At 46.5% G+C, this 485,463-nt stretch overlaps 14 protein-coding genes and 8 long non-coding RNA genes across 40 annotated transcripts; 13 read left to right on the top strand and 9 right to left on the bottom strand.

Moving 5' to 3' along the window:
• Positions 1-257: 257 nt before the first annotated feature.
• Positions 258-38,773, bottom strand: DUSP8 (dual specificity phosphatase 8). 3 transcript variants are annotated; one of them, XM_090140592.1, is made up of 7 exons: positions 38,647-38,773; positions 26,943-27,337; positions 22,381-22,519; positions 8,984-9,150; positions 7,032-7,191; positions 6,705-6,828; positions 258-6,336 (listed from the first exon to the last, which is right to left on the bottom strand). In XM_090140592.1, the coding sequence occupies exons 2-7, from the start codon at positions 27,171-27,173 to the stop codon at positions 5,259-5,261; spliced, it is 1,899 nt and encodes a 632-aa protein (XP_089996718.1). In that variant the 5' UTR covers positions 27,174-27,337; positions 38,647-38,773; the 3' UTR covers positions 258-5,258. The 3 variants fall into 3 exon arrangements, with proteins under 3 accessions (XP_089996718.1, XP_089996719.1, XP_031469811.2); XM_090140593.1 differs by lacking the exon at positions 38,647-38,773 and adding an exon at positions 37,912-37,971; XM_031613951.2 differs by lacking the exons at positions 22,381-22,519; positions 26,943-27,337; positions 38,647-38,773 and adding an exon at positions 14,888-15,428.
• LOC149917764 (uncharacterized) lies at positions 38,055-43,597 on the top strand. Its single transcript, XR_016466754.1, has 3 exons — positions 38,055-38,363; positions 39,760-42,098; positions 43,492-43,597. It is a non-coding gene; the product is annotated as an uncharacterized LOC149917764 (long non-coding RNA).
• IFITM10 (interferon induced transmembrane protein 10) lies at positions 42,814-50,096 on the bottom strand. 3 transcript variants are annotated; one of them, XM_090140596.1, is made up of 4 exons: positions 49,968-50,052; positions 49,429-49,611; positions 48,718-49,138; positions 42,814-43,705 (listed from the first exon to the last, which is right to left on the bottom strand). In XM_090140596.1, exons 1-4 carry the CDS (start codon positions 49,991-49,993, stop codon positions 43,556-43,558), a joined length of 780 nt encoding a protein of 259 aa, XP_089996722.1. In that variant the 5' UTR covers positions 49,994-50,052; the 3' UTR covers positions 42,814-43,555. The 3 variants fall into 3 exon arrangements, with proteins under 3 accessions (XP_089996722.1, XP_089996723.1, XP_031469778.2); XM_090140597.1 differs by having other exon boundaries at positions 49,483-49,611; XM_031613918.2 differs by lacking the exon at positions 49,429-49,611 and having other exon boundaries at positions 49,968-50,096.
• A 3,632-nt stretch (positions 50,097-53,728) lies between these two features.
• On the bottom strand, positions 53,729-67,111 carry CTSD (cathepsin D). Its single transcript, XM_031614163.2, has 9 exons — positions 66,934-67,111; positions 66,465-66,621; positions 64,452-64,575; positions 63,029-63,147; positions 59,630-59,829; positions 58,635-58,757; positions 57,646-57,790; positions 56,919-57,017; positions 53,729-56,349 (listed from the first exon to the last, which is right to left on the bottom strand). The coding sequence occupies exons 1-9, from the start codon at positions 66,999-67,001 to the stop codon at positions 56,188-56,190; spliced, it is 1,197 nt and encodes a 398-aa protein (XP_031470023.2). The 5' UTR covers positions 67,002-67,111; the 3' UTR covers positions 53,729-56,187.
• A 3,906-nt stretch (positions 67,112-71,017) lies between these two features.
• On the bottom strand, positions 71,018-77,814 carry LOC116243050 (cytosolic 5'-nucleotidase 1A-like). The gene is made up of 7 exons (XM_031614164.2): positions 77,699-77,814; positions 76,093-76,151; positions 75,332-75,499; positions 75,025-75,154; positions 74,731-74,853; positions 73,524-73,702; positions 71,018-73,319 (listed from the first exon to the last, which is right to left on the bottom strand). Exons 2-7 carry the CDS (start codon positions 76,135-76,137, stop codon positions 73,017-73,019), a joined length of 948 nt encoding a protein of 315 aa, XP_031470024.2. The 5' UTR covers positions 76,138-76,151; positions 77,699-77,814; the 3' UTR covers positions 71,018-73,016.
• On the top strand, positions 73,152-74,718 carry LOC149917763 (uncharacterized). Its single transcript, XR_016466753.1, has 3 exons — positions 73,152-73,238; positions 73,535-73,709; positions 74,644-74,718. It is a non-coding gene; the product is annotated as an uncharacterized LOC149917763 (long non-coding RNA).
• A 152-nt stretch (positions 77,815-77,966) lies between the features above and the next one.
• Positions 77,967-82,840, top strand: SYT8 (synaptotagmin 8). Of its 3 annotated transcripts, none has more exons than XM_090140594.1 (9): positions 77,967-79,066; positions 80,233-80,364; positions 80,623-80,780; positions 81,104-81,199; positions 81,390-81,557; positions 81,702-81,869; positions 82,007-82,124; positions 82,230-82,363; positions 82,449-82,840. In XM_090140594.1, the coding sequence occupies exons 2-9, from the start codon at positions 80,250-80,252 to the stop codon at positions 82,680-82,682; spliced, it is 1,191 nt and encodes a 396-aa protein (XP_089996720.1). In that variant the 5' UTR covers positions 77,967-79,066; positions 80,233-80,249; the 3' UTR covers positions 82,683-82,840. The 3 variants fall into 3 exon arrangements, with proteins under 3 accessions (XP_089996720.1, XP_089996721.1, XP_031469830.2); XM_090140595.1 differs by having other exon boundaries at positions 80,623-80,826; XM_031613970.2 differs by having other exon boundaries at positions 77,967-80,364.
• Positions 82,841-85,624: 2,784 nt separating this feature from the next.
• LOC116242982 (uncharacterized) lies at positions 85,625-91,872 on the top strand. Its single transcript, XM_031614049.2, has 5 exons — positions 85,625-85,840; positions 87,110-87,208; positions 88,011-88,100; positions 88,755-88,933; positions 89,127-91,872. The coding sequence occupies exons 1-5, from the start codon at positions 85,795-85,797 to the stop codon at positions 89,925-89,927; spliced, it is 1,215 nt and encodes a 404-aa protein (XP_031469909.2). The 5' UTR covers positions 85,625-85,794; the 3' UTR covers positions 89,928-91,872.
• A 138-nt stretch (positions 91,873-92,010) lies between these two features.
• On the top strand, positions 92,011-94,317 carry LOC149917762 (uncharacterized). The gene is made up of 2 exons (XR_016466750.1): positions 92,011-92,677; positions 94,288-94,317. It is a non-coding gene; the product is annotated as an uncharacterized LOC149917762 (long non-coding RNA).
• Positions 94,318-95,126: 809 nt separating this feature from the next.
• On the top strand, positions 95,127-96,744 carry TNNI2 (troponin I2, fast skeletal type). Its single transcript, XM_031614051.2, has 5 exons — positions 95,127-95,148; positions 95,464-95,592; positions 95,720-95,809; positions 95,931-96,107; positions 96,444-96,744. The coding sequence occupies exons 2-5, from the start codon at positions 95,470-95,472 to the stop codon at positions 96,540-96,542; spliced, it is 489 nt and encodes a 162-aa protein (XP_031469911.1). The 5' UTR covers positions 95,127-95,148; positions 95,464-95,469; the 3' UTR covers positions 96,543-96,744.
• Positions 96,745-98,286: 1,542 nt separating this feature from the next.
• On the top strand, positions 98,287-137,621 carry LSP1 (lymphocyte specific protein 1). 3 transcript variants are annotated; one of them, XM_031614139.2, is made up of 11 exons: positions 98,287-98,456; positions 118,261-118,413; positions 120,315-120,404; positions 122,853-123,054; positions 123,634-123,756; positions 125,934-125,977; positions 126,094-126,175; positions 126,538-126,678; positions 127,326-127,406; positions 128,097-128,211; positions 136,699-137,621. In XM_031614139.2, exons 1-10 carry the CDS (start codon positions 98,377-98,379, stop codon positions 128,184-128,186), a joined length of 1,086 nt encoding a protein of 361 aa, XP_031469999.2. In that variant the 5' UTR covers positions 98,287-98,376; the 3' UTR covers positions 128,187-128,211; positions 136,699-137,621. The 3 variants fall into 3 exon arrangements, with proteins under 3 accessions (XP_031469999.2, XP_089996713.1, XP_089996714.1); XM_090140587.1 differs by having other exon boundaries at positions 128,097-128,215; XM_090140588.1 differs by lacking the exon at positions 98,287-98,456 and adding an exon at positions 108,060-108,217.
• Positions 120,559-121,337, bottom strand: LOC149917761 (uncharacterized). Of its 2 annotated transcripts, none has more exons than XR_016466751.1 (3): positions 121,066-121,337; positions 120,795-120,929; positions 120,559-120,706 (listed from the first exon to the last, which is right to left on the bottom strand). It is a non-coding gene; the product is annotated as an uncharacterized LOC149917761 (long non-coding RNA). The 2 variants fall into 2 exon arrangements; XR_016466752.1 differs by having other exon boundaries at positions 120,795-120,926.
• On the bottom strand, positions 131,419-145,893 carry PRR33 (proline rich 33). The gene is made up of 3 exons (XM_090140585.1): positions 145,671-145,893; positions 140,463-140,589; positions 131,419-133,183 (listed from the first exon to the last, which is right to left on the bottom strand). Exons 2-3 carry the CDS (start codon positions 140,481-140,483, stop codon positions 131,555-131,557), a joined length of 1,650 nt encoding a protein of 549 aa, XP_089996711.1. The 5' UTR covers positions 140,484-140,589; positions 145,671-145,893; the 3' UTR covers positions 131,419-131,554.
• An 835-nt stretch (positions 145,894-146,728) lies between these two features.
• On the top strand, positions 146,729-155,712 carry LOC149917759 (uncharacterized). Its single transcript, XR_016466749.1, has 4 exons — positions 146,729-146,919; positions 151,131-151,165; positions 152,296-154,487; positions 155,271-155,712. It is a non-coding gene; the product is annotated as an uncharacterized LOC149917759 (long non-coding RNA).
• A 16,682-nt stretch (positions 155,713-172,394) lies between these two features.
• Positions 172,395-181,983, top strand: TNNT3 (troponin T3, fast skeletal type). 2 transcript variants are annotated; one of them, XM_090140590.1, is made up of 9 exons: positions 172,395-172,477; positions 173,332-173,377; positions 174,136-174,252; positions 174,552-174,629; positions 174,914-175,027; positions 175,215-175,324; positions 176,084-176,174; positions 179,164-179,204; positions 181,588-181,983. In XM_090140590.1, exons 1-9 carry the CDS (start codon positions 172,443-172,445, stop codon positions 181,634-181,636), a joined length of 681 nt encoding a protein of 226 aa, XP_089996716.1. In that variant the 5' UTR covers positions 172,395-172,442; the 3' UTR covers positions 181,637-181,983. The 2 variants fall into 2 exon arrangements, with proteins under 2 accessions (XP_089996716.1, XP_089996715.1); XM_090140589.1 differs by lacking the exon at positions 179,164-179,204 and adding an exon at positions 176,841-176,881.
• A 1,040-nt stretch (positions 181,984-183,023) lies between these two features.
• Positions 183,024-194,570, top strand: MRPL23 (mitochondrial ribosomal protein L23). Of its 2 annotated transcripts, none has more exons than XM_090140583.1 (5): positions 183,024-183,123; positions 183,279-183,401; positions 184,573-184,655; positions 186,373-186,446; positions 194,228-194,570. In XM_090140583.1, the coding sequence occupies exons 2-5, from the start codon at positions 183,337-183,339 to the stop codon at positions 194,387-194,389; spliced, it is 384 nt and encodes a 127-aa protein (XP_089996709.1). In that variant the 5' UTR covers positions 183,024-183,123; positions 183,279-183,336; the 3' UTR covers positions 194,390-194,570. The 2 variants fall into 2 exon arrangements, with proteins under 2 accessions (XP_089996709.1, XP_089996710.1); XM_090140584.1 differs by having other exon boundaries at positions 183,093-183,194.
• A 22,087-nt stretch (positions 194,571-216,657) lies between these two features.
• Positions 216,658-406,694, top strand: LOC116242936 (uncharacterized). 5 transcript variants are annotated; one of them, XR_016466742.1, is made up of 10 exons: positions 216,658-221,420; positions 247,089-247,236; positions 250,312-250,448; positions 251,598-251,717; positions 252,167-258,667; positions 283,397-283,639; positions 311,893-311,974; positions 393,891-393,966; positions 398,777-399,013; positions 400,381-406,694. It is a non-coding gene; the product is annotated as an uncharacterized LOC116242936 (long non-coding RNA). The 5 variants fall into 5 exon arrangements; XR_016466743.1 differs by lacking the exon at positions 216,658-221,420 and adding an exon at positions 230,033-237,370; XR_016466745.1 differs by lacking the exons at positions 216,658-221,420; positions 247,089-247,236 and adding exons at positions 247,251-248,118; positions 248,214-248,458.
• Positions 406,695-406,705: 11 nt separating this feature from the next.
• On the bottom strand, positions 406,706-422,642 carry IGF2 (insulin like growth factor 2). The gene is made up of 4 exons (XM_031613948.2): positions 422,259-422,642; positions 416,663-416,825; positions 410,200-410,366; positions 406,706-409,474 (listed from the first exon to the last, which is right to left on the bottom strand). Exons 1-4 carry the CDS (start codon positions 422,358-422,360, stop codon positions 409,232-409,234), a joined length of 675 nt encoding a protein of 224 aa, XP_031469808.1. The 5' UTR covers positions 422,361-422,642; the 3' UTR covers positions 406,706-409,231.
• A 290-nt stretch (positions 422,643-422,932) lies between these two features.
• LOC149917758 (uncharacterized) lies at positions 422,933-431,208 on the top strand. Of its 3 annotated transcripts, none has more exons than XR_016466746.1 (3): positions 422,933-423,127; positions 424,042-428,217; positions 429,140-431,208. It is a non-coding gene; the product is annotated as an uncharacterized LOC149917758 (long non-coding RNA). The 3 variants fall into 3 exon arrangements; XR_016466748.1 differs by having other exon boundaries at positions 422,933-427,185; positions 427,868-428,217; XR_016466747.1 differs by having other exon boundaries at positions 422,933-427,268; positions 427,868-428,217.
• A 9,944-nt stretch (positions 431,209-441,152) lies between these two features.
• INS (insulin) lies at positions 441,153-450,565 on the bottom strand. The gene is made up of 3 exons (XM_031613877.2): positions 450,480-450,565; positions 444,736-444,939; positions 441,153-441,360 (listed from the first exon to the last, which is right to left on the bottom strand). The coding sequence occupies exons 2-3, from the start codon at positions 444,920-444,922 to the stop codon at positions 441,224-441,226; spliced, it is 324 nt and encodes a 107-aa protein (XP_031469737.1). The 5' UTR covers positions 444,923-444,939; positions 450,480-450,565; the 3' UTR covers positions 441,153-441,223.
• Positions 450,566-459,108: 8,543 nt separating this feature from the next.
• Positions 459,109-473,383, top strand: LOC116242980 (uncharacterized). The gene is made up of 3 exons (XR_004169855.2): positions 459,109-459,184; positions 460,605-460,778; positions 473,229-473,383. It is a non-coding gene; the product is annotated as an uncharacterized LOC116242980 (long non-coding RNA).
• Positions 459,566-476,144, bottom strand: TH (tyrosine hydroxylase). Of its 2 annotated transcripts, none has more exons than XM_031614047.2 (13): positions 476,044-476,144; positions 471,826-472,029; positions 468,131-468,305; positions 467,827-467,915; positions 467,559-467,626; positions 465,814-465,864; positions 465,191-465,336; positions 464,708-464,843; positions 464,530-464,599; positions 463,429-463,485; positions 462,779-462,874; positions 462,482-462,615; positions 459,566-460,036 (listed from the first exon to the last, which is right to left on the bottom strand). In XM_031614047.2, the coding sequence occupies exons 1-13, from the start codon at positions 476,131-476,133 to the stop codon at positions 459,877-459,879; spliced, it is 1,476 nt and encodes a 491-aa protein (XP_031469907.1). In that variant the 5' UTR covers positions 476,134-476,144; the 3' UTR covers positions 459,566-459,876. The 2 variants fall into 2 exon arrangements, with proteins under 2 accessions (XP_031469907.1, XP_089996708.1); XM_090140582.1 differs by having other exon boundaries at positions 471,826-472,035; positions 476,038-476,133.
• Positions 476,145-485,463: the final 9,319 nt, after the last annotated feature.

Here is a 485,463-nt window from a genome sequence, read left to right as displayed (position 1 = left end):
AAAACACAGCGGGATGCAGTGTGGCAGCCCTGGTACCTGCTGAGGGTGGATGTCTCCTCTTCGCTGAGGGGAAGCTGGTGCTTTGAATTAATTGTGCTCCAGCCGCAGGGCCCTATAAATACATGTAGGTCTGGCTGCGTGTCCAGCTCTCCATCAGATCTGCTGGATGCAGCCAAAAACCCGTTGCCTTCTCCAAACCAGGACCCTCCAGCCCCACCCAGAGCAGCTCCCCCACAAACCAAGGCCAACAACAGCTGTTAAAACACCTATTTGGGTATTTATTACAACACATCGTTCCAAAATACAAAAGAAAGGAAAAGAAAGAGGGGATAGAGAAGCACTGCTGCTTACAGCCTCTGGTAATAAATAAAATAAAGACGGGGCAGAGGCAGGATGTCTCTCTGAGTCCGAGCGGGCGAAACGAGCCGTGTTCAGTCCCACCCGCAGCAACAGGGGGAATGTGGTGGGATCGGCAGCCGGAGCATCTTCCCTGCTCAGGACCTGCACAGTGTCTGCAGTGGATGCAGACCCCATCCATGTGTTGTGCTCTCAGAGGAGGGGCTGGATCCTGTGGGGATGCTGGTGGGAGCTGAGCTGCAGTGCGAGGGGCCCTGCCCGCACCCACCCCATCCAAGCACAGGTGAGGTAGGAAGGGTGATGCCGGAGTGGGACCCCGGGCTCTGCAGGGGCTCTCTGCAGCTGAGACCTGAGCTCTGGTCCTGGAGCAGCCTCGGGAATGAGTTCAGCACAGGGTGATGGGAACGAGCCCAACCCATGAGGAGGCAAAGTAGTGACGGAACAGATTGTGTCAGGACTGCGTGGGGAAGGGCATTGTTAAAATCCCCAGATCAAGATTTCATGGGGCTCACAGTACAGAGAGTATTTCAAACCATGGTGCAGATGGGGCTCCTCTTCCCTTTCCCTAATGTCTCCTCCTAGAAAAATATTCCCCTTACAGCCACCTGAAAACCTCCGGGCTGCATAAACAGCCTAGGTGATGGGTACATAAAACAAGGTCAGAGCTCTGTCTGCTTAATGGCATCCTGCTTTATTAGCCTCAAACAGACAGAGGCACTGGCACCATGAGGACACTCACACCAGGAGAAGCCATGACACCTTTCTGGGATGGAACACCAGTGGGTGGGCTTGGCTGAGTGGGGTGAGAAGGGGATTTGTGAACGAGAAGCAGCAGTAGAACTCAAGCCCATCTGGGTGGAGCTGCAGCCTCAAGGAGCAGCCAGCAGAAAGTGAGAGGGTCATGATCTGGAGGGAGCTGCCTCCATGAGCAGGGTGCCTGGCCAACGCTTGTTGTGGCTAACACTTTAGGCTTTGTGCTTTGCCATTTAATTCTCCATTCCTGGTGCTGGTGGGTTCCTGCCTCTTGCAAACAGATGGCAGTATGGGGGAGAGGAGCTGCTGGAAGAAAGGGAAGAGTTAAGAGAACGGATCTGCCCCAGGTTTGGTTTCTTTATGTCCTTGGAAAGCACCACCCTCCAAACCCTCAGACAAGGGTCTGTTAGGGCTGTTTGCCTCCTCTGGCTTGGGAGCAGAGAGAAGGTGTGATGGGGCCTTGTGTTTATTCACAACAGAGAAACAAGGAGCAACATACAAAGAGTAAGAAGCAAAAAAGTACATAATCATAACCATAATAATCATAATAATAATCATAAATACTTAAATCTATCATTCATAGATTGCAATGACAACACTGATAGCTTATTATCATTAGTATTAAGAATGGTAGGGGGAACAGGACAGTGGGAGGGGGTTCTGTGGGGCACAGTCTCCTAAGGGGCAGACGAAACAGGGACAAATGTCCAAAGAAACAAACAAAGACAAGGGCTGGGAAGGCAGCAGGGCTGGGGGTGCTGCCACAGAGGCTGGGGACGAGCCTGCTCCGACCCAAGCCTCCGGCTTGGTGTTGCCAACCTGATCACTGCCCTCCCTCCAGGTTTGCTCAGCCCCAAAATGTGGATGGGAAGGATCCAACTGAGGGGCTCATGCCTGGAGACAGTCAGGGGGCTGGAGTGATGTTCCTTCTAGCCAGAAGGAAAGCTGTGGTTTGGTCCATCCTTCATATGGTCAAAAGCCCCAACACCACCAGCACTGCATCAGGGATGACACAGGTGTGGATGCAGTGGGGTGTCATGGACCACAGGGCATGTGGCAGCTGCAGTGCCTAACCAGCTTTGATGGTTCCTCCCTTAGAAGGAGAGACCTTTTCTCTCCACTGCTCTCACTTCTGCCACTACAAGGAAACCCACCCTCATCAGATGAGGGTGGACACCATTTGGGTCCCAGTGAAACTTGGATTGAGTAGTCTGGTTGCAAGAGCCCATAAAACATCTTGGTCAGAAGATGATGGGGAGGACTACAAGCCAACACATCCACCCTCATGAGAACTCTTTGATTCGTGGACAAAGTTGTCCATCAGGCAGATTGGAAAAATCACTGACATTAATTGCAAGCCTCTTGGTGACCCTCATGGCTCAGGTTTAGCACTGACAGCCCCAGCTCAGGCAGGGCTGCTGCAATACAAGGTATTTTCTGGATGTCGCCTTGAAACATTGCACAAGAGGGCTTCTAATACACACACCCAACATAAAGGGGAAGGATGAACATGAAGGACGTCAGAAGAAGACTGCAGATGCAGAGGTGGGTGATGAATGTCTCTTGGCAGCCATGATCTATCTACGAATCCTAAAAGGTTTCTTTTTGCTCTGATTTCAGAGAAGAGAGGAGCCCATAGTGCCTAAAGCCTTGAGCACGGCTGAGGAGCATTCCAGGGCATGGTAGAGAGATGACAAAATGCAAACCACGCATCCGCCTCTGCAGACATTCAGAGTCTTGTCTACAACACTCACCCTTTCCTTCCTGACATACTCCAGCTCCTTTTATTGTGTGTGTGTAACACACCATGCCAGCTAATGGAATGAGTTATGTGAGTGCTTGCTACTGCCTCACCATGCCAACCTGTCACCCTCTTTCTGTAAACTAATGCCCAGCAGGGAGGCCCTACAGCGAGTGCAACCCTTGAAGAGCTGCCTAGCTTTTGAGATGGAGGTGATGGGTAGAGAATGATTTCATCTTCCTTTTGTGGCCAGGCAGGGAAAATTTCTCAAATTTCAATGAAAGCACAGTAAAAATCACAGGCAGAAAGAGTAGGTTGTAAATGAGGTTGTCATTAAATGAGGTTGGTGGAGCAGGCAATAACTAATGGGGTGTAAGTGGCTGAAAGCTGAGGAAGCAAAGCCTAGCATCACCACCCTCTCAAACCATAGAGTTAGCTTACAGCTGCAAGGCCAGGAGAAGGAATGCTTTTTCTACCTTCTCCAAGGTTCAGCATGACTGAGCTGGCTTGAGGAGTCTGCTGAAGGCGATGATGAATGGTGGTGTGCTCTCAAGGGACCTTGGGGAACCAAGTGAGGGCACGTGGGATCTCCCCAGCATGGCCTCATTGTAAAGCAGCAAGAATAAAGCCATGTTGAAGACAGCAATGAACCTCTAGACAGACTTGTCTCAGCTCCAGGCACCCAGATGGAGGCAGAGGAAATCCTTACTCTATCACAGCTCCTTATGCCTCTGGGCTGTATTCACTGTTTAACCTGAGATCGTTTATTTTTGTCATGTGTAAGTTGATTTAGTGATAGAAATGAACAACAAAAAGAGATACAAAGCTAAGGGAGAAAAAAAAAAGGAGTGGATACAGAAATGGAGAACGCTCAAAGGATGACACAGGACATAGACACGCACGAACGGAGACCCCTGAGGTATTAGCTTTGCAAGCTAGCGCAAGATGAGGGGGAAAGTAAAGACAGCCACAGGGAGAGATGTGCTTTGCAGCAGAGGCAGCTCAGTGCCTACAGTTCCAGAAAGCAGCTTCTCAGTAAGCCTTAAGTTGGGCATTGGGTTGCAAGGTCTTGGTTCCCCACTGGTGAGGGCAGCCAGGAGGCAAGGAGGATCTGCAAACATGTTTCCCTAGAAGAACTCAGCCCAAGAGTTTTGGAACTGGGGGGGACAGGCAAGACACCCCTTAGATGAAATCCCAGCCACCACCAATCTTCCCTCCCAATGCTGCTGTGGCATTGTATGCCTTCTCCTTCCATGCGTATCCCTGGGGATGCCCAGTGTCCTTCCCTCCATCTCAGTGACTTACTCCTCTCTGTCTCCAGCCAGAAAGAGCAGCACGAGGGAGGGAAGGGGATGATGATGGCCAGGATGGGAATGATGGCTGTGATGGGGTAGGGGAAGAAAACAGGGACCAAGGGAGCGAAGAAGCGGCAGCAGCTTCCAGAAAGGGAGTTTTCTGGCTCAGTTTGTGTTTTAAGATTTTATGACTTCCTTGTTCACTTGTTTGTTTCTAGAAAAGGTGCTCCAAAGAGTTTTCTGTCCCCTTTTTGTTGCACTCAGAGGGAATGGGGGAAAATCTTTGTCGTCGACATGATCTATAGAAGGAGCCACAGGCCTCAGATATTGCTTAGAAACTCGTATTTCAGATTTAAATACCATACACAGTAAAAATAGAGCTGAAAGTACCGCCCCACATTGTCTGCAAATCATTGCCAGAATGAAACAGCTTCAATAAATTAAAAACAAAACAAAAAAAATTGAAATATTATTTACGTCTCAATAAAAATCGCAGTAAAACCATTTACCTTTTTTCCTTTGTGTGTGTGTGTTTTCTTTATATTATATATAATATATATTTATATATGTATAGGGCTGCTCTAGTGCAGCATCTTTAGGATACTCAGCCAGAGAAACACGGGGGCACATGCTTAGTGCACTGGGGTCTGGGGAGGGATAGCTGGGTTGCCTCTTCCCCACCTTGACAGAGTGATGCTGTGCTCTGTCCTCATGGGACCACGTCCTGCCCCAGCCAGGAATAGGCTTTGCTCACCCTCCCAACCCCAAATGGTAATTCCTGCCCCTTCCCTTTCAAATTTTACACCCCAGATTCAAGTACGGGGCTCTGAGGGCTGCTCTCCCATCACTGCTCCATGTGCAAAAGCCCAGGGTGATGTCACCGCGAGCTGGAGTCTGCTAGGGTGGGAGAACCAGGGTGGGCATAGGGGGGGACACTAAGCATTCACCGTGATGTTTCCTGACTCTGGATTCATTCCTCTTTGCTTTCATTTCGATGTGCGTGCTTCCGAAAATGTGCACGCGGGTATAAATACTCCCACCCGCCCTCCCTGCATCTCTCCCCATCTTAAATATCCCCCCACCCCTTTCTCTCTAACCACCCACGATGGGTGTCAGGACACCTCGATGATCTCCATGCTGCCCGAAAAGCTCGACTGTTTGCCTATTTTGCCCAGCTCCTCCCGGGACCTGCCCTCAGACATGGTCTCCTCGAACTCCATCTGGCAACTCCTCCTCTTGAACTGCTTCTCCGCGCCGGCTTCCTCATGCCAGCTGTGCCTCCCATCCCGCGCCTCGGCCCGCTGCTTGTCCCTCAGTCTGATCTCGCAGCCCCCCGTCATCCCATTGCAACCAAACGGGGGGTACGGGCTGGTGCCGCTGAACAGCGTCCCACCGCCGGTGCCACCGCCACCGCTACTGGCTGAGTCCGTGCCGAAGTACCATCCTCCCTCAGAGGAGGGGGTGCTGGGGGAATCGAGGTGGACGCTCCCCCAGGAGCCATTGGAGGCCTGTGGTGGGCCAGGCAGGCTGAGCCTTGGCTGGAGGCTGTCGTCCGCCCCGGGGCTTTTGCGGGCAGAGCCGATGTTGAGGCTGAGGCCGTGGGCTGGTGAGCCGGCTTGGTGCCGGTGCTTGCGTCGCTGCCTCACCTTGGCTTCCAGCAGGAGGTCTGGCCCACTGGGCCAGTCGGGGCTGTCGGGCACTGGGGAGAACTGGCCGCTGGGTGCCGAGGGGCTGTCCAACTTGCAGAGCTTGGGGGCCTCCCCAGTGCTGGGAAGGCCTGGGGGGTCCTGCCGCAGGCCGGGGGAGTAGGCGGATTTGATGTCCAGGGAGAAGGAGCGTTTCAAGCGGTTGGTGTCCTGGATGCGCTCCGAGGAAAGGTGCAAGCCATTGAGTCCCTGCTGCAGTGCTGTGGGTGACAAGACCTTGGGCGGCCCACCTTGCCTTTCAGGGTCACTGGGTGGGGGTGCAGAGGTTGTGCTTCTCGGTACGTCCTCAACCTTCTCTGAGGTAGACGGTGTGGGGTGCCTGCCAGCCTCGGGTGTCTCGGTTGGGTCCTGAGGAGCTTCTCCCTCACCCCGGTCGCCCTGGGCCTTCAGGGCCTTAAGGAGCTTTAGGCTCCTCTCGTACTCCAGGAGCTGGCCCAGGAAGTTGAAGTTGGGTGAGATCGATGGGCGGCGGTCCTTAACAAACCTGCCAAGAGGCACAGACAGCCCTGGTTGGTGCTTAGTCCTTCAGTAAGTCACCCTCTAATCTCTTGGCCTCTTTGGGAGAAGAGGCATTATCCAGAACCCTCTGAACAAAGAGGTCTGGGACCTCCCTGACTAAAGTTAGGGTTGCTCAGATTCTGGGGGTTTTGCCTGCCCACACACCATTTTACTGCTCCCATCATTGCATGCACTATGTGAAGGAATGTTTTGGTTTGGTTTCACCAGCACTTAGCCAAGGCAAGACAGAACTTCAAGAAGCAACCACTCTCCCCTTCTGGGTTCAGGCTGCTTTCCTTCCCTGGACTGAGGCACACCAGCACAACCCCTCCCTGTCCTCTGGGGAATGCTCACCTGTAAGCATCGTCGGATGACATACCCATGGTCTTCATGATGTAGGCGATAGCGATGGTGGCTGACCGGGATATCCCTGCCAAGCAGTGCACGATCACTTGGCAACTGGACACCTTGGCCTTGTCTGGAGCACAGTAGAGAAAACAGAGAGAAAACATTGATATGATCAGAAATATTGTGCAAAACAACTCTGGCCTCTATCCCCAACCCTCAGCTCCTGTGTGTGAAAGGAGAAGAGCTGCTGGGAATAGGCTGTGGAAAACAGGAAAAGAGACCAGATTTCGAGGGCTACCCGATGGGTCTGTAATTATTATAATGAAAGCTCACCAATAAATTCAATGGATTTATCCAACCAGGGAAGCAGCTTCTCACAGTAGTTGTCATTGACAGGAATGCGCATGAAGTGACTATCACAGATGAAGTCTGGCTTGGGACAGGAGTTGCTGGCGTTGAGGACATAGCTTATCCCATTCTGTGTCATCAAGTCCTGGTGGGAGAGAAGGAATTGAAGGATCGGCTGAGTTCTGTGCTTCTCCACGCACTCCTGGCTGTTAGCCATCCCAATATTTGCTCCTATGGGTCTTCTGCTGGCTCCTTGACCCAACTGATCAATCAGCTGATGCTACCTAACTGATGATCAGCACAGACTGGCTGAGAGAGATGTGCCCATTTAGATGGTGCAGGTTTGTAACTCAGCAGATCTTTACTTTGGTACCTCAGCCTGATCAAAGAATTCTGGAAAGGTGTTCCATATGAGAAAGCAAGAAAGGAAACCAATGAAAAGTCTTATTGAAAGTTTAGAAAGTATCCACTGAGAGAGGAGTGGTACCTCACCAATCAAGTTGGTTATCAGTAGCGCTCCATGCTAACCAATGTCAACTCTTTTTTTTACTTTCAACCCACACTGAAAAGCACTGGGAGTTCTTACAGTCTTATTAGTTGTTCACAGTTCTTTACTAAACTGTGCTGCATTTCAGCCTACAAGAGGCTCATTTCAGGCTTTAGTGACTTATAACTCAGAACATCCACTTGAGAGGAACCATCTTTTTCCTCTTTTTGACTCTGGAGTGAACCTGGGCCCCTTTTTTTGTGACTTTTTGCTTCAGTCACTCAGTGACCACCATCACTGCCTGTATTTGAGTCAATAAAATGACAAGATAACAAGGGTCAGAAGAAATATTGCAATAAAGGGGTGACCCATGGACTATCTCCTACAGAACTGGTTTGCTGGGTGCATACTGCTTTAAATGCACCAAGCTCCATTCTCTCCCTCCCAGGACAAAGACAGCTTCATCTACATGTGTTGCTGACACAGAATTCCTGGCTGTCCTTTCCCCTTCCCACCTGATTACGTATTGCCTGTACAACCAAGGGCATGTTGCATATAAGAATGGAGAATGCCTGTGTCAGCTGCCTGACCTCAACTATTTCAGAGAAGATGCAGAATTAAACAGGAGGAGAAAATAAATCTGTGAGTAGAGGAATCCTTCCATATGTGCAGTGTGCCTTTCAACGTTTTGGAAAGGAGAAGCATTGCCTTTATGTGACCTCTGCACTTGACCCCACTCTGCTGCCTACGAATGGAGCATCTTCTGGCCACCACACTGCAGTGCTGGCAGAAAACACAGCTCCAAAAGATAAACAAAACCCTCTGAGGAGGTGGGGAGGAAAGGAAACCATAAATTTTCTTGGCTGACATTGGCCCTCAGGAGATTTTGTCTGTGGCTGTCTGGTGGCCAGTCCCTCCCCACCCCAGCTCACAGAGGGGCTTGTCCCCAGCAGGCTCCACAGAACCCAGCCTTGGCTCCACAGAGCCAGCCAGCTTCTAAGCTCACATTCTTGGCATTTTTCTCCTTCATTTCATTCTACTCCCTATATGTTTTTTTTTCTCCCTCCTTTCTGTCTCTATCCTGCTCTGCTCTCCTGGTCCCTCTATGCACTCCTGCCCTGAGCAAGAATGTTTGTCTGGCTCCCTCCTGCCAGTGGCATTTTAGCTGCAATTCCTCTTTTTTTCTTCTTGCTGTTATTTTCCCTTTAAACAAAATTCTTTGCCTGCCATGACATCATGATGCTGTCCTTCCAGCACTTCAAAAGTGCAGTATCCCTCCTTTCTCCTCCCTCCCCCTAGCCAAATTTTGCCCACTTCTGAGTCTCCTGAACAAGCCCCTGGCCAAAGCTGCCCATCCCCATACTTCTACTCTCTTCATAGCTGGAGGAGTTACCACCCAGCCCTCTCCTAGACAGGACAGGGCAGACACACCTCTGCAATGGGGCTGTACCTTGTTCAGGACATCCTTCTGGGAGCCCAGGTAGAGATGCGGCAGGATGCGTGTGGGGCCGACATTGGCCACAGGCAAGCAGGGCTGGGAGATGCTCATCGGCAGGATGGCAGCTGGCTTCCCCTCACAGAGCCCCGGGAAACAGGATGAGAAGGTGGCAAAGCCTCCTGCAGAGAAAACAGGGGCATTGAGCTCACAGCAGCAAGTCCGGGACCAGCAGTACTTGTCACCTGGAGGGCTGGGGATGAAATGGTGATAATTGCCCATGATGAGTGCAGAGCTTTGCAGAACAAAAATCCAACAACCATTGTTAACCAGTGCAGACACATTGCGATGACTGTGCCACACACACACAGAAGAGCCAGCTCTTTTTTTTTTCCTGCTGCAGCTGGATATTAATGCACATGTGAGGTAACTTAGAATCATACAATCATGTAGGTTTGGAAAAGACCTTCAAGACCATTAAGCCCAGCCATTAATCTGAGTTACCAAGTTCCATCACTAAACTTAACACCACATCCACGCACATTTTCAGTACCTCTCAGGGATGAGAACTGCACCACTTCCCTGGGCAGCCCACCCCAATGCTGGATCACCTTCTCCATAAAGAAATTTCTCCAAAGGTTCAATCTAAACCTCCTCTGGTGCAACTTGAAACGACCTTGCATTGCCTCCTGCCTTTCACAGCTTCATCCAGACAAATGACAGGAACCTGCTTACCCTCTGGGGATAACTAGGGTCACTTTTTGCTAGTAAAAAACACTAGGGCAGGAAGACTTGATGGGCTATTGCTGAACAAGCCCAAGCCTGGGATTTCTGACCAGAGTACCACATGGCTACCTGTAGGCCATTGCACTCGAGCTGGCTCACAGTCTGGCAGCGATATCATGCACAGATTTCCTGCCTTTCTAATAGCCAAAGGCTGGCCCGGTTTGCACGGTGGCACTAATTAGAAAAGGGAGCCTGCAAAATTGTAGAGGGGTCTGCAATGTACATTTTGCCAGAAGGGGAGAAATCTAATTTATCTTGAACAGATTTCCTCACCATTTTTCACAGTCTGACCTGGGTGAACATGACAGCAAGCTGTGCCCAGTGTTCTGCAACAACCTACTCATACCATCTCAGCATATCAAAGCCCACTATCGAGAAAATGCCCAGCCAGGGCTGCAATAGGTGGCATCTGACAATGGTATGGTGTCTGGCACCATCAAATGCATGGTCTAAATGGGAACAAACCTGCCCCAAAGACAATTTCCTGCTCATGAGGCAGGAATAGAGGCTTTGGCAGCGAGCATTGCTGTAGCAACACAAAGCACTGCTGCACATCATGCATGGTCACATAAGGGCACTGGTTATCTCGATTTGTGGAGTCGTGCTCTGTAGTGTGAAAGACTCAGCTACAGTTAATGGTGTGGCTTGAAAAGGGATCTGAGCTTGCAGCCTCTACCGTTGTGTGCAGTCACAACGCAACCAAATACAGAATGTGGAAAGGGAAAAATGGAACATTATTTGCCAGCACTGGAAGACTACGATGACTTCTCTTGCACAGTGATCCTATTCCCTGGGGTACAGTAAGATGGTGGCCCAACCTCATTCCCTCCCAGAAGACGACAGCTGAGCAGTACATCTTTGTAATAGGGGGCACCTTGGGTTATATCAGCCCAACCAACATTCCCAGAGGTCTTCCCAATCATAAAAAATGAGTACATCACCCAAAGGGCAGTGAAGACTCCGGGGTTTGACTGGGACCCTCCTTTTGAAAGTTCCTATCTTGGATCTAGCACCACAGGATTCAACACTACTGCCTATCTCTGCAATGGAATGAGTCCTTTTAATGAGCCCTTACTAATGACTGCTCCACTCAGCCTCTCCTCTTGGAAGCAGGGCAGGCTTGGCATGCTCAGTATACCTTCTCCAGGATTTTGTAGTAGTTCTGCTGATTCTTCTGCAGGAAACTTCTGGAAATCAGAGCAGGGCATGAAATCACACTCACTCCATCCTCCATCACCATCTCCTTGCATCTTATAAGTTACAGCCTCCTCCAGGGGAGCAGCTCCTGCATCAACCCCAGAAGACGTCCTCCAGCCAATCTTCCTCCTCTCTCTTACATTTCCCTGGCTGGTGGCTAACACAAGGCTCAGCTTTAAAACTTGGCTGAGTCGGGAGGCAAAGAGTTAAAGCACCTTATCATCTTCTCTAGCACTTCCTCTTCTCTGGCTCCCTCTGAAATGACATCACCTCTCAACTGGGACATTAAATCACAGCAAAAGAAGGAGGCCCAGCACAGGTGCAGTGCAGCTCTGGTTACCACTCACCCTGGTGCCGCGTCCCCATTGCCAAGGAGTGTAAATCAGCACCCTGCACACGTGTCGCTGCCCCACTCGAGCTGCAGGCACACGTGGGGAGAAGCTGGGGGATAAAGGTTTGCATGGTGAAGAAAGCGTGCCTTCTGCAAGCGTGCAGGGTGTAATAGGACACGGATTTGACTTGTGCACAATGATGTGGGGGGTTTCCAGAGAAACTCAGTGTGTTTATGGGGAGCGGGGCACACGTACAGCATGAGAGAGCAGTGCTCTGTTCCCCAGCCTCTCACTTTTGCTCCTACCCATCAACAGTCGCCTGAGGCTGCCTCCAGCTTCAGATCCCTCTTCAAAAGCCATGAGCGTGTGGTGACCTCATCGCTACAGCAGGCTGGGACACGCAGGCATTGCCTTCTCCCCCTTGGCCTCCCCTGCATGGGAAGCAGCAGTGGGGGCATAGGCCACTCGTTGGCCCCAAGCAAATCTCCTTCAGCTGCGCTTCCATCCCTCCTGTCCTCATTTCCCCCACGCTCTCCACCCCTCTCACAGCTGCTCAGGGGAAACCCTAGAGATGGGTACCCACTGCTGGTCCAACCCCGCAGCAGTACTCACCCCGCCTGTGCCAGCTGCTCCAGCATGCCTTGCATTTTTAGAAAGCAAAGCAGCTCTTCCAAACAATCCCAAAGGCGGTGAGTGTCCTTGGCAGTGCTCCCACCAATACCTGGGCTTTCCCCTTTGCATCCCAGGCTGCACACCCCAGCCTTTGTTCAGAGAGAGCAGTGGAGCCCAGTGGTCTTCCTTCCTCTGGGTACATGGAGAATTAGGGTCAGGAAGGAGTTCTATCTGATATATGTTGGTGCTTATGGGTCTTCTTGATGTTTTTCCATGGCCTTGCTTGCTGGTGAGGGGCTTCTGGCAAAGCAGGAAGCCATGAAGCAGCACCAGGGGAGAGATGGGGGTGAAAACAACCCCTAAATGTTGGGGGATTTCAGTAATATCCCCAGAGAAATAATCCTGGGCATTATCACTTGCAGCCCTGCTGCATGGCCCTGGAGATGGGGTAGTATCTGGTGTCCAGCAGGGGAGGGGAGAAGTCCCACACTGCTATCCCACGTCCACCTTCATCTTCACTAGGCTCTCCCTGCTGTGCATCAAACAGCTTTCAAGTGAAGGTGGATTTGTCGGGAACAAAGAGCTCCTGTATTGGTGCCAGGAATATGGATAACACCAGAGGGTGAGAGAGACACCAGGGACCTCTCCATTGTCACTTTATCATAGAATCAACAAGGTTGGAAAAGACCTCTAAGATTATCCAGTCCAACCATTCTCCTATCACCAGCATTTGGAAATGGAGCTTATGGTGTGGACAGCAGCGACACCTCATCTGTTTTCCAGCCTCAGATGTTGTCCCCAACTCTGGGAAAAACACATCAGCCTGCCCAAAAGGAGACAGGGAAGAAGCGATATGTTCCTGCACCGTGTCACCATTCTGCAGCAGCCAGCCAGAGCTGCAAGCCCCAAGACCAGGAGCAAGCAGGAGAGCCACAGCAGGTGTTAAAGAGGTGCTTTACAGCCCTCTTTACCCTCACCGTACCTATAGCAAACATTAAGAAGCTGCTGGGGGTTTCTGAGCAGGTGCCAGAGCCTTTGCAGCAGTCTGGCACAGCCCCAGTGCCTATCAGCTAACAGACCAGTAAGCGTAGAGATGCTGCCATGCTGTGCTGAAGACCCCTAACCCCTCCCAAACCTCCCAAGAGGAGGCTGAGAGAGGCTCTGCCCAGCTCTCATTAAGATGCCTGCGGTGCTGGCAGCCGCTGCCAGGGTGGCACGTGGCAAGGGGCAGCAGGCACACGCGCCAGCACACATCTCAACAGTGCTGGGCTGGGGTGCAGCCGAGCAGCCTCCAAAATGGGATTCTGGGAGATTTTGACAAGAGCTGGGAACGTTACAAGAACCTTGCCTCAATGGCAGGTTGAATGGAAAGAAGGGTGGCAGGGGGGCCAGGCACAGTACATGTCATCCTCCAAGCCGCTGGGAAAATCCCTCCTTGTGAAGCGTCGGCTCCCTGCTGCTTGTGCTGGGTGGGAGCTGAGCCGGGTGCTGTGATGCAATGCTGCTTACTGTCACCATTACTCACTGCACGCTGGGAAGCTCCCGGTTTCCTCAGAGCTTCCTGGTGCCAGTGGTTGAGTTTTCCCCCTGCTATCCCCTTGCTGTTTCTTACAGCAGTGATGCCCGGTGCTGTCTCACTGGGTGAATTCCCACTGCTCTGCATCCTGGCCAGCTGCCATCGCCTGGCTGCAGCAATGGACGAGCTGCTTCCCTGCTGTACTGCCTGTCACTGCAAAGCACGCTTTCTGCACTCATCATTGCTAAGCCCAATCCTGCACAGCCCTCCTAGATATACCACAGCCAGCCACGCATATGGGCCCTCTCCAGCTCCTGCTTTCACCCATCTCAGTGCAATGGAGGAGCTATCTGCTTTCTCCCATCACACACTGCACTGCCACCCTCCCTTCATCCTGCCCAGCCCTTGTGCTTTCCCCAGCTCAGGCTCTGCTTTCATCCTCCCTTCATTCAGCTCTACATTTCATCACCTGTATTGCTGGCTCCTTTTTAATTTTCCAAGCGGGTGCGATGAGAAAGCCGATGAATCAGCCCTGTTCCTGATTCACATGAATTCCCCATTTCCCCGAGCATCACCCCCAGCAGACCTTGGGGATCAGTCCCCCAGGTCAGGACCCCCACCTCATTGCTCATACAGCACAAGCAGAGAACTTCCTTAAAAAAAAAAAAAAAAAAAAAAAGGAAAAGCAGCAGAAAGGAAGCCCTCCACCCACACAAACACGGACACGCTCCCAGAGCTGCTGGGCTTCATTTCCCTCCAGTGACTGTGCTGCTTTGGACCGACCTTACTCGTTCTATGTAAAGGAAAATGTGTCATTTCCAGGACTGACTTATTACTAATGACACCATCGCTGGGTTATGCGGTTCGTGCCACAAAAACCTGTCAAGCACTTTTAGCAGGCTCCCATTTTAAGTGGTGATGGAGGGGAAGTTTCTTGATTCAACCGTTCGGCAATCTAGGTCATCCCAGGCTCGGCAGATTTTTAAGCTGCTCCAGTTAATATCTCCCTACTCTGCCCGTCCTTCACCCGGCACAGCAATAAGCTGCCAAACCCTTCGCTGAAAGCAACCAACCCACAGCTGGGCATGCAGCAGCACCACGAGTGAAGCGAAATGGCTCCGCCGGCAGCCGCAGTGCCGCTCCATCCATCGCTCCCCGCACACCTCTCTGCCCCCACCCACCCTCAGCCCCGCACCGCTCCCCCTCACCGGGGATGCGGCATCCTCAGGGACCGCAGGGGAAACCCGAGGGACGGACCCCTCATCCGCGCATCGCCCGCTCGCATCCCGCCGCCTCCCAAATGGCTTCTGCCCATTGCGTGCTCTCGCTCCTCGTCGCCTCAGTCTCACCGCTGCCCGCTCTCTTTGTATCGCGCTGCGCTCCCCATCTCCATCCCCGCGTAGAGCCGGGGCCAGGCTGCCCCCCGCCGCCCCCTCCGTCCGCATCGCGAGGCAAGGAGCCGGCCGCCTGACAAACCTCGCATGTCCCTGCTCTCCTTCATCCTCCGCACCCTTATTTTCAGCTTCATCTGCCCCTCATGCACGTCTGTCCAGAACTGGTCCTCGGAGGGAGCGAGCATCACGTCCACAGGCATCCAGGCAGCCGAGCTGCTGCTCGCGGGGGCACCTCTCTCCCTAACAAAACAACAGCTGGCGGGCCGAAAAAACCCTACGCCACCTCGCCGAATCAGCAGCCCTCAGAGCCTCCCCCTGCGCCAGCTTTCAGAAGAAGCTAAAAAGAGAAAAGATGGGCTGGGGGTGGTGGTGGGGGGGGGGCAGCTTTGCCCCTTCCCCTGCCTGCGCTGCGCTGGCTGCCTGCGCGTGCAGCTCCCGCTCCAGCCTGAATGAGCTCAGCACATGAGCAGCAGCCCCGCTGATCCATCCACCACGGCGGCTCATAGCTAACGGGTCAGGCATGCAACCGCATTCCTTACTCAGCACACAGACACGCAGGACAACTCAGGGGCTGCGCGCCTGACATATGCTTTGCTCGCTGCTTAAAGGCGCAACAGCTCTTTTTCCTCCCGCCCTCCTCGCAGGATGCGGCCACGCTCCCCCCCTGCAGCTGCTGCGGGAGGACACGAGCAGCCCGCTGGTTTTAGTACTGTTGGGTTAATTTGGGGACAGGGGGTTGGAGGGAGGAAGGCGCCGGGAAGGAAACAGGTTTGTGACTACGGCTGTGCCCCGGCTCTCATCCCTGCACCCTGTCGGTGGGTACCCCATGGCTGTGCCCCTTCCACATGCCCCAGGAACAATGTACATCCACAGGATGGGTAGCTCGGAACCCAAACATGGGGAAGGGAAATACCACCACCTCCATTCCAAGGGGAAACTGAGGCAGAAAGATACAATTATCTTCTGGTGTATAACAGGCAACTGCTGCATGGCAGAGTCTGGGCCCCCGCTGCCAGCTCTTCTTCCTCCCTCATCCTCAGCTCCTGCCCCTAAGTCCCTTGGCCACGAGGAATGCCCTTCCCAGAGTGGTCTCAAACAACAGGAGGAGAAAGGCATCTGTGATGGACTGCTCATGGCTCACTCCAGAACTATCTGCACCAGTCTGGAGAAGCAAAACCATGAGTTGCAGGAGATGCTTCCAAAAGCACAGCAAGAGGTGGCATTAATGAATAGTCCTCCCCAATCCCGATGGGCTCTTTCTCTGCATGAGGACTTCTGAGGCAGGTTGGGACTGGTGCATATTCTGCTTTCCATTTGTCCTGGGGGAGAGAATTACTTACATCCCCCGTTTCCCACCTGTGAGACTCCTTAATATGTCTCCACGCTGCTTGTTGCGAGTTTATTGGTCTGAGCCCAGGCCTCCAGAAAATCATTCAGGATTATAGTAAGCGGAGGAGGCGAGGGGGGGGGAAGGGGGGAGGGGGCATGCATTGTGCCTTTGAAAATCTGGAGCTTTATAGGCTGAAAAACCCCAGGCTGAGCCATATGCGAGTGACTTCAGTGTTTTTCCTTTGAATGACATCACATGAGATGAGGTCATCGGCATTAACTAAGTGCTTTCCCCTCCCCCCTTCCCACCCCAGCGGAGCCTGCCTCCTAATGAGCCTTGTTGTTGTAACAAATATGGCTTGATGATTATCAGATGTGGGGCAGAGGTTGGAGAAAATTCAAAGCATGCTTCCAGCGAGCCTGGAAGAGAGAGAAGCCACATTCTCCCAAAACCAATGGTCAGTGAGCAGCTCCTGCAGCAGCTCCCTGTGATGCCCAAGGTGCCAATGCTCACGGAAGTGGCCCTGCATTTGGCATCCCCACCTTTGCAGTGGAGGGTGCAGATTAGAATAGAATAGAATCATTAAGGTTGGAAAAGACCACTAAGACCATCTAGTCCAACCATCAACCCATCCCCATTGTGCCCATGGACCATGTGGCACTGACACACATCTCCACGTTTCTTGAACACCTCCAGGAATGTTGACTCCACCAATTCCCAGGGAAAAGGGACACATGAGATGCTGGCAGGCAGCATGAACAACTGCTGGCGATGGAGCTGCCTCCACCAATGCTGTAGCATTGCCAGCTCCACCACCAATTCCGTTGGCATCTCCCTGCTGGTGGGCAGTTCTGTTCACCTGACACCCAGCGCATTTCATAGAACCATGGAATCATTAAGGCTGGAAAAGACCACTATGATCACCTAGTCCAACCATCACCTGTCACCACCGTGCCCACTGAACCACATCCCTCAGTGCCACGTCTGTACATTTCTTGAACTCTTCCAGGGACATTTAGAACTCCTCTGGGGTGAAAGTCATCACCAGACCATGCAGAGGGGCAATAGTAGGCAGGTGGTGAAGCTGGGAGTGCCATCATCAACCTGCCCCCCAAGCAGAACACAAGCATGCACTCGCCCTCCCTTGCTCTCTTGTGGTTGCCAGTTGGTTTGGACTCACTCAGGCTTGCAAGGGCCCTAGGCACAAGTTATTTCAAGATGCATTTAGATCCAGTTTTCTACTCAGGGATGTTGACCCACGTACCTCCTACTCTCATATGAATGCAGCCTTCTTTCTCCACCAGGTCCAGGCAGCAGACCTGCGGGCACCTTTCCCCAGGCACAGCCCTACTCTCTGCTCCCTCCTGCCTGTGCTCCTCTGGGCTACAGCCAGCATTTCCTCTCCCCACCCAGCACCAGGACCTGGTAAGAACCGCAATCGCCGACCTTTGCATGTGGGAGGCCAAGGCCTCAGGAAAAGGGGAGGCAGGTTTCTCAGAAGGAAGGAAATCATAACCGGGCATGGGTTCCTGCCCATTGCAATCTCCTCCTGGGGAAGTTTCTTTCCTCCCTGCAGCTTTCCAGCAATGAGAAATGAAATTACACGATGATTTCTGAAGTCTCAGCAACCGGTGGGCTGCTCCTCTGTAGCCCCATCTCCTCCCCCTGCCCCGTTTTACTCGCCTTTTCTGGGTCCAAATGTTGAAAACGCAGCCTGGAGGGGGAAGGGAAGCTCCATGGGGTAATTATAGAATCGGAAAAACAAGTTGTCTGACGACAGCGCTGCTAAACGGGGAGGTTTAGAGCATAGGTCTGGAATACAATCAGCTCACACATACATGACCTGGCTTAACCCCTCCCAGGGATGTGGTCGATGGTCCCAAGGGAGCCCAAACCCTTACAGGCATCTCCTGGCCCTGGTGGTGGCGTGAGAAGGGGCCACCTCAACCCTCTGGATTGGGTGACTGGGCCTGAAGACGATCCCAAATGCAGCCAGCACTGCAGCATCCTGCCCTGTGGTCCCACATAGTCAGTGCTCTGCATCCAGCTCTCTGAACATCTGGCATTTAAAGGCAGGCAAAAGAAGAGAGTCACTGCAGGTAACCCCCTGTGCACCACCACTGAGCTCCTGAGGAAAGCAGGGTGTGATTACCTCTGGGACACTTGGTGCGCTTGTCCATGTGTCCTCTTTTGTTTCTTCACGGGAGTGAAGACAAGCTTTGGAGGAAAACACGTGTGGATCTATCTGCTGGATTCACTCTGTAGGCTCACAGATGCTCTCAGACCTCGCAATCAAAGGGTTCCTGAGCCAGCCCTCACACTTGGCCTCCACGAGCATCCTCAGACCCACATGCCTGGCAGAGGTTCTGTGGGAACCAAACCCACCCGCAAGCACGGAATAAAGAGAGCTGCCTTTGCCACCTTCCATCTTCTGAGCTAAACCCAAAAATATGTGTGCTTGGGGTATTTTCTCCTTCTGGTTTCAGATGATATTTTTCAAGCTCATTTTAGGACTGTCCCAATGCAGCAATAACAAAAAGCAAAACAAAACAAAAACCCCTAACACCACACCTCTGAAAAAGTGCTTTTTTTTTTTTTTTTTTTAATCACCTTCCCCCAGGCCCTTGTTTCAGCCAATGCTGAGCACAGCTGGTACTCGGTAGCTTTTGCAATGTAAATTCCCTTTTTTTTCCTTTTTTTCACTGTATGTTTTGTCTGCTCTTAAGTCACCTGGCTTTAGTAGATTTATATGAAATTCCCTCATTCTCAAACCTCCTCAATAGTTGCTGTGGGCTTGTGAATGAGATCAGCCCCCTCCAGGTCAAGATCACCATACGGTTACAACTCTGCAGCCATCATTACACTTTAGTGATGATGATGAGAGAGAGCCTTTCCTCCTCTCTGCTTCTCAGCTCCTTGGGGAGGGCAACAGTCACCCCTTAGGAAGGGGAATGACCTCACCAAGAAGATGAAGCTTCCAATACAAATCTCATCTCATAGAATCAGAATGAATCATAGAATGGCCTGGTTTGAAAAGGACCTCAATGATCATCTAGTTTCAACCCCCCTGCTATGTGCAGGGTTGCCAACCACCAGACCAGGCTGCCCAGAGCTACATCCAGCCTGGCCTTGAATGCCTCCAGGGATGGAGCATCCACAGCCTCCTTGGGCAACCTGTTCCAGTGCATCACCACCCTCTATGTGAAGAACTTCCTCCTAATACCTAAGCTAAACCTCCCCTGTCTCAGTTTAAAACCATTCCCCCTGCTCACCATACAGCAAAAATAGGACACACCCAAGCTTTGTACTCCACTGGAGAGGTTGCCCAAGAAAACCCAACACCTTCAATGGGGAAGACCAAGAGCTGAAACCAAATGCCATCGCTGTCCCTGGCCACAGCACTGCCAGGCTGGAGAAGACCTGGGCCAGAACCAGTAGTGCCGAGAAGGCTGGTTGGTGGAGGATGGAGAGTCCTGGGAGGGATTTCTCACTGATGATACTGTTACATTCTTTCCAAATCCTGGGAGTAAACAGACGCTCCAAATTTAGAAAGAACAGGACTGGAAAATTTAAACATTCCTTGAAGAATTGGTACAAACGGAGAGGGGGCAGGGGGGCGAAGATGATCTCACATGTGCTCTCGAGCCAGATGAAAAGCTCATGACCAGAGCTCAGCAAGCGAGGGGCCAGTTTCAGGTCGGTGCGATACTGCAAAGATAAAGCTGAAGGCTCTCCACCAGCATCCTACTCGCTCCATACTGGCACCAGTGAGAAACTGGAACATCCCTAAGGAAGTCAAATGCCATCTCCTTTGAGGAACCGGAGCCCTGCTTTGTGCAGTCATCATCTGGAGGAGCATCCCAAGCCCTCACCCACTGCTTTGCTGAGCTGTGGAGGAGGCTGGGGAGATTGGGCTTTGTTTGCTTTCATTCGGAGGAGCATTGACACTCAGCACCCAGAGATGCTCAGCACCACAGCACTGGCTGGGCTCCAGCATGAGGGCTGCCATTGCCGGAGCCATCAGCAACCGATGGAGCCAGACTGCTGCCGCTTCATAAACAGATAATGGCTGCTAATAAAAACAAAGCAGGGGTTTGCAAAGGGAAAAAAAAAAAAAAAAAAAAAAAAGCAAAGAAAAAAAGCAAGGGTTTGTGCTGAAATAAACAAAGGTTAAAGAACAGTCAGGCTCCTGCAGGAATAGCAAAGCTGGGCTTGAAGGGAGGGAGGGGGCATTACGTAATGCAGGAAAAATGTTGGCTCCATTCAGTTTTCCACCACTTCATGTGATGTCAGGAAAACCATATAAATCAACAGGCTTTCTGCTCCCACGGATGGAGGGCAGCAAGCAGCACTATTTATACTTACACAATTAAAAAAAAAAGGGGGGGGGGGAGGTGGAGAAAGAAGAGATGATGATGATTTCCAAGACTGGGAATAATTGACTCAGATTCCTCCTTCCGAGCCCTGCTGGAATTGCTGCTCTGGGGCTGTTAACCCTTGAGGAGCCCCTGCCCTCACTCCTGCCACCTCAGTTCCTGGAGCTTTACCCCAGCCCCACCAGCTGCTCTGAGGTAGATTGATTTAAACAGGATCAATGAACAACAAGGACCAAGTGTGATGTTTTGGGACATTGAAACAAATGAAAACCAATGAGCCTGAAGCCACCCAACTTGGGACTCCTGGGTCCTGTCCCTGCTTTGGACAATGCAAGTTGGGGATCCCAAATGGCTTTGGGGCTGCTTAGGGTGGGCACACTGGTTTGGGGATGCCTAGGATCCAGTTGCCTGCATCTTTTAGCAAGTCTCTGGGTTTTTCCAAATTTCAGTGCATGCCCACTGCCACAGATGGGATGGGGAGAAAGGGTAGCAGCAGGATGGCTTTGAGCAGGATGAGGTGCCTGGGCTGAAGGCTCTTCGTGCTCCCCCATCTTCTCAGACCAAGGAGTAGAGATGCCACATGGATGAGGGCAAGATCAGGATGGAACCCGATGCCTTAGTAGGATGCATACCTGATTGTAAGGCAGGGAGGGCCCTAGCTTGAGCCTGGCAAGGGGTCAGGCTCTGGCCTCACATACATCCCCTTCAGACCTCCCAGGCACTGCAGACCTGGGTCAAAAATATCCCGGCTGCTGCCCACATTACAGCAAGGAGGAAACTGCGTGTGTCAGAAAGCGTGCCCAGCCTCCCTCTGGATGCTTTCAGCAGTGTTTTTGAGTCATGATTTCCATATAAAACTCAGCAGCCATGACCCAGTGTGCTACATTTCAGTTCCTTTTTTTTTTTCTTTTTTTTTTTTCCATGCATTAGCAGCCTGCATTCCCCATTAGCAGGCTCCAGGCCGTGCTGCTTGCCATCCTGAGGCACAGGGAGCAGCAGAGGCTTTGCCAAAACCTCAGCAATTACCAGTCGGGAATGCAGTTCTTTGAGGACTTCAGCAGGGGGAAAGCAGGGAGGAAGGGAAGGTCTGAGAAGCCTGTAAACGGGTTTTAATTGGGGTCTTAAACTTCATCTCACACCTGGTGCAGGCAGACACAAACCTGCATGGGGGTCTTTGGTGCCACATCCAGGGAGAACAGAGATGGCTGTCAAAACCAGGGATGCTCATTTGCTTGCATGGGCTGGGTGTCAGTGAGTGACATCATCCTTACAAGGGACCAGAGCACGGCATTTTCTTAGGTCTACAACAAAGGCTCTTCCTGACTCATCCCAGCGACAAGGCAGACTCCCTCCAGGACATGACCAAATCTGCATTCTCCATTTTGGCATCATGCACCAAGCTGTGCCCTGGGTACACCATGAAAACCTTGGACGGTGGTCTCAATATAGCTCCGTGCTAATCATCTTTAGCATGATTCCATAGTCCTTGCTTGCCTTTAAAATCCTCAGACTGTCAGACCTGGGTGCTTTATTCCCATCATTCCTCTGCTCCCCCCACCACAACTCTGGTTTAACGGCATTTACCCCAAGTATACAATCACAGAATGGTTTGGGTTGGAAGTAGCCAGCCAGGCAGTGCCCCAGCCACCAGAATTAGAGGCAGCTTCAACTTTCCCTTCAGTGTAACACTCTCATCATAGAGCATATGGTCACAACACCATAAATCCACAATAACTGCATAAGCACCAAATGAAATGGTAACACAGAGCCACACCAAGGGGACCATCATCCTACAGTGCAACAGCACCACCATCACCCATCACCACCAGCATCATCACTGCTGCTGCCCTTGAGAGGTTCTGATCCTACCTGTGAGGATGGAGACACTGTGGAAACAGCTGTCCAGCTTGCCCAGGAGAATGGAGAGGAAGCTGTCAGCAGCCAAGCCGGTCACGTCCCGTGTGCTCTGGTCATAGACCACCACGTCCTGGTGCTCCTCTGCCTCCACCTGTGAGGAATAGCAAAAAACTGGCATTAGAGAAACTCCAGACTCACTTCTGCACATGGTGTTCTGCGGGGGGACACAACCACTGTGGTTTGGGTACTGCACATCTGTGTCTGCCCCACAGATGTAAACGAGTACTCCAACATCAACACCAGCCATAACACCCAGTCATTCTCCCCCCATGCACAGGAAGCCTTTCTGGTGTGATGCCCCACTGCACTCCCGGTGAAATGAGAGAATTGGAGCTGCTGCATCCCATTCAGGTGATCAGCACAACCCTCCCCATGCATATCTCTTCAGTAAGGATCAGAACCTCATTATGAGACTCCTTGAACTGGGCTGCACTCATAAACATTCCCTTTCTTTTACTCTATCATTTGCTTGCCCTATCTCATCACCGTTGACTTGCTATAGATAGTAACACAACCACAAACATGATGCTCAAAATATATGCCCCCAGTCCCTAGGGCAAGTTTCCTGCAGCACCCTGAGGTGTGCAGACATCTTCCCAAAGCAGATCCAGCCCTCAAGCTGTAACAAAGCAGCAGCTGGGCCACTTTGACATCCCATGCAGTTTCTCCTCTGCCCTGAAATGGGAGTTGCATCCCAATAAAACTGCAGTGCACACGGAGTTTACAGAGTGCACCACTCATTGCAGGGCTGAGAACAGCCATTGGAAATCAGTGGGGCACTGGGAAGCAAATTTGGCCACATGGGTCAGCAGGATGAAGGGAGGAAAGAAAAGGAAGTGACAGAGGGAGAGAGAAGAGGAAAGGATGGAAAATTTAAAATAAGACATTGAAAATTGCGTAAGGTGAGCAAAATCAGTGGCCACTTCTGGATGTGCCATTGACATTCTTCATGGCTTTCTTTGCTCTCCACCACAGTATGCTGTCCTGAAAACCCAACCTGAAGCACCACAAATGCATCTCCCCAAAAGTGAGGTAAGGAGGGGATTGGGCAGGGTCTCTCACCCCGTCCAGGATGGCCACGGGGGGCATCACGGGAGATAACAGCTCTGGCCGAGCAGAATTATCCCACAATAGGATTTAGTGTTCCCTCTGCATGGGGAGGCTTTGTTTTGGCCATTACTGCAGGGTTGCTGAGCAACGGCAGATATGTGTGACACGGTTTACATCTTATTAAAGTTATAAGGTTTCACTCAATGTAAATGCCAAACAAGCACTGGCCTTGCATGGCCCAGCGTCAGAAACAAATACCCAGCGTGGTGGGGCAAGGGCTGTGGAAATGGGAAGGGGGGAAAGCCTGACTTGAAGAAAAACATGCATTATGAAAGGAAGGATTCATGACACATCACACATGAAAGTGCTGGCATTTCCAGTCCCGTGGCTCAGATAGAACAGGTATTTCACACAACCCTAGAATCATCTAGGTTGGGAAAGGCTTTCTAGATTATCAGGTCCAACCCTCACCAAGTCCAGCTATCATTCAGTCAAACCATCATTGAGTTCATCACCATCATTGAGTCCAACCACCAACCATTTCCTACCACAGGTGCTATGGTCCCACCAAGTCACTCAGCTCTGTCCCCACGCCTTGAAGGAGCATCACCTTTGGAGAACCCACTGGGCATTCCTGGGGAGCCCATCCCTCCCCCAGTGGTATCTCTCACGTGCATCTCCTCATTTTGTTCTGGGCACTGAGTGGGTTCATGTCTCCAAATGGCACTTATCTGTCACGCAGGACAGTCCGAGCCCTCCAGGTGATCTGGGCTAAGATAAGAGCAAGGTATTCCTATTATCCCAATTACTCCAAACATCTCAGTCACATATTGTTTCAAAACACAGTGAATCACTCCACTGAAATAACACCACTTCCATAAACATAAAAAGCAGCCGGGCACGGGGCTCAGAAATAAGCCCTGGCTTTCCCTAGAGCAAAGCAGCTGCTTCCAGGGCTGGGCTCCTCCGGTAAATAAATACACATCCCCACAGCCCTGGTAGACTGCTGTCATGTCTTGAACCACTGCTACAGCCATTCCCAGACACAGCTGCGTTTTGGGAAGAGGGAACAGGTCAAGATGTGGGAAGACTTTCTGAGAAGATCTTAAAGGAGTGAACTTTTCAGCATTTCCCTCCAGAACTCAAAATGAACCCCCAAGCAAGAATTTCCCACAGCCTCTTCCCCTGTAATGGCTCTGAGGAGCTGAATGGTTCCAGTTGGCATTGGATTTGAAAACAAAACTAGTACAGGTAGAGCATTTTTGTGCCAAGGAAGACTATTGCTGTAATAATTGGAATTCCTTGGAATAAAATAAAAACATAAAAGTAATTCGCTGGGAAATGGATAAGTGCTGCAGTTCCTTAGCCCAGACTGCGGGCCACAGCTCTGTTCCAGTCATGCAGCTCCTGGGGAAAACGTGTGTGTATAATGGGAATACAGCACACGTCAGGGCTCAGGGAGGGTTGGCTCAGATACATCCCCGCTTCCAGGGCAGGTGATAGGCATACTGCAATGAAAGGACAAAGAGATATTGATTTTCCCCTTTTCTTCTTTCCCAGCAAGCAGAGCTTTCCCAAGATTTGCGCTTGCTGTTACCCCCCAGACCACAGCATCCCAAAGAGCTGTGAGCAGCACCCTCTGTCACATCGGATGGAAAACAGTGCTGCTCAATTGAGAGATGGGCAAAAGGTGACTGATGCCCATCGGGGCTGAGATTTTTGGGGTTGCACAAGCAGAGAAGGAGCGTGTTGAGCTGGGCTTTCGGCAGCACCCCATCCTTTTGGGTACACGGCAGTGCTCCCAGCTGCCTTTGTCTTGGCAGCCCTGGCCGAGAACAGGAAACAGGAGGAGGGCGGGAGGCCCGTCAGGAGGAATAATGGGGCCGGACAATCGCACCACTGATGTCACCCTTCCTGCCATCTGCTCCCAGCGCCAGCCATGCCCCTATCCCTCCCTGTCCCCACCCGGATAGGGTTAGGCACCACATCCCCATGTAAGGATGGACAGCTGCGTAAAGATGCAGGAGTGGGGAGGAGGTAGTTGCTCCTTCCATAGAGACACTGGCAGTCCCAGGATGGCTGTGAAGGTTGGGGACAGTCCTCAGCAGGACAGAACCAGGACAAGAGCCATCCGTATTGGTGCAGGAGCATCCTTTGGGAGCCACTGCCGCCTGCTGCGGCATCTCTGCAGCTGCTTAGCTGCAGCCTTGCAGGCAGAATGGCATCAGCTGATGTTAACTCTTCGTGCACCCCCTCCCCATCCTCCTCCTGCTCCCCCCCTACAAAGTCGCAGTGCTTTTGCTGCTGCCTCTCCACGTGACAGCGGCCACTGCAGAGGTGACCCTCGCCGGGAGGAGGGCAGCCGCACCGCGCTAGCTCCCAGCTCGTGAAAACTGATTATTCCTGCTTTATTCCCCTGGGGATTTGCAAACGGCTCAAGCCGTTCAGGAATCATTCTCTGCAATCCCCTCCAAAGCACCCAGCCCACAGCATCACAGAAGCAGCTTGGAGCAAGGCTGCCCGCCCCCCCCCAAAACCCCCCTTCCGACTCCTTGATCCTGGCAGGGTGATGTCACCAGCAGCCAATACGGACGGCGGTGGCTTTGCGGGGTGGTGAGGAGGGGGGGGACACGCCGCAGATGGCTCCAGCTGGGCCCAGCATTTGATTAATCGCCTGAATTACCCTCGCTTTGCCATAAAATTACAAGCAGGGAGGAGCTGGGGAATGTGAAAAGCAGGAGCGCAGTGGTGGGGGAGTGGGCTGGCATGGGGCAGCATCACTCCAAAATGAGGGGTGAGGGTCCCCATGCCAAAGCTGTGCTGCAGTGGGGATGTGCCACTTCAGGGATGCTGGGTGGATGAGGTGATGGGACCCTGAGGCGCTGGGTTGTAAAGGGGACAAGGCGCCCTCCACTGCCTCACTGATTGCAGCATCTCATGGTGGGCAGGACCCTGCCTGGGCCACCACGGGGTCACCCAGTGCTATTTCGGCTGGCAGCCATGGCTCAGAGCCACCTCTATTATTTAACGGGGAGAGATAGAGAGAGGAGCCTGGGAGAGATAATATGCCATGACACCGGATAAGAGCTCCTGGCGTCACAAGGGAGGAGGATTACATGTCCCTGAATGGAGTTAGAGATGACAGAGGGGAGGGGAAGAGTTTTTAGCAAGGGATTAAGCTTACAGCTCCAGGAAGGATTTGGGGCTTGTTTGCCAGCACAGGGCAATTCCTGAGGCTGATGTACCTGTTAGACTGGCCTGGGGAGGGCATGTCACTGGAGTGGGGGCTGTAAACAAGTCCTCCAGTAGAGCCCCGTGGCCATAGTGTCAAAGAAGAGAGGGCAGGCAACAGGCTACAGGATAGGGTGCAGGTTGCACAACATTGCCCTTGCAGGAAATGGCTTTGCAAGCATACATATCCCTGGCGGGGCAAAGAGGCATTCCCTATTCCCATATCTCCATACCTTCATCTTGGAGGTGGGCTGGATGAGCTCTGTGATAGAGACCTTGTCCTGCTGGAGCCTCCTCTTGACCAGTTTAGAGCAGCAGATGTTGACAGAGCTGAGGACGTGCCAGGAGTTGTACTCCACAAAGGAGCGGCTATCGATGACCAAGGTTCCCTCCGCTCCGTTCCGCAGGAGGCTGGCCAGCTTCTTTGGATCCATCACTTTGCGTGGGAGTCTGTCTCCAGCCATAACGGGCCCGTCCGCTCTAGGGTGAGCGGGGCAGAAGGGCAGGATGGGCTGCCAGCACCCTTCTCCCCACGGGGACGAGCAGCGAGGCAAGGTGTGAGCGGAGCAGCACCGTGCTGGGCTCCTCACACTGCTAACGCCCAGGCTGCCTACTCATGGTGCTGAACCTGGGGAGAGAGGAGAGTAGATACACACCGGTCAGGCGACAGGACAACATAGATGAGAATGACAGAATCATAGAATCATTAAGATTGGAAGAGACCTCTATGGTCACCAACTCCAACCACTGACCCATCCCCACCGTGCTCACTGAATCACACCCCTCAGTGCCACATCCCCATAGCTCTGGAACACCTCCAGGGATGGTGACCCCACCATCTCCATTGGCAGCCTGGTTCAGTGCCTCAACACTCTGAGAATTTTTTCCTAATATCCAACCTGAACTTTCCCAGGCTTAACTTAAGGTCCATTCCCTATCATCTTAACTTGGTGCTTAATCCGGGCCTAGAGTTTGGCCTTCGGAAGAGTGGGACAAGGAGATAGCCACAAAAAAAAGCTTTCTTAGAAAGTGTGGCTTTTTGATACCTGACTTGTGCAGGCTTTAAAAGTGGCTTCATGCACAGTGGGAGATACAAGGCTCCATCTTAGCAGCCGAGGACAGCTGAACTTGCTCCAAGAGCAGCTCATGGGGTCAACAAGTATGATCCGTTCAGGGAGTCTTCTTAGGTTTTAATGGCACACGTCATTGCAGGCCTCTTTTTAATGGCATTAAGTTTTAATGCTGCCACAGCCATTCAGAAAATAAGCAGGGCTATTACCAGGCTCTTCTTGTTTCTTCCAGAAAGCGTTTTAGAGAGAACCCACAAGCTGTTGCATGGAGGCTTTAATGCATCTGAATTAAGAAGACTATGACTACTGTGCCTGAAAAGGCCAGCGTAAAGATTTTCATTGACTTCTGCAGGGCCAGGATTTAGTCTATGGACTACAGGAGGTTTATGAGTCACCCTACTCAGAGCAAGCAGCGGTTCTTGGGAGCTCCCACATCACAAGCCCCTGTGGTGCAAGGGCAGCCAGGAAAAGTTGCTCAGGTAGGACACAAACAGATTGTCCAGAGAGGTGGTGGATGCCTCAGCTGATGACCCATTCAAGGTCAGGCAGGACAAGGCTCTGAGCACTTGATCTAGTGTAGGTGTCTCTGTTCATTGCAGGGGAAATGGACCAGATGGTCTTTAGTGATTCCAACTCTGAACTAGGAACCTCTGCTTCCTATCACCAAACCTTGAAGATGCAACCAGCATCCAGGAAAAGGATGTACAGAATATGAGGATATTTCAGCATCTATAGCTCTCCAGCCTCAGTATTAGCAGCCCTCGTATTTCCCCGTGCTGTCAGACCTGCTCTTCAAAGCAGGGGGTAGATGTCCCTGCACACATACATGCTGCTAACACATTTGTTCAACTTAGAGAGAAAAAAGAAAAATCCCCTAAAAGCTGCAATATTGGTGGCCCCTTCTGGCACAAAGCATTTTGCAGCCCCGTGGCATTATGGTATCGCTGTCCCTGGCCCCACAGCAGGCGGCTCACAGTTCCCCCTCCCCACAGCACTCCTCCAGGGGGGCTTAAAAATTGAAACAGTTCTAATTAGGGGGTGTGAGAGGGAGCGAGGCCGGCCCCTGCTGGGATATGACACACCTCATTACGTTGCTGCCGCCTTGCCAGAAGACCCCCTGCTGTACCTTGGCTACAGAGCCGGGGCACTCAGAAAGGATGCAAATTAGCCAGCTTCTCCCCCCCCCCCTTCATCTTTCTTTCACACCCCACTCCCCAAATCACTTTCTGCTTCCCTTCCCCATCAGGACAGCAGGCTGCAAATTCTTGGCTCCTCCAATTACATCCAAGAAATAAAAGGGAGCAGAGGAAGGTGATAGACAAAAAGGATGGGGATAATGCTGAGGCAGAGGGATAAGAAAGAAAGGTTGAAGTAAGAGGAAGGAGTGATCCAATGGACTGGACATGCTGTACTGTATCTCCAGGGATAACAGGGTATCTGCTCCTCAGATAACGAACAAGGGTGAACTATGGGGGGTGTGGGAAGAACAGAAGATTCCTGATCCCCTTTGCTCAGAGAGAGGCTTTTCACGTATGAAGTGTCGACAGATGACCAAGAGCTTGGGTGGATGAAGTCAGTAGAAGGAGGCAGTGCAAGGTAGTCCCGTTCCGTTCTTCTCTCCTGAAGCCTTGCCCAAGGAGGGAAATACAAACTGAGCACGGTCTTAAGCAGCCATAACCTCACTGGTAGACTCAAGGCCCAGGAGGAGCTGAGTCTTTCTGAACTTGCATAGTGCCTTTCTCTTGGACAACTGAAGTGCAAATGCCAAGGAAAAGCAAAGGAACGTGGCCATGGAGGAGCACTGCTGAAGTAAGAGACCTGCTCCTTCACCACACTGACCAGAGACCAGCCTCCAGCACAAGAGGTAAAGGTTAACCTGAGGCCTAAGTTAGGGTTTCAGAAACATAGCTGCGTCCCTCTCTTATCAGTTTATTAAAGCCATCTTAATCTTCTCGAGTGTTCCTGAAGAACATTACCATAATCCTTTAATCCCACCTCTCCCTGGAGTGCCCGTAATGAGGAGATGGACACATGGCTTAGCTGAATGGGGACAGCAAAGCAGGAGAGGCCATGCTGCAGCTGAGGGACGGAAAGCTGGGCAGAGGACTTAATGCATAGGCATTAAGACACCTGCTTGCCAGGAGTCTCCCTGGCTGTGACCTTCTTCTGGTCAGCCAGAAGAAAACCCCAAACACACCCTGACCCAAGTCCGCCCCTGTGGCAGGAAGGACCATGGGAATGCACCCCTGTCCTGGCTCAACAGTCACCCAGGTGGAGGCCACTTCCTCAATTTCTCATCTTGCACAAGGCCCCAGCAGAAATATGTGGCTACAGGAAGGGCACAGCTCTAGTTTCTCTTGGAGATGTTAACAGGAAGGCCAGCACGTCCTTGCAGTAATCACAAACCTCACTAACTGGCATATCCACCTGTGGTTGTGTTCTGGAGATCCCTACCTTCCCTCCACCCATGACCCAGATCAGCAGCTGCTCCCCTTGCTGCCTTGGGCAGGCCAGCTTACTATTCCTCCGAGCTTTCTTTTTCTCCTACTCCTGTTCCAATTTCTACCATTGTTTCACATTTCCATTCAAAATAAATGCAAACAGAAGAGATTAAGATGCAGAGGAAAAGGAGGAATACTTCCAGTAAAAAAAGCCTCCCAGTCTGCAAAGAGCAAAGAACAAAGGACCTCAGGTGCACTGCTACTCATCAGCTGCAAAATATTTCTGGAGATCTGTGCTGAACCTCCAAAATCTGCTTCTAGCAAAGGAATTGAACTCACAAAATGAAGCTGAAGACCAGAAATAGGGTATGATTGGCTGCTGGCAGAGAACATGGAGGTGCCATGAACTGCCTCATGAGGTAGGCTGCACACAGATGATGCTGAAAGAAGGGTCAAACCTGGCTACAGAGGTGCTGGAAGAAGCACCCACATGTGCCTGTGCACAGAGCTAAGGAAACAAATATATCCCAAGGACTGGCAGCTCTGATCCCATTGGAGAAGCTGTAGGTTTAAGGTTGGATGGGACTTTGGGCAACCTGGTTTAGCAGGAGATGTCCCAGCCCACAGCAAGGGGTTGGAACTAAATGATCTTCAAGGTTCCTTCCAACCCAAACCATTCCCAAAAGCATTTCCATCACATAAACAAGCCTGGGGATTTATGAGCATGCCCACAGGTTGCCACCACGGAGAAATGCCTGCTTGCCATCCCAGAGTAACCCCTGAGAGCAGGCGTTCCTGAAGAACTTCCACCAGCCCCAGGCTTACCACCCAGGACACTGGCAGAACCCTGCTGATTCCCAGCTCTCCAGACACAGATCAAGATGTAAAAGGTGGCAGTTTCACTAAGCTCTCTGCCCTTCCTCCTTCCACATCCCTTCTTTTCTTTCAAGTGCTTCGGCACTTAGCAAACTCCCCTCGGCAGGCTCCTGCTGTTTGAGGGATTCCTAAAACATGGCCCTATTACTAATTATTATTATTTTGCGGCAGCAATCAGGGACGTGTGGCTCATTAACAAGTTAGCACCTCTGGTTTCCCTGGAAACTCTCAGCTGCCAGGCAACGGCTGCGTCTCTGGCCCGAGGCGATGCTACCGCAGTGCCTTCAGCTCACATCCTGCAGGATGCTCGAGTCACTGCCTCCAGCCCAGCCAACGGCACAGGGCAAGATGGGCCATTATGAAGCTCCAGGATGCCTCTCCTTGCTCCATCCCATCTGCTTTGCAGCTCAGCCCATCTACTGATCCCCCTCTGCTTCTCCCAGCATTGTGAACTGCATTGCATCTCTTGGTGAGAGATGCAAGCTTTCGTCTGGGGAGGGGAATTTGGAGCATGAATAATCCCCCATGGTGGCTCTAGGACAAAGCCATAGGTGCCTACAGTAGCCATACTGGAAGTGCTGCCAATCACTTAGCAGTTGCTCGATATCCCTTTAAAATAGAGCACAAAGGATTTCTCTGCTTAGGTGCAAAGAAAAATACACGTTTCTGTCCACTCCTCCTTAAAATGAGGTTAAAAACCATCACTCAACATATTCACTACTAAGATATAAAGGCTACTCATCTGCCTTTCCCTGATGAAGCTGAAGGATGAGAAGAGACATTTTGTGATTCCCAAGATGAGACAGCATCACTGTACTGTCCCTCTGCAACCACCGCTCTGTTCTCACCCTCTGGGACTCACAGAGGCTTTCCCAAGACAGAGAAGCCTCACACAGCCTCACTGATGCTCACCTCACTTCCCCATTCACTGCTTCCCGCAAGTGGTAAGTGCCTTCTTTCCAAGAAAAGAGCCCCTTCCCAACTCTCCATGCAGACAGGGCTTTGGGAAGAGGCAGCCTCCATCACCAGAGGATGGCGGAGGAAGGCATCGTCACTGGAAGATGATGCTGAGAAGTAGGAGCTTGCATTCCAGCTGTGCCCACCATGAGTGGTCCAGAACACGGATTGTGCCAGCAATGCTTGGTGGGTTGTAGCTGCAAATGCAATCACCTCCCAGCCTGCCTACATCATGTGTAATGGTCATGACCTGGCTCCTTCCAGAATTATTTCTGGAGTGATGCTAGGCAGGAAAAGTCAACAGGGAAGAGCAGCAGGCTATACTGCTGGAATCTAGATGACTCCTCTTCTTAGACTTGTACTTTTAAGATCATTTAAATGGTTTTCCCCTGTAGTAGAAACACAAGCTTTCCTTTAAACCCTTCAAAAGACAAGACCAAAGGTTATCCATGACCAGACAGTCATTTAATCTTTGCCTTCACCCATGCTGCAGATGGAGCTCCCATGCATGCTGCTTTCTAATACCAAAGCTGTTTCATTTCCATCCTCCTCCTGTCAAGCTGAGAGACAGCCAGGCTCATGCCTTAGAGCTGAAAGCATCTTCTTTGAGCAGCTTGGCACACATCACAACAAGGTGTAGAGGACATAGAATCACTGAAGTTGGAAAGAGTGCTAAGATCATCCAGTCCAACCATCAGCCCATGCCTGTGACCACTCTAGACCATTTTCCTCAGTGTCACATCTACCTTACTTGAACACCACCTCACTGAAAAGCCTAATCAATGCCTCACTGCTCTTTCTGGGAAGAAATTTTTGCAAGTATCCAACCTGAATGTTCTCTGGAGCAACTTGAAGCTATTAGCTCTTATCCTACATGAAGCATAGGAGAAGCAGAACCCAGTCTCAAGGATGCTTCCCTGCTTCCCACTGCCTGATGTCCTCACCTTTGCTGCATTTCCACTAGACAAGCCCAAAGACCATCCCACGGGCTTATCTTGGGATCTTCAGCATCTCATCTGCCTTTTTGCTGTAAGCTCAGACAGAGGGATCAGAAAGATATGCAGCTAGATACTTCAGCAGGGCTGGTCCTGATCTCTTGTCCTAAGACATCAAACACCATAAATACCTGCTGGGTGCAGTTTTTGTCTCCTGAAGAAAGGGTTTCCAGGACCTGCAGATTATTTTCCCCATGATACCTACATGCTAAGGAAAAGAAAGCACTGGGCTGAGCTGTGGTTCTTTGAGGTAGATAAAAACATCCCCATTTCACTTCATAAGGACAGTGACAAATGAAATAAATCTGAGACAGCCATGGGTGAGGTAAAGGGTGGAAGCATAGAAGGTGAAGCAAGCACCTGGCAAACCTGCTGGCATCTGCCCTGTGCCACATGTCCCTGTATGAAAACAGCCACCAGGTCTTCCAGATTCACTGAAGAATAATAACAGGATTTTCTTTCTTCGGGCATCTTTTACACAGCTTCTGATCTCAACCAGTGTAAGCTGGAGTACAGATTCTAACACAGTTTTCCAGCCAGTATAGGCTAATGCCCAGTGATGCCATCCTAAGCCCATTGAAAATCTGGCTCTTAGGAGACCCAAAATTCAACTCAAATGAAAGGGAGCTGATTTTCCATGGAATGACATATCCATCAAGGTGATTTCCTACACTTTTCAAGGCTTTTTGAACCTGGTTCAAGGCTTGTTAACCTTCCTTCATGCACACAATAGCTAGATTGCACACAGACTTGGGATGAATTAGCACATGTCAGCCAGGGCTCTACCTCTTTTCTCAGCCACTACAAGAAAGAACCGACAATGAGTTTCAAAGGATTTCCTTTATCTAGGAAAAGCACATAAGACAGGCAAAGCCCACAACAGCATCTCTACCCTACTCTCTCCTTCTCCCCTGTCTAAAATGATTCATTGCCAGGTGGTTTCATCAGGTCAGTCTGAAGTGACTTGAGGGGGGAGGATCAAAGCTTTAGGCAGCTCTTCCTCTATCCACACACTGAATCATAGAATCACTCAGCCTGGAAAAGACAACTGAGATCATCTAGTCCAACCACCAGCCCATCCCCACCATGCCCATTGATCTGTCCCTCAGTGCCACATCTACCCTTTTCTTGAACACTTCCAGCTATGGTGACTCCACCGCCTCCCTGGGCAGCCTGTTCCAAATGTGAGCGATATACCATGACATACACAGAGCTTCCACATCCTCTAGCCAGTTTCGATATCAAAGGGTCTAACTCATCACTGGTGTTGATCATTAAGCATCCACAAACACACCAAGCCGTGCTCCTTTAGGGTTTCAGGCCGAGCAGCTAAGTGGCATCAGATCAGGTCTCCTCACCTTTCCTCCAGCCCTGCGAGACTACACGAGAGCTCACACTTATCTCTGGATCAGTTACTGCTGAATGAACCCTGCTCAGGTGCCAGACAAAGAGGCAGCCAAGCTCAAAGCAGAAGAGATTGCGAGGATGACAAAGAATTACAGGCATCAGCATTCAGCAAGCAAGCGGAGAATGCACCGATCTATTTTTAATGGTAAAAAGCAATTGCTTTACATGAGGATATGTCCAGGGAGATTTTGCCCAGTCAGAGATTTGCATTCTTCCCCCCCCACCCCCCTGCAGTCAGCTCATCCAGTGTGCAGAGGCAGTTTGTCCCTCTGCCACCCCACAGAACAATTCCAAGCATCACATCTCAGTCCCACAGGATCACTTTCCCAGCTTTCCTCCAGGGACAGCAGCAGGAGCTGTCAGCACCAAAACCCACTCCAATTTTACAAAAGTCTGGGAAAAATCAGGATGGCAGGCAGGTATGGAAGAGTAATAGTATAATTTAGGTTGGAAGGGACCTCAGCAGCTCACCTGGCCAACCACTCTCCCAACACAGGGCCAACTCCAACAACAGATCAGGTTGCCTTGTTCCGGTCACCAAAAGACTCATTCCCAGTTGTAAGCAGGCTCAGAAATGGGGCTCCCCAGAACTCACCCCTCTGCCAACTGCAAGAGTGTATGCCAAGACCCTCCAGAGAAAAGCATGAACACAACATCTCTGCCCCCAAGAAACCTGAAGGTTTGATTTAAAAAAATAAATAAATAAGGTACAACAAAGGCAGACAAGTCACGCACAGATGTTGAGTTGGACTTTCCATGCACAACAAACAGGGAAATAGGCATAAGAAGAATGGGAAGAAAAGATGGAATCAAGGAAAGGTTTCTAACCCTAGAGCAAAGGGCATTGCTTATTTCACCCTTGTATAGTGCAGACTGGCACCTCCTCCAATCCCAATTGCACCTATCTTCAGGAGCATCAGATGCCTCTCCAGGCACCACACTTGACTTCTGAAAACTGGAGGTCCTGAGCAGCACTATAACACACAGAATCTGTATGCAAAACAAAGGACCACCCGCTGCACACCCGCCCAGGTTCCCTGGTCTAGTAAGGTCTCTCAAAGGATGAATCAAATAGCACAGCTATGGGGCAGGGACCCAGTACAGCTCTGCTCTGCTTTACCCTACAGTAGGGGCTTCTCCTCTTCCTGCTCAAAGCAGAGAGGTTTGAGAACAAAAGGAGCCTTACGGATGGCACCGACCCAAGGGTTGGGGTAGGAAGCCTACGATCAGTTCTTGGAAGAGATAAGAGCTTGTTTGCTTTTCCATGACTTCATTGATAAAGAGGAGATGGAGTCACCGAGGTGCTCACGTGTGACCAGAGCTCAATTCATAGAACCATAAAACCATTAAGGTTATAAAAAACAATCTGAGATCATCAAATCCAGCCACTGAGCCATCACCACCGTGCCCACTGAGCCACATCCCTAAGTGCCACATCTCCCTCAGCAGGGCACTGAGCATCATTCCCAAGGGACGTGACACAGCCACATGCTACATTCCATCCCACCTCCATCAGAAGAGCAGGCAAAGCCAGCAGCTCACAGCCAGACACAGCACACATCCTACCATCACACCGTGAGCTCTGCCTGACTTTAAGAACAGCCTCCGACACCATTTTTGCAGCCATTGTGCTCCCTCGCTGTGCTCTAACCTTGCTTGCAACGCATGCGCAGGTTTCTGCAAGCAAGCTTGAGAAAATTGCAAGCACTCATTTAGCCCCTTATCTCATGAGTGATCCCAGGCCACTCGCCTCCCTTCCCCACGCCTGCATGTAATCGTATCAGGTGCCTCCTTTCCCACCCCGCACCAGGCAGGACAGGTGTACCTGCAGAGGAGAAACTGAAAGCTTGAAAAACAGGTTTTAAAACCCAGAGGGCATCGAGATGCAGAGGAGCACTCGCAAGTGTTCCCCCGTGGGATGACGGCATCGCAGGGCTGTGGAGCACCTCTGCAGGGCAGCGTGGAGAAGAGTGGGGTGAGAGCAGGAACCCCTCAACCCTGGGGGTTCTGCAGACAGTTCTCCTAAACTCTGCCACTGAACCCATAGCAGAGGGCAGAACCACCTACATGTCCCAGCTCAGCTTTCCTGCTGTCCTCCCAGGAGCCAGCACCTGCACGCTGCTTTCTTTATCACCACGCTCCCCAGCAGATTTGCTTTGCTGTGTTGTTTCAGGATGACGACAGTGTCCTACAAACTCAGACCATAAATCAAGGCTGCCAAACATGGAACACCTCCTTTTCCTGCTCCCATCCCAGATACCGTGAATGCGCTCTGCACCTGAATGCAGCCAAGGCTGCAGATCGCAGCTCCAATCACACCGCATAGCAAGGACCAACCTCTGATCCTGTAAGCAGGCGCACCTAAGGGCAGCAGAGCCACACAGAAGGGGAAGGCACCTTTAACATATCTCATCTTGATTATGTAGATTAATGCAGACAGAGCAGGGGAAGGGATAAAGTAGGTGCTGCAAGAAGCCATTTTCAGAACCCCACCGAGCCGCAGCCTCCTCCAGGATGGTTCTTTGGGAGGTGTATGCAGGGCCAAACCCCTGCAGGATGCATGCTCTGAGGAGCTGTACCCAGTGTTCTGTGGGGTTCTGACAGTAATAATTGTACTGTCTTGGATTTTAGGCAGCGACCTCTCCAAACACAGCACCTCGGTGGCTTCCTTGGCAAGGTGCCCGGTCCCAGAAAAACCACCCAGCACACAAACATGGTGTCTGCCATATCTCCATGCAGTGAGCGCTCCTACAGGGCTCGGCCACCTTGCAACGCTAGCTCCAGGTCCCCCCCCAGCCCCTTACCTGCATCAAGGAAAGGACAACAACCCACGGGGAGTTCAAAGCCTGTTGGGGTGAAGCACTGCTGCGTGCATCAGAACTGGCGAGAATACATCTGCAGAGCCCTTGGAGGTATCTTAGCAAGAAGCCCTAAATGCAGCCAGCTATAGGTATGAGAGTTTTCTTGGCGCAGAGCTCATTTTGCTTTGGGAATCACCACAAGCAAACACAAAGGCAATCCGGGAACCGGCCCCGAACCCAACCAACCTCTCCTGCAGAGCCCTGCGCAGCGCCGCCGAGCCCAAACCCACGAGCACCGCACACCCGGCCCTTCCAACACAAAGCTGCAGCCGTGCCCGAGTCCTGCGCAGCACAGCGCGGGTGCAGACAATGCGGTGAGCATCGCGCAGGACTCCTGGAGCTGCCCGCAAGGTTACCACGGCACCGGGCTGCGGGCATAGCGCTCAGCATCTCCCTGAGGTTGCCAATCGCTGCTACAAGGAGTTCGTGCCTTTATGCCCCAAATCACGGCGGGTCACTCGTGCCAGGGGCAGTGCTGGGCTCCCCACCTGGAAACCACGGGTGACACCGCAATACGGTGCCTAGAAAACGCAAACGTCCGCAAGCAACCCGCACCGCGGCGCGTCCTCCCCGTATCAACCCGCACCTCACCGACCTGCGCGGAGCTTCCCGATGTGAGCCGAGGCACTGACATCAGCTTTTGCTGTTGCTCAGGAATTTAATTTTGGGGGAGGAGAAAGGGGTGTGCGTGTGCGGGGTGGGGGGGCAGAGCAGGAAGGAGAAGGAACTTATTTATCAATAAGGGAAATCATCGCCGAGCTCGGGAAACCGACCGGCGCTCCGCACGCAGGGAATCGTCCGAGAACAGGGGAGATGACGGCCGGTCGGCGCGTACAGGGAAGGACGGAGGGGACGAATTGAGCGGGGCGCACAACGCGCTCACCGCCCGCAGCGCCTCCGGAGCCCGCAGCAGCTCAGCGCCGTACGGACCGCGCAGCTCAACGCGGCTCCGCTCGCAGCCGGGTGCGCAACGACGGCATCGAAAAACCACAGCGCTGTCACCGCGGCTCCCGTACCCCCCTCAGCCCCGCACCGCACAACCCCGAGGTACCGCTCCGCCCCGCACCGCGGCCGGGGATGCTCCGCTCCCACCTGCGCCCACCCACCCCCCGCAAGTGTTTTTTTATTAACGCTTGCTCCGAAACGATCCCACCCGCACTTTAAACCCCAAAGCCCTACGGATAATAAAGCAAGGTGCGGGTATTTCCAACGGGGCAGAGCAGCACCTCCCCCAGCCCTTCCGCGGCTCCATTCCGCACGCACGGCCGCACCGCGCCCCTCTCCCATTGCCCTGCAGGACAGTCCCCTCCCGGCCCGGCCCGGCACTGACCCGGTGCGGCGGGCGCGGACGGCCGCGCCTCTCCGCAGGGCCCGCATGCCGCGCAGCGGCCGAGCTCCGCGCTGCTCCGCGCCGCTCCGCGAGCCGGGAATGCGCCGGCGATGAGGTCATACCTCGGGGAGGGGGGGGGAGGTAAGGAGGAGAGAAGGGAGGGGGGGGGGGGAAGAGGGATTAAAAAAAAAAAAAAAAAAAAAAAAAAAGACAGCGTTGACGTCACCCGCAGCCAATCAGCGCGGGAGGCGCAGAGCAGGGTGACGTCACCCCGCGGGCGCGGAGCGGCGCGGAGCCGCGGCTCGGGCAGAGGGCGCTGCTGCCCGCGGGGCTGAGTGAGTCACGTGACCCACCTGGCCCACCTGGCGCGCCCCGCTGCGCCGTTCTGTCCTTGCCGCGGCTCCGGCTTTAGCGGCGGATTAGCGTTTAGGAGCTTTAGGCTTTTGTTGGCGCTTGTCAACTCGAGGGAGCCGTCCTCCCCGCCACCCGTGCGGATGCCGGGTGTTCGGAATTAGCTCTCTTCTCTCCAGGTGCGCGGGGTCTCGGAGAGCACCGAGGCTGGTTTGTTGGCCCCGAGCCTCGGTTCTCCTGCTGCAAGAATCAGTGCGAAGCGGATCGGTGCAGGAAACCCCTGCACATCGGGGTCGATCCGCCGTGCTAGAAGGGAAGGCGTTTCGGCAGCTTCTCTCCAAACCCGGCTCTGGCACACCGCTGTCTCGGCCCGGGGTCAGATCCGACCCACGGAGCATCTCCCACGGTGGCAAACGGGAGGGGGGGGGAGGTGGACAGAAGGGCTCGGTGTCCCGTACGCCCCCAGGGGCCCGGCAGCACCCGGTGTTAGCGGGGGAGGTGATGGGGGAAGGCCGGGATGATGCCGCGGTGGCAGAACAAAGCAGCGCCGCGCTGCCGGGCACCAGATGTGCGGTCGTTGTCATTGACGGAGCCGGGTCCCCCCCACTGTGTGCCGAGCAGCGATGCTGTGGCCGCTCGCTCCTTGCTGGAGGGAGGTGCTCTGCTTCGGATTAAAAGCGCTTGAAGGACAATTTGCCCCATTTGCCTCATTCTGGTTTTGTTTTGTTTTGTTTTTTTTTTTCTCTTTTTCTCATATTCCAGGCACACCCGAAGATTGGTTGCATCTCAGCAATGTGTTTTGAATGCAAAGTATGCTTGCACACATCGTAATTTTTACTCAAATGTATTCCAAGACCTGTAATTGCCATCTCAGGCCAAGCGCAAAACTCAAACTAAGCAGATTTCTGCCAAAGCAATGAGTCCACCAAGAAGGAGAGGCTTTTCCTCAGCCCCACTGTTGTTTCAAACACCCAAAGAACTGCTTTCAGTATCAACCTGTGCTCGGCTGCTGGAGGCAGACAGCGCCGTGGGGCAGTGTGAAGCTGGAGATGTGCACAGTGCCATTTATCGGCTGTGTGCTGCAGCCATAGCTCTGCAGCTCTGCCTGAGGAATAAAGGGGAAACAACAGCAAAACATACTGAATAAAATCCCTCTGCATGGAGCATGAGTCAAAGTCAGGGGATGGGAGGAGCAGGACCTTTGTACTGGGCACGGAGCGATCATACTGCAGGATGCTGGAGGCTCTGTGAGGACAGCTCTGCACGGGGCTGAGGGCTCTCAGCACGGGACTCTTTCTCCCTACCCCTGTGCAGAGTTTTGTTCAGCTGTTCATCAGTTGCTAGGGTTTTTTGTTTTGTTTTCTATGCTGCTGAAATCGGTTTCAGTGATGAGAGCATCTGCTGCCATCTGTGCCTCCTACCCTTCCCCTCATGGCGAGCTGGGCACTGTGGGGCCCACTGTGCAGCATCCATCCTGCCTGGAGCAGCAGGCAGCCCCACCAGCACCCCACTGCTCCCCTGCATCTGCAGAGCTGCACCCTAACCCTGAACCGGGACCTGGTGGCACTGAGCAAAGGGGCAGCTCCAGCTCACAAAGCCCAGTGGAGCAGCACTGGAGGGAACACACGAGGACTTTGGGTGTCGGGGCTCCAGCACTGCCTCGTGCGAAATAGGGGCTGCTCGCTCACCCCTGTGGGAAGCTGAGAATGCTGAACGTCATTACCCAAACTGGGTGCCAGCACTGCTCTCCCTTCTGCCCTATTTCTTGCAGTCAACTCATTGACGTAGAAGAGCCACGGGGTCACGGTTGCCGCTGGGAGGAAATCCAAACCAGTTCAACCCAGCTGGGATTTGCCTGCAAACTGGCTCGGCAGCCTTTATGCGGAGGTGGCAGCGCTGAGCCCCGGGCTTGCGTAAGTGTGTGGCATTTGCTCACACACGAGGGCACCATTCTCCCTGTGAGGTCCCATAGAGAGACTTCAGGACAGTGCCCAGAGCCACCTCTTGGTCTCCTGATGTGCTGCTGGGGGGTGCAGTGAAATCATCACATGGCAATGTAACCGTCCTTCCTTCCTGAATTTGAAAGGCTTTTCAGGCATCTGATGGTTCCTCTCTCCCACCCCTCTGTTCAGTTGTTTCTCCCGCTGCTGAATGCAACAGAGGCTGCATCTTCACAGCCAAGAAAAGGTGTGAGCTGGAGTGAGCCCAGCAGAGCTGCGAGCGGCAGAAGTGAAAAGGCAGAGCAGCAGCCCCAGATCCTTCCTTCTGCCGTGCTGGTGGCAGCCTTGGCAAGCTCTCCCTCTCCAGAATGTTCCTGCACCACTGAAAAAACTGCTTTTCATTCCCGTGTTCCCTCTGAGCTGAAACAAAGGAGGAGTGCTCGATCCGTCTGCAGGTTTTGGTGCACCTCGGCCCTGCTGCGGCGTTCACACGGAGATGCCTCACCCAACGTGGGTGTTCCTGGCAGCAAATAACAAGCATGGTGGTGCTAATAATAGCCCAGCCTGTCCATCCCTGGCAGGTGATGCATGAAAAATGCTGCAGCGTCAGTGCAATATTCCCCTGGTTCATTACAGCAGCAACCGCCCTCCCTTGACTGGGGCGGCCCGTGGGGGAAGAGATGATGGCACTCATTTGTCACACTCGTTAGAGGCAGGGGGGATGGCTCTGGGTTGCATCCAGCTTTGTTTCAGCTCTGGCTTTATCTCAGCAACCCTGCTCCTGCATGCCAAACCAGGGCTCTCCACATACAAAACCACCTGTGAGACAATCACCAGGTTAAAGCTCAAGGACTCTGCCCTTCACCTTGTTGGACTTTAAGAGGTCAAGGCAAAAGCCCATCTCTTTGCCCACAGGTGAAGCCCAGAGGAGCTCTGGGCAGCGCTGGTGTCCCTGAGGGCACTGTCCTGCTGCTGACATGCTGCATCACCTCGTCCCACACTTCTCCTCTGGAATGTATGCTGTTGCCTCCTCCCGGTGTACGAGGCTGAAAAAGTCTCAGTGAAGAGAAGAGAAACAGAGCAGGCATTGCTGTGTGCTGAGGAGCTCGTTTTACACCTGAAAAGGATGGGACAGCTGCAGAATATGCACTTAGATAAGAGGTGAGGGAGCTGTATTTTATCCCAGGCCTGACCATTTGTTCACGCTATGACCTGGGGCTGATGGCACAGAGCTGACGTTTCACGCAGCCTGGGGGACCAAAGGTTCAGACTACAGCTCTTCATTCTTGTACCACCGGCGGGGGGAGCCTGCCTCCTGGCCGTCTTGGCTCTGCCTGACGGTGATTGAGCATTGCAGGGGTCAGCGCAGTCCTGGCTCTCCAACCTGGCACACGTCCTCCTGCATCCCTCATCCCTGCCTGACACTCCCTTAAGCAGCCGCCGGGGACACAGGCATTGCCTCCTGCCCGTGAGCTGCGACTCTCTGCTTCTTTGCCCTGTCTCTTCAGCCATCCCTGAAGACTGGCATATCTCAAGGGCTCAGGGATATGTAGCTTCCCCTCAGCTCTCTCATCCTAAAAACTCAAGAGATACAAGGTGTTTTTTTAAGCAGCACATTGAATGTGGGTGATTCATCCTGTCCCTTCCCTAGCATGCAGCGTTGTCCATCCTTTCAGTCTTTGTGCAAAAAGAGGGGAGACCAACCTGAGGAACAGGGGTCACCATCCCTAGGGGTGTTCAAGAACAGTGGCACTGAGGGACGTGGCCAGTGGGCATGGTGGGGATGGGTTGTGGGTGGACTTGGTAATCTTAGAGGTCTTTTCCAGCCTTTAATGATTCGATGATGCTACGATAATTGACCCAGCAGCAGCAGATATCAGAGGTATCTTTATTGACCGTGTTACAGAAACACAGTAGCACTTGGTTCACAGAGCACATGGAGTTCTCCAGGAGATGCCTTTGTCCTCAACACTGCTGGGTGATCCCAAGGAGAAATTTGCCCTTTAATGCACTGGGGTTGATCTGGAGGCATTGGGGCTCTCTAACACCAACAGCCTAACACTCAGCCCTCCGGGATGGTTATCTCAACCCATGAATTAAATTCAGTAGAACTGCATCACAGAAGGAAAACAACAGAACGTTGTGGGGCAGTGGGCGGTTTGAAAGCATCTGATATGCTCTGAGCCTTGGCCATCCCATTGACCTTGGGCATGCCGCCTTCCTCCCAGCCCTGTCTTGTAGCCCAAAGGCCTCTATGGCCATGCATCTGGCCACACATTTAGCTCTCAGCTTTGCACACTCACATTACGCAGCTCCATTTGCCATGAAGTAAGATCTTCCTGGTCTCTTTTCCTTCCTGTATAATTGCAAAAGTGAAAACCTTTCCTACAGCAGCCCACATACTGTTTAGGAGCAGGAAGAGTACGCTTGTCTGGGCTGATAAACTCATTTATTTTTTATTTCTGTATTTACTTTTTTTTTTAATTATTATTATTATATATATTTTTTTTTGCCATCACGGTGGAGTTGTTTTACTCTTGTGTCCTTGCTACAGGAAACAACTGCAGACACTTCTGGCATAGAGGCATCTTGGCGGCGGCGCTGCTGTTGGCCTCCTGCTAGTAATCAGTGAGGGGGTACCGCAGGAAGATGAAGATGAGGATGATGCAGAAGGTGGCAAGGGCTGAGCTGGTGATGTTAAAAAGCCGGGCTGTCTTGGCATCTTCCACTGCGCCATTTAAGTCATTGAGGAGTTTCTTATCCCGGACCTGAGGCAGAAAAACAAAATTAATTGGGAGATGTACTGTGATACTGTGTAATAAAATGATGTAATAAAAATAATAATGAGAGAGATCTGGGTGCTGATGGACCCTCCCATCAGGCCATGACATCCTGGCAGCTCTGGGGTTTGCACCAGCTGGAGCAAGGCACCATAGGGCACTTCCCAGCTTGGAACAGGTTGCCCAAGAGGTGCAATGCCTCATCCTTAGAATCATTCAAGGTCAGGCTGGACAGGGCTCTGAGCGCCTGATGGAGCTGTAGGTTTCCCCGTTCACTGCAGGGGAGTTAGACCAGATGACTTTTAAGGGTCCCTTTCAACCGTAACCATACTCTGAACCTTACAGCACGGGTGCTGTGCTTGTTATCCTACAGCCTAGGACAACCATGGGCTTCCCGCGTCCGTGTCACCTGCTCGTCCCCACCTCCTCCAGGCTGCCAGGAGTAGCGATGACATGAGCAGGCAGCAGGTGGCACTGCCGGGCAGCGGAAGGCATCGCTGGATGATAGATGGCCTCACCAAGCCCTGGATGGCATCGCCAGGCAACAGGTGGCATCACCAGGCAGGGATGGCGATGCTCACCCCTGGAATGCGCTCCATTCCTTTCCAGCACGGCCACATCCCCGCCGCCAGACCTCTCGCAGATGGCACTCAGCTCCCGGAGCACAGAAGACGTGGCACCAAAGAATTCTGCCCGGTTTCCCACATCGTGTTGGCAGCACCCTTGGGATGGCGCAGCGTGTGCGGTGCTGCTCGCTCAGTGCCACAGGGCTCTGGGGCTGCGCTCCCGCTCCCCCTCTCTTTCCCCCTCCCACCCCCCCGTGCTTGCTATCACGAGCAAGGTGCTGCTGGCTGAACGCTAGGTGTCGGTGGCAGGCTGTGAAATCCTGCAGCAGCCTCAGAGTCCTCCTAGAAACATAAAAAGCTTCTTATCGACCAGGAGCTTTCTGCAAACATCCTGTGCCGCATTCAGCCCACGTCTCAGCCACTTTTTTTTTTCTCTCTTCCTCCTGCAGTGCTCTCCTGGAAGCTTGATGCCACTTGCCCGGTACAGGGACAGGCTGCTGGACCCCTCTGTCCTTCTGGGCCGTGCAGCTCCACACCAATGTGCTGCCCTTCCTGCAAGGCTCTGAGCACAGCCAGCGGCAGTGGGGCCAGCCGAATGCACAAGGACCTGCACAGCAGGCAGGCAGTGGCAGAAGACTTTTCTCTATGTCTTGGCACTGAGTGGATGCCAGGGGAGTCCCAGCTCAATATCATGTTGTTGGCCATCACATACTGTGCTTGGCTTGGTGGCCTGCCTGGATGGGAGATGACCTTAGCGAAGGTGGCAATCCTGCTGCCCTTTGTGGTAGCTCTCTGCCCAGGATGGCTCACCTCAGGAATGGTTCTGTGGGTTTTGCATCCTCCCAAAAGCCTGGAGAGATGCGAAGCTCCAGTTTGCTGGAGTGGGCACCTTGAGGTGAAGGGCAGCCCCAGGGCATCCTCCTCTTCATAGAATCACAGAATGATTAAGGTTGGAAAAGACCATTGAGATCACCAAGTCCAACCCTCAACCTATCCCCACCATGCCCACTGAGCCACATCCCTCAGTGCTACATCCACACAGCTCTTGAACACCTCCAGGAATGATGACTTCATCATGATGAGGATCCCGACCCCTGCAGACCAGTGAGGCTGGTGCTCTGGGCTCTGCACCCTTCTGCTTGCTGTGCCCTAGTGGGACCAGGTCCTCCTGCCCTGAGATCTCCCTGCCATCTCACCGTCTGCTCCTCCCTTCCCTGGGACTCTCTCCCATCTCGCTCCTCGTGCTCCCACCTTTCATTCTTTCCCATGCCACACACCATCTCTCAACGTCTTACCTTCTCCCTGGCCCCTCCATTTCCCTTTCCCTTCCCTTCCTGGCAATGCCCCCAGTTTAACCTTGCTTTGGGCTCCTTCCCCCTCCTGATGGGCCCCTGGTGTCTCCTTTTCCCATCCACCAGCTCCTGCAGACCCCACAGGAAGTGGTGCTCTCCCCATGTTCTCCATCACCTGCAGCCCATGTCTTTTCTCTTGCCCTTAGCTTTGCCCCCAGCCTCCTTGGTTGTGTGCATCTCTCATTCTCACCAAGCCCTTTGGTGTGGTCCTTTCCTCTCCTCCCTTATTATTTTCCCACACACCTTATGACTTCAGCTGTCATCCTTATGCAAATATCCCATATTGGCCACTATCATTTACATTGTCTGTGAGTTCCAGGTGAGTGATGGAGTCCCTGCGGCACACAAGCATAATGAAAAGGTGTTTCCTGCTCCAGACTGCTTGTGGTCTGGGCCTGGAAGCTGTCTCCTTCCTTCCCAAAGTGAGGACAGGTCCCCAGGGCCATGTGAACACCCTGACCCCAGATCAGGTGCTGTCTCAGTCCCACACAATTTTCTTATCATCTTCACTTTGATCCTCCCCACCTTGCCTGAAGTTATCCTGGGATCCTGGCTCTCCTTCCCATGGAGATAGCTCATAGGTGAGGGTGGTTATCCCACATCTGCTGAGTGAGGAGTTTCCCCAAAGCACTGCACGAGGGCTGTGCTGAAGATCCACCCCATTCAAATAAACTCCCTTCCCCTCCTTCAGCCCCATCACTCATTCACCTTCCTCCATTCCTCTTCCACCAATTCTACGTGCCATCTCCTCGTTCCATCCCCACACTTCCCATTCCTTTCCCACCTCCCATCTCAGCTTTCAGGCTCAGCTCTCACTCAGGAGCAGGCGTTTGCGGGTGGGTACCAGTGCTGTGTCAGCTTTCCCAAGGAGACAAATGGTTTGTTGATAACGACTCTAATGAGGCCATGCTGAAGGCAGCCTGCGCTCAGTATTCAGCCTGCAGCTGGTGGAGGCACGCTTTGGGAAGAGGCTGGTTTGGCTGTAAACCCATTTCCCACACAGCGCTCTGCTTCCCTGCACGTAAGGAGCTTTTTGCTCTGGAGCGAATCCTGGGGTTTATTTGCTCCACAGATCAGCCGGGAGCAAATCCAGCCATCGTATCACCCATGTGTCTCATGCCTTGCTGGCTGCAAAGCTCTGAGAGCAGCCACACGGGCTGCCGGATGGGCTCCAAATGCCACTGGAGAGCCTTGCTGCCTTGAAGTCTATGCAGTCCAAGCACAGCTCCAGCAGTGAAGCTTATCCCAGCTCCTGCCTCGTTGCCTAATTGGTGCCCAGAGAGCTGTTGGCTTCCCTCGGTGCTCTCTAGAGATAGAACTCCAGAGCAGGAGCTCCTGACACTGTGCTCTAATGCACCATTCATTACTGCTGGGAGCTGGGAAGGGGGGCAGCCCACAGAGCCACGACACAGGAGAGCTGCAGCAGTGCCTTCTGATCAAAGGGAAGGAACCCAGAGTGCTGGTGTGGCCCTGGGCCTGCAGGGAGGTGATCCAAGAGCTCCATCTCCCTCGGTGCTGCCGCTCATCTCTGCCCCAGCCCAGTGCACACAGCTCTGAGTTGGCACAACACTCCTGCTCCACTGCACTGACCTTGAGGTGCAGAAACAGCCCCAAGGGATATAATCTGAGAACCACGGCTGCCAAGCACCTGTCCCACTATAGGAGAAACAGAGAGGTGTGCAGCATGGTATCACCCAGAGCTCCTGATGGGTCATGTGGAGCACCTGGCTGGGATAGCATTGCTTTCGCTCCACCTGACTTCATATATCTCTTTGTGTAAGAGCTTAAATACCTTGGTGAGCTTCTTTGGCATCTTTTTGAAGGACCCCAGGCAGGTCCCAGGCAGCAGCACAGGCACCCTGAGGCCCCACACCAGCTCAGTACTGAGATGTGCACCTGCTATCAGAGCATGCTGAAGCTGCTGAAAGTGCTACCACATGCTGGGGTGCCTGCAGAGACACCTGTGGGCTCAGGGCACAAAGCATCCCAATGCTCCTCTCAGCCCAGACCTACTGCCACTACTGCCGCAGTGACCCCGTTCTGTCCCTCTCCTGTCCCAGCACCCAGCCCAGCCTTGGGCAGCATCCACCACACTCTAATTTGTTTCTGAGGGCTGTGTGTTCCCCTCAGGCAAGGAGCCACGGCTATCACAGACCTCCAGGGGATCTCTCCTACCTCCTGGTTCACAGGATGGCTCAGGCAGGTCTCGACCCCACTGCTGCTTGCAGCACAGGGACCGCAGGGAGACCTGGTGTAGCTACGTGGTGCCCTGAAGATGCGAAACCTTAACTCTGTCTTTCCTGAACAGGAACAACCCCAACCTCAGAGAAGGGAAACTGAGGGAGGGGGTTAGTGCAAGCTGAGCTCAGGGCTGCCCAGTACTCCCTGTCTGGTGCTGCCTGGGGTTCATTGATCTGCTTCTATGACGAAGCTGGGCTGCGTGCCGGCCTCCTGCTAAATGCTGCTGTCAATGCATGTCAGCTGGCTGCCTGTACCCAGAGCGTGACCCACAAGGGGCTGCCCCGCAGCCGTGGGCTCTCTGTGGGTGTGTATGGCTCATCTTTAGGAAGGGAAGGGCAGACCGGGGCCCTTTCCTGCGGCAGCTCCTGAGATGCTCCTGGGTGCTCCAGTGCTGAATCTCACATCCCAGCTGGGCTGCTCCCCTCACAGCTTTCATCTTTTGGGGATTTTAGTGGGACATAGGACAAGAAGAAAAGAGGCAGCATTACCCTGTGCTGGCAACCTCTTCCCACTGCGACCTGACCAGTAGTGCTGCCCGATGGCACCTACGGCTCCTGCCCCATGGCGCAGTGCTGCTGCATCTCATCCTACCAGGTCCCTGCCTGCCCCAAAGAAGTGACCGAGTGCCAGAGTGCAGGATGCCGTGTGGTATGTGTCATTGGGAAGGTGCCTTTGGTCCAAGTGCCCCTTCTCCACCAAACAACACCCCCAGCTCCAAACCACGTCGCCACCTCCCCGTCTCCATCCCCATCCCCACAGCTGATGGTGCAACCTCCCGCTGAGGTGCCACGGATGTGTTACCCCCGGCCCCAAAGCGCTCCCCCTGGCGCTCAGCACTCACTTTCAGCGAATAGGCCAAAGCTATGAAGCCGAGGCAGCAGAAGTTGAGGTATACGAAGTTGAAGATGGACCAGAGATAGTAGTCGTTCACCTCGCTGGTGTCGGGGTAGATCTCGATGACGGTGGTGGGGTTGGTCATGGTCTTCTTCTCCACCGAGTGCTTGCACGGGCCCGCCGGCCGCAGGCTGTCCCCTTTGCAGCCCTTGCTTTCCATCAGCTGCGCGGCAGAGGAGGGCGAGAGGACGGGCGAGGCGTGCCGGAGGGCCGGGGGCTTGGCGATGCATGCGAAGCAGCCCTGCTGGGGGCCCGGGGGTGGCCGGGGGGCCCAGGCCGCCCCGTCGAAAGGGCACGGGGGGCCCAAGGGAGGGTCCTGCGTCCTCTCCGTGGTGGCGGCGGCGGCGGCGGCGTCACCGCGCTCTGCCCTGGCGAAGTGAGAAATGGGGATGGAGGGAGGGGAGATGAGAAAGGGGGGAAAAAGAAAGGGGAGAGGTGGGGGGGAGGCAGGAGAGAGATTGAGGGAACGGGAGGCGGAGGAGAGAGCGGGGAGAGGAGCGGGGGAGAGGGCAGCGGAGGGAGGGAGGGGGGGATCGGAGGAAGGGGAGGGCAGCGCAGGGGGGCACGGAGCCGCATCTCGGGTGGGGATAGCGGGGCGAGGCGGGGGGATCACGGGGCGACGCGAGGAGAAAGCAACAAATCAAAGCGCAAAAAGCACTTGGGAAGAGCGGGGCGGGGTGGAGGGGGAGCGCTGCGGGGAGAGTTGCCAGACCGCCGCGCTGCCCCCGCCCGCAGTCCTCCGTCCGTCCGTCCCTCCTGCTGTCCCTCTGGCTGTCGGTCTGTCCGGGCCTTGTGCCGTCCGTCCCATCCCGGGATGGGGAGCGTGGGGGCCGCGGTCGGGCTGTGCCGGGCAGTGCGGGAGGCGGCTCAGTGCGGCACAGCGCCGCGTCCTCCCCGCTCCCCCCCACTCGCTCCCGGCGTGGTTTTGTTATCATTGTTGTCATTATCATTATTATTGTTATTATTTCGCCGAGCCCTCCCCCCTGCGGGATTCCTGCCGGGGCTGCATTCCCCCATCCCTTCCACCTGCCGGCAGCTCCCCCTTCCCTTTTGGAGAATATCGTGGCCGGAGAGGAGGAGGAAGAGGAGGAGGAGGAGGAAGGGGATGAGGACAGGGGATGGGGAAGGGGGTGGGAAGAGGCTGCCTCCCCCTCCCTCGCCCCCCTCCTTAGCCGTGCGATTAGGAAAGCGGTGCACCTCTCGCTGCCCGTCCGTCCGTCCATCCGTCTCCTCGGAAGGCATCGGGAGGAGCGGCGGGGACACTACAGGGAGGGCTGCGGGAGCCGCAGCATATCCGGCTCAGCACTGCCTCTTCCTCGCCGCTGGAGCTGGGGAATGAAAAGGGGGGGTGGGGGGGGAACTTAGGGAATGGGCAGCGCCCCGAATGTGCTTCTTGCAGAAGGGACCGGCCTCACTGCTCTTCTCGTGCCTCCTGGAATGAGGAGCAGCCCGGTGGGGGCAGCCAGCTGGTTGCCCCAGCGACACCCACAGGGACTATGGTACTTTATTCCCACAGACGTGGCAGGAAATCATGGGGTGAGGTGGGGCAAACAGTGCCATTTGTGCCCTTGGGTGGATGGAAAAGTGATAGTGCCTGTGGGCACTGAGCAGAGCTCATGGTATGGGTGGCACAATGCAGGGTGTGTGGCTGCTCTAGGGTGGGCAGTAGGGATGCCACGATGAGGCCAGGAGGACCCGACCATGGTCAGTGGCACAGGATTACAAAAAGGGCCTCCAAGTGCCACGAAAGCTGTGTGGGAACCCAAATCTGAGTGCTGCGGTGGCAGAGTGCAGCAGGGACAGACAGGTCACTCAGGAGGACACACCATGTCACCCTGCAGGCCAGCCCGGCGCAGGTGGCTTTGTGATGGCAGCTGCAGAAGGGCGGCAGAGAAAGCTCAGAGAAATCCTGCAGATGAGCCACTAAGGCTTGTGAAGAGCTGGGTAAAATAAAAGCTTACGCAGGCATTACCTGCAGGGGAAGGGAAATCCTCACTAAGTGCTTTAAGCCTGCCCACAACGTGCTGAGTTAAGGAACAATGACTGACTTGAGCAGCTTTTTGCAGCCTGCAACTTTGCAGAGCATCCCTCCTCCAGGAGCAGCAATGCAACCTTTTGCAGGCAGGTTGCTGCCTGCCCTAGGATATGCCATTGTCCCACTTGGGGCACCACCACAGGCTTGGTGAGCTGGGGAGGTCCTAAATTCCACAGTGCTGCTGTGTGTGTTGGAACCAACTGGAAAACCAACACAACAGGCAGTCCTGGCTTGGATCCTGGATGTAGGCCCTGTAAATAAGCAGGGTAGCACAAAATTTCTGATTGTGCCATTGATTCTCCTCCTAATGGTAACAAATTACAAGGTCCTCGGTATTGGTTAAACATTCAGAGCCCCAGAGTGAAAACTCAAATCTTCTGCACAGCAAAAAAATGATCATCAGGGAACCACATGGTCCCATAGAAGATCAGTGTCTTTAATAGTCAGTGGGAAATAAGGCAAACAATGAAGGGGAAATACAAGGGGCCAACGGGCTTATTTGGTGTAACCTAGCCTGCAGGGGACATCAAAGATCAAACCAGGTGGCTAAGAGAGACAACAGTGTCATCATGGGTAACTACCAGTGTCTACCAGAGGGATGATACAAAAGGTTTCCTGAATCCCAAATTCCCTTCATGGCTTTCCCCTGAGGCATCTCATGGTGCTGGGGACGGGTACCAGCCTGAATAGGGCACAGCCCCACCTGTGCCTCACGTTCTCCCACGTCACTGGCTCCTCCACTCACAAACAACAGGTTTGCATCAGCCCAGGATGTGCCTGTTGTTTGTTTGTCTTGCAGAAGTTGTGTATTGCTCTCTTCCTAACGTCAGCAAAGGAGAGAGGATGAGGAGGGAGAAGGAAATCGGAAAGGATGTGGAGGAGGCAGCAGGGCGGTGCTGGAAGCATAGCACCAACAGAGGAGGGAACATGCTGACATGAAGAAGATGGGTTTAAAGACCGGGTTGGACGGGGCCCTGGGTAACCTGCTCCAGTGATTGGCAACCCTGTCTATGGCAGGGGGGTGGAACTGAAACTGTTGCTTTGAGGTCCCTTTCAACCTAAGCCCAATTCTATGATAAGAAAAAAAAAATAAAATCATGCATTATTTGTATACTTCTATTTTATGTGGGTTTTTAAAGTCATATATGCATGTGAGAGAGCCCTCTACTTCAAGGGCTACACAACAGGAAAGTGTTTCCTACCCCAAAACAATTTTGTACCCTTGTTGGAGATGCATGTGCTACAGCACAACGGAGTACTGTAAGACATAGTGTGAGAACTGGGACTTCCACCTCAAATCCTGCTCTAGCTTCCTGGAAGACCATCAGCAGGACTCAACCCTGCTTCTCCCAACAGAGAAAGACCACAGGCACCTCAGTTCTCACTCCTGCTCTACCCTGGAAAGTCTTTGATGGATTGCCAAGCCTCACAAGCACTGAGGTGGGCAGCAGCTTGAAAAGGTAAATCCCATCTTCCCACGCTCCCTGGGTTTCTCACTCCTGTCTTCTGGCTTTCAGTCTCTACTGCTTTTCCCCTCCCAGTGGAGCCTAAAAATAAATAGATCAAAGAAAGAGCGGAAAAAGGAGTCACTAGTCCCAAACAACGTGCTTAGTCATTCGTGGTTATTAAAATAGTTTCTGAACGCAACAAATTGCTGCACCAGCCAGAGCAGCACACTGCCTCCATAAACACAGGTCTGACTCCCCTCCCTGTGGAGGGAACGTGCTGGGGGAGAAGCAACCTTATGGCAACCCCAGGGGTAGCAGAGAAAGGATCAGACCAGGCACCCTGCTGCAGAGGGGAGGCAGAAGGAAAATATTTATCCTCTTTGAATTAGTGGAGACACTTTAATAAGCAGTAAGCCATCAAATTGTCACGCAGATGGAGTTCTGCAGAGGTGGTGCAGTAAATGAGGACTGATGCAAACCAGAGCATTTGCAGGTAATATAACCCAGGGCTGAGTCCAGGCTGCTCGCAGGTTGGGTGCCTTCTGCTCCCCGTGGCAAAGCATGAGAGGACAGCCTGGCTCTTGGCTTCCCCATCTCTTGGCCAAGATCAAGGCTGAGACTGTTCCTGCTGAGGCACCGTGTCTAACACGGCCTGATTAACGGCTCAGGCACGATCCCCACTGCAAAAACAACACCCTCATATTTTATCAATGACATCTCCCCTTGGGCTGAACAGTTGGTTTTCATGACCCAGCCAATCCTTTTGGGTTATAGCCATCCATTTAACATAGGAAAGGGGTTGATTGGGGTATCAGAGCATCTCAGGAGAATAGAGGCTCTGGACATGCCAGTAAGGGAATCATTTAAGCTCTCTGTATGCTTAGATCTGCATTCAGAAAGTGGGATGGGACTTGGCTGCATCTGCCTTACTTATTTAGATGTTTTTTTTTTTTCCAAAGCAGGGATTAGCTCTTATCTTGCACCTGGCACATGGGGCCTTCATTCTGCATCACCATCTTTAGTTTCCATACAGCAGTGCAAGGACTAAAAGCCACTCAGCCAGGCAAGAAAAAGGGATTTCTGCTACATTCCAAAAAAAGAAAACACCCCATGGTCTTCATCACCAGATTCTAGGAATGCAAACTCCGTGTCTTAATGGGTTTTAAGTTGGAATTAGAAGCTAGTCTTGTCTTAGTCACTATAGGACCACATTTTGTTCAAAGCCCATCAAAAGCTTGTCCTAGCTGGCCCAGCAACAAGCAGGTGGATCTGTCACGTCACTCTGCAGATGCTGTTTCTAATGTACAGAAACAGAGAAACCTAACAGCCTGCCAGTGTATTTCCTTACCCAAGAGAACCTGCTGAAACATGCACAAGTCCGCACAAGTGAGCTACCAGTGATATTAAACCCTCAGGTCTGGGAGACACCAGGCCTTCAACACCTCAGACTCCTTAAGGAAAGACCAGACTGACAGTTAAGGGGGGAAAATACTGTATTTTCTTTTCAGTTTTCTAGGATAAGACAATAATTCTGACAGCAAATTAGATTTAAAAAAAAAAGTCACGCAGTTAGAGTTTGGTTTAAAAACAGATAAAAGAACAAGGGGAGGAGAACCATTTCAGTGAAGACTATGATTTGTATTGCAAATGCAGTCACACCCAACTGCTCCTCCAGCCTATCCCACGATATGTTAGTTAGGGCACGGCTCTGGGCTGTGCACTGGGTGACCACAGAGGCTATAAGGCATTGCATATCCACCAGAACTGCTGTCTGATGGCCAGTTCTGCACAGCTAAAATCTGACTTGAAACATTCAAAACCCACTGTCTCCCTTTGTGTTCCCCATATCAGCTCTGAAATAAAAGAAAAAAACAAATGGGTACTCAAGATGCCATCTCACTGTGCTGGGTAAATCCTGCAGCTTGCAGATAGTCTAGCAGGACTTCAAGGTGTTCCAGGTACATAATGCCAGAAGTGGGCACTCTGGAAAGGTGCTGTTGATTTTGGAGCATCGTTTTTCTCAGTAACGTGCTGTTCTTAATCAGAAGCATAAGTCCACAGGAACCCAGATCCAGGGTTGCAAGTCTGTGAGCAGGCAAAAGCAAGTTCTGGGAGCAGCAGATACATCACATCCAGAGTTACACGGGACAATATACACATTAGAAATGTCCCTGCTGCCCACAAGACACCTCCATAGCATGAGTTATGTTCATAAAGCCAACTGGACCATTGCAGCAGGTAGAAACAAGCAACATCTGCAGGCTAGGTGCTCACTGTCCGCAGCTGCCCTCTCACAGTTCACCTGTAGACTTTGCCCCCACTCATGCCCCAAAGCTCGTGTAGATTTACTGTTGGGATGATGTAGCTCACATGTATACATACCTCACCTTGACTAATCACCTATTCACACACCTGCTTGTGGTTGTCTTGCCACCCTCAGCTCTGTCCCTTACCTCTTTAACCTCAGGACCTGGGAAAACAATGACTGTGCTCTCCCTCTCAGCATGGACTGGGACCTGTGAGAAATTCTTCTGATCTCTAGTAAAAACTCACTTTACCATCCTCCCAGTTACCACTGTCTCCTTGCTCACCTGGTATACGCTTACTGATGCCAGACCAATACAACAAATGCATCCAAATGCCCAGATCTTGGATCTCCAGGACAAAGATGTGGAATTACAAACATAGTTTCAGCTACCACCTCTCCAAAACAAGAAAATGAGTTGTTTGGTGCTTTGCAGCACAGGAGATAAACGGCCAGAGATATCACTGATGTTAGTAACATGGGAACAACATGCCAGGTAGGGAGGATGTTAAACCCTGGGCTTTGGGACTTGGTAGGGGAAAAAGGAGTGCAAATGCAAGTCCACAGCCTCCGTGGAACCCTCCTGCCTGGAAGACTTGCTGCCTCTGCCAACTATCTCTTGAGTTTAAGGACATTCAAAACATTATGAGTAATGTTTCCTAAAGGTCTCGTGATTTAAGCTTGTAGATCACTTAATTGCTTTGGGAAACGTTACCCTCAACTCACTGGCTCTGGAAGAAGCTAGCAAGGAAAACATGGGAGAAGCTCAACAAACCCAAGAGAACTTGGGCCTAGTGGCTTTGCTCAGCCTTCAGCACAAAACTGGGCCTTCATGGACATGAAATCAAGTGACTTGTATTAAAACCTATTGTGACCCCCCCCTTTGTATTCTTACTTCCTGAGAAGTCCCACTGACTGGAACCCTCCTGTAAGTCCCTGCCCTACTAGGTCTGAGAGGCTCAGGCCAGGCGTGCTGACATTACACCCCCTGCTCTCACTAGTGCCTTCACAACACAAGACACACAAACAGAGCCCCTCAACACCAAAACTCAAATCCTGTGCATGCTACACAATCCCCTACTGCTTCAGCCCAGGACATGGTCTCTGAGGATCAAACCAGCACCAGTTCATGGAGAAATGGTCTAGCAATTGCTTCCGCACCCAGAGTGATGGACTTGATCCCCACTTCAGTGACAAACCAGAAGTATCACCTGACTTCTCCATCCTTCTCCCCCAGTGAAGAAGCCCCAGCACAGCTCCTCTGCAGGAGCAGAGCCAGCCAGCTGCCTTCCTAGGGGCACTGGGGGCTTGTTCAGCTTTGAAAGTAGATCTTAAAAACAACTACTCAAAGATGTAGCAGTAAGCAAGGGGCTACTCCAGCTGGTGTTATCAACTAGAACTTATCCCAGCACCACTTACTCAGAAGGGGAAAAGTAGCTAACAGGACAGTAACAATAACTATTTTCCTTGAAACCTTAAGTCTAGTTGAATTCCTTTTTGGTATTTTTTTCCCCACTGAGTGGGTTTCTAATCCTGATAATCTTTCTCTACAGCTTCTCTACAGCTCCTGTGTATGTATGCGAGTGTTTGTGTACAGCAGAGACAGTGAGGGGGGAGGGGGCCAGGCGCTTAGACACATTTGGCAAAACCAACAGAGTCGTTGTCACGGTCAAAGACAGTGTAGTAGGGGCCAATGAAGACATCTCCCAGAATCCAGAGTGGGCCCCCGGGTGGTGGGACATCCAGGCCAGAAAACCCACTCAGGCAGATGGTCTCTCCTTGTGCAGAAACCTAGAAAAGAACAAGAATTTCAGCCAGAGGTCCCCACATCTCAACCTTACAGACTTGCAAATAGTACCTGCCAACCCCAGCTGCACTTCAGCCTCTCTCACATCCCAGGATCTGCAGCTTGCAAGAACTGCTAATAGTAAAAGCCACTGCTGAAACTCCTGAAAATCTGCACAAGGTGATCTTTGTAAGCAGTCAGACAACAGTTACCTTCCATGCAAGACTGGAGGCCTCTTTTAAAAGGAGGCCAGCATAATACTACCAGAAGTCAACAGAAAAAGCAAGATGTCTGTAGAAAGCACTCAACTGCCTATCCTTTCCTTCTCTCCCCTCCACGAGCAGGGAGCATCATGCAGGAGGGCTTGCACCTGCAGGACATGGAAGTTTCCTGAACCCATCAGCCACTGCCACCACCACAATCTTTCAAGCTTTCCTTCACCATCAAGTGCCAGGTCCAGGCTTGCTTTTACTGTTCCGGGATATTTGGACTTCATTGCTTGGATCCAAGCAAGAGAGACAAAAATCAGGTCTTGGGAGAGAAGCTGGGCTGTCAGAAGCTGCCCTGAACATACCTTGAAGACGTATTGCTCCCCAGTGAGCTTGTAGGGCTTCCCACCTAGCATGAGTGTGACAACAGGCAGAGATGAGATCTTATCGCAGGGGATCACGTACTGAAAGAGAAGCAGCCAAGGCATCAGATGGCAGCCCTCAAGCCCTCAGGAAAAAAAAACAGTCACCCACCTGGAATGGTCATGCCTTCCCCATCCTCCTAAAACATTGTTCATCTCAAGGAGCCAAAGCAGCCTGAGCTGGGGTAAGTATGCTGCTACCACCCAGGGCAGTGGGGCCAAAGGATGTTAAGGATTGTTTAGGTCTGCAAGGATGGAGCTAGAGGATGGCAGGTTCAGATCCAACTCCGCTGAGCCCCTACAATCCCCATCCCTCCAGGATTTCAGGGAGAAAGACGACCTTGGGAGATTAAGTATGACGGTTAAACACTTGGCAGGGATGGGCTGTCATCTGCATTAAATGTATTTGTAATTAAAGTGCCTCTGGACTCTCATTAATATGAATCCTTGGCCTCAGCTGCAACTCACATCCCTCTCCTCCACCTCCCAGAGATGAGTGGCAGAAGTGACCCAAAGCACTAACCCCTTCTACCGCTCCCATCTCCATTCCAAGGACAGAAGGGTGCTTTCTATGCTGGGGGCTTTTCTTGGAGCACAGATTGGGATCAGAAAACAGGAGACCAGCATCTCTTAAAGCATTTGGGTGCAATTACATTGAAAGTGGCTTCACCTGGCCTTTGATGAGTGGTTTTGCACCAATGGCAGTTTGCAGCTCCTTCACTTCCTTGGTGGGTCCAGTGATGAGAGAAGTGCCCGTGTCCACAATGGCCTCACAGCCCCCTTTACAAAGAGTCAGTCCATTGGCAACATCCACCCTGGGGAGAGATGTTCAGAGAGTAGACAGTCCTTAGAGATGCCCCAGCAAAAGCTACAGAGAACTGAACTAAAGTGGGGATGACTGAGCCTGGGCATTATACAGACATGCAGGGAGGACTGCAAGAGATAGCCATGGAAGACCTGAGAGAAGGATGGATGCTCAAATCCTGATGTAGCAGGGTTGTTCCTCTGCCACACACAGACCTGGATTCCACACAGTCCCTGCATGTCTGGAATTAAATAGGTGCCTTGGTGCATGACTGCATTTCTGCAGATACCCTAGATTGCTATGTGTACTAGTAGGGGTTTGTGCCCACACTACTGTAAAAAGCAGAGTGTTAGCCAAGTGCTAAGACAGTTTTAGGGGTTTAGGAAAAGATCCACATACATTAAGAAGGCAGGGGAGAAGTTATTTGGCTTCCTCACCCACATCAAGTTTCACAGTGGTGCAGACAGATAAAACCTTCTAGCCTTGATCTCTGCAGGCTTTGCCAATGCAGCATGGCTTAGGGAAGGTGAGAACTAAAACCCTGCACCAGGGAGGGCAGCAGTCCTCAGTAAAGAGGCACGCACTGATCACAGCCTGCTCCTTAGCTCCTATCACGTGGGGGAGCTCAGAATAGACAGCAGGGCTGGCCAGCAGCTCCCCTTCCCCCTGCCTCCAACAATGCGCACTGATTGCCGAACCGTGCCCTTCAGGCAAGGGCTGCCTTCCTGGGGCTGCATCCTGCTCATCCACAGCTGCCAACCAACAGTTCAGAGTTTAACACACAGGAGGCTCTCAGCACTGCTTCAGGCGTGACAGATGCAGGGCTGTCTGCACAGGGGTGCAATGGGACTTACGAGTCCATGTGGACCTGCCAGTAGGCTTTGCGTGTGACATTCACCCAGCTGAAGTCACCACTGTAGTATTTGGGGTCAGTCCCCCCCAGCAGCAGCTCACCGCCTGGCTGAGCTGTGGGATCTCTGCAAAGAAAGACAAAAATCATCATCAGTGGGGTAAGGTGAGGAAAACCCCTTCATGCATCCCCAAAACACATTGGGGAGGTTGGAGGTGAAGCACAGCATTAGTAGCATCGGAGACAAACAACTTATACTTCCCTATTATATATCAGTATAAAGACAAGTACTATCAGATAGATTAGAGAAGGGGAAACCTGGAATCTTTTCCAAATCATCCTGCAGAGTATCTATGCCCAAATCCACTGCAGCCAATGGCCTCAGAGCTGGATCCTCAAGGTTACTGTCAGACAAAAGATTGCTGCTGAGCAGATGGGAAGAAATATGGTGATAGGGGAGGGACAGTGCTGGAACTGCCAGTAGTAGCCCTCTCTGCTCTCCTCTCTCCAGATGTACCCCTTTTTGAGCTGAAGCGGGTGCTTGGGGCATCTTAGGGTTGGCAACTACTGGCCAAGACAGTAGACGGTTTTCCCAGAGTGGGAGGAAGGATAAATCCCATCATCAGTGCTTGCCTACAAGGTGACACAGGCACATGGTTTGTGGATATCAGCTGCAGACTGGGGCTGTTTAACCCACTAGAAAGGGCTGCCCTAGTTGCATGTGATCTTATGACTGCAATCCTTTTATTTTTTATTATTATTTATTTATTTTTACTTCTTTCCTCCACAAAGACCCTCTCTCTTCTTCAGAAGTCAGACAGCAGATCTACTCAGCATTTTTACGATTAGTAAAATAGCTGCATTTCTATTTCACTTCTCTTTACTCCATACTAATGAAAAGCAAAGTGTTTAGCCCTCCCACTCCAGCAAGACAACCTCCTCAGCAATGCTGGTGCTTATCCTGACAGTGAGATATGGTGCCAGCAAACCCAGCAGTACCTGTTAAGGTAGAAGGAGAAGATGTTTTTCTCGATCAGCTTCTGCTGCATGACGTTATCAAAGAAAGGTGTGACCTTGTCCACAGAGATTCTTGGGAATGCCATGCCCAAGATGCCATCAAACTTGGCAGCAATGAAGGTGATGCCTGGCTGCTTCACAGCCTCCCCGAAGATCTGGTTTTTGATTTTCAAGTTACCAAGCTGTAGGCAAAGGGGACAGAAAGAAAGAGTTTGTGAAAAGAGATTACCCACAGAACTAGGGTGGAAATGGGTCCTTACTAAACACAGGCTGTAGAATGTCCCTCAGCACACCACCATGCTTTTGTATTTGCATTTGTACTTAACTGAAAACAGATAACATGATGCCACCCCTCCTTGGTGGAACAGCCCACTCTGGCTATCCAGTAGCACCTCAAGTCCCTGTGAAACCCTGTGTTTCCATGTGCAGGAGCTTCACTTCACTCACTGCCCACCTCACTCAGACCTCTCAGACTATTGCTGGGTGCTAGCATTGGTCATACCATTTTGTAACCCCTCCTTGTTGTGCAGGGATTGTCATCTCACTCCATAGCCCTTCCCTTATTGCCTACTTTATTCTACCCATACAGTTTGAGCAGATCTTACACTAAACAATTCTTCACTCCAGACATCCAAAACATATCCATGCCCCCTCTCTTGGCTGCTGCATCCATACCCAGTTGGGACCACCAATTCTTCCTACCTCTACCAAAGAACCTTGCAATCACCCCAATACAAGAAATATTACCAAGAAATATTCATGTCCAGAAAAGAGACCAGCTCACATAGACCTCTTGTGGCAGGGGAGGAGACAGTAAGGAAAGTGATGTTGGCACAGAAATAGTAATCAGAGTAAGGCAAATACAAAGGTCATTAGAAGGACCAGTATTCTGCACTGGAAAGCTGAAACTCCTCTCCAAATTGGAGATGGCACGAGAGTCGATTCCCAGGAAGAAATGCAGAAGCTGCCCAGCTTCTGACTCAACACAGGCAGTTTTGGTGCCTGTATTAGAGCTCTAGCAAGCAGCCCTGTAGCAAACAAGGCTGGACTGCACAGCTCGCCCTCGCCCACCTGATGGCGGACAGCGATGGCAGATAATGATCCCTGTAAATGACAAACATCCCCTCAGGGTTAGACAGACTGGGCAGGCGGTGCTGGCTTTAATGGTATCTACAGATCGGAAAGGGCAAGTCAGCATTGCAAAAGCTAAAAGCCACATGGCAGGATGTGGGCCAGAACTGCTCACAGCAACGCATCCGTTTGCAAGTCCTATAGCTTTCAAAAGCTGTTTCAAACAGCAATTGCTCTAGCTCTTGAAGAGAAAATGCACGGCAGGGCCACCCTCCACGAAGGGCAGCTATCCAAAGCTGGTCCTGCAGCAGCTCAAAAAAAAAAAAAATAAATCAATAAGGCTTCCACTGAAGGAAAACAGAAAGATAAGACTGAGTTGGTTTGAATTCCTCTTCCAGCTCAAGAGGCTAATGAAACTTGGTGGTGGGATCTCAGCAGGCTCATGGAGACCCTGCTTCATCTGTGCTTGATCCTCAGCAGGACTGAGACCCAAGTGCATCTTCAGCTACATGGCAAACAGGGAGCGTGGCAACATGAAGCACTGCTCCTCCACAGCAAGACTGAAGCTCAACACCTTCAGAGAGCAGAGGGACTCTGGGCCACCCATCAACCAATGCCCTTCAGTAGTATGCCAGTGCTAACACACACTTCTGGGGCTGCTTCCACCCATATGGATGGCTGGAGCTGAGACAGCAATTCTAGAGGCTGTTTCAGAGAGTCTGTACTCCAAAACCAGACTGCAAGCTTGCCTATGGGAAGAAGTGCCCAGTGGAAGCATCATGGTGTTCTATCTGAAGGTCTCTGATTTCCCCTTGTTCTGCTGCACTGGAAGCACAGTGCTGCCCAGGAGCCATGAAGAGGTTCCTCTTGCTCCCACCCACACAGAAACTAAGCACTACCAGCTGTGCTGGTTGCCAAAAGCCATCCTCACTCCCTTCAAACAAGCTCAGGCACAAAGTTTTTCCTCTATGCTGCTGGGAAGCAGAGAGCTAATTAGCAAGCAGGCATTACGGTGATAATTACAGAAAAAAAGTTGCAATTTTCCTTCTGACTCACTTCAGCCCTGCATTAAGCCGGAAAGTGCCTAAACCAGCCCACACTTTCACAGGACAATAAAGCTCGCTGTTTGCCTCACTCCATGCCTGCAGGAGCTCCTTCCAGATCTCCCCATCCCTGCACTGCTGCCATATAACCAGCTCTGCAACCAGCAGGCCCCAGGCAGGTTGCTCTGCCTGCTCACTAAACTAAGCATGCAAAGGTTTGGAAGGGTGGCCATTTTCCCCACAGAGTTTTTCTAAGCCCACTGAAGAACACAGTGAACATGTCATGAAACTGAAGTGGTCCCACAGCCAGGTGGCAGAGAAAAAAAACAAGTATGAAGAATGAATGGCACCTCCCCCCACTCCCATCCATTTTCTAAGTTACCTACTCTAAGGATGAGCTATAGAATGCTTATTACTTGCTTGCACAAAACTCCAGATTCTTCTTTAGCTTGGATACTTTTCTTCTAATTTTAATGAAATTAGTAGCCTAACACTTTCCAGCTCAAACTAACACAGAAAGCTAAGAAGTTCTGGATTTTGCTTATTCACAATGCTTATTTTCCCTCCTCTTAGCAAACACATGCTCTTACGCCAGCAAGGACAGCCAGTAACTTGAAAGCACGTGTGCCACAGACTCTCAGCAGCTGGTACACTCAAGTGCATTTGTACCAGGGAGGATCTGAACTCTCAGAGTACACACCCTTAATAGGGCAAAGTGTTCAGCCTTTATTTGCTGGAAGGAAACTGAGACAAGAAGCTACAAGCAGCCCAGTGACCTCCAGCCAGCCCATCAGTGGCTGATGGGAAACCCTTAAGACATTTGAAGGGCTAGGCACCGCTCCACACAGAACCAGGATGAGGCTGTCTCCACAGTGGCAATAAAGCCTATTTGTGTTCTGTGTGCATCAGCTGCCCACATGAACACTTCCTGCCATCAGGATGTCAGCCAAGAGCATGTTGAACATCAACAGCAGCCTGTAGGTTGGTGCTGGTGCATATAGTTAGCATATAAGTTTTCCAGGGTCAAGAGAAAGAGGATGGCCAGAGCACATCTGCAGTGTGGCTCCTGCTCAGCTTTCCTTTCACTGACCCCCTAGTTAATCCCTTCCTTTGCCCTGCCCACCTTCTCACTTCAAAACACTTAGGAAGACGGCACTGAAGCATGCTTGATACAAGTGGAACACTCCAGAAATGAGACCCATTGAAATCAAGCTGTTTCAAGTACTTTTCCCAAAAGGTGGCAGGGGGAAACGTGGCCACTACTTACTGTGACTGTGTCCTGACTCAGGAATCCAGAGAGGCTCCCAGTCCCATAGTGGATGGCAAACTCAGTGCCGTTCTCCACATAGGTGCTGGATTTGGATGCATCATACTTGTGGTGCAGCACTGCAAGCAGGGAGGGGAAAAGATGGACATGAGCATTAATGTTCCTCTACACGTCAAACAGGCTTCAGTCACAAGAAAAACACACCTCAAAAATGTACCAAGAACATCTGCTATTTGCCTCCCCAGTGTTAACCACAATATAACTTCTGCTCCTCAATACTCAGCTACACAGCATGCCTGGGGCACACAGACACAAGCTGCAAGGGCCAGCTTGAATGTAATGAGAAGGTCTGAGAATCAGGCAGGGAGATCCAATTTGGCACTTCAATAGGATTTGGCCACAGTGCATTAAGAGCCTGGACTATACATGGCTGGCATGTCAGGGCACATTAGACAACAGGGAGGCAGATGTCCTTATGGCTGCCCGTCATGCCATGGAGAGCTGGGTGGCTCTGAATATACTCTGCTCTGGACACAAACACTTGAACTTAATGGTCTTATCAAGGCAAGTTGGAAATCTGTATGTCCATTTTTGCTTACACAGACAGAAGAAAAACAGTACTGTTTTCCAACAACCTATGCTGTTTATGTTATAGGGGTGTACAAGACAGGGCACAAGTTCAGATTCCCTCTCCGCCCTTGACAGCCATTGGAGGTCACCTCTCACACTTGCTTTTGTTGGCCCCATGGAGTTCCCCTTGCCACTTAAGCAGCACAGATAGTGGTTTCTTTACGGCATTTCACCATAGCTGGGTTTGAAACCTGCATTCGTGGAGGTTTGTTTCATAGTAACATCACAGAGCAGAGGAAAAAATAAAGAATGTAATTCCTTAGATGTTCTCATCACAGAGAAGAGTGACTACCTGGTTCATGTTAATTATAAAACCCATAAACATGCAGTCACATGCTCCATGCAGCAATAAAACAGAAACTAGGACAGTTTATATCAGATCTGGCAAGAAGCTGCCCTTTCCCCCTCCCCCCCCCAGCCATTGCGCAATGAAACAAGTCTATAATTTGGGGAGAAACCCAGCAACCTGGGGAAGCATTCATTGGTTCCCAGACACAGGAGTAAGGCTGCTCAGGAAGGCTGGGCTCATGCGTGGGCAACAGGGAGCAGCTTTAGGAGAGAGGGTGTGAACCAGAGGGGCAGAGAAGGCTTGGCACCAGCCCAGACCTCTCCTCCCTCCCTCCAGGAGAATCAGCAGAGTCTATCAGCTACTTTGCTATAGCCAAGTCGTCCTTTCAGCAGGAGAACATGATGATGATGCAAGCTAGGGGCTTCCAGTTCATGGCAGGGGCAGGTTCATTATGTTAGTTTCTGCATTGGCACTGCACAGGGAAAGACAAGCTGTGACACTTACAACAGGCGATGTCCAGTAGGTGACAGTGCACTGATGGCACCCAGAGGTTGGAGGAGCCTGTGTCAAAGACCACAGTGAACTTCTGCGGGGGGGTCCCAATGCCAATCTCACCATAATACTGGGCCTGCAAAAGAGAAAAGAGCCCTGTGAGCAGAGGTGCTCAGTGATAATGGAGTGCATCCCACAAAGCCACCCTGACTTGGAGAGATAACTGCTGCAGTAGCATGGGACAGGCACAAGGAACCCTCGTCTGGTACCCACACCCATGGGTGGAGGGGGGGGGGGGGGGGGTGTCCTGGTGATACAAACACTCCCAAGCAAATGCAACAGCATATAATAGCAAAGAAAATAATGACATCTTCCTCAAAGCTTTCTTCAGGACTGGCTTCTTATGTAGACACTGCCTTTGCCCCATTCATGAGAGTGATGGGCTCTACAAATGTCCAAACATAACTACAGTGGGTAGGAAAAGTATAAATGAGGAGGAGAAACAGGATGGGCACTTGTAGTGAGGACTGAAAGCATGGAAGGGAAGAAGGTGTGCAGGCAGAAGCACAGCTCACAAAGGGGAAGAAAAAGCTGTGAGGAAGGCAGGGCAAGCACCTGCATTGATGAAAAGCCAGAACAGCATGAGTGGCTGGGAAGCTGCTGTGCTGGCATGTCTGGGGAGGAACTGCAAGTCACATTGAGCTATACCCACTGCTGCCATGGGGGTTTCAATTCTGCTGGTGAGCCCTGGGGTGCAGGAGCAGAACCACTACTTGAGTTGGGTGTGATCAGTTTGGGGGGGAAGCCTCAGAAACAGGATTAAAGGATTATCAGAGGTGCCTGTTCCAAGTGCACCTTCTGAACACTTGGTTTCTCACTGAGTAATTAATAACTCATTGCCACTAACTGCAGCGGGGAGCCAGCACTCACTTCACTACTTCTGGGGTCAGCCCACCTAAAAATAACTGACTATAAGCTTCCACTCTGTCAGCAAGGTCAAATCCCCTCTGACTGACAGAACATTTAAACTCACCCATGCACAGGTTACTATGAACAACAGCCAAATCAGCTGCCCTGCAGGGCTGTGAGACATGGTGGCCCCATAAATCCCATACACAGACCAATGAAAGTGACCTGTGGGGAACCACATGAGGTGGCTGTCTGTTTCCTGCAGCTCTTCCAGCAAGTAGAGCTCTTCTCAGGCTCTACTAGATTCAGAGAGTGCCAGCAGACACTTACCCAATATCACAGGTTTGCTTGGTCCTTTTGACTGCTTCAAGATGCCCTACTTGAGGTGGGCACTTCCCCTTTCTTCCTGAACCCAAGACTGCACTCCAGCTGCAGCCATGTATGTTCTGGAGCAACACCTGAATTCTTGCCAAGGTTATTTAGCTTGGCAGTGTTTCAGCACAATGAAGTACAGGGCAAACACCTGAGTCCTGGTAGCACAGCACCCCAGCCCCATGCCACGCTGGGGCTGGTTTCAACACCACTGCTTGAACAATCACAACCCTTCCTTATGGGATAGGGCTCAATAAGGGCCTGGGGAGTAGTACCAGCACCTTCCCTGTCCCCAGGTGAAGGCTGTGCGTGGGATAGATGCATTTGTGATAAGATCTCATCTGCACTACCTGGGATCTTCTTTCAATGCTAGTTCTACTATCAGGGTGTGGAAACATCCCTGCATCCACCAGAGGTTTGTTCCAAGGCCACTCAGAAGGAGAAAGCAGGGACAGGTTTGGCACCTGTGCACGACAGAGTGCAGCACAGCAATGCTAGGAGCACTACCAAGACTGCAGGTCCATATGTACAGCTACCACACACAGCAATTAGTGGGAAAGAAGGAAGGAAATAGGTCACAGAGCAGCAAATCCAGCAGCTCAGTGGCACCATGCTTATTATTTTTAACTTCTTAATGATGTTAAGCAACTGAAAGGTTTGGCAACAGTCCTCTGAGCTGCAGCAGGTGGCACAGCTCTGCCAGGAGCACTGGGGCCAGCCAGGAGAGCAGGGCTGGGTACTCACATCCATGTAGTTCTTGAGGATTTCCGGAGTGGGCTCGGCCAGATCAGCAAAACCCAGCTTGAACTTGAGGAACTGGGTGATGGCATTCATGTCGGGGATCTCACTGCCCACCTCGGTCAGCATGCGGCGCGTGGAGGTGAATTTGGTAAGAGGGATCCTGTGGGACAGGGGAGAACAGCTGGTTACAGGGGCTCTGCTGGCTGAGCACCCACCACGCTTCCTACCCCCTAAAGGAGATGGCCCAGCCCCAGCAAGACGCAGATAGGGCAAGCAACCCTCGATTCCTAAGCACCTCATGGCACACCCAACCCCAAAAGACGGGGAGAGCCCCAAGCAGCGGCAGCCTCACCTCAGCAAGGGGAGACCTCGAGGAAGGGCCGCGCAGAGCCCCAGCACAGCACAGCCCCAACCCCGCAGCACCATGAATCAGCAGCGCCAGCCCTCCGCACGCCGCCCCGCAACCCCTCACCTGATGAGGGCCGCGCAGGGCCCCGCCAGAGCGAGCAGCAGCAGGACAAGCAGGCCGCGGGGCGCCATGGCGGCGGAACGCTTACAACGCGCTGCTCCCCCTAATACAGAAGCGCAGAAACCGCCCCGCCCGCGCCCCGCTTTTGTAGCGGCGGCCCCAGGCCCGGCGCGGAGCGTCAGCTGACGGGGCGGCCCCGCGTCACGTGCGGCGGGAGGGGCGGCGCGGCACGGTGCAGCGCAGCGCTGCACAGCACTGCACGGCTCGGGGGGACGGCGGCAGCGGGCCGCCGCCTGACCCTGCGGCCGTGACTCAGCCTCGAGGGAGGCGGGGGGGGGGGGGGGGGGAGCGGTCACGAGCTGGCGGTGCTGGTTTTTATGTTTTTTAATTTTTTAATTTCTGTTATTAGATACGCTCCTCCCTCTCCCCCCCCTCTTTTTAACTTTATGGTTTTTTAAACTTTTTTTTTTTCTTTTCCAATTTTCCTCCCTTAACTTGGCGTTGCTTTCAGTACGCCCAGCTCTCCTCTCGCCCTCCTCGCTCGAACCCTACGGAGCAGCGCTGTCCCCACCCCAAGAACGTATGGGGCTCTCAGCCCTCGCTACTGAGAAGCTGCAATGTGTCGCCGGCACCCCCAGCTCCACTAGGGCTCCAATGGGGCTCTGTGCATCAGGTGCCCCTCCTGCCCCTCTCCCACGCCTTCATCCCACCTTGCCCTCCCACCACTCCTCTGCTGGAGGAGTGTGTTTTTGGTCAGCCCGGTGCCCCCTGCTAGGGGCTGGCACCTGTGGCTGTGCAGTTCTCCGTGTAGTGGTCCCTCAAGCCCATTTTGTGAGTTGCCCTAATGCTTTTGCTAGGGGAATTGTCAGGGGGGGTATTAGGAATCTCCAAAAAAGCAGTGGTGCACTGGCACAGGGAGGTGGTGGAGTCACCGTCCCTGGAGGTGCTCAGGGACTGTGGAGATGTGGCACTGAGGGATGTGGTCAGTGGGCATGGTGGGGTGGGCTGGTGGTTGGACTGGATGATCTTAGTGGTCTCTCCAACCTTAATAATACTATGATCTGTTTAGTTCTAATGCCCGTCAAAGCCCAGCACCCAGCTGCCCCATCCTCCAGGAGGATAAATCCCACCAGCAGCCAACGCTTGAGCCCCCCCAAATCCATAAGCTTCTTTGGGAGAAAACAAAGCAGGGCTAGGCTGGCGTCTTAGGGCAGAGAGAAAAATGTGCTGCGCTGCAAATCCTGCCCCACTCCCAGCCACGAGGCCCGTTAGTCCAGCGTCCCAGTGCCAGCCAGCCAGCTTCCTCCTGCCCCGCGGGCACGTGGCCGGGAGCACTGCTAGCCATGAGTACTGCTAGCCATGAGTCAGCAGAGCCCAGCACCGCGTGACTCAGCAAACGCTGCTTGGCTGCTCTGGGGAAAGTCTTAAGGCTCAGTCCCCTCCTCACTGCAGGTGCTGGTGCATCACGAGGTATTCCCAGCTACCACGTGTGGTGTCCCCTCGTGTCCCACCTGGGCAAAACCGCCCTGCCCGTGGGCTCGCAGACAGCGGGGATGGGCCCGCCGCCACCTGCAGCCCCTCGAGGCTCTCCCAGCAGCTGGTGGTGCAGTGGGAGAGGCACAAACCCTCCTTTGAAGTGGGAAGGAACAGGCGCTGGAACCCTACCCAGCGTCTGGCCCTTAGGCTGCACACAGGACAGCTCCTCGGCACCTATTTCCAGTCTGACCAGTCTACCCCAGCAATCCATGGTTGCCAACTGGGAGTACAGCCTCATGCTGGTGCAGATGAGGCTGTGCACTCAGAGCACAGATGTGGTCACATTGGGTTTTTGAGTTATCTCCAGAGCATTTAACCCAGCTTCAGCCCTCGGCACTGAGGCCTTCAGAGCTGCCACTGATGCACTCGTGTGCTGGGTTCTGGTGGCCCTACCAAGCACCGGTCGCCAGGTGTCATTTCAGCACTCCCTCAGTATTTCCATGGGGTGTTTGTCCTGATGCAAACACAGAAAGTTTTGCTTGCTTTGAGACACTCCTAATTCTCGACTCCATCCAGAGGCAAGCACTGTGCTGGATCAGCCGGTGGATGTGGGCGGCAAGTGACGCACCCTGGCTTGGTGCCACCGTTTCACAACCTCCTGTGAATTCTCCAGGTGTGTGTGGGGGGAGATGATTCAACCCTGCAGGATGGAGGAGCACCTTGACTTCGACCAGGATAGGGGTCCTCTCTGCAGGTGACACCAGCAGGACCAGGCAGGTTGTGCCAGGAAAAGTTCTTCTCCAAAAAAATGGTGTTGCAGTGGCACAGGCTGCACAGGGAGATGGTGGAGTCACCGTCCCTGGAGGTGTTCAAGAAAGATGGAGATGTGGCACTGAGGACATGTTTAGTAGGCTTGGTGGGTTGAGTTGGTGTTTGGAATGGATGATCTTAGAGTGTTTCTTTTTCCAACCTTAATAATTCTATGATTCTGGGCATGCACAGGGCAAAACGGTTGAAGCTGCAGTGACTGTACACCAGCAGTGCAGATGCTGATGGCTGCAGCTAATTAGCAGCACCTATTTCACCAGCCCCAAGCTCAGAGTGCAGCCGTGGAAACTTTTTCCTGGTGCTGTGCCAGGACCTCACCCATTCCCAATGCCATTTCCTAAACACTTGGAAAATTCACACACGAGGGCACATTTTCAACACAAGGATAAGAGGGAAGAGCTGCCTGTTACGGAGCAGGCGGAGTATCTGCCCCTCCCCATGCCCTCATGCTATCAGTCAGCTGCTTGGGGCTGCTTTGTGTGCAGAACTGACTGGGATCCTATGCAAGCATCCTTCTGCTGCCAGAACAGCTGCAATCAACTTGGAAAGATGCTAAGTCTCTATGGTTCTACGTTTCTATTCTGTGATAAGTGTGGGTGCCACAGGGCTTGACTGGGTGGTAGTTGTTCTTCAGTGTCTCTCACACCAAATCCCAATCACAGTGGCAGGCGAGGGTGGCTCGCCAGTGGCCAAGGCTGGGAGAGAACCTCTCATCTAGCTTTTGCATGCTTTCCCTTAGTTATGTTCCACAAGAAAAGGTTTTACTCAGCAAAATTCTTAGGGAGATGCCTTCTAGCCCGCTGACTGCCCTAATGCCTTCCCCATGCTGGACTGCAGCCAAACCTCACATATCCCATCCCTGTGTCCTCTGTGTCCTTTGGGCCCCTCTGTGCTATGGGGGCTCGCACATGCTTCCCCACTCCTGTCCTTCTGCCCTTACAGCTGCCAACTCTGGGGGCTTGCCTGGCACCTACCATGGGGACCATCCCTGGGGCAGGGAGCTCGTGGTATTTGCCTCGCTCCAGGTTTTTTGGCAGGGGTTGGTGTGTATGTGTTTTTGTGTCTGCATGTGTGTGTGCATGCACAGGGAGCAGTAGCTGACGGGATGGTGGCAGTGTTGATGATGGCATTGATTCATTACCTCCCACGCCAGGATGTGATGGGCAGTACTGACATAGATGCACCTGTATCACATCCCTTGAGCAATGCCCCTGGGGGCACTAGGGAGATAAATGCTAGGGAATGGAGCAAAGCAGGGTGTGGTCATCATGGAGACCCCTCGAACTCCACGGGGAATCCACAACCTATAGTAAATGCATTTCCAAGCATGCATAGTGAGGGCCATCTCTCTTCTTTTTCCCACCAGCACTATTTTTTAATGATCTCCTCTAATTTCCAGATGGATCTGCCCTTTGGCTTAGGGTTAGGGTCCTGGGGGTGTCCCCATGAGTGCTGGGACAATACCTGGGGAAGCCCCAGCATTTGGCAGCTTTGGCTGGGGCAGTGTGAGATGCCAAAACGTACTGAGAAGCAATGGCCAAAATCAAGTGCAAGAGCCCCCTCTGCACCTTTGGAAATGCCTGGGAGAGCCAAGACATGAGGATTATCCCAAGCAACGATAACAGCATTGTTGTCCCAACCCTTAATGAATTTATTCCAGGTGTCTGTAAGGTGGAAGCAAGATGTTTCCCCATGCAGCAGGTGGCTAATGAAGCAGCGCTTGCTGGAGGCTGTTCTCGACACTCCACCTTTGGAACAGAGTGGGGAAAGCCACAGGCAATGGCCCAAAGCAGCAGCACTTGGCCCTACAATGATGCAATCCCCCAAACTTTGTGCTTCCTTTTCTTTTTTCCCCATTTTGGACACATTTTGCATTGTCATCCTTCCTCCTGACAGTGCTGGAGGAAGGCACGTGGTGTGTTTCCCTTGCCTCAGCACCTTGCACTCTGCCACTGCTCATGTGCTCTCATCCCCAGAGCCTTGGCTCAGCTAATCCCCTCACCCAAGGCATTGACTAAGCCAGTGTTAAATTCAGCTTCACCCGGGGGCAAGGGATTGCCTCATCTTCCAAAACCACAGCAGCATTGGAAAAGGCCAGAGCAGCACAAGGGGCCAAAGTCCCCACCATGAGATGCCACCAAGCCCTGCATGATGAGCGAGGTCAGACACCAATACTGGGCCACCTTGTCCGACACTATCTGACTTCCATAAAAACGTGATGAACATCTGCCCCTGCTTGTTTGGAACACCCCGTAATTAATGTTTGCTCACTGATTGAGGTTGACAGGTATTTAGCATTATTAGCAAATGATTAGGAGCTGATGTTATTGATGTGGCTACTTTCAGACATGTGATTTCAGCATCTAGACTTGGAAAAAAAGTTGTTTTGGAGGTGAGTTCCTCCAGCAGCTCTTCTTGCAGAGCAAGACCTGCCCCAAAACCAGAGCAGCAGAGACACAGATGGGAACATGAGTGCCCACCCCATGGCCTGTGGTGGGGGCAGCTGCCTCGGCCACAGTTCTGTGGTCCAGGAGGCAAAAGTCCCTTGGGTGGAAGGTGTGGGAACTAACACTGAGGTATGATGGTACACAGGATGGGGACTCGCTGGTGATACATTAAAAAATTTGGCATTTTCTGAGGTTTGGATGAGGGTTTTGATGGCCTTTGCTCTGCAGGGAGCTAATCCAGAGCCTACTGAAGGCTTCCTGTGATCAGCCTAGCTTGATGGGCCCCCCGTGTGCATATCTGAGTAAGTACAGGACAAAAAACCCTGGTGTCTGCAAAGCAACTCTGAGACATCACACTAAGCTCAACCAGAGACACCAGCAAATCACACAGCTGTTATTTACTATTTATTGAGTGAAAAAGCATTGGTGAAGGTGACAAATCTTTAAAAACAACAAGAAACCAAAACTAATTTCTCTGAAGTCTGCCCTAAAATCTGTATTTCAGTTTATTATATTTTTGTTTTCCTTTTTGAAAAAAAATGGATGGAAAGTTAACACACTGGAGAGAACTTCCAGTTTCAAGATCGAGTGGGGGTGAATGGCTGGTTTTTGGTGGTGGTTTTTGAGGACCCACCGTGTTTCCCAATAGCAGAGGTGACAGCAAGGCAGTGCAGCGGCCTCTAGTGGCAGCCCCTAGCATTCAGCCCTAGAGAGAAAAGGGGAAGCTTTCACTGCAGGGGAAGCTTTGGGGGTTGCTTTCTGTCTGGAAACATAAGAAGCAGAGTCAAAACTGACAAAGAAAAGACATCCCCACACAGGGTCATCAGGGTAGGGCACTCAGAACCCACCCACCCTAAGCAGGCACACCTGGGACCCCCACCTATGCCCACCACCCACGTCCCTATTTAAGCACAGGCTTTGGCTCATGCTGCTGTTTGGAGCTGTGGAGTAATAGCCTGAAGCTCTGCTCCCTGCCTAGCTGCTGGTGTAGGTGGTTGTCTCCAGTGCCCTCTCCTGGATGGACCTGTATTGCAACCTGGTCTTGTCTGTGATCTTTATGCTGCTGCTCCAGGGGCTGTGTGAGTCTTCTAAGAGGGTGTTTGTTTTTCCTGCAGTGGTTGCAACCCTTGGCTTTTGAGGCCTGGAGGATCTTGTGTCAGGAGCAGGACTGAGCATCAGGTCTTCCCTGGTAGCTCGTGTTGCTGTGCAATGCTTTCACCCCCTGGGGTTCTTGTTGCAGGCTGGGAAATTCTTCCCCTCCCACCAGGTCTGCCATCAGCTGGCTCAGTCCTATCTGCTGGAGGGGGGAAAGGAAGGCTGCAGGTTCTTAGTCTGTCAGCAGCACGAGGGGACCCATGCCGAGGGCACACCCACATCTTGAGCCCCCTGGATGTTATGAAGGCCATCATCGAAGAAAATATGCGGCTGGATTTGAGCAAGAATGGGGCCCTTGGGAGCTCCATCCATGAAGAAGGCTTCATCAATGGCCAGACCCCATTCCCGGAGTGTCTTGATGGCTCGGATGCCCATGTCCCGGCCACTGCGGGCTGTCACCAGGTAGGTGCGAATGGGGGACTCCTCCTGACTGAACTTCTTGCGCATATTCCCCAGGTGCATGGCAAAGGCTTTTATGGGACCCTGCAAGCACACCAAGACACCTGAGAATGCATAAGAAAGGCAGAGACATCTGCCCAGCCTGTTCAGTCTGCTTTTTCCTCTTGTTGGTAGGACACCAAGTCAGGCAGCCTAGGGACTGAGGACTGGTAAATGCAAAGGGAACCCATAAGGATTTGTGCTTTTTTTGGCTGCCTGTGGCAATACCCTAACAGAGGATGTGCTCACCTCTCCTATAGGCACAGCCTCCATCTCCCGCTCATATTGCATGGCTCCCTCCAGGCCCTGCTCCCGGAAGATCTGGTCTGTCTCATCGGAGAAAAGCACAGCATCTCCATCAAAGGCCACACGCAGCAGGGTGCTGGGGGCCTGCACCTCCTGCTGGAAGACGAGTGCTGCCGAAACCCCTGTGAGGTGAAGCAAGATGGGTTTGTGGAAGACATGAGAGATGCCACATTGTAAGGCATCTTGCATGCGAGCAACTCCTCTCTGTGGTCTCATCTCACACCACAAATGTATTACGGAAAGACACTGGTGTGGTTGGGTTCTCATCAAGGATGCTTTCCATGAGGGTCATCCTGGCCTTTCCAAGGCTGAATTATTTGGGGAGCACAAGGAAGAGTTGCTGATTTGACTGGATAGATGCTGAGGGCTGCTGGGATAACTGCTGGGGTGTTAATGCATGTGAAGCCCTCCTCCTGGTTTTCAGTCCCTCTGCCAAGCCTGGTGCTAATGCCCAGATTTAGCACTCTGTGCTGTGAGTAATAGGGACTGGCACCTCCAGTTGATTGGGGTAATTGGCTTAATTACAGGTCTCTTCTTACAAGCTGCTCCCTGCCTGCTCTCATCCGTGGGCTGATGCCCCAGATGAGACACTTGTTAGAGCAATGATGATCATCATGAGTCTTCAAGATTCATAGCTAAAGGAAGACTGGGCTCTGGTTGGCTTGCTCCTGACCTGAAGGAACCTAGCCAGCTGATGTGCTCATACCCAAGCAAATTAATAAGGAGATTAACCCCATTAGAGCTGTCAGGAACTGAACATACTCAGATCCAGGTCAAGCATGTTCTTGCTTCTTTCTGTATGTACCAAAAAAGGAAATTAGTATAGCAACCTCACAAAACCTTGGGAGTCATTGAAAGGTTTAAATACTGGGCATGGAATGACCAGCCCATGGCAGATCTGCAGTCAGAATTATACATGGAACATTCAATTAATTTAGTTAATTGTGAAGGCTTCTGACAAGCCCTGGTGTTTGTAGGCCACAGATGGAAACTGAAAAAAATGGAACCATTAAAGACTATGTTGGTGACCAAGATGCCATTTGTTCTCTCTCCCACATAACAGGATGAGCTCTGGCATTGCTTCTTGGTGCAGGCCACTTGGGAGCAGTGTGGTGGGTTTGGGGGAGGTGAGATGGAGAGAAAGACACACCTCTTCGGAGGGCATTGCAGACATCTGTCCTGTCAGCTGAGAGGAACAGTTTCACCCTGTGGGACTTCAGGTACTGCGTGGAGTCCTCATCACTGACAAAGCAGAACTTGGAAATCTCCAGGCCTTGGGACAGGGAATACGAGCAAAGTCTGTTATGGGGCTGTGTCCTCCTTGCAGCACCCCTTCACCTCCCCAGGTCTCTGCATGCTTTCCCCTGGCTCTGTATTCCCCATGGATGCAGTGCTGGGGAGAGAACGCTGTGGGGGCAGACCCCCCAGAGATGGGCACCCTTACCGTAGTGCTTGGCACTGTTGATGATGCGCACGCCACTCTCTGGGCTGTTGTTAGAGAGCACCAGGATGTCAAAGAGGCCCTTCTCTGCTGGGTTGCTCTCCAGGATCTTCTTATTCACATACTGTGCTGCCTGTGGGAACAGACCATTTTATAATGGGCATCAGGGTGGCTTTTCAGGGTTGCTTGGAAATCACATGGTCATTGGATGGGGGGTGGGGGGGTGGGTGGGAGCCAGTTGGGGTGAGATGTGGGGGCAGGAAGGCTGTTTTCACCCTGCATTGTGAGTGATGTTTGCCCTGGAGCTCACCTGGATGAAGGCAAAGGCTGTGCCTGGGGGCAGGGGCTTGTCCTGGTTGGCCTGTTGGTGCCTCACATATTCCTCCTTTCCTTTCTCCAGGTAGAGCTGGTGCTCCTCTTCCAAGTCGAAGATGGCTCTGGTGGTCACTGCGATGACCAGTGCCTCGCTGGGATCTTTCTGCAAGGTGAGAGCAAAGAAGGGTTGGGGAAACACAATGGAAGAGCCTTGGGATGGTGGTGTGAGGTGGTGGGGCTGCATGTTGGAAGCATCACTCATGTGTCATGGTTCCTGCCTTGATGCCGGAGAGAATTTGATGAAGAGGTACGAAGCCTGATCTTCATCTGCAGGTCACTGAGGTTGGAGCAGGTGGTTGTGAAATGCCAACCTGTCTGATAAGTGCATTGTGCTCTGAGGACAGCTCACGTGGAAGAGGATTGCTTCATAATTTGTGCATCTATGGGCACAGCACAGCTGTAGTCACTGTAGTCATCTGCTCATACTGAGCTGGGCATTTCTGGCATTCCCTGCATGTCCTGGTGCTTTGATTCTTATTTTATCTCTACTCTGGAGAGACTGATGAAAGCTCTCTTTGTACTACTGTTTTCTCTTTGGTCATTCCAAAATTAAACTTGAGCAAATGTGTCGCTTGTGCAACCCAAGGCACAAACAATTTCGGCCACCAAAGTTTCAGGTTGTGTCATCTCCTGCAGTGGCATTTCAAAATGTGCCTTGGAAATTAGGGATCTGCATTTGTAATGAGCAACTCTTACCTGTTTCACATCGGTATTGATGATTGTGCTTTCAGGCTCTGCCATCTTCCAATTTCAGCCTGAAATGAGAAAAAATATATAATTGAACTGATGCAGGTAATAAAAGACCCGAAGGATCCTGCAGGTAGGCTTCTAGCTTGCTTCCGTACTGTGATTCCTGGTAGTTTTTGTCTGAAAGATGATTTTCTATCTACATAGAAACAAGATTGCTGTGTTGAAGATTGCTTGCAGATGTAGAAGACACAGGTAAGTTGGGATGTGTGGTAAGCAAGCACTTGCCAATCCTGTACATGCAGGATCCCCTACACCACAGCTATCTGTGCAGGCTGGGCTTACCCATGTCTGGCAGAATGCAGTCCTGGGGTGCTGTGTGCTGCTATTTTTGCACACCAGGTCCTGTGGCTTCTGTAACCATCTCACCGTATGCTTTGTTTCTCTGCACTAGTTGGTGCTATAAGTGGACTTGAGGGATTCAGCCTGTGGACTGGGAATGGCTCCCATTCCCACAGCTCCTACAAATATGCTGTGGGGTTTCTCTGAGGAGCAGAGGAGGCAATAATGGTTCAGCACAGATGTGCTGCGATTGGCAAGGGAGTTAAAACCTCATTTCCCATTTAATGTGCTACTTGATCAATGAAGTGGGAGGCTGTGCATGCTGAGATCAGAAGGAAAGTTGCATGGTGTAGCCTTCACCCTCCTGTTGTCCTGATGTTGGAGGACTTCAGACTTTCTCTACCTCACCTCATTTTTTCAGGCTTTTTATTAAGATTGACATGCCCACTTCATTGAGCTGTCAGTGCATGGCTGCAATTTGCCTTTTGGCTGCATTTCTGCCCTTGGCCTGCTCATGCAGCTAAGCTGAGCAACCACTTTAGACCCAGCACGAGCTGACACTTCCCATCCACTGATCCCTTTTGAGGTATGTAGGAAAGGAGATACGTTACAGGATATACATTGTGTGTGTGTATATATATATATAATGTGTCACAGATTTTATATATCACAGATTCTCTATGTAATGTATATAGGTGCATGATCTACAAGGAGCTTGATGCTTCTATATCCCTGCCCTGCAAAGCATCACCCTGCTTCCTCCACCCACATCCTGTGTGGGGAAGGTTCTCCTCCCACGGAGCTGTGGGGTGACAGCCACCAGCCCATATCTCAGCAGGGACAAATGTCCCCTGGAGAGATTCCATCCAAGTGACAGCTCTTAACACACACCGTGTTTTTGGGTCTCCTCCTCCCTTTTCTTAAAGTGAAAGTGAAAGGAGATGAGGTGGAGCCGAGCTGCTCTTTGCAGAAGGAGAGAAAGCCTATTAATTGTTGCTCCATCCCTTGAAATCAGGAAGACCGTGCCTGACTTCTCATTCCTCTTTATCTGCCTATAGTATTATTTTCATACAGCACTTATACAGATTGTATATCACTACACACATAGCTACACATGCGTACAGCACCGTGTGTGTATCTATATATACACACATGGAAAAGTATCCGAGGTGGATGCTTGCAGCTCCCTGCAGCGTAGCAAAGAGCAAACACGGCGTGCCTCCAGCTGGGAAAGAAGCAGCTGAGGCTTGCTAGAACAAAGGTCCAAACTCACCACCAGTGCTGTCTCCTCATCTAACGCAGCATCCACTCCTCTGCCCCACTTCACCCAGGTGCTGCTGCTTATATCTCTCTGGGGCCAGCAGGAAGCAGGCAGCTGCGTGCTAGGCACAGCCCTTCCCCTGGCGTGATGGGATTTGTAGTCAGCCCTGCGGGCTGGCTGCATGCCTGGCTGCATTTCTACATTGGCCTCCTGGCCAGCTTTTATTCTATTTCTGCTCGCTGCCCACAAGCACTGCAATTAGGTTTATTTTTGTAGGTAAATCTCTCATTTCCTAGCCCTTGTGTGCATAGCTGTCGTGTTTTTGACCAAAAAGCACAGGAGTCCCTATTCAGGAGGGACAAAGAGCAAAATCTGTAATTTGCTGTGCCATTTTTAGGACCCTTTGCAGAAAGCTGGGGCTATTGCCATATGTTACTAAATCACCTCTCAGAGCATGGGCTGCAACAGGGGTCTTGCTGCCATGCAATACTGCTTCACCAAGATGCTTCACTTCTGCAGACAGCACCACTGAAGTACTCGGCATGCACAGCAAACCCTCTTTCTCTGAGTATTTTTATTGGATATGTTCCCATTAACCCAAATTTCTCCTATGTATTTCTTCTGTGCACCCTCCAACTCTTCCTAATACAGTGCGAAAATTATCATAGAATCACAGAATGGCTTGGGTCGGAAGGGACCTTACAGCCCACCCAATCCCCTGCCTTGGGCAGGGCTGCCCCCAACCAGCTCAGGTTGCCCGGGGCCCCATCCATCCTGGCCTTGAGCCCCTCCAGGAATGGAACATCCAGTTTCTCTGGGCAGCCTTTGCCAGTGCCTCACTGCCTTCTGAGTGCTGAATTTTTGGTGTCTAAATATCCCCACACCACCTCTTTCTCTTCCGTGCAGCAGGATCACAAGGGAAGAAATGTGTAAGAATAAATGTGAGATGGGGATGCTGCTTGAAATCACCCTGACTGTGCACTCACCCCTTGTGCTGAGTGCACAGAGCCATGTGCTGTGCATATCCTAGCACTGCTACTGGGATATCTTGGAGAACTGAATTTTTCCAGGACAGTTTTCTGCAGCCAGGAGCACAGGTTTTGCTTCCTGCTCAGGCTGGGAGTTCCCTGCTGACTTTTCGCCTGCGTGAGCACCGCTTGGGTCAGCAGGAAGGTGGGGCCCACTGGTTCCTGGGTTGCCAAAGCAGACTTTCCAGTTTGGGTTGCACTGTGCAGGGAAAAGCCAATGTCCCTTTTGTGCCTATAGCTCTATTCCTGGCAGGGAGCTCTCTTGTCCCCAGCATGTTCCTACCATGCACTGTGGCTGGAGCAGGAGACCAAGCAGAGAGGAAAGGAGACTGAGGCTGAAAACAACACGGTGGTAAGTCTGGTTTTGGGTTTAGGGGAGAAGGGCAGGGCTTCCAGGACCTTTTGCAGAAGCCAAGAATGCTTGATGTTCCCAGACCGTGTCTCCATTGCCACAAAACAGCAGCTTGGGCCACACCCCAGATCTGGGATGAGCTCCTTTTAATGGGGGCTGATGGAAGATAGTCCTCCTTTAGGGTCTGGTGGGAAAAACATGATGAAACATCTGAATCTGTGCTGTATGGGCACCTGCTTGCTGCTGCTGCTGCTATGTCCACCCACTGTCACAATCTGAAGCTGGAGCCTGGCGCCTCCTAAATAGCACAGGTCTGTCACCAGGCTGCTGATTTCTGTGTGCAGAAACAGGAGAATCTAGCCATAAAAACCCAGTGGGAAGGCTGTGAGCTGAGATTGCATCCCTGATGGCACTGATGTCCCATATAGATGGCTCTGTGCAAGTAGTATGTCCCGCATCCTGCTGCCCCAGTGAAGATAGAGAGCAACTCTTTATCCCTGCAGTTACAGACAACAAAGCCTCCTTGTTAAAAAAATTAAAGATCATCCCTGTGTGAGGAACCCCACAGTGCTGGTGTGGCCAAGGTAAACACTTGCATACCTGCTGGCCCTCGTCACAGCACTGGGAGGAGTGCCCTGGGCCAAGGTTTGGTAGAGGCTGGCCTCCAGAAGCCTACTGGGGGTGTTTTCTGGTCCTTTTGGATGTTCCTGGTATGAGATATCCTCTGGCTGGCTTCAGCATCCAATTGAACATACTGAAGTCTCTGCTTGGTCCTCACCACGTGCACAAATCAGGCTGGCTCAGTTTGGGAACCGGTATGGTGGCACTGCTGCCACCTGGCATGTGGGCACAGCCTGGCTGGGGTGATGGAGCCAAGCCTGAGCCTGTAAGAGGAGAAGGAGAGGCTATATGACATCAGGAATCAGCTGCTGAAAGGAGATGGGGATTAAATGAAAAAACTGCTTGAGCAGAGCCGCCTTGCCCACGGGAACTGCTCCACTCCGTTTCACACTTCATTTCCTACGCGGCCAAGCCCTAAATGCTTACGCTGGGCTTTATCTTAACATTTTAATTGTGTTTACTCTCATTAGAACTCTGTGCTGCTTCCAGCATGTGAACTTCTGCATATGAAATCCCCACCCTGTTCATTTTTTTTGCCTCCTCAGGTCACTTGCACTCTGCCATGGCCAAGTCACAGAGGAACGGCTGGGCTACAGCCTCCTCACCCCTTGCTAGCCCAGTGGTTACCACCACAGCTCCACCGGGCTTCCTTGATGGCTTTGTCAGCCACATCCCATGTGAGTACAGCTGGGCTTGCCCCTTTTTCTTTGGAAAGTGTTAAGAAATGGGTAGATGTGGCACAGAGGGGCATAGCTCAGTGAGAATGATGGGGTTGGGCTGCAGTTGGATTTGGTGATTCTAGTGATCTTCTCCAGGATTTTAAGCTCAAGCCCCAAGACATATCTTTGTAATGCCGAAACATGAGGAGGGCATTGTAAATGCACTTTGTGTGGTTTTGTTTGGCTTTAACTCTTCTGTTTACTTCATTGCACCAGTACCCAGATGGGCGCTCATTGCTGTGGCAGTGGCAGTGGCTGTTCTCCTCCTCCTCTTCCTCATCTGCATCATCAGGTGCTGCTGTGGCAAGAAGAAGCCCAAGAAGAAGGAGAAAGTTGGATTGCTCACCTTCAGTGGCTCCACCACAGCCAGCCTTGTGCGTCCTGCTTTCTCCTGTCCCCTGGTCCACTCCTAGCAGGGAGGTTTGTTCTGTGATGCCCATCTCCCCAGCACATGCCCAGAGTGGTGGGAATGCTTGTGGGTGTACAATTGGGCTGGGATTGTGGGGGAGGCTCTTTTAAATGTGATTTTAGAACAAATTGATCCATACGATGCATCATGCAAGGATGGAGAGCAGGAATGTGAACTTTGTCGCCATGGGCTTTCAGCAGACCTGGGGGTCCCATCCATGCAACTTAGTATGAGGAAACACAAGGCTCTGGAACCTTGTCCTGAAGGTTGTGTTGCTCTTTGCCATAGGTGCAGCCTGAGATGGAGGACCTGGAGCAGGGCCCAGAGGAGACAGGACGAGGAAGACTTCAGTACTCTCTGGAGTACAACTTCCGTGCACAGGAGGTGAGGCTGCTGCAAGGCTGTGCTCTGGCAGAATCCTTTGGTGCCCAGCAGGACCCAGGCATCCATACCTGGTGCACCTCTGCACCCAGCTGGCATACTGACATGGTGGGATGACATCCTTGTTGCACTTGCTTGCTTTTCACCTGTCACTATCTTCTGCACAATGACGTCATGTGTTGTTCCTTTTAAGCTGAAAGTTGGTGTGAAGCAGGCAGCTGATCTGAAAGCCATGGACAATGGGGGCACATCTGATCCCTATGTTATTGTCTACCTGACATCAGATATGAGAAAGAAGTATGAGACCAAGGTTTACCGCAAGACTCTGAACCCTGTCTTCAACGAGAGCTTCTCTTTCCAGGTAGGAAGCAACAGCTGCTGCTGATTACCTTGAGGATTCCTTTGCTACCAGGATGGGAAAGCAACAGAAAAACCTGCTGTTGTGTCTGTCCCGCCATTGCACATGGCAGGGAGTAAGGTTGGGTTGCTGGATTTTCCCCTGCAGGTGCCCCAGGCAGAAGTGTCTGAGGCCACGCTGGTGATGCAGATCTATGACTTCAACCGCTTTGCCAAGCACAACATCATTGGTGAGGTCCGCCTGCCCCTGGCCAGTGTCAGCCTGCAGCACATCATCGAGCAGTGGAGTGACCTAGTGGTGGCCAGCAAAGTGGAGGTTGGTCCTAGCAGGTGGGACACACCATGGGGTGAGACGTGGTGCTGCTTCTCTTTCCACCACCCCACAGTGAGAGAAAGCAGTGGGTATCCTTCACCTTGAGAGTCCTCCAGCTCACTGGCCCCTCTCTCTATCAGCAAGAGCGGCTGGGTGAGATCTGCTTCTCACTGCGCTATGTCCCCAGCACTGGCAAGCTGACAGTGCTCATCCTTGAGGCCAAGAAGCTGAAGCGGATGGACTCCCACGGGCTCTCAGGTAGGCAGGGTCTGCTTGCACTCTCTACCTGGTGCTATTGATAGCACCAAGAACTGTAAAACCTCAAGGACTCTTGGTGTGGAGCCATGTCCATTCTCTCCTCAGATCCTTTTGTCAAGGTGCATCTCATCCTGAACAAGAAGAAGTGGAAGAAGAAGAAGACAAGCGTGAAGAAAAACACCTTGAGCCCTTATTTCAATGAGGCATTTGTCTTTGAGGTGCCTTTCAATCAGATTCAGGTGGGTTTCCCTTCAGTGCCCAAGGCTGAACAGGCCCCTGCTCTGATGAAGGTCCAACTGACAGCTTTTCCTGTGTCTCCACCAGAACGTGGATGTGGTCATCTCTGTCTGGGACTATGACAAAGTGACCAAGAATGAGCCCATCGGCAAACTCTTCCTGGGCTGTCGGGCCACTGGTAACCAGCTGCGGCACTGGTCTGACATGCTGTCCAACCCACGGCGTCCCCTCGCCCAGTGGCACAGCCTGCAGCCCCCCGATGTGGTGGACAAGGCCCTGGGGTTGAAGTCCCACCTCAAGCTGCCTCTGACCACCAGATAGCGAGAGGCAGCTCTGGCCCCCCCTGCTCTCTCATTTGGGCAGGATGGAGGTTTTCAGAGGTGTCTGGATGCAGCTCTGCAGCTGGCTGATGCTGGAGAGGGTGATGTGGATGCAGAACTGGCTTGTATCAGCCACTCACAGTCTGGGGGATGAATACAGAGAGCTCTAAACTTATGGAAAAACATTGTGTCCTTTGATATTTTTTGAATAGAAGATTATTACTACAGAATCACAGGTTGGAAAAGGCATTCAAGATCACTGAGTCCAACCATCAGCTGGACCTAATAGGTCCCACCACCAAACCACGCCCCTTAGTCCATAAATCTCTGAACTACCTCCAGGTATGGAAACTGCACCACTTCCCTGGGCAGCCCATCCCACTTCTTGACCCACCCTCTTAGGAAACCACCTTGTGAATGCTATGCTTATTAAGGCTGAGTTGCAGCCGTCTTGTCAGTTCTCTGTGGGTTTCATGTAGTCTGGGTGCTGCTTGTGCCCTCACATCCTCCTTGTGGTGCCTTAAGGTGGGAGGTGGGTAACTAAAAATCCCTCCTGTTTTGAGGTGGATCCTCTGCATTGTCTGCAGCCTCAGGAGCCTCTCAGCTCACGGAATTAGTATTTCAATGAGCTGACAAAGAAGGGGATTGCTCTTAAGAGAGTTTTAATTCAGTTGAGAAGACTTAAGCTAGATTGGCACATTCGCTGCCTGACCCCACTCTGTTCCTGGCAAAGAAATTGCTCTTACTCCGAAATACATCTGGAAAACCCTTCTTCTTTTGTTAAACAAACAGCCATAGCACAAAGATTTGGGCTCGTTTCACTGTATTTGGCCTCAAACTACAAAAGGGAAGTAATTTGCACCAGGCAGCCTGTAGGAAGATGTAGGCTGCAGGTTCTGGAGTAGGGAGAGCCCCAAGCCATTAATATTGAAAAGCCGTTAATCTGCAATTATCCCAAGACCCATGCAGTGACTATCTGAGAGTTAAACAAATACGGTGAGGCTGAGGAAGATTATGAAAGCTCTTGATAGAGATTAATGACCCAAGCTTAACTATAAAAAGCTACTGTGCCTGTTTCTTAATAAATGTTCCCTAGGCTTTGCCTTTGCTGTGATGGGGGTGGGGGGGGAGGGTGGAAATTACAGAGTTGTTTGGGGATAGCTGTGACAAGTGGAGTATGGCTTCTGGTTGGGAGAACAGCACAAGCTGGGTGCTCTTAATGAAACGGAGGAGGAAATCAGTCACCTGAGAAGTACTTACAGAAGGATGCCGAGTGAGTTAAAGCCTCAGCCTTAAATCAAACTGGAGGGGATGATGCAGAAGGGAAAGCTGCTGTGTAAGAATTCTGGGGGCATCTGGGGACTCAACCAGTAAGTGCTCATCAGGGCAGGTGTACTAGTGCCACAGATGAGCCTCACTGAGGCATAAATCCACTTGCTGATCTGCTCCCTCGAGAGGAAAGGATGAGGGGATTGTAACTTATTTAACTCTTGAGCACAGCTCACGTGGGAGCCTATTCATAGGAAGGGGGATAGCTCCATCTTGTGCTAAGTCTGGTGGGTAGAAAGGCTGGATTCTTCTTGACCCTCCATCAGCATGTTCCCATGGCCTTAGCAAGGTTGGTTGGCTGTCCCCTTGTCGCAGCTGTGTCTCTTGCCCAAAAGGCTTCCTTATGCACTTGGAGGACTGACCACGGAAATGCACTTCTGAATGAAGTGGAAGATGCTGCAGTGGAGGATAAAAGAAAGCAATGTTAGCTGAAGGTGAAATCTCAGCGTGTGCCTGTGCTGGATTCCCACATCTGCATCTAGAGGGCAGGGCAGGTACATGTTGAATGACCTGAGTCTCCATGTCCTCAGTTGTCTCAGTTAGAGCTCTGCCTCTTTAACCAGGTATCCTTCCTCTAGAAACAGGGATTTGTGTAGGAGAGAAAAGCCTGTTGCTGTGGTGCATGCCTGGGTCTCCTTCTCACAGACCATACTCACCATGTGGTGCAATGAGAACTACCAGACCCTACAGACCTTACACAAAACTCTAATTTGGGCTGGTTTCTGGCAGAGGAAACAGACTCACCAGATCACCCAGAAATAGAGCAACATGCAGCAAGAAGAGTCTGTTGAACGCTGTTGACCAGCCAGAAGCAACAAGCCTTGGGCATGTCTGACTGCAAAGCCCAAGGCCACAAACCCTAATGGCGAGAGAAATGCAATTGGTATGAAGGAGAAGAGGGAAATAATCCTGAAGGTGATCAGACCTTGGATGGGATGTGAGATCTCCATGCCTGAGGAAGTTCTTGCCATGTGGTTCTGAGCAGGACCTAGCTCTCGATCCAGCCCTGATGGTGGCCCTATCTGGGGCTGTGACAGGTGACATCAAGGAGACTCTCTCAAAGATAATTATTCCCTTATTTGGTGATTTTATGACTATTTGTTCGTGTACTTCAAGAAATCAGCCTGGAAATTGGTAGCAGGCGAATGCTGAGCATTACACATGCTTGTCACCATTTGTCTGCTGTGAGACAAAAATGATTATGGGCTGTCATCGTTCAGCCTGGCTATGCGCTGGCTGTCCTCCAGCTCAGATTTTTTGGCTAGTCTCACAATTTTTGAGCACTGGAGACTATCTAAGCTTCCCTCACGAGGAACGAGCCTGCCTGTTTTATAATGATGCTAGTTAATGAATATTTATCTCACCATTTTATTGTGAAACTTTGCCATGCGACGTGTTTCTTTTTTAAAACTTCTCAGCTCCAGGACTTGCAGGATCTTATGCCAATTGCAGCTTTTTCTTTTAAGGAATATTTTTAATGTGGTTGCAGAAAGAGGGGAACAAAATACTGAGAGCAGGATGCCTGCTGGCTTGAGACCTGGAGGCAAAGCACAGTTTGCTTGTTTGCCTGGAAAAGCAGCGAGGGCCTGTGGGATGGGTGGGCTCGGAGCAAGGGGTGTGAAAGGCAGGAGTTGGGAAGTCAGTGCCCCCATACTGGAGGAGAGGTGGAGGGCTGCCTCCCCCGTACATCTCTGCCATGCTTAGCACCGAAACTACGTCTCCCAGGCTGCCCTGCTGCCGTTGCTCCCCGGGAGGGGGAGGAGAGGGGGGTCTGCTTGGGGGGGATGAAAGTCCTGGCCCTACAGTGCTGGCTGCGTGCCTCTGCCCACGGTAAAACGCCCGCCTAGGGGGGATGCTTTGGGGCAGAGTCCTGTGCGGTGTGGGGGTGGCTGCCCTGGGGAGGGGGAGAGGGAAGAGCGTGGGGTCCCGGAGGAAGCGTGGGAGTCTTTGTCCTGCAGCTGTGGGTGAGTGGGGAGGGGACTGCTGTGGGTGCGCCTGCTGGTTTCTCACACAGGCAAGGAGCCCCTTCCCGTCCCCCCTTTTCCTGATCCCCTTCTCTTTTTCCCATCCCTTGCCCTTTCCCTCATCTCCTTCCCTTCCGGGTGCCTCCATAACCGGGATGCTGCGCTCTCGGCGCCATGTGTGACTCGCAGTTTGTACTTCACAGGAAGTGGACATCTGGAGAAAGCAATTCATGGATCTGTGATCCATAAAGATTTTGAGCTCAGACTTTAAGGGACAGATAGGCTGACCCCTGTGTGTGGTTTCTCTGAGGATGTATGTTCAAGGGAATTGAAAGACTGAGTGCTAGGACATCAAATATTTATGGGTAAATAAAACTAACCTTTTTGCAGGTGCACTGATCTGGATTCTGTTAGCCGTCACCTTCTAGCCTAGTTACAGAAATACTCACCGTTCAGTAGCAAACAGTGAACATTTTAAAAACAATTCTTATTTAAAAGTAGAAGTTCTACCCCCCGCCACTTCTTCTACCCCCATTCCTACCCTTTTTCTTATCTCTTGCCCCCTCCATTGCAGTCTGGCTGCTGCTATTCCTGCCCTAGCAGGGTTTATGCAGAGGGCTTGAAGAAAGCAGGGGACAGACTCTTTAGCAGGGTCTGTTGTGATAGGACAAGAGGGAATGGTTTCAAACTAAAATAGGGGAGATTTAGAATGGGTATAAGGAAGAAGTTTTTTACAGTAAGGATGGTGAGGCACTAGCATGGATTGCCCAGAGAGGTGGTAGATGCCCCACCACTGGAGACATCCAAGGTCAGGCAGGATGGGGCTCTGAGCATTTGATCTAGTGCAGGTGTCCCTGTTCATTTCAGTGGAGTTGGACCAGATGGCCTATAAGGTTCCCTTCCAGCTCAAACGATTCCATGATTTGCTTCTGGGTCAGTCTCATGACATGGAGGTGTCTTCAGGACCCCTTTACTTTGAGATCACTTCCATATCTGCAGAGAAAACCTCCTTCCCCAAACAACGCAGGACTGATAATGGATGCAAAGAGGTTGTTTCTGCTCCTGGAAAGCTCCTTTGGTCCCAACCTTGTAGTTCGACAGAAAAACCTAAACCTCTGATTTTTATGTATCTCAGGCCTCAGCAGGATGGAGCCATCAGAGAAGCAGCATGAGGATGCAGTGGCTTTCATGCTGCAAGGCAAAAAGTGCCCCTCGAAGAAGAATGGTGTCACAGGTGGGTGAGTGCCTGCATGCCAATAAGGGGGGATTTCTTATCCAGCCACGCTAGCTTCACACAAAATGGGCACTCATTGGAGTTCAGTTTGAACAGATCTGATACCCTGAAGTTAATCAGGAACAACTGTTTTGAAATGAGGCCTCAAGCTGTAAAGAACAAAACAAAACAAAAAACAAAGAAAAACCCAGACCCATATTTTATTTGAAATCATATGAATGGTATCTGGAAAGATGATGGGTTTCCAAACAAGTGTGAAGCTGAGTCAATGCTCTATCATCCTGCCTGTAACTGTGGACATTGCGGACATCCCTGTCTGAGCCAGCTGGCTGGTGGCAACAAGCACGGGCACCTCAAGACACAAATCCTTCAGCATTTGTTTAGAATGAGGAAAATTGCATGTTTTGAACCCCATTCCCACTGCCTGAGGCGACTTTGAAGTTTACTAGCCCAGATGGAGACCCAGCCAATGTCTGAGCTTACATGGACTGGAGAGTATTTTTCTCTTCACTTGCTTAAAATTCAGAGCACAGGAGCCACAATTTTGGCAGCCCGGTTAAAATACTTGGCCTTGATTTTACAAAAAGCCAGTGGGGAACTTTACTCTGGATATGACAAAAGACAGGTTCGCATTTGCAAAGTCCAGAAGAAAACTCCTGAAGGTCTCTGTGCTGTGTTGCTATGCTTGCACTCATGCCAAAACACCTCTGACTTTTGAGTATGGGTAGTGTTCTTGAAAGGTGCTCACTGGGGCTGGGTGCTGGGTTGTAATCCAGTCTGAGCTCATCTCTCCCCTTTCCAGGCTGGATTCTGAGGAACCTCCAGAAGACCTTCCAGAGGCCAACCTCCCTGCAGCTCTCTTCTCCCATGGCTTTTTCTCAGTGTTGGACAGGTAGGTGAGGCCATTGAAGGTCTCCATAGCCGCCAGAGTTCAATACATGTGAGATTTCTTGAGTTTTGTTTTTTTTCTGTTCTTTGTTTTTTGACCCTTATGGTCACTTTTTTCTTCTTCTTTTTTTTTTAATTTTTTCCCCTAACACAGTATCCTCACTGCTGCTTTATTTTGGCACAGTCCACCTAAAAGACATTTTGAGAGCAGAGACATGTTGAAACTGTATTCATTTAAGCACACGACTGTCTCAGTCTGTTCTCCAGACATGTCCTGGCTCTCGTTCTGGTCTTCAGCAATGTGTGAAGTTGCCCAGATCCAAGAAGGACTGTGATCAGGTGTCAGGTCACTGCAATAATTCTATCTCAAGGGAATGCTGGATGGATCACCTCCCAGACACATCAGCTGCTCAGGGCATCACTTCAGTGTTGGGCAGAGGTGTCAACTGTTGGCTTTTCCAAGGGTAGGGACTAAGGCACATTCTGTGTTACCTACCTGTGATGGAAGTGGGAGAACTCCTTGTGAGAAGTGAAATCTGAGTGTAGGACTCCTCGCTTATGAATACAGCTTCTCATCACTGGAGGCTGAGATTCAGGAAGCTCACGAAAGCACTCGAGTACTTGCATATGCCTATACTAACTTGTATTATTCCTACAGCCTCTTGTCCAAACCTGATGATAAGTAGAAGTGAGGCCCATGAAGAGAAGCATGGGGATGTGGTGCCTGCTGCCCTTCAGCATGGTGGGACTCACTGCTCCTTACTGCCAGCATCAGCAGGAGATGGCTGCTCCGACAACACAGCACTCCAGGGCTGGTGGAGCAGTCTGCAGGTCCAGGTGAACACTTAAAGTATATTTGTGCTTCCATCCATGGCAATGGGCTGGGTGTTTGGGATGATGATGTGCAAGGCCTTTGGAGTCTCTAGTATCTACTGATGTGTTGCAGTCTAAATGCCAGCTCATGTCTCCTTGCCCCTGCAGCTGGAGAAATGAGTTTCTGCTGACTCACCCATCCTTTTCTGTTTTGCAGATGGCATCCTGTTCCTGTGCCCTCAGAACCAGTCTCACATCTGCTTCTCCTCTGCCTTGTTCAGCAGGCTCCTCTTCCAAGGCCAAGCACTCCAGCCTCCTCTCCCTCTTCTCACCACCATCACGGATCTCTGAGCCTGATTACAGCTCTCTGCCTTGTGCTGGCTCCAAGAAATCTAGCAGAGGGAGCTGGAAGAAGAGCTCTCATTGCAAAGAGCCCCCTGGTCCCAAATCAGAAGAATCTGCACATTTCCCCTTCACAGGACCCATAATTGCTCAGATAACTGACTACATCTACCTGGGGAACCTCAATGCAGCCTACAGCGGCCGGGCGCTGTGCACAAATGGCATCGACAGCATCATTGACATGAGCAGCCTGCCCAATGACCACAGCCTGAGCATCGTCCCCTGCACCTGTGGGAGGGGAGGATTCAGGCACAACTGGTCACGCCTCAGAGTTGACATTCAGGGTTTCCTGCATGGAAATCTTCATGAAATAAGGCAGCCATGCTTCCTGGTCATCAACGAGTGCATCGAAGCCTTGATGGAGAAAGGGAAGCGTGTTCTCATTCACTGCAGGGATGGTTACTCCTTAGGCCCGACCTGTGTCATCCAATACCTGATGGTCAAGCACAGCATGAGACTGCTAGCAGCCTATGAACTTGTGAGGGCACGGTACCCACTGAAAATCCAAGAGGGCCATCAGGACCTACTGGTGGATTTGGAGATGTCCCTGCAGCCTGGTGGTGTCAACGTAGCATGCCTGAAGCACTCCCTGTCAAGAAAGATAGCATGGAGCTAAACAGGCATAGTGGCTGAAGAAGAAAAGCCAAAAGGAAAATAGCCTTAACTCCATCTCATGGGTAAATGAGATGACTGTCAGTGTGGGGTCTGTAGGACAGTGCTGACAAGATGCATAGGTGATGGCCTTTCTTTGCAGCAGTTCTTACAGACGGGTACTGGCAGAAGTACAGCTCTTAGGGACACACTAGAGGGAAAGGGAGAAAGTCTCATTTATGCAGAGGCTGAAAGTTTTTTAGTCGTAATGTAAGGAAATCCCCTGTGCTCCAGGTTGAAGAAAACTTTTCTTGGGAACTTTTGTTCCTTAGGGTGCAAGTACAGGTCACCTCCATGTCAGGGAATTAGAACTGCACGATCTTTTAAGGTCCCTTCTAACCCAAGCCATTTTGTGATTCTATGTGTCTCAGTCTCATGTTCTTTTTGAGAAGGAGAAGCCAACCACTGGATTGCTCAGTTGTTCTGCCTGAGCTTTCACTGTGAGCACAGTTGCTGTTGGGCTGCTGGGCTTGGTTTTGTTTTTTTTTTTTTTTTTTTGCCAACAGTATCTTCCATGGAAATTAGTCATCTGGTGTCATGTTGGACTAGTCACTGCATAGTCCCTGTCCACTTGGTTCTAGTAGGATGCTGAGGGGGAAGAATATCAGTGTAAAGGTGGGGAGATGGCTATGAGAGGCAGCTTGCGTGGATCCATCAGCCCAGTGCTTCCATCATGTGGTGGTTCCCTGGAGGAACCTAGTTCAGAAGTCACACTTGAGTGTCTCTACAACACAGTGCAGAGCCTCCTGTAAGGGCGAATCTTTGTTTCTGAGCAGCTTTGCAGGCTGGTGGAAGTGCTCTGAGATTGGTGGCCCATGTCCTTGGTGCATTGCTCTAGCATGAGGGGAGGGGAGCAAGGGATGGAGGCTAGTCATCTACTCCATGGGAAAGGTACCCAAACTTGAACACTGTGGCTACTTTTGGTTCCCATGCAGTGCTCGTGTTCATGTTTCATGTTCACAGAGCTAAGACAGCTGACTGCTCACAGTCTTCCCTGAGGGACTTGCCTGAAACTTGCTTATGCTCTCCTTGGGTTTTTCTGCAAGGAACTCGTTCATTTGTCACTCAAGCACTTGCATTACTTCACTTGGAAACCTCTGTTTCTCTTCATGTTAACTATGGCTTTGTGGTTTTTTGTTTTTTGTTTTTTTTTTCTTCCTGCTGCTCACTCGGTTTCTTCCTCATTCTAGGTCTGGGGCCCCTTTCTTTTTTTGGAGGACTGCTGCCCTGTGGTTTAACCTCTTTGCAAGGCAGCTCCAGGGAAATCTCTTTGCAGACTGAGAGATTCAGCCTTTCACTCACCCTATCAACACATCTCACCCTCTAGGACTCGTGTGTCTTACAGACAAATCTGTTAACCAACATTTGGTTCATGGGACTTTTCTTTGTGTTCCTTCAACTCACTTTCTGCACTGACCTGAAGCAATGAAGTGAAAGGAGAGCTGCTACCTGGAGGACTCGGTGGGGCAGCAGAGCATGTAGTTCTGTAGAGAGCTGGGGAAAATGACTGGAGAATCTTTGGAAAGGGTAATAAAGAGTTGGTTTAACTTTAGAGCCAAATGTGGCCTATGGATTTGGTACTGAAGGAAAAGTGAAGTGGGTGAATGCTGCTCCTGGCTGCTGAGGGTGGCTGCTGTCTGTTTCTGAATGTACTTTAGTCTCTATTTTTCTGAGAAACTGGCTTGAACTGGGAGAGGCAGGCAGCTTAGGAGAATCTGCAGGGTGATACCTCTCATCTACAGGCCATGAAGTGAAAGCAAGAGTCCTGATGTAGCGGGGTTGTGGTGATTTCACTACCCCATCTAGCTCTCAACATTTCTGGGTGGCTAATCCTGAGCAGACCCAGCCTTGCCCAAACAGGACACCAGTCCCATCTCGAGCTCTTAGTCTTGTTTTACAGTATCTGCTGTGCTGTGTGCATGATGCTACAGGAAGTCTGCAGCAGCATGTTTGCTGCTATCTGTAATATCCAAGAGAAAAATTTGTCACAGCCACATCTGAATCAGCTTAAAACCCTTTGGCTGACAGGGGCGGGAGCGCCTGGGCTGTGGGAGGAGGACAAGAGCTGTTTGGGCTCTTGTCTCCATGGGATCCCCTACACACACATGCTGCATCTGCTGTGGATAGGGCTGGTGAATATTTCCAGTGCCATTTCCATCCGCCTCTTGCTTGTGCTGTGGGTATGTGGGTGCACCTCAGCAGCTTTGGGGTTGCGTCACTTGCTGGTAGCATGGTGCTACCCAGCAGCAGCTCCGTTGTTTTGAGTGGTTTTTTTTTCTTAATAAAAACTTAACATCTAGTGTTAAAATACTTTACGTGGGGAGGAGCTGCAAATATTTTCCTGTGTGGTGACTGAGGTGAAAAGAAGATGCTAGCACTGAATGGCTTGCTCAGGGATGGCTCTCCTATGTGCTGCTGGTGGCTGAATGTTGGTGGGGTGATGCGTTATGCTGCGGGCTCCTTCCAGCAGCACTCCCCAAGGGCAGAGCTGCTCCACTCCTGCAGGGCTGCCTGGCCTGCCCTAGCCAAGGGAGGTGCATGGGGGCTCTTGCACACCATTGGTCTGAGAAGGTCTCCATGCCCTTAAAGAGAAGGTGGATTTTCTGCTGAGCCACCCGAGAAGCCCTTTTATACCTCCTTCCCCGGCCAGCTGCTTGCGGCTTGCCAGTCAGTCCTGGCCGGCCAGCGGGGCTCTCTTTCCTCCTCCGGACTCGGGTGAGCCCTTATGCATGTCTCTTACTGACCAGCTTGCTCTTACTGGGGTGGCAGGGAGGCAGATTTGCTCACCTGAATGTTGGGGAGGTAAATGCTGGGTGAGATGAGCTGCTTGGAGAGATGGGGGTGCTGATAAATCCGTCTCTGTCCTGTGCGGGTCAGAGGGTCTGTGCACCGGGAGCTCTCCCTCTGCCTTTCCCAGCTGCCTTCTTTCCCTTTGGTTTCATCCTCACTTGGTTTTGCGCTCTGCCTTCATCTTCCTAACTCCTCCCCAGTAGGAAAAAGCATCCTCCACTGTAGCAACTTCAGTTCTCCCCATCTGCACCCCCTCCCTCTGCCTGCTGCGTGCAGCCCCTTCCTCCCCAGATTGCCCCTCAGCACCCGAGTTTCCATAATTCAAAGGCTGGAGTCCCTGTTACTGACCATACCTTGCTATGGGGCTGATCTGGCACTGCTTCCCCATGCCCTTTGCGCTTTCAGTGCGGGTACACGGATATGGGAACGCCAGCAAAAATAGCTCCTGCTCCTCATCCACCTGTGGTGGCTTTTGCCTTGCATCGCCCCAACCTCCCTGAGTCACGGGGCCTGGCTGCGTCTGAGGAGACAGCTGCAGCTCCTTGTGCAGCTCCCCAGCCATTTTTAGAAGCACTTTTCCTCCCCCCGCTCTTCCCAGCAATGTGTTGTGCCCGCACATTTTCCAGGATAAGGTTTCCTCGGGGAGCTTGGCCCTGCAGCCTTTACCTCCTCCTTGGGCAACGACCCCCGTTAACATTTTGCCTCCCAGGTCTGCGGATTGCTGTCTATTAGGGGGTTCACTTCTCTATAAGGGAGTGGCTTCATCTGGGCTTGGCCAGTGCTCCTGCTGTACCCATACCCATGTGGGTATGAGCAGGAAACACTGCTCTGATAAGTAAAGCAGCATTAATGGGGAAGAATTGGCATCGAAAGGAACCTTTCCCTGAGAAATCTCCCCATGCCTTTGCCAACTCAGCAATAGCTTTCAGCACCATGCTTCGTTATCTGTGCTGAGCTTTCTCCCCTGCTCCATGCAATGCACACACGTGCTGGCAATCCTTGTCACCTATGGTCACTGCCTGGCTCTGTTCCCTATGCCAGAAGCCTCCCCAGCCTTTGGGATGATTGTTGTCCATGACGGTGTCAGTGCAGTTTTTCCCCTTTGGTAGACAACAAGATTGAAGCCTAAAATATTTGTGTTGAGTTTGCTACAGGCCTATACTATGAGGATTGTACAAAAGAACAACAGATGTATAATAGATTTTTTTCTCCTCCTTACTTCATTGTGTAGAGTGGTATATTGTCGAGTCAAGGAAAAAAAAAAAAAGCCTATAGGGAGCACTGTCACAATCTCTCTTTTTTTAGCCACATGCACTTGTCCCAGTGCACGTCTGGCTGTGAGCTGGCACATGTTTACCTTTCATCCACCGACTGCAGCCCAGTTTCCTCTGTGATGGAAATTTGAAGAAGTTGGGAAATCTGAGCAAAGCTGTTGTTCCTCTTTTTGGTGTCTGGGGGGATCTTGCTTTGTTCTTAAACCCAAGAAAGCCAATGCTAGCATGAATAATTGTGAATTATTTTGGTTCTTGTTGCAGGTTCACAACCATCTAAAGCAAGATGTCTGAGTAAGTTCCCATTTTCTGTCTCCAGTGTGTTGCTGGTGTTCAAACTTTTGTTCAGCTGCCAACTTTTACATACATACTCCTCTGCTTGTTTCCAATGAGGATGCTAACTGCCTTTTTCTCTCCTTTCTCTTCTTTTCCTTCCTTGTCCATTTGCTCTCCCTGCACAGTGAAGAGGTAAGTGTGTCCTGATGGGCTTTTTCCTTCTGCAGAGCTCATAGCATCGATCCTTGCTTTGTAGTTCCTCTGTAGCAAAAGCAGTTGTGGAGTGGTGGGAGGAAAGAATGTCCCATGACCTGGCTTTCCTGATGCCTTCTGGAGAAGAAGGGAAGGACGAGCAAAGTCCCTTTTGAAGGTCTTTGCTGGCACTTGGATGCTTTCCCCCTTTCCTGCTTCCCTAGCCGGCCACGAGATGGTGCTGGGAAGCGCTGCCCGAACAACTGCAGGGCCGCATCTCATTTGTCAGCAGCGGGGATGCAAAAAATCCCACCTATGGTGCTGATATTCAATGGGTGCATTGGGTGCCCACTAGCCCAGTGACCCAGGGAAGGCTAGGAAAGCACTCTGAGACAAGGTAGCACTTTTCAGAAGGAGAACAAGCCCTTGGCTTGGAGTCCTCGAGGAACCTGAGCAAGATTCCTCTGGTTAATGGTGCATGATATCTCTAAGCTAGACGAAGATGAAGCTGGTTTGGGGACCAAATATGTGATGAGCTGTGGGATTGAGTAGGCAAGAGGAAAAGATGAAGGAATGCATCATAACTTACCTTGTTCTCATTTTTCCCTCCTGCAGAAAAAGAGGAGGGCAGCCACTGCCCGGCGGCAGCACCTGAAGGTATGTGGCACTGCTGGGGCTGGGCAGGGTGTGTCCTGAACATCCCATCTCCCATCTGGCCATTGGCACTCTCCTGCTTGGGAAAGACCATGATACACAGTGTGGAGTTCCCCATACCCTTTTCTGCACCTTACCATGTCATACAGCAAGACTCTGGTGTGGGGGGAGGCTGGGGTCAGCATCATCCTGAGTTTCCCAGAAGTCCCCATGAGTTCCCTTTGCTCAGAGATGCTGGTATTTTGGACATGGAGAGCCCCCATCCTGTTCTCTCCTTTGCCCCAAACCCATGTTGATCTCCCTCCCGCTGCTTTCCAGAGTGCTATGCTCCAGCTTGCTGTCACTGAAATAGAAAAGGAAGCAGCTGCTAAAGAAGTGGAAAAACAAAACTACCTGGCAGAGCATTGCCCTCCTCTGTCCCTTCCAGGATCCATGCAGGAACTTCAGGTAAAGACTCCATTTCAGAAAGTATAGGGCTCCACCCCACAGACTGCTGCATTTAGATTGTCCTTCCCATCATTTCCCATCCCTGTGGGCCTCCCTTCACTCAGCATCCATCTACTTTTCCTCCCAGGAACTATGCAAAAAGCTTCATGCCAAGATAGATTCAGTGGATGAGGAAAGGTATGACACAGAGGTGAAGCTACAGAAGACTAACAAGGAGGTGAGCATCCACTGGAGCATCCGGCTCATCCTTCATTCCACTCCATGCTGCTCACTGGTGCATGGTCTGTCTCACAAAACTCACGCTCTGCTCTTTCTGCCCACTTCTCTCTTCCCCACAGCTGGAAGACCTGAGCCAGAAGCTGTTTGACCTGAGAGGCAAGTTCAAGAGGCCACCCCTGCGCCGGGTGCGCATGTCGGCTGATGCCATGCTGCGTGCCCTGCTGGGTTCCAAGCACAAGGTCAACATGGACCTCCGGGCCAACCTGAAGCAAGTCAAGAAGGAGGACACGGAGAAGGTACCACTTCCACTCCCATTAAGGCATAAGCTCCCAAGTTTTGGGGATGACATCTCCCTGCAGGATAGACTGGCAGAGCTTGAGCTAATCTCAGTAATGTCCTTCCTGCCCCATGTTTCCTCCTCCAACTCCCATGCGGTTGTAAACAAGGAGTCCAGCCCTGAAAGACATACAGCAGGGGTGGAACTGGGAGTCTCTAGCTAAGTTTTCCAGGGGAGGTGAAATGTTGAGCACTTGTGGTGAGGGTTCCCATGGGTGGATGGGTGAAAAGACACTGTTTGGGTCAGTTGTTACCCCATGGATCCACCTCTTCATGCACACTTATCCCTTCTGCAGGAGAAGGACCTCCGTGATGTGGGTGACTGGAGGAAGAACATTGAGGAGAAATCTGGCATGGAGGGCAGGAAGAAGATGTTTGAGGCCGGCGAATCCTAAGCACTGGTCTCTCCACTCTTGCCATTTCCACCCTCTTCCATCCCCTCCTGAGCATGGCCACAGCTGTGAGCATGGCCACCTCCCTGCCCTGAACCTCAACATGTCCTCACCATGCATTGAACCCACTGACTGGGTGCTGTTTCTCTGATTTTGTGAAGAGCTGCAGTCTGGAAGCAGCAGTGTAAATAAAGCTTTCATGGGAGAGGGGGATGTGGCCTGCCGTGATGGGGCTGAGGGTGCTTAGGGCTGTGGGAACACACTGAGGACACCCATCTCCATTGGCAGGCTGCTTGACTTGATGGTCAGCAGCACAGGGGATTCCCCCACCTCCCTCTCTCTTGGCCTCCATCTTGTCATGGGGTAGAAAGGCCTCTCTTCTAAGCTGGAGATCCGTTCTCTAACTCATAGCCTGCCCTCATGTCCCCCATTTCAGGAGCTTCCCTTCAGAAGCTACCAGGGCAGACAGAAGGGAAGGATGGAGACTGGGGGGTGGTGAGGAGCCATCTGCCAGAGGAAGGAAACGGGTGAGATCATGCCACAGTGCTGTCAGCTGCTCTACCTCCTCCTGCTTCTGCTTCTATTCTGGGGGGGAGGGGGAGTCTGTGGGTCAGGAGGTGGCTCCGATTTGTCCTTGCATCAGAGTTTGTGCCCATGATGCTGTGCTGTGTCCCCTCTCCATGTCCTTCATCTGGCCCAGAGCAAGGAGCACCTTTCTTTCTTCTCTCTCTGGATTGAGACCTGCTGCAAAGGTCACAGTCTGAGCAGTCTCCAGAAGCTGTCGCCATCCAAACCACTTCCCTGGGCACTTTTCCTAGGCCAACAAGCTCTGCACCCTATCTTGAGGCACACAGCATCTCATGCAGACCAGCTCCAGAGCTGGGGATAGACAGACTGCCTCTGCCAGGAGCTGAAGGGTTCTTACAGGGCTTTACTTCTGTCTATGAATAGGGTGTTTGGGCTCTGCTTCCCTGTAGATAAATGTGAGTTCAAGCTCTGGGAGATTCCACTGGGCCTCCACACTTGATGGCAATGGTACCTGTCTCAAAGGGTGGCAGAAGATGAGGGGAAGGACTACTAAAATCATCTAGTCCAACCATCAACCCATCTGCACCATGCCCACTAAGCCACATCACTCAATGCAACACTTATCCTTTTCTTGAATACCTCCAGGGACAGTGACTCCACCAGCTCCCTGGGCAGCCTGTTCCAATAACTCGAGGGAAGGAATGTTCTAGAACAAGATGTGAAGGGTGATAGCTGAAAGGTAGAAGCTTTCAGCCTTGGCACGGGGCAGGGGACACAGCCTATGCTGGCAGTGCACAACAACCATCTCCAGAACTGCAGGACATGTAAGGGGCAGCATATGCTGAGTGCCTGAAGCAGAGCGGGTTGTTATTTTGAGAGGTGTGTGATCAAGACTACCTTTGTGCCTGTGGTGATGGTGCCCAATTCACTGTAGGGTGATGCAGTTTAAGGCTGCAGTATTACCCCAAATTGGCCATGCCTGAACCATAAGTGTCTCTGGGGAGTAATGGGCTGCCATTCTTACTGCTGTGTGTGTGGGGGGTTGGGGGATGACCATGCCCCCAGCTGTCCCTTCATCTTAGCTTAATACTTCCTACTTTCAAAGCTTCTGACAGGCAAAATGTTAAAGTAATCCAAACGGTTGTTAAAAAAAATAATAATTTGCATTCCCTCTGCTCCTCTCCCTTCCCCCCCGAACCCTCAACCCACAAAGTTTCCGGCACAGCTCACTTCTGCTGAGCGCAGGAAGAGCAAAGCAGCGGCGGCAGCACCGCCTTGCATCATCCCTTCGTGCCAGCCAGGAGGGGATATGTCGGACCCTGAGGAGTGCCAGGAGGGTGCAGGAGGCACAGATCAAGTGGGAGATGAATCCTACCAGGAGACCGAGAGGTGAAGCTGGGGAGCCCAACGTCTGTGAAAGTGGGAGGATGGGGAGTTGGGTTTGTTGGTGGGGAAGGAAGTCTGTGGGTCTGAAATGAAGAGGATCCATGGGACATAAAAGTGGCCAGATGCTTTTGGAGAGGCCTTCCAGATAGGGCAAGATTTGGACTTCTCCTCGGTCCTATCTCCACTGAACTTCAAGGCCAATGGGAAGTTGATGCAATGGAAAACCTGTCCTCCATCACATGTGAGGTCAGCGACGGGTCTGGCTATGAGACTCAGGGCTGCCTTAGTGCTTTGCTGTTGAAACCTATCTTTAAGATGAGGTGGGGACAGATCCTGCTGTTCTCATGTGTGCACATGAACGGAGCGCTTTTGCGGGAAGGAAATAGAAAGTGGGAGGTCTGCCCAAGCCCCTCTTACTGTCTGCTACAGCTCGAGTGACCTTTGCTGGGCATGTCCTTGGAGACATTCAAGGTCAGGCTGAAAATGGCTCTGAGCAACCTGATGTAGCTGTAGGCATCCCTGTTCATTGCAGGGGAGTTGAACCAAATGACCTTTAAGGGTCCATTCTAACTCAAATGATTCTATGACTTGTGACACTGGATGCAGCTGTGGGATGGGGTTGAGAGATGATGCTTCTCTGAGGGTCTGATTTCTTTTTGCGTTGACTATTCCTGTAAGCTGAATTAACTGGGACATTTTTCAGGCTGTCTGCTGCCTTTTGTCAGTTTACACATCTCTCTCTTCCCCTGATCTGCTTTATTGCTTTATCAACAGAGATTAAAAAATTGCTCTGTTCACTCTACAATGGACAGCTTTTCATGGGGGTTAAAAGGGAAAGAGTAGCAGCAGAGACCAAATTACAGCTGCCCCTAATAAGGGAGGCAGAGATAAGCTGGGCTGAAAATCACACAAAAGAATTCAGACTGGGACTCGCTGGGTTTAGTCTGAGCATCCACAGAGCTTGGGGGGTTGCCTGGTTTTCTCCTCCAGCTTCAAAGCTCATATTAACATTTCTCCCAAAGGCAGCACGCTTCACATTGATAGAAAAACACCCCCTGAGTGACAGTAAGAGGAGAAAGACGTGTCATCTCCCATCACTAATGATTGCAGTGTTTTGGCTGACACCTGACAGCAATTAGCCTTGGCTGAAGCCTTGACTGGAAGCATCAAAAGGTGCAAAGCCTCAGCACGCTCAGCTGCCTGCAGAAATAAAGAGGGTTTGCTGCTGGGGGAGTGGGGTGATGGTTCAGCATGGCACATGCAATCCCAGGCTGTGCTCTGTGCACCCAGAAGGAGGATGGAGCATGGAGCAGTTGTTGGGGTATCTGGATCAGCCAAGCCTTCAATTTGTGTTGTCTTGGCTCAGGTGGGGCCATTCAGCAGCATCAGCTGCTAAGGCAAGGCCAAGTTTATCTTTTCTCTGTTTCCTGCTGGAGTTTCCCATAAATAAAGTAGGAAGTGATCTGTTCTTTGTAAACAGTGAAATTTTATTAAACTTGCTGCAAAGTTGTGTTTGTGAGTACTGATCAAAGGGTGGTGCAGACCTTTCTTTTCAGCTGAATTTAAATTAAAAAAAAAAAAACTAAATATGATGGGGGGAAAAAATAGAGAGCAAAGTAATGTTTGGTTTGGAAAACAGAGAACTGATATCCTTCCTGATTTGTATAATGGCTTCCTATATAGCTCTGAACTTCTCCTGCTTTTGTTTGCAATTAAATGTTGCTAGGTTCTCATGATTTCCACTCCCAAAATGAAGGGAGGAAGTGTTTGTTTGCTGCTTGGGGCTACGCTTTCTCACCCTGAGGCTAGCTCAGCTTTCTGATCTCCTCAGCTTAGGCAAAAGCTCTTTGCAAACTGGGGTTATGCTCTTCTGTGAGCTGCCATCACTCTATGGGAAGACTGAGCAGCGTGAACCTGATGCCTTGCAGGACATCCCATTGGAGCATGGCTCATGAGCAGGCTTTGCTGTGGAGCTACAGGCTGTGAGATGAGAGATCACCTCCTAAATTCTCCTGCTTCCTTCTTGCTGGGACTGCAGGAAGCCCTCAGCAGCCCATGTATGGTCAGCAGCAAGGGAAGGGTGATGCTGTGCCAGCAGCCTCAGGCTTTTCCTTGCCCCAGCTGTCTCAAATTCTCTGGATCATTGGAGGAGCCTCAAGAGCCCTTGCTAAGATGACTCTTGTTGCTAAGTATACCCATAGCTGTAAGCAGCTTGGTCAGGAAAACTGATATGGGGAAGTCCTCAGCATGTTGGATTCCTTTGCAGAAGGATGGCCAATCCCTGCTTGGGAGTAACTGGTCCAAGTCTGACCCAGCTGGGTGCATTGGCGTGAGAAGGAGTAGGAGAACAAACAAAGGAGGGCCAGCAGACTTCAGCTGGAAAATTCCATGAAACTGGGCAATACTTCAGCATTTCTATATTGGATATAGGTGCTCTGGCTGGGTTGTTAGGGATGAAGAGCTGCCTCTAATTATAGGGACGTATCAGGTGCCTTCACTGCCCCTTTCTACTTTCAGGAAAGCTTGCCTCTGAGCCTAGTTTGCAATGTAAAGCCATAGGTTTGGTGTATTAGTTAAGTAGGTGATTGCCCTGGAGGTCTTATTTGAAATTTTTAACTGCACAAGACTGTGCTGGCTGGAAGGCTGTAGAAAAGGGGGAAAAAAAGTGGGAATTTTTTCCAGCAGGTTGTTTTAAAACGTTCTGAGGTGAAATCTAGCTCTGAAGCCTGTGGGATTCCCTTCTCCATGGATTATGGAGAGAGCTTATTGTGGAACTGGGTGTGAAGGCATAGTGGGGGAAGTCTGGGTTGGGAGAGCTGGAGATCCAGAGGATCCCAGGAGGAGGCTTTGCCAAAATCCACTGTTGTGATGGGATGAGACTTCTGGCTGATGGGACACCAAACCCCTCCAACATCCCAGCCTTGCACACATCATCCCTATCACCCTGTTTCCTTATCTCTAACCTGACAAGCTCCTTCTAGGACTGAGCCTCTGAACTCACTGATGTGGTGCCTTGGCATCCTTTGAAGCCAGAAGTGTGAGGAATGGTTTCTCATGGGGTACCTCTGTTGTGTTTCCTCAATCCTTTCATGAAGAGAAACCCTGAGGCTGTGCTGCAATGAAAGCAAGCATAAGGATGTACTGTCTGATAGGGAATCTGGGGCCTTCACTGCTAGGAAGTCAGTTCTGTGTGGTGTGACCCCAGTGTGATGTGTACTAGAATAGCACCAGTATCAACTTGGTGAGTGCTCTTCAGTTTGCAGTCTATACCCATGGCACGCAGTGCAAAGAGGAAGGGTTATCTTTACTGTAAGGCCAGGGGACCAAGGTTGGCATCTTTATGAAGGGAAAGAAATACCTTAGCCATGGGATTTGTACTGTGCCAGTTAACAGGTATGGGCAATCCCTTACTGGGACACCTGCCAGGGCTTGGATATCTCCAATGGCACTTGACACCTATTTTTAGGCAACAGAATTGCTCTGAGCTCCCAAAACCAGAGATTTGTGTTGAGCTCTCCTGCTTATTAGCAGGTGTTTCTCAACTCTCGTGCTCTCTGGGTGCTCCATGGAGATGCAGCCACCAAGGGGTTAACCAGCCCTGCTTGGAGCCTGAGTGCATTTTCCCTGCCAGTGTATTCCTCCTAACGCACACCAGATGTGTGAGGAAGCTGCTGAAGTGTCTTAATCCCAGGTTTCGGCACTCAGAGTTGTCTTTTTCATGGGCAGTTCTGCAGAGGGATTCCTTGGGGCTTTGCAGGGCGGTGTGTGGGCAGGGCAGCTGGCAGCACCCAGGATTTTCCCTACTTCGAAGGAGCAGTGTGAGATGACTGTCCAGGGACTACATAGGCAAAGAGGAAAAACAGATGGGCACACCCCACTGAATTTATTAATGGATGGAAATAGAGTCAGAGCTCTTCTATTATCGGTGTGACTGGTGATTCACTTGCACCAGGGGGCTGAAAGATCGGAGCCACGTGGAAACACCTGCTTTGAGATGTGCAAGGCTTGCTTCATTTGGAGCTGAATTTATTCAGATTTCTTATCACATGGAAGTATAGGCCCAAATGTTTTTCTTAGCGCAAATCAGCGCCATCCCACTGTCTGCAATAAAGCTGTGCCAGTTTGCATCAGCTGGAGGTCTTTGGTTCTTTCCCTTACAAGCTCATTTTGCAAGCGGATCCTTTGTGAGGGATTTTTTCTGCATTAGCAAGCAGCCCCTCTCCTAGCTCTAGGTATCTGTTGCTTGCTTCTGCTAAATAGACAGTATGTGCAATTCGTTTTATCAAGTCCCTGCCAGATGGGATGGAAAATATGAACTCTTCCCCTGTTCATGCGCATGCATGTGCCTTTTCTGCTCCAAAAGCAGTTTCCTTTCCAGAGAAATGTTGCTCTAAAGCCATTAGCATTTAAAAAAAAAAAAAAAAAAGCTCAACTATTGACCTATTCTGAGCAATCACAACCATCATCCATTTGTGAAGCGCAAGTTCCCTCATTCCTAATAAAATGTATCACACTAATTGTTCCAATTATTGAAACGCTCTCAAAATCAGTGCCTCTTTGCAGTTGACACTCACCTCCATGTAACAGGAGCTGACAGCAGTGTGCTCCAAGGAAAGATTATTGGGATATTTAGTTTGTTTTCCCCTTCTCTGGTAGGGCTTCAGGTTATGCCAGGGGAAGTTCAGGTTGGGTAGTAGGAAAAATTTTTTCTCCCAAAGAGTGGTTAGGAGCTGGAACAAGCTGCTCAGGGAGGTGGTTGAGTCACTGTCCCTGGAAGTGTTCAAGAAACATTTAGATGTTGTACTAAGGGACGTGAGTTAGTGGGGAAATATTGGTGGTAGGGGGATGGTTGGACTGGATGATCTTAGGTCTTGTCCAGCCTTGGTGTTCCTATGATTTCTTGGGATGGTATTTGTCTCCCATTTCCTATTCCAGCTGACACGGTCCTTCATTCAGCTCCAGGTGCCCCTTGTGCCTACCTTGGTCCATCCCTCTTGATGCTATAACAGGAAGGCTTCATTCAACTTGCTACAAGGGCTGACTTTGGGCAAGTGAAGACTATTCTCATCTTTGTGGAGTCAAATATTGAGCTTCAGGCTTTTTGGATACGCCATACGCCACTTTTCTCTGCCCTTTTATAGTAGCTCCCATCTTTTTGCCCAGCTCCAATAAGGGAAGTATGGATGGATGCTGCAATCTGAGGTTAGATGTCTTCCCAAAAAGTGTGTCTTGGAAGTGGAGTTGGCAGGTGGTATCCAGGGATGCCTTCCTATCCCTTAGCCTACCCTGACCCCCTCTGGAGTAACAGCCTGGCAGCACGAAGCAGGGATTAGGTGGGGATCACCTCTGTGATTGAAAGCTAGCAACAGGACAACATGATCCTGTAAGAAGGCCTTTTATAGCTATTTCCTAGCGTCCTCAGTGAGGGGATGATCTTGGCAGCAGCTGCCTATAGCATATTCATCCAGGCTGGAATTTTGTCCTGCTGTGTGGCCCTGCAGGGGAGATGGATCCTATAGTGGTGACACTGGCTTCAAGGAGACTAAAAGTTCTTTTCTTGCCCTGCAATGTCCAACCTGCAGGGGCCAGGAGTGCCTTATCTACACTATTGTTTTGTTTTCCCATCTCTTTCCCAATGGTTTTGTTTATTTAACGTAGCATAAAGATATGGAGCATGCTGCAGGAGCTGTGCTGGCTCTACAAGCTGAACTAGCTTGCCTGAGTCACTTGGCCGCCTCAGGTCTTAATGGTGCTGGGCTGCCCTAGGTTGTGCTCACACCCTTCTCCTTGGTTGGCCTCTTTCTCCCTGTTATTTTCCTTTGTCTTCCTTTTCCCTCAGCCCCCTCATCATTTTTCTGTTTTGTATCATCACTGCAGCAAAGCTTCTCCTCTCTCCAGACTCATAGACTTGTATTTCCCCTCTCCCTGTGGGATGAAGAGATTTTAGTTTTAATGTCTGCCCATGAAATGCTCCACTGGGGACAGAATAGGTGGGTCCCTCCTCCATCCTGCATGTGGATGAGAGGGCAGCGGTGGGGTAAGGAATGAGGACTGCTTCTTCTCTTTCTGCCTCTTTGGATGTCATAGGAAGAAAGTCATTGTTGTTCCTGAGCCAAGTGCTTCAGCCCAATGACATGGTGTTTGTTGACTCTCTGGACTTGGCCCACAGTGCTACAAGCTCTTTCTTGTGAGCCAGCCCTCCTGCAGCCACTGACATCCCTCGCTTGTGGGGCTGCCCCATGTGCTGCAGGGTGAGCCCAGGGTCATGCTTGTGTCTGCAGAGCCCTTCCCTAGCACTTTCTGGATCTTCAGAGCCTGTGGGCCACGCTAATATCCTTGCTGGGACAGCTTCCACCCACAGCATCTACTTCCTTTAACACCCATGGGGTCATGCTTTGGCTTGGGAGTGTTCTTGCAAGTTCAGAACATCTACAGGGGGCTGGTTGTTCTGCCTTCTGGTGGTCCCTTGAGTGCAGCTGTACATCCCTCTGCTCCACTCCAGGGCATTTTCTGATGCTCAACAGAGCTGCTGCTGGCTTCTCTGTTTTCTGATCCTGCTCTTTCCTCCCCAGAAATCAAGCATCCCCACCTTAATCACACAGTTGAGACGTGCTGTTCTCTTGACAGCACGCTTCTGGAGCTTGCAGGTAGCTGCTCATGCAAGAAAGGGACAACGTGCTGCTCTTGGCTGCTAGACGCTCCATTTCCTTGGGATTATCTCTGAGTTGGGATGTATTTCTTTGTTAGCAGTAACGTCTTTTCTTCTAATTTTTCTTTTCCCTTCGCTAGATCACGCTTTAGCCTCCAACCGATTTTGCAATCAGTCCTACATAGCAGACTGATTGTGTAATTAACGGGAACTGGTGTGGCCCTCCTCACTGGGACTCCCCTCCTCCTGCCACAACAGCCAAGCCCCACGTGCTCCCTGACGATCTCTCACCTTCTTTCTTTCCTCAGCTACTGGTGAGATCTCAGGGAAGCTCTCTGGTGGCCTGCAGTGTTCCTGGGTGCTCTGGGCACCTCTGCTCCTGTATCGGGTGCAGTTCTGCTGCAGGGATTTATGTCAGTTCTCCTAGCATGTACTGCGCCAAAAGGAGGGGGGAAAAAATAAGAGATGAATGAATTCTTTGTTAGTGCACTTCATCCTGAACTTATCCATCTGAGTTTCCTTGCACTGCTCACTGAAAGCATGCATCTCTAGTGTGGTCATGCTTCCACTTCGCCTGCTTGTCTGTCTCAGATCATGGGCAGGTTTGGGGTGTTTTCTAGGTAGGAAAAGAAGTAATGTCCTTAAGTTGCATCAGGTTGGATATTAGGAAAAACTACTCAGAGTAATGAGACACTGGCACAGGCTGCACAGGGAGGTGGTGGAGTCACCGTCCCTGGAGATGTTCAAGAACTGTGGAGATGTGGCACTGAGGGACGTGGTCAGCAGGCATGGTGGGGTTGGACTGGATGATCTTAGTGGTCTTTTCCAGCCTTCATGATTCTATGATAAAGGAAGTCTGGTAGGTGTGAGTTTTGTTTTAAATGTGTGGTCAATTGTGATGATGTTAGCAGGAGTGTTCACTTGCCTAAGCCTAACTGCTCCTGTAAGTGCCTGTGGGGCTGGGACATGCTCTTTCTGAACATCAGAGGCCTTTTTTTGGTAAATTCCTTGCATCTTCTCACCAGCCCCAAATTTAGAAATAGAAAATACAGTGGGACAGCATCTGAAGAGCCCACAGAGCTAGGCCAGAGTCAGCCTCTGTGCTTTGAGGGTTCTGTTGTTATGGTCAACAAGGGGAAGTTTGATTAATACCTGCAGAGAAAAAAAACAAAACAGATTGTTTTGAAATGAAGCTGAGAAGGGGAGGTACATCCCTCTGATCCGGGCTTGCTACACTTCCTTTTTATTGAGGTGTCTGGGTGTACTGCATGGGCAACTTCCCCATTTCAGGCAGTAAGAAGCAGCTCTGCAGAAGTGATTGAAAAGAAATGAGTAAATAAGGTAAGAAGGGCTGAAAGCAGGAAGAAGGTGAGGTTGAGAGCAGAGTGGCTCATCTCAGACAGATGAGTATGCCCACCTACCAGAGGGGAAGGAAGGTGTGCTGTGCTGTGAGTAATGCTGCTCAGTGGGCATGGTGGTGATGGGTTGGTGGTTGGACTAGATGATCTTAGTGGTCTTTTCCAGCCCATGATTCTCTCTTATGTGTGGTTGTAAGGTAGGGCTGGAGTAACCTGTACAAGTCCAGGTACCTGTTAGCTCAGTACAGGGGATGCTCTTTCCCTGCAAAGTCCCAATAAGAAGAAAAGACTTAATTTATTTGCTGATCTGTTTTTTCCAAACACTAATCCTGTGATGATGCAGTATGAAGGCAATAGCAATCATTTGCATCCGGCAACACAGCAACACAAGTGGCAGTGTTGTTGGCTCCTCATCTATCACTCACATGATTCTTTATTCTCCTGAAATATTGGGGTTTCCCAAAAACAAGCCAGACTTCTTACTCCCCCTCTGTTTGACAGCTGGGGAAACTGAGGCATGGGAAAGTCAGCCACTTGAGCAGGTGAGGGGGGCATTGGGAACAGGAGTGGGCTGCAGATCATTGGCATGCCCCAAGTCCAGTTGTTGTCCTCATCTCACAAGAAGAGCTTTCCCTCAGTACAGGAGAGACGCGGACATGTTAGAGTGCATCCAGGGAAGGGACACAAAAATGATCTCCTACTAAGGCAGGTTGAGAGAGCTGGGGCTATTCAGCCTGGACTACAGAAGGAGACCTAGTAGTGGACTTTCATTATCTAAAGGTGGGAGTGCTGTAAAAAGGAAGGGGACAGACAGCCAGGTTTGTTCTGACAGTACAAGGGGAAATGGTTTCAAACTAAGAGTAGAGATTCAGATTGAAGAAGTCAGAGCAGTGAAACATTGGTGCAGGTTGCCCAGAGAAGTGGTAGACACCCCATCCATTGAGATGCCCCAAGGTCAAGGTCAGGGCTTTGAGCCTCAAGGTCAGGGCTCTGAGCACCTGATCTAGCATAGGTGTCCCTGTTCATTGCAGGGGAGTTGGACCAGATGGCCTTTAATGGTCCCTTCCAGCTCAAATGATTCTAGGATACTAAAGCCCTCTCACATTAATTCAGCTCTTGGTTTGTCTCTGGGTACACAGGGAGTGCTGGGAGGCGAGGCTTCTCCCGATGTGAATGGACCAGCAGTGATTTACTGCTGGCTGCTCGAACACAAGCTGCCGACCCGGGCTGCAGCCCTCGGCTTGCTTTGTTCCTCATTTTTATCATAGAAAAAGCAGTGGTGGAGGGAGGGAAAAACGAAGGAGTGGAGGAAAAAAAAAAAAGGGGGTGGGGGTGGGGGGGAGGAAGATGAAGGGAAAAGGGGAAGCAGGGAGGGAGAAGAGATGGAGAAGATGAATGAGATGGGAGAGGAGCGTGTAGCAGCCCGAGGAGAGCCGGCTTTGTACTGCGCTCACAGGCAGCACCCAGCCCGCATCCAGCCCTGCTCCCGGAGCTCTCCCTGACGTTTGCAGCAGGCAGAGGAGGAGGAGGTGGAGGTTGAGGAGACACGAGGGGGTGGAACAGGGGGGGCTCGCCGAAACAAAAGGAAACCAGCTGCAGAACTTCCTGAAGACGGGGCGGGGGGACACGCGGCGCCGGGCGGCTGTGCGGGCAGGGAGCGGCTGCGGGAGCCGGCAGCCGGCCGCCGGGCTCGGCACCATGAGCAGCGCGGTGCTGCGACGGAACTCCAGCAAACAGGGCCTGCAGAACCTCATCAGGTGAGTGGCGAGGCACGGGAGCGTGGGGGCACACGGCCCTCTGCCCGGGTTTCGACTCCTCGTCCCTTGAAATCCGCCGGGTTTCTGCCCTAACCCGCTCCGCCGTGAATTGGGAGGAAGGAGAATAGATCCCCCCACCTCCCGAACGATATGAGAAAAGCAGATCAGAACTTGCTGATGGCTTTTCCAGGAGAGCGCAAGTGGAATAACTGAGCACAACCGCGCCGTGACACTCACCTGAGACAGAGGGCTTTTTTTCCCCCCTCAAATGTGTGCTGTGCTTGAGCTGATGTGCATTTGTAATTCTGTGAGCTGGTGGTGCTCGGCTGATGCAGTGCATCCCAGCAGCGCTCTGACCCTTAATCTCCAGCTACAATTGCCGGGGCATGAGGCAGCGGTGAGCTGTGCCGTCTGTTCCCACCTACAGCCCAGGCTGAGCCCAGGAGGATGGCTACGTTGTGTGCTGGCACTGGGGTTCCATCTGTGCACTCACTGCTGTTTGACTGGAAATAATCCCAGGACCCTCCTCTAGCAGCTGGTGCTGGTGGGGTTTGTTCTGCGCTCTGCTCTCAGCTGGGCTGCTCACCTCAGTGCGTTTAACTGAGCTCCTGAGACAGTGGAAGGTAGAACAAGGAAGCGCAGGGTGAACATTGTATATTGGGCACCTCTGGGCTGCCCCTGTGCTGCTGGGCTCCAGCGGGCAGTGGGAGATGCCAGGGTGGGGTTATTTGGACATGCTTCTCGCAGTGGGATCCCCCCAGCCAGTAATGCAGGCTCTACGCCTCGCCTCTCAAATGAACTTTGTGCTGTGGAAGGGACGTGGGCTCCTGCAGCCACACCATCTCTGCCCCCTGGACATGGGGCTGTGGCATGGAAGCTCTCTGAGGTGGGAAATGAGCAGGCTGAGGGGAAGCACACACACCTTGTGCACACAAAGGGAGTCCAGAATTGGCTCAGCCCAAGCCAGAGGTGTTTTCCTCTCCTGAATGGTGTCCCCAAGTTCCTCCTTCTTCAGCTTGGGACTTTCGGCATCCCATAAACTCACACTGGTTTCTACCAGGGGAACTCTGTGATTATATTTGTCCTGATCAGGGCTTTTAGCTCTTCACTGGGCTGAGGTCTACAGCTCATTGGGGCTGTGCTCTACAGCTCCAATGCCTTCCTCCTCTCTATGGAGGATGGAGGGTGTGAAGATGTGCAAGGGATTTAATCCACTCTTTACATCCAAATAACCCCACTAATGCTCACAGGAATGAATTGGAGAGCAGGCAGTCTCTGTTCCAAGCACAGCCTCTTTTGCAGTTGTTTCCTTCTTCTTAAGCCTTGCAGCGAGCTGCAAGCTCCTTCAGTTCATGAATGCCTCGAGGCTTCTGGCTTCAAGACACAGAGCTGTGAAGACTGCTAAGCTTCCACTCTGCTTTCATCTATCCCAAGGTGACTGCAAGGCAGAGCAGTTACGCTGCACAGGTTTTAGGCTCTTCTGATGTGCTTGAGTACAGAGCCGACACAGAAACAAGTGCGAGAATGGCTGTTTGGAGCCACATCTGTAAGCACTGGGGATTCCAGTGTGATGCCAAACATACCCTCCTGCCCCTTGATGCAAAGTGTAGTGGTCCCTCCTGAGTCTGCTGCGAGGCTTCGCGGCATCCTTGGTGGGGTAACTTGTTGGCTTGTGCTTTGCTCAGCAAAAAGCAGGATGTGCCCTCTGCATTGCTCCAAGGGAGCCACGGAGTCTGCCAGTGTTATCTGCCTCACTCGTTCTTCTCCCCCCACATCCCTCTGTGGGCACAACCTTCCTATCTGGATGTCCCTGGAGAAATATTTGTCTCTTTGTAGGAAGGTAACAGCAGCAAACCCTTGCGGTCCCCCGAGACTTCGTGTTTTTGAAGTACTCCCCAAACATGAGCCTCCCTATCTTGTTATCTTGGTCTGTTCTCCCCTTATCCTCCTAATGAATTCCTATAAATAAGATAGGGATCCAGCGCCTGCCATGTCGATTCATTCAGTTCATTATCAGCTCCTGCTGGAATTCTACTCTCCCTCTATTTATCGAGCCTTGAGTGTTTCATAAAAGAAGATGGCTGGTTAATTAACCCGCAAATCAGCCTCTTTGTAAATCCGCAGCAGCAGCGGCTGTGCCACTCCCTGAAAGTGGGTGATGAAGCCTGGATGCTGCTCCCCCCATGGGCTCCATCCCACAGCCATGTAGTGTGTGGGTGCATGTGTACTTAATGTGATGGGGACCTGGGGTTTTGCTCTGTGTGCTGCTTCCCTCTCTGTCTGTGTGTGACGTCTCTTGGAGCTGGCCAGGATATGTCTCAGCAAGGAAGATGCTGCTCTGCTATTTCCACTTGACCTCTGGAGCAATGAGCTGGGAACGAGGAGCTTGGAGGGTTTGGGAAGAAATAAGGGAGGTGGTGCTTTGGAGGGAAAGGAGATTGGGAGGAGAAGGGGGTGCTGATAACGTGGTTTGTTGCATGAAAAATGGTGGTTATCATGTGAGTTATTGCAGCTTCTCTTTGCTGATGTTCACCCCCTGTTCCCTGGGTTGTGGGCTGATGTAGAGAGCTGATTTTTTCCTCTCTGCAGCAATGGCTGAGCCATCTCTCTGGCTGTTATGTGGGTGCATTCCCAGCTTCTTCTGGCTGCAGTGCTTGTTTGATTGGGAGTACCACACTTGCCATGTGTTGTAATGTTTCTTTTCTGGAAGGAAAGTAGTGTCTGTTTTTAGCTTAATTGTGCCTCATGTGTCTTGGGCTTCTGCCTGCTCTGAAGCAAATGGATATTTAGGGAATTGTGGGAAGCTCTTCAAGGGTCAGGGTGAGCTACACACTCTGCTAGGGTGAAGTATTGCCATGTGTATCAGAAGGGTTTGGCCAGCAAAGGCAGCAGATGGAATGCTGGGGATTGATGCTTTGGTGATAGGACAAGAGGGTAATGGCTTTAAGTTGTACGAGGGGAGGTTCAGATTGGGTATTAGGAAAAATCTCATCTCAGAGTGGTGATGCACTGGCACAGGCTGCCAGGGAGGTGGTGGAGTCCCTGTCCATGGAGGTGTTCAGGACCACGGAGATGTGGCACTGGGTGGCATGGTAGGGATGGGTTGGGTTGGACCTGATGGTCTTAGTGGTTCTTCCTAACTTTGATGATTCTATAGTTCTATGATTTGCAGCTTGGCTGCTGTTTGACAACAAGTTTTCAGCTTCCCAAAATGTTTTTTCCCTTCTCTCTTTGTGTGACTTGGCTCTTCTGATGGAGAAAGTGAGAGCAGATACTAGGCAAACCCTGAGCTGCATCCCTTAGTTCTATGGGGAGACAAAGGACAGCCAGTGATGTGCAACGCATCTGTCCCCCTTGCTTACAGCAAGAGGCTGTGCTGACATGCTTTAAGGACATTTTCGCTCGGTATTTTGGGGCCAAGCCTGCTTTCTTTCGAAGGCACAGCAGGGGTAGAGAGCTTGTTGCTGACCCTGGTTCCTGTTGCGGCTCCATGCCTTGATGAGGGCCATAAATGCAGAAAACCTCCTCTCTCCCAGAGACTCATTCCCACGGCCTCCTTGTTACCTCCTGTCCCTGCTGGGGCAGGGAGCTCCCTCCTGCTGCTCCAGGCAGCAGGGCCTGGGGGAAGAACACCGTGAAACAAGTGATTTGTGACCAGTCTGGTGGGTCCGATAGGAAGCATCCTACCTGATGTGAAGCTGGCCTTTAATCCCAGCTTTGAGCAGCAGCAAAGTGTTGTTCTCCTCCATCCTTTTACAGCACAGCATAGCAGAGGCTGTGGATGCTTTCCTATCCAATACAACAACAAAAAAATATTCAAGTTCAGTAAGCCAAGCTGAACCTCTCTGACAAGTCTGCTTTATCCTCTGGCATGCCTCTCCCTTCCAAAAACAGAGCCCAGACTTCCTCCTCTCCAGGCAGACGCCAGTTTCTCGAACAGTGCAGCTGAGATGGAGGGAGCGTGAGAAAAGGCCACGTTTTGGGGTCTTACACGGCACTGATTTCTCACACCTACTGAACACTGCAGCCTGTGCAGGGTGCTGGGAGGGCTCCAGCTCCAGCCCTTTCTCTCCCCCGCTCTGCTTCCAAATTCCAGACCGGTGATGTTAATACATTACCACACCAGCATATCTGTGTGCAAAGGACACACGATCCTGGGGGTGCAATTCATCATCTTGGAAGTGAGTTGGTGGGAGTCTGCCTGCCGTGGTTAAAAGTAATTAAGAAATATATATAAAAAAGGGTCATTAAGGATAGTGACCTCAGGATTGCTGCATGGGTTGGCTGCTGGTGGGATGCTCCCACCAGGCAATACGTAAACCCCATTGCCTGGGTTTATGCATCCAAGTTGAGAGAGGGCTAGTGATAGGATGGAATTTTACACTCTGCTGAAAAGTCTTACTGAGACCCCCTGAAAATCTGTTGATCTCACCCATGTCCAAGAAAAAGGTCATCCCAGCAGATGCTCCTTGTCCATAAACATGTGATTGTAATGGAAACACACTCCCTGGTGCCCCTCCATCCACCTGAATGCATCCATTTCTGGGCCTATCTTCTGCCTTGGGCTCTGATGTGAGCTTCTATCCTTCCCAGGGACCTTGCACAATGGTGTAGCCCACCTGCACCTTCTGGGTGTTACCTGGTGTGCATGGCTGTGTATCTGCTTGTTTTGCTCTGAGCGGAAATGGGATATGCTGTTGCAAAGATAAATCCAGATTCACTTCAAAAAAAGAAAAAAGGAAGACAAGTTGCTTTTGTTTTTAAGGAGAGGCTATGTCCCTGCCATGCTGCCTATGGTATTCTTCCTTTTCTGCTTGATGAAAGTTCAGGCTATATCTTATTCAGCTCAATTGCCTTGGCATGTTCTTATCAGCTCCCTCGTGACACCTTTCCACACCCCGGCTCCTGCTGGTCAGTAGGGATGGGAGATGGAGCTGCTTCCCTGTAGAGTGAAGTGGGGAGAAGTGGCTGAGGCTTTGGAGCTATGGATGGGTGGGTAGGTTTGGTATGAGAAATAGGCTTAGGGTGAAGCATCTATGCATTTTTCTGTCTCCTCCCCCCCTTGCTGTACCCCCTCCTTGTTCAAACTCTGTAGCCTGGGCTGTGAATGGAGCAATGCAGCCGAGGAATTACATGAATGCATGAGAGGGAGAGGCTCGTGCAACATTGCTGTCTGCCTTCAAATGACAAGGCAATCTCTCAGAGCTGGAATCACCATATCCCCTGAGACAGCATTGAAATAAGCTCCAGGCTGTGACATCACCATTTCTGTTTTTATTTCTTTCCCAGTCGCCTTCTATTGTACTGATAACCATGACCCCATCCTTATCCAGGCAGATTATTGCACTTCTGTAATCTTTGCTATCGAGCCATGTTACATCTCAGCCCCAGAAACACGTCTACCAAGAATCCGAACTGCTGTTCGTCGTCTGCCTTGATTATTTCTGTATTGGATGTGTTTTGCCTAGTGTCATAGAGGTCACCCATGCTTGCTGCTGTTCAGCAGTGGTCTCTTGGCAGTGCAGTAATGGACCTCTGCTCAGTTCCCAATACCTTCATGGTGAGCCCTTGGGTGTGGGGACAGATTTCTGAAGGCTTCTTGATACATGGAGATAAATGGGGTCTTAGATCTCTGAGAAGAGATGCTGAATAGTGGAACATTGCTTTTACCCAATGAGTTGCAGCAAGTGAAAGAACCTGAGCACACAGCATCATGGTTGTGCACTGAGGATGTCCTTTTCCATTTCATGTGGCAAGTGTGAGCAGTACACTTTGGTTCCCTTGCAGTCACACCTGGCTCTTCATAAGCTGATGATAAATGCAGTATGAAATAAAGTAGCTCAGATGTCAGCAGGATGAACTTGGTGACAGTCCTAAGCCATGTTCTGTTTCATGTTGGGTAGGCTACTTTTGTTGCTGGGTGGCAACGGAAGAGTTTTACCTGGAGTCTACTGTTCTCTCTCTATGATGGGCAGTAGGGCACTGAGGTAACAGCTGGCACCATGGCAAGGCAGAAGAGGCTGAAAAGTGATGGACTGATTTGGATCAGGCTTGGACCGGGCTCTTAACAACGTAGATGTCCCTGTTCACCTCACAGGAGTTGGACTAGGTGGCCTTTGAAGGTCCCTTCCGACTCAAACAATCCTCTTGAGGAAGGGGAAGAGGTCTTGCATAGGTGGCCTCTTCCTCTTCCTTTCCCTAAAATTCAACAAAGAGGACAATGGGTTGACTGCTGGGGATGCAGCCCTGTTTCTTGGGGGGGATTTTGTCAGAGGTGGTAAGTGTGATGCTAGCCCAGTCACTTTTGCAGGTGATGGGAGTGTTACCCTTGATGGCAGTATGGTTTGCACTGGATTGCCCTTTGAGAAATACCAACCACTGTGCCAGGATTGTGTGTGACTCCTCTTAAATCCTGTTCCTGAAGCATCTCTCCCCATGACCCCTGAGTATGCAGGGCAGCCTGTGCGACAGAGGCCCAGACCAAAGTCAACAGCGTCCTGGCCCAGCACCCAGTAAGCTCAGGAGACAGGAATGTCGAGTTTGCTGGTAGAGGGTTGATGCGTTCTGGCACAGGTCTGCAGTGCCTAAAGCCTCCGGGAGGCATTTTATTTTCCTTTCTGGAATTAGCTTTAGTGCTGAAGGTTGGTTTAGGGCCAGCAAAACTTCCTCTGTGCTATGAGCCATGCAGAAGCCTCCTCAAGTCTGCACTGTTTCCCTTAAATACAGCTCGGTGCCAGAAGTTTCTCTCACATGAACGCTATAAGCTCCTCAAGCACAGATGAGGAATTGCCTAAAGGAAATGTGACCTTTCTAGAAATGCTGGCTTGTCTGGAGCGGGTGTTGGTGGCCATGAGGAGTGTGGCCGCCTGTATCTGTTGTGCAGGAGGTATGCAAGAGGATGAGTGGAAATAAAATGACTCCCTTGGCTGGGGTCTGGCAGGAGGTGAGGTCAAGAGTTGGCTGTGAAGCAGGCAGCCAGCCGCAGAGCAGTTCAGCCAGCTGTGGCCACGTGACCAAACCTGGAGCTGGGTGCTTCAGCCCTTCCTTAGAGCTGCAGGATTTCCTCACCTCCCTGCTGAGAGATAATCCCTTCCACAAAGAGTGTTTCAAATATGATGTAGGGTGGGTGGGTGGGAGGAAGGAGGCTTTTGATCCCAACAAAACTCTGGTAGGAGCTTGTGCTCTTGACTTGCCCTGGGGAGAAGGGCTGATGATACACCTCTATGTGGGCAGGAGGCTCAGGGGAGGAGTGCAGCACACCATGCATTCATTTTGCAAGCCTGAAGCTTTCCATTATCTTGTTCTGGGCCAGGTGAAATGGTTACAGCACTGGAACGGGATGCCCAGGATGGTGGTGGAGTCACCATTCCTGGACGTGTTCAAGAACAGTGGAGATGAGGCACTGAGGGACACAGTTAATGGCTATGGTGAGGATGGGCTGTGGGATGGACTAGATGTTCTTAGTGGTCTTTCCAACCTTAATGATTCTATGAATTTTTATGGGAATCTCTCTATTTCCTTTCTTTGAAAGAAAATTTAACAGCTGACCCCCTCCATGCATCAGAGTGGGCTGATGAAGGTTTGGACTGCTCTGAACCAAAAGGGTGCAGTCAGTTTGCAGTTCAACAAATTGCTGTAGCTGACCCATACTCGATTACTTTGCCAAGGTTTTGTTTTCCATTTGTTTGTTTGTTTTTTTACTAGAAACAAATATTTGTGCTACTAGATCAGTTGAAGAGGAATAATCATTTTCCCTCTGCTTGCTATCTGGATCACTGAGCCCCTAAGCATTGCTTATTAAAATCACTCTGTTGCCAGCCTTTCTGAGCATGAAATAGGGTTCTGAATCTGCCAGTAAAGTGAGCTTGGGTGTTCAGTGGTGTTTCAGAGCCCAGGGTAACCAGGGGCTCAGTGGGGACCGTTTTCTGCCTGCTGCACATGAGCAATACCCAGCATTGCAGCATCACTTGGACTGCGGGCAGCTCAGATGCCAGCTCACTTTTTGGCAGTGGGAGTGATATTCCCCTGCCCTACAGAAAGCTGCATCTCCACGAAACACTCACTCTGGTGTTGTCCTGGGCCCATTGTGGAGATGCAGTGACAGAATAGCGAGCTGGTGAGATCATGAGGAGAGAATTAGTCACATCCCAGTGGGAAATGCAGTGGACTGCAGGCCGAGTTGATGTGCAAAGTGTGTATGGCTCAGACAGGACACCCCTGAGTTACTACAGCCCCTTGCAACAGCTTTCTGGGGAGCTGGGGTGTGTGGAGTTGAATGAAAATTGAATTCAGTCTGGGAGAAATGTGGACTTCGCTGCTTGTAACTGGGACGATCTGGGAGGGAGGGAGTTAAGAGTCATCCAGAACTGGAGGCTCTCTGGAGCTGTCACACAGGGGAGGGAAATCATGGCAGAGTTTAATGAATGACTTCATTTATATATTAAAAAAAAATAAAATGCATGCACACACAAAAAAAAATAAAACAACAACACGGTGGCTTCCTGCCAGGCCCACAAACAAGAGTTTCTATGGGAACCATGGGGAAAACAATAAATACGATGGGGGATGAGGAGGGGGCCTGGCTGCGGTCCGGGTGGCTTTGGGCTATTTATTCCCATCAAGAAAAGGGGGAAGTATCCTCCTAGTCTGCTTTGAGGCTGGGAGAGTGGATGGGTGAGCAAGCATCAGCACCAGCTTTGGCTGTGGGTACCGCAACTCGTGCAGCGGTGTTATCGCTGAGCTGGAATGCAGCAGCCGCCTTATCACTTCCTCGGGGTGGGCGGCTGTCCCGCTGGCAGAGGCACCCTGAGGCTGTGAGAGGCCAGCACAGGTTTCTGCTCCGTGCTGGAGTAGGAAGCGGAGTGGGATAGAGCTCCTGCCCTGATTTAGAGAGGGCCATCTCAGTTGGTAGGGACATGGCTCCATGATGCAGATTTCTCCAGGAGATCTAGGACATGGAGCCAAGATCCAACATGTGAGGTTGGGCCATGGGATTTCTTGTGATATCCTCATATCCCCATATTGCTTACCATACCCAACTTCCAGCCCTTTTCCTGGCACGCAGAGCAACATCACAGGGAATGGTGCTTTAGGATGCATCTTCCTTGCAGATAGGGTGTCCTGCAGGCAACACCCACCCTTGCTCACACATAACCCATTCCACTAAGGGTGTGGCATGCTCCTGAAATCCTACCCTTTGGAAAAGGGGCTGCAACAGGGCAATCATAGAGTCATTAAGGTTGGAAAAACATCTAAGGCCATCTAGTCCAACCACCAACCCATCACCACCATGCCCACTAAGTCATGTTCCTCAGTGTCACACCTACGTGTTCCTTGAACATCTCTAGGGATGGTAACCCCACCACCTCCCTGGGCAGCCTGTGCCAATAACTGATCACTCTTCCTGAGAAGAGTTTTTTTCCAAATATCCAACCTGATGCAACTTAAGGTCATTCTGTCTTGTACTTTTACTGTTAGCAGGGAGAAGATGTTGACCCTCACCTTTCTGCAACCTTCTTTCAGGTCACTGTAGAGAGCAGTAATGTCTCTCCTGAGCCTCCTCTTTTCCAGACCAAACAATCCCAGTTCCCTCAGCTTCTCCTCACAGGATCACAGAATGGCCAGGGTTGGAAGGGACCTCAAGGATCATGAATCTCCAATCCCCCTGCCACATGCAGGGCCACCAACCTCCCCATTTAATACTAGACCAGGCTGCCCAGGGCTCCACCCAGTTAACATTCTCATCAGACTTGTGCTCCAGACCCTTCATAGCTTTATTGCCCTTTTCTAGATGCACTCCAGTGCCTCGATGTCTTTCTTGTAGTGAGGGACCCAACACTGAATATAGCACTGAACTCGAGGTGCAGCCTCACCAGTGCCAAGTACAGAGGAAACTGTGCCAAGAGACAGGACCACCACTTCAAGGACCAGCAACATGCTGAAAGCCCTCATACAGTGAGCCCACACCTCACAGGGAGGGGTGTCCCAGCAGCTCGGGGGGGTATTTTCAAGGATTAAGATGAGTTTTCCTTCTGTTTTGGCAGGCTGACGGCACAGTGGAGCGTGGAGGATGAAGAGGAAGCAGCACGAGAGAGGAGGCGGCGGGAGCGCGAGAAACAGCTGAGGTCCCAGGCAGAGGAAGGCTTCAATGGCACTGGCTCCTGCATGGAGAGTGCAGGTTCAGCACAGGAAAACCAGTAAGTACCCGTGTGTATATGCCCTACAGCAAAATTTAACTGAGCTCCCCTGCGCCTGCTTTGGCCTCATGTTTACCGTGGAATTTGGGTGTCCCTGGGAAGGACACTCTTGTTCCTCCAGCCGTCCCCTGGTTTCTCTGCAGCTGCTGACAGCCACCTGGGCTTGCTCACACAGCCGAGGTCAGCCTGCCATTAATCTTCCCACAGCTTTGCTCTCTCTCGTGTAAACACGGCCCCCTCCTTCCCTCGGAGCTTCCTGCGCCAGGACACATCCCATCCACATTGCTGCTCTCATCCCTTCCCCCATTCAAACGATAAAGGAAAGAACCAACAAAATGGTGGATTTGCAAACCTGAGCTCTGCAGGGTCCTGAATGGAGACCAGGCTGGTGGTACCCATGGGCTGGCTGTATGTGTTCTTTCCATCTCCTGTGTTTTTCCCCACCATCATGGTCAGCAGTTACACGTGGCCTTGGGAGTGAGGGGCATGGATGACCCCAATGCAGTCCCAACCAGGCCCTGCAGCCAACATCCTGATGTCCATCAGGACCAACGTCCCATCCTTGGAAAAGCCCTTTCTCACTGATGTCCCTTCCTGTCCATACCAAGGTTAACTCAGCTGGGGGATCCCTAAGCTACTCTTACATAAGTAGTGGGAAATAACCCAGTTCTGAATCAGCATATCATCACTGCTCAGAAGTTTGAGGATGGCAAGCTTCCCCATCACTAGAGCCCTATACTTCAAGTCACTGGGGTTAGGGGATGCTAAGCATCTCTTGACACCTCCTAGAAGTCCAGAAAGGCAAAGAAAAGACCATGCTTATTGTGTATTTCAATACCTGAATTTTAAACTAACCCATGGGTTCCATCTGCTAATTCCCATTCCCTGGAGATGTGACCATGCCATGTCCCATAATCACGAAATCACCTCTTCCAGCTGATGCTTGCAATGTGGGTGCTCATCAAGGAGCCCCATCCCAGTGGTGATTCTCCCTGTGAATGTGAGGAAAAAACAGCAATTCCCATGCATGACCAGGCTGCGTCTGGTGCTGGCAGCTGTGGGAGCCAGGAGGGCTTCTGCTCCCTCCATCCATACATCTGCAAGCTGGGAGGGATGTCATCACTTCTTAGGAATGCACTCCCAGGATTAGAGGGCAGAGGGCTGCAGAATGGACGTATTTCCTCCTTTAGAGAGGAGGAAGATGTTTTTTCCCCTTCTACCCATTCTCCCAAGGCTGGGAGCAAAGGAACTTTTGGTGTGACTGGAGTTCCCCAACCAATTGGGGCCAATAGGAGCTGCTGAGCATGCAAGGAGCTTGAACTGCAGGGGTTGGGGAGGGTGCAAGATTGAACAAATCTGGGCTCTGCCCACCTCTGAATCATCAGCATGAAGCCAAGTGAAGAAGAATCATGTCAGTGCTTGGGATTACAGTGTGGTGAGCACCTCATTGCAAAGCTATACCTGCTACTCATTTTCGCTTTCTCAACTCTTCTCTGCTTTTGGATGAGTCTGGTCAGCACTGTGACATAGACCAGGAGCCAGTGTCTTCAGAGCTCTATGGGAACCTGAGGAACAAGCCTAGGACTTGAGTCTGTGTCTCAGTCACAGGGTCTTCTTGCCTTCCTAATCCAGAACTCTATTCAGGCTGGTTCTTGCAGATTTCTTTTGTTTGAGGCTGCATACAAGTGCAGGATAAGCGGGAACCAAGTCTGAAACACTTTTAGTCTAAATGAGCTGCAGTACAGAATAAAACCATGGGACTCCTTCATTTTGATATGCTGCTTTTCTCACCCACTTGTGGTCTCAGAAACCAGGCAGTGGGGTGTTCCTGCTGGAGACACTGAGCTGATCAGGCCTTTTGCACCGTTCTCATCCCAATTTTTCTCTTTGTTGTGTTTCAGCTATGACTTTAAGCCCTCTGGGACCTCAGAACTGGAAGAGGATGAGGGGTTCAGCGACTGGTCCCAAAAGCTGGAGCAGCGCAAGCAGAGGTGGGTAAGGCAGAGAGCTGAGCCACCCAGCACCCCAAGGAGAGGTGACTGAGCCCAGGTCATGTCTTGAGAGCTAAGGGTAGGGTCTGGAGCAAAGGCTGGAATGGGGGTGGGTGGCCTCTGCCTGCAATTTGAGCTGCTGGGGAGGAATGGACATAGGCTTTGGGGTGTTTGGCTTCAGCTCGGTGCTCTGAGCAATGGCAGCCGGCCAGGACACCGGAGTTTGGAGGAGTGACGACAGTGGATTTAAGCCACCTGAGCTGCTGCATGGGCCAAATCAGCCCCTAACATAATCCAGGCAGCTGAAAAAAAAAAAAAAAAAAAGCTGTTCTACATTATTGCTGCTTCCTGGCTCATGTCAGCATGGTGGGTGTTATGGCCCCAGCCCACCTTGTGCTCAGCAACTCTTTCAGCAGTAGAGAACAGTGCTGAGGGGTGTCTGTGTCCCTGACCAGGCTGAGGACCAGGTCCATCTTCCGCTCTCTCCTCTCACTGAGATGAGTGAAACTCTTGCTCCATCTCCTGCTTTGGACATATCTACACGTGAACTCTGTGACTCAGTTCTCCCAGCAACCCAATTTTATAGGGAGCTTTGTTCTGCAATGACACAACCCCTTCTTTACACAAGGAATTGAGAAAAATGCATAAGATTAATATTTACTTCTGAGCAAGTAAATAGATCTTGCCTCTTCCTTGATGCAATCACTGCAAGCTGTACCTTCCCAGCCTCAGCCCCAGGAGGGCTGCTGGAGCAGCTCACGGCAGTGCTGATTATCACAGCTGTGGGAGCAATTAGCAATCAGCCCCAGCTGCTTTTCTGCAGCCCCCTCCTTCCCTCCCTCCTTGAAAAGAACTCCGTCCAGGGAGAGGCTGCTGCTCTTGTCTGGAGGGGCTGAGCTCCTCTAAGTTTCTTGGAAGTGTGGTTTTGCAAAAGGTAGGCTCCCCAGTTGGTGGTTGTGCTTTATAAAGTCTGTTCAGCAGCTTTACCCTTCCTTCTGGCTCACCGAGGACAAGCTTGGAGTGCAAGGGTGGGTAGCAGGTATCTGATAAGAAGTGTCTTGCTGGGACAAGTGGTGCTGTGGGCAGGGTTTCCCAAATCCCTTTTCCTCTTAAATGAGCATGAGTGCTAAAGGCATCCTATAGACTACGTTGCATCTACTGGCTTAGATCTTTATTGTGAGCTTTCTCTTTAGCTGGAGGTATTGCTGGCTGAGACATCCCAGTTAGAAGAAAAAAAGTCACCTGGACCACGAGCCCTTTGGAGTTTGTTTGTTGGTGGTGACTGTGCTGTTGTGGGAGGATGATTAGTAGCAAGCCCAGTGAGCCAGTGTATGCATCAGCCTTTTTTCCAATGTGGTCAGTGAGGAGGTCTGGAAGGTGGCTGTCCTGTGAGCTGCCTTCCCTGCTGCAGAGGGGTGGGTGGAAAAGCATAGCCTGAACTTTCCTTCATGTTTGGTGCTGGCTGCTGAGGCAGGAGCAGTGAGTCAGCCCTCTGCTCTGTTAACCACCTCTTGCCTTGCTGCTGCAACACAGGCAATTTTCTAAGAAATAAATGGGAGGAGAAAACTATTCTCCATCTGAGAATGTAAGATGGTAATAACATCCCAGGGTGTATCTCTGAGCTACTGAGGACTCTGGGTTAAGTACTCTCACTGACTATTTCCAAAGGCATGAGCTGCTCTGCTTTTGCAAAGCTGATTTCTTAAGTGTGTGCAGGTGAGTCTTCTCTGTACAGCCTCTGGGGCATGTAGGAACCTTCTTGTGAAAGCTCCTTTCTGGTTTTTCTGTTAAGATCTGGTTGCTCTGGGACTGAGGTGTCATTCATTCAAGTGGCAATACTGAGGTTTGGAGAAAGATGTAGATGCACATAATACACACGTAGATACCTAACTGTATTCAGTTTTGGGCCCCCCATTACAAGAAAGTCATCGAGGCCCTGGAGCGCATCTAGAGAAGGTGACAAAGCTGTGAGTAGTCTGGAGCACAACTCTGGTGGGGAACAGCTGAGGGAAATGGGATTGTTTTCTCTGAAGAAGAGGAGGCTCAGAGGAGACCTTATCACTCTCTACAACCTCCTGAAAAGGAGGTTGTTGAAAGGTTGGGATTGGCCTCTTCTCCCAGTTAGCAGTGGTAGGATGAAAGGGAATGACCTTAAGTTGTGCCAGAAGAAGTTCAGGTTGGGCGTTAGGAATAATCACTGCTCAGGAAGAGTGGTCATGCACTGGAGTAGGCTGCCCAGGGAGGTGGTGGAAACACCATCTCTGGGGTTGTTTGAGAGCTTGGAGATGTGGCACTGAGGGATGTGGTCAGTGGGGACTGGTCTAGATGATTTTATTGGTCTTTTCTGACCTTAATGATACTGTACCATTACCTGAGAAGACACCCAACGGTGTATCTAGGCTCTTAACAAAATATTCTGGTTCTTTGACTTCTCTCCCCCACCTCTAGGTCTCCACAACAGTTGTATGAAGAAGAGGACAGCAGTGTGAGGGAAGCAGAGGTCAAACTGGAGCAGATTCAGCTGGACCGGGAGGGCCTGGAGGAGGTCCAGGAGGAGAATGTGGTTGTTAGGGAGGAAGAGAGGCTGTGCCAGGAGGAAGAACATGTCCCAGAGCAGTGTGAGGAGGAGGAAGAAAGAATCAAGCAGGAGGTGAGATCAGGAGGAGCTGGGCTGTTTACATTTTCAACTGGGCTGCATACAGAATCACAGAATGGTTGAGATGGGAAGCTCCCTCTAGCCCAACACCTGCTTGAGCAGTGTGCCCAGACCGTGTCCTGGTGGCTTTTGGAGAACTCCCAAGAGGACCCCATGGCCTCTGGGCAGCACGTGCCAGTGCTCATTCCTTGCTGCTGAATGTTGTGTCCATGTGGATGTACTGCCATGACATAACATGGGGATGGTGCTGCTTGTGTCTAAGTACCTTCCTGGGCTCACTGATGCAAACTCTTCCCTCTTGTGAGAGTGTGTCTGCTCTCAGAGCTTGGACTGTGTTAGTCATACCCATGCAATGCTTAGATGGATAGTGCTACTATTTCTCCTGTGGTTTTGTCTATGGTGAGTAGATCTTCAGGAGCACCCAAATCTGAATTTAAAGCTTATTTTGCTCTCCTCAGCCTTTGTCACACCTTTGGCTTGACTGCATTGTTGAATCTTGCATTGCTTGAAAAATCAATTTTGTTGAATGCCAAGTGCGGTGACTAGTCTTTATGGTTTGTTTTTCGCACTCAGGAGAAGAAGAGAAGGAGAAATGAAGAAGAAGAAACCCCAGAAAAACGCCCGAGGGCCCCAAGCCCCATCAGCCTGGAAGAGGAGGAGCTGTGCTCAGACCACACTGCAGTGTGCTCCACCAAGGTTTGTGGCAAGGGGAGGTGACCCTGAGCTTATGGTAACATGGCTTTTTCCTTATCTCAGCATAAAACAAAGTATCGTTTACCCTTCTTTTTAAAGTGAGGCTCTATCTCTGAAACATTTTGCCCTTCCCTAATTCCATCTGTGTGAATAGATGCTCTTGTAAAACCTCCACTCTGAATACCACTTGCATTGCTCCATGTGACTTCAGTTGTGCTTTGCTCAAATCCTTCGATCAGCGCGTGTGCTTTTGCATACAATAGACACACTTAAGTGGTTTGTGTAACAGTTGTCTTTTGTCTCTGTAAGCCCTGGGCTCCTTGATTATTGCATGGAGGGAAATTATGGGTAATTTGTAGCTTATTAATCTGCTGCTGATGTTATCACTTTTTTCATTCAGATCTATGCTGCTTGTTTCTTTCACAATATTTCCTGTGCAGGGAGGATTGTGTAGGCACTTCCTCTTGCAACAGTAAATAGAAATCAAGTGGAAGATGTCTATGACAGCCAGAATCTTGTTGTTCATGGAGAAGAACTTTAAAATCAAATAAAAAGAGGGAAGAAAGGGTGGTTCTGGATGCAGACCCAGTGCTAATGTCACTGGGGATGACCAAAGTGGTTCCAAAGAGTGTGGAAATACGATAAACACTCCTAGCACCTTTTATGCACTGAAATTCTTGTTGTTGCTACTCCAAAGCACACACAGCTTTTTGACCTGAGTTTAACTGCTGTTGCTAGGATTAGCCCAGGGAAAAGTTCAGAAATCCAGTTGCTGTGGCTTTGTTTGTTTATTTGTTTTCATATAACGGTGATGCCAGAGGTCACCCATATGCAAAGCTGAAAGCTAAGCCATTCAGGACAAATGAGCTTGGGATCTTTCCAAGGGATGGAAGGAGCAGAGGGAAAGCCTTGTACCAGTCCCATTTTGTCCTAGGCTTTTGTGAACTGAGTTCTGAGGTTGGCTGAGTGAACTTGCATGAGTCCTTCTGACCTTCAGAGTGTGCTTTGAAACAGAGAAACACAACTCTGGGCTGCCCACCTTGCAGCAAATCTCTCTGAAGTCCTGGCTTGGGGGCAAGCACCAACCCCTCCAACACTGAGCTGACAACCTGCCTGCAAGAAACTTTCAACTGATGAGATCTGTCTCACTGTTGTGCTGGAACCTCGTGAAGTAATACTCCTTAGTGCATCTCTATTAGCAAGGACTGTGCCATTAATTGATGATAGTGCTGTTCTTTAGTGGGCCATGAGATTTTGGCACAGCTGTTAAGCATGTCCTTTCTATGACAATATTTTGTCCTCTTCTTAGCACTAGCATTCTGAAAGCACCCTAAAGTGAGCACTTAGCACTGCTATTTATCTAGGAAGGTGATGCTTCCCATGCTACAGGCAGTGGTATACAGGCAGTGGGGGATTCTTGTCACTTGGTTGCTGCAACTTGTCTCTGTAGGAGCTACCTTTTGATTTGAAAGTGTTCATATCTCTTTTTTTCTTTCTTTCGGGGGCACACAAAAAAGCTGAGAGGTTTAGTAATGCTTCAGTCTCCTCCTTTACTCAGTGCTTGAAGTGGCTGCTTGCCTTCCTGCCGTGGTCGAAGAGTTATTGCACAGTAGATTCTTCTGCAAAGCTCTCTTCCCTGAAGCCTTGACCTGAAGAGTTGCTTTGCAGGTGGCTCCACGTGCTAAATAGCCTGTCTGTGTGGCTATGGATAAGCCAGCATAACTCATGGCTGTGCTGCTCTTATGCTTGCCTCCATTACTGCAGCAGTTGTTGGCTGTGCTTCTAGTTTCTCTCCATCTTTTTATGCTTTTCACTTTCTCTCTTGTTTGATGAGAAAACCAAGTGTCTGAGAAAGATATGTGGTCCTTGAGTAGGGTTGTCTCAACTATCAGTCAAGCTGTGTGCTGCTGCTTTGTACCCAAAAGTGATTGGGCTGCTACTTTGTCCTGGTTCTTCTGGTTGGGGTTCTTCAGGCCTGCCTTGGGAAAGAGAAGGAAATAGGATGCTCGTTGTGTCTCTGAGCATCAAGTAAATACAAGACTGAGGCATTTGAACCCCATATCCGTTTGAGGGAGAGATGGGAAGGGATGGCTGCAGTATGGTCAGCCAAGGTGACCTATATCATTCATATGAGGTCCAGAGAGATAAGTAATATCTGTGTCTTTTCTCTCCCACTTCAGATCACAGACAGAACTGAGTCTCTGAACCGTTCAATAAAGAAAAGGTATCTCCAGGGTTGCTGTGGGATCAGGGTGAAGGGGGTTCCTTGCTTCAAGCTCTTGAAGCTTCATTTGCCTGAAGCTTCAGGATATTGCCTTATCCTTTTTCTCTTGTCTCCAGTAACAGCATAAAGAAGTCCCAGCCTCCCCTGCCTGTGTCAAAGATAGATGACAGACTGGAGCAATACACGCAAGCTATTGAGGTGAGCTGCTGTACTATCTGTCCCCATGTTCTGTTGAGCTCCATTTGCAAGGTGTTGCTCTCCTACCATGGCTTTTAGTCTCACTATCCAGAATTGTGACAATAGAACCATATCCCCTTGGATGGGAGCAGCTGTTTTCCCTGTCTCTGCCTCCCTCAAGAGCATAAAGGTTCATTTTGTGAATGGCCCTGTCCTTTTTCCTCATATCTCCTGCCTACTGGGTGGGAATCAAATCAGCAAGACCCTTTAGGTCTCCTGCAACTCCTTATTCCTGGGCAACACCAACTGGGGGAGGGGAAGGAGGGGAATGACACACAGTTAGGGATGTTAAGTTCACTGATAGTTTTCCATCTCTACTCCAGACATCCACAAAGGCACCAAAGCCTGTCAGACAGTCCTCTCTTGACCTTCCCACCACCAGCATGATGGTAGCCAGCACAAAAAGCCTATGGGAGACTGGAGAGGTTGCTGCCCAATCTGCAGTGAAGATCCCAGCCTGCAAGGTAAGGCACTTGCAGGATGTGCACTGCTTTATGCAGGGGAAAAATCTCAGCTAGTGTCCCGAATTATTTCTCAGTGGTGCAGCTAGGAAAGCTTCCTGGATGCTGATTGAGGCTCAGCTTTGAAGTGGGAATAAATGAAAACTGTACATCTATTTTGCAGAAGTTAAGAATGAACTCTTTTTTTTTTAGTGAGAAGTTGGGTCTATCACCAAGGTGATAAATCCTGTAAATTTGGAAATTGCTAAGGATATTATGTGCTGCTCTTAACTTCTGTTTTTTGGTTGCTGTGAGCACGTGTGGTTCTGTAACGCATGGGTTGTAAATCTGCATTTATGAGAGTAAAATTCCTTCTGCATAAAAATGCCTTGATGTTAACATGTCTGAAATAATTAAAGAACTTCAGAAAATAAACATGTTGGATCTCTGATCCAGGCTCTTGTTGAAGTGAGTGAGAGAAGAAAACAGGATATATTGCTATCAGGAAGAAGATTTCAAAGTCTTAGCTCAGAGTTTTAGCTGCAGCTGCTGTAGCTCAGGCAGTGTAATACTTCAAATATAAAAGGAGGTCAGATGTGTGAGGTTGAATGAAGGCACGTCCAGCAGCACTGATGGTGAAGGGTAATGAGAACTCTGTATATCCTTTTCAGGATATCGTGGCTGGAGACATTGTGAATATTAGAAGCCTTTGGGAACAGAAGGGTGGTCCCAAACCTGAGACCAGTATCAAGGTAAGTTAATATCTGTGTGAGGGCAGAAGTCCTTTTCTTTTTCACAACGTAGTAAGGGCTCTGAGCTGGGTTGAAAGCATTGAGGAGGCAGTGATGTAGCAGAAAGGCAAGGGCTGCCTGTAACTATTGCACATAGAAGATTTGGAAAAGCTCTTATAGCTCCAATCCTAGTGAAAATGGGGGCAAGAATCCTATTATAACAAGTAATACTAAAGGGTCTCTTCAATGCCTCATTGTTCTCAGACAATGAGTTGATAGCCCTGGCCTTCTAGGTCAGAGTTGAACTGCAAACACAAGTTACTTTGCTCTCATTATACTTGATCCTGAGAGTAAAGAAAAACATCCACAGTGAGGCATAAGATAGTATCAACAGTTGTAGATGGATCTGGGGTCTTGTGCCTACTGGTATGCTTGTGGGAATGGCAGTTAAAGTGAAGCAGCAGCTGCTGCTCAAGTTGTCCAGGCTGAGAGAAGATCAAAGCATTTTGCCTGTTCTTGGATCTGTACTGCTGCCAGGATGCAGTCAATGCAATTGGCTTTTGACATGTATGAAACCAACTCTGCAGAGCCCAACAGCCTCCAAGCCCTCTGGGATTGCAGGCAATTATTACATTTTCCTCTAGCTTCAATTATTTGGTATTGACTACTTGGAGAAAACTGCAACTGGCTATTTCTTTCTTTCCCGTTCAGTCTACTCCTTCTGGCAAGAAGTACAAGTTTGTTGCGATGGGCCATGGCCAGTACAAGAGGGTATTGATAGATGATGCTGCAGAGCAGTAGCATGCCTGGAGAACCCATTAACCAGGTAGGTAGGTTATACAACAAATTCCTAGTGCTGCTTTGGCGGGATGTTGGGGGTATTTCTGCCAGGTAAAATTGGGGCAACTTGGAAGGTAAGGTACAGTAACAGCTGGAGCCTTGCTTCTGGGCTATCGCCTGGCTTGGGGCTGGGAGGAACACAGTGGGGTGTTGGTTTGTTTTCTCATTTCTGATACTTCTAGGTTGCTGGATACCTACATTAGTTTAATTTGCAGGACAAGCTGTTCGTATTTGCTGGTTCAAAGGAACAGTCTCTCTGCTGTTTTCTTATGGTTTTATCTTGCAAAGAGAAACTCGTAACTGGAAGTCACTCTGGCTGAGTGTGAGGGCTGACTTAATCCTGAAATTTAAATGCTTTGGGGGGTTTAATTCCCTGATATACTGAATTAATTAAGGGGAAAAAAATTGTAACGATTTCAGTGACCTCTTGGAACCGGTCCACAGGAGGGTTGTGGTGGGGAGGATGGGAGCATCTGCTCTGATGGATGGATCAACAGAACAGAAAGGGCTGTCCCTGGGTACGTGGCAACAGGAAGAGGAGATGCTGGATCTGTGGCTTCTTGAAATGGCCTTTGGAGATCATGCTCATATCATGTTTATGATAATAGATATCCTGGTGTTATCTGGAGTGATTTAAATAGAGGGTTGTGGCAGTAAGGAGGAATGGAATAGAGGGAGGAAATAGCTAGCTGGATTTGACTGGGCAGCATCTGGCACTGAGCAGAGGGGATGTTGTTCGGGTGAAAACAAGCTCATTCTTTCTTTCTAATATAAAAAAAAAAGTTTTATTTCTTAGCCAAGCTTATAAATAGCTCAGTCTGCTACAAAACACCTTTGTTTCTGAGTTCTTCTGGGGATTGAGCTACTTTTTTTTTTTTCCTTGTTCAAGGAGCTGAGCTCTGAGTGTTTGCTTTGTATTTTTTTTGTGTGGTGCCTGCTTAGAAGAGGTCTCCTGAATGCTGCCTGGAGGTGAGCAGCAGTACAAACCCAAGCTTGAATGCAGCTACCTTTTTAGACATAAGGAAGAAGGAGCCAACAGGACTTGCATCTTCAACTTCTCTGCCTGGCTTCCAGAAATCTGCTTTAAGGACAAGTTTAACTGTCTATTTCACTTGCTGAGAGGTTCCTGCTCCCCACTTTCTCTCCCTCATGATGATGTCCATCCTTTTTCCTTACTGTACCATCTGTTTGTGCTTTCCTTTCTGCTCCCAAACCCTCTGGCTCGCACCCACATCCCTCACTCAGCACCACCTCATCAACTTGCACATACGTACAACTTTTTCTCTCTTCTCCCACCCTTAGCTGCAGCTCCTCTGGGCAGGCTGCAGGCCAAGAGGCTTTCTCCAAGTGGCAGTTTAGGCTCTTACCATCTGCCTGAGTCTGTTGGACATTGCACAGCAGCTCAGGCTGGGACAAGCTGTGAAGGCTTCTCATTTGGAGCTGAAGGTGATCTCCCATTGCCTCTGGGCATCTGTTCTCTTGTCTGCAATGCTCTTGTGCCAAGGTCTGTCTCTGCAGGACTCTGTACCTGTTCTGTGCCTCTGCCTCTTTTTTTTTCCTAGGGGCTGAACTAGAGTCAGTTCTACCTTCTTGTGCTTCTTCTCCATTTTTCTCCCCAGTGGCAGTTCTCTGTCCTCCATCCCTTTGGGGTTGGAATGTGGACACAGCCTGGTGGGAAGCCCAGCAGATGCAAGACATAAGCCTCTCCTCTTTGCATAGTTTGTTCCAGGTCATTGTCATTGAGGAACAAAGTGGGTTAAAATGCAACTGCTTCCAAAACCATCTTCTCTGGACAAAATCAGTTAATTCTCAATAATAATCAGGTGGTTGGTTGTTTTTTTTTTTTGCTTGTGAGTGCAGACTTGAGCATAGTTATCCATCTATTTGTGCTACTACTAGGTGCCATTTTATCACTGTGTGATAATGGCATCTTTATCTACCTTAACATTAAGCATGTCACGTGATTTAAGCTACAATCTATTTGAATTTCCGTTCCTGTGGATCCTTCTCTGTAACCTTGTGTTGTAGCATGTCAAGTTATCCTGCAATGGTCTGATTTGAGATCCACTTGTCATTGCTAAGCTATTTCCAAACTACCTTATCGCAACATTTTCTCGTAGAACTGGAGTTGGAGGAGAAATCTAAACTCTAGACACTTGGGCTTTCTCTTCAATTTTTTTCCTCTTGAAATAGAGAAAATCTTCCAAAAAGTAGGATTAGACCAACCAAGTTGAAACTTCCATGAAGGGTTGGTTATAACAGCTCTTCTGATAGCAGTGGAAGTTTTCAAAATGGAAAAAGGATCTCCCCCCCCCCCCTCCCCTTACCCCCTAAGTCTATATACAGTTCAGCTTGGGGAAGTTTCACTCAGCTCCATATCCTCTGTATGGGAAGAGAATGTAAAGAGTTACATATCCAATTTCCTATGGGGCTAAAAATAGCAATCCTATATCAGCTGTGTAGGAACATCCCAGCAAATGACAAAGTCTCCTGAGAGACAGAAATAGCTGGCCACCAGTTTTCTTGCTTATAAGCCTGGTGATGCTCAGATGTGAAGAGGTGACTAATGCTGGAAAGGACAGTTGCTTCTATGAATGGCTGGTGTCAGGGATTTTGTTTTAAGCAATTGTTTTTCAAGACACCAGGCACTAATAGGTATGCAGGTATCATAATTTTGCCCCTGAAAATGAGACTACTTGGACCTATTGGATTCCCCCAGAAAACAGCACCTTAGTAAATACACTGGGGCTGATGCTCACATGCTGAAGCAGGCTTTCATTGTGGAAACGTAATCCCACCTGTACTAAAAACCAAATAAAATATGTGGCAAAACTTGATTACTAGAAAAAAGTTAGTCTTGGTGTGCTGTGACATACTAGATTGGCCCAACCCTTTCACAGGGGGAATGACTGCGTGAAAGCAGAATGGATTAGATCTTATGCAATCCCTTGCCTCTGCTTAGGGTGAGGCCCCACCTTCAGGTTCTATCATCTTATTCTAAATGGGACTTTTTTCCATAGGCAGATTGTCTTTGCTGTCTCATCCCTCTCTGGTCTATATTACCACTTAGTGTTATTGGTTCTTTTGAAAATGTGTGTCTGTTTCTGTGGCTTGTGGCATGTGGATGTAGTATGTAAAGCATATAAGCTTATATATAGAGTAACCCTTAAATTCTCAGCGTGAGGCTGCTGGCTTGGAGGCGGTTTACTTTTATTTTATTTTTTCCTTACACTTGGCTCTGCCAGGCAGACTACCTAGTAGCAGGTGCTCTCTTGCATGGTGCCCTGTAGGACCCTCTGGAGTGATAAGTCTCCTGGAGTAACTTGGCGTCAGTTGGCTGACCATCCTGATGCTGTTCTGTTAAAGCTCTTGGCGTGCTCCTTGTCTGTCCTGGGTCCGTACCGGCCTACCTCAAACACAGTGGTGATCTTTGACATGGGTTTGGCAGCCAGCTCTCTCAGTTTCCGGGCATCGAAGCGTGGTTTATGCAGAAAGATGGGCAAACGGCGGGGAAGAAAGAAGCCTTCTTCCTTCTGTGCTTTCTTCTCTTCTGCTTGCTGCTTCCTCTCCTTGTTGACTGTCATCTGGTATAAAATGGCATCCCACATCTTTGTGGCTCTAGATTTAAATGGTCTGCTGTCTTGACTGATGCTTAGAGAGCTGTCCTTCTCCTTGTTCCCTTCCTCCTGATGTTGTTTTTCTGCTTCAGGCTCTGGGAAGCTGGGTGCTTCTGGCTGCAAAATCAGGTGCTTCCTGAGACGATGCCAGCCACTGCCCTTGGCTCCCAAAGGCTTTGAGTCTTCCATTGGTGTTGGCCCAGCTTTGAGAGGAGGGCTGGTGATTGGCAAGCTGGGGGTTGGCTGAGGTTGCACAGTGTGTTCTGCCTTCGTGTCAGTGGGGGTAGGCCCAGCTTGTGCAGGGCTTGCTGTTTCAGGGTGTTCTGGCCTCCAAGGTGTGCTAGGAGTCAATGGTTTTAGAATATCACCATCTTGTCTGGGCAATTCAGGAGCTCTCTCTGATCTGGATATTTCTGCTTGACTTCCATGGGCTGTTACTTTACAGGAGTGGGTATCAGGGGCACTAGGCTTGAGTGAAGGGTCATGGCTAGTCTCTTCAGGAGAGGTAGGCCTGGGAGCTTGGTTAGGAACCTCTGCCTTTGCAGCAGGAGGGAGAGCAGGCTGCAGCGTAGGAGCTGGTGCCTTGCTGCTGTCAAGGGGGGCAGATGTCTGCCCTGGGAATGGTTCAGAGCCACTTGTTTCAGGTGATGGAGAGGAAGGCCTTTTGTCTTCATGGCTGGATGTTGCTTGGGTCTGATATGATGTTGGTGTCTTGGCTCTTGGTGCCTTGACGCTGCGGAAATAAGTGTGCACCTTGGTGACGTAGGTGGCCTCTGATGTCCCTTCCTTGCTGGGTGTGCTGGAAGGAGGAGGATGGGGGGAAATGAGTACTGAAGTGTTGTGTGGAGAGGGAAGGTGTGCACCTGTGCCTTCAAGCTGCTGGGGAGCCTTGGGAGCACCTGGCTCATGCAGTGGGGACTCAGCTGTGGGGGTGGTGAGCCTGAGGTGCTCAGCAATGCGTCTCTGCTCAGTGACCTTCAACACAAAGGGCTTGCTCTTGCGGAAAGGGGAGGGCACACGATGGTGTGTGATAGGCTTGATGGAGAGGTGCACCGGGAGGCTGGTGGGGCCAGGTGCTACTGCTTTGGGGGTCTCTGGTGGGGGAACATTCTCACTGCGTTCTAGGTCAGAGCTGGCCTCGTTCACTGGGGAGAGGTTGGACCGGAAAGACTTAGCTTGCTCTGCAGCTAGCATGGCATTCTTCTTGGCAGCTTTCTTCAGCAGCTGCTGGAGCCGCAGGTTGTCCTTCTTGGGCTTTGGGAGGGTGGGAGGGGGAGATGCATGGTGGCGGACGGGAGTGGGCTGGATGGAGGATGATACCGTGATCAGCATGGTCATCTCCTAGAAGAAAGCACAAAGTTTAGGGTTGAGATGGGTTTAGCCCTGATCTAGATCCTGAAGTATTCAGACATACAGCCGCCTCTTCCTCTCTAAAAACAAGCACAGAGTCAGTACTGTGTGAGTAAAGCATCAGACTTGGCTTCCTTATTCTCCCAAGGTAGCCTCAGCCATTCTCAAGGGTGGTGAGCCAGGGCAAGAGATGTACTGGGAGAAGCTGTATTGTCAAAGCTGGAGCCCTCCTGCTCCTGGCATTAGCATAAAATCCAGTGAAGGCACTTTGGGACCCTTGATGTTTTCATCCTGGCAGTCCTAGCGTAATCTGGAGCAAAGCATTAGGAGAAATGGAGCAGTTCTAAGATACTAGAGCTCTGAAACTGTCTTCAGAGGCACAAATTGGAAGTATCTTGGAGCTTTCCAGATTCCAGCTACTAATACTCTGATACGGTGTTGTTCTGTTGTATGCAGCCTTAAACTTACATGTGTCACTTCAGTCAAAGCTGATACTGGCTTTGGTTTTTAGCTGGCAGATAGGGATCCGTATTGTGTAAGGCAGGACTTAAGGCTGTGCTTATCTGGTGAAAAAGTGCTTTGTCATAATCATAATTTGGGTGTTTCTTTGCTGTGTTGAGCACAGTGGTAACCTCCTCTATTTGCACTCATCAGCCTTGGAGGAAAAAATTAGTTTTCTCTTGACAATGAAACGAATCTTCAGTGGAAGAGAAAAGGATTGTAGGCTGGATTGGGTCTAACCTCCAGTGGGAGTTGCACCTGGAACCCCTTTAAGCCAAAGTTGTGTTGCTCCTGGAGGGGACAAATATCTGTTTTTCCAGCTCCCTGGAGCAGTGTTCCCCTAGTGCTGCCAACCGCATTCTGCTGAGCTCTGTGCAGATTTCCTGTTGAGGAAAGCAGGAGAAAACTAGACCTGGTTCTCCTCTTTCTCCTCCTCAGCAAGTCTGGGTAACACCAAGCACTCTGCTTCAGCCATGACTCTCTGGCAGACCCCAGAAAGAAATCTGACTCTGTTCTGGCTCTTGCTCAGTGCAGAGTTGCTGAGTTTTGCTATGAAATGAGGCATAAATCAGAGTCTCTTAATCCCCAGTGCAGGATATGACCGAGCATCCTGAATAAGGAAGATGAGAAGGAAGGATGTCAGGGTTGCCCACAGGGGCTATTGCATGCTTTCCACTCTGGTTAGTGAAATTGCAGCCTGAGCAAGCTCCCCCATCTCAGGGGGGATGCACTGCGATACCGACAGTGAAGGTAGCCTACCCCAAAATAAAACTCTCAGATGTGAAGTATGGGTAATTCTGCTTGAATGCCAGGTGTTTCCTATGGTCTTGCAGTGTTGCTACCAGCACTGGGCTGGGAAGTTGATCAGTACTGAGTAGACATTTCACCTGCTAAAGTTATTGGTGGAAAGGCAGGGAGAAGGATGATTTTTCCCAAAAAAGAGGTGAGGGAGGGGAGAAATGAAAGCATTGAAGAATGGGTGAGTTGTCCTCCAGAGCATCAATTGTGGTGGACATGGTCTAGGCAGTGCCCAGCAAATGCTGCGCTGTTCCCAGCCAATGCTTTTGTTCCAGCTGTAGTATGAGAAACCTCCCAGCATTTTGGCAAGGGGGCTCAAAGGGATTTGGGCAAGCTGGGGTGACAACTGTTGGGCATTCCCAGCAGCTTATCAGCTTCATGCCTTAGGCACAGGGCTAGGATTAGGATTTCTTCTATTCTAAGAGCTTCTCCTGGAAACAAGTCCACACTGGCTCCAAGGAAGGCTGAGAGCTCACTCCATCATATACATGCTCTTCCAGGTATCTTGTAGATATTCTAGATTTTTCTGGCTCAGAAAGCCAAAATGCCTCAGTTGAAGAGGTGTGTACCTGCAGTGGTGCAATTCTGTTCTGATTAGTAATTGCTTGGGTGGTTTTTATCTACAGCAATGTGATCTAGTACGTTCACCTGGTGTAAGGATTGAATATGGAATGATTTCATACATCTCAGATTGTGGTCCTGCAGACAGCCTGTATCACAAGATGAGCTGTGGTCTAGCTGCATTGCTAAGCCAGAATTATGAGGCTGAACTGCTCAGGCTTGTTGTGTTGGGAATACTAAATAGGCAGGGCGATGAACTTCCCAGCTACTGATCAGCTCTAAGTGCCTCCTTATCCTATGGATTGCTGTATCCTGGAAAACTGCAGCTTCCTGCTTGGGTTGGAGTGGGGGTCTTGCTTGAGATTTGCTGTGAACTGCACGAGATGCTGCTGCAGTGGGCATGGAGGTTCATGGAGCAAGCAATATAAGGCTAGTCTGCATGCCTCAGGAAAGCTTTCCATCTGTTTTGAGAGTTAGAGGCAGGCTTGTGCCCTGTTACCTCAGGGCTTGTGGTCTGTGCTCCTGAAATCACTCTTGCTACTATCTCAGCATCCCTCTGAAACCTGCTGCGATGTGGTTCTTACAGACTGTATGGATGGCAGCTTCCACAGCACGTGGCTGCGCTGGTATCTGCGAGCTGGGATGGAAAGGCAGAGATGCTATGAGGCAGTAAAAGGAAGCTGGCTTTTAATTTACTTGCCTTCTCTGTCACGCTTGCATTTTTTTCCCGAGTCTCCTTCAGAGCTCTGTACGCAGGAGACTGTGTAACTAGCAAGACTTGTGCTTGGCTTCCCCCTTGCTGTATAACAAAGTAAAAGCACAGGGAAAAAAAGATTTGCTTTCTTTGCCAGCAGAAAGGCTTGAGCAGAAAACCTGGAGGAAAGAATACTGCTTGAAGAGATTATCTGGGTTCATGATGGACTGGGAAGCAGCTGAGCTGAGAGGCTTCCAGAGGGTCAAGCTGCCCTAGGGCTGGTTGAGGAGGAGGGCAGGTCGACCACCTGGGGATCCCTACCCTTCTGCCTCACTTCATCTACAATTGCTCCAAAACTGGGAGCAGCAGGGAGTGTGTCAGCACGGAGGAGCCATCCATCATGTGGCAGAGAAGTCATTTTCCCTCAGCAGCACCAGCTGTCGCATGGGGAGTGCATCAAGAGCTGCAGGAACTTGATATGGTTGCAGATGGTCCTGGGTGGAGAGCTGCGGCTGCTGGGGGAATGTGCTCTGTGCTTGAATGGCTTTCTTGGGCTTGAGAGGAAACCTGCTGTTTGCCTACTGGGTTGGGGAGGCTGGTGGGAGCACCTCCTTCACTCTGCCTGGCATCAGCTGGGTGGAATAAAATCGCCTTTAACTGTTAGGCATGATACAGTCCTGGGTATTTCCAGTGGCAGAACAGAAACATAGAATCATTAAGGTTGCAGAAGGCCACTAAGATCTTCCAATCCAACCATCCACCTACCACCAGTACTGCCCACTGACCACGTCCCTCAGTGCTGCATCTCAGTGTTTCTTGAACACCTCCAGGGATGGTGACTCCACCACCTCCCTGGGCAGCCCATGCTAGTGCCTGATCGCTCTTTCAGAGATGAAATTTTTCCTAGTATCCAACATAAAAGTATGTCTAACAATATTTTCTTGTCTTACAGCTGTGCTTGGTCCTGTCTCGATGCAATCCTCAGTGCTATGACTTCCTCTGCTCCATAGAAGATAATCGAAGGACATTTCTCCTGTCTGATGTCAGTTTGCTCTGGTACAGCCTGACTCCTCTTGGGGTGAACACACCCCACGCTGCCTCCAGCTGGCTGCGAGGGATGGATCATCTGGCCAAACCAGTCCCACTTTTAACCTTCTACAAGACCCTTTGGCTCTTTTTTTCCTTTTTTTTTTCTTTTAATTAAATCTGGCTCTGCCATGGAGATGGGAGGCTGTGGCTCACCTCCATCTCTTCTTTTTCAAGTGCTGAAATAGAAGGACCTGCTATCCTGCCCAGCTGGCAGGGTTTCTGCTGTGTGATGGAGAGCTTCTGGCTCTGGGTGGCTGGTGGGGGGAGCTCATGAGAGTTCCAGTGGAGGAATTGGTGTTGGAAAGGAGAGTGATGCACAACTCTGTGCCACCCTCCTAGTGCCAGCTGTGTGAAGATGTTGCACTGCAACATCTGCTTCGAGGGTCCTCCATCTCCATGTGCACATCAAACTGTTTAATTTAGTTCTGTTTATTTAGTTCCCGTATCATCCTTTAATCACAACTAAGTAGCCATGCCATAATGTTTTTGCCACTTTTCTGTATTGTCAGTGGCAGTAGCTTTGTTTCAAAAAGCTGCTGCCTTCCCCTCTGCTGCCCATGGTGGGGGTGAGCACTCCTTCTTTAGGTAAGGAGCTCCTCTTGAAGTTTTTTTTCCTACCCCCTTCTCACAAAGGCTCTCAACATAATTTTGCTTCTGCTTCAATTTACAACGTGTTCTGGATTTAATTTTTTTGTAAGCATTTAATAAAACTTGAGGAAGATGTTGTAACAATGGCATCCTGAGGGTTTTGATGCAGGAGTTCCATAAATAAAGCTGTTCTCATAAGCCCTGCAACTCTGAGCAAAAAAATGTGAGGAAAAGAAGCACCAGGCTACAACAAGAAAGAAGGAGACTTATGCATGCTGGAAAATGGGCTTTTCTTGTGCTTGCTCAGTTTAAGAGGTTGTCTTGCTATTTTTCCTCTTATTGGGAGGTGGGGAGAATGACTGTAAGATGAGAGTGAGTGGTGTTTGGGGAGAGGTGGAGCAGCATGTGGAAGACTTTCTGGAGCGAGCAGCTAGGAGTGGCAGAAAGCTCAGCTCCTTAGCTAATAGATGAGAAATCAAGCTTCAACCAAAAGTGCTGGAGAAGTCAGCTATAAAAATTGCTCTATAGCTTGCTTGTGCATCTGAGATGAGGCTGAAGCAGCTCTCTGCAGGGGCACGCAGCACTCTAATGAGCTGACTCTCCTATCTGGAAGGAACCATCTAATGATAAACATCTAATGATAAAACCTTCATGGAGGTGACCTTCTAGATAATAACGTTTCTGTGGTGTAGAGACAGCATATAGATTGCAGTATCTTTGCCTGTGCTGTCCTAAAGTGTTAGGAATGAGAAAGCTCTCTGACATTTATTTATATCTTTAAGTGCAAGAAAAGTCTCTCTTTTTGCTATTATCTTTGCCTGCTGATACCCTTGTCCCCTGCTTCAACTTGAATTCAAGATGTCGTGGATGACATCTAGTCTTCTTTCAACCCTTCCTCTGCCAAGCTGTGACTTTTGAGTGAGACCAGTGCATCAACTGTAGCATGGAGGCACCCTCAAAGCAGCCTTGTGTGGTGCCTGCATGAGTACAGACTGATTTCTTTCCACTCCATCCTGATGTTGGCTGGGAGAGTGTGGCCAGAAGCTTTTTCTTTTACTGATTGCATCCTGCCAGCTTGGAGAGTGTAGCAAAGCTCTGCAGGCTGCTTGTGTGAGGTACCTGTGCTAAGGAGGGTTAATTTGCAGGGTGTATTTCTCCACTTACAGTCCATGTGGAACTCATGTGGTTTCAATAGAAACAGCTGCAATAATTCAGGTGTTGGCTATGGGAAGAAGCAAGCAGATTGCATGGAAACCTTCTGGAGAAACCAGGAAAGGAACTGGCTTGGAGCAGGTGCGTGCAGCTCTTTATGAGGTATCTGAATCAGCCAGGGGGAAGTTTTCCACAATTATATTAACTTTACGATGTGTTGTTCCTCCTCCTGGGGTAATGTGGTGTGCACATGCTGCAGGTGCTGGTGGGGAGCGGATGGGGGTTACTGTAATGTATGAGCCTTGCTCCAGCTGTGAAGCCTGCTTTCAGAGCCTGGTGGATAACAGCCATGTCTTGTGGCCCTGTGTGGTAGCTGGTTGTGCCCTATGCTGTTGTTCTCCAAATTCACCCCCCCCTTGGCAGGTTGATGGTGCCCAGAGAAAGGGCCTCAAACCCCAGTGTGGGTTTTTAGTGCACTGCCTTTGGGGCATACCTCGAGGTGTTGCTTCTCTGCAACTTTTTCTGACCCCATCCTATTTGTTTGGATTATGTAGAGGGGGAACATGCTGTTATGTATCATCTGCTCTTTTCTACAGTGCTACTGGAACACACTATTTGTCTCTGTGCAATAGGCTCTGGGCTGTTTTTTTTTAATTTATTTTATTTTCAACTAGCTTTGATTCTACAAGAGTGAATGGGACATGGAATTGGAAAACGTGGCCAAAATATTTGAATACTTATTTCTCATAAGCTGCAAAACAGCTCTGTTCAAACTTGGGGAAAGCTTAGCTGATGGAAAACTGAAGACTCTTTTGGATGTTATGCCTGTGCTGTGCTTGTTCTGTCTCAAGACTGGGGCTAGACTTCATTGCTTCTCGTTCCAGGCATAAAATAATTATAGGTTCATTTTATAATTGTCTCTCTATACGTACGCTGGCTAATTAAGAGATCCTTTCCTACTGCTTGAATGGGCCTTCAGCGAGGCAGTAGATGTAAAGGTCTAAAGTTTCCCAGTGACTTTGTCCCTTGAAATGTGCTCTCAGAAGGAAAGGTCAGGCTCTGAGGCATCTGGGCCTGAATGTCAGTGTTTCTCCTCCCACCAGCACCTCAGGGAAGGGCAGTAAACAAGCCCAAGGAACAGGGAGGCTATAAATAATGAGGCAGCAGCTGATCTGTTGCTGGACAAATCTCTGAGTTGGTCTATTGCTGTCTCTTGCCTGCTCTACACCCCTTCCCGAATGCTATGAGATTCTCTTGGTTTTTTTTCAAGTAGATAAAGGACAGATCTGACAGCGACAAAACATAATAAGACTTAGTACTTGCTTAAAAATGATGGACAAGGATCAGGCTGAATATTAGGAAAAATTTCTCAGGAAGGGTGGTGAGACAGTGGCACAGGCTGCCCAGGAAGGCGGTGGAGTCACCGTCCTTGCAGGTGTTCAGGAACCATGAAGATGTGGCACTGAGGGATGTGGTGGTGGGTTGATGGTTGGACTTGGTGATCTTAGCAGTGTGTTCCAACCTTAATGATTCTATTATCCTGATAGCAGTAGTAAGACAGACCACGCGTGATTTCTCTATGCTTTTGCACTGGGTCTGCTGAGGTTTTTGGTTGTAATGGAGCAGTTTGATGTAGATCATGGACTTCAGGAAAGTGCTCAATTTCTTAATAACTCCAAGTGCAGCTGTAATAAAGGCATGAGCTCTTTGTTCTTCAATTAAATAGAATAAGGTGTCATGGACTTGGAGCTCCTGAATCCTAAGGGCAAGTTTAAAGCAGATGGGATAGGAACATTTCCCGGAGCAAACACTGAACGACAGAGGAACAGAGCACTGCAAAAATCAGGGATTTATATTAAGCGAAGAGAGGTGAAATACAGTACTTACTGATGTGTAACTTGTTTCCATGTGCAATCACTTGCATGTTGAGTGCATCATGTTCTGTTTGCGAAATTAACAGATCATCATTCCTTTAAGATCATTTCAGGTGCTGTTTTCTTGTGTTTTTAGAGCCCTGTAGGTAAATTCAAAATGTCATATGGGGAAAGAAAGTATTTACAGTAGCCAGTAAGTACAAAATATTTCTCAAAAAATAAAGTGACTAGTTTTTGAAAGCGTGAGAAGTTCCATTGCCTAAAATAAGCATGAAGATGGGCTATTAAATAACACCATTGCATACTCCTAGCTTTGGCACTGCAGTGTTTGGCATCTGAAGCACCAGAGAGGTGAAGGGCAGATGATGGTGAAGCTGCCAGGATAGATATTCTAGCAGGATTGCTCCAGGCAGTAAAACCATTTGGAGGCTTTTCAAGTTTACTGGTCAGATTTACTGTTTTGCAAAAGACAGGGTTGCAAAATGCAAATTTGAAGTTTTGCTTTGATTGTTACTGTGCCTGAAGAGGAAGAGCATGAGTTCTCGCTCTATTTCTGTTTGATCCTGGCGTAGTATGTGCTGTACTTAGAGGGTACAGTCTTGGGAAGTGCTGTGCTGGGGAGCAGAGGGACTGAGCAGGCAGTGGTGAATTTTAGGTTGTGGGTTTCTGTGGAGTTTGACTCTTGTTGCACGCATAAATAGGGCTGGGACAGCTAAAATGCACGGGGTTGAGCTTGGTGTGTTCAATCTGGACTTTAAGTGTGGAAAAACTGGTGAGATGTGCCAAAAAGGCAACCCTGAAGGCAGACTGTCTTATCCATTACTTATCCTGCTAAGCTTTGTTGCTAATTCACCCCATGCACTAGTGCATTTCTCACCTGTTTTTCACTCACTCCGGTTTTAATGGAGAAAGTTGAGTATTTCCCATGATCATCAAAGTTATGGCCCATCTGTTGAGACCAGTTTTCATGGTAGCCATGCAGATGCTGGTATTTTGAGGCTAACACATTTCTTAGGAGTCACCTTCCATTCTGATCCTTTCACAAAAAGTGTTAAAAGGTACTTGTTGGTCAATAAGACCTAATATGCCATGGGTTGGGAAGGTCTGGCTCACCCGGGTTCTTCTCCTGAAGGGGAGCTTTGTTAACTTTCTTCCTCTTGCCAAGGAAGGTTGTGCATGCTCCATCTCTGGAGGCATTCAGAGTCTGATTGGATGGGGCCCTGGGCAGCCTGATCCTCTGATGGCAGGGGGTTGGAACTAGATGAACTCTAAGGTCCCTTCCAACCTAAGCCATTCTATGATTCTCTTGCCTCCCTGCTGATGGTGAAATCATACCCAGCTCTGCACTGACCCACAGGAGAACTTGAAGGAGGTGCTCAGTCCTTCATGTGAATACTCTAATGCAATTAATTCTTCCTTGGCTGATGACTGTAATGGTCTTTTAGAAATGCTAATGACTTTGTGCATATCCAACACTGAAAATATTGCAGGGAGAAAAAAAAAATGGCCAAAGCAAACAAAAGAAATTCTATGGGAATCCTAGGAAAAAGACACGAATTATGAGTAAGAAAACTTCAACAGAATTTGAAAATTCTTGATGACATGTTGCATCCTGCTCTGCTGCTGTCACCACTGAAGTCAGATCAGTCTAATGAATTAATTCACAGCAGGTGTGAAGTATGCATGATTAGTCATATGGGTGATGCACAAGGCTGGCTTATGTTTGCATCTAATGCTCAAGAAGGAGGTCTTCAGATCCACCCCTATTTCTTATGTGAGCATGCAGGGTTTCTGTTCTTGACAGGGTAGGATGGAGGCAGAAGCTCCTACTGGCTGAAGAGTTAACACGTTTGTGTCCTCTTTGAAGTGCTGATTGAATTCCTCCCTACAGATGGAAGAAGGTGAACTGCAAGAGTTGGGAAGATGGATGGAGGCACATGTAGGTAATTAGGTCATGAATATGACAGCCTATTAGTTGCCTTTTATCCTCCTTGTTATACCTCTGAATCTTGGAGACATCATGAAGCTACCATCAGGAGAATGTGTTGATATTATGAGGTGTCCCAGCCACCCTCTAGGATTCAGGAAGGTGATTCCACACCCTCACAAGTGCTTGTTCTATCTTGATGAAATACCTTGTTCTGCATAAATACATGCAAGCTTTAGGGACGTGGTTAGTAGGCATGGTGATGTTGGGTTGATGGTTGGACTAGATGGTCTTAATGGTCTTTTCCAACCTTAATGATTCTATGAAATTCGTATAGCCTGAAAACTTGGATATCTGCTCTCAGCTTTCCTATCATTTTGCGTTTTGCCCCTCCTGTAGATCTGGGCTTGAAAGCCTTCTCTCTGAAACACTTGGGGATGGAGCTGTAGAAACATCTGGGTGCTGGCATGCCTGCTGTCAGAGGTGTGAGCTCTGCCTGCGTCCCTTCAAGCTGGGAGGAGAAACAAGCAGTGGGATATTGAGGACTGAGATCCTGACCCTAAATGCCAAGCAGGGCATTAGAGCAGCTCAAGAGAAGTGTGGCCTTTGCTCATCCTGTGTGAGTTGTGCTGCACATTCCCCAGCATCCCGTCATCACTGGTAAAATGGTAGCAACCTGCTGGTACTTAAATAGAGGAGCTGATCTTAAAGTTTAAGGCTATTCTGATCTCTGGTTGACCTGCTGCTTAAAACAGGTAGTTGGATTTTACTCAGGAACAGAAAATATTAATCTATGCTCTGTACTTTCTCTGAGGCTACTTAGTCACTATCTGTTTTGCCTTCTTTAGTGGCAACTGTTTCAGTTAAATTGGAAAGAGCGTTTCAGTGAACGTAGGGCATCTGCTTTAACCTTGAGCTGATGATCAAAGCCCTCTGCAGAAATTCTTTCTCTGGGGTGGGAGAAAGAGAAGGAGAAACTTGGATAAGAATTTAGAGTCCCTTACCAAACGCCTTCTGTGATTCTCATTTACTGCCTGCCCTAAATCACAGTAAGAAGTGTATAATTGACAGTGTCACAAGCCAGAAAAACAAACACCACATCCCTTCCCCAGTGAGCTCAATCAGCATGTTTTCCTGGAAAACTTCAAGAGTTCCAGTGTTGAAGTCTGTACACGTGGACAAGTGTGCCAAAAGCAGAATCATACAAAAATCAAAATTCTTTGTTTTGAAAGCATTCAAATAGGAGTTCAGAAGGGAAAAACAAACTTGGTAAAGAAACATTTTAAAGGTGAGTAATGGAAAAATGCAAGTAAAATGCCTTTGCCTTGCACGTAGCCTCACTTTGGATGACTTAACCATTTTCATGCCATTGAAAGTTCCCCTAGCTCCTGCGTGAAGATGCAAGTGCAAGATGAGGGGCAATGCAGTCTGGAGAGAGACCTCAGGAGAACCTCTGGCCAGGCAAGATTGTCTTGGTTTTTTTTTTTTTTGGCTCTTTGATTTTGCTCTGGCTCAGGAGTTGGTGAATAGGAAATTCATATTGAGAGTAAGATCACTCCTTTTTAACCCTAAATTACTTGTTCTATTTCAAGAATGTAACATTTTATTTACAAACTCTACAGCCTTTAATGAACATGAAGTTGGGCTACGGGCAGGACTTTGGGTTCTGAAGTCTGCAGAGGTTTCCAATGGAAAATTGCCTAGGTTTCTGTCCTAGCCTCTGGCTCCAATTTGAGGAGTAACACTGTTGGTTTTGCATTTTCTCCCACACTGAAATAATGTCAGCATGAAAGAAAAAGAGGCTGTGGCTTGAGGGCTCGTGCCTACTTTGTGTATCTTGATACCATCCATGGTAGGTGAGGTGGTCTTCAAAGACCAGTGCTTGCTGCACCCTCATCTAGCAATCCAATAGATTTTGCTAGAAAGGTGGATGCAAGAAATTCTCTTCCCTTTTCTGGTCAATGCTGTAAGTAGGGACTGCTAGGTGGGTGGTGGTGTTTTCTTGTTGGCCACGATGGCTGTGGATGGAACTGGCAGCAGGAGGTGAAATAAGGAGTAGCCACATGGTATGTGTGGATAGCATGGAGTGTGTGGCTAAGGCACAAATTAAATACTGAAGACAATTGTGGTTACATGCCAAAGCTGATGGTGAGATCTTCTAAGAGAAGAAAGGATGAAGCATTGAAGTAGGCTGAGGGAAATGAGCCTTGCTTGTGAGCCAGGTGATAGCAGAGCAAAGGAAGAACACAAGTATCAGATGAGCCTTTCATCCCCTTCAGAGGGTGAATGGCACAGGTCCCCACAGTCAGACCAGGTTGGCAAGACAACATAGCGCACAGCTCAGGGCAGCCAGGGCAGAATGTGAGCATGGACATGAGCACTCCTGGTGGAGGAAACCCAAAGGATGCACAGGCATCTTTTAGGGACAGTAGCAAGCATCTGGGTGATGGGGGAGACAGTATAGATGTGCTACATAACACCAAGGTGAGTGCTCATCTGGAGCAACATGTCCACACCAGCACAGACATGCATATGAGATCAAAGGGTGTGCTTCCGAGACCAAAGTTTGCATATAACTTATTTTCATTTAGTCAGCATGTCTCCTGCATCTCTGTCCCTATGGAGCTTTACAGTATGAAAAGCCTGGCACTAAAATCCAGTGCCTACAACCCAGTAACATGTAGAAAGTCAAGAGCTGCACCTGGCTGCCTGTCCATCCCACAGCCTGTCAGTGCCAATTTTGCCTTTATGCAGTTTTGTCAGCACACCCTGGTTTGAGAGACCTTAATGGAGATGCCCCGTTAACAGCAAGAACAATGCAGAAGGACAGATAAGTGAAAGAGGCTGGTAGCACTTTTGCCAGACAGGCTCTACAGCTGATATTAAAAGGAGAAATTGATGAGGGACTCCCCTCCAGTACATCCTTGCTCTGCTGCCAGTTTGGGCAAATACGCTATTTCTTGGAGACTTGCCCAACCAGTGGAGTGCACGATGGGAATGAGCCAGTGCAAGATGGCAAAAATGCATAGCAATCCCCAAAATGTGGCACGAAAGTTAGCTGGCTGCATTGGTGTTCGGGGAGATGCAGGCTGTGATTCCTGGTCACAGTCACCATGCGGGTGCTGCTGGGGCTCTGCCACCACCAGGCTCCTCCTGTCCAAAGCAGTGCGCTGAGTATGGGTGCAGACCTGACGGCACCGTTCCCTTCCCACCCAATGGGTAACACAAGCATCATTACAAGCCAGGCTGCAGGAGGCAGGGAGGGATAAGGAGATTTTTGCTCGTGCAGGTTACCTGGTGCATGGGAGGCTGCAGCGCCCTGCTCCACGTCTTTAAAAGCTGCTCTCTACATCCTCACTCGGGGAGTCCTTCCTGCAAGTGGCAGGGAAAGAGGGCAGGAATCGATCCATGAGCCGAGCCAAAAATATCACTTGTCCTGCAGCTCTGAAAGGTTTTCTCTGCTCTTACAGGCTGCGAGAAAGGGGTGCCCCATCTGCCAGGCACACTGTGGGCACGGTCTGTGTGGCAGGGGCTGCCTGCCAAGGGGAGACGGGAGGAGGGGATGGGGGCTGAAGCTGCAAGAGACAGTGAAATGGAAACCGTGACCCGCGGGTCGTGCAAAGTGCTGTGAGCCTTTGCTCATGTGTCTGTGCAGCTGGTAAAGCCTCGCATGCATTTGGGTTGCCTGTTGGGCCCTCCTGTGCATCTACAGGCTCCTGACCTCGTATTGGGATGACTGGAAGGTTCAGACACCCCAGACTTGCTGCAGGATGTCCTTACTTAAGTATCGCTGCTTTATCACAGTGAGAAGGCTCTGAGTGTGGTTTGAGGTCAGGCACGTGCTTGGGCAGTTCTCCTGCTCCATTGTTGTATTTTGGTCTAGGTTTCCTCCAACGCTAATGCTTGGCAAGACCCTTGGCAAGAGATGGTGAGTGTCAACACACACAACCTCATGTGCTATATGCTGCTGACTTCTCATGCACCTTCTAAGCACCGTTGGATGTCCTCGAGCTCTTTACTGACTCCAAATGAAGTCACTCCTGCTTCAAGGGTAGCAGGGAGAACCCCTGCCTGGCTGGGAGTACAGAGGTGGCTATTGTGTACTAAGCTTGCGGAATGCAATGTGCCACAGCCATATCTGAAGCAGCAACCACACACCATGGAGTTCCAACAGCCCTGCATTTCATTTCTGAGGTGCCTTTGCCTCAGATACCCCTCTATAAGTTTTGCTTGCCTAGTGGTAGTGTAAATATAGAAACACAAACCCCGCTGGTTTTTTTATCCAAACATGTCCCTCCCATCTATGCATCATCTGTGCAATCCCTCCAGCTGCTCCTATACATGGTATGACTTTTTTTTTTTTTCCCTCACTCCTTGCCCCACTCCCTTCCTTTCCCTGCCCATCGTGGGGGGCTGGGGGCCAATCGGCTCCTGCAGACGATCAAATGTCACTATAACTTGAGAGCAGCAGCACCCCAGGACGCCTGCAGATCCCAGCCCGTCCCCTCTGCAGGGAGTTCCACGTCTGTCTCCACACCCCCAGGTAAGTGGGATCCCATTGGGAAACGTGATGGGGCTGAGGTTTGGATGAGGGGTGATCCTAAGGGGAGGATTGGAAGTTTGTGAGGTCTGGGATCCTGTGTAGACTGTGTCCCCACTAAGGGAAGGGCACTTCTCCTTATTCCCTTTGATGGGGTATTGCACAAGACTGCTGTCACCTGTAGGGACCTGGGTTTGAGAGTGAGCAGTAGGGGAAGAGACAACTCCAAAGCCCAGGTTGGAAGTGTTGTGGCAATGATGTTTGGAGTCAAGGAGGTGTACGTAGTGTTCAGGAAAGCTTTTAGGCAGCAAGGTAGAAACACTGACGGGTCTCCAGAAGAAAGGGATGGCCAAGGTAGGGGAGAAGGAGGGTGAAAGAGCACTAATGCAGCCACTGAAAACTTCCTCCTCTTGCATAGAAAGAAGAAAATTAGGGAAGTATTCTCTTCAGGAGGTAGATGAGTAAATTCAGCATGGCTGTGGAATGTTTGCTGTAAGTGTGGCTTCAAAGCTCTGTGCCTTCCTGGCCTGACGCCTGGTGTGGGTGGCATGGAGGATCTCCAGTGTGCTGGGGGGGCTGTGGGGACTGCCAGGCTAGGCACATGGGGACAGGATGGGGCAAGGGCAGGGGACATCGGTTAAGCACAGCTGATCTCTCCATTTTAGTCTTGTTACTTTTGGCCACCTCTACACAACAAGTAGACAACACCCAAAGACTCCCAAAGGTGCATTTTGGGGCAAGAATTGGTGTTTTGCTTTGTATCATTGGAGGACAGGGAGACAGGTGAGCTCCACTACTTAACCCTAGTAGTGAGAGAAGCACTTATTGCTGGAAAATACCAAGCAGTTCAGAAACAAAGGAGGGGGCAGGTGAAAGGAAGAAATACGTATAAATATATACCTGTGTAGATAATATGTTATTACAAAAATAATATTAATAGATGTGTTGAGTTTGCAGCAGCCCCTGCTAGGAAAGCATGGCTGTTTGGTGAATTGAACCTTGCTTCTTGTCTGATTGCTGTTTCATTGCCCGTGCACAGCCAGTTTATTCCTCCCTCCCTCCCTTCTGTAGCACTCCTGCTGCCTTGCCTCCCTTGTATGGCTGGTAGTGGGTTTTTTCCAAGGATGGGCTTGGGGTACAAGGGAGCCCGTTCCTCCTCCCAGCTGGCAGGCAGGCACATTCCCAGCTGCTAAGATGCTTCTTGGGACGTGATGGCTCTGCTCCTTTGGCCAGGGACAGAAGTGTTTGGGGTCGAAGAGGACGAGCTGAGCTGGCCCCTGGCCATTTGGGGTTGAGGAGGAAGAGGGCATTTGCTCTGCCAGCTGGGAGGGCAGGCAATAAAACTGCCACATCCCTGTGTTTATTGGAAAAGCAAGTGAGCATGCGTGGCTTAATTTTTGAACGGAACAAGCACTAGGGCTTGAAGAACGTAAGCAAATAAAATTAGAAATGAAATGATTCAGGGTTTTTAGCTTGAATGAAATGCAAAAGGTAAGCTTTGTTTTCACCTGAAGGGGTGAGAAGAGGCAGGAAGCTCGGGCTGGCAAAGCTGTGTTTTGTTTTCCTCCCAGATGGTGGGCATTATTAGCTAATTGATTTTATTACATCCTTAAACCTCAGTCAAGTCCAAACCCCATTTTTCTCTGCCACTGTACAAACAAAAACCAGTTATTGCCTCAAGGTGCTAACAGCCTTAATCTCAGGCTGCGTTCGCTGCGTGTAATGTAATTTCCACTGAAGGGCAATCCTGAGCCAGCTGGAGATTTTCCATTGCCGTCAGTGAAAAAATATATACTGTTCTTAGTGGATTGCTTTCTTCAGTCCCTTTTGGAGATAAATACGGATCTGTTTTATTTGCTGCTTTGATGACACGGTTAGCTATGTGGACAGTGCAGGAATTGAGAATCGTTTCTTGTCTCATACGTGGCTCAAGTTGTCTGGGTATTTTTTTTGTTATGTGGTTTTGTCCTTGTCTTGTTATTGATTTGCTTTATCCGGGGCCTGGAAAGCCCCTCTGGATTGGGGCATTTGGGTGTCAGAGATTTTGGTATTCTCATTTGGCTTTCCTAGCATGTGGGCAAATGCCATGCCAAGTCCCACTCGCTGTCACAGCTCTTGGATTAACAAATATGGAAGAGCGTAGGGGAGTACCAATGTGACAACCCTCAGCAAGAAGTCCTGGGAGCTAAATTGGAGAGTGGATGAGCTCATTCCAATAACAGTTAACAGCAAGCCTGATTGCAAAGTCTCCTGTAGACTTCAATTGCCTTGGAAAGAACAGTATGCCCTGCATTACATGCCCACCCTGCACCAAACAGACATCTTGATTTCCACATGTAGGGCATAGAGCAATATCACTCTTCGTGCCACATAGTGAAATCGGAAGTCCAAAGCTCTTCAGCCCCTCTTTTAATTTATTTATTTTTTGTTTTATTCTATCTTGGGAAGAATGAAATCTGCCTTTACAAATTAAAGCAGAATGCATGGGAGGATTGGCCATTGCCTCAAGTCCTACAGGCCACATACTTTGGTATAAGCTGACAGCTGGTCATTTGAAAGGTTCCCTCCTTGGGCCTTTGTCAGGACAATCTCTACTAACCCACTGCAGAAAGCAACATACCGTTAAGTGTTATTACTATTAGCTCAAATAATTTTTGGAGGCTAAAGTGAGATTGCGAAGCTGTCATACTGCTAGCCCCTCTGCAGACAGGGAGAGAGAGCCTTAATTCTGAAGACTGGTCTAGATCAAGAGAAATGAGAGGTGATGTTATATCTAAGCAAGCAGTTGGAGCTCAATGATCTTGAGGGTCCCTTCCACCCTAAGCAATTCTGTGATTCTAAAAGCCTTTTGCAGAGCTGAGGTTACTCCAATACAAGAGTCATGCCTGGGGGGGAGCAATCATAGCTACCAATTAAATGCAGCCTTGCAGTAAGAGATGAACCCAGGTCTTGTGTGTCCTAGCAGTAGGCCATCCTCCCATTTCTAACACAGCCATTGCTGGCATGGCTTCCAGGGTAACGTTGAGTTCTTATAAATAAATAATAATAAAGTATATGGGGAGGCTGAAAATGCAGCCTGCTTAGAACATGAATTTTTAAATTGTTGGTGTCAACGAGTAGCATTAAAGCATGGTGTTCAGGGTCACTGCTGGGGAATGGAAAGGATCCCTTATAGGGCAGAGTTGGAGCCTCTGGGATTACTGCCTTCCTCTGAAATAGAAAGCTTCTGAGCTGCAGTTGTTCCTTTTGAACCTAAATCAGTCCACCTGCTCCTTCAAGACATCTCTCATATATCAGCTGAGTAATGAAGTTGTGAAAGTCACGGTTTGGGTTTCCCAGCCAAGAGGAGCCTGGCTTTGTATTTTAAGACCTACTGCCAATTTGGAGGAAGTCTGAAGGGGCCCTGACTACCTCCTGCCCCCAGCTTCAGGGCAGGACGGGACTTTTAGAAGGGGGCTTGCGTGCAATGTGCTCAAACACAAGCCAGAGAAGAGTGGCTTGAGCCATGGATGGATTTGTCCAAAATGCACTGTGAGATGTATTGTAATAAGTACAACTGGCTGGGTTGATATAGGTTGCCTAACCGTGCATTTGGCCAGTTTTCATCCTAAATCAGCAGCCCATTGTTCATGTATTAATCAACAATGTAAGCCAGACACTGTTACTTAATGCACTTAATGACAGTTTCTGCATGCTGATGACTAAATAGTTATCTCTGGATATATCTGCAGAGTGGTTGGGTTTTTATTACTATTATATTTTCTAGTTCTGAGTAATGCTTAAAAGCTGGGGTCTTCCCATTTGTAGTAGCATAAAAGAGGGCAAGATTTCTCTGATCTTGCTGAAGTGATGGAAATGTCAGACAGGTGCGAGAGTGCAAGGCCTGAGCCCATCTCCCTGATCTCTGGAGGTTTTGTAACCCAAACCCAGGTCCAGATTTCCCCCTCCCTCCGAGGGTGGCCGAGTTGATGGGCACATCTTGCCAGCTGATCTTTCCCCTTTGCCACTTCTCCTTCTCATCTGACCTGGCTGGCAGGGGTCTGTAGCACTCCGAAAATGGCAGTGTTGGTGGGGGATTGGCTGCCGTGTGGGAAAGCAGATGCCTGGCTTTTTTCGTCTTCAAATGTCAACCCATCTGCTCCTGCCTTGGAATTATTTAGGAAACTCTCTCACTAATAACGCTTTTTTTCTTCTTCCTTTCATCTTTTATCTAGAAACTCACTGCCAACATGTCTGATACCGAGGAAGTGTAAGTAGAGAGCAAGCCGTCTGCACGTTCATCTGTTCTGCTTGAGTCCACAGAGTGCCCAAGGGCATTACCATGGGGATGGGAGGCAGCTGTCACCCCATGCACAACCCCCAAGGTGTTGAGCAGCAGGGAAGGGGCTCCAGGTTTCAAAGGGTCTGTTGGAGTTCATGCAGCAGGGAAAGTCTTCCTGGCACCTTGACCCAACTCCACTTGTCCTTGGATGCCATGGTGCCACTCATAATAGAGTCTGAATGAAATACGGAGTGGTGGAGAACTGCTTTCTGCCCTGATTTAACGAGTTCAAAGTAATGTGTCCAAATGCAGTGAGGTCAGTTGGCATTTCTACGTCAGTAGGTAGAGAGGGGAGACTTGAGGCAATCACAGGGTTGGAGGCTTCAAGTGCTGACCTGCTGAGGTCAGTTAGACTCTTCGCTTACTACAGGGCCATTATTTCCAGCCAACTCTTAAACAATAAACACACACAAAAAATTCCTAAGATAAAATTCAACATTTTTTAGAGCAGCATCTGTCCCAAACATCCCTTGCTTGGTCTCTTTTGGCTGTGCCCTGTCCAACTCCATCAGGCATGGCTGGTTCAAGGTTTGGATTTCGTGCTAGGAAAGGAAAGGCTAGGGAGCAGAGGTGAGGAATGGGAACAGAACATGAAGTTGAGGTGAAAACAGCCATAGTATAAACATAAACAACATCTGATTTATCCAAAATTTTTAGTAGGCATCTCTAGAGCTAAAGGCCATCATCCCCAGTGCGTTGGGGCTGAAGTCCATCAGCCTTATCAGCAAAGTGTTTCCTTGTGGGTATCATATGATGGTAACTTTATGCTGGGACATGGCTCCATGTGCACCAGCAGAATCAGGAACATTAGTAAACTGACTTCTAATAATTTTAAAACCAAGTGACTCTGCAGAATCAGGAACATTAGTAAACTGACTGTTAATAATTTTAAAACTAAGTGACTCTTTTGAGAGCAAAAAGAAAATGGGAGAATGAAGAAACAACATAGATTTTAAACAGAAGTGTATTGGATTTCTTCAGCATAGCCTGGCAATAATATGGAGTGGAAGAAAAATTTAGTTTCAGTAACAATTTTTTTCTTTCTTTCTTTCTCACAGGGAGCACGGAGAGGGTAAGTCCAAATCTCTAATTTCTTCTGTGCAAGTCTGTAGCGTTCACTGACTGTGTCTGTCTTCTCCTTTCTGCCTATCGTTGGTCTCTTACTGTAATGTGCTGGTGCAGTTAGCTTTACTTGATGTCTAAGTACGTGTCGTTGTCTTTTTTGCATATCAATGTTTGTCTATCTCTGTCTTTCGCTGCGGGAAACGTTGGGATTTCAGCCCAAAACTGACGTCCTGGTTGTGTGGGGATGGTGCTTTTTTTTTGTAGGGGCACTGCCATCTGCTGGCAACTTATTTTGATAGTTTTGCAGACATAATAATTTCTGTTTTAAAACATAGAAATGCAGCATACTTAAGCAACATAGAAACATATGTTTTTTTTAAAAATTTTCTGTTTGTTTTTTATATCCTCACTGGACTTCCCTGATGCCTCTTTCCCCTAACATGCTTGTACACCTGAGCTTCCATTGCTCAAGAAAAAAATTCAGTACAATATTACCCTCCTCCCATTGTACAGCTTTTTCTCAAAGGCATCTTGTTTGCTGTTTTTCTTTTTGATTTGAAAGTGGACCCTTTGAGGGCATCTTGCCCATATCCATGTGAATTTAGAGTTCTATCATGAGTGACATCCTACTGATGTGTAACCTGTCGTTGGCTGTGTGTTGGGTGCTAAAGGTGATGATTGCTTTTTTTTTTTCCCCTCCCTCCTCTATTTCAATGCAGAGGAATACGAAGAAGAAGGTAACAAAATATTTGGAATGTAACTGATCTTTCCTGGATTCTTGGTTCTGCCTATCTCTTGTCTGTATTTGACCCCTCTCTTTGACGCTTGCCACTAAAGGTGATCTGAAACACTTGATCTGTCAGTCAAAACATAGCCAAGCTGGGACCATGATCTGCAGATATGCTGTGATAAAACATGATATTTTAGGAACAATAGGAGATGGTAATTAAGCTGAATCTTGGAATTGAAAAGGAGAGTGGGCTGTCTGGCTCCTGAGGAGCACCAGGCAGAGGGTAGTGGGAGGTCTGGAAAAGATGAGGCAAGGAATTAGCTGGCAAAGAGGAAGTCTTTCAGTTGCACCATTAGCTGGCAAAAGGTGATTTGACAAGCTGCGAGAGACACAGAGGAAGCTTTGGAAAGATGGAGTATGAAAAGCTCTTCACACCCCTGAGCTTTTTCACCTGACTTGTTTCAGAGTCTGCAGCTAGCAGGGAGGGGAAAATTCTGGAAGTGTAACTGTGGTTTTGCTGGGCATTTCTAACATGTTCAGGCAAGTGTAGTTGTCAGTTGTCATCCTTCATTTTCCCATGGTATGTGGAACTGAAATGAGGGCAAAACTCTGGGGCACATCCATAGGAGTTTTACTTTCTCCCAAGAGCTCACTTGGTGTCTAAGACACTTTCTAAAGGATCAGGTGAAAGCCTTTTCTGCGAGGTGGAACTGCCCATATTGCCCACCTTTGAGACTCTGTCATTTGCAGGAAAGAAATGTCCATTTTGGGGCCTTTACGCAGAGCAGCTGGTTCCGCTCAGGTTGCTGCCACTAAGTAATTCCCATCAGCAGAGATGGGAACAGAAGGGAGCTTGCTCAGAATAGTTTCTTCTCTAAGGCATAGCTGTGTGTCCCTCAGCATCCCTACCAGGGAGATAAGGAAATCAGGGGCCCAAGAGCAGCAAGTGCAGGTACCAAATGCATTGTAGAGGTGTCTCCAGTGGCTGCTGCCCATAGAGGCAGAGCTGGGGAGGTGTCAGTGCTGCTCATACTCCATCCTTCTTTGCACCTTGTCAAACGCCCAAAGAGTGAGCAAAGGGTGTCATTCCTACAGACAAGCCTTCCTAAAAGGAAAAGTACTTCTTTCCTTTCTCCTTCCTTCCCTTACTATCTCCTTTTGAATTTCAATATTGTAATAATTGAAATTAAAAGGCAGGTGACTATAATCCTACTTTTCTTTATCTGCATGATCAACTCCTCTGATGTATATCTTTGCATTTTTCCCTCGTTTTGCTTGACATTTGTGCTATCTTCCAAAGCAACCCATATAACTTTTTCCCATCACTTCCTAACCACTCATTCTTCAGGCCTTACCTGACTAGAATACCAGTTTCTAACAGTTTTCTGTTTCCATTTTCCTGTTTGCTGTTGCTTCTTGTTCCGTGACACTTGCCGTCTGAAGCTCATGAAACAGGTATGTGACATGGCTTCTGCTTTCTTTCTCTCTTGGTGCAGAGGAAGAATGTGTACCAAGAAATACAGAGCAAACAGTTCACACTTGGTGGCCAGGATGTGGTCCTGAGCCGCAGACATCAATGCAATGACAGCTATTGATGTCACTTATTGAGCTGGCAGGAAACTGGGTCTTTTATATATAGATGCACATGCATGATGTGCATATATACATAAATATGCACACGCATATACAAGTGTGTAGTTATATATATATATATGGAAAGAAATATTTATTTGGTTTGGTCTTTTTTATTGCGCTGTAACTTTCTTGTCCCAGAGGTGTTAAATCCTCTCTCCAAAATCTTAGGTTAAAAAAAAAAAAGGTGGTGGAGGATTAACATCCATTTCTTGAAATTCAGTGATGAATTTCTTTAACAGTTCAAAATCTGAAGAATGCTGAATCTAAATTTGTAACTGTTCAACAAACATGGATTAAAAAAAAAGGAGAAATTTTATTTGTGGTTAAAATTTCATCAAAACTGAGCTTTAGGAAATGTCAACCAGCTCTAATAAAGATAACTTAATGGGTGACTTTGTAATGTGGTTTTTATCTGTGGTCATATTCCCATATTTCAGTAACATGCCCATAAAGATATTATTTTTACTTCTCTCTCATTCTGTAATTTCATCACTGTGTATTCTTATCCTGTGTGCTTGGAAAACCTCAAGGATGTTTAAATAAGACATTTCTGTTTTAACTTTTTTCTTCATTCTCTTCACTGCATGATGTTGCCACCCACAGAAGAGGTCCATGAAGAAGGTATGTGGAAGGACACCTCAGCTCTGCTCTTTGCAGTGCTCAGGGTAGAAGAAAACAACAGGCGAGAGAACGATGCTGGGACAAGGGATACCTCACCTGAAAACATTTACTTCCCCTGAGCCTCTCCATTCCCACATGAGGATCAACTGGTTTAGGAAGGCATCTAAGGAAGTTTTGGGGTCCCACCGTGGGTCCCCCATAAGTTGTGTATCCATCAACACCTCCAATGGTTTTGGGGAGGGAATAGCATGGGAAACGTGGGCACCATCCCCTTCTCCAGACCACAGTAGGCTCTGAGGCTGGTTTTTAGCCCTGGGTGTCGATAACACCAGCCAAAGAGCAGCTGAGGTCTAGCTCTGAAGGCCTATATCCCATATCAACTGGTTTCTCCTGCATAGCTTGGCAGATAATGATCAGATGGATTTTAAAGTCAAAATCCATCTGTGGCAAGGTATGTGTGTAGCCATGTGTGTTACACAGTACATATTCTATAATATGTAATATTATATATAGTATGTCATATATATTATGAGTTATAGTCTATAATATATAGTATTATATATAATATAAATAATAACACCTGCATTCTGTGGTGTTATTAGTTACATCTGTGAGGATACTTGCAAATAACTTGGCTGGCTCTCTGCAGGGTGTGTGGTGTCTGCAGGACCAGGAAAGGGGCTGGAACAGAAACCCACCCTTTGTACTTTATTTGTCTGGGGCTTGGTGCTCCGAGTATGAGGAGCCAAAGGGTGGGTTGGTTCCCTTTGCATTTGCAAAGCTTTGTGTTATGGGCATGTACGAAAAAAACATAAACCTGTTTATAATAGGGGCAGATTAGCTCTGAGCAGCTGACAGGGTTTTTGCAGAGTGCAGGTCCTGAAGGATTTACATTTCTTGTATCCATGCAGACTCTGGTCACCTGTCTCTCTATTTCACACCCCTGTGTGTTCTATACTCCCCCTATTGCTTTCACATACCCTTTAGCCTAACTGCTCTTGTTTTCCATCTCACTGTTCTGGCTCTGCCTATCCCAGCTGTTGGGGCTCGTGAAGAAAATATGTGCCTTGGCTTTCCTCATGCCTTCCCATCATCACCTTAGCACTGAGAGGAATTGAAATGCAGGGAAAAGGGAGCAGAACACGGTCACTGTGTAGTCCATGGTTCCTACCTGCCCTCCAAATCCTCCCCTGCTGTAGGCTGTTCCTCTCACTTGGTGCAGCTAATTTCTCATTCCTTCTCCTCCTTGCCCTTAGCACATCCCTTATTGGGATTAAACCTTACCCTCTGGCCTGAGAGATTATTCAACCAGTGTATTAATATCCCTCCCTCAATGCTTGTTTGCATTCTGTCCTTTGGTACTTCCCACCTAAAGCTCATGGGGAAGGTAATGTATGTTTAAAACAAACAATATCTGATGTGGCCACTTAAATCAGGTTTATTCTTTATCCCCTCTCCTCTGTTTTGTATAAGTACAAGGCTGTTTTGTGGTTCCTAACACTCTTGTCTTTCTTTGCATCCTGCTCTGTGACTCTTCCACTCACTAAAGCTCATCATGGGGAAGGTACGTGAGATGACTCCCAAATTCCCACTGTACAGAGTAAGCTCAGATGTGGCCAAGACAACCCAAGATGTTAAAGGGAAAACTGGAGCTGTTGCATGAAAACAAAGTGTCAAAGTGCTGGGAAACATAAAAAACCCATGAGCAGCTTGGATACCCTCTGCTCCGAGGCTGTGTGTGTCTCTCTGGGAGGCACAGATTTTTGGACCTCATGTTGTGTTGGGCCAAGTGCTGGCCAACCTGTGAGTGTGCCCATGGCTGGTGTTCCCATGGCAGCCTTTCCTCATGCCCATTTCTTAGGTATCATGTCGGTTGCATAATAAAGCAACTGGCAATGATTTCTATATTATTTAGCTTTACAAATGATTAAATATGACTTTTGTCACGTTCATATAAAGGACATATTATTCTCTGTCTGTTGGTATTAAATGCATGTTGTATCAAAAAATTCATTAATGTACATTTAATGATATCTTATAAGCTACCTAATTTAGGAATATGTAATATCTTCACTCTGCCTGTATCCTGTTTCATTAGTGATTTTTGTATCTGTGTTATTTCTTTCCATTCCGTTCTCAGACATCCCCTCCCCTCTGTTCTGTATGAGTGCAAGTTTGTCTTGCAGTTCCTAACGGTCTTGTCTTTTTTTGTATCCTGCTCTGTGACTCTTCCACTCACTAAAGCTCATCATGAGGAAGGTATGTGAGATAATTCCTAAATTCCCCTTGTTCACAGTAAGCTCAGAGGTGGCCAAGAGGACCCAAGATATCAAAGGGAAGTAGGTGCTGAAAGAAGACATAAGAGTGCAGAATTAAACCTACAGCTGTGTTGGGTTCTGTACTCCCTTCAGTTCATGTTTGGTCTTGACCCTTAATGTCCTGATAATACTTTCTAGTAATTCCTGCCTGAAAACAAGTGTCAGGGTACTGAGCAACATAAAACTCCTAGGCAGCTTGAACACCCTCTGCTCTAGGGCTGGCTGCATCTCTTTGAGATGCACAACACCTTGGACCTCCACTTGTTGGGCCAAGTGCTGGCTAACCTGCTGGTGTGCCCATGGCTGGTGTTTCCATGGCAGCCTTTCCTCATGTCCATTTCTTAGCTTTGATGTCTGTTGCATAGTAAAGCAACTGGCAATGATTTCTATATTATTTAGCTTTGCAAATGGTTAAAGATGGCTTTTCTCATGTTGATGTAAAGGACTTACTTGTCCTCTTGGTATGAAGTGCATGCTTTATCCAGTAATGCAGTAATGTTCATTTAAAACCAATGACATTGTATACAGCAATGTAAATAGGGTTATGCTCCTAATAGCTCAGATTGCTTGTACCCTCAATTTCAGTAGTGATTTTTGTATCCATCTTATTTTATTTCCCCACAGTACTGTCTCAGACATCCCGTCCCCTCTGTTCTGTATGAGTGCAAGGTTGTCTTGCAGTTCCTAACGCTCTTGTCTTTCTTGTCTTTCTTTGCATCCTGTTCTGTGTCTCTTCCACTCATTAAAGCTCATCATGAGGAAGGTATGTGAGATGATTCCTAAATTCCCCTTGTTCTCAGTAAACTCAGGTGTGGCCAAGAGCACATGAGATGTCAAAGGGATACAGGAGCTGTGAATAAGCATAGGAGTGCAAAATTAAACCTACAGCTGTGTTGGGTTCTGTACTCCCTTCGTGTTCTGCCTTAACACTTAATATCCTGGTGGTACTGTGTAGTAATTGTTGCATGATAACAAAGTGTCAAGGTGCTGGGAGACATAAAACTCCTAGGCAGCTTGTAAACACTTTGCTCTGGGCTGGCTGTAGCTCTTTGGGATGCACAATGCCTTGGACCTCCAGTTGCCTTTGGTCAAGTGCTGGCCAGCCTGCTGGTGTGCCTATGGCTTGTTTTCCTACAACAGCCTTTCCTCATGCCCATTTCTTAGCTTTCATGTTGGTTGCGTAGTAAAGCAACTGGCCATTCTTTCTATATTAATTTGCTTTGCAAATGATTAAAGATGACTTTTGTCATGTTGATATAACGGACTGACTTGTTCTCTGTTGTCATAAGTGCATGCTTTATCCAGTAATGTAGTAATGTTCATTTAATGCTAATGACATTGTATACAGCAATGTAAATAGGGTTTATGCTCCTAATGGCTCAGATTGCCTGTACCCCCAATTTCAGTAGTGATGTTTGTATCCATGTTATATTATTTCCCAGTAATGCTGCCTCAGACATCCCCTCCTCTCCTCTGTTTTGTATGAGTGCAAGGTTGTCTTGCAGTTCCTAACGCTCTTGTCTTTCTTTGCATCCTGCTCTGTGACTCTTCCACTCACTAAAGCTCATCATGAGGAAGGTATGTGAGAAAATCCTGTAATTCCTGGTATGCAGAGTAAGCTCAGATGTGGGCAGGAGGAGCCAAGATGTTAAAGGGAAAACAGGAGCTGAGAATAGACATAGGAGTGCACATTTAAACTTACAGTTCTGTTGGCTTCTGTACTCCCTTCAGTTCATGTTTGGTCTTGACCCTTAATGTCCTGATAATACTTTCTAGTAATTCCTGCCTGGAAACAAGTGTCAGGGTACTGAGCAACATAAAACTCCTAGGCAGCTTGAACACCCTTTGCTCTAGGGCTGGCTGCATCTCTTTGGGATGAACAACACCTTGGACCTCCACTTGTTGGGCCGAGTGCTGGCCAATCTGCTGGTGTGCCCATGGCTGGTGTTCCCATGGCAGCCTTTCCTATGTCCATTTCTTAGCTTTGATGTCTGTTGCATAATCAAGCAACTGGCAATGATTTCTATATTATTTAGCTTTGCAAATGGTTAAAGATGGCTTTTCTCATGTTGATGTAAAGGACTTACTTGTCCTCTTGGTATGAAGTGCATGCTTTATCCAGTAATGCAGTAATGTTCTTTTAATACTAATGACATCGTACACAGCAATGTAAATAGGGTTTATGCTCTTAATAGCTCTGGTTGCCTGTACCCTCAATTTCAGTAGTGATTTTTGTATCTGTATTATTGTATTTCCCCACAATACTGTCTCAGACATCCCCTCTCCTCTGTTCTGTATGGGTGCAAGGTTGTCTTGCAGTTCCTAACGCTCTTGTCTTTCTTTGCATCCTGCTCTGTGACTCTTCCACTCATTAAAGCTCATCATGAGGAAGGTATGTGAGATGATTCCTAAATTCCCCTTGTTCTCAGTAAACTCAGGTGTGGCCAAGAGCACATGAGATGTCAAAGGGATACAGGAGCTGTGAATAAGCATAGGAGTGCAAAATTAAACCTACAGCTGTGTTGGGTTCTGTACTCCCTTCGTGTTCTGCCTTAACACTTAATATCCTGGTGGAACTGTGTAGTAATTGTTGCATGATAACAAAGTGTCAAGGTGCTGGGAGACATAAAACTCCTAGGCAGCTTGTAAACACTTTGCTCTGGGCTGGCTGTAGCTCTTTGGGATGCACAATGCCTTGGACCTCCAGTTGCCTTTGGTCAAGTGCTGGCCAGCCTGCTGGTGTGCCCATGGCTTGTTTTCCTACAACAGCCTTTCCTCATGTCCATTTCTTAGCTTTCATGTTGGTTGTGTAGTAAAGCAACTGGCCATTCTTTCTATATTAATTTGCTTTGCAAATGATTAAAGATGACTTTTGTCATGTTGATATAACGGACTGACTTGTTCTCTGTTGTCATAAGTGCATGCTTTATCCAGTAATGTAGTAATGTTCATTTAATGCTAATGACATTGTATACAGCAATGTAAATAGGGTTTATGCTCCTAATGGCTCAGATTGCCTGTACCCCCAATTTCAGTAGTGATGTTTGTATCCATGTTATATTATTTCCCAGTAATGCTGCCTCAGACATCCCCTCCTCTCCTCTGTTTTGTATGAGTGCAAGGTTGTCTTGCAGTTCCTAACGCTCTTGTCTTTCTTTGCATCCTGCTCTGTGACTCTTCCACTCACTAAAGCTCATCATGAGGAAGGTATGTGAGATAATTCCTAAATTCCCCTTGTTCACAGTAAGCTCAGATGTGGCCAAGAGCATATGAGATATCAAAGGGAAGTAGGTGCTGAAAGCAGACGTAAGAGTGCAGAATTAAACCTACAGCTGTGTTGGGTTCTGTACTCCCTTCATGTTCTGCCTTAACACTTAATATTCTGGTGGTACTGTGTAGTAATTGTTGCATGTTGACAAAGTGTCAAGGTGCTGGGAAACTAAAACCCTTAAGCAGTTTGGAAACCCTCTCCTCTGAGGCTATGTTTCTCTTTGGGAGGTACAGTACCTTGAATGTCTTGTTGTATTGGGCCAAGTACCAGTCAACCCACTGTGCCCCTGCCTCATTTTCCTGCAGTAGCCTTTCCACTTGCCCATTCCTTAGCTTTGTATCTGTTGTGTAATAAAACAACTGGCCCTTATTTCTATATTTTTTAGCTTTGCAAATGATTAAAGATAATTTTCATCATGTTGATGCAATTCTCCAGGCTATCATCTCCTGGTAGTAAGTGCAGCCTCATGGCACCAAAAAGCTGTAATCTTTGGGTTGTAATTCCACCATAAGCCTGAGCAAGCTTTGGCAGTGTGAGACTGTGTGCTTTATCCAGAAATGCAGTAATGTATATTTAAGACAAATGACATCTGATATGGCCACTTAAATCAGGTTTATGCTCTTAATAGCTCAGATTGCCTGTACCCTCAATTTCAGTAGTGATTTTTGTATCTGTATTATTTTATTTCCCACAATGCTGTCTCAGACATCCCCTCTCCTCTGTTTTGTATGAGTGCAAGGTTGTCTTGTTCCTAACTCTCCCATCTTCCTTTGCATCCTGCTCTGTGACTCTTCCACTCACTAAAGCTCATCATGAGGAAGGTATGTGAGATGATTCCTAAATTCTCCTTGTTCACAGTAAGCTCAGAAGTGGGCAGGAGGACCCAAGATATTAAAGGGAAACAGGATCTGAGAATAGACGTAGGAGTGAAGTATTAAACCTACAGCTGTGTTGGGTTCTGTACTCCCTTCATGTTTGGTCTTGACGTTTAATAGTTCTGGTGATTCTATGTAATATTTTTTGCTTGAAAACCAAGTGTCAAGGTGCCGGGAAACATGAAACTCTTAGGCACTCGAACACACTCTGCTCTGAGGCTACATGTGTCTCTGGGAGGCACAAATTTTTGGACCTCATGTTGTGTTGGGCCAAGTGCTGGCCAACCTGCTGGTGTGCCCATGGCTGGTGTTCCCGTGGCAGCCTTTCCTCGTGCCCATTTCTTAGCTTTCATGTCTGTTGCGTAATAAAGCAACTGGCAATGATTTCTATATTATTTTGCTTTGCATATGATTAAAGATGGCTTTGTCTGTGTTGATGCAATAGAGTTTCTAAGCTATCATCTCATGACATCTCATGATAGTAAGTGCAGCCTCATGCCACCGAAAAGCTGTTGGCTTCAGGTTGTAATTCTACTATAATCCTGGGCAAGCTTTGGCAGTGTGAGATTGTGTGCTTTATCCAGAACTGGAGTAATGTGCATTTAAGACAAATAACATCTGATAAGGCCACTTAAATCAACTTTACCTTCTTACTCTTTCTACTAATGCCCTCATTTTCAGTAGCACTTCTTTGTTTTATCCACATTATTTTATTTCCATGCAATATATTCTCAGACTTCCCCTCCCCTTCATTTTGTATGGGTGCATTGTTGTTGTATGGGTGTTGTTCCTAATGCTCTTGTATTTCTTTGCATTTTGTTTTGTGACTCTTCCACCCACTAAAGCTCACACTCATGTGGAAGGTATGTGCCATGGTTTGCAAATTCCTGTTTATGTCTGGAGCAGTAACATGTGCAGGAATTCTGGAGGTGGCTGAAGAGGAGAGGATGTGAAAATATCCTCTGCATGATTGCTGGGAGCTGCTTCACTCGTGTAGGACAAGCTATAATAAGTACTAATTGCTGTTCTGATCTAGCTGACAGCCTCCTGATAGCTCTCCTAGCTGGAAGGCAGGGAGGCTGAACAAGATGTGAAGAGCATGTGTTTTTTATATTGAGCTAAGTGTTTTGTCCACAGCAATGCCTTCCACAGCTTGAGCAGAGAAGGTCCTGTAATACATGCTTGTTAATAGAATGCATCAGTTTGTAGCTGTTACTGTTGCAACAGTTGGTCTCTCCAGCAGTTGCATGCTGTGCTGGGTTGGACTGGATATTGCTTTTATTACCCTCATGCTCTGATTTCCTTAACCAGGCTGTGTGTGTGGACACCAGTTGGGAAAGGGATTGTGCCACATGTCACACACCATCACACCTGGTTTTCTAAGGGTCAGAAATTGTAGCATAATTTTGGCTGCGATGTATTTATAGAAAAAATGCACATTCAGAAAAAAAATGTGGTTGCTTGCTTTTTTTTTTCCCCCACCACTGTTAGTATTTTCATGGTTAATATGTATTTTGAGAACATGGGGATAGCAAGATTGCTATTGCGCTTGATTTTATAATGTGTATTAAATGTCAGATCTGACAAGGCAGAGTGTGTGATTAGCAGAATGGTAATACATCATGCCTACCAGAGCATCTGCCCACCAGCCCAACTCCACTGACCTTTAAACGCCCCTCCCAGCCCCTCTCTGGATGCCCACACTTGATCCCATGAGTCTGAGAGCACGAATGTGCTCTGCTCACAGTGCTGCACTGGTGTGCCCCACATAGATGGTGAAATCCTGGCTGCTGGGGAAATAGGTGCCAGCTCCTCCAAGCCCACTGGTTTCTGCAGGGGCTGGGATTTCTATGCACATGAATAAAGGCGGGTTGTCTGTGCCCTCCTCACATATTCAAACCTATGGGTCCTAATGGACTTGACTTCAATACAAGTTAATCCATGTGCCAACTGATGGTACTTGATTTTTTAACATGACTGTCATTCACCTGCATCTCATCTCCCAACATCCTCCCTCCTGCATCCCTACAATTTTCTGATAGTCATCCATTTCCCTTCATATTTCTCTTTTAATCTTATTAATGACTTTTAATCCCCTCCTTAATCCCCTTTAATCCCCTCCACCCTGGCTAGAAAACTTGCAACTTGTTTGTATCTTTTTTAATGATCCTCTCTTTAGTTCTCTAATTCTCTTATCTTTCTTTGCATCTCCTCACCCGCTACTTTCCTCTTAAAGAAGTCCATCATGCAGGTATGTGACTTCTGAATTCCTCTGCGTCAATGTGAAGGGTTATTGAGTGCTGGAGATTCGATTGCGATTGGCCATTTCACAATTGGGTTGTGCTCTGAAATGGGACAAAGTGGAAACATCACAAAAAAAAAAAGAGAGAGAAAAGCCTATCAGTAACTCTGATATTATACTCAGGAATTCGAAGATGGTGGAAGGAACCAGATAAAAGCACAAACATTAACGATAAACTGTAACTTCAGCTTCCTTACACCTTCCATCAGTAATACTTCCCTCTACCTTGTAGTGAATAATTATGAGGATGAGCTAATTGGTGCATGAGAAATGTAACAACATTTCTGTAAACAGTATTCTTAAGTGTCAGCTGCAGTGATGGCCACCGAGTGGAATCAGAGACTTCCTTGGGCTGCTGTCAGGAAAGTTACAAGGTTTATTCTGTGGAAAAGCAGAAATTGAACTTGTAGCATCCTCTACAGTCTGCAAGTGATTCCGTGCCATTTTTGGTAGCTTCCTGAGACCAGACACATCTCAGTGCAGCCCATCCCAGCTATTCCCCTTTGCTGTCTGTAAAGGGATACCAGCCCAGCTTCCTTCAGAGTCTGAGGCTGGGAGGGATGTCTGATTGATTTTGCATGACCGAACGCTTCAACATTCATGTGTGTGCTGCTTACCAGCTCCCTCCTATTCTTGTATCATCTCATTTCCCATCCCACTCTTCTCATTTTAACTATACTTGTTCATTCTCACCTGTACCTAAATCTTTTGAGTGTGGCTCGCCCAAGCTGGGGCACCTTGCTGTCATACCAGCTGCTCTGCATGCTCTTCACCTTCTTCCTCTGCAGCCCCAAGCCAATTGAGCAGCTTCCCCAGTCCTGTGTGTTGATCTTTAACACACTTAGTGGCTTGGAATCTGCACAAATTATTAACGAGATATGATTACCTACAGCCTTCCCTTGTCTTTTCTCTTGGAACTGTCTAACAAACAGAGAGGAAGTTTTATAAAGGAGATGTGAACACTGGGAGAGCCTCTGGCAGCTCTTCACACTACTCTGTTAGTATTTAAATTCTGTGCTATTAATGCTGCCTTTGTCTCGCACATCTCTGCTGTCGCGGCCTATGTCCTGCATGAGATCAGAGCTATTGTGTTGTGTGTCTTGCTCTGTTACTTTTACTTTTCTTCACTGTGGTGCTTTCTATTTAACCAACAGTGTATGCAATATCCAAATCCCTATGTGTTAATCTGAGGCATTTCTGCACATAGGAATTTGAAGATGTTGAAGCAAACCAGAGTCATGAAGAATCAATCCATCCCCTAAAATTCACTATCCCTGTAGGAAACAGATAAAACTGTGTGTACCTGCAGTGACACCTTGCCAAAAGCTTTGGAGAAACTCTGCGTGGACCTGAATATTTCCTTTTCTGTGGAGCTGAGCCCCAAATCTGCCAGTGGTGGATCTCAGACAGGGCAGCTTCAGATGGAAAAGGATAGGTGCACACAGAGCAAGGCTTCCCTGCAGTCACTCTCATCCCCTCATGCTTACACTCCCACAAGGGCATGCATACAGCTGAAACAGGTCGCACTGCACACTTGTGAAACTGTTTTATTTAAACTTAAGGGTCATGGGTGATACTGAAGTTGTTCAGTGTTTCTATAGTTGCATGATTACATGGCTGCAATCCATCGACATTCAAATTCCTTTTATCCTTCACTTCTATTACATCCCCTCCCTGTGTTCTTCACACTCCACTGTAAATGCTCTCCTCTTCCACACTTATTAACACTCTCCCTATAACCTAGTATGCAAAAGATACCCCTTTCAACCTGATCTTACCAAAGTTTGAGGTGATCCCTTCCTGAATAACTTCTAATTCTTTTATCTTCCTTTCGTATCCTTTTCCTCTGACACCTCCTACTAAATGAAGCCCCCCCTCCAGGTATGTGATTTAACTTCTAAACTCCCCAGTGCCTGCCTGCTGGGACAGCACGCATAAGAACTGAATGCAAGGTGACAGGAGATGATAACCAAGCTGTTAATGATAACTTGCACCTTGCATGCATTTTGGATTTTTTTTTGTTGTTGTTCCTCTTTTTTGTAAATGTTATTAAAAACACATATGCTATATTGAAAGGGTAGATCAGCAGAATGCATCCTTGTGGAATGGGTTAAATCCTGTGCTGTGATATGAGAATGAATATTTCATCCTACAGTGAAAGCTTCATTTCAAATCTCAGGGCAGAATTTGACCCATTGACTAAACATAGGAAACATGAATACAGAGAGATTTTGCACTGTTTTTTATGCCTGCTTTGCAAAATATTCAGTAGTGCATGTATGGCTGGAAATCAAAAGCTGTCCCACAGATCTGCACCGCTAATCAATTCTTGCCTTGCTAAAATTAGAGGAATGAGTTGTAGACCCGCACAGACTTTAATCAACATTTTCTTCCTCTGAAGTAATCAATTTGAAAATCTCCATTGCAAATGGATGTGAAGCAGAGCAGTAAATTTACACAACCATCCAGACTGTCTTCAAGGAAGGAAATGACATGGGCCATAGATCCATAACAGAGAACCGAGCTTCTCTGAAAGTTAGCTGAGTGCTGCTGATGAGTTACAGCAGGTATTTCAGCAGGTTGCCAAACACATCGTGTTAATCTGAACAGGCTGGAATGCTGCTGTAAAAAAGGATGGATCGGATAGTGCCTTGAAAGTGCTCTGTTCATGTGCATATTTCAAACCAAGGTAGACCTTGGTACACTGTGCTATCAGATTGTGCTTTATGCATAAAATGCTCATAAGTGCTTTGTTTAAAGCATTGCACTGTTATCATAAATCATTTTCACTTGACCAAATTCCTTTCCTTTCCTGTGACTTCTGTTTACATGCTATTTCAAATGTAATTAACTTATTTTCTCTCAGGTTTATTTTTTGATGTTATTTCCTTTTCTTCTCTACTTCTCCGCCCCTCTGGCTTGAAAGCTCTTTTGCTTTGTGAAATAACAGGTTTCTCGTTCTCATTCTCTTATTTTCCATTGCATCTTGTTCCATGACACTTCACACATGAAGTTCATGAGCCAGGTATGTGACATGACTTCTGATTTACTCTGTGTAGTTGCAACACAGGTGTGAGTGTGTGTGAACAGGAGTCCTGGTCTGGTAGAAGAGAACAAAGCAAGAGAAACAAATATTAACCATAATGATCCCTTGCAGCCTTCTTTTCCTTTCCCTACTTACTACTACCTTAGCCTTACAGCATCTTTAACTCCCAACAGCCTCTCCAGATACCTTTTCTCTTTGCCTTAATTCACTAATCACTTCCTCTTTTCCCCTCACACATTCCCTTGTTTCTTTCTCAGGCTTCCAAGAACTTTAAATATCTGTTCTGTTTTCTTCCTTTTTTCTTTCTTCCCATTTCCTGTCTTTCCATCGCTGCTCACACCATGATGCAGAAGAAGCCCCTGAAGAAGGTATGTGATGATACCTCTAAAGACTCTCATCCTTTTTCTTTTTCAGAGCTGGGGAAACAGTGTTGAAAACACTGACCTCGTTCAAGAGCACAGGTAGCATGGGAGGGAAGCAGCCTCTCTGGATGGCTTTGGACAAACTTGGAGAAAAGGGTTGTATGCTTGCTAACCAAAAAGGCTCCACAAAATAGGTACAACAGTGTAGATCCTGTGGGCTAAGCTTCACTGCAGTGACCTCAGGCTCTTTGTTCTTTGGAGATTGTGGGTCAGCACATCCATTGGGTATATAAATATGTATATACATATAAAGCCATGACTAAATAATGACCCACAACATGTGGTTCAGCAGGGCTCAGGTCTTCTCCACAAATGGCTGCTGTAGTTTATTGTCCTGGAAAGATAGAACTGAGAGACAAAGAGGTGAAAGAGTGAGTCCCTAGATGGTAGTTCAGTGACTTGGATATTTTGTTCCCATTCACATGAAAGTTTCTAGCTGCTGTTTGGATGCAAGAAGACCCAACGTTGTTGGATTTGGGTATGAGTCTGAATCTGGAGCTATTGCTTTGTCCTTATTCTACGTAACTAAAGCTGCTGCTTTCATAATAGACATTCAGGAAAGTCTACGGAAGACGGATATGTTTTATTTCTGTTCTCATAACACCTGCCCTTGAGCTCCTTACAGGATGATGCTGGAGACCAGAAGCACAGTACTTCAGTGTCAGATAGAAAAACAAAGTTTCTGTCAGCGGGAACAAAGATATTTGTTGAGTTCAGTTTACAACTTGTTATTTCCAGGTGTGCTGGGCAGTGTAGGGTGGAGTACATTACAGGACACACCTTTACCTGTTGTGAACATTAAATGAATAATACAAATCTGTACTTACATAACTGGTTCATGATTTGGCATTTTCCTAGAGGGATGAGATACTATATTAAGCACAGTCGTGTCTGGCTAAAACATCTTGCAAATGTACTGCAGCTTACTATTGCCTTGTATTTACGTACGGCTGTTGTAAAGAGCTAGACACCCTTCTCTCTTTGTTTCCTCTTTTCATTTGATCTCCAGAGAGCCCCAGGTTCCCAGTGTAGAGGGGAGGGAACAGGGACAGCTGCTTTTAGGACAACAGTGCTGGTTGTGGATTGACTACTGTGCTTCTTTTCTTTTGCTTTTATCCTTCCATCTACAGCTGACGAAGAAGGCGGATACTATGATGGTAGCTCAGTGTTGTCTTAGGACAACAAAGTCATCTTTCTAACATCTCACTCTTTTTGTTTGTTTGTTTTTGTTTCTCACCTGATTTTAAACTCAGGAACTGGGCCAAAACCTCTCTGCCGCAAAGAATCACTCACTGTGTATATCCAGTCACTCTTGGGAACTCTGTACATCCCCACTAGGGTAGCAGGTGGTGAAATCCAAGCTCTAGAAGCTTGTTCTACTTTTTCAGATATATCTCATGTGTTACATCTCTCATTATCATAACCTTCCAATCCGAATAGTTAGTCAAGTCTCTCTTAAATTCCACCGGCATGATTAAAAGTGGAAGTTGGCCTTGTGTGGATATGCCTCTCTCATCCATCCTTGAAGGTCAAGCTCTTCAGGCTGGAATCTGCAGATATTTAAATTTCTGCTCCAACCACACATTTAAAATTGTCCTTAGCATTGAACGTACAAAGAAACTTATTCAGACTGATGGAACAACTCATTTGCTGCTTAAAACAGTAAATTTTTAAAAATCTGGTTAAATAGGCCCTGGAACACATAGATAGAAATGAGAATCATGAAAGGAACAAATCTATGAAGGGTCAGTTTTGCTCTGGTATGTGGGCAGGTAACTTCAGCCCCCAGAGCCAAATGCTAAATCAGTTTAAAGATATAGGAATACTCTCATAGACTTTAAAAACCTTTGAGGTAGCTAAGTTTGTTCTGATGGCCTCAACCCCTAGAATGTTTGGCCAGGTGTTTCCAAAGACAAAGCCCAACACCACTGGGAATGATTTTTCTTTTTCTGTGATTTCTTGTTTTGTTTTTGTTTTGCACTTTGTTTGTTTTAATTTTCTTGCTCACTTTTCAGGATTTTATTTTTTATTTTTTAATTTTAGGGATATCCTCTGAGGACCTTTCAGAGCCTCTCACACCACTTTTCACTTCAAAATGGGATCTTTTCCTCTTTCTCTCCTTCTTTTTCTTTCCTCTTATTTTTTTAATAGCATACTGTTTTTCAAGGACACGCTATGGGTTAGAGATGTTGTTTCTCAGCAGTGGGGCAAAGGAGGGTGTTTAGTGATTTCTGATTGAAGCAAAGGCAAGTCAGATGGATTTGCATAAAGAGGAGTGTGGTGGGAATATCTCACAGACTGAGCAGGAGAATGCAAGGATGTGTTTACTGTGGTGTGTGTTGTCTTTGAACCAACTCTTTTGGAAACCAGAAATTCAGAGACTCTACCCCTAATCACCATGTCAGTGAACTTGGATTTCCAGTGGTTCTTGCCTTCTTTAGGCAGGAATGTGTATGGGGATTTTGTCACAGCCCTTTGCTGCGTGGGCAGAATGAGCACAAGATCAATCAAAATCCACCACCCAGAACAGGAATTTGCTACGATAATTCCTGTGTATCAATAAATTTTGGCCCAGTTCCTTGATTCTCTCATGAAAGATGGGGTATCTCAAAAGAAATCACATCTCTGAGCTCCTTTTGGTGCATTCAGTATGGAGCATGCTGGATCATGCACTGCAAAGGACATCTTAATTACTGCTCATTTTTAAATAAATCCTTCTGTTTCTTCATTTTCCCCTTTTCTGGTTTTCTGGAGGCACCTTTAAATATCCTAACTACATTTTTTTTTTTTTTTCCAAGAAAACTAATCAACCTTTTATTCATACATTTATTTATTTTTGACAATTGTTTGTTGGTTTAATTACATTGAGAATGCTGATTTGGTGGAAGCTGAAGCCAAATTCACCCAGTCATTGACAGACAGATGTCAATCCTGGCACTCAAGGTCAACAAACAAAATCCATCGTTTCCTCTCCTCTTTTTTCTCTCTGAAGTGATACTAACTGACACCTTAAGTTAAACAGGAATGTTTATGAGAATTACCTGGCTATGTCACGAGGGAAGGGAATCCTGTGTGAATTAACATCCCTGTTAGACTGGTTAATCGTGACTACTTCCACTGTCCAGTTTGAAGAACAAAAATAGAACCGTGTAACCTATGTTTTAATAAGCTCACTGGCTATTTGAAAAGCAAAATGATTAAAAAAAATAAGTGGAGAAACACAGAAGTACATTTTTGCCTATTTTTCTTCAGGAGTGATTGGCGGTTTCCTTTATAGAGGTGCTCTAAATCTGTTCTAATCACATGTTGTGTATTTTATTAGCACTGCTCTGGCGTTTTGAAGCCTCTGCTGAAGTTTTAGTAGGCAATGTTCTCGAAGAAAGTGAGGAAAGTGCCCACCTCAGAAATTTCATTTCTGAAATTGATATGTGAAAGAAAGCTTTGCTTCTGATCTCCTTTGTTCATCGCTCACATATTTTCTCTTAATTATCATACCTGCTCATTTTCAGTCACTTCCTCCATCTCTGATTTTCCAATATCCTTGCAAGTATCTCCACTAGATATTTTCTAGTATCAGTTTTTGCTATTTTCTCCCTTATTATTTTTGATTTTTTTAATTCTCTGTTTCCATTTCTATTCAGTTTCCCCAGTCAGTCCCAAAGTGGATGCAAACGGGCACTTGAAGAAATTAATACTATATAGTATAATGTCATACATTATATTCTATTAGGTAGTATAATATCTTTCTCTATCTTGATATGGATAACCAGACATTCACTCCTGAGGGAGGCAGGTTTCATTTTTCCTTTACAAAGCCGCCTGTTTTTACCAGGTTTAATAGGCTGTGAGCTTTTTTACCTGTTCTTCCCACTGAACCAACACAGGGAAAGTCTTGTACAGCAAAATCCAGCATCCCTGAAAGTTCAAACGTAGCATGTGGTTATGAAAGTCGATCTGAGCCTCTGTGAGACTGGGCCAGGATAAATACGTAAATTTAATTCACTTCTGTTTGTGAGAATAACAGTGCTGAACTTATTGGCATTAGACTTGAGCTAATAACTAAAGTATAAAAGGCATAGCAGGGAGGGGGATTGATCGTAAGCACAAATGTTAAGCAAGAAACTCCTAAAGACAGCACATTTCTGAGAGCCAGAAAAAGGTAACTTGTTGCAGGGAGACACCTCTGACTGCCAGCCTCTGTGATGGCTGAGCCCTCCTTATGGGTATTACACCTTTTCTGGAGATGCAAAGATCATTTCCATTACCACTTATGTAAATTTTGCTCACTAAGAGAGGATGGTCTTTCCAAGCTGGGTTTGATGGGCACGACACGGTACAGAAAAAGAAGCATCCTCCTCATGGCATCAAGGTATCTCCTCGATATGTGTCTTAAGCTGTCTTAGGAGTCCATGGGCACAGAGAAAATACATGGCGTCAGCCTTCTTTTCCCTCCTGGCCTCCATGTGAGGCCTTTCATCTAAATTGGCCAAGCCTATTTTATCAGTGATTTCACTACAAATCCAAGCTAACTTCAGTGAATGAAGGACTGATTGAAACAGGCAATGTTTTCTTCCACTTGAATGCCCAGCTGTCCTCCTTAGAAGTCCGTCAGGACATTTTGAGAAAAATAATTCATCATTTACATGAAAGCACTGCCTTCCAGATGCTACGTTTGGAACTTTTATACAATCTCTTGATTCTTTTCTGCCAAATTCTGTTTTAAGGATAAAAACAGATTCACTCCCAGCAGAAGGGGTATGTGAGCCTGTATGTTTCTTTTGGAAGTGTTTGTGATTTAACCAGTTTCTTTGGGATGTTTCCCCTAAGATTGAATTTCCCTTCCCTCCTTTTACTTTAGCAGCTGGCATGATCTCTGTTGTTCTAACTGTTCTCCTTCTTTTTCCCTTCCTGTTTTGCTCCATGTTTCCAAATACAGAGGAGAAGCCCAGAATAAAGTAAGTATGAAGGGTAGGGAAACCTTGTGATCGTATTTCTGATCCAGCAGAAGCCTGTAGTTCTATTACACAAATGGCCATCAGAAACCTTTGTAGAACCCTCCCTCATGCAATTCTCTGCGTGCCTTTCCAGGATGTTTGCTCCTGCCAGGGGACACCTTAGCAACAATTACTGGCCAGGATCTTCAAACCAGTTCATCATAGAGTTGGGGAAGTGACAAACTGTCCATGTCCCACAACTTCCAGTGGAAATGAGGTGGCTTGGCAGTAAACTCTTTGTGAGAGCCTGTAGTTGGGAATAACCCTTTCATCCAGAATTGCTGATAGCTGGAGGAATGGCAAACACTGAGCTGGGCTGGCTAGAGCTTAACTAAGTTTTCCTAAAGATTTTCTGGCTCTGGGTTCCAGCACCTCCCCTTTCCCACTCTGCTAAATGCCCAGAACAAGAGTGCATAGATGACAGCCTTGTGGGCCACTGTGTTTCTGTCTAGTAGGGAATGGCCATAGATATGGGGAATGGGAAGTGTTTTTCACAGATGACTTCCTGTTTTGCACAAGTTCAAAAGTCTCTAGTGCTTTCTGGATTTGTTTTCAATTGACTTGCTGTTTCACACCTCTGCATCTCCATTAACATCTCTCTTTGTCAGCAACATTCTCAAGGGCAGATCAGTTCAGAACGTGCCTATTTTCTAACATGAAAATTCTTTTTTTCTCTCTTTTCTCTCTTCTGTCTTTTCTCACTTTTTTTTTTTCCCTCTTATTTCCCCTTTCTGTTTTCTTTTTGCCCTTCTATTTTTCCTTTTCCTATTTCTTCCCTTCTCTTCCCTTTCCTTTTTGATTTTGTCTCTCTGCAGGCTAACTGCTCCTAAAATACCGGAGGGTGAGAAAGTAGATTTTGATGTGAGTATTCCTGAGGATGTATGTGTTTGCTTGTCTGTACCTGAGCTATATTTATGTGCAAACCCACGGAACTCCACCTGTATTGAATATAGCTGAAGATACTGTCCAGGACAGAATGAATGCTTGCTGGTGTTTTCCATTAAAGGGTACCCTTTCCTCTTTGAAGGCCTCTGGATACATTTGTGGCTAATATGGCCAAGGCAAGAGTCTTAGGATCTCTAAGATCCCCTGTCCCACTGCTATAAATGATCCAAAAGTTACTGAGAAGTTTGAAATAAAGCAGGTCTGTGCTCAGCTGTTGCTGAGAAACTCCACTTGAAATGACAGCAAAAGATTAACAACAGAGATCCAAATACTTTCCTAGAAAGCTGACATGAAATTGAAAAACTTCTGGTGTTGAAAATCCCTGCAGAAATGTCTGCCTTACTCAAAAATGCAGGGGCATTTTCTAGGTAAGGTTCACACCTCAGTCCTTTGGCTGAACTTTGTACATAGGAGGATGCTAAGCCAAGCTAAGGATAAAACTCTATGCAGTGAAATAGAAGTTGTGGATTCTGTTCCCTTCTGGACTTCTGACCACCACCTGGGTGAGTCTCTGAATGTCTCTGACCTGCACCAACACCTCTTGAATCCAGCCCATAGATAACTGCAACACTTTCTGCTTTTGTTTGCGTGTATGTTGGCAGAATGCTGGGAGTTTCCAGGCTGTGTACCTAGTGCACTACGGGCTTACTGAAAGATTTTCACTGCTCTTCTAGGACATCCAAAAGAAGAGGCAGAACAAAGACCTGATTGAACTGCAGGCCTTGATTGACAGCCACTTCGAGGCCAGGCGTAAGGAAGAAGAAGAGCTGGTTGCCCTTAAGGAGAGAATTGTGAGTCCTTGTACTGCTCATCAGTGGTGCTAGATGAGATATAAAGATGAGAATTTAAACCGTTAATTTTGTTACTTTGGTAGTGTTGCCATGCATAGAAATGATTCGTGCCACCCCCAGATTGCTTGTTTTCTCACTCATCTCCATTTTACACCTGGTATTTGCACGTCAGCCCCATCCTGCACATCCTGGCAAGGGAGCAAATGGCTCAATGTGTACCAAAGCATTGGTGGAGGGGACTGCGAGAGGCAGATGAAGCCACACGGCTGAGTTCAAGCCTTTGTCACTGCTTCTTGCAGGAGAAGCGCAGAGCTGAAAGAGCAGAGCAACAGAGAATTCGGGCTGAGAAGGAGAAGGAGCGTCAAGCACGGCTTGCGGTAAGCATCCTCATGTCTGTTTTTGTTTCAGCATCTAGGTGGAGCAGATTTCTCGAGATGCAAAGAAACTACAGGTTCTGTCTCTCTCAGTCCAGATAAAGGATGACCATCCTCTAAAAGCAAGGGCAGGACATGAGAGTTGCCAGTACTTATGTGTATGGACATGAGAGTTGCCACTATTTACACGTATTTTACCTGATCACACTCCCTGTAGTGATACAGGTTGCTAGAGAAGCTGAGCATCTCCCCTAAAGTAACTTGCTTCTCTGTCTTGCACTCTGCAGGAGGAAAAGGCACGGAGAGAGGAAGAAGATGCTAAGAGAAAAGCTGAGGATGATCTCAAGAAGAAGAAGGCTCTGTCGTCTATGGGTGCCTCATACAGCAGCTATCTGGCAAAGGTAAATGCATGGATCAAGTGTTAAACCACTGGGTTGACAAGAAAGAGTCTGTATCATAAGTTGAGAAAAAAAATTGACTTCCCTTCTTATGGATCCCTAGCAACTTGTCTTACATGCTCTGTTAATGAACTTATTTCATTCAGCCTGCGTTTCTGCAGTCTGACATGAGTTGATGTTCTGAAAATAGGCTGATCAGAAGAGAGGGAAGAAGCAAACAGCTAGAGAGACAAAGAAGAAGGTCCTGGCAGAGAGGCGCAAGCCTTTGAACATTGACCATCTTAATGAAGACAAGCTGAGGTAACTTAACCTCACTTACTGTAATGTAATCCATTGAAATTTGGACTTGCTATGCTGGGGTCTTCTCTAGCAAAAGAGTGAGGGACAGGAGAAGGCTTTCCTTGAAATTCTTCAAGGGACAATATCAAGTTCTGCTTTTCCTTGGTCTGAAGAACAGAGGGGGAAATGAGACATGAGACATTATTGAAATGGCCTGTCAGCCTGTCCTAATTAGAATGTCAGCCAGTGGACTAGGCACAAACTTTAAACCCAGCTCTGAAGTAAGATAAACAAACTCACAGATTGATTTCTACTATCACAGTGTTCCCAGGGTAGTTAGTGCTACTAAGTTACGAGTAAGAATACAACTGAGGCTGGAGGCTTGGGAGCTGAGTTTAACTTCAGCCCTGATGCAGATGAGATTGCACAATGGCAGCTGCTCTGCTCATCTCTGAGGCATTCGGACATTCCTCCTTCTCATCTAATTCCCCTGGACTCTCCTTTATCCTTACAGGTTAAGGGGAAAATTAAATCTGGCAGAAGTATATTAGTGATGGGTACATGCAAAAGTAGAAGGCTAAAAGGTTCTCATCTGAGGAAGTGTGACCTAGACTAACTTTCAGAGTTAAGTAGCTTTCAGAGGCCAGAAGAAGTTGGCAGGATAACGCATGAATGGAACTGAACAAAATGTAAAATACCTCACTAATAGTGATGTGAAAACTGTAGAAAATACATGATGTGATGTGTTTCTCCTCTTGCCCTTTCTCTATAAATACACAGGGACAAGGCTAAGGAACTGTGGGACTGGTTGTACCAGCTGCAGACTGAAAAGTATGATTTCACTGAGCAAATAAAGAGGAAAAAATATGAGGTGAGTGGAAAAGCCATTTTTTTAAATGATACCAGCTCCAAAATGTTAAAATCTCCAAGAATCATCTGGCAAAAGCTGTACGATGCCAAAATCATTTGATTCTTTAGTGACTTTTTGGAATATTTAAGTAGAAATGCACCTGGGACTATAGTCCCCCTGATGTACTTGGACTGGATTTCACATTTCAGGCTGAAATTTCATAGATTATCCTCAAGGTTTTCAGTGCCCTCTTGGAAAGCCAATGTCAATGGAAAAATGCACCTACTCAAGCACACTTCGTTCATTCTTGTTTATCTTCTAGGTAACTGTGGTACAAAAAAAACAGAGTCTCAATTCACTCATCTCCATCACAAAGTAATGTTTTTAAGTGTCTTTGATTTCACACTTGAATGTTTTAAGCTTTATACCTGTCCCAGACAGAGTTCCTGTGGACTGAGTTCTCTGAAGTTACTGAAACCTTTCTCCAGACAGGAGCATCTGACCGAGTTGTCAAATGGTAACATAAAGTGGATAGGTTTCCTTCACAACATGTTACCTACACCAGGTTTCAGTGGCTGAGAAATCCACTGGTTCACTCTGTCTTGCTCTACTTTTAACTCCCAATTACACAGACACACATTGACAGGGAATGAGCAACACCAATGTAATTATCTCAATCTCTCTTAGATTTTAACACTACGTTGCAGGCTGCAGGAGCTTTCCAAGTAGTAAGTACAATGAACTTGTCTGTGTAACAGCAGCAGCAAAGGCTACCAAATGCATGAGCCTGAAGCATGGTCAGAGGTCAGGCGCCGGACAGAAACTGGCACTTGGCTCCAAGTGCAGAGAGAAAAAAGAAAAATGCATCTTGTGTGACTTCCTTCACTTCCTTTTTCTCTCCCTTTGCGTTCTTCGAAAAGAGATGAAGTAATTTAGGAGAGAAGACTCAGGATCTAACAGGGTTGTAGCTGAAGAACTGAGCATGTGGCCCACTCAGTTCATCTCTACAAATAATTCTCTGTCCTAACCTCTGTTTTTAGCTGTGTGCAGGAATTGCTACAACACACCTGAGATAGAAGCAGAAGCTTAGGGATGCACAAGAAGCATCCTGAACCTCATAGAAAAGAATGGTATGGAGTGTGGGAAGGTTCTTCACCTCGTGGCTTAATGGCTACCCAGATCCAAAATGCTGAAGAGGGTTAGCTTAAGGATAGCAGGTCATCTGAATGTTGAACAGCAGGGAGTAAGGCAGTGACAGGTGTGTTGTACATGTTATGGTAATGAGGTCTCTATGCAGACAAATGGATGGATAGCCAATAAGGAAAATCAAGGCCATGGAACGCAAATAATGGCAAAGTGGAAGGAAAATGCACAGCTGAGGTGTTAGAATTGGGAGATTCTAAGGGAAGATATAGCAGGAAAAGAAAGTGAGGAGAAAGGTAAGTGAAAACAGCAAAGACAGTGAGGGAGAGATGAGTGAGGATGAAAGGGAGAGATAAAGGAAGGAATCGGAACACACAGGAATGAGCTGTTCTTTGGCTCTAGAATCCATTGCTCTTTGGTGCTTCCTTGGAGAGCAAGTGTAATAGTCACTATGGCAAGGTTGTCAGTGAAGGTAAGTCTTAAGTCCTTGGGTCAACCTGAAGAGAGAGCTGGTTTTCCTCCACACTTGTGAAAAGCAGCCAGTTACCACAAACAGTTTAAACTGCTGCAGCAGATATTAAAAATTCCACGAGTAAGTACAAAAGCAGCTGATGAGCTGCTCTTTCCTTCCTTGTATTGTTCTGTTCCTGCTAATGTTTCAGTCTCTTATTTTGTCTGTTTGCCATGGAAAGACACAACCCAGGAAATATCAGTTGTTGGGCCAACCTGAATGTATGACTTCTTACTTTTGTTCTGCACGTGAGGAATATCAAACACTGCTTTAAATATTCAAATGCTGGGTCACTGGTTCTTGGACATGCAGAGGCAGTGGAACACTTTGAAGCATACTAGAAGCAGGAGCAAAATATATGTCTTGGCCAAAGATTTTTCTACATGAGAAAAACTAGGTAGGACCTTGACTTAGTTACAAATAAGAAGGTGAGGAGGCAAAAGAAGACTCCCTGTCACACTCTCATTCTCTGGGGCTTTTCTACTGCACTGGAGATCCTGGGATTTCAGTAGTGAGTACAGGACTATGGCCAGGATTGTGATGCTAAGGCAGGCCAGAATGTGCTTATGCTGCAAAAGGTAGGTGTTTGCTTTCCACGCATCATGTTGAAATCTAAGTCTACCCACGGCAAAACAAAGTTAGATGACATCTTGTCAGACAGATGCTCCAATGGCCTGCAGTCACCAACAGAGCTTAGGAAGATGTTCAGAGCCCCCGCTCCAACCTTTTCCTCTGTGGTTGTTGAAGCTCTCCTTAATATTGCCATCGTCAGTATCTTTAAAATTAGATGAGTAGCTCTAATTAAATGAGTGACTAAGAAGGTGGTGACTTTTTCAGGCTTCTCACCTCCTGCTCTGCCAGCTAACAAAGGTGTTCTGGTAGAATATATGGACTCCATTCCTGATGTCCCCATCCAAAGTCTAACGGACTTCAAGCTTCTGTTTTTCCTAACATGTAGGAGTAGAGAAAGAGTGAGAAGGTGAGATCAACTCATACAGGGGGTGAGGCCATGGAAGAGCATTCCAGTTGGTCAGAGTGACGCTCATTCCAGTTCATCTGCCTGCAGTTTGACTTGTGAGTTCACGGTAGATTAATTTGTATGGATAGGGACTTTAGTAGACAGGACTATAAAATTCTGGCTCTTCTTTCCCTTGAAATGTGAAATTGGCTTAAAGATTTATCGCCAAGGAGTAACATTTTTCTCCTACAGAAAAGAGTAAGCTTTTATCTCAAAGGGAGTATTAATCCCTACCACAGGCACCTGTTCCCAGCACTTCAGCAGGTAAAAATCTCCTCTCTGTGATGGAACAAAGTTTCTTTATCCCTAAAAACCCTAGTGATGTGTGTTGTTTTCAGATTGTCACTCTCAGGAACCGGATTGATCAGGCTCAGAAACAGTAAGTACCCATATCCCCTTCCAAGCTCCTGGCTGGGGATATATTCTAAGTGTTCAAAGTAGTCACTTCAGCCTCAACAACATTTTCTTGTTGCAACGAAATGAGGCTAAAGATGGAAGGATAACTCCCATTCTGCCTCACGCTGAGAAAATGAAGGGCAAAATGAAGTGAACATAACAGCTAGTAAATAAATATCACATTTCTTCATGCCATGCCTGCATAATTTCCATCTGCTAATTGCTGGGATTTTCAAACACCTGACTGAGATGCTTTGAATACACAAGGAGATATAAATCTTGTTTATGAAGGGTAAACAAGTGACTGCTAAGAATGGTGTGTAACAAAACTAACATCACAGGATTGTACTGTTATAAGTTCTTTTCACTCTCTCTTCCCACTTTCCTTCTTCATATGACTTCCATTTAATCTGATTTTTCTGAGTCACGTCTCTTTAACTATTTTACATGTTTGCAGTGAACTTGTGGGAGACTAGGGCTAGAAGAAACCTGGAAGCTAGAGCATGTAGAAAAGTAACAGACATAAAGGAGGAGCTGCAGAGAAGCAAGGGAGAACTCTACACTGATAGGATGTGGTCTTCTCAGTGTTTCCTAACCTAAGCAAAGCAATGTCAGGATGAAATGGTCTGTGATGACAGCTTTGGCTTCCCACCTCACCACGTAACCTTGCCTTATCAGCCGAACATAGCACTGGGAGCTCAGTTGTCTGTAGGTGCCAAACATAAGACTGGATCTTCCTGTGGTATTTCCTGTACAGAGCTGTAGACTGATAAACCACAACAGAATGTGCAGCTGCAGAAAGGTGCAGTGGTTTATCTGGTTTTTCTGCTCTTATGAGGAACACTGCAATCTGTACTAATAATGCATAACTGTTCCCCAAAAGATATGATACATTCTCAGCACAATATTTGAAAAGGTTGCACTGGGAAGTCCACAGCTCATGAGATTTCTTTGTATTTGAATTTCTATCCAAAACAGACTGTAACATTCTGAAGCAATGTCTGCTGATGAGTTATACGAGGATCAAGTGATCCTTTTGCTTCAGATTTTTATTAAGTCTCCTTAAGCACATTCTAAAGGTTAGGCATAACATCAAACATTACAGGCGTTTGTGGAGATAAAAGGACTCTGCCTTCATTTGAGGAGCTATAGAGTTCCTATACTGGATTTTGAACCCGTGGGAAAGTTGGCAAAAGCAACACAAAGATGAATTTAACATAAGCAGAAAACTTTCAACTGTCTCTCATGCAAAAGGTCATTTTTCAAATAGGTCAAGTCTAAGTTGGTCTTAAGGTAAAGTATCCGCTGTATGTACTGTCTGTGTCACTGTGTTACATCATTCTATAAACACAGCTAGCATTCCTGAACAGATGGGGCAGCGCTACAAAAATCTCCCCAGATATGTCTGCCTCATCTTTCTCTGCTCTCTGGAGAAATCAGTGGTTCCAAAGCAGGTATCTATAATGACAGCAAGGCCCTACTACGTTGTGCCTGCCCCCAACCCCATGTTCTTCCATGTCAAAGATGCGTTTCCATTTTGCATGTGCTTTGGGTTCAACAAGAGGCTTCACTGTCCTGTGTGTGTGAGATGGGTTTGGTGGTGTGCTGTGCCCCAAAAGCCAGGATTTTGCCAATGGGAGCCAGTACAGAATCTAACTCGACTAACTTCATACCTGGTCCCTCTGTGGCTCCAGGTGTGCCAGTTTCTTAGTCAGAAGGTAAGTGGCTTGCATGCAGGATCGTTCTTCTGTATGCAAGAAGATAATGTTTGCTTTGTGTGGGGACTGTAGCTGGACTGCTCCCACGTACAATATGAGCAAGATTGGAATATTGGGAGGTCTAAAAACTTTGAATTGCTCTAAGAAAGAAGTTACTTTGTTTCTGCTAGAGTGAAACAGTTCTAGTTGTATTTAACTTACTGTTCAGCCTGTTATCTTAGTTACCAGATAGCTAGGACAGGGAAACTTGACAAGAGCTCCCTGATGAGAAGAAAATTTTCTTTAGAAGCACATTCAAATCCAGATCAAAGCAGATCTGAATTCAGGAGACTTCAAATGTGTGGCAGAATAGTCTTGTTGCTTAGTTCTGAGATTGCTTGGACTTCTGTCCTGTTAATGCAGAAATCTGGAAGGGTCCACCTCTTCCAGGAATGCACATCCTGGCCTTTCGCTAAGACTCAGAAGTAGAAAATCTTTCCACAACATCCACAATGTTTTTCTCAGGATGTGCTCTATAGTGGGTGTGCCCAGCATGTAAAAAGCAAAAGCAGTTCTATGCTAATCTGAGAGTTAGAAATGAGTAGTGGTCACAGAGTGCCCTACTGCTTCCTTCAAACTGACATGTTTTTCTTGCCTTTTGCATTGCAGCAGCAAGAAGGCAGGAGCCAAAGGCAAGGTTGGTGGGCGCTGGAAATAAAGAATCAGGCAGAATGGCCCTTAGTGATGTGCCGAAACCCTGCTGGTCTCCTCCTTCTCCATTCACAAACCACTTGTGTTCCCGTGCCTCAGCGATAACAAAAATTGCAACATCAGCCTGGGTTGGCTATTGCTGCTGCTTTTCTTCTTCCTGGAGGGGTCTGGTGGCTTCCTCAGACAAAGGAAGCAGGTTCCCTTTGGAACTGAGGAGACTCCTTGCTGGCACCTTCAATTCCTGCTGAGCATGTCCTTTATCCTCCTGACACCAGCCCTATGCTGTCCTGTAGATTGCTGTGTACAAATCTCTGGATTTTGTAAATAAAGCGCAACCAGTACCTACTTCAACAACAGTTGAGTGATGTCTTGTATTTTACTTAATGGAAACTAAGGGTTAAACCAAATGCTTATCTAGTAATATTTGACCTGGCTCTGCAAATGGGAATGAGGTTCAATATCATCAACCAAGAACCAGGACTCAGGGCCAGATTTACAGCCTCTATGTAGGCAGATAAGAAAACCCAGCTCTGTTCTGAGGGAGCTTATAATCTTTATGCCTGTCTGGAATCCAAATGCAGTTGAAGCAGACTTAAAAATGTGAGTGATGAAAGGAATCAAAGACTTGTGTGTGGGGAAATGAATCCACAGAAGTAGTAGCTTTCAGCACATGGCATTTCTTAAATGCAGATGTCGCAGCACAGCAACAGAGCACTCTTAACTCAAATATTACGCTGAAATGTTTATTGAGGCAGTTAATCAACATATAGTATTGAAATCCAATGAGGAGACACAGAACAGTTGCTAAAAAATGTGGGTTTTGAGCCATTGTGTAGAGTTGCTCTCCTCACCAGCCTTGGAGGCACTTCATTGGAAGGAAGCCTACTAGAGGTTTCCCACCTGGTTTACTACTTTTAGTAGGAACTTTTAGTGCCAGCTTACGTTCTCTGGCTCGCATACATGCTGCAGTGACCACTGAGGAAAAGAAAATCACAGCTGCCATCAAGACAGCGGGACAGACACCCAGTAGGTTTTAGAAAGCCTTGCTGTGGTGGTAGGGCTAGTAAAAATGACCCTGTTATGGCCATCCCATAAGTGAGAAGTGACATTTCAGGTTGAGCACTAGACAAAATCTCTTCTCAGAAGGAACGGCAGGGCATCAGAACAGGCTGCCCAGGGAGGTGGTGGAGTCGCTGTCCCTGGAGCTGTCTGAGAGCCGTGGAGATGCGGCACTGAGGGATGCGGTCAGTGGGTGTAGGGGGGATGGTCGGACTAGGTGATCTCAGTGGTCTTTTCTAACCTTAACGATTCTACGGTAAGAGCTGCCCTCCAACCGCCAACTGCACACCGTGCACGGGCCGGGCTTGTGAATGAGCGCCGCTGTGGCTGTAGAGGGCAGCCTTGAGAGGAGTGCCAACGCAGAAGCGCCGACTCCCACCCTGTCACCGCTCCTCCGCGCCAGCAGGGGGCGCCAGCGGCGGCGTTCTCCCCCCGGTACGCCGCTCTGTGGTAGCAGCACTTCCGGGCCGGGCGGCGGCCATGGCGGCGGGCGGCAAGAAGGCCGTGTGAGCAGGCTGGGCGGTGCGGGGATGGGGTTAGCGGTGTGGTAATGCCGCTCGGTTGCTTATCGGGCCTTCTTCTCCCCTCAGGTACCCCTTGTTCCAGCTGGGCGGCCCCCAGTTGCGAATTTTCCGCCCCAACTTCTTCATGTTGGCGGTGCGGCCCGGCGTGCCGCAGCCTGAGGACACCGTGCAGTTCCGCGTCTCCATGGAGTGAGTGCGGGCGGAGGGCGGCACGTCGGCCCAGGGAGCGAACGGCTCCCCGTCTGCTTTGTCCAACCTGCTGCTCTTTACGTGCCTGTGGGGTGAGGGCGAGGGACTGGAAGGAGCGGTCCTTGAGAGCAGCCCTGCAGAGAAGGACCTGGGGGTCTTGGTAGATGAAAAGCTTAATTGAGCCAGCAGTGTGCCCTTGCAGCTCGGAAAGCAAATGGTATCCTGGGCTCCATCTTTGATGGGGTGGCAAGCAGGGGCAGGGAGGTGATTGTTCCCTTCTACTCTGCTCTTGTGAGACCCCATCTGGAATACTGCGTCCAGGTCTGGAGCCCCCAGTACAAAAAAGACAGGGAGCTGTTGGAGAGGGTCCAGAGGAGAGCCATGAAGATGATCAGGGGACTGCAGCACCTCCCCTGTGAAGACATCCTGAGGGAGCTGGGCTTGTTCAGCCTGGAGAAAAGAAGGCTGCAGGGTGACCTCATTGCAGCCTTTCAGTACCTAAAGGGAGCCTACAAACAGGAGGGGAATCAGCTCTTTGAAAGGGTTGATAACTACAGGACAAGGGGAAATGGTTTTAAGTTGAGGGAGGGAAGATCTAGGTTGGATGTCATGGGGATGTTCTTCACAGAGAGAGTGATGAGGTGCTGGGACAGGCTGCCCAGAGAGGTTGTGGATGCCCTGTCCCTGGAGGTGTTCAAGGCCAGATTGGATGGGGCCCTGGGCAGCCTGGTCTAGTATTAAATGTGGAGGTTGGTGGCCCTGCATGTGGCAGGGGGGTTGGAGATTCATGATCCTTGAGGTCCCTTCCAACCGTGGCCATTCTGTGATTGTGGTGGGGCTGAAGGAAGGGCCTTCTGAGTGCTGGAGCTTCCAAAGTAGCTGAATGCAGAACATCCTGCACGTTTTTACTGCTGAAGCTACAGAGAATAAAGTGTTTACAACTGTTGCAGTTTATTGTTATGAGTTGCTCCAGCAGTATATGGTTTATGTTGAGTTTATACTCCTGTGCATTGAATCTACTTTGGTTTGGATAAAGGGGAAGCCAAATTTATCCCTCTGGCTCTGTTTGGAGTTTAGTTAAATATTTATACTTTTGCTTTTTTCTTTCCCTGTAGTTAAATATTCATACTTCTGCTTCTTTCTTCCCCCAAAATACTGTCTCCTTGCTTAGAATGACAAAAGTGGATATCAGGAATTACCTTGAGAAAATCTATAATGTGCCAGTAGCTGCTGTGAGGACCAGGATACAGTACGGTAAGTGCAGTTGAACAATTCAAAGGGGTGGTTACCCCTTGCTCATCTGTTTATTTGTTCCTTAAAATAAGTATGTGCCACTTCACATTTGAATGCTTTGTTTAGATTAGAACATCAGCTTTTTCTTTTAAAAACTTAATTAAAAAGACTTAAAATCTTGACTGTTTTCTGACTTGTACCAAATGCTTTGGTACCATTTCTTTGTGAAGACCAGTGGGTGTTTCACTCACTTCAGAAGGAGCTGCTTCATGAGTTTACCTAACTTGTAGAGAGGAGGTGTTATGGTCTGACAAAGGCCAGACTGTGTAGAGGGAAAAAATACTAATTAGACAAGTAGATAATATCAGAAACACATCTTTACATTTTTTTCCCCTTGTAGTTGCCACACTTCTGTTGTAGATTTGTATGCATTCACTTATTGTGTTTCTTCACTACACTGCACTTGTACAAAAAATAAAAAAAAGAAACAAAAAAACCCAAATGAACACAAAAAACCCCACAAAGAAACAAAGTGTTCAAAAAAAACAACTTCCCCTCCCCCCCACAAAAAAAACAGAAAAAAAAAAATCACAAACAACAGCAAAAAATATTCCTAGTTTTGCTGAACTCACACTTGGTGCACTCTTCTCCAATTGAGCTAGGCTAGGATTATGTACAATCAGATTCACATATGAATGCTTCCTTTTGCAGTGCATCTCTGAATGCATTTTGTATGCTGTACAAAGTCAGGAATACCATTTTTATGTCATGCATGTTTTTGATTAGCAGGTAGCTAATTAATCACATGGACTGAAACGTCTTTGGCTGGATTCTTCTTTTTCATGCACTGACAGGAAAGGAATTGATTGATGTGTTTCTAATCCCAAGAGCAGGGGCAATTTTTAAAAAGGCATGGAGTAAAATGGGCTGTAATAGTGAAAAATGGAGAATGAAAGATAAAGCATCAAGAGAAGGTTGTAAAACTCAGAACACTGGAAGAATAGAAGGAAAGCAAAGATCATCTGCAATGTGCCTATGTAAAAACTAAAGTCTTAATACCAGAAACATTCAATTTCCAACAGCACTGAAAAATCTTTTTGCTCGTCCTTGTAATCTTGTTTTGTTCCTCATTACTTATGTTTTTAATATGTGTATAGTCAAGGATAGAAGAGGAGAGGTTTAGTTGTCTCATAATTCAAGAGCTTTAATTCTCTTATATGCAGGGAGTAAAATGAACTTCTGAACACAACTTGCATAAAGTGAAAATGCTTTATTTTGTTTTGTTGGTTTTTTTTGGGTATGGAGTGTAATTTGTCTGATTTGTTTGACAATAGATTATTCTCATTAGCTGAGCAGTAAAAATTGACCAGTCTGAAGCTGCTCAGTGGTCATTTCCTCATTATTTGACTGAAGCTGTTAATATTGGGAGGGCAGTTTGTTTCTCCTGGCCCTCTACTTAGAAGAATTTCCACTTTTCTGCTTTGCAAAATTTGTGTTGTGACCATGAAAGTATGTCAGCAGTTTCAGTCTGGTCTCCTCTCTTTACATGTGAGCAGTGTTTACCAGCTTCAGTACATTCTAGTAATTAAGATACTACTGTGGAGTATGTATGTTGATATTGGAGGAATAAGAGGAATCTTAAAAAATCAAGATTGGTGAAGTCCTCCCCCTTCAGCCTGCTCTTGCTTTCGGGTACTTGGAAGTCCTGTGTAGTTACAGATGGGCTTCTATTCTGCAGGTGCAAACAACAAGAGAAACCATAAGAATCAGAGAGTGAAGAAGCCAGATTACAAGGTCGCCTACGTACAGCTGGTGAGTTAACATGGATGCTTGAAGGGATAGAAGAAGGAGCTGCTAATCAGCCAAGCTGGAAGTAATTCTTAGTGAATTGTCCAGTTGGCTGGCTATTTCTTCCAATCCTCTAATGTAGATGTGTTTTTTTTCTTAATGTGTTCCAGAATGTATAAAGACATTTGATGACTTAGTTGAAAAACAAATTCAAACAAAATTTTAGTTCTCAAGTCTCATTTTTGTCTGAGGCTTCTATGTAAGTTATGGCCTGATGTCATACAGTGCTTCTTTGCCAGTGAGTTTCATACTGACGCTGTACTCTGGAAAGTTCATGACTTGTGTGGTTGATTGCTGAAATGTCCAGTAAGTAAAAGAATATATTGTAAGGATGGGGAACTTTTTATTAAAGCTCTTTGGATCTCAGAGAAGACTAAAGCATATTCCCTGAGGAGCTTTTAGTCATGTCTAGTAAGTGTGCTTTGTGGCTAAAGTGGGTTCTAAAACGTATGTTGGTTGCCCAGTGGAAAAGGAGCTTCATGTTCTTATGAGTTTCTTTCGTAACAGGAGCGCATTGTAGTTCAGATTTCTCTTGGGCTTACCTGGCTACAAGGAAAAAAGAAATGCCACCCATGAAAGAAAAACCTTTCACATACCAAAATTACATTAAAGGAATGCTATTTATGGTTGTAAAACCATAAGTTCAAAGTTGTTGTTGGCAACACAACCTCAATATTACTCTGTCCTGGGACACTGAGTTAGTGTGGGGGAGCATTGCGTGGTCTTACAGTTTAAAGATTGTGTAAGAATTCACGCGGACTTGTAATGAAATGAAAGATGCACAGACAATGGGAAATAACAATATTTATTTTTTAATTGTTCAGACTTGACGTGGTCTTAGAAGTTTTCCTTTGAGCCCCTTTTAAGAAGGAATGTGAAAGGAACATTGAGAATTCTGTTATTTGTAGGCAGCCCTTATCTATAAAAGAACAGCATGAAATGCAGCGTTAGTAGAAAGTAACAGTTTTATGTTTATATGAGGACCAACCTTCATTTACTGTGGTGGAGTTGAAGGCAAACACCTCTGGATGAAGGCTTGTGTTTTGATGACAAAGAAAACGTGCCTTTTTCAAGAAAGAGTCTCTGATTTGTTGGACAGATTCTCCCTCTCGGAGGGAAGGCTATTGTCTGTGCAAAGTTTTTGTCTGCAAGAGATTAGGTATGACTAATATATTAAGAACACGGCTGAGGAATTGAATGTCAGGAGTAATTTTGTCTTACGAGCTACTTTCTGTGGATGATGCTCCTTAGTAGGTAATTGGAGGCACTTTCTATTGTCACAGCTTCTTGGTGGTGATGGCTGTGCTTTTGGAGTCTTGTTTCCTAAAACTGAAGCAGATGTGCATCTCTAGTGAACCTTAGTTCTCCAATTTTACTTGTCTGTGTTTAAATACAGTCTTGTTTCTGTGTCTGCACAATCAAGAACTGGCGTAGTCTGCAACCCACAGACAAATTCAGGGGGAAAGAATGGAAAGCAAAATGTTGTATTTCTGTGGAAAGCCACTCATTTAAGACAGTTCCCATGTGCATTCATTTCAGGTTAAATTTCTGAGATCAGAATGGTTGTCATCACTGTATGCATAACTGCAGTGTGATGGGGAATTACGTGGTGTAGTACTGGAAGCAGTTGTATACCAATAGTGCTGGGAATTGCTCTCTAGCCCCTATTTTGTCTGCTGGGCAAATTGCCCTGTGCAGACTCTGTGGTAGTATTGCTGAGAAGCATTCCTGGTTCCTGAAAAAGTAGCCCTTGGTATCCAACGGTATCATTCTAAGTTTGTATAGAATGCTGTGTTTTCACCTGTGCCATGAATGGAGTTAGGGATTCACCTTTAAGTTTTTGTTGTGCAGCATCCTAGGTGAGGAAACTGACCTTTTAAGTAAATGTCTGCATGCTCTCCCTTCACCTCATTCCTGGGCTCTTTGCTGTTTTTTCTTCTGTTGTCGTTGTCTGTGAATTCTAATCTTTAGGTTTGTCTTTTTATTCCTTTTTTTTTTTTTTTTTCCATTTGTTTGCTTTTCATCACTATTTCTGGTGTCTCAGACAGTGAGCTCCCAGTTCTGTGTTCACACCAGCTTTAAATGCTGGGTGAGGCCAGGAAGCCAGCGTTGTTTCTGAAATGGAAGGTTTTGCCTTCATTCTCATTCACAGTATGATTCAGGCCAAAACAGGCCCTATGCAGTCCATTGTTAGTATCTGCCTAATTTAGAAAAGTGTGGTAACCACTGTAAAATCCTTTTTTAATGAGAATTATTTTGCATCTGCAGTGAGTCAGAGTAGCAGGGCTTTCCCACCATTTTTACCAGCTGTGTTTTCTCTCATTAATCCAGTTTCAAGTTAAAACTGCTTATGACTGGAAAAATAACTTGTTTTTGGAAGGACTTGGGTTGGTCTTCGTGTTGCCCACTAGGTGGAAGTATTGCACTTCCCAGTGAGATTTCCTAGCCGCTCTTGCATGGTTTACCTGAATGAAATGGAGCATATTTCTCATGACTGCTTTTGCTTGTTCGCTTCATAAAACATGATCTTATGTGTTCCAGCACAATGTGCATATCCATTAACTTACTGCAAATGTCTCAAAGGTGGAAAGTCATAGTTGATACACCCTTAAGTGTCACAATAGTGCCCCAGCTGCTCCACATAGAATCATAGAATCATCAAGGCTGGAAAAGACCTTCAATGTAAGAATTGTTGTCCTTTCTTTTCCAAATACTATTTCTTGGAGATTCAGAGCTGTTTACTTTATTCTCAGGCTGTAACTGGACAAATACATATCAGTCCAAGCATAATATTTTCACACTAAAAAAATACCTCAAATCATAGAAGGCTGTGGATCAACAATATCTTGCCATTCCAGACTCTGCCTGCCTTTTTTTCCCTTCTGGAATGTGGTGAGAAAGGTTTAAGTTGGAGATTTTTGCTTTTGCTATCAAATCCTACTTTTTAATGCTAATTTATTTTTTTTTAACAGAAATGAAATCTATCTGTGTTTGCCAAATAACTAAAGCAACAACCTTTTATGTGATGAAATTATAACTATCCTAATGTTACTTAAAAGAACTAAGAGAAAAAAAAAAAAAGAAGCCACTGGTAAACTTTACAGTTACATCAACATCATGGAAATTAAAAAAAAACAACAACATCCCCTCCTCCTCCTTCACTGTTCTCACTGTTTAGCTCAGCAGGTGTTAGCACCCGTGGGAGCCCAACTGTAGACAAGCCTCTGGAATCCAGACCTATTTTTAATTAAACCTGTTTTGAGAAATCTAATGGAGATGGCTGTAAAAAGGAGTCTGACCTTGTCAACATTAGGACTAACACCTATTTAGCTACATGAATGATGGCACCGGTGGGAACATTTTTGCAAATGCTTTCTCCTTAAACCCTGCCTACTGTGTCCAGTACATTCTTAGTAATTAACCCATTTGCACATCAGATGTGACATGTAATGAATTCAGAGGAAACTTGGAAGCACTGTTAGCTGTACTATTCCTGTGTGGGCTTTGAAGCTGTTTCTGCGTGCTGTTTTTTCCATACATTTTAATATCAGGATGTTACCATGTGCAATAGTAGGAGAATTGTTGAAATGCACTGGATTATTAAACTTAACTGCATTTGCTGCTACTGCTGGACTGAGTCCCGTGCTGTTGGGAGTCCAACATTTTTTTAGTTAATGATACTATAAACATCACTTTTCTACTAATTCTGAAGGACAGTAGTAAGTGCTTCAGAAGACCTCACAGTTGTTTACATGAGCAGTGTTTGCTGCGTCATTCCTACATAATAATATCTTTGTTGACCTCCTTTTCCTAAACTTTTGAAGGGACTCAAAGGTCAGAAAAGTACAAGTGAGTTTGTGCTGGATAATCCTTCCAGCAATTTTCTGACATGAGGCTCAGCAGTGGAAAGGCTAACACTTGACTTCATAGGCCTAATTATGGTCACTTAACCTCCCATTAAAATGAATGGGGGCAATTTGTACCACTTGATGTTGTAACTCCTTCTACAAACTCAGGGAGCAAGGTGTGTTTTCACCCTTTGTAACCACTAAGACTTGAAATGTAAGTTAAAAATCTATTTTCAATGTTTAGGTCGCTTGTTATCTTGAAAGATGTTAGTATGTAATGAATGAATAAAGACTCTGTAGATAAATCAGTTTTACGTTGGGGTAAAGCTGAAACGAAGATTAGATTTGTGCAGGAGAAAAGTTGAATGTTTCCCAATTCTGTAATCTAAACAGAGGACCACACATCTCACTTGTGTACAACCTCAGAATTCCTAGGAAGAAGGGAGGTTTCTGGGAGGACCCTAAATTAAGAATACCAACGTGTAAAAACATCACACTGACTTATTTTTTTAGGTACTTTTGTAATGCTTCTATGACTTCACTGCTTTATTTATTTATTCTTTAACATTTTAAGGCCTCATATGAGGGGATGTGGAGGGAGAGCTTATCCTGACAGACTCCAAAGATATCACCTCACATTGGTACAGTGTCAGTAAAACAACTTTTTCACCATCCAATTCCAAGACAAACTAAATTATCTGAGCAAAATTGCCTTTTTTTTTTTTTTTTTTTTTTTTTTTTGTCAGTGTCTGTCTTTTTTACAGTGTTTTCTTTTAGCAAAACTGTCAGATAGGAGGGTGTTCTCACTTTCTCCCACTTTCCCTGTGCTTCCGACTGAGGTAACCATGCTGGCAGAAGTTCTACAGGAAGACCAGATCTTAGCTTTTTTAGAGTCCATGTCAGTTTATGAATTTCAGTAAATCAGTGAAAGGGAAGACCTCACTTAAATGGCTTACAAAAGGTAAAATGCTGAACGAATATAAGGTTTGCATCCTGGTTGGATATGCCAGTAGTTCTCATTCTGACAGTTTGGAAAATCCTTGCTCTGAGGAACTAAGTATTCTGTTGTTTGCTTTATTTTGGTTAGGATTTCATTTACCGTATAGCTTTGCTGTATAGAAGGGAAAACTTTTTCAAAGGAAAATGTATATCTGAAGCAGGATTGCGTAAAGGAATGAGGATGCCTCTATTTCTTTGGTAGACATTGTTTTGAGAAAGTGGCATATGAGCTGAAACATTGGTGGCCTCTGGCACCGTGTTGAAGATACACCAAATATAAATACGCCTGGATAGACTCTCAACACATTCTGTAAGCTGATGCCTCTTGGTATTTTTGAGATTTTGAAATACCCAAGATACAGGCTTCTTTTGAAAACTAGCTACTGAGCATGCACTATAGCCATTTTTCATACAGCTTTCATCACTGCAGAGTCTTACAGTGCAGTATTACTGCATAGTATTGTTACTTAAGATTTATCAACCTTCAGTTCTCAGGGTGTAATGTCTTGGCTGTTTCGAATCGTGTCTGGCTGCCAGCCAAAATCAGAATTTCTTCACAAAACAAGAGCTGGAAAGAGCCAACTTGTCTGTGCTGATTTTGATTTATTAAAAGACTCCAGATACAGATTGACATTTTTCAGCTCAATATTTGACTTTCACCAGCCTTGAAATGGGAACTGTGAGCGCTTTGATAAACAGCTGAAAGGTTTGCCTGGTTTCACTACACCCTCTTTGCGTATCTTTTTAAATTTTTTATTCCCTCTTTTAAAAATAATAACTGTTCTGCAGTGCTTAGTGAATTACCAGGAATGTTGTTAGTATGCTTTAAGGACAACTTTCCTTCATTTGCCAATAAGAGAAGTGCTTTGGTGTTGGAAGCATACCAGAATGGAAGTGCTGCATAACAAGAACCCCTTACTACAGTGTTACCAGTATGAACAGTTCTCACATTTTCAGTGTAGGTGGTATGCCTGCCATGTTATTCTGAATTGTTTTCCAATGTGTTTTACTAAAATGGCTTCCTCTCCAGGATGGATGAGTCCTTAGAATCAGAACCTTATCTGTTCTATAGGTACAGTGGGGCTGAGCAACCTGCTTGCAGTACAGTTTAAAACACAGTAATTTCTTGTACTGTAAACAAATTCTTTTCCAAATGCATCTTGGGCAGCCCTTGGCCTCAAGGGTGTTTGCTGCTGATCCCACTGCAGGAAGAATTTCAGTAGGCTACAGCTTTGGGATTGTTCAAGGACACTGATAACACCTATTTCTGTACCTCATATGGAACTATGCTTCAGTTGTCTTGGACAGCTATTAAAAGCATACCTGTTGGTAATTGAAAGGTACAAAAGAGTTGAAACTCCCGAGTGTACGTCGTGGAAAGGAAAACCATGATTTGTTCCAGTTGATCTTATCCAGGCTAGAATCTAGGAAGGAGCAATGTACACAGCAGCTCCCTTGTTGTTTTTGTAGTATGGTCAGGCTCTTAGGAAACCCCCAAGAAGTATGCACTAGAAAAACAACTGGAGCATTGCTGGGTATGAGTTGATATTTCCTAGATTCTAGTCTGGATAAGTTCAACTGGGATAAGTCATGGTTTTTCTTTCCAAAACGTATGCTTGAGGTTTAAATTCTTTCACACCTGTAAATGACCCTGTTGAGTGCATATGGCTAAATGGAACATAACATACATTCAACAGGGTCAGGGACACGGTGGCAGGTTTTTGTTTTTTTTTAATTTAATTATATCATATTTTTGATCCCAGAATGTAGTATAGATGGCTGTGTTGTGGAAGGTCATTTCATCTCCTTTGTGGAGCTGTTTCTCAATTGTGCTTCTGATTCAGTTATGTTTATTGCACAAACGTAAAGACTAGATGATCTGAAAAAACTGTTTTCATCCGAGGCAATTAAATGCTATTGTTGAGATTTCTGTGTAGTGTTCTGCCAATGAAGTTAATATATGAGAGGATTTGTAGGTGTTTTGGAGAATAATTTTAGAGTTATGAATTATGAGCTATCAGTTATGAGCTTCATTATGCAAAGTCCCATATGGAATGCAAGGGAATGGAAGGGCTGATATTGAGTTTAATGAAGTTGTGCTTAGTGCAAACACCACTAGAAAGCAAGCAGATAATGTTAATGGGATAGAACATTTCCACAGAATAATGGTTTCCTGCTGTTAGATAAAAACCAGAGACCAAGCAAATGTTTATTTTCCAAGTGGGAGACATAGATCTGATGATGATGTTACACTAAAATGACTTGTCTTTTAGGCAGAATGACTGATGCAGATGTAATCACTTTAATCTCATCAGTGATGGATTAGACAGATTGTTCCCACTGTAATTATTTTACACTGTAGACTTTATTCCAGTTGATAAGAGACCTCTGATATCTGTTATTCTGTGTTCCCACATTACACCCTATAATAACAGCTGCTAGATCTGTTCTTTCTGATCCCAGACGAGATTTAAGCAACTACAACCTCTACTTGTATCCTAAGTATTAACATAATGAATGCTTGCTCTGCCATGTATTTCCCTGATGGTGTGACTTTAACAAAATTGCTTATTTTGCTAATCTTGCTTTTACTATATGACTCCTACACCATATCTGAGCTGGCTCAATATCTTTGAAGAGGTGTCTCTCTCCTGACCATTCATTCCATAAAGAAAGTTGCCAGCATCTTAATTTCTGCACAAAGGAGAAGAGGCAGAAAGCTGTTTTTGATGGGAAGGGATAGATGTGTATCTCAGGGAGAGCACTGGAAAGAGGTGCTGGGAGTTAAGGGGTACCCTTTTGCACCAACAGAAATTTCAGGATGGTCTTTGATTGTAATTGTAAGTATATGCGTCGTATCTGTTGCAGAAAGGCTTGACCATTTGTTTTCTCTTTTAGGGTCAAGGGAAAACCTTTCAGTTTCCCAACCTATTTCCAGAGAAAGAAGACTCCGAAGCTGAGGCTTTTGATGACTTCAGGAAAAGGTTCATGGAGAAAGAGCAGCAGAGCCAGAAGGGTGACCCCAGACGAGGTGGAGTCCCCGATTGGTTTGGACTTTGATGCAAGAAGCCAGCTGCCTTTCTTTAGGCCCAGAGGGATTTTAATCAGTAGAACTTGCACTCTTCTCATAATGACTGTGGGTTTATTCCTGAGCAGTGCTTGCTAGTGTGGTTGTTTTTTTTTTTTTTTTCCTGGCTGTTTATGCTTGACTGCCACAAAATGGCCTTAAAGAAATAAAAAGGTAAAATAAATCTTTCTGCATCAGATCTTTCCTCTGAACTTGGGGACTATTTCTGCAATTGTCTGAAATTGCTTGTTGTTTCTGATTGTGAGAGTGTCATGGTACTCACCTTCTTCTTCCTTCCACAGGTCATTTGAGTTTGGGAGGCATTTTGTTTCCCAGGATGAGCACTGAATAGAATGTATAAAAGTCATGACAGGACAGCTGAAGTTGGACAAAAATTTGTAGGTAATTAGACTGCAGGCTCAGGACATGTGTTTCCCTTATTGTCAGTCACTGTGTTTTGCTGTCCCATGCATTGCCTTCCTTCCAAAGCTGCCCCATTTCCTGGAGATGTGTGCATGGTCTGATTTCACTCCTCCCTTAATGGCTATGTGGTATTTTGGACATAGGTTCTTTTAGATAGACTTGTGGCTGTGAGTGTGTGTGATCCCCAGAAGCCTTAAGAAGTGGACAAGGGTGGCATACAGTCCTTGCTAGCTGTTGTGCAATGCAGGTAATTGTCTTCTGTGATCAGTCTGCCCCAGGAACATTTAAGGGCTCAGCTGTGCTGATATTCCTTCCCCTGCCCACAGCTACCTTGCAGTGCTGGCAAGAGTCCTGTGTAGACACAGTTGTATTGGCATAAAAACGATTCTGCAATGTAGACTGTTTTGTGCTCTGGACTAGTAAAAAGGCTCTTTTTACTTTACTGGTGCACCTCCCTTTACTTCCAAGTTGTTGGTGCCAGGGCAGTGGTAGAACTTTTTTAGCCCTTCAAGGCTGCCACGTTCAGGTTTTTCATCTCTTGGTTCTGCAGCTGTTTCTCCTTGCTTTGATGAAGCTATTTTCTCTTTCCCTTTGTCAAGTAACATGCTCTGCTGATGTGTCAGGAACAGCTGGGGAAAAAGGAGTTCTAGGGAGGACTTCATCATGGATAAAAGGAAGGATGTGTTTCTGCAGGCCATTAGGTATAATGCTCGCATGTGCAGGGTTAACTGTATGGTTCATGTTTCCTCAGCTTCTGAATTCTGCCACTTGGAGCAATTGACAGGGTAGTGAATGAGCTCTTGCCTTGAACACATCTACTCAGGTGCTCTCCATTATTATTCCATGTCTGAACTTTTTGTTTGGACAGCTAGCAACGTGTTTATAAGGAAACAGCTGTTCCCCAGAGAGACGATCCAAGTAAGGTTTTATGCACCCCCTTCTGTGCGTTCGTTAGTTGCCTCTTTCCCCCTGCTACATCCTCTCTGCAGAACAGTCTGTCTCCTGCAGTTTGTTGCTTACAGCTTTGGTGTTTCTCCCACCTCCATCTTTATCTAGCATCCAAGGGGGATTGTGCGTGATGATCCATGTAAGTTAGCTGATGCTTAAACAGAGAGATGCTCTCTGAAAGGAGGGAGATAAAGGAGGATTTGCTACTCCTAGCCTGCCAGGAGAGTTACAATAGTAGATGTGGAAAAATACTGAGTTCACTGAAAAAAGTTTTTGTGTTTGGCATATCTGCAAAGCCAACACTTCCAGAGTTTTGTAGTGACATGTAAAACTTAAGGTTAAATCGGGAGCTGGCCTGCAGTTTTGAAGTGTGAGGACTGAATTTGTCTAGGTAAAAGGGTCTCTCTTCTGCTGTATATAGTTTTCCTAGCATTCCCCCCAACCCCTCTTACTTATTTTTTTTTTAAATTAATGGGCTTGTTTTCAAACTTTCACCTCAGTTTGAAGTTGATTCATTCTGGGTCTGAATCTTTGCTTCTACTCTGTAGTGTCACAGAATTTGCTGTTTTTTTCATCACTTTCCTTTGTGTTAGCTTCCAATTTAGGTAACTCCATTTTTACCAACGTGACAGTGAAAAGACAAGAATTCATCTAGTGCTGCCATATAACTTCCTAGCTGATTGGTCAGCCTTGAACAAGCAAAGAGACAGGTATGTGGTAGTTCTGGATAAGTGAGGGTGTATTCCATGTGTTAGGTGTAACAGCAAATTGAGATATTAACCACCAGGCTCTCTGCCTTCTGTGTTGTGGTCTTCGGGAGAGTCACCAGCTTCTGTACTGCCGTTGAGAACTTAGGCTGAGAGAAGTTTATTTTCAGTACCAAATATGCACTAGGCTGAGTGAGCATCAAGTGTTAAAGGCAGGTCTACCGTGCTTTGCTACTCTGATTTCTCCATGGGTGATTAATTTTTAGCTCATGTTCAAAACAGGTTTCTGACTGGAGTGGCACAAAAGGGAAGAAATAGAGAGATGAGTGTACCCATATGTATATGAAGTTGCTACAACCAAATTATGGCAGATACTCGAGCAACTTAAGAGAGAGAACTTATGTTACCAGCTTCCTCTAAAACAGTGTACCTGTGAAATTAAGGTAAGATTAAAAAAAATAAAATTCAAAGTCCCATTTGCTTTGCTGTTCAGATTTCCCAAGGAAGTGTGACTGTAAAGATGCCAAGCCTTTCTCAGTCCTTTGTTGACTAGTGTTTCAGAGGAGGTGCTAGATCTTTATATACGTAGTGTTTCACAAATCCTGTCCCCCACACTGTACAGGTAGGTTAGAAGATAATGGAGATAACACTTGTATATGAAGTCAGGGTTTGTGTCATGAACAGAGAAGCATAGCAGATGAGTGGTGAAGTGAGGTCTCAGAATTATGTGGTTGTGTTGATTAAATTGTGCTCATTCCAGCACATCTTGATGTTCTGGATGATGCAAGGGATCAGCAAATCCTGTGAGGTCACATGTAGCCCTGCTTTCAGTGGTGTCAAGCTGTCCTTGGCAATGTCAGTAGCCATACCTGTGGCCAAGATTTCCGATGTACGCATGAATAACTTCTCCAAGGACCAAAGTAAAGACTTGGTTGAGGCTTTAGTGCAGGAGAAGCCACATCCCCCACTTGGCGTGCACAGCTCTGCAGCTGCTGGCTCCTCTGACGTGCAGGGGAGACGTTTCCCCTTTGTACGTGTACAACCCCCCAAAGAGAGCAACGTGCTGGAACATTCAGTGGATGCGCAATTGCTTGCGTAGGCCACTCTGGTGGAGAAAGGCACCCAGCTATGATGAGAGTTGTTGCAACCATACCATTAACGCTTCAGAGGGAACACACAATTGCTTTTTGTTTACTTGTATTTATTATTTTTCTACATCAAGCCAAAATGAATTGCAGAGACACTGACTTCGTGATGTGATGTCTTTGACATTATAGCTTTGAAATGAGTTTTGCACTGTAGCTCCTGCTCAGTTGGGTGCTAGAGATAGGTTCCTCGTGGATCATGTAAAGAAGAGTGGTTGTGCACAAGAGGCAGGTGACAGAACTCCTGTCTGTTCTAACTATTTGTCACCTAAGCCCTGCTACATGACCTCAGGGAATGGAAATGTTTCTGTTCAAGATATTGTACTAGGAAGGCATGTAGTATAAGTGGTTAGTCTCAGAGTTCCATTTTCTGTGATTAAGCCACCCTGTGTCAAAGATGAAGTGTATCCTGCAGATCAGTGGCTAGTTTTACGGTCTTTGTGCATCATTCCCTCTCTGTTAGGCTACTTAATGGTTAAGAGAAAAGGCTAAATAGAAGAAACTCCATTGTTTGAAGCAAATACAACTTCATTCTGTATCCAGCAAATATTCCATAGCAAATAGCTCTGCACAGTGGAAAGCCAAGTAGCAGGGAGGGTAAATGGCTCACTTTTGTGGACAGATAAGACTGGGAATGGGTAATCTGGAGCTTCACATATCTGCTTCCATATTGGGACTTCCTAATTACACATCTGCCAAAAGAAGAGTATTCAATAGTCTGATCTATTGTTGTCCCACTGTTGCTAAATATTTGAATGGATGAAACAGTGGGAGAATAGCGTTTGCTTGATCCAAAGTTGTCTTGCTGTGGGAAAGTGTTTGTAACTGGAAAACACCTGATCTGTTCAGGTTATCTCAACTATATGAAAAAATCTGAAAAATTATTGAATTTTCACATTGTAAGACAGACTGCTGCTTTTTTAGCAGTTGCCTGTTCATTGGCTTGAAGAGAGAGGTAAAGGTTGGGTATGGGATGTCTGCTTACTGTGTGAATCAGGCAGGGTGCACAAAACAAGCACTGTGTTTGCTAGAAGGGCTGAAAGCCATCAAACTCTTGTATTGACAATTCTGCCTTCTCCTGAAATAGAATTCAAGGTCTGCTTGGAGTCCAGTTTAAAACAGTTCTTTGAGAATGGCTTTCCAGACATGAACCTTGGCTTATATGCCAGTGCTCCTTGGTAACACAGCTAAAAAACAGCATTGTGATAATCCTTTTTGGCCTCCTGAATAACACAGACCATAACATTTCATGCAGTGGTTTCTGTGTATAGGCTAGAAACTTGCAGTTTCCGTACCTGGCATGGATTTCAAGGCTTGAACTTGACAAGCATCACAGGCTGAATTGTATTTCTTTAAATAAGTTGGGCCCAAGCACCACATTGTCATCTGACCTGTGAATTTCTTAAAGTGGTTGTAATAGGGAAAAATGACCATTACTGTTTAAGATTCATGTGTTTGTGGAGAAGAGAGGTAATTCTTATAAATATTATTTTCTTTAAATGGGAAAGGCTTTAGAATAGCTGAGATGATATCCTAGGATGAGGCATTTCTTTTAGAGTGACTTATGGCTGTTTAGACAGAATTTAGCTCTTTGTATATAGTGTGGCTTATCAAAGCGTGTGCTGCTGTTGTGGGCACACCCAGCTTGTTCAATTCAGGAGATATCTTGTTGTTTTTTCTGTGGCCTGCTGCAAAACTAATCGTTTTAGTTTCAAAAAGTAAGTATTATCAGTCTCTTAACCTTTTCTGCCTTTAGCTGTTAGCAAGTGCAATGGAAAGTGATTACAACTTTGGAGGATTTGTGCAGCACTGAATTAGGCATTGCATTTTCTTCTGTGGTGGCTGGTGCTTCAGAAAGCATTTTGAAGCCACACTAGTATTCTAGGTATGTAGGTCTTTCTTAGGATCTGATCCTTACATAATGCTTCATCTTTCCAAAGTTTTGGGATTAAGAGTCAGACCAGTGTCAGTGATTCGAGGCTTGGAAAAGGTCCTTTTCTAAAAAAAGGCTGGGGAAGCTCCCTCTGAATCAGTGTGGTTTAGAAGCATTTTGACTGTTGTCCATTCAAATGTACCTTGAAAAAAATAGTTCCTGAGAGGCAGAGCATAGTTTAGCATAGCAGGCAAAGGTGCAGCAAAGCAAAGGAAATGAGTATTCTGGAAATGAAATGACTGTGGAGTGGGCAAGTGAGAACCTTATTAAGAGAGGGAGAGGCCAGGGAGTTGTTCTGGATCATAAGGTGCATTTCCAATGAGCCTGTGCTGAAAATGCAGAGCTGGTGAAGGGCCTCCTAGGTCAAACAGTCCCTCTCCTCCAACAGAGACTGCTGCAGACCGAGCTGTGCCAATGCTTGCACACATGGCAAACCCAGTGTGTGGTGTGTCACAACAGCTGTCAAAGGCTGGTCATCCTACCCAGAGTCTCTAAACATCCTGTTTATCCCTGCAAGGAGGAACACTTGATTGAAAGATAAATACCAAAAAAAAACAAAAAAAAACCAACAACCAAAACTGGTGCGAGAAACAACATTTGCCCTTGGGCTAACAAACCTGAAAACAAAAGAAAATAAACATAGGATGGAGGCAAACAGATTTCCACACAAGGCCAGATTCTAAAAGGGATTTAGGAGCTTAGCTTGTTTTGGCATGCTTGAAAAAGAAACAGTCGTCTGGGTGCCAGGATTCTTTGGGCTCTGTATGTGTGCGCGTGCATCGGGGGGAGAGCCTGAGGAAAGGCGAGGTGGCTGCGGTGTTGTGCGGGGGACTGGAGGACATTGGAACTGCCAGAAAGCTTTGTGCAGGGTCACCCTTGGGGCATAGCTTGTACATTTAATTTTTTTCTTATTTTCTATTTTTTTGGAAAAATTTAGCATACTGAAAAGATCTCCACGTTGGCAGTGAGATTTTTTTTTTCTTTTTTCTCCCTCTGTTTGTTTGTTGTTCATTTGTTGCTGCACGGGAGGTCTGTTTACTTTGCTCAAGAGAATGAGGGACCCGAGAGACGTTGCTCTGCATGCAAAGCTTTTATGGAAGGGGCTAGGGGAGGAGAAGGGGAGGAACTTTCCAGGCCTTATGAAACACAACTGAGGGAGTCTGTGGTTTGTTTCATTTGCTTCTTTGCCCGGTCCATGTTGGGTCTGGTATTGCTGTTGGTTCTGCCACAGCTTCAGAGGTGGGTCTCACTGTTAAGGGCCCGTGGGCAAGTCTCTACAGGGTTGTGTGAAGGGGTCTGAGAAGCCCTTTGACCAGATATTTAGGCTCTGAGTATCTACTGCCTGTTCTGCAGTGTGTAACATCCATCCCATCTGCCTGCGGGGTCTTTACTGGCAGGTTGCTTTCAAACTCGGTCTCACCACTTTCCTGTTAACCCTTCTGAATGAATTTGGCCCTGAACACTGAGTTGAATTCAGCTGTGCTATTAAGAACCTCCCACAGATAAGCCCAACTCAGCCCTTTGGTCTAGCATTGTAGTGCTTTGAAGGGGACTTTTCCAGAGCTGTGCACTGCATGATTCAGTCAACTTCTCAATACCTCAGTTTCTGCAGCTGGGCTTAATAGACTGTGTCTCAATCTATTGGAAATGCAGGTCTGCATTGCTCTGCTTGCTTCCTGTCAGCTGGCATCTCAATGGTTGAGGCAGTTTTGTCTAGCCACCCTTCCCTGTGACCTACAACAGGAATAACTTGAAAAGGAGAATAAGGAGAAAGCTGAGGGTGCTGTGCAATGGAGGTGAATGTCTTTAGGTTGACAAATGGAAATGTCCCCTGGGATGCTCCTTTTGCATGTATTTGCATCTCGATTCTGAGCACTGAGAGCTCACAAAGTGGACAGCTTACTGCAATATGCAAGAATTCCTGATGAAAATAATGGATAATTCAAATGGAACAGACTTGAGAGTAATACTGTGTTCTGCCATTTGTAGTTTTCTTACCCTTTTTTGGCTTATAAAATACCAGAAACAGATGGGTCTGCCTGTAACTACAGTCTTGTTTTTGAAGCACCTTTTTTCTAGCACTGCTCTGTTCTTCTCTACAGCCTTGGTGCACAGCAGAAAGGATAAAATACTGACTGGCAGAAGGATTTTGTCTGCTTTTGAGTTGACAATCTGTGATTCTTTTGTTTCCTGTTTTAACCAATAAGAAAATTGCCTGATGTCCTGGAACATATTTCTGTGTTGTAAAGGATTCACCATGTTGTGTGCATCCAAATGGAAAGGGTGTTGAAGAACCAGCTGTGACTGTGGTTGAGGAAACAAAATAAGACCTATTGTGTAAAGTGATTGAAAAGCCCATAAATTGTCATTCTAGTGTAGGGGAGGATGAAGGGGAATATGATTAGAGATGGACTATCAAGAAATATCTCACTTTACCATGTTTGTGAGTGGGGACTGTCAAAGAAACAAAAGAGAGAGCAAGATAGACACTGTTACAGAATTATTTTCACTCGACATTGAGTTGTTTAATGTTGTGCAATTCTTTGCCACAAAATGTGAAGGCCAAGAACTGCTGCATGCAGACACACTCTGGCTGTTTCTGTGGATAACCAAGATATCAAAGAGCTAATAGTAATATTAAAAGAACAAGAATTATGGGAAGTTGTCAGTGTCACATGTGTCAAGGCATAAGCCGACTCCAGCAGATAGAGGTAGGGATAGGATAAGACTTGTTTCCTTGGGAAACAAAATAGCCAGTGAGTGTCTCTTGCAGGGTTTCTTTTTCTGACCTCTGGATCAGCCTCTGTCATGTTTCAGAATCCCAGCCAAGACAGAGCTTGGGAAAGATGGCAAGTTTGGCAGCTGGCTTACCTAGAGGATGTCTAGCTGTGTGTTACACCTTCTCACATGGTCTAACACCTTCTGTATTCTTCAGCTGCCAGTTGTGCACATCCTTCCCTGGAAGGAAAGGTCATTTTTGTGGCTTGTGAATCAGGAGAGTCAGCTTCCCTTGTAGACTACTCAGCTGAGCTTGGGTCAGTTTCTTAATCTCTTCTTCTGCCTTGGCTTTGTGTTGTAAAAATTATTCAAGGACGGTCACTTCCCCAACACCTCTGCTGTCTGGCTACTGTTTAGAGGTCCCTAGTGAAAAGTGTCCCGTCCATTCCCTCTATGTTTGGCGATGTTGCATTACACAAAATATCAATATACTGAGGTTGAAGTCTGGCTTTCTAGTTTCCTTTATTTATATTATTTGTATTTCTTTGAATTGTCAGGAAGAAGTAGTATGGGAGTTTTGAACACCTTCGCTGCGGAGACATTCTGTTCAGTAACAGCTCCTCAATAAAAGAGCTGTTTATTTTTATTGCATTTTCTTTTCACTGTTTTTGATAACTATAAACAACCTCTGTGCAGAATGTATCTTGAAACTCACAACCAGCTGGGTGAGGGGTCTTTGTATTGACTTCAGGCCTGGGGAGAGAAGAACATAACAGGTCCCTGGCTGCTCCAGCCATTTCATGCCTGCCAAGGAATGCTGGAAACAGAGGTCCTTATTGCACAAGTAATTAAAGGTTCATCAGTCCTACCTCTCTGATTGCTTAAGGCCATTGTAGTAAGGCACAAATACTCCTGCTTGCTCACTGTTATTTGTTTTCTGCTTGCTCTGTTTTTCTTGGCCTGTATAGAGGAATTATGAAGACACTTGAGTAGGATCTGGGAGTACTGTGGTCTAATGCATTTGGCTGTGGCTCTGGGCATGTTGTGGAACACTCTAATACTGAGAAGTGTAATGTCTTTAAGCATTCTCCCTCTCTTCCTGCTTCTTCCCCAAACCCACACACCAAAAATAAGTGCTTTGAAGATATTAAAAAAGCAGGTGCAAGTTGTTCAGGTCCTGGCACAGAATGGATGAAGAAGCCAGATGTGGGAATGTCTATAGAGCAATACATCTGAATGGCTGAAGTATCTTCTGCCTTCATATAAGCAGATACAGGGGTCTTGCTGTAGCTGAGTTGGACTCCAGAAATGTAAAGGGAGGATTTCCTTCGGATTTTATTTAAGGGTCTCCATTCTCTTTCTGTGGATTGAATTCTGAGGTCAAGATTTTTCTGTATTTTCCCTGCATTATAGATGAGAAATTACTTTGTCTATTAAATAGACATTGAGACATACATATGAGCAGGAGTCTCTTAAAAACAAAAATCACTCTACCAAAGACTGTGAGTCTTTGACAGAATCACAAGAGCAGGGCAGATGAGCCACCCTTTAACCATCTGTCCCTTAAGATCTGGTGTCTTATTTCTCTTGGGAGCACAGCCCACAGACACGAGAAGTCATGTTGCTATCCTCCAGTTTTTCTGTCTATGGATGAATGATCACCAGCACCATCAACAAAGCAAGCGCCCATTGCACAGGCTGTCCTTGTGCCTCGAGAGCAGTGGAAGAAACAGCTGAGGAATGAGAAGAAAAAGAGAGCTGGCTTTCAGCCCTGTTGATCCAGGAACATTGTGAGTGAGTCTGGGAATATGGCTGGCACAGGGTGAGAATTTCACTCACTCCTGGGGAGTGTAGAAGGGGGCTGAGCTTGGACTGTGCTCACTGCCTGCGCCCCAAAAGCCTCCTTGTTGCTGAAGACTGCCCTGGGGAGCCTGGCTGTAGAGGTTTGGCTGTTGCTCAGGAACAGCTTGAAGGGCACATGTTGGGTGGGCAGATGGAGCGGGTGATGGAGATGATCTGATGAAGAAGGGGAAGTGCACAGTGAGAAGCGGAATGACAAAAGGGCAGCCGTGTGGGCGACCCAATGGGATTGGAGGAGGGCAATAACTCATCTCAAGAGGAGTGAGAAGCCAGCAGCGAAATTGCCTGGAATAATCGGCTGAGGCAGAAGAGGGCTGATGGAATGATGAGGTCTGGCAGACCTGAGGTTATTCTCCATGTGTGCCTGTGAGGGAGTCAGACGGCTTCCTGGTCGGTCTGCAAGGGCTGCTGATCAACAGCCCTGGTGCTGGTCACAGCCCTGAATGGTCCAAAGTATTGTTAACCACGCGACAGAGCAGAGGGGCATCTTCAGAGGTCCCAGAAGCACTGCATCTCGACGTATGAATGCAGCCCCCAATGCAGCAGCCTTACAACAGACACTGCGTAATGGCCTGTTTTGCATTTGTATTTCATTTGCCTCCCATATGGGATCAGTTTTTCCTCTTTTCTTTATTTTTTTTTAATAGTGTTTTTCCTAGTCATAATAATCAGTGTTTCCCCGCCCTCCCTTCATTTTGCACAGCTGGCTTTGATTGGTTTCAGTCCTACAGATGCTCCTGCGGACTGAGAAGAAGGGGCAAAGGTTCCCTTCCTTTTCAACACGAGGCAGGCGGCCTTGCCGGAGGGATGAGGAGGCCCCCGCACTCCCGGACCGTTGACTCTTCACCCCAGCTGGCCTCTTGTGCATCTGCTGAGGTTTGCCAAATTGCGAGGTAATTTCTCTGCCGAAGGCCTGGAGAAGATCACAAGTCACTGATGGTGTGCATGCCCATTCTCCTGTGCTGTTTAAAAACAACTGTTCTGGTAAGCAAGAGGGGCAGGATCCCCAGACGCCTCGTACTTGCAGGATGTGGGTACAAAGGGCCAGAGTGCATCTGTGATCTGGCCTGGCAAAGAGATGTCGGGGCCCACTGGGTCTGACTCACATTTCTGTGAGTGTGCAATCAGACTTGAGGCAGCTGCAGCCTCTTGTGTCTGTGCAAGGTATGTGATACTTGGTGCAGAGCACATTTAACCTGTGCAACTCCATGCAGCGTGCCACCAGGAGGAATTTTTCTTCCTGCAAACATGTGAGTAAGAGGCAATCTGCGTGCATGAATTGGCATGAAAAACAAATTGGAGGATGGATAGGCAGACTTTCCTGATTTTTAGGGTGTGAGTCAAGCAGAAATTGTGTGGCAGAGAGAAGAAACTTCTCTCAGAGGCAACCTAATCCACAACTGCCCAGTATGGGGTTTCAGGCAACTTCCTTTGAAGCAGCTTGTGCTGGTCACTGTCGGAGACGGACAGCTAAGTCAGTGGTTGCTCAGCCAATGTGTTATGGCTATTCCTGCATTCCAGGCACCATCCAAGAGAATGAGACATAGCATTGCACAAGACCGAAAGAAAGTAAATGTTTACAGGCACAACGCACATTTCAGCTTGTTACATGTTCCTGAGCAGTGAAAGAAATGAAACAATAATTAAAACAGGTCCCAAGTCTCAGTGTGTATCTTGGCTTACAGCACAGTCCTCTTGGAGTGCTGCCTCTGCCTCTCTTATCCCAGCCTGAGCAGCACCACTGCGCTGTTGCATCCAGGTCAAGGTCTTTCCAGTTACTCCAAGCACATTGTCTTTCTGAGAACTGCAAAAGCCTTTTGGTGAGGGGACTTTATAGCTTGCAATAGATGTGGGTGCTCTTACCTCTGACAGAGACAATTATGCAGGAATCTGCTTGGGTGACAAGATGCTTGCCTCGGATATCTGAAGTGCAAGGGAAATTACAGATGGACTTATTACCATGGGAGCAGGGTGGAGAAAGTAGAAGAGCAGAGTGGGAGAGGTGTGGACCATTTTAAATAGTTCATTTCCTGAATTATCGCTTTTTAATGGTCTAGTTCTGCCTTCGGTGAAGCTGTGTGTATGATGGAGCAGATGTAGTGAAGAGCTGTATCGGCACACCTGACAGCTGTGCTGGGAAGTGAGCCTGAGTAACTGGCTCTGCACTCCTGCTTCAAGCACAACATTGGTCCCAGTGCGGCTTGGAGGCTGGGATGTCTCCCTGTGATGAGTCTGTTGGGTGGGGAGAGACCAGGGCCTCCGCTTAGGTTGTTCTGCCCCCTCTTTTTAAGGAGAACAGCAGAGGGCTGGGGAGGTTTAGATTTGCATGGAGCACTGGCTCCCTTTATCCTTTCTGCTTGGCGCAAGGACTTAGGGAGAAAGCAGAAAGGAACAAAAAGAACAAAACACCCCAGAGATGCTCTGTGAGTGATGGTCCTTCTATCTCCCTACCTCCTCCCAAGCTGTGAAGCTTGCAGCTTCATCCTGTCCTTCACGCTAAGAGAAAACCTTATGTCACCCTGAAGGTTAATTCTTGGCAAGCAGAAAGGGCTTTTTAGTAATAAGCAGCCCACTATGCACATGGCAGAGGGAGACAGGCCTCCACGCATGCATTACACTGGTCTGGGGTGTAAACTCAGCATCCACTTATGAGCAATAGCCCTAGCTGCTGACTCACCCGCATCACTTTTCTTGGTTCCCTTGGTTGAGCAGTGAGCTGGCCAGATATTATTCATTCTACTTGAAATAATAACTGAGAAAATTGTCTACTGGAGGTATAAATGTCTAGACTTCCTGCAAGAAGCAGAGTGAAGTTCAAAAAGCATAACAGTAGCTCATGCAGTGGAATGTCTCTAAGAGCACACCTACAACACGGGCTGGTGCCCATATATTGGGCAGAGCAAATGTCTATGGCCATTGCTGAGTCTTCACATAGGTTAGATTTGTTGAGCTTCTAAAATAAAGGGTAATTTTAAGTGGCAGCAGCTACGTGGCCTCTTGTCTTACGTGACTGAGTTATTTAAAGTTCTTGTTGTTATGGAGAAATGCTGACTTTTCTATAAGGCAAGCTGCAACCTGCTTCTATGCATTATTCTGTTACAGCTTTTTGCTAACTTTGGATAAACAAAGTTTGATTAGAGACTTGCTGGATTTATTCTGAAAGCAAGTGATAATGTTCAAATGAAGTCAAGGGTGATGTTGGGAAGTTGGCCAGTGTGCTTTTTTAGTCACTAAGTCAGGAAAAAATTTTTCATATACGAAATTGATGCTTGTGTGTCTTCTACTTAGAAACAATTTATCATCAGCTCTTCAAAGTTTTCATACAGTTAAATCTCCTTAATAAATTGAATAGAGACTGTTGTTGAGGAAAATACAAAATAACTGAGTGGTATTATAAATTCTTATTGTTGTAGGTTACATAGGGAGAATACTGTGGGAGTTAAGGTCCCAAGCCTTAGTCATAGAATCACAGATCATAGAATCATTAAGATTGGAAAAGTTCCTTAAGATCACCAAGTCCAATCCCCACCCCCTCCACATCATGCCCACTGACCACGTCCCTCAATGCCACATCTCAACAGTTGCTGAACACCTCCAGGGATGGTGACTCCACCTCCTCCCTGGGCAGCTGTGTGAATGCCTCTTTTGGAGAAGAAATTTTTCATAATATGTAACCTGAACCTCCTCTGGTGTAACTTGAGGCCATTACCTCTCGTCGCAGTCCTGTCACTGGTGTTGGGATGTTGTTCTGTCCTTCTTCCATCAAAGTTTCCTTGTACAGGGCAAAACAGACGGGCATGATGACATTTGTTTGAGAACTATCAAAAATCCTCCTGTAAAGATTATCTGCTTTGATCGTACTGGGGCAGTAAAGGCTTGTGTTTTTGAAGAGGAAGAGCCAGATTTCCAGAAGTCTGATATTTTACAGAATGCTTGACACAAAAGCCGTAATTGTGGGATTTTGGTTCCCTTGTTAAGTCCTTATGCTTTCAAATTCTTGGAGCTAATTTTCATTGACAATAGGAACATTCCTTGAAAAATGCTGATGTAATGAAGTACGTGCTACTTGAGATTAAAAGATTTATTCAGTGAGTCCCTTTTGAAACTTTTGCGAAGTATCTTAACATTTTATGTTTCTCCAACTGCCAACAAAATCACATTGCACCACACAGTTTGCAACATTAGTCAGATTTTGACACTGGCTCACGCAAGAGGCAGTTTTCACAGTCAGGAATCATAAAATGTTAAAGGAATCACCATTATTTGAAAACTAGGCGCAGTTCAGTGAAGCAGATGGACTTGCTAACTGTGACTTAGGAGGTCTGTAGCACAGCTGTGTTGACACGGATTATAGACAATCAAAACTGTATATAAAGGGCATGCCATAGTTTTAGTTTTAAGCATATTGCTAACATTTAATGAAGTATGTAACCTTATATGGTTTACGTATTTTTGTACTTCAGCTGCAAGTTATGCTAAGGCCTTGACTAAACCATCCCAGAAATCTCTATTGCTATTTGTAATGCAGTCACGCAGACCTAGAGTGCCAATAAGCCTTTGATTGAATCTTGATTAATGTAAATACACTAAGCCTGTAGGTGCCATTCCAGCCTAGGCAGCTTCTTGCAGCTTTTAACCATGTCCACATCAGAGTCGGCCCCTTTGCTTTAGATGATTTCCAAAGACCAGCTGAAGAATGTTTGGACATGTTTGTGAAGGATCAGGGATAGAGACGTTTCCTGAAGCCCCTCACTGCCTTGTTTGCAACACCATCCAATAAAAATTAAGCCCTGAGACAGAAACTTAGGAAAGAAGGAAACAGAATTCTGTATGTTTCACAATTGTACTCTCTGATCCCAGGAGAAAGGTTGGGTAAGAAATGATGTGATCTTTCTTACATATCTGTTTGTCTTCAAATTTTTTAGCTAGTTTTCTTTTACTAGCCAGGGCTCCTGGCTTAGGTGAACAAGTTGCCAAAGTGTTTCAGTTCATTGCTTTAACTAAGTGGTTCCTTGTCTAACCAAGCAGCGTGTAACAGAGCAGTAAGTGAGATGTGTTTTGGGAGGAATAAGGCATTGCAAAGCATGGTATATGTTATTGGGATCTAGATGAATGGGAAAGACCAAAACTAGTGCATGGTGCTGTTTGGTGCCTTTGCACCTGTTTTGGTTGGTGCCCAGCTGTGTCCCAGACTAGGATGTATGCTGAATATTTGTAACTGCTTCTGTGTGTGGGATGGGACAGAGTTTTCCAGCACGGGAACTGGCTTCTCTTGAAGTAAATCTGTGTGATTGTAACACTCCTGTCTACATCACTGCCAACACTGGCTAGAAATTCTGCTGTGGGGAAAATTGTAACTGCAATGGCATGTGATGAGAGGAAAATGTGATGATGAGGAAAACATTGCATGGCTTTTGTCCTTCCTGCTATGGTAATACTCTGCAGTGTCTTCACCTTGAAAATGTCATCTTCAGAATCTAGTTTACTACATGGATCTGTATACATCCTCTCCCATTGCCTCTCTGTCTAGATGCTACGTTGCAGATAGCCATAGACTAGTACTGCTACTGCTAACAAGAGTCTGCCACTAGTGACTGTGAAGGGAAGAGTAGCTAAGAACTTTCTAACCTACACAAGCTTGCCCCCTCTGTGATACAGTTTATGCCCTTCATTGGTGAGCATCATCAGAGCTTCATATCTCCTTTTGCCTGTGGCAGCAGCATCTGAATATTGCGGTTGGTACCTCCTTGGCTTGGGTGTCTTTGCACATCAACAACTCAGGAGAGGAGCTGATACTCTAGAATGTGTTTCAGGCTGGCAGACGTTTGGCTTCTGCTGTCGGTCTGCTTTCATTGTTTGTCCTTCTCCAAGCTCTACACGTGCAGGAGCTTCCAGCACCACCTGCCATTCTGCAGATTCCTGATCTTTCCCACCTATTGGATGCTTCTGGTATTGTTTCAGTGGTCTGTGACTTAGTATTTCTGGTGCTTTTCTGCCTCCATGCTTTCGTGTATGGCTTGTTTTGGATTTTCTGCTGTGTCTGCAGTGTCTGAGCACTGTTCACCTGCCACAAGACTTGTTCTGGGCTCGCTGACTGCTAACTGCTTTGCTCTGACTGCTCCAGATGCCTCTCATAGTCTGGAATGGCAGAAGACCAAGTCCTATAATTGCAAACTGGGTGGTTTAGCCTTGAATCAGTCTCAGAGGGTGCTGAGCTTTCTGAAAGTACTTGTGTTTTTGTATTCTGGTGTGGGGGGATGCAATTTCCAGAAGGAAGATATTTTTATGTAGTGTACATTACTTGCCATTTAGTTGTACCACGTAGCCTGAGTTTACTATAGAGTCTTGAAAAGTGCTTTAAAGATAGCTTTGAAGAGGTTACCTGTCTTTTTGTAGGTAAGATTTCTGGGGAGAGGCAGATGTACAAACTGATAAAACTGGATTAAAGAAGCCATAGAACAGACCCCAACTTCTCTTGATTTGCATGAATGGGCAGATATGTAGGAAAGCCTTGCCTAGACCTCTGCTTTTCCAGAAGGATTTTTATAATTTATTTTCTCCAAACTTCTTTCCTTTTATTCTCATTTTGTTTCAACTCTCCTAACACATGTTGTTCGCTGTCACTTGGAGCCCAGGAGCCCGGAAGAGTCTGTTTCACTGCTTGTCTGTTCAAAAACTCCAGAATAGTCCTATGCAACACAAACCTCTCTATTTTTAATGGGGCCTATCCAAGGTACAGTTTCCTATCGTCATTTGGCCTAACTGGGTCACTGTTACACCTCCTGGTTTAATACTGCTGCAAACAGTTGTAGACTGCTGCCATTTCTGCGTGATGACATTTCTCTGGCTGTTCAAATATTTCCTCTGACTTGTATTTTCTGTAACATCATTTTTCTCGTGTTTTCTGTGGCTTACTGTACATTTCTTTGGTTTCTTTTTTTTTTTTTCCCTCCTTTTCTCCAACTATTCTTACAACACATACAAAAAACCTCACAACTGTCAAATATTATTGTAGGACTACCTGTGACTACCTATCCATTTTGCTGCAGACATGATAGTTTTCTTTGCAAAAGAAGGCATTTTAATCAAAGAAGAAATCTTATTTAAAAAATAATTCTGTCAGCCTTTAAAATATGCAGTGCCTTGATTTGTGGTTCCCGTAAAATTGTGAGTTTTCAGCCAGAGTTAAGAGATGAATTATTGCCTGAAGTGGCAGACAAAATGAAAAATAGTGAAGTTTGTCTCTAACACACACATTCTGGGGGTTACCAGTGATGTCATACCAGTGATTGTGTCCTTGTGGACCTGCTCTTTATTTTTAAGCAGAATATTATTTCCTAATCTCAATAAAACAATCCAGACAGTGCATTATGATGCAATTACTGTCTCTTGGCTGCAGTTGCTGAGTTCTGGCCCTATGCTTTGGAGGACCACCTTGATTGTTTTACACTCGCCTGGTCATGCTTTGCTGGTTTTCTCATAGAAACCCAGCTTATTGTGACACCTATGATTGAAATATGCATTCTTCTTATTGATACTAATGCAGGCATGTCTTTTTCATTTTTGTGGAGGTAAAAAAAATACATGTACCAGTAGCCTTGGATTACAGTAAAACTGCTGCTGCAGCTGGCCAGGTAGCCAGGTAGCTGTTCATATTTGGGTTAAAAGCTTAGCAGAGTACCCCCAACATGCCTCAGCTCCACCAGAAGTTTTATTCCATGGCAAAGCACAGGACAAGCAACAGTGTCTCAAATGCCCTCACATGCAGTAGTGATGCAACTTGATCCAGGCATTCTTAAAGAATGATCAGCTCTGGATCAGCTAAATTAATGTCCTGTCTCATCTCATTTCTACATCTCAACCCATAGAATAGTAATGCACGAATCAGCAGAGTGATGATCACATGAATTGTCCTGCATATGATCTGTTCTTTTGCCTTTTCTCTCCCATTCAGTGTTTGCAGCAGAGAACCAAATTATTAATATGTACAGGAATTTAGCATAGTGGAGAAGAAGCAGGGTTAATTTGCAAGCCTTAAGAATGAGTTTCTTCCTATTATTTCTGTTATTTCACTTTGTTCTCACGGTGTACTCTTCTTGCTTTTGGTACCAAATGATGATGGTGGGAAAGTTCTATATTGGCAAATGATCTCTGGGGTAGATCATCTGCTGTAAAGATTACTGCACAGCTTCCCGCATCTGCTAGTGAAAGGCTTGCATGAAATTACATTGGATTGCAATTGCTTCTTCATGGACTGCCATAGACTGCTAGCAAGATAAGTCCAAGCTTCTCATGTTGCTGAAGACTTTCTGTGATGGCTGCAGATATTGAATCTGTGAAGGCCCTGTTGGTGTTCCCCAGACGTTTCTGTTTGTTTCCCGCTTAAGGCTTGAGGAATACACCCAGTAAGACCTCTTCTAATTAGTCAGTAATGAAAATGTGCTGTTTTATGTTAGTAAATTAACTGGAAAGACAATTTGGCATTTTTAGTGAATGATAAAAATGCCTTGGGTACTGGATTGCCTTTATTGGCCTGGCTTGAATGTAATATTTTCCAGAAAGCAAGTGAAATCAAAATCATCCAGTGCCACTGTTGCATGGTTGTCTTGGTTCAAATGTAACCACTGGTCCCTGCTTTCTGAGAATTGGTGCAAAAAAATCACACCACTGTATTTGGGCCTCTACTTTTAAAGCAATAGAGCTCCTCACCATGATGAAGTAACACCAGTATCTCAATGAGAGGACAGATGTGATCTGCGCTTGCCATGTCATCTTTATAGTGGAACCACACCAGGATTTGCAACATACAGAGATGTCTTCCCAGTCCAAACCAGGCGCTAGTTAGGATTGGCTTATATACAAAGATGCATTTGTTAAGCGGATGTTTTGTTAAATCATTGCACAATTCTGGTGAGTGAATCGTGAAGTAGCTCAGGCCAAATGCATCCTATTTGGATAGTTTTTTGCCCTGGTGTGGCTGAATTCATGTAAAATTGTGCATTAAGTAATATTTAAATTGATGGCAGGATGTGTGTGATGAGGTTTAGACCTGCCTGAAAAAAACATGGCATAACATGAAATTCCAATGGCTTTTGACCTGTTCACTTTTGTATCTGTGTTGTGAATTATCCACACGGAGTCTTCAGCACCATTGGCTGTGCTTTGGGGTGAGGGAGGTGGTTAAGAGTTCTACTGCAACGTGTGTGTCAGTGCTGTGAAATTTAGCATTCCCTGTGGACGGGGGCTGCCAGACAGAGCTGAGAGCGGAGTTGCCCAGTTCAGTGAGGACAGAGCCGTTCTGGGCAGGGGAGGTGACTGCTCCTGGTATGCTGGGAATGCGAGGGAAGAGCCCTCTGTGGCACAACTCCATCTGCTTTTACTTATTTCTTCCTTTCATATTCCACGGGGTTTTAGTTGCTGCTTGTTGTTCTCGCTGCCTGGACCTTCCTCTAGGCTTTACAAGCACTGGAGACGCCCCTCGCTCTGTGCTTGGAGACGCTTCTCTCCCTCCAGCTGGGAGCATGGCATGCTCCAAACCCGCGTTTCATCCTTTCCTCAGGAGAGCAGCCACTGCTCTTTAGGGTGTCTGAGAAGGGGAGGTCGCTCCTAAACCCAGAGCAATGCAGTTTAGTCTTGCTGTGCATGATTTCAGTCCAGTGTAATGTTCTTCCGCTTGTATTTCTCCCCCTACTCCTAAGTCCAATGAGTCACTTTTATGGAAGCTGTGGGCTTCGCACGTCATTGTCATGGCTTTGTCTGAGGTTCTGTTCTGGTCCCACTGAAGCCAGTAGAGTGCTTTCCATCAGTGGAAGCCTTTTCCATTGATGGCAAGGGGAGCTGAGTCAAGCATCTGAGAAGCAGTGCCAGAGCCAGTCAGGGACAGTCGATGGGTACTTTTGAAATATACAATTGTCTGTATGCTTTGGTGAAGACAGAAGAGACCAATGAGGGGATGGAAACATTTTTGTAATGAGTACTAAAGGTCTTCCCCAGACATTAGCTCCCTCGTCTGGGATGAGGAGACCATCCAGGAATGAGGAAACTCTCGCACGTCGCCAGGAGCAGAGCTGAGATGTGAGGAGCAGCCTGTTTCCAATCAGGGTCTCACGCACTGTGGCCACGCTGCTCTCGCAGGATGCAGAGCCTGCCTTCCACTGGGATTTCTGCATGGGCTCGGCGAGGCAAAGGGTAGCACTAGCTCCTGCACTTTGTGAGCAGTGCCCCAGCATTCCCATTCACAGCATGAAATCCACCAAGCTGCCTTCCTGAAGCTCACGTTGATCACTTGCTGTTTCCCAGCCAGAGGTTGTCCAGTCCCATGATTAGGAAGGCAGGTGAGCCCATCACAAATCCAAAGCCTCTTGCTGTGTCCTGCCTACTGATGAGTTTCTAATTTATGATGAACAACCCCAGTTTGTCCAAAGCTCTCCTTGCAGGTCAACTTTTCTTTGATCCCTCCTGTAGCTTTCAGATAGACAATTTCAAGTCAGTCCACATCCTTTCTGAAGTTCAATGTCCTGGGACTAGATGGGCTGCTCAGCTAAGGCTTTGTATTCTGAGCAGTGCAGAAGGGTTCTCCATGTGGTTTACAGGTTGATCTCATGTTTGTACAGCCTAGGACAGTGTCCTTTCTTTGTAGCAACAAACTGGAGTTGACTCATTTTCATCTTGCAGTCCATCTCAACTCTCTCCATATTTTTCTGAGGGATGTTGTCAGTTTTTCTCTATGCTTATCTCTACTGAATGGGCTCCAATTTTTTTTTTCAAACAATTTCCCTACTTTGCCAAGATTAGAGTTTAACCCTGTCTTCAGGCAGTCCTTCCTAACTTCATAGCAGCTGCATATTTTACAAGCGTGCAATCTATCTCATGGCCCACGTTGTTAGAGAAATCTTTGAAGAAAGCTGGACTCACAACAAACACAATACAACTCCACTGGGTTAATCCCTCCATTCTGACAGTGACCCATAGATGTTTAGTGTCCAAGTGTTATATTACCAGTCAGTTTTGCATCTGCTATGCGAAGGTTTATTTGAGACCATTTATTTGATGTCTTATGAGGATGTTATGCATCTGAAGCTTTACAAGTCAAGGCACGTAACGTTGGCGGCCTTTCTGCTATCCACAGGGCTGTCACAGAGGGAAATTAGCTTGGTTGGATGCAATTTGTTTCTGATTAAATCCACATTAGCTGAAGTCTTTGCTTTGTTATCTTCTGTGCTTACGAATGTTTGTGGTATTTATTCATTATTTATGTTGCAGACCTTTTTTTTTCTGGAAATGATTGCTAACCTGACTTTTACTCCTTATGCAATTCCAAAAGCTTACTTAATTTAGGTACGAAGTTTGCTTTGTTCTCTCTGTTGTGCATCACACTCGACAGAGACACAGATAATTCCTCATAGTTTCATCCAGTTCTCTTATAAGCTAATGTTCATCAGGTGCTGCTCCATCCTCACTTTGGGTTGAATACCCCTCTGCAACTGGATTTAGCCATGCTTCTTGTGACACCTGCTGCTAGGTGGCCACTCAGGTTTTAAAGTCTCATGGATGTACCATGGGCACAAGTGAGTACTGCTCACTCCACAGAAGCCTGGAGAGGAAAGTTGACAAGCAGCCCTTTATCTCACACCTCTCTGAAAGATTTTGGTGTGTGAAAAACACCCTAGTGCTGTTGCCTTTGTTAGCCCTTGGCTGTCCTGTCTCGTGACAGGAAGCTGTGCAAAGTCTGTAGTACCAAAGAGAGGCACTGCTGCCATCTTTGTCCATGTTCCAAAGAGGCTATACATCACCTGTCCTCAGCTCAGCACAACTGAGGAGCCCAGGTTGGTTTCTGTGCAAGGCAGTGCTGAATCAGAGTTGGTGTTAATGCTTTATTTGCAAGCAGCTGCTGAGTTCCAGCTGCTGGTGGAGGAGATCAGCTGCATAAACAGCATGGAGATGGTGCAGTGCAGCTCCCTGTTACCATGTGGAAGACATGCAATAATAATGGATTGAAAAACCTGGAGGAAGTGTATATAAACAGTGAGTAGTGGCCTCTTCCAGGCTGGAATGTAGTAAGTAAACATGGGGAATGCAGGTTGAGCAGAGAACCTGTAGCATTCTTCTAGCTGAATGCACTTAGACATGTTAGGCTGCCTAGGGCTCTCGCAGAAGTCCAGAGAAGGAAGGTGAGGTTTGAGTGCCCAGACAGACGGACAGACAAACAGAGGTGACTTTGATGTCTCTTCTAGTAAAGTTGTAATAGCTTTTCTGAAACTTCCTAGGCAAAAAATTGTTCCTGGGAATGTTTTTGAGGCTGTAGTGTTCAGAAGTCCTGTGCAGCCTCGAGCTGTTGGTTTATGCAAAGGAAAGGTCTGCTAACCACTGGGGCAGCACCTCTCTTACATTGTCTTGCCATCTGAATTAGCCTGCAGTGTCCCCATCCTGTGTTATCCAATGTGAGTTAACTGGAGCCAGATCTTTCATTTAACGAGGGATATATACAGGACCAAAAACTGGATCTAAAAGAGATGAAGAGACATCTAGAGAGTTCCAGCTCAAAAGGTTGGCTGGGAGTTTGCACCGCATCCACTCTTTTAGAAGGAGGAATAATATATAGCCTGGCAGACTAAATCAAAGTCTTGTATGGAGAGAATCCTACCATGTGCAGTCTACTTCTCTTTGTTGATGTAAGGACTTCTGGCTTTCTTCTTGCCTTCTCACACTTTCTTACTCTCCAGGCCATTGGTGATTTCTGGCCCTGACCATCCCATCCACTGCCACGTCCCAAAACTATCACTACCTGTGCTGTGGCCAAGAGGAGAGCGGCTCCAGCTGTAAGGTGTGGAGCAGCCTTTCTCGGCCTGCGATCTCTCAAGCCATTCTCACAAGCTTGAGATCCATCCCCAGACTCACTTCAGTTTTTGGCCCAACTCCAAAGCCTGTGGGGAGGGCTCAGAAGTGTACTTGCTGCAAAGACCTGGGCCAGATAAGCCAATAAAGAGATAACAATGTTGGAAAAAAATAAATAGAAAACAACTCAGTCTCCTGATTCATTCTGCTCTGGGAACCCCCATAGTCTTAGGCTTCTAGGCCTGGCCTTGTTTCCAATTCATCCTCCCTCTCTGAAGAGCCTTTTTGTCCTTAATTGCAACTATAAATAAATCATCATAGCCAGAAGTAGTATTTTTCCAAGTCTACAACTCTGGTGTCTAAGCCCTTCAGTTTCTAGGAATTCACTTCATCTTACCCAGAATTTGGGACAAAGAAGTGAAAACTGTATTCATCCTTTGTAACACAAACTCCAGGCTTGAGTACTTTCCCTTGAAGTATTTCTGTCTTAGATCCATACCTGACCTCCAAAATACGGTAAAGAATGGTACATTAATACTAACTTGTCTCTCTGGACCTCTGAGGTTTGTTGGAGTGCAGAATGCAGGCTTTGGTGCCTGAAGGTCAGTTAGAACCAGCAGAGCTCTGTTTGGATGTCAGCCTTCCTCAGCCCATGGGAAAGTGGTGGCATCTACTGTGGGCCCTGTACCCTCAGCTGTGCCAGGAGCTGAAAGAAGAGACTGAAACCATTGTGCAGGACATGGAATAAGCTGGACTGGCAGCAGTCATAAGCTTATAACGTGTTTTCTTTCCTGCTGGTGGAATACATAGTTTGTTCTGAAAGTAATGCCTCCTATTTATTTCCATGGCACAATGATGCTATTTGATAGAGGAAATTTTCAGCTATGAAACACTGTTCTTTAATAACGTCACTGCTGTTAGTTATGCATTTTTGCCAGTGATGAGCAAGAGCTCGCATGTCATGCTGGTAAAAATCTGCACCAGTGGAAGCCCCGCTGTTGCTGTTGCCACTGCTGAAGTGCACCACCCACTGGTTGGTCTTTGTACGAGTGCTGATGAATGTCAGTGAGTGCAATTTTTACTTCATGGAAGAATTGAATTCCACACCTTTACTTTATCCACGCTTCTGTGTCAGGCATCATTTTGTCAGACTGCCCCTCTTCTGCCATCTGTGATACAGCAACAGAACATAACGGAATACTGGTGGGAAGGTTCAGCCTTTACTGTCATACTGCCAACATCTGTCTTTGAAATCACTGGCCAATGTAATAAAATAGGAGGCATTACTTTTAGAGCAGCCAGTGTATTTCAACTTTGTTGATACAAGAAGTATTTCTGCTTGTGTAAGTCTTCAAGTAAAGGGAGGAGCAAGCTGGGAGTGAAACTGCCTTGTAAGGATAGAGTATTAGTCTTTGTTTCAGTCGAATTCCCACATTGTCACAGGAACATGTGTGATGGTGGTAGTCATCCTTGTGGATTGTCCTCTTGTTCTTCAAAGATCATTAAACACAATTACAGGAAAAGAGATCTTTGTTTCTGAGCAAAACTCAGCTTTTATGTAAGTGTTCCACATTTTCTTCATAATTCTTTACTGATCGTGGCTAATTTTAACCATTTGGTTGGCATGAATATAAGCCAGCCCTTTTCTGCCTACTGCTTCCCATTTATTTTCATGAGAATCGGGTGTCTGGATCCTTAAGTCACCTTTAAATATGCCAACCTCTGATCACATTTGCTTCGTATGACTTACTCTGCTACGTGTCTTGGGGCGAAAACCTCCCATTTTTGGATAGTGATGGTAAATTCCTAGGGGCCTCGGTGAGGGCTGAATTCACATGTCTAACTGGAGAGAGGCTCTGTGTTAAAGAAGCCTGCACTCCCTGCCTGTTTCTGCTGTCTGCCTCTTGGTTGGTAACGTGTGAGGTTGCACTTCCATAGGCCACAGCTGGCCGTGTACACAAGGGAGAATGACAAAGGGGCTTCCAGACCCAAAAGGGAGATTGTTTTAGCAAGGATGGGATGTGGTGGCACAGTGCATGGAACAAAACAGGCAGTGCCACAGCCAGCAGTAGACAGGAGTCAGCTGGGCAGGGGCTGGAGAAGCAGAATCTACAGCAGCTGAGGTCTAACTTGAGTTTGATCCTGCAGCTTCAATAGGTCAAGGCAGGGAGCTGTTGGCTGTATCTGTTTTTTTTTAGTGATGGTACTATCATCCAACAAAGGCCTCCATTTAGAAGGTGAAGGCTCTCTAAGCTAGTAGAGACTACTAAAAAGTATTATTAATAAAAATGCCTTTGTAAGGGAAAGAGAGGCAGGGCAGAACTGGTTGGCAAGTGAAAAGTATTTCCCATGATGAATTATGAATGAAAAGAAACGTTCCTGTGCTTTGAAATTTCTGCAGGTTTTTTTTTTTCCTCATCAGAAACACTAAAACCTGAAAGAAGTTAAGTTAAAAAGAAATAAATAAGATCTTAAGCATCTCCTCCCTCCAGGAAATGAGCTCCTCCATCTCCCTTTTCTATGAAAATGTGTATTTAGAAAATAAACTGTTTTTCTGTTTGAAAATAAAACAAACTATCAAATATAAAAGGTTGACCAGCTCTAGGAAAGTCTGGTCTTGTGCTTAAGGCACTGATTTTGGACCAAGAGACCTGGGTTTAATTTCCACTTCTGCTACAAACTTTTCCTGCGTGACCTTGGGCTAATCCTTTAATCTCGCTTTGCCTCTGTTCCTCATCTGTCAGATGAGGCTATGACTTCCCCACCTCGCAGGGGTGTTATGAGAGTAAACACATCCTCCGTGCCCCGTGCCTCACCTTCCAGCCAACTCCTCTCCTGGGGAATGGGGAGAGAGGGACGTGCCCCCCCTCTGGGAGCTGCTGCCTACCTCCCTCCGTGCCATCAGACAGACCGGAGAAGGCAAGGCTGGTTAGGACCCCTGGCATCCTTTGGGAGTGAGAAGAAGAGAAAAGAAACGCTGAACATGTGTGAGCCATGGGAAGGAGAGATCTGTTAATTTTCTGTCTTTTTTTTTTTTTTTCTTTCTCCAAGATTTCAGTGTGTTTTTTTCAGCCCAGACTTCACAAAGCATCCACAGCGCTCTAGCTGCAAAAGAACCGGCCCTGTGTAGGGCTGGCTGCTTCCTGAATTAGTCTCCATTTGCAGCAATTACCTTCTTTCCTTTCTTGCCAAATGTTTCTCTGAGCCTGAGGCCCAGCTAATTTTTTTTGTCAGCTCTGGTTGCACCGGGCAGCACTCCTTTCCATACGGGAAATAGAGATGCCATTCAGGCCCCTCTAATCCCGCTTTCACTGCTGCACTCGTTAAAACACTCCTTTATTTATTTTAATTTTATTCTCTCCTCCCCACCACCTTTTCTAAACAACCCCTTGCATTATGCTTCTAATTACCTTTAGATTTCCCTTGTGTAACTTCGCCGGCGTTCGCAGAGCCGTAGGCAGAGTGCGTGGTGCCGGAGCCTCGCACACGGTCTGTGGGCTCACCCCTGACTCACTCAGTGGCATGCTGTGAATGACTCAAAGACCCGAGGGGATGGCTGGGAGCGGACAGAAGGGTGGGGGATCCAAACAGGGGTATAGAAGGGGGATGAGAGGTGAAGGTATTCCGCTGTCCCTGTGTGTCATTGGCGTGAAGAGGGAAAGGATTGAGTTGAAGGCTGAGAGTAGGATTGGGAAGCCGGGTGTCCCTGGCAGGGCTGGGGGCAGCAACGTCTGTATCATGGCTCCACAAGCATGAGCCGTAATACGGCATTATATAGGCATGACTTCATCTGTTTCCATAAGATTGCTTTCTCCCTCTCCCTTTCTTTGGCTGGTAATTGAGAAACGCATGAGCTCACCTCCTAGGAGCGGGAAATGAGAACCGCAAGAGGAAACGAGCTGGAAAGCATATACGGGGCCGGAAAAAAAAACATAGATTAGGTGGGGGGGTGGTCAGAGATACTATGGAGAAGAAAAGGGATTCCTCTTGCATGGGATCATCGCCGTACAGGGCTTATGACAACTTCCTCAGCTCTGCAGGCAGGGCCAGGGCTGGGGCAGCCCCAGTGACATCGTGTGGCAACCTTGCAGCTTTGAAAGCATCCAGAGGATCAAGACAAAAGGATGATGTAATATGTAACAAGATGGTGGGTAGCTTGACTGCAGGTTTTGGGGTGGAAACACAATCCATCTTCCCCTGCTGAAGCTGTTTAGAGATGAGGAGGGTGTACCCAGGTGGAAATGGGAGCAGGGTGTGAATGCACCCAGGTGCTGGGAATTTAAAAAGCCTGGGGAGAAGGGCTGATGTATTTTTTCTTTTGCTTTTGCTTTTTCTCCTTCCTTTCAGAATTAGGTCTTTCTTGGGCTGATAGATCTTACTATGAGGGTTGGAGTTTGCTGCTAGTAGGAGAGTTGCTTAAGCTTGCGCTTTGCCCATGGACTTGGCTTGCAGGCAGGTAAGTAAAATCTATCGCCAGTGCTCCACTTCTTTAATTCTTGTCTTGAGTTTTCCACCTAAACAATGCCTAGTATGAGGTGAAAAAAATCTCCTTTGGGATCTGACTTCCACCTGTTTTTTTTTGTTGTTGTTTTTTTGCCACTTTCTTGGCTTTTGAGGTGGGGCCCCCACTTAATTAGTTCTCATGCAAGTGTAAATTAGTGAGACACAAAAGAGCAATGCTTTAAAACAATAATAATTATTGCCAGAAAGCTGGGCTGGTGGGAGTCCTACATGCAGCCAAATGCAGCTGAGAATGGATGAAGCTAATGATCTAAAGGTGGGATTTATAGAGAACTTGCAACATGTCTGGTCAATGCAGAGGACTGCTGTGCTTCACTGGAGGTGGTCTGAGGAGCTTGGAGCTTTGCAAATGAGCTCTCTGTTCTTGAATTATGTGACCCTGATCAAAAAGCATAAGTGGAGACAGGTCAGTGCAGGGGACCAAGTGTCACTGGCTTGTGTACCCATCTCTTCTGGCTCATTCCACCTCTCTGTGGTGACTAAGGGTTTTTTTTTTTAAGTATTCTAAAGGAACTTCTATCTGAAGGGAAGTCTGTGCGATGTGTTAAGGCTTAGAAGGTCTCTGCTGGCACAAGTGGGTGCCCCATATACGTTATACCCTATTTATGTTTCCATTTGATTTTTTTTCCTTCTCTTCACCTCTTTTTTTTTTTTTTTCCTTCACAGTTTTTCCTAAGTGAAACACTAATGCAGTAATGTTCAAACCCACAATGTTTGAATGGCCTCTAAATTAGGCAAAACAAGCTTGCCCAGCCCTAGCTGAGAAGACTGGACTCACTTTCTAATTCATATACGCTGTTCATTTTGCCCTAATAAATACATTTCTGTCTTAGACTAGGAGTGCTGGAGGACCTTGAAAAGTTTAACATTAGGACAGGTGACCCAGAGGGAAGAGGAGAGGCTGGGTTGATAGCCATGAGCATCTAGATGCCTGGTAAGAAAGGTCGTATATTCCAAATCAGTCACAGTTAACAAAGTTCCTTAGGTGTCACTCTTGGTTTTCAAGGGCTTTTCTCTCCCTGGAGAAATCAAGGAGGTTTTAAAACTGTAGCTAATGAGCAGCAGAGTGGTCTGATGGGGCTTCTGAGAACTGGTGGTATTAATTGACAACCAGCTGAACGTGAGCCAGCAATGTGCCCAGGTGGCCAAGAAGTCCAATGGAACACTAGCATGTATCAGAAACAGAGCAGTCAGCAGGAGCAGGAAGGTGATCACTCCTCTGTACTTGGCCTTGATGAAGACTGCACCTTGAGTACTGTGTTCATTTCTGGACAACTCATTACGAGAAGGACAGTGAAGCTATGAAGGGTCTAGAGCACAAGTCTGATGGGGAGCAGCTAAGAGAACTGGGAGTGTTCAGTCTGGAGAAGAGAAGGCTCGAAGGAGACCTTATCACTCTCTACAATGACTTGTCAGGAGGTTGTGGTGAGGCGAGATTGGCCTCTTCTCCCACATAATAGTGATGGGATGAGAGGGAATGGCCTTAAATTCATCTGGGGAGATTCAGGTTGGATATTAAGGAAAAATTATTCTCAGAAAGAGTGGTTGGGCATTGGAACAGGTTGCCCAGGATGGTAGTGAAGTCACTGTTCCTGGAGGTGTTCAAGAAACGTGGAGGTAATGTACTTAGGGATGTGGTTTTAGTATGTGTGGTGGGGATGGGTTTGATGTTGGAGTCGGTGTTCTTAACTTTAGTGATTCTTTTACTGATTGAAGGTGGGCTGGGGTTAGGCTCTATTTCATGTCTTAGAGCACAGATCTAGTTTGCATCAGACTTGGTTACTTTGATTTATAATGTGCAGCAGCAAACTTATTCTGTGCAGCGCATGTCACTCTCCTGTAAAGACTAAATGTTTAAGTGGGGATTCTTGGGACACTGAAAATGAAGGAAATGTATCGAATATGATTACTTCTCCTACACATGCACACAGTTGTAATAAAGTCTGTAGCTGTGCCTCGCAGCTGTGGCAGAACTTAAGAAGTTAGCATCCCTATCCCAGTGTGTGCACCTAAACTGACCTACAAGCACCACTGTGGCTTTTTGAGTTGGCCGTTCTGCTCTGTGTGGGTTGCTTGGAGTTTAAGAAGGTCTGTGGTCCAGCCCTTGCAATCCTCTTTCCTGCTGTTAAGTTGGGAATGGGCCATGAGAAAGATAAATGATTTTGGCTGTGGGAGATCCTGACTGACTGACATCTATCCCAGGGAGAGAATGATCTGTGCGTTGTGGAAGCACCCTGGGCCATGTACATAACAAAAGGCCTGATTGAATGGCATGTCTTGTCCTGTTACAGAATGAGGGAGGGGGCTGTGGGCCAGTCTGCTGCTGCCACAGGGAGAAATTACATGGTTTGCTTAACACAAGGTTTCAGCCCTGATCTCAGCTGCATTAGCTGTAGATATCCCATCCTCCAAGAAGGAAATTAAGGCTCAACTTGTGAAGCTGATGCTGTGCAACTCTTCCTGCTGCGGTGGTTTCTTTGGGGACTGTTAGAGGAGATGGAAGGTTGGCATGTCCTCAGTGCTGGGTAGGAGTGGCAGTTTCCCCAGTGGTCTCCCATGGAAATGAACACAGTTTCAGTGTAGCCTACAGGTCTGTGCGTAGTTGCTGCTTGATTCTTACCTGGTCTAGACTAATGATGAGCCTGTCTGCATTTGTCTGAACACCCAACCTTTTCCATGAAATGCACCAAGTGATAGCGTGGCCTAAAATAAATATTTTTTTCAGACTTCCCTGCCCGGTCACCCTGCCTTTTTACCTTCAGACCATAGAGTATGAATCAGAACCTGTTTGCCTGCCTTTTTAAGGCTTTGCTTTTTTCTGACTAATGTCTTGTTACCTTTGCTTTTGCCTTGCTTTCCTCTTCTGCCCACTGCTGTGTGTCTCTCTCTTTTTTTTTTTTTTTTTTTTATTCAGGCCTTTTGCCTGGAAAAAGCAGGCTGTGCCTTCTGCCTTGCACACCTGCCCTCATCTGTGTTGGCCACTTAGGTATTTTTGCCTTTTTATTCTTGGCCCGTCACATGCATGTTGATCGTCTGCGCAGCTGAGGTCAAGGAATTTCCATGTCGTACTTGGAGAGAGGGTTTCCCCTTCACAGCCTCTGCCTCAACCAAGCACCAGTTCATGTAGAAATAGCTTGGCCACTCTTGGAAATAGGTCTGTGTGAAATAATAAAATAATATTGTCTTTTTGAGGTCAGGAAAAAAAAAGTTCTTTTATACAGTCATACATACACTCTTAATTCCACAATGCTAGGTCTGTTCCCCCTCCCCCCCCCGCCCCCCCCCCTCACACTTCTCCCTTGCCCTACCTTTTTCCTAAAACACTGGAGAATTCAGGCTCGGAGTCTGACGGCACTGAGCATACAGCATGTACTGTGCATTTTGAAATGCTGGCTGCACAGAAAAGCCTTAACTTTGCACTCTGTGGCTTTATGACGTTGTGCATGGTGTGTTGGTGGTGGGGTTCCCTGCTGGCAGAAGGGCTGGGGAAGAAGGGCAGGTGGAATGAGGGCTTGGAGGTGTGGAGAAGAATGTGATGGGCAGGTTGGGGATTTTTTCATTGTTGTTTCTTTCTTATTTCTGTTGTGACCCTCCATACTGCTTGAGTAGATGGAGGGAAGCCATGTATCTGCATATTGGTGTGTCTTGTGATGTGTTTCCAGTTGAGATCTATGTGGACAGCTACAGTAGCGGTGAAGCAAAAAGGCCACTGCCAGCCCCATGGTAGGGAAGCCCTACCATGAGCATCCCACAGGCACAGTGATGGACCAAAGAGCTGATGGTGTTGTGCTCTGTAAGATGGCTGGGGCTGTGTGCTGTCATGCTTTAATACTTTCCATGCATTCACAGAATCGCCAGGACTGCTCTTTACTGCAGCTGGGGAGAACATAGGGATTAGGGAAAATCCCTAAATGCTAAGGAAAAATTACTCAGTTTCAATGGTCATAAGGGTGCTTATGCCATCCTTGCCTACATGCTTGTTCTTGTTGGAGGGGTCAACTTGGACTGATGCTTAAAGCGACCACAAACCCATCTGAAGAGGCTTGCTGCCACTGTGGTAATGTAACTGCCCAAATTGAGCACACTGATCTGCAGCCTTTGCCCTAACAGATGTTTTCTGAGTCACAAGTGCTGGACTGATATATGTGCTCTGATGCAGCATGGCAGCATCATGATTTCCCTTCTTTTGTGTGGGGTGAAGGGGGAAATGACACACGATGCCCCTCTGCATTTTCACTGTTTGTTATGAGCATTTTCTCTCTCACATTCTTCTTCCGGGTATGTTTAAGAAATCCTTTAACCTCTCCCTGCAGTCTTGCTGTCACAGGTTCCCCCTTGGTTTTCTTCATTGCTATTAGTTGCCCAACATTTCCTCCTAGCCCCAGAAGGAGCTCAATGACTGCTGAGCCAGCAGGCACGTATGTATCATACGTGCTTTGTTGGTTCTCATGGCACAGCAGCACAGTGAGGGAGGGCAGATTGCACTTGGGGTACCAGCCAGTCTCATCCTGGCATCTTACAGCATTGAGATCCGTGTGTTAACTGGGCAACCTGCAAAGCTCTGCTGAGCTGTTTTTCCTGTTTTAATCATAGTTTGGGGAGTATTTGGGTGGCTACTATTTCTTTAGTATAAGAGCAAATGAGAAAACCTGTACTGCGTTGCTTGTTATTTTGTGCGCTATTTTATTTTGAAGCAACCAGCCTTAATCTTTGATCCTGACGACCTTGAGAACTCTTCTGTGCTTCTAATGACTTCTGGCATCCTTCTCTGGACTCATTTGTGCTGTCCCTGCTCTGAAACAGGGCGAGCAGACTTCAACTCACTTCTCAAAGTGCAAATGTCATTGATTTATGTGGTGGCATTTATAACATTGTTGGTATTGTTTTTTATCTTATTTAACCTAGCATTTTTTGGTTCTTTTTTTTTGGTGGCCTCTGTGCATGGAGCAGATGTTTTCATTGAGCTGTCCGCAGTGACGCCTAGATCTTTTTCCTGAGTGGTTACAGTTAATTTAAAACCCATCAGTGTATTACCTCAGCAATCCCTTGATGTCACTGGTTAGAAGATCCCAGCTGGCTGCTGCTCTTAATTCTATTGCCTGTCTGTTTCCTATTATTTTTTTATTATGCTTACATTGACTTGCATGCTGGGCTGGTTTTTAAAGCAAGGTGGGTACAGTCATTTACAAGTGGCTAAGGCAAGCTCTGAAATTCTTCTACTTGTGTACATAAATATGTTTGTGCTTAGGTGTTTTCACAGAATATAAATGCTTTTCCCGTAGCAGATATGACTGAGTAATGCCTGTGGGAAAACAAACAAGTGTGGCATGTGTTTGCACATGCTCATCTTTGGAAGCAAACCTCACTCACTGCAGAGATGCAGATCCCTATGAAAGAGCAGCTTGTGTAGCATGCCCTTCTGGGCTGTGCCAATGGGCACAGTCCTGAATGTTTGGCACTGGGCTCTTTCGCGTAAAGTTGTGTGGCTTCAATGAAGTGACGGGATAGGAGAGGAATCCCAGATGCACAGCAGGTTGAAAACAGCTGACGCAGGCTTAGGCAATATAACAGTGCCCTTTGAGATTCCTGTATGTGTGGTTTTGTTGTTGATTTGTTGCACGGTTTTGAAGACCTTTAAAATATTGCATGATACTTTCCGATGTGTGAAGTGACCTAAATAATACGTGGAGTCCCAGTGTGCTAAATGCAGTCCTCCAAAAGGTGCTCTGGTCTGCTGGGGCTCCAGCTGAGTCATGTAGCTGGGATCAGGGCATGCAGGGACGATGCATGGGGTTTGCATTTGAAAGCTTTGTCATGGAAGCTGGTGGAAATGTCATTCTTGTCTCCCAGAAGGGCAGTAGTAAACTGGTGTTAATGAGAGATACTAAGCTGTAACTCTGCTTAATGACTGCAAACTTCGTGAAGTCCCATCTTGCTCTGAGCAACCTTACATGCAACCTTTGGCAGCAGCCATGTTATTGGCTGTGTTGGAAGCCATGCACCTGAGCTGCTCTGCCACTGAGGGCAGCATCACAGGAAGATGCAAGTGTTTAAACAGGAAAACAGAAAGACAGCTGCAATATGTCCAGTTTCCTACTGTGAGGAAGATACAACCAGACTAATTTTGCTGAACCATGACTCAGTTCAGTCCAGAGATTCCAATGCCATGCAGTAAATGTTACAAGTTCCTTTGAGGGAGAAGAAAAACGCCAATTCAAAGGCATGGGACGGAAGTGCCCAGCAAGAGACAGGGATGAAATTGCCAGCAATGATGGATGAGGAAAGCCCAGGAGAGGGTACTGCCGTGCAAGAGTTGAGAGCAAAAAGAGATGAATGGCCCTCAATGACCAGGACCCACCAAAGTCTTTATGATGTGGGTAAGAACAAAAGCGAGCTGCACTCAGCTATGCACAGTGAGGAGGGGATGGTGATGTGCTGCTGCCTCATGCTGTGGAGCTCCAGGGTGGGTGATGGATGATGCTCTCGAAGGCTAAAGCCACAGTGGATTCTCCAGTTCCTGGAAGTACAACTCGGCTGGTTCCTCCCTGCAAAGGACAGGCAGCTTGGCTGGCTGCGTCAGTGCAATGCAAGCCAAAAGTGATTGTGAGCAGCGTGCTACACCCATTAACCTCAGTGGAGAATACCATCCATTAATCTTGAGTTAGAGCAGGAGTAACTCATCTGATAGGCCAGCTTATGAAAGAGATGAGTGAGTACAAGTAGCCCCAGAGATATGCCATATCTGTGCCTTGCAGCTGAATGTTTAAATGTGATAGGGGTAAGCAGTCAAAGAACAAAATTAAAGATTTTTTGCAAGCCCTTTAGTCCTCGGCTCCAGCACATTGCTGGTGATTGCTGCAAGTTCTGCTGATTCATAGCTGGAAGCAAGAAGAGTGGGAAATGCCTTCCCAGTGCACTTAATGCTGGTAAACCTGATAGGTGACTCTGTGGTGGATGCTGTGAGGACACACAAAAGCCTATTTTGCAAGGTCTTGGATGCCAAAAACACTACAAATAGAAGAAGAATACATCCTGCTACAAAGGGTATAGAATTGCAAAAGGACTGTGGGGAGGTCAAGGTGTTCTAAAGGATAATTATGTGGCAGGAAAGTACCCGAAAGCTGTGTGTTGCCTGCTCTGCTAAAAGCTCCACAAACCGTGGAGATATCAGAGCAGAAGATGTCAGAGCAGGGCAGTGACAAAGCTGAACCACATAGGGTCAAGTAGCTGAAACTCTTACTCTGGCCTGCAGTGTGTGTGATGGGAAGCACTCCTTTCCAGTCAGAGCCTCTGTTGTTACTGGAATAAACCCCAATAGCCTTTTCTCAGCTTCCCTTTACCATGCACATAGCTGATTTTGCTGGGGCAGATGTTTCACAGGCACTTCTCTATCACAGCAAGGTCTCCAGTTCCCCCTGTTAAATCATTTCTATGTGAATCAGCTCTTTCCTAACTTATTTGTAAACTGCAAAACTGCAATAGAGCAAATATTCCTAGTTCTGAGCCAGACTTCTCATGCAGTTTCCTGGTAGATAACCAAATTCAGAGCCTATTCTGTTCTACAGCAGTCAGCACAGTGACATTTATTGCTGTTTTCTTGCTGGAAACTGCCCACTGGTCCATTCTGGGATGGCAGCAGCCCTTTTCAGTCTGTGTCAAAAGGTAATACAAAGGGCTTCTTGTACTGGTCACTGATGCAACTTGCCTTTTCAGGATTTGTTTATGAGCACAAATCTACACAAGCCTTTCTTCCTTACGCACCTTTCCGTGCCTGCTTGGTAGGAGCACTTGGAGCTATGTGTGTGCAAGCGAGGACTCACAGATGCAATACCATGGGGAGCTATGCAAACCAGAAATGTACTGAAGTTAGAGGCATTGTAACCTGGAGCCTAGCTGAACAATGTGGAAGAAGTGCTGTCAAATCTGTGTCTGTGTGAGCTATTATTTCCCCGGCTAGGTCCCCTCCAAAAGTTTGCTCAGCATGCTGACTTTCCAGGAGCTTTCTTACTGCTTGGAACAAGTTACCTATCTTCTGCCAGAATTGAGAGAGGAACACAACTGGCTGACGAATACCATATGTCCCAGGCTGGCCAAAGGAAACCTGATTGTATTTTGTTTAGCTAACCTATTTAACTGGTTTGCTGTAATGAGATTGGGTAGGGCTTTTTGGTGTGTATGCTTTTACAGGTAAATGAGTTTGATCCCTCCTTCTACATGGGAACTGTCCTGTGATGGGTCTGTGTTTTGGTTTGGGAATGTAGGCCACAGCCTTCTACTGCTTCCCCTACTGGAAGAGATCAGGGAAGAGGAGAGTGAAGGGAAGTCAGTTGCTAGGTGTGATCAGAAATTGCAGGTCTAAAATCTCAGAACAGATGTTCTCTGCCTAGGATGAGAATGCAACTATAATGCTGACCAAAAGAATCCCTCTCCCCTTCATTTTTCATTTTACTGGTTGTTAGAGCATCAGAATAGATACAGTGTGTGTTTGGAAACAGGAACACACAAGTGTGGATGTTCAGTATCTGAATATAGATTAGCTGTGTTTTAAAATGGCTTAAAATGAAAGCTGCTATACCAATTTCACCATGTAGATCTGAGTCTGTAGAAGATGGACTATTCTGATCCGTGGTCTGGTTCCTACCTCCACCCTCCCCTGGGTGGAGCTGGTAGAGGGTTTGTTCCCTCTTGTTCTCTCTGTTCTTCTGTACTACATCTTTTAAAGCTGGTCACCTTTCCCTCATGTACTTCCTTGTCCCTAAATTCCCCAAATATTTATGGTGAGGCCCTGTCTTACATTGTGTGTTTGTGCAGCATCTTGTCCAACAAACCTGCATTTGGGAGTGAGACACTACGCGTCTTGATGTTGCATCTAGTGTCTAAGGCAAGCCCATTTTCAGGTTGCTGGAGCATGTAGATGCAAGTTCTCCCCATTTCCTGGACAGCTTCAGAGTAAGATTAACAGCAGTATGCTGAGAGTTGTGCATCAGCTAGGAAAGAGTTGTAAGTTTGTAAGCGTGTGCTGTCTTGGCAGGCAAGCAGGCAAGGGTGGGGGCCTTTATTTCTAGCAGAGCATGAGAGAGGAACCAGAGTTAAAATACAACTGCCACTTTAAGTGGATCTCTTTCCCCACTGTCTCTTATTTATCTCAAGTCTTCCTGTTTACAGTGTCGTTTCCCGTAGCTCCCATTCTGCTCATTCAGAGGTCAGGTCAACAGAAGGTCTGCCCTGTTTCAGAACACCAAATCAGTGCAAGTGTCTCCATCAGATGTCTCCCAGGAGATATGGGATGGAGGCCCTTTTTCCCCTCCACTATCTTTATACTGCTGTGCCACAGCGAAGCCATAGCACATCCAGGGTTTAATGGAAGGCAGAACTTGGCACAGCTCTTGACTCATTCCTCTGAACTAGTTCCCTACTGTGTCCTTTCACTTCTGACACACTTGTTTATCCACTGGCTGCCTGCACCCTGTTCTGCCATGTGCTTTGCAGCCCACACAAACACACTCAGCTGTGTGCTCAGCGACCCACCTAGCTAGATATTCATACATTCTGAATCACTCTTTGATGTACTCTCATAGCCACGCTCACAGATGGACTCTGATCCTCATCAGCTTAAGTTCTTGCTCAATCTGCCATCCCCATGTCCTCAAGGCAGGAGAAACTTTCCTTCTGGAGGAAGCATAGGCAGCATGTCTGGTCAAGCACTCATGTATTCATTTGTTAATGATAATTTAGGGCTGTGAGAGAAGATAGGGATGCCTGGAAAAAGTTAGTGAATGTTTGCATCTCATTTCTCCAGCCTGCTTGTGCTCTAAGGTCTGCTTTGGAAGGGTGCTGGCACGCTGAACTCAGTTGCCTCCTTTTGGTGAGATGGTCTGGGCGTTACTTCATGGCTGTGTTTCTAGTGTCCTTCCTTGGCATGTCTGTGCTCAACTCTCATCATAATGTTTGGGATGGCCACCATGAGAAATTTCAAGGCCAAGCCCTTGCTGGAGGACATCTGTCCCACAAATGTGTGTAGGCCTACGTGTGGCCCTGCTGATGCTATGATGTGCGCATGTTGGATAAAATGCTCCCTGATGAGAAACATCTTCGAAATAAAAGAAACATCTTCAAAATAAAAAAGCCTGAATGTCTTGTGACTGCCCCATTCAGTACGCAGTGCATTAGCTCCCCTCCCCTCCACAACTCTGATTCCTCTACCCACATTGGACCATTTAAGAACTAATGAAGGCCAGATGCATGTTCTACAAACGTAGGATTGCTGCATTTTGTAGTAGACTCTGGCTTGATGCCTCCTTGTCCTTCAAATCCCCAGTACAGCTAATAACAACCAGAGACAGCCCTCCTTGGGCTGAGGTAGAGCCCACCTCAGTAGTGACGTCTCTGTGACTGCAAAGGATTTCTTGGGGACCTGGAAGGAGACCAGTTTCCAGCCAGAGAACTCCAGTATCTGGTTTCATCTCTCCTCAGCATTGATGGGGATGAGCTCATCAGGACTGAGCTGTCCAACAGGGAGGCAGTGAGCTAGGCCAGCGCTGGATTTCTGAGGGGGAGGAAGGAATTTGGTGTATTTTGGTGCATGTAAAAATAAGGGATGGATCATGTTAGAGGGAGCTGTCCATGGGATGAGACAACAAATATGCTGTAGAGCTATTGCAGCATCATACTGTAAGGTCTGTCATATCTACTAACTCTCAAGGCAAGGATAGGTCAAGGTAAGTTACTGCATTGCTTTTTTAGATCTGAATCTTACAGCGGGTCTGTGTCCTGCTAAAATGCCACTGTCACAGTACCTTGGGCTTCCTTGCTGCACACAACCTCTGCCCTTCTTATATTTGTCTTATGGCCGTGCATCCAGGAGGTTGTTGTAGGGCTGCTGTTTGGCTGTCCTCTTGAAAATACATGGTATATGCTGGGAGGCTTCTGTCTTTACGTGGATCTCTGCATGCACGTAGGGGGACTAGAAACAAAGGGATCAATACAACCTACAGAACTGGTTTTATTGCTCCTTGGAGTGAGAGAGCCCATATACCAAGTTCTCAAGTCAAAATGAGTTTTTGGCCTGTTCCCTTGTACAGTGTTGGCCCTCAATGAAAGGCTAGGAAGCAGTATGGAAGCTGGTGGCACAGATGATCTTCAGGGAGAAGTGGTATAAGTGGTACAGCACAGCTTTGCTGATAGCAGTTCTGCCACTGGCAGGGAGAAGCAGCTGGGCCAGGAGTGTGCTACGTATCAGTGGCCCTAATTTGAGTTTGCCATGATTTCTGGAAGGCCCTGTAGTTGCTTGTGGTGGCTCATGAGGGCTATTTCCATCACCCAGCAGTCTCTGGCATTGTGGATCTTGTGCAGCTCCCTGGTTGTGGGTGGGATTTCTGCAAAAAGAAACCCTCATCCCCAAACAAGCCCAAATTTCTCAGATATTTAGCACAGAACTTTCTCTCTTTTTCCCTTCTTTCCCCCATCTCCTTCAAACATACCTGTGGGTAGAGGTAGTGTTATTGGAGCAGCCTATTTGACTGCTATAATATTTTCCACGCCGATCTATTGACTTATGTTTCATGTTTTCATTGGATCAACACCTTTTGAGAGCAGTGAAAACTGCTTGTATTTTAATACTTGGAGGTAGTGAGTTGCCCTGCTATCTTTTCTTGATTTCACCTCTAGAAGGCAGCGATGATATGTCTATTTACAGTCACCCAAATGAAATGTGTGTGTCTTACATCCCTCAGTGAGATTCCTTTACTAATAAGCTTCTATATGCTGCATAAAGCAACACCGCATGATTTCAGTGTGTGTTAGGACCAAATGTACAAAGGAGGGAGGAACTGCTATATTTCAAAGCTCTTCTCTCTTCTTAGGGAGAAGAGTTTCTGCTGCCATGATTACAGAGGCAGAGTATGGTCTTTGTTCTAAATGTTGTTTGCTTTTGCTTTTTACTATCTGTGATTGCCTGGCATAAAATAAAAAGCAAAAAGCAAGAGGAGCTCCTGTGCAAGGCGGAGATCTAATCTTCCTGACACTTCCTGCTGAACTCACTTGCTGTCTTGGTTGGAACCCCTCAAAGAACAGATCATGTCCTTCCCCCCTCTCAGGGTCTCTGGTTTGATCAGTGCAGATCTTCCTTTCCTGCAGGTCTGCCCCTGATCCCTGTCCCCATATCCATCACCACTGATGGAGAAAAATGCAACCTGGGTGCAAACAAGCTGGCTGACCAGCAGCAAACTAACAGAAGGGATAAATGTGAGACTCCTGATGCAGCTTTTCTCATTAGGACCATTACATGCTTTTTCTTTTTTTGTTTTTCCAATTCTGTTGAACCATTGGTTTTCAGAGAACTTCCAGGACTGAAGAATTTTAAAAGCAATTGGTGGATAGATAAGGTTATGCCCCTCTTTGTATGGTAGGGAATCATTTCATTTGCCCAGAAATTGAGTCCCTATGGGAAGAGAAATATAGCTGCATGAGCTGAGGTGAGAAAAAGAAAATCAAACCAGATCCAGCAAGGTGGGAATTATCATCTTGTGCTTACTGAATGTTGCCATCTCTTGTTGAATATCGTCGTGAAGCTTGCAATGTTTGTGGATTTTACTTGAGACTTTTGGTCTTTATTTGAGCTCCTGGAATCAAGAGGCTTAATGAGATTCTCAGCTTTCTATTTATTTTTATTTTTTTTAAACTAGCATTTCCAGCTCTCTTGATCTTGGAAGAAAACAACTTCTCTTAAAAATATGAAGCCTCGAGGGTCTAAATGAGAAAACAGATGAAAAATACTCCAAATACTTTTGGGTTGGTTAAGACTTTTTATTTTGAAGCCTATATCATTCTGCTCTAGGGCCACACACAACATTTTTGAAAGCTGAAAATTGGCAACACTCGTGTTTCTTATTCAAAGGGTGAATATTAGCGGCTGGTGTGGGTGTGGGTGTGGGGGGTGATATTGCAAGCAGCCTCTTGCAGGTCTGTGGGCTTCTTGTGCAAGGCAGCTCGCAGTCCCTGCCTTGCAGAGTTCAAGAAGGAGGAGCCTGTAACACTGTTTTCCCTCTTCTGTTTTCAGTTATCCATCTATAAGGAGGGAGTAAGTGAATCGCCCATGAAGTCTAGGAGAGAAGTAGGAATTTAAATCCAATTTGCTGCAGTTATTTATGTGACCCACCTACAAAGCAGTGCCGTGGTGGTGGGAAAAACACTGAGGTGCTTAACAACACGATGGTGTCCCGTCCGTGGGACAGGAAGCACAGCCAGGCATTGCTCAGGACAGAGCAAGGGTGAGAACAACTCCTGCAAGCAGAAAAACAGGGGCTCTGCAACGCCGCTCAGGCACTCCTCCTGACCACGGTGGTTGCTGTTATTGTTGTTCCTGCCTTTAAAACAATATGCAAGGAACTATCCAATATCCTAGGGCTTTTGTTTATCTAGATTTTTATTGGGGGGGGGGAAGAGGAGAGAAAGAGAGGGAAACACAAGCATTCCTTCCAACCAGAAAGTCATGAGTTTTGATTCAGTCTAATTACACAAGCGATATTTTTATAACCTCTGTGAAGTCTCCTTGCTTTCTTGGTGTGTCTCCATTGTTTATGTGAGAGTGGCCAGGTAGCCAAGGCAAAGTAACGTTGCAAGAATAATTCCCTTGGCCTCAGAATATGCTGCACTCTCTTTTTGGCTTTGTAAACAAGCCTGTTTTCCCGGTTTCAGACCTCTTAGGTTCTTTTCTTGTTGCTTCTTCCTCTGAACTAGAGTTACTCATATTCTGCCCAGCTCTGGGCCATGTCGGCAGCTTTACTACGTCCCTTAAGTATGCACAAAGTAATGGGACAAGATCTTGAGTGAATTAAATCAATACTGTTTCTCCTAGTCTACTTCTGTTTGCAATAAAGCAGTGTAATGTGTGCCCCCTCCTGACTACTGAGGGGTCCCTGGCTTTGGCTTGGCCCTGAAGAGATAAGCTTGATCCTTGTGAGCATTTTGAGATGTGAGGATTGCGAGATGTAATTTGCTTATTTGAGACGAGTGGTATTGGGATTCATGTGGCAGCAAGATGCCTCTTTTCTACAGGAACCTCTATCCATATGTCAGGGAGAACACCTGCTTCAGGGTTTCTGGACCGTTGTGTGTCTGTGTCCCCTCTGCCCATTTGCCACTGGGACATGAAAGTTTTGGTGGCAGGACAGGCCCCTGGAATGCCTCTTCTGTGAAGAGTAGTGTTCACTGGGAAGGGAAGGCCCAGTTCACTTCTTGGTCATGCAATATTAGGAAGGATGCTTCAGTAGCTTCAGCTGGTGAAGTATTCTATGGCGTGATGTAATTGATAAAGCCTGTTTAGTCTTACATGAAAACATGCAGCTCTCAGTGTGCTTGCAAACTGGCCTCCCTGCAATTACAGCAAGTGATAGCTGGCCATTGCATCTCTCTCACTGCACTGCTATTAATCTGAAGTGCTAGTCCTTTTGGACTCATTTTATGACATGCTGACTCAGCCAAAATTCTGAAGCTGAGTTTTCACAGGTTTGTCAGACCAGATCTTGGATGCTCTTTGCATCCAATTGCCTGAATATTCTCCCCAGTACTATGGTTGCTTTGATGGTGCGCTACTTGAACCACCTTGTTGAGGTAGAGATTTGGAGAGTCCAAAGGTAAAATGAAATCATTCTGTGCGTGGGTCTGAGGTAGCTTTGGTAGTGCTACTGCAGATCCACAGCAAGCTTTTCTGCCATTTTCACCCTCGTGAGAAATGAAGTCAAGCTCTCAGCTGGTAAGTGATGAGCACTGGTCTCTTGCAAGGAGGCTGTCAGCTCCGGTGTAGCACTTGCGTGCTCTTCCCACATCTATGGATGCCACTCTGTGTGTTTATGATGAGCTGTCATCCATACATTGCATGTTTGGAACAAGCAGTGCTAACTCTCCTCTTGTGTGGTGGTTTGGATGATGTGGAAATAAGTGGATGTTTTCCAAGTGTAATTTTTTCAGGGGACTGCCTGAGGAATGACCTAAAGCTTTTAGCAGAGACAGGGGAATGGTGAAGGGCGGGCTCAGAAGGGAGGAGAAAATAGAATGGTAAAGCTTCAAAGATGGTAATTGGGTTCCTGAGCTTAGACGTCGTATGGAGGATGTGTGGAGGAAGGCAAAGACGTGCTCAGGAATATGGCAGGGGGAGTCTGTCCACCTGGGAGAAGAAGCACTCACCTTGAGGTGTCCATGAATAGGAAGACAGGCCATGATGGGAAGAGATGGAAAGATGGTATGAGTCAGGGGTGGGGATAGCCAAATTCAGCACTGCTTTTAGGCGGAGGAAACTCTGCTGACATCTTATAGCTTCAGGCAAATACCAGCAAAAACATCTGGGCTGGATCTTGATCAATATAAATCTGCTTCAGGGGCCACTGACTTCAGCAGTGCCACGCCAATTTACGCATGTGGAAGGTTCAGCCCTCTGCTTGCTTCCCTGCTCTCAGCCTTGTCTGCTTTTGGGGTCCTGTGGAGCTCTCTGGCTGAATTTGTGGGGCTCAAGACAGAGGGCTTCCTGGTAAATGAGAAAAACACTGTCCTTCCATCCCGCTTCATCTGCCTGGGATTTCCGACTGAAAGGCACTGACTAATTCCATCTGGCAGGCTGACCACGCTTCAAAGACTGCAGATCCTGAGACTTTTAACTTACAAACAAAACCATGCATTAAAGAAAAAAAAAAATAGAAAAAGAAGGAGGGGGGGGCTGGGAGTGGGGAAGACAGCTCTCCCGAGGGACAGTCTCTGCGAAATCCAAAACAAGGTCTCAGCGCCTGCCCTGGTGCTCCGGCTGACGCCAGTGTTTTTTCTGCCCCTTTTAAAACTGAGCTGGAGTGTTCCCGACTCCTCCATTCGACACCTCTGGCTCCCTTATTCCCCTTGGTGAGTGGGGTGGGGGGGGGGGGGAGGCTGGAAGGGAAAGGCCAGAGCAGAGGAGGAAAGAAATGCCTGGTATTGATCCACCAGGGCTGGCCAGACTGCAAGAAATTCCGGTTCGTGAAAAATGTTGCGGTTTAGAACATTTGTTTTCGTTCCACGGTGGGATGAAACCAAGGCTTTCTGGAAAGGGAGGGGGGGGAGAGGAGGAGAGGAAAAGAAAAATGACCCTTTTTTTTTTGTTGTTGTTGTTGTCAGGGAGGGGCAGCTTCTCAATGGTATGGGTGCCTGCATCACAGGTTGGGGTGTCAGTCCTTGCCCATCAGCCTCTTGTATGGAGGCTGTGCTCCTCCAGTTGGGTAGGGCAGTGGCTGGAAAGAAGCCTGTTGGGATGAGGAGGGACCTCCTCCTGCTCATCATGTGCTCTGGTAGGGCAGAACCTGGGGGAGATCTTCAGTACTGGGACCTATGACACTCATGGCAGTGCTCGGGCTTTGTGGGAGCTGTGGCCTTGCTGAGTTTTTTCCCACTAAACTGGGTGAGGGGCCAGCTCACCTGCAGGGAGGTGATAAAGGTCTCCTCACTCCAGCATTGTGAAATCCTGACTCAAGATTTGAACAAAGGGGGGTTGGAGTGATTACATAAAGTAATGGACTTATACATTGCTCTTCCCTTAAAAAAAAAAAAAAAAAAAGTGTTGTCTTATTGCACAGGCCCTGGTTGTGGGTAATGGGAATTCCTCGCAGGGAGGAATAGGAGAAGGTAAAAGCCCAAGCAGAGCTGGGAGATTTGAAGATGTCAAACAATAGGACAAAGATAGCACGCAGCTCTCATGCTTTCCAGGGAGGCCCTACAGGATGGTGAATGAAGATCTGAGCTTGCCTTTGGGTGACTAAATAGTGAGCAAAGCAATGGTAATCTGGTAATCTTTTGCATCTCTCCCAAAGTCAGAGTGCAAATCGGTCTGTAATGTGGGCAATGGGATGTGGCAGTGCTGCCTCCCATTCTGGCTGACCCCTTGGCAGCTCTGCCCTAAGGAGCTGCCTTGTTTGTTTGCTATGAGGTAAAAATCCCTTCTGGACGTCATGAAGCAAGTTAAGCAGAGGAAAATGGGGGGGAAAAAAAGTGTCTGCCATGAGTCAGAGTGCTCCGCCGGGGGGCTGTGGGACTGTGGGGAGAGGTGGAAGAGCGTGGCTACTATAGGCACTAAGCCACAGGCATGAAGTTTTGGAGCTCACAGACCTAGGAGCACAATGGGACCTTCATCAGCTCTTTCCAGGGCAGGAGGGCTTGCAATAAAACCTGAAGTGTTTGGTATTTTGATTGTTAGAGGCCATATCTTCCAAAACGAATGCTTTGTAGTAGCCAAGGAAGGTATAGCTGAGGCTGCTATGTCAAAGCTGCTTACAGAGCAGGCTTATTCCTCCAGAGGGGATTTCTTGCCTATATTGTACATCCAAAGCTTTTTCCCTAGCCGTGAGCCTGTCTTCCTTTGAGCACCCCTATTCCTGGCTTTCACTCAGCACTGCTCTCAGGACCTTCAATGGCCACAGCCTCTTGCCCCTGTCCTGTTCCTGTGAGGCAGAAGCATCACCAACCCACTATGAGACAGTCACACATCGAAAGCTGACTTGATCTCTTCCACTTCCCCTGTAATAACATTGGGTATCCCTTCTTTCAGAGAAGGGTTTCCTGCTGAATGAGACCAGTTATGGCTGGCACTGCTGGGGTAAGAGGGCTGGGAGCAGCTCATGGGACAGCTGCTCTTGAAGTCCAGGCCTGTCTCAGTTTGGTAAAGGGTCCATAAAGCTATCTGGTTAGTCTGATAATATCCAGAATCATCTAAGATTTTGCAGGACTCCGAGGTTGTGTATAACTTATTCTCTTCCATTTCCCACTGATAACAAGAGACAGATACTGCTTGCTTGCTCCCAGCAAAAGAGCGGGCAGGATTTAACACCACGGCTAGATGTCTCACTGTGGTGTCCCTGGTGCCAAAAGTAAGTGGCACCAAAGCAGGCTTTCTTTCTCTTTCTCTTTTTTTTTTCTTTTTTTTTTTTTTTTTGGCATAGACTATAAGTAGTAGGTTTCTCCTGACCTGTCCCTGTGTTGCAGATGAGCCAGTGCTGCAAAGCAATTTCAAATATCTGGTAAACTCATCACCCCCAAAGCATCTGAGGCTCCGTGTGGGACTCTGCTAAGCATCCAGTGAAACAGAAGGCAGGGTTGAGTCTGTAGCAGTGCATTTCATTACTTATGCAATGAAGGCATGATTCAGTGTTGTGCTGACTTAAACTAGACTGGGGTAGGGAAAGCATTACTTCCTTGGTCCTACTATCTTTTGTTTTTGTACAAGAAACAAAACTTGCTGTTTTCCCCATGCCAAAGCATGCAGATGCACGATGCACTTCTGCAGGCTGCCCTGGAAGAACTCGCTGCAATCTGTTTTAAACACTCGGCAGCTCTCTCATTATTTATCAGAAAGCCTGCCTGGTAATGCAGCATAGTCTGGAGCCTGCAGAATGTTACTGTGAGCAATATGTATCTGTATATCCTGTAGAACTGGAAGATTTGTTGAAGCCAAAAACTTCACAGGATTCAAAGTCACTTTTCATGCACATTTTTCATTGTAACTGAATTTCAAGTTACTTAACAACCCCTCCTTCCCTCTTTCTCCTCAAAAGGGACAATCATTTTGAAAAACACAATTGTCTGCATGCCACATTCTCCCCTGTATAGAGAAAGAGATGCCCTGCTGTACGCTCTAAATAGCAAATGCATATGGAGGCAGGTAGAGTTGTCTCCTAGTGTCCTGTTTGAGGAGGAGGGTAGGGCTAGTACCTCTTTGTACGTGCTCAGCATTTCATATTGAAAGACTCTAGGCTTAGTTGCTAACAATATTGCCAACATGCTAAACACCATGGTGTTTTTGGTGCCAGGCATATGACTCAGGCTGAGTTCTTGATGGGATCGCATCAGCTGAAATGGTTCAGCTGTGTTCAAGAATGAGATAAGAGAAAACAGTCTTTTGGGAGTCTGATTTGTCTGAGATGAACTTCCTCCATCATCTCTGGAGGAAGATGGGGGTGTTCAGTCAGCCCATCTGAAAGTAGGTGCCTAATAGGAGTGGCATGAATTACACCATTGGCAGTTTAGAAAGCTTGTTCAAAGTACACTCCTTATTCTTAGAACGGTTGTGTACAATATTCTGAGGCTGAGGAAGAGCCTGTTGCTGTTATTATGGGAAAAATGAAGAAATCAGCCTTGTTATATGTTTTAAAGAGGGTGAAAAACAATCCTGGTTTGTTTGCAGTGGTGAGAATTTGGTAAATTCTCTGATGGGTCCATTTGAGCTGTTTGTTGTTGCAGTGCCTATACAAAAAGTAGGAGGATGTATTTCATCATGAACCTTTCTAATGACTTTCTTGGTAATGTGAGGCTAGAGAGGAGACAAGGTTGTCTATCCCTCCTGTCATCATCGTGGCTTCAGTTTTGCTGCTGGCTGGGAGGAGATTCAACCAGATTTCAAGTGGACGAGTAATGCTGGGAGCTGAATCTGATTGCGATGGGAGCAAATAGAGACAAGAAACCTGGCATGGGAACACCTGCAGGAGATTTGGGGCCTGAGATACTGCTGAAAGCCAGTGGGGAAGAGGAGTCTACTCTTGGGAAAGGAGCTAGAAGGATGGGACTGGGAGATGGAAAGAGCATAGGAGAGAAAGGGAAGCAGCTGAAGTTGTTGGTGAGGCAAGGATCATCAGGGTACTAAGAAGAGGTTCAGAATTCAAGCAAGACCTTGTCTAAGAGAAGTGGAAACTCCGTTGTGGAAGCAGCTGTGCAGAAGGAGGCAGAACAAGGACAGGCTGTGGGAGACAAGCAGAAAAATTCAGGCTTGGATGGGGACCAGGGAAGAATGATCTGGGATGTCCTGTGGAAAAAACTGGCTGTGTCACAATGACCATGTTCAGGGGAACCAGTTACTGCTGCGTGAATGACCTGGATTTTGGCACACAGAGGGCTTCCAGCTCCTGGCATATAACATCCTTTGTGGGTATAATACTGTATAGAGTGAATGTATTTTTTCATCTGGATTTTTCTCTCTGCTCTATTTCTTGTGCTAACCTTTCCTTGGTGTTTTTTCTCTACTACTTTTTCCAGCCTTTCATGTTCAAACTTTGGGCCCAAGAAGGTTTCTGCTGCACTCCCAAACATACGCCGTTCTAGCGGTTTGAAGTATTGAGTGAAATGTGTTCATCTTTCACTAGCTGGAGCAAAGATACATAAGAAGGAGGTTTCCAGGAAAAATACCCTCAAGTCTGAGGAATAGCATATCATCTGTATACCAGGACGTAGTCATTCACTTCTGGCTGCTAGCCGCTCTATTGTACTAAGGCAGAAAAGGGGCCTTGTGCTTCTTCTGGCCTCTGAGTCTATAACTTGATCTTTGTCTCTGTCCGGCACTGCATTTCAAACCCAGGCTGATACCGTGTGCAGCCCTTGGACAATCCTGCCTTTCTACGCACTTGCTGTTCCATGACCCTCTGGCAGAACCTCCTGCCCCCATTATTCATCCTGACACGGTTTGTAATGGACAGAGCTAACCTGCAGGAGCCAGCTTGCAAATTTCCCTAAGGCTGTCAAAGAAAGAGCACTATATGCAGGCAGAAGCACATAGCATGCAAACATGCTTTTCATGTGTTTTCACATGCTGTTTGTGCACGGATGTGTTTATGCACACTCATCTGCACACGCATTTTTTGAAGACTTGTTTTGTATCCCTTGATGAAAAGCTGAGAATGAAAAATGTGTCAATATACATACTTTTCAGTATGTTTTATTTGAAGTTTCAACTTGCAGCTGCTTTCTAATGTTAGGATAGGATGGGGAATGGAAGAAGAGAGGGAAAAGAGAAAGCAAGGAGGATGCAGAATAAAAAAGGGAAAAGAGAAGGAGGGGAGAAAAAGTGGAGAGGGGAGAAAAGAAGAGGGAAGGGAGAGGAGAAAAAGGAACAAGAGGAGAGAAAAACAGGGGAAATGAAAAAGAGAAGGCACAGATAACAATGATTCAGAGCTTGTATACCTTAGAATCTGAGAGATCCAAAAGTTCTTGACCTGCATTCCCCGTTTCAGGAGCTCAGTACAATAACACACCGTGGTTTGTTTAAAACATGGCAACTCGAGTCTTGTATTTCAGAGAAATGTTTCGCAATGGTGCTGAGGAGAGGAGCAAAAAGATTTAGCTGTTCCTCCTTGCTATCTCCCTCCCTCTGCCTTTTGGCATGCTTGGAACCAAACCCACTCTCTTCTGAAACAATGAGTAACATTGCTGTTTTGATGGAGTTAGGCTTGAATTAAAACTTCATCGCTGAAAAAAAAAAAAGAGGAGGGGGAGGGGGGAGAAGAAATCCTCAAATCCACTGAGACAGGATGCTAGTATTCATTATCTAGTGGGTTTATAGCTGAATGGTTTGACATCTCACACGCACAGTGATGGAAGTGCGTGCTGCAGAGTGGTCTGCAAGGGGACAGTCATCACGTGGGACTCTGACTCATTCGAGTGGATTTTGATTTCTGTTCAGCTTCTTTCATTCCGTTTAGAAAGGACAGAGTCAAGTGCTCCAGCGCAAGGTCTGGTGCACTAATGGAATAAACAGTATTGTGGAGGTGCTGGCAAAGTCTCAGTTTGACTTGGCTTTGCTGGTCTCCAAAGAGTTATATTATTGATTATTTATGAGTATTCGGATGACCTTTGAGCAGTAGGGGAAATGTTTATGAATCTAAAGGGCTTCACAAACTTTAGCACAAGACCTTGTTTTGTCCAAAAAAATGTGAACTGTAAGTGACTTCTTCATTATTCAGCCTTGCTTATCCTCTTACTTTAAAAGCCTTTGGTCACCCAGTTGAGGTGTAGAATCAAACTGTGCAGGGCAGATGAGCAGTGACGTGCAAGTGAAAATCCAAGTGGGAAGCATGCGAGTAACTCCAACAGAGCAGCTGGTTTTGTTCAATGGGTTGGGGAAGGCTGAGTTATTCAAAGAAGTCAAAGGGAGTTAGGTACTGCTGACCCATTATGTTTGTGGGCTTTCGCACCCACAGGGGTATACTTTTGAAAGCTGTAGATTCACTTGGGAAAAATTAGGATCCGTTTGTGAGCAATTTGTAAGTGGAAGGAAAAAAAAACACCAAGCCGGCGGCTGAATTTCCAATCAGTCCTACCGATAATGAATAACTTCTGCAGTTCTGCTTTTCGAAACTAACTTGGTGTTGTCCATTTCTCTGCATGTTGTTTCAGGAAATTGAAAGTACTTGGGGGGAAAAAATATCCTCAAACTCTTCAATTTGGAAAGCTTATTCTTTTTTGTCATTTTCAGGATTTTCTTGTGCTTTTTATATTTCTGTTACTAATATCCCAGAGTGACTTGAGTTGCATTCCAGGGTCAGTGTCTGCAGCTAGGTAAAGGACTGGTGCATCTTACCTGCAAAAGGCTGATCCCTTTCTAATGCTGTCTTAATGTTAGGTTGTACTCCCTTTGCCCGTTGTAGACAAAGCCTAAAAAATGCCACACTGGGGAATTGTAATGTTTAGTGCGTCACTCCCCCAGCAAAAGCCAAGAAATGCTGGCTATTGAACTTCCTTGCACCTGGCTTCAGCTTCCAGAATAAATCAGAGCAGCCTAAAGCTTATTATAAATTACTCCTGGTTCCCAGTGACTCCTGGGGAGTCAGGCAGGGATCAAAGGGGAACACAAACAGCCCAGCCACAGCTCCTTCCCTTTCCTGCAGCTGATGTTAGGCTTAGGTATCGCTGCAGTGGCTCTGTACCATTATGGATTGTTTTCCTTGGGAAGATCTTCCACCTATGGTGTAAGACATGATCACCTGGCTGCTTCATGCTGACAGGATCTTGTTACAACACTCTGCCTTTAAATTTCTGAAGATGGACTGTGAAGTTCAAGCAATGCTAATCCTGTTAAAGGCACTCTGGGGTCCTGTTTGTGGCCTGTAGTATTTAGCAGAGTTTCCTAGGGCAGGATAGATTTTTGCTTGTTACACCAGCATAAGGTGAGTCAGTTCTGCTCTCCTTGTGGAGCTGTCTGGTAGGACAGACTGACAGTGACAGCAGACAACTCAGTGGCCTAGTGACTCCTATTTCCTGTGGTGCAATTGCACAGTTAGTGACACAGCCAGGTACCACGAGGACGGATGCAGTGTCCATGCTCCTAATCATACAAGATGTGGTTGGTCACAGTTGTCAGTCTAGAGTAAATTTCATAGAATCGTAGGAACATTAAGGTTGGAAAAGACAACTAAGATCACCAAGCCCAACCATTAACCCACACCCAGCATGCCCACTAACCATGTCCCCACTAACCATGTCATGGCATGCTACATTGCCATGATTCTTGAACGCCTCCAGGAACTCTACTACTTGACTGGACAGTGTGTTCCAACACCTGACAACAATTTTTGAGAAAATTTTCCCAATATTCAACCTGTATTTGGTGTGTTGTTTTTCTCCAAAGACTTAACTCCTGGAGTCATGGGATTTATACAAGAGCTGTAAGTTTGAGCTGAAAAAAATCACCAAATTCCACCCTTATACATGTAGAATTTGAGGGTATAAACCTGAAAACCTCAGAAAAACAGAGAGCAGAGAAAGAAAAGTCTGTCTGTCCATTGTTTTTTTTAATAATGAATGGCTTGTGATTATGTAAAGGCAGTCTCTCAATGTTTTGAGCATATTCATGATCTTTGGATGCATGGAACAGGCAGCACCTACCAGACACCTATAACATGCCTGGAACACTCCTAGCACATCCCTTGTTATAGGCGATTGAATAAAACCCAGGGTATAATTCTCAGCTACCTTTCAGAGCAAGAATCAAAAACTTCTCAGAAAGGGCCCTTTTCTGTTATGTTCAAGTCACGTTTTCCATGAGGGCTGTTGCCATGCAGTTATTCAAGTGTTGGAGTGATTTGTTCTGCCTCTATTTTAATAACTAATCCATTGACTTTTCCATAGGTGTCCACATGAGTTCTAAGAACTAGAGCATGGAAAACCAATCAGGAAATAAATAAAAAAGAGGAAAGACCTTGTTTCTGTCTATCTTCAGAAAAAGGGGAGCTGGAGGGGGGGAAAAGGCCCTTTCCAGTGTGTCTCCAGGCTTATCCCACAGGAAGAGAGGCTGTCTGCTGGCTGAGGGCTTAGCTTGGTTCACTGCTGAGACTCTTGTTGGTGCAGTATGGGAAGTGATTGGTTTCTTGTGGTGCTCGGGCTCCCCACCCTCCCTCACTCATCCTCCAGCCAGCCATGGATGGATTGCTCCCATCCAGGGCAGGAGGAAGCATCAGGGCAAACTGATGCATATTGTGCCAGAGAAGCTGTGGATGCCCCATCTCTGGAGGGGCTCAAGGCCGGGTTGCATGGGGTGCTGGGCAGCCTGATCTGGTGAGGGGGTTTGAACTGGGTGATCTTTAAAATCTGTTCCAAACCAAGCTGTTCTGTGAGTCTGTGAAAAAGACATATTTTGATGGCTGGAGTTAGTTTAATCTCCAGAGATCCTGGACTCTGTATATAAGGAGGAAATATTTCTTGATGAGAGCAGTGAGATGCTGATCTACTGAAAGATGTCCCTGCCCATGGCACGGGGTTGGGCCCAATGATCTTTAGGGGTCCCTCCTGACTGAAACCTTTCTGTGATTTTAGGCTGGTTTTGGTGGTGTCTGATACTGTCATTATATTGCATGCAGCTGTTGCCCCTGCTAGCCATCATCCCCACCTCTGTGCAGTGGGTACTTAGTTGTCTGCTGGTGGCATTTGAGGACAAGGAACTGCTGGCTGAACAAGGAGACACAGCTGCTTCCTCCCTCTCTGAGTCTGTTCCCTTGCCATGCAGCTGGAATTCACCTCTGGAGCATCTGTTTTGTGTTGCTCTGGCCCCGTTAACAACTGGAGGGACCAAACAGTTTGAGGCTGGCAGTGATGCTCAGGAGCACCCCTTGTCCTGCCAAGTTTCTTTTCTACTTGCTGTTGCCTGCAACAGTGTTCCTCACAAGGGAGGTCTCGTGCCACTTGGCTGTCTTGGTCCTTGTTCACATGCTATGGTGTTACAAATAATTTAGATGCTGTCCTCTGACTCATCAATTCACTGCCATGCATTATAGTGACAGAGGGTCTGCATTCAGTAGGTTTCATTCTTCTCATGTGGCAGGTGCTCCTGAATGTTTTTCGTAAGTTGTACCCTGTGTTTGTGACTTATGGTTGTTGTCAAGGCTGTTATCTCTCTTTTTGACTTTGTCAGAGTTCATCTGCATGTAGTTACAAAGGAGAACCCTGGAAGAAACCATCCCTTGTTTTCCTTTTAGCCCCTTTGTGTAATGAATACGTTGAATAGCTGGTGTCTGAGAAGCATGCCAAGTGCTGAACTTAACTAAACCTGCTTACAATAGTGGCAAGGTCTTGCTGCACCATCTAGGGTGCTGTCATAATTCTGAGGTGACTTCCAGGTGCCACGTGGATGCCAGGGAGGTTACCTTGGCTCAGTGCTTCCATAACTGTGTGGCTGTTCAGGAAAGGATCATTCAAATATTAGAGGCTGGAACTGAAATCCCTGTCACCTGTGGAGAGCTTTCACAGTCCAAGAGGAATCAGGACTTTGGATCTGCAGAGGTAACTTTGTGCAGTGTGCATTTCAGGCATAATTTGCTTTTATTTTTTTCTTTAGAACATCCTGGTCATGAAGGAAATAGGAATGGTGCATTATGTGTTACTGGGGCAAGGGAAGGAAACCTGTGGTGATTCCTTCTGCAATCAAACCCGGTTTCAGAATATACAGAAAAGAACTCAATAAACCTTCTTGGACCAAGCTCCAGGTATTGTTGTGGTCATACCTGCTTGGAGGCTGTTTTCCCCTGCATCCAGCAGGTAACCAGCCTTGTTCCCACCAACTGGGAGCAGTGCTGGGGAAAACTTTATCTAAGTACACCCTTGATCCCTTAGAGCAAGAGATTTATTGTCTTAGTATTTCTGAGGGCAGTTTTCTGTTTGTGAAGTTTGTGAGAATTGTAAGTCAGGTACCTTCAGGCAAATGCTTTGCAAGCTTTCTGCATGGACTCCTGTCATTACCTTCTGTGCTGCCCAGATCTTTAGATCCTCATGACCAGAAGCGACCACAGAAGTCACTCAGTCTGATGTAGTGTAGCACTGATTGCAGAGCAAGGCACATTTCTGCAGGGATCAGACAGTCTTCCTTCTGTTCCTACATTCAGCTTGGGCATCTGCGTGGCTAAACTAAGCAGAAGGCTCCATTCTCAACCTGCTCTCAAAGCCCCTTCCTCTCCCTCCCCTCCATGGCATTGTTTTCCCCATCCCTCCCCAGAAGCCCATTCCAGCACTGGGATCTGGTGCAGCAGCTGTGCTTCCCTCTGAGCTCAGCAGGCGGGAGTGGAGCTGGCAGGTGAGCAGGGATAGGGTTGTTTAGTCTGGGAGGCAATTAGTGCAAGTGAGCAGCATCTGGAGAGCATGCACAGAGGCTGACAGAGGGGAAACTTCTGCTTTAAGATGGAGCAGCTTAGGGGAAATGGGTAGGACCAAGTTTTTTTTTTCCCAGATAAGGAGAAAAATACAAACAAGGGTGGGCCCATTTGTCACCTGTTCACTACTTCCTAGAGTTATCCTTGTGTCTGAAGCATAGCAGAGTGGTTAGGAGATGGAAGGACGGGAACTACCTCTTTTTCAGGAGAGCAGAGAGAGAAGTAGGGTTTTTTTTTTCTTTTTTTTTTCCCCTGGGAGGTAGCTGAAAGCGAAAGGATCTCTGCTGTCTGCTTTACCTTTTCTTTCTTTACTTCAGTGGGAAATCAGGATTAAGAGAACACATAGGAACAGCGTGGAGGGTGACAGTCCATTTGGTGGAGTGGAGGCACTCATCCAGACCTGACAGCTACCTAAAAGGCACTGTAGGAAGCTTCTTTAGTAAGGACAACTGGGTGGAGAGGAGCAAAGTCAAGTTGGAAAGAAACAGTGTGAATCCCTCTTGGGAGGGGAGAAGTCAGAATAGCTGTAAGTGAATCTCAGCTTTGCCACTGGGGATGTTGGGTAAGTTGCCTTACCTTGAGTAAGTGTGTCTTCCTGCTGTTCTGCCTTACCTACCAGGAAAGCAGTTTTGCTGTGAGTTTCGTTGGGAGCCTAAGTGTCTGTGCTTTGTGCATCCTTAGTGTGGATCTTGAAACAAAGTCTGTGCCCTGAGATTCAAGGTCATTTGAGGGCTAATTCATTACAGTTGGCAAGGGAGTTGTGTTCAGTTTTATGCAGTTTCACCTACTTCTTGCGTCTGAGCTCTGTCTGCATCAACAGCTTAAATGCAACTTCTGGCTCTCTTTCTTGAAGGCAAGACTGCTCTGTGCTAAAGCTGCAGCCAAGGGAGGGAAATGTGTGGACACAGGCACCACAAAGCTACTTGAGCAGTGTACTACTGGAGGCAGGGTGCATCCTAGGCAGGAGGAGCTTCTTGTGTGCTCTTTTCTTATGCTCTTTTCTCCATTTCTATTGCTGGCCACCATGGGAGCTGGGTATAGAGGTAGATGGAACTTTGATCTGAGCCAGTATGGATGTCCTTGCACTGCTGTTCTACCAGTGCAATTATGAAAGTCCTTAGTGTTGTTGACCCCATATGCCCTAAATGTCTCAGTGAGCTCACATCCACTAACCCGCAGAAGAGTTCCAGTAGTCTTATGTGAAAGTGTGGATTTTAAAGTTGCGAGCTGCACACCAGCACTTGTTACACAACTCACCTGTTTTCTCAGAGCCTTGCTAACCCTGCTGGTGGTCCCACACACACACAGCTCAGCGGCTGAGGAGCTAAGATGGCCACCCATGGCCAATGCAAAGAGATTTTTGAGGTCCTTGTTCCCTAGTGGCGTCCTTGCTGACCTTTCCAAGGGTGCTGTGTGGGGCTGTCTGGCTGCCCAGGTCCAGGGGCTGGAAGAGGATCCTGTTGGGAACGAAGCTCCAGGACTGCCAAGGGTTTGCTGCCCTCCTATGGCTTTGGCCGGCACGGCCAGGGCCATAGGAGGCCAGGGTGGAGGAGGTGGTGGCTGATGGAGCCAGCCCTGCACACAGCCCCAGTGTCCTCGGTCAGGCTCTCCCTGTGTGCTCTTGTGCAGCCAATAGGTTGGAGCCTGGGCTCCCATTCAACCGGTTACACAAATCCAGCAGAACAGCAAGGTTTCCCCAAAGCAGCTCCATCTGTGCAGGGCACTTGTTCCTCAGGACTCCCTTGGTCGTGCTGTGCTTTGCCGGAGTTTGTGCCAAACCCAATGCTTGTGGTTTAAAAATAACATTTGGATGTGACAGCTTCATTATTTACCTAGGAGCCAATATTGTCTGGTAGGCAGAGCCAAACAGCTAGAAGTCGGAGGTGAGATGTTCTCATCTATTGCTGCTTTTGTATTACCATCCGCTGCCTCAGTTTCCCTGCTGGTGAATTGGGGTTAATAAAAACCAGCTCTTAATAATTTCTGCATAGTTACCTTAAGGACTTCGATTAGGACTTTTTCCTCCAGAATCCTTGAGCAATATCATGCTTGGGCAGACCAAGTATTTGTGCTTCTTGGTAATGGACCAAACCTTGAAAGAATCTATTAACACAGAGATCTGTAGTAAAGGGCATCTTGGAAGACTTACGGTAGTGGCACTGCTATGTTGCTGGCTTGCCCATTACTTCCAGAAAAAAATATTGCATGCTCTATTCCTCTTCATTTTCAGCTCTGCTGGCTCTGCTTGTGCTTTTAATTTCAATGACAGCTCAAAGCCAAACATCTTTGCTTCTTGGCTCTGTACATTAATGATGTCTAAAACCTACATAAACACCACAGCATATAAGGAGAGTCACCTTGTATAGTTTTGTTTTTTTAAGAAGTCAGACCTTAGAGATTTTCTTCCACTTCTAGGACTCTTCATTCAAATAATGCAGTCCACTACGGACTGATACGGCCGAGGAGACATGGAGGCTGTCAGCATCACCTGGCACTGCACAGAGATCAGGATGGTGGCATCAGGATGCTGTGACCTCTGGCTGAAACTGGAAGTAAGCTGATGTGATGGAACACTGTCCTGGCATAAGAATAGCTGCCTCCAAAGCCTTCCATTACTCTCTATGTTCTCCTGAAGGGAATGGTTTAATACCATGGGCAAAGATTTTCTTATAGGTCTTCAAGTACCACAACTGTTTTTTTCTTTTCTCTTTTCTGATGTATAAGGAAATGTCTTGAAAAGTGAGGTTTTCAGACTGTCTGGAGGAAAGCTCATCTTTTTGCCATCTGCTTAAGCCATACCAAACACAGCTGGGGTTGTGTTCCTGGATGGCATGCAGCAAGCAGGCACTACAGGTGTCAGGCATCTGCACTTGCTGGAGGACTTCTTGGAGTTCTCTGATGGGTACTGGGATTGTCCTCTCACTGTAAGGTGAAGGCCTAAAGTTATTACATTTTAATCAATGTCAAGTTTTCTTGGAGTGCTGTGATTTTCTACAAAAAAATTAAATATATCCTTGGTTGGGGCGAATCCATGTGGTTCCACTGACTGTCTTGCAGTGTCTTGCAGCAAAGCTAGGTTTCTGCCAGCGGGGAAGCCAGCTTCAAGAACTTAAAGGAGCCTGCCTAGGATTCACTCTCCTCTCCTTCGTCTTTTGATGACAGGTTTTGACTCCTGTTTCCATTCTGCAAATAGCCAACAAGTCCTGGGCCAGGAAAAACTGGAATTCCTGTGATAGCTCAGATGAGATCATAACTTCGAGCCAAGCTCTGCAGATGTTTGGGGCTTTGAATTGAATAATCCAATAACAGATTTACTTATTGCTGCTCACTTCAGATTCAGTGGTTAAGATTGTTTCCAATCAGCCACCTGATCAGCATCAACTAGGAGGCATGACCAGCCTGCCTCATCTGTTGAATCTGGAGTTGGAGAGCTGGGCAGGTCCATGACACAGGACAAAGCATTCTTTGTGGAGTAAATTTTTCTTCTCTAAAAATATATATATATTTTTTCCCTGATCCTTTGTTTTTCTTGTTACCGAGGCGTGGAAAGACAAAAAGAAGAAAAAAATAATAACTCCAGATTGAGCAGAAAACAGGGAGTAAAATTAGCTGAGGAACTTCCAAACAAGTGTGTATGTGTACACACAGGAGAGCTTGGTTTTGTTTACTATTTGTTTTGAATTTCCATTCTTTGCCCTCAGATCAAGCTCCAGGAGAAGGGAGAGCCTGGAATGAGGTCTCAGATGTCTGCAGCTCTGAAAAGCTGTGAGAGGAACCCCAGTGAAAGGCTGAAGTAGCAGATGCATGACACTGAAACAAAGGCATGTGCAACACTTTCAGTGGCTTTTTGCTCTAGAATCCTTGCTTCCTGACAGTTTTATTCCCTTTGTAATTACTGAGAAAGGTGGTAACCAAGGAAAGGCCAGTATCTGTTAACCTCTTCAGTGCTGTGCATCTGAGTAGTGGCTGTCATCTGCATCACAGGAGAGCCTAGAGGCTGAGACCAAGTGCTCTGTGCTGATGTGTGCATTGTAAGACTGAAGTCCTTATTTGACAGATATAACAGAAGCACAGGACTCACAAAGGAAGTGCAAGAGCTCTCACGTCACTGTTAAGTAAAATCTTGCCTAGATGATTCCTTAACAATGAATTGATACACTTTCAGCATGCTAATGATGCCATTGGGGCATTGGAGAAATAAGCAGCCTGTGTGGGTAAAATGTTCTATCAACTCCAATAACCAGATTTTTGCATTTTTTTTTGTTTGCAGACTGCTTATTTTCTGGTCCTGGTGACTGCTGAAACCAAGTTCCACATGTAGATCACTGCCTGGTTTGAAGCCATGTGGTTGTTCCAATGTTCTCTGTCCTGTAAACATCTCCTAGAACATGGCATACCACTTCATCTGTCTCTCATTAAGTAGAGAATGTGATTACTATTATGCACGGAGTTGTCAAACCAGTCTGGTGTTTGCAGACTTTACCAAGGATCAGGTGTCCTCCTTCACCACGATGCCATCCTCTTCTCAATAGTTGCCACTGGGAAAGCTAGGGAGTGCTTAAAAAAAAAACAAACAAATCAAACACAGTTCACAAGATAAAGTACCAAAATACAGGTGTAGTGCGTGTCAGGGAATTATTTAAAGTGTCTGAAGTTTGAAACACTGAAGTTAAAGTGTCAGCTGGGATCTGGCCTTGGCTTGGTCACAAACAGAACATGCGAAGTGCTCAGGAAAGGAGGCCTTGCTGTGGAATGCTAACTCCTCTGTGGCTGTTTCTTCCCACCTGGAGCTCCAGCAGAGGAAAAACTCAGTGAAGAGAATGAAGAGCTGAAGGGAACAAGTGCCGTTGCAGCACAATGCATTCTGGAGGGCCAGAATTGTTGTTAACTTCTGCTTGTTACACACACACACTTGTTGGTGCTGGTGGGATGGGACTGCTTCCCCTTCTATTTTGCAGCTCTTTGGTATCTCTCCTGAGACAGGTAACGGTAACACTATGTGTTTGTCACTGCCTGGGCTCCTCTGCTCTCACCCTTCTAGTGTTCACCTTGCCTTAGGAAAAAGTGTAGTGTGCTACAGAGCACAGATGTGCATACGTCCTTGTTGTAGAAGGAGGAGTGGGAGCTATCTGCCTTTCATAAGTGCAGATGTTTCCCTCTGAAGGTGGGACTTATGTCAAGTGCCCTTCAAACTGCTCAAGCTTACCTCCTGGTGGGGTTGTGTATTATGTCAGGGCTAACACTGTTGAGAGAAGAGTGTCTTATCATTTGCCAGTTTATTCTGATACCCTGTGTATGTATGTTGTCTTTAACCAGGCTGAATAAAAAGCAGAAAGGTCTGCTCATGTCATGGACTTACTGGTAAATGCTGATGCCTTTCAACCTGCTGCTGTCCTGCTTTGGGGGCTGGTTGCAGATGGCTCCTCTGATTAATCAGCTTTTCTTCCATGGCCCTCACCTGGAGTTTGGGAACATTTATCAATCATTAAGGTTGGAAAAGACCACTAAGATCACAAAGTCCAATCCCCAGCCCACCATGCCTGCTGACCATGTCCCTCAGCGCCACATCTCCATGGTTCCTGAATGTCTCCAGGCATGGTGACTCCACCACCTCTCTGGGCAGTCCATGCCAGTGCATCACAGCTCTTTCTGAGAAAATTTTTTCTTAGTATCCAACCTGAACCTCCTCTGGTGCAACTTCAGTTCCATTACCTCTTTTCTTATTGCTGGGATAATAGGCCGATTCCCACCTCACCACAACCTTCTTTTCAGGCTGTGGTAGATATGTAATTATGGTGAAGAAGAGCTCCCAGAGCCCTCCCACCATGCTGTGGGGAGGCCCTGCAGGGCAGTGCTATGTGATCTGGCGCAGCACTGCAAGCTCTATGAAGCTGTCTTGCTCCCCAGGGAACGCTCACATGCTCAGAGCAGCCGCGGCAGCAGCGAGGATAACCCCAGCGTGGGCAGGGGGCTGACTCATCTCTCCAGAAGAGGCAACACTGTTTATTAATTACTGCTCCTTTGAAGTGCGAAAATGGAGAAACTCTCTCATGGCCAATGTTGTGATTAACCATCTAATTGTTCTGCTGGTATGTTTGCTTAAGGGGCTTCCTTTGCTCCGTGTGCATTAAGAAATAGTTTCTCATCCTACCGTTGTTGCACCCAGATGATAGTCATTAGCAATGTACCAGACACATTGTATGTGTCTTGTCCTGATGTTGGTGTTGTTTTTTTTTTTTTTTCTGTCCCTTGGTCCATCTCTGTTGAAGTGACTTCAATGTTGGAGGGAGAATGACAGCTCTTCAGAGTAAACTCTTTTGTTCCCACAACACAGAGAGAATCTCTTTGTGGAAGAATCAATTCTTTGTCCCAGCTGGCAGATCCCTCGGTTTTCCATCTCAGGAGATGGTGCCACAGGTGATGGAGAGTGCTCACATCCCAAAGTCCCACCAGCCTGGGCTGCTGTGTGCTCAGCCCCCACTGAGGTGCAGAACCACAGCCTGTCCTACCAGCCCTGATGTTCTCATCCCAGATATTTACGGGTTAGAAATGGGGTTTGGAGGGAGTCGGCATACCCAGCTGTGGGAAAGTCTCCTCTTTGGTGCACAGAAGCAAAGAGGTTTTACCCAGGGGTTTCTTTGTGCCTCCTAGGCTTTGCCTGTCTTGCTTAAATGTTAGACTGAACTTAAATCTTGGAGCTTGGCAGATTCAGCATGGGTGAGAATCTGCTTGATCTGCAGTATGGAAAGAAAGGAGAGAAGGTTGCTTTACCTTTGCCTTGTTCTATATGTGTCTGTGATAATGGGAAACTCAGAATGTGTCTCAGCAAGCCAGACGTGAAAGTAAATGGTATCAGTAGCAGGCAGCTAGTGCTGGAAATTTTTGTCTGATCATTAATTCCAGGCCAGTTCCCATTGAATGTTCCATTACAGGTACAATTTCCACCGAAATGCTTTTCAGGACCGTTTCAAACCTTTTTTTTTTTTTTTTTTTTTTTTTTACTGTATCCAACAAAGCAAAAGGAGGTTTTGAAATGACAAGTAGCTGAAAGCAAGGGAAGACTTGCACTTGCTCAGTCTTGCTGACATTGCCGTTCCCTTCTATGTATGGTAAGCATTGCAAAATCCAGCATTTCCTTCATGCTGCTCACGTGGAAGTCCATGCAAGCTTTACTGCTTGTCTTCAGATCCCATGAAACCTTAGATTTTCCCCTTCATTGTGCACTATGCAGTATCTTAGGCAGAAAGGTACTTTCCATGCACTGGGCAACTGTGTTGTGCTGCAGCACATTGGCTCCTGCTGTGCCCAGTCCTGCAAGGCTGTGGGCTGCAGCTAGAGGGGGTGAGCAGGCAGAAGATAGTTTCTGCTAAAATTTCACATTTGAAACTTTTCATCTCACCCCCATCGTTTCTCCTTCCCCTGCTCTCAGTAGCACCTGCAGGCATATCTCCTTCTCTAGTAGATTTCTCCTGTGTACGTCTGCATTTCTAATACGCATGCAGGTATACAGACTGCACGTATGTGTATTTTATATGAGTGTGTATTTGTGCACGTGCAGCATATCTACCTATCAGCATTAGAAACTGTGATTTGTTGTGAGACAGTGCGAGGTCTCTGCTGGTGACTGAGGTTGGAGTGCCTGAAATGTTGTGCACACGTCATGAGTAAGTGGCCCTTTCTGCCGAGATCTCGCAGTCCAAGTGTATGATTAGGAACAACAGATGGATACCACAAACAGACAGGCAGCGTGGGTGGGGGAGGAGCACAAAATACCACCGAGATAATTAGGATGAATGATTAATGATTCGAATGGGTAAGAAGGGGCCAGAATGCTCTAGCTGAATATTGCTGCTGATGCCTCACAGGGACCTCGATGGAGGTGGACAAGAGATGCACTGTATTTTGTACTTGCTTGTTATCCAGGCTACTAATTTCCCTCTGAGTCCGTGTTTGTAGATGTTTGGCTCTAAGATTACACTGCAGCTACACTGTAAGGATGGTGTAACTTCAGTGTGTTCTGTATGGAATGCAGACCCAACTGTGCTGAAACACTAGTCCTTACAGGAATTTGGATCTCGTAGGAGCTGATCCAACACCCACTGGAGTCAGTGAGCTCTTGACCCGTATGGGATTTGGGACAGTCCCAGAATGTTCAAGTGGGCTTCAAACTGAGCTGAATAAGTGGGATATGCATTTAAAACGATAAGAAGAAACGCTTTGTATGAAACTCATTTAATATCTTTCTGTTTGCATGTACACATTTTTACTGTGTGAAATCAGACTGATTTTTTATCTGCTGCATCTATCTCAACATGTGGTGTATGTTACAGTGGACTGATCAGTTACATGATTAAAATACATGGTAAACAGATTCACAGCATGCTTAACACTGGTAGTTTTGTGTTTTTGCAATAATTTTACCCCAACTTTTTCTTTCATGAACTGTGATTTTGTTGTTGCCTCTTTGTTTGCCCTTGAGAGATTGCCCATTGCTTTCCTAAATCAGCTCAGTCTATTTCCTGAAGATTCTTCCACTGCTTTTATGGTAGCTGAGTGGCTTGTGAGTACTCAAGGTTGTCAGGCTTTCTCCCCACTTAAACAGATTGCACTGATGTTGAAAAGGATCACAAAACACTGTGCCTTTCGGCTGCCAGGGTCACCACCATATTATTGACTTCAAGAAACTGAGGGAAGGCAGGAGGAGGGAAATGGAAGGTGCCAAGTAAAGATTTCTTGCATCGTCACTTAGGGTTTGGTTCTGACTCTGGTCAATGAAAAAGCTTTTACTATGTGGCCAGGTGGCATCAAATGATCTGAAATTCCACTCCAAAGAGGATCATGTGTGCACAACATTGGTCTACTCCCTCTGTATGTGAAGGGGTGCTCACCTTCACAGGGAGGTAGTATGAAGTAGCCCACTATCCTTTAGTGCTAGGTGTTGCAGCTATTACCAAGGGTTCTATTTCCACGTTACTTGGATTTTTGTGCATACTAAAGGAAAATATTTACAGCTGTTATCATAGGCATGTGAAGAAATCTTACGCTACTTTTCAAGACAAAATTTTCAGACAGCTAGACTCGGCATGACGATTCAGAGAAGGATGCTGGTACTGATGCCAAACTTGTGGTTTTCTCTAACTCGTTTTGCAGGACCTCCTTTTGCTGAATAGAAAGCCTTCACTTGAAATGCAATTACCCTAACGTAGAGAAAAGAACAGGCATAACCATGACAGATGAGAGGAAATTTCCTCAGATCATCCCTTCAACATCAACAGTGGCACATTTTCTGTACTTGCTTGATAAAAAGAAAGATTTAGGCTGGACCACTGTGTAAGTGCATAACGTAACAGCCCTATGGGCTTCAGCAGAGCTTTATCAGTAAACGTTAAGTCCTAAGAAAAGATAATTAAATAGAGGGCTAACTATAATCTCATAAGCAGTGCAAATTAGTACATTTTTATTGGAATCAGTGGTGCAATGTCAGTGGAGAATCTGACCTCTTGGGTGTACCCAAATGATGGGAACGTGGTAGCAAATTTCCTCCTAGAAACCACCTCACTTTTTGTTAACTCCTACATTCTTTCTGATTTCCTTTTTTAAATGTACTTTTTGTGATGCATCTTGGCTGGTCTCTGTCTGACATTCTCAGCATTTTTTGGATCTCTCTTGTACCTTTCCATTAATTCAGTTCTTTAGCTGCGTTGCCACCTTTTCATTTTTCCCTGTTTGTCTACCTCATCATCCTTTCTCTCCATTAAGCAATGCAAGATGTTGGGATTAAGTGAATTGAAATATTCTTGTAGAGTGGATTGACACATGCGCCTTTGTTCTGTGGAGCTTGTTTTCATTCTGTCATCCTTCCCCTGTGATTGCTTCCTGGGTCTTTGTGAAGTAATGGAGATGGTGGTTTACCTCAGACCTTCTGGCTACTGATGCCCAACTCTTTGATACATTGATTCTTAGCTTGGAAGAGGCATGCTGGCAGTGGTGGGCCGTTCCAGAAATCTGAAGCCAGCATGTTTGTTTTCTCCTTTTCCAGCTGGAGATACTATGAAGAAGTACTGATAGTGATAGTAATATTGTATTCTGAATATGAGTCAAGAAGACCGTGGAGATGGGAGCAGTCATTTCCCTTCATCTCTGTAAACAAGAAGATCTATCTAACTCAGAACTTCTGAAGGACAGAGAGGATCTGAGCTGGTGATTGCACTGTCTGAAGGTGCTGTGTTCACTGGTTCACACACAGCACTGTTAGTGGAGGTAGAGCTGCTGTCATTTGCCCCCATTCGTTCCTGGGGCCAGTACTGAAACTCATGTAGAGAAAGATGCGTACCAGACCTGTGCCTGCTTGTTCAAACACTCTGAGAGGTTGTAGGGGATGCACCTGTATCACACGTTATGTAAACCCGGAACAGCTGGTGTGTGTGGCAGAGAGGATTTGAAGCCTGGAGTTGCAGCTGAGCCCACTTGTTTTCAGCTGGTGTGCTTGGGCACAGAAGGAGCCAGAGGAGCAATGCAGTTCTCTTGACAGGCAGGAGACCACAAAGAGCACATGGAGGAAGGGAATTGCTAGTAAATAAAGGTTAGTTTTTGTGAAGTAAAGAAAGAAACAGAAGCAAAAGAGATCTAATTAAAGAGAAGAACAACTAGTGTGCACAAGAAGAGAAGTGTAGCTTGTGGTGATGGCTGAGAAGAGGAGCTTAAGAAGGAATGAAGAGGCAGAGAAGCTTGGATGATGAAGAGACTATGTACCCTGAGAAAGGAAAATTAGGTAAATAAGCATGTGATAATGGATAAACATCAGTGGGTAGATGCATGAGCAGATAGGAGAAAAAAAAATGCTGATGCTTGAAAGCGTGTTTGAGTGGATGGTATATTAGTCCTAAGATTGCGCCTAGTCGGTTTGGGATATGGAATGGGATCAGTAAGAGATGGCTGAAACATATCTATGTTAAATACTGTGGGTCTGGTTAACAAAATGTAGGCTCTTCCATTATTTTTTCTGTGTGTGGAAGTGAGTATCTTGGGATAGATGAAAGAATGGTGAAATAAGCATTACTGAATGTGTTCACATGCTTAGGAATGTAACTTTGTCCATATATGCAAAGATATTGTTGTATTTATATGGAGAAATTGGTAAGAGTAGCATGGATTAAAATAATGTATATTGTTCAAAATGATTTTGATTATGAGTGTCTAGCATTGAGGCTTCTCTATAGGCTTCAGGCTTACTTGGTGCACTGTGATGTCTTTGGTTTCTCTGGAAAGTTTTTAGTAACAAGGACTGTAGTACTTTAGATTTCAGTCATCTTTTGCATTGCTTGTTTTTGGTTCAGAAACCAGGAAGCTATAGAAGGGCTAAGTGATCACAAATCGGTAATTTTTTAAAATGAAGCATCTTTGGGTTTTTTTGGTCTTGTGGTTTGTGTTTTTATTATTTTATATATATATATATATATATATATATATATATATATATATATATATATATATTTTGGGTGACGAAAAATCACTCTCATGTGAGTGCAGCATGCTGTATCAAAGGAGTGGTTTGCTATGCATTTGTGATATTTTGCATTGTGATTTCTTCTAATTCTTCTTAAGAGGTTTCTATTCTTTTTCTACTCTGTTTTCTTGTTCCTTGAGAAACTGCTTTAATATGATATATGACCCGAAGTGAGCCCTAGATAGAGTGACGCTGACTGCTCTCCACTAACATCTTCATTTCTCATGAGCTGTTAACATGGACTGTGACAGCAATATCTGTCACAGTGGACTGGTATGCTTTTGGCAGCTATTGCTGGTGGCTGCCATGGCTTGGATCAAGTTCTTGTTCTGCTGTCTTTCTGCATCTGTGTCTGTTGTGCATGTGTCTTCTGCATACTTGAGCGACAGTCAAACCACTCGTTAACATGTGAAGAGTTATGGCAAGGGGAGGATGTTTCGTGGGGGCATCCAACTTTTTGGGGTTTTCCTGAGCTCTGCTCATAGTTGCATCACTTGTAGTATTATTAAATGCTCACGTTGATTCATCAGAATAGATCTTGCTGTGAGTGCTTGGTGTTCTGTGGTCTGTTTGGTTTCCACAGCAGAAGACAATTCTGAAGGTAAGCAGGGAATGTGTGCCAAGAACCTAGCTTGATCCATGTTGATCACTGATAGACTGCATGGATGCTGTGTAGTCTTCCCACTACGCTTAAAGCTGTTGTGATTCCTGGTTTAGCTTTGAGTGAGAGGATGTTCAACAGTATTCACTGAGCACCAAATAGGGCAGGACCGACTGGCTTTAAATACACAACAAGCTCTCCTGTACAAAAAATGGAATAGACACATCAGAAAACATATAACTCTACAAGCTTGTTCAGATAACAGCTGTGACTGAATGCTAGCAGTTGGGGAAAAAAAAGGGGGGAGTGGGGGGATATGTGTGCTTATACAAAGGACAGCAAAAACAATATTATCAGTAGGTTTGCTAACTGTCCTCCTGGTGCTGAGGTTCTGTTAGTAAAGATACTTTGTATCTTTAAATCAACAGGGATTTGAATATAAAGTTCCAGAACAGACTGTGTTTTGCTGCCAAAACACTGAAATGTGGAATCTGCTCCTGCCAGTTTCTTAAAACATACAGTATTTCTTCCTGTGTCTTTATACTCTCACTAACTGTCATGATATGGGCTCATATTCAACCTGAAATAGTTTGGCAGGTCTGGACTCTGGCTTTTTGCTCACTCTCAGGTTATAGTGATGTTGCTTAGAGCAAGTGCTATGTCTATTAAGTCATCTACTCTCTTCTTCAAATCTATCTGTAGTTGTGATAAGAGATGCTTTTGAGTTCCTGTTCAATAAGGCTCTTCAGTCATAGTGATGCATGGGGCAGCACTGAAAGAGTTAAGCAGCCAAGATCTGAATTCTAGGCTGTTCTAAGTCACGGATTCTAGGCTACTAAAAATGGGAATTGTTCTGAGTAATCTGATAATGTTCTCTTCATTTGTGTTTCTTTGTCTCAGGGCGTTGTCACTTCATATCTGTCTGGAAGTGAGGTAGTGGAAGGACTTCTGGAAGTATTCAAAACTTTTCCTTTATTCTTTATCCTACATCTTTGGCTCGTGTGGATATATGCTCAAATGCCCAACCCTTCAGCAATGCAATGGGTGCTGTTCTCCTTTTCCCCTCCTCCCACTGAAAGAGCTGGAGCACCTAAGGCTGGGAATTGATATGTTATTCAACTTTCTCTTTAGTCACATGCATCTGGGCTCTCAGAATAGGCTGGGCAGAACTGGCTGGTGCTCTTGGTACTAGAGAAACATTGTCACTGGGAAGGTGCGTGGTAAGTGCCACAGACATCTAGTAGATCAAATGATTCTTACAGCATTCTCTTAAGAAACACTTGTAACTCAATTCAGAGGACTATGTTTCTTGGAGCCAACCCATAGCTCTTCTGATCCAATGATTGTCTTAAACTTTAAAAGCTTTCACATTCCACCTGTATGTGGGTTGAGAGTTTGTTAACCATCTTTGGTTTGTGCACAGTCAAAATTCTCTTTAGCCTCTCTCTGAAACTAACTCTATCCAAAACACTTCATGTGTATTCCCTGTATCCTCGGTCTTCATAACGCTCAAAGGCTGCAGGATGCAAAAGGCTGACCCGTGTCTTGGAAGCATACTTGTTAGACTGGAACCCTGATTTTTTTTTTTCTTTTTTTTCCCCTCCCTTAGATCAATTTTGCATGGAAGCCTCTCACCATGGGTTTATTTTGGAGGGCTGTATCTCCTGATCACATCACTGCTCTTGCATTGCTACCAATTTCTTCAGCTCCTTGTGGAGTGTTTCCAGGATACATAATGAGATTTTGGTGGTGTTATCTGATGGTGCAACTGGAGTGCAGTTAAGTTTTTTTGTAGAAGGGGAAATACAAGAAGAGTGGTCTGATTTACAGGTGCTTTTGGCTCTTCCGCACATTCATTTTGAGGGCAGTTGGAGTTTCTGCATCTGAACACTTCATTACTTGCCAGATGAGAAAATGTAACAACTGCAGCTGTGGGGCTGTACGCTCTTATTGAAGCCCCTTTACTTACAGCCCTCTTTAGCTTTGTGCTAGGAGCTCTAACGTTTTCCTGGCCTGCCTGGCTCCCTTGCTTTATGGGACTGAGAAACAAATTCTGCCACTGAAGCTACATCTCAGCTTGCTGCAAACCTGAGCTTTTCTTAGCTGTGCTAGATGAAGGAAAAGGCAGTGTACAACCTGCCAAAAGACAGTTTGAACCCTCTTGAAAGTTTTGACTGTTTCCCATCACCCAGGAAAACATAAAGTATGGAGAGACAAGGGGAAGACATGGATCTCGTAAGATAGATCTCCCCTTTGGCTTGGATTATAATAACAAAATGTCTGAGTCACCACATGGTACATTGATATGAAGCAACTGCCTGCAGAAAAACCAAAGCCATGCATTTTTCTGAAAAACGAGGGGGGAAGAAGAAGAAGAAAAAATATTTATTTTCATTCTTTTGGCTAGCCTAATTTTCTTCTATTTCTCATTAACCTTTAGAAAATAAAGCTAGCTTTCCTGAGGGAAAATAGCACTTCTTTGCCTCAACCCACTAGAGCTGTCCTTCAGCAGCCAAATTTAGCTAAAGGCATGCAGTGGTTTCTTGGCCTACTGAGTTGAATCTAACTTCTGGTCTGCAGGGGACCTGCCTTTAAGTCCCATAAAAGCTATTGCTGAGATTATGGAAAATTGTCTATCGTTTGGGCCGGATGCAAAGCCCCCTGGAGGCCACTGGAAATGCCGATGAACTGTGGTATAACTCCCTTGTTCATACTGATGAGATCTCAAGACCATGAAGAGATACTATATCCCTTTAAAAACACAAAGCATGGAGTTCCTCTCTAACCTCAGCCTTTGAAGTTGTTTATCTAAGTTCTCTATTCCCTAAGGAGAAGGGCCTGGGTACCTCCAAAGATTCATTAGCTCCAACTTGCATCAAGTGTCCAAGATAACTTCCTTCTATAGGACTTCAATTTTTCCAGAGGTTATAACGGGAGTCTAGCTGACTAGCATAGATGTATAGTTGTGTCAGCTGGAGATATGTATCAGGAATGCCTTACAAATATGGGGACTTCTCTAAGTGGTTTCTCTTGTATTTTACAGATCACAGGTCTCTTTATCTTGTATGTTGATAAAAGAATATGGATTTTGAAACTCTGGTTCCTTTATCTCCAGCTAACCACAGGTTTGTGTAATGCATAGCTGGATTTCCATCTTGGGTGATGCAAACTTAGTGGATCAATGCCAGCTGCTCACACTGGGGCTTCAAGTAGGCTTAAAGCTTTGAAGGAGCCCATGAGAAATATGAAGTATAACTGATATTGTATAAAGAATTATATATGTCTATATGTTCTGCTCCAGATTGCCTGTTTAGAGAATTTCTTTTCTCATCGGAGCAAAGGACTGTGCACTTTGACACACGTGCAACCTGGAAAATTGGGAACGTGACATGAAGGTGTATCAAAATAGCTCTTTAGATAAATGATTAGGTACTGTTACTAAGCAACTATCTTGGATTGATAAAAATTTAGTGGACCACTTTTGTGGAGTCCCTGGAGGAGGCAGTCTAGAAACAAACTGTGACCTCTGTTAGTTTCAAATCTGACCTTATCTAGTGGCACTCAGTGCTACTAAAATATATGGCCCGTGCACTTGTAGTACTTAATCCTTTAGACATGTATCTAAATAAATATTTATGTGTGATATTTTAGGAATGGTCTACATGGCCAAGCAGAAGACTTAAAGAAACTTTTGGGCTAGTCTATGCACTAGAGCCGTCAGAGTCAAGTAGGGTTACACAGAATAACTCTATAAGGATGACTGTACCCATCTTTTCTTAAAGAACAAGGAGTGCAGCTCATGAAGTCTGCATTGATGAAACAAAAGTTTTGTCAGAACTTGCAGATCTTCCTTTATATGAGGGAGCGTTTCAGGAATATTTCAACCTGAAGGGTTTTACAGTGAGGCAAACAGAAAAGAGCTGACATAGACTATCCCATGGGAAGTTCACCAGACAGGTTTTCCAGGAGCCTTTGTGCTTGCTGGGTAACCATTTCTTCCAGGCTCTGGTTCATCCTATCTGCCTTTCTCCCTCAAATGTTTGGGACCTAACCTCAACTAATTGTCTGAAGTACCTCTGTAGTCTGTAGAAATGTCAGGTCTTCTCACAGCATGCTTTGTTTCACACAAAAGGATGCGATGCATCAACCTCTTGTTGCATTTGACTCCTTGTGTAAGCTGCCATAGGAGTCTGACTCGTTTACACTGGACATCTAGCTTCTGTGCCTTCAAGTAAGATACAAATCCCTACTGTGTGCTCAGGTCCTGTTTAGGAGAGATGAAGGAAAAGGTGAGGAAGAGAAGATGAGGGAAGGGGTCAGTGTCTGTTCAGGGAAGGATGGATGAACATCTTAGAAACTTGTCTGTCTGTGTTTATATACATACCTAGCTTGCTCAGGAGGTGAATGTAAGAGTCACTGTAATGTGTTGTAACAACAACTTTATTGGTAATCGAAGTTGCAGACACAAAACAGACGGTATCATGCCTATAAGCCACTAGATGGTGATCTTTATATATGTTAGCCATGTGCCCAGGTAGGTGAAGTCACTACATTTTCTGTCAAACCTGACCTCCTCCTTCCCAAAAAGACCTCAGTGTGCTTTTTAGTAAAAAGTAAATGTGGGCCCACTTGGCTGAAACCAAGACAATTTGCTGTTGTTGTAGGAATGGAACTGTCCTTTATAGATTGAAATTGGCTTTGATCAAAGTTTGGATGGAGATGAGGTTGGTAATCTGCTCTTGTCTTCATCTGTACATCTGCAAATCTTTGGGGGTGGCAGGGTCACCTGCAGTGTACTATTGCCTGTCTGCTGGGCTCAGCTATCTGACCCACACTCTGTAGAGCCTGGATGTAGTTGGGAATGAATATACTGGCTATGGGCTCACAGATTAAACACATGGAGGCTTAATGCGTTCAGATCTTTTATTTCAACTTGACTGCATGGTTACCTTTGGGAAGCAGGCAAAGAGCACTGACTTTGTTTTCATCAAAAGGTAGCCATGGCAATGTTTGTACTGGAAGCCCCACAACAGGGGTGCCTCCATGCTGACGTCTGAACTTGGACACAAGGTTCTGTGTGAATCTTAGGCAGGTTCTGACGTGGACCTCCTCATCAGACTAATACAGGTTGGAAAGGACCCCTGGAGGTCATCTCCAAGGCCTTTCAGAGCAGGGCCAAATGAGTCCAGGGCCTTGTCCAGCCCAATGTTGAGCCTCACTGGTGATGAAGACCTCACAACCTCTCTGAACCACCTTTTATGGTGTTTGACTAACTGTAAATGTGAATCTGTTTTCCTGACATCTAACCAGATTTTGCAACATATGCATCATTCAAGCACTAAAGTACCTGTGAGTAATGAGTGCATGATCAGTAGAATCTGTTGTAGAAACTTGAAATTATATTTCAGAATCATCAGTAACTTATTCCTAGAAATGTTAAACTATCGGCCAGTCTAATTAGGATCCCAAGGATCTTATTTATCATCAGCCTATACATGGAAGCATTATTTGTAATGGATGAAATTACTGCAGATTTTCCATATTTGTTTTCTTATAAATAGCGTCAAGGAGACAGGGGGTAAGAAGCCCTTGGAAGAGCTGACAGATCAGTTGAATCCATACCAAATCTTCACAAAGACTTGGGGCAAGGAGAATTGAAGAAAGCTTTGTAGAGTGCAGCGCTCTTTGTTACGTTTGTCAGTGTTGTTTGCCCTGCTTGGTTCTGGACTGGGCCATATGGAGAAATGTCTCATTCCTGGGTATGGAACAGTGCTGGGAATGAAGAGATTGTGTGGTTGAAGCATTTGAGCATTACTTAACTTCAGTGGAGCAACGCACTGAGTAGTTAGCACTTCACCAGTCCATCCTACCAAGAACCAACAATGTGCCAGAGCTCAGCCTGAAGCAAAATTGTGGGGCTGTCTCACTGTCAGATGACGTGAGAGCCCTACTTGGGCCTTAAAATCAGCGGTGTTTCTGGGAGGAGAGAGTGATTGCTGGAGCAGTGCACATCAACCTGCACAATGCTTGACTCTTCCTGGTGGGGAAAAATAGCAGAAAGTTGCGTGGGCAACCCAAAGAGCATGCTAATCTGGTCCTTTTAAGGCACACTGCCTGTCTTTATAGGCTTTTCAGTTGTACTTCTGCCCTGGTCTGCATGTAGGCATCTATAAAGGAGGGCTTGTTAGCCTTTTCCAGGAGCATGCATATTGCAAAAAGCTTGCCTCTCCCTTCCCCATGCTAAGATGACTAACCTCATTCCAGTGAGATCACGGTCAACGTGACCAGAGATGTAGTGTAGCCAGACCTATTCTGGAAGGTGAGGCCAGAGCCCCGGCCAGCATCCAGGACCCATCTGTGTGAGGAGGGCTCGCACATGCTCATGCAGGCTTGGACTAAGTTGCATTTAGTTTGTGCCCTGTGATGTAAACACAAAACATTTGAAACTCTGGAACACCACCCAGTTGTGACTCTGCATTTTCTCCCATACTGTCAAAGCAAAATACTTGAGAAAGGCATTAGCTTAACTAGAAACTGTCCTGAGCTGAGTGAGAGCATGATTCCCAGAGCCAACTGAAAGGCAGATAGATCTGAGCTGTGCCAGCCCAGAGCATCGGCCACTAGCTCTCTGTATGAACCTTCCTACTACCATCTCGCTCCATCTGGAATGAAGATGCAAGAGGTGGCACAGCAGGGACTGTTGTTTCCTAGACCCTGCGGTTTTTCTCTCATAATTCTTGAGAGGTAAACAGCTGTGCTTTGCCAGACTCATGTTTGCAGATGCGTTTACACTGGAGGTGGTGACTGTGCCCACTGCAAGCTGTTCTGCTCCTTGGGAGATCCCTAGAGATGTTTCCAGATACCTTGGTCCTGACCCCATCCCTTCCTCCCTGTGCTCTTGCTCTGCTTTGCGCTCCTTCCATCTCTTACTGACACACACGCTCACACACACACAGCGTGTCTCCACACACACCCCTCTCTGTTTTCCTTTCTTTTTTGGCTTCCTCTCGCTGTATTGTTTTAAGTTGGTGGCTGGGCTGGTCGCCAGTTTAAATTTCATCTGCCTCTCTTCTCCTCCTCCTCCTCCTCCTGCGCTGCCCCCCTCCTCCTCTCCCTCTCCGTCCCCAGAAGTGATACTGTTTACTTTCTCTGCTGCTTTCCCAATGCCTTTGTAGGCACTGCAAGGGATATAATCACCAGCTGTGGAGAGCTTTCTGAAACTCGAACTTATTCCTCAGTGCCCCCGGGCTAGCGACCTCACTGGTAAAAATAAATGAAGAAATGCAACAATGCTTGTCTTTAAAGACAAGAAAATGTATTTTTCAACATCTCAGGCTAGATCTTGAACAATCCTGCCTGTTTGCTTCCCTCCCGCATGTGCAGTCATAAGGTTTATATGTCAATGGATGGATATCTAAATGGGGCCAAAAAAAAACCCCAAACAAAAAACAAGCCCACCCCTAAGAGCAGTATTTTTTCCTTCTCTATTTTGTGGTGCTGCTGTTCTTGTTTTATTTACTGGGAGAGGAAGAAGAGCCCGCCGTGGCAGTGTCAGACTCTGGAGGGCACTTTGCCTGCTGGACAAAGCCTCCACAGCTCTAAGGCGAAGAAAGATTAGAGGATAAAAGTGTTTGCTAGGATCTTGTCTTCCTTTTCTTCTCCTTCCTCTGTGTGTGTGTGTGTGTGTGTGTCTCTCTCCCTTTTGGGGAGGAGGTGAAAGGGAGGTCAAACTGTGCCTACTGACCTTTGCCCCTTGCCCCCTGTGAACCAGAGGGAAGCCTTTGAAGTTGTAAAGTGCCCACAAAAACAGCAAACCAAACACACTGCTGGCTTTTCCCTCCCCTTGTCCCAGCCGCCAGCTGCTTAATGGAAGGTGACAGTACGGAGGCAGCGAGACGGGGGCTCGGCGCGCCGTTCCTCCACCCCGGCCCCAGCGTGCACTTAATTGGCACCGTAAGAAGCCCACACACCCGGCCAAAGGGAGGGGGGCACTGGTGGAGGGTGAAAACAAGCCCTTGACCCTCTCTGCCCATGGCACCGGTTCTCCACATCCCTCGGAGCGATGGCAGGGTTGGTTGGTGGAGACCTCATCCTGGGGGGCATTGAGTCCGGATGTATGGAAGGTCACCAAGATGGCCAGAGGAGGTGGTGAAGGTTCTCCAAGCCCCTGGTGGCTCTGGTGTGGCACCTGCAGCATCCTTGTGGGGTCTCTCCTTCCTCTGCTCTCTCGCTGTCACAGCTGCAGCAGGAGTGTTGGGGTCTGCTGCTCCGTGAGAAGCAGGCAAAAGAAAGTGGAGTACTCCATTCCTCCTGTGCTGATGGCTGTTCCCAGCATACGGGGATGCTGTGAGACTCCACCTGCATAATACAGAGTCGTGAGCCTTTGTCCCCTGTCCTACGAGCTGGTGCCTTCTGGAAGATGGTAGGCTGGTGCTCTGGCAAATTGCTGTTTGTTTTCTTCTTGTTTTATTTCCATGGCTGGCAGCTCTTTCCTCTTGGTGTATTTCTGGGAGTTAACACTGCCTCTGTAGGTTCCTGCCCCAGGGACTGGAGAGCCCTGGGTTACCCTAGAGCCTCCTCTAACAGCAAACGTGCTGTAATTTGGGGTTACCTTCATAGGAAGACATGCTGATTTACCAGACCTGACTTCCAGCCCCTGAAAAAGCCTAACCCTAAGCCTTAGAGGAGCAGCCTGGGCTGAGCGCAGAACAGCAGTCCTTCCCATCTAACCCAGGTGGGTGTGCGCCCGCCTTGAAGCCAGCGCGGCCGGGTGCCCTGTGTGGGCTCAGTAGTTTCTGCTGTCTGTTTCCTGTGCTTAGTACAGTTTTTACACTTGGATGCTGGGCAGGAAATCCCAGCCCAAATGAAGTCAAACTGAGATTTGTCATTGACTTAGTGGAACCAAGGACTTTGCTCCTTATCTACAATGGCAGCATTCATGGATTCATATAGAATAAAACTCCTCTGGCTCCTGTTCTTCCTACACTTCTGAATGCCCAGATAAGCTCTGTGGGTTCCAGCTGGCATTTCTGATCTCATGCGTCTGGGGCCTGATAAGATGTTACAATGTCTCATGTACAAAATCCTGCTGGGTTTTACCTCTACTGTTTCTGTATGGTTTTTTTTTTAATTCTTGCAGAGAATGTGGCTTTCCTGGCTGATTACCTGCCAAGAACATAGTAGTTAACTATGGCTAGTAACTAATGAGCTGCATGGCAATGGCAACTGATGCTTAATGCACCCAGAGGTGAAACTGCTCTTTTGTAAGTTCAGCTTCAGCCATGACTACCTCACTAACTGTTTATATGGGTTTAGTCAACAACTTTTAGTCTTTCATAACTCAGAAGAATGTTTTCTGTCTTGTTTCCAGTTAATGTATACTCTGTCTGTAGCACCTCTGTAGAAAGTTGGATATTAGGAAAAACTCCTTCTCCAAAAGAATGATTGGGCATTGGAACAGGCTTCCCAGGGAGGTGGTGGAATCACCATGCCTGAAAGGTGTTCAAGAACTGCAGAGATGTGGCACTGAGGGACATGGTCAGTGGGCAGTATTGGTGACAGGTGGACGGTTGGATCTAATGGTCTTAGTGGTCTTTTGCAACCTTAGTGATTCTATGATTCTCTATAATTCTAAGATCTGATTTTATTTTCTGGTCTAGGTGAGCTTTTACTCTCTTTCCTACTGAGAACAACACTGTACTTCATATGCATGAAGTGATCTTATCTAGTGATAAGGTTGATTACCCTTCTTCGATCTTTCATGTATGCCAGACTTCACCAATAAATAAGTAAATAAAATGTCACGCTTAGTTGTTGGAGTAGCAGAGCCATGGTGAGGCAGCATCAGTTCCCCATCTGACATTCTCTGTACATTTCCCCTGGGCTCCTACCCTGCTTGCTGAGTAGTGGTTTCTGGGTTTTGCCATCATTGTGTAATATTCACTGTTTAGCGAGGGGCTTGAGTTGAGCTGCCAAAGTGCTGAGAGCAGACGAGGAAGTGGAGAAGGTGCCTCAGGGGGGTGGTTGGACCACATAAGTAGAACAGGAGCTAGGTTCTTAAGCTCTGGGCCATGAATCATGTTAAAAAAAAAAAAAAACAACAAAAAACATCTGCCTGCCTTTGGAGCTTGCAGGGGGTCTGAGTTTCCAATTTGGACATCTCAGCAAGGCCTACAGAGTAAAATGGCCTAAGATACGTCTGAGCAATTGCTTGGACACCCGTTGGATAAGGCTGAGCTCACAGTGTCTTCAGGCCCTGCTTTGAGTAGAGCTGCTCTAGGAATAGATGCTTGTTACTGCATTTCTGCATCGTGCAGTCCAGCAGGAGGTAGGACCTGCTTTGACACATTTTTTTATAGGGACCCATTTTCTGTCTCATCTCTAAGCTGTCCCCACCTATGTTGAAGAAAATTGTTTCCTTGAGCACGTCACTACTTCAGTTTCTGTAACCACTGCTGCAGCACTGCTGTTGGCCTACATCTCTGTGGGAAGGCAGAGCTGCAAGCTGCCCTGCTCACTGCCCTGGTTTGCAATTTGATGTAGCACCTTGGAGAACATGCTCTGTGCTTTCTGTTCCAGCATCTCAAGGCTCAACACCTCTCTGATTCAGTCTATACGGTTTCACACAGTATCTCCTTCCATTTGCTGCCCTTCTTCACCCAGGCTTTTAGGCAGCTCTTTGTCAAGCTCTGTCTTCTTGGTAGTCCATGTAATAAGCAGAATTGATGTAAAAACTCTGCCTTTCTACATGATGAGATATGTCAACTGAAATACCCAGACCTTCTCACTGATGCAGTAATTAGCATCTCTTGATTCCAAAAGAATGCCAGTTGTCTTTCTCTTCTTTTTTGATACCTGTGAAGTTTTTGGGAAATGAAAGGCCCTCAAACCCTCTCTGCTTTTCTTTCTTCTTCTGGAGACATCCTGTAGTGTCCTACAGATTGTAGGATGCCTAGCAAAATGTTCCAGGATCATCCTAAAACATGAAGGCCATATGTTTGGGCAGGCTCTGTGCTGAACCACGGTATAACAGCATTTTGTCATGATATTATTTTAGCAGGTGTTTTTCAGCTGCTTCTCGCTTCCCACTTTAGTGTATATGTTGTCATGAGAACATAACTGCTGAGGCACTGTCAACACATAATATGAATGCAAGAATTTCCAAACACCAGAAGATTCATCCTGTACTAATGTGACCCCAGGTGAACAATTATCTGGTTCCCTATTTGATAGTCCATCTTTGGGGTGGTTAGGCTCAGTGCCATCATGCTACTGTGTGATTTGTTTTCCTCTATGTTTGCAGCTGGAATCCAGACCAAAAAAAAAAAAAAAAAAAGCAGATTTATTTCTGCCTTGGATTTTCTCCTGTAGATGACATTGAAATCATTATCACCAGCTTTGAGAAACAGATTTATTAAGAAGTAGATTTCTCTCTTCCTTTTTGTTATTTGCATCGCTATCATAGGGCTGGGTTGTAGGCAGAGAGAGCACTTACATTTCAGTGTTTAGCACAGGAATTCATGTGCATTCGCAAGCATTACAAGGCATAGGACTCATAGGAACGAGCATGGCTCTGGCAGGCAAAAAAGGCACTTTTTTCCATGGCCTTGCTTTTAAAGGGCAGGTTGGCTTCTGCTACTTGCCATCCATCAACACGTAATATGGTCAAACCAGTCTTTTCTGAAAAGTAGGTTTCCGTTTCAAGGTTTGACTGAAAGTAGCTTCAGCTTACAGGCACAACAAGGGTCTAGCATCAGATGTGGCCCCCTCAATGTGCCGTTCATCCTGTGTCAGGCACTGAGCCCTACCTGACTCCCTTCTAGGGGGGACCTGAGCAGGCCTGAGCCCTGCTGTGGCAGAGACATTTACACTTGGGCTGAAACAAGCCATCAAGGATTATTCCTGGAGTGATTAGGGACAAGTTCTAACAAGCCTTCATAATAATGCAGACTATTTAAAGCTTCTGAGGGCTGGGATCATGTGGCAAAGGGCAGGGTAAATGAAAACAGGGTATTTTCTGGTGCCATGGGCATGCTAAAACGGGAGGTGGGGAATGTCTGTGGGTCTGCGAGGGGAGTTGATTGGAAGGAGGGGAACATTATAATAATAGCATTTATATAATGCTTCATGTATTTAAAACACTGGACAAACAGTGACTGGAGAGGAACTGGAATGCACTGTGTGATGCCCAGGGAGTGCTTTTTCTTTCTTTTTTTTTTTTTTTCTCCTTTAATTTGGTATTGATCTAGGGTAACAAGTAGCTCCAGCCAGGGAAGCAGTATGGCTTGCCTGGCATGTGCATGGGTGTCACTTGCTGTGGCAGGGCCAGAGGATGCAGGAAGAAAGGGGCCTGGCTGTGGTGAGTAGAGTGTTCCCTGGGGAGCAGCGGGGAGTCTGGCTCTGGTATACCTTCTCATGTGCCCTTGTGAACACGTGGGAGTGTTACAGTGCCATTTAAGGTTCCACTAAGTGCCTGAGTGTTGCCCTTGGTTCATGGCAAAACGTAAGTAAATAGGTGCTATAGTCAGTAGTGGTGATTTTCTGTCCAGTGGGTTCAAAGTCATGTGGAAAGGCACATTTCCCTATAGCCACAACATGACAATGCGAAGACAACTGCAAGCCGTGAAGTAGCAGCGCTAAAAGTACGGTCCTGGCACTGCTTGTGGCCTCTTACACTTTTGTTAGAAGGCTTTTTGTCTTGTGGCCCTGTGGGTGACTTAGTTCCAGGATGCCTGGAAGCAGGTGCATTGTCTTGAGAAATAAATGCAGGTATGTTGGTGACTGAAATGACAGGGAAGATGGGAGGAATACAGAAACTTTTCTCATTCATAGCTTTCTTGCTGAATTAAAAAGGAGATCATTCTTCTTTCATGTTGAAGGAAGCACGTGGAGTTCCCGAATAAATACTTAATAAACAAACAAGTTTTATATCAAGATAGAATCTTATTTCAAACTGAAAATTCAGATTTCCTTTGGCAAAACAAATGGCTTTTTGTTCCCGCTTGCTTATATTCTGTCAGAAAAAATAAAACCAAATCATTTCTTTGGTCCACTCTAAAAATGCATTGCTCGCTCAAGATGTTTCCTTGAAACGTTTCTTTTAGGGCTCATCTTGGGCATCTCCCTGAGTGCACCATTCTTTCTTCATGCAGAAACTGTGTTTGTGCTACACCCGCTTCCAAGATCCTTCTTTGATTTTTGATTTTTGTTTTTTTTTTTAAAGAAAGAGCTAGCCAAGGACTGCAGAAGGAGTTGGGGAAATCTGGTTGGCACTTTCTCAGTCCCACTCCTTCCAAAAAGGAGAAGAAAACATCTTTTTAATTATCTGTTTACAGCTTCCATTTCTGGTGTACCTACAAAAAGGAAATGGCCTGACTGTGCATGGGCTGCTCTGGTGCATAGGTTGAAGGTTCCTCTATCCCATGTTCATAGATTTACAGTCTATCTTGCGTATTCTTCCTGAGTGATGGCTGCTTGCTACTTTGTGGTGCTTCCTCTTCTAATGCAGGCTTTTTTTTTTTCTTTTTTTTTTTTTGCAGCATTTTGCTCTCTGATGACTCTTGATTCATAAGTATCTTCCTCTCTCTAAATGGAAAGGCTTGTCTTGGTTCCAGAGAACTTCTGGAATGTTCTTCCTCATGGTCCTCAAGAACTGTGCAGAGCACTTCTGTTTTCCTTACTTACTACATCAGAATGGACTACGTGCTTTGCATTCTGCAGTGCCAGATGTGGGAAGAGCCAACCTGTGCCTTTGTGTATGCTTTTGCGCTCAGCTGTTAGCTGCATGTGGCAAATCCTTGAAGGCTGCCTCCTCCTGCCTTTCTCTGTATGCTCCATCCTTCAGTACCCACCCGTGCAGCTTGGAAGCCTCACAAGACCTGCCTTTGTCTTGCTGGCAGACTTGGCTCAGGTTGCAAATGTCACCCCCAAGGAGTCAAAGTGAGTCACTGCACATGCACGTGTATCTCCAGAGCATTTTCCATGCAACATGATGAAGTCACTGACAGAAAGTATCATGAATCACTGGAGCTACTGGGTGAGGAAGGCTCAGGCTGTGAAATCAACTCACGTAGTCATCTAAAATGACAGGAATATAGAACAATTTAATAATGGGAACTGGCATACTCTTTGCAATCACTTTGCCCCAGTTAACGTAAGAACGTTTTGTTCACACTGATGGCAGATTTACTAATCTACTGCTTCTGAGGGTGAAGTCTATGGGTCTGTGCCAATGACTGGCTACAGGCAGGTAAACATTGAGCACAAGACCTGCTTGTGTTAACTCTACTCTCATTTTCTCCCATTTCTTCCGTTTTTGCATCAATTTCTTCATCTGTGTTTTCCTTCCCTTTCACCCTCTCCTCATACCCCCACTTTTCCTTCTCTGTTTCCTCTCCCCTTTGTTCTGCAAAGAAAATAGTTCTGATGGATAGTTTTGTCTTTTGCTGGCCAAAATTCTCCACGCTCTTCCTGTAAATAGTTCAATATCATCATGAGACAGCATTCATTTGTTAGCATTTTTTCTTCATTGAATGAGCAGCGTGTTCTTATGTTCATTTCTTCTGGGAGGTTTTTCTTCATGTTTTTAGTGTCTTAGTCTTTTATTAGTATTTCTTCTTGCCAATGTTTTGCTGCGGAGTGCCGCCTGGTCTTACTATGAATGTTTTGGTATGAGGCAGAGAGAATTCATATTTCTGGGAGATTCATTCCCTCGGTATGCACTTTGGGCAAGACCCTGTCTTTGTGAATATGCTAAAGGCAAATATTCTATTTGATTCCTCTGAGGAGAAGGGCTGAACCTTGCTTTTGCCCCCACAGAGGACTGCTTTGCCCCATGCATATCCTTTGAGATCTTAGGCCATTAAAATGCTCAAGGAAAAGCAGAAAACAGGTAGCCCATGTGCTGAGTTGTTGTACTACACCTGGGCTGTGTTTGACCTGTGCATATCTGTAGGTAGCAAAAATATTTCTTGTGTGGGTAGGATGTGTGAAGGGAGGCAGAAGCAGTGCAGATCACGTTCTGAGAGTATTTCCTGCAAGTAATTCGAAAGTGCTTTTGGACAGCACTCCTAAAAAGTTCTGTTTTCTGATTTGACAGTAAAAAATGCAAGCAAGGCAAAAAATTGGAAACGATCTCAAAGAAGAAATGGAAAAAGTCTACGAAGTTCCAATTTTAAGACATAAATGAAAATGTTTTGTTCATTTAGATATTCTTTATTACCCCTCCACCTTCTCGTTTGCTTTCGTTCTGTTTGGCCATGAAAAATGGAGGCAGCGGAGGAAGAATGAAGGAAAACAAAGCTAAAACCAAAGCTGAAAAATTTCTTAACTGAAAAACTAGAAAAATTTGAGGGAGGGGAGAGGAAAATGCTCATAAATTAATCTTCTTTTGAAGAAAAACCACTGTTCGTTTAAAGAAAAACATTGTTTTGACCAATTCTGTTCTTGTTTGAGCAATTCCATGCATGGAGAAAGAAGTCTGGTTTCAGAATTCAAGTTCTGGATCCATGGTTTGGCTCAATGCCTTCTTTTTAAATGCAAGTATAGGTAAACATATATGAGCTAGAACAGTTCCTGTAGAATAATGAGCCTATTTATTTGGAATAGCCCTTTTCCTCCACCTACTTATGGTGTGTTTAATTTTCAATGACTAACTGGAATGATGATTAAGACCTCTGTTTGGGCAGCAACCGCTTGTCTTCAGGGGTAGTCCAACTTCCATCTCCATCATAAATAGCTATATACAGTTTGCCACGTTTCTTCGAAGAGGTTTTTTTGGACAGTCTTAACCAGATTTTCCAGGAATCCTTTCTCCCTCATACTTGGAAGGCGTTATGAAGCAGTGCCTTTCTCTTTCCATCCTTGTAACGCATCCCAAGGGCCCAGATGAATGGCTAGGTCCAATGATTCAACACTGAACATAAGCACAGCTAAGTAACTTCAAAGGGAAGAGAGGGTGGAAAAAAAGGGGCTGTGACTGGGAGACATGTTGTAGGACACTGTGATCTCATTCATGCGCACTTAGTTGTGGTGTCTCTTCCTGGATTGCTTTGGCTTGGAGGTAAAGCAGGCAATCCTTTGTCCATGTAGTGCCAGCGTATTGGGCTGCCATTCAGGAGACCCAAACTGAGAGTCAGAGGGGAGAAAGAAGCTGAAGGACCTGTGGATCTTGGGCATGTCTGTATGTGATCTGACAGGTCAGAGGAGCATCTTCTTTTGAGGCCATCAAATAATTGTCCTCTCCTCAATGATTCTCGACTAATAATGCATTTCTTTCTGTCCCAGTGGGGTGCACTGTGCCATTTCTCAACAATGCATGATTAATTTTTTTTTCTATTGAAATGCTATGGGGTTTCAGTTTTTTAAATTAAAAACTGAGTGTTTTTGAAGATATTTCTTCCCACATGAACATTTCTGGTGACTTGCAAAATCTTTTTTGTTAAATGTCAGTAGTAGATTGTTAACCCGTTTCTTGAAACTTCCTCCTATTAAAAATGGCTGATGTTCTGAACTCTTTCAGGAACTGCTTCTTCCCCTTCCCTCACTGAAAAATGATGATTTCAAAATTGTGTTTCTTCCTTTTTTCTTTCCTAGCTTTCTCTTTGTGTCTCCATAATTTTTCCCCATTCCTGCATGGCACTAAACTTTGCTAAGAATTATATTTCTGAATGTGGAAAGTAGTAGAAATGGCACAAGTAGTTTAGCCAGGATTAAAGAAGTGAGTTAAGCCAAGCCTGATCTATAAGGATAAGTTGTCTGGAACCAGAAGCTGTCGTACTCCCGCAGATTTCTCAAGCCCTCGTGTATAATTTAATAGCTTGGTAAGCCCAATGTACAGTTCTACATGAACTTCCAAACGGATCTCATTTGCTAATAAATTCCAAATTATTCTTGCCGACTCTTGGGTTTCTTGTCTATCAGATTTTATTCTAGGACTTTTTGCATAATAGGAGAACACAAACAGGAGAGTTGGAGCCACAGTTTCAAGACTCTTTGTTCTAGGGTTGGGAAATCAGTTTCCAGATGTTGGCCATCTTGGCAGTTTTTCATTCTTTTTTTTTCTTCTCTTTTTCTTTTGTATGTGTGTAAGTAAGTGTATGTCTTTCTCTCTCTTTTCGCCAAGAGTAAGAGAGGGAAGCTACAATGATGGATGAAATAATGAAAATAATAAAATAACAATGCTCAAAATCCCCTTTGTTTCATGAGTCATGACTCAGCTAAGGGCAGCAGCCGGACTGCTCTGTGAATCTGCTCTGATGTCAACAGCAGACATTACTATACGGCCACATTTAGGTACTTCTGATGAAAGGGGTGGAGTCTGAGGGATGCATGGAGAAGTTTGCTAAGGACTTAGAAGGATTCTTGGGTCTGTGTTCTCTCCCACGCTCTGATTTCTTTGCGCTGCTCTGGAAAGACAACTGATCTCCCCAGCTGAGGGTTCTCCCAGCATGGGGTAGTCCACAGATGGCAAAGCTGGCTTCTAAGTTAACTTCCCACAGCACAGGGTATGGAGGGGGTGGGCCATCTCCAGCTGATGGAGGGAGAGAGCTGCTCTGAGAATGACTCCCAGAATCAGGAGTGAACCTTTTCTGTGCCAACAGTGCTCAGGCTATAGGGTGAACGCATATGCATGTGAACAAAGCTGCCTCCTTTCTCCCTCCTCCTTCTGTCCTCTTCAAGGGAAAATTCACAGCCCACAGGACCCCACAGAAGCGACATTGTATTCCTGCTGATCGCAATCCACATGACCAGTCCCTGAAAGAGACCCCCAGACTGGCTATTGAAGAAAGACCCAGGGCTAGAGATGTCTGCAGTACAGACTCAAGCCTTCTGTCAGGGTTGCCTGAGTGAGAACAGTAGGATTAAGATATATTAATGTTGTACGTGCTGCTGCATCTATCGAGGCAATCTAGTTCCAGTCAGTGCCATCATTTCCATTGTTTTTCAGACATCCGTTTCATTCCAGAGTGGGGAAGGACACCAAATGAGTTTCTTGTTAGTTATCTGTTAGCAGAGCTTTAGCCAGTGATCTCTAGGAGTGAATTGTGAGTCAGGGAGCTGAAAGAGGGGATTTAAGTAAGATGGGGAGAGGAAGATTTGCTTTGTTTCCCTAATCCTTCCATGTGCACGTGCTTCCAAGGTGAATATTGAGTCCCCTTGAACAGTTTGGTGTCACCTGTGTAGACAGCCTGGACAGATGCTGAAGGAAGAGGAAGGAGAGGAAGGGGGACTCAGCTCTGCTAGCTCTGAATGTTTTTTTTCCTCTCAAATCACTGCTTTCAAGTTGTGGACACATCTGGAAGTAACAGCAAACACGTGTAGACTGGTGGTTTTGGAGGAGGGGAGATTAGATTCACATGCAAGGGAGGATGCTTGTCCCTGTCTTGACAGCATGACCTTGGAGGCAACTGGAGACAAACTGGAGGTAGAGGAAGAATCCCCCCAGATCAAAGAGAGATCTCCATCTATCTCTGCCATCCCCACTGGAGGACCTGGGAGGTTATTCTTGTGTAATGGACATGCACAGAAGTTGTAATGCATGACTCACTCTGGTGGTTATAATGAGATTTGCACCCCCTACTTAGATGACAGATGAGACGTAAGGCTCAAGTTGGGTGGGTGATGGATGCTCAAAATAATCCTGACTGTGTCTTTACAGCTGTGGTTGCAGTTAGGGTATCCATCATAGCCTGAGAATCATAAACTCTTTTACCTAAACTGGACATTTAAGAGTACGGTCACAAATAAAGTACAGCTCTGAGCCCCTTTTCTGGCTGTAAAGATTGTTGATTTGCAGAGCTTGGGAGGTATCAGGTAGCTTTGATATATCATTGGATTTTTACATTAGTCTTTTGCAGCTTTAGGTTTCAAGAGGCGGAATGAGATTCTGGCCATGGACCAGACCAATGATGTATCTACCTTTACACCAGTTCCATGCTACTATCCATCTTCATGGTGCGTGAGATACTTTCAAACTTAATAGTGGGATAAATTCCATGCTGATGTCCACAGAAGCCCTTTTCCCGCTTTTGGGGATTTCAATCTCTCTGTTGGAATAGTTTTATTATTAGCCTCATCTATTTATTTAGCTATGTATGTAATATTTTCTGTAGGTTGGCTTATTTCAAGAGGCCTCGTAAAGGCAGGCATTTTTTTTTGATAGAGAGGGAGTATGGTTTGCCTATTCTTATGGCAAAAAATCTTGAACAAGGAAGTTTTTCTAGTGTTTTCTGCTGATTAGCCTGACAGATTAACAACTGAACAGAAGATGGCCTTTCTGTGATAATCTTTCTTTGGTGTAGGTACATACTGTCTCGTGATATGATGGACAAGTGCCATAGAATGAAGGAAAAATTTTCCAGTGAACATCTTGAAATAGCAAGCATATGCTTTTGGGTTTGATATCTTAGTACCTAAGGGAACAAAGAGGAACCCAATTCTTGCTGTGTCAATGTCTGTGTTGTTTTTTTTTTTGGAGCATTCTTTCCTTTTACGTTGTTTCCTTCTGACTTCACAATGCTATGAGAGAAGTCAAAATAGCAAGAGAAGCAGAAGTGGCAGTTCACAAGATCTCTGCTGATTTCCAGCTAAATTTCTGTGCCTGGTGTTTCTTACTGCATAGGCACTTCTAAAGAGTCAGTGCCAGCAAACGGGAAGCTCTGTACGTGGAGTTTGGCAATATGTAGGCAGGGCTGACTCTGCATTTTTACTCTGAAGGATGAGCTGACTCCTGGAACAAGGTTACTGTGACTTTCAACAGTTTTTGTCATAATTAGACCTTGAAAAGTAGAGAGTCAGAGCTGCCTGGATGTACGTAGGAAGGAACAACACATCTGTCGACAGAAATCAGGAGACAGTTGACCAAAGATATACGTCCTGCATAGGCCTCCCCAGAGCTGCAGCCAAAAGAAAATCATCTGCATTTCATTTTTCTCATTTGTATCCAATCAGGACACATTTGCTGAGGAACTGAATGGAGAATAATTTCTCAGAGGAACTACTATTTGCTAAATCATATGAAGCAGGACTCAGTCCGTGTCAGCGAGCAACCCAGTTTGGTCTTTGAGCATCTTCAGCCTTTTTATCTTAGAGTTGAATAGCTCCAATTGCATGGCAAGATGGAATGCTCGAATGAATGAAGAGGAAAAAGGAGAAACAATAACCTAAACCAAACACTTATATTGAAAACAGGACCCAGGGAATAGCAAGTAACTGCTGGCTATATGTAAGCCATCTCTTTCTCTCCTGGCATTTTCTTTCATCCGTGAGACAATGCAGGAATGAAACAGGAGCATGTTTCAGATTGCAGGCAGCATGTTGGCAGATGTATGAATTTAGGTATCAGAGATGACATGACCAATCTCAGCACGCAAATGTTTCTGTGGGCTCACTTCCACAAGTAGACTTCTGGTAGTTTGGTCAAGCAAGGAAAGTGAGTACAACTGCAACTCCACCAACAGTGCAGCTGTGCACAGCTTGCATGAGATAATTGTCCTAGCAAGCAAATCCTAGATGCTGTATTACCCAGCAAAAAAATCAGTATGCTTTAAAAAGAGAAAGAATAGAAAGAGAGAGAGAGAAACCCCAAATTCAAAAAACAATCAACTAATTGTATTTTAAAAGAGAATCAGATTTGACTTCTGCACAACCAGCTGTGGCATCCATCTGCTTTTCTCCTTCACAGCATGTCCAAAGCTGCTGAAGGTATGGGTGAGAAATCCATGTGGTGGTTTAAAATTCAACATTTGAAATGTGCCTTGAAATAAGAATTCAGCTGGACAACATCAGTGTGGTTGTAAAAAGCATCGTTTCTTTAGCCTCAATAATGGGAAGACCAAAACCTCAGTACATGTGTTTCAGTAACCAACTGTTATTTAACAACTACTCACAGTCTTATTTAATCCTCAAGTGCTAATAGAGGAGTGGCGACGTGGTTGTTTAAAAATACAGTCTTTCATGAAAAATATTTTCTGAGGTTTGTAAGTTAACAAACAAATGTATCTAATGGGTCATAAATAATATATCTAGGCAGACAACAAAAGAAATAAAAGCAACGCATAGACCAAATACCACCTCTGGTTATATTGTGTAAGTCAATGGAGAAGATAAGTGTAAATGAGAACAAGACTTAGTCCTAAAATTGTAAATATATAGGTTCATAGAGAGCTTTGACCACAAAAAAGTGTCTCAAACCGTCAAGCTGCTGACTCTGTGCCAGATACCTTGGGGCTAAAGTTCACATCCACTGTATTGTGTTGTTTAGGGAGCAGACTCAAAGGAAGAAACATACCTCCATCCTGAAAACCCCTGCCTTGAGCTGGGCCAGCTGCCCAAAAGTGGTGTGCTATATCACAGCATCTCTGTCTACCCCACCACATTTGACCTCCCGCAGTTCTTCTTGATCCTTTGCCTCTTTTCTTCCTTCCTTCGATGCCTTGGCTCTCTCCTGGTATGGGATGAAGGCATGGCTGCCTTTGAACTTCAGGGGAGTTCTCCCATCTGTTGTGCTGGCATTTTGTGCACAAGGCACCTATAGCCTTTGTGCCAGTGGAGCATGTTAGTAAACCATGCTTCCTCTGCTTGTTAGGATGCTGGAAGTTTGGATCCCTGAAGCCACAACCTTTGCTTGTTTGGCTCATCACAGTGGTAGGAAAAAATTTGTGGTGCTACTCCCTTGAAGGCTAATGCTGGCAATGAAAGGAAATTCCTGGATTTGAATGCTTGTCTATTTACTTATTTATTTACTTCTGCATTCAACAGTGGGAAAATATTTTCATCTTCCTCCTTGTCATGTCAAGCCACTTTCTTCATCACAGTGGGCACCAGATTGCAGAACTGGACTGCAATAATTTCTGCTTGCCCTGACTTGTCCTCGATGTCTCCTGGTTCGCCATGAAATGCTGGAAAAAGGTCCCTGAGGGTTTTCTTAGGAAGAAACAGGAACCCTCATTTTAGGACATGGTTTAGTGAGCAATATTGGTGATAGGTAGGTGGTTGAACAAGGAGATCTTAGAGGTCTCTTCCATCCTTAATGATTCTACAATTCTTCAAGGTCATCCTTCACAACTGTCTCATTTCTCCTATCACCTTGGGACACAGGAACAGTGTTCTGGCTTGCTGCACGCTGTCTGCGAGGCTGTCAATGCCCATGTTGTCTCTGAATGGAAAGGGCATGCCCTGCCACCCGTCTCCTTGTGCTGCCTTCTGCTTTATCCTGTCTATGAACTCCTGACCTGGGTTGCTCCCTCTCCTTGCCCAGCTCCCCTCCCTCTTCCAGCTCGAAGACTGTCTCGTGTTTCTTGGAATCTGGCAGCGCAAGGCCTTCTTGTTGATTGGTATAAACAATCTTAAAGGTCACATTTTTCCCCCCTGTGGAGGGAGAGGGGGTGTGGGGGGGGGGGGGGGGGTCTAAAATAAAAGGCTTCTCTCAAATTAACAACCACAATGATGTAAACATGGAAGCCGGAGGGAGCTGTTCACCAGCAATGCGAGCTGTGCCAGAGGAGCCTCTTGGGGCTCTCTTAGGAAAGAAAATGTGGGCACAAGATGTGGCATGCTCTTGTGGCTTGCTGGGAGGGAGAGGTCGTGGTGCCGGGGGCCGATGACAGTCATGCCTTGCTTGGATGGTGATATCTGATTTGAGCAGCTGTGTGAGTGCCAGGGCTGGTGCTGGACGGCCCGCTAAGCTGGAGAAGAATGCAGGAGGCCCGATGGCTTTCCGCTGAGCCCTGGGCTGCGGGACAGCTGGTGGCATTCCCTTGGCTGGACGCTGGGTGCAGTCCAACTCCTAAAGCAGGTCGGCCACCTTTGTGGGCTTTGGTGAGAATCGGGTCAGGGCCCTGTTTGGGGAGAGACTGCTGGAGAACAAGCAGAAAACTAACAGATGTGTTCAGCCACCTGCTCAGGACTGATATCTGCCTTTTGGTCAAATTGGAGCCAGACCTCCATGTGAGGCGTTTGCTCACTTGACTTTCTGAGTTCCAGTGCAGCAGGGAATCACATTCTTGCCTAACCTGGTTGTGCCAGGAACACCCCTCGTAGATTCAGCCTATGCTGGATGAGAAACCTTGAACCAGTTTAGCTTCATCTTGGAAGATTAAAATGCAAAAGGGCAAGGCCTCTTGTTTTATGTTCATTATTTGCAAGGTATCTAAAAGACTTTGATTTTAATTTTTCCTGGAACAGTGTAGCTTGAGAGTTGCTGAGACTGCCATATTCTGAGCTGCCTCTCAGCTTCTCTCTGCCAGTGTGTCCCACGAAGGCGGGAGCAACGTGGGACACGGCTGTTGCTTCCTTTCTGAGCAGGCCAAAGACCTACATTTCATAACTGCCCTATATTTTCAGAAAACCTGGGGAAAAGCCTGTATCCCGACAAACTTCTCTGTCACTTACAGGTTTGCACGAGTTCAAGGGGAGAAGTTCATCAAAGAGAAATCCACCAAGATTAAGAACATAGTGACTGCAGTATTTGCAAGAAGTTGCTGAGCAAAAATTGTTGGAAGAGGACACCAGTGGAAAGCATCAAATACATCTGCTGAATTTTATTCCTCGCTGAGTTCCTATTTGTGGCACTCAACAGCCTATTGTGGCTGCTGATGGAGACAAGATACTGAATTATGAACTTTCAGCCTGCCTTGGTAGGGCCACTTTTTATTTTTTACAACCACATCAGCTTTTTGTGTCCTGATGCCATCTCTGAAGGAGATAACAGGACACAGCTTCTTCTTGTCTGTGTTAGTGGGCACGTTCCTAACTCTACAGCTTTGGCAGCTGGGTATAGGCACACCAGGCCAGATATAATTTCAGCATCCAAAAGCTGAGAGGATTTAGGGTATTTTCTTACCCAGTTTTCTAAGGAAATGAGCTTTGTGTAGAAGTATTCTGTATGAACTTGTACTCCTGCTTGTATATCTGTCCCTCTATCTCCCTCCTCAGGACTTCTCAGCTGGTTTCAACCTAATATGGAAGAAGGGCAGAGATGCCCAAGAAGATCAGGATCGTATTCTCTTGTGTATTTTTCATCTTAGACAAAGTAACAGACAATCCCTGGTCTACTGTACTTAAAACATCAAATACAGGCTGAGAAGGGAAATTCTGTCCCCAGCTCATGTGCTAGGTTGGCAGCCAGAGCTGAGGGCTGGCAGTGAATTCCCTCACGAGCTCATGCCTCTGGGGCTACATGGTTCCAGCTGCCTCATAGGAACATCCCAAAACCATGCCCCAATTGTAACAGAGCTTGTGATGATGTTGGTAATAGCCACTTTGGATTCTGCAGTTAGCGCTTGTCAAATTGGGTTTTAACCATTTGCCTTCACTTCTAAACCGGAAAATGACTGCTTACATCCCCACTCTTGCTTCATGGAGTTATTGGATGGCAAATAGTCTGTTCCTGACTTCTGTGAGGCAGGAAAGGAAGAGGTGGCAGGCTTGAGAGGGTATGCTTGTGCTTCAAATGGTATCTATTGTCTTCTTTGCTGATCTGTTGCTAAAGAACGCCAAACTTCATTCCTGTTCCCAGATGTTGAGTGGCTGAGAGATGAGATCATGCAGTCTGAGGGTCATTTGCAGATATATCACCTTTTTTAAATTCCTTGCATATTATTTTTCATAACAAAAAAAATGTCTGAAAGAACTACTGGTGGTCCAGATTAACTGTAAACGTGGAGTTCGTCTCAACATAAGCCTGAAAATGAGGCAAAGATCCTCAAGTTTAAAGTTGTGTTATAATTTCAGGCCTGATAAGGACTTCAAGGGGGTTCATTGAATACTTAGTGAATGGCTGGAGTGGAAGAGCTCCAAAACAGCTGAAAAAAAATGACTTATTTGGCCTTCGGCACAAATTCTTCTAAAGTATTATTGCTGAAAATGGCAGTTTTATTTAAATAGAACACTTGAAGGGGAATGATATTTTTCATATGCAATAAACTGTTGTAGGATCTGAAATACTAACACAAGTCATATAAGCAACTTCTCAAAGTTTGACTTAGTTCTAGCCAAGGCTTCTGAATCATGTTTAACGCTTTCAGAGTTAAGCTCTTATAAGGTGCTCTAAAGTGAGATCCATAAAATTAATTTTTTTCCATGAAAAATAATGGGGAAAAATTACCACAACCTGCATTTCTAAAGCACAGGTGTCATTTAACAGGTATGCAGCGAGGAGGATTGACCTGGGATTTTTCTACTGAAGGAAATGTTGACTCTGTAGAAGAAGGACAAACTTTGTGCCCAAATAATATGAACCATTGTATTGTTTTGGCCATTACTTCAGTTTCTAGCAGTCATGAGAGCTGGTATTTTCTGTGATACATCCCATCACATGAAATACTTCTTCTTCATCTTCCTTTTTCCACAGGAAATCTACAGCCAAAATGTAATACCGGGTGTGATTCTTCCCTAACTTCCACTGCACTGATACCGTCTGAGTGGCAGGGGTGGATCTATTTTTGGCAAAACTCAGATTATCAAGGATTAGCTTTTCTGCCATAGCGAAGTGGGAAGCAGACTGGAGAAGGCTGCAATGCACATTTTCGTAAAAGATGTTATGCTCAGGGGGAAGGTTGTGTCCACAGGATACAGAGGCAAGGAGGATCACTTCCCCCATGGCAAAGTTATCTCTTTTTTGGAAAGCGTCCCTCCCCTGTGTCCTGGCAGGACTTGGGTCATGCTCCAAATTCCATCCTGTCCCTCTGCTTCCTGCCCTTTCACCCATCACCAGAGTGATAAAACACCCGTCCAGAAGCGTTGCGGAACTAATTGCTTCGCTATACTTTGAAAAATAAAAAGTAATGTTACGATAGCTGGTTTTGTACAAAAGCTTGTTTTGTTCGTTCATCCTATGGACTGGGAATTTCAGAGGCCATGCTGTTGTAAGCTGTCCAGCATCTCGAGAGAAATAGTTTGTGCTACTGAAAATCCCAGCTTCAGTCCTTAGATTTTGTTTTTGCATACGCTGCTGTTTGGCAACATGAGAAATGGTTTGAGACTGTCAAGTTTGTCCCAGCAAGAATGTCCCTCAAGGAATGGATCTTTCAGATTTGGGTCTTTAGATTGATAGGCTCAAGCTGAGAAGTTGGGCTGCTGGCTTCACAGAAGAAGAGGAAACTGCCCCTAGGAAGTGATCACCCCCTAGACACAAACGATAATCCATCCAGCTGTGGATTTTCTGGCATTTTTGAATTATCTGATGCTGGTCACTGTTGGAGGTGGGATATTGAGTTAGAGACAGTGATTTTCTCCAGTTTGGTTGTTTTAATGTTCCCTACATCTAGGATTCCCTAGAGAATGCTTTAGTTGTGGATCCAGTGAGAAGAGTTGTTTTGTGTGATATTTCTGCTCACAGATAAGGTGAAATGTTGTGGAACTATTACTGTGGCTGTGATTGTCTACATAAAGGGAGGTAGCAGGGTCAGCAGTATCATCTGGTCTATCAAAGGATAATACTTTTGCCATCAAACCTTCCCTCATTTAGTAAACCAAGGTACTCCTAGGGCAAGTTAAGCAACAAATAACGATAAGCCTAGGAAAAACAGCTTGGTGTGCATGTTTAAGCGCACATAAGGAGAAATTTACACTTTAGGCTGCTGAATGTTGGGGAGGAAAAGAAAATGGCTATTCTGGTGGCAATGTCTGGTCCGCTTCAGGGTACGAATGCTGATTTGAGAGCGGGGTTTTAATTGGGAAGGTGTAAATGTAGTCACGTGCATGTACAAAGGCACATTTTCTGGTTTCTTTCCATGCACTACCAGCCTTCCCAGCCTAGCCCAGGTTCACCTCTGAGGATTGTGTTTTCAGCATTGGATTGCTCAAGGATTAGAGATGCAAGAAATGAGGGAATCTCAAGAAATGATGAAAGTGGCTGAAGGGTCAAGCTGGAGCATAGAAGTGTGCTCATGTTCTACTTCTGATGTTGTTGAGAGGGGGTTAGGGAGAGCTTTTCCTCATTTTTTGACTTCTGTGCTCTTCAAATGTGTGGCAGTGCCCCTATTTCCCTGAGATAACCGCTTAGATATGCGCAGGTGTCTTGTGGATGAAAGTCTCCTGGATTTCTTTTTCAGACAGCTAAGCAACATTGAAGAACTTTCTCTTGAAGTTCATTGTGTCATCCTGGTCAGTTGGCTGTAGGTGACTCTGCTTGAGTAGAGTTTAGACAAGATGATTTCCAGAGGTCCCTTCCCACCTCAAGAATGATGCTGTCACCTACCTCAGTGTGTTTCTAAGCCTGCAGTGGGTTAATCTGGAGGCTGGAAGCAACATATCTCCAGCAGTACAGCAGAATTGGCTTGTATTAATCTTTTTGTCTTCTTTGTAGCTCCTTTCTAAGTGATTTCTGTGTTTTTTCACATTATCCTTCAGTCTAGACCAACCTGTGGATAGCTGACAGGGTTAGGAGGTGATGCACCCAGCAACCATCTGTTCCAAATTGTCCCTAGGAGTTCTCCTGTGATTTCTCCCTGCCCCTTGCCATCCTGTCTGTGGCACTGACTGGGCTCAGTGTGCCACAGGAGACAAAGCCTCCTCCCGCATAGCTTGGGCATAGCTCAGACACATTCTTCAATGCCTGTTTTTCCCCAGTGATCTTACTCTACAGCCCTGGTGGTCAGTCGACTATTATGCTGTGAGCTTGTCCGCATTCCTCCACCCACTCAGGCAAGCACTGCCCGCTGGGAAGGGGTGGCGAAGCAGGGAGGAATCCAACCAGCTGGGGGCTTAGTCAAGGAAAACAGAAATTCCAGGCCTTTGGGAGTGTTTTGCCCATCACTTCTCCAGCAGTGAGGAGGTTGGAGGAGCTGCCTGAAGAGGGTCTGACCGCTGTGGTTGCCACACACCCTGTGCTGACAGTCATTCCCATGGCAAGCCAGCAGGCTCCCCTTGTTGCCACACTGCTGACTCTTTCCTCACGTCAAGAGGAAACCCCAAGGAAAACAGCCTGGAGAAACCTTTTTGGAGTAGTTGCCAGTTGTCATGTTTGTGGGTGCCTTGCAATGACAGTTTTAGTTGCTCAGCTCCCCTCTTTGAAGGCTGCTAAGCTAAGGTTCTTTAGGCACTGTAAATCATGCAGCCTATTGGTTTTGAGTCATTTAATTTTGACTACTTAATGTGCAGCTTCCAAAATAATTTTTCTATGTATGTATATATACACACACACACGTCTGTGTGTGTTTGATAGAGACTGGACATGAGCTAGATGGGAGTTGCAAAGGAGATGATTTTTAAGCTCTTGAGCAAACTCAGATTACAGTTTGTATAGTAAGAAGAGAAGGTTAGAATCCTGCTATTTTATTATTACCATGGTTAGATTAGAAATGTTAGGGATTTTTGAAGAAATGACTAAGTCAGGAAAATTTATGATTCTTACAGCTCACTCAGCCACTTTGCACATCCTGTATATTTTCTGACATACTTCCAACAGCATAAATATTAATAGAGTAATACTGACATTTAGGGCCTGATCCAAGTCTCATTAAATTCAGTGGAAACACTCCCATTGTCTTCAGTGGAAGATGGATCGTTGTCTTGAAAGGGAACAAAGGAGGAGAAAATACCAAGTGGGGCTTCGTGGGGCTAAATAACGTTGTTATCAAATCAGAACTCCTCCGCTTCCTGACTCTGAGCGTTTCACTCTGTGACCTTTAACGTTAAATTATTGCCAAAACAGGAAGAAGAAATTAAGGCTTGATAAGGGTTGAGATGGTCACAGATTTTACCAGCCTCACTGATGGAATGTGACAATTTCTTCAATGGGAATGAGTTGGGCATGAATTGTTCATCAGTCGTTTTGATTTATTCAACCTATCAGCCCCATAGTTTGCAGTGGCAGGGATTACTAGAATCTCAGCAGAAGAAATTCCTTTTCCCACTTAGTTTATAACCTCTGCAGGTGCATAAAGAGTTATACAGAGAGGATTAGCTGTTGTAAAATGGCTCCGTTTACTTCATTGAAGAGGTAGCCTAGAATCAGCTCTGTGGATTCCATGTGAGGAGGATCTATTGCAAAAGCTTTTTGGCATTGAAAGCTCTCTCCTTTTCTAGATCAGAATCTTTTCCCCAAACCTTTCTGCACAGCAATTAGTTACAGCTGTGTTTTGCAAAGCCACCTAGGGAATTTTGATGTCCAGTTCCCATAAAGTTTAATGTGAATTAGGTTTCCAAATCATTTAGGCAGCTTTGAAAGTTCAGCTGAGTTAGAGCTGGAACCTCCCGGTTTTGATATAGCTCTGCACATGGAACCTCTGCATCTTTGGGTGACAAAAAAGGGAAATTCAAGTTATCATCATCACCTTGCAGAATACAGGCCTCAATGAAACAGCAAAATTTGAGTTTGTAACATCTGCAAAAGTGTAACATCACACTTTAAGTCAAAGGAGAAAAAAGTTCCACTGTTCTCCTTGATTAGTAAGACCAGCTTTCTAAAACAGCCCCTTTTGTTCCTAAATACAGACCAGGTTTCCAAAGGGCTCTTTTAGAAACCATGGATACTACATCTTACCATACTAACTTATCTTGACAATTTATGTGAGGACAGTGCTGCACCCAGGAGTACCTGGCAAGCTGCAAGCCAGAAGGAGCTGTAGGGCACGTTTCCCAGGTTATCGGTGAACACGTGTCCTTTCACAGCCAGGGCCACTCACAAAACTTCCAGTTTTGTCTCTTTAGGAGGCACGTGTCTGGTCTGTGAAGCACAACTATATGTAGGCAGCCTATGTCAGCTGTACTGGTGAAGGAGAATTGTAGAGACAGTAACAACTGAAAGAGCCAAGTGAAATAACTCGAGAGCTGCAAGAGTGAAAGTTGGACTTGCAGTTTGGCTCCAACACAGGATGGATGGAGACAGTTCCTAGCTACCAACTCTTAAAGAGGTGAAATTTTTGCTACCTCCAGAATAGGCCTTTTGGGAAGGACAGAGAGGTGGAAAGGAGGGAAAAGACAGAGAAAGCACTTCTAGTGCAACTAGCAGAAGCCTCATAGAAAGAGATGGCTATTATACTGCAGACTTCTCAGAAAAGGAGCACTTTAGAAATATTTCCTGTAGCCACACCAGGGGTCTACAGATCTTAGCCAACAATATGAAGCCACACTGGTAAACAAGCACATACTGAAAAAAAGACTTTAAGAAATAGATCCGTGGCAATAAGACAGCTGGCTTTCCAGTGTTAACATTCGATAGCCACAATAGCAATAAACCAAAAAGAGTTACTCCCTGGTTAAACAAAACAAAACCAAAACAACAAAAATAAGAAGGAGCTGTTTATGATCAGTCCTGTTTGGAGCTTCCAACATTGTGGAGCTAAACCTGAATGAATGCAAATATTTTACAGTGCCACAAGGTATACGTGTGTTTGCAATGCTCTAATAGAAAAGCCAACTAGAGGACTTGAATCATTCTCCCCATGTTTGAAAGCAGGGAAGCTGCCATGCATGTTAGTCCTCAAAGAGCAGAGATGGCATGCTGCATTTTTACTATTTTTTGTCTTAGCATTTACAGTATTTGTCTGCCAGGATAGACGGTCTGTACCTCTGTAGCTGTATCTCCACCACCTTAGTCCTGGAGAGTTCCTGGTTTTCCTACGTTGTCATGGGTGGAATTAGCAGGTACTGGGGGCAGTAGCAGTAGATACTCAAGTGTAGCCTTTTACCCAGGTGTGTCCCAAGTAAAGGGCTTTTCTGCTGCTGCTTGTTCAAATGCGGTACAGTGCAGTCCTGAATGCCAATGTTAATTACAACTCTGATGGACTTCATATAAATAATAATGATGACTGAATGCTCTAGACCATATGTGTCCAACTTGCTTGTTTTACGCTTTTGTTGTTCTTTGTCCCCTAAAAGATCTATATGTCAAAAATCTTTTTTTCCAAACATTTTCAAAATGTTTCTTTCACAGTGTTCAAATAATGTTATACAGATTTTGTCAGATGGACACAAGTGCTTGTAAACCTAAAGGTGTTCTGTGGAACAAGAGCAGTGCAGCTTCGGTGTGGCTTATCTGAGGGGTTCAGTGCTTGGTGGCTTTGCTCAGCATTTCTCCACCAGGAAACCTCCTTTACTCCTTAGAAGGGTGCTGTGGAAAGACAGAGTGAGCCTTCCTTTCATTTGCTGTGCAGCCCTTTTCCTCCTGCCCTTGCAACACTTGCATGGATCAGAAGGTCCCTTCCCTCCTCCCTCCCAGCCCCCCCTTTGCATTGTTTCCTGTCCTCTCTTTTTTTCTTTTCCTGTCAAATATTTAAGCAGAGATTTCCTTTTGGGTGGTGTGCCAAGCAGCATTCCAGCTCCTTTACTCTGTCCCCTTTGAAAATAAAAAGGCTGACCTCCATTTCCATAACCAAAGAAGGGACAGGTAGCTTTTGTTTGCGTTTCCAGAGCGTGGCTGTTTTTCTTAGTTTCACACCAGAAGAAGAGAAATCATGCTGTTATTCAAAGAGGAATTAGCCAGTGACCCCAGCAGCAACAGCAGCAAAATGGGTGGTACAAACTGACCGCTTTTTAGAGATGAACCTTTGGTTTCAGCCAACTTCTTCCTTAGTCCTCTTCCTCTCCCAGTCCCCACAAGATTTCCCTTTTTTTTTGTTGTGTTTGAGGCACGTCAAACCTTGGAATAGCCCTCACAGGCATTAGTCACCGGTGATTAAAATAGCCACTATAAGCAGGCAAGAGCCTGCAATGATTTGTGTTAAATTGGGTGTATCTGCTGGTAGCAAGGGTTGCTAATTTGCAAACCTCCCTTGTTATTATCATTTTTATTAATAGCACCAAGGGGCTCCAGCTGACATGATAGTTTTGTTTCATCCCTTGCTGTATACAAGAAGGGGAGAGCTCATTGTCTAGGTGAGCAACATAGAAATGGGGAGAAAAACAATCAGAGAATCATAGAACGGCCTGGGTTGAAAAAGACCTCAAAAATCATCTAGTTTTAACCACCCTGCTATGTGTGGGGTTGCCAACCTCTAGGCCAGGCTGCCCAGAACCACATCCAGCCTGTCCTTGAATGCCTCCAGGGACGGGGCATCCGCAACCTAAACTGAAGGTGTGCAGATTTCAGCATTGTCCAGGGAGATATCCAGGGCAGTACTTGCAAACAGGTACATACAAATTCTCATCTATAAAGTGAGGATAGTAATCTGATCTCTCGGAGACCATGCATGGCTTTAGGGTCCAATTCTAGACAAATACAAGATCCTTGACCACTCCCAGCAGCCTAAGTGAAAAGTCCACTTGTTGAAGACTGATGTAATACTGTGTCCAAATCTATCTGTCAGTATGTCGGGTACTTATTCTCATTTGTCTCTACATTGCTTGGCAGTCTCAATTCTAGCACTTAAAGGAAGCTATAAGGATGTAACCCATATTAGCCCTTTAACTTCAAAAGCAAAAAAAAACAAAACCCCAAACCGTGTGGTTTCACTGCTCGAGGTCTTGAGTTCTGTCCCTGCTGATGGCTCCTGCATAGTGCATGTCTTTGGTCCAGAACAGAAACTGTTGTAAGAACAGCTTAGGTCAGGCTGCGAGAATATCAGAAGGGTTTTTCCCTTTGTGTATCTGCTTCCAGCAGAGAGGAAGTAACAAAGAATGTGTTTAAAATCAATGGAATTAGTCAATCTTCTTTGACTCATAATAAAGATTTGGATTTTTGGAGATATTAAGTGAAGTTTTGGCTCTGATTTTGTTTTGTCTGAAGTAGTCGCATATCTCTGACTGTATAATAAACTACAAGATCTAAGCAGGATTGCTAGAGGTCTGTGCTGCTCAGCAGCGTGCCTCAGTCCTGCTGTGCCTGCTGGCAGCGATAGGAGCAGCTAACGTGGCTTTATGAGGAGGGCAAGTTTCTAAGGATCAGTTGCTAATTTGCATCTTAATGTCTGGTAAATTGAGCTAAGCAGAGCAACCTGCAGTTGGTTTAGATGCAGCGGTACATAATTTAAGGCAGCTGCCACGAGATTAAAACTGTAAGCACTCTGCTTGTGCTCAAGGGGATCCCTGGTTCAGGAAAGGAGCTAATAGCATGTTGAGCACTGAGATGCAATTAGTTTCCTTTCCATTGACAAGGCTCAAGCACAGGCATTTGGAGGACATAGAGAGTGTGTGGGAGATGTTGTACCAACATGTGAGCATGGAAAGCTGAGAAGGTTGAGTTATGAGGCTCGGGAGGACTTCAGAGTGGCTGTGAATGGATGTGCAGGGGAGTAACTGAGGTTGAGCTGGGAAAATTAGTCAAAATATCTCTTCAGCCCATTTGTTTCAATTTTGCTGTGAAAATGTCACGAGATATTTGGCTGCTGGCTTGTTCTGTAGGTAGCACAGAGGTTTGTCTGGGGGCTTTGGAGTCCTAGAGGTGGTGGGGCTCTGGCCTCCAGCTGAAGTACTCAGAGAAGGTTATTCTTGCCAGGGAGTTGCACCAATTTGCTGACACTGAACAAACATCTTGCCTGTTCATGCTATTGCAACTTGGATCATCTCTTTGGGGTTTTATCCTGCTTGGTGGTTTAGTTCTCTCTTGGCTACTGAAAGGCAAGGATGTGAAGAAACTGTAAAGCAGCAAAAATACCTTTTTATTATATATTTCCAAAGAGACAACCTCAAAATATTCTGAGAATCTACCCCAGGGAAAGGAACTCCAAATATCCAATTAAGATACCACCACAGCACCTCATTTTAGTGAGCTCAGAGCTCTTGTTAGATCCTATCCAAGCCACATTTCAGCTTACTTGAATACCCTACATGGGGAGGGAAGGGAAGGAAATGAAAGGAAATGAAGGAAAAGGGAAAGAAGAGGAAAGGAAGCCCCACCCTTAGCCCACTTCCCAAATATTGCTCAGTGTGCCCTGATTCTATAACATAAATTTTAGGAGTGAGCTGAGGTCAGAGCCTTAGGATGCTGACTTCTTGTGCGATGAAGGAGCTTTTTGTGTCTATGTATGTGCATGGAGGAAGAGGATTTTGTTTGTTTCTTAAAAGTCCTCGGACGCTCTCCAAAGAATTCCAAATTTAAAGCAGTGTAAAATGCTCCATCAAACATGTTTTACAGACCCTACATTGCAGCCTATTAAATCTGCCCCAATGGCTGTTTCTGAGTGCTTTTGAATGATCTCTTGATAGTGCTTTTCTTGCTGCTGGGCAGTCTTCATGGAAACTGCAGATAGTTGTTTTACTGTCTGGATGGAGAGCCTTGGAGGATGCTGCTTTACCCTAGGTCATACAAAACATGTAAAATATATTCTGCCTCCAAAAATAAACAAGGTAGATAAATACACGTGGCTGTGGTGTAAAGCAGAAGCCAGTGAAGCAGCTGGGGCAAGGACTGGCTTTCAAATTGAGCAGGGTTGGCAGCGTAGCTCACTTCTCATGCAGAGATGTTTCCCTAGACCTTTTCTTCTTTTTCCATAGTGCCTAGGAGTGGGACCAGGCACTGGGGAAGCCAGAAGAAGGACTTTTTGTAGAGATAGTGTGGGAAATCACTCTCACGGATAGATTGCTTCAGAACCAGTGAGCTCCTTGAGGTAGTGGTCATGCTGTTAGCTTACACAGAAGCATCATGTTCTTGTCCCTTGCCAGCAGTCCATTCCTTCACATAATAAAGGAAAGCAGACTTGAACCCTCCTGGTCTATTTAGGGGAGTTCCATTGAGTTTCAGCCATTTATCCACTGCACCTGCATTGCATCTTGTATGAAATAGCCAAGTCTAGGGCTTGCAAACCTACTTGAAGGGCTGGATAGCTGGGCTCCCACTGGTCGATTGGGTCTAGAGGTGGCACTGATGCAGCAACGTTGAAATGTGCTGTGGTAGGACATGGTCTTAGCATCACTGCGTCCCGACAGGAAAATAAACGCCTCAGCTCTTTCTCGGTATTTGTTTTCCAGCAATATCTTGACTCTGCCTAAGCCTGCACAAAACCATTATCCTGTGGCATTTCTCCCTTTCTACAAATAAACAGAACGGAGGAGAGGGGAAGTATGGCCAAGTGCTATAATGTTAGGAGTGATAGGACAAAATTAAACATGGCAAAACTGCAGTTCAGTCCAAAGGAAGAAGAGTTATGATGTGTGATGTTTCAGACATGGCTAGAACTTGACTGTGGTGGGGCTGTTGTAGACAGAGAGAGACAGTTCCTGCCTCAAATCCATTTACAGTCCGGACAGATGACAAGTGAGATATGATGAGTGTTATAATCTTTTTTCTTCGGGGGGAGAATTTGGATACAGTCTGATCCCCGTGCCAGTGAGCAAGCTCTGAGCAGTGCAGCTGTTATCCAGGTTGTTTGGGACATTTTTTTGGAGATGTATCCAAGTGGGGATATGGAAATTCAGATTTGGCCTTTCAGCACTAACGCTTTCTCTGGGTTAGCTGGCTAGAGGTTAGAGCCAGGCAGCAATCACCCGAGCTATTTCTGCAATGAGGAATATGTGCAGAGTCAAGCAAATACCCTCTCAGAATAAATGAATTACCAGCCAAATATAGATTATTTCATTTTGAGGGACACCATCCAATCTACTTAAGTTCTCAGTCGTTCAGTAGATTTTAATGTGCATTAATGCCTGTATTTATAATAACCATGCGTGCTAAAAAGTCAGTATTAGGCCCTTGTTGCTGACATATAACATTAGACAAAGCACGCCTTTTCTGTTTGCTGAGACACCGAGTGCAAAAACATTTCATGTGTAAATATTCCCCCGTGGATTTCAGCCCTTTTTTCTGTAGTAATAGGCGAGGTAGAGACAGAGCAGGGTAATTTTTATAGCAGGCTAGTTTCTGTTAAATGCATCTTCTGGCATCGATTCAGTAAAATATATAAATGCTTATTTTGGGGTAGCTTTGATATGATTTAAACATCTGTTTAAACTTAAAGGTGAGCGTGAGTAGTGCTTTGCAAAATAATTGTCTTAATGTCTTATTTGAGGGTACAACTGTGGAACTGTGCAGTTGTGATTTGTTTGGGCGGGAGGATTACGGCAGTTAAAGACAACGAGACTCAATTAATTGTAAGCCCCAAGGAAGCACAGCAAAACTCAGAGATGTGCTAACGAGCGTCTTAGAAACCGCACTGCAAATTCGTAGTGAGCAGGTGAGAAAGTGTAGCACGTTTTTCTCTGATAAAGCTAAAAAGTGGTGATCTTTCTTCTGAAATACTGTAGCAGAAGCACTAGTGAGATAAATGTATTTATGCCATGAATAAAACGCCTGATGAAAACTAATACTAGAGACAGAATAACTGATTGAAGTGGGCCAGGATTGTCAGTACGCTCCATCTGCTTTGCATCATTGGGCCGGGCAAAACATCAGAGCATATTGGTGAATCTGGCACGCGTCATGTTATTTTTATGTCATCCTTATTCTTCCAGGGCCTGATCCAAGTCCAACTCAAGGCCATAGAAATGAGTGGACTTTCCTTTACATCAGCGAGCTTTGAATTGGTTCCTTCCTCCCTCGCTGGTTATGTCAGTAGTCCACAGTGGGTCTCGGAGGCATTTTCACAGAGCAGTCAAACACAACGGTGCTTTTGATTTTAGCACTACATTTTGACGATGTTGTTGTTGATGTATTGTCATGGCTGGAGTCCTGAGATAAAATGAAACGGGGAACATAGCATGCTGAAAAAATATGTCCTGATTTAGAAGCTAATGAGAACTTTCCCAGAAGTGCTGAAATTCAATGGGATTTAGAATCCCAAGGATCCTATTATTTTGGAAAATGGACCATATGCTTTCAAGGCGTTTGGGCAGCTCTGAAAACTTCATCTATCATTTCTATGAAGAGCAGCATAGACCTTATGTAATATTACAGGAGGCAGCCAGAACTGTTGAGAATAAAACCCGCAAAATGGCTTGATCTCCTATTGTTTCTGAAGGTGTGAATTCCCCTTTTCTTGATGTTAAGTAACTTTTGGGTGTTGTCTTCTTCTGTTAAAAGGAGAGCCTGGTGTATGCTGTAAAAAGCAGTTCTCCCATATGCACGTCAATCCAGGCATCCCTCCTTACTCCTGCTATGTTTATTTATATATACGCATATAAAAACAATAATCTTACTCTTGATTAATCAAGGTGATTCAGCCCATGCCTCCCACCGTCTTACTTTGACTCCAGTCTTATTCTAACAAATAGCCTTAAATATCACCAGGGTTACTCATAAAACATGGTGCTGCTCTGCATGAGTAAGGACTCTTTGAATCTGGCCTGGAGTAAAGTTACTAATTCTCAGTGAGAAGCAAAGCTAGACAAAGATTGCAAAATATTGTCCATTAATCTGTTCTTGAATTTTTAAACACATTTTTTGGTCTCTGTTCACTCGTGGATCTCTGAGCTAATGAACTTGTTGACAGGAATGTTCACCATAACAACCCATTTATAGCAAACATTGCAAGATCTTTGCAGTCTTTCCTTCATTCAAAATAACACCAGTCTCCCTCCCCAAGAAACAACCTTCCTGCTTTAGAGTGTTGTCATTAATTGTGAATATTCACATTGGTACCATGTTTTGTTTGTTTTTCTACATCCTTCTCTGGCAAAAAAAACACCAGAATTAAATCACTTTAAGTAGAATTTAATAAAGCAGTGGAACCAAGGAATGGCCATAAAGGTCCAGTACCAAGAGGGAGAATGGCCCAGAGGTGGGAGCTGTACAGAGATGGGGTGGTCAATCCTGTGCCACCCAAAGGCTTCACTGTGTGAAGCCCTAATGAAGGAACACTCTACCTGCAAGGCATTAAAGGTTAGCAGCTTTCAGGACCTCAGATAAGCAGCCTATGTGTAAGAGATGCGTAACTGATAAATCATCTGCTTGTGACCCAGCTATTAAAAAAAAAAAACACAACCATTGTATAAATGATTTAGTTATGAGTTCTTTACCTAAAGATGTCCTTCCGTCTGCTCGTGGATATTTTCTTCGAGGAGATTATTCATGGAGCAAGGATCTAAAATAAAAATTGAGGAGGATGGAGCAAAGCTGGGCTTTGGTGAGTACATCCAAGCCTTAGATACACTGCAAACAATCTGAGCCTGTTCCCAAGCAACTCCCAAGTAGAAAATAGGCACAACTGTTCTGAACAATTTTCTCAACAACTTGTTTGCCTACCTGTAGGATGTTCATCAGAGCTAAGCAAAATCAAGGGAGATCAGCCATGAATTGTTGACCTCAGCTTGCTTTGGATCTGGCCTGTCATTAGAATTATAGCTATGCCATTCTTCAAATTTCAAGCAGTTTTACAGAGAAAAAAAAAAGGTTAAAATTTTTATTACAATAGGAAAATGCAATTTTTCATTCTCTTCTTGTTTCAGAAGGTCTGAAGGGATTTTACTCAACTTCCTCTTCTACCTTCAGGCAGAGACCAAATCTGAGAAATTGCAACCCAATTTTGGAAAGTTCTCAGTGTGTGCAAATAGGGGGTCATGATGGGAAGCTGCTGCTGAACACACTTTGTTGTCTTGAGTGCTTCTGGGAAGCTGCTGCACACCAGGTGCACCCTCAGCCCTGCTTCATTCCAATTCATATCTGCCAATCAGAACAAGTATCTGATCAAAACAATGGGAGGTTTTTACCTCTTGGGACCAGCTTTGATAAAGGAAGGCAGGCAAGATCCAACCTTATGAAGATGGGAATTTCCCACCAACTTCTGGAGTGCAAAGTTCTGTATAAATATCAGCCTCTGTGTTGCCCCAAGCTTGGCAAAGTGAACTGCAGATTTCCCATTTACTCTGAGAACTTTGTTGCCGAACGTGTGAGCTCCAGACAGAACCGCATGGGAGACTCAGAAAGGAAGAGAGGAATGGCATCTGAATTCAGGAGTTCTGTCTTTGGCAAAATCCTGTCACGCAGGATGGGCTGTAGCCTGGACCTTTGGTGATATTAGACTTGATGGCGTTTGCATTGATATGTTTTTCCAATATTTAGTGTTTAGTGGAGTGTGGTGTGCCCTTACCAAGAGCAAGTGCTACCCTTGTAAGCATCAAGCCCGATTTAGACACCCGTGTTAGACATTTTGTCAAAACACACCAGCATTATGGAAAATAAAGTCTATAGAATTGGAAAAATTCACTGGAAATTCACTGTTGTTACATCCACTGATTTGGAAAAATCAGCACGAAGGCGCGATCCCTGAAATAAATGGAAGAAAACGTCTCACAGCCATCAGCAGGCACTGGAGGTCCCCAGCAGAGGCTGCCTGGGAGCATGGAAGCTACCGTGCACAGTGTCCTCAGCCAGGGAAAACGGCTCGCTCACCGGCCTGGAGCAGAGGCGTGCTCCTTGCCGTCGGTGCTGGTTGCTGGTGCTTCGATCTCTTGCTTGGTGATAGATCCCTGCCCCTAATTTGGGCTCCTGCTCTGCTCCAGGCAGAGCTGGAGGAGACAGAAGGCGTGAATGGACAGCCAAGACAGAGCGCAGCCAAGGGACTGGCTTGGCTCCGCGAGGCAAAACGCAAGCTGAGCCATTGGAGCCGGCTGTACACAGATGAGAAGGAAAATGCACAAAGTGATAAATAACTTTGCTCAGGCCGCCAGGAAGGGCTGCCAGAACATTCTCGCTTGGCTATGCTCTGACTTGGCTCGCCCTCCGCCGGCCCCCTCCTGCACAGACAAAGAGCCGAGCCAGAGCCACGCATGCATCTCAGGGACGGCTCGCCCTGGCCACTGCTGCCCCGTGTCCAGCCGGCACCTGGTGGGAAGGCCCCACCATGGAAGCGGGACCTTCCCTCAGCTCTGGGGGCAGCCAGAGGAGGCTCTGGGGCTCCCGGCATCTGTTCCGTTGCTCCCCTGGCAATCTGGGCTGCAGAACAATCTGTGCACCTATACAGAAAGCAGGCTGGTGCTTCCTCCTGCGGTGCTGGCAGTGCCTGTGCCTGCCTGAGGTGGAAGGAGAGATGGGTCTTGGAGGTTTATCAGGGAAAGAGAAGTGTCTGCCTTTCTCAGTTCAGCTGGCAGCTCCAGAGAAGCTATTGTTGCGGTGTTTCCAACGACTCATTGCCTCACTGATCTGTGATGCACATTGAACATATGTCTTTGTTTAGTTGCCCATTATTTAACCTAGATTTTTCCCCTCTTGAGAGATTACAGCAAATTCAGGGCATATGAATGGTTTAATTTATCATTTTCCAATATAGATTGTCATGCACTTGTGTATAGTGAAAATAATTTGTTGTCAAGTTATCCAGTTACCACCTCATTTTATATGCTCCATAATGAGCTATTTGTAATGATCCATATTCAGAAGAAATCTAAATAACCCAAATATTGCCATCTCGCTACAGATAGCTACTAGTGATTTCAAGCAGCACTGAATCATACTGATCCCTGGGAGAGCTATGTACACATTTTTACAGAAGTGGTTTGCTACTAGAAAATCCCTTTTCAAGTGTACCCTCCTTGCTTTTGAAACCCTATAGACATTGGAAAAAGTTTCCATTAAGAAAAAAAAAAGGAAATGTATTTCAATTTGAGGGAAAAATATAATTTTATTGGAATTTTTTTTTTCCAAGTTGCGTTTCGTTTTCTCTTTTTCCTCTTACCATCACATATTCCTTTTACAGTGGGTACATCTTTCCATGGGATTCTGCTCTCAGTGGTAGTGTCTGAAGCTTACACGGCATGCCCTTGTGCTAAATGTCCCTTGTTTTCCTAGCCTCTTAAAAAGCCTGGTGCTCAAATCAATGCATATTCATCCCCGATTCGTTCCCCTGGCCCTAAATGCCCAGAGGTTGCTCAGTGTGATGGAAAAAGATGGGTGTTCAGGAAGGTGGTTCATGCCATCTGAGTTCCAAATGAACCTCACCTGTAGCTCCTCACAGCCGAGGCAGCTTATTATTCTCCTGCTTGAACAAGATCCAAAGTTAGGCGTATCAGTCAGGCACCTGAAAATGATGTAGCCTGCACCTGGCTTAAGCCCTTTTTTTTTGTTCCTTTGTTGTGAGCAGGAGCCTCAAGCTCCATTCTTGATGCTTTAGCATCTATTTTCTAATCAGTCAGTCTGATGCAGTAGCTGCCTTTGGGGATTTAAAATGTAAGTTATTTCTTCTGTTATTTTATGGCATGACTTGGCATGAGGTGGCATAACCATTTGGCTTGGACGAGGGACCAGAGACTTGGACGGGCTGACAGACTATAGTCAGAGCCTAATGACTGCCTGCATGCTGCTAGGAGGAACCCCCTGGGGTGGTAGGGGACTGCTGCCAGCTCTGCTCTGAATTAACATCTTCGCTAAGGAGCAGGCAGGCAGAAGGGCGAGTAATGCTGAAAAACCGTGCCTTCAAGCTGCTGAGAAATCAGCCCTTGGAAAATTGCTTGGGTAGGTTGTTTGGGTTGATCAGACAGATAAATAATCAGCAACCCACGCTGTGCCCCAGTGAGCCTTCGCATTTGAGATGGATGCAAACACAAGAAGTCGTTAGCAGGGAAATTGCGGTAGTTGAAACTGAACTGAAATTGTTTGCACACAGAAGTGATCTTTAGGCATATGATATTTATAATGGGAGCTGCTAGCTGTGTAATCTGACTTCCTAAGAGAAATGATGAGCGTAGGTAGAAATGTCACTGCCCTGCGTATTCTCCAGCTGCTAGAGAAAGGTTGTGGAATAAAATGGGGGTCTCCTACAGTAGTAAAGAAATGAGAGGGGTTTTTGAGAGCTGTTCTGTGTGATGGAAGAACACCTCAGAAAGAATCCCAAGTGAAACAGGAGCAAGAGATTAGCACAAGGTAAATTCTAAACTTGAAGCTTCTGGTTTTCTTGCTCTTTTACAACTGCATTTCCAACCTTGTAGTTAAAAATATATATATATATATATGTAATGCTTTGTTCAGTTAGAATAACACTGTTTTTCTTCCTCAGTCTTGACTGGTTTTGTGAAGGAATTTGGATAAGTCCAGAAAGCACCAACACTTTTATTATTAGTAGTAGTATTAGTATATATACATATATATATCTCTAAAGCCAGAAGCACTTTTAAGGGTGTGATTTTGCAGAATACGTCATTATTAATTTCTCTGAAACATGGATCTGCTTCCTCATCTTTAGAAATTTGCTGATTTCTATTGTTTGGAAGGGATTGGGTTTCTGTATTTCCTTCTACCAGGGCTGCTCCAAAAGTAATGCCTCTTATTTTATTATGTTGGCACACTACATCAGAGCTGTATGTTGGTAGTATGGCAGTAGAGGCTGAACCCTCCCACCAGTATTCCATTGCATGTTGTTGCTGCCATGTGACAGATAATAACAGGGGGGCAGTTTGGCAGAATGGCGTCTGGCATGGAAGTGTGGATGAAAGAAAGGTGTGTCATTGAATTCTGTGCAGAGAAAATGGCACCCACTGACATTCATCAACACTTGGTGAACATTTATGGAGACCAACCAGTGGATGTGAGCACCATGAGGCAGTCAGACGTGGCTTTCAGCAGTGGCAACAGCTACCTGAAAGATGAGCCATGTTCTGGATGGCCATGCATAACTGTCACACCATGAGCATCTCGATCAGTGGTACAGTGATGTGCACTGTCTATGGGGATAGGAAAGGGGTGATCCTTCTGGACTTCCTGGAACCTGGACAAACCATCGACTCTGACTGTTGTGATACTCACTGAGCTGAATGCTAAAACTTCCAGAGTCAGGACAGAGATGAAGACAGCCTTTTTTCCTGCAGCACAATAACATCATGCCCTGTGTCATTTTGAAGACCATGGTGTCCATAGCCAATCTTAGCTGGACTGCCCTACTGCACCCACCATATAGTCCAGATTTGGCATCTTCTGTCTTCCACTTATTTAAGTCAATGAAAGATGGACTGTGTGAGCAACATTTTCGTATCAACAATTGCTGTCAAAAATGCATAGCTAATGGTGGTAACTATATTGAGAAATAGTGTTTTGTAGCTGAGAATTTGCTCTGTCGAACAGTGTTATTGTACTCTTTATATCTGTTGTAGTTTCCATGGAAATAAATGGAGGCATTACTTTCGGAGCAACCTATGTATTTCTTGGTCAGAGCAGGTCCAGATATTGCAGTCACATTCAGTAATTTGGCACTGGACGGGATCTATTCTAGGACATTTGGTATATGTTTTGAAAGAGTAAGAAATGGCAATGAAAATGAATCTCCTGTTCTGTAGCACTGGCATGAGGCACCAGTTCAAGAGTGTCGTGGCTTTTTGGGCACCAGGAAAGAAAACTGGTTGAAAGCATCACCCAGAAGTGCTGGGGGAAGGCTCTTGTCTTGGTGTTGGAGACAGTGGTAGGACTCCAGCAGATCACAGCTGAACTGTTGAAATATGGTGTCCTGGAAACTTGGGCATTTCTTGTCGTTTCATTCCTGGTCTCTTCTCTGTCCATGGTTAAGTTCCTAAACTAAGTGTTGAGGGCTCATAGTGATTTGTAAATTCTCTGCATGAGAGTTATGGGGTTATGGATGCTGTAGCCTCCACTTACTGGCCTTAGTAGGACAGGTACTGCAGGTGGGATAATAGGGAGAAGGTACACAGCTGTTCTGCACCTATAGGCTGTGGTCTGTGTCTGTTGTTATTTAACACCATGGCATTGTCCTGGCCTGACTCTCTACATTTACAGGCAGAAGTGCAGTTAACATCCTGCTAAAATGAACGTGGGTGTTGTTCATGTATCAAATTGCACTGGTTTAATGAACTCCCTATGAAATAATGTCTTGAGCGATAGCAGGATGAACTGGGGTAGCCCCAGAGTGATGTGAAATAACCACAGTGATAGTTCAGGATCCTGGGCTGTTGCTGTGTCTACTAGCCAGTTTGACTTCCCATTGCAGTGGAGGAATATTAGCCAGGAGACGACTCATTGCTGAGGCTCCCGCGTGACAATTGTGCTTTCTGCCAAACCTCCTCCCCCCGCAGGGCTGAAGCAAGGCAGACATCAAACTGTTACTATCGTTGGTTCTTGCAACACATCCCAACTGGTGCATTCGATTTATCAGATGCCATTAGGAGAAGGTGTATTTGAAGACATAGTTGAAATTTTTCACATAGGCTGCTTTTTTCTCCCCATCAGAAAAGTTTTTTAATTAAAGTATTGGGTGTCTGTAAGTGAAAAATTGTCTGCTTTCCACAGAAACCCATTGTATTTTCCACAAGATAAACTATCCCAAACTGAAGAATTTTAACTGTAAGCCAGAGAATCCATTCTGCAAAACAGCACCGTGATGCCTTGGAATTCAGAGCAGGTGATGCAGGGAGCTCTCCCAATGTGCACCAACATCCAGAAGTCCTAAATTCGTACTGTCAGAGGGCTCTTGTTGACTTAAACCCTGGAAAAAAGTGTCTGCTATGCTCTAGTCATTCAGTACTCCTGATGCTTCTGGTCTTTCTCTACTCTTCCTTCAAGACACCAACAAGCGTAACTGTTAGCAGAAAAGCAGTCTTAACATCATCTGAAAATAGAGCCCTTCCCTTGTCCGTGTAACAGTGTAATCCCAAGTATCAGTGCATGCATCGCTGCATCTATAAAGCCTCAGGAAACTGCAGAGTTAGGGATTCAAAAGGAAAGGTTGAACAGCAAAGTGTCCTGGTCCACAAAAAACTTATCACCATGTTTGACGGTGTTGTGCTTTTGATGTTTTGATGGCCCAGTTTGTGAGATTTAGGTGTGTATTCAAAGAGCCCTGCATCTTAGCAGTTGTTAACTGGGAGATAACAAGCAACAGGATGAGAGGTAATGGCCTCAAGTTGTGCCAGAGAAGGTTCAGGTTGGATATTAGGATTAATTTCTTCCCAGGAAGAGTGGTTGGGCACTGGCACAGGCTGCCTAGGGAGGTGGTGGAGTCACCATCCATGGAGGCGTTCAAGAAATGTGTGTATGTGATACTTAAGGACATGATTCAGTGGCTGATATTGGTGGTAGGTGGACTAGATGATCTTAGAGGCCTTTTCCAACTTTAATTATGATTCTATTCTATCCCATCACTGGGATGGCTGGAGTTTGAAAAGAAATGCCACCACCTCACTGCAAGGCAGTTATTGGAAGGGACAGAGGTTTTCAGCTGTCCCTGTCTGCCTACTCCTGCCATGAAGACGTGTAATGGAGGTGTTTCCTGGGGTGAGTGAAGCTGAAGAGGGCAGCAACAGAAGGGGTCTGCAAGGAAGCCCCCAGATGAATGGGTCATTGAGATCTCAGCACTTCTACGAGCAGCCTCTCAGGGTGCCCAAACTGGAAGACAAAGGACAGTAAGTAAATTCAGATGACTCACCGAGGTGGGACAGGATGGAGAGGCTAATCCCTGTCAGTTCCTGCAGACTATGAAGAAGCACGTCCAAAACAAGCACATCATCACCAACCTCTGATGAGGCCAGAAGATGCGAGGAGACTTTGATGGATGGCCTCTTACATCCTTGGCATCCTCATGAGGGAGCGGCTACCTGGAGACAAGCATCTTATGGCGTGCTGGTGGAGTGGGCCTGTGGACACCTCTCCATGCCTGCGAGTCTTTGTGCTATGTAAGTGCAATGGAAATCATTTTTCTTTTAAAACAAGATCTTCTCCCCCTCCTGCAAGGCCCCACGTTGAACTTCTCTGCATCGTTGCGACATTATTTCCAACATCCGTTTAATGAGGAAAAAATAGTTCAGGACCCCACTTTCATCCCGCCATGAGTCAGTACTGTGTGTACATAACAGTATGCAACCTTGGTCACATCCAGCGGGAGTCCAAGCCGGCACCCAGGGCGCCTGGAGGATGCGTGACTCAAGGTCTGCTGGGAGGATGAAGCTGCTCCCAGCCCTCGGGAGGTGTGAAGGTGGGAGATGCTTAAGGGCCAGAGCTCAGTTCTTGGTCCCGGTGATGGCCGTGCTGAAGAAAACCAGGATGCTAGGGATGGTCTGAGTTGCACCAAAGGGTATATTTGGAGCCTGCTAAGGGGAAAAGAAGCTTAGGCATAAATTTGTGTTGTTTTACAGTTGCATCAAAGCGTAAGTCAGCTTTCTTCTTGCACTGCCTCCTCTCCCCTTTTAAATGTCCCTTAATACATAAAAATAAAGATCCTTTATGTGCATAAAAGTAGAAGGCGCCTCCCCTAAGCATGTTTTAAAAATGCCAAAAATAGTCCTGAAGTCTCAACCAAAAGCGAACATCGCCAGCATTTCTGTGGAAAATGTCTGTAGCTGGAAGGGGCAGGGGGAGGAACCCGAGCTGGGGCTCGGAGGTGCTCTGCTGTGCCCCCAGCTCTGCTGCCTGCTGTTCCCAGCACCTCATGACTGTGCAGGACTGGCCCAGCTGGGATTCAACTACTGGCCCCCCCGGGAGGCAGCCTGCCTCTGCCATGGGCTTCCCTGTCCTTCGTCTGACAGTTCTTGGCAGCTCTGGCGCAACGTGTTGTTAACAGCAGTCTTCCTAATTAATGGGGAACATGTGTGTGTTGCAGAAACTCTTTTCTTTTTTTTTTCTTCTTTTCTTTTTTTTTTTTCCTTCTTCTTCTGTTTGGTGGAAATACCGTAAAAGTGTTTATATCCACTATTAAAGTTGGGGGGAAGGGGGTTTACTATCTTCTTATCCCAAAGGTTTCCTTTACCTCAGATCAACCCATTTTGGGAACAGGCACTTCTCTAATCCCTGGGTGTCTTTTCTTAAATGCTTTCACACATCTGCACCCCTCTGCCCTGCATTCCTGCCATACCATCATCTTGTCCTAATGAGAAGTAGCAGCCTTCAGCATTGCCAAGTTCTTCTTTTTTTTTTAAAGACAGAATCCTGTTTATCAAAAAGAATTTCAGAAGTTTGTTGATTTTTTCCATTCATTAACTTAAATTTTTGTTAAAAAAAAAAAGAAGAAGAAGAAACTTTTGCTTTCCCAACTGTTTTCCCTTCTTGAGTAATCAGAAAACATGTTTATATACCATCTGCCACCAGCATGTTGTACAGATGAGCTGGCAGACTCACGTCTTCAGTTCACCTCTAGATCAAGAATAAGGGTCCCCTATCACAGGTGATTTGCTAAACCTTCTGTTGCAGCCTCCAACACAAAGTCTGCTTGGGGCTGGCTTAGGAACAAACACCAGAAGAGAATAAAGCAATGCACACATCTATCCTCAGCTGGTACCAAACAGCAAGTGTTAACTGAGCTCATAAGGTGGTGCATAAGGTCTCCAGCCCCTTGCAAATGTGCTGGGGCCCAGGGGATGTGAGCACAGTGTGCAGCACCACACTGAAATAATATGTTCCTAGTAAGCTGGACCTGGCAACCCTGTGTGGTATCCTATAGTGCAGAGCACACATGCCTATACTATCTCTTGTAGATGGACATTGAGCAGGGACCACTCTCAGACCTCCATGTGGTAAATAATAGTGATATAGAATACACCTATAGTAACATGCATGGCCCTTCTTTAAGAGCTGAGAATCCTTAATCTAGCCTCCATGAAGGGAGATGCTCCTGTTCCCACTTTGCAGACATTAAAATGGAAGTACAGAGTGTCAAAGGAAAGTATCATTGGTGGAAGCTGTGGAGAAAGCTGTAATGTGCACCTGCCCTTCAAAGTCTCGCCAAGGCTTTTGGAAATACATAGAATACGTAGGAGAAGAGCAGAATGATGAATAGTGATCAGTATGTTATTTTGGCTTTGGGCAAAGTTTAATCTTCGTTTTTCCAGGAGAATTCTATTCCTGGTGTTTTCTGTGTTCTGCGTTAAGAACAGGCTCTGAAATTCCACAGATAACACATTTTCCTGTATTTGCCCCAAAAGGGGGAAAAAAGAGAAGGGCATTTGTGGAACTTTGTCCTTTGTTTCTTGTGGAAGACAGCAGAAAACTTGAGACCAAAGCATCAAATGTTTCATTTCTCATCAAATGCATGGAAATGTCATTTTTTTCTAGGTCTACCAGAGCCACAAATATGTTAACATAAGCTGATACTACCAGTATAGCTAATGGACCAGATCCACAGCCAGCATTAGCTGGCATTGCCCTGTGGTGTACTTGTTACCCTAGCAGCTTGCCAACCGTGGTGTCATTTTCCAGATGATTTGTATGGAACTATGGCAACTTATATCCACTGGAGGTCTAGCCAACTCAACTGACACGCACCCAGGAGGACCTGGATTTGCAGAGCTCATAAAACCAACCTGGAGAAATGGTTAAATGTCTCACCTTCATGTCAGGTCCTCAGCATTGCATTACAGGACATATTTTTTTCTATGGCAGTGCATTGCACCCCATGACCTTGTGACATACCTGGCAAAACTCCACAGCAAAGACCCAGGCTGGTGAAGCTGTACTGATGGAAGGAACACAACACTGGTATTTTCCTTTGCAGGACAACCACAAAAAGAAAGACAAGGGAACAGATAGATGAAACTGGAAGAACCCTTAAGATGAAAGAAGAGATGGGGTCATTTCTGAATGACTGTAACAGAATTTAACTAAGGATACTGATCTGTGACAACCTTGAAATTCTATAGACACCGTGTTTTTTCCCCACAGCCTGCCAAGACCTTGCTGACACATCCAGCACAAGAAAAGAATCAGCATACACTGTATCCTCAAAATCCTCAAAGGTTTCTGGATAATCGTCCTCTAGCATATTTAATGCTTTAGTGTGCACAAGCAGAGAGTTCCATCTTTTTCTATCTAATGAGAAGCAAGTTAGTCTTTCCATCTGCCATTTGGTTCTCAGACTGAACTTACCCCTTCCTTTTTTTTTTTGTGCCTTCAGACAAAGTGAACTTTTCTAAGCATGCTGTTCATGTTACCTTCAGGTCTCCTCCATTTAAGGCTCTCTGTCTACTGAAGGAAAGACCCATCTGGGTCTTCAATTGCTTTCATGTTCTCTATCAATAAAACCAGGGGAATGATAAGTATCTCGATCCTGATACAGCGCATTCCTCATTACAGCCAGTTCGTATGGATGTATGCATACAGTCTGCGTACAGCTTTAAAAGGTACACCCTTGTTAGCTTAAGGCACTGTTTTCTGGGCACTGGTGTCTAAGCTAACAGTATTTCCAGTTTCAGGCAACACAACCTCCATTATCTTTTAGATACTACATCACACCTGTGTCCATAGCTGGCAGCTCATTGTCTGCTTGTCTCAGCTAGCACTACCCTTACTAATGCCTTGGGGCAGATCACAAGGGCAGTGGGGCAGCTGCCCATCCCAAGCACACATGACAGGGACTGTGCTACAGCATTTGTCCCTCCAAGCCTTCGTTCAGCCTTGTTTTGGCAGAGCACTCAGCTTTGCATACCATTTTTTGCTGGACGCTGGCTTTGAACTCCACATTGCTTTTCGACTTCAATTCTCTTGACAAATGGCTGCATTGAATCCATGCCTGCCCATAGCCCCTCTTTATTTCTTTTTTTTCTCTTGGATTTTAACCACTCTTGGGCTGCAACTAGGGGCTTCAACAGGCATCTTCAAAGCAACCTGTTTCGGTCTTCAGCTCAAGTTCAGTTGTAAGTTGTTTTGTGGCCAGCCTTCTTTGTGCAGTCTCTGCTTTAGAGCATATTACTTATACGTTTCTTCTTTGTGGGTAGAGAAAAAGGCATTCCTCTGATTTCTGGCCTGTGGTATCAGAGCTAGCTTTTCTCCCTGCCAAGTAGATCAAGCAGTTCAGAACTAACAGCTGTCAGACATAAGGCTGCCTGTCTGACTCGTCCTACAGATATCCTATAGCTTTCTAGGTAGAGCATGGAGTACTATAAAAGCTTATTGTATTTTTAGTACTTCACTCTTGGTAAAATATCCAACTGTTTTGTTCAGCCACCAACTGTCATTTTTTTTTTTCCTTGTGTACAGCAGCCATCTCATACTTGCATAGGCTTCAGAGAAACCTGTCTCAGATGCACCTGCTTTTCACAGCTGCCCTTGACTGGGGGGGGAGGGATCCTCCTTTGAAAATGTAGTTACAGGAGCACAACCCATCTGGACCTGATTAGATTGGAGGGAGGGGCTGGCACCTGGTGTTAATAGAAGGAGAAAGAAGCAAGGAGAGTAGTTTTCTACACAACCTTCTAGGAAGGAAGGAGGTAGGAATGGAGGTGGAGAAAGATGTTTTTTGGGAAAAGGCTGAGGGATGGCGCTAAGTCAGAGGTGCTTTTCTGAAAGCATCTATGAGTCAGGGCTGAGTCAGTCTGTAGTCAGTAGAAGTTTTAGCATGTTGGCTTCCTAAGCTATATGGTATAGACCGATGAGGAAAGGGTGAGGTCTTCAGAAAAGCGTGCTTGTTTTTGTTTGTTAGGTGAGAGAAGGTATGCAGTGAGGCTGGAAGGTGTTGAAGGATAACTGGGGACTCCTCTGTGGTGCCTGTGAGTCCAGGCTGAGCCATGAAGAGAGATCTGTAGGCAAAGTTCTTCAGGAGCATTCTGTAGGGAGGGCTGATACGGCTGATGGTACAAGAGGTTGCAGAAGAATTTGAGGAATAACAGATGTGGGACGATTAGGATGTGTACCATAATGTGCTGTAGTTAGGTGCTAAATAGCATGAGGAGGTTGTAGAGGCATATAACCATGTGTAACCGAAGAACAGCAATACTGGCAGTGGTCTCCCTGTGCATCTCAGTAGCCCAGGAGTAACTCAAACCATCTGATTCCCTGTGCTCAGAGGTGAATTTGGCAGATAGGCAGGAGGGGTGAGAACTGCAGCAGTTCTATGAGTCTTGGAAAACAAGTGACTGAGGAGAAGGGAAGTTCCTAAGCCTCTGAAAGAATATGAAATTGCTGATTGCCCTTCATAAGGCTGACTCTTGAATTATTTGTAGACTATAGCTTGATATACCAAAGGCAAAAAAAGAGAAAGGGGAACAGACCAAAATCAATGCAGTAGCACACTGCAAATGGGTTCACTGTGGGACTGCAGTTGACTTAATAGTATATAACAGCCCACCGAGCTCAAGTGACTTTGCTGTATTTGTGTGTTTGCCCAAGCTCACCGTGTTGAGTAAGAGTTTTACTACCAAGAAATTATCATAAATGCTTTTTCTTTGAGATATTCCCTGATACTTGTGGGAGAAACATGGCCTAGCTTGTGCTCTGCACTGTTGTGGTAGGATGTGCAGGTAGATCAGCATCCTCGAAGCTGGCTAAAATCCTCACCAAGCCAAAAGTGACTTGAAGTATCTCCCCTAGATCTTCCAAAGGGGAGCTCAGTGGGTGATTTTTGAGCACCAAGATAGAGTGGGTTTCCATCTCCTAGATGGTGGGAGGAGGTGAGAGGTATACAGTGTTTGTTGATCCTATGCACCGAGGAAGAAATCATAGAGCTGTCTAGTGCCAAAGATGCCCTCATGCCTCATATGTATGAACTACTACCAACATCCATCCTCTTAACTTACAGGGCTATGTTCTTGTTGGTTTTTCCTTCAGCAAAGATGCATTCATGCGGACCACTGCAAATTAACATCTAAATTCCCACCCTTCCACTCTGCCTTCTAAATCCATTCACTTGTATTTCTTGGATGTATAGCAGCAGCTAATTCATTAGTGTCGTTATAAAAATAATTGCACTGCTGACATTAGTGCAAAGAGTGCAAATCTTGCTGAAGGCCCATGGTGCAGGGTTATACATAGACATGCACAGAGGTAGAACTGCTCTGATCTACAAGCTCTTGGCTGTGGGAGCAAAGTTCCTAAAATCACTCTCATATGGAGCATTCTATTTTTGCAACTCAGCCCAGACTTAGCTCTTTCAGCTTGCCTTTTTCCAGTGAACTCTTTAGATATTCAGCTGAATTAAATTGTCACAGCTGACTCCAGGTTCTTCATTTTCACTAATTACCAAAATTGGCAATTTCCTTCTGACATCAGCATGGGCGTTGCCCAAAGAGTGACTAAATGACACCCTCAGGATTCAGCCCTTCTTAGATTTTAGGAGGTTGTTTTTTATTATTTTGTCTTCCTTTGGTGAGGGTGTGGGAGACTGTTTGATAGAAAACTTTCTGACTCAGCTCTCTTTGGTTACTTTTTTTTCCACGAAAGGTAACAGATGCTCATTGTGACGTGAACGTAATTTCAGTACCTGCAGAGGAGAAATGACGACCGGAGCCACCCGAGCTTAAAGGTTAGTTTATTTCAAATGATTTTGACGTCAATAGGCAACGATATATATAGCAAAATATTTTTCCTCCTTACCACAGGGCCTTTAAAAGGATATCTTTGTTGTGTTAGTTGCCATAGCAGTGACTAGCATGGTTATATATACGTGTGTATATGTATGAGGAGGGATTCCCCAACCCCAGGGCTGATTGTGTTGGCTTCTGTGTGCTTCTGTGGTTGTATTTCCGCTTCCTTCCCTTGCTTCACATGCTCCAAGGCTCTGAGGCAGCCTGTGAAACATTTCCCAGTTGGGAAATGAGTATTTTTGGTCAAGCACCTTGAAGTGTGAGCGTTGTCATGCTTTGCTGGGCTTCTAATTGGAGGGTATCTCAGAATGCTGGTTGCAGAGTTCTGTGCTGGTGCTGGGGTAGTTTGTGAGCAGGGCAGATGATGGAGATTTGCAAGATGATGTAGTTCTAGTTCAGAAGTAAATTAAGAGGCCATTGGTAAATGCATTGTTTATTATGTAGACTGCTTTGCATGTGTCCAGATCGTGCTGAAAGGCCTTTGCAATATTTAGCTGATCCTCACCTTAGAATAGATTTTATCTCTGTGCTCGTGTTTCAAAAATGTTCCTCCCTTTCAGCAACATTCTGTTGTAGTCCAGAGATCTTCCTGCTGGTGGTTTCTCTCATCTTCCTTCCTTGCTTTTTTCCCTCGTGGTCTGCCCTGAGCACTGTGCCTTGCTAACAGAGGGGCTTTGATCCGGATCTGAAATGGCCCTTGAATGCACAAGCCAAACGTCCATAAAAGATTTCTTGATCTCCTTTTGACCAAGCTGTCATCTAAATCTGAGCCTCTTCTATTCTTGAGTTGTACTGTACATGCACTGGCCCCTGCATGCTAAATGAGCCCATTAAGTGCTACGGTTACGTCTGTGATGTGCACTTCAGTGTCTGTAGCAGTCTCACCTTCTCCTGTCCTGCGATCAGACAGCAGCAAAATATGAGCTGGTAATGGTAGGAAAGGAGTGACTGCTTTCCTTTACTCTCCAAATATTGTTTGCTTCACAAGTATCACCAAACTTCAGGATGGTCCTAGATGTGGTGAGGATGTGGGCTTTCTCCTCACTGTTTTCAGTAAGGGGGAGTGGAAAAGGTTACTGCTATCTGAGAATAAATGGGAGAACCTCTCCAGACTGGGTGCAAATCTCATGTCAAACTGGACTTGACAGTATGTTGGTGAAGGAAGAGCATGTATATACAGCACTATCTTAAAGAGCAGAAAGTGCTGAGTGGGCACCTGAATCAGACTGAAGTGGTTTGTTTTTGTTTTTTGGTTTTTTTTAGTTCAAACTCCTGCTTTCCTATGATATATTTTTCTCAGTGATTTTTTTTTTTTTTAATATTGAGACTTTTTTTCACTTTACCTATGCCTCTGCATCAGTGCAGCCAGCTGAAATCCAGCTTCTTCTCTTTTTGCCTGTTTGTTACCAACATGTAAGATGCTGGAATGAGGACTTGGCTGGCTATTGTGTTGATGACAAATGAAAGAGAAGCAAACACAGCTTGCTTGTCTGCAGCTACAGTGGTTCAGCAGGGCTGGCAGTAGTAGAGACATGTTATTTGTTGATAAAACATGTGACGCCAAGCTCTGAGAAGAAGCTGAGATAGACAGTATCTCAGTGTGATCATCTGCCTGTCATGCCTGCATGAAATCTCAGCTTACTGTGCTGACCTAACCTGCAGGAGTTGAAATTGGGCATGGCTTCAGGTGGGTTAGATCAAGACTGACACTGTAAGCACATGTTGTTACTTTCTCCTCACTACTTGTCATGCCCCTTGTAGAAGTGATGTGTATATGCATATACGCTCGTGCTTTGGCTGCCTAGCATGCACGCTTCCATGTTCTAGCCTTTATATACTTAATATATATGTGTGTATCTATGTAAAGAGCCTTATAAGAGAGAGAAGGCAGTATGTCCCAGTGCACGTGGCAGACAGTTAAGCTTGAATCCCTCTCTGCCAGTTCCTTGTGGGCTCATCTCACCAGCATTATAGCACTTCTTTCCCTTTGTGTAACTCCTGCTGACACTCTTCGTGCTTCACATGTCTGCCTTTGCACTGAATATCCCTGGTAAACTATGCTGTGCCATGCTGCAGCTCCTTCAGGGCAGGATGCTGAGGGTTTTTATTCTGGGTGATGGGGCAGATTGTCCCTTGTAGCACATATATGTTCCAAGTAGGGATGGCAGAGGTTGATGTGGTGTCCCAGCTGTGCGCATATGTGAATGATGCATGGGAATGAGAGTAACAGTGACAAATGTGAGGATGTCCCCAAGTGTGGTGTGAGCATGGGACCCGATGAGAAGGCAGTGAGGAAACCTCCATGGAGCAAATCTTAATTCACATCTCTGCCCCACTGTTTGTGCATACAAAGAGAGCTGCTCCAACAAAGCTCTGTGGGAAGGGGTGCTGGAAAGCAGCGTGTATCAAGTTCTTGTAATTACGGTGGTAGCTAGAATAGTAAGAGACAGACTTTGGACCATAAAGCTGGCAGCCTAAATAGCCAAGAGGCGCGGGACAGTGAGGAACGTGGAGCTGTGGAGGCGAGACGTGACTTTCCTAGGTTACACGGTGGGATAGCAGGGTAGCCAAGAACAGTTGCCCGACTCCCTAGCCACTATCTTTGCAACACGACCACACTCCCCTCAGTAATGAGAGCCATGCTGAACCTTTGACAAGAGCCAGCTTGGCTCTGCTTTGAGTGGTCACCATTTTTGAGGTTTTTTTGGGGGGAAAAAATACCAATTCAACAGTAAATAAACCCATTCTTTTCTAGTTTTACACAGCAGCAGAAGTACTAGAAGTGCTAATGTTGGGAAACCAAAAGTATTGTTGGCTTTTTTCATTGCCCTAAACCTACCAGGAGGTGGAATATCTCAGCTTTTATCTTTCGGGAGAAATGTCTCTTCTGAAGCTATCGCCTCTATTTTTGAACTATCTCAGATGTTGGGTGCTCCTCCAAGACTTCTTGAGGTTTGCTTACTGTAGACACCGTGGGTGGGGATGCAGGACTGTAGCAAACCTGGCTCCTCAACAGTGTGAAAGATTGTTTTGATAAGTCGAAGCTCTGCAGTAAGTAGTCTTCGTCTCATCAATTCATGCATTTGGATTTAATGAAATGATTTATTAATTGCACACAAGTGACTTCTCCCTTAAAAATATAGCCACTCACCCTCAAGTACTTTCTGCATGACAGTAAATAAATTGGTGTGGAGTTTATGAACATGAGGGTTGCTGGTCCAGGCTCAAAACAGCAGAGCCCAGTTAATTTCAAGAGCTGGATCTCCACAAAATGTTCACAGCAAAGCCCCAAACTAGGTGCAATAAACCTAACACCAGCCAAGTTTGTAAACCTGGGCTGAATTGCAGGAAAGCTTTGGGCCAGGTTTTGAAGAAGCCCTGGGCCAGGTTTCCAGTTAGCTTGAAGCCACTTTATAAAATAAATAAATAAAAAAGGATCCTGATCAGATTTTGATTATCCCAAGGGCGATTCTTCAAGGGCTTTCCACCAGCCAGGATTTGAGCTCACTGCTGCCAAATCCCAGACCTACTGAGGGCTGAGTGGTGGCTGTGTCCAGAGGCAAGTCTTGGTCATGTCTGCCCCCAAACCATGTAGGACCGATGCCCCAGGAACGTGCTCACAGCCCGGGCAGACAGCTTCCCCTATAGATTAAGGTGGTTTCATTTTCATCGGGTTTCAGCACTTGGCCTTTTGGGCTGGATTTCACGCCAAGTTTTCCAATCCAAGAGGCCCGCAGGGCTTGTGGACATGCAAAACCACCAATGTAACGAAAATTGGTTTAAAATTGATTTAGTTTGGAAAAAAAAAAAAATAATCCAAGCCACCATGTGGAAACATTTAGAAGAGTTAGTTACCAAGTTTAGCTAAATGGAAGTAAATGCATTTAAATATGTCCATACAGAGCACTGGAGAAAGTAAATCTATTTACCATGAATTTTAATTAAACCAACCAAGTACTGGTTTAATAACCACCAGTGAGTGGAATTTGCCAAAGGACTGATATCCCTGCTTGACTCCCTGAAATGCTGTCTTCCAGTTACCTTTGTAAACTTTCCTGGACACTTAATTTTTCTTTAGGGCATTGGTGTTTAGGTCCAGAGCCTTGAAGGCATTTATTAATATGACTAAACACTGATGATTTTAAGAAGATCTGATCCCTTTGAGAATCTTGGCTTGTACACCTCATTCCTATTAGCCTGGAGGGAGGATTCTACTCTTCTTGGTCAGCTGAATAATTTTGGCTGAGCTGTGGGATCCTAAATGACTTAAGTACGGGAACAATTAATAGTATTTTTTGGGAATCAAGTCTATAGAGTGTTGTCGCTGAAATCCCAAACTCCCTGGTTCTCCCAGAGTAAAGTTAGCTTGCATTATGAGGGGGGTGAAATAAGACCTGTTTAAGTCAAAGCAGCCCATTGAGCCGAGCAGAGCCCTTCATTTGGCCTGCTTCTGTGTAGCCTGGGTAATTGCCAGTTGAACAATCAGAGGGTCCTCGCACTAGGTTTGGTCGAGTGCAATAACCGTTCACAAGGTCCCAGGTAGAGCCATCCTGACAGCAGCATGGAGACTTGCTGAGTTCTCGTTACAGAAACCAGCCGTATCAACGTTCTTTGTCCTGCAGTCGTTTCAGTTTTTTTATCTGTTTTTTTTTTTTTTAATTTTGTTGTGTTTGGGGTTGTTTTCCTCCATCAGCGTGGTGTGTGGAGCACAGGGTGCCTCTGCTCCCCGTCCCACCCGCCTGTGTGCGCGGCTACACCCATAAACACAGCGACCTCAGAAGTGACGTGATCAAAAGGTTTCAGATGGGCTCTGTGTGTTATGAAATGATTTGAGGCTCAAAGCCCAAAGGGGGAACTCCATCATGAATTCTCCATGTATAACTACTTTGGGAAAAGGGATTAAAGTGGGACAGAGCCTCTCTCTTTTTTCCTTCCTCCTCCATGGCCCCTTTCAGAAAATTAGGGGGCCCCTTTCCAAGGAGAAACTGTTGAAAATTGCGCACTGCTTTCCCTTCCCCTTCCTCCTGAACATAGCCAGAACAGCAATATACATTTCTGAGGTTTGGCAGCAGCATCTGAAAGCATGTTTTTTGCCAGAGAAGGACTGCCTGATGGGGCCGAAGTGCATGTGGGTTGGGGGACGCTTGGGGAAGGGAAGGCACGGCACCTGTACCCTCTCCTTCTGCCACTACTATTAAGGATGTTATTTCCACTGTTTCCCCAAGGGTGCCTGATTATCTGGTTTATCTTCGTTCTCTGGGCTGTATCATCGGCCGCTGGAACGAGACCCGTCGGCTGAGAGTTGTGCCTGAACTTTGGTTTCATAACAGCAGCAGAGACAGTTGTTCTTGCGACAGACCTCTCTTGGACTGAACAAAAAACATGTACGGCCCATGTGCAGTCCATACAGCCGAGAAATACAATGTTAGCTCGGCTGGTCCAGAGCGAGCAATGATCTTGGTTTGTCTTATGTTTTTACCCACTGTAACGTCGCTGCCTTTCTCCTTCCAGCCCCATTCTTGTCCACCTCCCATATTACGTGGCCCCAGCACCATTTGCTTGCTAAGGGAAGGGTTGCTGTGGTTCTTGTTGCAGCAATGTCGAAGTTTCATCTCATTCTCTAGCGTTAATACAGGTTTTTAGCTTCATGTGGAATCCGGTGATGTCATCTCTTGTGATACGGAGGAAGTATTTTCCATTTTGTTTCAGAATTGTCATGGAAAGAATTGAAATGTTTGGCGGGGAAGGAGGGAGTAAGAGTTTTGCCCAATAAATGCTAGAAACAGAGTATTTTCATGGTTATGAAACTGAGAAGTTTTTCCTGCATTCCCTCTTCTGCTCTTTTCTTTCCTTTGAAAGGAGAGGGAGAGCAACGATATACCAAGGAAGAGAGATTTCTTCCTTCACTAGGGTTGCAAAATGTCAGCCCACCAATGGAGCTTTGTGTTGAGCATTTTGTTAGAGTTAGAAACAAAAGGGATATTTTATTAGAAAGAAACCTTTACTAAACAAAAATTCAGCCTAGTTCTCATTATTGACTTTTAATTTATGTGCACAAACCTGTCTTTTCAGTCTCTGTTTGAACGGCATCTAGCACGTGGAGGCTACAGATATGCCTTATGCCTCTGAGTGCTGCAGCAACAAGAGCAACATGCTTCAGTGTTTGCTTATGAATATTTCCTTGTTGTCCATCACCATTATGGAAAATAAATATGCGCCATTAATTTGTCACCCTCTTCAACCTGGGATGCAAGGAGGCATTGCTGCACCGGTGATCTGTTGTCCTGTGGTTAAACTCTGCGAAAGTTCCTCCTTCAGCCCAAGGCTGTGGGGTAGATGGAGCTATTCCTGCTGCCTCTAAGTTCAAGCCCCGATCAGAGGAGCTGCAGCCTTCAGCGTGGGAGAGGAGAGAGGGGCTGCTGTTGTTCATGGCTGTGTTTGTGCATGGCCGGGTTCCACTTTGGCAGACAGGAGAGGCTGCAGTCTGAAAGCCGTGGGCCGATAAGTGGCTTTTGAGAGATAAGATATGAAAGACTCTGTAATTCTGGATGAGAGTGTTGAGTAGTTTATATGTGTAAGTCCAGATGTTCAGTAAAAGGAGCTGTTCCAGCCCTTCAGCTGTGTACGCCTGCTTGCACGTGTATGGTCTGGTGTGCTCATGGCCCTGGGCAAGTGACAGTCTTGGGAAGCAGTGAACAAGGCACTGGGACTCAGGGGAGATGTGGGGTTAATATTCAGCTGTGTAGCCTCTTGGTTTCTCCTCTGACTCCCACCTCAGGAATGAGCAAGGCAGAAAATGCCTCTCTGCCTGCATCTGATGGGTCTAAGGTGAAAGCAGTCACTGAAAGGCAAAAAGAGGGATTGTCTCTGTTTCTAGTGTCAGCACTGGGAGTGTAGTTTGTCTTGAGATTTGAGGATACAGTTTGCTTATCAACAAAGCTATGCAAGTACACCTAGTCCAGAAAATGCTTTTCTTGTGAAGGGCAGGCTTCTGTCCAGAACAGCTGCATCAGTTAACTGCTCTTCAATGTGAATCATAGTGGAACAAGGGCTGTGTTTAACTAGGAGTGCATCTTATCAGCAGCCCGTGTCTCAAACATGCAGTTACAGGGTGAGTACTGTTTTATGAAGAGGTCGAGCTTAGAGCCAGATTCCCAGCATCTGTCAATTGAGGGCAGCTTCCCTAAAACTGATGTGGCTTTATCGATTTAAATTGGGAAATTTAGCCCTAGATACTCACTCTGCGAGTGAACTATCAATGTCCAGAATTTTTCCAAGCATGCACATAATTTTTTATCATCAGCAAGAGTACTGCAGACAAGTAAACAGATATGAGTTGGATTTTTCTCTGGGCTCTGTGAGTTTCGGGGTAGATAAGTTGGCTCATCAAACATGAACTTGCTTAGTTGATGCTTGAATAGAAACAGGTGAACATGCGTATTTAATGGAGCAATTTCAAAACCAACTTTCTGTGATTTATGTCTTTGCATCTTTGGAGATGAACTGTGTGTGGGGCCCTCTGCTATTTTGGTCATAAAGCATCGGCAGGTTTCTCAAGTGTTCCCAGGGGGATGTATCACAGGCCTGAGGAATGTAAATGAGGTGATGAGGACCCCTCTGCCATATGGGATGTGCTCTGGAAAGACCCTTCAGAGCTTCATATGCTGTCTGCACTTCTGCCCTCCTCATCATGAGGATGGTGACTCTGGCAAAGGACTATGGCAGGCAGTGGTGGGTGGCAGCCTCACATTCAAACCAATGCAGTTGGTGTGTTGGAGATGTATGTGTTGTGGCTAATATTTTTGCCAGTGGGAAAGCCCTGTTGAGAGCCAAAAAGGGAGTGGTGGTCATCTGCTATATGACAGTGTAGGACAGGCCAAGGAGGAACAATACCCACGGGGTGGGAGAAAGACTAATGTACAGGTAAAGGGCTCTCTGTGAGCCTACACTTCAGGTATAAACACACATGGCTTAGTGGGAAGCGAGTTCCTCACTGACCTTCTAATTGTGATCCAATCCAACTTCCAAGTAGAACAAGAAGTGCTTAGGCACAAAAGTGACCTGGTCAGTGGCAGTGGGATCAGATCAAGGTGCTCTGTAGGCATGACCTAGATACGCTGCCTACCTTGCCAAATCCTCCTACAACACTGCAGGCTTTCATATGTCACCAGCAGGTCCTGCTGGACACAGTTGCAGAGGATCATGATCACAGTGCTCTTCTGTTCCACATTACAGCCTGGAATCCGCCTCTGTTGCCATTAGCACACATTCTTAGTTCTGATTCACAGTGGCATCTCTCTCTGCTTCTTATTCATTACCCAAGCATCTTGGCTAGCAGGGGCCTGTTAGTGGCTTTGGCCATTTGGAACAAATGGTGGAATTTTATGGTAAACCCAGAGACACTTTATGGAGGTGTAATATCTTGGTTTTGGTTTCCATCACATTTTTATAGCACAGAGGCCAAAAACACATCAAAGAAGCAAGTCTGGCAGAGAGCACCAACCCCAAATTCATTACACTCCAATTAGGCTGTTAAGAGGAGATAAAAGAAGCAGCAAAACTGTATGTCCTCCTCAACTGCTGTTTGCTGAGGTTCCTTCTCTCTTTTGTGGTGTGGGTCCCCAGGCATCTTAGTCCACCAGCAGCAGGAGTGTTGTGTGCCTGGGGACAGCCAAGACATCCTTTTCATTAAAGCTATATTGGATCAAAGGGCTTTGGCCAGTCCATGTGAAAGAACAAAGGGTTTTTTTGTGGATCTCCCTTTGTTACTGACCACTTTTTCCCCATTTCACTTTATTGTTCTCTTCTGTGTGGTTTGTAACAGATTGAACTGCAGATATGTTTCTTGGATGTAGGTTCCTTTCTGCGAAGTGTGAAGGCCAGCACATCAGGGAGCTGAGGAAGTGGGTCTGGCCTCAACCATGCCCTTTGCTTGGGGGTCTCTCTCTAGCTTTGGGGATCATTCCTGTGGAAACAAGAAGGAAGCAACAGTTACAAAGCAATAGGTATCAAGAAAGGAAATCTGCAGCTTAGTTGTAAATTTACTATTTGAGGGATAAAATGCTGTGTTTCAGTGACTCTTCTCAATGGCTTGTTAAAATGGCAAACATCTCTGGATTTTGTGCTGTTGCTTCCCGTGTTTCTGAGTGCAGAAGCTAACAGGAGCAATTGGGAACTTGCCGTGGTGAAAACTGCTGTGGCATTTAGCTACTGGCAGAAGAAGTTATAAGTTAATCTTTTCTGTATTTACCAACACTTTATTTGTGGTCTAAATGGCTAAATAACTGTTTAGTCTTGTAGAGGGAATCAAAACAATTTTTCAAACCAACAAACAAAAATCACGTATTCTAACCGATGCTCAATGTTGTTGTTGAAAGTGGTGATGCTTTTTTCCACATATTGAAATGTCAGGATATGGTCAGTCAGAAACATTCAGGGATTTCCCTCACTGATTCATTCCCAAACAGCTTCAGGAGTGATTCCTCCTGCTTAGAATACCTGATAAAATCTGTGGACAGTTCTTGACAGCTTTATGAATAACACTAGGTCTATCCTCAAGTGGGTCAAGCTTTGATGGATAAAGAATGTTTCTGCTAGTCACTATGTGTTGCAACTGCCCTTTCATGGAAAGGGGACAATATTACAATAGGGTGGTCTATGGCAATGTCCAGGAAGTCCAGAACTTGGGTAGGACAGTCAGGAACACAAGCTCACTATTGACCCTTGAGAAGGTGCTGCATGTAATTGGTATACCCAGATAAACTCTGTTCTAACTGTGAAGGCAGCCTTCTCCTCCACACAGCCTTGTGGTCACGGAGTGGAAACCATCAGCTGGGTCTGCTACAGCCATGTTCTGTTCTGCAAGTTTCTGCAATCACTGTAACTTTAGGATGCATCATTGCACAAGTCAGCCACCCAGTTCAGATGCAGCCTAAAAACGTCTATCTGAAGTTAAGGGACGGCCTGTTCTTTCTGAACACTACATGACAAAAGAGTCAAACACCCAGCACATGAATGAGACATTCTGGGTAACAGTTTTCTTAAAGACTGAGACTACTGACAGTTTGTCACATCTTGCTAAGCAAAGAAAGTGATCTGTCTCATTCTCTTCTCTAGCTGTAGTCTTAATGGCTAAAGCTGGCTTTGTCTTCACTGGGAGAAAATGCTAGGCTTGTATTAAAAAAAAAAAAAAAAAAAAAGAAAAAAGAAAAGATGTAATTCCAGGGTACTCCTAGAAATCATATTTTACACCTAATTTTCCAGATCAAGATAGCACCGCCATTAGACCGGTCTGTGAGCTTATCTGGATAGGTATAAATCATCCTGTTCTCCCAGGCAATTTATTTGGTCTCAGTCATGCTAACGCATCTTCATCAACCTTAAGTAATTCTTGTTTTTGTTTCCTAGTAAAGATCAATGTCTTCTATCCCACTGTTTGGAGATCACAGCCAAAGAGACCTGGGGACAAGCAGGTGCTCTTTCTCCCTGCAGGGCTACATAGCTTGTTCTTCTGCATGGCTCTAGCTTCTCTAGTAGGAGTGGTTGTGGCATCAAAAAGAAGGGAAAACTCCACCCTGCTCCACCACCCTTCCCTGACCCCAGATGGCAGAGAGCATTCAGTGTCTTGGGTGAGCCACCGAGAGGCCCCTCTCAGCCTTTTGCTGTGGAGGAAACTGCTGCGGGCAGGAAGCCTCAAAGGGATCCTTCATAGCCCCAAAAGAGCTTCCCAAGCTGTTATGTTTATGCTCGCCGCAAAGCCACAAGGAAGGACAGCTTTTCAGATGCTTTCAATTCAACACGCTCTGGCCCAAACCACTCTCCCTTCATCTATTTTTTTTTTTTGCAGGGGAGCATTGAGTTGGGATGCTTGCTACAGTATTGCTGGGCTGGCTTCCGTGACAGGGCCAAGGCTGGAGGAGGACACCCTAGAGCTTCTGTCCCATTCTGAGGAAGGAGCAATGTATGCAAACTGTGCCCAAACTGCTGGGATGCAATCCTAGGTCTCATATTGGGTTGGGACCCAAGTGCACAAACATTCCTCCAGCATCACTGTTGTGCAGGGAAAGAAAAGCTGGTGTGAAAGGCCATCAGAACATGCATCGTTGCATGGCCTGGGGCTTTTCCCCATCACTTGGTCTCTGGATCTGTGAAGACCTGAAGGATAACTTCATCCAGAAAATAATTTTCTCTCCTTCCCTGTTACCATTTTTGACTTGGAAGGTTTTTAGGAGGTTTTTAACTTCTTTTTTGTCTTAAAAGCTGGTCTCCCTCAACACACGCAAATGATCAATAAAACAACTTCCAGAAGAAATTTGGTTTTGGCTGGAAATAGCATTCAAAAGCTTTCCCTGTGGAGGAAGATTCCTACAGAAGGTTTTTCAGCTCTTCTGCCAGGAACTGTGGTTCTTTGGGCCTGCTTGAGTGACCTAGCAGTTGGCAAAGTGGCTTTCTGTACTCTCTGCTCAATCTATGTCACCATTTTCCAGTTAACAGTCATCCAGCACTCCAGGAAAGTGTTGTCAGCTGGGTTAAAGCAATGTCAGGAACTGAGAACAACTCCATGTTGGTAAGGCATTTCGAAATCAGTGCCTCATGTGGTGGTAGTCTGAAGCTTCATGATGGGTCCTGGATGCAGCCCTTCTTCCACTGCACATTTCTTGTAGTAGCCATGGTGCTGCTGTTCAGGTGAGAGTTACCAGGTCACCTCCTACTGTACCAACAGCCAGAGTTTCAGCCTCAGCAATGCAGTTATTAAGCAGGTGGATGTCTTGCTTCTTCTCATCTGTAATGTCTATGCTAGAATATTTTATTAATGAAATCACTGATGTTTATTACCTACTAAATTATCTCGCGCTCCAACAATCTCTGAGGGTTATTACCACAAAGACTTGCACAACAGATGTTAAAAGCCATCAGTTTAAATCAACATATACTTTTATTAAAAACAAAACGGAATGTTTTTTTCTAATCCCTGCATTCCAGTTGCTAAAGCTGAGATAATCTTCTGGAGGAGCTAATGGATGTTGTTAATAGCTGGATTGAATTTATAAAGAGCTAGAAGAGAACAAACAGGAGAGCAAAGACAACCTAGAGCAATGAGGGAGATCAGTTGTGCTTCACTAGCAGGTTTTTCTTTGTGCCAGCTGCTTCATCCAGTCAAGATGATGCACAAGATGAAGTTGGATATTTGTAGTTATTCCTTGCATTTCCTTTCTTCTGACTCAGGATCTGAAATGTAAAGGGTTTAAGCAACTGTAATATTGTCAACGCATGTTTGGTTCCAGCTATTTCTTACTCCTAGTCCTTTGCTACAGTAATCTAAAAATGCTATTCTTTGTGGTCAGTTTATTGCAACAAGATATGTCTGTAAAGGTGGCTGAAGAGCTGTTATTTTCAGCCTAAGTTTCCTTTCCCCTCCCCACATACTTACCTGCATCCAGATGTGGAGTTCTCAGTACAGAGGAGACATAGACCTGTTGGACCATGTCCAAAGGAGGGCCACAAAAATGATCCAAGGGATGGAACAGCTCCCCTGCAAGCACAGGCTGAGAGAGCCTGATCTGTTTCAGCCTGGAGAAGAAAATGCTGCTGGGTGATCTGTTAGCAGCCTTTCAGCATCTAAAGCCTTTCAGTATCTTTCTCACTCTCTCTCTAAAGTGAGAAAGAAATGGACAGGCTTTCTAGTAGGGTCTTTTGTGATAAGAGAAGGGGAAAGGGTTTTAAACTAGAAGATGAGAGATTTAGATTGAGTATGAGAAAGAAGGTGTTTTGGTTTGTTTGTCTTACAGTAAGGATGATGAGGCACTGGCACAGGTTGCCCAGAGGTGGTGAAAGCCCTGTCCTTGGAGACATTCAGGGTGAGGCTGGATGGGGCTCTGAGCACCTGATGTAGCGTAGGTGTCTCTTCATTGCAGGGGAGTTGGACCAGATGGCCTCTAAGAGTCCCTTCCAACTCAAACGATTCTGTGACATTGAGCTAAATCTAAGCAAGAACAAATAACCTAGGCTTGAGTCTCCTTAACGATGGCGGAGGATGACAGATTTACTTAATTGCTTGAATGACATGGGGAGCAGGTAAAAAGGCTTGGATCACGACTGCATTGAGCAAGTCTTGTGGTCATTAATGAACCCTAAGAAAATAGTAGTACCCTACCAAATTGAAATAGTCTCACACTGGTTGCATATAACCTATGCTTCTGTGCATACTGAAACGAGATAAGCAGGGCAGCAAGAATCATGGACTTGCTTATCGATTTCCACACAGCCTGGGCTTCCAGTTTAGACTTACTTGTATATGTGACTTTCTTAGAATACCTCCTGTGAGTTGACATATCTCCAGCTGATCTAAACTCAGGAATCAATTATAACATGAGGATTTCAGTGGAAAATTGTGTAATAAAACACATCTTGTGACATTTCATCAGGTACAAGGGAAGGACTTTCTCCAAGAGATGATTTTCCTTACGCGTTTTTTTTCTTCTCTTTGGGTAATTTTGTTTTAAGACCTGCCGTGAGTCATGTCCATCGTAGTGGATTAGGAATGGTGCCTTTGGCATGTTTCAGATTACTCGGTTTGGAAATAACAACGTTATGGTTTCTGCAAACAGTGTAAACCGAAGATGTGCAGAGCACTCATTCCTAGAGCTTCAGAGCACCCCCAAGGGATAGTCCCTGATTTCAACACAGAGGGAAGGCCATCTGCAGCAAGGGTGTTCATCCCATCCCTGCACACAGCTGTAACAATCTCCCTTACCTGGCTGCAGCGTTTGTGCTAGGCATCTAATCCACCTCTAAAGGACCTCCTTGGGTGTCTTCACCTTTCTTAGGTGAATAACCGGGAACCCCTGACTTCCCGTCCTTTCTTTCCCTTCCTTAGAAGCAGAGAGGCTGATGTCACTCTCTCAACAGATCCGCGGGAGGTTCTCTCTGGGATTTTCCTCCCTGGGATAACGCATGGTGTTTACTGTCTGTTGGCTTTCCGGTGGTCTCCCATCCTCCAGCACAGGGGAGTCACGAGGTCTTCCCCCAACACCCCCCCGCCTCATGCTCTGTGGTATCTGTTGTTTTCCAAGCGCTGGAATCTCTGTCCCCGTTACGTAGCCCCAAACCTGACCTTGTCGGAGACCACACACGGGTGTCTCTGGATGAGAGGGGAATGTATGGAATGTTTTTCAATGAGCAGTTTATGAAATTCCTTTCCTATATGTTTCGGAAATTCTTTAAGTTAAAGAGCACAAACGTTTCTCCAAGGAAACAAGAGTTTGCAGCAGCTCGAATGCAGGCACTTGTTTTTAAAAAGCATTCTATACTAAAGGGGGAGGGAGGGAAGCAAGGGAGTGGAAAAGATAAAAAGAAAGGAGGAGATGTAAACAAGGAAGCCTAACTCCCAGCTCTGGGTATGCAGCAGTAGTGAGGCTGTGGGCCTCTGTGGACCAGTGGCAGGCTGAGTCCTCTTAGTGGGGCTAACAGAGTGGACAGATAGGAAGCAGAAAGGCCAGTGCTCATTGTGGAGCTGCCTGAGAAGGATAAGGCAATGCTGAGAGCACAGGAATGCCTTATCTCCAAAGACCTCTCCTGAAGAGAAAATGATGTGGCTCTTGGGTTTCTCTTCCCTCTGAGAATGCTTTCTGTGTTGAAAATAACGGGATCAAGTGCTTAAACAAAGCTTGCCAGAGGAGACCAAAGGACATCTTCTGGTTCTGTCTTGCATTTGACTGAAGGACAGTGGAGGACAGAGAGGACTTTGGCCAGGCTGCGGGGCGGGTAGGAGATGGAAGTCGCCCCGCTCTGCTTGGGTGTGTGCTCCAAGCACTGAGTTATTGTGCGATAAGGTGGTACCACCTCTTCCTCCCTTTGTGTTTTTGGAAGAAAACGATGTTGCTGTCGCATGTCTGAAGGGCCTTGATTTTGGTGGGCACGCTGAAGGAGAGCTGGGGAAATGCTGGTGAGAGGTGAAGGTGGAGATGCCTTTTGAGGCTGAGGTGCTCTGGGGCATGCTCCGAAGTAGAATTATTAATTCTGAAAACTCAGTGGTTTCCAGGGACTGAGAACCTTTGTCTGGGACTCGCATACCTCAGTCCCACTTTAAGTGCCTAGGTCCCTTTTTGGATCTGGGCCTAATCTGCTAACTCAAACCCAGCTTGCATGCGTCAGAACTGTAAGCCAATATAGAGTTGGCAGGAAATGGCTTTCCTATCCTGTGAACATTTTCAGTAATTTTTTTTAACTGAACCTGTGTTTTAAACTTGGGCCAACAGCCAAAATTTAAAAAATTTCACAAAGTGAAAACCCAGGTTTTGAATATATATTTTTTTCCTCTAGCATCAGCTGAAACATTTGATTTTGATATCGACTTCTTCATATTTTAGTCTTTTACTGCTAGTGGCTTAATTTTAAAAACAAACTTGGAATTTAAGACTGGAGGAGTTGGTTGAAGTACATCCCCCATCAGAAGTCTTGGGTTTGATGGATTGACATGTTCTGATCTGAAAAGCTTTTCATCAGAAACAACCATATGCCGATTAGCTACAGCTGTTGGCATCGGATGGTAGTGGTCTGTATTAAATAAGTATGTCGGTGTAATGGGACAGATGAAAAACACAACAGCTGGCACACGCAGGCTGTCTCACCAGAGACAGCACCTCACAGGCACAGAAGATGATTTTTCTTCTAATTAGGCATAGTTCCTTGATTGCTGAAGAGGAAGTGCTATGACTCGTAGCATCATGGCCATGAGAATGTCTGGAAGTGGGACCTTCCACCACTGCAGGGCATTTGAACAATAGGTCTGTAACAGTATCATTTAACAATTTGCTTGGAGAAGTCCTAACCCTTTGAAGTTACTGGAAAAAAAGGTCTTTGACTTCAGTATGGCCAAGACTTCTCCCACCATATTTAGTTTTGAATTTGAATTTTATTTTTTTGTGCCTTCTTTTATGTTGCCCTTTATGCCTGGCACAAGTTCTCCTTGGTTCTGATCCAAAGACCATTGGAATCAATTGAAGTCATTCCATCACCCTCAGTGGGCTTTGGAGCAAATCCCTTGCACACTAAACAATCTCTATCTCATCTTTCAAGTACTTCCTGCAAAATATGCTTCTTTCACAAAGCTCTTAAGCACAGCTGATCCTGTGTAACATTTTTATTGCTCCATGATAGACTTTCAGCCAGTAAACTGTATGTGGGTCAGTTAAAGGCTAAACAAGATTCACCAATCAGGTTTGATCAGTGTTTGCTCTGTATGAGCAACCGAGCAAGAAAATACACTGTTTACTAATACTGAGGATGTGTAAAAGAGTAAGAATTCCATTTAGAAACAGGTCTTGTGTCATAACTATTTCACTGTCACCTAATATTCTCACAGTGATTTGTAGTATGTTTTCAGACAGTTATGAGAATGTTTTGGAAATAAGGTAGGGAGTTGTAACAAAAATGTGTGTATCTTTTCAATATTTTGCTGGTTCCAGTTGCCAATAATTAAAGTGTATCTTGCAATTTAAAAAGTATTGTGGGGAGAGAAATCCCCCCCCAAAGTCATATCTATGCCCTAACGTTGTACCCGGTGTTGTTTTTTCTTTGGTGGATAGTGACTGCTGTTGGCTGGCCATAGGGCAGCTTTCACTTGTCACCCACTGGCTGGATGGACAGACCTGTACAGGTTGTTTTGAGAGAGTTTTCCACCATCTCTTTTCTGTTCTGTTTTCTCTCTTTTCTACCTCCGTCCTTGCTTCATCTCAGACACAATATCTGTGACCTCTTTGTTCCCCCTGCTTCCTGTTCCTCCCATCTCTATGATGACATTACTATTACAGTAATGTTTCCTGACCCCGAAATGCCTTTTGGGTAGATGACATATGAGTGCAAAGTAGTAGACAGCACCTGCCCTGAAAAGACCAGAAATGGGGAGAAGATGCATCAGATTCAAAAAGGTGCTTGTTTTAGAATGAATAACAGATTGAGTAGAGGGAGAAGCCAAAATACCAGGAGCACTTTCTTAACACTAGAGCTAAACTGTGTTGTCCTATTGTTTTTTCTCAGTTCCCTTGTTTTACTGTGAGCCAAGTGATAGTTCACTTTACTGTGCTGGGTGGAAATATGAATCTAATGGGTCCTTATCCCCAAAGCCAACATCTTGCATCTTCACAGTGTGTGGGACGCTCATGGATCTTGTTGTCCTACTTTGATTAGTTGGTGGTTTTGGTTATGTGAATCACAGCCACTGCTTTGCAGGGCAGTCTGCAGGAACGTGAAAGAGTGGGTAAGCTTGGATTAATTGTTCCTCCAAACAAAACTCTGGGGATCTGTTGAAGAGAAGGTGGCAAGGAAATATGTGGAGAGTGATGGTTGTTTGCACTAAGAAGCAGAACTGTTGGGAAGACATGTAGGAATGAGTGGATGCTATAAAGAGAGTGTCCAAGTGTTCAGAAGTAATGGAAGTGGCAGAGAACAGGCAGTGTCTGGAACCATGGTGAAATTAAGTTCCAAGAACAAAGTGGAACATCCTGGAATTATTGAAATGAAATATCATAACTGATCTAGCTAGAATTTGCTGGCTTGCCAAATGCTTGGAGATCTAGTGCTTCTCCACTGAGAAAAGAAAACCAGAGATACTGTAAAACAAAAAACTCAGAGAATAACATCATTTTTAAGGTGACAGAAGTCTTTGCTGTCAGCCACTTCCTCCCATCTGAACATCAAACCTAGGGGCATTTCCAGGGGAGGAAAGGCAATGGAAGGGCTGTGTTCAGACTTGCCTCTCCTCCCCAGCTTACTCTGCTTTCAGACTCAGACTGCTGTATCTTGAGGACAACCTATGTCACAGCAGTGGAGTTATGAACCTACAGTGACTCCCATCCAGTTGTCACTGCAGTTTTCCAAACAATAACAAAAATGTACAGGACAGGACCCTCAGACTATCTAGGAGCATTAAGCACAGCTTCACTTTGAAGCCATCTGTCAAACATCTGGCTTCAGAAGAAAAACTTACCAAGAGAGAATGTAGAGGAACTCAAAGTCTTTTTGTTAGTTTTTTTTTTTTTTTTTTTTTTTTCTCTCCATTATTTCTCCTCCTTTCTTTCATCTGGCTAGGATTAAATATTTTGTTTTTTTTTCTTCTACGTGCATCAACATGCCACTGCAGGACTGCATTGCTTCATACACAGCTGAATAAAAATAAGTTACCCCTGTTCAAGTGGAACCTCAGCTGCATTGAGGTAGAAACAGCTCGGGATTGAAGTAGAGGTGTGTCACCAGCTCCCAGGCAGGGGAGAAGTCAGATGGTTTCTCTCCAAGGGGAGAAGATAAAACTGTGGGTCAGTTCCATAATGCTGAGGGTAAATTCAGAGAAGAGTTAGAAAACAGAGAAGGGAAATTTCACTAGCTCATTCAAGATTGGCTTATTAAAAAATCGTGGGAATCAAGACTGGAAAAGAAAACACATTGTGTTAAGTCATCCGATCCCTGCAACCAACCAGTGTACATGTCCTCCCATGGGCTTTCCAAGCAAGTTTAACCCTTAGAGAATAATGAATGACTATTGCTGAAGTACAAAATCAGGCTGGCTTTTGGTTTCCACCAGAAAAGCCATCTTTTTCTCTTTCTGGTCCATACCTATTCTGTCTTTCATACCCTGCTCAGACCTCCAGACAAATATCCTCTTCTGACTTGAAAAGCAGGTCAAAAACAGCAGTATCAGAAGGACACAGATATAGGAGACCTCAGAAATGGGTGGTCAGATAAGTTGTTAATCCCTTGAAAGAAATGTTTCTTGCTTTTCCTGCAACAAAAAAAGTCGTCTTCCTGCCCCCTACCTGCCTTTACAAACACCGTAGCAAAGATGATGATTTACTAGTTGTTATCTAACTTGGAGCTGTCAGTTTCCTGAGGACAAAGGCCCAGTGCACAGTATGACAACAAGGTCTTACATTTAACCACAGAATCCCTTGACACTGCAGTGTTCCAGCACAGCAGGCTGGAAAATGTGTTGCAGCTTCATACAAATTGAGAAGGAAAAAAAAAATAAAAAAAAAAAAGATGGAAGAATGTAATGAATTAAATATGGAAATGAATAATACACTCAAGTACAATCTCCTCTGTGTCAACTTGATATTCAATTCCATTTATTTCACGTTGTCCCCGCATGATCGACTTGCAAGGTTGCACAGATTTGTGTGTAGGGAATGTGGCACTATTTTGTAGAGTTTATCTGGAAGAAAGCTGGATTCTTAGCTATGGAGAATAGGAAAGGCTCATAAGTCTTGAGGGGCTTAAGAAGCAGCATAAGGGCAGAGGAAATAATGTAAAACTGCCATATTTTGTCAAGGTAGTTGTAAGGATGCTCCAGTGCCATTGAAATGAACGCCTTTAGATTTTTGCAAGACCATTGGCTCAGGTACAGGAGAGCTGCCGTTCCTCAGAACTGTTTCTTCAGACAGACATTATTTAACTATTCGGGGGGGGTATCTAAATCACAAGTCAAAGTTTGGCAGCCTCAAAGAGTTTTGCAGGACAACATGAAGATCCTGTGGTACAGAAGCCTTTAAGACTCTCATAATGGAGCTGTCCATCCCTACTCTCAGTAAGCAAATCTTACTGCTTTGGTATAAAGATGTGTAGGTTCATTTTTTCTCTTTTCCTAACACTCCTGTTATTTCTATTTGAGGTTTCCTTTTCTTTGACCCCTAAGTAGGAATAGACTATGGTGAGCCTCTGTGTTTTTTTCCTCTGGTATAGATAGGCTGCAGATTCCTTCTTGGGAGCTGCTACAGAGTGAATGTCTTAGGATGTATACTGATCCAAGAGTAGGTTACCTTAAGGTGGTGAGTTACCATGCATTTACTGCTTCACAATAACTGTCCAAGGACGTGCTTTAAACCATGGCAGTTCCATGCTATCATAGCTGCCAGGGTGCTATAATGTCCATTTGCATCTGAGAAATTCAAAATGGCTCGTGGTTTCATTACATCTCTAATGTTAAACTAACTATATGTGCAACTAGGAAATCATATCTTGCTTCATTCAAAGTTGCATTTGTCTAACATTAGCCTGAAGACTTTCTAAATCTTTGTCTCTGGCTGAAAGACTGGTTGGCTTGTTAAGACGTCTTTTCTGCATGAAAGTACTTATATTTAAAAGTACACAGTCACATTTTGACTGAACTCAACTAAAAGCTTTCCCTCACTGCATTTTAAAACTTGTTACTTCTCACAAGATCATTTTTGTGGCTTTATTTCGAACTCTAAGACATCCATATCTCACCTGAATTTGGGATGCCCAGAATGAAGATACAATTCTTTTAGTTATTTTAATAGTGACTGACCCAGGGACAAAAGCAATTCCCTGTTTCAAAAAATTACTTTTTTGTACACTTGTGAATAATATTAGATACTAAACCATTGCCCTGAAATCCCATTTGCTAATTGGGCTCCTTTTTACTTTCTTTATGCTGTCTGTTGAACCTGTGCTTTTCAAGACAGAGGTTTTTACCCTGAAAGTAAGCCCATCAGCTGTTCAAGCTTTAGCCAGATTTTCCTCTTCACGGTGCCATCTTTTCTTCACTGAGGAAGGTGAAGTCAATGAAGCTTAGTTTAGATTCCTCTCTTAGGGGCAGGAGATGAGTAGGGTTGAATCTCAGCCTTCATTGCCATCTGTGATTCATTTCACATGCTTTCAGTGAAATGCACGTGTTGGATTGTGGTAATTGAAGCAGGTAATTCACATATCCCCCAGATTCAACCTGTTCTCTTTGTTCTTTACTATCTTAGTAATCTGTGCGTCATCCGCAAATACCACTATCGCGGGTTTTCTGTTCTCTACATTGTTGTTGAAAGTGCTAAACGCTGTTGGGCTAACAACCGCTTCCCTAAAGCTTCTTGCTAATAATAATCTCATTTGTATAGTGCCCCTCCCAGTAATGACTGCATTATTTGTAGCTGAGATCTGTCATGAAATGTTTTGGTATGTCTAATATGCCTTACTATTTCCACACAGTGCTAAGTATTTGTTTCTTAACTAAGATCTCATGAGATATTAAATGATATGGCCTGCAGAAAAACAAATATACTCTGCCTGTATCTCTGCCGCTATCAGATAGAGCTTTGTCCAAACAAAGGTATCAGTCTGCGCTTCCCCTGAGTACCAGAGCAGTTTTGCATCTCTATAGGTTTAATTCTAAAATACGTTTAATTTACTGGCAATTGGGGTTTAGCAGAAGACCCATCAGAAATATGTGGAGCTCAAATTTACTGCCTCTAGTCCCATTGGGAGATGTTGGCATTTGTGTCTGGTTGTTGTTGGCCAGCATCTCCATAGTTATCCATATCTTGCATTTCAGAAAACATGACCCTTTCTTTGAGGAGGTATCACATTTCCTTGAACTCGAAGTCTATGCTTCTCTCTTGTGGTCTTGAAAACTTCAGCCCACACTTCAAATGCTTGTAAGTGTGATCTGCTGTGTTCCCCGATTCTGAGGGATTAGGTTTATTTACTTTCAGATAGTGCAGAATTTGGTTGGCAGTTGTTGACCTGGAAGGACAACTTCCTCCTTCAATCAGTTCTGGATGTATTTTCTCTCCTTCAGAGACAGTGCTGTTCTCCAATGTGGTGCTCAGGCAATAAGGTGTTGTCCATATGTTGTGTTTTTCATGTGTCGTTGCTCTTGGAATCCACGTAGTCATTTTCTCTGGGTTAGTCTTCCTTACTGTGTCATGTTTAATTTCTTTTGCTGAGGGCCTTGAAACAGGGACCTGTGATTTCTTTTTGCCTTTTTTTTTTTTTCCTCTCTGTAATTGTAAAGGCCTGCAAAGTCACAGACCTCCTTAACGCTGAATAAATAATAAACAATGCTTTTGCTCTTCGTTCCAAAAACTTAGTCTGCAGATTCTTAAGAAGGAGCGTAGTGTCAATGCAATCGCAAAAGTGCACATCATCACCAGATGGGAATCAATACAAGGCATCACTGTAAAAGTCCACATGGTAGCACTTGTCAGTAATTCTCCTCCAGTCTGTCAGCACCATACTCCATCATACAAACGGGAGGAGCATGTTGTGGGTTTGTATATTTGACCCTCTCTGGGGACATCGCTAATACAAAAAGCATTGCCACCAGAGGCTTCTTCTGCACTGAACAAAAGGAAATGCATTTTCCTTCATTCTCTCTCAAGCGTGCGGAAGCCCAGATTCAAAGAGCTGAGCCATGCTCTTCTTTTGTAGATTGCAGCACTGCAGGAGCCAGTGGCAGCTGTGGTAACACTCCTGAAGTGTGGCCTAGAGCAGACTCTTGTTTCACATCAGCTGCATCCGTGATCAATTTTAATGCTGAGTCTGCAAATCCAGGCAGTAAAGCAATGGGATGATGATGTCCACCCATAGGACCTTCAGGCCTTTCATGAAACTCCCAGACTCCACCACGTGGAGGAGGAATAACTGTATATAGTGCTCTATTGAGCCGCAGCATGGCTACAAGTATGTAGCCACGCGTGAGCTTGCAGTGGGTGTCCTTGAAGAATGTGATGGCGGCAGTAGGGCCGCAACTCGTTAGTCAGCCATCTTTATTTCTTTCTTTCCAGTGGGAGCTCTCCACAAGATGGCAATGTAACACCACACATTCTGTCCTCTCCTCTGGAAGATGTCCTCTGCTTGGGGTTTCCTTCATTCCAAGAATGGTGCCATTGGGTATCTACACCCATTGCATGTGGGAGTGCAAGCCCAGCTTGGGTTGAGGTGAATGCAGATAGTCTGTCTGGTGGCTTTCTGCCAAGGTGACATCAAGTCTCCAGAGAGAGAGCAAAGTCCAATGGTTGGCCGTGGGAAAAGACCTGCCATGACCATATGGAGACAACAGGCCAGGAGCAGCATAGTGGTGCTCTCTAGGGAAAATTGTAGTATTTTAAGAGACAGAGTCTGTTATCTTTGTAATGCTGAATTGTACTTTATTGAACAAATTATCTTACTGCAGTATATGGAATATCTGTGAAGCACAAGGCCACCACCACGTGAATAAGCTTCCCAAAAAATGTCTTTATTGTCTTATACTTGCTTCCTGTTAACTTAAAAGCAGCTGGGGAAGATGCTAGCTGGAAATAAGATGTGATCATCAAAAAGTTGTTTTTATCGATTTAAACCTAGCAACAATAACAAAAAAAAAGTGCAAATGAAAGATGCATAACACTAGCTTTCTTCTGTAACACAGGCCAGGATTTTGTGAATTATCCCCAGATTTCAGTACTTCCCCTATGACTTCTGTTCTGTCTCTTACAATAAATATTTGCTCGCCAACTTCTTTGAACAGCGAAAGCAAGCCAAGCCAGTCCTGGAAGGGGCTGAGCTGTGTTTGTTGTACTATGTTTTGGGAAGCCCTTTTTTGATATGTGTTGATGTACTTTGCCCCCTTAATTCTTTTTATCCTTTTGGGGGATCTCTGTTTGCCCTTTAGTTGATTCCTTGAGGAATGCTCCTAGAAAATCTAGGGCAGTCAAGGGCAGAAGTAAGAATGATGAGTAAGCAGCTCTTTATCTGTTCAGAGAAGGGACTGTGTCAGAAACTGAACTGTCTTGTTGTCACTATGAAGTTGTGTTGTCTTTCGAAGTACCAGGTGTTGGTCATGGCTGGAAAGAGGAGAGCAGATTAAATGGATCCAATGGACTGATCTGGTATGGCAAGCTTTAAGCTCTTTGAAGCTTATGAGGACATTTCCATTTCCAAACCACAAATTATTTCCAGAAACTGGGAAACAAGAGGAGGGAAACAAGAGGAAGGAAAACTTGCACATGGCAAGCTCAACAGAGAAAAAAAAAAAAAGTCTTTTGCAATGAAGTCATTGGACAGAAAGTAAACTGCCCACAAGCCCTTTTACCAGAAGAGTTTGGATCAAGAGTCCAGTGAATAAGGGAATTATATGTAACACATATGTATGAACTGTCAGGGCAATAAAGAGGTATTGTCTATATGTTGGTCTCAAAACTTCCACTGAACCTTTCAGTGCATGAGTCAGTCACAGAGATCAGTGTATGCGGTCCCTGTTCCAGAGCCAGGTTAAAGGAAAGGTGGAACTTTTCACAGAAAATAGTTAAAGCTTTGCTTTATCAGGCTTGCTTTTTGCTAAACTTTGCTTATCTTGTGCAATGGTTTCTGGCTCCTTCATATGGCCTTCACCTTTGAATACTATTGATTAACTAGTACCTGGTTTGCCATATGATCCGAGTTCCTCTTACATCTTTCTCTTCTTTATCTACTGGAGTTGACTCTTTTAACCCTTTGACTGGGAACTTTGTCACTTGCCTGGTGACTGGCAGCTGTTCTGTACAGCTTTATGTCAAGGAAGCAAGTGAGAGACCAAAGATCCTCGGAGTGAAAGCCAAACTCCTTTAAACTGTTAAAGCTCTGAATTCTTTGTCTTGCAGTAGCATCTAGAAGGCGTGCTTCAGCTAGGAGGGTGGGCCTGCTGTGCAAGGCACAGGACCAGCACGTAACCAGAGGGCTGCTCCTGCCCTAAAGAACTTGCAGCCTCAATAGAAAACAGAAAGAATGAGAGGCACAAAGAAAAGAGAGGACTTGGCCAAGATGATTGAGCAGTAAATCAGTGGCAGGACTTTGAAGAGTTCCCTTGAGTCCTAATCTGGTGACCTTTCTAGTGGGGCAGGCTGCCTCTGGCTTTCCACTGAAGTGTGCAAAGCATTGGCTTTTAATTTGCAAATAGATTAGAGCATACGGCATCACATGCCAAAAACTTCAGCGGGAAGTTAATGTTGCCTAATGGTGTCTTGTATTGTTCCAGAATGCATAAAGGATTAATCCTGAGCAGGAAGTGAGAAATTAATGCAAATTTAAACTTCTGAAAAGTAGGAAATATACAGGTATGATCAAAATAACCTTAGCTCTGTCCTCTTCCAGCATTGTCACTATGCACGCTCATAGAAATTCAAGAAATGAGGCACATGAAAACAGTAAGTAAAGCCTAATACATTTTCTCTGAGCATATCCCATCAGGACAAGTGGGGCAGGCAGCAGTATGCTCATTCCCAATATGATCTGAGAATGGCAGAAGATTTGATGTCCTTGAGAATTGAGATGCGTGTGCTCTTCCGTGTCGCCTCTTGCCAGGGCAGTCTGGCCCTGAAATCCATCCTTTGGCTCAGCTTGTGGGGTGTTTCATCCCTAAGGAACTCTGAGCTCATAAATGTTTTGATGCTGGCCATTGGTCTTTTAGTGGTGAGGCCAGAGCCTCTGTGGTGGAATATGATTTCTATTTCAGATGTCCATAATCTCAAAACAGTCTCATGTAGTGCCTGACCATGGCTTCTCAGATGATGTTGACAATTGTCTGGACATTGCTCTCAGTTATGTGGCCTGATTTTGGGGTGGTCCTATGTGGAGTCAGAAGTTGGACTTGATCATCCTTATGAATCCCTCCCAACTCAGGAGACTCTATGATTATATGTTCTTTTTTTCTTCATACTCACTTCCTATAAATTCATAAATTTTAAGACTGGAAAGATATCACTAGACTGTCTGACCTCATCTATACCAACCTTCAAACTCCTGTTTCAGCTATATTGAGCCAAATACTCTGAAATTGTCCACAGCATCTTCAGCGAAGGCTCAAGTTCAAATCTTGAATGCTGTAGTTTCAGACAGTGAAGCTGTTGTCTGGGAGTTTTCAGGAGGTCTTGACTCTGCTCATCCCCTCTGCAGTCACCACAAAGTTGGCTTGCTAACCTAGGCATGCTCAGGAAAGGGATTGCATTTTGGGATGCTGAGGCATGCTGGTTTAAGAGCACTTAGAATAGTTCACCCATAAACAGAAAGTGATGCTTGGTTTTATCTATATTAGAACTGAGATTCCTCTAATACCTGGACAGATTTAATCTAGTGCCCTTTTACTTCATGGAAAAGGGGTCTAACAGCGTTGCACATCAGTCGCAATTTACAGAACAGTTGGGCTCTTGTGGCATTGAGATTCCTCCCCATCTACAAGGTGTTCACAGCTCAACTTTTCTCACCAAGAGCAAATCAAGTATCAAGAATCATGCTTTTTTTGTGAAGGAGCTGGATAGGGTGAACTCAGACTCTTGCGATTCTTAATAACTGATATCCAAGTAGGATGAAATGTGTGTTGGGAGGCATTTATTAGGTATCTTTTCCCTTTATGTGCTCAGATGCTTTGAGGAACTTTCTAAATTTTACCCACTGTGCAATATTGAATCATCCTATGGGATGAGCTTCTGCCTCAGATTATTAGCAGTTTAGGTGCAAACATGATTCACTCATTTTGACTAGATGGCAAAAGTCTTGTGTTCTTCCCTTGCCTGGATGGGGGCAGCTGTGTCTATCTTTCTTAAAAAGAAAAAATGATGGCTAAGGAAGAGGAAATAATGTACAGTGGATGGCAATTGCAAGTTATCTGTGTAATGATTAATGTCTTAGCAATACTTCCACACTGGGGCTAAAATCCATACACCAAAGGGAAAATGACTGAAAGGGGACACTGTACAACCTTACCCGTTTGGAGCTGGTCCATCTGGTCCTCACCCTTCATACCTCAGGACTTTTCAATCATGACATACTTTTACTATCTCTGCTCCGTAGTGATGTAACATTTCTATCTCGTGGTGGGAACTGAGGCATTGGCTAGATGAAAAGCCTTGCCCTGTGGTTAGCTGGAGTCTGGCTCCAAGTCTTTTATAGTGTTTTCTTTGCTGCCACAGGGCATATTTCTCTGAGTGGCTTTCTCTGTGGGGCAAGATAAGGTTTCCAAATGTGTCCTGGTTTCTCTAAGGGACCCAAGACCCATTTCTGCTTTGTCTCTGCAATGCTGTTTCCTAGAAGCTGAAAATCTGTCCATGCCCTGTTGCTTATGTTCTTCCTCATATACCCACTACTGGCTACTGTCAGACCGAAAATACTGCACTGCTTGGACATCTAGCCTTATGTAATATGGCATTTATGATCTTATGAGGTTTTGGAGTTTTCCTGTTTTTCATTGTGGTCTCTACTGAGCAGTCAACATGCAAAATGACCCCAGAAAATTTGGTGTTTTTGCCAAATCTGTCTCTTAATCACTTTCTCTTCTATGAAATCCTGCCTCCAGCAAGATTGGCAGTTAACAGAACACTCTACCAGCATCCCCAAAAATGTTTACTAGGTATGTGTTGTGCGTTCATCAGGAAGTCACAAGGCTTGCTAGTGTAATTAAGAGTTGTGTAAGTGAAACATGGCACATTTTAAAATCCTGATCGTTTGTAACATCCAAAAGGAGCTGCAACAATCATGAAATCCATGATTTTCCATGTAAAATGGGCCTTAGAATGTATTCTGTTAATTGTTGCTTGGACTTCAGCTGCTTGTGCTTGTGTTGAAGGAGACATATAGATACCTCATCAGCAATGGCCAGGAGTTAGATGTGAGACTGTTGAAGGACAGGGCAGCAGTAAGGGGAGAGGCAGGTGCTGGAGCCAGACTGGTACAGCAGTGGCCTGTCAACAGGGATGTGATTTTCAGAATGTCTCCCTCTATTTCTGGCAGAAGATGTCAGGGCCAATGAATTCTTGAAGCTCTCATGTGCAAGTCTGGATATGTTCTGTCTCCATTTGCCAGCTCTGCTGGAGAAATGACTGTCACACCACTGTCCCATCCCTCAGTAGCTATTTGGCAACCTCCCCTTTACATCAACAAGGCAGCTGTCTCACACGCTATCCGCCGACCATTTTCTTTTTCTTAGCCCTTCCACCCTTATGACACTTTGTAAATTCTGAACATCAATGTGATATGTCCTATCAAGAACTGAACACAGATGAAAAATGCTGGAAGGATGGTGGAAATTGCTTGTAAGTGGTGTTATTTATCCACTGGTAAACTACACCATGGCCAGTGTCAAGGCAAGCCCTTGCTCCCGTGTTTTCCCCTGAGCCCTTGCTGAATTTGAGGCTTGCTTGAGGTCCCCTTGGCCATTCTTGGCTCCCCACTCTGTGCCACATCTCTTGTGGATGGATACATTCTGCATCAGGACCAGCCAGGTTCAGAATAGAAGAGGTACATCTCCCTTGCTGCTACAAGCACTTTGCTCAGGTACAGTTCAGACCATCTCTCTTTCCCAGTCAACCCATTTGGGTCCGCAACCCTTTGTGCCAGCCAACACCTTCAGATCCTACCAGTTTCAAAGTCTGGGCAAGGTCAGAAGTTATTTTGGGATGTATGTCACCTTGAAAAGTGTTGCAAACCATGAAGTCATTGCTAGAACTGGCTGGAAAAATGATTTTATATGGTTGGTTTTTTTTCTGCCACAAAAAGCAAATATATTCAAACTGAAATTGTGGGAAAAGGGATAATTTTAACAGATTTTCCAGCTTACGAAAAGGTTACAAGTCTTCTAAAACCATTTTCTCTCTTTTTTTTTCTTCAACTGATTAGAGGTTTGGCACTGCTTATTTATTTATTTATTGTTTAACATTGAAATAACATTTCATTCTCAAATTCAACTTGATTTTTACTAGAAAAGAGATTATACAGAGAAAAGTCCAAATCATATATTTGGAAATTATTTTTATCTGTACCAATTTTTGTTTTGTTTTGTTTTTTGCCTAGTGGTCTGTGAACATTTGCAGCGTTTCCTTCCAGTTTCTTTCTGATGTGGAGAGGAGCATTGTTTGAAATTTCAAAATCTTTTATGAGAAAGGGAAAGTCTTTCCTGCCAAGCTCTAGCTATGGCTAGAGTATGTCTTAAAACACTAACTGTCAGAAGCTGTGATCTGATTTACCAGGGAGGGTTTTCTTGTGTTGTCACACCCCTGCATAGCCTCTGAGGAGTGAGTAACAGGGAGCTATTCCTGACGGCTACCACCTGCGTGAGCTCTTAAACATCTCTAAAATAAAGTGTATCGTATTTTGGGAGAGGAAGATGTGTGAGGAGCCTTGAGTCAGCCAGGAGGATTTGTAAACAGAATAATGTGAGGTGGGAGTCAGTGAATCATAGAATCATAGAATGGCCTGGGTTGAAAAGGACCACAGTGATCATCTAGTTCCAACCCCCCTGCTATGTGCAGGGTTGCCAACCAGCAGACCAGGCTGCCCAGAGCCACATCCAGCCTGGCCTTGAATGCCTCCAGGGATGGGGCATCCACAGCCTCCTTGGGCAACCTGTTCCAGTGTCACCACCCTCTGCATGAAAAACTTCCTCCTAATATCTAATCTAAACCCCCCCCTGTCTCAGTTAAAGACCATTCCCCCTTGTCCTATCACTATCCACTCTCGTAAACAGCAGTTTCCCCTCCTGTTTATAAGATCCCTTCATGTATTGGAAGGCCACAGTGAGGTCTCCCTGGAGCCTTAGAATAACAACATGGGGAAAGGATATAAGAATAACAACATGAAGGAAAGGACTGGGAGATTGGAAGCTGGGGTGACTCAGTGTGAAGCCTTCTGTGAGCACATGTCTGTGGCTGGCAGTGAATGTTCAGGGCAACTGTGAGGCAGAGGGCGAGCAGATCTCTAGCACAGCCCTTGGGATGCTGGCAGCTCAAAGTCTTCTCAAAACAAAAGAGGCACCTTCTTGTTTATGGGAATGGCCAGCAAATCTGAAAATGCACTGTAAATTTGGATAAAAATCTTGTTTGTGACTTATCTAGAGTCAAGTCGAAGTGTCCTCTGAGCTAACAGAATATGTCCTATGGCACGTGGTTATTAGGGCATCAGTCCTTTCTTTTCTTTGCCTTTCACTGATGCCTAGATTGCCTTCCAGACCAAGTATGTTTTTAGCTTTTGGCCAAAAAAAAAGATATTTTCCCCCTTTCTTCCACTGAAGTTTCAATTAAAATACTTACCAAACTGCAGATTTTAATCATTTATTTAGCCTCACTTTGAACCATATCTCTCCCTGGCAGAGCTGAATAGGTGAAATTCAGTGCATGTCCATACCTCAGGAGCATCATATATTCTTTCTTAGCTCCCCTACATGAACCTCACGGGTGCTTTGCTCTTTACAGTGTGGTGTATCTGAGTGACCAGCACAGGCTTGGTAGAGGCAAAGGGAAGAGTAAGTGCAGAGAGTTTCCAAATGACCCTGGAGAAGTGTAGAAATCGTGTTGTTAACAGCCATATTCTTCATGGCAGCTATCCAGAGCCTTGTAATTAGATGTGAATATTACAGTTGGCTTCAAAACGATATAGAAATTAGAAATTGCTGTCACTTGGGGAATTAGAGCATCCTTTCATTGGAGGGGGGTGGGAGCAGATTGGTGGTGGGCTCGTTCTGTGTTTTTGTATTCCAGGCAGTTTGCCCGTTGAGAGGAAGCTATTTATTGATCTCCGACTGCGAGGGTTAATAAATCTCTCTTCAGGCTGGTTCAAACTCTGGCCAGGTCAATTTGAGGCAGATGATAACTGCTGCTGAAGCAGAGGCGAACGAAGCCAGTAGGAGCTGCCCAGGTCTGGTCTGCGCTGAGAAGCTGGGGCTGTGCAGACCCTTGACCTTCCTTCCAGCCCCCAGCCTTGGGGAGTTTGGATTTAATGCATCTGGCATGGCAGTCCTTTAGTTGGACGAACTGCATGTTTTCCTATCCCATCACCCGTTGTACATCCATGTCACCTTCGGAAGGGGGGGGGAAGCATCTGCTTGGTGAACAGACTGCTTTCATTACCCCGTCTCCTCCCCTCGCCTCCTGAAGGACGTCTTCATTAGGAACCTCCGTGTGTGGAAATCAGCTTATGCTCCAGACAATATGCGAAAGCCCCCTGGAAGGATTTTATGAGAGGTCACACACTCGAGCCTGTCTGTCACTGGTTACCCGGGGGTGGCCACCCCACCCTCCTCCCTCCCCGGGTCTGCCCTTTGATTCCTCACCCCGAGTGGCAAATGCCTCTGCTTCAATAGACTTAATTTCCAATTGTCTCCATGAGCTTTGGAAGTCTCTCTATCACACCCTGAACAAATACGCTTTTTTTTTCTTTGTATTTGTTCTTCTGCGCTCGCTGCTGATTAATCGGTTCTTTCCCCATTGCCATGCTGCTGCTCTAATCAAGGACAGATTCTTGTGAAAATAGGTTGGTCTTCCCCCTCCACCACCTTTCTGTGTGTGTGTCTGTTGGTTTTTTAAAGAAATTTCCTAGAACTGGTAGATTTGGCTGACTCTCAGCTCTCTCCTGATGCAGTAGGGTTAAAGGCAGCGCTGGACGGCCTGTTTGCTCTCGACTTTAACCTTTTCATCATTTGCAGAGAGAAGCCTTTCCCCTACTCCCCTTCCTTAAAGGGTGCACGTGGCATAGGAAGCCTCAGTGAAACTCTACTGATGGACTTGGGCTCGGGTAGCGCTCCCTACCAGCCCTAGGCAGAGATTTGATCCGAGGAGATGCTGGACATGTTCTCCTGGGTGCTGAGCACCCTTGATGACCTCAGGATCTGAGGCATGTGGCTCTTCATCAGTGCTCTCAGCCTTTTTCAGAGTTATGCACATTTCCTGAAGCATCTCCTGTAGTCTGATGATGAAATTCATCATCAAGTAAATAACTTCCCTTGACTTTTGGATTCCTCTACCTCCTGTTAGGTGTGGAAAGGACCACTTAGAATCACAGAATCCTTAAGGTTGGAAAAGACCACTAAGATCATCTATTCCGACTGTTCACCTACCACCAATACTGCCCACTGGCTGCATCCCTCAGTGCCACATCTCATGATGTTCTTAAACACCACCAGGGACAGTGACTCCGCCATCTCCATGGGCAGCCTGTACCAGTGCCTCGCCACTCTTTCTGAGAAGACATTTCTCCTAACATCCAAACTGAACCTCCTCTGGCACAACTAGTGATAGGACAAGAGGCAGTGGCTTTTGGTTACCCAGGAGAAGAGGCTGACTCCCAGCTCCCTACGACCTCCTTTCAGGTAGTTGTAGAGAACACTTCTCACCTTCCAACCTGGGCCATGGATGTCTGTCAGCCAGGAGGGCAGGTGAGCTCCTGCAAAGCCTGCGGAGGGCACTAGAGAAGTGCAGAAGGGGTGAGATGGGGCCCGAGTGGCAGTGCATGTGGCTGCCATCTGCACAGCTCCTGGTGCCGACCCTGGGAGGGCGAGGTGGAGGGTGAGGGAGGAGAAAGAACTCTCAGACTTTTTCTTTTAGACTTTTTTTTTCCCTTTGCACTGTAGAGCAACTAAGGTCTTATCAACACTTCCCTCCCCATCCGAGCTGTGATTACTGAGCCTTCCCGTGGACACGCTGGGTGTATGTGTGCATAAAAATATATGGCTGTATAATTAGAACCAGCCAAGAATATTTGGCTGAAATGGCGGTGGAAGTGGGCGGGGGGCTCGGGGGTGTCCAAATATACCGATTCATCAGAGCCAGAACTCTTCATGGGAAGTGTCAGGTTTGATGAATTTCCCATTTTCAAAAAGAAAAAAAAGAAAGAAAAGGTTTTGACATATTTGAAACATTCCAGTGCAGTGTTTTTAAACCATCACCTCCCAGCCTCATTTTTTTTTCTGCTCACAGAGGTTTTTGAGATCATTCTGAATCAGGCAGAACATGGATTTGAAGTGTGGCCAACATCCTAAACACCAGCTAAACAGCATCAGTCAGTCCTCTTCCCCAAGAAAAGCTTCCTGATAAAACTGGTTGAAGCTGAAATGTTCCATAGGGATGTGTCAACTCCAGCCAAGCAGCACATTTGACCAAATGAGGCAGTAGCCACCTCAAATTGAAATGTTTCCTTCTCCTGTGCACTTTGTAGGCTCTACCCATCCCCAAGATACACTTTCAGTCCTGCACCGAAGCGGCTCTTTGGTCAGGTCCCTTTGCTGAACTGGTCTTTTCTTAGTCTCCAGATTTCCCTGCATGTTCCCAGAAACACAGAGACACACGAATACTGGGATGTCTGGGAAACTCACGTAGCCCGGAGAGACTTTGGGGAACTCAGACCCACCTGCCTGGAGCATCTAAGCCGTTAATTAGGAGCATGTCATTCGGGGGGTCGGCTCGAGGGCCACGTGGACAGTGCTTTTTGCCCAAACTATTATTCATGCTTGTTTAGGTAGAAAGCCCTTGTGCAGGAGCCCAGATCCTCAAAGGTTTGGCTTGCCGAGGGAGTCAAATGCCTAAATACCTTTGAGGATCGCAGCCTTAGTCACTGTATCCACAGCCAGCTTTAAATCCACTCTGGAGAACTTATAAATGCTTCTTTATGAGCTTTTCAAGCTGGACTCTGACCCTAACTGGCTTCATCCTGGCAGCGCTGAGTGCCGCAGCCACCCTCCTTGCTCCCCTTCTCCCTGGTGTGGACAGGCACCAGGGTGTGAACCCATTCCTGGTGCCAGTCCGTGATGTGTGACAGCAGCAGCCTGAGTGGCAGAGGTTTGTCACTGTACCAACACAGGCTTTAGAGAGCAGTGGAAGAGATGTGAAATGTTGCTGTTTGCTCTCCTAGGGGTCTAGGACAAAACTTTCCTCAGGGTCCTGCACCTTCCCAGCCGTTGTTGGGTACAAGCTTCTGCATTAAGAAGAACACCAGGTTTGATCCAGCTTGAATATATGTCCCTTTTTTTTCTGTTCCATCCATGTTCCCCTCAAAGCATGCTTCCATTCCCCTCTTCTACACTAAATTACAGGTGATCTCTTCATCTATGGTAGTGTGAAAAATACCAGCAAAACACAGTGTAGTAAGAAAGAGCAATGCAGTGTTACAAAGAACCTATAGTGCAAAGTATTCAAACTTTGGTGGAGCACTTGTAAGTGTTGATAGCAACTTGGGGTGTTCGGAGTCAGTGTTTGGATTTCTCGTTTTATGTACTGACAAACTCAAGCCTAAGTCCAGACAGAGGTCAAAGGATTGGTCTGAGGCTGTACAAACTTAAAAGGAAAGTGAGGTGTTACCGTGCTGGGAAACCTTTGACATGGGTGTATGACCAGACCCCAGGAAATTACCTGTGTGAACCCTACCGGTGTCCACACTGCTGTGACACTTCTAGAGAAGCCCAACTGTGCCACTGCTGGTGGCCCCACACCCAGGTGGGTTCAGCAGAGATACAACCTCTGCAGTGCCAGCGACTTGTTCCTCCGTACAAAGCACTATCAGTCCCTGACCTACTTTTGTCTCCAACTCCTTTTAAACAAAACCTTTCCTAGTTTTCTTTTTGCAGCTTCTTGCCCTGATTTCCTGCTTGCTTTCCATGCAGCGTCTCTGCATGTACGTTCAGACCCTATACTCTTTTTATGGACATTTTCTTGTAAATATGTTTTTTGGCTGCAACCCGCCCCGTTATACATCCAGAGGACGCTTGATTGGCAAGTCTCTCCAAATCAACAGGAAAATCGACTGCACGCTACTCTCTTATTTTCTTCTCCAGACTCTCTTGTTCTCGGAGCCAGTCATCAGACCTGCCCCCTCCCCACGGACGTTTAGGGGAGTTGTAAGGATGCCCCGCATTGATTTTAGGTCCCAGGGAGCCCTGCAAAGTCGAGCACTGTCGAAGTGCATTGAGCTTTATGGCAGAACCGCGCATGACTGCTCCAGCATTCTCACGCGAGGTCTGTGGGATTGCTGGCCAAGCTGGGAACGTGCCGTGTCCAGTCTCGGTTCCTCCTCTAGAGCAGGCACGGGTGCTGGTGAGCATCCCCTGAGCCAGCGGAGGCAGCAGCTGCACACTCTTGTGCTGTTGCCTCTCATTTATTCACCTGCTTTTGTTTTTCCCCCCCCCCCGTCTCTCCCTGCCGGATTTCCCTCAGACCCCTCTCTGCTGAGCTCTACACACAGCATAGGGTGGGCTGGGGACTGAGTTTGCCCAGAGGGCATTGCTTTGTACCTACCAGATGTGCTGGATTTCTCACTGGCTCTCTCTGAGCAGCCCCCTGCTTCCTCTTGAGCTTGCTGTAATTTAGACTCTTAGCCTTTTGCCAGTCTTTGTAGTTGATTTATTCTCCTGGTGTTTAATGTTGGATTTGCCTCTTTGGAGGAAGGTTATAGCCACCTTGGAAATATTTACAGAGCAGAACTACTCTTTTTTTTTTTTTTTCTCTCACTCCTTGAGAGAAAACTAGTGTTACGGTATGTGGCTAGTCTGCCATTACCCAACTAACAAATTCTCTACTGCTAAGGTCTCTATGTGAGCATTTGCCTTCTGTCATTAAGCCTTTAAAGATCTTGCCAGCCATTGGTTTGGCATCCAGTCCCTCTCAGCAGGACTGGTTGCCTGTATCCTGTCTTTAGCTAATGCTCTGTCAACCACAGGGGGAAACTCAGCCAACAAGATCTCTATCAGCCTTTCAAGGACCAGCAGCTCTGCCATGTGGACTGGAGTCCTGCACTCTGGCCTGATCTATTTATTAAAGAGTTCTGCCAATCAGTAGACCTTGTCAAAAATAATGTTTCCCCTTCTCCTCTCCCTCCTCCCTGGAAAATGTTGATGTCAATGACAAAATGTTTGTTTTTGTTGACTTTTTCCATGGAAATTTACAGGTTCCATTGGAAAATGAAAGATGTGTTTTCAGCTGTTGAAGATCTTTCATTTTAAGGCTTTTTCAGATTTCCAGTGGAAGAAAAATAATTGAAAAAACTGTAAGGAAAGGCAATAATGTCTATGTATACATGGGTTTTACTAAATGACCAGATTCCCAACAAGACTGCACTTTGCTTACGCTATTAATGAAATGGTTTTCTTATCATGATGGTGCTCCTGCAGGATGGCTGTGATGTCTGCTGTGACATACATGCCCCCTCCTTTTCTGAACACTGTTAGTAGTCTCTTGCCACCCCCTCAGGACTTGTTATTCAGCATTGTTGATTGTCTCATCTAAAATTCCCCTCTTGTTTTATCTAGTCATCTCAAGTGATTGCTGCTTCTCCTATTCACCTCTCTCACCTCTGCCTTCCTTTTTCTACCCCTTTGCACATGTGTGAAAATGGCCTTCTTTTTGTATGGGATTTTCTGGCTGGCTGCTCATCCAGAGGGCCTTCAAGCATTGTTTCAAAAGGGATATTATTTATTTGGAAGTCAGGTGGGATTGCATGGCTTAAATTCTTTTCAGCAAAGACCTTGATCTGTTTGCTATTTCCTTCTTTCGGTGTAGACTGTGCTGTGGCTTTGTGAGCCATGACTGCAGTCTTCACTCCTTTGTGTTTGAGAGGCACTGTGTAAAAATAGAGGGAGCCCTCCCAGCCTCTTGGGACCTTAAGCAGGGGGTTTGCACAGATAAAGCCAAGGACAGGACCCTGCCTGAAGTGGTAGTGCAGGTCTTTATTTGCTCTTGAGATGTGCAGCAATCTGTGACAAAACCAAGAAGTTAATGCAGGTGACTAGTCCTGCACTTTGACCACGACATCATCCTTTTTTGCTCATTCAGGCACATCTGACCCTTACACCAAGTCCTGGCCTGCTGTTACCCTCCCAGTCATATATATAGGAGATGACTTTGTTCTTATCCATGCCATAGGCTTCCTACTTCACAGAGCAGAAAGTGAGGCATTGCATCACGTCCAGCTCATCAGACACCGTTCTGCTGTACAAGCGTGAGGAAAGGTGAAAAGGGCTGATCAGATAAAGCCTGAAACTGCCCCATTAGCAAGACATGCTCACAAAGCCTCTGGGATCACTGGAATTAAGCGTTAAAATATTCTGAGCAAATACTGTCCCGGTCCAGTTCTGAGAATTTCCTTTTGGGTGTTCGTATGTGTGTGGAGGGGTTTTAGCCAGGTGCTCTGGCTCAGCCTCATTGAGCTTGGTGAAAATTGGACCCGTGGCTTTAGCACCTAGCCCTGCCCATGCCTTGAGATGCATCTTTCCCTCTTCCAGATCCTTTTTCTCTGGATATGCAAGCTTCAAGGAATGAAATACGTCCTTCCTGTTGCTCCCTGGCTATATCTGTGTTCCTATCACTCACACTGGGAAGTGGATGCATGCATTGATGTTGGGTTGATTGGCCCATCGCTCTAAAACCTCTCTCATGTCATGAGTTTAATCACATAAGGGCTGGTAGGAGAAGCACAGGAAGAACAGTTTTTTGCTTCAGAGAAGGCAGTTCTGTTAAAATTCCTAAAGTCTTGGAACATTTTTAGGATGACAAGTCCTACTTTTTATATCCTGAAATAACTTTTAAGAATGTGGAGCATTAGATACTGTAAAGTATGAAGTAAAGACATTCAACCTGTCTTGACCAGATTTGAAATGAAGAGTTTTTTATTTTTCTTTTCACAGAGAATTTAGTCATATTTGGGTTTTGTCCTGACTTGAAGAGAAAATCTTTCTGATCTTGAGTGAGTCCAAATTCCAGTGTGAGTCTTTACTTATTTTAGTGAAATAAGGTCTTGGGCCACTATGGAAATTAGCAACAATGTTTTGCTATGGGGTCAAATTCTGTTACTGCTTTGTAACTGCTGTTATTCAGTTCTCTTACGAAAAGCTCAGTCCCTATCTGGAAAACAGGAAGAGTACCAGGTAGCTAGTGGGACTGATCATGCAACACAGACCAAATGGAGTGTGGTATTAGTTTGGAAGAGGAACTGTCATGTGGGTAGAGCACTGGTCTGGGACATGAAATCTGGGTTCTCTGTCTCCTGCAAACTGTCCCTGTGGCCACGACCTGGTTCCCTGAGATGATCTTCACTAGATAGAGGTCTCCCAGTGCTGTTATTGCCTGGGCAATAGCTTTCAGCATGCCATTCATACCAATTAAATGCACTATGTACGCAAAGCCCCAGCCTGGTGACGAAGGTGGCTGGTGGTGACGAAGGTGACTGGGTACCAGATACCAGTTCCTCAGCAATAAGGAAACATGCAAGCCTTTTTCCTCCTGGCTCCTATTACATTATTAGCCAAGAGAAACGCAGATGCTGGGACCTACAGGAAGCTCACAAGCTGTAGGATTGCTGGGATGCAAGACCTGATGGACCTGGGAGTGAGCAGGTGTATTCAGCAAGGGTTAGGTGAGGCCAGTAAGTTTTATTTTGGAAGTGGCATGGAGAGAGAAAGAAGAAGGGAAGGAGGAACAGCTGTAAGGATGTTTTTGTTGCTGACTGATCCAAAAGGGTGTGTATAAACAGCTTTAGATGTATGATCCTAAGCACGTTAAATATATTTACTGCCTGCTCTAATTGGTACTGCCTCAGGTTAGCCAGGACTAAGAGTTCCCATGGGAAGTATGCTTCAGTGAGTCAATGGTCTGAAGATCGGTGCCCGCAGTGCAGTCTGTGTTAATGATTGCCTCCACGCTGTCCTTTCTCACAGCCCACTGCAGGAACATGGAGCTGGCCATGTCAAGGGTCCACTGACCAGCTGCTTCCTACAGGGCACCAGGGATGGAGCCAGCATCACAGCTGTCAGCCCCAGAGAGTTGCAGGCAAAAATGTTCAGCACCTTTTCCCGATGCAAAAACCAAAGGTGTTTTTGCATGTGCAAAGACTCATACGTGCACACCATGTTAGTTCCCAGCACAACTCAGATGACCGCTCATTTGCTGAAGAGTTGGATGCAAGCGTTTGCCAAAAGGGGGATAAAAATGGCATAAAGCAGTTTCCGACTGCAAAATGTCATATTGATGGAACTAGCATTTTTGGCAAAGCCAGTGTAAATTTCAATATTTTGTTTTGTTTCTTAAAAATATCAACAACACAGAAAATGTCCAAATATGTAATATTGACATTTTCTGAACCAAATGTTTTGTCTCTTCATTCTTAAAATTTAAATCAGCTTTTTCATAGAAATATGAGAAAATAGCTAAGTAAAATAACTTGGGCTTCCCATGGATTTTAACTTCTTACTCCAGCTTGGGACTTCAGACTGTTTGTCACCTAAGACAAAATGAAATATCTTCTTTTGAGATGTATGTGTTACTCACTGGCTAAGCCAGTTTTGTCCTGAAGTTGTTTCCAAAGAGCCCTCACCAAGGCCTGCCGTACTCTGGATGGGCAGAATTTCCTGCCAGCTCTGTCATGTGTGTGCCTATAGAAATGCATCCTTGATATGGTACCAAAGTGCCATGGCAGAGGTGGGATGCAACTGAGCTTGTTACATCATGTCCAAAAAGGAACAAATTGAAAATATAATCAAATGTTGCAGGATTTCTAAACATCATTCTCCCAGAAAAGTTAAGGGAGTGAAAAATTTATGTGTTTTTTCTTGCTGCTATTTGAGAAACATAGAGATTATGACTAAAGGTGTGGGGTTTTGAGGAGCTGCTTCTGATAGATGTCAGTGCTGTTCTGAGGACAGATTTGGGTTGTTCCTCTGAGCACATCTTCCATGCAGGCAGAATGGTGTAAGGGCACAGCCTGGGGACTGCTGCTGCTGTGCTTGTTGCCAAAGCATCAACCATCAGATGTTGATAAGAAGCACTGGTGTGGCTCTTACTGCTTTTGAGCTCTCGTGTAATTGTTGTCTGTAAGAGCTGATTGTGAAAGATGCCGTTCTTCACCATCAGTTCTATTGCACTGGAAACACAGAGGGAACCCAGAAGGAGCAAGAAGCTGAGCACAGTTGGTTCTGCTGGCCCTGGGAGGCTGGCCTGGACTCTGCTTCTCTGCAGCCTTTTCTCCCCAGCAGCCCTGGCTCCAACTTTTCTCTGGGTGTCCCAGTTAGGAAAAGAAGAGGTAACTATGTGCCAGCTAGTACCGTCTTATCTAGTCACAGTATGTTCCCCAAAGGGAATTTTTGGCCTGGTCTTGTGTGTGTGTGTGTGTTTTTATATGCTTTATTTTTATCTCAGAAAGGATAGACAGTACATTATGTCTTCAGTCCAGGAGGTTACACATTAGATAAGAGACAGGCTGATACAATACAACTGCTCTGTAGAGTTATGTTCCTGAGATAGACAGCACTGGGAATGCAGCAGGTAAATCTCTTCCATCCCCCCACATCCAGGCAGTTGATTTTGTGTCAACAAATCCAGATCCAAGTAGAGATTTCAACGTTCACATTCTGGCAGCCAGAGAATAAAGTCCACGCTGCTCCCTCTCTCTCTGGTCACCCCCTGGCCTCCCCTTGCACATCCCCACCACTCCTGCTTCCTCCTGACCTCTATCTGCCCATCTCCAGGCTGTGGTTCAGTGGTTGCACCTCACTCCTTGCAGCTCTGCACTGCCAGCCCCAGAGCAGTGGCTGAAGGAGAGCCCCACTGTGCTGCACGTGGGGCAGGGAAAGTGGGAACACTGGGGTGCTGATGGCAGATATTTTGGCATTTACAGCTAGGATCAGAGCTGGTTTACATCTGGTCTTTCTGGCCCCTTTCTTGAGCATCCCTCCTGGATGCTTCTTGCCCTTTTCTTGAACTGTGGGCTAGTTAGTGCTGGAGACAGGATACTAAATTTTAAAGGATTAAGGGTGAGCCCTAGTACATCTAATTCATTTTTTCTCTATCATTGAAATAACAGCTGTGGCAGGCTCACTGGGTCTAGTTCAGCAGCATCACCTGGCCACTTCCATGAAGCTGTCCCCTCTCTGGCAGTGGGGGTGTTGCAAGCCACTGACCCACCCCACAAAGCTGTGTGCCCCCCTGGCTGCCCCCCAAGGCTCCCTCTCATGTTGTGAAGATTAATGGCGTGTTGCAGCGTGGCTGTGCTGCAGTGGGGATGGGCTTGTTTTCTCAGAAGAAACAGATAAAGGTGGCACCAGCTACTAAACAACACCAAAGACGAATTAGTAAATTTATGATTCTTTTACTGATGGATGTGACAGGGGATCTTTTGCATTTTGATCCCAAGCCTAGCAAAGCCCATGACCCCTGTATCAGCCCGACAATGAGCAATTGTGGCTGTGCTGCCCCAGCATCCATCAAATGCAATAATTAAGTGACTTGATTGGCATGGCAGAGATAAAAGTCATCGTAAGTAAACACTGTCACAAGAACAATGTCTCCCACTTAGAAAATGTTGTCATAACTCCGGCTTTAGTTTCTGCATGTTTCCACAGTGCTCTCAGCGTAGGGTCTGCATGCTTTACAAATGTTGCTCAGCCTTTAATGAGCATATCTTTGTGGTTTACCTGCAAGATAAGAGCAATCCCTTATCCTAATTCCGCAGTGGGGGAAATGAGGTACCAAGAGATTATCAGTGAAGTGTAAACACGTGTTTTAATACCTGGCATGAGTCATATACAAATTTATTTTCCTCTTTAGCTTGTTTGTAGCTCTTTACACATCTTCAGCGTGGTTTTAGGTAGCTTTAAGTCCAGTTGGATGTACTGCTGCACATCCAAACTCTCTTATCTTGTACTTGGCAAGTCAAAATGAGGGATATATACACCCCCCCCAACTCTCCAAGTCTCTGACCTGTGAGGGCTTGAGACTGCCTTCTTGGTATCCTCTCTTTCATACCAGAGTTATACTGTGTATGTTGGTATTTAACGTAAAGCTGACACGACATCATCTCTTAACTGCCTGTTACTTTTGAAGACTCTTGTGGCAATGCTAATTTAGCCATTGCATAAATCTTGCTAGATTTATGGTGACAGAGAATATCAAACAGATCTCAGGCCAAGCTGTGCCTGTACCTCCTTTCCCTTCCCCAGAACTCTGCTCTGACTGTTTCAGTGCTACTCCTGTGATGTGGATGTGGAAAACTTTGTGATCACTTCTGGAGTTCTTTATAGTGATGGGAGACATGGCTGCTGGAGCCAAGGTCAGGAAAGTCCATTCAGTTCCTACAGGACATCTTGCTTACATCCATTGGAGAGGTTATTTGGAAAGCTTTCCCAGAGCCTAAAGTCCCATAGGTTCAATATCAATCTTCTCAGCCTTTCCATCACTCTTTGAAGCTCTGTCCATCCACACTGCAGCTCAGCTGTCTGCTTCCTTCCACTGTATCCATTATTAGAAGGGCTCCATAATGCAGAGAGTCCTCTGATGGACGTTGCTGTGATCCTAAGCTCCCCTGAACAAAAATCCATGCTTTGGAAGAGATTAAATCTGAAACAATATCGCCCCAAAGGCATCCATTAGAAAGTATGGAGTGAATAAATTGTGTCAGGAAGATACCCATGACTTGCTTGGCAGAGTGCAGTAATATGTTATCATTTCATAGGACTCAGCCAAAACTCCAGGCAAATTGTGTAACCTGCCCTTGGCAGGGGGTTGGTGCTAGATGATCTTTGAGATCTTTTCCAACCCAAGCCATTCTGTGATTCTATGAACACTGGGTAGAGTTCAGAACCCACAGTCAGAAAGAGGATGGAAAAAAGGCAATTTTCCATCTCAGCTGAGCTGCAAGGACAGCATTTTGCTGCTCTGCTTGACACCCCAACTGCAGAACACCTCATCTCCCAGCAGAGCAGAACAGCCTGCAAAGAGAGCAGTCAGCTATTGCTTGTGTGGATGAGACCCACAATGGACATCTTGAAAATCAAGCTTTTTGAGTTCAGTATATCTTCACCCGTGAGGCAAGACACTGATACTGGCTGTAACTGGATTTCTCCAAAGGGGCTCTCATCCCTTGCAACTCCCTCTAAAGATCCCTAGCCACTATCTTTCAGAGTCTTGTAGTATCTGCACCTTGGGCACTGAGCAGACACTGTACTTCTTGCAGCAATGCACAACATTTCAGTGCATCAAGAAGAAAAATAGTAAATCACATCCTGAGAAGTTCTCTGAACGTTCCTAAAATAGATTTTTCCACTGTTTGGGGTCCCGTGCAGAACTCTTGTTGATGTGGCCTGGGAACGTGCTGTTAATTTGCTCATTAGAAGGTGCTTTTTTACAATGACGTCTAACACCTGTGAGCTTTGTGCTTTCTGAAACTCTCACTGAATCTCCATAGCAAGCTTCACTAGGAGGGAGTCATCTTCGTAGATCATGGATTCCATCCATCTCACAAAATCAGTCCTAAATCTAAGTGTCTCCCCAGGACTCCCTTCTCCTGGTATGACACCGACACACAAATCACCTCCTGGGAAGGCTAGACCCAAATGTTTTTCCCTATCCATTCCCGGAATGCACCCCATGTCTCCGCTAGCACGCGTGTTCGTGGGGCCGGGAGCTGGGCAGTGACGTATGGGGAGAAGCAATGCGGCTGTGAGCACCACAGGGAATGCCAAGGATGCCACAACAGGAAACGTGGAGACATAACACAGCCAAGTGGGGGAACTGAGGCAGACGGAGCAGGAATGCGATTAAATTACCCCTGCGGGATTTGGCTGAGACACCAGGGCTTGCTGAGCTCATTCCCCCGTCAGAGGGAGGAAGCAATCAGACTGGCTTGTGCTATTTGCATTTTGTTTATCAAGATGGGGATACAGGGCAGCAGAAAATGGCACGGTTTAGGGAAAAGAGGTATTTCAGTGCATTCCCCGGCTTCTTGACCCTCACCCAGAGCACAGAGAGGGAGGGCGAACCTGAGACTTTCTAGCAAGCACATCCTGCAGCTCACAGCATCCCACCACAGGTTCCTCACAGCTGAAGGGCTGGTGTGTGCCTTTGAATTTGCCCATACCTCCCCCTAACAGCACAACACCTGTCTGCTCCAGCCAGGAAAAGGGTCCTTTTTAGCATAAGTCATAGGAATAGCAATAGGCATGGCGAGGGGGGCTGTTCTACAAGTCAGTTATGTGCTTCAATGCAGGCTGTATGCAGCATTTAGAGCCGTAAGACCCTTCATTGGGCTCATTCTCCAATGTAGTTCTTCAAAACTTCAATTTTTTTAGCCTGAAAATGCCAGTTACCCCAGAGCCAAAGTATCAGAAGAAGAAAAATCTGAGTTTTGATAGCAGCAAATGCAAACAGTCTCGGTTGTTTCAGCTTTGTGGAATCCTGCACTGAAAGTATTTTAGGTTCAGTAATAGTGTTATAAACAGAGTGAATGTGAAGTCAAAAAAAGACAAAACAAGTTGGGAAAGGTCAACACCGAAACATAATATTTTCTTGCTGCTGATCTCTGGACATATTCGTTGTAACTAAGACTTTGATAAAGTTTTCCTAGTCCTGGCTTTGCCCCCATTCTGGTGATTTTCATAGGGTTAGGAAACAGTGTTTCCCACTTGCCATATTGATTATTCAGAGAGCAATGATCTCTTTGTCATCGCGTTGCACATCGTGGCAGTGTGCACATGGGGACATGCGGACTGGTGTCCTGGCCCCAGCTGCAGCCTGGCTCCCTGAGATTCAGCTGCCAAGCAGGCTGAGACCTGGAGGACGGAGATAGAGCATGTGTGCAGGTGCCACTTGGGAAACGATGAGTTTCATGCAAGGCATGGAGATCATCTCTGTGCTGGATAAGTGTTTTTAAGACAGTCAAATTTTAGAGTCAGGGGTACAGAACTTGAGGCTGTTTTCTATACTAGTAAACCTTCTGCATGTTCCTTTGGTTTTGCAGGGTCCAAAGCAAGGCCAACAGTCTGTTGGTGCACTTTCAGCAAAACTGCTTTAACCCCTAGACATATTTCCTTCGAAATACATATTGCTCCTGCCTTTTACCAACTAATGCGGTGCTACAGTGTCCAAACTTTTGGCTTGCCTGGGTCGCATCAAGTAAAGAAGAATTGCCTTGGGCTGATGGTTGGGTTATTGCTGAGTGATGGGTGCGTGCTCAGGTGGGCCACTCAGTGGGAAGAGCTGTTGCCATGATAACAAGGAGCAGAGGGTGGGCTGCATTAGGAGCTGTTGTGAGCCACGTGCAGCCCGCAGGCTTTTTCCCCTACCTGGCAGAACTGCAAGTCTCACACGGTATCTGAGCAAGAGGTGAGGTTGCTTCTAGTCTTCTATGTAATTCAGAAGTCAGGATGTTTATTTAAGAGTTTCCAGGTTATATGGACCGTGTCAGAGCTCTGAACTTTGCTGGAATTTCTGAAACAGTTGGCTATGGGTTTCAGCTCGCATCTGAGAGGAGGATTCAGGTGGCTCTTGGTGCATTCGTATTCCTTTGGTTGTCATTTCCACTTTTAAGCTGTCACCTACCAGAAAGATGCTGAGGTCAGTATCCAGCTGGAAGCCTTGCTGGTGGGCCTGCAGTTCCTTCTTTTAGTATTGCATGAGCTTGGGAGTGCTGACCTTGGTGAAAACTTGTTTTTGTCAGTGCTCAAAGCCACTTGCATGTTACACAAGAGGCTAGAAGAAGTAGGCACGAACTTGTTTAAGTAATTTCTCTGGCTGCAAGCCAGGTCTGGCTGACCACTATCCCCAAAATGCTAATTTTAGTGACAGCCCCAAAGGAGTTGCCAGCCACTCTCCGCAACCCCTATTTCTGGCTATTAGCACTGTTAGATATTGCTTGTTTGATCAATGAATCAGACATTCTCTCTGTTCTTGTCATTATACGACAACTAGCAACTCAGATACAAACTAGAAGCGTTATCAGAACACCTTTTTTCTGTCTCTTTTATTTTCTGGGGATCCTAAAGCAATGACTGAAGAACAAAGCCAGGTTTCAGTACAAACATGTGCTGCTGTATGGACCTTGAGGTTACTGAAGAGATTTCTATAAGAAATAGAGGAAGTCCCATGGATGGTTTTGTTGGAGCAGCCCTGTTAGTATCCTCCTCCCTGCGTGGCCATGGCCAGGCAGCAAAAGGATGAGACCTTTATGTGCTGTGAATATCACAAAAGCTGCAGGCTCAAAACATGGCCATGGAGATTACTCTCCTCTGGCTCATTAGCTTCCAAAAAGACTTCAGTCAGGGCCAGCTTGACAAAAAACACCCCAAAACAAAATGACAGAGAGACAAGAAGCTCCCTGGTTAGGTATAACCAGAGGACTTACCTACCTTCCTAACCATTGTCCACACTTATTAATGGTTAAACTCCCTTGCTGTTTCAAGCCAAATCAGGCTTTCTTGAGTAGTGAGAAGAGTGAACAAGGGAGGGGAAACAATCCCAAAGACCTGCCTGTATTCCTCCAAGTAAAGCAGCACCTCACATTACCTCCAAGAGGCACTGGTTTTCCTGCTAAGGGACTTTCGTGTGAATTTAGAAGTGCATGAATGGAAAGAGCCCTTAGCCTTGCCTTGAAATGGACAAATGGACATTTCTGCACAACTCTCATCCTTCTTACTTACATGGCATCATTCCCTTACCTCTGTAGTATCCAAGAGCCTTAGTTTTCCTCTCATTTATCCCTGTAGTTTCCTGAGGACTTCTCATAAGATAATATCTCCTTGCAGAAAGCACACAGGAAGCTGTTGGCAGTGGAGAGAATTGAGCTGAGGATGTCAGATCCTACAGACCTGCCCTGTGTGTGGCTGCTAGGGACCACGAACCTCTCTCGTGCACCCCAAATGTCACAGCAGGGGCTGTGTCCTGCAGGTACCCCAGCACAGCATGGCTGCAGCCACAGGGGCTTCACTTGTGATGTGGCTGCAGGAAGGTATCCATGACACTGCTCTGCAGTGGGTGTCTCAGCCCTTTGCCGAACTGAAACTGCTGAGAGCCACACATTTGCTAAACCAAATGTTTTTTCCTGTTGCTGTCAGATGTTCAGCGAGGATTAGATTCAGTCCCCTGCCTCACTGTCCCTTCTGCCTGATAGTCGTGACGTTATATGTGAACCAAGTACACCTGAACTTGCTCTGCAGGTGAAGATCCATACCCATTTCTCACTTGAGGCTGGAACCAAACCACGCTTGACCCTTCTGTTGAGTTTGAAAAGTTCACTCAGCATTTTTTCCAACTTTTGCATTCCTCTGCCCTCTTTGGGATTTGATTCTGGAGGTAGAGACACCGAAATACCCTGAGGAATGCTGCCTTGCAGTACTTCTGACCCTGTTCAAACCGGTCTTTCTGATTCTGGTTAACTCTTGCCATTTCCAGGCCTACATAACATTTGGGCAAGGTTCAAACAAGCATCCAGGCCAGGGGCTCTCGTTCACAGGTGATCAGTCAAAAGCCTCTCTGATGACTTCAGTGGCACTAGGCCAGATTACACTGACAGAAGATTATGATCCCAGCACTTTTCATTACTAGTCTGCACCAAGTAGCTGAACGTTCATGTTTCACATTAACCAAGGGTTATCAGAGTGCTTGGCACTGTCAGAGATGAGCGAATGGGGCAGGGCAACTTCACCAGCTAATCGAGAATTAGAGTAAAAGCCTGCAGGTACACTCAGGTCTGACCTCGGAAGCAGAGGTTCACCACGTGCTTTGGGACTCTTAACAGAGTTCTGTGGATTTTCCAGTCAAATGTTTTTGGCTGTTTGTTTTTCCTTCTTATGGTCAATTAACTAATTTAACAAAACTTGAGTTTTTGCTAGGATGCAATTCATTTTTTTCTTTCCAGGTCATTGCTTCAGGAAATATATTGGAATCTGTGCTTTGTGCTCACGTTTCAGGATGAGGGAAAATAGCCTGATGTAGCCTGACGTAGAACAGAATGAGTGGTTCCTGCCCATATCTCTGCCTCTGCTTGGGCATGATGAGGCAGTGTTAGACCCTTGTGGCAGGTCTCAATAAGATGTCACCTAAGAAGTGGCAGCTAATAGCCCAACCTCCAGGCCACCACTGAAACTTTGTGGGGGTCCATTGCTAAACTGCTGTGCACTTTTTTGCTCATTTATTATGCAAAGTGCTGTGAAGGAGGAGTGATACAAGTGTTCTGCCACACAAAGACATCACAGAGCATATATAGGGACTCTTGGGCTATCTATCTTCTCCCTTTCTACTCCTGTATTACAACAGTACACTCCTGTGATGCTGTTGTGTTCCTGGTCATGCCCTGAGAACCTCCTGAGCCCTGGATGGCATGAGGAAAGTACAGCAGTGCAGGAAGACAGGGCAGATGGGTTTTGGGGAGGTTATTGCCTCCTAGTGCAGGCAAGGCTTTGGGCTGGAGCTCTGGACTTGGTGACTTCTTGTGTGCACGTCAGAAGTCCTAGCTCAACCTTCAGCCCTCCCCCTACCACAACAGTGTTAGAGCAAACTCTGTGGGGAAATGTAAGAAAAGCAGGCGTGTAGAGATTATACTAACACCCAGTGGCCTGAGGGAATAAAGGGAGAGCTGCCTGATAACATTTTCACAGTGAGGTGTGTTGTTCTGGATGGATGTAGCTTGTAGTAGGACCCTTTCTTTAGCAAGAGATGAAACATGAGTTATGGAGCATGAAAGCTGTGATGCCTCCACTGGGACTGAGAGAGCACCACATGCAACAAACAGTTCTGTCAAAGAGCAGACAAGTCCCAAAGGATGCTGCTTTGCTTCCTTGCTGGCTTTTCCTATTTCTCAGGGGAGAGAGGGAACCTCCAGCCCAAAACCCAGTGCTCAGACCTCCAGACCAACAAGCCAACGCAGTGCTCTCACTCCACCCAATACCTCTGCCCAGATGGTGGGTTAGTTGAGCTTGTAAAGAATTCTTCTAACATTACAGATATGGAGAAACAAAAACCTAGAAAACCAAAATACAACTGGTGCCCAGTTGCCTCTTTGTCTGTCTGTGTTTTATTTGCACAAGCTGAAGAACCTCGTGGTGCCAGGAAGAATGTGATAGAAGCTCTTGGTCTCATAAATTATTTTCATCTCATCTTCCCCAGGGAGATAAGTCCCAAGAGTAGGGGCTGGCAGTATGGGCTCTGCTCCCAGCTTTGGCACTGACCTGCTGTGTGACCTTGGACAACTCACTTCACCTCCCCTGAGCTTCTGTTTCCCCTCCTCTCCTTTGTCTGCCTTGTTTATTTGGACTGTCAACTCCTAGAGAAAGGAATTCAGCCTCCCTGGCTGCTTGCAGTTTGCAGAGCATGACGGGAGCCTGGTTGGACTTGCTCCTGGGAGGTACTACAGTAAAAAATTCATAATGATGGCTAAAAACTATCATTTAATAAACGATTGTCTGCGCGCTTTGAATTATTGAGCGGCAACCATGAATAAGTGAGATGTCTCTGGCACTTTGGAGATCCAGGGGCAGCGACTGCTGCTTTCCTTTCCTGCAGCCACACCGAAGGCCACATCGAGCAGCCCCGCAGATTGTGACATCTGCACAGTGGGAGGAGTGGCAAGCATCTGCTGGAGCAAGAAGAGTTTGTTGGAGGTAATGAAGAGGGCTCCTCTTGGAGCCTCCCCCTCCTGAACATCTGGACAGATAACGGCTCTTCCAAGAAAGATTTAAGGAGCAGAGAGGCCTCCTGCAAAGGGCAGGGAAGTGGCCAGCCTTAGAGCAGAGTGCAGAGGGCTGGAAGAGGACAAATGGGCTGACACAGCCCTGTACCCCAGGGTTGGGCACTGGCTAATGAAACCAGGGCCATCGGAACCCTACAGGGACGATGCTCACTGAGTGAAGCTGCAAGAGCTTGATCCCTGTACATGCCTACTTTAGGCAAGTGTCGCAGTATTGAAATCAATATGGATGATAAGCAGAGGTAGAATGAAAGCTTTGCCACTGCTTCTGTGGCTCTGGAGGTGGCTTCTCCACTCGATAAGCCCCCCAGTACTGTCTCTCAGCCAAGGTGATCTATGCACCATACAGCAGGCACAGGCACAAGATGATCTGTTCAGGGGAACAGGCTCCACTTGACCTTAATTCCCTTCTTTTCACTGCAGCAGGAGCCTGGGAGACTCAAGAGAGGTACACACAGAGATGCAGGAGCAGTGCTCAGGCATAGGACACAGAGGAAGATTCAGGTTGGATATTAGGAAAAACTAATCAGAAAGAATGGTTAGGCACTGGCATAGGCTGCCCAGGGAGGTGGTGGAGTCACTGTCCCTGGAGGTGCTCAGGAACCGTGAAGATGTGGCACTGTGTGACGTGGTCAGTGAGCAATATTGGTGATAGGTAGATGGTTGAACCCGGTGATCTTACAAATGTTTTCCAACCTTAATGATTCTACGATTGCTGCCAGGGGTGGTTACAGGTCTGTGTTTTGCCATCAGACTCAGCTTGCTTCACACCACGTAGAGCAGGTTAAGGGGAGTGGGTGTGTATTTAAAATAAGTGCAACAAAATGAGAGAGAGATTTCTTTTCAAAGCTTGCAGGTTGCTGCTAAGGACTGCTCTTTTCCATGGCAGGCTCTAATGCTCAGAGACCACTGCAGATAGGCAGTTGCCAGGGTCTGAAGGGCTGAATTCCTGCGTCTCAGTCTCCAAATTCCTCAAATAAGTCCCTCCAATTTTTCTGTTTTCATAAAGACATGGCCTGCTGCCGGGTGACCTGGAAGAGGCATCGCAGTGCTTTGTCAGCACCCTCTCCTCACTGCAGAAGCTAGAGACCAAATTGTCTTATTAATCATTTAGAAAGTGGGGAGGGGAAAATGAAAATAAAAATAAAAAGCACAGTTCTGGCTAATTGTATGGGGGGGAAAATGAGGTCAGAGTTCATTTTTCTCTCCACCACCACTTCACAGTTCACTAGCTGACAAGGGAAGCAAGATAACAAGAGGCGGGCGATTGCTGGGGGAGCAGCTATGCTCTGCAAGGAGGAGTGGGGAGTGCAGGATTCTAGCCTGATGGGGCAGGTGCCGGGGGCTGCAGCTGCTCTGGGGGGGCTGCCTGGTACAGCATGTGTGGTGCATGGGACACTGTCCTGTTTGTCACCCGTAGCAGTACTGAGATCTGTGCTTCTTGCAGTTCAGCTGGTAGTACTTGTGCAGAATTTCTATTAGATGCATTCAGTGCAAGCTCAGCCTGGGAGTTTGTTCACTCTGTTTTTATTTATTCATTTATTTTTTTGGTTAAGCATCTATGTGAGAAATCAGACTTAAGGGGAAGAACAGAATCCATCCCTTTTCTCCTTCCATCCCCTCTGGCCGCTCCTGCTCTGTGCGGCGAGGGCTGAAGCAGGCGAGACCTCCTCAGGAGCGTGAGATCCAGCATCATTCATTTTATGGGGCCCTCCCGCAAGAGCGAGGGATTTGTTACCCTGACTCCTGCTGGGGAAAGGCTCCCACAGCCAGAATGTGAAACACAATACAGCACGGGCTCTGACATTCAAGCTGGGTTATTTGAGGAGAGTTCGTTACACGGGGCCGACGCAGCACAATCCCAGCAGTAATTATACGGGCTTGCACCATTCTGACTGGTTAAATGCTAACTCTAGCCTGAAATTACTGAGCTGTAGAGCAGAGCAAATGTGCTGTGGCTGGATTTAGGGGTGTAGAGGGAGGGAACGGGGTCAGGAAAAGGAACTGTGACCGGATAACGCCTGTTTGGTGGAGATCCCTGCATGTAGGACATGTACTGGGGTAGTGCAAGCACAGGAAGTTTACTTCTGCAGGCAGGGGCAGAGGGCTATGGCAGGTGGCTTAGGAGCTTCCTCGGCTGTGCCGCTCATGGTAATTAAAGCGCTAATACCAGTGTTAAGCTTTCTACTGCAGAAAATGAAGTGATAGATGAGCAACGCAACCTGCACCAAAATCATTAGGATTGCGTTAAGAGGGCAGGAGGGTTTCAAGGGAATGTGAGCAAATAGTGCTAGCAAAGCATCACAGCTGCCACAGGCAGATGGGTTTGCTTGGATTCACACTGTCAGTTACTGGTGTCCTTACCAAATCTAAAACTTCTGGCTGCAGCTCAGTGCTGGTTTTGAAAAGTCATTCCCACTTGGATTTCTGTTCAGAAGTGGAAAAGTCAACACCAAGCATCTACTTACTATCCTGCCACACCTCTACAACCTCCAGGGTAGGTCTGTGCCAATAAGTAAGGCACTCAAACTCCCACTGTGATCAACTTGCAGGGATTTGCAGAGCAATTTGTGTCACCCTAAAGTGGACAGCTCTGCCTTCTTGGAGGAGTTGTCCCATAACTTGGTGGAGGATATCCATGCCTGAGAGGCTGCGGCTCTGTCATCACCACTGCTGGATCTGGCCAATAAATGAGTGAAGTCTCATGATGTAGATTCTGAAACGAGGGCCTCTATCAAGGCAGTGACGCAATTGGACTCACTCTTGGACTGTGAGAATCTCTGGGTGGCAGCTGAATTTCTTCTGTGATGTTTTTAGTAGCACGTTGGAGCACCAACCACAGCTGCTCAGGAAGGGGGCCTGCAAAAGAATCAGGTGCCATTATAGAGCATCTTTCACCTGAAAGGTGCAAAGGTATCAAAACCAATGTCCTGAAAGGCTTTTTCTTCCTCAGTCAAGCATGGGCAGAGGAAGCAGAAGTCATGGAGGTAGTAGGTGGCAGGGATATCATTATTCACCTGTGATAAATCAGCCCATCTCCTGAAGGCCGCATGTTGGAAGGTCCCTTTGGCACCTTCAGCTGGGGATGGGCACTAGGTAGTACTGAGCCACTGCAAGCACAGCTGGCTGCATGCTCCCAGGTACAAAACAACTTCCAAATAATCCTGATAAAGCAAAGCACATGAAAAGTATTAGTGTACACCTATTTGCAATGGGAAGGCTGGGTAGTGTGATACCAACATGTCCAGCATCACGCACCCCTATCCTTTCCAGCTGTTTCTCCCATGCTGCAAGAGAATTTCCAATTGCTTTTGCCATGCAAGTAACAGCATGTCACTTTTTTTTCCCTTTTGGTTTTTTTGGGAGGCTGGGACACCAGTAAAGACCTTCCTGCATTTAGACATGAAGGAAGAGAAGGAAAGCTGTCTTGTTTTCAATAAGACCGGGCCTGTTCCTCCATTGCTCAACTGCCCATTTGCACAAGGCTTTCTGGCCCCGCCGTATCATGTTTCCCGGGAGAGTTACCATCAACATGGGGAGGCGAGGCCATGTTGGAAGGTAGCCTGAGGATAACAGGCGTTATAAAGAGGAATTTTTTTCCCTGCTGTTTTTGTTTGTTTTACCACAGAGGCTCAGAGGAGCTGGCCAAGAGCCTCACACAGCAGGTGCTGCCTGGGAATGCAAGGGGAGCAAAATTCCTACTAAATGGAAGCATTATTTGACACCACTGCCTTTCGCAATCTTTTTCTTTTGTTTCAGACAAACTCCAAGGCCTCCTGGGCTTTGTGGTCAAAGCTGTGTTGGACTCTTCTGCAGGGAAGGAAAGGGAAGTAGTAAGGGTGTCCCCAAACATGCCAAAGACTTGGGTGACAGAGACTGAGCCTTCTGGAAACAATACCACTGGGTTCCCACAGAAGTAGTGAGAAGGCCAAGAAAAAAAACAAAAAAAAAAACCAAAAAACCAAAAACGAAAAAAGAACACTTTTGGCTCCTTCACAGCAATTTTATATCCCATTTATTTATTCATTTATCTGCTGCTCTATGTATTTATTTATTTATTTATTTTTCTGGAGAGGTTGAGCCTGCACATGCACACCGAAGTGCACTGGAAGTGGGTTGCTGCTCTTTTTGGCTATGGCTGCTGTAAGACTGCAAGAGACAGCATGGACAGGGGGAAGTGGAATCTTGCATTTATCAGAGGCTTCCCCTGTGACTAAAGCCTCTCTTTTGCTTTGATGTCCTGTCTCTCCACCTGTAAAACTGGTAGGAACCATGTGGGAATGGGTATAATAGCGGCATGGGTTGTGCAGTTCTCAAACCAAGAGGTGGATCTGCAGAAACAGCTGGAAAGAAGGAATTTTCCAGAAATTATAGGCTTTCCTGTGAGCTTCAAGTCCTGTCCTCTTTTGCAGGCAGGAAGACTGCCTCTGTCCAAATGCTCTCCTCCTAGCAGCGAAAACGAGACAAAGACTCATTTCTCTTAACGTTGCATTTGGGCACCCTCGATTCATGAAATGGATATCATGGTACTGACATCTGTTGTGTAGGGAACCCCAGAGCTTCCCTTCAACTCTGGTTGTCACTCTTGTGCATGCAAGATAGGCATGGTGGTATCAGGTCATCCTAAGTGCAGCTGCCTCGTGTCACCTATTTGCATCACAGTTCTAGGCGCTGCTTGATATTTGTGAATGAAAAAAGGGACATTCATGAAAAAGCAAGTGCCTGTGAATGAAAATGAGAGGAATAAGTGGGTATCTGCTTATCTTACCACTCTTTGCAAAGCTAACATATTAGATTTTCCAGTTTTTGTGGTGTTTCAAAAGTCAAGGTGATTATCTACACGTTATAAGGCAAATGATAAAATACATGTGCTTCAAACTTTAACATCCAGTCTAGGTCAAAAGGATCCTTCAGTGGAGGTGGTGGAAATCTGTGTTCTGAGGTGTTGGTTTCTGGCAGAGGCAGCAGAGTCGTGGGAAGAATTCAAGGGGAGTTGGAGAGAGTTTTTGTTTTTGTGTGTTTGTATTTTGTATTTCATATACTGCGGAAGATGGAGAACTCTATGCGAGACAAACGTCTGCTTCTTCCCAGCTCCTATTTATTAAATACATTGAAAATTAAATCCCAAAGGATTCCAGTAGATGGAGAAGAGAAAGAGAGTTCAGAAAATGAATTTGAAATGAATCTCTTTCAGAAGGCCATTAATGTAGCATTAAAATGTCTGCCCATTCAGAAAGAAGGAAGGATAGCACTGAAAAAAAAAGGGAAAATAAAATCAAATAAAAGTCTTGTGGTGTAAACTGTCAATGGTGAGAAAAGTCTGTCCTCTGCAGTCTGTCCTCTGCAGAAGGACAAACTGTGACAATGGTCAAGCCCTTTCAGATAGGGAGTCCTGCAGAATAGCAGAATGGTATAGCTACTGAAAAAATGAGAAAAATGAAGAATAAGATTGCACAATTAATTCAGAGTTGGCAAATATGATTTTGTGGTGTGAGACATGGATCTAGCTCCATCTGCATGTCAAAATGGGATGGGGAAAGAGTAGTAAGGTACGATGCACTTATGCAGGGAGATGGGTGAGGTGTTCCGAAGTCTTTCGACAAGGCGAGTCACCACCCTTGTTTCAGCAAGAAGTTTGTGTTTTGCAGTCTGTTTTTTCTTCTGAATGAGAGTATTCTGAGTTGACTTACAAATGTTTTTCATGTGTAATCCCAGTGACAGTCAAAAAAATCCTCTAGAGTTCTCAGAAAAGTAGCTTGCTAGGCAATGCTGTTCCATTGTAAAGCAGGAAAAGGTACAAAACTGATTGTTAGACATGAAGCCGAACAAAAGTGTGTTAGAAACAAGGCATTTTTTTCAGTTACTGTGAGCTTCTAAATTAGGTGAGATGGTGAATCTCCAGCTTTTGATAGGTTCACATCCCCTTATCTCAGTATGTCCGGAGCTGGATGTTTTTCTGGAAAATGCTGCAAAATGACTGGGCTCGGTACTGGGCTAATGTGCTGCAACCAAATGGCTTTGAAATATAGGAAGTCATACCAGATGTTCTCATGATTCCTTCTGGCCTTAAACCCTGTGAATCTATGAATGAGTTTCTGAATCTGTGAAATCCCAAATTCTAAGAATACAAACATATGAGTAGAGTTATATTTCTGGCCTCCAGATCAGAAGAAAGATATTGAATGCGTATTGTTGCGATAAATCAAAGAAGCAGCTGAATCTGAAGTGTAATAAAAGTTGACTGCAGATCTTTGTGCAGAAATTGGTCATATGTCATGTAAGGACAAGGCTCAGAGAAGTGATTTCCCAACATCTGTAATGACTGCTTTTTGGAACAGCCCCTTCCAAGCTCCACTGTGGTGGAGATCCTCTTCCGTCCTTGGTCCTAAATGCCACACAGGAGCTTGCCTGACAAGTGACGATCAACGAGGCATGGATCGCTGTTACCCACAACGTAATCGAGATGGGTATCCCTGCCATGAAAACCATCAGTGAGGCATTCAACTTGAGAGAATGAGTTTTTGTTTTTCTGGGCTGGTTTCAGGGGAAGCTCATCAAAACGGAAGAAATTGGAACCCATAGTCAGCAAGAAACCGAGCCATAGTCTGAGCAGGGCCACGCCAAGCATGGATCCAGCCACTCCCCTCCTCTCACCCTTCCCCCACAAAAGGAGGAAGAGCAACAACAACAACAACAAAATAAATTATGACACTTTTGTATGATTTACTAGGATTTTTAAGTAATGTGATTTGTTTGAGGAAGTCCCGCATGTGGCTTAGAACCGGATTCAGGCAACATGATTTTGACTCTCACTACTTTAACACGCTCTTGCCAAGCTCTGAGCATCTCGTTTTTCAGATTTGTGTGAAGAAACCTCCAAGGCAGGCAGGAGCCAACCAGTGTGCCCCATCAGCACACCGTGATGTGATTCGTAGGATGGTGATTAGCCACCACATTACAAATCTCCCTTTTGCATGTGAGGGTGCTGACACCTGGTGCAACGGACACCTAGACAGCTGTTTGAAAGCAAACCTCCTGCAGGAAATGGACACCTCGGTTGAATGAAATCATCAAAAGGAAAGCACGCAGTGACAAAACTCTCGAGGGAAGCGACCTTGTTATATAATGCTGAGCTGCATGCGCTCTGCAAAGTGCTGTGTGTCGTTTGCAGAGGGCTCGTGGATATTCCAACGCCTCCACCGATGTCACGCAACGCTGGGCGAAGGAGCGAGTGCGGCGATGTCACCAGGCACTGCATAATGCCAATGACAGTGGAACTAATGTAGAGGCGATTATCTTTACATTATTCAACACTTCCAATTGCTCTCAGTTCTAAGTGGCTATATGATGTAATAATATATAAATACTGTAATAGAGGGTTTATTTATAGCCATCCTCGCTGCTACCAGTGGAAGTATTAATGCATTTTTCCCACGCTATGTTCATTGACTTTTGTGGAGCAACCCATTTTCGAGGGACTGTGTCAAAAGAGTGTTTAAAGCCATTCCTCAGTTGCAGGAGCAGGGGAAGCAGGGAAATGGTTAATTTAGCAACCAAATCAATGCTTGTAATGAGGGAACAAAAACAAACAAACAAAAAAATACTAAGAAAAAAGAGAAGAAAAAGAAGAGGAAAAGAGGGGAGGAGAGGAGAGGAGAGGAGAGGAGAGGAGAGGAGAGGAGAGGAGAGGAGAGGAGAGGAGAGGAGAGGAGAGGAGAGGAGAGGAGAGGAGAGGAGAGGAGAGGAGAGGAGAGGAGAGGAGAGGAGAGGAGAGGAGAGGAGAGGAGAGGAGATGCTTCAAGTGGAAAGTGTGCTTAATTGTCTCTAAAGTCAGTAACTTTTATGCAGGCTGGAGACTAAAAGATTCCCAGCACAGGAGTCCCCAGCTCTCCATCCAGCCAGGAGCATTGTTGGGGAGAACCAGCCCTTGGGGCTGCATCAAATATAGGAACAAAGGCAGCTTTAGGGCTCAGAAATCAGAAATGATGTCATTTGCACTGCGAGAGTCACTCTGGATTTCTCACGGCGGTGGCCTTAATTGAGCTGGCATTCCTGCATGATCCTATTCAGCCTTCAGCTTTTCCCTACTCAAGGGATGTGCTTTCCCTGCTTCTGAACCCACTAACACATGCAGCTCGTCATTGCTTGCAGCATGCGTGGAGTCTCTCCATTAACATCTCCATGAGTGGCAAAGCCATGGGGAAACTTGTAGGGAAGGTGCCAAAGCTTCTCCAGTCAGATTAGGACTTTCCCAATTTACTTTTCTTACGGCTTTCTGTTCTGAAGGCATGAAAATCCGTCAGCATGGCAGGGCTTGGCTTTATGTGTGAGTGGTGGCAGGAGGGGCCATACCTTCCACACAGCATTGGCATGCTGCAGCGAAGTGCAAGAAACTGCCTTTTTTCCCCGTTTCACAACAAACAGAGCCGTGCTGTAAACAGCATTCATCACGCAGGGAGTTCCACTTAGAACTGGGTGAACACTAGAAAAATGCTGTTTACAAGTCCTCCCGCAAATAAAAGCCACGAGTTTATTTTGGCAGCAGCAGTGATCCTCCTAGTGATTGCTGCTGGCCAGCAACCGGGCAGGTACAGCAGCTGCTGAAATATTCATGGGATGGGGACACGTTGCACAGACTTGTGCAAAGGTGAACACGCAAATCTGTATTCATGTGCGTGTGCGCAGAAGGGTTTGCAGGAGTTGATTGTGAGTCTGGGGCTTCTTCAAAGTGGAGAAACTCTGCTGCATGTTAAGCAGCGGCACACACACGAGCTCAGCAAGAAAGCACAAAGGAAAAAAAGGGCAAATATCAAATTCTTGAAACACTGTCAGGCTGTGTGGTTTACAATCAACCCCAAGACCTACAAATGGCCACAAAAACCATTCATGTAATTGCTGAATGTTGAACTCGTTTGTAATGTTCCTGCAGCTTTTGCAAGCAGAGGCCCAAATTCAGCAGGATTCACTCAGATACAGTTAAAATATGGTGAAGGTGCAAATATCCTACTGCAGCAGGGCCTGGAGGTGGGACTCAATTGCAGCGCTAATTGGGTTTGGTGAGCGGTGGTCCAGACTGATTTCCTCCAGAGTGGGTATCTGAAGCAGATGGATGGATACTGAGAGAATAGCGAGTGGGGGTGGCATGGAAAGAAGAGCAATGGGAGCATGGGCTCATATTCCAGTGGCGGCTCCTATGGGCAGGAACCCACAGCATGGGACCGAGGAGTGACCTGTAGTTACGCTCAGGCTTTGTAACCCCAGCTGCACAGCCTTGCTGTGGCCGGGGACTTAACTGTGTGCTGGCTGCAGCCAGTGTATCGGCATGTGCAAGCAATTGCAATGGCTGGAAGGACTTGTGTTCTGTTTTGTTTGCATTGTTCATTTCCTACAAATGCAATTACCAGGGGATAAATTAAATTAGGTTGTAATGTTATTTTGAACATCTTTTCTGTTTTTCTTTACTTCAAATTTTCTGAGAGGCCAGTGTTTACAGTTGAAAATACAACTTGGCAGAAGTGCAATCAGGAGTGAGCAACACGTACCACAGACAAAACCATTATGGCTATTTAGTAAATTTTTGTAGAAGACAATCAAGTTATGGGACTAATTTCCCACTTGATCATCATGGTCTTATGTCAACATTAACACCATTGACTTCAGCTGAGCCCTACAGGCACAGGATTCGTGTGATGGAGTGGAAAGCTGGCCCAGTCAGTGATTATGTATATTGCATTATTCAAAAGACAAAGCAGCTCCTGGGGGTAAGCACCCTGAAGGCTCTGAATGCAGCCCATTTCTCACTGAAATCAGTGTCAGAGCAGGTGTGTGTAACAGGAGTCTGAAACTAGGTGTCCCAGCCACCCCAGGGAAGGCACAGCCACCACCAGTGCATTTTCTGGGGGGCTAGATATGTATAGGATACAATCATTTAGGTTGGAAAAGACCACTAAGATCACCAAGTCAAACCACCATCCCCACCATATGGCCCACTGAGCCATATCCCTCATGCCACACCTCCATGGTTCTTGGAGGAGAGGACGGGCATTTCAGAATGGATGGATGAGTGCAGAGAGGAGTGTCTTCCTCCCTATATGCATCATCTCCAAGCCACTAATACCTTCTAATTGCTTAATGTTTCTCTAGTTTTAGAAGAATATTTAAATGATTCCTGGCAGACCAGGAACTCTTGGAGTCACCATCCCTGGAAGTGTTCAAGGAAACATGTAGATGTGTTACTAAGGAACATGGTTCAACGAGCAGTACTGGTGGGATGTAGACAGTTGAACTAGATGATCTTAGATGTCTTTTCCAACCTTAATGATTCTGTGATTTCCAAAGCTCCCAAACCAATCATTTTAGACATACGTGTGTAGTCTATATGCGGATGTATGGAGATATGCAGGTAGGAGAAAAGGCAAGTGTTTTTTACCTAGTTGAGCAGAGGTGTTTTTCTTACTGTTTTAAATTTTCAGGTCTTCTAGGAGAGGAATTGTCTGAGATATGCTGGGCTGGCTAGCAGGATGGGTAAAATTGTTCGGGAGAGGAAAAGGTTGGTGAATATTTCAGGGTAATTACTAATAGCTAGTCCCAGAAACAGAAGAGAAAAAAAAAGAAAGAAAGAAAGAAAAAAAGAAAAGAAAAGAAATAGAGCAGCTTTCGCCTGTTACTGATTTCCTTTTTGGTTACAGGGGCCATTGTTTGTTTTAATGACAGGAAAAGAGAGCTGTCAGAAGACATTTGCATAGTGCAAATAGGGTCACAAATCAGAGGGGATGTGTAGATTAGTTAGCAGGGAGCAGGCAGCCATCGGTGTGCAACTGCAAGAATGGGATTGTTTCCTGGAATATGGTGAAAAGCTGATAGTTTTTCCACATGCCATTAAGGAGTTGAGCAAATTTCAGGGCGAGAAGTGTCCCTGCTTCCTCCTTACAGCAGGGTTGGAAAGGCTGTGGTGAAAGCGTTGCTGTTTGTTTATTTTCATAGCTGTGTGCTTAAGATGCATTCTTTGAAAATGTAGCTGATACGTCTGTTTGTATAGACTGCGCTGCTGGTGAGTTAGAGCAGGGGTTTGTGTTCATTTGGGAAAAGAGAAAGAATCCTGGCCATCAGAAATGTTTACTATATCAGGAAATGAATTCACTACTTGAGGGTTCCAGTGGACATAAAACAAAAATTAAAACAAGAGCCTTGTATAAACCCACTTTGTATTGTCTCCTCCATAAACAGCCCCATACGTGACAAAGCTCAGAGCGGGCGAGAGAGGTAGTTTTATTGGGGCATGTGGAGGGAAGTTAATTGCTGTCGTGTTTTGATTTTTTTTGCACATGTTGGTGAGTTCGAGGCGAAATCTGGTCTTCTTTTCTTCCTCCCGTTCCAGGGAGAGCTGAGCCTTCGCAGAGAAATAACACTAGGCAAAATGACTTCAAGCTGTCACCATTACACAACCTAAACTTTATTTCTTCATTAATGCATTACAGAGCAAAAAAACAATGAGAGCATTCCTCTGGAATGTGTGTTTACTGAGCACAAAATGATATGTTTACTGAAATAGCAGTTGCTGACGGGTTACCCAGTGGGAGAGAGCTTTCTCTTTCCACACCGGTCCGGGACCCGGTGCCACTCTGCTCCTCAGCCTCCGGTGCCACAGATGTGCCCTGTGCAAGCAGAGGAGCTTTGGATGTGCCCACATCAGCAGTGATGCCTACCCGAGGCTCGGCCGCATCGGCAGCACCTTTTCTGCCGGCTCCATTGGGGAAAGGAGAAAAAGGAAGGAGGTTCGATGGATCCTTTGGTGGAAGAAGCATGAGTCAGAGGAGAAGGGCTAATTTTGGATTGCAGGGCGGGCAGCAGCGCTCTTTGTGGTGCTGGGGGATGATCTGGTGCTGGTGGCACTGGGTAAGGAGCGAGCGCCTCCAGCTCCTCAATGAAGGGGAAAGGAAGGACCCTCCCCAGAGCCTGGGGGTGGCTGAGGACACACCACAGCTCCTGGGACAGAGAAACAGAGCAAGGGGAAACCCCGTGGAAGGAAGGGTGGGAAGGCAGGCAATGTCCCTGTGGTCACAGCAATGGAAACGGCGTTCCTCCCGCCGAGTGCGATGCACACGTTGTGAGCGCCCCGGACAAAAACAGCCGGAGGGGAAAGAGAGGGAGTCAGACAGACAAAGGAAAATGAAGCTGGTGGTGAAGCTTCCCGCTTTTCCCCAACAGCCGAAGCAAAGCATGTGTGTGCTGGGGCGTGCATGCACGCGCAGGTGCACACACACATATACGCACACCTACGCATCCAGCCTCAGAAATGCAGAGGAAACAAAGGATGATTTTTTTTTCTTTCTTTATGTCACTAAGGTTCAGGCAGTAAAAGCAGTAATTAAGGAGCTTTTCCTCAGCGCAGCTGCCAAGCAGACATCAGGTTGGCTGCTACACTGTTTGGTGTGGGTACGGCTCTCCAGTGATTCACAACCAGCTCAATCAGAACAGGGCTTATCAGTGCCCCAACCAGCAAAAACACAACTGCTATGTTTTCTCTTTGTTCCCTTCTCCTTTAAAGAGGAATACACATATACACCAAGGAGAAACAAAACCAGCGAGTGCTTTTTAACCTGGTACAGCATCTTACACTAATTAAGGGATGTTGTTATTCATTCATCATTCACGACCCTGCCAAAACTGGGAACAAACAGTCTCTACAATCTGGATAGGACTGTCTGAGCTGAACTTTGCAGAGCTTTCTGATCTGACAAAGCCCAAATAGGAAACATCCTTCTGCCCTGCCAGTTCCCTGCAGTTTGCAGTGCTGGGGCAGATGCTACAGCAATGATGGAGAAGGGAGACTTGGGAAAGCAATTAGAGAAGATCAACCTGTTGACAAAGCAGCCAGGCTAGTAACAACCTGTCTGCAGGGCAGGTTTTGGGGGCTCTTGGAAATTTTAACCTACCCTTCCTGTCTTTACGTCATTCAGAGTTACTGTGCGGGGTCTTGGGCCGTGCACTATGCCTGCATGTCCTACCAAAGCTTCCTGCTCACTAGTAGGTGAGACACACACCGATAGTTGTCCTAATGTGCCCACCCCATGTCTAACTGCTGAGCTGCATTGGGTCTTCCCCCATTATCAGGGAAGATTGTAGATACCAACACACCAGTGAAGCACCCACATCCCATTATTTCTATAATCTGGCCTCCCTTCCTGCTCTCTTTCATCCTTTCCTTTTCGGTGGTGCAGCCCACATGCCAGGACTGTGACTTCCTCTGTGTTTGCAGAGCATCAGCATAACAGGAGGCTGGCCTCGTGGGATTCCTGTTAGAGAGAGAGCTCCTCAGGTACCACACTTCAGACCTGAGAGATGTTTGACCACTCAATGTTCTTCAAACAAGAAGTGATGAGGTGAAAAGTCCACCTTGATTGTTTGCTACAAGTTTCTGCTCTCTGACATGCATCAGCTACCAGAGATAATTGGAGGTTTCTTAAATTCCTATCATTGACAGAGCTGTCAAAGGGGAGCTGAAGCCTCAGGTCAGGGTTTATTACACGAGTCTCAGAATTATACTTTTCTTTCTTATTTGCCATCTTATATTAGGCAGCATAAAGTCTGATCCTTAGTCAGTGTGTGCAGGAGGTTATGGCAAGGTAAACTTTCTTATGAGTGGAGAATGGGGCTTGTGGCCTCTCCTGCTCATGTTGAAGCACTTCGTAGGTAAATCATAAATGAAAGAAGAGAATGTTTGGGAACATCTACATGGCTGACATCCCACCAAAGGTAATAGAAGCATTTTGGCAGGGGGTAAGACCCATAAATATCTTGATATCATAATATCATAAATATCTTAAATATCAGGCTGCTGAATCCCAGCCACATCCCCTCGCTACAAAATGCTTTGACTTTGGTTCTCTTCCACTCAGACCTTGTGATGTAGGAAACCACACTTGTGCCGTATTCTTGCAGGAGATAGAGGAGGTGACACTATGCATCCTGGTCTGCTGGCAATATTCATGGCTGTAGCAGGAACTGAGAGCTGAAACTCTTGGATGTGGTTGGGTTGAAACCACATGTAGAGTTGCAGGGGATGTTTACGTTCATGTCCTGGTGGGCAGCTCCACCGTGAAGTTTCAGTCATGTCCTGGAGGAGATACCATTCACATGGTGCTGTGGGGTTCTTGGTGTCATGGTTGGCACCAAGAGGACAACTGGGGCATTGCTCTCAGCAAAGGCAGAGGCATGCTTTACCCCTGAAACTTTCCTGCTGGGATGCAGGGAGGAAGGGCAGTTCCTTCCTCTCCATGGGGCACCCGGGGAGCCTATCGCAGTGTCTCTGGACATGACTGAGGGCCAAGGAGGTTTGCTATTTGTGTACATGCCATGTCTGCGTCTCAGCACCATGCTGAGAAGGATTGACAGGAGCTGCAGAAAGGCTGAGTAAAATTTTCCAAAATACCTAAGTGAAGTAGAAGCCTCCTGTCCTATTTTTAAAACGTGACTAAAGCAGGCGAGGCCCAGAGCCTTAAAGGTACCTCTGCAGGAAGCTCTGATGGGTTGGGCGGGTGGCAGGCACTTCTAGGGGCTGTGTGCCTCTATCCCACCCCCTGGTGATCTGTCCTCCCATCAATCTGGAAAGTCACAGAGTTTCAGCCCTCGACACCCAAGAAGATGCATCTTCTGCACATCCCATGAATCATAGAATTGTAGAATTGTTTGAGTAGGAAGGGACCCTTAGAGGCCATCTGGTCCAACTCCCCTGCAATGAACAGGGACACCTACACTAGACCAGATGCTCAGAGCTCTGTCCAGCCTCACCTTGAACGTCTCCAGGGACAGAGCACACACCACCTCCCTGTGCAACCTGTGCCAATGACCATGCACAGAGACCTGTGCGCCGTGTCCACTGGTAGAGAAATCCTCTCTCTCTTTCCAGCCAGTACAACCAAAGCTGCTCACCCATGGGTTTGGTTTCCAGCCATGGTTCCCCTGTTTTTTTTCTCCCCTCTGTTCTTGGTTCAGGAGCTGCTGCCAGGTGGTAGCCCTGCAGGCTGGCTGGCATCCAGCCGGGTGTCCCCAGCCTCCAGCTGCCGCGCGCAGGCACGTTGCTCTCAGCAGGCCTTGTAGTGCTGGCACGAGCAACATGGGTACTTCAGCATGGCTGTTGTCATCTGCCAGCGCGTTCCGCGAACCCCAGCCTGGCCCAAAATACCTCAGGCAATGAAGTGTCTCCTTTTAATTGCTGCCGGTTATTGACAATGACAAAGGCAGGTGGCTGGGGAAAGGAGAACAGCAAGCTCAGAGAGATGGGAGGAGTTAAGAAGTTCAAAAAGTAGTTATTTTAGCTGCTGGCTTTGTGCGTTTTTGGAAGCAGAGCACTGTTTGCGTTAGATGTAGTGTGCACAGGTTTCAGCTGCAACAGCACAGTCTTCCCACTCCATGTTTCTGCAAAACTTTCTGCCTATTTGTAGCACCTCCTGCTGTATTGCTCACACCAGCCCTTGCTCAAGAAAGATACCGGAGCCATACGTTGGAGCCGTATGTCTCAGCGGCACGGCAAGGCTCTAGCAGAAGCAATTGCCAGAGGCAGAAATACCCTCATGGATGCAGCCAGTAGAATAGGTGGAAATTTTCCAAATTTCTTTTTGCAGAGGGAACTTTTTTTCCCCATGAAAAATGTGGAGGGAATGAAGGGAAGTGTTGATAATTTTCTGACATGTCCTTCCCCATTTCTGACTTGTTCTAATTCTCTTTCCTATCTCACGATGCCCTTGCGGAGATCTGAGTCTCCTACTGATGTCAAGGCAGGAGGAGTGAGGAAAGAAATATTGTTGCCCAAGCTGTGGTGCTGAAAGCTTCTTCTTGTCAGCGCTCCGATACAAATAACTGTATAGATAGCAGGGCATGCTCCTAGGGTTTCTGCTCTTGTGCAGGAGCCCCCCTCCCGGCCTCTCAGCTGCTGCAGCAGGGCAGTGCGCTTGACTTTCCCATGTCTCTGCCAAGCAAATCTTTGCCCCATTGATCTCTAATATAGTAAGGGGAGAGATCTGTGGTAGTGGGTTGCTGGGCCAATATTGCAGAGATCAGCCCAGGAGCTTGGAGTGCAGCGAGCACCTACCCAAGTGAGTGCTCATTCAGGCAGGTCTAGGAAGACGAGCTCCTGCGTGATCTTCAAACACCATCTTTGCAGAATGAGTTCACCTCTCCTTTAAATACCAGGATGTCTGTTTTCATAGAATCATAGAATGACTTATGTTGGTAGAGACTTTAAAGATCACCTGGTTCAAACCCCCTGTGGTGGGCAGAGCTGTCCTCCACCAGCTGCCCAGGGCCCCCTCCAACGTGGCCTTGAGCACCTCCAGGGATGGGGTATTTGGGCAGCCTGTGCCAGCACCTCACCACTCTCTGGGTAAAGAATTTCTTCCTAACATCTCATCTAAACTTCCCCTTTTTTGCCTTCCTGTGGAGTTGTGAGATACTGGTAGAGCCACATTGCAGTGATTTTTGAGCTTGCACATGAGCAGGACAAGGCAGAGCCCTGACCCTCTTTTCTGCCACCAGTTCCCTGCTGACCCTCGGACCACTGCATGTCCTTCAGACACACTTACCTCCCTGCTGCATGAATGCAGTGCTGGCTGCCATGCCAGGGGAGCCACCAGTGCTCAGATGAAAGCTTCTGATAAATGGCCACCCTCCCACTTCCCTGCTGCATAGACCAGATAGCTGCGAGCCAAGGCCATTACTCAGGGTATCATCAGGTGTGTAACTGTGTCCTGTGCGCTCCAAATTGGCAGGGAGATGGCTATTGGAAGGAAGTTGAAGCCAAAAGGGCTGTGGCACCTGGCCAAATCTGCTGTCGATTTTAAAGCTGATTCCGCTTTTCCTCCAGTGGAGCAAAACAACCATATTTTTCATTTTGCAAAGGACAAAGCTCAACAGGATGGCAATTTTTTATTTCTTTTTTTTTTTTTTTTTTCACTTTTGCTAGGAATTTATTGAACGATGTTGCATTATTCTTCTTGCTGTCAGAAAACACTCTGACTCCCCTCCCAAGTAGCAAAGTTTGGCTACTGAGCAATCGGGCTGCATGGGGCTTTTTGGCCACTGGTGAGGCTACTGTCTTAGCTGGTGGCCTATGAATGTCCTTCAAAGGCTTGGCATCCAGACCGTTGGCGCCGGCGTTCCCCTATCAATGGGCAGTGAGCGGGTAGCACAGCTCATGGACTCAAGGAGAGCAGAACCCCGCAGCTGTGCAATGTCTAACACAGCATCTGGTTTGCTTTATGCTCTATGTGCACGGCATGTCATCCTGGGAGAGCAGCCCTGAGCTGCTCGGGATGCATACTGCACAGTCCAAGGCCATCAGGCAAGGTCCCCAGCACCACAATGCCTGTGTGAGCTGGGAAATGCAAACCCCTCTTCACTATGACCGTACACCTGATGGAGCCCAAAAACCTCGTGCTTGGCCATCCCCCAGACGCCCTATTCCATGCTGGAGCAGTTCTCCTTCAGGGAAACCTCCCCAGCTATGGAGAAATGGCAGAGAGCAGCAGTAGAGCAGCAGTTCCCTGGGTTCGCCGTTCCATTATTCATTGTTATCCTCCCCTTGGGCCGCCCTGAACAATTTCCTTCCCCTCGCCTCCATGCACACCCTTAAAATGGTTTTAGAATATGGCACCAAAAAATAAAGATTGGGAAAAAAAAAAAAAAAAAGAAAACCCAAGGCATTGAAAACATTCAAATATATTGCTCTGCTCTTTCCTCCCTGCACCATTGTCTTAGGGGGACTGGCACAGGACCAGACTTCTTTCTTATTACCAATCTTAACTACTCCACTGGGCATCGAAAAATAAAGCCCTATAAAAGTCACTAATTAAATAAGTTCTCCCATCTGACCTAATACAAGCAACATGGGAGGTTGCACGATTTTTATTTTATTTTTTTCTTTCCTCCCCCCTCTCTTTTGTCAAGCCCACCCTTCAGATGGGGATTCGTTGTTTTTCTGGTGAGGGAGAGGGATTTCAAGGTCACGGAATGAATAAATGATGATAATGCACGGCCACAGGGAGGAGCAGGCTCAGCAGCAGCTCGATGAGTGAGAGAGGTGGGGGAAGCCAGGGGGCCCAGCCATCTCCCCCAGCCCCATCTCGGGGGGAATGGGGCTGGGGTCTCCCCTCCCTGCAGCAGCTGCTGGGCTCATAACATCACTGCTATTGTTTGTGTATGCAACAAAAAGCTTTGGGGTTCCCACTGACCCGATGAAGGGCTAGTCCCTTCATCATCATCAGTGTTATTCATTAACAATAATAACGATGACGACGATTATGATGATAATAACAGCAATAATAGCAGTAATAATAGCAATAATAATTATAATAATGACAACAGTAATAATAATTTTCCCCTCTAGCAATTTGTGGTTGTTTTATGTAATCCCGCCTCCGCGGGGCTCCCCAGCTCTAGGCTGTGCAGTGTGTCTTTCTGCCCAAAAACTAGAAAGATGGAAAATTCATCTTGTTGTTCTTGCAAATATCTGATGGCTTTGTGCGGAAAGATATTTTTCTCTCTCCTTTCCCATCCCCAGCCTCCCTGGGCACTCATCTACACAAGCCCACAAACAAGATGAGATGAATGGACTCAGCTTGAGCATGGCAGCAACCTCAGCCCGGTAGCACTGGGCCACTGTCCATTCCCATCCATTCCTCACTATTTGGGTACTGCCCATAACCAACAAGAGAGAAAGGGGAAAAAGGAAGAAAATTTCAAATTCCCCAGTTCCAAACTGATTCTATGTGATGTATTCAATATGACAGCCTTAGGATAGGATGCTCCATATGCTCTTTCTGAGGAACTGGAGCCAATAAGTAGCCTCAGATTTCCAGAGAACAATCAAAACTGCAACAAAAAAAGCACTTTGCATTGCATCTGATCTGCCTCTTTTATTTACTTCTCTGTCAACTCCTAGCTAACAAGACTGCCTCTTGCTGCAGCATCCCAGGGTTTTCTAATAACAGGAAGCTAGGGAAGCCTCCGGCTGTGTGCGGGAAGAGGTGTGGCTGCCTCCAATTTCGAGGAACAGCAGTGTCACAAGAGGCCTGCTCTCCCCTTCTTTCTGCTCAGGCTGCTTCTCACCTGCACCTGCACTTACTGTCTTTTTTTTTTTTTTAAATCCTACCCAGAAACTGAAGTGGTTGCACTTCCTTTGCCCATCCTTCCCTTGAGAAAAAAACCTTGGAGCATTGCTGCCCCATTTTGGAACTGTAGCTTTACAGATGGTTGGAGCATGCACCATCAAGGGATTTCCTGAATTTCTTTCCCTTTTTCTAGCAGGGGAGTGCAGCCTCTGGCAATATGTAAGGAAGCTAAAGCTGGGTTTGCCCAGTGATAAAAGCTCTTGGCTGCTGCTCCTGTATCTCCATGCCGGCAGAGTGAGGCAGCACAGACCTCTAGGGACGCCTCCCGACCGCCTCAATTTAGCTTATTCTAGGCCATGCTGAGAATTATTACCTAGAGGAGTCTGCCTTTCTCCTCTCTGCGACTAGCTTTTCTTATTTTAGCTTGATGCTTTGCTTTCCTCCAGCCAGGCTTTTCAGTCTGTTTCTGTATCCTTGGTAGGATAAACAGCCAGCAGCTGGGAGGGGACTGGCTATCTTGGAGGGCAGGGATGATGGGAGTCTTGCAATGGTATTTTCCCAGTGAAACTTCCTGAAATGCAATCCCTGGAGCAAGAGTAGCAACAAGCCATGCAGTACCCACTGGTTACAGCTCCCTCCTAGTTCATCCTCTCTAAATTTGCACAATGGCCAAGCAAACCTAGCAGTAGCACAGAGCAAGCAGACTTGCCGTAACCAGCTTCGTACCCTATAAAGGAAACCCTTCAAATGTATATGTTATTTATATATTAAAAAATGAGATAAGTGTGCACTGTCACTAACTTATTGCCCAAGCAAGTGGGTAAGGAGAGAGGCCAAGTCTTGAGCTGGAGCACAGAGAGGAACTGTCCTGCAGCAGTGGAAACAATGGCTGAATATCATGAATATTCATCGAAGCTGATGAGGTGTCTAGAGCACAAGTCTCATGAGGAGGTAGTTGGAGGAACTGGTGTTGTTTAGTCTGGAGAAGAGGAGGCTCAGGGGAGACCTTATTGCTCTCCAGAATGACCTGACAGGAGATTGTGGAGAAGTGGGGGTTGGCCTCTTCTCCTAAGTAATTGTGAGTGATGATGGCCTTAAGTTGTGCCAGGGGAGGTTCAGGTTGGGGGTTAGGAAAGACATTCTCAGAAGGAGTGGTGGGGCACTGGAACAGACTGTGGAGTCACTGTTTCTGGAGGTTTGGCACTGAGGGATGTGACATGGTGGGGATGGATTGATGGTTGGACCTGATGATCTTAGAGGTCTTTTCCAACATTAATGATATCTGTGGTTCTGTGAAGCCTGTAGAAGTCAATGCATTGCCAGATTTGTTTGGTCTCTGAACATCTTTAAAAAACACAGTGTCTTCATGATCAGAAGTGGTTGCATCCAAGCTTAGTTTTGTAGCAAATATTTTGAGAGTTGTTTGCCTCCCACCTCTACTGGGAGGTGGCCCTGCCAGTAGCAGAGGATTTGGATATAGATGACCTTAAGGGCCCTTTCCAAACCAAACCATTCTATAATCCTACGATTCTAGATTTTTTCCTTGTCTCTAACCTGTATCTACCCTCTTGGAGCTTGAAACCATTTCCCCTTGTTCTATCACCACAGACCCTGACAAAGAGTCTTTCTTCCTGTATCTCCCCTTCAGATACTAAAATGCTGCTATCAGGTCACCCTGGAGCCTTCTCTTCTCCAGGCTGAACAGCCCCAGCTCTCTCAGCCTGTCCTCGTAGAAGAGGTGTTGTTTTTGTGGCCCTCCTCAGGATGTGCTCCAACAGGTCCATGTCTCTCATATGTTGGGGTAGTTTCTGCAGAATCAAAAAAATTGACTTGTGATGAGTGGCAGAGAAACAAAATGGATTATAAATATATTCTAGCTTAGCTTCTAACAACAAACCTCTGGAAACATTTTTGTGTGGTTGATGCTTAGGTACTTTAAAATTTTAAACAACCAAGATGAGAAAGCACACAAATGTATTACAGTATACTGCAGTAATGTTAGGAGACATTCATGCAGATCAGAGAATATGAGTGTTTTCCAGTATTCACTCACAGCTTAAATGTACCAGTTCAACTGTACATTTACATCAAAAGAAATCTGCCATCAAAGGCTTGGTGAAAAGGATTTATATTTTTATTTTACTTGTGCTTCTGTGGAAATATCCCCGAGTTTCTAGCTTGTTAGGACACTGCTAAGAAAGGAACAACCAGTTACATACTTTGTTATTCTAGAGAGCAGAGAAAATCTCCTAGGAATATTTGAAATGTACAGGGTATGAGAATACCTAAAATCGAATTGCATGTATTTTGGTGATGTGTCAGCACTTGCAACTGGCTATGCTAATGCTGATTTTGGGGGGCCATTACTCAGACTGCACCCCAATAGCAAATGAGAGGAGCATTTCCTTTCAAGGAGTTGATTTGTTTATTTTCTAAATAATAGCACAAAACAAAGCATAGGTGGATCCTTTAAAAAAAAAAAGGAAAAAAATATCAGGAATTATCTCTGATAGTTCATAACATCAGCCTTCGAGACTGAACTGTTGAGGCAAATCCCTACATATTCAGAGCCGCAAGCAGCATTCAGTGAGCTAAAATATGCTTTATGATAGTCTTAAAATCAGAATTACCATTTCCAGTGTGTGCTGAAATTTATGGGAATGCATTAAAGCTGCAGCAAACCACCTCTGACAAGTAATTTGCTTGTAACTCTTCCTTCAGCACACATCATGGCGATGTGGTGCAAGCAGAAAGGATGCTGCTCAGCAGCAGGCAGACGCTGGTTTTCAGTGCCAGACTTTGGATTTTCATTTCAACAAGGAAAATTATCGTAACCTACTTTATCCATTTTCTCTGAGAAAGAAATGCTCTTGTTTTTTCCAGCAACTCTCTTGATTTTATAAAACGCTTGAAACTTGAGAAGAGACTGGATATGCTTTGTCTCCATGAGAACTACTTCATCCTGATAGATTTAGTGGAGAATGTGTCTGTGCTCCACGAATCTCCCCCTAAGAAATAGCTGAATGTATTGTTTCCAAATACTAATTCTCTCAACTTCTCAAAATCCCTTGGCACTTATTATATTCATTCCTCGCAAGCAGTAGTGAAAACAAATGTTCTTTGTGTAAACAGACTTTGACAGAATGTGGGAACCTAAATAAATATGGTTATAATATGGCATAAAAATCAGCTTCAAATCTGAAGCAAACTGAAATTGCATGTGTAAAGAGTCTTGTCATTCAGCTTCAGAAAAAAAAAAAAAACAACAACACAAAACCAACAGCAAACGCATGCTGCAAAGTATTAAAACAGGTAAATTTCAGTGCCAGTAACAATGTGGTTGAAGACCCGAGAACGGTGTCAATATGCAATGTTAAGTAAAACAGCTTCTCCAAAATGTCCTTTCACCTAAAAGATGATCTCTTGTGTGTTGTTTTCCTCCAAGAAAAATGAGCATCCTCCCAGCACTGCCAGAGACGCGGGGCGTAGCTGTCCCTTCGGGTGGGCAATGACGTTGTAGGACCGATGGAAACCAAAGAGATTGTGAAACATTTACGTGGCTTAGTTAAGTTAGGAAAAAAGTCCTTACTCCAGAAAACACAACTGGCCACAAAGCCTTTCTATGAGATTGGATACCCTGGGTGGCTTTCTGAGGCATGAGGCCAAAGGCCAAAAGAGCAAAACCACCCAAAAAGTGTAATAATTACCTTTGGGGCAAAGAAATGGAACTTATGAATAAAGACAAGGAAAACCCATTAAGTAATATTATTGACATGTGTCTGACATCACCGGTAGCCAACCAGCACTCTCCACTTGTACTCTGGATTTCTGAAATCATTTCATAATGGAATAAGGGTTTTTAATTCATAATGTCTTTCTACAGATGCTCAAGCACGCAGGTTTGCCAGCCATTCACATTCCCAGCCTGCATGATGTTAATAAATCCAAGGTTTAGTCGAAGCACAGTAGTAGTCCTCTGTTATATTAGTATGCAAACAAGTTTCAGCTTCGTGCAATAACATGAAATTGCTGTATATCAGCATTTCTTAAGCACCTGTCCCTGACAGTGCCAAGCCGCTCTGAGAATTACAGGGGGAAGAAATGAGAGAGACCATTTTCCATGTGAGATGTATTGCTGCAGCAACAAATATACCTTTCGATTACATAGTGCAAACAGTCTTCAGTGCCAATTTCAGAGGCAAAATAAAGGAAAACAGGGCTCAGACGATGCTACAAGCCTGAAAAATGTGTCTGGACCACATAAGAAAGGCATAAATGGAAGATTTGTGACTCTTGAGGTTTTCAAGCTTTAGGGTCCAAACAGCTGCTTTACTTCCATGTTTTAATAGCGATGCATTTTGAAGGAGAAGTGAAATCAGAGCAGAGAGACTATAGGCTAAATAATGCAGTTGTAGAGCCAAAGCTGAATACCTAATTAATGGAGTGTGAAAGGTTGGTCATGAGGATGGGAGCAGTCTCGAAACCAGGCAGTATCTCTCCTCCAAATGTCTGTGCCCCTTCTTCTCACTCACCTATACCACAACAGAAATGCATTTCCTCTCAGGCGGGATGCAAAGAAGACATCCTGATGCTGATGCATCAGGAAGGTGCATCAGCAAGGTGTGTTCCTTGCCATCTAGGCTTAGGGAGAAAATGAAGTCTTCCATCTTTAAAGGTACATTGGGGTGTGATGATACAGATTTCACTAGAGTTTATCCTTTCTTTACTGTTTTGGTTGGTCACTACAACTTTTCAGGTTTGATAATGGTTCTCCTCACTGCTCAGGGCACATCTGTAATTGCCCAATTTAAAAAATTTGACCTGACTTTTGAGAAGCAACATCATATTTAGATGAGTAAGGAATAGCTTAAATAGGTCATTTGTAATTCCAAATCATGTTAATTTATTGGAGGTGTTTTCAATGCAGAAATAATTGTATATTTGAGGGGTGAGTGGTACTTCAGATGTTGCTTATGTGTTCAGATGGACAGTCAATCACTAATGCCATCTCTGAGAACTCAGATGTCTGCAAGTGGTTTTCTGCTATAGTCTTCCTTATGGATCTGCTGTATCCATCTTAGCATATACCCTGATCCTCTGTGTCCCTTTGTTCACTGAACAGAGCTGCACAATGTGCAAATACTGCTTTACATACCAATCAAGCAGATCCATACTGCTGCACTGGATGATGTTGGCATTGATGGTGCTCAAAGCATGGAAAAGGTTTTGCTGAGGGCAGAAAAGTCCACAGAAGAGTCCTCAGTATCTCTTTTGTGTTCCTCATTTGTTCTCTTCATGTTTTTGTTGTTTTTTTTTTTTTATCGTGGTCCTTTCAAGCTTATTTAGTCTCCATCGTATTGACAGCTTCATTTCATCCTCACTAAACATTACCAGTTGGCAGCACACCATACTCTACCAGTTGGAGCCACTTAGCTCTGGAACCTACTGATGTCTGTTGAGGAATGCAATATCTTCTTCCTCTGCCCTGCCACCAAGGAGGATAGAACGTCTCTGGCAGTAGCACTGATATAGGTCATACAGGTCTTTGCTTATCCCATTTTCTCTGTTTCTGCTGCTCCACCCGGCCTGGTGAACCAGGAAAAGCCATTAATTGTCAGTGCTGAACCATCCCTGCCTGTTGCTTGGGTACTGGGAGGTGCTCAACTTTCCATGGGGAGGAGATCTAACTCTTTCCTAAATGTACTTTGTTTGCCTGACAGAGTGACAAATTGGAAGTGGTGGGCCCATCCCAAAAATCAGAGAGGATTCAGACTCTACACACTGCATTTTGGAAGTGAAACTGAGGATTACTAAACTGGTCTCATGGGGACATTTTCTAAGTATGCTATCAGCCTTCCCTTGGGTGAAGATGCTCCTATGGTTTTGTTTCATTCATGTCTTAAGATGAGACGCTTCAGTGTTGTTAACGATAAAAAAGCATCTCTTATGTTCTTACCACAATAGCCCAGCCACAAACTGGGAGTTTTGGTAAAGAAGAAAACACATTTCACTTTAGAGTCAGCCGGCAAAGTTTCTTTCCCATCAGCTTTTCTCTCTTCTTTTTGTCATTTTCCCTGTGAAGCCACTGAAAGCTAGTATCCCCAGCTCATGCAGTGTGGAATCAGCAGACTCTTCTCACTATGCATATAGCCCTGCAGCAGCAGGGCCATACTGCATCCCAACACAGCTGTATGTTGAGGCTTAGGGGACACAGAGGAACGGAGGCTGCATCCCTCCCCTGTGCCTCACCCCTTCTACCACTGTAAGATGCAGAAGTTGGAAGTAAAGCTTTTGAGTTACCAGCAATTTCCACTTTGGTGCATTATTAGCTTTCCTGTAGTGCTTTTATAAGACTGTTTATAAGACAATAGACAATAGAAGAAGTTGCTGAGGCTCCCAGTGGACACATGTTGACAATAAACCCCTGTAACAAAGGTCAAATGTGTGTTCCCAGAATAGCAGAGGGTAACATTGCCAGAGGAGCACAACATGGCAAATGAACTGATACAGATGAGATGTCTTATTGTCCAAGCCATTGAGTCAGCTTGGCCCAAGAAGGCTAATTTTCCAGAAGACCTGATCTCTTTACTTACAGCAAGGATATGACAACATGTCTCTTACACTGGTAATGCTTATGTCTATGCAAAGGTCCCTGTAGTCATAGATATAAAGCTACTTAAAGTGGTTTGAAGTGTAAAGATGCAACACCACCCTGAATGTGCTGTTCTTGATCAGGTGCCCCCACCGGTGGAAAGTCTTTCTCTCCAAGTAAGACACAAGAGTGAGTCAGACAGCAGTTTAATGTGGGTGGGGTGGCTCTGCATAGTAATAGGGGGGGAAGGAATTATAAAACACTATGTCCTATTTCTAGAAAGTTGTAACTTTACTTTTCCTTTGTATGAAGTCTCGTTGGGCAGGAAAGCGCTTTTAACACATGTACAAAATTAACTAATTAATTGAGGAGGAAGATGGAGTGATGGAGGATGTTATGGCAGGAGTGCAGTGCCAAGGTTAAGGTTAGATCTTAGGCTCCCCTTGATTGGCATCACAGGGATTTTATGACCAGCTTCGTCATATGAATACCTAAAGCTCTGGGCCAGGAGACAGGTTTGGTTTTTTTTTTTTCCAATTTTGGAGCCCATTAGTGAGAAGCCAGTGGTGGAGAAAGGAAGCAGCTGTTCTGTAAAGGTCATATTGGTGGGCTATAGAAATTTCCTTTTGCAGAATACTAGTCCACCAAAGCCCGTGAAATCACTTAAAGACCCTGAGACACCCAAAAGGTGTTACCATGGCCAAACTATCAGGGAAGTTTTTAGTACAGCACACCTTCTATGCTCTTGGACAGCTGTGCCCCATCTGCCTTGCAGACTGGGCTTCCAGCTCAAGTAGGAGTAGACTGAGATGTGGCAGATGAGAGGGTTAATGGTACCTAGCAGAAACACTGGATATCCACTGCTTCCAACCAAGCCAGTGACTTGAAAGTTTCCCAACAACAATATTGATTCTTCTTGGTTACTGAACTTCTGCAGCCAAATTCATAGCTCACCCATCCAGCCCAGAGGATTGATGTCTTCATAGCAACTGGCTCATTTTAAGCAAAGTTCCTTGAGGGATTTTTATTATTATTATTATTTACAACTGTCTGGTCTAGAATATATAGGAGCTAAGATAATTAATGGGTATTCCTGGAAAGACACGTGTTCCTGGAAATCCTCTTCTACCTTCATGAATTCCATTGCTTGCTGTAGGTTCTGCCTTAAGAATGGAAACTAGCAATGAATATCACAACCAAAATACCACTTTTTTGGTATACCAACACACTCTTGAAGGTCTTGCTCAAGGAACTATTAATTTTGTTCTTTTAAATGATGTGCATGTTGGCCTGATGGACACATTCACTTTCTTGAAGTCTTTAATATCCAATCACAGAACCTTTCCCCACTTACGTACAAAACCATTTTGATTCCACGCAGTCTAGTACTACCAGTTTGCTGGTGATTATTCATTCCTAATTTCTGTATCAAAATCTCCAAGAGAAGAAAAATTCTGGGAGGAGTAGAAAAAATACTGTGTCAGAAGCTCTAACAAAGCAGATAAGTAAGAATAGAAAGTAGATAAAATCTGTAGACCTAACACTTTTCTGTAGGAGATACCCAACTTCATGTTGTCTGGGTTGGAAATAATCTTGAAATATTTCTTCTAAACTGGTAGCAGTGAAAATATTTGATGGATATTTAGACATCTATAACATAAAGAGTTTAGAATTTCTTTGTAACCATCTTCGAACAGGGGGACAAAGAAAAAAAATCAGTAAACGCACTTTTATATCTTAATCTTCAGCCACAAACAAGCATTATAGTGCGCTCACAGGTCTCTCATCTTATTCACAAAAGGAGCTCCAGAGACATTTTTATTTCTTGGACATTGATATGTACAGTGGGTGTCCCACCAAAGCCACTGATTTAGTTGTTTCATTGGTTAAACTGCTCTGTAAATAGGAAAAACAAAATCTTCCTTTACCCCACCAATGCCTTACAAAGTTGCTCAGGAGAATTTGTAATGCATGAGGCAGCAGCAGTCCCATATTAACTTACAGACTCCAGACATTATGCAACCTGAAACTTTCCTAATTATACTGGCCTCAACAATTCCTGCCCACACTTTCACATTCTCCACTCTTATAAGTGTGTATAAAATCTAGGGTGATTTAACCTTTATGAAAACGGAATGCTTGATTTTTAATTATTTAGGGGAAAAAAATAATTGTTTCTGATCTTAGCAAGGCAATTCATCCGAACCCAACTTTGACATTCAGACTCCTGGAAAAGGGGCAAAGGGGCCTGAAGATGGTGGACACCTTGCTGAAAACCACACTTATCCACCACTGGACAGAAGTCAAGATAAGGACAGGGGTTCACTCAACAGTGACGAGCAAATGCATCTTCAGATGTCAGTTTGAATTTTGCTCAAGACAACACAGTTGGCTTGCTCAACTTGGATGCTCGAAGTGTGTAACTGTATGACTGAAATGTCTGTCTCCTGATTCAGTCCACTAAAAATGACTGTCCTTTTAATGCAGCTTTGTTGACTTGCTCCAAACTTTGGCAGAATATTGTCCCAAATCTGCCATAGCTATTCCCGATAAAGACGTCTCCCAACATATTAGACTGTGCTGCTTCTCTTTTCCTTCCCTGCCATTAGATATAGAGCAAGAGGAAGAAGTGAAGAAGGTGAAATATTGGAACAGACTACCCAGGGAGGTGACTGTCTTTGGAGGTGTTCAGGAAATATGGAGATATGACACTGAGGGACGTGGTTCGGTGGGGAATATTGGCGGGGATGGATTGGGGTTGGACTTGGTGGTCTTAGTGGTCTTTTCCAACCTTAATGAGTTTACGATTCTATGAAGAGGATGAGTAAAGCTTTCCTATACTGATCAGGCAGACCAGAAGTATTATTTCTTATTAAGTTTTGCAGCTGCTTTGAGCCTCCTATCTTCTAACCTACGCTGGTTCTGTATTGCCTGTCATAGGACAAGCTGAACTTCGGTTTAAGCAGACACTTCTTGCAGGAAGCTGAGCTGGCAATGGGTTTCCACAGATGGAAACTGGAATACTTCATGGTCCATGAGCTGTGACATATTTGAGTGAACTGGTTCCTACTGGTTCTCCTGCTGCTGCCTCTAAATCATCTACTTGCCTGCTGTAACTTAGTTGTCCTTCAGCTGAAGACATCTGCCCCTTCGTTCTGTATTTACCTTCATCTCACTATTGTCTGTTGGAAGTTATTATCTTTTTTGTGCTGCTGTCTCAACAGTCTGGGTGGTTGCTTTCTCAGTTATTTTCAGTTCATTGCTAACCAATCTAGAGGGGCAGCAGAAGAGTGGTTTGAAGATAGTAAGTTGTCCAGCTGGCTCAGTTGCTTTTGGAAGATGTGTGATCAAGCCATAAATAGAACCATTTCCTGAGCTTTTCTTCCCAGACTTTATCTTGTTTATTCATGTGAATGGTACCTGGGGAATAGCTGCGTCTGGCCTTGTTTTTAATTTGCCTGCATTTCAGCAGTGTCATGTCATTACATTGGTGCAATACCAGATTTGGAGGGAATTCATCTGGATGACCTGTTCTTGATAGCCCTATAACTATGGCCAGATGGAGCAGGAGCCGCCTGTAGCCACGCAGTGCATGGTGAGGAACATGCATTAGCATGTACAGCTGAGAAGATGTCAGAGCTCTCATCACAGTGCATTTGATAGATGCTTTTACTCCACAAAGCATGAGCCAGAGCCACCAGCTGAAAAGGTACAGGATGTTTCTTGGTGGTCTATGACACTGTGGACATGTGAGAGGCTCTGTTCAGCATGAGAACGCACTGGGAAGCACCAAGTTACTTCACAGCAAGCAGAGGAGATGCAAACATAACCTGTGCGCAGCAGCGAGTGCAATGTGCCCACATGCTCACAGGATTTCCACTCTGCTCACTTGTCCCTGCTCAGTCAGTGTGGCTTTGGAAAGCTGTATTTGCTTTTGCTGATTCCCCATGTCACCCATGACACTGTAGCAGGCAGCAACACTTAATAACACACAGTGCTAAGCTATCCGCTTTGTTAAGCATCTTTCCCGCAAGGATCTTAAAACACTTAAAGTGGGGAAATGATTCTCTGTTTTTACCAAAGGACTACATACAGCCAAAGGATAAAGTGATCTTCACAGGAACACTTTCAAACCGAGCTTCCTGACTGCTTTTCCAAGAGCTGTTAAAGAACAGTGCTTTCATCCATCAGCCCTGACCAGCTCTGATCCCTGTGGCCACCAAACTTTTTTCCAGTTTTCTTCTTCATGCAGAACCAAGAGCCCTCCTCTTCAGGAGCTGGGAGGGCGCTGCCCTAACTCATGATTACATCTGAGGGTTTTGCCCCTTCATGTCACCATCAGCCTCAGGCTAACTCACTTTGGGAGATCTGAGTGTGAAGGGGAGTGTGAAGCTTCACCAACTGTTTAGCTGGGGCAATCCAAAAGTCCTAAGTAAAGTTGCTGTCTGCTTTTTGAGAGTAGGAGGCCAGTGGGATGCCTGGGGCTGCCAAAGGGCTCACCAGCACCAGGGAGCACTCCTAAGGTGAGAAACACAGGGTTGGGAATGGGTGGGCTGGTGTCCACATGAGCTGAGAAATGAGGTAGCCTCTGGGCATCTTGTCCTCCATTTCATTACCCCATGTGACTTAGAGCATTCAAAAATAAAATTAAATTAAATAAAATCTTGGTTTTTTTCACCCCTGTTTAATGAATAAGGGAAGAATGAGTCCCACAGCATGGAGGAGGAGGTGGGTTTAGCTGATGCTCAACCACTCCAGCAGTGTACTTGGCTCAATGTTCCTTGCAGCTTTACGTGAACTCCAGTGCCTGAAGGTCTCCTGCAGCTGGGCCCATCACTGCATTATGTCCCAGGTGATCGTAGCACGAAACTTCACTTTCTAGGATTAAACTTCAGGATTTCCCTACTCCTAAGTGAGTTCCAGCTCTCCGGAGTTAACAGCATCTTGGCCAGATCCTGCTTTCAATTACATGCAGATGTAAGAGGAAGGGTAAATGCAGTACTCTGCTATTCCCCCCAGGCCAAGCTGCTCTGTGCAAAGCTGGACCTTCCCACCTCCTGGGAGGTCGGAGGGAACCCCCCAGAACAGCAGGAGCGTCCCGTTCCCTGATGGCACCTTGGGACATAATGCGCCTCCATGCTGTCTGGCTCCTCTGTGGCTGGGAAAGGGTTTTGGATGCGATTCATTCATTGCAATCAAAACCCAACAAGTACTGGAAGAAAGTTCAAATGTATGTGAAATAACTTGTCCAAAAAGCTGGCAAAGGCAGCTTATTTTTCCTGTCTTACAAGAAGTTATGCAATCAAGTGATTAATTACCCGTGGCACGGTCTGAGGGGTGAAAGATTAATATTCCTGGAGACTGCTGCTGTTGACCTTGTGTTATACCCGGGATGGGAATAGCCCGAGCTTCCCAGCAGAATAAACCTTGCCCAATGGCGAGACTATCTTCTCCATAGTTGAGTGAAGAGGTTAAAGTTTTATTTTTCTTCCCAATTCTGTCCCTCCGGCAGGAAATGGTACCATCAAAAGACTCCCACCCATCTCCTGGATAAAAAGGAAGTTCAAGTCTTTTATAATTGAAGGGCTCTGCCTAATGCAGCCTCAGCCGTGTGGTGGGAGCCCAGCCTTGGACTCGTGCACTGGTGGGAAATGACTGAGACACGGTGCATGTGCTAACCAGCGGGACGCGAGCTGCAAAACCATCTCAGCTGGTTGCAGTTAGCCCCGGGGGGCGAACCTCAAATTCAATCACAATTTCAAATGACGGTTCTTGCCTGCTCGTTAGTGCACAATGTAATATTATTTCTTTCCCGGGGAAAGAACCATTTCCTGGGATGTGACAGAATTATTAATTCTGCATGCGGTTGCAGTGCTCATTCATTCTGCTCATCACACAGAGCTGAGGGGTACCACATTTCTGCAGCATAGGAGGACATGCCTTTTCAGGCCCTGAATGCATTGCTCACCCTACCTTTTTTAATGCAAGTCCGTTTGCATCAATTAGATTCTGCCAAAAGTCCTGCACCGATTTACTGTCAATAATGTCAGCTTATAGCAAAATATGTGATATCTTACTTAAAAGATTGCTTTTCAGTAGTTTTTAACTGTTCTAATCTAAGTGTTCAATTCAAGAAGAGCTTGTTTTCCAAGGGAAGGGTGTAGAAAGCTTTCAGTCATTTTAGTCAGTGAAAGTGTAAGTATTAACATGTTGCTTTCCCTTCATTTAAAAGATTGCCCGCTGTTATTTAGCTTCTGCCCCATTCTTTTGAGCATGTCTTAGCATACCCTACCCTTCATGGCTGACTTTGCTGTTTTAAATACTCTTTTAAAGAAAAAAAAAAAAAGAAAAAAAAAGGTCATTATTCAATTTTAAGCTATATGAAGAGGGAGCAGAAGAAAGAGTATGTGCAATTTTTCTTTCTCAAGTAGTAGTTTCCATCAAAGCAACTTGGCATGTGAAAGCTCCTAGTGAAGGAGAGAACCAAACATAAGAAAGGAAACCAGGAAAAACAGGATGGGGGATGAGGGGTTACTTCATGTGCAATAAATAAAACCTCCTGTAATCTTTGGTCTTATGAAAAGGTCAGTGGTGTTAGTGCCAAATAACTCCTCGCAGCAGGAATGCCGGACAGCAGTGAGGCTGCCAGGGCCAGTGGGTGCCTCTCTGCTGAAATGAATGGGAAGGACGAGACAGACAAAATGCAAGATGTTGAATGGGAGCTGAGTGGGGTGGTTGCTCAGGGCTTGGGAATGATCTGTCTTAAGGGCTCTCAAAAGTTCTCCAAAGGACTTCTGTGTGAAGTGAAGCTCACAGCTCCTTGTGTAGTTCATTGATGTCATTGGCCGTATGACTTATGTCTGAGACTGACCTGGAAGAGCTTTGCACCTCGTTTGCTCCTGGATCTCTTGTCACAGTCTTGGGTTCAGGATGGGTGAGGCTGGAAGGCACTTCATGAGATCATATATTCCAACTTCTCCACTCAAGCCAGATCGAATCATGCAGGATCGTGTCCAGTTGGGTTTTGAGTATCTCCAAGATTGGAGACTCCACACCTTTCTGTGCAACCTGTGTCAGAGTTCAACCACCCTCACAGCAAAAAAAAAAAAAAAAAAAAAAAAAAAAAAAGATTCTTTAGTGTTTAAATGTAATTTCTCTTCTTTCCAGTTATGCCCACCATCTGCCATCCTGTCACTGGACATCACTGGGAAGAGCCTGACTCCATCTTTCCTTCTCCAGTAAGGTATTTATGTACAGTGATAAGATCATCCCTAAGCCTTTTTTTCTCCAGGATGAACAGCCTCAGCTGTCATCCTCTCCTCACATGATAGGTACTGTGATCCCTTAATCATCTTTCTGAGTCTTTGCTGAAATCATTCCAGCACATCTATGTTATGTATTGAGGCAACCAGAACTGGATCTAGATCTCCAATGCTGAGGACAGGGGTAGGATCACCTCCCTCAATCCTTCCTAATATCCCAGGATACTCTTGGCCTTCTTTGCCATAAGGACAGTTTGCTGGCTCACAGTCAGCTCATTGCCCACCAGGAACCCAAGGTCTTTTTCTGTAAAACAACTCTGTAGTCAGCCAATTGGCTCCCAGCTCATAGTGGTGCTCTGGAGTTATTCCTACCCATTCCATTGCCCTTTGAACCTTTTGAGGTTTGATGTAAGGATTTGACCCATATCTCCATACACTGAGTTGGAACCACAGCCATCTGCTCTTTTAACTTTTCCTCCCAATGTTGTATCACAAGCAAACTTGCTGAGAGTGTCCTCATACCCATCATCCAAGTTATTAATGAAGATGTCAAACACTGCTGGCCCCAGTATTAACTCCTGGGGTGCACTAGTGAATGGTCTCCAGATGGGCTTCATGCTACTGATCACAACCATTTGAGCTCAGTAGTTCAGCTAGCTTTTGAGCCACCTCACTGTTCATTTATGTCATCTATATTTCATCAGTTCATCGATGAGGATGTTACAGCAGACAGCGCTGAAAGCCTTGTTAAAAATGGCATAAACAACATCCTCTGCTATCCCCTCATGCACCAAGGCAGTCATCTCACTGTGGAAGGCTATCGTGATGGTCAGGCCTGATTTTAGCATATCAAGTTTACCAGGGTGTGAGGTTTTGAGAAATCAGAGAAAGGGAGCCACACCTCATCTCCCTCTGGCCTTGGTTTTCATAATAGTTGGGGTGAAATCTGTGTTTGAGCTTTTGTTGTAAGAAAGAATGCCTGTCTCTCTTCTGGGGACTTAAGTATGTAAGGCAGAATTTACTGTAAAAGCTTAGTTACATGTGCTAGAATTTTAGACTCTGCTTTGGCATGAACTAAGAAAAAGAATAATCATTTAAAAATAAACCTAGCTATTGTATTTAACCTTGGCCCGTGCAGCCAGTGATATTTTGTGAGACGTTCCAGCTATCCACAGATTCTTTTCACCAAAGCTTCCCTTCAGGAAACAAAATAAATTAATGATACAAACAGGAAGCAGCTGTCTTTTCCTAAATAATAATTAAAATGGGGTCCCCTTAGAGGAGGGGGGGAGGAGGGGGAATAAAGGGGAGGGAAAAGACCTGAAAAATTGTCGGTTTAACTTTGACCAGCCTTCAGAGGATAGGCTTAGAATAGCGACACAAACTGTGAGGCCAGGAGGACTTACTTTCTTATGAACCATTTTTGGATTTAAAAAAAAAAAAAAAAGGAAAGGAAAGGAAAGGAAAGGTCTGTGAGAGGGGCAGATGAGCGAGACAGAGGAATGTTGCTCTCTCAAGGCAAACAAGCTCTCCTCCTTCAGTAGTATTCATATGGAAAGAAACATTAATCATCAGAATCATTGATGCTGTTCTTCAGTGGCTTTCATCTGCTATCAGCAATCACTAGGAAATTCCAGGGTGTTCCTGACACAGTTCCTTGAAATTCCTCTTTAAGAAGGAAGGAGGACAAGAGGGCTGGAAGCTCAGCTCTTTCCAGCAGCAGAGGGGAGGCAGTGACAGCGAGGGTAGCACCAGGCAGACGGTCCTGCTGTGCCAGCACTATGCTGGGCACCCTAAAGGTGTGCAGGGACCTTTCCCCCAAGGTCTTAGCACCACAGCCTGCGGGTGACCACAAAAATGTCTTGGACTCCAGCACAGAAACCAGGGGAGATAACCAAAGCAGTCAAAGCCACACACAGCACAAGTGCTGGGACTTTTTATCTTCTGTGGTAACTGGCCGAAGCAGTGAGTTGATACAGTGTGATGGTGTATTTCATAGCAGCATGAAATCACATTTTACTGCAAACTACAATTTTGAGTTTACTGTCTCTGAGAAAAAGTATCATGACATAAATGTATGAGATGGCCCTGAGAAGATTCGAGATGCTTCTTCAGTGAGTGCCTTGCCATTTGCTTGCATAGCCCTTACCTGTGGCACCAGGTGACTGCTGCTGCTGGTCAGAACACAAGCAGCTTATCAGAAGCTTTTTATGACTGCAGTTTGAGAAACAACACAAAAGGTACTGGTAAGGCACTGGAACAGGCCAGGTGGTGAATGCCCCATCCCTGGTGACACCTAAGGTCAGGCAGCATGGGGCTGTGAGCACCTGATGTAGTGTAGGTGTTCCCTGCAATTCCCATTGCAGGGGAATTGGACCAGATGGCCATGAAGAGTCCCTTCCAGCTCAAATGATCCTGTGATTCTATGATAAACCTGTGCCATGAGGCCTGATGAATTAGCTAGTGCCACCTCCCAAATACAGAGCTGGTGGGATAAACAAGCTTTGTGTTTAATTTGTAGGACTGCAAGACTCTGCTTGGCAGGAAAATAGCCTTCTGTCAGCTGCCAGACGTACCACTGAGCTACTAAATGTGGTAGGGATTTGCAGGTGAAAAAGGAGATGGTAGAAAAATTGGTGACAAGCCTTGAAATCATCGGAATGTCACAAATATTGATTTCTGTTCCCTTCAAAGTGTGGAAACTCCAGGAGGACCTTATGTTGTCCATGAATCCAAATTTTACACCAACTCTGACACAGTTTTCTAGAACTGATGGTTTTTAAGATAGGAAGACAATAAGACATCCGGATCTGAGAAGGATTTTGACACGGTTCCTTTTCTCTGTCCTCAGTGTCCCTATTACCTTTCTTCCCCCTTTTTTTCTCTTTATGTCCTGTCCTAAAATCTCATGTTGACATCTTCTGAATAAAATGAGCAGCAATACATTTTCATTTTCAGCTGGGCACAGCAGTCTCCTGCCAGCCCTGTATCTGTAGCACTAAAGGGGCAGTGCTAATCCAGTGGTAAAAATGCAAAGGCTTCTTATAACAACACAGGGCTTGGAAGTTTCAGAAAGTTCAGACAGGGCTGTCTGAGACACTTAACAACCTTCACCAGGTCACAGACTTTTTCCACAGAAAGTTTTATCTTAAGTTCCTCTTAGATAAGGGTGCTGTCTTGACAGTCACCATGGAAATTCCTGTCTGTGTCCTCTGTGTGAGAGGGAAACGTGTTATGGGTCTTTGATGGAAAAGGAAACATTGCCATACGAGGAATTTGCAATGCGTGTGCATTTCTACTGGAAGCACAGTTCTCTTCTTGGCTCTATTTGTGTGTTGTCACCCATGATCTCTGCTGTAATATCCACCACTAAATAAAATGATGCAATCTACCTCTTTTCTGCCATGAGGTGCCCTTAAATAATAACAGCAGTGTTCTCCTTCCCATGGTCAGAAGACGTTCAGTAGAACTGATGAATTCTGGACAAGCACAGCTCTTAAAACAGAAAGCTTCAAGAGCAACAAGATGAGTTAGTACTTCTCCAGTGCCACAGAAACACCTCCATGGGGTCCCAAGAACCAAGGCAGATGGCAATGTGGATGTCACCTTTGGTTTGGCATGCACTTGCTGCATTATATGGAACAAAACCAGCAGGGTTGCTTGTAGTGTTAAACATAAAGCTAATGTACTTTACTTTGCAGGGTCTGGCCTTGCTGAAATGCAAAGTCATTAGACGTCCTCCACTTAGCATGCCTTATCTTCCCAAATGAAGTTGTTACAGTAATAAAATTTGGAAAAAAATCAGTTTAAATTGACATTTAAACTAGCAAAGCACAAAAGAAGGGGGAAAGAAAGGAGACGTATGTCTTTTGAGGCTTCTTGGCTCCCGACAGTATATGTGCCCTCATTTTTAGTTCAAACTAAATTAATCTATTAAGGTACAGGAAACCTAATTTCATATCTGACTCTTCTTGGGCAGACACTGGAATACCAAAAAAGGCAGCTAGGTCTTTATCACAATGCACAATTCAAGGGAAGTAAGAGGTATTATTCATGAGGGTGTGACGTGATGGCCATGCTGATTCACTCTTGCACTCCAAAGCCCTCCCAGTATTTCCTAAGCCTTGCAGCACTTGGAGCCACATTTACAAGGGTCCTTATTTGGTGAAGAGGGATACATGTTTAGGCCAACCCTTTTCCCTCCCTGCCACAAGTTATTGTTTTAGAAAGAGGTGTTTTGGTTTTTTTGTGTGTGTGGGGAGAGGTTTTTTGTGCGTTGTTTTTTTCTTTTTCTTTTTTTCTTTTTTTTTAAGATAAAGTTCCCTGTGGCTAAGAATAGCTTCTGTGATTATGTGAGCAGCAGCAAAATGTAAAAAGAGTGTGAATAATGTGAATGTCACTGGAGGCAAAAATCCCACTCCACCCGTCGCGACACAGTCCACTTTGATATGTCTCCGGGTGGCGCTTGGCTAATTTTGTATCTTCCTCAGTAGGATCCCCAGTTGATGTGACAAAAGGGATAGCAAAGTGAGAGCATTCGTTTTGCATCAAGTAATGCCTCTGGTACTACAAACATGCTGATAATCAGAGACTGCCAACCCCAGAGGGCTATGAGCATTGACCAAGCTGGATGTTTTGTTCCATAACAGATGGCTTGTTATGAAGTACCCCAAGTTTTCAACTGATGGATTCTCAGAAGGTAGCTCTTGGTGTAGCCATGCATGCTTTGCTCTCTGACTGCTTGGATAGAGCTACAAATAATGTGGGGTTTTTTTCCAAATTATCTCTCAGGGGGCCCTGGCATCCTGGTAGGTCCTGATTCTCACCTGTTTCTCAGAGTCAGAGTGGGAGACCCAGGACAGGAGGCCACAAAGGACCAGCTGGAAGGATACGAAGAGAAGGCTAACAAGGCCACTCAGTTGTTATTTGGAGACTCATCATTAAATGCTGTTTTCCAGGGAAGAGAGAGCTGAGAACGGCTCAAACTGTTGGAACTACAAATAAACTACAATTTAAAACAGATCCCAGGTAGGATGAATAAAGTCCTGTGCTTGAGTTTGCTAGTAGTGGAAGTGCTAAGTCATAGCCTGAACCAGTGATTGAGCACCTGTGGGAAAGCAGTACCAGCCCAGGGGAGCTCATGTGTATGCAATGCACCTGAGCGACTGGAAGGAGTGGAGCCAGGATCCACCCCTTCCCAGACCTCATTTAAAGGTTGGCAGTGCCTCCTTGAAGGGTTCTAAAGGTAAGCAGCTTTATTTCTTTGTTTATATGCCTATAGCTGTTGTGTTTGACCAAGCTCTCACTTGCTGTAGCCTAGGACTTTGCTGCTTTGCTGTCATTGCTGTACTTTCTATTGCATTACAGAAGCTGAAGCTGTTCATCTGAGACACATGCTGTATTAGTAGCTTCAGTGTTTTCTTGCCCAGATGCCCATAAGTATTCAGAAACCAAGCGGGCAAACTGGTGACCAGAGTAGAATTATAATTTAATGCAGCCATCTGGGTTTGCAGCAGTTTCAGCATGGTCTGCTGGAGTGGGAACAAGTAGGACAAGAATGCAAGAGAAGTAGCAATATACAGAACCAATGTTATTGCCAAACACTTGATATCAAGTGGGTCAAGTGATGGACTTCTTGGGAATTATGTGCATAGATTGCTCTGAAAGTGATGCCTCCGCTTTATTTCCATGGGAACTACAACAGATACAAAGAGCACAATAACAGTGTTTGATAGAGCAAATTCTCAGCATTACAGCACACTATTTTTCAGCATAGTCACCACCATTAGCTATGCATTTTTGCCTGTGATGAACAATAACCTGCGTGCTTGTAAAAATCTGCACCAGTGGAGGTGTCCCACTATTATACAGCTGCTATGATGGCATTGTTGATAGGAAAGTGTTGCCCACACAGTCCATCATTCATCAGCCCAAACAGATGGAAGACAGAAGGTGCCAAATCTGGACTATGCAGTGGATGTGGTAGGACAGTCCAGCCAAGACTGACGTTGTGTTCCATGGCCTTCAAACTGGTACAAAGCTTGGCATTATCTAACCTAACATCAAGCCCCCAACAGAGCTCACAAGTCAAAGCCTAGGGAGGAGTAAGAACAACAGCAAATGTGTACAGTACTTCCCCTCACTGCTTCCCCAGCCTCCAACTATTTTCAGCTCAGGAACTTCCTGAGCCAGATATGGTTTCTGTGTTTTTAGTAACTCTCAGTATGTTTCTTTGCAATGAACTCTTCTTGAATCTGTATAAGCGTCTCATATCCACCGCATCCCATAGAAAAGACCCACAGCTCTTCTACCTGTTGTATTAAGGGCCATCTCCTTTTGTTGGATTTTCAGCTTGAGTCCTTCTAGCTTTAATAATGCTGCCCATTTTTGCACAGGAAGAATCAGCACAACCTGTTCCATCCTGCTCCATGCCTCACAACCCCAGAGACCTCTTTCATGTACCTCCCAGTCATTTCTTCTGTACCTTGAAGATACCTGTTCTACACGGTAAGAAACTGAGCTGCAGGCAGAATCTTGTGAAGGACTTGTGCTATTTTTGTCCATGGCCTTACCCTCAGACTCCAACGGGTCTTGTTGCATCTTGTAGTCATGAATGAAAGCCTCCAGCTTGCTTAGAGCCTGAGTTCCAGCTCTGATGCTGCAAGCATCACGTTTTGGCAGAGCTATGGGGATATAAATAATAGCCTGCACACCAGTCTCAGGGAGGAACTGTTCCTAACCATGCCGTACTCGCACAAACCATTCCTGGAAGCCTCTTCACTTTCCCATCTTCCCTTGCCCCTCCCTAACTTTGCTAGTAACCCATACTCCCAACTTCATTTCCAGGGGTCTTGTGAGGTTATTTATGTCTACAACCTGCTTTTTGTAGGCAAATTTGTGAGGGCTTTGGCAGCAGCCAGCACCTTAGCCCTTTTTTCTCATTGTGTTGGCATGTAAATCCCTTGCAAGTGCCCAGAGAAACCAGGAACTTGCCACCTGCCTAAGTCTTGCTGAGTATCCACTGGAAGCATGGTGTGCTCACTTCTGGCTGTGTCACTGCGACCTCTGAGCACGCCATCCAAAATAACCTTGTGCATGCAACCAGGAATAGAAAGAAAGGAAGGATGCATTTTATGTAAATGTAGTCAGAAAGTCTGCAAGACAAATTGCTTGAAGTGGTTTGAAAGATAAAGAAAAATGACTCATTTCCAGAAGGAACTGTTTCTGCTGGGCTGAGAGGAGTACTGTGCCTTAGACAGGTATGTGGTTGCCATTACAAAAGGTGAATTTTTCTTGTCATGTGGATGGACTGGAGGTTGACTGGTTCAGTATACTGTCCAGTGGGCATGCAGGTGAGGTATGCTTTCTAACACTGAGAGAACTCTGCAGCTGGAGAATTTATCAGTTTGCCAGCAGTGTGGTTTTACACACAGCTTTTGCAGTAAGTGCCACTGTGTTCTCAACAGAACGTGAACCTATGAGGCACACGTTCCCAGGCAAGCAGGAATCTCCCAACTAATTTGGAGTAACAGTATATTTAATTAAATGGTCTGCTTGTCATGAAGCCAATGGGCAGTTGTGCAGAGGATGGAGTGACAGTGCCCAGCCCAGGCAGCCTTGTCCCAGCAAGCACCAGCAGAAATATCCTCTACCCCTGGGCCATCAGCTCCTCTAACGCTGATGGTTCACTGATGTTTGCCATCACTTCCCCACAAATGCAGCTATTTGTGCCCTTCTTCACCAGGCAGAAAGCAGTCACTTACTCTTCTCCTAACCTCCTGCAGACAATTTCATTGAGCTAATCTATGGCTGTTGACAATATCAGGTTACCCAGGCTCCAACCAAAAGCAGGTTGTGGCCCATTTCTGAGAGACCAGCTATCGTTCATCACAGCTTTCATTACAGCACTCTTGGCTTTTCCAAAGCCCTCCTCCCTTCTCCATCCATGGAGGACAGGAATGCATTTTCACCCGGAAACCACCTTTCCCTTTTAAGCGAGTGCATTTCTGAGAGGCTTTGGTATTTCCCATCTCTCGATACCACATTTTTTCCACTGACTCCGCAAGCAGTGCCAGGAGCTTCAGCGAGTGCCTAAATCCATCAGCACACCAGGAAGCACAGGAAGCCAAACACCGAAGCTTCCCATCCCGTGTGCAGCCGAGGGGTCAGAGCCGCTCTGCCCCGCGGCGCGACGACCCATTACCGTCATCCCCTCGTTGCCAGGACAGGAAGGTGCTCTCAGCCCGGCTCCGGCGCCCCAAGCCCTCCCCAGGCCACCTCTTCCTCTGAAGACATGCCGCAGATGCCGGGGCTGGTGGCCGGGTGGCACAAAGCCTGCATTGTCCGCGCTCGCTGCCCGGAGAGGCGATCTAATTGTCTTCCCCTGCTCACAGCAACAATTTGCTGGCAGCGAGGCTTGTGTCATTATATAACTGGAGATAGCCTGACTTGTAAACAGATCTCCAGAGCATGTCTGTCTTGCCTTATTTTGGATAAACAATAAGTTCCAGGCTGGCTGATGATACCTTGGTGCTGTTTGCAAGGGCACAAAAAGCAGTGGCAGGGGTGAGCAAAGCCTTTGCAGGGGGCAGTTTCTCAGGGCATCACCTTCTTGTTCACGTTGATAGGAAGTCAGTCGGGCAATTCTGGGAAGCCTGTGAGATTTTGTGGCTCCTTTAGTACTGTTTGATGTCTATGCTTGTATTTGTGAGTTTTCCTATTCCCTCTTCCCATTTCCTAGCACTATTCTATGCTACCTGGGAGGGGCAAAAGCCATCCTTCTCTATTCCCATCCATGAGGGAACAATTCCATGCATGACTTCTAAGCCAGTGAGTGATTGCCTACTCACAGAGGATGATGTTCAGTCTGCTTCCTCCTCTCTTCTGAGACAAACCCTACCAGAGAAACCCAAACCTGTACCCTATTGGCTAAACTTTCACCTAAGCAAAGGGAGAGATGCCCAAAGATGTCTTCTGCCAGCGCTCATTAGAGCTGAAGCCGAAGTCATTACGTTGTCATAGTCATCATTTACAGGTATGGATTGCTGTTTGGACTAGGTGATCTTCTGGTCTTTCCTACCTTTCTGATTCTATGATCTGTGCTCCTCACACTCCTTGGCAACCCCTAGGGATGCTCTGCTCCTGAGTTTGTAGAGAAGAAACTACTCTCCCTTTTTGGCTTTCACCTTTTATGCTTGAGCAAATGGTGATATCAACAGATGCAGATTCTAGTCTGGAAAGCTGCTTGCCACTGATTGCAGGGGACAACTTAATCTTCATGTTAACTTTATTGCTGTGCTTCCTAGATGATTGTTTTGCTGTCTGAGCCTGAAGTAACAAGTGAGAAAGGGGAGTCAAAAGGAGAAATTAAGTCCCTGGGCTGGGATTTCAACCCTCTGTGATTTTTCTTTACAAAGACTGAACAGGCTTAGAGGAAAGGGCTGCTCAAGCCTGGTCAGAGCCTTCCTGAAGGCAGGTGTTTGCAGTGCTACCCTTCCTGGAGAAGGACTAAATCTGAATATCCCAGCATCAAAAACAGGCTATTTACCTCTTTAAGGACATCCCCTTACTGAACCTTTCCTTTGCTCTCAACATCAAGTTTGCCTTTTTCTCTCTCTCTCTTCTCTTTGCTTTTCCTGGGTCTCTGAAGCTCCGGACACTGTGTCCCTCCCACAGAAAGAGGGTAGAAAAATACTGTAAGGTTGCAGCTCTATTCTAGCTTGGCAGCTGCTGGCTCTGCGCGTCCATCTTCCTCCGCTACTCTCTCCCCCACTGTTAGATTCAATTTCATAAATAAATACCCCACGTATTGACGTCATTATGGGCCTTGAGAAATAATACTCCTGCCGCTTTCTTTGCTAAGCATGGGGAACGGAGGAGAGAGGGAGGAAGAACAGAAGCAACAACGTCTTGGAAGATGAAGACTTAATATTCTCCTAATCGCCTCCCTCCCTTTGCGGCTGTGACCCAGCTGTGAAGAATACAAAGATTACCATTATCAGCCTGCCCTTGTGGCTTGAGAAAGGATAATCGAGTATCAAAAATTCCTATTACAGATGATTTTTTTTAGGAGAAAGAGTGATGGGGACATACTCTGTCTGTCTGGAAGGGTACCCCCCAACTGTCCCTGTGCTCCTGTCATGAAATTAAGAAATTTGTATCCAAAATGCGCTCACAGTTCATGTTTCTGTGTCTAAGACACCAGTGATGTTTCCAGCCATGTTTCGTTGAAAATCTCTTTCCCTTGCTTCATTACTGGAGGTCAAGTGGCTGTTTCATAGATTAAGCTGTGACAAGTCAAAGCCAAGACCACTGAGTTTGTGCCTTTTTTTTCTCAGTTCTAACATTCCACTGTGGTATTCCTCAAAACTGTGAAATAATCTGCATTTTTATTTGTTTATTTTGCTAGAAGAATAAAAGATTCCCTTCTCCATGTCCTTACTCTTTGCCAAGCAAGATCCTAGCAGGCTGGAAACCTCAGCTTTCAGATCAGTGTTGGCAGATACCAGGAGAAGGCAGGGAAAGAGGATCTTGCAGGGCTCTCTGCAAAAGCTGGCATGATTCTGATGAGCAAGGCATTCCTTGGGATGCAGGCAGCTGGGAGTGCAGCAACAAAGCGGGGAGAGAAAAGACACCAGATGTGAAAGGTTCTTATAGCTGATTTGCTTTATTGATAATGTATTAACAGTGGAAAGTACAATAGGTGCACAGTCTGGGAAGTGTGCATCTTGCCTATTGCTGAGTGCAGACAAGTGACATTGTTGGTGATGAATCAATGCCTTTCCCAGGCTTCTCATACAAAACATTGGTGGACAATAGTATATACAAAAAAAAAAAAAAAAAGAAAAAAGAAGAAGAAAAAACTTTTTAAAAACAAATCAGCAAAAACAACAAATACAGTTCTTCCCTTCGTTTAGTGCAGCTAGGTACATCACCAAAAAAAAAAAAAAAAAAAAAAAGCTTTTCAGAGCAGAAGGATGAAACGAATGGAGCTCTGAGGGAACAAGAAAGTAAAGGAATCAGTCTGTAGGTTTAGTCTATCCTGACAGCATTGGCACTACTCGTTGAACACTAAGAAAACAGCCCAGCTGCTTTCTGGATTTATAAATGAAATCTGATCTCAGAAATAACATAAGAAGAATGGAAAAAGAAAAAAAAAGTATATGATTAGTATCCCCCCTCTCCCCTCCCTTCCACCCCCCCAAATCTCCCCATACCCAGAGTAAGTCAAGATGGTGATTTACACACCTTGCCAAGGCTGTGTCCACCTCCCTGCAGCGGGCTGCATGCTCCTTCCTTTCCTCTATCCCAATGGGAATCTCATGGGAAAAATGCTCTCTGGAGGTGATGCTTTGTGCAAAAGTCTCTTGCCCTTTGCCTTCTGCAGAGCTCAACGATAGCACTGAGACCAAGGGAGTGATTTTTCACGGGGCACCAAACACCATTACAGATTTCTCTGCTGGCGTAGTTCTTTGCTTCTCTGTCCCCATGTATGTCAGAAGAGCACAGGAAGTCACTGGATCAGACAGACTGGAGGTCTTCGGGTGTCCAAACCCACTCCAAGCTGTGGAAATCCTCCCCAGGGATTTCCAAGTTATGCCTGTGATTTATCTATTGACCTGCGATGGAGATTTGCAGGCAACAGAAGTACCTTGAGGACTCTCAGAAGAAGCAAAGTTTCCATCTCAGCCAGTCTCACCCACTCAAGGGACCTTGCTGGACAAGAGCAGGCTCAGAGCTTCTTGGGGCTGCTTGGATCTACCCTTGCAAGCCAGTGTGCTCTTCACTGAGCCAGAGGGCACATTTTAAGCAATTTCCCAGTTTTCCAATAAATGACCCCAGATTTATCACTCTGCTCTGGCCCCATGGCAGTTGAGGTGGAAAAGAGCCACTTTCTGATGTGCAACGGCAGATGTTCTCCCACTCTTTGCCAGTATCCCTGGCCTCACTACCCAAACCTCAACCTGTTTCTGTGTATTTGTTCCACCGATGCAAGCACCACAAGCACCAGGATGCAGAAGTTGTCAAGGTTGTTGGTATCCCAGGAAGTAAGAGAGCTCAGTGCACCCATGCAAGTGCCAAAGCCCCTAATATATTTTGTTTTGCATAACAGAGGGGATTTTGAGTGCTTTGCCCAAAGCTGAGGACACTTCCAGCAGCATCAATGCAATGCTTGGAAATGGCATTGGCATCCTTATTGAGCTCCCAGCCCCAGTTGTTTGCTTGCTGTGGAAGCAGGCAAGAGATGTGGCTGAAGTTTCACCTGTTTTTAAGTCATCTCTGAATGTCCCCCATGACCACGACTTATGCAGGAGGAAAAAAAAAAAAAAAAAAAAAAGCAGAAAGGTAACAAATATGCCAAACAAAACTTCCAGCAGCAGACACCAGAAGCTACAATTAAATCAGTCCTCATCCCACAGAAGGACACCCATTTCTGCAAACAAAACTGAAGGTCAATGGCAGGTGCTGGGGTGGGGACAGGAACAGACCCAAACTTTCTACACCTGCAATGAATTGGAAAGGACTTGAGATTAAGGTCTCCTGTTGTTTGGTGTGGCCTTTTCCCACCCAACTCCAACCCCAAGAGCAAAAATAAACCAAAACTAAAAGAAAAAGTCAGGCTTTGTATTCTGGATGGATATTTATTTGCTTAACAGGTTTTCTTTTTTTTTTTTCTTTTTTTTTTTTTTCTTTTTTCTTTTTTTTTTTTTTTTTTGGTACAAAGCATCCAGGAAAGCTTTTACTTCTCTTTTTAAAAAATAAAAACTAGGTTTCTTTTAAAAAAAGACACATGGAAAGGAAGGAAAAAAAAAATCAATTATTTTCAATTGCTGTTTTTGTTCTGCCTTCCCACCCCACCCTCTTCCCTTCCCCCCTCTCCCCCCCTTTAATTTGGACCAATTTTCATTCTTTTCCATATATATTTAATAAAATAAATAAAGGATTTTCTTTGTTGTGTATTGCAGTGCCATTTTTTTTTTTAAACAAAGGCTTCATGGCTCAACATTGCAAGGTAATAACAAACAAAATGATTATACATTAAAATCCTCCCTCTCTTGAGACTCCCCTAGCCCTCCCCTCAAAACCACGAAATAGAATACAATTCAAGTAGTCTTTTTTTTTTTGTTTGTTTTAAATGTATGGATATATAAGACAAAGCAAGTACAGAACTGGTTAACAGAGTGTCCCCGTTTTATTAGCAAGTGAGAGTATATCATAGGGAGATGTAATTGATTCCCCCCTTTTTATGGTTCCTAGACAGATAATATATATTATTTTAAAAACCAACCTATTTTACAGCCCTCTGCCCACCTCTCCAACCCATCTGATCATTGAGTCCTGGGCCGCAAGCAAGAGACTTGCCTTTTCCCCGCCTGGGAACTTATCCCAGCCATCAGGCAGAAGGAGGCCACCACACTGATGGGGGTCACCAGGTTGACAAAGGCCACCGTGATGACAGAAGCCATCCATGTTGATGGAGACCACGTTGATGATGGCTGTCCGTGCTGATGGAGGTCATCCATCATCCTGACTGAGGCCATCACAGTGATGGAGGAAAGCATGTTGATGGAAGCCACCATGTTGACAGAGACCGCCCATCATGCTGACCACGGCCATCACATTGGTTGAGGCCACCATGCTGATGAAGGTCACCATGCTGACTGAGGCCATCGCGTTGGTGGAGGCTACTACGCCGGGGGGACGCTTGCCCCATGTGGGGAGGGTCCCCATCGTTCCCAAGGGTCATCCTCCACAGCCTTGGGCATGGGGCAAGGGGAGGAGGGCAGGGGGTTCCGCAAGAAGAACGCAAGGGGCAAGAGAAGGAAAAGGAGACAGAGGGACACGGGGCTGGCATTTCCGCACAGCAAGCAAGCCGTCAGGGTTGAGAGGATGGAGAAGCTGATCTTCACCAGGATCCAGGCAGAAGCAGGGCCTGGAGTTGTAACCGGCAATACCTTCGCCATTCAGAATAGTTTGTATCTAGAACAGTTCCCTTTTAGTCTAAATCGTTGTTTTTTTCTTAAAAAAAAAAGAAAAAAAAGAAAAAAAAGAAAAAAAAAAAAGAATGCGTGTAGATGTATTTCTGTGTGTGCGTGCATCTGTGTACATGAGTGACAGCCAACTAGCTCATATGGTCATGACCAAGCTATATTTCAGAAGAGAAAAGAAACACATTTATCACACTTTTCCTAAAACGAAAAGCTAAAATTTCAAGTTCAGTATTCGCTATCTTGTTCTTCCCTCCCCACCCTCCCTTGCTATTTCTGGGTTTTTTCCCTTCCAACTTACTTTAGCACCATAACACATTTTAAACATTACAATCCCTCTTCAGATACTACACAAAATGTCCCATAAAAATAGTGCTTTTTTGCCAAAAAAGTTATATAATATATTATATATATAAATCAACTAAATCCGTGGCAAATGTGCAATGCAGACGCCTCCTCCATTTAAAGTGAGCATCAGCCCACTTTTTTTTTTTTTTTCCCCTTTCCTTTTTCTTCTCTCTCTTTCTCTCTCTCTCCTCTTCCTCTCTTTCTCCCGTCAGCGATGGTTTCAAAAAGGTGCAAGTCGATTTGGAATCTTGTAATTAAGCACACACACAAAAAATGCAGATGGGACTCCTCGGAACTTCGTCTCAGTTACATTTTCTTTTTAAAGGTGCCAAAAAAAGTTATAAAAATAAGAAAAGTTACCAACGAAAAAGAAAGAAAAAAAAAAAAAAGTTGGATGGGAATGAGGCAAAAAAGTTACATCCCTCAACATCTCTCCCCATTTGTTTTTGCTTTTCACTTTATTGTCAAGAAAGACATGGAATGGACTCTTCTTCTTGAGAAAAATAAAATAAAATTTAAAAGAAAAGTTAACTTCATATCCTTTTTCCCTCTTGCTCGTTCTTTTGTCTTCTAGTGTTGGCACTGGGGATGTCACTCAGCGCCCGGCAGCAAAAAGTTCAAGTGCCCAACTGTCCCTTCGTAAGTACAAGGCTTGAAAAATACTGGGTGCGCGAGGGAAACGAAACAGGCCTGGGAAACGAAACAACCCTCCCCCCCACCCCAAAAGGAGGACGCTGCACACGGCCGCTGCCATCCCCTCCTTGCTTGTGTCAGTTGTTTGGTTGGGGCCGGAGCGGCGTGATGGTGCCTGCCGCCCCGCTCCTCGGCTTGGGGACGGAGGGGCTCAGGGGGGGCCGAGTCTCGCCAGTCTCTCCCCGGGAGATCACAAATCGAGCCGGCTGGTCACAGTTCATTCCTGGGGGCCGGTCGCTTCAGGGGATGCCCGCGGCGCTGGGGGCCGCTGGCTGGGCAAGGAGATGAGGGGACGATGCATCGCCCTGGCTTCCTCGGCTGCTTGCAGCCCCTCTGCCTGCCACCGGTACCGGCGGGCGCGCAGGATGCCAGGCACCTCCCTCTGCAGCCGCTGCGAGCTCTTCTTCTGCCACACGTTGTACTTGGAGTACTTGGCGTGAGATGGCTTCTGGAAGCTCTCCTGGGAAAAGGAGAACAACGCAGTGTCAACACAAGTGTCAACCCACAAGGTGGGTTACCTTCCCTGGGGTAACCTCTACCCATGGTTGCCCATGTTACAGGTTCTATTGGGTCCGCAGCACAAGGAGGATGTGGACAGAGGAGGGGCACAAGAATTATTAGCAAGCTGGAACACCTCTCCTATGAGGAAAGGTGGGGAGAATTGTGGTTGTTGAGCCTGGAAAAGGTTCCAGGGAGACCTTGCTACAACTGGAGAAAAACTTTTTACCAGGACTTATAGGGATTGGCCAAGGGGCAATGATTTTAAGCTGAAGGAAACTGCACATAAGGAGGAAGTTTTCCACAACAAGGTGGCAAGATATTGGGACAGGCTGTCCAGAGGAGCTGGGGGTGCCCGCTCTCTGAAGGCATTCAAGACCAGGCTGGATGGGCCTTTGGGGAATCTGATCTAAGAGTGGGATGTGTCCCTGCCCATGGCAGAGAGATGGACTAGATAATCACTAGGGGGCTCTTCCAACCCAAACTGTTCTATGAGTCAATGGTTAGAAGTTTGTTTTCTGCAATTTCTTTGACTCCTCAGCAGCTATAAACACTTCAAGGCTCTGCATGCTGCCTTGGCTGCATAAGCAGCAGATTGTAGAGCCAGCAGCAGTCCTCCCCTACTGATGGCCTCCCTTTTCTCCTCTTTCTTGCTTCAGGGAGCTAGCAGCCCGAGTGCAGCCCTACCTTGTTGAGGGCTGGGAGGCCCGCAAGGGAGGTGGCGGAGAGGTCACGCTCTGACTTGACGGACTTGGCACAGTAGGTTTCCAGCAGAGCCAGGTCGCAGCTCCGAAAGCAGCACTCCTCCACGATACCACGGTTGATCCTCCTGTTATTTCGTCCCACTGGTCTACCTGTAAGGGTAGAGGCCTGAGCATTAGCTATCAACGTAGACCATAGCTTCGTCACCCATTACCTGTTGCCTTGACGGCATCTCTCCTGCAGAGATCACAGACTGCTGGGTCCCAAGCTGGCACCTCCACAGCCTCATGATCACTGTATTTCAAAACTAGCAGCACCTCTCCCAAAACACTCATCTTCTTCAACATATGCCCACAAAAAGCCTGAGTTTCCCATGATGACCTTCCTAGACAAACACTCTCAATGCTGACAGGGGTCCCGGTGTGCACACAACAGTAATTAAAGGCACTTTCTATTGCTGTAATTTATTCTCTTCCTATTGCTCCTTAGCAAGCCCAGCGCGGACGGCAGTCCGGATGCAGACGCCGCACCGATTACCACAAATGTCTGCGATGTTGATCCTGGCAAGAGAGTTTTATTAGAAAGAAGCAGCGCGGCGCTGTGGCTGCCAACCTCCCTCTGCCGTGTTGACGCTTGGGCAGGTGAAGCGAACCAACACGGCTAAATTTTACCAGATGGGACAGCTCGTAGACAGCTGCAGAAAGAATACAGGCCCATGACGGCATGCCAAGAATAGCTATTAAACTTAATCTTTTAATAAGGGCTCCTCTCCCGTTTCTTCCTGCTGAAGGATGCAAAAAACAGTGTCCAGTGCAGCAACAACCAAGCGCATCTCATTTCAGTACTTAAGTACAGATAAAACACTCCAGAAGGCTGGCTCAATCACCTTCATTTTGTTCCTTCCCCTCTTGAAAGAAAATCAATGGGCACTGCGGGCAAAACAAATGTTCTTGGGAAAAGCAACTTCCAAAATGTATAATGGTCCCAAACTAGACAGTTTTCTCTGGGCCTTTATACACAGTGCCAAGGCAAGGTGCTGAAGTGGAAGGGACCAGTGCCTACACTGGAGCAGAGGCCAGGATCAGAAGGGTTGCAAAAGAGACCCAGTACCACAGCCCAGCTGGGGGAATGCTGCTTTGGCCCCGTGTACAACCATGATCCCTCCATGTGCTTCAGATGAAGGCACTCAAGATTTTAAGGCTTTGGCTTGCGAGGTGTTGACTGATTTCCTCATGGGGAACTCCATCTGGATGGCCACCCAAAGTGCCCTAGGACAAGATGCAAAGCCAAAACATTTTATGCATGTGCAATGCAGCCTGGTGCATGCAATGCAGCTCCATGTTTGCAGTGCAGGCATGCATGTGCAGTGCAGCCCTATGTGTGTAACACCAGCATGCAAAACACACGGTGACCTACCTCAACACACACTTTGCAAAAGCAAAGCCCCTGGCAGCACAGCACCTGCTATCTGTCAAACTCAGCCCTCACTTCATTTGCAGTGAGCCCTCTGCTTTGCTCTGGAGCATCACCACCGTGCACTGAGGTCATGAGAGCAAACACAGCATCGGGTGCATCACGATAAAGCAACTGACTCATACCATGCAGCCCACCCTTGGCAGTCATTTAAATGCTTGATTTTCCACATTCTTCCCCATTCCACTTCTCATGTTGGCAATTACCTCTCCTTTTCCTTTTTTTTTTTAGTCTTTATTTTTACTTCTTCTCTGGAAAACTTTCAGATGCAACCTTTAGCCAGCTACATAGGAAGGTGAGAAGGATGGTTCCATCTTAACAAAGGCTTGGTGATAGGAGCACTGCTGGGAGCTTATTCTTCTATCCTTACAATGCCCACTGCCAACAAGCATACTGGGTTGAGCCCTCCCTTGCAACGCAGGAGGGTGAGCTGGGTGTCTACTGCCATACAAGTGACTCCAAGGCAGGCAATCTGGGTGGCAATGTCTAGCAGAGAGGGGGGAAGGTGAGACAACCTGAGGTCTTCTTCACATATGTATACCCACAGTAGATATCACTGCAGGGGAGTTGGACTAGATGACCCTTGAGGGTCCCTTCCAACTCAGACAATTCTATGATTCTATATGTATGCTGTATGTATATAATAGATATGCATCAAAACAGATACAACCACCCGACACGAAGGGCACTGCTTGGGTGAACCAGCCCTGGGCTATAGCACCCCTTGTTTTGCCCACCCATGGGCAGGTCTCTTTCCCTCCAGCACTGCCCTTGCTCTGTTGCATAAAGTCCTACATGCCATTCCCCTTGCTGGCACTGCTGCCAGCATCCCTGCAAGGGCCTGGGGGGGCACATCTCCCATTACATAATAGTCCATACCCATCGGAGCCAAATGCCAACCCCATCCTCTATGGGAACGCTGCTGCAGAGGAAAAAACAGGCCAACATAACAAACAGGGATTTAGCATCAGAAAGCACCTGGAGATAATAACCCAGGGGAAAAGATGCCAGGACATTTCTAGTTAACAGTGATATTGCTGCTGACCTGGATTGGGGAAAGGGTTTTGTTCCGCAGCACAATTTACGCACGGACTAAAGGTTGAATTCCTTGGCTTTCATCCACCAGCAGCATCTCGCTTGAACATCACTGCCAAAGCCAGAACATGGTAAAGCAGGGGGTGAAGCATATCTCCTCCTCCGCTCCCCATCCACTTCCCATTTCTGCAATTACTGCCTTCCCCTAAGGCATCGTGCTTCCTCCTGGCCTTCCCAGGGGGCTTGGGAAGCAGATGTACTCCTTGAAAAACTGTGCTCCACTAAAAACCTCTGCCTGCTGGTGTCCTTTGGCATCACGCTGTCCTGATGGATGCACCGAGCATCCTGGTGGGAACTGGTGAGCGCTCCAATAGGGGCGTTCAAGCATCCTGACAGGACTTGCTGAGCATCTCGGCAGTGCTCCTGGGACACCCCAGGGGTGGGGGCACCCAGTGGGCTGGGAGGGTCCCTTCCCTGAATCGTGGCACTGAGGCATGTCCCCACCTTCGGCTCCCCTCTCCTCCGGTCCATCAGGCGGCAAGCCGAGTGGAAGGGGACTTTGGGTGCAAACAGTCCCCACACCCCTGGCGCAGGAATGTCGGGAGCAACAAGGGGGCCTTTGTGCAGTGCCGTCCCCGTCCCAGTGCCCCCAGCCTGGCCCTCCCCTAGCCCCGGCACTGCGCTTTCCCCCCTGCTTTTTCCTAGTATTATTCGCAGGAGCGGCGGCACGCAAGAATGTGCCCCGTCAGCACAAGCGGCCGCAAAGAGCTAAATTCTTATCAGCTGTTGGAAAGGAGGAAACAGGAGCTGTTGTTTACAGAGAAGTCGGACGCCTCTCCCCCCGCAGCCCCTTCTCCCTTCCCTGCCGATGGTGCATGACAACAAATTTGCCGCCGGGACTTCCTCTTGCCCTTTCTTTTTTTTTTCTATTTCTTTTTTTCCATGCTCAGCATCCATCCCCATGGCTGTGCCATAGGACGGCATCACCTTGCCGGCACCTGCAAGCCTTTGAGTCATCCATGGGAATTGCTGCAGAAAAGGGAGAGCAACGCAGTGCCTGCAGCTGAGGGCTCCAGCCTCCTTGGAGCTGTTCTTTTGCAGCCCCAGTGCTTGGTGGCATCACTGCCATGGGTCTCAAGTGCAACCGGGGATGTGGCAAGGGCATGCCGTGAGAACAGTGGCACTCATCTCCAAGGGTGTGCCATGCAAAGTGTTGTCTCTTTCACAAACAAGTCACGTATAACAGCTGCCTCAAGATTTAAAGGAGATCTAAGTAGTAAAAGCCCTACAGTGGAATGCCAGTGGTGCTGAAACACCTCCATTATGGGATTTGGTAGGCATCTTCAATGTCCTGAGCCCCAAGCATCAGTCCATATGCTATTTCCAAAGGCACCTGGTAGCTGGGTTCATGCTCTGTGCCAATGGACAGACAGGCATCTCTATCATAAGGGTGCACCCTCCTCAGTCTACGCTGTATATTTCCCCACCCTGGAACACCAGGGGTATGAAACACTGCAGACACACTGCATCCAGATGCAAACTGCTGCATCTTGGAATAGGGAATAGCTACACCTTAGCTTAAATTACTGCAGCAGCAGAAAACCAGTGGCAGGTTTTCATGCCATTTCCATTTTTTCTCAGGATTACTAGGCAGCTGCTTGAAGCAAGCCCTTTCCAGCTTGCAGAGCCACCTGTACTTGTGAGACAAGACCATCAAAGTCATCTACCTCATGTATGAAACACACTGTTGGCACAGCTTTGTCCTCAGGTTGCACTTCTCATGCCAACAGCAGATAGACAATTGGTCAGGACAATCCCAGCCTCAGTTTTAAAGACATAAACCAGGACTGTGAAATATAAACATGCCCTATAGAGTCTGTGCAGTGGGAATAACATTTGCCATGAGAGGTCAGGAGTGAAGATTGACATGGGCAGAAGAATTAATGTCTTCACTGCACCAACTGATGAAGCTAGGGGGAAGAAAGAGGTGAACACGGAATAGAACCAGTGACAAATGTACATTCACTGTAGCCTTAACGGACGGAAAGATGAAGAGATGAAATATGGGACTGGTGGGGTTTCCTTCATCCCCCAGTAGTAGAACTCTCCAGAAACATTCAACAAGAAGGAAAGAGACAGGTGAAAAAAGAAGAGCAAGAATCCCCTTGTGAGCACCAAACTGGTCACTTGGCACAAAGCTACGTTTCTGCCTTCAAAAGTGTTTTTATTTTGGACTGAGAGGATGGGTTATTCGAGGTGAAAGGAGGTCAGTTTGTCTGTAAAACAAAAGCCCCATTCCCTTTCATCCCCAGAGAGGGGGAGGAAAGGATAAGCAAGGGGAGGGAGGTGGATGCTCCTCTATAGAGAGAGGAAGAGGTATGAGAGTGAGATGGGAGCTTGCCACGGATATGGAAGGCAAAACCCAGTCCCCTCATCCCGGTGTGGCTCAGTGGTAGGAGAAAAGGGGGAGATGAGGAGAGGAAGGGCAGTTATGGTGCAAACCCCTAGCTAGGCTCAGAGAGAAAGGTGTTCCCAAAAACATTACATCACCAGAACAAAGCCATCACCTGCAGGGCCTGGCTAGAAGGAAAGCCACCTGCAATGCCACCACACCTGTGAAGTAACACAGGCTGAAGACTGATGGTAGCTGGACCATACAGCCTGTCCCTGCACAGCTGATGGATGAAGTAACCCTCAGCCAACTGCAGCCCAGCTTGGCTGGGTATTGGGTTGTAGTGGAAATGCAAAGTCATGCCTTGAACCAGTGATTGAGCACCTGGTGGGAAGGCAGGGCCAATCCAGGGGAGCTCAGGTGCATGCAATGCACCCTAATCCCAAACCTCATTTAAGGGTTGGAGTGGAGGTAAAGGGATCTTGCTGAAGGTCCCTGCCTGCCTGCGGCTCTCTGAAGGTAAGCAGATTCTTTCTTTTATTTCAGTGCTTATGGCTGTTGCATTTGAGCAAGTTCTCACTTGCTGTAGCCTGGGACCTTGCTATTCTGCTATCATTGCTGCACTTTCCATCGCGTTGCAAGGGTCTTCTCCAAAGCTTGCAGCATCTCACTTCCCCCAAATGCTAGATTGGGAATAGAGGGAGGGTGGCTCTCAAGATTGCTATATAAGAAACAGCTCACTACATTAGTCAAGAGTGTATCGTTATAATGTAAGTTTCCCCAAAGTAGAGGTAAGGATGCCAGGTGCAGCTGCTACCTGTGCTGTTTTCCCTACTGCTATGCCTTGTGTATTTCCTGTAGTATATTACAGAGTTCAGTCAACAGTGGGTTGCAGGACACGGGCTCTTGCCTCTCCTATGCAAGGAGAATACTATAATGCCACCAGAAGGCATCACAACTAAGGCACCCTCATCTGTATTACCAAACATCCATCACCTTACTCCTCCTCGTCTACTAGTTGAGCTCTTGTGCTGCTAACATGTATGGTCCAAACCTCAAAAACACTCAAGAAAAGCATGCTCCAGGCAGCACCCCCAAAGACCCCTGCACTCTGTGGACAACAGCAACACTGCAGTTTTTTGGCACTGGCTATGCTGTTTAGAAGATCAGACATCAGTGTCATTAGCAAGTCATCTGGAGAGGTGGGAGCAGCTCAGAACCAGTGGATATATCCAAGCAGAGCCTGTCTGAGTTTAAAACAAGCCAGAATCCCAGCTCAGCAGAAATCCTCATTATTTTGAAGACTTCCCCATATCAACAGTGAACCAACCACTTATCATTACTGCCCAGCTATATCTGAGCATGGAACACAGGACCCAGCTTCCCCATTGGACCATCCCTCAGCTCATTATTCATCTTGCTCCTTTTCTCACCATGCACAACACCACCTTTAAAAAGCACTGGGGTGGAGAACCCATCCTTCCCATCCCAGCTCCACAGCATAGCATGAGGTAGGTACTGAGCATCATGTAAGCACGTGGCACTTACTGAAGTAGAAGCCCCTGTCCCCGCAGACAAACTGCAGCGTGTCCACCAGCTCCCCACCACAGAGGGTCTCTGCCGTGCCATACGCCGCAGCTGAATCCAATGCATAGGCCAGGAAGGCCAGCAGTAGCAGCAGCATCTGCCTGGCTGCACACATCCTCTGCACCTGGGGAAAGAAGCAGGGTGTTAGATGGAAGACTGGCATGTCCTACCTGAGCACGTGCTTCCCCAAAGCCAAAATGAATGAACTTTGTCTGTTTTTGGAGAAAGCTGGCTTTCACTGGGAAAATAGTGGCCTTCTCCCCATGCACCCCAGGCAATCGAGGGGCTGATTGCACAAGCTATGTTTGCTGGTGAGGACTGGAACCAGAAAGACACACCATAGAAGCAGAACGGTTCTTGGGGATATCAGCACGACGATGCTACTACAGCACTGCATGATGCAACATCCGCATTCTGTCCCTCAGTGATGAGCATCACTGCATTAATACAGCCAAATAACCGAGGTGGCCAAGAGGACAGCAAAAAATTAAGAGGGGAATTGTGTCAAAACTGCATTCACCCATACTGGCTGCTAAAACTCAAGCAGAGCATCCCCTCTCCCCACTGATGCTCAGCCAAGGCACTGGGTTTCACCTCCCATTTTCATCACCATAGCATCGGAGCAACTCGAGAATAATATCAGTTAATGAATATTACCTCACCCCCATGGGATGCTCAGAGATGGAGCCGAAGCCCAGGATAGATTAAATGACTCACCCAAGGTCACAGGGGAAGTCTGCAGCACAGCCAGGAAATTAGCCCAGCTCCCCCAGGGCCCTGCTGTGGCCCTGCCAGCAATAAAGCCACCCTTGCCACCAACCATTATGTGCACAGAGCTCCAGTAGTGTCAGAAAGAAGCCATGATCCCAAGTCATAAGCTCTCCAAAGTAGTGGAGATGGTTGTCACAGCACCACCTGCACTGCTTGAGTCACGGCAGCATCAGCAACGTAATCCCCTCACAAAAAGCCAGTGATTATCCTATGCTGGTTTTGTTCTTTTTCTTTCTCTTTTTTTTCCTGTATTTTTCATGTGCACGTGATGCCCAAACTGCTTTCTGCCCCCCAGCTAGGCACTGCAGGCACATGCCTCCAGCACCTCATCTCCTCCCCCCCTCCAACAATGCCCCTGCTATGGCAAGGATCCATTGGGGTGCATCATCTGCAGCAGGACTGCTTTGGCCCCAGCACCCCCTAGCTCAATCTTTTGTCAGCAGGGTGATATCTGATGCCAGGGAGACCTGATATGTTCTACTCCTTTGCAAAACACCAACTACTGCAAAACTTGTGCTGCAGGTGCAAGCCTTGCCTGCCTCCAGCTCTTACTGGTTGTCCAAGCCTTAAATACCAATCAGGAAGTCTCCCTCTTGCTATCTATGTGGGATGAAGCCATGAGGATAGCGATGGTCCCGATGCTGACACCACACTGAAGGAGACCCAGCATAAGCTCTTCCTTCTCAATTCAACTATTGGGTGCTCGGTGCTGTGCCTCCACAGCCCCCTTGGGGCAGGAGTATGAAGCCCTCTGAGCCTTGCATGTGCATACATGTTCCATCACTACGGCCTAAGCTCTGTCCAGCATCAGGAGTCAAAGCTGTTTGAGCTTTCATATTTATTGCAAAGGCTCTCTCGTGCAATGGGTAACAGAAACAATGTGGTGTTGGTGTTTTCCTGAAGGATAAGGTCCCCACAACACTAGAAGAGATGTTACATCCATCTAAGTTTCATCATTGCAAAATGCAGCTGAATCACTTGTACTGACTGCCATCCCTCAGTAGGTGCACAGAAGGTGGTCATGCATCGCCGCACACAGTTTCAACCAGGATAGCAAACAAGGAGGCTCCTGCTTCTCCCCTTGTCTTGTGGCACATATGGGACCAGAAAACTGCCATGGACATGCAGTGATGTGGCCACCCTGCACAGTGCTCTTTGTGTTTGGGGAAGCCTGAGCACCTCTCTGCAGCCCTGTGACAGACAGGTCACGCTGGTGGTGGCACAACTATGGAGAGTCCCCTTGGAGCAGCACCAGTGTGATGGGAGTAGCCCAAAGCAAGCGTGCAGCAGAGGAAGGCTCAGGCATCCTTCGCATCCAGGCTTGTGCTGAGCCAACTGAACCACGGTGCCTCTCTCTTGGGCAACATCTCCCAAAAAATGGATACTGAACCTCCTGTCTGACCTAATTCCTTCTTCAGTCTGGCCTTCGTTACAATTTAATATGAACAGAACAACGTAGGAGGGAATTGACAGATGGCCCAGTCTGCAAAATTTGGATTTGGACAGCAAAAATAAAAATAAAGAATCTTGCTCTTTGTGGAGCATCTAAAATGGCAAAAAGTTTTCAGTCCAACCCCAACTTGCTTGCAGGGTGGGGGGAAAAGCAACTTTTTGCATCTCATCCTCCACTGCCCTTCCAAAAAAGCAGGCAGATTGGACATCCTTCTACCGCAGAAGATGCCCAACGCTTGTGCATGAAGCAACGCCCGCAGTCACAGCATCTCTATCCCAGCATGCAGCTGGAGACATAGCATCCCTTGCATACTGAAATGTGTGCACAGGGCCATAAGGTTTTGCCTACAGATATGAGATGGAGTGCATTGCCGCTGTGAGTGAAGAGGGGACATGATGCAGCGCGCAGATGTCCCACAGGGAGCAGGGCACTGACCTTGATTGGGGCACAGCTCTCTGAGGTAAAGAAGTGGATGCACACCTACTATCACCACGTCACACCAGGGACCCCCATCTCTGCCTACGGGCATGGTGATGCCCTCAAGAGCCAAAGAGCAAAGGCCAGCACAGAGAGAAAGGTGCCTTGCCAGCCAGAAAGCAGCTGGGGTGGAGGAGCTGCCCATGGTACCCAAGGGACAGGAGTCCATTTGCTGTGCCTCGGTCTGGAGCATCCCACATCCCTCTTGCTGTCTCAGCCATGTGCACCTGGCGTTTCCCAAATCCTTATCCTGGAGGCTCCAGACTGCAAAAGCTTCTTTCTAAAGGAGAAAGGGTGTAAACCCAGCTCGAAGGAAGCAAAACTTTTGACCGCTGAGGCAAATAAAACTCACCCTAGCTGAAGAGTTCTGCTGCTCAGCTCTAATCACTGGGGTTGAAAAAATAAAAAAAAAAAAACCACACAACTCACCATTCTTGGCACCTGGCTCGTATGACACTTATATGGCTGAGGTTGGCAATGCCGCCTCTATTTTTAGCCCTTGCTTTTTTGTCTTCACGACTTGTCCCCATCAGCAGCCCCGTGCCAGGGGTCACCTTTCCATGCCTGCGCCCCATAGCCAGCGCTGCCAGAGCTGCGGAAAAATCAGGCTCCGAAAGGTGAATGGGGTATTCAGTACCATTTACTCACCCCACTGGGGAGTATTGCACAAATTTTGGTAGGCGGCCCAGAAACGTTTGATTTATGGCATGAAAAAAAGGAAATGCAATCTTGCTTAACTCTTCTATAGACAGCTGGCAGGACCCAGGGAAGGGATTTAAGTCCATTTTAGTAGCCTCACTTAACTTCTTTCTCTATTGTTCCTCTCTCCTTTCTGCCTCCACGTCGAAAACCTGGAGCGTATCAGGGAAAGTTAACAGCAAGTTAAGCTGTTAAATCAGAAATTGTGGTGACTGGAGTTTACTGGCAACTGATATTCCCACAACACGTTGAACTTGCTTTATGTCTTGGCACAGACAGCTTAACCCTTTCGGAGCCACACTGTGGCCCCCACACAGATTTCTTCCCCCATCCCTCCTGATCCCCTCATTCTGCATCTCCCTGCCCCGACAGCCCCAGCAGCCTCAAAAAGCAGAGCCAAGCCGGAGAGGAGCGGGAGGTCAGCCCCAGGACATGGGCGGGATAGGGTGGGCCACTTCCAGCGCTCGTATGTGATTCTGGATCCGCACCAGCGCCTCGGTCCCTCTAAAAATAAGACCTCACCTGCTGTGTTTGCTTTATTTAAAACAAGAAAAGATGTACAGAAGTGCTTTTCCTTGCGAGGCCAGCTCCAAAGCTTATAGAAATCAATGGAAAGCCACGCACCGACACCTCTGAGCCTCTCGGTCAAAGCAGCAGCCCGCGGGCAGGCTGCAAAAAGGATCACCTGTCAGAAAGGGCCCCGGGACACACACGCAGCCGCCTTCGGGCTCTCCAATTTCATGCGGCGGTGGGAGGGGACCCGCGGTGTCAAATCTTTTATCCCTTAATGAATTTTCACAGGAGCCGGGATAGCCCCTTTGAAAGGCTGAGTGAACTTGTGTGGGTGTCGACACCGCCAAGCGAGATTTACAGCTCTGACCCATTCACCCCCACCGAAATTGTCAAGTTGGGTCCAAAACAGTTCAGCAGAGCTCAAATCAGAAGTGTCAGTCAGTTTTATTCCTCCAGATGTCCTTAGCACAAAGTCACCCCTACAAAACCCATGACCCAGGCTCCTCAGCTCTGCTGTAAATCACGCCAGGAGGAGGAGGAACCAACCCAACGCGCTGAGCCCTGCGGAGCGAAAGAAGAAACCGCACACGCACACCCGCACACGCAACCTGACAACAAATAAAAACAAAGAAAGCCAGGCCTGGGCCTCCCAAGCTCAGCCCGGCATCGGGAAGACATTGCGGGTTTCCCATGGGAGGGTGGAAGGCAGCGGTGCTCTCCAGGTGCTCGCCCCGACCTGACTGTCACAGCGCACCGTGGCCACATCTGCTGGTACAGTTGTGCGGAATCTCTGTTTCCTCATGTGCCCCAATTCCCCACTGCTCAACGGAGTGCTAAAACCCTTCCAAGTTGCTCTCTTAAAACAATTACTGTAGGGAAAAGCAATTGGGAGGGAAGAAAAAAAAATAATAAAAAAAATCACACGAAGTCGAGGGCTCCATGCCAACCATTAACTCTCACTCCATTTTGGCTTCGCTCTCTTGTTTTTCCTCTCCGTATTTTTATCCCTCCGAGACCGAACGCGCCGCGCTGTTTTTCGGAAGAGTTTAACGATCCCCCCCGCTCTCGGAGCCGCGGAACGGCCCGTCCCTTCCCCGCGCCGCGCCGCCCCGTCTCCCCGGTTCCAAAATCGCGCCGCGCAGCACCGGGGGGCCGCGCAGCGCCGCGACCTCGCATAGCCCCGGCCCCGCGGCCAGCCCGGCCCACGCACGATCGCGGCTGCCCGCACACGCGCGCTGCTGCCGGCCGCCCCCCACGCGGGACCGCCCCGCGCCGCCCCCCGCGCGCAAAGGGGCGCGCAAAGGACGCGCAGCGCTCCCGCCGCCATCGTCCCCCCGCCAGGTGCGCGGCGTCCGCGGGCCCGCGTTCAAAACAACCGAAGCGTCGGCGAGGACGCGGGCAGGGGCACCCCCGGGGCCGCCCCGCACCCCCGCGGCGCGGCTCGCGAGTCGGCGGCGGGCAGCGCGGCGCGGGCCGGCTCTCGGGGTCCCTCTAGCGACACGCGTGGGGACGGCGGAGCCGGCGCGGCTCGGATCGGCTCGGCATGGCACGGCACCGGCATCGCGGCACCGGCACCGCGCGGCGCTGCCCGGTTCGGCGCGGCGCTGCCCGGCGCGGCTCGGCGCGGCTCGGCGCGGCGCTTACCTTGGCGCTGCCGCTGCCGCTCTCAACTTCTGTCGGCGGCGGGCCGGGGAGGAAGGCAGGCTGCCGGCAGCGCTCATCCGTGTGTGCCCCGGCGCTTGCCATGCTGCTGTCCGGCCCTGGCAGCGATCGCGGCTCTGGCTCTCCTTCCCCGCGCCCTGGCTCGCTCTCCTCGCTTTGCCTTTTGGTATGTCAAGTCCCTGCTTGATTTGGTCTGGAGGATGTTATTTTGTTACGATCAGGTATTTTGTTATTCTAGAGAGCAGACGAGCGCTTTCCTTTTCTTTCTCCTTTTTTTTCTTTTTCCTTTCTTTCTCCTTTTCTTTCTCTTTTTATCCCTCCTTTTTTTTTTTTTTTCCCTTTTTCTTTTCTTTTTTTTTCTCTCTCCCTCTCTCTCTTTTTTTTTTTCTCTCTCCTGGTTTAACCCCCTTTTCCTTTTTTTCCTCCTCTTTCTCTCCTCCTGCCTTGACTGCCCCTTGGGTGGCTCTCACTTTTTGGTTGTTGTGGTGTTTACTGACTGCGTCCCCTGGCTGGGGCGGAGGGGCCGGCTGCCTGCTGCCCGCTGCTCCCGGCTGGCTGCCCCACGAGCGAGGAGACGGGCAAGGCGCTCTAGCTGCCCCCCTTTTATACCCCCCCGAATGGGCATGCTCTGACTTCCCCAGCGAGCACCAGCCCGGCCACGCAGCCAATAATGTTGCAGAGCGATCCCTCCCTCTTTCTCCCTCCCTTCTTCGTAACCCTGCGAAGTCCAGCTCGGGGAGCGACGGGAAGTTTCAAGCCGCAGGCTTTCCCCGCCCGGGAGGGGGCTGCAGCCCACCCCTGCCGGCCGCTGGGTGGGCTGGGGGCCGCGCATCCTCCGCCTCCCCCCGCAGGTGAGAGCGGGCGGCTGGGGAGTTGCATCCCCAACCCCTGCCCGCTGTGCTGAGCCGCCTCTCTCTGCCCTCCGGGGAACCGAAACTACTGTGGGGTGATCGGAAGCAGCGGGATCTGGCCATGCCTGCCCTGTTTTTTGGTCCCGCTCTGACTGCGCGCAGGGCACAGGTGGCTGTGCCATCCGTCCTGCTCTGTGCTGGCCCTGCAACATCTGCATGGCAGTTGCGGGCACGCAGGGGTGCTGGAGCACGGCCACCCAGGTTCACACCGGGGCCCTGCCCCGTGTTACACACCCCTGTGTTGGCAGATGCTAGCTCCGCTTTGCCTGCACACATCTCTAGGGACAGCATGGATGCCCATGCTGCGCGGGTACAATTGGATTTGGCACCCCACGGCACCTCCAGTGTCTGCTCTCTGGGCTGCCCCTGTTACATGCCAGCTTGTGCAAGAAATTGCTTTGAAGCCAAAGGACTTTTCCCAGGCTTTGCCATGAAGCAGTGTGTGATCCGAATTCGCCCCCGTTGCAACTGCCGCTCCACCACCGGAGCTGCACAGCGATCACATTGTGCACAATTCACTTCCCAAAAACCTGCCCTGCTGAGAAGTGGCTGCCCCAGAGGTGGGCTGCAAGGACCCCACTTGTTTTCCACCAGCGGCAAAGTTCCGGAGCACTCGCATGGTAGGCACAGCACGGGTGGCTGTCAGCTCGCAGGGATGCGCAGCTCAAGTTGCAGTGCAAAGCATGCACCCACCCACAGCAGGCAGGGGCAGAGCTGCCAGCGTTGCGCCGCGGGCTGCACATCGCAGGTGGTGCTCATGGTAGGCAGTGGCACGAAGGGGTGAGAGCTCAGCAAATCTCAATGACGTGCACAGAGAGAACTCTTTTTTGTTGGTTTTTTTTTTTTCTTTCAAGAATAGAGAACTCGGCGCCTCTCTGAACAGCTGGAATTGCCATAAACATGCCGAGGAAAATGTGAGGCTTGAGCGGGACCGGTCCCTTCCTGTTGAGCTTTGGAGGTCCTCCCCTGCCCAGCATCCTTCTCGTCTGCAGGCTGTCCTCTGGGTTGTGTCACTGCGCATTGTACCCAGCAGACTCCCTGGTGTTGGGTGGTGAGCAGCCAGCATGCCTGGGAGAGGAGCATGATGCTGGGAAAGCACTTGTGTGCTCAGCATGCTCCAGTGTGGGCATTAGATCTCAGCTCCTAGTGAGAAGAATTGGTCTGGCTGTCAAAGAGAACGAGCTCTTGAGAAGTCCCACTGGCATCATCTCCGCAAAGAGGCATCTCCACTGATGCCCACGTTTGGCTGTGGGAGTTTCTCTGAGATGCCCAGGACTCAGAACATCCATACCACTGGTCCTCGCTTTCTATTCATCTCCTTGAGGAAGATCAAGCACCTCTCCCCACTGCAAGCAAAACCCCATCAAAGGGAAGGACTCTGCCTTGGCAGGGGGCTGTAAGCCCCTGTTAATAGCTGAAGGAGTCGGCTCCCTTCCCTTCCCCCAGCCCAGCGCAAGGACCTCCTGAAAGGAGACAAAAGAAAGCTTGGAGGGGGTTAATCTCCCTGAGAAAAACAAGTGATTTTCCAGTAAACAACTGCAATAGCAAACAATGGGGGTGAAAAATAGCGATCATAAAAAAGTCCGCTCTGAGGAAGAGGCGACCCAATAAGAGAGGTGTCCCTCTGACTGGGGGGCAAACAAGGCAGCCTTTCGGTGCAGCTTCGGCGGCAGCAGCAAAATGCACCCCACAAGTTGCCGAGTTGGGTCTACTTGGGCTTGTGCCTTTTGATCTTTTAATTGCTTCTTAGTTATCCTTCAGTGCAAATAAATAGTGCATTGTGTCAAGAAAGAGGAGGGGGGCGGGGAAGGGAAGAAAGAGACACAAAAGAAAGAGCTGTCGCCCAGAAGAGAAAAGGAACAGGTTCTTTCCCCCACCTTTAAAGGAGTGAATATATCTGTATTTAGGGGGGCGAAGGGGGAGAAGGGGATGGGATTAGAAATCAAAGCGAAATAGGAGAGAAGCGCATTAAGCCTCGGGCATCCTTACAGTAGGAAGGAGAGAGGGAGGTGGTAAAACCCTCAGGGAGTTTATGCCGTGAGTTATGAGAGGATCCACGAGTGTAATATTGTTAAAGGTCAGCCCAAACCTAATTTAAACTGGGGATGTGTGACCTCCGCCCTTCATTTAATACAGTCATAAGGAACATTACACTGCAGATAGCTGGAACAATAGCTGCCTCCACCCCAAACTCCAGCCCATGGCATTGCCTGACAACAGGGCCTGAGTGGCAGGAGGACGAGGAGAGCCGAGGGCATGGCTGGACCTGCAGCAGAGAGAGGCAGAGATGGAGAGAGAAGGACTGGGAGGAGCACAGCTTCCACCCCAGCATCATAGGAAGCTCCTGGGTTCCACCTCAATCCATTGGGATGTCCAGGGGATGCCCATCTGCAAAGCCCCCAATGGCACTGCCCATCAGAGCCCACCCAAGCGGATCTGGGTGGCCACCTACACGTTGCCAAGGGCCTCAAGGGACAGAGGAAAGAACAGGAAAGCTGGAGCCAGGCCAGACCTTGCAGGCAGAGGTGGGAGAAGTCACCTAATCCCAGCTCAACCAAGGCACCCATTGGTGCTCATTTGGCTTATTTCCCAATGAGCAGGAAGGGGATTTCTTGGCATTTGAGTTGCACGGTACCTATTTGTAAGACACCTCATATTCTTGTTTGTCAACAGTGAGGACAATCAGACTATGCTACTGACATTAGACCACAGGAGGGTGGGAACGGTTCCTGAGTTGGCATCTCCTGTCCTTGAAGAATGGCAGAAAATGTCATCACAAGACAGAACAGACAGTGATCAGGATGAGTCCTAAATGCACCCACTTAATGGCAGAGAAGTAATCTTAGTTGGCCCAGAGCGTTTTTCAGTGGCTTTAAGAAAGTGATACCTTTTTTGTACAGCCCAGGAAATTGGCAATAACACGGTGTCCTTGTGTGCTGCTAAAATATATTGATCTCGGGGCAACTGGAACTGTTTGAACTGGAGAGATTCATTGGCGACAGGGGATGTGATATATGTAAGGTCCCTGCATGAAATTGAAGTCAAAGAACTTGGAGCGGGAGAAATAATTCACCTCGGGCCTGTGGTCAGCAAGGAGCAAACGAGTGGATGCCAAGAGGGTCTGCTCAGGTCTCCTTGTGTCTGCTGCTGGGTTGTTATATGGGCAGGGTCATCTTTTTGGCATGTTCTGGGGGAAAAGGGACTCTTGGAGCAAATCCTGCCCTGGTCTGCTGATGCCTTGGGGCACTCATTAGACTCGAGGGTTGCTGGCAGATGCACACAAAGGATCTGGATGCTGCTGAACGCTGCAAAACTGAAGTTCTAGAGAGGTATATTATTGCATTGTGCCTGAAGAATTTGTGACAGCAGTTAAAGGCACAGGTGTTTTCACCCCTATTTATATGGAGGACAAACTTGCATTTTTGCAGAGTGGACAGACTTGGTAGTCAGATTCTTGTAGCATCTTTTAAAACTCAAGGCACTGTTTGCAGCTTGGCCAAAGCCAGGAAGCTGAGGGCTGGGTGCACCAAAGGGTCAGATCGTCCCAGGGAGAGAGGGATGTGTCTCCTCTCTCCCTGCCATCTATGGAAGGGAAAGCATCTCTTGGTCATCCCCAGATGCCAAAGTGGACACCTAAATGGGATTTCTGAGAAGGGTGGGATAGGGTAGATAAGGAAGAATGCTTCCCCTCTCCTCTGTTTTGTTGGTTTGTTTTTTTTTTTTTGCGGAGGGAGCCTGGAAGGCTCCAAGTTTTGTCTGATTATACACGTCAAAAATGTTCAACAAATACAGTAGCAGAAGGAGAATGGGTCTGTGGGTCTGTGTCTGTATTAACAGCTAAGCACATCACAATTTCCTGTCGTCCCCCCCCCCCTTTTTTTTTTTTAAAAGCATTGCCATGGAAAGGCTCAGAGGAATGTCATACAGAGGAAGAAGTCCAAGCTCCTTAAAGGACCAATAAGAGCTCCAGCAGGTTCTTCCAAGCACCAGAAGATGAGGTTGGCTCTTCACAACACTAAGCAAATACAGGGAATTATTCTGGAGCAAGTCCATATGCTGCCCGTGCACTGACTGTGCTTTGGTACAGCTCCTTAGATCTTCTCCTTGTCCCCCTGAAGCTTTCCAGCTCTGCCACCACCTCCTGCCCTCCCAACCAGTTCAGCTCACGTATTTCAGACATGCTTTAAAGGTGCATACTTGGAGTGCCCCTTTACTTCTTCTCAGAAAATCAGACACAAGAGCCAGCGTCACACTCCAACAGGTTGTTTTCCCAGGTGCCCAGTGCAGGTGGTGGCACTGCACACAGATGGTGATACATCGTAGGGAATATATGTGGGGCCCTTATTGAGTGTGGAGAGGTGGAGTGGTGCAGATACATCTCTGTTGTGTAATTAATGGCCTTGAAAAAAAAAACCCAGCCTGTTGGCTAAGCCCGAATACCTCTGAGGGGTTCAGGAATCCCAGCTATGTATCTTTCAGGCATTTCTTCCTCTGTTTTTTTTTTTTTTTTTTTTTTTCCCCTCACATTGCTGCTGTGCTTCAGTGTGGGTCTTTGTTTGCAGCTCTCATTGTCTTGGGGCAGAGCATTGGGTTGGGAGGGCCAGGGCTTCCCATATTGAGGGCCCCCATGACCACCTCTGCTTGTCAGCCCCAACTGGGGTCACCCCATCGCTCTTTCAGGCCAAGGGGCTTTGTGGTGGGAGAAATGGATTGAAGATGAAGTGAAGATCCCAGAAGAAGGAAGGATGTGGGGCCATGATCCCATGGGCAGGTGGCTGTGGATACAGGGAAAAGGAGAAGTGAGGAGGTCATGCATGTTTCACATAAACCATGCACATCCTCCCTCCGCTACAGCTATGGGCAAGTCACTTGTTTTCCTTATGTTTTGCATCCTCATCCATCAGTTAGGTGTGAGAATACATCTTCTCCCCTTTGCCTTGCTTCCTTAGGGGCTGGGACTGATCTTGCTGGAATTGATCCTACAGCTGGAAGCAGTCGCATGGGACTTTGCAGTAGGATCCCCACTGCAGGTAACATGGGAACACATGTCCCAGAACACATTGCCCATGCCAGGGGTGACAGACACCCTCACGGGGGAGCAGAAGGCATGACTGAGTGGGGTGGGTGATTTGTTTTCTGGCCCAACCAAAACCTTCACAATCATAACCCAGGAGGGGAGGCAACAGCACTTGGCAAACAAATTTACACTAAGTGCACTTCCCTGGAAATGTTTATACTCTACCGCTGAGAAATGTGGCGATAGAGCAGCACGGCGCCGGTGGAGCAGAGGATGCTGCATTGAGCCAGCTCCCAGCCAAAGTGGGTTTGGGGGCACAGGGAAAGGTGGTGGTGGTGTCACCCTCCCCAACTAGCAGGGGATGTTCGCCTCAGGACAGAGGGGTGAGGGATAGCAGTGCACCCCTTAAGGGTTGGAAGTGTGTAGGGATGGTTTGGGGAGATCTGGGGTGATAACCTTTGGGACCATGCGTACTCAAAAGCCTCACCTCTGTCTATGTCTCCTGTCGGCCATCAGGGTTATTTGACCTTCATTGAGTGGTCGGTAGATGGGGCTGGGATCTCCAAGTAGTACCACAGTGCAAATAGGTATGGTGTGATCCTGTGTGATAGGGAAAGCTTTTTCACGGTGCTGGTTGCATTCCAGCAAGGAGGAAAGGTCTATGGACAGAAATGCAAGGGCTTTGTAGATGTCCCAGTGTTCCTGGAGCAGGAGACTTCAGAGGGTGCGTACCCTAATCTAATTGCTAATTACTAGGCAAGTAACCCCCACAAAAATATACATATAGCTTTTAAAAAGAGCACATAGTGGGCTTACATAGCACGTGTGTGCACGCATGTATTTTTGTGCTGAGGGGGTAGAGAGTTCTTGGCTAAGTAGGTAGAGCCAAATGGCAGGTGACTCAAATGCTACCCCTATTTCTGTCCCCATTTCAGTGATGCCACTTGGGGTGACTCACTTGCTGTCTCCACGTCTCCTCTTCATCAGCTGAAGATAACTCCTACTGGGATACACCAATCCTTGGTGTGCTTCAGCATCTGGAAGATCCTAAGAGGAATGACACAGAGCGATGGGAAGCACAGGCACAATCCTGAACATCTCCATACCTGTGTATGTAGGGCATAAGCCCAGGAAAGAGCTGGAGCAGGTCTAAAGAGGTTTCTTTTCCCTGTGTATGTTTATGGTGGGCAGACTCTGAAAAGGGTGGACTTTGCTTGCTTTCAGCATCAGAGGTGCTAATCCCATGTGTCGGCAGCCTGAGTGTGTGTGTGGCCAGTGTGTTCTCAGCCCTCCACGAAGCCCTGAAATCAATGGGCAAAGGGTTAACTGAGCTCCCGAGGCAGGTGGGAGCACAGGTCAGGCTGAGTGATATCGCAGACATGTTATTTGAAAAGCTAAGAAATTGTGGAATTCCTCACCTAATCCAACTTCCCCACAGTTTAAAGAAAACTGCAGTGCAAGATATGTCTACGTCTGAAGGAGACCCCCCCCCTTCCCCATGAACCTTCCCCTGTGTGCTCTATATGTGCATATATGGAGCTCATGCTGCAAGCCACCCCATGTTCTGCTGGGCTTCCAGCCACTGGGATCTCTCTCCTGGAAAAGCCCATGAAGTGCAGCAGCACCATGGGGAGTCAGGTCCTCCACTCCAGCTCAGCAGCCCAAGGAGCTGAGCAGCTGTATTGATTTTGTATTTAATCAAAGCTGGTTTTAGCTGGAAAAAAAGAAAAAAGATAAAGATAGAAAAAAGAAAAGAAAAGAAAAGAAAAGAAAAGAAAAGAAAAGAAAAGAAAAGAAAAGAAAAGAAAAGAAAAGAAAAGAAAAGAAAAGAAAAGAAAAGAAAAGAAAAGAAAAGAAAAGAAAAGAAAAGAAGAGAAAAAGTGGGGTGTGAGGCTTTAATCTGGAAAGTTTTACAAATGGAAAAAGGCAATGACTAAGAAGACTTCCAGAAAAGTTTAGGCTTTTTTTTTTTTTCCTCCCCCACAACATTTCCTATCGGTTCTTCATAAAAAAATATTTTACAGGGTTCTGTTGGAAAAAGTGTTGCTTGCAAAAGGCAGGTGTTGGCAAAGGAACCAGTCATCTGCCTGGCGACTGTTGGTCCTCTTCTGACTATGGTGGCTCTTTTCCAACCTAAACCATCCCAGCACCACCGTGGGCTGCAAGAAAATAAATGTGTTTTCTTGGGGGGTGAACAGGCAGCCTGATTGCTGAGGCTTGCTGGAGTGATGGTGGGACCATGGTGTGCTCCTCCATTGGCTCCTGGGAGTTCTGTGATGTCTTCATCTTCATGGAACGCAATCAGTAGCTCAGTGATACTTTCTGATTAGAGAAATGAGCTCAATGAAGTCAACTGGTTTCCATTAAAGGGATGGAGGGGTGAGCTCACTCTGGGAGTGACTGGAGGGTCCGTGGGCATTTCACACCTTAAATCTAAGGTGTACGCAGCCCTCAGCCCATCCTCTTGCTGACATGGCCCTGCAGGAGTGGATGTGCTGAAAAGCTGCAGGGAAGTGGCTGGAGGGCTAAACGTTGCTTAACTCCACAAAGAACCACTTAATGCCTCAAACTGTGAGAGCTGAGGGTGATTCATCCAGCTTTCTGAGGATCATCCATCCCAATGAGGTTTATCCACCTCTCACCAAAAGCAGCATCAGGAGCAGAGAGAAATACATGGCCAGGATGGAAGAGGAAGGCCCCCAGACCTGTTAGCACTGTGTTAGCTGGAAAATAGTTAAAACACTTGTCCAAAAAACTTTTGGTGAGACAGTACAGAATCAGTGAAAATCGTTTGCCTCTTGCAGACCCCAGATTAGGACATCCCCAGCTATGAGAGGTGGCTGCACTGAGCCTCTGTAGGACTGTGAATACCTGAACGTGATTAATGATTAGCAAGTGGAATAGGTGATCTCCAGAGATCCCATCCAACTCCTAAGATTCTGTGCTTCTATGATAATACATTCATGGCAATTGCATCCCCGTTGCAAACCTGCCTCTCATTTGATTTCTTCCAGGTGGGTTTTGTGCTGAGCCTTCCAAGTCCAGCAGGTAGATCCTGGCAAACGAGAAGACTTTTTTATTTTTTTGGCCTGGAATTGAATTGTTTGGAATTTTTTAAGATTTTTTAAAATTATTTTTAGTTTTCATTAAAAGCAACCATTTCAAGTATGTACGGATCACACGGGTGTTTTATAGTCAAAACAATAACAGTAACTGCAAGAGGTGCCAGACTGGAACAACCTCTTCTGCACTAATCAAAAGGAAAGAAGAAAAAAAGGTGCTTTTGAGAGATAGATTGAATTCCATTGTCTTTGCATGTTATATAAGGAAAAAGAGAAAAATCTAGCAATGGATAGCAGGCATCCCCTACAAGAGACTTTCAGAGGAATTGACTTAAAAACATGAGTGTTATCATTAGGTGATGATTTGCCTGAGTCACCAGAGTGTTTCAAGAGCTCCCATCCCAAATCCTGCTGAGACCCTATCCCAGGCCCTGCCCCAAAGCAGACCTGTGCTGGGGAGGGCAGTATTCCCAGGGTTCCCCCCCCCTGCACCTATACAACTAGGAGCACAGACCTGTCTCTGGCATATGATGCCCATTTTACAGCTGCTTTCTCCCACTCCTTGCTGCCTTGGAGACCCACTTGAAAGCAGCAATAGCACCGTTGGGGTATACAGAGTAGAAGATGAGTCACTGAGTCACTCAAAGCCTTTTCTCCCACTTTTGAGATGCACTTCTACACCCAGATAAGGAGCAGTCTCCCAGGGAAGGGAGGTGGAATACATGGGACAGATTTTATTTAATCTAAACAACTGGCTTGGGGTGTTGGTGCTTGGTTTTTAAATGAAGCAATTCTAAAACTAAGATTTTCTGGGTGTTACTCTGTCAGGTTCTGGTCTCAGGAGCGAAAACAGCTAAAAGTGGAAACCTTGATCTTCAGCAATTGTTTTGGAGGATTTGCTCTGGCTTTTCTGCAGATCACAGGAAGGAGAGAGCCCAAACCTGGCTATCCTGGGGAAGGGGGCAGGAGATAGTAACACTGGGCTGAATCAGCTGCTGCAATGAGGTTTGCTGCAGAAGCTCCATTAGGGTGAGCACAAGCATGGCACAAGCCCTGGTGCCCACATCTCCACTGGGCTATCCAAGGAAGAGGTTCTTTGTCCATCAGACACAGTGCAAGCAAGACTTGCAAGGCAGGCTTTGTTACACAGACACAGCATTATAGCCAAGGGAGAGGTGCCACCTCAGAACTGCCACTGTCATGGAGATATGGAAATCATCTGGTTCTGCCCCAGTCACCAAACTCAGCACTCAGCCATTAGGTGCTCAACACCCAGCCACTCAGCAGGTGTTAGCACTTGCCGTTCCCATCTTGCTGTAAACGAGGCAGCCTTGTGTTTTGGAATTGTCCACATCATGATTGAGCACAATTTCTTCTCTCAGATCTTATGTTAAGTGGCTATAAGCTGGAAATGCCAGGCATCACTGGGTCAAGATATTACCGTCTAAAAGACAGGAGCAGGGATCAGCACTTGATGTAGTTGTGTGAAGCAGAAAGTGTCTTCTGCTGATAGTGAGCATAGGTAACAGTAGGAGAGATTTTCACTGATGAAAGAGCCACAGGATTTCCCACAGCTGCTGCCAGAACAAGCATTTAATGCTGTGGTGAGCAATCAGCTTCCATTTAAAAGGCTCCATGCAAGCAATGCAAGTCTCCTGTGTCAACAGCTGAACCATCTCTCTGGTAGGTGCCTCTTGCTCATTGAAAAACCTTTTTATTGCAATGGGTCTGACTTCAGTTTCTGGCTCCCATCATGCATATGGCTGCTGTGTACCACAAGGAGCTTTCTCACATCTGTTTCCTCTGGAGTAACATCTCTCCTAGCCTTGTTGTTTTTAATCACAGTGCCTTACTCCCTGGCAGCAAGGTAGGTTTCAGGCAGGTGAGGTCATCCCTGCTGCTCCTCTCTGCTTCTTCCCCAGTTCCCTTTCATCCTTGATGTACTTTGCATTGAGCATGCGGCTCATTGTTTTTTATCAGGCTTTGCAAGGGGTGTTAATCTGCCCAAGGCTGTGCTCATTTAACTGGAACGTGTGTGGTGTCTGCAGGAAATGCCCCCAGACACAGAGTGATGAGATCTCCTCCTGCTCTCAGGGCTTTGCTTTGCCACTGCTTTTGTGACATATTTATCTGATCCACATCACCATCCCCTCGTGGGCTTGCCTTAGCTCAATCCCACAGACACCTGGCTTTGTTACATGGCTCTCTAATCACTGATGTGCACGGAGACAAGTTTCCAAATTGCCCGTTTTTGCTTGAGGAGATTTCATTTAAGTGCCTGGGGGATCTGACTGGTTAGGAGAGGATGGGACTGATGTGCATTTGGGTAACTAATTATAGTTCCATTATCGTATGTGAACAGAGCAATCCCTCCACTGCTGAGGCACTTCACTGGAGAATAACTGAGACCCTTTTCCTAAGCCAGGAGACTGTTACGGATCCTGCCAGCTGATAAGTCTTTAAATTCACTGAAGTCAAATTAGCTGTGTGTCACTCTATTTGTCCTAAATTTGAATGCAGCTCTGCCTTAAATACTTGGCAGGTGGGCATGTGTAAGAGCCCAAACACAGACCTGAATTAATAGGGCAGATTTCATTTGGGGGATGCTCACCCACATACCTGAGGTCTCCAGAGGGTTTCCCACAGGTTTGTGCCCCGTTATCCTGTAGCAGAGCATCCCCAGCCCAAATCCAGGCACAACCTTTATTTCAGCTCCTACTGCCCTGATAAGGGTTTCAGATGTTTTCTCTGTACTTCCCGAACTGTCCTGGTCTGAAGCACTGAGCGCTCCCTCTGCTGGCTAAAATAATATTTTATAACCACACATCCACACTGAATAGACTTCCCAGGGCAGGTGCCACCTGTGGGACATCAATGCCCCTGTCCTTGATCGTAGGGCAAGAAGGGCCAACAGCGTTGAATCCAGATTCAGCCTGAACCAAAGTTCCCTGACATGGTTTCCAAATGCAAGGTGTATAATTCCAAATACCTATATGATGGAGAGATGGAAAAAGCTGGTGGTTGACTTCCCAAAGCCCCGGACTCCGCTGCTTTGTGTGTGGGCACTAGCCCAGCAGTAATGAGATGTGGGGAAGGTATCCCAGCGTTGCTTGAAATGCTAATATTCCTATTCAGGATATGTGCCTATGCTCTGGAAGTTCTTCAGAGGCAGGGTGAGATGGAAGATTTTCTTTGGGGATGGATGCTTGGTTATTGTGGACCTAACCCTAAGCACGCTCAGAAGAGTACTGCTGGCTCAAAAATGCATACCAGCCCAAAGCACTCCATAGGCATGTGCTACACCCAAGAGAAAATTTCCCTATAGATGATTTCTCAGCACAGCTGAACCTGCAGTTAGTGTGCTGGGATGTGCCCACTGAAGAATGCACCGGAGAGAGCACCTCAGCTTCGGGATGTCCTGTCTTGGTGTTTCACAAAAATCCAGATGTTATGGTTTTATGCTGTAGCAGAGCTGACAGCCTTTGCTTATAATGTTGGATTTCCTCCCTGCCAGCATTTTCACTCTGTAGATAGTGAGAAAGGTGGGTTATCTGATATCACAGCAAACAATGCAAAGTCACGGTCCCTCTGTGGAGGAAAAGTGGCATGAAATGTAGTTCTTATTCTAAGGAGTTTCCTGCAGCTTCTCCTGCACCAGAATTCCTTCACTACAAATCTTCCTTTCCACGGGAAACAGGTAGGGAGCTGGGAGAGACACAGGTACCCATGGTGTCCCAACTCAGATGCCCACGTGTTGGACTTCTTCAGGAGCCAGGGGTTTCAGGAACGTGAGTCGCATTGGAGAAATACTACTTTTAAACAAAGATGAGAGCAGGAACAGCAGCAAACCAACTCATCATTGCTCAAGATGCCTGCGAGGACTGATAGATGGTCAACTGTTCCATGTCTTGGCCAGCATCACAACTGAGGTTAGCAGACAATGTGTTTGCAGCACTCTAGCCTCCTCTTGCTGCTCTACTCCACAGCCTTGATGCAAATCATTGCTCCAACATGACATGCTGAGCTCCAGCAGGATTTTCTCTGACCTTACATTGCCTGGATTTACTTGCTCCCTCCAACATTTTTGCGTGTCCCTGGTGCTGCTAGCAATGTCCCGTGCCACCTTGCTACATCCCACACATCTGCAGGCAGAGGTGCAGGATGCAGAGTTGAGCTGCCCTATGCACTGTCTCCTAGCAGCCTGTCTCCTGGAGAACTGCAGGGGGAAGGAAAGCCATGGCAGGAATCCGGCTTTAGCAGATTCCCAGCATTTTTGTGGTGCCCTATTTTGGTGACAGAGCCGTGGGTAATTGCTGTGCTCTGGACAGATATGTGAAACCTTGGGATCTTTTCCAGATCGTGAGGACTGCAAAGTCCAACAGGAGAGACAAATTCCTTGGGTAAGGCTCCAGAAACCAAAGCTACTTTAGGAAGAAACTGTGATGCTAATAGCGTTTTTGGAGATGGAGAAGGTGTAATGATGGATAGCAAGGGCCAACGTGAATGATTAGAAAATTGCTCCTGGTCATATGTTCTTGAACGGAACGCACAGCCAGAGCAACAACCTCAAGCACCTCTGCGCAGGGTGAGGACTAAGGGAAAGCATCTCAAAAATGACACTGGGGGACCTGCAGCTAAAAGCATAGGGGAAGATTAGGATGGCATCGGTGCTTGGTGTCACTCAGTGTCCCCAGGGTGAGGTCAGTAATCTCGCAGATGCAGAAGAGCTGCTGGAGGAGCACTTCCCATTTTTTTTTTTTTTTTTTTTCTCTTTTAGGGGCTGAAACTCATTATTTCAAGGCAAAGTGTCAGCATTTGGAAAAGCATGGCCACTCTTAGCTTGCAGGCACATAGAAAATGACCAAAAAAAAAAAAAAAAACCAACCAATTTAACTGCAGTTTGTGCACCATATGTGATTTCACTAGGAGTAGATGAGGACTTGAGCTGCTTCACTGTGTTTTCACTCACCACCAAAATCAACAGGAGCCAAGAGTACTTACTGGAGGTAATTTTCAACAATCTCCTGCAATGCTCACATACCAGGTAAGAAAAGCCAAAAGGTTGGATTTGCAGCACGTCTGCAGCCCCCGGTGATGAGGATGAGGTTTCTGATAAATGCAAAAAAGGATAACAAGTTTAGAAATGTTTCCATTGGAACTTCCACGGAATGGTTTATCGTCAACAAGAGGCGGGTGGTGTCATTTATATTTGATTTTCCGTTTTCTGATTAGAGAAGAGGAAGCTGCTCTGTTTTCTGATAAAAAAGAAAAGTTACATTCCAGAAATTGGCAGTTCTGTAAAATATCCTTCCCCTGAAAAAAAAAAAAAAATCCACCATTAAAAAGGCCAAATAACAACAACCTGGAAATCAAAAGCCAAATTCATTTCCATTATCCATTTTCTTCCAAAATGTGAAAACATTTAGTGGGAAATTTTAGCAAGAGCAACCATGTGCATCCTGGAAATCCTGATATTTACTGGACATAAAAATAAGTTTAAAAAAAAAAAAAAAGCCATATTTTGGCCAACTCTTTCAGGAAAAGAAAGGAGATCTGTGCAGCCCAAAATGTTTGTCCATGTCCCTGATTGGGGATGGAGTGAAAGGATGAAGGCTCAGATCATTTCCTTGTGCACTCCTATGGGTTTGCTTAGTTTCCTGTTATTGTCCTGGCTCTGCTCCCACCCGCGCTGCTCAACAGGTCTGCGGGGATGCGGGACCCAGCCTGGCATCGGACTCCAAAAAAGCTGGCTGCCTTCCCTCAAGATCATTCACCCAGTGACAGTGAGCTGGCAGTGACTTCCCAGATCGACTTATAGCCCGACCTGAAGCTTTCCTCCTGCCCAAGGTGAGAGGAGAAGGAAGAGCAGCTATGTTTTGTTGAGAATAGGTGTCTTTGGCAAGGTTGGTCTAAATCAGAGGGAACACTGGTGTACTCTGGCGATTTCTTACATAAAATGAATTTGTGAGTTTGGGGGATAAAGGAGAGCATTCTTCTACCCTAGAAAAGGAAATAATACAGTCAGATTAGTTTGAGGAAAGTGGCAGCCTTCTCTTCTTCTCCAGACAAGCCATGGCAGTGCATCCCAACCAGCCATCCAAAGGATGCTGTTGGTAACCACACACTGCCATCCGGCCACTGCGCATCTCCTCACAGCAGCTCTACTCGGGCCTGGATCCATTGCCATTCCTGCAGGAATCTCTTCCTTTTCCTCAAAACCAGAGCCCGTGTTGGGAAGTGTTCAGGAAACGGGGGCAACTTCGGTCCTTTCTTTTCTGGGCAGCGTTAACAGCTCCACAGCCCGAAGAATTTGTCTTGCAATCCCCTCTGCGGCTCAGCTTTCAATTCTCTATTCAACCAGCATGAATGAAGTGAAGCCTTTATTTGCATTCTCTTCAAATTGCCCTTCACCGCTAGCATGAGACCTTTGGAAGTTTGTTGCAAGGAGCAGCGGAGCCAAGATATTTTAGCTGGGCATGATGCCCCACCGCTACCGCAAAAAAAACAAAATAAAAAAAATCACTTCAAAGCAACTGCTGAGTCAGAAAAAAACAGGGCTTGGATGCATTCACTTCCCAAAGATCACAATGCAAAGCCCCAGTGGGAGGAGGAGCAGGGAGGGAGGTCAATGGAAGCGGCATTCCCTGTCCCTGAGTCACTTCTCCTTCAGGAATTCGGGAGATCTGGCTTCTCCACAGCACAACTGCTGGCACAGGAGGCTTTATAAAGAAATGCCGCAAGGAATGGCACTTCACAATGCTGCCCATCCTCTGTTTTGGGGGTGAAGAGCTATGCAGCAGCCCAAGCCATCCACCAGTATCATGTTTTCAAGGCGAGGAGCTGTGTGCTCTAGTGCAGAACGTCGCCTAGGGTTGCCTTCAGGCTTCCTTCCCCAGTGTGGCAGAAAGAGGGGAAAAAACACCTTTGTTCTCCTTTGGCCTTTACGTCACTGCCGCTCTTAAAAAGCAAAGAGCTGGCCCTGTCCAAGCCCTTTATGTTATTTTCAGTTCTGAAAAAGCAAAGTGTCTACAGAAGGGTTTTTTCATTTGAGATTTTCTACAGCTTTTAAATTGATGCAGTGTTTTCTCCTGCACCTCCCACCATATGTTGCACACAGGATGGTTCTTACTTTGGGGATGAAGGGAATAAGGGACCTGCTGCCTTCTCCCCCCAGAATGCACGAAGACTGAGGAATGGCACGGCATGGCCACCAGCTGCCATCATGGGTGTGTCACCAAATGGGTACCCAGTGTGTCCTACCCCATTCCACTCAACATTCCATCTTGAGATTTAAAAACAATTCCCACTCTGCATTTGCTCAAACCTCTTAGTGTTTTTCAGTGGAAGAAGGAAGTCCACCCTGGGGTAGCCTAGATACTGGTGGTCTTACCAACAGGGCATGGAGAATGAAATCCCCTCCGTGATGCCAGCAGGGTGGGTACCTGCATCTCCCACAGACCTGTACAGTGCCCAAGCTACCCTTCCTCCTGTTTTATCCAGCCTTGCTAAAACTGGTCCAGTCCTGCAGGAAGTGCTGATGTTGATGAATCAACATTTTCCAGCTAAAAACGTGGCATTTGCAATTTCCCAACAAGTCTTAATTGAGAGCATTCAGAAGAAAAGCAAACAAACAAGCAAGCAAACCAAACAATAGCAGAGGGCAGGGAACAAGCTGGGTATCTCCGACCAGCTGTCCTCACTGGAGCACTGCTCCCTGGGCTGTAGCAGCAGCCTCCAAAGCTTGTCTTTTTGCAGCTTCTTTCCAATGGAAGCTGACTTTGTCTTAGCAGAACTATTTGGCAGATGTGTCATTCTACTTTCTTACTCGTGTTTTATAGGTATGTTGGATGTATTCCCATGCTATGGTCTGGGACCCCAAAACTAAAATAGGACAACCCATCTAGATGTTTCTCTATTTGTTACCAATGTGTTGAGACAAATATTTCACTAAACCCTTTAGGATTCAGTGACTCTTACCCGGCTTCTCATTTGTCTAACGCCAGTGTAGGGCTCTGAGCTTCCAAGCACTGTGTCTGCAGACATCTGGAGCCCCAGACTCTGGGATCTGAACCTCCTGCAAAGATAGATACCATCTGTAATACAAACTCTTTGTAGAAAGGAAGACCCTCTTCTTGTCTTGACCAGGAAATTATGTAGACACAGCTGGCACAGTAGACATGCTCATGCATCCTCCCTTTTACCCCCACTGATTGGCTGTAAGGATCACAGCAAAATATGTGGTGCTCTTGAGAACATGAATTGGGGTGGAAGTGATGCATGCTTTCCAACAAAAGCTTCTGGGTTATTCAGTAGATACAGTTTTGAAAAAATTTCTATCCATAGACCGATCTTCTCTTCAATCATACAGAGACACCAAGTGCTTTCATTACAAATGTATGGTGTTGGAAGACAGTGGGATGAGTGCATGGAAAGTCTGTGATAGGAAGAAAGTGTGGTCCACTCAGCAGTACAGGAAATGCAGTGGTATCTCCATGGACTTTACTGCTGTTTCCATCCCCATAGCATAGCATTTGGGCAAGTGCTGATATGAGCAGTCATTGAGGCAGCGCCATCTCCTACACCACCTCTTTCTCTTCAATTTTTCTTAATCCCAACTTTTGCCATCATTTAGACCTGTACAGTTTTGGCAGGGGTTAGAGATGGAAATCTCAGACTTGCAGTAGCAAGTCTCAGTCTCATCACAAAAGAACCTCTCTGCTTACTTGCTTTCTACAGACCCTGGCTATTTAGTCCAGGATCTTGGTCCTTTGTGATGCAGGACAAATCCCAGTGTCTCCACCAAGTCTTTGATTTTCAGCTGTGAAGGAGAGCAATTCCTCATGATCTACAGCAAATGCTAGTTCTCTTGGATCTGCTTTCCTTCCAGATCCTGCAAGTGGGCCCAACTATAGAACCTCTTCTCTGCCTATGAGCTCAGAATGACTTTTCTTTGGGATAGATGAGCAAAAAGTTGGGCTTGCAGGTGCAAAAACATGAGAGGAATTTAAAGCAACATGCATCAGCTTCTTGATAATCCTGCCTGTCTGAGTGCCTGGAGGTGCTTTGTTTCTGACAAATTTCAGGGATTCTGCAAATGTCTGGTTAAATGAGAGAGGAAATTTGCGGTGTGAAGTGATTGTTGGCAGCAAGGGAAAGCAGAAGGCAGTCACGGAGGGCAAGCATCTGATCCAGGACCAATATACTCAAAGCACAGCCCCGAGCATCAACAGTGATGGATGTTGCACTGGTGGCAGACAGCTCAACGAAACTCTTTTTGGTCAAAATCTGCTTTCTGCATCTGATTTGTCAAATACTTGTGGATAGCAGGCACGTCCCATAGTAAGAACTCTGCCTGGGCCTCTGATGAGCAAAAGGGAGAACTGGACACACTTTATGAATTGGTTGTGGCATTTGGCCATGATTCTTCTTGTTGCAGTTAATAGGTGACTTAATTCTTTGCTTAATCAGGACTGTTCCCATTACACAACTGAGGAAGTTCCGTCTCCTGGCCTCCTCACTATATTTAGGCTGTGAACTGCAGGAAGCTGACCAGCATGTTGTTTTTGCGTGTGTTCCCAGTAACATTTCCCTAGAAAGAGAAGTTTCTCTCAATGCTTTCCTCCTCTTCTGCCTTGTCCACCAGGCACTGAGGGTAGGGGGTGCTCTGTGGGTCCCCTCCGGCTGTTCAACCTGCTTCCCTCCCTTGAAGCTACTTTGGGTGTTAAGCGATGGCTGGCTCCAGGAGCATTTAAAACTGCCTCCTCTGAGCACAGCCAGCCAGCCCCTAAAGCAAACGGCGGTGTCCCTTCCCCAGGAAATGTACACAGACACAATGAACACACAAACCGTGGACACATGAAATGGCCCAAGTCTTCCAGTAGATCAACAAAGTTTATTTAAATGCTTTGAAGGTGCGATAGAGTAAGTGCATGTCTGTGCCCGTTGCTGGCCTCTTGGCTAGTTGCAGTAGTTCTCCAATTGGTAGAGGGAGCATGTGTTATGGCAGCATTGCTCAACAATCCCTCGCTTGACCTTCTCGTATTCCTCCTGCTGGAAGGGCAGCACTCCTGCCTCACCACGGAGGGGACTGCTCACTGCCAAGAGAAAAGAAGGTAAGTCATGGTTCATCCTACACCAGCCCTAGCTGTTGAGCCCCAGGGAGATCCCCTTTTCAGATACCAGGTGTGTAAACCAAGAGCTGCCTGGGAAATGAGGAGAACTTGCAAAGATTTCCCAAAGCTGATGCTCTCAGAGCACTTCAGGCACAAAGTTCCCTCTCCCCAGGTAACCTCCTGGTTTACAGGGAAGCCACGTGGAGTGGACAGAGGGATAGAGGGTTTTTACTGGGGGAGGCGTGTGGAGAAGAGGAGATAGTCTGCTCAAAGCGATGAGCTTGAGAACTTGTGGGCAGAATTGTTCAAGTTTTAAATGCCCAATGAAAATACAGAAAATGGCAAATAAAATAGTGATTTTTTCCTACAGGAAGAAAAGAGCCACTAACAACCAAAAGAAAGTGTCTGGAAAGCAAGACTAAAATGCAGTTTCTAGGGCAGCAGAAAAGCATAGCACAAGATGCAAAATCCCTCAGCACCCAAAGTGTGATACAATGAACAAGGCACATGAGTAACAAGAAATCATTATGCTGGTTTGCTAAGGGAAAAATTTAGAAAAGATTTAGCCCAACATTAAGTAGAAGAGGAAATAGCTAGTTGATGTTTTGTGATTTATTTGTTTCCATCCTTTAAGCAAGCACACTGCAAACACAACAAACTCGTGCGACAAAGAAGTAGTGGCTCAGGTGAAAATCCTAGAAAAACAGGTAGGAAATCCTCAGATGTTTTCAGACAGGTTGTCCCTGATTAAATTCTCCTTACAACATTTAAGGAACCCAAGTAATTCATCATGGTCCTCAAGAGCAAATCGTCAAGCAAGTAAGCAACTGGCAGCATGCCTTGCATTTCAAAGCAAATTGTGGCCAAATCTCTGCTTGCCTTCTGTGACTTTACCATGCTTCACCTCCCAGAGACCACTGAGACTATTCCACAGGGCAGTCACATATGCAGGGGAAAGATGCACATGCAAATGGAACCAATATGTGTTAGGAAGAGGACTGGAGGGAGAACTGTACTGTAGTTAGGGGAGGTAAATATTGTTCTATCTTGAAGCTGGAGAGTTAAAATGATTGGGACTTGGCAGGAGTCTCTTCTCCATCTATTGAAAATCTCCACTAGTGGCTCAGAAGATGGAGGAGAGAATGTGTTTGCTGGGTTATAGGGCACCTGAAGCTGAGAGGAACTGCAAATACCTATCTCCAGGAGAAACAATACTCTTGCATTACAGCTGGTGCATTACAAGTTGTGGCCTCATCTAGATACTAATAGCATGCTCAAAAGCTTGCTGGACTACCTCATCCCATCTGCTTGAGATCTTGCAGAGCTTGCTGTTGCACTCAGCTGAACAAAACCAGGTTGTGTTGCTGTGTATTTCCAGATTTCCCTCTTCTTGTAGCTGCTAAGAGCAGCTTTTATGAGAGTTAGTTGAGTGTGGGACATGGCTAATGGTGGTGAGTTGACATAGGAAGTGGTAGGGGTCTTTGCCTTGGGAGAAGCTGTGGTAGCTGGAGAAGAGTTAGACTTCCCAGCCATAACAAGGGCTGTGGTCCTTATGCAGTGCTTCCACCTCTGATGTTTCCACACCTGCATTTCTCAGTGATCGCAGTGCTGAGGGGAGGCAGCATTTCCAGTGGGTCTCAGCATGGCACACTGCACCCCACACCATTCCTAAGTGACAGCTCAGGAAGGAGATTAGCAGCAAACAGAGAGCAGAGAAGTTGTGCTTTTTACTGTTATGCTTCTCTTTTGCAAGTCTGTTTTCAATCTTGTATTTTAACTGCTGATAGGAGCCATTCACTCTGCCCACAGCTCTGCTGGATATTGGGCTGGATCACAAGTGAATGCAAGAAGCACAGGACCGGATCTTTCCCCAAAGAAAATGTTCAGACAAAGAGTTTGAGACAAGTTCAGGAGTTTCCAGAGCTTGCTGGAGGCTGGTAGCTTCCAGAGTGGATCGGAAACGCCTGGCTTGGTGGGAATGAGCTGCCTCATCTGGGGGCAGGGCAGGTGGCAGGGAGCTGAGTAGCTCTGAGCTGATAAAAGTGTTTCCTGTGTTACCGATTTACAGAAGAGCTGCTCTGCTGAAACAAAAGGCAAAGCAAGGAAACCAACCTACCGCATTTCTGTGGGGGCTGCAGAATGTCAGCTTTTTGTCCTCTTAATCTGCTGTACAAAATAAGGTAAAGATGGACACTGGCTGCATCACAACTTACTCTGGCTAATCCATTTACCACCGTGAAATAAGAGACAATATAAAGCTGTGGGGGGCTGCAAGCCTGCTGAAGGACAAGATTAGTACTCAAAATTACTTAGGAAACTATAGAAACCCTTTGAAAAGATGGGATGCTGTTAATCAAGGAATGGGAAAGATGCTAGAGGAAGGCAGGAAAACAGTGTTGTGCAATCAAGACAAAGGGTAGACTGGGGTGAATTGCTAGTTGTGGTCCTGCAAGGACTGCTGATCCAACTAAGGCCTGGCCAAGGCATCCAAGGGAGACAATGAAAGCAGGTTTGGTGCTGCTTTGAAAAAGATAACCCCCCTGTATAGGAACATGGTGTGAAAACCATACAACACTCTTCTTCCAGTTTGCTCATTCTTATAGCTGGCAAGGCTTCTCCAGCCATCACCATTCCGTAACGGCTTGGACCAAATGCAGAACAGTTTGTGTAGACATAGAGCTAGAGTATATGACCTAAAAAGAAATTCTGGGGCTGTTGAAGGCTTTTGGCTCACAGTAGGTTAAAACAAGACATGGAAGCAGTTTTTAAACAGTTTGAAAATCACCCATGAAGGAGAAATGGTAGACCCTTTTGTCCACACCAGAGAAGATGAGGATTAATTTATGACAAGGAACATTCAGGCTAAATATTAGGAGGAAACATTCAAGAAAAAGTCAGTTAAGCACAAGAACAAACAGCTTCAGAAGGCAGGAGGCTTTTATGACCACACTTGACGTGGTCATAGAACATGGAATAGTGTGGGTCAAGAAGAATTGCAGAAAGAGGCTTCTTGAGTTCCTTCCACCTTTATTTTTCATGATCAATCCCAGGTCAGTGTAATTGCCATGCAAATGTTGGGATAACACTGTTTTCAGCCTCTCTCTAACAAGAGAGAAGCAAAAAGTTTGGAGCTTTCTATGACAATTCCTTCTGCCTCATAAATCCCCTTTCCCTGCTTGCCCTCCCACCTGCCTTTTTAGCCTGAAGATCTTTTCATGGGCGATACGATGCTGTTGGTATGTTAAAGGTATTCCTGGCATTCCCCATCAAGAACATTCCTTGTGTCACCATTAAATAAAGGCAGTTGCTTTTTGCATCGTGTAGCATATGACTGTAGTCCAGGTCAATCTGACTTACCTAGAGGCTGCTCGACATCCCGTCGGGCTTTGGGGGAGTAGAAGAAGCCACGCTCTCCACACACCAGATAGAGAGCCTCCACCAAGTGGGAGCCACAGAGGTGCTGGTTGGCAGCTGCATAGCTGGTCCCAGGGCCAGAAAAAACAAGGAGGGCCAGAAGAGGCAGTGATCGGATCCAGAGAGCCATTGTGAACTGGGGGAGGCCTAGGGGTAGGAAGCAAAGGAGTCACAGGGAGGGTTGCAAGGGAGGAATAAACTGTCATCAGGCATCTTATGTCCCTCAGCTTTTTAGGCGTGAAAACAAGACTACAGAAGCAAATGGACTTTCTGAAGAAGAAAGGAATATTTTATGCATTGGGCTTTGAAAGTCATAATAAATGACCAGTTATAACCAGAAGCCTGTCTCCATCCACACACTCACACCAGTGCTGGCCTCCCTGCTGATTTCTCGTAAAGAGACAAACCAGATTCCAATATATATATATGGAGTGGCTTTTCATAGCATAGCCTTCAACCCTTGAAGTCATTTAAATGTTTAGGGTTTAAATCCAAAGGCTTTTATTACTCAGACTCAGTGTATGCAGAGGATGCTTCACAGGCTGAGCAGCAGAGGCTGCAGTGCAAAAATCTGTCTTGGACACTCTGGAGCAGGGGCACTGGTGCTGGAAATCATTTTGCCAAGCCCTGTGGCATACCTGCCCAGGAGAGCAGAGATCAACTGGCACCTTCAGAGAAGAATCCCACTCTGCCAAAGCAAAAGGGGCTGTACTTTATGCTGACCCAAATCAGAACTATGTGCTCAAAGACCCGAGGAGAACAAATTTCCCTGGACTATCAAGCCAGCTCTTGTTACCAACTACTACATCCACTTAAGAAAACAGCTACACAACCCAGTAAGAAGATAAAAGGAAGGCAACTGGACTTACCCAAAGAAGAGAGAAAGAGGCGGAGAGAAGTTTGGTCTCAGAGATGAAGACTGGTAGAAATTTCCCCATTCTCTTTCCCATATTTATATGATTTACACTAGCACAACTGACACAGGATCTAGGACAAGCCCCACCTTCTCAGTGACGCTCTAGCCAAAATTTTTGCTGCTTGAGCACATAAATTTCTCTAAATGTAGCATCAACAGGTCTTTAGGCAAGTTAAGAGAGAAGCATCACTTTGCAGTTTCCATCTCATTTCAGCTGACCTGCTTTTCTTTACCCAGAGCTCTGTCCTGAGCCATCAGTGACCCTTTTAGCAAGAGATAATAGTGCTATTACAGCCGCAATGACACTAATGCTGGCAATAGGCACTGCTGGCATTGAGGCGGCCAACAGCTGTTTCTGAAATGTAAAATTAAAGGCAAACATGCTAATATGTTTGATGAATATCACCTTGGAAAGTATGCAGCAATGGGGCCAAGCTGTCAGTGTGACCATGCTGCTGTCAGGTGCCAGAGGAAGGAAAACACATTACTGCATGAAGGCCATCCAAAGCCCCGCTCGCTGTCCTCGTGGCGGGTGGTGAGACACGTGTCCTGGGCTTGGGCTGGGGGAGACAACATCTGCATTGTGCAGGAGGCTTTGGATGGCTGTGTTAGCTCAGTGCGGGGCCAAAATCAGACCGTTTGAAATTTGGTACTTTGCTGTTGAGTGCAACCAGAGCAGCCTCCATATTTAGTGAGAGCAATTGCAGTGTGCTCGCGTTTTCTCACGTTCGTGGAAGTTAAAGCTGGCTCATTTGAGCTGGTCCTGTGATACTGATATATTTTCTGAGTGCACTTGCTGTGGTGGGCTGTTGAAATTCAATATCCTGTTGGAGAAATTGGAGGTGGTTAACAGAAACCAGGAGATAGCTGGTTATCTCCATTCTGTCTTCTCCTTCACAGGGAAACAAATCCTTATGGCCGTGACCTCATAAATTCTCTGTCACTTCACCTTTCCTTCAGAAATTAAGTTACAAGTATAAGTTGCATGGTCAGCACTCATCATTGTGAAGGAGAGCTTAGAAAAATGACTTGCATATTATTCGGGGCAGCAATGTCTCCTGATAGATCACCAAAGGAGAACTCCGGTGCAGTGAGGACATTGGTTTGTCAAGCCTGCAATACTGATGGACGCAAATCCCAGGTGGTTTATGGGAGGGGACCAAATCTCTAGTGATGGTGGCTATTTAGGAAAAGACAAAGCAGATCTGCAGGTTGTATCTGCCTTTGCTTGCAGAGAGCCTGAAATATCTGGGATTTGTGATTCTTCATGATTTCAGCATGTCCGAACTCAGACATCAGCTGTCTGAACTCCATTGCCTACTTAACCTAGAACATGCCTGATTCTCCATAAAGAGTATAAATCAGAAGGAATTTCATTGAAATCAGCAAAACGCTATGAGATTTGATCCAGACTCTCCATTTCTTTCATTGTCAAAGCAGTTCCTCCCAATTACTTCCACCAGCATCTAGGAGGTAAGAAGTCCCATTTACCTCTGTCACGTCTTTGAGCATGAAGTATCGTATGTTTGCTAAAAGGACTATGACTGCAAAAAGGCAAGTGAAAAGTGCTAAATCTCTGATGAGCGCAAAGGGAGGGGACTCATCTCCTCAAATGGATGTGACAGAAGGTTATCGGTTACATACCCTGCCATGTAGGTCTTTCATCCTCATGCTAATAAATCCAACTTGTGATGCTCAACTACAGTTAATAGCATCTGCACAGTATGTAACACTATCTCTGTCTCCCTTCCACTCAAAAAAGATACTTGATGTACTTGAATGACCTAGAGCTATATCCATGAAGAGGGTCTCAGGTTTCAGGGAGATAGGAGTACTCAGACCTTCTCTCTACTAGGAAAAGATGGCAAAAAAGTGGCTACACAGGATAAAACCTGACATGTTCTCAAGTTACCCTCAGAGCACTGAGCTCCCAATCAGCATCTAAGGGGACCATTTGCAAAATTACCCTGTGGATCCCATCACCAATCATTTTTATGTGTCCACAATATGCTGAGGCCTCCTTCTGTAGGAAGAAACCTCAGCCCAATGGCTGCCTTGGAAGGGCTTTGGAGCAGGGTGTTCCCCAAGTTAATCATACTCTGAGATTTACCATTTAGGGTTTTCCTCCTTGCATTTTTGAATGTTACCAAAATACACCTTTACTTGTATTTATGTTACTGACAGTGGGAGTTTGTAAGGAGGTTTCTTTATCCACTATGTTCTCACTTTGAGGTAGCTCCCCTGCTGGGCTTCTCCTTCCCCAGGGGCAAGGCTTACCCTATTGACACAGAAAAACCTGTTGTCTTTTGTTCTGAGATGATCAAGTTATTAGTCTGTGGCTCCCCTTATGCTTGGCAGACAGAATCCTAAAGGCAGCTTTGAAAAGCTCAGCCCATTTCCACAGCATGCCCAAGCAGAGGAAGGGCTTGTGGTACCTAAGTACTCAGAAATACTTCTCAGTTTGCTGTAGTGTGGGTGCAGAAATAAGGCAGAAGATTTATTGGGAAAAAAAAAGATACTGCACTGGCTCAAAGTTCAACTTTTCTGCAGACATTTCCTTCTAGGAATTTTTTCCCTCCCAAAATATTATAACTTTGATTATTTATTGGAAACCATATTTTTTTTTTTACCATAAATGGGCTTTTGAAATACAAAAAAATGCTAGCAATGATATAAACAGATATAAAATGGATATAAACTGTGGAAAGTTTTGTCTCAGAAGGAAAGCTCCTATGCCAGCAATGAATTCAGAGAGAGGGGCAACAGGGGAGCCCATTTCTCAATAACAAATCCATTTCTGTAGCAAAATCTCAGCCCAATCCTTCCAGGATGGGATTTCCAGTGATTTTCACAGATGAAGCAGAGATGGAATTTGTCCATTACTTTGTCTGGCTGGATGACCCCTGTTCAGCTCGTGCTCCTCAGCTCCACATGGGGCTCACTTGGCTGAAGAGTGAAAGTGGGCTGCTCCCAGCTCCTGTCCATCGTGCTAAACCACCTCTGGACGTGACTTGAAGCCACCTCCTTTGCTCACATCCCCCCACCCCCAGGCAGTTGCACCAGGGGGAACAAGGTTTAGGCAATCCCCAGTGTCATGTAATCGAGTTTTACAGTCTGCTGCAAGCATAATAAAATCTTTACTACTGTAGATGTCTTGCATTTTCGAACCCTGTCCAGCAAAAATAACAAGCCCATTATGTGGGAACTAGTTAACAATTACAAGTTTGGGCAAGTTTTACTGAAAGCAAAGGTCAAGATTGGAGGTGGACAAGTGCTCAGCCAGTACCTGGCATCCCCAAAACACTGGCCACCACTGCTGAGGTGGCTTTGCCTTGTCCCCAGTGGTCGCTCCTTTGCAATTCCCATCTGAAGATGAAGGAAGAGGGGATCCCTGCACTGATGATAGTGCTTAATCACATGAATGCTTGCAGCTGAGCCCTGTGATGCCTGCAGAGATACATGGTGGCCCCAGTGGACAGGTGGGGCAGCCACCATGGGCTTGACAGGAGAGGGAGCTGCTATAGCAAAAGGGTGAGGCTTATCTGAAGTCACACAATGAGAGGTGCCCTTGTTTCAAAAGAGGCATTGTGCAAGCAGGCAAGAGGGTTGCTCATGAGGATAAAAGTAATCTGTCAGCTCCTTCTATAAACTAATCTAGGTGGTTATCTGGGTACAGGACATGTGAGCTGTCCCCATCTCCCCTCCAGTCATGGGGCCCAAGGGTGATGCTACTGTCAGACTGCAGATTTCACAATTTTGGGGGCTCTTCTGGTCCAGAATCATCATCTCACTGCTTAGAGCACAGTTGATTCATGGACTGGGGGGTGTAACCCAAAGCCCAGTGTAACCAGCCAGGTTTGTCCCATTGGCATCTGCCATCTTTGGGATCCCCATCCTTGCAAACTGGTTTCTCTTCATCATGCCCAAGCCCCCTTGGCCTCTGCCAACTCAAACTTCTGGTGGCACAGCCATGGAGCAAAACAGACAGAATTTAATGACCTTTAGAGTAAAACTCCCATCCATCTTGGGAAGAGCAAATGAAAGGTTATATATATAGATGGGAAAAAAAAAAAAAGAAAAAAAAAAAAAAGGTATGCCCATTTTAACCTGGTAAAATATTACTGCACACAGACCTTTTGAGAAGTTAGAGGTTGAAATAGCAGCTAAGAGCTGCTAATAGTTCCTAGACACAGCTATTAGCAGATGCAGCAGAATAAATTGGTTTGTTTATCAATGAGGAGAAGATGAAATCTGTGTCTATTAATGGCCCAAAAGTAATCCTTGGTTTAGATAGAGAAACATTAGAAGAGGCAATGACACTCTGCTAGAGGACAAGTAATGAACAGCAAAAGCAGCAAATAACTTCCACAGAGTTGAGAAGCTCTGAAAAAAAAACCTGATCAGCACCAATCCAAGAATACATTATTTTTAGAACTGTTACCACATCTGTCCGCAACTGTAGGCAGTAAAGATTTGTGGTGCTACCACCACGGCTTCCACGGCAGGTGGCAATAGGCACCATTTGGAAAGCAAAGACAAGGATAACATGGAGAAGCTTTTGATAAAACTGAAGAGGAGAAGAGCTGGTCCTTTGCCATCACATCAGGCAGGCCAGCAGAGAGCAGCAGATGTAGCTGGAAGTGATGGGAGCTATAGCCAGCTCATGCAGCAAGGTGGTAAGAGAGAAATAAAGAAACGATGAAGGGATGGTTTTTGCTTGCTGGACTTGTCCCCTGCTGTAAAGTGGCCTCATGAATTGAAAATAAATTACCTTGTCAGATATTTCTGTGTTTTCCGCTGCTGCTCTTCTCTGTAAGTGTTGGTGCGCTGTGGACCTCTGCCATGATTTTCCCCATGACAAAACTGGGGACTGTAAGTGACATCGTAGGAGCACACTGAGGTACAATGTACTGTTTTCCTGCTGAGTTCCAACAGGAAGCTTGGAAACCCCATTTTCTGGAACAAACTTCCTCTTTCTCCCTTGCTTCCACGTTGGGGCTCCAAGTTCTGATGCTGTTAATTATCCCTGGCTAAGTGGATCATTTTGAGCACTTAAAGCCACTTTCATGATTTGGAGGCACACCGGTAACCAGTCCTTAGGTTTGCCTAGGGGCTCCCAGACAAGGAGGTGCAAATCCTACTGATAAGACTTGTTAGTGTTACGGGACTTGGGAAGGGGGGTGGGATTGGAGACAGGCACATGGATCGCGGGGCCAGGAGGAGAGAGCAGCCCCCCCTCCCGTGGGGAGCCCCGCAGGCAGTCGGGGTCACGCTGATTTACAGCAGCAGAGGAACTGGGGCCGTTAATTCAAAGTTGCCGCTTATCGGTGTTTGGAAAGCAAGCTCCGATCTGTTCGTTAGCGATTTGGCCTTTGCTGTAAATAGAGGGGCCCCTGTGCTTTGCTCTGACATTTTTGTCCTTATTATCTTGTCTCGGCCTCAGAGGGAGGTGGGAGAGTTATTTAAGGTTGACCTTAGTGGAAGGAAAATGAACAACTCCCTTTCCCCACCCTGTTTTTCTCTCCGAAGTCCCGGGTAACAACTGTTACGTTGAGCTATCTGTGTGAGATACTTAATCCTCCACCAACCCTGCAAATATTTTGTAGATCAATTCACCCTGCTGTGCCCAGAGAGCTGACAGAGAAAATAATCACAAAGAGACTGAGCAGAACTAATGCCAGGAGTGAAAAATGGATCTTGCATCATTATACCTTCAGGAAAATCAATGAGGATGGACCGTGACCACATCGGTGCTGGAGCTCACTGCTGAACCTGTCCAGACTTGCATCCCCATGGTTGACTTTGAATTCAAAACTGTGTTTTGAAGAACTTTTAAAACCAGTCGCCCCATCCCAAGGTAAACCCATGAACATCACCTGTAGGAGCACGTGATAGAAGTCGGTCAGAACAGGGGGAAGGGAGTATCACACTGTGCTGGAAATTTAGACTGGAACCCAAATCTTGCATGGTTCCAGGAAGATGTTAGTTCAAGTTGGAAATATGCCCAAGCTCAAAACGCTCATATTCTTGATCTACCACCATTAACCAAACCAGCTGTGCATTGGGAGCTCCACTAAGCTGCCTGAGCACAGACCTTGGGCTGTAATCTCATGCTTACCTGAACATTGTAAACTTCTCTGTTCAGTTATGAAAAATCTTCCAAACAGTTTTCAAAAGATTTTGAGTCCTTTCTTATTTTGCCCATGTCAGAAAACTTTCAAAATAGTGGATTTCCTCTTGAAAACTTTGCGTTTTCCCAAACATTGTAATTAACAAGTATAGGAAAAATAAAAACTTTATTATTTTTTTTTTTTAATAGCAAAAGTGCAGTATCTTGTCTGGTCCTCAGGGAAAAAAATTATTTGAGCTGGATTAGAAGTACGAATGACAGTTCAGGTCAGTCACAGCCCTATCGAAATCAATTCCCATCTCTGGGGGACAGGGATGTGTGTGTATACCTGCCACTGTAGGATCTGTAAATAATTGAATTTTGATCCGTGGCATCACGGCACAAGAAGAAAGATTGGGTCCTGAGGGAGCTGACAGAGGTTCAAGCCCCAGATCTGCCACTCAGACACTTTTTCCCAAAGCTGTTTAGGCATGTAATTACTTTTCAGGCTCTGCGCCTGGTCTGTGTCTCTCTGATTCTCTGCCTCCTTTTATCTGTCAGCCTTTTACAGGGACAAGAGCACTCCTCTACCTCCCAGGCGTGTAATGAAGATGAATTCATTACAGCTGTAACACTTTAATGAGCGCTATGAAGATACAGGCTATCCTTACAAGTCCTAAATGAGGGAACTCCCTCTCAGACGGTGCTGGAGTGTCTGGATGCATGGTCCAGACCTGTGTCAGCAAGGCATTAATCCACCTCTGTCAGCTATTCTGGAAGAGATTTAACCAGAAGAAGAGCCTGGCTTTCCTTTAAAAGCCAAACTGGTAGCACTGGGTGGATTTTGTTTCCTTAGGTATAGGAGTAGCTGTGGAGTAGGACACATTTACAAGGCCTTGGGCATCTCTTGTGATCTCCAGGGGCCATTGTGGTACCTGAGAACTCTGTGCCCCAACTTCTGCTCCCACATCAATGCAGCAGGTAGTTCAGGTTATCTAAAGTAATCCCTGTGCTTAAGAAAGCAGGATCCATCCCTAATAGCCCTTAGGAAGATGTTCAACACCTTTAGGACCAAGGTTGCTTAACTCAGTCACTTGCAATCCAGACTGTTTAATGCCTGGAAAAAGTCATGTATATTCCCACTGCCTGAGGGCATATCAGTTACATATTTTTTGTGGTCAGAGAGGATTGCTGACAGTTTTATCCCGTTATTTCCCTCAAGTGACTTTTTTTTTTACAGCAAATCACATAAAGAACTAGGTGCTTGTATCTCTGTATAATCTCCTTGAGCTTGGGGTTCTCGGTCTCAGAGAAGCATCTGAGGGTTGCACTGAGTGGGCTACAGGAAGAGGGATCTGGCATAGGCAGAATACCCGTTTGCAATCTTTACTAAAGGCATCTTCCCAGTGTTGAAATAAATCCTCCTCATTTCACATTACTGGAACTAAGCAGAAATAGTGGGAAATACTGGGAGAGAAAGCATGTAGTGAAGGCAAGACTCCTGTTGTGTTACTATTTTAAAAGAAAAAAAAAAAAAAGACCTCCCAACTACTGTTCCATGCATAATTTCACAATTAGTAATAGGCCGGCAAAGAAAGGCTTAGATCAGCTCATCCACAAACAAGGGATCATTTTCCATCTCAGAGTTCATATTTTGCATGAGTGAGAGTTGCAGCTCTCCTGTCCTAATGGGCCCCAGGCTGCATTTTGCCTGCAGGCAGGATGGCAGACCAGGGTTTAGGAAGCAGAAGGATACAAGAGCCAAACTCAGGGTGCTAGACCAGAAATATAGTTTTTATTCTTAATATCATGTCAGCAGCAGCATGATTCCAAAATGAAAAATAATTCTGTTTCATATTTCTTTATGCAGAGAGACAGAAAGGCAGATCCATCCACAGCAGCAGCAGTGACAATAGCAGAGACCACTCAGCAAGGCACTGGGATACACTGGGACACACTGGGAGGGTATGTCGGGATTGGCTCAGAGGAAAGATTTTGTCCTGTCTTCCTCCCTTGCCTGCCCAGCCCATGCTTCATGTACTATCACATCAGCTTTCTCCTGGTCACCTTTCACAGAACTCACAGCCACATTTGATGAAATCTAAGGGAATGGCACAAAGGCTCCCATAAAATCAAAGAGTCGTAAAGGTTGGCAAGAGCTCTAAGGTCACCCTGTCCAACCATCAACTAACTGCCATGCCCAATAACCGCATCCATCACAGTTCTTGGACACCTGCAGTGATGGTGACTCCACCACCTTCCTTGGCAGCCTGTTGCTATGCCTTGCCACCCTTTCTGAGAAGAAATGTTTCCTAACACCCAATCTGAACCTCCCTTTGTGCTACTTGAGGCCATTCCCTCTTGTCTTATCTCTATTACTTGGGAGAAGAGGCTGACCCCCACCTCGCCACAACCTCCTTTCAGGTCGCTGTAGTGAACCATAAGGTTTCTCCCAAGCCTCCTCTTCTCCAGGCTAAACGATCCTAGTTCCCTCATAAGACTTGTGATGACCCCTAATCCAACCCAAAGGACGTGAGCTCATACTTAGCTCTGAGAAGCACATCATCCTACACTTTTGTTCCACTGACAGAAAAAAGAACTTTGTTGTAGCATCTTTTGGTGGAGAGTGTGACTGAGGGACACATTGGTGTTGACCAAAGTCCTTTGTTTGGAGCAACATTCCTCAGAGCTTCCATTATGCTCACAAAGCAACTCTAAGTCCAACCAGCCTCATGAACCAAATGTAAGGGATACCTTAAGATGAAATTGAAAGCTTGGGAAAATTCTGACAAGACTCAGGAAAAGCTTAAAAGTGGAAATTGTGGAGGGCTACAGGAAATCCCAACAATACCAGAGATTACAGCCCAGGCTGCTAGTGCCTCTCCTGGTGTTGCTTCAGCCCACAGGAAGCTGATGGGTGATACAAGCCAAATGTTCCCCGATATGGGAGAGCAAGGATCGAGATTCAAGTATACAGCATCTCTGTTAGGGGGCTGTTATGAGAAGCAGTAACAATAATCTCAGTTGGCTGAGAAGAGGCAACGCCAGGATATCAAGTGCTCCAGTGTTAAAATTGTGCTTTTAAAAGAGTCTATCAAGTGACTTAAAATAAGTTGTCTTTAGAAAAGGAATACCATCTAGTGGCCCAAGAAGGCAATAAGGAGATGCAATGGCAATTAGAGAAGCAGATGAGCTTAGAAAAAGAGAGAGAAACTGCAAAAGATAAGGGATTAATGTATATAGTGCAGTGAACCTCTCTGGAGCAAGGGAGGGCGCAAAAGGGACCTGATCATAGTGAATGTGAAGCTAAAATTAGATGCTTGCAAAAGCAGATTGGGATGTAAAGATTAAAAATAACTGCTGGATCTGCAGGAAGTGATGGAGAGAACTGGATTGGGAACCATCTGAGGAAGATGATTTCAGGGATGATGCAAACAAATGGGAAAAGAAAGAAGTTAAGAATAGCAGCATATCCCACAACAAAAAATGACTGCCGTCCTGGGACAGGCAGGTACAGCAGAACAGACTGCCACAGCAGATAGGCAAGAGAAGGATGTGTCAACATGAATCATTATGCTAGAGAATATGGGGAGCTTTTAAAGAACTGACAAAAAATTGCTCGTATATCAGCAGGACTATGTGTTCACAACCCAATCTCAGCAGAGCACTGGTGTCTCCACTCCCCTGACAGTCACAGTGCAGCCAGCCTCCTTGGACAGGGGATAAATTAGGAGAACTAGTGGCACAAATGCACTCCATGATTCACATGTGGCAAAATAAAAGAGAAGGACCGATGTATAGAGCTGCTTTCACATTAAGAGACAAACAATATTTACTTGAATCCCACAAGACCAAGCACCTGCCCTGCTGCACACACTTTTGTTCAGAAAGTGTTTGAACGCTGATTTCTGGAGGACACAGAAAAGATATTGTGTAGATGATATTCTGGAGATCACAGAAGAAGAGTTACAAGAAAGAGGTATCTGAGTTTTAAAATTAATAGATCAAGAGGGATTTAAAGTCAATTTGAATACGGCACATTTAATGCAATCCCAGGTTAACTGCTGGGGAATTGGAACTGGCAAAACAAGATAGATGTGAGGAAGCTTAAAATTTCTGTGAAATAAAAGACTCCCATTGCTCAGACTGAGCTCTGGAGACTGCTGGGAGGATTGGATCTCTTGTGGCACCGTATCTGTAACTTTGCTACTACTATCAAAGCATTATGACAATTACAGAAGAAAAAAGGAACGGAGGCAAAGTAAGGAGTGAAATGACAATTTACCTATAGCAAAAGAAGTTGCTGCTTGAAAAGCTCCTACAACAGAACATACCTTTGAAGGAAAGTCATTGATAGTAAGAATTTCAGCGTGAGATCATTCTGTGGGATCAGTACTGTTACAGAAAAATAGTGAAGAAAAACGGATACCAATAGAGTGTGTGTTCCCCCTTCTCCAAGGGCCAGACCAAAATTTCCCTGACCATGAGCAAACCAGGTCTGGTCTGTGATGCTCCTCATAGCTTTCATCGTTGATACTTTGTTTGCACCCTGATCTACTCATATTCTACTCTTAAGCACAAAGAGAAGAAATTGGTTTAAATGTGGATGTTCTTTGAAAGGAAACCAGCAATAAGCCAAAGGTACTGCGTGTCCAAAGGAGTGCTAAGCTTGTACAGAGAGGAAAAATTATTGAGGATAGTGTTGTTAGTGGAATGAGGGAACTAGAGAAAGGATGTTGGCAAGGAGCAAAAGCACAGGCTGTCATAGAAAGCAGTAGAAGACATAAATCCAGTATCTCTTTACAGATAGCTACCTTGTTGATACTACAGTAAAATACTGGTTGTCATATAGTGAGAAGGGTGATGGTAAGCAGATAGTGGGACACCCAGAAAGAAAACTGGATGTTTATTTTACATGCCTAGAGGGAGAGTGGGAATAAAATATATGTGAAGGAAGCTAAAGCACGTAAGAAGGCTGAACGCAATGCTTAGAAACAATTTAGTGAGTAAGTATATAAATTGACTCTGAGTTTATTTACAGCAGCCCCAGCCAGGAATCAACTAAAAGAAAAGAAGGGATGGATACTGTGCCTGGCTGAATGAGACCAAATCATCTCAGACTGTTATAACATTACCAAAAAAAAAAAGAAAAAGAGAGAGAGAGAGAGAACAAGGTACTATAAAAAGAGTGCAAGGAATTTATATTTGGCCTCAAGTGAAGCCTATAAAAATGGCATAGAAGTGTGCAATTTACTCAAAGGACAGTGAGGCACTGGCACAGCTGCCCAGAGAGGCTATGGATGCCTCATCCCTGGAGGTGCTCAAAGCCAGGCTGGATGGGGCCCTGAGCAGCCTGATCTAGTATTTGGCAACCCTGCCCACGGCACGGGATTGGAACTGGGTGGGCTTTAAGGACCCTTCCAATCTAAGCCATTCTGTGATGATACGATGCAAAAGTGAAGTAGGGGGCCAAATAATATATCAGAAATTGGATAGAAAGGAACAAGCATTCAGCACCCAGCCTGCTCAGTGAGCCTGTCCCACTTCGGGAGTAAGGGACTGCCACTCACTCATGCTGGCGTGAGCGGCTGCAGCAGATCTGTTTATGTGCTTGCATACGAGCAGTGCTGGTTTATGCCTCGAGCTTTGCTTATTTTCTATTTTTGTAGGGCAACAGATTTTACTACAGCCCCACGAGCAAGCAGCAGCTGAGAGAGTCATGGTGCAGCGATGCAAACTCCGAGGCAAAGCGGAGGAGTTGAGGTCTCCGGCAGTTTGCAAGAATTTTTAACTTGGCTCCTCACTCCATATTAACAGCTTTGTTCTTTTTATAAGTTGCATTAATTATAGACATTTAACAAGGCAGAAAATGGCTGTGAAGTGCCTTGGAGAATCCAAGGCAACCTTTATGGGCTTTGAGGCCAAACCAGTGTCCTTTTCATAGTGATAGAGCTAACCTGTGACCTAGCCTGCTTTAGCCTCGATTACCTTGCTGCAGCTGCTTAATGCGGTAGTAATAACTTAAGATCCCAAATAAAAAATTGTTACAGCTCTTAAGGGAACCTTGAGAGTTGCAGCTCAAAGATCTGGATCCACCCAGATTGGGAAATCATAGCTGAAGCTTTGGAAAAATGTTCTAAAATTACAACAGCTGAATGAAATAGGTAGTTTTGTTCATTTACGGGACAATTCTCCAAGGAGGACCAATTGGAGGAGAAGCAGCCAGACCTCGTGCTGAACTGCTGATTTCTGTAATGCTCTTCTGAGCAAATGCCTGAGTGAGGAGGAATTTAGGAGGGGGTCAAATAAGAGAGAAAGCAGAAAGGATTCTTGAAGCGAATGGGAGACTTACTGCGCTGTCAACATCAAGCCAGTTACAATTTGAGAGAATTGAGGGTTAAATATACCTAAACAGAGATCTGAAATGGGAAATATGCATGGAATTCTAAGCTGTTATGACTGAGTGACAGTAGAGGTAACGTTGAAGGGTGATGGCATTTGTAAGTAGTGGAGGATACCTGCTCAATAGCAGAAATTAATATTTCAGGAATAAATGATAAAAATCCATATAAGTCTTTACAGAAACATTACTATTGATGATGCAAACAACTACTCATACTTCCCCAATTTGCTGTCCCCCTAACTGTTGTGCTGCCTCTGTGCATCCCAAGCCCAGCTCTGATACTGCCCAGCTGCATAACCTTGGGCCACACTTCTAAGCAAACTACTCAGTTGTGAGACAGCTGGCAAGAAGATAAGAAGGGCAGAAACAGGGGGAGGAAAACTGAGAGCTTTGAGCCAGAGCAAGTGATTTGTATCAACAGCGAAAGCTAGATGAAACTGGACTTGAGCATCTTAATTGTAGGCTACTTTCCTCAGAAGTGAATAGCAATAGCATTAATCATGCATCTGAGCTACATCAGGTGACAGTGATATTAGGCTATGTAAAAACAAGGTGATGCTGTATTTGTGCAGTGCTGGAGGATTGAAAGCGTGTGAAATTCTGCCATGGGATTTGAGTGCCAGAACCGATAAACTCAAGCACCAAGGCTGTCCAAGGCCACCAGCACACATGAGCATCAACAGCTGTGGCTGCTATCTGCTGTGAGCGGCAGTAGCTGAGTTACTGAGCACCAACAGCACAGCTGGTTGTGATCTGTGTCCCTCCCTTGATGAACTCCCATCAGGGAAACTGCAACACAGGTGGGGCTAGGAAGGTGAGAAGTGGGAGGCATTAGGAGTCAATTGAAGCTGCAGATGACAAAAGGGGCTGCTGAAGTCTCAGGTGTGGGAGCTTTTAAAAGAGGGTTTGGAGGCTCTGCTTATTGGTTTGGGATTGTTTTGTGGTGCTTGAGATGAGGGTACAGGTAGGTTGGGGCTCCTCTATGCTAGGCAGATACTTCTGGCTTAGATCAGTATAGAGCTTCAAGGATGCTCTAATGCTACTTTTGTCCTGGTGGGGCTGTGAGAGCAGGGGCTTGTTATCAAGAAGCTGAGGGAAGGCTGTAAGCTGGGATCTTAAATGTCATGATCTTGGTTCCAGCAGAAGTGCTCCTGTGCAGCTTTGAATTTCCTAAGTGCAAGGGGCTGTAACAGGCTTGAGGTGGTGGAGACAGGGTGTCCTCTGTGGAATTGCTATAGGGACTGGTTTTGGAGTTAAAAAGGCAGACTACCTCATTCTCTCAAACTGCAAAAAAATAGCTTTTACTTTCTTCTTGTTCTTTTCCTTTTAATGAAACTGGCTTTTGGTAAAGCAGCTTTTCTCCCTTCTTTGCATTTAGACACCTAGTATAAAACTCTTAACTTCAACTTTGTAGCCTGACCTGTGTCTTTGGACAGTGCTAAAGCTCTCCCAGTAGTCAAAAGCAAAGTCACCCAAGATGCCACCAGGCCTTGGGTTTGTCCCTCTGCCTTCCTCTGAGCTGGCCCTACACTCCAATGTGGCAAATTGGGGTAGCATGAGGATGGGCAGCAGTGCAAATGTTTGGAGGCAACAGTTAAAAGTTATGGACTAGGAACATGGGAGGGCAGAGGGGAATGGAAGAGCTCAGTTCTCTTATTAACTGATCACATTGAGCGCGTTAATCAGCGAATGAAGCTCGTCCCTTACACTCTCCAGGGAGTGGCAGATGGTCTGGGGGCTGTCCAGGAGCTCGATGCTGTGGGTGTAGGGCTCGTATTTCACTGAGAAGGGCCGCTTGATATGTGCCGCATAGTTCCTGTAAGGGAAGGGTACAAAGTCTTGGTACAAGAAACAGGTCCTGAGCACAGCTCCTGCCCTCCTCCTCCCCATCACTGTTCACCCAGATCACAACAGGCAAATGTCTCTCTTAGACAGAACATCCAACTTAACGCAGAAGATTTGGTTTCCCATCTTCACAGGGCTGTAGAGGTGACTGAGATCACTCCATTCAGCAAGGAGGACATTGAGTTTGACAGCAAGCTTCTTGGGGCTGAAAACATGGGCTTGCACCAAACAGGAGAGTACTCTGAACTTGTCACCCTATGGCTATCTCCAGACACTTTCTACTTTAATTGCTTTTCTTTTTCTTTCGAAAATACCAAGGAGATTTAGACACTAATTGCAGGGAAAACCTCTGGCATTGTAGTATTGCATTCCTAAATCCTTTCTGTCATTCACTTGTTTACTAATCTCTGCTTGGGGAGGAGTTGACTAGCTGCAGGCCATGTTAGTTTAGGACTGAGGCAGCAGGTCAGACCTGCGCGCAGGGGTGGGAATAGCATCACCAGGATGAGCCAAGTAATGCTATACCATTTCACACCCAGGGCCAACTGAAGCCTGAACCTGAGTGACAACACTGACTACTTCTGGCACATCTCAAGAGCAAGACTTTGTTACCAGGTTTACATGGCCAAGTGTTCAAGGAGGTCGTGCTGAACACAGCAAGAGGAAGGTTTCTCATATTCAGCTCCAAGGCTTACGTCTGTGCACTTGACAAGGTTTGTAGGTTTTTCTTTTTTGACTCTGAATATTGAGTTGGGAATCTACGTTTGTGTACTTACAGCTAAAATCTCAGACTGAAAAGACCTGTGATGATGAAGGGAGAAACAAGCACTGGGGCAAGCGTGCTCATTGCTAAAGCTTCACCCTTCTGCTCCTGAATTGCTTAGCTTAGGGTACCCTCTTGTGGCTGTCATAGGTCTGCACAGACGGGAAGTGCATCGCTTCCTCTAATGTGCCCTGGGCTGATTCTGTGTGCTGTAGGAAGTCTGATTACCAGGATTTGGGGGAAAAACCATCACTGGCTACAGAGAAGACCAGGGGTCACATAGCCAAAGCTGCAAGCTGGGTTTTTTTTTAAAGCGCCTGCCACTGTCAACATTTTCTAGCCTAAGTTTGAATAAGTAGAGCCTAAGTTTGAATAAGTAGTGTATTTTCCCCCTTTTAAATGCAAGGAAATGACCCATGAGCCAATAGCTGGGTGCTTTTTTTTTTTTTTAAAGCAGACTGTGTGTGAGAGGAAGGGTTTCCTAGCTGCTTGCTTTTGAGCATTTGGACTCTGGGTTATATGAGTAGTGCAAGTGAGTGGCGTAAAAGCAGAAGTTGAAATATGACAAAACTTGCCAGGTTATTTGTGTGAAATATCTCATTTGTGGGATCTGCAAAGTCATGTAGGCTATGTGATGCTTTGTCTCAACATACACCCTCTCTATGCCAAGACAAAATGATATACACAGTAGTTTCTTACAACTAAATGTGGTAGGACTGAGTTTTCCTCCTGTAAATCACTCTGACTATGGCCAAGATGTTATTCTGAACTTACTTCTGTGCACAGAGCTACCCCTACAGTCTGAACCTGTTTGCAGTTGCATGTGATGTGGAAACCAAGTTTATGCTAGTGAGATAATGCATGGGGTCTGTTAACCACACTACAGAAAGAAAAACTCCCTTTTTCCAATAGATCCATGTCATGCAATTGTTTTTCCTTGTGTCCAAGCTACTAATAATGGCTGGGATTTTTTCTGGTTGAAAGATAGATGCATAAGTTGCCCAGCTTTTACTCTGAAAGACAAACATTTTTTCTGCCTCCTGAATTCAGAGATCAAAAACATTTTGAGCAGTTCTTTGCATCTCTCTTGAATCTTTTATAAAACACAGCTGATGTGTTCCAGAGGGACACGTGCTGGTGGGAGACTGCTGTGTTGGTTGGATGGTGTTGACCTGGCTGTTCTGTGGCAAGGAAGCAGAGGAAGTTGTGATGAGTGCTCTGAGCCTCTGTCTTCTGGACTTCCCACCAACTCTCTACTATGTTGCCCAACCTCTCCTGGGAGCTGGAGATGATTTTTATCTCCTTATGAGAATTAGGGAGTTGTGCTAGATTTGTCCCTTCTTTAACTCCCTCAGCCTTGCCTCAATGAGTGCTTGTCTCTCTGTTCCAAACCCTCCAGCCCCCCTTTTGCTGGATAGTTAGTGTCCCAATCAGAGAGAAGCTGGGGCCTGTAGGAACTGATAAATTACTTTCACCCAGTTTTTACATGGAGTAGTGTTTATTTAGGCCTGAATTTTTGAACGACCTAACTGAACTCTTTTCTAGATCTCTTCTGAGATTATATACTGGAAGCAGCTATGGTGCTAAGCCCTGTTTTGAAATAATATAGCTTTATGTTCCTTTGTTTGGGTCTCCCTCAGTGCCCAGTCCTACCTCAGCTTGGTTTTGGCATCACTGAAGCTCTCAGACACAAAATACACAGGCTGGTAGTTCTGGTCCTGGTAGGGCTGAACGGCAGCAGCATCAGGATCAAAGTCCCGTACCTCTGGTTCATCTGACAAGGAGTGCTATGGACACAGTGGAAAAAAATTAAGTGTGAAATCAAAGAACTCAGAGAAAACATGCCAGAAATGGAGAATAGATCAGCAAAAGGCATTGCAGCTGCTCAGAAGAAGAAGGGTTTTGCAGTAAAGAGTCTGGAGCACAGTGGTAATTTGTGCTGGGACTTACTATGAGCTCCCCATAGGAAGACAGGAGCCCTGCCCCATAGGCTTTGACTATCCCATTCTGTCTGCAGAGTCCAAACTCCACTGTAAACCAGTAAAGCTGTAAAAAGAAAAGAAAAACAAATGGTGGACACAACTCCATTTCCTTGTCCATGCACTGTGGTGAGGGTTTGGAGATATTTGAATGAATGTGTGCCTGGCATGGCCACCAAATTGCATGAAGGATAATCCTCTGCCTTCTTACCCTGAAGCCAGCCCTGCCAGAGCGCAGTGTTAAACTAAACCTCTGCCATGCCAGATCAAACTGTGCCACTGGCCACTGCATGGTGCCATCATTGGGTGCCCTTGTAGCAGGCCAGTCACCTTGCTGAGGTAGAGCCAGAGGAAGTGAATGTAATTTAATCCTGTACCAAAGAATCCCAGCAGTGCTGTTAGAAATATGATGCTCGTTGATACTCTGGTGCCTCTGAAAATTGGGTTAATGTGCAAGTGAGCTCTGCTGTTCATCTGATCTCTGTTCTGCATGATCATCTGGGGGCAGCTTGTTTGGGGACACTAAATATGCAAATGCAGGGGTACCAGGCTGCGCCTCTAGCATCACAAACGTTCTAGTGGAGGAACTGGGGTTCATCTGGTGCTGACAGAAAAACTTACTGTAGCCAGTTTCTCAATTTCTTCATCAGTTGCTCCCAGAGATGCAAGTCCAATGTCCTGGGAATATAAGAGCGATGTCAGGATAGATTTGCAGCAAGATCCATTTAAGCATGGAGGGGCTTGGTCAGTTATTCAGTTCTTACACAGTACAAGCATCCAGTTAGTATTTCTGAAAACTCATAGTGCATCTTTTGTTGTGGATAGTGAGAGAAAGGAAATATGAAGATGTTGCTTTGGGAATTCGTCTATCCTATAACCTGCTCTGTAGCTGGTGTCAGGGAATTTACATTAGCCAGTGTTTCTATTGGAGCAACTTGTTTGAAATGTTTATTTTGCACATCCTTTCTTGATCTCTTCTTTCCCTTTCCCTGCTGCCCACATCCCCTGCCTGGTGGCTCCTGCTGTGGTCATTCTCCAGCTGCCCCACTGCACCTCCAGACTGGTACTCCCATGTTCTCCCCATTCTTGGGGTCTCCCTTCCTTCATCACCACCAAACTACTCATGATCACCTTTTCCTTAAACCCACCTCTTTCTTGATGACTACTGAAAGACAATTAGCAAGGCCCTTACACTCAGATTGCTCTGTTGCTATTGCCTGGAAACAACAGATATAGTCTACCTGAGCTGCCAAGTCTTTTTCATTGCTTAGTTGCACTCAGATTAAAAGGCTGCTAAGTATTCTTCAATTTATAGCCTAGAAGAAGGGTGTAAGACTGGTAAGAAGAGGCAAGGCCAAAAGCAAACAGGCATCAGCCAAGTTTGGAGCTGAGGCAGTCATGTCACACGTTGAAGGAACAAGTATGAAACCCAGGTGTGCTTATATATTGTAAAATCTGTCCCTAGCAGATATCTTCACCACAAATAAGTGCTGGATGTGCTATTGCAATTGATTTAGAGCATGTTGTCATGTCCTGTAGAAACCCCTTTCAGCAAAGCGATGCTCAACTACTGATGTGGTGTAATGAAAACCCAAAAGAAGGGTGGAGAGGAGAAGATCACCTCCAGGCAGCATCCTTGCCAGGAGTGTGACAATCAGGCCCGTTTGGGTTCTCACCTACTCCCTTATGCTCTTGGGGAGAAGCAGCAGAAAACTACCTTACCTGGGAGAACTGGGCAAACGTCTTGTCAGCCAGCATTGGGACGTGCCCCAGTAGCTCATGACAGCAGTCCCTGCCATTGCCCAGGGGAAGGAGGAAAATGCAGTCAGCAGCAGATAGCTTGCCCATTAGGGAAAAAGTCAAATGTTCCTTGCTGGCTGCCAGGGCCAGCAGTACTCACGGCTCAGGGGAGTGCATGGGTGAAGACGCGTGGCGGATATACTGTGTGCACTGGAACACACGGAAGGCCAGGCTGGCAAGGAAGTCACGTGCAGACAACAGACCGGCCACAGGCCGGAGCTGAAAGCCAGTCCTCTCTGAAACAGAGCACAAGGCTTTGTGTGAGGGGGCAGATCACAGGCTGAGCTGTTGTCCTATGGTTCCAGCATCTAAAGAAAAATATTCAGTGCTGGAAGATAAACAGCTCCTTCACTGCCAAAACCAATGTTCCTGCTTCTACTAGGGAGTTCATTAGTTGTTCAGTGGGTTGATGATGGTCTTGACTTTCAGTAGTACTAACCCTGTTTAGTTGTGGTTTCAACCACCTCTCATCCTCCATATTTAGATTTTCTCATTGCAGCTGCCACTTCTGTGCTGGAGCCTTGGCAGCCCCAGATCCAGGTCCCCTGGGCTTTTCTCTGCTCCATCTGGAGCTTGTACTCACCTTTCAGGAAGCGGGAGACCTCCTCCAGCTGGGGGATGTTGTTCTCACTGTAGCCACAGAATTTCTCCAGTAGATTAAAAGCTTCTAGGTACTCCTTGCAGGCATGGGTTGGATACAGGCTCTTCAGAGTGCTGTATACCTCCTTCCTTCAGGACAAGAGGTGACACAGTGAATGATTTGGCCACTTTTTCCTCCAGACACATGCTGCCAGGTTCTCATGCTTCTAGATTTCTTGTTCTGTGCTTTCTGCAGAACTAAGTCTGCCTCTTTGCATGTTTATAGGGGCACACAAATGTACATATTTGGAGGAGCATGAAGCATCAGTCATATCTACACTGACCTTCAAAGTCAGAAGATGGTATTAAAGGCATTAACTGAAATTAAAATATTTCCTGTATGTCAGTTCCGGAAGCTGTACTAGACAGTCAATATAAACAAAATGTGGCCTTATTTAAGAGTCAGAGTTCTCACTGGTAGCCCCTGACTGATATAACTTTCTCTCTGGGGAAGCTCTCTTGGAGGAAGCTCTTAGGAGTCTTTTTGCAAATCACTACAACAATCCAGGTTTTGATTCCCAGTTTCTAATGCTGAAGTCATGAGTTATGGATTATATCAGCGCTCACCAAGTAGCAGTCTCCTCTGCTGTGTACTCCACATGAGGGATTGGGTCTCCACTGCAAGGCAAATGCACTGTTACTGACAGTAGAAAAGCACAAGCCAAGCTCCTCTCCCCGTTGAGAAGGAAGCCCTTTGGAGAAGCTCTGTATGATGGTGATCAAACTTCTTTAAAACAAACAAGGTGACAGGAAAGACAAACTTTTGATACTAAGTCATTTGCACAGGTGCAGTAATGGAGGCAGAAAAGCATAAATCTCACTGGAAGTTATAAATAAGCAAAGGATGAGTAGAAGCTTAGCAGGCTTAGTATTTCCAGTCAATATGGTTTTCACTGAAAAAAATGGGAAGCTTTTTGTGAGAATAAATTAATTTCATGTGCCTAAGCTGCAGGGAGCTGGTGATTATTAGAATGAATCAGTGGCTGGGAAATAAAAGTAGATAATAAAGACAACTAAACTGCATTTGAACTGCAGGGGAAAAAAATATATATTGTTCATGAGACTAAGGACAGCAAGAAAAGACGTTCTTTATTATAAGTGGGAAATAAAGAAGGCTGGTGCTCTTGCCTTTTCTGCATCATAATTCTATTCCCTAAATCTTTCTGTTCTGTATTTTTGAACAAATGAGACATTCATATATTACAGTGATAAAGCATAGTTCCTGTTCCATTAAGAGCCTGAAGGGATGTTACACAGCAGCCTATAAAAGCTAATCTGAGAGGCAAGAAAAGGCATCCTAAATGGGTGCATCATCTTAGTATTTATACTCAGTCCCTTGGGGCTATCTTGCTGGAGCAGTTACTTCCTATGCATTTAATATCAGTACAAGACAAAAAACTACCATTGTATACATTCCAAGCTTTGAATGTGCATCAAACATGTAATTTAACAGAGCAGTCAGTAAGCTATGGTTGGATCACATCAAGTGTGCAGATGGCTCAAGAAGGTGATCCAGGTAATATCCATAGCTTGCCTTCAGCATGGCTCACTAAAGGAATCTACATTTAAGTGCTGCTAAAAGAGGCACTGTGGTGAAAGGCAGTGTTACTGAATAGGATCTAGGGAGTGTTTTACCAACCCAGCTGAACACTGGAGCTCTGATTGATGTCGTGAAGAGATTTAGTGCTATCGCTACTTACATCAGAATGAGAGTATTAAGTAGCAGTGCAAGAGATAGTCTTAATTCTATAAAAGACAATTATGAGACCATAACTGGAATCTATTTAATTTATCAGAAAGAGTTAGGAGTTTATAAATACCATAATGAGGTGGAAAAAAGTGATAGAACTCTATGAAAGATGTGTATGATCCACTGGGCAAAAGCTAAATCTACTGATGTTCTGTTTTGAAATTAAACATCCTTTTCAATCAGTATAATGAACCACTGGAATAAGTTTTCCGGACATATGATGATTTTTTTCAGTATATGAAACTTTGAAGCTGAGACTAGATGTCATTCTAAAAGAGTTGCAACAGTTCATAGCTAAGTTGGAGATCTGGTGGAATTATACGCAGCTTTTGTTATGCAGCGAGTTTATTCTGACTGTATCAATATATGAATAAATGACCACAGACATTTTTAAATTAGGAAGGAACTGGAATGCGTGGAGAGAAGAAGCACACAAAAGGAGGTGGCAAGGCTAAATGGGAGAAAACACAAAAGAGGTGTCATGCAAGTAGCATTAATTACTTCTCAATAGGCTGTTTTGACATGGTATTATTCCTGCATGAATGTGAGGGGTGATACTTACTGCTTATAGTGAAAAGCAATTTCTGCTATTGATTTCCTTCTTTGGCGATATACCTGATCAGAGTAGCCCTAGGATGAAAAATAGAAACATAAACACAATGCTTTTAATCAGTTACTAAATTTCTAACCTGATAAAGTCCATTGCTGACTGGACCAACTGGTGGTTCCAGTACGACTCCCTGACCAGCTGCATGAGTAGCTGTTCTCTAGCTCCTTATTGCTGAGAGCTGGCTCAGGACTCAAATGCAGATATGTACCCATACACTCACCGGGTGATCCAAGTCCAAGTCAGGGTCAAACTTGGTGACCAAATGGTGGCACTTGTCCAATTCACATATTTTTCTGGGAAACCAGTGAACTGTGGGGAAAGAGGAGAGAAGTTGTCTGTGGAAGCAAAGGATGAATGTGAGACTTTGTGGAGAAGTGTGCAAGGAGGTTATCCTGAGGCAGTCTTCTCTCGTTCATATTCATTAGGCAGTATCACTTCTTTTCTGAGAATATTGAAATCTTTGCCCTGTTTCTGACTCAACCACACCACACACACACAAATCGACTATCTTATATTTTTCTTACATTTGTCTTCCTTAGTGGTCCTCACATCTTCTGCTACCCTCTTGATGGAGCTAATGAAAGTATTGAGGTCAGAGCTGTGCACCTCACAGCGCACAAAATACTCCAATTCAGCAGTTCCTTCACGGGGCTTTCGGCTGAGTCTTGTCTCCAAGTGGTGGATTTTAGCTTCAAATGTCTTGTAGAACATGGGAAAGAAGAACAAAAGCATTAAACAAGTCTGTAACACTTGAAAAAACTACCGATTCTTTCCAAAGATGTCCATATGTGTACGTCTGTGGGGAGGTCCCTGTTGCTGTGTTAAGAATTATTTTGACTGGAGTAAACTTGCTTATCCGTTATCCAGGTTTTGCTTCTGAGAGGGGAAATGGGTAGGGTGGAAAGCAACTTCCTATGGTCCCCTTTTTCCTTTAATTAGTCGATTTTTGGAGATGATGTAGGGGAGTAAGGAGCAGCCCGAGAGTCGGCGGGTGGTGCTGGCCGTGGTGCTGAACGTGCGGAACCGCCGTCTCCGGGCGCGAGGTCCCCCTTGTCTGCCATCGCAAGAGTTTGATACCCGTAGAAAAAGAGGTTTAACTCACCCACTACGCGCCCAGTTATGGACGAATACACCCACACTTGAGCATAAAATTTGAAGTGATCGTTTAGTTGCTGATTTACAGCTGAAAGAAATCTGTAGACGTTTTAATTTGTTTTTAAGCCAGCCACTGAAAAAATGTGAATAGGTGGGTTGTCTAGTTTTTCGTCTGAGAAACAGGATCTCATCCGCATTTCATGTTTGATAGCCCTCCTGAGGGATTTGTGACAGTGATTTAACAGCCACCTTATTGCTACTTAATGTGATTTGAAGAGTCTAACCTCATTCTTGTCAACAGTGACTGACATAAATACTCCTATAAGACTTGCACCCCATCATTTTCCTCAATTTTTTTTTGTTTGTTTGTTTTGCTTGTTTTGTGAGGGTTCTTGAGGAGTAGAGGAAGAGGTTTAAGAGGAACATTTGTTCTTTCTACATCAAGCAGGTTGCTAAATTCTGCTCAGACTCTAGTACTTACTTGGGGCTCATCATTGGAACTGAATTCACATAAAAATAAGGAGGAGACAGAACAGAGTCTACAGTCTTCCAAAAGGTCTTGGTAGAATTTTGGATGCTTTCTTTATCTCTGTGAAAATCTAGAGTACAAGCACAAGTCCATGGACAATGACACAACCTTTCCAATGTCTCTGAGATATCTTTGGTAGAAGAAAGAGCATTATTTCTTTTGTTAATCAGAGGCAGATGAGAAGGAGCAGATGTGATGCCACAGGTAAATTAAATTTAGGACTGTGTTTTTGAATGTACCTACCAACTTCAATATTACATTGTCCACTCAACAATCAATACCTTTGCATTAATCTGACAGCTGTGATTGCATTACCTATGCTTTGACTGCATGTAACACATACAGCAGAGCGAAACCAGCTTCCCTGCAGCCTGGTTTATGATGAAGAAAATGTCATTATGCCCGTCTGCTTTCATATCTTGTACCTGCATTGCCAGAGGGATCTGGGAAATGAATCTCTCTCTGTTGTGGCTTGACATGTTTGTCTTTTTATTATCTTTAAAGCTCTCTCTGTGACAAGATTGAAGAGCTTTTTTTTTTTTTTTTTTGCTTTTTTTTGCTTTTTTTTTTTTTCCCCAAAGCAGATCTTGATGCTGCAAGTAATCTTCTCCAGAAAGAAACAAATAATATTTGGATGTAAGCTGCCCGTCTCTTCCTTGATGTTTAAAAGCTATTTAAATTATAGACTTAAAATGCACTGTAACGTGCAGTCCGCCAAGTACAAGAGCCTACACCTCCATGCTTCATACCTGCTAAGCAGTGTGTTGCATTTGAAATGTTACACTGATGGGTTTTTATTTATTTATTTATTTTACTTTCCTGGCAGCACTGTGCTTCTCTTAGGAAGGAGACGCAATCATGGTGACATAAAATGGTAGAAAAGTATTACACTTCTGCTTGACACATGTGTTTGAGGGATTCTTTTGAAATAAGAACAAAATGTTGCCCAGAAAACAGTTTTTCTTACAATCATCCTTCTAGAGAAAATGCAAGATCTTTTTTAAGTGTTAAAAATCTGAAACACCTTTCAGAAGATTATCAGACATGGTGCTGCATGGGCTGTAGCTATAATGCTCTCTAATTTCAGGAAAATACTTATCCCCCCCAAAACAGTTTTTTTGTTTGTTTGCTTGCTTGCTTGTTTGTTTTTTTTTTAATGTTTATGGCTGTTAGGTAGCAGTTTTGTGATGTAGTGTTGCTGATAATCTGGTTTACCCCACAAGGGCTTGAATTTTGTAGGGAAGAAAGTCTTGTGTAGTAATAGAGAATATTAATATATGAGCAAGTAACTACTAACTAGTAGTTACAAGCCTGTAGACAACAGGTCAAGGAATGTGATTCCTCCTCTCTATCTGTGTTGAAGAAGACCACACGTGGTGTGCTGTGTCCCGTAGAAGATAAATATTGATATACTGTAGTAGGTACAGTGGATGGCTGGCAAGGTGAACAGGTGGCTGGAGCATGTTATATGAGGAAAGAAAGAAGGAACTGGATTTGCTCAGCTTTAAGAGGTGAAGGTACAGGGGAAATCAGATTGCTTTAACCTGGTACCTGGTGGGAAGGTGTAAAGACAGAGCCAAGCTCATCTAAAAAGTGCACAGTAGTAGGAGAAGAGGCAATGGATACAAACTGGAAGTGAGAACATTAAAAAACAAACAAACAAACTTTTTTTTTTTACCGTGAAGGCAGTAAAACATTACACAAACAGTCAAAGGAGACCGTAGAATCTCTACTTAACAAACATGGCTGTGAGTAACACACTGCAACTAGACCTGCTATGAGCAGAAAGTTGGACTAGAAACCTATGTAGGTCCCTTATAATCCAGGTGACTGATGAATAGGAACAAATTGTCCTCTCGCTGCTGAAGTTAATGAGATTAAACTACTATAGATAAAACATAGCACAGATCCCCAGTTTGCAAAACACTTTTGAATCCTTCTGGATGAGAATGAGCTACATAAATACAAGTTGTCATGTTTTGATTAGTGTTTAAATAGCCAGTACTTATCACAATCTTTCCATTCATGGTACAGAGATCCTAGATAATAGAAGATTATATTGCTGGCTAGAGGACGAAAGTGCAATCAGATATAAGTTTTCATCAGTTTTAAAACTATTTATAGGATGCACTTCTGTGGAGGAACCAACACAACCTTTAACACTCAATTCTTAGATTATCGAAGTCTTGACCCAGTAACTGATCAGTACTGTGGAAAGGGAATTTGTTCTGTAGCCATGTAGGGCACATGGTGTGTTTTGAATGTTTGATCAGAGCCCAGTGCACATAGTGCTGAGCAGTAGAGGGTGCTGTCAGAGTATGCTACAAATAATATGGGTGTGTATTGTGGGTGTGAAATTGTGTGCCTGACTTAAGTAATTAAGCAAAGTCAAGCCCAGAGTGGTATAAAAGCACATTCCTAGTGTGGGCATGTTAGAGCATGACTGTGGGGAGATCATGCGGACAGTTAACTCTTAACTTGCAGTAGTCAGAACTAGTTTGAATCTTCCTTGGTAGATTCAAGGGATATTTCTCTTCAAACCACCATGAGAAGCATAATGTTCCTTGAGTCCAATGAAGCAGGTTAGAGACTCACCTCAAACACCTTGAGTGCTCGTGAGAGTGGAGAGGTCTTGGCACCCTTGAGCATGAAGAACAGGTTCAGCATGGCTCTCCCATCCTTCTCCTCAAAAACAATTGTCTCTGTGGCCTCTGCAGCATCAGTGGCTGCAGCTGCAGCCTCTCGTTCCTTCCTGGCATCTTCAATGAGGCTTTGGCGTCTACCAATGAACCGTGGAGACTGAGTGCAGAATAGAAATAAGTAACAATTCTTGCGGAGCTGTAGGGGGGATCAGAGGCAACTCTGGTAGCTGCGTGAGGTGTGACTGGAGTGCCTCATCAGAGGGAGACTGGAAAGGCTGGGCTGACTTGCTCAGCTTTGCAAAGGAAGATCCAGTGTTGAGAACTAAGGCTTTAGACTGAACTTTCAGAAATGTGACCTTTTGGGGAAAAAGCCGAATATGCTTATAGCATGACTGAAGTGGGCTTTTCTCCCACAGCTTCCCCAGCAATATATATATGTATATATTCTTCAAAAACTGAAAATCAGAAACAATCTTGCACTGTTTTAAGGAGTCTCATAAACTGAAGGGGAGAGGTGCTAGATAAACACAAAATCATTTAAGAAAAGGACACGCTGTGAGGTGCAACTGAAGCCTGCACCTGTGCCCTGGCCAGGAAATAGGAACTATTTACAGGTGTATTAGTACAGTAGCTAATCTGTTCCCAGGGCCCAGTGCGACCACCAGCCTAAGCACACCACAAGCCTTCATGTTCTCTTCACAGCCCTGTGCCCGTATGTCCCCAGCCGCACTGAAAGAGTAAAAACATATCCCACAGATATTTTCTTCTGATTTAAGTGGATGCTTGCCCACTGATTTATAATTGGAGCCGCATCCATGCATACCTGAAAAGTCCTCCCACTTCTCTGGTGGTTTGTTTTGTCCCAGCTAAGCCCTATGGTTACTTGGAATTACAGCTAAACTGCTGCACTTCTGTGCCTGGAGCCATGTTAAGTGGCTCTTTTATATTTACAGTGAGCTATGAACCATCATTTCCTTCACTGCTGCTGCTTTTGTTACACTAATAGCTCATATGCCAACTTATTTGTTTCTGGTCTTTCTTCAGTAAGCCTTCCACTTTGAGGCAATTCAGTTTGTTCCAATTTTCTGTGTTAGGCACTCAAAGCAGATGACAGAGCCTTAGAACTTGCTAAAAGAAACCACTGAAAGGGGATAGCTTGTAAGGCCGTTCAGCATCCACTCACAGAGATGGACTGGCCTTTCAAAATTTTTTTATCCTCTAATTCTAATGAATGCATTTGGTAAATAGATGCCAAACAAACTATGCTTTCCCTCCCCTTTGAAACTCTGCAGAATATTTCCCTATGAGAAACAGCCTGCTCAACTACTAAGCCTATTTTCTCCATTATTTTTGAAGCCCACTGTGACGTTTCCTCTGAGAACCCTCTTGGATGCTTCAGCGGCACAGAGCTTCACGGCTTCCCTCTGACATTTGAAATGCAGCCTGAAAAACACCGTTTCTCTAGATATCAGCCCACGCGCTTCTTCCTTGTCCTCTTTTTTTAATAAAGAAACCCCTCTGAAGTGATATTTGCTGATCCTCAGCTACTTTATTCCTAGAGGCACCAAAAAATACCATCTAGCAAATAAGCGCGCATTGCCATTTGTCTAATTTGGTGGTATTTGCACCCAAAGAGAAGAGACCTCTAATAAATACCCTGGTCTTAACTTTTAAGAACTTGTGAGAGCATGCTTGGCTTTAAGCGTGTATTTTATATTGCTACAGTGTTTAAAGCTAAGCTGGTGTTTGCTTTCAGGTGCCTGCAATAAGCAGGGCAAACAGATTTGGGTCAGACACAGGGGCCGTGCTTTTCAGCAGTACAAAGTGTTTCAGCTAAAGAAGTTTTATTGCATTATGCCCAGAGGTGCAAAAGTGCAATAGGGATTTTCTTCTGGAATGGAGAGGATGGAAGGAGGGAAGCCAGACTCCCATAAATCAAGTTAAATTTCTGCTGGGAGGAGTTATGATGGTATAACCGTGCTGCCAACAGGCAGAAGCAGGGGGTTTGGTCCATGTCTAGGGGCTCTGGGAGATGCTTAGATTCACACTTGGAATGGGGAAGTTTATTAAAAAAGGGCAAGGCAGTTTTTTGTTTAAGAGAACGTCGGGAGGGGTCTGCCTGCTTGCTGCATGGATGCTTTTCCTCTCAGCATCATCTCTTCTGTTTCTCACATTTATGCTCCCCAGGATGTTGCCTCCTTTTTCTGGAAATTAGGCACCGTTTTTTATATAAACTAGGCAAAATGATCTCTTGTGATAAACGACTTCTATTCTTTGGAAGACGCTCTTACACGGGATTTCTGACTTTCCCTGTGGACGAACTCCCTCAGTGCCTGTCCAGCTAAAGTGAGAAATTTAATTTTGCAGAACACTTCTTTACCTCCCTGGGATCTGAGTCTGACTTGGTCATTCACCTTGCACAAAGGATTAATTTTTCTTTCTTTGAAATTGCTCCAGTTCTGTGTGCCTAGCTGTTAAAAACGTGATGCTTTGAATTAAAGCATTTAGGCTCATTATTTGTAACAATCCCGGGCAATTTTTCCTGCTGTTATGCTTCCAGCTGCCATCTCCTGATTAAACGCTCTGTAACCAAATCCCTGTTACAGATACAAGATATCTTGCAAAGAAAAACTATGAGCAGAAAATCTATACAACCTGAAGAATTTTCCACAGGGTTTATCTCTGGCTGTCACAGCTGGTGTGTGAAACACCTTCTGGTGTGGGTGAGTCTTGGGATTGCAAAGCTCAGAGGGCTCACCTCTGACCTGCTGGTGTGGTGCTGGTAGGGACTGGGTGGCCAATGGCCTTAGAACAGCGTGAGGGCTGGGGTTGAGTGCTGCCACACACAAATGCAGAGTCATGCCTCTCGCTTAGTGCAAGCCAGCAAAATAAGCCAAGGGATTGCGGAGGTCTCCCACACGAGGTAGGAGAGCTATTTTTTATTTTTTGTTTTCTGTGGATTACTATTCTAAGAAGGGATGCAGAGATGATCTGAAGTTTTATGTCTGCTCTTCCAGGCTGTCACACTGGTGCCAGCATGTCCAAAGGACCCAGATTCCTGCAGCCCTTGCACCCAAGGCCACGCTTCCCATCAAACACAGCACAGCATCCCCGCCTGCCCAATCACCAAACTCTCACCCCTTTGCCAGACAAGCCAGCATCTCAAGTACTGATCTGACAAAGCAATCTGAAAATCCCTGTTTTTGAAGAGCCACTTAAGTGTTCGTTATTTTGCCAGGGTGGAAATGCCTGTGCAGGAGGAAAGACTTCCCTGACTTTCATTTACTACTGAAAGTGAGTTTACCTCTTTGTTTGTTAATTGTTTCACTTGCTTTCTGGCATGCTGCATGCTCCAAAACACCTTTCGTGCCTCCACCATGTTTCCTCCTGCTAAGTATCCCAGGAGTGTCCCCTCCCCATGCCATCAGGGGTCATCCAGAGCCTGGTCGCCTCCCTGACCCACAGAGCTGTCTCATGCCCATGGTCTCTAGCCTTTTCCTGGCTGCCTTGCCATTTGGGTTAGTGCTCCATCCCTACAGCCTACCCAAAGGATTTACTAGAATTTGCTTTCTAAAGGCACTTGACAGCCCAGCGGGAAGTTTTCTCTCCTTTCCCTGATATCTGCAGCTTCAGTGTGTGCAGAAGTATTCCTTAAGGTAAAAACAGGGCCCCTAAATAATGATGAGGGGATGGGAGCAGAAATGTGGGAAGGATGTGCTGAGAGAACAACAGCAAACTGAGTGAATTGCCTGCACCTTGCATGTTGTCTGAAATGAAATTCACACTTTTCCATTATGCTATAACAGATGAAATCTCTGCAGCTTAACATCTAGCAATGAAGTATAGCATTAAGTTTTTCAAATTGTATTAGATGCTGGGGATGCCTTGTTACTCCTGCCCTAGCTCGATGGGTTATTTTAGTTGCTTTTGGCTGCAGGGGGGGTGAGGGTGCATTTGTTTTAGCTTTTGTCCCCCTAATTCTTTGCATTTCACACATCAGTATGTAGAGATGAGTGTGGGGGTCATTTACATCTCCTGGCCTAGAGCCAGGGCTGGGGAACACCCCTAGAGATAGTGTTGGCCCCTCTATGCCTGTCTACCACTGCCTATTGCTGGAGGATAGGCTGCATTTTTCAGGGGAGAGGGAAGAAGTGGAGTAGAGTTGTCTTACCATGATGGCCTCGGCTTGCTTGGAGTCCAGCTCCGACACCGCCCTGCGGAAGCCTTTGGCTGCAGAGGTGGAGATGTTGGGGGTTGGCATCTTCACTCTTCCACGAGCTCTGCTCTCCGCTTTTCAGCTCCTTGCCAGCTTTTTATAGGGTGAGGCTGACGTCAAAGATTCTTTCAAAGCTTCTCCCCTCCTGCCGCAACCCCCCCCATCACCACCTCCCTCCTTTCCCCCCTCAGGCTGAGAGGAGGAGGGGACGTGAAGGAGAGAAGCGTTTCTGTCCCATTAAATCTAATCGCCACAAAGATTGCAGACACCCTGCCTTCGCAGACCTGCTGCTCCCCCCACTTGTTTGCCTGTGCCCAAAAGATTTCTTCCCTGTTTTTCACCCCTCTCTTTTTTTCTTGTTATAATTCTCTCACTCTTTTTCAATCTGGTAGATTCACTTTCCCAGCTTGGGTGTTGCATGAAGGGATTTTGATCTGTTTAAGGACAAAATAAACAGCAGGGAAAGATTCAGCCTTTTATTTCCCCCTTGTTTGCCATGTCACTGAGGCATTAAAGGAGGAGGAAAGTAGAACCAATTCCCCCAGCTCAGCTACAGGACTGGTTGCTGTTCTTGTGCATCCACCACCAGAGTTGGATTGGCTATGGCATGCTGACTGCAGGCCAGCAGGATTAGGCTCCTTACATCCTCAGAGGAGAAAAAGGCTGTGGAGAAAATAACGTGGGGGAAAACCCCCACCTCTACATCCTGCTACCCAAGGGCTTTGCTATTCTTGCTGCAATGCCTCAGAGGCCAAATGCAGCATGTGGCACAGCAGGACCCAACCCAGAGATGTCCTGCTGCATTCAGGATTGGTCTTCTCCTCCTGTGGGATTCAAGAGGTGGTGGCCTCAAGTTGCACTGGGGGGAAGAGGGGGTTCAGGCTGAATATTAGGAAAAATCTCCTCTCAGAAGGAGTAGTGATGCACTGGCACAGGCTGCCCAGACTGGTGGTGGAGTCACCATCCCTAGAAGTGTTCAAGAATCATGGAGTGGTGGGACTGAGCGACATGGTTTAAAGTGATTACAGACATGAGCTGATGACTGGACTCAGTGACCTTAGCGATCCTTTCAACCTTACTGATTCTATGATTCTTTCACTGGCAGCAACTCTCCAGCACCAAGCTAATGCTTTCCAAGACTGGGAGAACTTCCCTGGGATTTTGTATAGGAAAGAAACGTAGGCTTGGGAAGGAGGAGAGTTATAATGATCATATTTGAATACCAAATGAACTTTTCATTTTGAATGTATTCTTCTGAATTATGTTATCTTTTAAAGCAGCAAGTAGAATACTGGACTTCAGCACTTCTGGTCTGAGGTTTTCAGTCCAATCTCAGGACAAAGAAAAGTTTCCTTCATTCTGTTTTCTTAAAATCAAAAAGCACAACCATTTTGATAGATCTTTTATTTGTGGTAATTAGTTTAGTTTAAAGGTCTTTGCCAGGGATGATGAACCTAAAATCAGCCATCAAAGCAAATTCCGCTTATTCAAATTTGTAATCAAGTTACTGAAAGGATAGCCTTAAAATGTCAGTTCACGTGAAGAATAGAGAAAATGGATAAAGTACTTAAATAAAATGGGAACAGAACAAGTCAACCAGCTTTCCTGCAGGCTGTAACATATTCAGAGATCACATGTGAGGGCTCTTCTGACAAACGAGCTTTAAAAGGAGCCGATAACATCAGGCAAGTTTTTTGAGATTATTGTACAAATATGTGGGATTACTTCAACTACATATTCTGATTTACTTTTTTTCATTACATATTGTTTCTCTCCTTGCAAAATCCTGCACTCTACTTAAGCTCATCAGCTCTCCTTCTTAGTTCTTCACAAAGCCCTTGATTTTTAATTCCTTTCTTTTATAGGGTTGATAGATTAGGCATACAACTCCTGCTTTCTTTAAGCCCTGTTAATCTGTCACCCCCTGTCTGTCTGGTGATGAGAGTCCCACACTGTACAGAAATGCTGTCAAGCACAGAGCCTCTGCAGAGCCAAAGTATAGTCCTGCTTCCTATGCAACCAAGGGCAAAACATCTGCATCTCTGTAAACCTCCTGCTTAGGTTTATGTGCAAGTTCTGCTGATATCAGGCACGACTTCCCTCACTACAAAAAGACATTGAGGCCCTCAGGTATTTCTAAAGAAGGGCAACAAAACTGTGAAGGATTTGGAGCGCAAGTCTTATGGGGAGTGGGTGAGGGAGCTGTGATTGTTCAGTCTGGAGAAGAGGAGGCCAGGTAGAGACCTTATCACTCTCAGCAAAGAGAGTGAAAGATGTGGTGAAGTGTGGATTGATCTTTTCTCCCACACAACTAGCAATAGGATTGGAGGGAATGGCCTCAAGTTGTGCCAGAAGAAGGTTCAGATTGGGTGTTAGGAATTTTTTGTTCCTCAGAAAGAGTGGTGAGGCATTGAAACAGGCTGCCCAGAGTGGTGATGGAGTCTGGAAGTGTTCAAGAAACATGGAGTTGTGGCACTGAGACATCATCAGAGGGCATGCTGGTGGGTTGCGGTTGGACTAAATGGTAACAGTGGCCTTTTCAACTTTTATGATTCTATGGCTTTTAGGAGTGTGAGCCTACTTGGTTAAATGATGGCTCTGCTCCCACACCAAGGCTTTTGTATGTTGTTTAAATACCGAATTTTCTAATGAAAGAGGAGCATTTAGGAAGCTTTATGAAGTAAATACGATGGATGGATTGGTCTTCATTAGTGCTTTGTTTCTCAGGCTCCCATCACATGACTGCCTGTGAATGTGTGCGAGTGCTATGTGTAACCAGCTGCGTGTTTTAGGGGATTTATCTGACATAAAGCAGGAACAGCAAACACTGTTGGTCGTTGTACTTTGGATGCGTGGACCAAGAGGAAAACCTCCATCTGCCAGACTGCCATCCCTCATTGTGAGAGTTGGAGGGATCTCCATGCAACAGTCTGTGGCCTTGATATAAATTCCAGGGGGAATCAGACAGATGTGATGCCAGCCCAGTGATGGTGGGGGGCTCTCTAGTGGTTCAGGAAGCTGCAGGGACAGGCTTTGAGCTGCAGAAGTGTCCCACCAAGGGCCAAAGAAAGGGACTGTGTCCACCATTGTGAGGGCCAGCTGCTATCTCCCATAGCAATTGAGGAGAAAACCCTGGTGGTTATGTGGAGTGACCAAGTCCTCTTGTTGCTCTTTCTCCCACCTATTCACACCCTCTCCCTCTTTCCTTCCATAGCCTGAATAATTACAGTCTGCTATATGAAGCAATTACAGCAGTGGTTAGCCAGCTCCGTCAAGAGATGTCTTTTTTTTCCTCATATCCTTTCAACACTTCTGAGTGTCTCAAAATTTAATAACCCATAATGACACCCTAGACTTCCATGTCATTGCAGCTTCTAGGACTGGAGCATCAGCAGGAGGGGAAAAAAAAGATAATTAAAATCCATATCTACCTCTTAACTTCACAGTATTCTATCATCTGGAAAGCACTAGCTTTTGTGCTCACAGTCACAACAGATGAGCCCAAGGAAAGGGGAGCTGCGAGGAGTAGAGCTGTGTAGCTCCTTGTTAAGTGTTCTGAGATGTATTCTGAGACCCTGGCATAAAAGCCCAGTTGGATCAGGTGAAGTTTAACAGCTTCAGACCTGCTCTGGTAGATGGGCCAGGTGTGGGGGTCCTCTGTTCCCTGAGTCATAGAGATGGGCTCTGGGAGATGAAGAGCCCCATTGCAGGGATTGTTATTCCAACCAGTGGATGAATCTCAGGGCAAAATGAAAGCACATACACACAGAAGTACACACACACACACACTAGTCACAGGAAATAATTTCCTATAGGAGATGGAGTGGGGCTGTGCAACCTCCTTTTTGCCATGATCTGTATTGGTGTATTTTTTAAGTATGATGTCCAGGATTGTTCTGTCCCACAGATGCAAATCCAGTGACTGAAGGGTCACAGCCAGTGGCCTTCAGCAGCTAAGTGCAAACCTCTGCGACTTCACATTTTAGAAGGCCAGCTCAGTTTTAAACTGAATCTGAAACTATTCTATAACACATCAAAAATGCCTGCTTATCTTTGGCTTTGGACCTTGGGACTGACTGATCTCACAACTCCACATTCGGAGTCAGTTTGCACTCATGCCACTCATGTTTTGCTTCCAAATCAAACCTCCTCTCTTGGGTCAATATTGAAATTGCAATCCTGAAAAAATTTTACAGAAATCAACTTTCCAGGTGGAAATAACCTGATTTCAAGCAAAACTTATTGAGGAATAAATTTGCTGAGGGAAGGAAGTTTGCTTGAATGGAGGAAAAACTCAGCACTTCCCTCTCCCCAGGAACTGGGTATTTAGCCCCGAGTTTTCAGAAATAAAAGCAGCAGCAATCCCTCAGTTTCTGCATCAGGAAATGGATCTGGAACATACGAGTGTAAATTCAGAAACATTGTATTGATGATTCACCCACTACTGCAGAATCCAAAATAACCATCTTGTCTCGGATCAATGGGGAAGCACTTAGGAGCAATTTTCTCTTTGGAAATGTGGGCAGCAAACAGACAGCCAGGAGCAGGGGGGGTGAAATAAAATGCACTGTCTCTTGGAGCGTGCCGTGTTGTATGGTCATAAAAACAATGACACCTCTGTCCCACCGTATTTCAACTTCTAGACAAATTCTTTAGTAAAATCTTTAGGGAATTTCACCTTTGTGTGGAAAGTTGCCTCCCACGTGTGCTGTAGCAGGTTTCCCCCTATACTGCCAGCCTTTGTGATTTTAATTTATATCTGTGATTCCCAATATTCTTCTCCTAGCTCTGGAGTCAGCTTTCCTTTGAAAATACATTAAGTTGCAACCTTTTTGTGAGGAGAGGAAAGGATGGAGTCTAGGAACTCCCAGACTGGGGGGAAAAAAAGCCCTCCAGAATCAGTAATTATTGTATGGAAATCTGGCACAGAATTATTGAACATTGAGTTTGACAGTGAATTTGCTTTTCTTGGAAAAAAAAAAAAAAAAGTGTTGTGTGGGTAAACAAGAGCCTGAGAACATCAGAAACGTTATGACAAGAAAAATCAAACGTCTGGTACTAATTCTATTGCGACAAGCAGCGCAGAAGACGCAGCAGTGCATTTTCTGACTGCTTGCTGTATGGCTGGGGGCAAGTCATTTAACTCTGCCTTCTGTTTTAAAGCTGGTTATAGCTGTAGCTGCCACTCTTTTCAGCACTACTGTGCAGAAATGGTTAATAGGGGGCGATGGATGTGGAAATCAATGGGAGCGTTTGTTCTAGACTGCTTTCAGAAGGGTGAGCCCCAAAAAGGGGAAGCAGGGCTATGGAACTGTGCTGCTGATTCCAAGGCAGTCACCTGGTTTGCTGCCCGTTGTGTGATCTCACTTTTGGGAGCAATGTTCCCATTTCATTGCTAAAGGAAACTCATCCTCTGTGATGCATTCCTTAGGTCAACTTGACCAGAAGAGGTTCCAGGCCAGTGAAGGGTTTAGCTTGCTTTCCACAATCTGAGAAATGTCTCCTCTTGCCTATAGTTTGATTTCCCATTGAGTCTTTGCCTTGCTGAATATGTACAGAGAAGGGATTGATGTTACTGATTATTTTCTCTCCAAGTCCTTTGAAGTCCCAGCACTAAGAGGTCTGCAGAGACCTGGATTCTTCAACTCTTTCTCTACAGAAAAAGAGAAAGTTAGGATCATAGCCTTCTTGCTCATCCACCCATGCCATGCTGTAAGACATAATTTATCTAACACATCAGAACAAGTGGACTTGTGCAATACAGCTCAGTGATCCTACCACATGTACACAAAATCATTCACTTCTAACTCCCTCTTTCCTCGGGCACTGGAGGACAAAAGCCATCTGCCTGTCAGACAAAAGGTCTGATGTGATTTTAGCATTAGGAGTCACACAGAGGGTCTCAGACCTATGAAAATGTCACTGCGTTGACTTCATACAGATGTTTATTCATAGTTCTGTTTATAGGCAAAACAAAAGGATGAGATCTATTACGTAGACATAACCAGTTTGGAATTGGAAATTGGCACTAGCATTTCACAGTGAAGTCATTGCTTTTCTATCGTTTCATATCTGCTCAGGATCTTATCTGTTATTCCTAACAGGTAGACATCAAGCAAGTGCACTGGGAAAGGGATGAGAAAACATTTTCCTTTTCTTTTTGAGGGGGAATGCAAATGTATCACCCATGGCAAGATTCATGTCTCCCAGCAGGCTTAAGAAGATGACTCATCAAAGCCTTGTGCTTGTCTTCAGGATCTTCAAAGTGTATCAACAGTGTTTTATTGATCCATAGTCATGGAAAGTAAAGAAAGAAGAGTCTGAGATCTACACTGATACAATATGTCTGACTTCAGTAATTCTACCATTAAGCTACAGGGATGACACCATGGAACAGAAGGGTCTACATTATGGTATTTCCTGTTCTCCCAGTGGTAGGACAGTTCTGTCCAAATACAGATACTTTAATCCTTTGGAGAAGAGGATACATCAGAAGCTGAAAGTTAGGCAAAGAATAAAAGTTCAAGTTAGCAGAAAGAGATGCATATTTAATAGTGAGAGTGAGCAAACCCACTGAGCATTCAGGAAGCCATATTCCCCTTTAAGTTTTCCTTCTGCCCTGCGCCTAGACAAGAGCTGACCTTGGAAACCTGACATTTTTAGTGAGAAAAGATGGGCTAATAAACCCACACCATCCCTGCAGAGGAAGTCTTTTGCTTTCTCACATGTACCTGTGCTGGGAAAATGTGTGTTTCTGCATCACGTAATGCAGTGCAAATTATGAGTTTTAAGTGCTTATCCTTTCTCCTTTCTCATGCTTGTGGGGGCAGTGCCTGTCTCAGGAGAGTTAATAGTATTTTCACTGATTTAATTTACATCAAGGACGTGCTAGATTGCAACAAGCTGTGCTTTTAAAAGAGGAAAGGAGTCATAAGCAGAATAGGAACCTAGAAAAAACCTCCTTATTCTTACACCCCAAACAGTACCAGAAGCAAATAAATGCCTTCTGGGGGACAAGCTTACATTCAATTTTCTCCTTTTTCTCATATTGCTTCCCAGCTTCTCCCATTGGTTTGCCTTTGCCTGCTTACGTCTGACCTGCAGTCCCAGAAGCCTGGCCATAGCCTGAAGGGATTCGCCTTGTGCCTTTAGTGGGATAGCATTTGGTTTTCCTTATCAGTCACCAGTAGGGCCATGTGTTTTGTCTCTGCTCCCCCTCCCTGCAGATGTGTGGTTGAGGGCAACGAGAGACAAGGGGTCCTTGTAAGTGACTTATGATAATTGCAGAGCAGCAACTGCTCTGAAAATCTAAATTCCTCTCTGACATTTCCAGTCTAAAGCTCCCACTGACTCAGCTGCTGCTTGTGATATTTAAACAAGGATTATCTCCTTTTTTATTCTTTTCTTTTTGATAATGGGATGGCAGAAGGTTATTTTAACACTTTCCTATAGTTTGTTTGGCTGATACAGAACCAACAGCACCTCTTCAGGATGTAACCACAGCTCCGCTTCCCAAGGCACTGATTTGGCATGACTGGGATAAATGAAGGATCCCATGGTTTAAAAAAAGAAGAAGAATCTTTCCTTGAATTGTCATCTTTTCCACTTTTTTCTTTAGCACAAGTTCATTATACTGGAAAAATTTACTTCTTTGAGTGTAAAAAGATGGATCCATTTGGCTTCAGCATGACTGCTCCAGGCTCATCCTATCTGAGACCTCAGGTATTCCAGGTTTCTGTATTCAAAAACTGATTATATTTTGTAGGGATGCCGAACAGCATCTCCAAAAATGAACCCTATTGAAAACTGAGGGCATTTTTTGATTTCTGAGGAAAAAAGTGCATCAGCATGGGGGAAGAATATCTGCTAAAGAAAGCTGTAATATGGTCCTCAAGACTGCTTCAAAATAACTGCCAAATGTCCCTCTCACCCTGTCTCCAAATTCCTTCACATTCTCACTAGCTGGGAAAAACAAGAGGGAAGGAAAGGGCAGATAAGAGAACCAGTGCAGAAAGAGACACAGAAAGCTGAGGGATGTGCCCTGGAAAGGAGAAAAGAAGGAGAGGTGCAGATGAAGGAGAAAACAAGGAAAACCACAAACAGTTACCAGAGCAAAAAAACCTTTCAATATTTGAGCTGAAGTACCTCCAAAATGCTCAGTTTCCACCCACTTCCCAGGCAAATGCTTCCTATATGATATTCTCTGCTTATGTACTTTTCTATGACCTGATCATCCTTGAGAAATTTCTTCTTCCTCGATGTTTCTCACTTATGTCTTGCTGTTGAGGATGGGTTGTGGGGAGCCAGGGTTGGGGACAATCCCAGCACTGTGTGTTTTGCAAATGGTTGAGAAAAATCTGAGCTTTTTTTTTCTCTTTTCAGAGAGATGGAAGGATTAGCAAGTGGAAAGGGGGCTTTCAGGTGGATCTTGAGATGGGGATGACCCGAGTAAATTTAAGCAGGATAGATCTATATGAAAGCATGGAGAAAGCAGGCACAAGGCCTTGAGCTGGACACAGTGAAGGTTTGGGTTGGGAGCAGACATCTGTAATGCTGACATTGGCAGTGGATGCCTCAGCCCCTATCTCACTGCCACAGTCAGACAAAGCAAACACATCCCTAAATGGAGCCACTCGCTGCCCTGCCGATAAGCAGCACAGAGTGGGCACAGAGACAGCTGCCTGTTGTTCCCCATGACGTAACTCTGCTTTTCAGCCTGGCCACGCATGGAGGAAGTCTCTGCTGAGCCCCCGTTTGATCAGGGACAGCAATGCTTAGATTAAATCCCCTGTTCTTAAATATGCAAAGATTGCAGAGCTGGCATAGCTCTGGATAGCCCCACTGCCTATTTCAGGTCACCATCCAACCCGTGTGTCCCACACAATGCGGCAGCCCTCAAGGATTTCATCCAGGGCAAGGGAGACACAAGGTCACTGCAGACCTCAGATGGGCAGACAATCCAGTCCCCATCTTCACCTCATGGCGCTCCCAATTTGGGGTGCCCATTTCCATTCCTGAGATGTCCTCAGACAATGGAGGTCAGAGGTGTAAATTCCTTGAAAATAGAACTCCCAAGAAAAAGCGCACTGATCTTTTCCAGCACAAACCAGTGAGCAGGCAGCAGGGGAAGGCCGTGCCTCAGCCATCTTGTTGCTATTCAGGTCACCTGCAGAAAAAAAAAAAAAAAAAAAAGACAAAAATAGAAAGAAAAGATAAAGAAGTGTTTCTCTCTCTCCAACTTCACTACGCACTTTCAAATTGCTAGGGCAACTTTTGTATAAAGACCACTTTACGCTGTTGTCAATAACATAAGACTTCTCAGTTTTGTTTTACTTACCATTGCCATTACACATCAGATTTGTTACCAGAACAACA

Source organism: Phasianus colchicus, chromosome 5, assembly GCF_987193195.1.
Source record: "Phasianus colchicus chromosome 5, bPhaCol1.hap1.1, whole genome shotgun sequence".
Taxonomy (NCBI): domain Eukaryota; kingdom Metazoa; phylum Chordata; class Aves; order Galliformes; family Phasianidae; genus Phasianus; species Phasianus colchicus.
The sequence above is the reverse complement of the archived record's forward strand: the minus strand, read 5'-3'. Positions and strand labels throughout refer to the sequence as shown.

What these genes read in the sequence shown, in the direction of transcription:
- INS (XM_031613877.2), bottom strand. Translation starts at nt 444,922, where the DNA reads ATGGCTCTCTGGATCCGATCACTGCCTCTTCTGGCCCTCCTTGTTTTT. An exon ending in GGATGTCGAGCAGCCTCTAG is followed by an intron (nt 441,361 to 444,735) that starts GTAAGTCAGATT and finishes TTCTCTTGGCAG; the next exon opens with TGAGCAGTCCCCTCCGTGGT.
- CTSD (XM_031614163.2), bottom strand. Translation starts at nt 67,001, where the DNA reads ATGGCGCCCCGCGGCCTGCTTGTCCTGCTGCTGCTCGCTCTGGCGGGG. An exon ending in CCTACTGGACATCGCCTGTT is followed by an intron (nt 63,148 to 64,451) that starts GTAAGTGTCACA and finishes CCCTGCTTGCAG; the next exon opens with TGCTGCACCACAAGTATGAT. An exon ending in AACCACTCATCAAAGGCCAG is followed by an intron (nt 57,018 to 57,645) that starts GTGAAGCCACTT and finishes CTTCTCTTTCAG; the next exon opens with TACGTGATCCCCTGCGATAA.
- LOC116242982 (XM_031614049.2), top strand. Translation starts at nt 85,795, where the DNA reads ATGAAAGTCCTGGCCCTACAGTGCTGGCTGCGTGCCTCTGCCCACG. An exon ending in GCTGCGTGCCTCTGCCCACG is followed by an intron (nt 85,841 to 87,109) that starts GTAAAACGCCCG and finishes TATGTATCTCAG; the next exon opens with GCCTCAGCAGGATGGAGCCA. An exon ending in GGAGCAGTCTGCAGGTCCAG is followed by an intron (nt 88,934 to 89,126) that starts GTGAACACTTAA and finishes TCTGTTTTGCAG; the next exon opens with ATGGCATCCTGTTCCTGTGC.
- SYT8 (XM_090140594.1), top strand. Translation starts at nt 80,250, where the DNA reads ATGGCCAAGTCACAGAGGAACGGCTGGGCTACAGCCTCCTCACCCCTT. An exon ending in TGGTGGCCAGCAAAGTGGAG is followed by an intron (nt 81,870 to 82,006) that starts GTTGGTCCTAGC and finishes TCTCTCTATCAG; the next exon opens with CAAGAGCGGCTGGGTGAGAT. An exon ending in TGCCTTTCAATCAGATTCAG is followed by an intron (nt 82,364 to 82,448) that starts GTGGGTTTCCCT and finishes TGTCTCCACCAG; the next exon opens with AACGTGGATGTGGTCATCTC.
- TNNT3 (XM_090140590.1), top strand. Translation starts at nt 172,443, where the DNA reads ATGTTTCCAAATACAGAGGAGAAGCCCAGAATAAA. An exon ending in TAAAGAGGAAAAAATATGAG is followed by an intron (nt 176,175 to 179,163) that starts GTGAGTGGAAAA and finishes TGTTGTTTTCAG; the next exon opens with ATTGTCACTCTCAGGAACCG. An exon ending in ATTGATCAGGCTCAGAAACA is followed by an intron (nt 179,205 to 181,587) that starts GTAAGTACCCAT and finishes TTTGCATTGCAG; the next exon opens with CAGCAAGAAGGCAGGAGCCA.
- LSP1 (XM_031614139.2), top strand. Translation starts at nt 98,377, where the DNA reads ATGTCGGACCCTGAGGAGTGCCAGGAGGGTGCAGGAGGCACAGATCAA. An exon ending in TCCTACCAGGAGACCGAGAG is followed by an intron (nt 98,457 to 118,260) that starts GTGAAGCTGGGG and finishes CTGTTTTGGCAG; the next exon opens with GCTGACGGCACAGTGGAGCG. An exon ending in GGTTCAGCACAGGAAAACCA is followed by an intron (nt 118,414 to 120,314) that starts GTAAGTACCCGT and finishes GTTGTGTTTCAG; the next exon opens with CTATGACTTTAAGCCCTCTG.
- LOC116243050 (XM_031614164.2), bottom strand. Translation starts at nt 76,137, where the DNA reads ATGGCAGAGCCTGAAAGCACAATCATCAATACCGATGTGAAACAG. An exon ending in TCAATACCGATGTGAAACAG is followed by an intron (nt 75,500 to 76,092) that starts GTAAGAGTTGCT and finishes CTCACCTTGCAG; the next exon opens with AAAGATCCCAGCGAGGCACT. An exon ending in CTGCAATGCCCTCCGAAGAG is followed by an intron (nt 73,703 to 74,730) that starts GTGTGTCTTTCT and finishes TTCACCTCACAG; the next exon opens with GGGTTTCGGCAGCACTCGTC.
- TH (XM_090140582.1), bottom strand. Translation starts at nt 476,133, where the DNA reads ATGCCAACCCCCAACATCTCCACCTCTGCAGCCAAAGGCTTCCGCAGG. An exon ending in GAGCACTCAAGGTGTTTGAG is followed by an intron (nt 468,306 to 471,825) that starts GTGAGTCTCTAA and finishes ATGTTCTACAAG; the next exon opens with ACATTTGAAGCTAAAATCCA. An exon ending in CGTTTGCCCAGTTCTCCCAG is followed by an intron (nt 463,486 to 464,529) that starts GTAAGGTAGTTT and finishes TTATATTCCCAG; the next exon opens with GACATTGGACTTGCATCTCT.
- MRPL23 (XM_090140584.1), top strand. Translation starts at nt 183,169, where the DNA reads ATGGCGGCGGGCGGCAAGAAGGCCGT. An exon ending in CAGTTCCGCGTCTCCATGGA is followed by an intron (nt 183,402 to 184,572) that starts GTGAGTGCGGGC and finishes CTCCTTGCTTAG; the next exon opens with AATGACAAAAGTGGATATCA. An exon ending in AGGTCGCCTACGTACAGCTG is followed by an intron (nt 186,447 to 194,227) that starts GTGAGTTAACAT and finishes TTTCTCTTTTAG; the next exon opens with GGTCAAGGGAAAACCTTTCA.
- TNNI2 (XM_031614051.2), top strand. Translation starts at nt 95,470, where the DNA reads ATGCTCCAGCTTGCTGTCACTGAAATAGAAAAGGAAGCAGCTGCTAAA. An exon ending in GATCCATGCAGGAACTTCAG is followed by an intron (nt 95,593 to 95,719) that starts GTAAAGACTCCA and finishes TTTTCCTCCCAG; the next exon opens with GAACTATGCAAAAAGCTTCA. An exon ending in AGAAGGAGGACACGGAGAAG is followed by an intron (nt 96,108 to 96,443) that starts GTACCACTTCCA and finishes TCCCTTCTGCAG; the next exon opens with GAGAAGGACCTCCGTGATGT.
- IFITM10 (XM_090140596.1), bottom strand. Translation starts at nt 49,993, where the DNA reads ATGGACGGACGGACGGGCAGCGAGAG. An exon ending in GGACGGACGGGCAGCGAGAG is followed by an intron (nt 49,612 to 49,967) that starts GTGCACCGCTTT and finishes TGCCCGGCACAG; the next exon opens with CCCGACCGCGGCCCCCACGC. An exon ending in CTTTGGCCTATTCGCTGAAA is followed by an intron (nt 43,706 to 48,717) that starts GTGAGTGCTGAG and finishes TTTCTGCCTCAG; the next exon opens with GTCCGGGATAAGAAACTCCT.
- PRR33 (XM_090140585.1), bottom strand. Translation starts at nt 140,483, where the DNA reads ATGGAAACAAGTTACACATCA. An exon ending in TGGAAACAAGTTACACATCA is followed by an intron (nt 133,184 to 140,462) that starts GTAAGTACTGTA and finishes GCTTTCTTCTAG; the next exon opens with GAGATGACCATGCTGATCAC.
- IGF2 (XM_031613948.2), bottom strand. Translation starts at nt 422,360, where the DNA reads ATGGCAAGCGCCGGGGCACACACGGATGAGCGCTGCCGGCAGCCTGCC. An exon ending in GGACAGGGGCTTCTACTTCA is followed by an intron (nt 410,367 to 416,662) that starts GTAAGTGCCACG and finishes CTACCCTTACAG; the next exon opens with GTAGACCAGTGGGACGAAAT. An exon ending in GCCTCCCAGCCCTCAACAAG is followed by an intron (nt 409,475 to 410,199) that starts GTAGGGCTGCAC and finishes TCCTTTTCCCAG; the next exon opens with GAGAGCTTCCAGAAGCCATC.
- DUSP8 (XM_090140592.1), bottom strand. Translation starts at nt 27,173, where the DNA reads ATGGCTGGAGACAGACTCCCACGCAAAGTGATGGATCCAAAGAAGCTG. An exon ending in CAGTGTCTCCATCCTCACAG is followed by an intron (nt 9,151 to 22,380) that starts GTAGGATCAGAA and finishes TTTTCTCTGCAG; the next exon opens with GAGGCTTTGCCACCTTCTCA. An exon ending in AGAAGGATGTCCTGAACAAG is followed by an intron (nt 7,192 to 8,983) that starts GTACAGCCCCAT and finishes CTCTCCCACCAG; the next exon opens with GACTTGATGACACAGAATGG.